The sequence below is a fragment of the Pelodiscus sinensis genome, chromosome 16 (assembly GCF_052426305.1).
Source record: "Pelodiscus sinensis isolate ZL-2025 chromosome 16, ASM5242630v1, whole genome shotgun sequence".
NCBI lineage: Eukaryota > Metazoa > Chordata > Testudines > Trionychidae > Pelodiscus > Pelodiscus sinensis.
Window position 1 is genome coordinate 13,628,295 of NC_143067.1, and position 454,975 is coordinate 14,083,269.

General features: G+C 43.3%; 8 protein-coding genes and 2 long non-coding RNA genes across 20 annotated transcripts; 2 read left to right on the forward strand and 8 right to left on the reverse strand.

Annotated features, from left to right (window-relative positions):
• Positions 1 to 62,404: 62,404 nt before the first annotated feature.
• CATSPER3 (cation channel sperm associated 3) lies at positions 62,405 to 91,038 on the reverse strand. Of its 2 annotated transcripts, XM_075900405.2 has the most exons (8): positions 86,053 to 91,038; positions 84,455 to 84,608; positions 81,839 to 82,078; positions 71,668 to 71,850; positions 71,102 to 71,242; positions 69,917 to 70,036; positions 64,672 to 64,829; positions 62,405 to 62,591 (listed from the first exon to the last, which is right to left on the reverse strand). In XM_075900405.2, exons 1-8 carry the CDS (start codon positions 86,163 to 86,165, stop codon positions 62,489 to 62,491), a joined length of 1,212 nt encoding a protein of 403 aa, XP_075756520.2. In that variant the 5' UTR covers positions 86,166 to 91,038; the 3' UTR covers positions 62,405 to 62,488. The 2 variants fall into 2 exon arrangements, with proteins under 2 accessions (XP_075756520.2, XP_025036992.2); XM_025181207.3 differs by lacking the exon at positions 71,668 to 71,850.
• Positions 91,039 to 91,186: 148 nt separating this feature from the next.
• PCBD2 (pterin-4 alpha-carbinolamine dehydratase 2) lies at positions 91,187 to 162,079 on the reverse strand. 4 transcript variants are annotated; one of them, XM_075900411.2, is made up of 4 exons: positions 159,571 to 159,757; positions 143,464 to 143,595; positions 97,546 to 97,626; positions 91,187 to 93,935 (listed from the first exon to the last, which is right to left on the reverse strand). In XM_075900411.2, the coding sequence occupies exons 1-4, from the start codon at positions 159,712 to 159,714 to the stop codon at positions 93,840 to 93,842; spliced, it is 453 nt and encodes a 150-aa protein (XP_075756526.2). In that variant the 5' UTR covers positions 159,715 to 159,757; the 3' UTR covers positions 91,187 to 93,839. The 4 variants fall into 4 exon arrangements, with proteins under 4 accessions (XP_075756526.2, XP_075756525.2, XP_089625611.1 ...); XM_075900410.2 differs by lacking the exon at positions 159,571 to 159,757 and adding an exon at positions 159,301 to 159,470; XM_089769485.1 differs by lacking the exons at positions 91,187 to 93,935; positions 97,546 to 97,626 and adding exons at positions 122,841 to 127,627; positions 127,882 to 132,830 and having other exon boundaries at positions 159,571 to 162,079.
• A 147-nt stretch (positions 162,080 to 162,226) lies between these two features.
• TXNDC15 (thioredoxin domain containing 15) lies at positions 162,227 to 171,746 on the reverse strand. Its single transcript, XM_075900407.2, has 5 exons — positions 171,523 to 171,746; positions 170,567 to 171,048; positions 166,996 to 167,159; positions 164,577 to 164,707; positions 162,227 to 163,402 (listed from the first exon to the last, which is right to left on the reverse strand). Exons 1-5 carry the CDS (start codon positions 171,599 to 171,601, stop codon positions 163,206 to 163,208), a joined length of 1,053 nt encoding a protein of 350 aa, XP_075756522.1. The 5' UTR covers positions 171,602 to 171,746; the 3' UTR covers positions 162,227 to 163,205.
• Positions 171,747 to 183,714: 11,968 nt separating this feature from the next.
• Positions 183,715 to 208,117, reverse strand: C16H5orf24 (chromosome 16 C5orf24 homolog). 2 transcript variants are annotated; one of them, XM_075900404.2, is made up of 4 exons: positions 207,835 to 208,114; positions 199,078 to 199,169; positions 188,018 to 188,449; positions 183,715 to 186,128 (listed from the first exon to the last, which is right to left on the reverse strand). In XM_075900404.2, exons 3-4 carry the CDS (start codon positions 188,442 to 188,444, stop codon positions 186,088 to 186,090), a joined length of 468 nt encoding a protein of 155 aa, XP_075756519.2. In that variant the 5' UTR covers positions 188,445 to 188,449; positions 199,078 to 199,169; positions 207,835 to 208,114; the 3' UTR covers positions 183,715 to 186,087. The 2 variants fall into 2 exon arrangements, with proteins under 2 accessions (XP_075756519.2, XP_075756518.2); XM_075900403.2 differs by having other exon boundaries at positions 183,715 to 188,449; positions 207,835 to 208,117.
• A 16,495-nt stretch (positions 208,118 to 224,612) lies between these two features.
• On the reverse strand, positions 224,613 to 259,446 carry DDX46 (DEAD-box helicase 46). Its single transcript, XM_006116048.5, has 23 exons — positions 259,287 to 259,446; positions 256,386 to 256,574; positions 255,869 to 256,003; positions 253,572 to 253,668; positions 252,364 to 252,529; positions 251,232 to 251,383; positions 250,447 to 250,560; positions 249,446 to 249,611; positions 249,241 to 249,361; positions 248,632 to 248,807; positions 246,463 to 246,584; positions 243,800 to 243,878; positions 241,692 to 241,774; positions 240,281 to 240,445; positions 237,491 to 237,653; positions 236,651 to 236,844; positions 235,933 to 236,070; positions 235,132 to 235,281; positions 234,046 to 234,243; positions 231,908 to 232,126; positions 229,032 to 229,176; positions 227,403 to 227,476; positions 224,613 to 226,484 (listed from the first exon to the last, which is right to left on the reverse strand). The coding sequence occupies exons 1-23, from the start codon at positions 259,301 to 259,303 to the stop codon at positions 226,437 to 226,439; spliced, it is 3,111 nt and encodes a 1,036-aa protein (XP_006116110.1). The 5' UTR covers positions 259,304 to 259,446; the 3' UTR covers positions 224,613 to 226,436.
• A 4,387-nt stretch (positions 259,447 to 263,833) lies between these two features.
• On the reverse strand, positions 263,834 to 274,886 carry CAMLG (calcium modulating ligand). 2 transcript variants are annotated; one of them, XM_075900400.2, is made up of 4 exons: positions 274,615 to 274,884; positions 270,723 to 271,180; positions 269,995 to 270,060; positions 263,834 to 265,013 (listed from the first exon to the last, which is right to left on the reverse strand). In XM_075900400.2, the coding sequence occupies exons 1-4, from the start codon at positions 274,799 to 274,801 to the stop codon at positions 264,822 to 264,824; spliced, it is 903 nt and encodes a 300-aa protein (XP_075756515.2). In that variant the 5' UTR covers positions 274,802 to 274,884; the 3' UTR covers positions 263,834 to 264,821. The 2 variants fall into 2 exon arrangements, with proteins under 2 accessions (XP_075756515.2, XP_075756516.2); XM_075900401.2 differs by lacking the exon at positions 263,834 to 265,013 and adding an exon at positions 266,453 to 267,833 and having other exon boundaries at positions 274,615 to 274,886.
• On the forward strand, positions 274,886 to 293,702 carry LOC112544639 (uncharacterized). Its single transcript, XR_012896366.2, has 3 exons — positions 274,886 to 274,995; positions 292,034 to 292,129; positions 292,724 to 293,702. It is a non-coding gene; the product is annotated as an uncharacterized LOC112544639 (long non-coding RNA).
• SEC24A (SEC24 homolog A, COPII component) lies at positions 279,941 to 346,316 on the reverse strand. 2 transcript variants are annotated; one of them, XM_025181212.3, is made up of 23 exons: positions 346,126 to 346,316; positions 338,902 to 339,426; positions 332,597 to 332,773; positions 327,389 to 327,466; positions 326,888 to 327,054; positions 325,141 to 325,313; positions 322,550 to 322,652; positions 321,199 to 321,325; positions 319,264 to 319,373; positions 316,793 to 316,905; positions 315,346 to 315,464; positions 309,826 to 309,881; positions 308,861 to 309,067; positions 308,414 to 308,534; positions 306,972 to 307,130; positions 299,933 to 300,106; positions 299,242 to 299,352; positions 298,579 to 298,754; positions 289,336 to 289,473; positions 288,113 to 288,217; positions 287,896 to 287,988; positions 287,219 to 287,322; positions 279,941 to 283,135 (listed from the first exon to the last, which is right to left on the reverse strand). In XM_025181212.3, the coding sequence occupies exons 1-23, from the start codon at positions 346,202 to 346,204 to the stop codon at positions 283,021 to 283,023; spliced, it is 3,330 nt and encodes a 1,109-aa protein (XP_025036997.1). In that variant the 5' UTR covers positions 346,205 to 346,316; the 3' UTR covers positions 279,941 to 283,020. The 2 variants fall into 2 exon arrangements, with proteins under 2 accessions (XP_025036997.1, XP_075756514.1); XM_075900399.2 differs by having other exon boundaries at positions 327,389 to 327,469.
• Positions 346,317 to 350,061: 3,745 nt separating this feature from the next.
• Positions 350,062 to 372,819, reverse strand: LOC102443955 (uncharacterized). Of its 4 annotated transcripts, none has more exons than XR_016346948.1 (4): positions 372,726 to 372,819; positions 356,847 to 356,946; positions 351,510 to 351,596; positions 350,062 to 350,539 (listed from the first exon to the last, which is right to left on the reverse strand). It is a non-coding gene; the product is annotated as an uncharacterized LOC102443955 (long non-coding RNA). The 4 variants fall into 4 exon arrangements; XR_016346947.1 differs by lacking the exon at positions 372,726 to 372,819 and adding an exon at positions 358,833 to 358,915; XR_012896365.2 differs by lacking the exon at positions 372,726 to 372,819 and having other exon boundaries at positions 351,506 to 351,596; positions 356,847 to 358,122.
• On the forward strand, positions 358,278 to 383,759 carry SAR1B (secretion associated Ras related GTPase 1B). Its single transcript, XM_075900397.2, has 7 exons — positions 358,278 to 358,418; positions 370,538 to 370,613; positions 375,872 to 375,991; positions 377,778 to 377,843; positions 378,692 to 378,795; positions 379,020 to 379,151; positions 380,988 to 383,759. Exons 2-7 carry the CDS (start codon positions 370,556 to 370,558, stop codon positions 381,102 to 381,104), a joined length of 597 nt encoding a protein of 198 aa, XP_075756512.1. The 5' UTR covers positions 358,278 to 358,418; positions 370,538 to 370,555; the 3' UTR covers positions 381,105 to 383,759.
• Positions 383,760 to 454,975: the final 71,216 nt, after the last annotated feature.

The following is a 454,975-nucleotide window of genomic DNA, read 5'->3' on the forward strand; positions in this document are numbered from 1 at the left end:
CAGTCCTATGATTCTATGATACTTCACCTTCAAAAGAAGAAAGGCTTTAAAAGTTTTGACTATGTTTGCTTTGCACAATCAACCACAGTTTCAATATAAAGGCTTACTTTGATTTCTTGTTTTTTCTTGCATTTAATCAATAAACTTTTAATGTGAATAAATGCTTTTGGGTAGCTGCCAAGTACGAGAGTGAAACCAAAGTCCCTGTTTAAAATAACCCGGAACCTACCTCTCACTATTCAGTGGTGAAACGCAAAAGAGTTTACAAACAACTGTAACTCTTTGGGACTTTGAGAGCGATATTTGTACCACAAAAGTAAAGCTGGGACTTGGATAAAGATCTTAAAGAGCTCAGTAGAAGCTGGCAAAATGCTTGACAAACAATTGAATGCCTTTATTCTTGGATTTGGGAAGTAGAAAGCTTCTGGAGGAAAAAATTTAGAGTTTAAAGTGGTAGAAACTATACTTGTCTCATTTCCATTAATGTTACAAGATTTTATCTGGGTGCTGTTTCAGCTGTTTGACTTGATTGCCTTATTTTAACTGAATTTTGCCTTTTTTCCCCCTCCTTTCTCCATTATGATCTGTGATTTTTATTTTGGCCCTGGTTATATCCTGTCTGTAAGCACTTTTATGTTAAAAAGGTCTTTAAAAAAGACTTCAGAGAACAATGTTTGGAACAGTACTTGTTCAGTTACCCCAGAGGCTACTGCTTCTACTCCTCTGCCTCTGTAGCTACTCCTTTAGATAATTGTAGCAATTTTTGTTCTGTTGAAGCAATTCCTCATGAATTAACGATCATAAGGAAAGAAGGGCTGAGCAGAGATTTGTTGGGTGAAAAGAAGAAATTTTATCTTGGATGTGTGAAATTGTTCCAAGAGATGCAGATTCTTTTGAAGCATGGCTTGAGAATAAAAAGGCAACTTGGAGAAGAAGTTAATTGAGAGAAACAATGCATACTTGGAAAAGTACCAGTTGTGTAAAAGGAGAAATGTTTAATTCAGGGCACCATTTCAGATTTTGGTGGGGGAGGGCTACAGGTGCATGCCATGATGGAAAGGCAGAGAGAGAGCAAGCATGGGGGAAGAGGGAAGACTGAGCACAGCGGTTTCAGCAGTGTTATGAGCATGCTCAGTACAAGCCAAGCAGGAAATCTGCCTTCCTCCTCCCCACACACATCACTTCTTTCCAGGGACTACTATGGCCCTTTGAAAACTCTAGGTTTTTGGCAGAAAACTTAGCAATTAGCCGATCAGAGCACTGTGTCTAATTCCAATATAAAAAGAAAGAAAATTAAATAAATATTCGACCCACGCAGCTCTAATACTAACATGTTCTGCCATCCTGTGCCACATCACTTAAGAGACACTGGTGAGCCTTAACATTCTAATGTGTATTTTCACTTTGTTACTAACTCTGCGGAGTGAAAGAGAGAGAGACCATCAGGTCTCCTGGGCTCTGTCTCAGATTTCAGAGGGAAGTGGGTCTATGAGTTACAGCAGTGGACAGATACATTTGGGCTCTATATAAGATCCAAATGGCCATACTGAATCAGATTAATGATCCATCTAGCCCAGTGTCCTGTCTTCCAACATAGCCAACACTATGTGTTTCAGAAGGCAAAAACAGAGGAGTCAATCATCAAATGAACCATCCCCTATCATACACTCCCAGCTTCTGGCAAACAGAAGCAAGGGACACCTTCCCTGCTCAACTGGGCTAGTAGCCATTGATGGACCTATCTTCCTTCAACTGATTTTGTTCTTATTGGAACCCTGTTATAGTTTGGGCCTCTTCCACCATCCCCTGACAAAGAGTTCCACAGGTTAACAGTGAAGAAATAATTTTGTTTGTTTTAAATCTGCTGCCTAAAAATTTCATTGGATGACCTTCTTGTATTATATTACAAGGATACATCATATTTTTTATTCTACTTTTCCACACCATTCATTATTTTATAGACCTCTAATGTATCCCCTTCACCTGTTAATCATTTCTTTTCAAAGCTGAAAAGTCCCAGTTTTTTTACTCTCTCCTCATATGGAAGCTGTTCCTTACCTCTCATCATTTCTGTTGCCCTTTCTGTGCCTTTTCCAAATTCAATTTTCAAATTTTTTTTTAAATGGGCCCACTAGCTATGTATGCAGTGTTCAAGATGTGAGCATACCATGACTTTGCAGAGGCGCAATATGATATTTTCTATCTTATCTATCCCTTTTCTAACGATTCCCAATATTCTGTTAGCTTTTTAGACTGCTACTGCACATTGAGCAGATGTTTTCAGGGAACTATCCACAATAATTCCAAGATTTCTTTCTTGAATGGTAACAGCTATATTAGACCCCATAATTTTTGTATGTATAGTTGGGATTATATTTTCCCATGTGCATTATTTTACATTTATCAGCACTGAATTCCATCTGCTTATTCACCCGGTTTGGAGAGATCCCTTTGTAACTCTGAAGTAGGGATGTTAAAATGTGTGTCATTAAGTAACTGTGTAACTGTTGAAAATTTCAGCGGTTACATGCGGCAAACGGCTATCCGGAAGCTGGTTTTTAAGCTGACTCCCTGTGCGTACTGGCTCCCACCTGCTGCCATGTGCAGCAATGCTGGGAGGCAAGCAGTTTCCTGGGAGCTGGTGCATGTGGGGAGCCAGCTTTTCAGCCGGCTTCCCATATATACCAGCTTCCGCCTGCCATGTGGCATTGCTGCCTCCCATACAGAGGCATCCATGCAGGGCAGCAGGTGGCTTTCTGGGAGCTGGTGCATGCAGGGAACCACCTTTTAAGCCAGCTCCCCACATGTAACGGGAGCCTGCATGTAACCAGGAATGTTAACTGATGAGCCCAGGCTCATCAGTTAACCATTTATACGGTTACACTGCCCCATCCCTACTCGCAGTCAGCTTTGGATTTAACGATTCTGAATCATTTTGTATCATCTGAAAATGTTGCCACCTCCCTGTTTACCCCTTTTTCATGATCAGTTCTGAATACGTTGAACAGCAGTGGTCCAAATGCAGACCCACTATGTATTCCTACTCTCGTTTTCCTGTTTTTTCAGTGGAATACCTGGCAATGTTTTTATGACCATCTAAGGATCCTTCAGTTTCTGGAATGACAAGCCTTTTGTTAATCACCATGCCTCCCTCTGTTTATAAACAAACTCCCTGCCCCAAAGGCAACGCTGGAAGTAGCACAAACTGTTGCAACTAAGAGCTGCTTCAGGAACTAGGACACGCTCTTTAAACAGACCACAAGTATGAAATCCTGGGGTTCAAACTTTAGGGGGAGGGGGCAAGAGACCCCTATAGGCCCTGGTTATATCCTACTTGTTTTGGAAGCACCTTTAAGTTAAAAATGTCTTTCCAAAAGACCTCAAAGAACAATGTTTGGAATAGAACCTGCTCTCTCACCTCAGAGGCTGCTGCTTCTACTCCTGCAGCTAACTCCTTTAGAGAACTGTAGCAATTTTAGCTCTGCAGAAGGCATTCCCCATGAATTAACTATCACGAGGAATGAAGGGATGAATAGGGATTTGTTGGAAAAAGAGGAGAGAATTCTATCTTGAAATTGTTCCAAGAGATGCAGGTTCTCTTGAGCACGGTTTGAGTATAAAATGCAGCTGGAAGTAGAACAGACCTGGGCAAAATACTCTCCACAGTCCAGATCCAGCCTGTAGATGCAGCGGAGACTCTCAGGCAGATGCCCTGCCTGTCCCCTGCACACTGCTGAGAAAAGCTGCGGTGGGGCTTTGTTTGAATAGCTGTGAGCCTTTCCATGCTGCTCCCACCCCAAGCTCGTAGCTCTTCAAAAACCACATCACCCCTGCAGTCAGCGGGTGGGATGGGATAGGCAGGGGGTCTGCTTGAGAACACTGCTGGCTGGGAGTCAAGCTGGTAAGTCTCCCAGACAGAGCCTGCCTCTGGCACCCCAATCCTTTGCCCCTTACTCCACATAACCCAAACCCTTTGCCTTCTCCTGCCCCCATATCTTCTCCAGATTTTGGACCCCATTCCCTTGCCCCAGGTCACAGTCCCCTTCTGTCCTAGGTCACAACCCAAACCCTTTGCCCTCTCCCACATCCCAATCCCTTGCTCCAGGTCACAACCCAAACCCTTTGTCTCTCCTGCATCCATAACCCCTTCCAGATCCTACACTCCAATCTCCCTGCATCCCACCTCTTTCCCCAAGTCACAACCCCCTCCTACCCTAGATCACAGCTCAAACCTCTCCACCCATCCTGCACCCTAATCCCTTTGCCCAGGTCACAACCCCCTCTTGCCCGAGGTCGGAACCCAAACTTTTCCACCTTAGACACCTACCCCAGGTCACAACTGCCTCCTTCACCCAAACTCCCTCCCAGACCCCACACCTTTCTTCTGTACCCCAATCCATTACTGCAAGATTCTGTTTGTGCCCAAACTCCATTCCGGACCTCTCATCTTCTCCATTAATATGAAAGAGTGTGGCCCTTGGCCACTTTCCAAATTTTTGCCATGACCCCCATCAAAAATTCTTGCTCCCCCAGAGTAGAAGAATTAATTGAGAGAAACAATTCATACTTGGAAAAGTACCAGTTGTGTAAAAAGAAGCCATGTTTAATTGCTGTTTTAATACCATTGTCTGCTAATAACTGTATTATTAATCTGAGACACAGAAACAAGTTACAGTCTATGTGACAAGAGTTAGATAGTGTATTGGGAGAAACTGTACATGAAGAGGAAATGTAGGTAACCTTGCAAACTAATTTAGAAAGGAAGTTAAGAGAAAAAGACAGAGCATTTGCTTCTATGAGAAAAAATGAGACAAAGGCAGTTTAGTTAGAAAAAGCTCTGCCTATAACAGAGTCTCGATGAATATGTTAAAAAGGGAGAGAGAATTCACAACGTTAAAAAGAAATTAGAGGATCAGACTGAGCAGCGGGAACATGAAGAGTTGCTAAAAGACATAGCAGACAAAGAAAGAAAAGGAGGCTTTGGAAATCAGGCTGTTTAAACTAAATAAAGGAAAGAGAGACAAACAATTAGTGCTACTGCAGGTGGAAGCGCAAAATAAATTTAATTGTCCACATTAATTAAATTAGCGAAGAGCAGGATGCACAAATTGAAAGAATGGAGGAACAGAAGAACTGATGGTGGTAGGAAGAAACAAGATATTTTGAAAGTCGAAGTGACATTGAAAGGAAACATCTGGGTGGGGAGTTAGTTTCAAATGTCTGCAGCATTACAGGAACAAGGTAACATTGCTGAAAATCAGCAAGAATTCAAATCTGCCTAACCCTTGCCAGAAAGGAACCTTGAATTAACTCAATGAGAACTTTTAGCAAGCAACCATGTAATGACAAGACAGGTAGTGAGCAAAGGCAGTGCAGAGGTGACTAGAAAGGAGGTGCCGTATTTAAATCAGGAGTGGGGAACCTTTTTTGGCTCAGTGGACACTGACCCACAGAAAAATCAGTTGGGGGCTGCAAACAAGTGAAGAGAAAAAAACTACACACACATATACACACCCAAAACCACCCCTGATTTAAGCCAAATGATGATGAGAAAGTTCACTCCAGCTAAGGCAGATGCTAATGTTTGCTCGTGCTTCAGTGGTATGGAAAGCCACCTGAAGCATTAAGACAGAGAACACTAGGTCATAGGGACTGGGATCAGATATAGTTATTAAAGCAAACTTCTTCTGAGGAGGTTAGAGGTTGGATGACTTCTTTAATGACAGTGTGTTAGAAGAGCTTCGAACTGGTGATGCTTGTGGTGAGAAAAAGCAGGATATCTTTGAGCTGACTCTGAGATCCCAACAGGTGGCCTATAATATTTACCAGGAATGACTAAGTATTTGATTAACAAGGCATGCCCATTTTGCAGGACAAGCGTAGTGTGAGGAACATGGCTTTAAGGTGTTTAAATTAACTCAATAGATGAACTCCTGAAGCATGCTAGAGAAAGATCCAAATAAACAACCGAAGAATAAAGAGAAGGTAGAATGTAAATTGTCCATCTCCACCCTGAAAAAGCTGGAGTTTAACTAAAATAGCCAGTGAAACACATGTAAAGATTTCAGTCCTGGAAACAAGGGGACTTGCTCTTTTCCTATCCCAAATCCTTCTTTTCTTCCTATCAACACCTCTACTTCTATCCACAGTAAAACCTAGGACCATAACAATTTGCCCAGCCAAACTAATTGTGTCCCCCAAACTCATGTTCCAACAAGTTTGCAAAATAGATTTCTCAAAGTGCAGAGGTCAATCTTATGACAACGCTGCCAACCTGTCAGGGCGTTATCAAGGAATGCAGAAGAAGCTTTTAGAACAGAACAAATATGCCATATTCATATCATGTGCTGCACACATTCTCAATCTTGTTGGCCGCAGTGCTGTTGATTGTTGTCTGGTGGCAGTAAGATTTTTCTCAACAGTCCAGTTACTTTATAAATTTTTCTCTGCCTCAACACACCAATGGGCAGTTCTTAAAACATATTTGAGCAATGATTGTGTGTTGAAATCTCTTTGTAATACTCACTGGGAGGCACGTGCAGTGGCAACAAGTGCAATTCTGGAGTCCTACTCAAAGATTGTGGCTGCATTAGAAAGTATAGCTGAAGACCAATCACAAAAGGGAGAAACTATACGAGAGGCAGAAAACATTGCAAACAAGATGCAAGAACTAGAGTTTATATTCATGTTGACCATGTGGAATTAAATTTTACAACACTTTTACCACACAAGTCAAGCTCTCTAAGAAAAAGGATTGGATTTGAAAACATGTGCAGACCTCTGTCAATCATTAGCAGACCACTTACACACTTTGAGGAATGATTTTGAAAGATTTGAAGACATATCAAAAGATATCTTCCCTGGTACTAACTACAAAGAAGCCCAGTCCCACAAGCGAATCAGGAAAAAACAAGCAAATGATAGCAGTCCAACAGAAACAGCATGGAATCCTAGAGACAAATTTCACATATCTACTTACTACGCCATAATTGATTCACTTGAAGCTCATATGAAGAGGAGAGGTGAAGTGTACAAAGAAGTATCAAGTAGATTGTCTTTTCTAAATGATATGGACTTATCTGACGAACAATATTCACGAGGTTCCCAAAAGCTAGTTGACTCATACTCTGTTGACTTGAACATGAATCTCTGTGGAGAAGTACGGCAGTTCCACTGTTATATGCACTCAAAGTTTAATGAAACAGGAAAAATGAAATTCAGTCACATTGATCTTCATGACACAATATTGAAAGACGGAATACAATGTGTATTTCCAAATGTAGAGATTGCACTATATATTTTTCTAACATTGATGATTACTAACTGCTCCACAGAACGCTCTTTTTCTCAGCTGAAAAGAATAAAAAACCCTCAGAGAACAACAATGTGTCAGGACAGACTTGATTCACTTTCCCTATTATGTATGGAAGCGGACATGCTTCATCGAGTCAGCTTCGATGAACTTATCCAGAATTTTGCAATCAGAAAATCTAGAAAGAAGCTATTTTAATTTCAGCATACATGTAAATTGTGTGTCATTTTGAAAAATAAAATTTTATTTTACGGTATAGTATTGTTTTTACTTTGAATTACATATGGGTGGGCACCATAATCTTTTCAGTGCTTAGGGCCTCTAAAGGTCTCAAACCGGCCCGGGGTGGGGGGAGGGGGTCTCCTGGCATCTGGCTACCCCCTGTGGTTTGTTTCACCCCTTTGTATCTCTTTTGCCCAAGGCAGGAATTCTTTGTGCTCATTTCAAACTTCTCTCACATTGAGTGGAAAAGTACCACAACCAAAATGGGTTCCAGCATCAGGTGGCCTAGCCACATGTCTTTGTAGGGCCAACCACAGTTTGGGCTTACAGGAAAAACAAAATCATTCACAGATTCTTGACTTGATCACCGAGCCATCAAAATCCTAACGTATCACTAATGGCTTTTACTAGACTACATGGCCAAATAAAATAGGTTCCCATTTAACATTTCTAACTTCATATGCAAGAAAGATACATGCACACAAATAGGATATAGAGATTGAGCGGATTACAACTTTAAAAATGACATGTCACATCAGGTACTTCTCATCAAGCTTCTTTGAATTATGCATATTCATAAGCCAGTTTTCATAAATCATGTGGGAGCCATAAAAAGTAACTGTTTTATGTCTTTAAGGGTTCTAGAGCAGGAGGAATTTTACTTGGTCCCAAAAGAAAAAAAACACCTGAATTTTCATGTAGTCTTTCCTATCTTTCTCCCTGCTTTTTATCTAACTGCTTCCCTCTTTCATTTCTTTCTCCCCCGCCTTGTACCTACCCGCTCTCCCAAGTGATCCCCATTGTCTCCCCTACACCCCACCACATCTTCTCCCAGCCCGCAGTCTGTTCAAGGACTAATCTGTGCAGAGTGAAAACATATAACTTCCCATTCCTGGGTTCTTTGACCAGAAGCGATTCTGAATTGTTTTTCCCAATAAAAATAAGAAATCAATATGTTGATGTAGGTCTCTCTCTCTCCTTTATGCAAAATCTTTAATAACTGAGGAAAGGTATAAACATTTAAGGCACATCTACATTACAGCACTATTCTGGGATATTTCCAGTATCCCAGAATAGCGATTCCACGTCTTTTAAGCAAGCCCATTATTTTGAAATATAATGGGCTCACTATTTCAACATTGCTGTAAACCTCGTTCCATGAGGATTAAGAGCCATTTCAGAAAAACAGTTTATTTCAATATTTGGCACTGTGTAGACTAAGCTATTTTGAAATTAACTCAAAATAAGTTACACAATTTGTGGAGCTCAAATAGCGTAGCTTATTTCGAGCTAAGGATACAGTGTAGATGCACCCTTATACGGAAACAACCTAAAATACAGCCTGGTTAGAAAAGGGTTTTCTTCCTAGATCTGGTTGGGAAAGCTCACAATTTTAAAGGTTTGGGGAGTGATTTCTCTCTTCATCCAGAAAGGGACTATGAAATTCCCCCACTGTCCAAGTATGGTCAGAGATCTACCATGCCCAGTGTACAAATGACTACAGTTTGAGATTTTGAATATAACCAGGTTTTCAACTATTTAGAAGGTAAACCTGTGCTCATGATACCCAACAAAAGCATGTGGTATCACAAGTGAGTAATAAATCTTCTGGAAATGGAGAGACACATACTCAAAATTTCCCTGTAACCATGGTAATTCAGAAAGGACAAGTTCGGAATTACTCTATTGCTTGCTTCCTTTCCATTTGAAATTTCCAGGAAACTGGCCTGATGCTGGAGGAAGGAGTTCTTCATTCATTGGGAAAAAATGGTGAGAGATCACAGGCAGATGGGCATGATCGATTGGGCAATGATAGAGCAAACATGCTTGCCAGGGAAGGTGCAGTAAATGGAGTACCATAGGAATTTACATCATTTGACCAAGCACCTCCTGTAACATCTCAGGTGGGAATATGTATTCCCAGCCAGGGAAAACACCGGTTCCATCTACTGAGGAAGCCACTGTTCCTACTTCTGCAGAGGTGAGCCAGTTAGACAAAAGTGATGTGACCTTTGTCGAGGATGATCCAAGCCCAACTAAATGATCCAAACGTATGCATACTCTGCCAGTTTGTCCAGGATCCTGTTAAATCCCTCACTGCAGACAAACACCTGGAATAAAATTCAGAACTGTGAACCAATGCTTACTTTGAAATTGTTCATTTTTAAAAGCAAAGGTGACCAACACTATAGACTGGTGTTTCCACCATCTTGTCAAACAATTCTGTTACTGCATAATCATGGTAAGGTATGGAAAGGGAAGCCTCAGAAAAAAGCCATCTATGAAACCTGAAAACCATTTACTTACTGGGCAAATCTGTATAAGGGTTTAGAAAATTACATAAAAAACAGTATTGAGAGTCATAAATTCTAATCCACCAAAACTCAGTTTAGAGACCACTGCAATTAAAGAAGGGTGCCTTGAACAAGCCTAGAAGTAGACTAGATTGGACTTGTACCAACATCTAAAAAACGAAACAAATATTTACTATGACTTGTCTCTTTACCAAATGGGTGGAATACTTTGCTGCCCTCAGTGATGTCATTTCAGCATGTCTTTTGGTAAATAACATTTTACCGGATGGGGATTGCCCTTGAGAACTGAGTCTGACAGAGGCTCTAATTTTAATTTAATTTTAATCTATAAAAATACTTGGAATTGAAAGGAAATGACATATTCCCTATTGCCTTGAATCTTCAAACTTAGTTGAAAATGCAAACAGGATCATTACCATGTCACATAAAAGCTTGCAAGGCAATCCATAAGATTGAGAAATGAAATTACATTTGATTTTTGGGGGCTATGCATTCAACAGCTCCCAGAATGGCTGGACATACTCTGAATATTTGTCAGGCAGTTCCATGGTACTAGCAAATCACCCTCTGTACCAGGATCTGGTAAAAAAAGAAAAAAGAAAAGATCCTTCCCCTACCTTAAGTACAGACAGGCCTGGCCAAAGAATTTGCAGAGCCCAATGCAGCACACTGTGGTTGGCTGTGCCACACAGCTGGGTGGCTTCCAGCCAGGGCAGTGAGAGAATGGATGGGCAGGCTAGCACTGTGTAGTGCAGGGCCCTGAAGGCATGGGGCTTAAGGCAACCAACTTGTTTGCCAGTGTGGGGCCCTAAGGCCAGGCCTGAGTGCAGAGGAGTACGTAACAGAATCAAAATGACATTTGCAAAAACACTTTTTCCTTTGTGCAACAAAGTGTGGAAAAATGTGCTCAAGGAGCAAAATCATATTGTGATAGGAAAGGTATTCCTAAAGAATGCCAGCTAGGCAGCAATGATTTAGCTTTAACTGTCAAAAAAATTGGGGAGCTGTGCAGGGACAAGATCAGAGTCAGCTGGATTTGTCCATTTGAAATTACAGAAAAAAAAATCTCCTATAGCCTGTTCAAATAAATGATGTGCAATATCATAGAATCATAGGACTGGAAGGGACCTCGAGAGGTCATCGAGTCCAGCCCCCCACCCTCAAGGCAGGACTAAGCTCCGTCTACACCATCCCTGACAGATGTCTATCTAACCTGTTCTTAAATATCTCCAGAGAGGGAGATTCCACCACCTCCCTTGGCAATTTATTTCAATATTTGACCACCCTGATATGCATATAAATGGGTGCATATCACTCAAATAAAACCTTTTTTGGAAACAAAAAATTAGCTAAAGAAAAAACACACTTAATTTTCCTTTCTTTCTTCATGATGTTGTTAGGGAAAAAAAAGAGCTAATTAATTCCGGCCCTTCTGCCACAGCAACTAATAAGGACTTCCATGTTTACAAATGAACTGCAAATTCCATTGGCAAAGAATTCTTTTCTGGGTATTTTAAATGCTCAATTTGCATTCATGTCCAAATATTTGGAATTTCTGGAGTTTGGCTCAATGAAAGTTAAAATGCAACTTGTTGATATTTTAAAGGACAAAAGATGCAAATAAGTTCTGAATTATATACTTTGCCAGGTTCAGAAGATTCCCATCAGATTCATTTGTTTATGAAATCTGATCAGATGTGTGGATCCCAATTTTGGAATACACCACTTATAGACCCCATGCAATAACTATTTTTATCATTGGGCAACAGCTATTACTATTTTGACTGTGATCAGCACAGCTCTGATTTCGGGAATGATTATTGTATATTAGGTCTATTTTAAGAAAGCAATACATGACTCAGTAAATTATCCTATATGTTAATGTGGATACCCACCATATCCTCACCAATCCCAGCACCATATTCTCTACTGCTTCCATCCCTTTGCTCTCTTTATTAAATCGCATCAAGTCTGCCTTCACCTGTAGATATCCTAGAATAGGTGGGTAATGTTTGATGTCAGTGATTTAGCCAATGTATGCACCACTTCCTGTGCATCTAATGCCAGTGCCTCCTACATACCTTCCACCATTTTTATTTTTGGAGGTCTTGAATGTCATCCACATGCCTGAGATCTTTTTGAGGCTATGCACGCAGAAGGAATTCCCAGCACTTTCCATCACTTTAGGTCTTCTCATTTACTTATTGAGAACCTAAACAGCCTGGCTGTGTCTAGACTGCATCCCTTTTCCGTAAAAGGGATGCAAATTAGACATATTGCAATTGCAAATGAAACGGGGATTTAAATCCCCCCCGCTTCATTAGCATAAAAATGGCTGCCGCTTTTTTCCGGCTCGGAACTTTGCCGGAAAAAAGCGCCAGTCTAGACGTGGATCTTTCAGAAAATAAAGCCTTTTCCAAAAGATCCCTTATCCCTCTTAAAATGATATGTCTTATTTTAAGACATATGCGATATGTCTCATTTTAAGAGGGATAAGGGATCTTTCAGAAAAGGCTTTATTTTCCGAAAGATCCGCGCCTAGACTGGCGCTTTTTTCCGGCAAAGCTCCGAGCCAGAAAAAAGCAGCAGCCATTTTTATGCTAATGAAGGAGGGGGGATTTAAATCCCCGCTTCATTTGCAATTGCGATACGTCTAATTTGCATCCCTTTTACAAAAAAGGGATGCAGTCTAGACACAGCCCCTAAGAAATGCAGGACTGAGAAAAGTAGGCCATGACCTGCAGATACCCAGAGCTCATGTTCTCAATCTATCCCTGCAAGAAAACCATCTTTGAAACCATTTATTTCATGAGATGGCAAAATGGGTGTACTACAGCCTGGCCGCCTTGGTTTTTGCAACCCTAGGTATTAAGCAATCATAGAGGTAAAAATTCTGAAACAAAATGGAATTTGATTTTTTGAAATATAATGAATAAGTTTGATATGATTAAGTGTTAAACTGTTTCACCTTAATACACATAAGATTAAAGTACCTGCCTTTGGCTGAAGGCATGCAGTGCATCCGGGCTTGATTTATTGACTTAGCTCAAATGCAACTAGTTGTACTAAGACGATTTTTTGTATTTGACAAGTAGGACCAAGCCAATTCAAGTTCATACCATGTAAAGTTAAGAACATGTAAGTTTTAAATTTGTTTTGTTTATTTCTAAATAAGAGTGTAATTTTATGAAGAGATGTCCTAACCCAGGTGGAGCTGGTTCATAAAAGAGAGAAATTGTGTTGTGACTATTGAGCCCTTTGGGCAATGGGTATAAGGGGAGGCCTTGCCTGGATCCTAGTGTTCAATCATTCCCCTCTTCATATCCCTATTCTGACCATTTCTGAAGGCTTCTACAGAAAGCTGTTGCAGCTTGCAGACTGGTGACTCTTCCCCCACCCCTCCCTGAAGTGGATCTGTTAACTTAAAAGGGAAAAGCCTTCCAGCCTGCCAGACCTATTAGCATAACACTGAACCTGTGAAAGAGCCATTAAGTGGTAACGAAGCAATTTAACAGGCATGTGCCAACCATGAATTTACAGAAAAACACTGGAGCGTTACTATGTCTACAGGACCTTAATTTAAATATTTCATTAGTTTGTTGCTGAAAATTATAAAATCACACCTCTAAAAATCCTTGCATGGATTTTTAGATGCACAATTGGAGGGCACGTCTTCACTTGCCTCACTGGAGACTGATGTTCTGGCCTTTGATTTATCAGGTCTAGTATAGACCTGCAAATCAAACACTGAGGGCAGCTCCGGCCGGCATCTGTACTCCTAGCAGTCCCATGAGGAAGAAATCTCATCCAAGGAACTTTGTTTTCACCCTGAATCATCACATTACCATGACATCCAGGCCTCAGTCCCCCAGTGAGGTTAGCCAGCTGCCAGCACTGCAGAAGCAGGTAAGATCATGAATTATTTTCCCATCCCTTCCCTTGTGTTATTTGCTGTCCTGCTGCACTCTTGTTTTGTTTTTTCTTTCTAAGCTTTTCAGCGAATCCAGAAGTCAATTACGCTGTATTTATCCAAGTCTGCCTTGTCTAAGAATAAAAGATCCAATCGGATGACATTCATGACCAGACTGTAAGCCAGGATCCGAGCAGCAAGTGTTGTAGTCTACTTGTCAACCAAAAGCATCCACTTATAACTAATCAACAATCTAATGTTTCAAAAATAGCAACAAAAGGTGCATTTCATCAATTTTATCTGTCTTTCCTCCACCTTGTATCTGTTTGTTAATAGGATAAGTAAATGCCCTCTACACATAAGGAATGAGAGTATAATTAACCCTTTCCTTTTCATCTATGAGACCACGTCCTGTAAATAGCAGGTACTCATATTTTGTATCCAAAAAGAGAGTGCTTTAACTCTTATAGCTTGGACTACGTATTGCACAATCAGTCAACCACAGTTTCAGTGTAAAAGCCTGGTTTGTTTCCTTGTTCTTTTGGTTAATCAACACACTTTTGTGTGGTTGCTAAGTAAGGGAGTGAAACCAAGGCCTCTGTTTAAAATGACCCCCAACCTATCTATTGCTGTTTAACTTAAAGGTTATAAACACCTTTAACTTTTGGGGCTTTTGAGATCAATGATCCATAAACAGATTTCAGCACATATTGGACTTAAAAACAATGAGGATTGTTAGTTTTTAAGGTGCCACGGGACTCCTCATTGTTTTTGCAGATACAGACTAATAAGGCTATCCCCTCAGATACTGGACTCAGCCCTGACCTTCCCATCGCCCACACACATACATACTGTCTTCCTGTTCCTTCAGTTAAAAGAATAAGTTGATAGTTAATTGATTCATCTGAATTAACAGAATGATCAGCTAATTAGGTACTTATTCCCCAAATAGTCTTCTCTAGGGTAATTGACTGGTGTCTACATTGAGAGAGCCTTTGCCTGCCTGCTAGCTTTCAAAACTTCATTACAAGCCCCCTTAACTAGACCCTAGATCTCATGCATTCTCATTGCTTATTCAGACCCCAGGATCTAATTTAACAAGGGTGTGGGGAAGCAACACCCCTAATATCACTCCCATCACCTACAGAAGAACAGCCATCCAAGGTCCCTCTAGACCAGTATCCTGTCTTCCGACAGTAGTCAATGCCAGGTGCCCCAGAGGGAATGAACAGAACAGGCAGCGATCCAGACTCTGTTGCCCATTTCCTGTTTCTGACAAAGATGCTAGAGATACCATTCCTGCCCTTCTTGGCTAATAGCCTGAATGTCATCCACTGAAACCAGGCTGGACAGAATCTGAGGGCCTCGTTCTACTCCCACTTGCATCAGCAAGAAACCAGGAGAAACGGTCGACCGAAGCTGGTGGAATTAGATCAGTACAAGTGACAGCAGAAACAGGCCCTGGAACTACAAGCCAGAGAAAGAGAAGAGACTGGGTGGCCCATACACATTCACCCCACAGGGAGGATCCTTCCCCCGGGGACTGTGCAGTCACCATGGCTACCAAGATAAGATGAGCTGCGCAGCTCCTGAGGTTTCCAGGTTACAGAGGCAAAGAAGCCCAGGATTTGGCTTCTTTCATGAGAAGATGACGTGCTGTTTCCTTCCTCTAGCGCACTCTTTTGATTGGTTCTCATTGCACCTAGAATCAGGAAGGAATTTTGTGTTTTGGTCTGTCCTCATTTGGCTCCATCATGGTGTCATTTTGCCTTCCTCAGGTATCAATGGACACGATGCATCTACTGACTTGGGGCACACAGTTTGACTGATGATTTGCATTAACTCCGGGCAGGCTAACAAAATTTCCTCCAGGCGTGTAGGTAGATCATGATTTCCAGCAGTCCTGATGTAGGGCTTAATCCTATGAACATCTTCAAGGGAAGGCTAATTGTTTACTATGGATTAGGGGCTGTAGCTTTGCATACCTGACTGGGTATTTTGCCCTGTTCGGCTCATCCCATGGTGCTTGTCCCGGCAGATCAGCCTAGGTGGGCTCCATGACAGAGCAGGTTTCCAGGGAACATCGGTTCAGGCCAGGAATACAAACATTTCCTGGTTCAGAATGAGTTGCTCATTTGGGCTTACGGGGCTGCTCATAAAAAGCTGTGGTCAGTTTAACTCCAAATTTAGCCATTATTTGTTTCCTGGAATTCAGCAAACTATGTCAAGTCCCATTTACATTAGAAGAATGCTGTAACACTAATGTTGATGGGACTTTGCATTGTAAAAATAACACTTAAAATGCCCTAATATTTTGTAGCAAAAGCCTTTGGAACTGGGATAATAAATATACCGGTCTGCTCTAAAGCCAAGAACATCATTGGGTCACTGTTAACATCAATGGGTACCGATTCATGCCTATTTCATTTTACCTTTGTATAAATCAAAGGTCACTTTACCGATTAAAACAGGGTTTTGTAACAGCATTTTTAATCCAACTGGCAACTGGTAGGTGCAAATTTAGTTCTATAGCAGCAAAACATGAGATAAAACAGTCTCACAAAACAGGATTTATATAAGAATTGAAAAAACCTTACACCACGATCTGGCAAAGTAAGAATCTGCTTAGCAAACTACTAGAGACTAGCCCTGCTTGCATATGCTTGATATCTTTGTTTTCGTTTAAGCATCTTCTAAATTGGTTGCTTCAACCCATTTTTCTTTTCACACCTGACTTTGAAGAACTTCCTCAAATTTAATATTTTTTTCAGTAAACCACTAATGCAGCTGCAAAATAAAAACACCTGCAACTACAAATAAAATCAGCTTTCCTAGCTGAGTAACCTGAGAATGGCTTGAGAGATCTGCACTCTTTATTAGTAAAGTAAGGGCCACATAACAATTCTTTAATTTACTTTGAACTGGCTGGTTGCTGGAAAATTTTCCATCAATCTGCTTTTCTCACTTTCCCTCACCACAAGTCAAAATTTGTGAAGAAAATCATCATCTCTCACAAAATTCTTTGTTTTTTCCAGTATTTTTTCTTCAAATTTTCATTTTAAAAAACCCATTTCCAGGGGAAACTTAAAAGATTTTGTCAAAAAATGTCCTGCAGAAATCATAACCCTGTTCAATTATGCTCTGCGAAATAGTACCACACCCTGCAAATCCTTTGAAACCAGCATTGACAATTAGGTGATCAATTGCTCACCCACATAAGTGAAGATTAAACAAGCAGGGAGCCAACTTTTCCAAGAACACTGTGAATGTAGAAGTGCAACTGAGGATACAATGTGACTCAACAACATGCAAATCAGTGTATAGGCCTAATTGTCAGAATTCTTCTTTAAAAAAAAATGGAATCTGAATTGACAACTCAGTTCTCATATGGCAGCTCAAAATCTACATGGTCACATGTGAAAAACAAGACGTTTCACATCCTACCAAGAGGGACAAAGCAGGACCTGTCCCCTAGGGATGCAAAGCAATTTACAGCTTCGTGATACGTGTCGGTGTAGGAGATTGGGCTGGGATTTCTTCAAGCAGCTAAGTGACTTAAGGGACTGTGTTTTAAAGGCATTTAGGCACCTTAAGATGCAGATGTGCTTAGGGGAATTTTTGAAAGCGCCTGAACGCAGAGCTCTATTGGGATGTATTTGCAAAGCTGCTTTTGAAAAATCCCACTAGGCTCCTATCATCATTTTAAGACATCTACATTGGTTTAAAAATCTGCTTTGATCCCCTTGATTTTCACTTATCGAAAAATCAGCTCCTGACCATATTAAGGTCCTAATTCAACAAAGTACTCATACGTGAGCATACTCATGCCAGCAAAGCCTTTAAACATGAGAGGAGAAAATCTGGCCCCAGCAAATTCCATGGAAGTTTTCCCACTGACGTCAGGATTTCATCTCATGCTTATCATGCATGTGCTTACGTCCTATTGATTTCATTGGCCTGGTAGCATATATTTAAAGTTAAGCAAGTTTTAAGTGCTTTGCTGAAGTGGAGCACTTAATAGCTGAAGTCAGATATTAGAGTATCTATCAGAGGTCACAATCAAGCCCACATTTTTATACAATTAAAAGGCTAGGTTTTAAATCCCTGAAAGTCAGCAGAGAACACCACTAGGGCCCACAAAGCCTTCTCCTGTAAGGAATTTACACACATCAAGGACAATCTCCACACATTTTTTAAAGTATGCTTCTCTACAGACCACATGCAGACGGCCAATGACTGATGTGGAGAGTTTGTCACTAGGATCTTTTCCAGATGATCAACAGCTTTCTTGCCAAGTAGTCACGCCCTACAATGAACAGGACAGACAGCAACTCATGTAGCACAATTTAACCAAACAGAATATTTCCCTGGTGAAATACACTGGAATCATGAAAACAACAACAACAAAAATCATTGTTAGCTCAGACATCAGAAGTGGCAAGAAACCTTTTTATCCATACAGGAAAATGTGTGCTCCCATCTTTGCCTCAGTTGTACTGTGTCAGCTGTGATCAGCTGCTTTGTTAATGAAGTCCCTACATCTGAGAGCTGGAAGTTAAGCTCTTTCAATGGATCTCATTAGTTCTTTTCCCTCCCCTGACCCATCAGAGTCAGATTTTGGCCTAAAGAATAAAGTTGTCAGGCCTCTCTATTGTTGATTGACATAGGAATATTGTATATGTACCTAGGGACCATTAGAACAAGAATGCTTTACAAAGAGAAATAAATTAACAAAACATTCCTGTCAAAATGGCTGCCTGGGTAAGAATGACGCCTCAGATGCTTCATCACTGGAGAAAGGATGGAACATTCTGATTTCCACAGAGCATCATTTTCAGTGGAAAAAGGGTATTGACTGAAAAATATCTAAGCAGCCTCACAACTCAATATATAGTAAGTGCCCAAGAGCTTGAGATATTTGTTTTGGTCCATCAACGTAAGTAGATAGGGTGAGCGCTGGGCAGTGGGCCAGTGTGCTCTTCAGGATGGATGGAGATTCTTTTACTTCAGAACAAAACAGGCATTTATTTGTCCCAACCTATTCTCTTTTGGTTGCCACTAACCACAAAGGGGGAAAACAACCAACCATTAAATACAACCCAAATGATAAAAGTGGCTAAACTGACACTACAATTATAAAAGGGGGCTCTTAGATTGTCAAACCTAGTGATAAATACAGGTTGAACCCCTCTGGCCTGGGACTCTCTGGTCCAGCAGCATCCATGGTACAGCAGGATCACAGATATTGCTGGATCAGAGAGCCCCAAGCTCTGCAGTTACCAGCAGCCAGAAGCTCAGCTGGTCTGGCAGCAGAGAACCTGTAAAGCCAGTGGCCTGAGGGCAGGCTCTTCGGCTGGGGGCATGGAGCTATTGCCAGCTAGGAGCAGAGCCTCACTGGGGTAGGGAGTCCCACTGGCCATGAGCAGGGTTGTCTGCCCAGAGTGGAGCACTGCCAGCAGCCTGGAGGGGAGCCCTGCCTGGGGACAGCACACTGGCCAGGCTGACGTCCAGGAGTGGAGACTCCAGAGAATCCAAGACCTGACCTCCCCCGTCCAGGAAACTCCCTCGTTTGGGACCACTCAGGTCCCGCGAGTGTCAGACTAGGGAGGGCCAACCAGTACCAGAATACCATCGTTGTATATTGTGATAAGATTCGTATTTTGACTGACTTCCTCTGGATCAGTTTGTCAGAGAGGCGTCTGCCGTCAAGTACTTCAGAACACTGAGAATTGAATGTGTATGGCTATGTTCTATTTTAACACTTGTGTTTTTAATATTCATTGGGACCACCTTGCATCACAATAAGGACTAATCCACCTACTGTGAATCACTGAATTTTGTAATTTTATGCATGAGAGCCCAAATCCAACTTCCATTGACTTCCCTGAGAGCTGGCTTTCACTTTCACTCTCCCTCAGCAGAAACACCAAAAGAAAAAGGAGAAATTCAGGGCAATTTTTATTAGGCATAAACGTTTGATTTTACAAAAGCAGTTTTACAATTCTGTCCAGGTTCTGTAGAATGTAGTGACAAGATAAAGAAGAAGAAGTGCTAGACCACCTCACTACAGCCAGTCTCAACTAAGAAGAGGTGACTTTATGCGTGTGTCCTTTGAAGATTTTATTCTAGCAACAACAGATGTATGGACTTCATAAAAGAAGGAGAATTAAGGGCAAGATAAAACTACTAAAAAGGACGCTGAAATAAGGCTTCTTATAAAGGGCCTTAACCCTTCATCTGGCTTTACATGGGCAGCCCTATGCATCCTCCTCCAGTCAGCTACAGTATCTGAGCCTGAATAACCTGATTTTCATTAAGTGCAGAACACAGTGCAGCTCCTCTGGAAGCTAAAGGAGCTATGGCTACCTCAGAACTTTTAAAAAACAGGTCACTTATTTTAAGAGTCTAAATATGACTTTTGGTGTCTAGTATGCAGCTTCTGTGTTTAAAAAACTTGGCCAACCATTACTAGGTTACGAATCTAAGAACTACATCAGCAGCTTCTCAAATGCTGTCATATCACTACAATCTATGGCGTCACCTTTGTATTAATATAATAATTAATGTTTATAATATCATTCATTAGTTCCCTTTGTGATGCAAATGAAATTAGCTCATAAAGTGGTATCAGAGCCTTTAAACTGACATCAAGATGGCAAGATTAAACATGCTGCCATGCCATTTATCAACAGCACAAATTACCTTTCTTTTGAATTCCAGATCTTATATAAATGTGCTGTACATTCATTTTAGTATTGTCAGAACCTTTTCCAATAAAAGTAAGCTTTTCCTTCCGGAGTCTTTTTCAGCTCTGTGATTTCTGAAAAGTGTTTTGCTTTGCTTTTCCCCAAAGCTGAGGAAAGCCAACTGAAAAAATCAGAGAGAATATTTAACAGTGTAGATAACTGCTTTTATTAAATGAGGACAAGTTGGTAGATTAAGATTGTTTTTCAGACCATAAATCTATACAATAGGCAGAAAGCAGGAACAATATATTGCATTAGTGTTTAGCAACATCTGCTCATTGCCTAAGGATGGCAGAATTTGAAGCATAATGCCCTTCCACTAATATTTATCGTCTGCCTACGTAGCACACAAGTCCTTCCAGAGTTTCAAGCAAGGCCAATTTTACTATCCACTGTCTGAACATGTACCAACTAATTACCAGCGAAGTTCTGGCGATATTTTATCTGGAGTGATCATCTATAGTAATCTGAATTTGTTCTGCATGCACGAAGTAGGTCACACAGTGGTCTCAGGTATTTCCCAGGTGCTTATTTTTGTGGTATCTAAAGCCATAGAAGGGTGTGGTGCTAAAATCTGTTCTCTCATGGATTTCACTCCACTCTCAGGATAAACCTTCCCCAGTCATGCTGATGTGTTAACAATACATTTAGATTATTTTTGTTTAGTGTGTCAACAACAATAACTAACTTCATCTTGTATCAGCATTAAACAGAGCGTGTGAGCTGTCACTACATGTGGAATCTGTATTTACGGCAAAAGGCAGTTATCTGGATGGGAGTTTCATAGGCACAGAAAGTAGGGATGCAGGGGGCCCTGAAGCATTCTCAGGTTTTGCACCCGGCTTTCCCATGCCCAAGGGCCAACCCTACCAGCCCCAGGTTCCAGTCTCCAGGCAGCCCGTCCAGGGTCCTGCCTGCTGCGTCACTCCTCAGGGTCCTGTCCCACCATATTTGCACGCTCGGGAGGCTTTCCTGCCACTTGGGGTCCTGCTGCAGCCCAGGGCTCCGCAGCCACCTCCAGCTGTAGAGTTGCCAACTCTTCTGGACTGGACACACCAGATGCTTTTTGCAGCAATGGCATTCGGTCCAGGAGAGTTGGCAGGGCCCCCAGCCTGGGGCGGAGAGGCTAAAAGGGGAAGGGAAAAATGAACAGCTCAGCACCTCGCCCAAAAATTAGTTCCAGCACCACTGGTTAGTTTTGTCCATCTTTATATTAGTATTAGTTCTTTCTAAGGCACTTACAACTGTTTGAACCTAGACTGTAGACAAAAGAATCTGAAGGTTTCAAGCCGTTCCTGAAAACTGTACTCAGACAAGCAGTCCCATGTAAGAGAATGAGCCTGATTCTCCTGGGTTAGTCATATACCAAGAGTGCAAAATGAGAGCAGAGAGAGTACAAATGCTACTAAATCGGTAACATTTCCCACCCATTTTGCACTCAGTTGCTACAAGTGTAGATGACCACACAAAGTGTAAAGGTAACATGTCCTTAACCTTTGCACACTTGGAAGGCAAAGGAGCTAGAGAAGAAACTGAAATATGAATACCAGTGCGAAATCACATCACCCTTTTACTGTAAGGGGGACACATTGTCATGGCATTTTTAATACAAATCCAGAGGGATCACTTTTTGTGCTGTTATCTTAGAGAAAACTCTGTCAAGGCAAAACCATTTTTATACTAAGAAGAGGTACAATTTCTCTAATCTAATAGTTCCTATGGAATTCTATGGAGGCTTGTCACATTGTCAATATATTCAAAAGGATGACAGTTTATCAGAAGGAAACAAGCCATGTAAATGACATTGACAAAGTAATGCCAATTGAACTGCCCCAAGTCTCCTTACAGTGCCAAGATGAAAGCAAAGCAACATGAATGAAACTTACCCAGGTATTCCCCCAAACATCATAGCAAATGAAACGGAAGAGAAGGTTAATGCAACTCGGAAGTCAAGGCATATACTTGTAAACCCAGGGATCTTGTACGTCTGGTCCCACTCCCTCTATTCATATCAAGCACATGCCTGTTCTCTCATATGCTGTCCTCACATCTAGGACTCTCAGCTCCTGACGGAATTGATTAAACTATATCAGTTAATATTTTTTCAGGATATTGTAATATTATTCATTAAGCATCCTTCAGACACCTCATTACACCACCATTGCAAACCATCGGATTGTGCCCGCCAGACAGCAGGATGTCATAAGATGAAATCCTGGCCCTGTTGAAGTCCACTGAGGCAGGATTTCACCCCATGAGTTTGGTTTTCCTTGGCTGGATTAGTCTCACTTCATTGAGCTAGTCAGGTGTTTACAAGCGCTCCCTGCCAAACTGGTAGAACCTTCAAGATGCAAAGAATAACAGCCTCACAAGGCATTGTTTCCCTCTACTGAGTCTAGCTGACTCCCAGACCTCTCCCACTGTTTTGCCAGGCAACACCTAAAAGCATTAATCTACTTACAAAAGGTGTGGGAATTTATCCACCAGGCCTTGCCCCATCTCTTCTTGTTCCTGCCCATTCTCTCACTACAAATTTTGATCCTTCCTTGTTATTCCTATATTTCTTACTCTCAAACAGGCTTCACTGATCTGTTTCCTCCATTCTCAGAAGATAGGACATAGTCCTTAATATTTGAACTTCACTAGTGTAACTTTTTCACCAGGCCACAAAAAAAGAGCAATGATCAAATATCTAGCGATGCCTTCTGAAGATTTTAAAAAAGCCACTGGCTCACTCCCCACTCAGAGACCACTGTGGGCACCCAGGATAGGCAATACTCCCCACCTACAAACACTCCTACTCCAGGGTTTAAAACAAAGAGGACTTTGGTAGGAGGCAAAGGAGAGGCAATAGGCAAGCTTGGGAAAGCCAGCAATTAATAAATTAACCATATCCATTAGCTAATACTCCCCCATCCTCCAAGATGTCTTAATAGGAGTCCCAGCCTCGGTCCTCCTCTTGCAGTTGGGAGTAGCTGATGCTCTCTACCCACTTCCCCACCCCGCTTCCAGGATCCCCACTCACGTTTTGTTGTTCAGAACTGGAGGAGTCCAACAATGCTGGCAGGTCAGTTCTTCTGAGCTGTTCCAGCTTACCTAGCTGAGGTGATTCCAGCTTTGATTGCCAGATAGGTAGATATATACACAAATCCCTCAGATAGACAGCTGCTCTCCATATCTTCAGCCCACCTTACTTCCACAAAGTCACTTGCATCAAAACCACCTCATCTCAGGGCTATCTCCTCAAAGCTACCTCTCCTATGCAGCTTTGTAACTGTCAGAGCTCAAAATAACATTCAGCACCCTTGTCAGAATTATCACTGCCAAGGCAACACACCTGTAAAAAGACAACCATTTCTCCCTTCTTAGGGGCATATAAGCATTCTTACCCAACTGTCCCTGAGTGCAGTATTGGTCAGGGTGACTTGTTAGCCCAGGCACATTGATTTCTCTTGTTCTCTTGTTCTTTAATTTCCCATCAGGGATAATAGCACTTTACTGCCCCCAAACTTAAAACTTACCCATATTTCATCCAAAGTGCTCCAAACTGTCACATAACTGAAATGCAAATGAGGCCAGCCAATTCAGTCATTTCCTCTTCTTTACCAATAGATGCCAGCAGAGAGCTCCCCTGGGGAAAATCTGTGCAGCAGGAATACTCACGCAACTCTGGGCTGCTCTTATCCCATTTCATCAATAGTGAATCTCCTCCACTCTCGAGCTTTCAGGCCATAAGGCTTAGAGTTGCACCAACACACATAAATGGTTATATATAATGGTTCACCCAATGTTTCCATTGATGCTTTATAATGAGCCATGCTACTCTGAGAGTTGATTCCACATGAAACAACACAAACAGACATGTTAAATGACATCTAATTATCCCTAAATAATTATGCAATTCACCACCATAGAAATCATTTCCTGGTGTATTGGGAGGGACTTTCAGAGAAAAGATCCTATTTGCAGAAGTGCGTAGGCTGTCAAATTCTATCCACAGGGTTTTTTGGCTGACACACAGGACTATGACTCCAATGCAAAGCCAACTGAAGTCAATGGGAGACCTTCCACTGACATCAGTGGGCTTTGAATTTGGCCCTAGAAGACAAGAGAACAAGGATCTTTTCCTGCTCCTGACACAAACTTATTTCCTTTTAGATCTAGGATAAGTCCTTTAACCCCCTCTGCATAAACTTCATCCATCTGTAAAACAGGGGACGGTAATGGACATACCTTAAAAGGATGCAGTCAGGCTGCATGTGTGCAAAATATTTTGAGATCCTTAAGTGGAAGCTACTATAAAGGTGCAAAGTATTAGTTCTTGAAAAGTTCCCATGCACAACCCTTCTTGAGAACCGTACGTTTGTATCCATTATTTCAGCAAGTGTCAGAGAGTCCATTTGTTCAAGCACTCCTCCTAAATGGTAAGAGCTAGGACAACCACATTTGGCATGCAGCTTCCGCTTACTATAATTTAAAGCAAGGTCAGGGTTTGGTTGTGCCAAGATAAAGGGATATGTATGGAATTCATAAAATGGAAAAGGAGGAGTCTGGTCAGAGGGACAGTTATATTGTACAATGACCACAGCGGAGCAGCAAGGGGCCAGAGATGGGACCAGGACAGCTATAACCCCACTGGGCCAGCAGGGGGCAGGAATGCAGAAAGGGACAGCTATCTATTATATATTTCAGAGAATGTGTATGTTTGTGTGTCTGTTGTCTGTGTGTCTGTCTGTTCCCCAGCTGGGAGACATGCACCTCTCCCCCCGCTGTGCCCGCTGCAGCTGTAGCTGCAGCAACCATGGAAAGGCATTTCTCACTAGGGATGTGAAAGATTAACTGGTTAACTCAGGGGTAGGCAATAATTTTTGAAGGGGCCATTTAAAAATTTTTCAAATTGATTGCAGGCTGCCCCAGGGGCAGCGCCTTTAAATAGCAGGAGTTGAAAGAGCTCGCGCCGCCCCTGTGGCTCCCAGGCAATGTATTAGCAGCCTTAGCAGCCACCTGGAAGGTAGAAATAGAAATAGAAACATTTGAAAGGGCTCACAGCTCTGGCCCCGCCACTAACACGTTGCCTCAGGGCCGGGGGCCACGAGCCCTTTCAACTGCTTCTATTTAAAGAGTTCATGCCTTCCCCATTTTAATGGAGCTCAGTCTCAGATCTGGGGTTCAAGTTTATGCCCCTATTATTTTGCCTATTCTTAATAATCCCAAAACAAAAAACAACGGGAGTGTGCATCTAGATCTTAGAGCAATTGAGCAAGCAACTCAGACAAACATGTCACATTACCTTTACTGGATCATTTGCAACATACAAGGGAGGGAGGACAAGGAACAAAGAGACCAAAGAATGTTTGCTGAGTCCTTGTAACTTACAAATCAAGGGTGGAGAGTGGGCAGAGGGTGGGGGGAAGCAGTCATTCAGGAAACTCCTTGGAAAGGTATCATAAATTCCTCTTGGTATTCCCCAAGATAGCAGATCTTGTATGTGTGTTTCTCTTTGGGTTCACAATCACAAGCCTGTGTTAGAAATTGTTTGTCTTGGTCTTTGTATTAGGTAAATGCCCAACCTAAATTTACTGATAAAAGCGGACAAAAAACAGCCAACCCCAGAGACAAAGTCTAGTAGGGCCTTCCAATCAAGAACAACAAAAAGTCAACCATCAGATAGCCCATTTAGTGAGAATCTCAAAGCTATCTACTGGCTGTTAAAGTAGCTTTAAAGACACCAGATTTGTGTGCTTGGCTCAAACCAGGTGAATTGTATTCTAAAGGCTTTCCTTGAATTCAAGGCTTTGTTTATTAGCCGGGGGTGGGGGGCAGGTTAAGAGAAGAGAATTTGAAGCCCTCCCCCCTCCTTCTCCCAAGCCTTAGGCTCCAAACGATTTTAAAAAATACAGGATTGGATTTCAGTGTGCAGGATTAGGCAGAAGACTTCTAGGGGCTGCTTGCTGGAAAAAAAAGCAAAGCAAAGCAGCTGGGAGGGATTAGGCTGAGCTGGCGTCTGCACTTTCAACTGATTCAATTTTGCTCCACGAGACATTGTAGCTGAGCCTTTCTGGAGACGATTCAAAGCAAATCATTTCCCTTTTAGCTTTGGGAAGTGATCAGAGTCTATATATAATGTATTGGAAGGGTTGTCCTCTTCCCCACCCCCAGCTGAGTCTTTACATTTGGGGACATCAGGAGCAGGCATATTTTGAGAGAGCATTTTCCATAACTAACAGCCTCCATTAATTCTCTCTCACGTGGAGAAGAAAGGGCACCCAAGATTGCTTTGAGCTAGCAGATCTGCCCAGCTCCCTTGTTCAGAAGTTCATTCATTCAGCTTGGGCTCTGCATTGACATTAAGGTTTCCTACTATGGAGCCAAATCCTTACAAAGGGGTGTTGTATGGTTGGGTCCCAGCAGTTGAGCCTATTAGCAGAGAGAATGCCTTTTTCCTCTACATACTTTGCAGTTCTTCCCAGTGGCCCATTCCATGCAGAACTGTCCTTAGGATTTATGGGGCCCTATAGCAGTACTATTAAACTGATGCCCCTATGCCAGACAGCAAACTAGGGAAAAGGAGGACAATTTTTTAGAGATGTGATTTTATAATCTTCAGCAACACACTAATGAAATATTTTTAAAGCAAATTTCAAACTTAGATCCTGTAGACTAACACAGTACATTCAGAAACTGACAGTATATACCTGGGATTGGCAAATGTCTGTTAAATGGTTTCATTACCACCTGACTGGCTCTTTCACAGATTCAGTGTTCAGCTAATAGGTCTGGCAGGATTTTTCACTTTTAAGTTAGCTCGATCCTCTCCAGAGAAAGTAGAGTCACAGAAGAGAGATAGGAAGAGGCAGGTAGGTAGAGAGAGGAAGACCCAGCAGTCATATCCCCTCCAATCTTTTCCATCCATGTGCATATTTTTTCCATCCATGTGTGGAATAAATATTATGTGCACCAAGGCATAATGTGCATCACTAACAGAAACACAAAACCTGGCTGTGGGCCCTCTGCTAATCAGCTGGGCAGCATTTTCATTTCTCCTGAGCAGCCACACAAGCACACAGCTTACAGGGAGCACTGCTCAGTGGTGCCCCAAATTTTCAGATGCCCTACAGAACTCCCTATTCTGCATATGGATAAGGACGGCCCTGACTCTACACTAATGTATGAGGGGTTGGCAGGTGACCAGGAAGGCTAGTCAAGGAGGGCTGTGGGTGCAGCTGGTGGATCCACAGGCTAGAATCCTCCATGGAGTGGAAGCAGAGGGTCTGCAGACACTACTGCACTCATCAGGCTGCTGGAGCACTGGGGTTGCCAGATGGTTTCAGAAAAAATACCAAAGAAAAAACAAAACAAAAAAGACCCCGAGAGTTAAGCAAAAAAAAAAAACCAGCATGGCCCCTTTAAAAAATGTGTGGTGAGGCTTTTTGGCCCTAACAGGCTGCCAATGGCCGCCCGCCATTTTGCCTCCCTGCGCGGGGCTGGACAGCTCCCCTGTGGAACCTGGTAAGCACTAGGGTTGCCAGGCTGCCTCCATATTGAGCCAGACAGCCCTTCGCTTCCTGGCTGGGAAAAAATCAGAGAAAGTACTGGATGTTTTAGGTGTCCAGTATTTTCTGATTTTTTTTACCAGACAGGAGGTGAAAGTACCAAATTGTTTGGTTCCATACCAGACACCTGGCAACTCTAGTGGTGGAGTGGAGATCCCCTGGTGATCCATGGCTCAAGGGCAGGAAAATTATTTTCCTCTTGAACTTTATCCAGACTTGGTTCAGGGCTCCAAATCTTCCCCATGGGAACACTGGCTGGTGCACAGGTCTGTGAGACAAGGGATCTGCTTACTGGCGCTGGCACAGAGTTCCCTGACTCTACAATTACAGACCTATGTACTCTCTTTCTCCCCCCTCCCCTTAATGGAACATTTCTATAGGCAGTCACAGAAAATATAGCCTTGCATTAGAATTCTTTAGGACAGCCTGAGAAAACCCTGTACAATATCATTCATTATTACAATCCATAGGTTTTTTTAAAGTAATTTCTATAGACTCCTAGTACATTTTCTTAATATGCTATTAATTTCACTTCTATTAAATTCTATAGGACTTTTCCATAAAGGTTAGTTTTCCCTTCTATGTAATGGGGATAATTTAGTGTCATTCATTAGTTTACATCACCCTTGGATTTCACACAAAACCCAGAGAAGGGACCAGATGCTGCCACCCGATTCAGGCTGAGTAGCATCACATTCTGGGATCAGTCTCATTAGAATCTATTTGTGAAGCCTGGTGCTATTCACAAGATAGCTGAATTGGGTTCTCAATGAAGGGTTAGACTGAGAAGAGAGAATGTAGTACAACACCTGACTCATAGATGGAGTAGAACACATGGGGGTGAGAAATGCCCCTTTTCTAATACTGTGTCGCTTTCATCTATTTTGTTTGTAAGCTTTTTGGGCAGGGACAATCTGCTACTCTATTTGTACAGCACCTAACACAAAGGAGCCCCATCTTTGGTGGAGCTTTAGATACGACCATAAGCAATATGTTTGGTGGTAAGAATCATCAGCATCATACATGCAAAAGGGAGACCAGGTCAGAGACAGACGCGCGAGCTGTGTGATGAATAACTAAGGCATAGGGCTGTTGCCAAGTTTCAACTGAGAATGTCTGCAAAGTACTTGGAGCAGCTCAGGCAGAAGGCCCTGTAGAATGAGAAGGGGCTATTATAAAGGCTGAAGGATTTTGCTCTGTTTGAACAAGATGTGTAAAATCCCTCTCTGCTTATTTAATTTTTTTTTTTAACTCTGCCTCTCTCGTGCTGTCCCAGTTTGAGTTTGCAGCCCTGAACTGGGGCTTTGCCAAGGTGGCTGTAATCCTACAGAGTCATGCAGCCGTCGTTTCTAGGTACCGTAATACAGAAAACACTGTTTGCAAGCTGGAGCAAGGAGGATTCTGTGTATGGAGGCAGAGGGGGAGCGGAGCACAATTTGCTCTTGTAAAAGGCCTTTCACAAAATATGACGCAAAAGCAACCTCTTCTGCAAACTTGGTCCCCGCACAATCCTCTTATTTACAGCTCTGCTGCTAATAGAAGAGAATGAAACAAATGCATGGCATGCCGTGAAATAATAGGGGAAAGGGTCATTTATACTAAAAAAGAAACCATTCTGAACAAAGGAAAAAGACTTGTTCAACTACTGGTGGCAGATGGCATAAGCTCTACCATGTTCTCTTTCAATTGCAGGAAAATACAGTAAAGCAATTTAATGAAAATGCCAGAATAAGCAAACAGTGCAGTTAATTGAATCCATATGTATTAGGAAGGAAATCTAAAGTATACTGATTCATTAAGTTTTATATAACTGTAAACCCCCAGTCCGTAAGAAAGAGTAAAAAGTCCTGATGAAGTGCCAACTAGAAGGAGACCTTCTACCAAACTCACTTCGATCTGTTTTGTTTTGACAAGAACAAGTGGTTTTAACAAGTACGCCATAAATCAGGAGTGCACACCATAGCCTTGAGTCCTCCAGGTACTGGGCTCTGTGGGAGGTTTGCTTTCTTTTTTCAAAGACGGAGAAGAACTTGAACTTGGATTCTGTCATATGCAAAGAAAACAAACCAGGTCCTGAGGCTCTTACTTAGTTTTTATTCAACCCAAACTCCCAGGGAATTCAAGGGGGTCAGACACTGAGTCAGGACTCAGGAAAGACCTCTGGATTTGGTAGTTTGGGGATGTTTTGGGGGCTCTAACTCAATAACTGCTCAATGACTACATGCATTTTCCAATGAGCATCTGAATCTGTGTCACCCAAGGAGGTGGGGTGGGTGAGATGTGTGCACAAACCAAACTGCAACACAGGGAAGGAAACAGTAGATTTAGTGTAAAACTAGACTAGCCCTGTTCAACTGGTATCTCTGTCCTGCCCCTGTTTTAGAAATAGTCCAGAATTAAAACCTCAGGGTGAAGGAGATCCGGGCCCCATTCAAGTCATTGGGACCATTCAAGTCACTGGAACCGGGGTTTCACCAATAGATGGGAACCATTTAACTCTGGAGGAGTTTGATCTTGGATCCAACATTGCTGCTTAGGCCCATCTCTTCTTGCTGTAGTTTCTGCTTTTATTAAACTTCCTCTCAAATTCTAATTCATGACTATAGTGCATGTGTTAGTTCTCTTCCAAAAAACCTAAGCCAGTAAGAGAAGAATATTTGAACCCCAACCACAAAAATTATTGAGTGTGAAGTTTCAGAACCTGTGTTGATTTTATATGGGTCTGGTAATACAAGGAACTCTTAATTTCCATGACTTCAGTGTCAATTGAAGGGAGTCAGCACCTTGGAAGAACAGGCTCAGAGTTACCACGCTCTCATTGAGGATATCCTGATAGAAGAGAAAGAGAGGCACCCAATAACCTAGTAGGTTCCCTTGGCTTTTCCCGCTGTAGAATCATAGAAATGTAGGGCTGTAAGGGACTTCAAGAAGCCATCTAATTCATTCCCCACATACTGAGGAAGAACCAAGTAACCCTAAACCATTCTGGATATTTGTCCAACATCTTCTTAAAAATCTCCAATGACTGAGATTCCACAGACTCCCTTAGAAGCCTACTCCAGTGCTTATTCTTATCATTAGAAAGTTTATCCTCCTATCTAGCCTAAATGTCTCATGCTGCAGAATAAGCCCATTCTCCATGTCCTATCATCAATGGACATGGAGAACAATTGATCACTGTTCTCTTTATACCAGCCCTTAATATATTTGAAGACTCTTATCAAGTCCCTTCTCAGCCTTCTTTTCTCAAGACTAAGCATGCCCAGTTTTAGGATCTTTCCTCACAGGTCAAGTTTTCCAAATCTTTTATCATTTTGGTTACTCTCCTTTGGAGTGTCTCCAATTTGTACACATCTTCCCTAGAATTTGGAACCCAGTGCTAGATACAGTATGACAACTGAGGCCTAACCTTGCCAAGTAGAGCAGGCAAAGTACCTCCCATGTCTTATATACATTACTCCTGTTTATACACCCAGATCCTTCTCAGCAGTTATTCCCCATTTTGTAGATGTGCATTTGTTTTTTCCTTCCTAAGTGTAGTATGTCTGTGGAATTCCATTTTGTTGATTTCTGACCAATCCTCCAATTTCTCAATTAGCTTTTTTATACACTGCTACCTACTGCAGGGCATGACTCCTGGGCGAAAGGATACATAGGAGAGCCTATATGGACAAATACTTGTTAAAAGAACCTTTTTAAAATGTACATTTTCCTTGCATCAAGCGGGACGTGGAGGCTAAATCAAAACCCAGTGTAGCTCTATTAAACAGACACCTGTTAAAAAGAAGAAATATGATGAAAGGAAATGTTTATAATGGAACAACAACCAAAAATCTAGGTACATTATCTGCTTCCAAATTAAAATACAACAAAGAAAGAAAAAGGCTAATTGGAGCAGTCAACTTGTAACAGGGTCATGTGAGGTGTTACCATTAATGTCCATTTTTAAAATGTTAAGATGATGGTGATTCAGGAGAAGTAGTCATGTCCTTTAACCAAAGGGGAAGGGGACACCAGTAGGAAAGAGTAAAGAGATAATTTGTTTGAATTGATTACTTAGCAACGAGGATTAAAAATACAGTAGGGGATTAAAGGGGAAGTTGAACCATTAGCAACAGTTCAACAAAGCTGTTAAGTACTTGCTTAACTGTAAGTACATATTTAAGTTCCTCCTTAGACAGCAAGGCATTTGTTGACTCCTCATTGAGGTCAGTGATAAATACATGCTTAACATGAGTGCCCAGGTAAGTGCTTTGTTGAATCAGGACCATTATTTCTAACAATCAGCATCTCCTGGAGTTTCTAGATCATTGGGTATAATGATAGAAACCTTTCTCATAGAAAAGGTTTATTAAACGGGGGCAATGCACTATGGTACTTGTGTAAAATGCACACCCTTTTTCCTACATGTAATATCTATATGTAATTCTAAGAAGGCTTTAAAATAAATAACAAGCTTACAAACAAGAAGGGTTTCACTGATTATACAGGTAATTAGAATTCCTCTTGAAAAACATGGTGACATTACTCAGTTAAAAAAGGTCATGCTGTGAAAGTTTACTGATGCTTAACTTAATACCCATCAAAAGACCCATCAGCGATATCTTGCAGAATGGCAAACAGCCTGTGATTTGGATTTTTAAAAATGCTGTGCAGACTTCTGTGACTTGCAATAAGCCCTAGTGCAAAATGGTTCTTCTGATTAAAATGAGCAAAAACATGCTCTTGAAAAATGATCAGTGCATTAGAAAAGTGGCCAGTAGGTGTTAAGTAATGATTAATATCCTATACCACTGACCATCTTTTTTATGCCACTTTATGTAAGTATTTGAGATTTTATTTTCCAGCAGAAACAACTAAGCTGACTGCTGCCTTTAGTTTACAGTTATACCTGTTCCTGTCTTCCTTGACTCCATAGTTTTTAACCCTCCAAGAGCAAAGTTCTACAACATACAGATATTACTAATATAACCTCTTTACACCCAGCATGGCTCCTATTTTATTCAAATAACATGATGTGGTTTGACCTGGTTTTTACTGCAGGTGACACTTAAATTTATGCTCTTCCTCAGACATGGCAGTTTCTCTACAATCTGCTACCCTGCTGTAGATTTAGTCTAGAATGGCAAGAAAGAGCAACGGCTCTTCACGTCCGTCCTCAGCAGGATTTGAGTGGTAAACATTTAACAAGGAGAACTCCCTATTCTCTCCTGGCACTTATTAAACTAATACATTTATTTTAACAAGGAAGTCAGTTTCCCCAAGCTCATGCTCCATTTGAGCCCTGGACTCCTACGAAAGACTCAAAGGTAGGCTTCCTGGAGTTTTGTAATTCACAGGGGCCATAGATCTTCCTGAGGCTTGGCAGTGCTGGGATTTGGAGGCCTGGGTCAGGCCCATATCTAGATAAAATGTATCCCAGCAAAATATAAAGGAGAGGTAATTTCTGAGCTCATGCTTCCCCACCTCAGCCCTGGATATCATTACCACCACCCTCCAGTTTTCTTTCCCCTCAGACATATGGTCCAGCTACAATTTCACCCAGTTCTTTACGCCACTGCCCGTTTCCTGGCTTTCAACTCATCGTCATCTCCTTTGAGGAGCTACTCAGCATTGCCTCTGCCCATGTCTCAACACATTCCACTTTGCGCTTCCCTTCCTCCTTCCTCTCCCTGGACCCTGCTCTTCTAAATACTCCCATCTTCATTGCCTCCATCTTGCAACATCTCCCTTTCCGTTGCCTCATCACCCTGCACGTGGCAAGCCCCCCTATGGCTGCCGTCCACGCCACCTCCCTCATCACCTTCTCCCAAATTCACTCCTTTCAAGCGGCTTTCTCCTACTGAGGTACCAGCTGGATGGGCTTTAACTCTCTCCCTTTGAGCTGGCAGCCAAATCTACATTCCTCTCAAAGAAAACATGGTCACTGAAAAACACGATAAAGATATACACCACCTGCTAGCTTTGCAAAGCCAGTGGCTCCCAACAGCTGTCTTCACCATCCCCCATCCTCAAGCCCGTTATGACAGTCATCTTTCCCTGAGTTTTGGGTCAAATTTGAACTGTATATCCCTCCAAGCAGGGACATATTTTGCTATTTGTCTATACAGTGCAGCACACTCCAGTGATACTACTATATACCTAAACTAACAATCTCCCTTACCCAGGCAGATGATGCTGTGACTTCGTCTATGCAGGTTCAATTTCTGTGCCACTCTTCAGTCATTGCCTCTGTTTCCAGGGTGGGTGAAATAAGAGGCATCCCTTTCCCACCTCTTGATCTGAATTCTAATGTGCTTTAAGGTTCAAGCAATAGCCGTCTAAGATGACCACAGGACTCAGCTGGCTCACTATTACTATTATTATTGGGGGCAGGGGCGGATATAGGGCAAGTGGGGCGGCTGTCCCGGGCCCCACACTTCAAGAAGCCCCAAGCACGCGCCGTGTCAAAGGGGGGTCCCCACGAAATTGTGCTGCCCTGGGCCCCGCAGAATCCTCATCTGCTAGGAGGAGAGGTAGGGATAGGGTTTGGATGGCACGGATAGGGTCCAGAGTGACCTAGACAGATTAGAGGTTTGGGCCAAAAGAAATCTGATGAGTTTCAATAAGGTCAAGTGTAGAGTCCTGCACTTGGGACGGAAGAATCCCAAGCATTGTTACAGGCTGGGGACCGACAGGCTAAGTAGCAGTTCTGCAGAGAAGGACCTGGGAACAGTGGATGAGAAGCTGGATTCAAGTCAACAGTGTGCCCTTGTAGCCAAGAAGGGTAATGGCATATTAGATTGCATTGTCAACAGATCTAGAGAAGTGATTATTCCCCTTTATTCGGCTCTGGTGAGGCACTATCTGGAGTATTGCGTCCAGTTCTGGGCCCCCCACTATAGAAAGGATGTGGACTCATTGGAGAGGGTCCAGCGGAGGGCAACCAAAATGGTTAGGGGGCTAGAGCACATGACCTATGAGGCGAGAATAAGAGATTTGGGTTTGTTTAGTCTGCAGGAAAGAACAATGAAGGGGGATTTGATAGCAGCCTTCAACTTCCTGAAGGGAGGCTCCACAGAGGATGGAGAAAGGCTGTTCTCAGTAATGACAGATGGCAGAACAAGGAGCAATGGTCTCAAGTTGTGGTGGGAGAGGTCCAGGTTGGATATTAGGAAAAACTATTTCACTAGGAGGGGGGTGAAGCACTGGAATGGGTTACTTAGGGAGGTGGTGGAATCTCCACCCCTAGAGGTTTTTAAGTCTCTGCTTGAGAAAGCCCTGGCTGGGTTGATTTGGTTGGGATTGGTCCTGCTTTGGGCAGGGGCTGGACTTGATGACCTCCTGAGGTTTCTTCCAGCCCTATGATTCTGTGATTTCACTGCCATGCCTAGGATACATCATCATAAACTGGGATCCCACTGTACTAGGAGCTGCACAAACACAGAACAAAAGACAGTCCCTGTCCCAGAGAGCTTATGTTGCTGCTGCCTTCCCCCGGACAACACCTCCCTACCAAATTCCTACCAATCACTCCTACCTCTCACACTGGTAAAACATCATCTCCTTTCTCAGCCAATGCCCCGACCTGTTCACTCCTTTTTTTCATCAACCCTCCTATGGGGCTTCATTATTCTTTAGCAAAACTCCAATGACAAACAAAAAATAGCACCTATTTCCCATAATAAGAATAGAGGTTTAAAAGAGATATATTAGAGGCTCTACCTGCAAAGACATCCAAAGCCTGCTGTTCATATGCCTTCCTTTGAAGCAGCTGCTGCTGGTCACCATCAGAGAAAAGATACTGGACTAGAGGGATTGGGTCTGATTCCAGTCTGTGCTGCTATAATCCCAGCCAGCATGGGATACAAAGTGGAAGGTTTCTTAGGTGAAGTATGTTTGATAGAACCCACCCCACTTGTCACCCAGGAAGCACAACAAATACACACCTTGTGGTGCCTCGCTGCCGTAACAACACCTAGGTTAAAGGGTTGGTAGTCAGAGGTTCTGGCACGATACTGGAAGATAGGGCCCAAAGTTCAGTTCCTTACTTCATCTGGAGCAAGTCACTTAACCACTTCAAAGCTACTTCATTGTCCTCCTTTAACTCTCCTTCAAACGCATCTCTGCTATGATGCCTACAACAAACCCAATGTTGGTGCGTAGTGACCACGCTGATCATAATCTTCTCACAACCTCCTTGCTGTACCCCCAGTTTGTAGGATCTTTGGAGACGGGGCAGTCCTCTGATTTAAGATGGGCATACAGCACCAGCTCAGGGGGGTGGGCAGCCTCTGGGCCAGGCATGGGCAAGAAGAAGCCTGCATGCCAGATACAGTTCACCAGGATTAGCTTCTGGCTGGCCACCAGGTGCTTTATTTACCTGCGCATCTGCAGGTACAGCTACTCACAGCTCCCATTGGCCATGGTTCACTGTTCCCAGCCAATGGGAACTCTGGGAAGTGGTGCAGGCTTGGCCCCAGCTTCCTGCAGCTCTCATTGGCCAGGAATGGTGAACCATGACCACTGAGAGCTGCAAGAGGCCATACAGGTAGATGCTCAGGCATGGGCAGCGGGTATAAAAGGCAAAGGGAGGCAATGCTTCCCCTGCATCTTAGTGCTCAATCATTCCTCTCTTCCTATCCCTATTCTGACCATTCCTGAAGTCTCCCACAGGAAGCTGTTGCAGCTTGCAGACTGGTGACTCTTCCCCCAAATTGGATCTGTTAACTTAAAAGGGAAAAGCCTTCCAGCTGGCCAGACCTATTAGCATAACCCTGAACCTGTGAAAGAACCATTAAGTGGTAATGAAGTCATTTAGCAGGCATGTGCCAACCCTGAATTTAATGACAAAACCAGTTGTGTGTTACTATGTCTACAAGAACTTAGCTTAAATTTTAATTTAAATATTTCATTAGTTTGTTGCTGAAAATTATAAAATCACATCTCTAAAAAAAATCCTTGCATAGATTTTTAGATGCACAATCTGAGTATTTAGCTTTAGCCTTAAATGCTTGGATCTTCAGACATACAGATTTTTAAATATGTTCTTCAAAAACCTAATCAAAATACACATTTTAATTTTAAATACTGTAGCACAAAACTTGCTTCCAAGTCTTCCTGTCCTTTCTACCATCCCTACCTTCCTTCACACCCCTGTTAAAGAGTCTTAAAGGGACACCATTCTTTTTCTTCCACATAGCTGGGCAAATGAGTTTCCCTTTTACTTCTGACTATTTGATGAGCTAGTTTTAAGAGAACCTGCCACCAAAATCTGCCCCTTGCTAAGATATAAAATCCTTTGATATTCCTAAAATCTTTGAAAACAAATTTTTAACATAAACATATGGAGAAATTTCTTAAAGATGTCTTGTTACGAAAATCACAAAATAAATTAGTGTTCCCTTTTTCTGAAACAATAAACTTTGTTAGGAACACATTAAACAGCTCTGGATGATTAATTTAAAATAATGTCTGTTTCAGTGAGTTTAAATATGTAGTGATCTGGAATGATTACTTTTGGAAGATTTAAAAATAAAATCAGCTTAGAAATACTGGTGAAAGGACTGCATCATGTATTCCATAATATTTAATGTTGTATTCCGCAGGATAACTGACTTACTTGCCCTTTCTACAAAGTTTTCGCAAATAAATCTCTGACACACTTCAGGGTACATCAAAAACTTGTGACTGACTTATTTTATTCCTGGATTTAATGCTTTTCATTAGGTATCTTCTGCATATCCAGTCTTCACAATCTGGCATACAAGAGAAAACATGCTCCATTTTCTTTAAAAAGAAGAGTGTCATCTCCAAATGTCATTTGCTACTTTTGGGTTCAGGGATTTGGCTGGAAGGGGTAAGCAGAGAGAAGAGGGAAACAGCGGGGAGGGGGCAGAGTCTGGGCGGAGTACAAGTGGAATATGGATGGGGCCACAAGCTAGGGAGCTTACCTCTCCAGGCAACAGTTTCACCCACCACCCATATGCTCAGGTAAACAAAGCATCTAGTGACCCATCCAGCCTGCGGGCAGCTTATTTCCCACCCCTGCTCTGGGCACTACTATCATGCAAATGGTGGTGAGAATCATCCTCTGACAGAGCCAGATTCCCTTCCATGAGCAGTTAGGCCTGCAGAAGAATAGCATCATCTGAGCATACGCGGTCTCAGTGCGGCATGAATGCTCTGCAAACAAGTTAGTTACCCTGAGTCCCTTCAGCTCAGCACTTGGTCTGTAGCATTCCCCCAGCGGCCTGAATGCTCTGTCCCACAGCCCAGCCCAGTCTTGCATTCCACAGCCATCTGCATCCCTTGCTGCAGACAAGATGCTCTGGATGGTGCTGAGTCAGGCGAACTCCTCCCTTGCAAGCTGCAGGACTGTCTGTAACAGAGCCCCCGGCTGGATTTCCTGGTTCGCAGTACCCAGTACGGTGGCCTGGAAGTCACCTGTTCTGCCTTCTGTTGCCTATTAATTGTGCAGCTGATTTTACTGCCTGTGGATCCTCAGTGCTGAAAACAGGTGAACTAAGAATGTCTTCTTCACTGTCCAGGCTCTTGGTTTTACCCAGCAGGTTGCTAGCTAATTTGCTACCACTGCTAACGATGATTTTCCTCTATGGCTCAGACAGGCTGCTGACTCCTAACTCCCCTGCACTCACAGGATCACCTGACAATCTTAGACGCCAACAGCCATTGCCCAGAATCCCTTAGGCAATGTTGGCATGAAGGCTGTAGCCAGGACCACGCATTGCGGGAGCATGTCTCTCTCCCTCGTGCATTCTCTCTCGCTCCTCACCACCACTTAAAGCAGTTCTCAACTTTGCATTGATTGGTAGGAGTCATGCCAGGGTGCCCCCACATACCCTCTGACCGGGCCTGAAGGGCAGGGTCTAATGACTCCGAAACCTCCTTCCTCAAAGCCAGTCATCCAGGCACCGTAACCTAAAGCTCTCGGAGAAACTTTCTCCAGCCCAACGCTTTCCCAGTCAAAAGAGCTTTGTCAGTCCTGGAGGGAGCCAATGGGGAATATCCAATGTTCCCACAACTGATACATGTATTTGTAGCAGGATGTAGGCAAATTGGAGATGGCAGCTGCTTGCCGTAGAGGAGAGATCGCTTTGTTACCGCAAAATGTCTCCTACTCCATGATACACGCCATTGGGACAATAAATGTCACACATGCTTTGTTTGAAAGCAAGTTGAAAGCAAATTGGAGAGAACTTTGAACTAGCCCTCCTGAGATGTAACAATTCTCAGAGATTGGGAAGGTACCCAGGTTCCAGCAAAAAATCTGGGCGCCTCACCACTAAAGAGGCTTGCCTGTTTTCCCCCAACTTGATTCTGTATACACTGCTCCTTCCCAGCACCCCCAAATTCGTTCCCAGTGGGATGATTATTCTCTCAACCCCTGAACTCAGGGAAAAAACAGGAGAGCATTTGCCTTTAAGGTGAACCACAAAGCCCTCTTTCAGAGTTGCATTCTCAAGGAATTCTGGTTTGTCCTCATAACATTGTTGTATTGTTGTAACACTTAATAAACGTCCATCTCAAAGAGAATGGAGAGAAATATGGGACATTTGCAAATAGATTTCCTTCCCACCACCACTTAAACCAGCTGAAAATGAGTTCCTTTTGCACACACCTGTCAAAGGCTGGCCTTCTCTTCCACAACAGCCGATAACATCACTAGCACATGCCTAAATATAGGCAAAATGCTTTTCCTCCCCCTCCCCTTTTTTTGTGTGGTTATGAGCCCAACAAGTTTCATAGAAGAAACACGGACTCCTGAAGTCAGCACTTGGCAGCAGAGTAAATAAGAAACAGACTTCCCAATATTCTATTTTACCATTTACGTCTTTGTACTGCCTAAGCACAGATGCGCAGGGGCTGATTTTGTAATGGGCCCTTAGCTTGGCTTGCCCGTTTTGCACCCACAAGTAATGGCATGCAGAAAACTGAGTATCTGATTGCAGGTGCAATGAGCTAGTTAAATATCTCCAGGGCTTGCATCATTGGCACAGGCAACTAATCATGCTCACAGAATAGCACCTGCAATTATTTACTCATGCCAAATTTTGGAGTGTAAAATGAAAGACTTGAGGGGCAGGATGGGGGCATTGTGATTAATATTTTTATTGCATTTAATAATAATTAATGAGTGAAAAGTACAAGACGGCAAATGACACACAGCTTGTATCTGTTTCTGAGTATTGTAGGATCGCCAACACAGTGATGCCATTTTACAGCTTGTTAAAGCTGCAAGAGCAGACAGTGCAAAACCAGGGTGCAGGATACACTAATCAAACAGGAAAAGCCCTTCTTAAACAGAAAAGGGAAGGCGGGGACCAGAGAGGGGAGGGAAAAGGAGGAGGCAGCTAGCTGAAATTGAGATCTGGCATCCTTTGAGCAACCCATGTTTTATTAGCCACATGAATCTAGAAACAGGATCCACATTTCATCACATTCATATAGCTGATCTCTACGGTGATAAGCTAGCCTGCTAATAGAGACCAGTCTCAATACCACCGCTCTACTCTGAGCACAGAACTAGCTTTAAACATTAGGCATATGGGGCAAATTCTTGCCCACAGAAGTAGAGATATGAAACTCCTGCTAAAATCCTCCTACATGCCTCTAAGAGCTGAATTTGGTCCAGATTCTGTTTGGGGATTTGAAACCATTTGGGCTTGGTTGGTTGGTTTTGTAATTAAAAGCTTCCCCTTGTGCTCATAAGAACAGCACCAGGTAAGACAACCCAGAGATACGTAACCTCAGCTCTCCAAAGGTAAAAGCTGCTCACCCTGCTGTGTTGGGTGACCATAGGAGGCCACGCCCAGTGCTGGGAAACTGCTCTTTTCATTTCACATTCACTAAACCACTCTCAACTGCAAGCTTTACGGTCAAGTTTCAGGACTATGGGGCCAATTCTTCTTTCCCACCAGCTTTAGACAACAACTTCACCGCATCCAGTGGCCTTTCTCCTGATTCATATAGGCTGCATCTACACTGGCATGATTTTGCGCAAATACTTTTAACAGAAAAGTTTTTCCGTTAAAAGCATTTGCACAAGAGAGCGTCTATACTATACAAAATCATGCCAGTGTAGATGCAACCATAGGCTGTGTCTAGACTGGCCAGTTTTTCCGGAAAATCAGCCACTTTTCCGGAGAAACTTGCCAGCTGTCTACACTGGCCACTTGAATTTCGCAAAAGCACTGACTTCCTACTGTAAGAAATCAGTGATTTTTGCGGAAATACTATGCTGCTCCCGTTTGGGCAAAAGTTTGGGCAAAAGTCCCTTTTGCAAAACTTTTGCGCAAAAGGGCCAGTGTAGACAGCTGAGATTTGTAGACAGTGTAGACAGCTGAGATTAGACAGCTGAGATTTTCCCGTTTGGGCAAAAGTCCCTTTTGCAAAACGTTTGCACAAAAGGGCCAGTGTAGACAGCTGAGATTTGTTTTGCACAAAAAAGCCCCGATCGCGAAAATGGCGATCTGGGCTTTTTTGCGCAAAAGCTCGTCTAGATTGGCCATGGACGCTTTTCTGCAAAAAGTGCTTTTCCGTTAAAAGCATTTCCAGAAAATTATGCCAGTCTAGACGTAGCCATAGTGTAATGGAAAGAGGAATCAAACCCTTTGCCTTTTAACTGGTCTGTTCAATCCTAGTAATTTATACACTCCCTTTGTTCTGCTGGTAACTACGATTGATTTACATGGCTGGAGCATCCTGCTGGAAGGAGATAAAAAGGGTCAGAGAAGCCTCCAGTTGAGACTGCAGCTTCCCTTTCCATATTGCTTGCAGTTAAAGCTATCAGTGATTCTTCCAAAAAATTAGCTTAACATCTCAGTTTACACAATAAGAACTTTGTTAACGAGACTGTAACACTTCTTAGTTTTAAATGCCGTCCATCTGAAGATTTCAGCCTTTACTGCAAGGGCGGCTGGACTAGATAATCTAACACAGTGGTCCCCAACGCGGTGCTCATGGGTGCCAGGGCACCCGCCGGGGCATTTATGTGCGCCTGCCTAGTGACCAGGGCTGACCCGAGCCATTCTTGTGCCCCGGGCGTGCAATGCATGCGCGGTGCTGCCCCCGGGCGCACGGCGCATGTGCGGCCCCCTCCCCTAGGTGCCTGGCAGCCCCAAAAGGTAGGGGACCACTGATCTAACAGATCTTTGTCATGACAAATTTTGTGCTGAGTCTAGTATGTCTCTAGAAAAACGTTCCTATAACTTTTCATTTCATGAACAAGCTTAAAATGCTATCTTAAATTCTTCTTTAAATGCTATCTTTCTATTGCTGTGTCTACACTGGGCCACTTATTCCGGAAAATCAGCCGCTTTTCCGGAATAAGCTGTGAGCTGTCTACACTGGCCCCTTGAATTTCCGGAAAAGCAACAACGCTCTACTGTACAAAATCAGCCGCTATTCCGGAAACCCTACGCTGTTCCCACTCGGGCATAAGTCCTTATTCCGGAAAAGCTTTTCCGGAAAAGGGCCAGTGTAGACAGCTTTTCCGGAAAAGCAGAAGACACGGAAAAAAGCGGTTTGGACGGCGCGAGACCCCGTAGGAGCCGTGGACTTCCTGGTAACCGGAGCTCCTACAGAGCTCGGAGGCTGCTGGGCGCCCGTGGCAGGAGCCTGCCGGAGAGCGTGCAGCTTGAGCTCTGCCACGTGGCGCTGTGCTGCTCAACAGCCACCTCTGAGCCCAGCATGGCAGCTCCGGTGGTGAGCCACCTGCACCCGCAGGGGAGGAAGCCCCCAGGGGCCGGAAACGCCGGGCCCCATCCTGGACCCCCAGGGAGCTGGAGACCCTCCTGGACCTCTGGCAGGAGGAGGAGGGTCTCCACGACCTGCAGTCCCGCCACCGCAATGCAGACCTGTACACGCGGCTGGCGCAGAACCTGGCGCAGCAGGGACACCCCGGCTGCAACTGCGAGCAGGTGCGGTCTAAAGTCAAAGAGCTGCGGCTGGGATATGTGCAGGCCACCGACGGAAGGGGGGCAGGACCCGATGCCTGCCCCTATTACGACCGGCTCCATGCATTTCTGGGCCAGCCCCGGAAGCCCCAGCTGTCCCTGTGGACACCTGCCAGCGCCCGCCCATCAACCGTCCCACTGAGCCAGGGGAGGGAGAAGACAGCGCCAGCGCGTCCGGCGGTGAGGAGGCCAGCGTTGCCACCGCCCAGCAGGCCCCCTCCAGCAGCTCCTCCGAGGCCGAGGCCGAGGCCGGGGAGGAACCCACTGGTGAGTTTGTGCAGTTTGCACTCCCAACAGGCGGGGGGCGGAGGGTGGGGAGGGGGCAGGTGCCCGGAGGGAGGAGGGGGAGAGCATGTCACTCAGGCCATGTGAGCTGCACGCTGCATAGCATAAGTCAGCAAGCAGCACGTGCAACCTCGTGCAGCCTGGTGACCGAGCAGCACGTGGCCGTGGCAGGCAGCTGCAGGGCATGCCTGGGACCGTGCTGCTCACACACATTCTGCGGGACCAGGGGAAAGGGTGGATGCTGGCTGGAACCGGCCAGGACCCCAGGGACTCAGCCCAGAGCCCGCAGCTCCGCCAAGGGTGCAGCACGGAGAACGGCACACTGTCCCATGCCTCGCTGTGAGACACAGCCAGCTGCTATTGGGTACACCGCAGCGTCACGGTCCTGTGACCGTGGACCCCCACTGAGCCCCTCGCCTGCTCCCGGTGCCTTGGCTGCCTCCCCGAGGGAAGTCCCCACTGTGGCCACACATGTCCCTGGGCTACCAGGCTTGCGGGAGGGATAGTGGGAGGGGGAAGGGCCCCTGAGTGTTGCTGCAAGGATGGAACATCCCCCCACCCAGTCACTCTTCTGGTTCCATCCTGGAGATATCCCACGCGAGGGGATCTGAGAGCCCAGACCGCCTCTGCCAGATGTGCTCCCAGGCACTGCGTGGGGATGCATCTCACTCCTATCTAACACCAGTGATTAGCCCAAAGCTTTTCACAGTCTCCACCGGCAGGGAGTTCCACAAGTGAATGCAGCACAAGCACCCTCCCGCCCTCCACGGGGCCAGGATACAGACCGGTGCTTATAGTACTGGAGGGGAGACCCTACTCCAGGGGCAGTCCTCTTTGCAAACATACAACATGGGGGCAGGAGGGGAACCGAGTGGGCCCAAGCCACACAACTGTGGGGTCACCTGGGCTCAGGGGTGGAGGGCATGCGGTGTGGGGACAGTGGATGGCCTGCCTGACTGACCCATCTTTTCTTCTGTTCCCTGCAGCGGGTCCCAGCACCAGACCCTCCACTGCGGCAGCAGCGGCACCCCCAGCAGGCCAACCCCGGAGGCACAGGCTCCGCCAGAGGGACCAGCTGCTTCGCCGGCACGTCCACGCCGTGGAGGCAATCCAGGCCTCCATTGCGGAGCGGGTGCAGCGTGGGCAGGCTGGCCCCCGGAGGAGCGCTCGCAGGGGCCGCCAGTCCCAGTAACTGCCCCCCCTTCCTGTCCCAGTTGAAGGTCTCCTCCCCTTCCTGTCCAGGTGAAGGTCCCCCCCCCCCCCTTGTAAATAAACAGTTCTCTATTTTGCTGTTCATTCCTGTGTTGGGTATTGTGTAACTCTAGGTAGTGTACGAAATGATGTGAGATGCCAAGTAGCCACTTAAATTTAACATGGTGGCAAACTGTGGAGAACGAAATCTGTACTCTATTCACTGGAGGGGGGGGCCCTTCGTAAGTGGTCAGTGGTTTGTGGCGCAGAAATAAATGCTGACACTTTTCAGTAACATGTAAACCACAAACTATATTTACATAGATAAACTAGCAAGAATGGTTACAAGATGCACACAACAGATAATTAAACATAGTCTAGGCGCAGGGAGGACGATTGGTGGTGTTGCTGGCCACCTCAATCCTTTGGTTCTTCCGGGCCTCAGGAGAGGAACAGCCAGGAGATCCCTCGACGGAAGATGACGGTGAAGCTGGCCACCTCAATCCTTTGGTTCTTCCGGGCCTCAGGAGAGGAACAGCCAGGAGATCCCTCGACGGAAGATGACGGTGAAGCTGGCCACCTCAATCCTTTGGTTCTTCTGGGCCTCAGGAGAGGAACAGCCAGGAGATCCCTCGACGGAAGATGACGGTGAAGCTGGCCACCTCAATCCTTTGGTCCTTCTGGGCCTCAGGAGAGGAACAGCCAGGAGATCCCTCGACGGAAGATGACGGTGTTGCTGGCCACCTCAATCCTTTGGTCCTTCCGGGCCTCAGGAGAGGAACAGCCAGGAGATCCCTCGACGGAAGATGACGGTGAAGCTGGCCACCTCAATCCTTTGGTCCTTCCGGGCCTCAGGTGAGGAACAGCCAGGAGATCCCTCGACGGAAGATGACTGGAATCAGGTAAGCTGACTTCAGCCTTCCGCACGAACTCCGCATCCTCGTGGCTAGTCTTCCGGACAGGCGATGGTGGCCTAAACCCTAGCCTAAGCCAAAAAGAAAAACCCTAACTAAGCCCGACACACCCGACGAACAGACTCAATGACGGCCAACGTGCTTTGACCCGACGCTTTACAATTGGGGGGGAGCTAAGGGGAGGGGGTGGGGAAGGGTAGGGGATGGGCGGGAGTAGTCTGGGGAGACCCAGGCGACCCTACTACGGGGCTTGGGCAAACATGTCCACCAGGGCCTCTCTGATGCGCACCGCATCCAGGTGCGCCTGGCGGACGGCAGCTGTGTCGGGCTGTTCCAAGGTCTGTGCCTCGGCTGCCATCCATGCAGGGAGGAAGGCCTCCCCACTGCGCTCCACAATGTTGTGGAGCACGCAGCACGCGGCCAGGATCTGCGTTGCATTTTGCTCACCCATCTCGAGACAGGTGAGCAAGCAACGGAAGCGGGCCTTTAAACGTCCAAATGCCAGCTCCACTGGGTTTCAGGCCCGGTTGAGGCGGTCGTTGAACCGGGCCCGGTTCTGGTCCGGCTGCCCCGTGTAGGGCCGCATTAGCCAGGGCATCAGGGGGTAGGCCGCGTCCCCGACGACGCACATCCCCGACAGGCAAGTCCCGCCGGGGGAAGTAGGTGCCCGCCTCCAACCTGCGAAACAGTCCAGAGTTCCGGAGGATGCGGGCGTCGTGTGCCCAGCCGGACCAGCTCCCGTATATGTCCACGAAGCGGCCCCGGTGGTCCAGGAGGGCCTGCAGAACGATGGAGCAGTACCCCTTGCGGTTCCTGAAATGGCCCGCTCGATGCTCCGGGGTCCGGATGGGGATGTGGGTGGTGTCCAGGGCTCCCCCGCAGTTGGGGAACCCGAGGTCAGTGAAGCCGGCCATGGTATCATCCACGTCGCGCAGGTGGATGATTCGCGGGAGCAGGACGTCGTTGATGGCGTGGACGACCTGCAGAAGGGTGCAGAGAAACACAAGGGAACACATCACATATGGCAGGGGTGAGTGTGCGCTCCCTTGGGCCCCCCCCGATTCCCTCTGTCCTCTCACACACACACACACACACACACACACACACACACACACACACACCCACACAGGGCCCCCCTCGCCGCACGCCCCCCCCCCCACCGGGCCTGTGCAAGGGAGGGGCGGCCGAAACCCCTGGGCGACCCAGCCGGGAGTCTTGGCTGTCCCTGGGCCTGGAGTGCAGCACCCTCCCCCCATCCCACTCCCCCTGGGACTTACCTCCACGACGATCACTCCAACAGTTGATCTTCCCACCCCGAACTGCTGGGCCACCGAGCGGTAGCTGTCCGGTGTGGCCAGCTGCCAGAGTGCGATGGCAACCCTCTTGTTGACGGGGATGGGTGCCCGCAGCCAGGTGGTGGCTCTCTGCAGCGCGGGGGTGAGCCAGGTGCACAGCTGCAGGAAGGTCCGCTTTCTCATACGGAAATTCCGGATCCACTGGTGGTCATCCCATCGTCCGAGGACCACCCGGTCCCACCAGTCGGTGCTGATGTCCAAACTCCAGACGGGCCGGTCTACGGTCGGGTGCTGATGCCACACGGTTGCCACGGCCTCCCTGGTGAGGGAGTCCAAGGCGATCTCTGCCTCCTGGTCCATGAACAGCATGGCACCGGCCTGCAGCACGAGCTGCAGCCACCTGTACAGCCCCAACAGGGGCCTGACCAGGCAGATGGCCACCCGTGGCTCCATAGCAGACAGAGCAGGGCAGTTAGGGGCCAAAGGGTGGTGTCCCCAAAAGTCAGAGGGCAACCACAGACCCCGCGAAGGGTGCCAGTCCCTGGCAGAGGCCCCAAGGCACGGGAGCAGGAGACCAACGGCTGCCCAGGGAGACCCCTTTAACCACGTGTCTGAACGGCGCTCTGGCCCCGCCCCCGGAAAGGTCTGGTGGCCTTTCCCCTCTTCAAAATGGCTCCGGGCTTCTGCTTTTCCGGAAAAGCGTGCCGCCAATGTAAACGCGCTTTTCCGGAAAAGCGCTTCGTTACGACGATAACTCCGGGGCCAATGTAGACGCTCTTTTTCCAGAAATACTGAAAATGGAATAGTATTCCGTTTTAAGCATTTCCGGAAATTCATGCCAGTGTAGATGTAGCCTTGCTGTCTTATTTTATCAGAGCCAATTAGTAACATACTTACTGCAATTAGATCCAACCTTGGAATAATAAAATTGATCATCCTATAACAATATGATCTTAGTCCTTTTTATATTACAATCGGCGGCAGGTTGCATTTGTGGTGTAGACAAGTACATGAATTGCTTGTAGTCACTGTAATTTTAGTGTTGTGATTTTTACCACCGGCTGCAGTGACTTTAGTGGATATCAGCTACTCAGCAGGGTGAGACATGGTTAGTCTTTTGATTGGAGACCTCAAAGGAAAACCTAAGATGCTTTAAGAACAAGTGTTGGTGATTCAGCATGTATCATCTGTCATTTTATCTGTATTCTAATAAACTCTTACAGACACTCTCCACAAGCTTCAATTTGTCCTACCCACGTAGGGACACACAGGATCAGAAATATTGTGAACAATATCAAGACAATGTTATTTTTTTTAAATTTGTATTTAATTATTTATGCAGGCCTCTCACTAGCCATTTATGTGCACAGAAGCAAAGCTGAGTTTCTGTGCATCCAAAAGCTTAGGTGGGAAAAAAAATGAACATGCAAAAACATGGACTTGCAAATTGGAGATGCGGTTGTAGAGGGCAGGTTGAGATGTCTCTGAAAATCTGGCCCATGCTGAGTTTTGATGGGAGATGGGGTGTATGTGTATAAAATAAGAGAGAAATGTGGAGAGAAGGGGGTGTTGTGTGAAAAGAAGAAAACCCTATTAGATTATATGACAAATCGTCATCACCTCACTGGTAACTGAGGAAGTAATTAAGAGCAGTTTTATAGGCACAAGATCCTGCTGGGCATTAGACTAGTAAACTGTGTTTGTGTCTTCTGATCGAGGTGTGTAAGGATGCTTTTAGCAGGTGGCCAGATAACAGTGATGTATGTTAATACCTGCTGAGTGTGCCATGTTGAGTACGTTCATCTTCACTTCCTTCTCTAGTTAAAAAAAAATCAAGACATTTTCATAGTATAATTGTTTCTTTACCTAGGGCCTGATTCTCCTCTCTTGCACACCAGTTTCATACCAGTGTAACTCCATTGGCTTTGGCCAAGTCATGTTGGATTTACATAACTGCAAGTAAAAGGAGCATCAGGCTCCTAAACACCTAAACCAAGATTTATAAAACAGACTCGTGATTTCTAAAAATAGCTGTTGCCAATCAAGAAAGATCTCGGAGTCATTGTGGAGAGTTCTCTGAAAACATCTACTCAATGTGCAGCAGTAGTCAAAAAAGCTAACCGAATGTTGGAAATCAAAAGGAAAAGAATAGACAATAAGACAAAAAATATAATATTGCCTCTATATAAATCTATGGTATGTCCAAACCTTGAATATAGCATGCAGATCTGGTCACCCCATCTTGAAAAAAATATATTGGAATTTGAAAAGGTACAGAAAAGGGCAGCAAAAATTATTAGGGGTATGGAACATCCATACATAACATATATAACATGGAACAGTTTCTATAGGAGGAGATATTAATAAGGCTGCACTTTTCAGCTTGGAAAAGAGATCTCTAAGAGGGGGTGGAATATAACAGAGGTCTATAAAATCATGACTGGTGTGGAGAAAGTAAATAAGGATATTATTTACACCTCCTCATAAGACAAAAACTAGGGGTCACCAAATGAAATTAATAGGCAACAGATTTAAAACAAACAAAAGGAAGTACTTTTTCTCACAACGCACAGTCAACCTGTGGAACTCCTTGCCAGAGGATGCTGTGAAAGCCAAGACACTAACAGGGTTCAAAAAAAAGCTAAATAAGTTAATGGAGGATAGGTCCATTAGCCAGGATGGGGGAGGGCTGACATCCCTAGCCCATATTTGCTAGAAGCTGAGAATGAGAGACAGGAAATGATGATTACTTGTTTTGTTCATTCCCTCTCAGGCACCAGGCATTGGCCACTGTCAGAAGACAGGATATTGAGCTAGACGGACCAGTGGTCTGATCCATTATGGCCATTCTTAGGTTCAGGCATCTTTCTTAAGACATCCTATAAGGACTGCTTTTCACAGGGCAGGAGCTGAAGTGTCAAGTTAGGTGCCCCAAAATTGAGGGCCTCAAAATCATTCAGTTGTGAAAATCTAGGTCTTATTTTTTAGCAACTTAGTGTTAACGAAGCAAGCAGGGTGCAGGGTGTTATGCTAATATAAAAGTCCAGTATCTCTAACACTCATCCAGCAAGGGGATCCAACCGTTGTATTAAACCATCTCCCTTTCTCAATGCATCGCTTGGTTAAACAGTCCTGGCTGCTCCAGAATGAGTCTGATTTTCACAGGACAGAGCAATAATGGTAACGTGCCAGTTTAAGTATTAATAATAGCTACGCAGAACCATACAAGCTCCCAATGATATGTAAACAGAAGAGAATTCAAATGGTTTTTCCATCACTGTTTAAACTTGATGATGTTTTTCTAAACGCAAAGTACAGACAGGGAGTAAGCGCCCAAAATGACCGTCTGGAAAAGGGCCATATCTAAATGAGCACTTTATATTTCACTCTCAAGATGGTCAGATGTGTGGTTTAAGAGGCTTTGAGCACAAACAGTGTTTGGTTAGTTATGTTCTGTTTTGACCTTCAGTGAGAATTTGAGACATAAATAGCTTTTGTTTAAACTGAGTTTTATTAATGTAACTGGGTTTATAGATTCACACACAATTTTAACACTCAACAGAAATGATTTCTATTTAGCAAGGCAGTGGAGGCTAGTGGATAGAGCATAGGAACTTAGTTTTCATCCAGGTTTTACCACAGACCTATTGTGTAGCCTTTGGCAAAAACCTTTATCTACAAAATGGAACATGCTTGCTTCACAGAGTGAAGCTGGAATCAATTAATATTTATACTGTGCTTTGAAGATGAAAAACACTACATAAATGCTAAGTGTTAGCTCCAAGGAAATTCATAACCTGACGAACAAGAAGCCTCACTCTCTACCCACTTAGACTGGTTTTACAATGGTGAAATTCCACTGCCTTCAGTACAGCTATTCCCAATTTACACCAAATATAAAGCAAAGAAAAATCAAGCCCACAATGTTTAATAATTTACATCACTAACATGGAGTCAATGTTTTGAAAACCTCTCTGGGGAGCATATTCCATTTTTTTGTGTAAACTTAATACCATTGCCTAGGTTTCTTTAGCTCAAAACTGAGGGACAAAATCATGCTGTGTAAGGGCCAGATATAGGCCCACATTTGGATCCCAATTTTGAACACTTGGATCCGCATTTCATTTGGGGCCCATCTTTTGAGAGTAAATTTTAAATAAGATTTGACTTCCAATGAAGTTTGTCTCCTGCATTTTTTCTATTTTGCAGGAATGTGAGATCAGCCCACGTACAGATGATGTTAGTTGACACTCCATGGATTATGGGTAGTTTCTAAAGGGGCTGATAATGTAGCCCCTTTCAGCCAGAGTAGAAAGTCAATATTCCTTTGACCTGCCAGGAATCCTCTTTCCTCAAACTCAATAGAAACAAACAGGAAGTTCCCTTGTTCAGAAATCCAATAAATCTATTTCCTTTTTAGCAAACCCTGTGCCTGAAAATAGCACTTGTCTCTTGGCTTCCTCCCAGTACTACTTCTACTGCTCTCTGAAGGCTTTCTCCTCACTTACTGCAGCTTTCACACACACAAATACAGCTTCAATTAATCAATACCTAGGAAAACCCTTCTGCCCACATGGTTTAGCTCAGGGGTGGCCAACCCACTACTTGCGAACCACATTCAGCTCTTCCCCCTTAAAGTGCGACCTGCGAAGCCACTCCTGTGCCCCTATGCTCACCATGTCAGGGGAGCTGTCCAGTGCAGTGATTCTAACTGGCGCCTTGTCTTTTTCTTTTAAAGGGTCAGTGTTTTTTTTTTTCTTTTTGCTCAACAACTCTGGGGAGCTGGTGCCGAGCTCTTCCATTTGTTTTTTAAACAAAAATTGCTCAAAAAAAAATTTTGGTACAGCTCTTCACATTTTTTCCGATGCTGTTTTGGCTCTCTTTGTTTAATGTGTCGGCCACCCCGGTTTAGCTTCTGCTCAGATCTTGGGCATTAGCTTCTCTTGTTTCAGTTCTCACTATTCAAAGTGACATTTAATTGCTCCTTCCATATAGCTTCTATGAAGGATAATTAGTACATCTATCAACTTTAACCATGTCTGTGATTGATCTATAGGTCAAAGGCATATGTGGTGGCACCCATTAACACTATCAAGCATAACAATAAAATGAGAGAATAGAAAGGGTGTGACTTTACTCACTTCCAATATATATAACACATGGATTATTTTTTAAAGAATATGGTTTATTATATATGTAATCTCAGTCCTACAATCCTCATTCATGTGCCTAAGGAAACAGATGTATTAAGACACCAGATCATCACAGTGTGGGGCTTCTGGCTTGTTAGATGTCCTAGAAGTGGTTAAGTAGGGCATGTTTGGAAGACTACTTTAAAAAGCCCCATAAACAGCTACATATCGTGGAGTTACCTAATGATGACTGCAGAGGTTTGGAAAGAACCAAAAGCACAACTGTGAGTCTGGTTACTTTTTCTGTGACAAAATGCCTCTTTCTTTTCACCCATAGAAGGATTGATCATATGTTCACATCTGGAAATTCTGAGCAGTTGCCGTTGGCTGCACTATAAAAATAAATTCTGAACAGCACAAAGAGGAAAAACCAGGCATAAGCCAACTACTCTTTGTAGCCACTCTCCTCCCTCCCCAGTCTTACCTTCCCGGAACATTTTCCTTATACTTTTACTTCCACTGACTCCCCACCCCGAAAGCAGAACTATTCAGAAATCTGACTGATAACTGTCACTGCCCTGAGAAAGACCAGGGCTCTAAACTGAGGCTGTGTCCGAGCTGCACATAACACAGATCATGGAGACGTAGGAGACAAAGGTGACTTTATTTTGCAGCATCTGCTGGTTGCCCCTAAGGGCTATTTTAGCAGTCAGGGATCAACTGGGTGAAGGGACCAGTGTTCCCTGTAAGCTGTGCACTTGGGCAGCCACCCAGGAGAGATTCAAATGCCACGCCGCAGATTAGCAGAGCACCCACAGCCAGCAGCATGTGTTTCTTCTGGTAGTACACATCCACACATGCCTCAGAGCACACAACAAAATTTAATCTGCACATAGATGGAAAAAATTAGAGGGAGCATTGGAAGGGGTCCCCATCCAGGTGTTCTTTCTCCCTGACTCATACCTACACTCAGTATCAGGAATGGAGTGTTTAAAGGGGCTTCTCTGATGTCTTTACACAACCCATAGATTTCCCCAAAGAGCCAGATACACTGGCCCTTGGGCTGCTTTTCATCCTCAGAGCAGCCCAAAGTAGCCATAGCAAGGCCAGGATTTGGCCCAGCCTGTTAAGACCCTCTCACGCTGTGCTTCAGTATTTCCAGATTCACTCGCAGCCATCTCTAGGAAGGGCAAAGGCATGTGAAAATGAAAAAATAACGTGAGAGAACAAACAGTTATGGGCAGCTCACTGCAGGCTTGGGTCAAGGCTGAGGCTGGTGTTGTTTTTAGCTGAATCAGATGACTTCAAGTCATCCAGCAGCCTGAAAATGTAGACCCTAATTTTCAACCTCCAGCTTCTAATGTGGCGGTGCACATACAAAGCCGTGCACGGACTGACTTTCCTCGCACATGTGAGAGGGTCTGTGCCTGTGCAAATCAGACAGGAAGGCTCTGAGGAGACCCCCAGACTGGTCCTCCCCAAAGAAACTGAGGCACAGTTAAGGCAAGACTTCTCCCCTGGCCAGCAGTTTACATAGGAGGCATCCTGCACTCTGGTCAAGGGCCCTCCCTGTAATTCATCAGGCAGCCTAAAATCATCACCCCAATCAGCCCCTTAAACTCCCGTCTAGCTCCCTCCCCTTTCCGTGCATAAAAACACTTGTTTGCTTTCAGGCTGGGCTGAGGCCAACTCAGCATTTGTTCCGTAAAGCGCACATCCCATGAGGTTACATCCTGGTTCCCTCAGCGTGGGGTGCACAAGCCCATGTGCACACATACGCATACAAAACCAGTTGCACATCATACCCTGGCCCAACCAGAGGCAGATTCATGCACACGCAAGCATAACTGTTAGAAAACAGCAGACCAGCCTCCTTTAACAGATGTCTAGTTAGTTGCCAAGGCAAATACTTGTCTCAGTGAACCTAATTTAGAGAGCAGTTAATAAGGGATAAACACAGGTGATCTGCCAGTAAATAGCTCCTGTCTAAGGTATCTACCCTCATGACCAAGGCACAGGTGGTGCCAGTGCAACCCACACACCTGTGGGTGTGGTGCACTGTCGCATCTAGTGGCACTGAGACCAGATAGAGAATGAGTTTGCTCCACAGCCTTAGCTGAGCGCCAGCTGGCTTTTAGTTCATGCAGTAGAGGCTCCCGCACTGAGCTCCAGAGGTCCCATGTTTGATTCTACCTGCAGATGACTAAGGTCTGCCGGCGTTATACCGGCAGAATATTTTACAGTTTTTACATATTATATGATACTCATCTATGTATCATATTTATTTAAGGACGGCAGAACTAAAGCATAACCGCACAGGTGGTGGGTGAAAGGAGGGCAAGTCAGCCCCTCCCCATCTGCCCAGGCCCTGCCCCCCACGGAAGCCAAGCTGCCATGCCCCCCAGCACCATGGAGAAGGCGACTGGTGCATGGCCCCGGCCTCCCCAACCCCAGAGCACGGGGAGGATGGGCACTTGGGCACTACAGTAGGAGTCCTGGGGGTGGAGTCTGGGTGGGGCCAGACTGGCAGTTTAGGAAGACACCTTCCCCCACCTATGATACCCACCGCCCATGCATAGCCTCTCTGAAGTACGATTGCCCCATTTTACAGAGTGGGGCTCAGAGATACAATGACGTATCCAAAGTCACACAGGAAGCCCATGACAGAGCAGAGAATTGCACCCAGGGCTATGCCTAGACTGCAGGCTTCTTTCGGAAGAAGCTTTTTCGGAAGAGATCTTCCAAAAAAACTTCTTCCGAAAGAGAGCGTCCACACTGCCAAAGCGCATCAAAAAAGCGATCTGCTTTTTCAAAAGATAGCATCTACCCTGAATGGACGCTATCTCGCATTTCAACTGTGATTACTATGGACGGAGTGGCCACCAAAGCACCTGTGCTTTTTCCTCTTTCCTGTTCTTTCGAAAGAACTCCCTCTTCCCCATCCACACATGCCTTTTTCCGAAATAGCTCTTTTGGAAAAAGGCTTCTTCCTTGTAGAAAGAGGTTTACCAAGGTCCGAAAAACCCCTCTGTTCTTTCAATTTCTTTTCGAAAGAATGCGATGGCAATGTGGACATAACTCAAGTTTTTCAGAAAAATCTGTGTATGTAGACCCCAGGTCTCCAGGCTAGCACCCTACCCACTGGACCAACCTTCCTCCCTAGAGTATACAACCATCCCCCATTCCCATAGCATGTGAGCACCTGCCTCCCAAAGTCAGATAGTGCAGGTGCTCAGACATTAAGGTACTGAGAGCTAGAGAGATAAGATAGCAGTTAAATATCCCCCCAACAGGCCTGCATCAGCTGGCTCCGGCTCATGAGATGCAGGGCTGTAAAACTGTGGAAACATTTGGGTTCTGGCTAGAGTCTCAGCTCTGGGACCCCCTCCCTCTTTGTTTCCTCCTGAGGAGCTGTGCGTGTTTAATTGCAGGGTAAACATAACCACAGAGACCTTTCAAAGCTTCATTATCTCGGGGGTACAAGCAATACCAAATGTACCTTTAGAAACATGAAAACGCGGCATGTTATGGAGCTTATTGCTGTCCAAATAAAATCCTTTCCATCAGCGGCACAAGGAGATTTCCCCACAGGCCCATCCAATGTTTAGTTGCTTGTGACATGTCTTGACAGATTCATAATTCCTGAATGAGGCATTTTGCCCTTCCTTAATTTGGGGCTGTTGTTTTAAATGTGACTGCAGAAGCAGTCGCATCATGTCCAGTCATTCAGGCCCCATTCCCGTCACTGTGAGCTCTGCCGTATAACACTTCAATAAGCTTTATACTGCAGCGCCTGCAGCAAAGCCTCCTCGGGAGCAGGGCCGTCAGCCCGGAGCAGAGTGGGCAGCCTTGGCCCACCCAGCTCCCAAGGAGGAGGCTTCACTGAAGTAGCAAAGCCACCTCCCCAGGAGGGGAGCCGGCAGCTCTTACCCGCCCAGTTCCTGGGGATTAGGCTTCACTGCCCTGTTGCAATGAAGCCGCCTCCCCAGGAGCCGACTGAGTGTAACCGACACCATTAACCACTAAGCATTAGCTTATCGGTTAAACCGCAAATTGGCTACACTCTAAGGGTATGTCTACACTACCCTCCTAATTCGAACTAGGAGGGTAATGTAGGCATACCGCACTTGCAAATGAAGCCCGGGATTTGAATTTCCCGGACTTCATTTTCATAAGCCGGGCGCCGCCATTTTTAAATCCCGGCTAGTTCAAACCCCGTGTAGCGCGGCTACACACGGCACGGGGTTCGAACTAGCCGGGATTTAAAAATGGCGGCGCCCGGCTTATGCAAATGAAGCCCGGGAAATTCAAATCCCGGGCTTCATTTGCAAGTGCGGTATGCCTACATTACCCTCCTAGTTCGAATTAGGAGGGTAGTGTAGACATACCCTAACATCCCTATGGTAAGAGTCCAGCCTAGCATGTTGTGAGACCTTCCTAGACAGGTGGAGGTTCTCTCATATTACAGTTTGTGCGCTCACAAATGCTACATATTTTCAGTTAAAATAATGAAAGCCAGAACCGCAAACTCTGGAACTGATCCAATGCTCATTAAAGTCAGTGGAGACTTTCCAGTCGTATTATCGGGTACTGGACCAGGTCCCACAGTCCCTTGCTGACTGTTTCATTGATACCTATATAGTTCACCTGTTGTAGTGGGATGTGGATTAATTCAAATAAACAAACCTCATCTAACTCCAGGTCATTATATCGAGATATTTATTTTAAAGACATAATTTCCAAAATCTATATTTGCCTGCTTCCATTTGAACAAACCTGAGAGGAGAGTGCAGGGGCAGAACTACATTTAGAATCCAAGGACAAGCTAGGATGAGAGTTTTGTTTCACGCAATTTTCTCTTCTGTACCTGAGCACAGCTGAATTCTGTATCTTCCTGGGAGACCTTAACAGCCTGATCCTGCAACTTATCCACAGAGCTGGACCTGTATCCCCACGTAAAGCCCCACTAACTTCCATGGGGATCGGCACAAGAACCAGGGTCTGCTTGCATGGGTCTAATAACTGTGTGGCCTAATGTAATGACACAACTAAATGACTAAATTTCCCCGCCACCGCTCCACGCACCCCGAATTTACAACTGAAATAGTCAATTCCATTTGAAATTCAGCTCTGCATTGTGAGCAGATTTCATCGGTGCACAGGACAAATTCCACCTTAGACCCCAACCTGCAGTTTGGTGCACACAGAAAGGCTCCTGTGCCCACAGAGCCCCCCTGAAGTCAGAGGGAATCTATTAATGCACAACACGCTGCTGCATCAGGCCCAAGTTAGTTAATACCTTTCCTGTAGTTCTTGATCTCCATCCACTACCACCAAATCCTGTTTGCTATTTTATTTTACACATTTACTATGGTGTTCGTAGGGTAGACGATTACCAGCACAGGAATGGAAATTGGGCTTTTAATAAAAAGAGTTCACATAATTATGTTTCAGACGACAAGAAATCCATCTGAAAACTGTGAAAAATTATCAGGATATTTATGGAAGTAGGGAACAGTGAAAGTATGCTTAAAAGAATTATTGAAAAGAGTCTGTCCCATTTCTCCAGCTTGCTGAAATGTGGCCCATATAACTGTCAGAGGAAAGGAGGTTTTGATCTAGTCTCTCCATGAAAATGGTCACACAAGGTCTTATAGAGCCACATGTGTTTCCATCATGTTGAGGAAGTTTTAGGAAGTGTTCCTCATAAAATGTGAAATTATGACAAATGAGAACATGAAAACAAATGTAGTAAGAACTTGTGTCATATTCTCCTTTCTACCCTTTTACAAGGGGCTTCTGTTAGCAGCCTGTGAGGGGTATACTAGGCCCTGAGGCCCCCAGCTGGAGTCCTTGTGGTTCTGCCTCATAAAAGGGCAGTAGAGAAGTCCTCCAAGCTGCCTAGACCAGCTGTCTGGGACACAGCCAATCAGAGCCCAGACACCTAACAAAAGAAGAGATGAATGGCCAAGGATTTCAGTCGTTTGCTAGAGCTGGAGGGCAGCAGAAGGTGCTGTGGGTTGGCGGTAGGGTTGCCAGGTGTCCGGTATTCACCCAGACAGTCTGGTATTTTCGGCTCCTGTCCGGTTAAAAAAATTCAGAGAATACCGGACACCTGAGATGTCCAGTATTTTCTGAATTTTTCCCTGGCCAGGAGGCACTTGGCAACCCTACAAACACTCAGCACCCAGGCTCCCCTCCCCCCCCCGATCTCCCTCCCCAACCCCCAAAACCTCCAGCCCCCCCGACCCCAGCCCCCATGCTTACTTGGTTCCCCAAGGCTGCTGGCACAAAATGGCTGCCAGCCAAAAGACCTAGGGGAAGCAATGCTCAACAAGTTTGGTCTCCCCCACACTTTTTTTTCTCCTTCAACAGAATTTTTTCCCTGTGTTTTTGTTTTTTTGTTTTTTTTGGCGCGGGGGGGGGGCGGTGTTCGGAATTTTTGTTTCAACCATCTGGCAACCCTAGTTGGTGGTTGGAACTCCACCGAGACAAAGCCTTGAGAAAGTGCTGGAGCCATAGGGAAGTAGCCCAGGGAATTATAGCAGCAAGGCAGTTATTTTAAAAGACACTGCAGTCAGCTGCTATCTACAGTGTCCCTAGGCTGGAACTCAGAGTAGAGGCCAGGCCCTAACCCACCCACCCCCCAGCCACCATTTGCCACTGGGGCAAGTGGCCTGGACAGTGAGGTACACCAGAGAAAGGAACTGAACTATAGTGATCCAGCTGAAGCGTTGGGGCAAATAAGGCTCCAGGCCAGGAGTTCCAGGACACTGCTTTAGACCAGAGTGGGAACGAAGAGAGACGTCACAGAGGACACTGTTGGACTTGTACCCCAGAATGGGTTTGCATTATTTTATTTCACATATAGACTGTGTGTGACTCAGATGGAGGGTCCGTCACTGAAAAACAACCACAAATAGAGAGTGTGTGCAGGCACACACAGACCTGCCAACTGGGGGAGGGGAGGCGAAGGGGGCAAATGCCCCAAGACCAGGTGATGCTAAATGACCCGGGGCTCCTGGCCACCGCCACAGCTACAATGGCAGCCAGAGCCCGAGGCCCTTTTAAATTGCCACTGGAGCGTGGTACGGTGTGCTCCAGAACTCTGCGCTGTGCACTCTGGATGGCTCTGAGGGCTGGCGGGGATGGAGGAGGCAGTTGCCACATGGTCTGGGTAACACTGAGGGCTGGCTGCCCCAACCCCAGCCCTTCCACCTGAGCAGGGCCGGCTTTAGGAAGTGTGGGGCCCAATTCGAACTGTTTTGACGGGGCCCTGGCAGCCAGGATTTTTTGTTAACCAAAAAAAAAAAAACCACCAGCACACAAAAAGAGAAGTCACAGCACCTTTAAATCCCCAGCTACAGGGCAGAGGCCCACCTTCCCACCAAACCCAGTGGCCGACTCCCCCTCCTGCAGCGCACAGAAGCCGCCGCGCTCCTCTGTGGCCAACGCCCCCTCCAGCAGCGCGCCCAGCACTTCCAGATTTAAGGCGCAGGCCTCTCTTGCTTTAGGGCGCAGGGCCCTTTTAAGCGCGGGGCCCAATTCGGGGGAATCAGGTGAATCGGCCTAAAGCTGGCCCTGAACCTGAGGCCCCACCAGCAATCCTGTAACAAGAGGTGAGCACACCCTCTTCCACAGCCATTAACATCTGGCTGAAGGAAAATAGTAGAGGTGGTAATTAAAATCTATCCAAGCACTTTGGGGGCCCTCAAGCTGACTGACTCTGAAGAGCTAAATTAAGGAAATGGAATCAAAGATGCAGTGCTTGCATTGACCTTAGGTGTCTCCTACATGACAATCAAAACTGGTCTAAAATATCATGAGTAAATCAATCTCATTCCGTGAGGCATGAGGGAGACCAGTTGTGTGACTTAACTGACACAAAGGGCATTGAGGAGGCTGATGTACAAAAGACAATATGGGCATACACAAATGCACTCTACACAGATATAAAGGGCAGTATGCTAGTTTTGGTGATAGTTAGGCAGGTGAACCGCTAGAGACTTTCACAGAGAAGATACTTGGGGGAGACAGACACAGAACAACAAGACTGGTACACTGTACTCAAGAAATAAATGTGCAGCATGCAGCCAAAGAGACATCTATTTTCTTTAAAAAAAAAAATTCTGCCCCTCTCTGTGAGAAAGTGTTGATAATTTTGCTTTATGGGCCCAGTTTTTTTCACAACCTCTAAACCCTAGAATTAGATACTGTATGCGTCTGTTTCTAATTTATTTTACTACTGAAAGCCATTGAGTGATCCAGAATAGCCACTTGCTATTAAAAAGGCCATTTTCAAGTGGTTCTTCCTGTAATATTATACATCTATTGACTACATATAATCATAAAGTACTTCATAGCTGTAATATAAAAATTATACATGACTCAGAAAACTCAGCCCCAAATGCTATACTTTTTTTGGGCTGTAGATTCAATCCACGCAACTCTAGTTCTCAAAATACTTCAATAGCTGAAAACTTTTCCAGTCAACAGTGTCAAATATGTTTTATTGCTGCTTCTCAGCAGTCTGCTAAAGATCAAGTGTGGTATTGGCTTAACACTGGATACCCCCTTTCTACACGGAGCTGGACAAGATCAGGAAAGGACAAGCTTCTCCATCTCTATAGCTACATCTACACAACAGAAAGTCGACTTACACTATGCAACTCAAGCTATGTGAATAACGTTGCTGGAGTCAACATACCTTAAGTCGAGTTACCACGGGCTATACACCAGGGGGGAGTCAAGGGGAGAAACTCTCCTGTCCAATTCCTGTACTCTGTTGTCTGGGGTAAAGTAACAGATTGATGGGCGAGTGCTCTTTGGTCAATTTGACAGGTCTTAAGTAGACCCACTAAATCTACTGCCAGTGGATTGATCTTAAAGCATCAATCTGGGGTGTTGCAGCCTAAGATACAAAACAGCCAAATGCAGCATTACCACAATGAGTTTGTTTTGATTCTCTTGCAAATGTACATTGCCTCTGGGGTTCTGAGAAACCATTACAACAATTAGCCATCTCCTCCTGCTCTCTCTTTTGCACTTGCCTGCATGGTTCATTTCATTTTGTGGCTAAAACAAATGCCTGGTTGGGTATGGAATAAACTCCATATGAGAAGAGGCTGAGGGAGTTGGGTCTGTTTAGTCTGCAGAAGCGAAGAGTGAGGGGGGATTTGATAGTAGCCTTCAACTTCCTGAAGGGAGGTTCCAAAGAGGATGGAGAGAGGCTGTTCTCAGTAGTGACGGATGGCAGAACAGGGAGCAATGGTCTCAAGTTGTGGTGGGAGAGGTCCAGGTTGGATATTAGGAAAAACTATTTCACTAGGAGAGTGGTGAAGCACTGGAATGGGTTACCTAGGGAAGTAGTGGAGTCTCCATCACTAGAGGTGTTTAAGTCTCTGCTTGACAAAGCCCTGGCCGGGTTGATTTAGTTGGGATTCGTCCTGCCTAGAGCAGGAGGCTGGACTTGATGACCTTCTGAGGTCTCTTCCAGCTCCATGGTTCTATGATTCTATAATAGCTTTGCAAAAGAATGAGCTGTTCAGAAAAACGTTATCACATTTGCAAAAACATCAAGGGGTCCTGTTGCACCTTAAAGACTAATAGATTTATTTGGGCATCAGCTTTCATGAGTAAAACCCACTTTATCAGATGCACTGGAGTGGAAATTACAAAGGCAGGGAAATAGATACATGCAAGTATATCAAAAGAAGGGAGGAATTACTTATCAAGGGTAGAACTAGTGTTAACAAGGCCAATTTGTTGACCTATAACGAGTACAAAGTGCACTGTACTAAAGCAGCTGCATCTCTTTCTTCAGATATTCAAGAGTTAGTGCAAAGCATAGTGGGTGTGTTTGCCTGCATGTCTCCAAAGAGTCAAATACAAACAGGTTCAGCCAAGGTTCTAACTGCGGAGTCCTATCACTACATTTAGAAAGATTATGGATAATTTCTTGAGCATGTTTCAACTACTTCTTGTTTAGCATAGTCCCTACATTACCTCACATACACTTTGAATGTTAAGGGCAAGGATGATCTTCTTCAGGAAGTTAAAGCATTGGATTGGTAGTCAAGAGAATGGGGATCTAATCTCATCTTGTCCACAGAATTTAAAGAAAGTATCAGGCCCTTAAATCTCTCTATCGGTTGCCCCATCTGAAAACTGGTAATGCACAATAATATCTACATCAATCAATATTTATAAGGCACATTGAAGTCCTTAAATAATTATAATAACAATAATACCTAGCTCTTATCATAATAATTATAATACCCAGCTCTTATCTTTTCATCAGTAGCTCTCTAAGCACTTTACAAAGGAAGTCAGTATTATTATCTCAAATTTTACAGATGGCGAAATCGAGGCACAGAGCAGTGAAGTGACTTGCCTTAGGTCAGACAGCAGATTAGACACAAAATTCAGAATAAAACTTGGGCCTTTTGAATCCCAGGCAAGCATTCTATCTAGTCCACATTGCCTCTTATCAAAAGTACTGCATTAGTGTACACTATTAATATAAGACAACACTCTATAGTACATTATCAAAAGGGGGAAACAAATCTCCTCTGAGTTTCTATTTATGTGTGTTTATGCCCTTTTTAAACAGTGGTTTTACAATGACAAAGCATTACATATTCCATACTAGAATATTTAACTCTTCAAATCTGTCTCCGGGGCCACCATGGATTTTTCTCTTATGTCTTCCAATATGGAGTTCAACGTGCCAACAAGTTCATGATAGAGTTCTTGTAACCTATAGAAGGAAGCAAAGGGCATAACTGAAATATTCTAAGAGGGGTGGGTGAGATTCTGTGGCCTGTACTGTGCAGGGGGTCAGACTAGATGATCATAATGGTCCCTTCTGACCTTAAAGTCTATGAGTCTATATCATCTGATTATCACTCTCTTAAATGGATAATATGAAGAGCCCATTGAAAAACCATACACACAACTATTATCTCTTCAGCTAATCTGATCTTTCACTGCTCATTGAACAAGATAAAATGAATGACGAACAATTACTGGATAATCAGTTGCTGGGGGCGGGGGGAGTGGTTCTGTGCATAATAATGAAGAAAGATTTTTTACTCGATCTCTGAAGAAATCTGTTGCTGTAGTGACATGACAAATCAGCTTCTATTACACAATCAAATTTACCCTCCCTAATAGAAGCCTTTGCATTTGCCAGGTCTTGAGTATTCCCATTTCCTGCTCCTTGCACTCCACACAGGACTGCATCATGATAGTTCTCCCACCCATGAAATAGTAGTGCCAGACATCAGTTCCCTCTAGATCTCATCATTATCATTGCATGCCGGTGTAACCCACACACCTACCGGGTATGTTGTACTATCCCATCTAGTGGCACTAGACCACTTACAGAAAGCATAAGTTTGCCCTACTACAGCCTTAGCTGAGCAGCAGTTGGCTTTTAGCTCAAGCTGTAAGAGGCTCATGCACTAAACTCTATAGGTCCCAGGTTTGGTTCCGGCTGTGGGCGTTACACCCCTGCAGGAGGTTAGAGTGATATCTGGTATTCCCCTCCTTCCTTACACTCTTCCATGGGGTGGAGTGTAAGGAGCTGGTGTGAGAACCTGTAAATATATTGGCCAGTGTATACATGTTACCACTGTCCTCCACTGAAAGGAATGACGAAGCTGTTGTGGCTCATAAAGCTCATAAAGAGCTACTTAACAATACGTTCATCTCATACGTTCTCCTTTAGCTCAAGTATTTAGGACCACAAGCCCCTGATTCCAGGCCCTATGCTCCACGGCTACGTCTACACTGGCATGATTTTCCGGAAATGCTTTTAACAGAAAAGTTTTCCGTTAAAAGCATTTTCGGAAAAGCGCGTCTAGATTGGCAGGACGCTTTTCCGGAAAAGCACTTTTTCCAGAAAAGCGTCCGTGGCCAATCTAGACGCGCTTTTCCGCAAAAAAGCCCCGATCGTCATTTTCGCAATTGGGGCTTTTTTGCGGAAAACACTACTGTGCTGTCTACACTGGCCCTTTTTCGGAACAGTTTTCCGGAAAAAGACTTTTGCCCGAACGGGAGCAGCATAGTTTTTCCGGAAAAGCACTGATGATTTTACATTAGATCGTCAGTGCTTTTCCGGAAATTCAAGCGGCCAGTGTAGACAGCTGGCAAGTTTTTACGGAAAAGCAGCTGATTTTCCAGAATAACTTGCCAGTGTTGTGTATAGTCAAAGACCAATATACCTAAGGCTGTGTCTGGACTACATGCCTCTGTCGGCAGAGGCATGTAGATTAGACACATAGGCAAAGGCAAATGAAGCCGCAAATGAAGTCGACGGAGCCATGTAGTTTAGACATACCCTAAATGTACAGCATGGCTTTGTTACCGGAATGCCTTTGCAGAGCTCCCAGACTTCAATGGAAAAGACTACACTCAGGAATCAAACACGGCAAAGCATTGTGCAACCACGTGGGTGTGAACTAGAAGGTTCCTAGTTTGCATTAGTGTAGCCCTGTTTGAGGACGACTACGTTTCTGTGAACTAGGAAACTTTTTGTTTGAGTTCACTGTGCTCCTCTCCCCCTGTCTCCCCCCCACGGCCCATCAACTAAGCAGGTAGTGTAGACATGCTCTCACAATCAGCTTCAGTTAGATCAAATGTCTCTACGTGTGTCTCACAATCCAGTCAGAGATCTACAGCTATTTCACCCAAAGAGAGCAATAGGTGACAGACTCTCCAGTAACAATGCCAAAAGGATGGCCAGTATTTAATCCAAAGAAAGAAAACAATTCCAACACACATTTTAAAGATTGTTAGCATCTTGGCCTCTGTTTTTTTACACCTAAGTTACTTACCGATAAACTGTATCATCCTGAAGATCAAGGGATGTCACATAAAGATCAATAAATGGAATGCTGGCACAAAAATCTTCCAAGACCATAGGATCAGAATGATGTAATGTTTTTTTAAAGTCCTCCACTAATTCACTGAAGGTTTTATACTCACTGGTTTTCTAATGTAAAAAAATACATATATCCCAGGAAAACACATTGTTAAAATAAAATGGGTTATTTTAGAGACATTTTCATTTTCCAGGTATTTAAAGGAGCTTTATGAAAGATAATAGCAGTGCAGAGATGGTGGATACAGATGGAACCTTAGAACATAGCAATAACTTACCCAGAGCTTTTCACCCAGGCCTCCAGTTTTACACACCCAGGTTGGCACACACAATTGCCCTGGCAATATGCATGAGGAATGCCTGGTTTCTTGAGTGTTAACATGGGGTATACAAAACTGGAGGATGGGCTGGGACTTTGGCCATATAACATTTGTTTTTAACACACCAAGGGTACATCTAAATGGCAGCTTGAAGCAAGCCTCCCAGCTCACATAGACATGATAGCGTTAGCTTGGTTTGAGCTAACAAACTAAAAACAGCAGCGTGAATGTGGCCACCAGAGCTCAGACTGACTGGAATCACCCAAGTCTGAGCACAGGCTGGCAACCCAAGCCTCTGCCCATGCAGCAATGAGCACACAGCTACTTTTAGCATGCTAGTTCAAGCAGAGATATCGCACGTCTGTCTACCTAGCCGGGGAAGTATCCAGAGAGAACATTGGCCAGGATGTCAAATTTACACTCTTTTCAGAAGTCATAGGATCACTGTCTTGCACATGAACAACTACCAGTACCAGATCTAGCAGAGGGGATGAAAGTTCAGGGTCTCCTCCAAAGAGATCATTCCTGTAACAGTATCTCTCAGCAGTGGATACCAGAGGGAACTGAAATGCTTAACCTTAAATCAATCACCCTCTAAAGAACTTGGATCAATGACTTCATATATTCCCAAAAGTTAAAGCATCAGTAATTGAGCCACACTGAGCTCTTTAGTGTTAAATTATATTTGATAATAATAAGAGAGAGAAGAAGGGATGGCAGAAGAAAGGCAGTCAGATTATTCCAATGATCTATGCTGAAATAGCAGTATTTACAATTATATCAAATCAGCTTCATAAAAGTCCATTTTCAAAAACCGTCAGAGTAAAAAAATGTCAAAATGATCCATTACCTGAATTTCAAGTTCACAAAATCAGACTTTAGATCAATTTATTGGATTAAGTGTTAAACAGGGGAAATGATATTTCTACTTTAAAAACTGGAAGAAAGCCAATTTTGAGTGAGGGCTCGTCTACACTGCCTCATGGATCAGACTATGGGAATGTGACTAGCGAAATGCTGCACTGTATATCCTACAGTGGACACTGTGAACACAAGCTAAAAGGTTTGTTGTTCACAGAAAAATAGTCCTCTTCAAACAGGACTACACTAATCCAAACTAGGAACTTTTTAGTTTGCACCTGCAACACCCATATGGGGTGGCGGGGAGAAGCTACAGTGCAGCACTTTGTGTGTACTGCTATTCACATCCCCTGTATTCCAATCTGTGGGACAGTGTGGACATAACCTAAATCATCTTTGAGAAGTGCCTGTGACCTGATTGTAGTGGGTTTCAAAATACTGCCTGTAGAACTTAACAATAAATCAAAAGAAATATATGGTTACAGAGGCATATATGCGCAGCACTGAGATACCATTATACTACAAACTGATCTACATTTAATAACATGGGAACGATGCAGAAATATTTCAGAAAAAAACACCAATGGGAATCTGTTTTGGAAATTATTATTGTAAATATTCAGGGGAGTTTTCCACTCGACTTGGCTTTTTATTTCTAAAGGTGAAAAAACTTTAAAAATTACTTCTGAGAGATACGAATGATGCTGTAGCACATTATAGACTAACAAAAAAATATATATATATAGTATCATGAGCTTCCTCTGCTCATCTGAGGAAATGGGTTGTGCCCACGAAAGCTCATATTTGTTAGTCTCTCAGGGTATGTCTACACTACAGAGTTATTTCGAAATATCTTATTTCAAAATAGTTATTTTGAAATACGTTCTTTCAAAATAACGCATCTAGACACAAAATGCATTTTGAAATAGAGTTTTGCTATTTCAAAATAGCACGTCCACACTGATTGGACGCTGAATCACATTTAAGGCCGGCTGGAACTGGTTCTGGAAGGGCATCAGGTCAGGAGTTAGCCTCAGGCAGCAGCTATGCAAGGTATCTGAGGCTTGTGCTTAAAGGGACTCACCCCTCGCCCCCAGGACAGCTAGATCTCAGGTTTCCCTGCTTGCTTGCCTACCTCAATGAGGGTATGTCTACACTACTCTCCTAGTTCGAACTAGGAGGGTAATGTATGCATACCGCACTTGCTAATGAAGCCCAGGATTTGAATTTCCCGGGCTTCATTAGCATAAGCGGGGAGCCGCCATTTTTAAATCCTCGCTGGTTCGAACCCCATGCAGCGCGGCTACACGGGGCTCGAACTAGGTAGTTCGGACTAGGGTGCCTATTCCGAACTACCGGTACACCTCGTTTCACGAGGAGTAACGGTAGTTCGGAATAGGAACCTAGTCCGAACTACCTAGTTCGAGCCCCGTGTAGCCGCGCTGCACGGGGTTCGAACCAGTGGGGATTTAAAAATGGTGGCTCCCCGCTTATGCTAATGAAGCCCGGGAAATTCAAATTTGCAAGTGCGGTATGCATACATTACCCCGCTAGTTCGAACTAGCGGGGTAGTGTAGACATACCCTGAGAGACAACAAAGCATTTTTTTCCCCGCGTGCTCTGGTTGCCCTCACTCAGGACACCACAGCACTCTGCAGCATGGAGCTGGAGCTGCCCCTGGGCACTCTGGTGCTTCTCCCGGACTTGTTGCTGCGAGCCTGGCAGCATGTTCTGCAGGCAGTAACAGTCTCTCTGGTGTGGCCCACTGGGGGCTTGTTCCTCATTCCTCCCTCACATCCTTCCACTTACCCCTCTCTAACCCCCCTTTCTGCTGTACAATAAAAGACACATGTTCATTACAACAAAGTCTCTTTATTGAACAAAACTGGGGTGGGGGGGAATGAAACTGAGGTGAGACTGGGGAAAGATGGTGGGAGGGGGGAGGAGGGAGGGTGGGAGAGGGGAGGGGGAAACCTGGGAAGAGGGAGCTGGCAGGGGGAGGTAAGGGGAGGAAGCGGGAGGAGAAGCTCAGAGCTCAGGGTTGGGGGTCTCGCCGGCCCAACTGTCTCCCAGCACTGCAAGTGCGGGGCCTCGGTGTCCCCGGGGGGGTGGGAAGGGTAGGGAGGAAGAAGCAGAAGGGGGAGAAGGAGTGGGAGGAGGAGCAGTAGCTGGGGAGGCAACAGGGGCTGGAGCAGCAGGAGGCAGCAAGCTCTGCACCAGGGTCTGCAGGTGCTCACAGATGGCACGGCCCTGGGCAAGCTGCTTCTTCCAGAGCTGCAGGTCTTCCTGCACTCAGTGCTCGAGGGTGTGGTGCAGGGCTCACAGTGCCCCCAGGTGCTCCTGCTGGTACCCTTCTACTGCACGAGTGGGTCTGCGGAGTTCTTAGGTGTGGAAGGACGCCCCGGGTGGTGTGGTGCACCCTGCACTCGCAGCTGGTGCGGCTGTGGAGAAACAAGAGAAGTGGTTATTTATCCCTGAGGACACAGTGGGTGAAGCCCAGCCCCACTATGCAAGGTGAGGACAACAGTTCTGCACACCATCAGAGCCGATGTGCTTGCACAGAAGCCATGTTCAGGATGTCCTGCTATCCCCAGGAGTGGGAGCTGCCCTGGGACTGCACCCATGCCTCTGTGCTGTATATAGTGTGTGTGTGGGGGGGAGAGCTGTCCCCTCCCTCTGTGTAGAGGGGGCTTGTGGAGAGAGGGTATCCTGCTGTGTCCCACCCTGGGGTCAGGAGCATGTCATATCTCTTCACACATGCCTGTGGCTTACAGGCCAAGGCCCTTGTGGCAGCCAGCTGGGGCCACGTGCCCATGGATGGCACAGCATATGCTCACACGTGCACAGGTTGCTGCATAATCCGTGGTCAGCAAGGCCCATACATGCAGTCCCTGGTTTCCCTCCACCCCAGCCTCCCATAAGGGGACAGTGATGGCACTCACATGTTGTTGCCTCCCCGGATGACACCGGCGACAGGTCCGCTGGGAGGTCCTGCGGCTCCTCGCTCTCCTCCGCCTCTTCCTTCTCTGTGCCCTGGTCAGGGCCCTCTGCCCCAGGGTCAATAACCACCTGGGGGGCACAGACCGTCCCACCCCCGCAGGATGCGGTCCAGGGCGTCAAAATAGGGGCAGCTCTCCTGTTTGAGAGCTGCCTTCTGTGGCCCTGGCATAGTCCGGCCACAGCTCTTTAATTTTCATCTGAACCTGCTCCTGGGTTTGGATGTGGCCTTTGGTGGCCAGGCTGGCAACCATCCTCCCGTAGACGGCCGCGTTCCTCCATCTAGTGCAGAGATCATGGACATTGGAGGCCTCCCCCCAAACCTCAATCAGGTCCATGATTTCCGCACTGTACCAGGAAGGCTCCTGCCTTTTCCGGCCCCTGGCAGGCTCCTGGGAGCTGGAGCTCCTGGGCCCAGGGAGTGGTGGAGGGCTGGCTGGCAGTGGCTGCCTGGCTCATGCTGGGGCCATTGGGTCAGGGGCAGCGAATACTGGCTCTGGGCTGGAAGACCTGGAGCTGGCACAGACACTGGGACCAGACTCTACCCTTTTAAGGGCTCCGGGGAGGGGGGAGAGTTTTCCTGGTTAAGGCCAGAGTGGCCAGCAGGGCACCCTGGGAAGGACTGCAGGCCCCTATTTTGAAATAGCAATTTCGAAATAGGCCCTATTCCTCATGGAATGAGGTTGACCAATTTCGAAATAAGCCCTCTACTATTTTGAATTAATTTCAAAATAATGGTTAGCTTGTGTAGACACTAGTACAGTTATTTCGAAATAATGGCTGTTATTTCTAAATAACTTTGCTGTGTAGACATACCCTCAGGTATTACAGGACTACTTGTTTTTTAAAGTTAACAGACTAACACGGCTACCCCTCTGAGACATCTGTTAGATAACTGATTCTAAAGTCCTGAATTGAAGATAACTCTGCTGTCTCACACAACTAATGTATTGCTTTCATATGTTTGTAATACTAATATTGTTCAATATACTTCAAGTAAATACAGTTCAGTGCATCTACCTGCTGGTGGATTAGCATGTTTACTTCCTCTTGTTGTCTTTGTAATAGGGCCTGTTTTTTTGCCTGAAGAGCAGCTTGTTTTTCTGCTTTAAGCTCTCGTTCATAATTCTGAGTGGAGTCCTATAAATACCAAAACAGTGTGTGTTAAATGGCCTTAACTGAATGGCATAAGCAATTAGTCAGAGACGCTTTTGCCTTTAAGTCACTGATCTAAATCCAGCCCAAACTGATAGCACCAAAGCTCTTCTTATCATAGGCTGAGTTTGGTAGGGTCAGTCCAACAGATTTCCACCACCCTACTGGCATCCCTTGCTCATTGTTTCACCTGGGATGTCACAGGAAAATAGCGGCCATTACAAACTGGAGTAGCAGTTTGTCTAGGTCAGTATCCTGTGGCCAGCACCAAATGCTACAGGGGAAGCTACAAGACAATCCTTCTGTAGGCCATAAATTTAAATGGATACAAATTTGCCCTTGGTTCTGACCAGCCTTATTACAGTGTTTGGGGCTTCAGGCAAACTTCCATTACCCTCATATATGGGAGGAGTGAGTAGCTGATAAGCCTGGAAGGGCAGGAGACCTTTAGCAGCTGAGTGAGGATGGAGCGTTTCGGGCTGGCTCTGTTTGTCTCTGTATAACAACAGACAAGTAGGGTTGCCAGGTGTCCGATTTGGAACCGGACAGTCCGGTATTTGAGTTTTCTGTCCAGGAAACAAATTGAAAAAATACCGGACATATAAATGTCTGGTATTTTCTAATTAAGTAAGTTTTATTATTATTTGAGTATCAGTACGTAGTTGCATACTGCCTGGCTGGTAGAGAAGCTCATGCTGCATGAGCTGGGAGGGGGACGAGGAACGAGGCGTACAGCTAGTTCGGAATAGGAAGCCTAATCCGAACTAGCTAGTCCATGCCGCGTGTAGCCGCGCGGCACGGGGTCCGAACTAGCTGGCATTTAAAAATGGCGCCGGCCGGCATCATGCAAATGAAGCCCGGGAAATTCAAATCCCGGGCTTCATTTGCAACTCCGAATGACTACATTACCCCCCTAGTTCGAAATAGGGGGGTAGTGTAGAATACCCTAACAGTGTCAAAAAGCCAGCTTTCCAAAGATGAACATACTAGTTTTCAGACCAATGGCCCTGGAGTTAGAGACATACAAAGAAAAAGGGAAACCCAACTTACTTGGATATTCATAATCACAACTCCAATAGATATATTGAAAAACACAAAGAACCCCAGCAATATGAACACTATTGTGAAAGCTCGGCTTGATTTAAAACCGTGTTGGTCTAATTCATTCTGTAAGTCTGTCCAGCCATCCACCTGCAAATGCAATGAATCTCTGATCAGTTAATTTCACACCACAGTATGACTTACAGACCAGACTAAATCTCTCTCTTTCTCTTTTTTAAACTGACCTTGGTTTTCCAATTGCTTAAATTGCTTAAAGTTCCAGGTTTAACTCAGATGTCACATGAAAGCCACTAAATAACCCATTGGTATCAGCTCAACAAGCTTTCTCCTCTGAATTTTTAATATCAGAAAATGAATCTATCCATCAAACTGAATTTTCACAACCATCTGACATTATATAAAACCCACGGAATAGCTATCACCACCTTTAATGCCGAGAACAATCGCAATATTATTAAATGGCTTCTCTCAACATCGCTGCCAAAATCAGAGGCAGCAGTTACAACAGTTTCGGTAATAGGCAGCCATAAAATGGAAAGGACAACAGGAATTACCGTTACTAAACTGAAGAGAGTGAAAAGAGCAGATGCTAGGTTGCCCCAATTTTTACTGTCTCCGGTGTCGGGGTCGCCATACAATCCATAACCCAAAATGGCAAAGATAAACATTAACAGGAACAGCAGGACAAGAACGTAGGTCACAGCCTTCACAGTCTGGCCTAGAGCCGTTATCAAACTCTACAATAGAGAAAAACAAGTGCATGCAGGTTAGAGAGGAGACAAGCAGCTCTAAATGAAAGAAAATGCTTGTTTAAGTCATATGACGGCACAGGAAGTGATGTCAGTGATTCAATGGGTGACGCTCTTCCCTTGGCCTGAGCCAATCACCCCGAGTGCTGTGGTGGGGGAGGTGGCCTAACTCTGTCAAGTGAGACACTGAAAACACCAAGGTCCTGATCATGTGTGGCCATTACAGACACAGTTTTGCCTCTTGAACTACAGGAGAATCCTTTCCACTTGTCAGTAGTAAGGAAGTATTGCCTACAGGTGAGAACCTGAGACAGGGACTATGGAATTAAGGGTTTTAGTCCCAACTCTGTCACTGACTCCCCATTACACTTTACAAAAGGGTGTTGTAAATCTTTGTTCAGTCATGTTTAAAACGCTTTGTTGTCTTAGAATGAAAGGCACTATAGATGTGCCAAGTATTATTAATTACATGTCTTCTAGCTTAGTGTTTCTCAACCTTTTTTTCAATAAAGTACCCCTTTTTTTAAAAAAATTGTAAGTACCCCCAGTACCTACAGTTTTCAGACACACACATTTTTGTTTCTATCATTGCAACACATTTGTTTAAACAACTTAATCGTAGCCAGGCAGGTGATACAATTTTTTGAGTGTAAAAAGTACAAAAATAATAAAGCGCTGTAAAAATTAAAACAAAAATTCAGTTTTCTCCAAATTTCAATTGTGTTTACATAGCTCCCAGACTTCTCTTGAGTACCCCTAAGGGTTCTTGTACTACTGGTTGAGAGACACTGTTCTAGCTAACAACCATGTACTCCATGATGCATTTAACTCATTTTGTTTCTTCTATTAAACAGGACAAATATATAAAGAAGTGGAAAGATGAAAAATTAAAGAGCTTTGCTGTATCCTGTAAAACAACTAAGGGCACTCAATCAGGTCAAAAGGAGCACATTTAAAACAGACAATTTTCACCCCAATTTTAATAACCCTGTTACATTCACTGCTGTACAATAATAGATTATGTTAATAAAAGACTAGACATTTGGTAAGGCGAGCTTTTGTATTAAATTAGCTGGATTAAAAATTATAAGAGCGATTGCTTCTTATGCTTCAGTATAGAGTTTGCTCGTGAGTTGGGGTCAGGAAGAAATTCCCACCCCATCACCACTGTATAATAACTAGATGGAACAAGCAGTATTGGATGCAAATCAGGTTGTCAAATGGGCCAATAGGCTTTTCCATTATGGTAATCCCTGTGTATTGCACTTATTAAGAAATCACTGAGGCAGGAACAGCCTAAGAGACAGAACAAATCCTTCTAAAGTCCTATAGATGACATCAATGTGTGTGTGCAAGGCGTTCCTTGGAACTGATGGGAGTACTGATTAGGGAATACAGCCTGAGTCAGACCATTAGGAATGGATCTCAGCCAAATTGCAAACATCTCTATTAACTCTATATTGCAGAAATCTACACACACCCTCTTGCATCAATATTTTATGACTCCAGACACTAACTAATGAACGGATTATAGGACTTCCCCTGATTAGTACATTTTTCATAATGCCAGAGGATCTCTCTCAGTGCACTGGTTCAGGGAATATCCATTTATCAGTCCCTTTTTAGACACTGTCTCAAGTTGTTGACAGAATCTCAAGTTAAAGCTTCATAAGCTACCTAGCTGATCTGTTGAGGTGGCACTTCCTGGTTTTCAGATTTGTGAAAAGCTAATGTAAAATGTTCTTTCCAGTCTCTTCTGATTGCCAAGTGGTTAATCTTGTGATGATGGATGAAGGATTTCCCCTGCAATCAGGTGGATAGTTCAAGGTTTCCCTAAGCCTTGTCTGCCCTAAGAAATATATAATCACACCAATAATTTAGGAAGCAGTCACACCCCTGGCTTATTCTTCCAGATGTTTCCTTTCGGCTGTGGGCATCCCCTCCATTTTCTAAAGATTGAGTTTCATGCAGAGGGCTTCCATCCAGATGTCAGATGTGACAAAATGCTGAAGCCTTTTTTATACAAGGACAGCATGCACCACTAGCCTTTTTCCCTAAACTTTTTAATGGTGGCAGCTCCAACAGTGGTAGCAATGGTGAAAAAAAGAGAGCAAAGACCAACTGCTTTTAAATGTGGCATCAACAGACCTGGATTTAAGCTCAAAATTCATTGTTTTGAGCTGCTTAACTTTATGGGTAACTCAAAGAGAAGAGCATATTGGAAACCTCAATCAGAGCTTCATCTCTGAGCATCGCATTTCCTAAAGATTCCTTCCAGGATCACCACTGTTTGAGCTCTCCATTTCCAAATCTCTAAAGCGCCACTCCCACCTCTGTTCCGCCCTGGATGAGTGAGCGCACTGCATGCCACAATGAGTCAGCAAAACATCAACTCCTTCAGGTAGAGCTCTAATATTTACCGACGGAACCCTGCCACCTTGCTGCAGCTACTGAACCCTGTGCTTTGAACATATAAAGTGCTAAATACTGCTACATACCATGGAATTTCAGGTGCTGGGTGTCTCAAATTGGGCACCCAAAGTTAGTGGACACTTTTTACCTAATCTCTCTGTGCCTTGATTCCCCTTCTGTGCAATGGGGATAAGACTACCCTCTCCCCTCATGGGGGTTATTTGTGAAGCACTCAAACTGTAGCAATGAGTACCACAGAAAAGCCCATGCCAAGATCAATAACCCTGTCTTCAGAGCAGGGTTTGAATAGTGTACAATAAATAAGGGTGAGGGCCATGCATGGGACTATGAAGAGAAAGCAAAATATTGAAGAGCTATTCTGTAAGTGAGCACTGTCCATTCTGTTAACTAACGAGGCAGAGATCCTGGAGAAAAAATTAGATATGCTGATGTAATTAAAAACTGTTACACCAATGGTTCCTAGTTTCCTTGACCAGCCAATTCAAGTTTTCTCCTCCCTGCCCCTCGCCTCATCAATCTCAGTGTTTCCTTCTCAGCCAACTGACTCTCTGTCTTGCCCCACATTTTCCTTCACAGGCTTCGTACCCGACCAGATCCAACCTACCCTCCCCCTCAAACTCCTTATCCCATAGCAGGTTCCTTGCCCAGCCATTCCCCATTAAGGATATTAAGGACTAGTCGACTATCTGATAAGCAAATGCTTATCAGATAGTCGAGTCGACTAGTCGATTTCCTCTCCCTTGCTGACTATCAGTTAGAGGCAGCAAAGGAGGGGGAAGAGAGGTACTTCAAAATGGCAGCACCACATGGAGCCTGGGGTGATGCCTCCTCAGCATTTGGGCTGATGCAGCGCCACACAGAGCTGACCCCAGGCTCCATGCGGCGCTGCTTTGAAACCCTGAGGCAGCATTTCAAAGGCGGCAGTGCCGCACATCTGAGCCTGGGATCAGCTGTGCGGCGCTAACCCTTTAAAACGCCGCCATGGCATTTGCGTAAAGCCCAGGGTCAGCTGGGGACTCCCCCGCTGATCCCAAATTCCAGGGAAATGCTGCATGGAGCCTGGGATCTGACCCCGGGCTCAATTTCAAAGCAGCAGCACAGCATGGAGCCCAGGGTCAGCAGGGGACTCTGAATCCTCCACTGATCCTAGGCTCCATGCTGGCGCTTCTGCTTTGAAATGCACAAGAGCCCCCGCTGGAGACTCGTGTACATTTCAAAGCTGGCACACCACATGCAGCTTAGCGTCAGCTGGGCTTCCCACTGATCCCGGGCTGCACGCGAAGTTCCACATTTCACCTTTGAAATGTACTGGCCTCTTGTACATTTCAAAGGAGAAATGCGGAAGTGCCTATTGACTAGTCAATGGAAATTCCATCGACTAGTAAATTACTCGATATTTAACATCCTTATTCCCCATCCCCAGGGCCACCGCTACCCATATGCAAAATACACAGCCATGTAGAGCACCATGAAATATGGGGCATCAAATTGCCCCAAATTTCCCGGTCCCTTATACAGCTGCATGTTGCCTATGGGAGCCAGCAGCCCCCATCGCTTTGCCTCCGCCCCCCCACACACCCGGTTTAGTGCAGAGGCTCCATTAGCCCCCTGGCCACCAAGAACTCTGGCAGCCCTGTCCTCTAGCCACCCCCTCAAAGCTCAGCACCCAGCCCCTGCTCACCAGATGGCAGTAAGTAGCACTAGCAGGACTCAGACCAAACAGATGCAGCCCCGTAGCAGGCAGCTGGAGAGAAGTGGTGCTTTCCCTTTAAAATGCCATTCTCTCCAGCCAGCTGCATGATCACCTGCTTCTCCTTTGGCCCAGGCCTCCCTCACGACTCTGCCTCTGCGTTGCCAACTCTCTCAGACCTGACAGAGCAGACACCATCGCAGTAAACAGTGTCCAGTCTGTCTGGTCCGGAAGAGTTGGCAACCCCTTTCCCCACAGCTTAAGCCCCCCTTCTTCCTCACGTGGAGCAGCTGTTTGGGGAGGAGACCCAGTGCTGGGCTGTGTAAGACACCAGCACTGGCAGGGACAGCCCTGCCCATCCCAGTTTCTCTTCCCCAGAGTTCCAGTCTCACTAAACTCCTTGGTCTAATCTACTCCTTCCCCCCACCATCCCACGCCCTGTTTAGCCCCCTCTTTCTCGCTTCCTGTATGCCAGCAGGGGAGAATTGGGAGGGATAATGGAGAATACGAGATGGGCTCCTTGATCTCAGTGCCCAGACCCATCCTGCTGTGAGAAACTATTAGAAAGAAAGTCCTTCTGATCTCCCATAGCCTTTGGCTGGCGCGTACTCAGTCACTCTATGCGGTTCAGCTGTGCACAGGCTGGTCACACATGGACCTCGTGAAGGGACAGAGCTTGCTCAGTGAAGATTCTTAGTTTTAGCTGCTAAAATCTATGAAACCTCTATGGAGCATGTGTGGTGGGGGGGAAGCCTTATAAATAACTAGGGCAGAATTTCCTGGGCACAGCAAAAGATTTATCTCTATCATAAAAGCCAACACCATATTAAATATACAGCCCCTGCTGAAAAGAATAGGAGCAGCAGAGCTTTTCAGAGAAGAGGTTCCCAGAGTATTTTAGCATGGGCAAAACAATGTATTTTTCCTAGCTTTGTACTTAGAAGTGACTGAACCGTTTTGAGTGAAGTTTTCCAAACAATTTAGCCCGAGGCAGACTCCCAGCATGCAAAATTTCAGCCTGCAGGGCTAATGTTTGGCAAAGCTATAGTCAACTGAAAATTAGGTTTTATAATGCAGTGATTCTCAACCAGGAGTATGAATACTTGTAGGAGTATGCAGAGGTCTTCCAGGGGGTACATTGATGCCATCAAGCTATTTGCCTAGCTTTCCAACAGGCTATATAAAAAGCACTAGCAAAGACCATACAAACTAAAATGTCCTACAGTGATTTGTTTATTCAGCTCTATAGACTGTACACTTTAATATAAGTTACAATATTTATATTCCACATTATTTATTATTGATCAACACCTCGGCTCTCTGCCGGATGAAATGCCAGACCTGCTTTGGCATGTGGCAATCATGTCAACATCTCTAGTGCATACAGAGCATAGAAACTGTATGCCCTTTCTTATAGAAACTAACACTTTGTACAGTGTTACTAATAACAGACATACAGAGATCTGGTTACACTTGTTAAAGGTAACTCACATTGGCTGCCTTCATCTTTTGGTTTTGAAAACCTAGCCACCGCCTGAACCCTGTTAATCTCAAGCACTCACTGCCTAATTTTATTCTTGTATCTGTGTCCCAGAGTGGGAACAAAAGCCAATTTACACAAAAAAGGTGATTTTTTTACCAAGGCATTGGTGATGTAAAATCCCATCTAATTGGCTAACCAGTTAAATGTAATGTTTAACCCGTTAACCAATTAAAGGGAGGTAGGGGCGGGGCCACTCCAGCCTGAGTGAGCTGGAGCAGCCTCACCTGCCTGCTGCGGGCCAGGCTGAAGCAGCCCCCCTGCTGCGGACAGGGGCTGCACCAGCCAACTGGAACACCTGCCTGCAGTATGCCCAGAGCAGGCCAAGTCTGCCATGGATAGCAGCTGCTCTGGCCAGGTTGGAGCACCCCTGTCCACAGTGGGTCCCACGGGGCTGGAACAGCCCCTTGCCATGGCCAGCGGGTAGCTTCTGCAGCCCCCACCAGTTAACTGGAACCAGTAAGCTTCACCCATTAAAGGTGAGGCTTACCAGTTAACCACTCACATCCCTACAAGGCATGTCATGATGTTCAGCAAATTTGGCTTGTCCACAAGATCCTAAAGAACAATGATCACCCATAGCTAAAGGTAACAAGAGAGTCATAAAATGCCATTGGCGACTGCAATCTAGCAAGGGCCCTCGTAGAAAAGCATCAAATAATTTTTAGTTTCTCTGGCACATCCTGACATTCCTGTTCACCTCCAGAAATCTGTAAGACTCCCTATGTGCTTCTGCTAGTAGGCAGCTGCTTTGTGGCTCATGGTCTTCCTAAACTGTGAACCATGTTGAAATCGATCCCAAATACATTTTAAAAAAAGCATAAAAGTTGATCTTTGGAACAACCTGGTATTTAAAAAGTTTATTTTCAAACTGAAATAAGGATGAATGGAGCCTACATGACGACTGGCATCACAGCTAACAGAACTGCTCTGTATGGAATACAGCAAGGAAATTATTTCCTCGAGGTGGAAATTTATTGCCCCAAGGTGGAAGACAGAGTGTTTTAAAGAGTTTTTTAATTAATAATTGGAACCATGCCAAGAATGTTATACATTTGAGTTTTCAGCATTAAATACAGTTTCCGAGGTAAAAGCTAATATAAACTTCAATTAATTAATTATAATACGCATATAGGCAAAAACAACCTCCCAGCCCTTCAGCAAAGCTCACTGGAGCAGATTATAGTGTATTTTATAAAGAATGTCTTTGAGCAAAGAGCTTTGGTCTTTACGAACACAAGAAATGCCAGGCTGGCTCAGACGAATTGTCCAGCCAGAACCAAATACTTCAGAGGAGGATACAAGAACCAGGATGATGGATGATTACAGGATAACCTGCATAGAAAGGATTATTCTAGTTGCCTTGGAACAGAAAGTGGCAGGCTTATGCCCTGAAGCATGAGAATTTACAGCTCTTATTCATTTTTAATCCCATAACTTGGGTGTTCTTATCCACAGAAATGCTCAAAGTACTTAAGAGACATAAGAACCTAAGTCCCACTGCAAATGAGTGTCTATGGAGAGCTTCAAATGTGCCTAATCAGATTAAGTGTAATATGAGTTAGATGCCCAATTTTATGCTACATTGTATTATTTTATAGTTTAAAACCATGATAAGATTTTTGTCTCACTACTACCTAGTGGCAATGAGTTCCACAAGTTAAGCATGCACTGTGATGGAAAAAATGCTTTTGGAAAATGTAAATGACTTGTTCAGCTTGCTTGCTGTTCTTCTGTCAGAAAGGATAGGCAGCAGCACCTGACACACTCATTATTTCACATAGCTCAATTTTGTTCTCTCTTCTAGCTACACTGAATAATTAACATATAAAAGTCTGGCAATCAATGAAATTTACGATCCAAACTAGAGGAAGGAAGGCTCGGAAGTGAACATTATAAGAGCATTATGCCAATAAATGTTCAACTTCTGGTGGGCTACCCAACCAATTAATTACTTGCACAAATGCAGACTGAGCAGTCACTACCCACATTAACTCCCTACTAAAAAAATAAACCTCCAGGGAAACCTCCAGAGAAAACTAAGGGCTGGTGGGCTTCAGAGAAAAACTCATGGATTAAAATCATGTGTGACATTTTTAATAGCTTTTTTTCCCCCTTCACAACATTATGGTAAAATGAAAGCAAGCAATAATATTTATGCTGTGGACTTTTTAAAACTTAAAAATATTAAATGTATTCACTTTCACCCCCCAGTCAAGTAACAACCAACATCATTCCACAAGGCTCAGCACACACTGTTAACATACAAAGAACACTGAAACAGTTATAGCTACCTTTATACTACAGCACAAACTATAACCACTAAAAGGGTTTACAACAAAATTAAGTGAAATCCATGATCACTCAAGGGCCTAACAAAAATTGCTTACATTACTGAGGTGATGTTTCTAACTAGGTTAGGACTGAATTGAACTCAGTTCTCATCAAGCTACTTTGGAGCGGGTTCTTTAGAAAAAGCACCTTATACAGACACTTCGACTGTGTTTAGACGGGCAAGTTTTTCCGCAAAAGCAGCTGCTTTTGTGGAAAAATTTGCCAGCTGTTTACACTGGCCGCTTGAATTTCCGCAAGAACACTGACGATCTCATGTAAGAAATCAGTGCTTCTTGCGGAAATACTATGCTGCTCTCGTTCGGGCAAAAGTCCTTTTGCGCAAAAGGGCCAGTGTAGACAGCTCAGATTTGTTTTGCGCAAAAAAGCCCCAATCGCGAAAATGGCGATCGGGGCTTTTTTGCGGAAAAGCGCGTCTAGATTGGCACGGATGCTTTTCCGCAAAAAGTGCTTTTGCGGAAAAGCATCCGTGCTGATCTAGATGCTCTTTTCCGCAAATGCTTTTAATTGAAAATTTTTCCGTTAAAAGCATTTGCGGAAAATCATGCCAGTCTTGACGTAGCCAGGCTGTCTCCTTTGTAAGCAGCCACAATCATTTCTTATTCTGCTTTATTTCTTTAGTGGTGCCACAATCCTGCATTTACTTCCACTGCAATGTCACAGGCATTGCAATAGCTTATAACGGAGATGTAGGCTAGTTCTGTGCTACACAGTCTACATAGTCCTCTAATATAGATGTAGCATGTACCAACAGAAGGAGTTTTTCTTTGAGTGCAAGAACATCAATTCCGAATTCTGTTGTGTTTATACAAGCACACGTCTGTCTCCATAGCTGTGCCTATGCCAAGGGTTTTGCTGGCATAGCCACATTGGTTAGGGGTATTGCTTTTTTCACAGGGGCATTGTTTTCCACAGCTGTGACTGACATAGCTATACCTATGCACAATTTCACTAGAGACCAAGCCCCATTCCACAACTGAAGTTGCATCCATTTATTTAAACTGGTGCAACTTTGTGTGCGAACACTCTTACTCCATTTTATCCTGCCCTTATTCAATCATGAGTTCAGTGAGTTGTGACCCTTTTATTGCTCTTTTAGCCTTCTATGGCCTGCTGTCAGAAGACTGAAGAGCCTCTGCTGAAAACCCCACTACAGGTAGAGCCTCTCTAATCCGGCACTCTCTGGTCTAGGAACATCTGTGATCCAGCATGCTTTTAGTTAGCTGGATGCCCACTTATTATAGGTGTGGCCAAGTTTCCCGCCATCCCCTACAGTTTGTTTACAGCCACCGTCAGCGTTGGCTGTCAGCATTCTGTTATTTAGCTCTAATTTACCCCTAAACGTCTTCCAAGAGCCCAATAAGCAGTGGAAGTGTTCGTAATGCTGCTAAACAACATTGACCTCCCATGGTCCGGCAAATTCTCTGATTCAGCACCAGTCAGATCCCGAGGATGCTAGACTAGAGAGGTTTGATCTGTAATTTTAAGAGGATGGGGGATAATTACAAAGCATAATGCTAGTTGGGCTCCCTAAGGAACATCAGCCATACCCTGAGCATGTTCCCCTAGGCATTGCCCGCTGCTTCTGGCAATGAAGCTGTCTACTCTATGAAAATGACCTGGTTTTGACACAAGTGTCAGCAATGGCTGCCACTCAAGTGGTGCAGAACACAGTTGAACAGCAAGAATCACCCAGGATAATTCACATTCAGGCCATTTCAGAAATGAGGGTTAAAAAGCAACCTAGGATAATGGAAGCTAGGCCTTTTGCATGGTGGAATGCTAGTCCTCTGCTGCTCCCTTGTCAGCTATTGATGGTCAGCTATTAATGTGATCCAAAGGGCAACAGAAAAGTGGGAAAATAAAAAACTGAAATCAAAAGAAAGGAAAGAGCAGTTGCAATTCTGATTTTCATATCCAGGTCATTGCGTTTCCACCTAAACTATAGCTCATCAATTTACCCTCATGTCTCTGCTGTAGGAGATAAGCTTCAGAATCTTGAGTGCCTGGAAACCATTAATTATGCTCCATGTTCTGTAGTGTCTGACGTCATTTTTGTCAATGGTATATGGGAGGTAAGCAATGACAAGCAAGATAAAATCAAACAGGTGATAGCCACTCCTCCAGTAATTCAAGGGATCCACATATAACTGCAGCAAAATCTCCATTGTGTAGATGGACAGAATAATCAGATCGGCCACCTGAAAAGAAAACAATACACATCTAGAACATGTTATTGTGCAGGGGAGGGGAAGCTTTGATTGCAGAAGAAAAGAGCCTTCAGTTGTTCCTGTTATACCCTGAATTAGATTCACCAACAGCTATCTCTTACTCTTAGATACACAGGGATGCAAGTCAGACTGCTTAATCCTTCCTGCCATTGTAAGGCTGTTCTTCCTAAGGCACCTGACAGTGTTTCATCCAGTCTTATTTAATGTTCTAAAATAACATGGATCAACTTTCTTAGGAAATCTGAATGTTTTCACTAACAGTTTACATTTCACCCCAATGTTCCTGATATGTACCACCCTTCCGTGGTGTTTTCATTCTTCAAATACACTGAGCACACTAGAAGCTGGACATTTACCACAGTTAAATTTATCATTCCAAGTGCTGGGAATACCATAAATACCAAAGGGCAGTAAATACCACTTTTATAATGGCACCCAATGTATCTGTAGGCCATAATGCTTCTCTCTCTCCTGAAGCAATTCTTAGGACAGTTCTTACTTGCCTAAACAAATGGGTTGGCTAACAGGACCCAGAACAATACTTACTTGAAATGAGAACAATTGCTAATACCCTATGAAAACTGATAGAACAAAATAGGTCCCCCACAGGGAATTGTGTTATGTTGTGAGCCAGAATGAGGCAGTCAAACTTGATAACATAACTGCACACACATACTGAATGAGTGTCATTGAAAGTGCAAACTGACCATGAAAAGGAATGAAGATGTTTATTTAAGGGAATAAGGCAAATGCCAAATATGTCACTAATCATAAAACAATTTTATCTGCTAGTGAGAACTGCATTATCCCTTGACTGTAGAAATGAGGAAAGTGAGGCATGGGGAAGTTATGCTTTGGTCCAGGTCAGAGGCAATACCTAGGACCAAACTTGAAGTCCCCCCGATACCTCATCTCCTGTTCTAACCTCTAAATGGATGTGTCTTCTCTTTCCCTAAGCAAGGTCTATTTCCAGAACTGGAATTCTCTAAAACTTTTCAAGATATGAATGTATTTCTTAATATTAGCCAGGCCTGTCTTTTGGTTTCCATATTACTAGGACAGGTTATAAAGACAGGTTATATTTGTGTAGAGTAGATGACTTGTGTGAGACAAGAAAATTACAAGGTGAGCATGGGAGATAAGTACTTTTCAGTGTGAAAACTGAATATTGAAAAATATGAGCTAGAGTTAGTGATGTTAACTTGTTACGGTTTAAAAAAAATATTGGCAGCAACTGAAAGGACCTCAGTCATGATTTTTTTAAAAATAATTCAGTAATAATAAATGGTTGTGACTAGGGTTTTCTTGCTCTGCTCTCCTCCTCATTATGGAGACACACTAGGGTTATTTACCAAGGCAGAGCCACATCCACCAACATGTTATTATAGAGTTAGACACTGGGGTTGGGCTTCAACCATTGCATTTATTCATTTATTAACATTTAGAAAATAAAACAAGATTAATTTGTTATTTAAATATTTGGGGGCAGATATTTGGGGGCAGATATCTAGCAGCACAACGGAGACACCAAGCTGCTTGATGTAGTCAAATGCCCCAGTGGTATAAAACCAGCATAGCCAGTTTTTTGCCATTCTGGTCATAAAGACAATCTTGACCATTCCAGGGACAAGAAGGGAGTAGGCTAGAGCAGTGTTTCTCAACCTTTTTTTATAAAGTACTCCTTTTTAAAAAATAATTACAAGTACCACCAGTACCTACAGTTTTCAGACACATTTTTTTTCTACCATTGCAACACATTTGTTTAAAACAACTTAATTGTAGCCAGGCGGGCAATGAAATTTTTGGGTGCAAAAAGTACAAAAATAATAAAATGTTGTAAAACTTAAAACACAAATTCAGTTTTCTCCACATTTCAGTTGTGTTGTCGTACCCCCCAGACTTATCTTGAGTACCCCTAAAGGTACTTGTACCACTGGTTGAGAAACACTGAGCTAGAGAACACGCCAGCAATCCTAAGGTAGGAGAATAGTGAGGAGGAGCCCATTCCAGCTGGCTTCAATTAGGTGAGGTGGCTTTTATCTTTCTATGACCCCTCTTACAGCATACCTTGGGCCAGATCCACAGCTGATGCAAACTAGTGTTAATGGAGCTACATCTATTTACACTATATGAAGATCTGGCCCAATGTCTACTGAGCCTGGAATGCTTTGCAGGTGGAAAAATGGATCCATACTGGTTTCTGTAATGCAGGCTCACATTTTTGTTCCACTTTCCTTCTCAATTATTCATGGATAGAAAAAAAACACTTCAAAAACTTTCTGCATCTTCGGCAGATGCTAGTGAAATGAAAGAACATAACATCTGTTTTATTGTCCAGCTTCTTACCTCCAGATATGCATAAAAATTATGCAAAAAATCATAATCAGTCTCCAGAACCAAGAGCACTCCGTTGAGTGAGATGACGCTTATCATGAATGACCTGAACAATGGATTCTGAAGTAATCTGCGTATATATTCACAAAATTCAGTGTCCTTTCTCCTAGCAAACAATTGAAGGGACAAAAAATTGGTAAATTCTAGGACCTTTAGGAGTTTGGCAAATGACAGGTGGATTCTCCTTCTCAACGACTTCAGAGAGCGCCAGGTCAGGCACAGGGTGGATTTATCCCTCTCCTCCTGCCTTTCAGACATCACCCTATACTGATTACAAAGGGAATTAGCAAAGAATACAGAGATGCTTGATCACTGCAAAATATACTAGTTAAAAATAGAAATTGCATGTCCAGTGTTAAGAGTTTATTTTTATTTTAATCCAGAATCACTGAGAAGCTTCAGAGTCTTTTTTCAGAAAGTTCCAAGACAACAAATTCCCATTCTTTTTCCAGGACACCCAGATCAGCAGATGCCCGGTTTTATTAGCAATCAATGTAAAGGCACTAGGGTAAACATTGATATTTAAATGCATGTTTACAAACAGCCTCCCTCATTAATATCTTACTGAAATAATCACAGAAGTTCAGTGAAATAAAAAAGCAAAAAACCTTTTCCTTCAGTTTAATAAAATAAATTCATCCCTTCATAGTGCAGAGTTACAGGGAGGATGAATCTGACATGTAGTTTCTTTGTAGATCAAAACTTAAAATACATACAGTATTTCCTCATTTAACACGGTAGATATGTTTCAGAAAATGATTGTGCTAAGTGAAAACGTGTTATGCGGGGTCAATTTTCCCATTGAAAATAATGGAAAAGGCGGGGGTTGCATTTCAAGCGCACATGTGCTCGCAGCTCCAGCCTGCACTGGTTAGCAGCGGGACATAAGGTTGGGGGAGGAAGGGGACTGGGTTATAGCAGGGAGGGGAGGTGTTTGGCTCTGGAGAAGGGAAGGGAAGGACAGGGGAGGGGACTTGCAGCCGATGGCTGGGTTTCCCCAGCTGGCTGGTCACCAGCAGCTGCGCGGGGCTTCCTCTGCCTCCTTACAAAGCAGTGGAGGTTTGCCGCTCACAGCGCCGTTCCCCAGTGACCCCCTCTAGCCGGACACAAGGCATCTGGCCAGAGGGGGTCACCGGGGAATGGCACAGCAAGCAGCAAACCCCTGCCGCTTTGCAGGGAGGCAGGGGAAGCCCTGTGCAGCTGCCCACGGCTTCCTCGGCCTCCTTACAAAGCGGTGGAGGTTTGCCGCTCGCCGTGCAGTTCCCCGGTGACCCCCTCTGGCCGGACGCAAGGCATCTGGCCAGAAGAGGTCACCGGGGAATGGCACAGCAAGCGGCAAACCTCTGCCGCTTTGCAGGGAGGCAGGGGAAGCCTCGTGTAGCTGCCAGCCACCAGCTGGCCCTAGGGGAAATCATGTTATTGTGGGGATGGGGTCGTGTTGTTTGAAAAATGTTCCCTAAAAAAAAATCATGCTATTGCGAAAACGTGTTAAGCGGGCATGTGTTAAATGAGGAATTACTGTATTTAAAAGACCTTGATCAAGTACTTACCTACATCGCCAGAACAGCGACTGTTTCACTTCAGCATCAGATGAGGACTTAAATTTTTCAACCACCAAGTCTGACACAAGTCGTCTCTGATGAAAAGATTCTGTAGGCTCCATACTCTCACTTTCAGATTATTTCATTTAAGAGATCTAGGTGGTCAAAATGTATTCCCTTAAGTAACCCAGAAAGCACAAGGCCAACCACAAGGAACGGAAATTCTCTATATAGAAGAGAATGGAATTTTCTATTTGACATCATCACTTTATGAGGTCACTTCCAGGTATAAAAATGATATGTCAGCACTTGAAACAAAGTGCTGGACAAATGAAAACTTTTGTGAAGAGTCAATAAGGCAAGAAGACAAACATTCACTGTTGTGAAAATATAATACAACATTAAATTAACAGTGCCAAACACCTTAGGCACAAAATGGACAGGGGATTCTTTAAAAGTACATACAAAGCTAATATTGATAGAAATATTTTAATTCCATGTACATTTTTGTTCAATTTTAAAGATTTTCCTTAGGGCTAGATTAAGCTATGGGTACTATAACCCTATGACTAGGATTCTGGATCCTGGAGCCACATGATGATCACATCAGAACCACAGCTTTCACTAGGAAGTTGCTAGCCCTCATAGTTATGAAGAAAAGTTTGAAAAGTATGGCACAGATGTAACCAATTGAGAGATGTCTGCCTGAGTCTGCACATGGTCTGAAAGGTGTCAGTTTCCTCATGCGTCTCAGTATAATGTTAACTCCAAGATGTGCTGCTCTGTGAGATTCAGTCAACACCACCCCAACAGAGGACTGTGTGTGAGGCAGGTGAATAGTGCAGTGAATCTAGTCACCCATCCAAACAGATGAGATGTGTACATAGGGGAGGGTGCAGCTACGTCTGGATGGGAGAACACTGATGCTGCTCTATGGGAAAGATTGGGCCTTATGCTGCTGCCCCAGGCTCTCTGACAGAGGAGGAGCCCTCCTACCACCATGCTAGCACAGGGCAGGGACACAAGGACAGAGGTACAAGTTATACTGTGTCTGCGGCTCCAGAGTCCCTTAGTCCAGCCCTGTGTTTCTCTACTCTGCATTTCCAATTTAATCCTCATGTCCCCACATCAGTGCAGGAGGACCAGGGCAATAAAGTGATTAGAAATAAGCATGAAGTTAACTAGTCCTATTTCACTGCCTCACCTCAGAGAAAAGCAAACAGCCAGTATAAATAGAGGAAAGAAAACAAGGGTTTTAAAATTCTTTAAGCTTTAATAATCTAAAACAATGTGGGAGTGAGTCAGGCAAGCAATTTTGCTGTTTGTTCTAATTTATATGTCAGCCTGGCAAACATTCTTTTAAAAAACTGCAGACATGCATGGAATGAGGTGAAATAATATTCATTTTTACTATTTATTATTTGTGATGGGCCAAAGAAGTGGAAGAAAAACTTTTTTTATAGCTGGATGCTAGCCAGGTTCTCTCTACAAGACTTCCAGAAGCAAACTGTCGGAGGTGAGAGTTTTTAATTCAGGCATGAGACAAATAGTAAATGAAGATCTCTTTGTATACACTGAAGACCCCAATTCAACAATGCTGTAAAGAGCAGACCTAACTTGAAGCAGGAGTAATTCAACTAAAGCTTAAAATTAGGCCTGTGCTTGAGGGCCATATAATCGAACGGGGCCCAAGAGCATTCCACCAATCAAATGGCTCAGTTTGTTCAATTTTGCTTTATTGCAAAGTAAAGCAGCAGCCTCAATCTGAAAGCATTAGAAATGTGGTGAGAAATTATAACTCATTTTATATGCTTAAATTTTAAAAGGGCCATCTCCTCCCTTCCCGCCTCCCCCAGTCTAATTATATTTTCTTTAAAACAAAACAAAAAAAGGACAGAAGAGCAAGATGGAAGATGCTAATTTCGTAGTTGTTTCTGCAGCTCTTCCTGCAGCACCAGAAAGTGTGAATGGTATCTTCTCCCATTACTCACTTCCCTTGCCACATTCAACCCCTCTTCCCACAGTAGAGAGGGTTTTAAATGTAGCAGAGATATTGCAAGGTCCATTGGCTAGAAACTGAAGCATTCAGACTAAAAATAAAGGTGCAGATTTTTCACAACAATTTATCTACGGATGTATCGGATTATAGGAATGTAAACAGGTAACTGGTTAACCTTACTAATAAACAGGTAACCAGTTAACTGATGACTACCCTGTCTGGAGCAGTCTCCAGCAGCCTAGCCAGATCCGCCACAACATGGCCTGGGCCGGCAGCATCACATGGCCAAGAGCTGGCAGCTGCAAGTCCTACAGGTCCAGGCGTCAGCATCTGAGCACTGCAGTTAACACATTCCTGACAGTGTTTTTTTATTAATTACATGGCTAATATTATATTTGTGACTTCCCTAATGGATTCTGCCATTTGAAGCACTAAAAAATCCAGACTGAGTGACTTTCTAAGAGAGACTGTCTACCTCCATCAGAAGTTACAGACTTGAGGGGAAAAATCGTGTAAGAAAAATTCCTTGTCCTGTGCTATATAGGTCGTCAAACTAGCTGATCATAGTTGGCCTTATGCCTATGAATCTATACTCTGAATATATTCTGACTACTGTCTAATCTCAAAGGATCGTCTATCTAATCTCTTATCATCTGGAACAGATCCAGAGACTTAGGCATCACAGCACAACAGAAAGTGTTTCTCAGATCATGTCTGGAGAATGAAATGGTAATACAACAATATTTAATGAAAAGACCTTGATTCTCCTCTGATGAATCAAGAGTCACTTATTGGAAATGAACGTAGAAATTCTGTTTCTAGACTATCAGACTTCTGTGCTATTCTTTCAAAAATGGAGACAATTAAAAGAAATACCAAAAGAAAGAGCCGCCCGCCTAGGTTCTCTTCCACAACCGGTCCATCACAACTGAGTAATAAGGTAGGATTATGAACAGTCTGGTTTTCAGTAGACAGCTGGACATGCTTTACTGGCGAATGGATTTACTTCCTGCTTCAGCTGGCAAAATTCAATTATTGTATCCTTTCACTTCTTTTTTTCCCCCCTTCTCCTGTTTTGCCTCTGCAGTTCTACAGGAATTTTCAGGAAAAAGTTAGTTTTCTTTTCATACATATTCTGTGATGAGAAGAATGTCTTTAGCTCTGTCCATTCTCTGATTATAATCACATGACTGCTCAAAGTGGGAACAGACACACCAGCCACTGGGAAACAGTGAAATTTGGTGACCTTGGTGATATTAGCACTGTAATAGCATCACTCTAATAGCAGAAGCCAGCCATCCTGCCAGTGATTATAATCATTGCTTTAATTACCTCACTGAGACCCAGTATCCAATGTGGTTCTTGCACTTTTTGCTGAACAATCCACTGAGGACGCCTGCTTTTTGGGGAATTTGCTTAACTTGTTTTAGACTGTCTTGCGAAACTGGAGATCCCATTGGCAACTGGGAAGAGGTCTAAATTAATCCAGATGTAGGGAAGTTACCTTCAAGGATACAGCTGTTTAATGACAGATTATCCAAACACTCATCAGCACCACAATCAACCTGGAGACAAAAATCATTCCTATAAAACATAACCAAGTGGTTACTGGCCACGAACTGACCCTTGCAATGAGCAGGGAAACATTGCCAGTGTAAGGGAAAGGTGCACCATGTTGTGGTGGGATGCAATTCTGAAGGCTAAGCAGAGCAGTTACCAGTCAGTACTAGAATGTGAAAGCTACTAGAAAAAAATATTATTGGTATTTATGATTCAATAGGAAGTTTTGCCCTAATGTACCAGCCTGCTGTGATGGCGCATTATGTTGCTAGAGGTTTTGTTTTTCAGACAAGACTGGAAACTGAGGTTCTTGGTCATCAAAGACCCACTGGCATTTTTCACAAGAGGAGCATCACCTCAAGAGTCCTTACAAAAATGCAATTTCAGTAATTAAATTCTTCCTATATACATTTCCAAGACAGTCTCAACTGAGCATAGTACCGTTCACTTCTTTGGTTACACTATTGTGTCTTTGGAGACACTATTATACAATCTCTAAACTCCAACAAAGGGGTCAATAGTGAATTATGTGATTGTTCTTTCAGCTTTTCAGTATCTAACAGAGTCTCTCAACATATAACAATAGTGCACACACTTATACGCAGGAACGTACTTGCACAAACTGCAAACTAGAACTAGATGGCTGATTTATGCTTCCTTAATCTTTCCCAGATATAGAAAGGGAAGCCAGAGGTTTTTCAGCATAGTTAGTAGAGAGCCAAGATTCCATTGCCACTTGCTTCACAGAAAGCAGCTAGTTTATTACAAAAGCTAATGATTGAGGGGTGGGGAAGTGTGATGGAAGTTCAACACAGTTTGGACACAATTCAAAAATGCTAAGAATTCTGTCAAAACCTAAAAACGGACTTTGGTAATGAAAGAAGGATCTGGTGTCTGTAGGGCAAATCAAAGCCCTAGAGAGCATCATTGCTTTTTCTGCTGAGGTGCTGCAGGTATGGTTGGAGTGCAGGAAATAGAAACAGCCAATAGCAGGTTAGCAAAAAATTCAAGAGGGACTGGAGGAAAGGAAATTGCCTCTGAGGCTAAGGTGAAATCCTGGCCCCGTTGAAGCCAATGGCAAAACTCCCATGTATTTAAAAGAAGCCAGGATTTTCCCCTTAGGTTTTGTCTCTGAAGTCAACAGTCTTTGAACAGGCATGAGCAAATTTTCATTACTATTTTCATTTAAAAAAATAACAAAGTTTAGACAGCAATACTCACGGAGTGTACCTCACATCTCTTTGCAATAATCAGGAGAGGAAGATGAGGCAGCTGCTAAGCAAATGTTATCCCAAAAAGTTATGCTGAAATACAAGTATTTCCAATGGACTGCTCACTTTTTCCTATTTATTTCGCTTAGTCTCTATTACTGATCAACGGACATGAAAAATAACAAGACTCTGCAACCTGACATCACTAGAGAACACTGCTCTGAGCGAACTTGTGGGGATTTTTTTCCTAAGAGAATGTAAATAAATATTAATATTTTAAACGTAAGACCTCCCAGTAACTAGATATACGTTTTGTCAATGCCAAACAGCTTTGTCACGTGTACATGCATATAATGATTATACAGGAACAAAGTGAGGAGGAATTAAATTTTATTGTTCTTATCCAAAGCTTTTCCAAAATAGATCATTTCTAAAAAAAAAAAAAAAGAATTGTTTTTAGAGCTTATTATAGAGGCACTGTCAAGCCTTCACTACTAGATTTATTAAACTTTGGGCAACACAAGACACCAGTTATATTTTTAATTAATTCCCTGCTGCAGTGATTACTTTAAAATCATGTCAAATAAATCCTTTTTCATACAAATTCAGAAAAAGATTTTAAGGGATAGACATTTGAGAGCATAAAATCTAGACTGGTTTCCTTTAGTTTTAACTTGGTAGCCTACAGATGCTCATCTAGAAAACTGCTCATTTAAAAAACTTACCAATTAACAACTGTTGTCTAGAAGTGTATAATATGGCATTTCTTAATTATTTTACGCTTTATCTTTTACAAATTTATTGATGGGAATATTTGAATGGCAGCTACTGTACTTCATCCAAAAAGTAGAGCACAAACCTAACGTACAAAAAGACATCATTCAGTATAGACCTAGTTTCTTAGTAGTTAGCATAATTGTACCTCTGGTGTCACTACGCATTTATAATGTGCCAATCAACCTGGTAGTGAAACACCAACATAATTATTAAAAAGACTTGATTGTGCATGTTGGGTACACTTAGTACTGCAGAGAGGGGTCTGTTTTTTTCATCTTTACTGCCACTGCTGTCTATGGGAATTTTGGCTTCAGTAAGAATGAAGACCACAGACTTTATAACCTTCAGATATTGTAAGAACTGGATTTTAAACTTAGCTGGTAGGATCTGAAGCTCTTAGAACAAAATTTACAAATTATTTTAACTGTTAGAAAATGGGTCACCAGATTAGCCCAGTGGTTCCCAACCACTGGTCTGTGGTCTGGAGGCAGGCCACAGCAACTCTAGGGGCTGGGGAACATCACCCAGCACCTCCCCTCCCACCACGGCTGTTGGGAGAGGTGTGTCCTCCCCGCTTCTCAGCCAACCAGCACCAGGCAGGGGCCAGATCTCCTCCCGGCCACGGAATAGCAGTTCGCTGACAGTGGGAGTGCCACACGGAGCCCGGCACACTGCTGTGCCACACAGTAAAGCACTCTTCCAGAGCTGGGAGGAGACCCCGCCCCTGCCCGACACTGGTTGGCTGAGAGGCAAGACAGGACACACCTCTCCCAACAGCCGTGGCAGGAGGGGAGGCCCCCAGAGCTGTCATGATGCAGACAGCAGTGCTCAGGTAAGAGCTGGGAGGCAGTGCAGGGCAAGGTGAGCGGAGTGGGGCTAATGCTAGAGAGTTCTGGGATTGGAGGGCTCTAAGAGGCAGGGGGTAGCACTGGGGGGTTCTGGGAGTGGGGCTAGTAGTGGGGGGCTCTCAGAGCATTGTTGGCACTGGGGGGCTCCGGGGATGGGGCTAATATTGTGGACTGGCACTGGGGAGAGCTCTGGAAGGGTTGGGTGCAATGGGGCTCTGGAAAAAGGAGGCTGGCACTGGGGGGGTCTAGTGGTAGGGGGCTCTAAGGGACGGGGGCTGGCACTGAGGCATTTGGGGTGGAGGACTGGCACTGGGGGGGTTGGTGCAGGCGACTCGGGTCAGTGGCTGGGGGGTAGTGGAAGGTTCTAGGGGTTAGGGCTGGTACTGGGAGGCTCTGAGGGCCAGGGCTTTTGGTAGACCAGCAACATTTTATTTGCATAATGAATATACAAATAAAACATTGCCAATCCGCCAAAAGTTTGTGAACAAGTTTGCCAGTCTCTGGTATCAAAAAGGTTGGGAACCGTGGGATTAACCCCCCTTATCAAGAGAAACCTGCTAACATTGCTTTCTTTACTGCTGGCAGCACTTATTGATGTGACAGAGGCCTGTCCACTCTTGCTTTTCCTACAGATGAACTTTAATAAAATATGAGAATGCTATTACAAAATAAGGACTCAATATCGAGTTCCCTGGTCCCAATTCATCAAAATATTTAAACACGTCACATAAGGACATAAGGATTTCCAGTGATTTCAGCAGGACTATTCGTGCGCTTAAGTGCTTTGATGGATAAAGGCATCTTGCAGGATCAAGCCCTCAATATCCTGCTACTGGGAAGGTGACAGGTCTGAAAAGCACTTGCATACGAGAGTATAGAAAAACCTATGAAGTGTCCTGCCAGCTAGGATCAAGAACAAGGCATGTACACTTGGCAGTACCTCACTGCTATTACTCCCTGTAGGGCTGAAGGGTGACTCGGCTATGGGCTTGGAGAATACTTAACACTCTGGAAGGATTCCAGCAGTCATTCTGGCTTTTATCTATTGGGAAATAATGATGAATCATACTTCTGGTCTGGGTTTTTAATGTGAAAATATTATTTTAATTTCTAAGGAAGGATTGCTTAGAATTACTTTTGTTGCTTTGTCTGATGTATTGTATGCATGACTAGTAATGATAAATATAGGAATTTGGCAATTTTCTCAGACTAAAGAGTTGATAAAGTGTTAGGTTTTTTTTTTTTTTTAATGCTGCTGCTGCTGCTAAACTAGTCTTATTACAAATCATTTTATAATACAAGATCCAGCAGCAACTTAGAATGTGGGACATTTCACTGAATTAATGATAAAATTCAAATATAAAGCAGTCTGAAGGCCATGCTATTTTCAACATTCAGTTACTACACAGAAGCAGCAGCCTTGTCAATAAACTGAGCCAGCTTCACATCTCTTTTGGTCAGTCCTCCACAATCATGGGAAATAAGAGTTATCTGAACCTATAAGCAAAACAAAAGGAAATGGATTACAATTCACATTCATAGCATTTCAATTAAGACAGACGAGAATTCAATTTGAAAAAAAAATCTGGGGAGGGTGCTATTTAATGATTTTTTTTAAAACTCCTGCCTGCAGAATGAGAGTTGGGATCTTACTATTTTTCCAAATTGTAAGACACCATGGCTGTGTCTAGACTGCATCCCTTTTCCGTAAAAGGGATGCAAATTAGACACATCGCAATTGCAAATGAAGCGGGGATTTAAATCCCCCCCGCTTCATTTGCATAAACATGGCTGCCGCTTTTTTCCGGCTCGGAGCTTTGCCAGAAAAAAGCGCCAGTCTAGATGCGGATCTTTTGGAAAATAAAGCCTTTTCCGAAAGATCCCTTATTCCTTATTTTAAGGGGAATAAGGGATCTTTCGGAAAAGGCTTTATTTTCCGAAAGAGCCGCGTCTAGACTGGCACTTTTTTCTGGCAAAGTTCCGAGCCGGAAAAAAGCGGCAGCCATGTTTATGCAAATGAAGCGGGGGGGATTTAAATCCCCGCTTCATTTGCAATTGCGATGTGTCTAATTTGCATCCCTTTTAAGGAAAAGGGATGCAGTCTAGACATAGCCCCTATGAGTCAATTACAAGGTGAGCAGGCTCAGCAGAATCTGCAGACTAACCAAAAAGAGATGCTTCAGAGTAAAAAAGTAATTTACACTTCATGTATCTGGGTTTCATCCAAGAGGTAGCATCTGATTAAAATTACTCATTCTTCACATTTAAATTCCACATATTAGTTTCATGAAGAATTCAGGTCATTGACCAAGTTGCAAACACCAAACTAAGTAACTGGAGCATTATGTTAAAAATCAGTATCCTAAAGGTGAAGAAACTGGTGAACCCTTTGCAGATTAGTTTTGAAAGGAAAAAATAAACAGACTGATATACATGTCGCTATGATACTGGCTGCCTGCACGAGTTTGTTTAGACTTACCCAAATGACAAGCCACATGCTTCATTGTTAGTTGTTCCTGTTTAGCAGGGATTTACAAAAAAAGAAAATCTAAACATGCTGGGAAGTCAAGATTTTCTAGAGTGAGAGATAAGCATTTTGTTCAACCATCACTTAATGTGTCTCTAAGACACATTAATTAAGCCTCTAATTAAAATGTATTTAATTTTGCTTTACTGTTTAAAAAAGATTGAGACCATCCCAGTGCCAATTAATCCCATCTTAAAAAATACATGACACATTGTGTCAGTCAGAAATAAACATTGCGTTATGTGTATGCATCATCATTCTTCTGGTCTCTGGTTTTATTATAGGTATGTGTGGTATATATTTACCAGCGACAAAAGAAAAAGGAGAACATTAGAAAGCAAAACAAAAGTAATAATTTTGCTCTTGCAGTAGTGCCTTTCGTATGACGGTCACAATGCATCTAAATGGTCACTTGTTACGAAGTTACACTAGGATTCAGGAGTCAAGATTTTCAAAATATGTCTCTAAGGTAGCTTTTCAGCCTCCTGTGTAGGCACCATAACAAGTGGCTTGCTTCCAAAGTTCTGAGCTCCTATTAACTTCCACAGTCATCAAAGAAGCTGATGAGTGACTTTGAGAAAACCAGAGCATGTATTTAGATGACCTAACCATGGATTTAGAGGCCTAACTTTAGGCTTCAATTTTAGGAAATCTTGGCCAGAGAAGTTATATGATGTGTACTATACAAGTATAGAAGGTAAGAACAATTTGAGGTTTAAACACTTCCATGGTGTGTCCAATGCAACACGCATTACCATGATAACAACAGGAAGAAAGATCAGTCTAATCTAACATAAAAGAAACAAAAGCTTCAGAGGGGTAGCTGAGTTAGTCTGTAATAGGAAAAACTTAAAAAACAACAAATAGTCTAGTAGCACTTTAAAGACTAACAAAACATGTATATGGTATCATGAGCTTTTGTGGGCACAACCCAAACAGACAGACAAATGAATAAAATGCCCATCAGGAGGACTGGATGTTCTTTGCAAATACAGGCAGTCCCCGACTTACGAACGGGTTACGTTCCGAACACCAGGTCGTAACTCGATTTGGTTGTAAGTCGGAAATACCCTTAAAAGCACTGCCCACGCTGTTCAAAAAACTTGACGTACATGGTTCTCAACTCGAAAATACTATAATGGGGTTAATGGGAGGTTGGTCATAAGTATGGTCGTAAGTCGGTGTGTTCATAAGTCAGGGAGTGGCTGTATTCTTTTAAAATCCACAAAGATATAGACATAAGCAGGATCTGAAGGAGTGCTTTCATTATAGCTAGTTGGAAGAGACCCTGGGTGAATCTATGTAAATATAGTTTGCATCTGCTTTGCTGAGATTTGTGAAATAGGCACCAAATGGAGTGGTATTTTGCTCAGTGTAATACACTTACTTGTGACCCAACACCAGCTATGTTTGTATTGAATGCAGGGATAGCTAAAATATGGTTACCAATATTTGTAATTTTGTGGAAATACAGAAAAGTAGGATTCTGCTAAATTGTTCCAAGGGTAAGTGCTCACAGTTAGGAGAGAGAACCTTGCTAACTGAGCGCTATACAAAGAGATGATGTGAGAAAAGGTCATTCTGGTCAAGAGACTGCATACCCTCCCTTGCCTGGACCAGTTTGACCTTTCCCCCTCCCAACTTCAAAGAGCAGAACTAAATAGGCATTAAGAGCCTCTTTTCTTATGTTAATTTTGGTTGTGTTTTGTCTATCCTGCTTGCAAAGAGTGAAATCAAATGGGAGCTGAAATAATCTAAGAGTGATGGGCAGAAGTCACCATCAAGAGGTGGATGGCAGCAGATGGTGACTGACAGCCAGCAAGGCAGTGTCAGACTGACAGCCAGCAAGGCAGAGCAAGGCAATGATGCAACAAGTGGCCAGCAGGCCAGGGGTGGAGAGGTACAAGAAGCAGCAAGCAGAGCAGCAGTGGCGAACAGTGAGCAGATGGATGGCAAGTGACCAGAGGAGTGAATAAGATGCCTCTTTACCTCCCCCATCCAGGATGAGAGGTGAACTCTGCAGATGTACCTCTGAACTCTGGGTCTGCACTGACCAAGGTTAGCAACTATGAGTGGGATGCAGAGAAGGGTTGGACATGTGAAGGGGACATTTAGATTGCTGGACTTAAGAATCTGGGAGGAAAAGCACTCTGCCCAACCTACTTGGGGTGGGACTTTTACTCATGGTTTATGTTTATGAACCCTGTTTGTGGTGTTTTCCCAAATTAATTCCAAGTTACTTCCCTCCCTTTTCTTAAACTTTCTTTTCTACACTCAGACTGTGCTTGTGAGTGGAAAGTAGAGGCACCTAAGATTGGTGTGTGAATTTCCCAGCTTACTGGGCAGTGGCTCAAGCCAGTTCTATGTTGGATAGATGGAGAGAAACCCCTACGTATTCAACCCGGCCCTGGCTGTTGCTGGCTCCACCTGGCAGAAGAGTTACATGGGTAAAGTCATTCTCTCTTTTGATGTATAGAAGCTTCCTAATGTAAAAGGGAGTGATAGAAATTGATGTTCTATATATTGATATGGCCTAGTAATTGTTCATAAAAGTACCTAAAAAGTTACTCAACGTATTACCTTGTTGTACACATTGAACCACTCGGGATGATGATTCATCTTTTCTGCTTGCAGAGCAACTCGTGTCATAAATCCAAAAGCCTAGGAGAGAAATAACACAGAGAAATATTTCATCTGTTCGGAGCATGCATTAAGGCTAATGTTACGGATCTACGGATATAGTCCAAAAGCCCAGTGATGGGCAATGACAGGTATGGCCCTTATGTACTTGATAATTTTTGTACCCTTCTTTGAGTTCTCTGAGTTCATCAGCTTTTGAAGCATTCCAACTTCCTTGGATTGCTTCTCCTATCTCCACTTTTCCCTTGCCAACGCAGCTTTCTGCAGCACTTGTTCCAGGGATAGACTCTCAGAGCTCATGTCTTTCTTTTTAGCTGGCTTCTATCTGCAATGGATTACAACTTCCCAGTGCAATAATGCTCCAAGTCATCACTCCCTCTAGCAAGCCTATGTTAAAAGCTGTCCTTGTCAACAAAGGCTAATGGAATGTTTGGGGACTGGGAGCTTTTAACTAACATAAATGACCACATGCTATATACTTAGCACAAGTCAATTAGAAATGCTCAGGATTTAAAATGTGGCACAAATCTCACCCCCCGCTCCCAAATTCTGAACTTCCCCTGGTGGCATTGATACACCCCAGCCTAAGTAATTTCCTAAACAATGGTAACTGGGCAGTTGTAATCCATTGGTCCTGCTGGGGAAATCTATATCCTGGCATGGCAAAAGAGAAGAACATATCCCAGAAAGGGAGGAAGATTCCCCAAAAAGTCCTAAGACTTGCAGGTTTGAGACTCAGGGATCAAAAGGTATTAATAATGTTTTGGAATCAATCTATATTAAAATTTCTTTAGTGGTACTGGTGTGCAATAATAGCAAAGCACTCCTTTGGATAGAGCTTTACAGGAAAAACTTCACTTTCTATCATATACTAAAACTATCCCGAAACAAGCTACACAGGTAAATACAAAATACAGCTGCCTCTATACTAGTGGATCCAGAAGGAACAGCTATGTTAGTCAGGAATAACATCTCACCATGTTCCCGACCATCATAGCTATGCCAGCAGAAACTGGTAGCATAGACCTGGACTTAGTTTGAGGGTGGTCAAATGTAAGCTAATTAGCAGCATTAATAAATTGGGCTGACAGCTGAAAAGAGACAAATAAAACCTTTCAGTCACACAATTTGAGACTTCATCCCACATTTCCTCCACCAGCTATTTCACATAACACAAGTTAAACACTCTGCTATACTATCAATACACACAGTATTTTTCAGGAACAGAGTTCATTTCCAGTGACTTGCCCTGAATCTTAGGGTTTTGTTTTGTTTGGGGGTGGAGGGAGAGTGTGTCCATGTGAGTGTCTCTCCTTAATAAGAAAATATTTTGGTTTAAATGAACTAATACAGACCTCCCAGTCTCCCACAATACAGGTTTTAACCACAAGTTCAAGGAGAAAATATTGTGGGAGGTCCTTGCCAAAAATAATTGAATCACTGTATTATAAAACTCTCCATGCAAATCCAGAACTCACTCTACAATAGGACCCATGTATGCAAGCCCCTATGTCTGCCTAAAGCCCAGGGGAATTCAATGAGTTCTGCACAAATGTAGGGGCCCATCCAGAAAATCAGAGCCTAAATTAACACTGCTAAGCAAAAAAACCTACCCATGTACATGATCTGGTTCATATTAAAATACTTGCCATAAGTTAGTATCTTGACATAGACCTACCTGTTAAGGTCATTTTTAGCACTAATTTATAGACTCGTCTGTATATGGTCCATGCTCCATCAAGTAATGACTATTTCAAACAAACATGTGGTCAATAACTAACATAATAGTTGATAATAGTTTCAGTCTTTTTTCTCTCACAAATTACAAACATTTTAAGAAAAAGAGTCAGTGCCTAAATGAAGTATGACTTTGTAAGTCACTTTGCCAGTCAGATGAATGAAAATGTTACAATCAGAGCAAATTATTTCAATGAGGTTTGTCATTTGGAAATGACCAAACTATCAGGAATTAAAAAGCAATTTTTCCTTTCTAACTTCCCTTGAAACTCTAGTTTGATTTAATTTCACATGGAGCGAACAATTATGTTTCAAAAATTTCAAGAAATGCAACAAGATACTTTGAAGCATAAAACAGTAAACTCATCACTAAATATTAGGGATAAGTTGGACATTATTAAAAGTTCCTAGATTTACATTTTATTTAAAGATTTTTAAAAATATTCATTGCCTTAACATCACTATTTATAAGGCCATGCCAAATTACACATAAAATTGCTCCCAAAGCGTAGGTTTAATCCCATGCTGAAGTCAGAAAAGCACCTAAAACTAGATTGCCTCTGTATCATCATGCAGCATAGGCAAAACTGGAAGGGATTCATGAAAAATATGACCACTGCCAGTTTCGATATCTGTGTACAAATATATGCACATGTGTATGCATGCATATGTATATATACACATCTATTTTTCAATGCATATTTTATTTTTATTATGTAACCATCACCATTTACTCTGAGTTCAAGTGGAAAACATATTAAAGAACTAATTAATCAGTGACCAATCATGATCATTAAAACTTTCATAGCCCATTCTCTGTGTCTTCCCCCCACCCTCTTGACCAGCAGTCTCCACCACTTAGCAGACTTTGAGGTACTCCCCACTGCTAAAAATGGAACATCATATTAAAGTTGTACTTCATCTTGATGATAGCCAAACTCAGATTTTCATCTACTACAAGAGGAATGAATTCCAAATCAATGAGCCCTCCACAGAGAATGTTTACTGTCCTTTTCTATGAATTCAACCCTGAGAACAGGTAGTAAGAGTATTCCACATATCTATTGTGGTTAATGCTTTTGGATGTGTCAGAGCTGAAAGGATCCCATAATCATGATTTTATACATATATCATAAGTGTGTGGGAGATTATATCTGCTTAAGGGTATGTACATACACTTGCGTATAACCTGCTTTACCCAAAGCAATCTTCTATGTTACACGTTAAATTACTTTTTCCTATTTTGATTATAGGATATTTAATTGTGCGCAAAAAGCACATATCTCACACTAAGAAAATGAGCAGCAGCTCAGCTGAGCAATTTCACCAGTGCAATCTTCAGTAAGCCCCTAAATACATCCTTTGCTAGTTATAAGAATTGGAACTCTATTGTTTATTAATCCCCTTTATGTTTGTAGGCCCATAACCTTCCTTTTACAAAATACAATTGGGTCTGGAAGGTAGTTAGGCTTGATTAGATACAAAAACACTATTACACAATCTGTTTGGACATTTCTTCACGTCTTGAAACATGATCGGTAATTTGGTCTAATTGGTGATCAAGGAAACTATCTTGTGATCAATTAAAGTAATTACTTGATTCCGGCAACATGACCAACCTTATTTTGAGCTGGAGTCTGCACTTCTTCAACTTTAATTAAAAATAATGAAAATTATTAAGCAGTCTGCAGTGCAAGACCATTGCCCAGCATGAATCACATGATGATAGAGACATTTGGCATTGGTGGGTACAGCTTACAAGGCAGCTAAAACCTTTCTGGTTGCAAGTGTTTTTGGTGAAGTATTTTATTTACATTAAGTCCCAACACAGACTTGACCTTAACACATTGTCTGTGACAGCTCTAACCGCTGATAACATCATGTTAAGATCTTAATTTGAAAATATATATATCCCATTCACAACACAGAACCTTAGCAGTATTTTAATGTTTTAAAAGCAGCAATTCCAAATAAAGGAAATACCATACCACCGGAGATCAACAGTCTTTCTATGCCTTGGTGCCCCATTCACAAGATAGGAATAAAATTGTCCTTCCCTAACTCACGGGGGCTACGTCTAGACTGGCATGATTTTGCGGAAATACTTTTAACGGAAAAGTTTTTCCGTTAAAAGTAGTTCTGCAAAAGAGCGTCTAGATTGGCAAGGATGCTTTTGCGCAAAAGCATCCGTGGCCGGTCTAGACGCAATTTTGCGCAAGAAAGCCCCGATCTCCATTTTAGCTATCGGGGCTTTTTTGTGCAAAACAATTCTTCCCTGTCTACACTGGTCCTCTTGCGCAAGTATTCTTGCGCAAGAGGACTTTTTCCCGAGCGGGAGCATGAAAGTATTTGCGCAAGAAGCACTGATTTTGTACATTACGAAATCAGTGCTCTTGCGTAAATTCAATTGGACAGTGTAGACAGCTGGCAAGTTTTTGCGCAAAAGCAGCTGCTTTTGCACAAAATCTTGCCAGTTTAGATGCACCCAAGGGGTGTTGTGAAGATAAACACATTAAAAATTGTAACACAGCTACATTTCTACAAAAATTGTAAGATACTTAGGTATGAAGATAATAGGAGCCACAGGAATATGTTATATCAATTACTGTGTAATTTTAGTATATATTTAGATAATTTTTTACTAAAATAGAGTTTAGAAATACACGTTTCTACACATTTTGTCACACACTTTTTAACCTATGGAAAAATCTTCCAAGAGATAACGGAAGCAACACTTAAATGAGAGCAGAAATAACACTAGAAGTTTTACTGTCTGGAACAGTCCTGTTCTGTCAGAGCAATAGACTGAATGATCCATTTCTATCTTCTAGGAGTCATAAAAGGAAGAACTTGAAAACAAAACAAAACGAAAAAAGACAAACCAAAAAAAAAAAAAAAAAACCCCACAAATGAAGTTGCAGCAGTAACTCAGTTGCAATTTCTAAGACAGATGTTGCCAACATTTACATGTCTGTTTTGGGAAAATATTTCCTTGCTCATCTACTCATGAAAAAAGAAATTATATTGAAAAAGTGCTTTAAACTAGCTCAGCTATAGGGTACCTCTTCCTCAAGTTGTGCCCTGGAATGGCCCAACTGTACTTTTCAAATGACAGAACATGATGTCACAAAATATGGCTTCAGGTAACTTGCTTCTCCTGAGAAAGGCAAAAACTGTACTATATGATTTGCTTTTATGAGTGAATGGAAAGATGAAATTCCTTCTCCCTCCTTGCATTATAGAGTACAGTATTTAACAGGTTTGGGAGGCTTGCAAAATCCCTCTGCCAATTTGCTATTCTTCTTTTCACACGTCTTAATGACTCAATTCATCTTCACACTTTTTAAGCATACAGCTTTTATATAACGCTTGTCAACATTATCCTGATGATTACTACATCAAAGTCATGCAGACTGATATGTTGTGGGGATGTGCCTAGTGAGTTCCCAGTGATAAGAGTACCATAATGTATCATCGGAGCACAGCATTTGGACAATACTTTACTCAAAAGATGGGGCTCCTCAAGAAAAATAGTTCTGAGACCCAGAAATTTAACAAACACTTAATTAAATGTGTTTGTAAACGCAAAGGTTATAAACCTAGGGTCTTTGGACTTCCTAAATCTTCCAGCCAAGGAAAACATTTGCTGATCACAAATACATTAAGTTTTTTAATTTCAATCTATCATTATAATGCTCGGGGCAGTATTAACCTTGTCCTACATGGTGCAAGGGCTACCTGTCTTTGCAGTATTACAACTTAATAACAAAAACTGTTTGTATAATTTATTAATGGGATACATGTACATAATGGATAATACAAGTCATCATAATGCATTTATACTTTGGAATATATAGTGCTTTCACTTGATACCATTACACATTATTATCACTGCACACTATGTGTTACATTTGTCCTCTTTGTTCTTCATGTATAGTTTCGCTCTCTGCGTTACATAACAATAAAGACAATGACTCATCAGGAGGCCTCAGCTCCAAATTATGGAACTTGCATGCATGCGACCTACTTCACTAATTCTTGTAACTAGCTAACTTCAATCTATAGGCCAAGCAAGCCGACAGAAGAAGTTGCTTAACATTGAGCTAAATTAAAGGTATGCTCAACAATACAATTGATTACAGTCAGTCATTAGGTTTGATTAACTTACTTTCATGACATATTTTCTGTTCTGCTCCAAGTGAAATCTGAGTTTTAAATAATTCTATTTACTATATTTAGGGAAGATTTTCCGTGTTAAAAAAGACATCTTGTTACATGGCAATACTATTTTTTTTAAATATTTTGGTTTTTAAAAACCTAAAAATTCAACCAATGTTGAACAGGTAAAGAAGAGACATTCAATGACCTCTCCACGTCTATGAGATAGGTATAGCTCCATATATTAAAAAAAAAAAAGCTACAAGGCTAAGCAGCTATCTTCATGGAACTGCCTTTCCTCGTTTCTGACTGGGTTTTATATTAAACATATACAAAAAAAGGTGTTTAATATCACTGCAAGAATGGTGGGAAAGCTGTCTCTGAAAAGGAGGTAAGTAAACCAGGCCTTAAATATAATCACATTCTGGAGTAGGCGGATTCTTTCTGGGATCAAGTTCTACAACTGAACTTCCTTGACTAAGAGAACTTTATCGCCACCTCTTAAAGGCTTTCTTCTGCACTTTGTGCTCTGCATTGCTCCAGAAAAGCGCAGCTAGTTTAAGGCATCCTGAACAGGGAAGCAGTTGCTGATGTCTTGATCTGACAACCAGGAGCATCTCTTTGAACTGGCAACAACAACAGACTAGAGCCAGTGGAAGGACCATAGTGCACAGATGATGGAAACCCAGCAACTAAGCCATCATGAAGGCAGGCTACAATGTTTGACATAAGCTGAAGCCTCTGCACTGCTTCTACGTTCAGGCCCAGGCCCAGGGAGTTATACTAATATATACTGGAGATGACTGCTGCATATATCACTGGGGCCAGAACATTGGCACTTCCTACAAACAAGGTGAATTTATGTTTGTCTACTGCTGACACTACCTGATCATTGAGATTTAGTGAACCTGCAATATATACAGCACCTTAAATTATGGTCTCACAGATGCTGACCAGAAATGTAGAGGACAGGGAGCTGCTCCAGTTAAATCAGGGCTACTCAACTTTGGAAGCCCCAGTGACCACAATGATACCCACAGCACATGCCAAGGGCTGCAATTTAAATGTAGTTGCAAATGTATGCAAATATCTTCTTTGATACTGACAGGCATGAATACAAAGATTAAGGCAAGACTACCCAACACACAGGCCCCATTTAAGTCAGATCTGCTGATATTAATAAAATGCTAAATTTACCCGATTTCCACCCATAGGACAGCACTTTTAATGAGCAATGACAGTTCAGCAATTTAACTACTAAAACATATATCAACAGAAGACCATTATATTGATTACTACCCAAGCCCCAGCCCTAGCCCAGACCTTTCTCACCCTGGCCTTGCTGCCTGGCTCCACCGCCGCCCTGCTGTCTCACCGCCCAGCTCTGCCACGTGCCTCTTGCTGCCTCCAGTAGCTCCTGCGCGCGCGCTAACGTGGCCTGGCTGGGGGAGGCACTGCCACTGTGGCAGACAGGGCAGGCGTGCTTTGCTGCCGCCTTTTGCCCCCACCACCCTGCCAGCTGGCAGTTTCTGCGCATTCCTCTTGGCTCAAAGCTGCGTGGCTCAGCGCTTGATGCTGCCACTGGACCCGCAGCAATGAGCCAGGCAGGCGACACAGGAAGTGGCTCAAGGTGCCACGGGCCACATGCAAAGGGCCCACGGGCCGCATATTGAGTAGCCCTAAGTTAAACCTTCATATCCCTAGTATCTGCATCCACAAATATGGATACAGAAGAAGGATGTGAAAGTGTAATCGTGTACTTGATTAACTGGTGGGCCTGCACTCACTGGTTAACGTGCATGGTTATACACAGCCTCCACCCCACACTGTTGCCTCTGATGCAGCAGTGCAGTGGGGGAGAGGGAGGACAGGTGGGAGCTGGTGCACATGGTGAGCTGGCTCCCTCTTTGCCCCCGCGTGTAACCAGCAATTGCTGAAAATATCAGCAGTTACACATTTACTTGCATAAATGCATTTTGACATTCCTGATGTGGATAACCATGGCTCATTTTTGCAGATAGAGATGCAGATGCAGATATAAATTTTGTAGATAGAAACCTGCAAATCTGAGGATATCCACAGGTATCTGCATCTGCTGATATGGATGTGGATATCTGCTGCTCATTTTTGTAGATACAAATTTTGTATCTGTGCAGGACTCTACAAATGAGGACTGCTAAAGTTTTCCATCCTTGATCACCATTGCATTTTTAGATTACTGAATCCTGTTTGCTTTGCTCTCTAAAATAAAACTATATATTTATATTGGAGCTGTAAATTCAATACCCCAAGTTATATGTTAAAGCTTTCAAAATATCTGAAAACCTTTACACTTTCTGCCACAAAGAAATCTGTCTCTGGCTTGCAACACTTGTTTACAATTATGTCGGTGAAGAAACTAGCTAGTCAGCTCCATATCAAACACTTTGACAGCAAAAGCACAAACACTGATCTATTCTAAGTAGTTTTCCACTCTATATAATCTTAGAAAAGGCATTCTTGCCTTTGATTCTACAAATGTTTATACTTCATACATCATGAAAATAGTGTTTTATATATTAAGAAATAATGTGAGCAAATCTGAAGTTAAATTAAATTCTTCAACAATAACCATGCCAAAGCACTGTGATTTTCCTATAAAAATTATTCCAATTTGTTGATCTTACATTGGATGAAACATACTGTAACAATCTTCATAATTTATATCCTGTTGGGACACTATGATTTAAAGTAACATAATACAGACCAGCATCACTGCTAATCTAAACCACCTGACCAGATAAACAACAGTTTCCCCTTCTCTCTTCACTCAGGGTATTTCTGTTTATTGTCATATGATTTACTCATTTAAAAATCATGAAGAAAAAATGCAGCAAAAGAGAACTGCAGCTAGGAGGCATGGCCTTCTTTACATTGGGAACTTTTCACACACAGGTACCAGTATAATGTCAAAGAGCTGCAGGAGACTAAAGGCAATTCCAAGAATTCTGTCCTCAGGAAAAAATAAATAAAATCACAGAAAAGAAAAGATTAGGTTCATTCTACACAACCTGGACCAGGTGTAATGTTAGAAGCTACATATTTTTGATGTTACAAAAGATACAATTCTGAAAAAGTTCTGTGCCAAGTTCTGGGGTCATCTAAACTGTGGCGTGAGTTTGACAGAAAACAAGTAAATGTTTAATTTGCATCTATTTGGCATTCAGCTGGTGTGCAAACAGGTACCATTTTTGTGCTGAAAAACATGGGGGATTGCCGCAGAAAAAACATTAAAATAAGGGTATAGAATAATAAAATAAATTCTGCTCTTACCCCCTTTTTTCAGGGTTTTTTGTTTGCTTTTGTTTTTTTGTTTTGCTGCTTACTCACGCATTGTGCTATTCCCTCCGGATGTACATTATACTCATTGAAATTCAAATATGTGCAACCTGCACTACATAGTGCTAGCAATACATTTGGCTTTTTTGACCAACTTACACCCGCATCACTGCTGAATTTGGCCCTATGACTAAATATTTTTTCTTGTAACTGAAGTTACACATAGTTTCCTAGTGGGAAGCCAGGGTATCTGGTCTATTACCCCCTCTCTCATCTTCAGCCTCCCAAAACAACCACAATGTTATGTGAAAATCATCTTGCCCTCTTTCCCATTTTACACTGCAATAGTGACAGAATGCAACTTGAAATCATGTGCAGGCACCCTTCACTGATTCAATTAGAAGATTTTACAATCTAGTTTTTGTAAACTTGGATTGAAGACAAACAATTGTTTTAGAGAGGCATCAAAACTGCTTTCTGCTTCTGCTGCTGCTGAGAAACTTCAAAAGTTTTCATGCTCCTTTGGAAAGTGCATGTTGTCCTGACAACTAAATGGTCTGATACGCTTTATTACAAAGTGTATTGGTTTGCTTACACAGACAAATATATAATTATCTGTGCTCATAAAGTAAGAATGATTCCTAAACTGAGAAGATTTGGGTTACAAAATCACAGCATGACATGGAGCGACTATCTTGCACTAGTTTGCAGCAATGAAAATCTCCTTTTTTGTGCCATCTACACTCACGTCTGTTACAACAATCTCATACTAATTAATCACATTCTTTTTCAACAGGCAAATGTAATGCCAAACATGACTATCTCAACCTTGCTGGCTTTTACTAGTGGCATTAGACAAAATTCCTGAAAATTAATTTCAGCGTTGTACCACAATCTGGTGTCTAGGTAACCTTGCAATTCACATTTCACAGTGCACTTTGCACTGTGTCCAAAGTAGGGAAAGGAAAGTGAAAGAAAAAACAGACTTAATATTAAACTCCATATTACCAGTATGAGACACAAATTTCAGCATGCTAAAAGCATGTAAGCTTACAAGGCACTCCAAAAGGCATTACTTATTATGTATAATTTCAATCAGAAACATTTGGAATGGGTAGGATTTCTATGGTTATGCATTTAATGCGTAGTGCAAGAGCTACCTTTTAACTATAATATTTATTTCTTTAAAAATTAGGTCAAGTCAGAGTTTAAAATATCATCCAGATTCATAAAAAATATGTCAAGCTGCATTTTTAATTTGTTATTGATATTTTATATTAGTTACTCAGTAGTAGAGAAAAAAACCCCAAGAAGCTCCATGTCTGAATTGAAATCTTACTTAAAACAAGAATAGACAGCTAATTTTCACTTTCCTCTTCCCAGGCATATTTGTTGTGTGTATATTGTGCTCAAAAATTAAAAACAAAGGTTTCAATAAGAGGTTTACACTGAATGAAATGCCTACTTAAAGAAACTGGACTTATTTTCTATTTATTAAACAGGCTTTATGCACCTGACCCAACCAAAAAATTAAATGAAGCCCTCATTAATTGAGCACCTGTTAAAGCAATCATTACTTAAAAATAATAAACTTTCTTTGCTGCGCAACTGAAAAGACAATGATAATTTGATTCGTTAAAATGAATGATTGGTCTAGCAAATCAAAATACATGATGTACAATAATACAACCCTCAAACACTATACAAGTTAGTAATAAAATGCACTTTGGGCCCTGTTCCAATCTTTTGAATGTATATATCTGAATGCTCCATTACTTCACTTTACTCACCTTGATGCTTTATACTGTACAATGTTCTGCCAATGTTAACAATGCTTGTGCACATATTGCTATACCAAAAGATGAGGCTATATAATCCCTTTGTAAAAGCTCAATTCAAGAAAGGACCTAACTTTAAATACTTCAAGCATGTGCTAAAATCCCATTGATTTCAATAGGTCTTAAAACACATGCCTAAGAGCTTTCTTGAATATGAATGCTTTCCTGAAATGGTGACCAACGGTATGTTTATATCACATGGCATAGTTATAGTCACAACCTACACAGACAGAAGGGGTCTTTCTATTGGCATTCAAACATCATGTACCCAGATGACATTAGCTATGTCAACAAAAGCTGATAATTTCTCATGGAGGCCAGGTGTAAACAAATAAAGGAATGCAAGGAAAGTTATGTCACAGGAAGAAAAATCAGAAACGAAGAACAAAATTCTGCCGGTTTTCCAACTATTTTTTTCACTTTGCAAAGAACACAGAGGGCTTCACTCCTCCAACATGCAAAGATAGTGCACATTCTATACATGCAGCTGATGACATTAGTAGCAACAATACATGGTTCTTCTTGGTTTGTTGCCAAGATCATGTGCAATCCAATACAGTCTCTACTGAGTATAGAGGGGAAATCATATCCTATCCCTGATGTTAAAAGGACATCAAAGAACAGTAAGAAAGCCTAACTTTATAATACTCCCCTAACTCATAAGAGTGTCATAAGGACAAGTACATTAAACACTGTAAAGCACTTTGATATCTGCTGATGAAAAATTGTATGTAAAAGCTAGCTATTACTACTTAGGTTAGGATGAAGAGAGGAAGCAGTTAGCCCTATAACCACATCATCATCAGGGACTTTTTTGGGGGCCAGCACAAATATATCTTAATGTCGATAATTCAAGCATGTAAAAAGAGAAAGAGAAAAGGAGTCTGAAATTATAAAACGATGGGAGATCAGAAACAAGAACTACAGGTCCAACCAGGGAGATCATTTGGGCCCTCTGTATGTGGTTGAAAGCACTCAGGCTATACACAAAGTCATAATGAGATAAGTTCTCTCTCAAGCCTTCAGCAAGAGCCTATAAAACTTGAGGAAAAGAAATAGTATAGTAACCCAATGACTCCAATAGGAGCTTTGAGTCAGGATTGTTAAACTCATATTTTGTATCCAATTGTAATATCTGAATCATGATATTGAACTGATGATAGACTTTGAAAGGAGAGAGTATGGAGAGAAAGATCATCTTCCTACATAATCTGAGAAAGAAAAAAAGACTTAAAATGGTTTAGATAATTACTATTTCTTACATGATGTTTTGGAAACAGTTACCTTATGCAAACAGTTATGTAAACAGTATGAAATAAAATGTAATTTATTTGCTGTGCTTGATATTTGGAAACTCAGAAATGACCAGAAAAGGTGATAAATTCAGAACACGTTACTGTATTAAAAACAAAAGTGGATTAATTTTATTAGCAATATTTTGTATAAGGATACACAACCTACAGTCAATATTTTAAGCTGTCTTGAAAAACTTCTGGTGTATTACAAATTTATGACTAAGTGCCAGACAGCATTTGTAATGCAATATATTGGGGAAAACTCCAGATCTTTTTTAACCCACATGTTTCTTCCATTTTATAAAACTCACCACCACACGCACACTCCTTTTCCAAATCAATACATCTTTGAAATAGATTCAGTCCATGAATGGTGAAAACTGATTATTGCCAGGCAAGGGATTGAAAAAAAAAAAACATTAAAAAAAGATGAATCCAACATAAAGTGAGATGAAATATGGTTCTTTGTACATTTTTATTAAATTAGACACTTTACAATCTGTAACTGTAACAACCTAGATTGCAAAGATAATAAATTTTTCCTCCAAAAGCCCACTTCTACCATGTGATAGAATTCCTCCAACAAGGCAAAACACACATTTAATCCCAATCAAGATGAAATCATCCAGTTCATGAAATGAACTACCCGCCTGTCCTCAGAATGTGTCCTTGTGAAACACCACCACAAACAATTCCCAGAAGAAAAAAAAAAAGAAGATGCTGTGTAATCTCAAGCCCCAGAAGCTGAATGTACTTAGTACCTCACACAACAGGACCCAAAATTAGAACCCTGGCTCCTAACCAAATTCTCTCTTCTTTACCAATTTCACACAATTCCCTCAAAGAATTCAGCAAGCTTTGCATCAGTTCAAGATACAAGCAAATTTTCATCTCATCTCAACTCATCAAAAATTAAAGGAAGAAAATGGCAAATGAAGGAGCGGTGAGAGGCAGTCTCCAAAATACATTTAGAGCTGGTTTACAGCTTTATGAAGGATAAATGAAAAATTGTACTCACATTGCACTGATCATCTGTGGGTCTGCCAGTGGTTTTTCAGAGCAGATGTAACATTTTAGCAAATGTGATTGTTTGTGAAAGAAATAATTTTGATCAAAAACTAAAATTGCAGCCAGCACAAGCTCTGCACTTTGTCACTCTAATCCATTCTGACAGGAAGCAGTAAGTGGAGATTCCTACTGTGAAAGGAGCAGATGTGAAAGGTCAACCTTGGCCTGGAACTTCAAAACCGTTAACGTGTAAAACAGTGTGCATTAAAGCCTGAAACAGCTAACCGCTGGATTAACGGATGTCCGTTAAGTAAGGTCTGATGTGCTTTTGGCAAGTAATGGTTAATTTTTAAATAGTTTCATTGTAAATTTTACTTTTTACCTTTTACCAGCTAAAGTCCATTTTTAATTACAATTGCAGACTATAATATTCCAAAATATACCTTTTCTTTACTCTTTGGAGGGAAAACCCACTATTGTAACATGCAATTTATAGTTATTAATAAGATTATGCACACTATTTCAAAAGCAAAGGGATACAAGAGGATAAACACTATCAAACTGGAGATAGACCTTGCCATCTATACTCAAATTAGTACCTCCTCAGTTCCCCTATATTCATAATAGCAATCCCAGGAAATTATAAAGCTACAAGAGTACAGATTTCTTTAACTGAAAAAGAAAGTGATTCTGAATGAAGATATTCTTGAGAACAAAGAGAATGTAAATCTTACCAAGTTCCCCAAATGAAACAATACTATTACAGTACTTGCCACCACTGAGTTAACAAGAGGATTCAACATTTTAGTTAAAATAAAATCAGCGTGTTGGTATCTTAGAGTAGGAGTGAACAATCATAGAATCCTAGAACTGGAAGGGTCTTCAAAATGTCATCAAATCCAGTCCCCTACCCAAGCACAGTCTAGAACATTCCTGACAAGTGTCTGTCTAACCTGCTCTTAAATATCTCCAGTGATGAAGATTCCACAGCCCCCGTAGGCAATTTATTCCAGTGTTTAACCACCCTGACAGTTAGGAACTTTTTCCTAAAGTCCAAACTAAACCTCCCTTGCTGCAATTTAAGCCCATTGCTTCTTGTCTTATCCTCAGAGGCCAAAGAGAACAATTTTCCTCCCTCTTTCTTGTAACATCCTTTTAGATACAGGCAGTCCCCGACTTACGCGGATCCGACTTACGTCGGATCTGCACTTACGAACGGGGCTTTCTCGCCCCGGAGGTCGAGGTGGCGGATTGCTACCTGCAAGCTCCGGGGCGAGAAAGCCCCGTTCGTAAGCTGCTCCGGTGCCCCTGGTCTGCTGGAGACCGTCTCCAGCAGACCAGGGGCACCGGGCGGGTTCCCGCGCTTCTGAGGCTTTGCCAGAGCAAAGCCTCAGAAGCACGGGAACCCGCCGCGGCTGCGGCTTCAGTCCCGGTGCCTGTGGTCTGCTGGGGACGGTCCCCAGCAGACCACAGGCACCGGGGCAGCAGCGGCGGGGTCCCGCGCCTCTGAGACTTTGCTAGAGCAAAGCCTCAGAGGCGCGGCACCCCGCTGCCACTGCGGCTCTGCTCCCGTGTCCCTGGTCTGCTTGGGGGGGGGGGCGCAGCTAGTGTGCCCCCCCCCCAGCAGACCAGGCTTTTGTTTTGGACCCTGGGGCAGAGCAGCTGGGGCGGTGCCGATTGGTCCTGCAGCGCCGCTCTGGGCACTACTGGACCAACCCAGCAGCTCTGCCCCAGGTCCTGATTCAGCCGCTGCTGGTCAGTTTCAGCAGTGGCTGAATCAGGACGCCTGGGGCAGAGCAGCTGGGGTGCTGCTGGGTTGGTCCAGTAGCGCCGAGGAGCGGTGCTACTGGAGCAACCCAGCAGCACCCCAGCTGCTCTGCCCCAGGCGTCCCCAAGTCAGCCGCTGCTGAAACTGACCAGCGCTGACTACAGGAAGCCCGAGGCAGAGTTGCTCTGCCCCAGGCTTCCTGGAATCAGCCGCTGATCAGTTTCAGCAGCAGCTGACTTGGGGAAGCTTGGGGTTCTTAAGTTGAATCTGTATGTAAGTCAGAACTGGCGGTCAGTTTCAGCAGCGGCTGAATCTGGATGCCAGTTCCGACTTACATACAGATTCAACTTAAGAACAAACCTACAGTCCCTATCTTGTACGTAACCCGGGGACTGCCTGTACTTGAAAACTGTTATCATGTCCCCTCTCAGTCTTCTCTTTTCTTAACTAAACAAGCCTAATACTTTCAGTCTTCCCTCAGAGGTCATGTTTCTAGACCTTTAATCATTTTTGTTGCTCTTCTCTGGACCTCCTCCAATTTCTCCACATCTTTCTTGAAATGTGGTGCCCAGAACTGGGCACAATACTCCATTTGAGGCCTAATCAGCAGAGTAGAGTGGAAGAATGACTTCTCGTGTTTTGCTCACAACACTCTTGTTAATGCACCCCAGAATCATGGTTGCTTTTTTTGCAAGTGTCACACTATTGACTCTTGTTTAACTTGTGGTTCACTGTGACCCCTAAATCAGCAGTACTCCTTCCGAAACAATCACTTCCCATTCTGTATGTGTGAAACTGATTGTTCCTTCCCAGTTGGAGTACTTTGCATTTGTCCTTATTAAACTTCATCCTATTTACCTCAGAACATTTCTCTAGTTTGTCCAGATCATTTTGAATTTTGACCCTGTCCTCCAAAGCACTTGCAACCCCTCCCAGCTTGGCATCATCTGCAAACTTAATAATCATACTCTCTAAGCCATCATCTAAATCATTGATGAAAATATTGAACTGTCCCAAAACAGACCCCTGTAGAACCCTGCTTGTTATGCCCTTCCAACATGATTGTGAACCATTAATACCTACCCTTTGAGAATGGTTACCCAGCCAGTTATGCACCCACCTAATAGTAGCCCCATCTAGGTTGCATTTCCCTAGTTTATTGATAAGGTCATATGAGACCGTGTCAAATGCCCTACTAAAGTCTAGGTATACCACATCCATCACTTCTCCCTTACCCACAAGACTTGATATCCTAGCAAAGAAAGCTATCAGATTGGTTTGACATCATTTGTTCTTTACAAATCCATGTTGGCTGTTACCTATTACCTCAAGGAGTCCTGTGGCACCTTATAGACTAATAGATGTATAGGAGCATAAGCTTTTGTGGGCAAAGACCCACTTCGTCAGATGCATGTAGTGGAAATTTCCAGAGGCAGGTATAAATATGCAGGCCAGAATAAGGCTAGAGCTAGCGAGTTTTTCTTGAAACTATAATACCTGCATGAGGAAGTGAGGAAACAGATTAACAGAGCCAGACGTGTACCCAGAAGCTTCCTGCTACAAGACAAGCCCAAGAAAGAAACCAACAGAACACCACTGGCCATCCCCTACAGTCTTCAGCTAAAACCTCTCCAATGCATCATCAGTGATCTACAACCCTTCCTGGACAATGATCCCTCACTTTCAGAGGCCTTGGGAGGCAGGCCAGTCCTCGTCCACAGACAACCCGCCAACCTGAAGCAAATTCTCACCAGCAACTATACACCACACCACAGTAACTCTAACTCAGGAACCATGAAACAAGTCTCAGTGCCAACTCTGCCCACATATCTACACCAGTGACACAATCACAGGACCTAACCAGATCAGCCACACCATCACCGGTTCATTCACCTGCGCATCTACCAATGTAATATACGCCATCATGTGTCAGCAATGCCCCTCTGCTATATACATCGGCCAAACTGGACAGTCCCTACATAAAAGAATAAACAGACACAAATCAGATATTAGGAATGGCAATATACAAAAACCTGTAGGAGAACACTTCAATCTCTCTGGACACACAGTAGCAGATTTAAAGGTAGCCATCCTGCAGCAAAAAAACTTCAAGACCAGACTTCAAAGAGAAACTGCTGAGCTACAGGTCATCTGCAAATTTGACACCATCAGTTTAGGATTAAACAAAGACTGTGAATGGCTAGCCAACTACAAAAGCAGTTTCTACTCTCCTGGTGTTCACCCCTCCAGTTCAGCTGTTAGAAGTGTTCCTCACCCTCCCTGACTGAATTAACCTTGTTAGCTCTAGCCTTATCCTGGCCTGCATATTTATACCAGCCTCTGGAAATTTCCACTACATGCATCTGACAAAGTGGGTCTTTGCCCACGAAAGCTTATGCTCCAATACATGTTAGTCTATAAGGTGCCACAGAACTCATTGTCACTTTTGCAGATCCAGACTAACACGGCTACCCCTCTGATACTTGACACCTGTAACCTCATTATCTTCCAGATGTTTGCAGATGGATTCCTTAATTACCTGCCCCATTATCTTCCCTGGCACAGAAGTTAAACTGACTGGTCTGTAGTTTCCTGATTTCGATGATTTTTCAAGAATAGTCTTGCATTTGGCATAACTATTTTCTTCCCCTATTTCAAATGCAATGAGCAATTATTAAAAGAACAGTTATGGATCACACAGAGCTGCCAATGGGGCCTCCATTTTCTTTTTTAACCTAAATGAATACTTGTGGGAATTAAAAAATATATTTACAAAAATCTTTAGCCAGGTCAAACTGAACCACCAGAGACAGTATGAAAATAGTGCTAGCTAAATGTTATAATAATTTCCAATTAAGTGATCATAAATCTATGCTAATTTTTAAGAGAAACATTGGTAAAAGAGGCAACTGTAATGTGGACCAAAGGTCAGGAAAACAAATTGCTGGTCCTCTTTAGAATATAAAACACAAATCTAACTACTCCAAAAGTACACAGTACAGGCACAATAACTGTAGAAACACACTAGTCTCTCTTTATTCGTATTTTATTTTTTACCCTACAATTGAGGGAAGAAAGGAGAGAGAAGGAAAGAGCTTAGAACTCATATTTACAGGCAGTCCCCGGGTTACGTACAAGATAGGGACTGTAGGTTTGTTCTTAAGTTGAATTTGTATGTAAGTCGGAACTGGTACATATTGTAGGGGAAACTCTAGCCAAACATTTCTCCAGAGCTCAGTTTTATTCTCCACACCTCACTTCCCTCAGTCCTTTATTCTCAAGCTGAGGTGTCTGCTGAGAAAAGCCGCTCTGCGTCTCCCTGGTCTGCTTGGGGAGGGGAGCGCTAGCTTCGCGTCTCCCTGGTCTGCTGGGGGGAAGCAGCTAGTGCGGGGTTGCCTTACCCCGTTTGTAAGTAGGAATCCGATGTAAGTCGGATCCATGTAACCCGGGGACTGCCTGTACTTGATATTCTAAGTCACAGTAAAGTTTTAACAAATACCAAATTGATTTCAACTTCTGTTCCTAAAGCACCCGGAGAATGAGTCTTGAACTTCTACATATCATGTGGTAGCTGTGGCAGTCAGGCCTGCTGCTCCTCAGAGATACTGTGCATTTACCAAAAGAAGCTAAATTCTGTTTCTGAGAAACATAATTTACAAACATAAAAACTTTTTCCTATCTCAAGAAAGAGAAACATAAAAGCATATTCTGAATCTTTAATGTTATCATGATTCATTTAAATATAAATTAATAATAGTATATGAATATTGTGGTATTACTAATAATATCCAAAGCCACCCACCGATAGTATTGTTAATATTAATACTGTGGTATTACTAATAATATTGTAATACGGTAGTCACAACAGAGGCTACAAACAGATTGGGCAGCATTGTACAAACTGTCCCTGTCCCAGAGAGCTTGCAGTCTACAAGACAAGATATAATGGGCAGGCAATGTAGACAGATAAGTTATATTTGTACAATTCTTAGCCATTGTCTAGCAGTGATCACAACTTGCCACCTGCTTAGTCTACAGCTTTCTGTATGCATTACAGAAGACACGAGTTTTGAAGAGGGACCTGAAGGATAAAAATGTGGCTGGCTAGATACATGCTTGCTAAACTTTCTCCACTCACAAGAGCCAGCATGTCAGAAAACTTGAAAGTATGTCAGAAAAGAAACTGGCATTGCTGGCACCCAATGAAGGTGGGCACAGACCATGCAATAAGGAAATATCTCAGTTAGATAAAGCAAGGCTAAATTGAGGGATGGGGGGTGTGAAAATAAAGAATAAGGAGTTGCCAATGAAACATGATGATTTGATTATTTGCAAGTAGGGAAACATGTTGGTGATTTTAAAAATGTAGACATCCTTCACTTTGTATTTGCACAGTGGCCATGACAAACAGGCAAATCACATCTGAGAAAATCTGTCTGTCTTTTGAGTAAGTGTGTCTGTCTGTTCTAAATGATAAGAGCTAGGACTACCAAATGGGATGTGCTTGGAATGTGACTGTTTCTCATAACACAGAAATGGAGGGCTTTGCTAGTAGAGACAGTTATAACCCCATTGCCGCAGCAGGGGGAAAAGTGAATAAAGGGACAGCTATCTATTTGAGAGAATTTGTGTGTCTGTCTCCCAGCAGGGAGACATGCACCCATCCCCCAGCTATGTCCACTGCAGTGGCCATGGAGAGACACTTCTCACCTGGCCCAAGCTGCTGCAATGAGAGAGGACTAGAGTTGTCTTCTCAGCCCAGAGAAGCCTGCATACTTAACCCCTTATCCCCAGCCCCACCCCAGAGCAATGATTTAAATGAAGAAGAACAAAAAGTATTTGAGTTAAGGATCCAAGCAATGCCAGGTAAATCTTCTAGTAAATAAATAAAAATTTCCCAACTCTCAGCACCGAGGAGTTTAATTTGTCTGGTAGCTGACCACTGACAGCTAATTAATTAATTTGTACCTGGTAGGACCACTGACATCACTCTAGACTCTTCATAATTATGAGGCATTTCTCAACAATAAGAAAACTACTGCTGCCAGTTCGTATTGTCATCTCTTTGCCTTTTAAAAACCAGGGCAGAAGAATCTTAATTTTTCAGATGAACCATTTCTAGAAAACCTACATTTATTTTTCATACAAAAGTCCAGCACCCCTCTTTTTCACACCTAGCGCCACACAGGATATGGGTAGATGGAATGTGTCAAAATTAGAATTTGACCCTTTAACCTAATGACTCGGAGGCAAGAGCATTATTTACTAAGCCAATCACAAGTATAACCAAAGGAAAGTGTGACTGTATAAAAATATATTTTGACTTACCTATGTTTTGAGCCAGTTGAGCCAACTCATTCTCATAATTTTGGCCTAAAATTTTTACTGTTGGTTTTTAATAAAGGAAAAACAACAAACGGGAAAATAAGCCAAAAATTCATTATGCAAGCCTTATTTTCAAATACAAAGATTTTCTCTATAATGTAAATCCACTCAAATAATTTTGATTTATAGCAAATCAGTTTCTGTATTCGTGAATGCAAGAAAACTAGCAAACAACATATTTAACAAAAGAAATACTTTAATAATTTTGCAGGTGTACAAATCGTAGCATATGGGAGAGGACTCAAAGAATAATGGAAAATGAAGCAGTTTAGGAAACACTTTAAGAAAAACACCACCTACATAGATAGGTATAAACCAATTCTTTTCAGCCAAGAAGCAATCTAATACAAAAGTCTATGAGAGGGGCAAACAGTCAAATCACATTAAAAATAGTTAATCCACCAAATAAACGCAAATTGACTTGTCTTTTGATAAGCAAAACTGACAACAATGAACTGATGTTGCTCATTCTTTGAGGTTAAACACAACTGACATAAGCTACACCTGAAACCAATCAGGGCTGAGGCTTTGAGAAGATTCACACGCAAGAACTAAATTTGTCACAAATGGGTTGGTTTCCGATCCTAATGTAGCCAAGTTGCTTTACTCTGACCTCCATTTAACAAATCAACTTAATGGGCAATGGGAGTGCTATAAAACTTAACAATGAAGTGGTTTTAACTTTTAAAATATAGTTATGAAGCAAAATGTTGGGAGAGCTCCTTCAATACTGGAAATCAAATTAAATCTAGACATTTTTAACAGTCTTGACAGACATAATCCTAGTTACCATGTAAATTTATGGTAAGCTGCTGTGATATTAGTCACAGGTGCTACTTTTAATATATGGGCCGCATCTGGCTGGGAATAAAATTTCTCAGAGGACTGAAAATGACCTCACTAACAGACAAGGGAGGGGGGAAATAATACCACTGTGGCATATAAAAAGCTGGAGATAGGGTCCACAACTGAATATTTTACATAAAATTCAAGTTACCTCTGCAGAGTGTAGGTTTATGTTTTCATTACATAAATGGTGCAGACATATTTCAGTCAAAAAGCTAAAATATTAAGTAGGTAAAACAGCTATGAAATGTTCTGGCTATGCACACAGAAATACATTTTCCAACCTGTGAACAACAAAGAAGACAAAGTGATGTGCCATGAAACTGAATAAAAAAGTATGAACTCAGATGAAGTTCGGAGGTATTCATTATTAATACACAGTGAGCGAAACTAAATTAAGTGATTACAGCAATAGAGCACTAATTCATTAAGAGTGTGTGCCCTGTATCCCAATTCCACTGGATTTGGTAAATCTGTGAAGTTCTTCATGGACATTAATCAAGGTGAAGGTACCTACATAGAAAGAACTTGTGCCAAGTAAGAAGATTAAACATATAAAGATCATAAATCTCATAGCCTAGCAAGTTAGTTTTGATATATTGATAACAGGGACCATCCATTACAGAGGAAAACAATAAATATGTCCTAGTATAGTTAAAGCCAAGTAGCTGAAAATACAGAGGACATACAAGGAAGAAAGAAATTCCACTTGCAGTGGAGGCTGAGTTTTTGGGTGTTATTACTGGTCCGAAGGAGAGTTGGGAAGTATAACAGTTTAATGAAAGAGATATAATAACTGAATTGTGAATACTTTGTGTAGATGTGGTCACCTCATCTTAAAAAAAAAACTTGACCTTGGAAAAAGTTCAGAAAAGAATGGCTGCCATAGGAGGAAAGATTAATAAGACTGGGACTTTTTAACTTGGGAAAGAGATGACTAAAAGGGCATATGATAGAAGTCTATAAAATCATGACTGGTGCGGAAAAAGTGAATAAAAAGAAGAGTTAATTACTCCTCATAACAAAAGAACTAGGGATCACTAAACAAAATTAGTATGTAACAGGTTTAAAACAAACAAAAGGAAGTACTTCTTCACACAATACACAATCAACCTGTGGAACTCCTTGCCAGATGATGATGTGAGGTCCAAAACTATAACAAGGTTCAAAAAAGAGCTAGATAAATTCATGGAAGATAGGCCCATCGACAGCTATTAGCCAGGATGGGCAGGAATGATGTCCCTAGCCTCTGTTTGTCAGAAGCTGGGAATGGGCAACAGGGGATTGATCATAGAATCATAGAATATTAGGACTGGAAGGGACCTCAAGAGGTCATCGAGTCCAGTCCCCTACCCTCATGGAAGGACCAAATACTGTCTAGACCATCCCTGATAAGACATTTATCTAACCTACTCTTAAATATCTCCACAGATGGAGATTCAACAACCTCCCTGGGCAATTTATTCCATTGTTTGACTACTCTGACAGTTAGGAACTTTTTCCTAATGTCCAACCTAAACCTCCCTTGCTGCAGTTTAAGCCCATTGCTTCTTGTTCTATCCCCAGAGGCCAAGACGAACAAGTATTCTCCCTCCTCCTTATGAAACCCTTTTAGATACCTGAAAACTGTTATCATGTCCCCCCTCAATCTTCTCTTTTCTAAACTAAACAAACCTAATTCTCGTGTCTTGCTCACAACACACCTGTTAATGCATCCCATAATCATGTTTGCTTTCTTTGCAACGGCATCACACTGCTGACTCATATTCAACTTGTGGTCCACTATAACCCCTAGATCCCTTTCTGCCATACTCCTTCCCAGACAGTAGCTTCCCATTCTGTATGTGTGAAACTGATTGTTCCTTCCTAAGTGGAGCACTTTGCATTTGTCTTTATTAAACTTCATCCTGTTTACCTCAGACCATTTCTCCAATTTGTCCAGGTCAATTTGAATTATGACCCTATCCTCCAGAGCAGTCACAACCCCTCCCAGCTTGGTATCACCTGTAAACTTAATAAGCGTACTTTCTATACCAATATCTAAATCGTTGATGAAAGTATTGAACAAAGCTGGTCCCAAAACAGACCCCTGCGGAGCCCCACTTGTTACGCCTTTCCAGCAGAATTGTGAACCATTAATAACTACTCTCTGAGTACGGTTATCCAGACAGTTATGCACCCACCTAAGCCCCATCTAAGATGTATTTACCTAATTTATTGATAAGAATATCATGCGAGACCATATCAAAAGCCTTACTAAAGTCTAGGTATACCACATCCACCACTTCTCCCTTATTCTCAAGACTCGTTATCCTATTAAAGAAAGCTATCCGATTGGTTTGACATGATTTGTTCTTTACAAATCCATGCTGGCTGTTCCCTATTACCTTGCCACTTTCCAAGTGTTTACAGATGATTTCCTTAATTACTTGCTCCATTATCTTCCCTGGCACAGAAATTAAACTAACTGGTCTGTAATTTCCTGAGTTGTTCTTATTTCCCTTTTTATAGATGGGCACTATATTTGCCCTTTTCCAGTCCTCTGGAATCTCTCCTGTCTCACAGGATTTTCCAAAGATGATAGCTAGAGGCTCAGATACCTCCTCTATCAGCTCCTTGAGTATTCTAGGATGCATTTCATCAGGCCCTGGTGACTTGCAGGCATCTAATTTTTCTAGGTGATTTTTAACTTGTTCTTTTTTTTATTTTACCTTCTAAAACTACCCCCTTCCCACTAGCATTCACTATGTTAGGCATTCCTTCAGACTTCTCGGTGAAGACCAAAACAAAGAAGTCATTGAGCATCTCTGCCATTTCCAAGTTTCCTGTTACTGTTTCTCCCTCCTCACTGACCAGTGGGCCTACCCTCTCCTTGGTCTTCCTCTTGCTTCTAATGTATTTATAAAAAGTCTTCTTGTTTCCCTTTATTCCCGTAGGTAGTTTGAGCTCATTCTGTGCCTTTGCCTTTCTAATCTTGCCCCTGCATTCCTGTGCTATTTGCCGATATTCTTCCTTTGTAATTTGTCCTACTTTCCATTTTTTATATGACTCCTTTTTTATTTTTAGATCATGCAAGATCTCGTGGTTAAGCCAAGGCAGTCTTTTGCCGTATTTTCTATCTTTCCGATGCATCAGAATAGCTTGCTTTTGGGCCCTTACCAATGTCCCTTTGAAAAACTGCCAACTCTCCTCAGTTGTTTTTCCCCTCAGTCTCGATTCCCATGGGACCTTACCTATCAGCTCTCTTGAGCTTACCAAAATCTGCCTTCCTGAAATCCATTGTCTCTATTTTGCTGTTCTCCCTTCTATCCTTCTGTAGAATTGTGAACTCTATGATTTCATGATCACTTTTACCCAAGCTGCCTTCCACTTTCAAATTTTCAACTAGTTCCTCCCTATTTGTTAGGATCAAATCTAGAACAGTTTCCCCCCGGTAGCTTTTTCAACCTTCTGAAATAAAAAGTTGTCTTCAATGCAGTCCAAGAACTTATTGGATAGTCTGTGCCCTGCTGTGTAATTTTCCCAACATATATCTGGATAGTTGAAGTCCCCCATCACCACCAAATCTTGGGCTTTGGATGATTTTGTCAGTTGTTTAAAAAAAGCCTCCTCTACTTCTTCCACCTAGATAGGTGGCCTATAGTAGTCTCCTAACATGACACTTGATTCCCTGTTCTGTTCATTCACTTTGAGGTATCTGGCACTGTTGAAAGACAGGATACTGGGCTAGACGGACCTTTGATCTGTCCCAATACAGCTGTTCTTATGTTCTACTGGAAGATTTACCCCACATTGCTCAGGTCCTTAACTCGATTAATTTGAAAATGTACATGCTTCATTTAAATCATTGCTCTGGGGTGGAGCTAAGGATCAGCAGGTCAGTATGCAGGCTGTCGCAGGGAGAGAGAACTATCATAGCCTTCTCTCACCGCAGCAGCTTGGGACCAGGTGAGTTGTGCCTCTTTGTGGCCACTGTGGCTCTAGAGGGCACAGCAGGGGGACGGATGCCCCTCTAGCTGGAGCAGGTCCAGGTTTGTCTACTCCCAGTGCTCCCCAGCCAAAGTGAAGAATCCAGCAAACTGTGCACTTTCCCCTTACTCCCTGACAAAGGAGAACAGACAGCAATATCCCCGTAAGAATGTGAGGGGCAGGGCTTCAGCACCTGAGGCATGGGATACTTGGGGCTGGGGCAGTCCCAAAGGGGTGCATGCCTCCAGACAATCCCTTTTACTTGCACAGTGATTCTGTCTCTCTTCTATATGGTTTTCTGAGAAGCAACCCATTCAAAGCACATCCCAATTTCCCAACACAATCAATCCTTATGTTGTTTTAAATTATGACACGAGGAAGCTGCATATCAAATTTGGTGGTCCTAGTACTTACCATTTAGGAGTTCTTGAACAAACAAACTCTCTCAAATATATAGAAGGTGTTCTGATTTCCTCTAAAATAACTCTACAGATGCTGTCCAAGTCTCCTTTAAACAAATATTCAAAGAGACAAGATTTGCTAGATTCGCAGTATCCATGAGTCCTATTCAGCAGGCAGAATTAGTCTCCCTGCTATCTTCTTTAGTCCGAGTTGTATTTTTTTATTTAAATAGGCTTGTGTCACCTGAATGCAAAAATGTATTTAAAACCATTATTTTAAACCAATGAATATTAGTAGGGAAAACTGCTTGCTCAGAACAAGGCTTCGCTTCAACGTAAAGTTGGAGAAGAAAGCGCTACAGATGGCAAATCAGAGACAGAGACTGAAAATAACTGATGAGGCAATCCTGAAAGTGAACATTTCCAAGGAAGACTAGAGTTTCATAGCTAACTACATAAGAACAGACATACTGGGTCAGACTAAAGGTCCATCCAGCTCAGTATCCTGTCTGCTGACAGTGGCCAATGCCAGGTGCACCAGAGGGAGTGAACCGAACAGGTAAGGATCAAGTCATCTCTCTCCTGCCATCCATCTGCATCCTCTGACAAACAGAGGCTAGGGACACCATTCCTTACCCATCCTGGCTAATAGCTGTTAATGGACTGAACCTCCATGCATTTATCTCTTTTCAACCCTGTTATAGTCCTCGCCTTCACAACCTCCTCAGGCAAGGAGTTCCACAGGTTGACTATGCGCTGTGTGAAGAAGAGCTTCCTTTTATTTGTTTTAAACCTGCTGCCCATTAATTTCATTTGGTGGCCCCTAGTTCTTATATTATGGGAACAAGCAAATAACTTTTCCTTATTCACTTTCTCCACACCATTCAGATTTTATATACTTCTATCATATCCCCCCTTAGTCTCCTCTTTTCCAAGCTGAAAAGTCCTAGTCTCTTTAATCTCTCCTCATATGGGACCCGTTCCAAACCCCTAATCATTTTAGTTGCCCTTCTCTGAACTTTTTCTAATGCCAGTATATCTTTTTTGAGACAAGGACTGTGACAAGGACTGCGACAAGGATGATAAAAACTTGGCTAATTTCATGTATTGCCTCAACTGATGAGCAAAGAAAGACCAAAAGAGCAAAGGGAAGAATCTCGAAGGAAATGAGGAATTTCCTAGAGAAACAGAGGAATATGAAGTAAAATGATGGCAAGAAACTCAAGTGCTCCCTCCTCCGCAAACTGATAAGGAGAAGACTAAATGAATACTTTGAGAAATACCAAAACAAAAGGATCTTAAGTACACCTTGGGTATGTCTAGACTACAGGGTTTTGTCGACAAAAGTTCACTTTTGTCAACAAAACTATACCTGCATCTACACTGCCTTGAGTTCTGTCAACATAACGTTGACAGAACTCGGCAGTTTTGTCAACAGTGGTAATCCTCATTCTACCAGGAATAACGCCTTTGTTGACAGAGTTCTGTTGACAGAAGTTAAGTGTGGTCTCAGGGCAGACTTTATGTCGACAGTAAAGGCCTCCAGGAAGAAGCCTTGTTGGATTGTCCTGCCACTGCTTTCAACTCTATTGTTCCTGCCTGTAGCCATCTTTAAAAGGCACAGGCACCCAGAATCAGCACTCTGGCAGTAAGCCTGCTACAGAGAGGACCCTGACTAGTAGCTCTGTTCGGTGAGCCAAGTAGAAGCCATGTCACAGGGACAAGGCACATGTCCCCCAAGGCTCCCCTGGCCCTTCCAGGGACACATCCAGGGACACATACCCCAGCAAGCCAGAGACACAAAACGCCGGGCATCCTCCTGGTCAGGGCCCGAGACCAAAACCCTCCTGGAGCTGTGGGCTGAGAAGGAGGCTCTTCAGCTACCACAGTCAAGACACAGGAATACGGATATATATGCTAGAATGGCTGATGGCCTGGCCAGGAAAGGCCACCACCCCCATACGGCACCGCAGGTCAAGGTCAAGGCCAAGGTGAAGGAGCTGAGGCAGGGGTATGTCAGGGCCCGTGAGCGCAGCTCCCGTTCCGGGGAAACAGCACACTACTGTGCATACTTCGAGGACCTGGACAGGATTCTGGGGGCAGGGGAACCCCTGCCTCCTGAGAGGTTTGTGGAATCAGGCTTGGAGACCCCTGTGCAGCAGCAGCCGCAACACCAGCCAGACGACCAGGAGCTCCAAGAGGAGGAAGACAGCACCCGGAGCACCCAGAAGCCAGGCACCGATTCTCAGGGGGCCTCACAGACCACCTTGGACACCGGGGAGAGAATTGTGTGCTGTGAAGGTCCAACACACACAGGGGAGGACAGGCGGGAGCGAAGTGCACAGTGCAGTATTGTGACATGTCATGCTGATTACAGCCTGGGGGGCACACACATGGCCGACCTCAGGGAGGGCTGCCCTACCCCTGCACCCGCACAGCTGCTAGGCACCACCTGCTCCTGCAGGCAGTGATGCCAGGTGCAGCCATGGGTTGGGGACGCTGGGATTGCCTCACAGCTGCAGACCTCTCAGCACTCTGTGGGAACCCCAACCGTGGCATGACAGTTGTCTGTGCTGCTCGACCATAGGGTGTGTGTGAGGGGGGGCAGGATGGTGGCCTGCACAACTTCTGGGCTCCAGGGAGGCCGTGGTTGCAGGCCAGGCCACACCATAGCTTACTGAGACTCACATGAGCAGCCTCTGACCCTAGGACAGGCACTGTCTGCTGAGAAGAAGGAGGGCATGCCCTCTCAGGGAAAGTGTGAGCATGCATGACTGACGACTTTTCCCTCTTGTCCTCCACAGCCAGGCCAGCTGACCAGGAGGGGGTGCCACACCTGCCCCAGCACCCAGACGGCCGCAGGGAACCCGTCAGCACTGGAGCACATATTTAGACCTGGTGCGCCAGCACATCTCATTCCTGCAACAGATACAGGACTCAATGGACAGGAGGATGGAGGCAGAGGCCGAGTGGCGCAGCCGCTTTCTCGAGGAATTTGCCCAGCAGCACACTGACATTTGTGCTGCGATCCGGGAGGCCATGGTCTTCCCCGGTCCTGTGCCTGGTCCTGCTCCTCCTGCTCAGCCTCCCTCCACATCCCCTGCCCCCCTTCAACCCCTGCCATCCCAGATCCAGGTACAGCCCCACCTCCTGCCCAGCCCCCTACTGTCCCAGCCCGCCCGCACAGCTGGGTGCGAGAAGCCCTCTACAGCCAAACTCCAGGGGCTCTTCCTCCAGGCAGCCCCCTCAGCCCTGAGCCTCCCTCCCCCCTTCCCACCTGTGAGAGTCACTGAAGGAAGCACTTTACTTTGTTTAAAAACAGTTTATTTTCTCTGAACAAAAAAGGTTTTTTTTTTAATTTTTCAAAAAAGCAACAGTGCAATAAACTGTACAAAATTTTTCAGCAACACCTGACTCTGTTCTCAGTGTGTGAGGAATGAGTAGAATGTGTGAATGTGGTGCCGGGAAGGGTTTAGGGGAAGAAGGCACTGGGGGCATGGGGCAATCCCACATTTGGAAGGCCCTGGGGAAACTCATCGGCCTCCTCGGGAGAATTGCTTCCTCAGAGCTTCCCGAATGCGCAAGCCCAACTGGTGGGCTTGCTGGATGGCAGCTGTCCAGGGCTGCTCAAAGTGCCTCCCCTCCACAACAGCCCATGTCCCCCACGCAGGGAGGAAGGCCTCCACTTTCCTCTCCACCAGGTCATGCAGCACACAACATGCTGCAACCACATCGGGGATGTTGTGTTCCCCCATGTCCAGCCGAGTGAGCAGGCATCTAAATCTGCCCTTCAGCCGGCCAAAGGCGCACTACACCTGGAAGCGAGCCTGATTCAGGCAGGAGTTAAAGAGTTCCCTGCTCACATCTAGGTGGCCAGTGTAGGGCTTCATGATCCAGAGCTTAAGGGGGTACGCCGCATCAGTCATGATGCACGTAGGCATCTGCACATCCCCAACTGCATAGTTCCTTTCCGGGGAAAAGGCCCCAGCCTGCAGCTTGTGGTACAGGTAGGAGTTCTGGAATATGCGGGCATCATGTGCCCGGCCTGACCACCTGACACAAATGTCTGTGAATTGTCCCCAATGGTCGACCAGGGCCTGCAGCATCACTGAAAAGTAGCCCTTTCTATTAATGTACTATGCTGCTCGATGGGGCAGTGCACGGATCGGGATGTGAGTCCCGTCGAGTGCTCCACTTCAGTTTCAGAAAACCCAGCCCCGCAAATCTGTCCAAGATGGTAGGCAGGTCTCTGAGGCAGACAGTCCTGTGGAGCAGCTCGAAATTGATGGCCGTCACCGCCTACAGAAAGGGACACATACAAACACACAGAACAGGATATGGGAGGAGTAGCATGAGCTGGTGAGAGGTACCCCCCAACCCCTCTCCTCCCAGACCCCGAGAGCCCTACCTCAGGCAACCCCTCCGTGTCCCCCGCACTCCCGCAGGGTGAGGCCAGGCAGGCTTCCACCATTTCCAGACCATCCCCCATTCCTGGTCCTGACCATCCCCCTTATCCACCCGCCCCAATGGACAGTCCCCCGAGAGTGACTTACCTCCATCAAGACGGCCCCGACGATAGACCTTCCCATGCCCCATGGAGCGGTAGCGGTCAAGGGTGGCCAGTTTCCACAGCACAATAGCGACGCGCTTCTCAAGGGGGATGGCAGGCCGCAAGTGGGTGTCCTGGTGTTGCAGGGCAGGGGTGAGCCAAGCACAGAGCTCCTGGAAGGTGGTCTTCTGCATCCGGAAGTTTCGGAGCCACTGGTCGTCATCCCACTGCTGCATAACTAGCCAGTCACACCAGTCGGAACTGGTGTCCAGCCTCCAAACTCGCCTCTCCATGAATAATTTCAGGGGCAAGGGCAGCAGGGCTGCAGCCTGAGCGAGGGGCTCAAAGCTGGGCTCAGGATCCAGCTCTTCCGCAAACGTCATGATGCTCTCCTGAGCATGCAGCAGAACTTCCAGCAGCACAGTATGGGGCTATCGCCTGCCATGGGGCAGCTCAGGCTCCGTGGCCAATAAGCACAAAATTGACAAGCCAAAAACCAAACCTGAAAATAAACTGCTATGGTGTCCGACAAAGCAGGGCAACCAGAACAAAAACTGCAGCAGGTTTGCTTTCCCTCTAGGAGGTAGGCAAGCCAGAAGCAGGAGCATAGCAACGGCTGTCCAGGAGGATCCCTTTAAGCACGCATCTCTGCTAAGAGCACGCAGCAGCGCCTGGGCTTTACGGCTGCCCCTGTGACCTTCCAGAAGCACTTCCAGGTGCCTTCTTTTGTTGACAGAGCACCTGGCAGACTGGATGCTCTTTGTCGACAAAGCGCATCGCTTTGTCAATCCACTTAATGCAGTCTAGATGCTCTTTGTCGACAGTTTCTGTTGACAGAGGCTTTGTCGACAAAAGCCTGTAATCTAAATGTACCCCTTATGACCACAGATGTCTCAAAAAATGCAAACAGGGACTGATGCTATACAGAACAAAAATAGTGCTGAAAAACAAGGTTACATAAGCAGTATGGAAAAGGGATAGAAGCAGGGTGGATAAAAAAATAAATTTAAAAAAATAAAGATGATTTTATTTAAAATTGGATTTTTGTTTTTAAATCATCAATAAAATACTAAATTTTTCATTTAAAAATAAGTTACAATTAAATTTTATCACAAACATGCTACATCCAACTTACAGTCTTACAAAAAATGAATTAATGGCTCCTGTCTGTCTAGCCTAACAACCAGGCCTTGCTTCTTGAATGTTCTGGGTCTTCAATTTATATTTCTCAGCAGACTAACATGCAAAGATAGACACAGTCTGGGTGGGATTGTTTTTGTTCTATGCTTATGTGATGGTGGACCTGGGCCAAGCACGGCAGAGTTAGTTAAGACAGAGAGACAATAAATAGGAAATGATGGAGGCAACATAGAGAGAAACAGTAGAGTGGATTGGAAAGAAACAGGGGAGACATTATTCTGCACACACATGGCTTCCTATATTCCCCTTCACTTTTGCCAGAGAAAAACTGTCATGGCTTCTGGGTGTAAAAGAGACCCTATCTAGGAATATTTTGAAGAAATTTGTTCCCTGCGTAAAGAAGGAAAACGTGTAACGTGTAAGCAGTGCAAGAAGATGATGCAAGGCCTAGTTGCAAGAATGAAAATATCACAAGAAAACTGTTTATTGGGAGAAAATGATGAGGACAGATCTGAAGAACAATGTGGATCAACTTTGCAATACACCATTCTTCCAGACTTTAAGCTTTTTAGTATAAGTGTGATTTAACAAGTAAATTCCCAAATGTTTGATATGTTGGATGTTGATAGATAAAAAAAGTTTAGATTATCTTTATGGCTTGTTCAATTAGTTAATGAGATTTAGAATTTGTCACCCAAGTATACAGTACAGAAAGCTGCAGGAAGAGAAAATCTAGAATTGCCAATTGCCACTGTGTGTCATTTTCTTATTTTATAGTACATAAAATAGCACTCTAAGCACAGCCAGATTTAGCATTTTTGGTAATTTGGCGTCAGAGCTGCATCAAAATGACTGCGGGGGTGAGGAAGATGAGAGCTAATTATAGATGTTTATGTACAAATATTTATGTAACATTTAAGATTTAATTTGATAAAATTTAAGTGCTACAGTGTGTGTGTGAGAGAGAGAGTGTGTGAGAGAGAGATTGTTTTTACAATTCCTAATGTACTGTATCTGCAACTTGACACAGATAATGAATATTATGTACTATTTCCTAAATTAATAAAATCAAGTTATCTAAAACATACACAAATTATATCCTCTTAGATGTAAAATGTCGTACTGAGCTGTAAATTAAAGACGTTTTATTGATCAGATTTGTACTACTGTTTGAAGAAATATGTGAAGAAATATCAGTGGGAAATTTGATTTAAATCAGTACATCCTAGATAAAAGCAGGCTGCAAAGATTGCTACACCAAACTGTTCAAACCTCAAATAAATACCCCATTGCCAACACTTCAACAGATCAGCAAGTGCATAGTTCTGTCCTCATCAGTGAAGTTTGACATACAAGACACAGTTTTACCAAAACTCTTCACAGACTGCCTCAGAGTGGTAATGAGGTGGATGAACTGGCAGGGTAGAATCAGTATCAACAAAGAGCAGTTAACCACCTCAAATTCACAGATGATATCACATTGATTGCCAAAATACCAACTACAGATTATGTAGCAACAACGCAACACAAAAAACAGCCAACTCAAACTGACAATGAACAGCTCTAAAATGAAATTTATGCAGTCTGATGCCTTGCCAAAAGCCCCAAATAATAGTCAAGGGAAAAGAAAGAGAAAAAGAGAAAAAGTTGAACCATAACTATTTGGGCCAAGAAATTAACATGTGCCACAGTCAGGAAGGAGAACTCTTGAGAAGAAAGAAAGCTGATTGGCACACATCCAATTCTATCAAGGATGTCCTCCGAGGAAAATTCAACAAGACAACACATGCTAACCTCTTCAACCCAACAGTACTGCCATACAGCAGTGAAACATGGGCATTGACAAAGGCAGAGAAGCAACAACAATCTTTCACTAAAAGGGTGGTGGAAAGAATTCTAAAGATTTCAATCTGTGACCGAGTCCCCAACAAAGTGATCAGACAGCAGAGTGGAGCACAGGATATCATTGTTTGAAAGCAGGTACAGTAAAATGCAAAGGGCCTGGCATATACCGAGGCTCACTGACAATCAATGGACTGATTATAACTGTTGCTGAGTGGTACCATGGGAACTGAAATGACCACTCAGTCTACCTCCAAAGACATAGGAAGATTTTATCGTGAAAAGTCATACACATGGAGAAGGAAAGCCAGGATAAGAGAAGAATGGAAGATGTGTAATGAGCAATGCAATCTATATGAAGGCTGAAGGACCAGTTGATCAAAGTGAGCAAGATGATTTTTTTTAATCAGACTTTTAGGATGTGATATGATAACCTGCTACTTTATATAATAAATAAAGGTACAATATCATCACAGAAGTCATGGATTCTGTGACTTTCTGTGACCTCTAATTTCTTCTGAAGGGGCAAGGCTGAAGCAGCTGTCAGCCCTGGGGCTACCGGAGCAACAATCCCTACCGCCTTCAGAGCAGGGGCCAGTTGTCAGCTCTACGGCCACCAGAGCACAGGGTCGCCACAGCAACAGCCAGCAGCGGCCCCAGGGATGGTCCCAGTCCCTGCGCGAGCTCAGACTAAGCTGGGCTGCCTGCCTGGTTAGCAGCAGCCTCTGACCACAAGGGGTCCCAGCAGGGAGCTGCCGGAGATGGTACTGGGGGCAACCAGTTTTTTTAAGCCGGCTCTCCCACCTTCCCTTGCAGCCTCTGACACAGGCAGAGGCAGAGGGAGGGCGGGGAATGTGAGTTATCAACTTATCAGGTAATGGACTACTTGCTTACATCCCTACCTGGAAGTTTACACAGCAATGAAACAGCCTTGCATCCTCAGCCCCATGAGCCCATGCTAGTTAGCATGGGCCAGCTGTGAGTATCTAGTTGCTGTAGAGACATATGCTATGTTGAACAAACCAGAAACAGCTTTTCCTCTTTCCCTTTCAATAACAGTGATTTTAGGTGTCCCTTGTAAAAGCAGTAGACAAAACATTTTCAGATGGAAATGACTCATCCCTCTGCTCTTTAATGAACAGAGATTCTTCAAGAATATAAATTCATGTAGGACAAGTTTTATTAATTTAGATGGAATACAGGGGCCCAAAGATGTTAACATAACCCAGTGCTTGTCCAACACTGAACAGCATTAAATAAAGGTCGGGGTTTGGTATACAGAAATAACAGCCTGCTTTGTACCATGGCACGAACAACATTAAAAGTAATTTAATCCTTTTATTAAAGATGAGGGGAAAACAGTTAAAGCATTTGAAATGTAAAGTATTATATAAGGATTTCATTTTAACATCTCTTTTCCCTTACTTTTAGCTGGCGACAGTTTTTAGAAGGAAAATTATCTTTGTTTGACAGTTTTGTAGATGGCACCAAAGATGGTAAAAACTGTCCTTTCAGGGAAAAGAAATGACATTAGTTAAGACAGGCTGAAGCAGTTGAAATATGATCCTATATCATCTCAGATGGGTGTTTGGGATTCAGCTGGAACCAGTCAAGGTGGTCATGTTCTCTCTCTGATCTGGTCTGGTGAGGACATCTCTCAGTACCAGTATGACAAAGGACCAAGGTGCCAGGAGATGGTGGGGAGGGAACAGCAGCAAGAGTGAGCAGCCTGACATGTGGGGGAAAGGGGAGGGATTAGGCTGCCTTTCTTCCTCGGGGAGCCGCTCCCGGGTGCCAGTTAATATAGTAAGGATGATGCTTACCTATGTCTGTTTCCTTAACTCACAAAAGGAACGATGCTCTCCTTATTTTGTCAGGTAATTAAGCATAGTTTCTCCATATACCAACTCTGATACACTGATTTCTCGTTCCACACTCTTCTTGCTTAGCAAGCATGATCTTAACACAGTCCTAGAATTATAGCAATACATTTTTTTGGTTTGAACTAATTCAGCATCTCCTTTTTGCATCATTTCCTTTCAACATCTCTTATAAGAAGTGATTGTGACATCTTATAAACTTTCACATACATTTTATAGTTAAGGTCACAAATAGGGTAAATTTGTGGGCCAAATTATAACAGACCAGATACAAGCCAGGAACCATGAACTTCTAAAGAATTGTGTGACTATTCTATTTTCTTAACCCAAACATTTCTCAGTCACACACATCCTTAACTCAGTCTATGCTCTGACCCCTTGGGAGCTATGGCCTGGTGCAGGGGGGCAGCAGGGCAGGACACAGGACAGAGGTAAGGGTGCACAGGCTAAGGCTGCAGATGGGGTCGAGTCTAGAGCTAGGAATGGAGACATAGCCAGGGGCCAAGGACAGGAGTGGGGCTGAAGATGCAGTTGGTGCCTGAAGCTGAGGGCAGAGATGAGTCTGGAAACTGAGGGTAGGGCCAGAGCAGGGCTGGGTGAGGGTGAGAGTTAGGGTTCCCTTTCTGGCCACCGACGAGGGGGGGGGGCACGTCCCCCAGTTTGGGGATCTGCTCTAGACTACAAACTTTTCAACTTTTTATTTCAGTGATTTCAGTAAATTAAAAAAAACAATATTAGCAAACTGTACGACACAGGCTCCTGAAGTAGTGCCAGTATTCTGTTACTCTCATTGACTCAGATGTTTGCTTTAGCTAACAGTAATGGATTGGTTGTTCTATCAGTGAATAAGCATTTTGTTTCAGTATGTCACATAGAAACAGAAATTAAGAGCCTTTAAAACATGTTTCATTTTTGTAGTACAAAATGTCTTGAAACCCCAGATTACTTTTCACTTATTCTTCATTATCCACAGCCCCATTTTAAAAGGCAATAGTCTTAGAAACATTGGTAACCTAATAGAGTTAGGTAGAACAGATGAATGATGCAATGGGAAAAACAGACAACGAGACCACCCCTTTGCTTGCCTAGGGGAACATTATTTCTCAAGGGAAAATGGAACCTTGCACAGGGCTGTCCCAAGCCCCGCTGCCCAGGTTTTTGGCTAACAGCCCAAAGCCTGGCACCTTGTGTCACTGCTAAGCCCTCAAAGTTCCTTTGCACATCCCTAGAGGGCGGAGATAGGAACAACCAGGCTTTCTTGGCAAAACTGGGCATTTGTCCCATTTATACTTGCCAACTGATGGGAAATGCCCAATTTGCCAAGAAGGAAAGGATGTCTTGGACAAGGCTTAAAAAGGGAAATGTCCCAACCAAAATGGGATGTATGATCCCCCTACCTGTATTTGTTGTCTTGTCAGTCAAAAGGGAAGCTGTAATTGTATAAATATATATGGGTATGTCTCCTTAAAAACTAGTTCGAATTAGCGTTTTGCTAATTCGAACTAGCACGTCCACACTGAGTGGACCCTGAACCAAGGTTAAGGATGGCCGGAAGCAGTGCCGGCAGTGCATCAGAGTATGGAGCTGCTGTCTCAGGCTAGCTGAGGGCTGTGCTTAAACGGACCCGACCCCCACCCTGGACAAACAGTTCTCAGGGGTTCCCCGCTTGCAAAGCAGTCCTAGTTTGGAGTGCCATGAGTGCCCACACTCAGCACATAACAGCACTCAGCCATCAGCCCGGCTGCACTTGCCGCAGGAAGCCATCCGGGGGGGGTCAATCGGGGGACTACAGGAGAGCTTCCACCCCGAGGAGCCCACAGAGCCAGCCCAGTCCTCCCCATTGGGGGCTCGTACCCCATTCCTCCCTCACCCCCTTCCACTTACCCCTCCCTAGCCCCCCTTCCTGATGTACAAAATAAAGGACACGTGTGTTCAAAAACAGAAACTCTCTTTATCGAACAAAACTCGGGGAGACTGGGAAAAGGAGGTGGGAGAGGGGAAGAGAGAGGGTGGGAGAGGGGAGGGCAACTAAAATGATTAGGGGTTTGAAACAGGTCCCATATGAAGAGAGGCTAAAGAGGCTGGGACTTCTCAGCTTAGAAAAGAGGAGACTGAGGGGGGATAAGATAGAGGTCTATAAAAGCATGAGTGGTGTGGAGAGGGTGCATAAAGAAAAGTTCTTCATTAGTTCCCATAATAGAAGGACTAGAGGACACCAAATGAAATGAATGGGTAGCAGGCTTCAAACTAATAACAGAAAGTTGTTCTTCACAAAGCAAATAGTCAACCTGTGGAACTCCTTGCTGCAGGAGGCTGTGAAGGCTAGTACTAGAACAGAGATTAAAGAGAAGTGAGATAAAGTCATGGAGGTTGGGTCCATGGAGTGGTATTAGCCAGGGGGTAGAAATGGTGTCCCTGGCCTCTGTTTGTGGAAGGCTGGAGATGGATGGCACGAGACAAATGGCTTGGTCATTGTTTCGGTCCATCCCCTCCAGGGTCCCTAGTGTTGGCCACTGTCGGCAGACAGGCTATTGGGCTAGATGGACCTTTGGTCTGACCCAGTACAGCCATTGTAAGCTCAGGGCTCAGGGTCAGGGGTCTCACTGGACCACCCTGATTTTCATGCACACCTGCTCCTGGGTGGCCAGGCTGGCAGCTATCCTGCCCTAGATGGCCACTTTCCTGTGCCTAGTGCGGAGGTCGTGGACGAGGTCCACGATGTCCGCACTAGACCAGGTGGGTGCCCGCCTCTTGCGGACCTGTGCAGGCTCCTGGGAGCCGCCAGCCTGGTCCCGGGAAGAGGCGGGAGGGCTGGGTGGCAGCGGATGGCTGGCTCAAGCCGTGCCAGGTGCAGGGTCTGCTGGCTGGGTGCTGGCAGGCTTGCACCTGGCACGGGCACTGTAGCCAGCCCGTGCCCCTTTAAGGGCTCCGGGGCCGGGAGGGGGGCAGAAGAGTTTCCCTGGTGGTGCCCAGAGTGGCCACCAGGGAAAGCTGGGGAGGGCTAGTCTCCCACTAGTTCGAATTAAGTGGCTACACAGCCCTTAATTCGAACTAGTTAATTCGAACTAGGCGTTAGTCCTCGTGGAATGAGGTTTACCTAGTTTGAATTAAGCGTACCGCTAGTTCGAATTAAGTTCGAACTAGCGGTTTGCATGTGTAGCGCCTATCAAAGTTAATTCGAACTAATGTCTGTTAGTTCGAATTAACTTTGTAGTGTAGACATACCCTATCTGTGAACATGGCAGGCTACAAGGGTATCAGGCTGTACTGATGGCTGTCTCCAGTGAAGATGGGAACATATATGGCTAATCTTCTTCCAGAGCTAACAGGATTCTTAAGTTCACTGTGGATAAGTCTGAAGTGACCAGTGTCACGTTACTGAATTTTAAGGGGAGCAGCCAGATCACTGCTGCACCCATGGGGGGGGTGTATTTGCCCCAAAATGTATACAAAGGGGGCCCATGTGAGGTGTCACATGAAAGCTTCTGTTCTACTGATTCTGTATATGCTATTCATGTAATTGTATAATATCTGTATGTGGAGTTATAAACATACTCTGTAGGAATGCTCAGTCAATGGCTATGCTAATTAGCAAGGAAACAATCTCTAGGTGCCAATAACACACCTCAGGAATGTGACTGATACCTGCAAACCAGCATGGGATGCAAAGATAGGTTGGTTGGACCATGTGACCTTCTCTGGCCAAGAAGATACCAGGAGAGGTATATAAGTGCCATGTGGCACCCTCCATCTTGTCTTCAGTTTTGCTCCTGATCCCAGATGCAGCCTTGCAGGGAACAATGAGCTGGAAAGAACCGTGGACCCATCCTGACATAGGATGTACACCAGAGACTTTTAAGATAGCAGAGATGTTATAAACTGCTAAGAGCCTGCATCGAGAACTGGGTGATTTGATGCACGTAATGTATTATCCTTAAACAACCTTACTCTCAAGCTTTTCTTTCTTTTAATAATAAACCTTTAGATTCTAAAAGGATTGGCTCAGCGTGGTCTTGTTGGTAAGATCCAGAGTGTAAATTCATTGGGACCAAAAGAACCCATTCGGGGTAGGTGAGGTTGGGTTCTATATCCCCTCACCTGTGTGTTAGGCCCGGGGATGACTGGGGCATAGGAAGAGCTGGGATGTCAGAGGGGTTTTGTTCATGAGGCTTCTGGCTGGCCAGATTGGAAGCTGAAGTGCTTGGTGTGACTGGTTTGTGGCCTATTTGGAAAGGTCTCCAGTGTGGGGCTGTAAGGAGCCTCGAGTTTGAGCAATTCGCCCTAAGCGGATGCCCTCAGCCGTGCCCAGACCTGGTACCATGATTTTCTCAGGTCACCATTCCCGCAGCTCCAACAACTCAGCAGACACTCCACTGAAATAAAGAAGGCTCTGCATGGATGCAAAGATTTGTCCTTGGGAATCCAATTGCACAAGTGGGCCCCAAAAGTATAAACTCTTCCAGGGAAGTACCATGTGTGAGAATATGATCATACATAATAGGGTTTCAATTCTGACTGGCACTGTAATACCCTCTACTGGCCAACTTAGTAGAACTGGTCATTTAACTCAGCAAGTTTCTGACCTGTTACTGAAGCCAAAGGTCACATGTTGCAGTACAAAGGTCACACACTGTATTACCAAAGCTGCACACTAGACAAGGATTAATTGAGAGATAGTGGTTGAACAGAACCATCATCTTAAAGCAGCTATTCTAGGATGTATGGCCCTGGCTGGGAAGTTCAATTTATTGCATCTGTATTCATAATTATTGCATTTTAACCCTTATACAAAACTTAGAGCACCTATTCATAGCTTTGCGCTCTTAAAGGAAAAGCACATCATGGTGAGGGAGGCTACTAGAGAAACTTACTTTTCTGTAACTGGCTGGGGCTCTTTAGTAATCTGGGTAGGGAATGGCATGAATAGCAATGATGAAAATATGGCCATGAAGATGAAGTAAATATTGGCATTTTAGTCATAGAAGCTGCCCAAATAAAGAATGGAGAACAAGCTGCAGTGGACACCAGATGCTTTTCTTTCTCGACAGGGCTGGATTGAGAACACTATGTACATTCGGGATGTGAATGGTTAACCGGTGAGGCTTACCCGTTCCGGTTAACCAGTTAACCAATTAAATGAGATTTTATTTCCCTCGCATACATCAATATTTTTTAAAAGCAGGACATCACGACTAGCATGCAATGGGAATTACAGTAGAGAAAAGGACTGACAGCAAGAAGCAAATTCACTGACTGATTTTAGGAACATTTCAAACTCTCAAAAACCCGTTTTTATAAAATGTAACTTCTAAAAACACCACCACTATGTTTCCAAGTAAAATCCTGTAATAAAAAAAATTAATTCCCAAGCCAGAAGTGTAATTTCTGATAGTTATTAACCAAGGTATTTTCATCTTGAAAGCTTCAGGAATCTAAATAACTTTCATTTCACAGAAGTTTCATATCCTTCTCTTTCATGCTGAAAACAACATACATAAACCAAGTTTATGTCTACATGTTTGTGCAACTTTATAATAAAAACTCTATTTATATTCTTAACATCTGTTGACATATACAGTCTTTGTAAATCTGGCATAGATTTTAAAGCCACAGAATTTTTCATGCATTAGAGATGTTAAATATAGTTTAATCAATTAATTGACTAGTCGATGGATTTTCTGATTAGTCAATAAGCAGGGGAGCCACAGCAGGGCTAACCTTGCTGCGGCTCTGCCTTTTAAATGTTTTAAAGAGTTGGCAGGGTCTTAATACATTTAAAAGGCTGAAGCGAAGCAGGGGGGACCCAGCACGAGCCCAGCACCGGCTCCTGCTCCCCCCCATTTGCTGCCTCTAGAAGGAACTAGTCAACCATCTGATAAGCTTTTGCTTACATCCCTACCATGTATCATGCACATTATCTTTTGAAAGCAATAAAGCAACAATGAATATATTGATCACATTCATATCATCTGCAAAACATAAATCTGAAATAATTTTCATGTCAGTTCAACCACTCTTTTTTTTTTTTTTACATGCATGATGAAGATCACAGAGGAAATGGTATTTCTTGACTATCTGACTTTTACTAAATATTCACATTAAATTATGCAAACAGAAGATGTATTAAATTAAATAAAAAGTTACATATAAAAACCTGTATTTATTAAAGGACACGTATTGACTACAAAACTCTACAAAGCAGATAGCTAGCTCCATTTTTGGCACTTTGTTTCCCTGATTTATAATATGCTTTTGAGACATACCAATAAATAAGCAAAGGTTGTGTGGGGATAGTAGTAAATATAACCACTGGTAGATAAAATGAACTAGAACAATTGAATTCATCTTCAGTGCCACCTTCCTAGGAGATAAACATTTGTTCTGTAAATCCAGCTGCAAGCATTCAGAGGCTACAGAGGCAATTAGGGGGGAGAGCAGGCAGTCGGTGCTTAAAAGCCGGTTTCTATCAGAGGCAACGACACAGAGGGAGGCAGTTGCAAAGCAACCTCTGTCTGCCACAGCCTGGACTCACCATGGACAGAGGTTAGTCCATGGCAGCAGCCCCTGTCCATGGGGGGTCCAAACCTCTCCACGAAGAGAGGCTGCTCCGCCTCCCATGAACTCCTGCCAGACCAGTGTCTGTCCAAGAGGAGCTCAGACCTCCCACAGACAGGGGCTGATTCCACCCCGCAGTGCTGCCTCTGTATCAGAGACAGCAGCATGGGGCAGCAGGCAGATGGTCTGCGAGGGGAGCTGGTTTTTAAACTGGTTCCCCTGGTGGACCAGCTCCTGCCTGCCACCTCGTGCTGCTGCCTCTGACACAGAGGCAGCAGTGTGGGGTGGCAAGTGCTTCCCAAGAGTGGGGTCAAAGCGCACTGGCTGCCGGCCCTGCCCCAGGGTCTATCGAGTAGCCGTGTAACCACTAAGATTTCATGCAGTTACATGACTATTCAATTACACAATATCCAAAATCCCTAATACAACAATCTAGCCCTATTTTGACCAGAACAGAGGATTGTTAAATTGACTTCACCCAAGCAACAGAAATGAGGGGAAGAGCAGCAGACTTAAACACACACATTTAAGGTCAATTTTTCAAACACATTGGTTGGATATCTACACACAAACGTGTGCACAACTGCAGAATCATCTATATATTTTACAGCATTTGTCTGTCTGTCTATTCAAGAACTCCTCCTGAATGGTAAGAGCTAGGACCCCCAAATTCAGTATACAGCTTCCTCTTATCATAACATAAAGCAAGGTTTGGTTTGGGGAAATAAGCCACTACTCGAGTAGTCGACTACCTGATAAACTTAGGCTTATTGGGAGTTAAGTCACTACTCAACTACTCACTTCCCCGCCACACCTTGCTGCCTCTGTATCAGACACAGCAAGTGGAGGGGAGGAGCAGGAGCCGGAGCCAGTTCTGGGGGGAGCAACATTTAAAAAGCAGAGTCGCAGTAGGGGACTCACATTTAAAAAGCACAGCCACAGCACTCTGGAACATGGTGTGAGCTGAGACTGCTGAGTCCTGGCTCACGCTGGTCCCGGACCTACCCCCGCTGCAGCTCTGCAGTTTAAATGTAGTAGGAGCTGGGCTGCCTACATGCCTACTACATTTAAACTAAGAGCCACAGCTATCGACTAATCGTGTGCTCAATAAAAATTTTATCGAGTACACGATTAGTCAACTACCTGCTTCTTAACATCCTTTTTTAAGGATGGTTGTGCCAGGAAAATGGTATATGCCTGGAATGGGATTGCTTCTCAGAAAAAAAAGAAACAGACTCACCGGGCAGGTGAAAAGGGCTGGCTTGGGCACTCTCCACCCCTATCCAGGACTGCCCCAGCAACGGGCCCTTTGGGAGAGTGGTGACTGACCCTCCCCCCTCCCGATTCATACGGGAACATTGCTGACTATTCCCCTTTGTCAGGGAGCAAGTGGAAAGCACAGTTTGCTGCATTCCTCACTCTGGCTGAGTAGCATAGGGGCCAGACAAACCTGGATCTGCCCCAGACGGGGAACATGCTCCCCCCCCGACCTCAAGTTGCTGTGGTGACAGATGGCTGGGGTAGTCCTCTCTCCCCAAGGCACACTGCATACTGAACTCCTCGTCTCCAGCTCCATCCCAAGTAATGATTTAAATGAAGCATGTACACTTAAATTTTATTTTTTTTAAAAAACAAAAATTAATTGAATTAAGGACCCAAGCAATACAGGATAAATCTTCTAGTACTCTAAAGCTAAGTTTTAACCTTTTGATAACGTGATCCTAAACCTGCATAAGAAGATCCAAGTTAAAATAAAAATAAGTCACTTGCATAAAAAGTGTCATAAATATCAGTAAAGCCAGGTTTTTAAAAAAGAGCAATGAGAAAATGTAAAAAGACAAAATCAAACATAATTCATTTTATCAAAATAAACCCAAGCTTAAAGGCACTGAAATGGGAAGTTTACGTTAGGACTAATTTGTGTCTTATTTAGAACAGCCATTAATACAGTTAACTATTCTGCTTGTAACTTATCTCATTTTAGAAGGAAAATTTGATTTCTGATTGTTCAAGTGAGACACCTACAAAAAGAGACATGGTAGCAAGAATCTAGCTGACAATCTTCTCTTTAAAATACATTTAATAATAGTTGGCCATATGATACCATCCATTTTCAAAGCAGGTTTCATCTCTGTTTTCAAATTTAAAAATTCTTAAAAAATGGTGGCACAGTATGACCCAGGCTTTTTCCTTAAAATTCAAGCTCAATGAGGTTTAAATCATAGAATACTAGGACTGGAAGGGACCTCGAGAGGTCATCGGGTCCAGTCCCCTGCCCTCATGGCAGGATCAAATACTGTCTAGACCATCCCTGATAGACATTTATCTAACCTACCCTTAAATATCTCTAAAGATGGGGATTCCACAATCTCCCTGGGCAATTTATTCCAGTGTTTGACCACCGTGACAGTTAGGAACTTTTTCTTAATGTCCAACCTAAACCTCCCTTGCTGCAGTTCAAGCCCACTGCTTCTTGTTCTATCCTCAGAAGCCAAGATGAACAAGTATTCTCCCTCCTCCTTATGACACCCTTTTAGATACCTGAAAACTGTTATCATGTCCCCCCTCAATCTTCTCTTTTCTAAACTAAACAAACCCAATTCTTTCAGCCTTCCTTCATAGGTCATGTTCTCTAGACCTTTAATCATTTTTGTTGCTCTTCTCTGGATCCTCTCCAATTTCTCCACATCGTTCTGAAAGGCAGCGCCCAGAATTGGACACAATACTCCAACTGAGGCCTAACCAGCGCAGAGTAGAGCGGAAGAATGACTTCTTGTGTCTTGCTCACAACACACCTGTTAATGCATCCCAGAATCATGTTTGCTTTTTTTGCAACAGCAACACACTGCTGACTCATATTCTGCTTGTGGTCCACTATAACCCCTAGATCCCTTTCTGCCATACTCCTTCTTAAACAATCGCTTCCCATTCTGTATGTGTGAAACTGATTGCTCCTTCCTAAGTGGAACACTTTGCAGTTGCCCTTATTAAACTTCATGCTGTTTACCTCAGACCATTTCTCCAATTTGTCCAGATCATTCTGAATTATGACCCTATCCTCCAGAGCAGTCACAACCCCTCCCAGCTTGGTATCATCTGCAAACTTAATAAGCGTACTTTCTATGCCAATATCTAAATTGTTGATGAAGATATTGAACAGAGCCGGTCCCAAAACAGACCCCTGCGGAACCCCACTTGTTATACCTTTCCAGCAGGATTGTTTAAACCTACAATCTGCTGTACCAAATGCAGACTCACAGGCTACGTTTAGACTGGCATGATTTTCCGCAAATGCTTTTAACGGAAAAGTTTTTCCGTTAAAAGCATTTGCGGAAAAGAGTGTCTAGATTGGCATGGATGCTTTTCCGCAAAAGCACTTTTTGCGGAAAAGCGTCCGGGCCAATCTAGACGCGGTTTTGCGCAAGAAAGCCCCAATCGCCATTTTCGCCATCGGCGCTTTTTTGCGCAAAACAGTTTTTAGCTGTCTACACTAGCCCTTTTGCACAAAAGCATTTCCAGAAAAGGGCTTTTGCCCGAACAGGAACGTCAAAGCATTTGCGCAAGCAGCACTGATTTCGGACAGTAGAACGTCAGTGCTTTTGCGCAAAATCAAGTGGCCAGTGTAGACAGCTGGCAAGTTTTTGCACAAAAGCAACGGCTTTTGCAGAAAAACTTGCCAGTCTAGACACAGCCACAAAGTCTATGGCAATTAATTCAAGAAAGTACCATAACTCTCCCTTCTTATGTAAATGGTGATTTTTAACATGCTTCTCACATTCCCTCCTTCCCCCTCTCCAAGTTTGGCTTGAGATAGATATCTATGATTTCATTTTACTCGCCTCTGTAAAGTTCTTCATAGACTTGTATGAGAAGTGCTATGCAACAGCCAAATATTTTTAACATTCCGTTAGGAATGCTAGTAATGACAAAGATATTAAGAGTCAAGTTCTGCTTGTCTTACCATAGACTAATGGCAACACAGTCAATGAAATTACACCTGGGTAACTAAGATTAGAATCTGGTCGGATATCTTCAGTGAGACTGCTTTCTTCATGTCAGTAAATAGGGTTCACTCCCAAATGAACATTCTTAGGTTTGTGGATGTGAATCTTTCTTCACTAGGAAAATTATATTTATTTTTATTAGGGATACTATACACCAATAGTTACCTGATTAAAAGTTTTGAAATTGAACTCTTTGTAGATGGCATCTCTTTCACCCAGCTCAGACCATCCTGAAGCTTTGATGTCAAGTAAAACTTGGGTCCTTTCCTCTGTTGTCAACCAGTGAGACTGAGAAGACTATAAAGAAAAAAAATACATTTAAGAACTAAGGCTACAATCCTCTCATTTCCTTTTATAATACAAATTATGTGCTGAAATTATGATTTATGTATTTCAAAAATACAATCCTTTGACAACAAAAGTGAAAAATTTACTATGAAGTTTTGTTACCCTTTATAATTTAACAGAACACCATCACATGCCAGTTAACTGAGCCACAAAACATAACTATTTGGTGAATTAACTTTGGTTATGTGCTTACACACAAGGTTTTTTTACTCTCTTCCTGGAACAAAAAATGAACTCAAGAATACGTTTGTTCGGTCGTATTATTACTTTCATTTATATTAGGCCTGTCTGAACTATCCATATACTGTGAAGTCTGAAATATTTGCTGAAAATCCAATTTTGCCATTTCCCATCATTTAAATATTAAAATTCAATGTAATGTGCAGTAATTATTTGAAGTTGAGGGATATATAACTGAAAAAATACTAAGCATGACAAATTTTAAATTAGAAAATCATATATTATACCAGAAATCACTGTGTATTATGCATAAGTATTGCATCCTGTATTTCCTATAAAGAAAGTGTAAAAAACAGAAAACAAGATAGTTACTGAACTCAAACACTAACAATTTATAAATGTTTCTCTCTGTCATTGAGAAGAAAAATTTTTCTTACTCAAAGGATAAATGCTACCTTCCATTTGCACAAGGAAATCCACAGTTAGGAGCTCTGTATAAGAATATGAGGCATGTGCCACTTTCACAACATTACAAATCAGAAGTAACGCAATTAAATAGAGTTTCCACTAAAAGAAAGGCTCTTAAGCATTTGCCTCACTTTAAGCAAATCAGTATCCCTCAACTGAAGCCAATGGAACTACCCACATACTAAGGATGTTAAATACTGAGTAATTTACTAGTCGAGTAGTGATTGACTTTCCATTGACTAGTTGATAGGCACTTCCACAGTCCTCCTTTCTATGAGAGCCCCAGTGGGGGCTCTTGTACATTTCATTTCAAAGGAGGAATGCAGAACTCCACGTGCAGCCCAGGGCCAGTGGGAAGCCCTGTTGACTCCAGGTTTAACACGGGTGCCAGCTTTGAAATGGGGGGGCTCTTGTGTATTTCAAAGCGGAAGCACCCAGGTGGAGCCCGGGATCAGTGGAGGACTCAGAGTCCCCCTATGACCACAGACAATGCTGTGCTGCCGCTTTGAAATGCCACGCGAAGCCTGGGGTCAGCTAGAGACTCCCCAGCTGATTCCCGGGCTCCTGGAGCAGCAAATGGGGGGGAGGAGAGGAGGTACTTCAAAGCGACAACGCCGCATGGAGCCCATACCGAGGTCCGTGCAGCACTGCTGCTTTGAAATGCCGAGGCAGTGTTTCAAAGGGTCAGTGCTGCACAGAGCTTGATACGGGCTCCATGCAGCACTGCCACTTTGAAGTACCCCCTTTCCTCCCTCCCCTTTGCTGCCTCTATCTGATAGAGGCAGCAAGAGGCGGGGGGGCGAGAATTGGCTAGTTTACTTGACTATCTGATAAGCATTTGTTTATGTATCTTGCTGAATCAGGACCTAAAAGTGGTATGAGGTCAGACTCAGACTTTGAGGGTAGAAAAAGATCCTCTGACAGAATGTGTGAGATATTGAAGTGATACCATACTTGATCTTAGCTAAAATCAAAGCATTTCAACCAAAGTCAGATTATTCAATTGTCTGTTCCTGGTCACAAACCTATGCCAAACTCATTCCAAGAACACAATGGTACACCAGGCAGAACAAGAAATTCTCAGATGCCTTTTGTCTTTGAATATATTAATAATCAACTATCCAGATTTTATGAAAACTTACTGACAAATAGCTGAACAATTTTCAAATCAAAAACTGCAAAACAGAACCTGAGATGAGAGGTTCCAATGTATCTGCCTTTGTAAACAATTTGACAGTTTTAAAGTGTGTGGTTACTTCACTCTAGAAGTGCCAAACCATATATAATCAACCTGCTATGTTCTCAAACTTTTTTATACACTCATTTGATGATGCTGATAAGAACTTTTTTTGAAAATGTAGTCTGTTGCATGTATATAAAGGTACAGCAGCTTTTATATTTACATCTTTAATAAAAATATAAAGTTATCACTTTACCACAAGATGGCGCTGCCTGTCAAAAATCAGAAGTTAATTCAATTACTTCCAATTAAGCAGCAAAAAGGTTTTAAGACTGTTCCCTATTCATGATATTTGGACAGAAAAATGATATACATTTATCATTTAAAGATGAAATATATATATTACTGTAATACCTAGTAATTAACTCCAAGAAGCAAAATATAAACACATTCATTAACAATGAAGATAAAAAAGAGCATTCTACACAGATGCAGTTAATGCAATTGATTAAACAATTATTTTAAACTGGATTCACTCACTCTAACAGACAAGTTTTAAATGTTCCACAAACACACATATTGGTGTTGCTATAGGAACTTTTATTCATTAAAATTTCCCTTTAAGCCTTGTTTAAAGCATATACAAATAGTCTTTGGGTTGAAATTGATCATGTTTATAGTCAACCAGGAGGTAGAATGGTATTATTTTGTTGGAGATTTTTTTTCAGTTCTTACTTTTTAGAACAGGTTAAGGCTTCAGTTGCTTTTTTCATGCCTTATCCAAGCCTCTCTAAAGTAACAGTGATTTCAGATTTGCTTATCACGTTTTAACAAACAGACTTACATGAGGCCCCCGCTTTGCGATTGCCTGAGTTATGACCCCCCCCCTGCACTTAGGCCTTTCCTGAAAGTGAGGAAGGGGCCGAAATCCCCCGACTTACGTCCTCGGCCCCATGTTTACAACAGTGTACGACGCCTGTCGTAAATGTGGACTCGAGTTATGATGTGGAGTTATGATGCCTCCAACTTGCGACGCGATCTCTGGAACCAATCGCATCGCAAGTCGGGGGCAGCCTGCATTTAGTTTGCCACAGGCCTGGTCTTCAATACATACCAGCTCTTCTGACTCCGGAGAAATTTTGCTTACAAATAATGATTGTAAAAGCCAAGTTCTGCCTTCTGAATGTGTATATAGTAGGAATGTTAACTATCGGATAATTGAATAGTTGAGTAACCTCATGAATTCTTATCAGTTAGTTGACTATTCTATAGTCCCTGGGGGCAGGGCCAGCACAGGATGCCAGATGGGAGCTAGTCCTTGAGGGGAGCCAGTTTAAAAACCAGCTCCTTTTGCAGAACGACTGCTTGTTGCCCTGTGCTGCTGCCTCTGATAAAGAGGCAGCAGTGCAAGGTGGCAGCAGCCCCTGTCTGGTAGGGGGGAGAAGGTGGGGAGGTCTGAGCTCCCGAACTCAGCGTGAACTGAAATTGAGCCAGGCTTCCTGCCTGCCCAACTCCTAATACACTTTAATTGCAGAGCCACAGCTGGGGTAGGTCCTGCACCTGGCGTGAGCCAAAACTGAGCCGGGCTGCTGGCTAGCCTTCTAAAAAAATTTACTGGTGGTGGGGGGAGAGGGGAGGGGAAATGTGTGTAGTCTATAGCATTAACCTATAAGCTTTTGCTTATCTGTTAATGTAGGGGAACCTGGACTACCCTGCCTTGGCAATAAATGGTACTTGTCTGCCTTGGCAATAAATGGTGATTGTCTGCCTTGTCCACAGTGCAGACTTCTGGCCTATCTCAAGTCTGGTGTGCCAAAGCATGCAGGCATGATCAAGGGAAGCTGTGAGAGTCAGAAAATGTTTTGAATAACAACGCAGATTAAGCATGGTATGTGAGACCACGCAGGAGCGGCCCGAGGCCGGCTGTAGCAGCTGGCGCCCCAGGAGGAAGGCGCAATCAGCGCCCCCAACTGCACGGCTGTCAATGGCCGTGACATAATCACGGGTCACCTGGGCACCCCGTGACGTCATCATAGGGCGCCTGGGCTGGCGGCGCCCTAGGCGACTGCCTAGTCTGCCTAGACTCATGGGCCGCCCCTGAGACCACGTCAAGAACACAGAACAAGCAACCTTGTACTGGTACTTCTGTTTCTGATAAGCAAAAAGTACAGATGCAGAAATGAAACTGTCAACTACGCACATAGTTTGGGTAGCAAGATGTACCCCAAAATACAGGCATTAGGTATTTTACGTATCCTACACAATATGTAATCAATTGGTAAATATTATTAGAATGACCAAGTCTGTCTTTGCTATAAAATTGGGCTTAGTAAGAACAATCGATGGGAGGGAATGGGCAGGATTGACCCACACATCTTGCTCAATGTAACTAGAAGTAATTAGGCCCTTCACACCGTCGAACCAGTACATGGCATTCCATTGCATGGGAAGAAAAGGAACCACGAAATCTTGCCTGGTATACTGTAGCATACAGGTGACGTGTAAGTAAATTAGGCTTTATTACTGTATTATAGTAGATCTTATATTAATTGCTTTTGCATAGCTTTGCGCTGTATTAATTGCTTTAGAATTCATAGTAGTTAAGGTTTAAATTATACAGTAATTGTTCTTAAGGATTGTAAAACAAACAACTATATTAACTGCTTAAAGCTTGCAATAAATAAGAAAGTAGTTAAGTAGCCCTGGCATGTCTTAATTTCCCCAAGATTCAAAATAAATCAAGCCACATGACAGTTAATCGACTACACTACTACATCCATAGTATATACACATACACTTGCCACTAACTTTAACAGTTTAGTAAAACACAGTATACTGAGCATGCGCTAATATATTTTAAGAAACATTAAGGAGGTACAAGGCTCCAGAAACATGCTCACATGTATGTATCTGTGGTAACGCTCGATGAAGCACAGTGAAAAAACCCACTGAAGTGGTGGAAGGATAAAACAGAAACAGAGTATGGACACTGAAATGTAAACATAAGACTTTGCATACAAAACTCACCCGTGATTTATTGATTATATCCTGTCATATGATGAGCCCAAAGCTAGTTAATAAACTACAGATTTAGTTGAGAACAGCTCAACAAAGAGAGTAGAATCTTAGGCCAAAGCATCCATGCTCCTGTATCAAAGAACTGCATATTAAAGTATGTTCTACGGACAATGGGGATGGGTCAGTTTAACATCTGTGCCGGGAATGATAATGGAGCAAGTAATTAATGAAATCATCTGCAAATACTTGGAAGATAATAAGGTGATAGGAAACAGCCAGCATGGATCTAAAAAGAACAAATCATGTCAAATCAATCTGATAGCTTCCTTTGATAGGATAATGAGTCTTGTGGATAAGGAAGAATTGGTGGACGTGGTATACCTAGACTTTAGCAAGGCATTTGATACAGTCTCTTATGATATTCTTATCAACAAACTAGGCAAATACAATTTAGATGGGGCTACTATAAGGTGGGTGCATAACTGGCTGGATAACCGTTCCCAGAGAGTAGTTATTAATGGTTCACAATCCTACTGGAAAGGTATAACTAGTGGGGTTCCACATGGGACTGTTTTGGGACTGGTTCTGTTCAATATCTACATCAACTATTCAAATATCGGCATAGAGAGTACACTTATTAACAGGGCTCGACAAATGAGGCAATCTACTTGCCTGTGGCAAGTAGATTTTAGCCCGGCGGGGCCACACAATGCGGTCTGTACATGCGCAGCGCGCGCTTCCGCGCAGCTCGCAAATAGAGCTCGCCACAGCTTGGCGAGCCCTGCTTGTTAAGTTTGCAGATGATACCAAGCAACGAGGGGTTGCAACTACTTCGAAGGATAGGGTCATAATTCAAAATGATCTGGACAAATTGGAGAAATGGTCTTAGGTAAACAGCATGAAGTTTAATAAGGACAAATGCAAAGTGATCCACTTAGGAAGGAACAACCAGTTTCACACATACAGAATGGGAAACGACTGTCTAGGAAGGAGTACGGCAGAAAGGGATCTAGGGGTTATAGTGGACCACAAGATAAATATGAGTCAACAGTGTGACACTGTTGCAAAAAAGGCAAACATGATTCTAGGATGCATTAACAGGTGTGTTGTGAGCAAGACACAAGAAGTCATTCTTCTGCTCTACTCTGCGCTGATTAGGCCTCAGTTGGAATACTGTGTCCAGTTCTGGGCGTCACATTTCAAGAAAGATGTGGAGAAACTGGAGAAGTTCCAGAGAAGTGCAACAAGAATGATTAAAGGTACAGAGAACATGACCTATGAAGGAAGACTGAAAGAATTGGGCTTGTTTAGTTTGGAAAAGAGAAGATTGAGAGAGGACATGATAGCAGTTTTCAAGGTGTCACAAGGAGGAGGGAGAAAACTTGTTCTTCCTGGCCTCTGAAGATAGAACAAGAAGCAATGGGCTTAAACTGCAGCAAGAGAGGTTTAGGTTGGACATTAGGAAAAAGTTCCTGTCAGGGTGATTGAACACTGGAATAAATTGCCTAGGGAGGTTGTGGAATCTCCATCTCTGGAGATATTTAAGAATAGGTTAGATAAATGTCTATCAGGGATGGTCTAGACAGTACTGGGTCCTCTCATGAGGGCAGGGGACTGGACTCAATGAGCTCTCAAGGTCCCTTCCAGTCCTAGTATTCTATGGTTCTATAATATAGTTACTAGCTACTATATTATAATCTAACTCACCCAAGGCTAATTCCCAAAGAATTATCCTACTCAGGTTCCTGGCTCCAGGCCCACAGAGCATCCCAACTTTGGTATCCCTTACAGCAGGGGTCTCCAAACTACGGCCCGCGGGCCGGATGCGGCCCGCGAGGCCCTCTCATCCGGCCCGTGGAGACCTTTTTGTCTGGCCCCGCCTTCTTCCGTGTGCCGGTGTGACGAGGCGACCCCCGCCCGTCCCTGGGGCGCCGCCGAACGGGCCCTTCTTGCCGCGGGGGGGGGGGCCCTGTCAGGGGTGTGCGGCGTGTACTCACGCCGTGCCGGGGCAGGAGAAGCGGGCCGCTCCGCTGACAAGCGGCCACGCGGCGGCAAACGGCGCAGGGGGCGGGGGTTAGCACGGGCGGCGTTCCCCCGCCCAGACTGACAGGGCAGCCGGCCAATCAGGGGGCAGGATGGGCGGTGGTGGTAACGCCCGCCCGGCGACGTGCGGGGGAACGTGAACCCCGGCGGGAACTTTAAAAAGGTGACCCCTTCCGCCCGGGGGGGGGGAAGGAGTGAGCGGTGGCAAGCAGGAGGGGAGGACAGCGTGCAGAGGAAGGGGAGAGCAGGGGGAAAAGCCCCCCCCCCCCTTCCGGGAGAAACGGATTCGCAGGCGAATATTCTGAAGAGGAAACATTAAAAGCAACAATCTCTCTACCATAAGTGGATATATTTGCACACTATATTCAGGTAAGTTTAACTTAAGAAATCATAAGAATTTTTAAAAATTGTTTCGGGTCATTTGCAAATGAACAACAAATCTAAAGCCAGAAATGTCTGCTATTTTGGCATCCAGGAAACAATTTCACCATTCACACTAATACAGGTGTTCATGTGTAGTGTATCAATGTGTTATTAAATAATAACTGAATAAAATAATATTAAATAAATAATTAAAAACAACATCCATGTTTTGATTGTTTTTTATTTGGACCTCAAGTGTGTAGTCGGCCCCCGAACTGCTGTTTGATAGTTAATGCGGCCCTCGGGCTGAAAAGTTTGGAGACCCCTGCCTTACAGGGCCGGCTCAAGCCGTTCCTGCGCCCCGGACAGCAGGCATGCGACTCATGCACGGCTCTGCCCCCGAGCGCATGGCGCATGCACGGCCCTGCCCCTCAGCGCGCTACGCACCTTACAGCTGCAATCAGGTACAAGCTGCCTGATTGCAGCTGTAGGGGGCGCCATGCAGGCCCCGGGCATGCGGCACCCCTCACAGCTGCCATCATCAGGTGCCCCCCATAGGTTTGCGCCCCACGCAGCTGCCCGGCTAGCCCTCCCCCCCCCATTAATCCGGTCCTGATCCCTTAGGGCTTAGGCAGAGCAGTAAATGTGCTAAGCTAAATACATACTTGGCACATCTTTTTTTCATGCAGTGGCTTTTAAAGGACTATGAGCTCAGAGGAATTTGGAGATGGCTGGGCTGGGCTGGACATGAAGAGCATCTGTGGAAATCAAAGTTTCGATGGATAAACTGGACATAGTCTGAAAGCTCCATCAACCAGTTTGCCCAGGAAAATCTCATTCACACAACTTGTATAAGATAATTTTCACTTTTTTAGCTTTCTAGTGCAGTGCAACAAATAGGAGTGAATTAGAACTTTTGTGCAACCCTAGTAGTTGAAAGATGGGTATTCTGAAGTTCAGACAGGTCAAACGACCTGCTCATGGTCAAATAGGAAATTTGTGTTAGAGCTAAAAATAAACCCAAATCTCCTAGTTATAAATCCCATGCTTCCTAGTATCAAATCCACCCTACCGACGCGTTCACACATTCACAGATATGAAGAACCAACCATGCATCTCACATTAGCAGATCATGAGTTTTCAGCAGGTAAATGGAAGATCCAGGTCAGGATCATTTTTTGTTGGGTAATCAAGCACATAAGATTTAGAATAATAATTTGGGGGGAGGGAGGATTTAAAAAGTGCATTTAAATCCCTTACTTCCCCCACACATACTTCACCTTGAATATTTATTTAAACTAATCAAAAAGAGGGGAGAACTTTTTAAACTAATTATTTCAGTGCGAATCACACCTGGCCCGTTATTGGTGATATGCAAACAGTAAATTGTTAGAACTGCTGGAAAAAAAGATTATGCAACATTTTGTGGAGCCTTTTGTTCAACCTTTACCTCATTTCTCTGTGGGAGTCACTGCCTTTAGGGGCTGATGGAGCCATCTGACACCTCCCACCATAAAGTCTCCTCCTAGCCAACCTCACCTGCCACTTCAGCATGGAACAAATTGAGCTAATCTGCAATGTTGTGACTGGAAAGTGTTTATTTCACAGTAGCTGCACATTAATCGTGGGGCACAATTTATTTCTTTTTAAATGAAAACTTTTACTATCAAAGCCTTATAAATGCAAAGAAAATCACAAAACACAAGTACCGAGAGGTGTGCGCCCAACCCTGCAGACAGCCTGAAACAAAAGCTCCAACGGCTGAGAACAGCCAGAGTTATCTGAGCGGGTGCTGGCTCTGAACCCTAATGATGGAAGTACCCCAGCAGTTCGCCTTTCACAGCGCAGAGGGCTGGTGTAATGTAGAAAGCTCCTACTTGAGAGATTGTGAGACTTCCTGAGCACTGAGCATGCTCAGCAATTCTCTTGCAGCCACTGCCCTTCTCTCTGTAAGTTTTTGCTTAGTCCATGTTAAAAGTATTTAAAAAGGGAGAAAAGTGGCTCAACAGAGGAGGTGTCTCAAAATTGACCTGGCAAGGGGGTGCAGCAGATGCAGGCAGGGTTAGGATCCATTCTGGGGAAACTCAGCTCTGGTGGGGGGGGGGGGTGTCACCTGGGAAACTCATCAACAAAGCCCCAGCACAGGCGGAGCAGGAGGGCTAAAAACAGCCTCCCCAGGGGAAATGAGGCATAAGTCAAAGTATAATCATGGCAAAGGGGCTTTCTTATGTGCATAAATATGTTTTTATCATGTACTCACCTCAGAGGCACTGAGCATGCTCAGTAGGAATGCAGACACCCCTGCCCTTCTCTCTGTCCACACTAGCTGTACATTTTTGCTCACGGCATTTTAAAAGCATTTAAAAAGGAAGACAAGTGGCTCAACAGAGGAGATGACTTAACATTGACTTAGCAAGGGGGTAAAGCAGATGCAGGCAGAGTTAGGATCCATTCTGGGCAAACTCAGCTCTGGTGAGGGGAGGGGCGCGAGCTAAATTCCACAACACAGAGTGCAAAGCCCCAGCACGGACAGGGCAGAGGAATAAAAACAACCTCCCCAATGGGAACGAGGCACAAGTGAAAGGGTGGCTGTGGCAAGGGGGCTTTTTTCTTTGCTTAAATGTATTTTTAATCATTTAATCACCTCAGAGGCACTGAGCATGCTCAGTAGTGCTGCAGATGCCCCTGCACTTTGCCCTGCCCTATCTATATGTTTTTGCATTTTAAAGGATGTTCAAAATGTAAAAAGGATGCTAAAGACAGGACATGAAATTTCATAACATTCCTCACATTTCTCTTGTCTTATTCCTGTAAGTCACTGAATTGCGCTCCTGTCTCTGCAACCCATTTTTATTATTTTGTTGCTTGCAAATGTAATGTCTTGTACTGTAATTACTTTGTGCAAAGCACAGTGTTGGAAGAAAAGACACTTAAGTCAAAGTACTGCTACTTTGAAACAAATGTAAGTAAGTAACAGTCAAAGTAACCTTCTGTAAAACTACTTGAGTAGAAGTACAAAAGTATCACATCTTAATTGTACTTAAGTATTCAACAGTAAAAATTAGTTGTTCTATGGGAACCTATGCTTAACCACCCAAGTTTTTGCAGGTAACCATTATTTCTCTCTCTCACACACACCCAAACACAATACAGTATATAAACACTTATAATATAACTCTATATTATATATACACATATACTATACATTTTTCAATGATGGAATTTAACTGTAGTCATTGCCTTCATTTATAAAGATGAAGAGTGACCAAATTAAATACAAGAGTCAGATTACAGAAATGTATTTATTTTGTCCACATTCAGTGTGCGCATTTTAGCTTTTTCCATTGTAATTATTAATTTCCAAAATGTCTGTTCAACCGTAGGAGCATTTTTTTTTAATTATCATAGTCAATTCTTTGCTCTTCTATGAAAAAATATGAGTCCATCACTACAGAAGACTCTCACAGGAAGCTGATGCAGGCAGAGGTCTGTTTGCCCTGATGCACAGCTTCCTAATTCTAGGAAAAGACTGCAGCAGATCCATAGTCCCTCCTGAAGAGGCCAAATACCCATCAAGCTTCTTTGCAGTTTCATTTGTCTAAGATGACACAGTCGCTTATATTTTCTAATCCCAGTTCATGCTTGTCCCAAGTGGTCTTAACATTTGGCATCAAAATGTCAGTGGCTATTAGCTCCGGGTCCTCAAATATTTCACCAAAACACTTCTGAATGCCACACTGGAGTCCATCTACCAGTGGCCGTAAGAGGACATCTTGTTCCTTTGCAGTTTTGAAACCATCTATAGTAAAACCTGTGTTATCTGGCACGGTCAGGGATTAGGGCATTCCAGTTATCTAAAAATTCCAGTTATCTGAGAGGCCCATCAAGCTAGGAAAAACCAATGGACAATAATAGTAAAACTCGGGTTTTTAATCTTGGTAATTTTGTAGTGGGAGGCAATTGGTCTCACATTTCTATTTTGAGTTAAAGATGATTAGTACTTCTTAAATAATAAATTGTTAAGCCAATCATGGTAAATTAAGCCAAGCTTGTGATCCTGAAGATGTGACAGTATTGTGGCTGAGGGCAATACTTATTAACAAAGATTTCTGGTTAACAGAGTGACGGATAACAAAGGTTTCACTGTAGTATAATTTAAACTTAAAAAACAACAAACGGTCTAGTAGCTCTTTATAGACTAACAAAACATATAGATGGTGGTATGAGCTTTCATGGGCACAGCCCACTTCTTCAGATGACCCGAGTTTTGGGTTTATATCCCATTATTTCCTTAAGCATATCTGGGATTATACTTTTCATGTGCATCCTGCTGTTTGCCATCTTTTCAAGTTCATTTAAAAGTTTAACTTTACTGGCCCAAATGCAAATTCCTGCATCGTAACCCAAATTGCTATTCCTCCCTCTGCCCATCCCCAGCTCTTTTTTATAACAAAGTCACTGCTAACTAAGCACTTTCAGATAGTGTAGTGAAAACATTTTTTTTCTAAAATACTACTTTAGTAAAAGTCACAGTATCACAAAAATAATTTAGTTGAGTCAAGTTCAGATTTCCAACAATGGGACTTGAGATTTCTAAGGAAGTATCTATCTGTACCTAGCAATTCCTTCTGTGATTATTATTAGTGTTCTAGTACTGCATTCTGGAGACCGTAATATCCAGCCTGGAACACTAGTGAAAAAGCATCCCACTGCCCTCCCACTAGTCTCTGCTTGAACCACGTGGATCATCAGATGGTTGTGGTGGGATGCCAGATACACTTAAACCACCCTGACAGCTCCCCTATCCTCATGCTCATCACTCCATTCATATATCAAATGGAGAACAGAAAGTCCTACAGCAGAACTGCAATGAAATCACTGACACAAAAAGAATGGAAGCACTACCAGATAGCAAATCCCTGCTCCTGATGCTAATGACCCCCTCGCCTACCTACACCCAGGTCTTTAATTATCAGGCCAAAGCTAGGAAAAAGTCCTATAACTATGGTTTTCAAAAATACTGAACATGGCTAATTGAATTATGAGGTCCCTCTAAGGCAGGGATCAAGAAACAAGTGCCTATAGATTGTGATGCTTTGGACTCTCTCCTTTCTCCTGTAACAAGGCAACTTGGCACTGGTGCTCTTGCCACATAGTGGAGTGGCTTCAAGGTTTCTTGCCCCCCTCTTCTACACATCGCTGGAGCAGGTGGGAGAAGTCTAGGTTGGATATTAGGAAAAACTAGTTTACTAGGGGTGAGGAAGCACTGGAACGGGTTACCTAGGGAGGTGGAGGAATCTCCATCTTTAGAGGTTTTTAAGTCTCGGCTTGACAAAGCCCTGTCTGGGTCTGGGATTAGTCCTGCCTCGGGCAGGGGGCTGGACTTGATGACCTCCTGAGGTCTCTTCCAGTTCTATGATTCTATGACCATTCCATTTTGTCCTGCTGCTCCTAGACTCTGCCTTGGAGCTGCCCCCCTAGCAGCCTCCTGCTTGCTGTACAAAGTGTGGAAGGTACAAGAGGGGGGTACTGATGTCAGGGTGTCCCTCCTAATCACAATCCTATACCCTATCACCACACAGAGAGAAGGGGCCGGGGGGAGCTTAGGAATGACAAACTCTGGCACTCTATGGTAACTGCTGCTCCTGGAAGCAGCTGGCATGTCCCTGCAGCCCCAAAAAAAGTCACTGCTGGGGGTCTACAGATGCTGTCCTTGCTGCAAACACCACTCCTGCAGCTCCCATTGATCAGTAATGGGGAACCATGGCCAGTAGAAGCTGTGGGCTCAGTGCTTGTAGAGATGGGGCACCAAATGATATCATGCCCACGGCTTTCAGGAGTGGTGCACGGCCCGGGCTGAAGTAAGCCTGCCTTAACCTCACTGGTGAAGCACCAGAAGCCGTCACAGTTAAAGAGAGCCCAGCCAGAGCCTGCTTCCTGAACCCCTGTCTCAGCCCTGAACCTCCTCCTACACCCAACCTCTTGCCACAGATGTGAGTTCCCCTGCACCCAAACTCAGATACAGAGCTTGCAACCTGAAGACCCTCCGGGACTCCACTGTCCCACCCTGGGCTAAGACCAGAGCCCCTCCTACACTCCAAACCCGTGGGCACAAGCACAGGGCCTTCTCCCCAAACCTTTACCCCATCCTGGTGCAAGTGATTGAGACTGAGGGAAGAAGAAGGCTGCAGTGAGCATGGTGAAGCCTCAGAAAAGGGGAAGAGATGGGGCAGGGCCTTACAGAGGGGTTGAAATGAAGTGGGGGCCGGGAATTTCGGTTTGAGGAACATCTTACATTATACTTACATTGGAAAAGGGATCTTGCAGTTAAAAAGGTTGGAGAGCAATGTTATAAGGAATGGGAGGAGGGAGAACACCAAAATTTAAAAAATGGATTTAAAGAGTGCAGAAGAAACTGCTCCTGTAAGAAAATACTGGAAGTATCACTTTCCTACAGGGACCAGTGAGAAAGTCCTAGTGGAGGTAAGACATTCTTATGGGGAACAGTTACTTAGTCTGCAGTATAAGAAACTGCTATCCTCTCAAATCATACAGCTACATCTATACTGTACATTGTTGCACAAGAAGATATGCAAATAAAGTGCAGCAATGAATATTGCTGTGCCTCATTTACATACCTAACGAGCCACCATTTTGTGGAAGGCGGTTTTGCACAAGGAGCTGTCTACACTACTCCTTGTGCAAAAAAACCCTGTTGCACAGTAGCCGTTCTGCCTGAAAATAAGTGATACAATGGCTCCTGCACAAGAGGGTTTTTTGCGCAAGAAGGAGTAGTGTAGATAACTCCTCCTTGCACAAAAGCCCCTTCTGCAAAAATGACAGCTCGTTAGGTATGCAAATAAGCTGTGGCGATATTCATCTCCATGCCTCATTTGTATATCTTCTTGCACAACAATGCACAGCGTAGACGTAGCCTAAGGCTGATTCAGATCTAGCAAATTCCTGGAGTTCAGACCAACAGTGACATTTGCTTTTTTGGAGGACTTTTACAGAGCCTTTTACACTTTCATTAAGGGCATTTATAAGTGCACTTGTGTTATCTGGTTAGAGCTGTGTTTCTCAACCAGTGGTACTCTTGGGGTACTTGACACATTCTGGGAGGTACTTCAGCACAACTAAAATTTGGAGAAAACTGAATTTATGTTTTAAATTTTATACCATATTATTATTTTTGTACTTTTTACATGAAAAAAATGTCATCTCCTACCTGGCTACGATTAAGTTGTTTTACAAATGTGTTGCAATGATAGAAAAAAAATTGTGTGTCTGAAAATTGTAGGTATTGGGGTTACTTCTTTTTTTGGAAAAAGGGTACTTTACAAAACAGGCTGAGAAACACGGGTTTAGAGTAATCCTTTGTAATCAACTGTTGGTAGACTTCTACGTTGTTTATAAACAGGGCCAGACCGAGACATTCCAGCACCCCAGGCAGACTGTTTAATTGTGCCCCGGATTGGGGGAGGGCGCATAAGCGGCCCCGTCCCCACGCCAGCACGTGGGGGAGGGCGCACGGAGCTGGTGGTGGCAGGACGCATGTGCCCTGCCCTACCCAGCCCGGCTACAGCCTCTGTCACGCAGTCCAGGGCTGCCCAGGGCAGTCCAGGGCTGCCCCAGCCTGGCTGTGCAGGGCCCCCTGGCTGCGGGGGGAAGGGCGCTGCTGGCCTGCGCTGTGGGGGTTAACGCGACCCCTGCCCCGGGCGGCTGCTGCAGAGTGGCCACTGGGAGCTGCTGCAGCCCGCGATCCAGGAGCCGGGTGCGCGGCGCCTGATGGCAGCTATAAGGGGAGCTGTGCGCCCCTTACAGCTGCCATCAGGCGCCCCCCCTATACATTAACGCCCCAAGCAGCTGCCCAGCTCTCCCATGCCTTAATCCAGCCCTGTTTATAAATCGTTATTTCCAAAATGATGTTCCAGGGAAGACCAGGGTTCAGCGACGATGAAAGTGATACTCCCAGTACGAGTTTCTCACCGTGGCGATTTCTTATTTCTGGAAGCCAGAAACTGCCCCCAGGAGCACAATCCTACAGGGAGCTGTTTCGACACAGAAATGCTGAGACCTGCTGCAGGTAGACTTGTGCAGCGCTAGCAGCGGATTCCTACAGAGACCGTGCCAATCAGGGAGCGCTGCCTGTGGCACATTCCTGTAAGGGAGGAGCTTTGACATTACACCGGTGCCCGCTACAGAGCGCCCAGCACAGCGAAATGTGGAACGGGGCCCTCAAGGAGTGGAGCTTGGCTGCGGGCTTGGCTGAGGGGCAGGGCTCCTGCCCCTGGGGCACTCTCCGATGCCCACTCTCCTATCACCTGGGGGACTCCCTGCTCCGCCCTCCAGGCTCCCCTCTGCCCAGCCCGCGGCCCCCCGGAGCTTCCCCTGCCTCTCACCATGGCGGAGAGGCTCCTGCCGCCGGGTCCCCCGCCGCCCTGTGTCGTGCTCGCCGCCGCCAGGCGCGCTCCCCACAGCACTAGCTGCCGCAGCCCGGCCCCGCCGCCTGGCATCGCCTCAGCGCGGCCGCGGCCCCGCCCCCTCACGGCGCCAAGGGCCTAGCGCAGGGGCCTACGCAAGTGCCTGCGCCGCTAGGGTCGCCCCCAGCGCGGGCCCAGGAAACCCTGTCAGGGGTTCCCCCCCCAAAGCCCGACAAGGATGGTACTTACCTCATGCACAGGGCTCCCCTGCGCTGGGCTAATGGTCTCTTCGCTCCCTCCCCCTTCACGGGGCATGCGGTCCATGCCCTTCTGCTGCAAAGCCCAGCTTCCTCGGCCCTGCGTCTCTTTTGTGAGAAGCGGCAGCTGCCGCATGTGAAGGAGCAGGGACAGCCAGCTGCAGCCTGAGGCTGCAAGCAGAACCCCTTCCCGCCTGCTAGTGGCTTCGGTTATTATCTACACAAGGGATTGCTAGGCATTTACGCTTCAGTTTTCACACGGGCTCTTCCCTATTTTGATTCATTTCGGTTTGCCCAGTGAGGTTGGTTTCACGTTCGGGCTGCAAAGACAGCCTTGCAAAGTGAACAGGGGTTACAAAAAGGAAGCTTTACAATTTTGCATGGAACTCGTGTTCTATAACGGAAGGCTTGTACGCAGTTTTAATTGAGATATACATTGTGGCCTTGGAAAATGTGGTTCTACACTAAAAAAAAATGCAAAAATTGCCTTTGCCATGGAATGATTAAAGAGAACATAGACCTAGGGCTTTTTTACATACCTGTACAGTGTAGAAATGCTGTTTAGGAAAAAGTAGATACACAATCAAGTCCACATTCTTCACTTTTTACATTTTTCTAAGTGCATATTGGTAGTAGATGAAACTTCATAGGGGATGCGTCTAGACTGGAAAGTTTTTCCCCAAAAGCAGCTGCTTTTGTGGAAAAACTTGCCAGCTGTCTACACTGGCTGCTTGAATTTCCGCAAGAACACCGACGATCTCATGTAAGATTGTCAGTGTTCTTGCAGAAATGCTATGCTGCTCCCGTTCTGGCAAAAGCCCTCTTGTGCAAAAGCATTTGCGCAAGAGGGCCAATGTAGATAACGTAGTATTGTTTTGCGCAAAAAGAGCCCCGATTGCGAAAATGGCGATGGGGCTTTCTTGCGCAAAACCGCGTCTAGATTGGCACAGACACTTTTCCGCAAAAAGTTTTTTTGCAGAAAAGCGTCCGTGCCAATCTAGATGCTCTTTTCCGCAAATGCTTTTAACAGAAAAACTTTTCCGTTAAAAGCATTTGCGGAATGTCATGCCAGTCTAGACGTAGCCAGGCTGTTTTAAATATATACCTAGATGGCAATATCCAGGAAGGTAAATGTAGTCCAATGTAGTATAAAATTCTGTAGAGTCTTCAGGAAAATCTTTACCTTTAGTCAAGAATATTCTACAGATCTCTATTAACCATGCAAACCAAAATGGAAATGAAAAGTGGGACAGCTTCACAGCTGATGTAAATAACTGGTGCTTCACTGAAGCCAGTAGAGCTACAAAGATTACACCAGCTCAGAATCTGACCCTGTATATCTCACTACTGAAATGGAGAATCTGGAGGAAATTCAAGCAGCCAGTGTAGACAGCTGGCAAGTTTTTCCACAAAAGCAGCTGCTTTTGCTGAAGTTTCTACTGATAACACAGTGATTTTTAGCTTCAAAATATCTAGAGTTGCAGCATTTCACCTTTTAAAAACCTTAACAAAAATAGTGGTGAAGGACCTCTCTGTAAATTAAAGAAAATCTCTACCAACTCATGCTAGGAATACTGAACTTTCCATTAGACATCGTAAATGATTTTTGTTCATGTTTTCTCCTTAGTTTGCTTGCTTACTTCATTTCAGGTGTTATGGCAAATGTCTACTGTACAAAATGGCAATGCTCATTCAGACAAGTAGAGAACATGTGGCAAGCTAAACTGCATCTTATTCTAGAGTCTAAAAATTAATAAAATCAGATTTAATCCTAAAAATCATAACTAGAATAAGCTTATCAACTATGTGTATAGTCAGTAGCTGAGGCTTTCAAGTCGTCAATGAACAAAGATTTATAAATACAAACATTTCCTAATGACTAGCTCTACTGATTTTAGGTGGGAGATCAGTACTTGAAGTTACATGTAATGCTGAATGGCCATTCTTAGTCCTTCCAGAAATAAAATGCCCCAGACTAACACGGCTACATTTCTTCCAGAAATAAGTACTTAGTGGAAAGGAAGTGAATTCTTATCTCAAAAGCTAACATTAAAACCCTGCTGCAGAAAACCAAGTATTAAGTGAAGTTTGTGTAGGACAGCACAGAAGAATATATGCACAACGATGCCTTTTACATAATCCTCAGAAAGAAGAGGCAGATCCCTCACAGGGCACGGTAAATCAAGGATATCAAACAGCCAAACCTCAAAGCCAAATGATCACTCTCTCTGCAGCTGCAAAATGAAGATTTTTATTGTTGCTAAAATTAACCAACAAGTGCAAAACACACTTCCCTCAAATCCCAAGTATCAGTAAGAAAGTACTTTGGAAGTGGTCTTTCCTCCAGTAGATACCACTAAAATATCAGATAGGAGTAAACTATTCTTAATAATGTATTAGTGAAATATATTACTAAATAAATTAAAACCTCTTTTAATAATACAGTAGAACCTCAGAGCTATGATTCGGAAAGGAGATTATTTGTAACTCTGAAATGTTTACAACTGAAAATAACATTACTGTATTATTTCAAAATTACACAAATTGAGCCAATAGTTTTGAAACTTAATTATGCAGAAGAAAAATTCCGCTATTAAGTATTTTAATGTAAATGAAACACACCAAAACAGTTTCCTTACCTTGTCAAATGTTTTTATAAACTTTCCCTTTATTTTTAGCAGTTTACATTTAAGACAGGACTGTACAGTATTTGCATTTTTTTTTTGTCTCTGCTGCTTGATTGCATACTTCTTGTTCCAAATGAGGTGGTATATGGTTGATTGGTCGTAAACTCTGGTGTTTGTAATTATGAGGTTCTGCTGTAATTTTTTCCATTTGAGTGACAGAATCTCCCCTTGGTGAAAAACACCAATTTGAACTGTCTTGGTGACCTCTGTTTAAAAATGCTGAATACCTTTACTGAAGGTCATACACTACCCTTTAACCTTTTATTATTGCAGTGAGGAAGAAGCCAAAACATGGACATCTTCCATGTAGGTTACACCTATAGCTAGTAATTTCTGGTAATTTTATACAATACAGTACATGGCATTTATTCATGTATGTTGTTTTAATTTGTACAGCCATGGGTCTTGAGCTTTAAATGTGTTTTTCCTTTTCGAGATCCCTCAATTCCAAAATAGTGGAAGTGGTTGTATTTTACTGCTGCCAAAGTACCACCACTGGCTGTAGAACTCTTACTTTCCCTAGAAAGATCATCTGCAATATTTCAAGATCCTACTGTATAATACTACTGATTATTACAAGTTCAAAGTAAAATTTTGCAATAAATTAACATTTTCCCTAAGAGAGAGAATTATATCAGTTTATTAAAACAATCTTCATAATAATTATTGATTTCTGATATTTACATATCAAGCATTTGTAAACCTGTTATTACTTCCTAAATAAATAAAAATCCTTCTGTGGAATCTTTTTGTATTTGTTTGCTTAATTACCAGCAGTTCGGCTTAACAGATATAGTAGTTAATGAACAAAACTGTTTTTAACTAATTACTAGTAAATTACAACCAGCTATTTCACTGTAGAAGCTTATGCAATTTCACTTCATCTAAATTCCTGCTTTATCTGTAGGCATGAAATATGTTCTCATGTCATTATCTCAACTTATTCCTGATGCTCCTGCTCTTGTCCTGGTATTAGCCAACGAATGCTCTCAGTCCGAATTGTAGCATACATAATAAAACTAGCCAGAAACAATAAAGAGAATAAAAGTAACCAATCTATTCCTTTTGTCAGGATGCTGGGTAGAGGGCCCACTCGATCTTCCTCAGTTATCACCACATCATTCTTCGCTTCTATTCCTGAAAGAATGACAAAAGCTGCTACAATAACCATTTTCTAAATCTATGGGTGATTAGTTCATTGTAGGAACTGTATTCTCATCACCAAATTAAGAAGCTTCTACTACAGGACTTAATGCAACTTTTGGGCATATAACTCATGGTTTTTACTATATATCTATGGGACATCTGCCCATAAGTTTTAGACATTAGAGCAGCACAGATACTTTTCAGTGACCTATGCTAAAAATCAGTTTTCCATTTTCAAACGAAGTATCTTAATCTATATTTCCTTAGTACCATGTCATTAGAAGTTTTATTCTCTTTTCCAATGTAATCTTTGATAAAAGTACTAATCAGGGAATCTACAATAATAATAATAATAATAATAATAAAAGTAAAAATCTCCATCTTGCTTTATTAACTTAGCAGTTTCTTCCATTAATCTGTCAAAATGCCAGTGCATACTCTTTCTCCTACTTTCAGAAGGCTAGTTATGCTGTGGGAACAGAGAAGGGAGCTGGGTAAACTCAGCCCAGGGAGATCAGAGCCTGGACAGCTGGTTCTAAGCAACAAGATAACTATTCAGGACTTTCTGTTTTTCCTATCTGCTCACCAACTTAAGAAATGAAGCTGCTATTTTCCCCACCTATTGCCTATCCTACAGCAATGGGACATAGGAGTTAGCAGAGTTCCTTCTAATTTTTCCCATACATGTGCAGAATGAATTTTGCTATGCTGTGACATCACCTTCATGTTGGTGGTGCACATAATAAAATTGAAGTGGTGGGGGTGGGGCCGAGGGTATGGAAGTGTGGGAAGGGACTCAGGTCTGGGACAGAGGGTTAGGATGCAGGGGAACGAGGGCTCCATCTGGGGGGGTAGGCTCTGAGATGGGATCAGTTATGAGCAGCTCAGGACTAGGACAGAGGGTTGAGGTATGGGAGGATGCAGGGTCTGAGGCGGTGCCGGTGATGAGAGGTTTGGGATGCAGACTGTCCTATGGCTATGGTGTGAAGAGGGGACTCCCACATCTCTCACTCCCCCACAGCAGCACGTGAGCAGGGGAGGACAGTGCCCCTCCCCCAGCAATGGCAGGAGGCCCTAATATAGCCTCTTTAAAAAAGGAGAGGTCAATCCGAGGCCATACCTGACACTGATCTTCATAGGTCTGATTCAAGTTTAGCCTACGTACCTGTCTGATTAAAAATGAATGCTTTCAATGTTTCCAGGGTTCGGTCTGTATGATTAAATCTGGCCATGGGTTTGGCTCCTTGGAAAAGAAGTATATTAGGAACAGCCACAGTTCCAAATCTGGTTGATAAACTGAAGGAAATAAGAAGGCAACAAAATAATAAGGTAAATCCATTGAAAGAAATAATATAAGAAACAGTTTAAGAAAAAAATATGCTTTACTAAGTTAAAAATTAAATTCAATAACAAGAGCAAGTGCACAACTATTTTCTTATGGCATTAGGGAATGTTTCACTAGTGAATTTAGGCCAGGGATGGGCAAAAGGGCCTCCGTGCGCTGGATCTGGCCTGCCAAGCGGGTGGACCCGGCCCACAAAGGCCCTGCTGCTCCCCTGCCCCCAGGCCAATTAGGGCCTGGAAGCAGGGGAGCATGTGACTCCTCCTCCTGTCCTGCCAGGAGCACGCAGCGCTTTGAAGCGCTGTGTGCTGCTCGCAGGGTGGGGGCAGAGCAGAGGAGGCTTCGTGTGCTCCCCCGTTTCTAGGCCCTATTTGGCCTAGGGGAAGGGGAGCGCAAGAAGTCTCCTCCCATGTCAGGGCCATGGGCACCTATGGGAAAGGTGGGGGTAGAGGGAGAGAGGGAGAGGGAAGGCACTCCCTCACCCTCAGACCAATCATTGTCTGGGGGTAGGGAACCCAGAAGTATCTTGGCCCCACCCCTTCTGCTTGATGTCCCACCCCTTCCTGTGCGGCCTGGAACCTCTTCAAAAATTTCTGAAGTGGCACCCAGCAAAAAATTATTGCCCACCCCTGATTTAGGCAATACAAAATTCTGCAGCAGGTTAGTGCATTAACTTTCATTTTGGAGACCCATGTTCCAATATTTTCTTAGGACACAAGGGTCTTATTCTTCTCTTTTGAGGATGCACTGAGAGGTGGTCAGAGAACAGGATGTGACATATTTTACAGTTTGCTCAAAAGAAACCCATAAATGAATGTGCACATCAAGATACAGATGAATTATCAGCCTACACTGGATCAGATTTTAGCCAGTGCTGTTAATCCCTCATCTTGGAGATCAAGATGTTCATTTGAACATTTATGAAAATATTAACTTCATTATTACATGGGGGCTAAGCCCCCTGCTTGCTATGCTTGTCACCCCCCTCTGTCTGCCATAGCCGGATCGTGGCTTCTCCTCCTACCTGTGCCACAGCAGGAGAGGAGCTGGCACCAGCCCTTTCTGCAACCGGATGGGGGCTGGGTTGTGGGGCCTGCCCCAGGATCAGGGACAGGGACAGGACGCTGCGGACAGATGGGGGCTGGGTCCCAATTGGGGCCTTCTTGGCCAGGCTTCATTTTAAATAAAGTAAAATATTATGTCCAACACAAAAAGGTTTCAACATTGTCTTTATTTATGGCAGGGGTGGAAAAACTTTTTTTAGATCAGGAGCCTAAAAACAAAACAAAAAATCTGTTGTGGACCACACAAGTGAGAAGGAAAAAACACCGCTCCAAATACCCCCAACCCTCACTGATATGGCCCCCAACTGAAAAACCTCACTCCCCTGAAGCTCCAGCTTTGGCCAGATTTACTCTTCTGAGATTCCAGGGTTAGTGGATTTTGTGGGCCCACTAGGCTCTGGGGTGGAACCAAAAATGAGGAGCTCAGTGTATGGGGCAGGCCTGCAAGTGAGTGGGATAGGGATGCGTATATAGAATCTGGGCAGGAGGTGGGGTGCACATGGGGCTATGGGTGCGAGATCAGGGTAGGAGGTAGGGTGCGGGAACAGGCTGTCTGGCCAGGAGAGAGGGTGTAGGAGCAAGGGAGGTTGGAGGAACAGGCTGGGGGGGCAGGGTGTCTGGCCAAGGAGGAGGGGGCAGGAGCAGGGGTGAGTGCAGGAGCAGAGTGTCTGGCCAGGGCGAGGGAGCAGGGTGTCTGGCCAGGGGAGGGGGCAGGAGCAGGCTGGGGGCAGCATGTCTGGCTGGGGGAAGGGGGCAGGAGCGGGCTGGCCACCCAAAAGACTGTGGCCAGAGCTGAGTGGGCAGGACCCTTGGGAGGCGTAATCTGCCAAGGCTGGGCTGCAAGACAGCTTTGCTGGTCCCCAATCAGTGTCTGGGACACGGAGCCTGTGCGAGGGCGGAGCCTGTGGACACAGATGATGTATGACATCATCTTGTCATCCTGCAGAAAAGGTTTTTTATGTATAGAGAGAGAAAAGAAAAGTGAGAGAGAAAATTACTTCCTTTGACTTTTCTTTAGGCAAAGGCTGACTAAGGGGAATAAAAAACTCTAATTTACTCCAGCAGTACATGATATTCCATCTACACATTTTACAAATATAAGGTCTATCAAAATCAGAAACAAAGTATTAACATAGTAGCATGTGAGGCTTTATAAGGTGAAGTGTAATTATCGTTACCTGCTATGCTGAGATGCATCCAATGCCAGGAAATTAAGAGCTGGAAATGCTCGGGGCAAAGTATTAAAATGAGGGGCCAGATTGGCAGAGAAGCGACACCAGGGTGTATAAAATAAGACTAAGGTACAGTCACTGCTGTTTGGGTTTAAAAACTCCATCAGGTCCTGTGAAAGAAAACATCCTGATTTTAAAAGGAGCCAATTAAATATTTTAAATAGTTACATAATACTCTAGTAACAGATTAATTTCAGGAGATTACTATAGAAACATAAGCAAATTTGAGTTGGCATTGCAGTCAGAAGTGTGTTTTAGCAGATTTCAACACTACATGAACATTCAACAAACTAAATGTAGTCTGGCCAGTTTTAAGCTTAACTACATTTCACAAATATACGAATCTCCTTGATAGACAAATAATAATTTGGGGATTATTACTGTGAAAAAATGCCTTTTTGTACTCTTCTTCCTCTCTATCTAAGAGGCCTTACTCCCTAGCTGCAGATGTGTGATGTATGAGCTGACTCTCGGTTTCTCGAGAAGTGGACCTTACAGCTCTGAAGGGGAAGTTAGAAGATTCATCACTTCATTTTTTTCTCTAATAGGGGAATTTCAATCCATAACAAGGCCAAGAAACTAATCTGATAAAAGGGTAGTGGAGCTGTTCCTAAAATAGACAAGTGAAGGAGCCAGAAGAAAATGTGGGAGAGGAATAAGGGTATGAAAGGAAGTTAGTCACAAGACAGAGAGTGGTCAGACTGGGGAATCACAGGTAATATGGCTTGCAGAAGTGTAGGACAGAAACAAGCAAAGTGCTGGTAAGCTAAACTTATTCAAATAAACTGTGTCCAGGTTCATGTTTCCTTCAGACTCCCTTTATCTCCCCAGCATTTGGAGGAACAAAAAGAAATTTCTGTTATATGAACAAGACTCAAACTGGTTCTGCTACCCTACTTAAACCAGTCTTTAAGACTAAGCTGGAAGCTAGCAAAAGGAAGAAAGGCTTTCTTTAGCCTTCTGGGAACAAGAATGCCTGATGAGATTCTGACAAGTTGCTTTTTAAAATATGGGTCAGTTGAAGGCTTGGCAGGAGTGACACTTCTTTCCAACACAGGAAAAGTCTAAGATTGCATTAAACAGAATGAAAGGAAAAATGGATATCATTCATCACAAGGAACAATCTGGTTTTACGTAGGGATGTTAAAATACATGTTCAGAGGCAGCTGTGTGTGTGGGGGCAGGCACACACCAGCTCCCTCACACACTCCTGCTGCCTCTGATACAGAGGCAGTGAGAGGGGACCTGCATGTAACCGTGTACACAGATACACATTCACATCCCTAGTTACAGGCAAAGTTGTTCATGCATAGATGCAATTTTCATCTTATGGAATGCTACTGAAAATGCAAACGAATTTCAAGGAACTCTCGATACTAATTTCATAGACTTTCAAAAAGCATTCAATTAGTGTAACTAGAGCTACAATGTGGAAATTTATTAGACAACATGGAATTCCAATTAAACTTATCAGCGTAATGAAGGCACAATACACTAGCTCCAAATGTTGTGTTAAAATAGAGGGTTAAGTAAGTCATTTGAAATTAAGATAGGGGTAAGGCAAGGGTGCATCCTGTCTCCATTTTTTTTCTTCCTCATCGATTATGGCCTCAAGCAATGTAAGAATAATCAATATATCTTAAAAAGCAATCATTTGAGATTATTTAATCTAGCTTTTACTGACGATATTGCTCTTCTATATGAAAATACTGAAGAACTTCATCCATGCACAAATGAAGTTAAAGAAACAATAGAAAAGGTAGGACTGTAATTTAATGTAAAGAAATGTAAAATGGTAATTGGATACAGATTTAAACATCAAAATCAAGGATGAAGAGCTAGAGAGGGTAAGTTGATTCAAACACCTTGGAAACACAGTAAGCTAAGATGGTACATGCGCTGAGGAAATAATAAGGATCAGCAAAGCAAACGCAGCCTTCAGTAAAGTTAGGAACATTTGGAAACTTAATACCATATCCTTACATACAAAACTAAGTGTCTAGCCAATGTTGTAGCCATAGCAACCTACGGCACTGAAACCTGGCAACTGAAGAAAACAGATGCTCAGAAGTTGTGTGTGTTTCATCATAAGTGATTGCAGGGAATATTAGAGGTAAGATATGAGGAAAGAAAAACAATGAGGTCAAAAAATGGCTAAAGTGAGGTCTCTATCGCAAATAATTTGTAAGACGACATCAATGGCAAAGACACATGGTATGAATAGGGATGTTAAATATTGGTTAACTGAACAGTTGATTAACCTCACAGATTTTTATCTATTAGTTGACTATTATATAGTCCCAGGTGCTGAGGCCGGCAGCCAGTGCGCTCCATCCCCACTCCCAACGAGTTGCCTGCCACTCCGCGCTGCTGCCTCTGTATCAGAGACAGCAGCATGGGGTGCCAGGTGAGAGCTGGTCCACGAGGGGAGCAAGTTTAAAAACTAGTTCCCCTCGTGACCGGCTTCCTTTCAGCCGGCACTGCTGCACAGCTTGGAGTGGCAGCAGCCCCTGTGTGGGGGGAAGAGGGAGCAGGTCTGAGCTCCCAGATCCTGCACAAGCCAAAACAAAGCTGGGCTGCTGCTTTTGCTTATCGGTTAAACAACTACACTACTACATACCTATTTATGAATGGTTTGTAGCTGACTACCAATTATGGCTGTCAGTTGGAAGCCAGAAAATCCAACAAGAAAGATGGACAGACCTAGGATGACTTGGAAGCATATGATTATCAACAACATTAAATTTAATTTGAAATGGGAGGACTTGGTCACATGGCAGCTGATATGCAAGCATGGAGAATGTGGGTAACCCAATGTGCTGAAAAGTACAGGATGGACTAAGGAAAGGTAAGGTCAGCTGAAGGACTTTTAAGGCGTCTCAGTTATTTTCCATACTTAGTACAGCTGGTCTGAAGTGCCAAAGATGAAATTTCAACCCAATTTTTGTGACAAGTTTCCATTTTCCTACCAGATGTAATTCATAGTAGTATTTATCTGAAATATGTTTGTTTTAAATTTTTACCGTCTAAGGAATCTGTTGGGTTTTTCTATAAAAAAAGCCACCTAAAATTATAATTAGGTACTTTTAGCAGAAACAAGTGCTGCAAAATATTCATGAGGGAAGGAAATGGATGAAAGAAAACATTTGCTGCAGGGAAGCTGGCACAAGCCATGATGTGTACAGGAACATCCTTTGCACTTGGGGAACATAGACATTATTCAGTTGCACTATGTATATCTTGCTATTTTTGTATTTCAGAACAGTATTTCCATATTGCCCTATATGCTAACTCTCTCCCACCAACATATTAAACATTTAAGTTATCCTTTTTGTGCCATAAAACTCACTGGAGCAAGGGTAGGGAACTTATTTGGCCTGTGGCAAGTCCCCATATCAGGTAGTCAATTAGTTGTTTACATCCCTAGTATAGCATTTGGGTAAAAACTATATTTGTATACACAAACCCTAGTATCAAGATAAACACAGGAAGTAGCAAACAATGCTTTCCTACTTACTTGTGAAACATTCAGGATTTGCAGGGTGAAGTTTCCAATCCCAGTAATATTTCTTTCCTCACAGTTCACTTTGGGAGATTTCACACTGTCAGTGCTATTAGATTCCTCAGCTGGTGAAGTAGGCACAGCTTCTAGCGCTACATGAGAGTCCCCTGCTTGTTCTTGTACACGTGAACCAAGTTGTGAGAAGTGAGAAGCAAGGCTAGTCCCCGTGCTACATTCAGCATCTTCTGCTGTTGCATCGCAGGTGCCAATGCCAAATTCAGACATGCGCTTGGCCTTCACTTCTCCTGGAATAACTGACAGCACCACAGATCGATCGGCAGGAATCCCGCTACCCAGCATCGCATCAGCAATTTCTGCCGTCTTGTACTGCACCGGCTCCTGAGGCTCTCCAGGACTTACAAAAGCAGAACCGCCTTCTGGGCTAAGAGGCCGGGTGGCGTCAGGCAATGGGTCAGCCTTTTCCTCTGCAAGGGCTCCTATAAAAGGGACATGACTTAGCACCCGCGTTCAGCTGCAGCTCGGCCTTCTTCCAGGCTACGTTTGCTTCTGCAACCGATCGGCACTTCCCATGGAAGCCAGGGTCAGGACAATACAGCGCCAAGCACCGCGGCCAGTGTTCCCTGCTCCGTTACTGTGGACACGGGGGGGTAGGGCCCCGCGCAGTCGAGCTCCTCCAGTCAAGCTGGACCATGGACGTGGTCCCTCCGCCCCCTCCCCCTCCCGGCCCCAAAAGGGCCATGGGGCAGTTTAGAGGCGAATGGACCAGTCTGGGGCAGGACCCCCCCCCCCCCCACACACACACACACACTTCCCGGCGGGAGAGGGCTGGTTCTCAGCCCCGGACAGAGGCGCCCTCCCAGGGGAAGAAGCGCGAGCAGGGCTGGCGGATCACCCTGGTTACCTCGGGACAGTGGTTTCCCGCCACGTGCCCCCCTCCCCGGTGCCCTCACCTGCCAGGAGGCCCCCGCTCAGCCAGGCCACCCAGAGCAGCTGCCGGTGCCCCCACCCGGGAGAAGGGAGAACCCGCATCCTGCGGCGGGCGACAGAACAGGCCCAGCCGGCCTGCGTCTCCACGGACAACCGCCGCTTCCGGCCGGCTCCTCCACCGCTTCCGCTACCGGGGTCCAAATGGCAGCGCCGAATTCGCCATCTTGGGCCCGGGCAGAGGATTCGTACGGCCTGGCTCCAACGGAGACACGCCCGTCAGACACTCTGTGGCGCGGTACGGTGGCCCCGGCTGCCCACTCGGCCCGCCCAAGGTCTCCCTTCGCTAGCGGCGTCCCGCCAGCAGAGGGCAGCCTGAGCCTGCCACAGCCGCTCCCCAGCGCTCGTGTTAAAGCCCCGGGGCCAAATGGGCCCTCGAGGCTCAGGGCTGCGCCGCAGCGTTGAGGAGCCCCCGCTGGCGCTCCAGCCCGCCTGCCACCCACCCCGGGGTGGAGCGCACGGAACCTACTAGCCCGGCCCCCACGGGCTCTGGCAAGCAGGGGGAATCTTCCTCCTGAGTCAGGGCCCCGGCCGTGGGTTTGGTTTTGCTTCTCACTTGTGACATCCCTTCCCCCTCCCCCCCATTGATTTTTCAGCAACCAGCGACCCAAAAAAGGTCCCCCCCCCCCTTCTGTGGGGAGGGTGATTGCTTTTCCTCTTTCCCTCCCCTCCCTCGCTTTGCAAAGGTGACCTGATTAATCCCCAGGGACACATCAGGAAACAGATCGGGGTTCTCACTCCCATTTTACAGATGGAGAAGGGGTCGCAGAATGGCCAGCTCAGTGGTTCTCAACCAGGAGAAGGCAAAGGTCTCCCAGAGCAGCGGCTGTTGGGTGAGGCGTGCCCTGCCACCCCTCTCAGCTAAACAGGGCAGAGTCAGGGTCTCCTCCTGGCTGCGATGATGCGGTTTGCTGTGGGTAGCAGTTTCCTACAGGAGCATTTCCTTATGATGGTACAAATGAGAAAGTGCCTCCAGTAGCACATTCCTACAAGGTAGCAGTTCTGTACATACCACAGGCACAGCAGCCTTAGAGCTGCAGCAGTAGCACTCAGCTGGCGGCTCTGAGGCTAGGTGAGAGAGGCAAGGCAGGCACTGAAGGTTCCCCGGCCAGGTTTAGTGCTGGGGGTGGGTGCTCTAAAAGGCAAAGGGGGACAGGGCTAGCAGTGAGGGGGTTACAAGGCTGGCAATAGGGCCAGGGCTAATATTGAGGGCTGGCACTGGGAAGGTCCTGGGGGTTTGGGTGCAGTGGGACTTTGGAAACAGGAGGCTAGCACTGGGGGTGGGTTGGGTGTAGGGGACTTGGTCAGTGGCTGGTGCTGGAGGGCAGTGGAGGGGTGGCAGGTGCTAGCGGTTAGGGCTTGGGCTTTTTATACTGTGGACTGGCAAACACGTTCACAAACTTTTGGTGGACTGGTAATATTTTATTTGCATAATAAATATGCAAATAAAATGTTACCAGTTCACCAAAAGTTTGTGAATGGGTTTGCCAGTCCATGGTATAAAAAAGGAACCACTGTTCCAGAGGATATGTGCCTTCATCCACAGCAGGCTACATAAAAAGCACTAGCAAAGCCAGCCCAAACTAAAATTTGTATTTATTTATACACTATAGCCTATGCACTGAAATATAAAAATAGTATTTATACTCCAATCCATTTATTTTATGATCTAGTAAATGAGAAAGTAAAGAATTTTCTGTAATAGCGTGTGTTGTAGATTTTTTCACAGAAATAATGTGTATTTTTATAAATTTAAATAAATTAATGGAGATTGCCTATCTCCTAGAACTGGAAGGGATCTTGAAAAGGTCAGTGAGTCCAGTCCCCTGCCTTCACAGCAGGACCAAGTACCATCCCTGATGAATTTTTGCCCCCAATCCCTAAATGGCCTCCACAAGGATTAAACTCACAACCCTGGGTTTAGAAGGCCAATACTCAAACCACTGAGCTATCCCCTTGCTCTGATTTTATAGTATGTCGTTTTGAAATGAGGTAAAACTTGAAGGTATGCGACACAAATCAGACTCCTGAAAAGGGTACAGTAGTCTGAAAAAGTTTAGCGCTACTGGGTTAAATGACTTGCACAAGCCTAGAGCAAAAGACACCATCAAGGTACAGAACTCAGGAAGTCTGGTATTCAAGCCCATGAACTTTGCACTAGTTTAAGCATCCTTCTCTTATGAGCTAGATTTAGGTGACTGGCTAGTATAAAAAACAACAACTACTGTTTAATATGAACTTTCATTCAACCTAAAATTGCAGGGCTTGGAGGATGCGACAAAATCCCTCTCAGGGATGGGTTAGTGTTTTTCATAAGTAAATAACTCAAGGTTGGCTTTTTTGGTATTTGTTTTCTAAACGGGCTTATTGCTTTTGAGCATATAATCACAATTATCTGCATTTTATAAGAACACTAACTGCTTCACATGCATATTATTTGTAAAAGGCACTTCTATCAGAAGAAGCTGATAGTATAAATTCAGGACTGACTTCACAACAGATGCAAAAGGCTGCAATACTGTCTGACAGTGTAGAAATTCTGACTAACACACGATTATGACAGTTATCTGTACCAATTTTAGTCTTCAAACATTAAAGACTCATCATCAAATCCCTCAGGTAGGTAATTTTCTTATCCCCATTTTATAGATAACAAAGCTACCAGAGATTAAACTATATGCCCAAAACTACAGCAGTTACAATAAAGAACTAAAATTCAGGTCCTATATCCCATTTCTCTGGTCTGACTGAGCACTACTAAACTACTGTTTCTCAACAACCAGTCTGTGGGTTAGCACTGGTCCCTGGGATCTCCCTGACACAGTTTAAGAGGGCAGCAAGCTGGTCCCTGCTGTCAAAAAGGTTGAAAAACATTGCATTAGACAATTCTATCCTCATAGCAATGTGGACACAAAAACAATTGTTAAATTTCTTTCTCCAACCTCTGTTGTATGCCTTTTGATCCATGCCAAAAGCCCTCCTCCAACTTCCATGCAGGTATGGCAGTTCCATTAGTTTATTTGTGCAGTCTTTATACTCAATTAGGGCAAATTCAACTGACAGTTTATTACAGTTATTTCAGAGCAAATGCTACACTAATGAGAAGGCTAAAAAATTTGCCAAGAATGTGTCAGCTGATGCTGCCATAGAGATCAGCAGACATTTTACTATAGACTTAAATTGGATCATGTCCAAATTTCTGCAGTGAGAGAAAGGTGGCTCTGTGGTTATGACAGGATATTATGATTGTATGGAAGTTTTTGCAGTATATGAGCATTCAATACGTAGTTTATTTTAAAAGTGTGTGTCATTGTAGCACAATATCATAGTGTTCAACTCCAGCGATGAGTGCAAGTAGCAGGGAATATCATTTACCAACTTCCTCAGCACAGTAGCCATCAGGCCTCCCCCTTGAACTATGGGAACTCAAGCCCTAGTTCCCTTTGGCCTTCCAAAGCTGAAATCCTGGCTTCATTGGAGCACTAGCACAGAATTATTTGCCATCTGCATCAGACAGACTGGACAATTCAAACACACCAAGCCAGCCACAGGTAATTTTAAAGACAATGAGCCAACAAGCTACAGCCCGCTTTTTTAGATTCTATAAAAGAGGAACACACAAGCACATGCTGCAAATTGAGCATGTTACTCCTCCTTTAGCACACCATCAAACCAGCAGTAGAGAAAAAATTGTTTTTTTTACTTTTGGGGTTAGGAGGAAGGATAGAGGGGAAAAGTAGGTGCTTTTCATCTTGCCAGAGAGTTAACTCCCATTTGGATTGAATGTAAAGCTGAAATATAAGAATGTTATATGCATCCTCCAGTGACAAAGTAGCATTTTGACTGCAGCCAGCCTTCCATTAGGGATGTTAAAAAGCAGTTAATTAGGAAACCGTGTAACCTCTGAAACTCTCAGCGGTTACATACTGCAGGCTATGCAGACACCTAGCTGCCAGCCCCACACCCTGGCAGCTGGCTGCGCTGCAGATTCTGCAGTATAAGCAGGAGCTGGTGAATCCCAGAAGCCAGTTTTTAAGATGGTTCTTGGCCAGTGTTCCCTGTAAGATTTTCCATCCATGAGCAGAGTGAGTTTTGTCTTGTGTGTCAACAATAGGTCAGATGTGCTTATCTGGATATGTGCCACTGTGGCACCCACCAGTGGCACTGCTCCCCGAAAGATTATCCCCAGCATAGAGACCCCAAGCCCTGCTCCCAGGCAGTGACCCTCACCTCATGAGGAGAAGGGTGGACGTGCCCCTCACCGCAGGGAGTGCTATTCCCAGGGTAGCCTGTGGGCAGGGCAGGGACTGCCCCAGGCTGCTTCTTGCAGGGCTAGCTGTGAGTTCTGACCTGGGGCAGAGAGAAGCTGCTGTCAGCACCCAGGATTTGCAAGGAGTGAGGTGCTGGGAGTGAGCAGTGACATGTAGGGAACAGGGGGTGGTGGTGACAGAGGGCTGAGGGGTCAGGGGACTCTGAGGGGTGAAAGAGAGGTGCTGGAGGGGGGAAGAGAGATGCAAGGGGCCCCAGGAGCAGCCCCCCACCATGCAGCCAGAGTAGCCAGGCAGCCACCACGGAGCACTGACTGTAGCTCCAACTCAAAAGGGCTGGAGTTACAGCCAGGGCTGTGTGGTGGCTGCCTGTCTGCTCCCAGGGTGGGAGGCTGCCCCGTGAGCTGGGGCTGGGGTGCAGTCCAGTCCAGCTCCAGCAGCTGCCATGCAGCCCATTCTGGCCACAGCTGCAGCCCTGTGGAAGGGCTGGAGCTACAGCCAGGGCTGCGTGCTGTGACTGCAGGCAAAAATAAGGACAAGGAATACAGATTCCTAGAATGAACTATATCCACCATATCAAAGCAAGCAAAAAATGTGTGCCTATAAATAAATGCAGAAGTCAAAAAATGTATTAAATAGAAATGAGACCTCGTCTTTATCAGCTCTTATGCTATCAGGCATTTTACCATCCATCTCTTACAGAGTTTTGCTTCACCTAGGCAAGTCTCCGAGTTGGGATTTTTTCTCTTCTTATCCTTTATTCCTTCCTGAAAGAGAGAAGCATGTACAGAATCCAACCTGGTGTAGATTATTCAGGAAACCATATTTTTTCCTTACTCTATTACCTTGGTGAATTTTGGATAAGGAAAATGTCCAACCTGACAGCAATTTCTTTCTTATACCTGGTTGAATGTGGATTCTAGTCCTGACCTCTTAGCCATCGGATACCAGCTTCTTAAATAACCACTGCTCTGCTTGGCATCAGATCTCTAACCCCAGTTTCTTATATATTAATCCATCAAAATAACAATTTAGATGTGTTCCTCACTGAAATAATATGAAGTTGATCCCCATGAAATTCTCTTCCATCATGACAGGAGCTGTGCATGTGTGTGAATTTACACAAGAGAATAGGATAGTAATTTATATTGTGAACAAAATAATCCCAAGATTTGTAGGTACTGTAATCTACACAAGCCAGAATAAATATATTTTCTTAGTCTATACGTTTTAGTCAAGGGTGTTATTAAAACTAGTAAAGCCTCACTATTCCAATTATATGACCCTGTTTTCAACTGCTTATAATTTTGCCAAGCTTTAATCATTTAAGCTGAAAGTTTGCAGGCTGGGTGTCAGTCTCAAGATGGTTATTAATTATTAATTTTCAGCAGCCATTTTCACAAATAAGGCTAGGAAAAAAAATATTGGCTTGCTCATGTTAAAGAATTCTGGCAATGTTTTCTTTGGAAAGCTTATTACCCCCATGTTTTGGAACAGGGACTTGAAATTTGTCAGCGTTCACTCTTAGGCTACGTCTAGACTACATGCCTCTGGCGACAGAGGCATGTAGATGAGGCTACCAGGCATAGGAAAATGAAGTGGCGATTTAAATAATCGCCGCTTCATTTAAATTTACATGGCTGCCGCGCTGAGCCGATCAGATGTTTGTCGGCTCAGTGCGGTAGTCTGGACGCGTGGGTGTCGACATCAAAGGCATTTGTTGACCACCTAGATATGCCTCCTAGGATGAGGTTTACCTGGGTGGTCAACAAATGCCTTTGATGTCGACACCCCCAAGTCCAGACTACCGTGCTGAGCCGACAAACAGCTGATCGGCTCAGCGCGGCAGCCATGTAAATTTAAATGAGGCGGCGATTATTTAAATCGCCGCTTCATTTTCCTATGCCTGGTAGCCTCATCTACATGCCTCTGTCGCCAGAGGCATGTAGTCTAGACGTAGCCTTAGTGTGACGGATGAGCCTTTTGACATTCCCAGTGAAAATCTGCTGAAATCCATCCTATTTACAAGCTTTAACAAATCAGTTTATATATGTTCTATACAGATTTTTATTTTAGAGCCAAATTCTTCAAAGATTTTGTCCACACTGGGCATGCTCCAGAAGCTGGGAATAGATCACTTGATGAATACCTGTTCTAGTCATTCCCTCTGAAACACTTGACATTGACCACCGTCAGAAGATAAGATATTGTGTTAGGTGGATCTTTGGTCTGACCCAGTATGATCATTTTTATGTAGGGGCTGAGTAGGACTTTACATGCTATTGCAGTTCTGGCCCGATATGGGCCATGCCAAGTCTAGGCACCTAAGTAAGGGGACTCTTTCCTGTGTTCTCAATTATACACACACACACCATCCTTGCTGGGCCTGGGAAGCAGCAAAGAGGAAGCTGACTGATTTGAATGTAGAGGGAACAAGAGCAAGGGAAGGGGGGGGGGCAGAGAAAACTAGATTAGGACAAAAAATGATAGATTGGGACTACAAAATGGCAGGAGATGAAGGGAAATGGAACTGGGATGAGAGAAGAAACCTGAACTGCCTGGACGAGGAAACTGATAAAGCAGAGAGGGAGGACAGATTGGATGAAGAGCAGGAATGGGGGAAACTAGGACTGGGAATCAGTTGGGCAGAGGGGGATAAGGAGACAGATCTGATAAATAAATGAGGTGTGGGTAGACAACTAGGATTGGAATTTATTATAACATCTACTATATGAGAGTTTGTGTCTGTCTATCCAGCTGACTGTGTGTTTGTTGCTAGAACCACCAAATTTGGTATGCAGCTTTATAACTTAAAGCAGAGTAAGGATTGGGTTGGGCCAGGATAGTGGGACATGCCTGAAATGTGATTGTCTCTCATAAAACAGAAAGGGAGGAGGTGTGCTAGCAGGGACAGTTATGTGTATAATGACCACAGGGGGTAGCAAGGGCATGGAGATTGTGACTGGGTCAGCTATAACCCCATTAGGGCAACAGGGGGCAGAAGTGGAGAAAGGGGCAGCTATCTACAGTAGACTTCCGATAATCCAGAGCCTATGGGACCTAGGATATGCCAGAGTATCAGAAGGTACTATAAGTATATACAGTGTTCTTACCCCTTTTTATTGTACATACTGTATACAGAATACTGTAATGTTTTAGTTTTTTTAACCCGTTTTACACCCTTTTCACTCAGTTCAGCTGCTGCCGCTGTTACCTTGTGACTCATTTTTTGCCGAAGCTCACTCACTAGGCTCTTGCCATTTTGATGCCGGACTATCAGGAGTGCCGGACTATTGGATCCCAGACTATTGGAGTTTTACTGTACTATCTAGTTGAGAAAGCGTGTGTGTGTCTGGCTGTCCCCCAGCCCAAGGACATGCCCATCTCCTCCCGCTGTGCCTGTTGCAGCAGCTATGGACAGGTTCTTCTCAGCTGGTCCACAGCTGCTGCAGTGAGAGAGCTGGGCTGGTCATCTCTCCCCAGGGCAGCCTGCATACTGAACCGTTCATCCCCCAGCCCCCAAAGTAATTATTTAAATGAAGAAAAACAAAAATTATTTCAGTTAAGGACCTGAGCAACACTGGGTAAATCCTATAGTTATAATAGTTAAAACAATAAGGTCAAAATTAAATATTTCAGTATTAGACAAAAATCAACTTTCAACTCTTAGTTCTGAACAAGAATGAAATTTAGAAATTTCTATTTCCGTGGTAAGGAAATGTTGTTTTTCAATAGTTCTAGTTCCAGTCCTGCTCTTGACCCATTCCATCTAATGGAATTTGTTATGGGTTTGTTTCAGTTTGCTCTTTTAAAAACTTAGCATATTACACACACATAAATCCAAATTAAAAGAATATTAAGCTTGCAAAGCCAAGCCCTGAAAAGATAGGAAAGGCCATACTTAAGATTGCTTGTGCAACTTTAACTTGCCCCCTTTTTGCTTATACTATGCACATCACAAAGGATTGCATAATAAAACTAATTTTCACTATGATAAGTTTTACTCAGTAATTAAAATAGGTTTCTGTGGTATGCAAGGTAAATAGCACATACCATAAAGATGTGAGTCCAATCCTTGCAACTGTTTTGCCATAACACTTAGAAGTTCTGCAATGCTTTTCATATTCAAAGTGCTTTAAAATAATTAATCTCTCCAGTATCCTTGCAAGGTAGGCAAGTAATTTTACTTCACTTTTAAAGATGGGTAAATTAGGCAGATTTACCCCCAAAGCCAGAGAGAGAGTGTCTGGGCTAAAGCTACATTTTGAATTTAGGAGCTTCCGAGCTGCCAGTCCCAGGGGTGGCCTGTCCATATAGATGAGCTAGGCGGTTGCCTAGGGCACCAAGTTAAATAGGGTGCCAAATGATGACGCAATATCATTGAGGGGTTTGGAGGTGGGGGCGCCGATTACATGGTTCGCGTAGGGTGCCAGTTGCTGGCAGCTAGTCTAGGGCCACCCCTGGCCAGTCCTATGTGCTCAGACCATGCCAGTCTCTCAAATATCAAAAAACTAGGACACTTACCTGGCATTGCCTGGGTCCAGCCTGGGGTTGGGGGAAGGGGCACCCACCAGCATTCCCTGAGCCAGTTACTAGAGGGGGGCAGCTGACCTGGGGGGTGTGGGTTGGCTTGGGGGCCATGCAGGCCAGCTGGCTCCAGTGGAGTTCCCCAGGCCTTGTCTGAAGGATTGGGGGTGGGGACCACAGGCTGAGCAGCCCAGCAGTGCTGGGGGGCAGCCTGTGGCCCTGCGGGGAGGGGAAAAGTCGTGAGGCTCCCCTCATGCCCGTCCGGTGCTGTGGCTGAGGCGGGGAGGAGTTGTGGGGGGAGGCCACTTACCTGAGCTGGTGGCTGGAAAGATGGTGACCACAATCTCCAGCAGGCCAGTCCCTTCCTGGTGTTGCTGCCATCAGTGGTCACTCTGCAGTATTGCTATCCCCCACATTCACTGCCCCCAGTGGTCAGTCGGCAATATAGCATCCCTCCTCTCTGCTCCCTTTCTTTCCATGTTATGGAAAAGAATTAAATTCCAGTTTTCTTGGCATAACCAAATCCTGACCTTGCTTTAAGTTAGGATAAGAGGAAGCAGCATACTAAGTTTGGTAGTCCTAGCTGATGCCAGGCAGCTGATACCAGGTAAAAAAAAAAAATCTTTAAAAAAATTAGAGACAGACAGACAATGGTTGAGTACCTGAGATCCTAGTAAAAAGACACAAAACAATGCTGCAAGCCAGCTAAGCCTCTATTTCTAATGATACATCTTTAATGTTAGCTTTAGGAACATTCTTAATTTTGTTTTCAGTGTGAAAGGCTGCTCTGTCTAGCCACCATCTCTCCATGTTTAATATTTATAATTTCCATAAACTCACCTGAAATTATTTGGATTGAAGTACTACCTACTGGCCCAAGTCAGGCATCAGAGGCATCAGGGCTATTTTGGGCTACTTACTAAACAAAAGCATAAAAAACAATCCTGACTCACAGAAAAGCTTAGTATCTCACCAAATAAAGAATGCCTTTTTTAAAAAACAAAAGCACAGTCACCACTGTGAGGAGTGTCAAAAAACTGACAATCCTGGAGTCTCTCAGCATGAATAAATCATAATGTAGTTCTGTCATCAGCAATTCTGCACCTGGCATTACATACTGCCTGCATATTGAGGAAGCAGATTGCTTTGCAATTCTTATTATTCAATTCATTATGTGGTAGAGAGAATACAATAGCCATGTGAGTGATAAAGTAGGTCCTAGGACAGCTAAAAAGCCAGTATTGTCATGTGATATAATTTATGAATGACTATTATATACTTAAGGTCTTATGGAAAACTAACAGCGTTACCTATTTTCCCCTTAGAAATGATCTGTACAATAAGTTGTGGTAGACTACCTGGAGTCTAACTCACTCTGTTCTAAATATATGCAATTGCCTTGAAAGCCAGGGCACTTAGAACCAGCTAAAGTCAATCAAAACTGGCACTGGATGGCTTTTGTGAGTGAGAGCCATGATATCCTTTACACAGCAACAAGCTATAGTTTCTAAAATGATCCATCCTTATCCACACTTAGTATTCGTAATGTGCTTATTACAGAGTAAAGTATTTACACTGCCTATGCCTCTGTCCCCAAAGTACAGCTACTTTAATAAGTATAGTTTTTATTACTCCATAATCACTGAAACCATAGGAGCAACATAGGTTAGAGAGAGAGGGTAAGGTTTCCCTAACAATGGACTTGCCTAGTGAGGACACAGACATGAACATACCAATCCTACAAAAACTGCCATATTTAATGACTGGAGCAGAAGGTTGGAATACTCCATCTTACACTCAAAGGCTACATCTACACTGGCATGATTTCCCGAAAATGCTTTTAACGGAAAAGTTTTCCGTTAAAAGCATTTTCGGAAACATCGTGTCTAGATTGGCAGGATGCTTTTCCGCAAACGCACTTTTTGCGGAAAAGCGTCCGTGGCCAATCTAGACGCAGTTTTCCACAAAAAAGCCCCAATCGCCATTTTCGCGATCGGGGCTTTTTTTGCGGAAAACAGTACTATGCTGTCTACACTGGCCCTTTTGTGCAAAAGTCTTTCGGAAAAAGACTTTTACCCGAATGAGAGCAGCATAGTATTTCCGGAAAAGCACTGATGATTTTACAGGAGATCGTCAGTGCTTTTCCAGAAATTCAAGCGGCTAGTATAGACAGCTGGCAAGTTTTTCCGCAAAATCAAATGATTTTGCGGAAAAACTTGCCAGTCTAGACACAGCCAAAGAGAATGGCTTTGCCTCTCTATCTTTATAGCCATTCATGAGACTAACAGATTGCACTTGGTTACATATATTTAATAGTCTTCTTCCTTACATTTGATTTACAAATCAAGTTTTCAGGGTAATAGAGCGACTATAAAAGTTGGAAAACCCATCACTTACTATTCCCTCCCTTTCCTTTGTATCTGTGAAGTAAACAGAACGTATTGTTTGGTTAAAACAATAGGCAAATATTTCAGTGCTATTTTGGGGAATGGAGGTGTTGTTTTGGTGAGTTTGAAATAGATTCTCAAAAGACCAAAACTAATCAATGCCACACAAAACCAAACTGGTACATGCAGCTCAACTCATGAGCAACTCAAAAATAAATTAGCATTCACATGCAGTGAAGAAGGGAAAAATGAAAAAGGAAAGTCCAACAGAAGTTTGCATAATACTGTTATAAACAACAGTACAAACAGAGCTTCTAATCTATGTATGTACTTGTATGACGCCATGACTGTCATATTTAGTCATCATCATAAGAATAATTTCAAAGTCATGAAAACTGTTGTGGCCACATTTTCTATTCAATAAGAAAGGAGTTGCCATTTCTCTATTTTCTGATAACTTGCAATAAAAGTGGAATTTTTGTGTTAGGCCACAAATTTCTAGCACTTGTTTATAAAGAACATTTGGCCATTTATCATTAACAAATATAAACATCAGTTTAGCAAATTCTCTACCAAAGAAAACATTAAGTTATATGATTACATCCCTCCTGAGATGAGGAGGTAAGGGAAAAATCTGCTGTAGGGTCTTTTCTTTCTCTCTCTCTCTCTCTCTCTCTTTTTTTTTTTTTTTTTTTTAAAGAGCTGAAAATATATAATGTAGGGGGCAAAAAAAAATAAGAATGGATTTAAAACATAATCCATATACTAAATGGCATAACATTTGCGGTATTAAATTTAGGTCACTTAAAATATGGATGAAATAAAAACCAGAAGGAAAAGTAGCATCCCTACATTCACACAAAAGATGAGTTTATCTCTGGCTTTATTGAAAAGTAGCTTACAATGCTGGCACTCCATCTTCTTTAGAAAGAGAACCACCAAGTTTCAGAATGGCGTAAATAAGAATAAAATACTCTGTTTTAATGTATTGACTTTATTAATAAATATACATCCATATGGTGATGTAAATACAGATCATGAAGACTACTCCATTCCCATACACATAATTGCACATGAGTAGCTCAAGTTCATGGACATAAAAACAAACAGCATCTAAACAGGCTTTTTACAGCAGAGAACAGAGTGCTGATATTAGTTATTTAATGAATAACTGTCTCCTCCAAAATTAACGTGTGGGAAAAGCAAACTGCGGAAGATTAAGGAATCAAAGCGATTCAAATTACTGTATGAGAAACAAAAACTTCCTAACAATTTAGCATATCCTTACACTTAGCAAAGATTTCAAAACATGATTTTACCTAAAGGGGGAAAATAATCACTAGGAAAAAGTTCTAGTGTCTCCCAGAGTTCAAAAACATATTTAAGCAATTATAATAATGGGAACAAACTTTTGTGATCAAAGTTTGCAGTTCCAAGATTTTATGATTATGATCAACTGCTTTATATTTTTAATGTTTCTATAGGAATAGCATTAAACTTTACTGTACATATAGTACAAAGAACAGCAGAGTCACAGCTAAAATAACTTCAGACAATCTTGAATTGCTCTGCCTTTTTAAAGCTCTTCAAAATGGAAAAATAGTGAAGTTATGATCTCAGTTACTTTATATGTTGCAGATAAAGGTAATTCTTTCCCCAAACACATCACTCCACTGACTAGGTTTGGTTTTGTCCTGAATGAATCCAAAGAAAACTTCCAGACAAAATGAAAATGCATTATTTCAGAAAAAAGACATTTAATGGATCTTGATATATGAAGTTTTAAGTGATTAATTAAAGCAAATGCACTGTATAAAGAATGAGTTGTTTTAATGACAGAGCTAATAGTGGATATTTAAAAATGCCATTTTAGTAATTAAAAGTTAGCCGTCTTTTGGTATCAAGATTGTTTTCCTGTCAATATGTGCTGCTAGCATTCTGAAAATGTACAGTGCAAAACTTGAAAAAATAGTAGCAAAATTACTGAGTTCTAAAATGTATGTAAATTTAATTAGAAATACAATAGCAGTTACTAGATGTATTTTGTACAGTGACTTTTGACTTGGGTCCCTATTACTTAGGTTTCATGTATGTATAAATAAGACATTAGAAATGTGATTTTAAAAAAAATATTAAAAACACAAATTTGACACGCAGATCATTTTTCTCAACAGTGTTAATACATAGCAGTAACCCTATCTTATGAAGAGCAGAATTATGGTACATAATATAAAATTAGCAATTTACCTTACAAATAATGCTTTCATACTGTAGTGGAAAAGGCCAGTTTTCCCATTGATAATATCCAAGTATAAGCATTAACATGCTGTTTCAGTGTTTGTCATGACAACATACAGTGTTACAAAAAAAGCACAATATATTCTGTAAGTTATATATAATAGCCAACAAAAAAATGTGAAGATTCCATTCGTATTCACTTTGACTTCTTGACTTCTCTCTCTTCCCCACAGCATGGCACCAGTAAACTGCAGTTATGGATAAAATAAGCCAGAATGAGGACGTGCCCAACATTGCACTTTCTGGTCTCATTGCCAAATCCAAAGTGCCAAATGGCCCTTTACAGAAGCCATGAACACATATTTCTACTTAAGTTCAACCTTTCACAATTGACAATGTTCAGCCTTTTGACATTTCATCTGATATTAATAAACACTGTAATGAACATGAATTGTTTAGATGATTTCATTATTTTATCCGCATACTTGAATACAAAATTCATTATTCTAGTAGAACAATAATACATCTGCATTATCTCCTGACACACAGCACAGCACCATTGAATAGATGCACAAGTGAGAAATGAAACGGGTGAACAGGATAAACAGAAGGAGGTAAGAAGTGGCATTACTCAAAGGTACATTGGTGACATGCAACGTGTTCCTTGCTAGCGAGGCGTGACACTTCTGTAGTTATTACATTCAGCTGAAGATGGCTGCTTTCCAGGAAGAGTTCAGGAAAGGGTTTAAAGCAGCCTCTTGTTGAAAAATCATCTGGCAAAACAGCCAATATAACACATATCCTGAGGGTGAATTAGCTCATGTTAGCTTTTTGCGTGTATCAGAAGTTACACCATTCTGAGAAACATTATTAAGAGTTTCATATTTTTCAGTTTGTTGAGGAACAGAAAGTGTAACTTGACTTTATAGCTTCAGCGAGGAGAAACTATATTTTAGTAGCAGTTTAGCTGCCATTAGTTTACACACTGACCAAGAAGCCATCCAGTATTGTTGAGGTTCATTGTCTTAGTTGCCAGTGCACACATAAGTCCCTCAATCACAATTCAACACACCTATTGTAAAGTACAGCATAAAGTCCAGCTCATTATGTGTTAGGCATCACTGGAACACCTGAAGGCTTGCTGCTTTTTTCCTGATAAAAAAGGTACGAAATATGATATCTGTTTCTTAAGTTTTCATTGAAATCAGAGTTCTCATCAAAATTACAGCAAGCCAGACTTTCTTAAAACAAAAGTATTGGTACTGTTCATTTTCAACAAAAGCTCTAATTAACCTTAAAGATCTCTGTTCCCAAAAATGTGCTGACAAACTCCCACTGGTATTTGAAGCTACATATTCAGTATAATTTTAAATTATAGTTGAAACAATTTTTATGTAAACTTTCTATGAGAATTTTAAAAGCTTTAACTCTAGCAAGATATATTTAGAATAAATATAACAATATGCAATAGTGAGGAATGTTATTTTCCAAGTATAGGTGGGTGTGTGCATATTACACACACACGCTCACACATGCACACGCACACTTTTTTTTAAAACCAAGCACACCCTGTTAAAATGGAACTGTTAGATGCAGGATAGGTCTCAGTTTGAGTAAGGAAAAAAGTATTTATAATTACACATACTTTTTCAATTTGCATGCATAGATTAATTCCTATGAAATGCTTTCTATCTGGGGGTCTTAATTGAACCAGCTATACAGTTTTCTATTATAAATCATGAAAATGTAGTCCTTTGGTAGATATATAGTCTTCCGTAACTTAAATATAGAATAAATGTTAAACAATGGGATAATTGTATTCCTGGAATATCTGGAAAACTAAATCTGAGAGTTGGCAACAGTGTCTATTTAAAAAGTTTATAAACATACCAAATTAGTATTTTAAAACTTATTAACTGCTACCACCTAAGCACATACTGTGAAGGCAAAAAATAGCTCATGTAGCTATTTACAGATTTAAAAACATGCTGTTCAATATTACTTTCAATTCAGTTTGTTACAAGAATTAACAGTACTTATTTTGTAATTTATAAAATATATCAGATTTGTAATGAATTATTTGCAGTTTGGTATATGCACTGTCAGGCATTTTTAAGATTATACAGCAGAATCTTGTAGGTAGCACAACTAAAAGATCTGCTATCACCTAAAGGCATATTAGCTCATGTTTGTAAGGCGCTTTTGAAGATGTAAAGCGCTGCATAAATGTTAAGTATTACTATTACACATTCTCAAAAAATATTTTGGAACATCAGTGAAAACTGACAATGCTACACTACAGCAAATAAAAATTGCTTGAAATTAGCACTTTGAAAAATAGCTTTTTAAAGTTTCAAAATATCTATGGACAATTGAGGTCTATAATATCAGCTCTAGCAAAAGTGGAAAATTTAATTTTCTCTCCATTCCCACCTATAAAAAACCCATTGGCATTGCAAAATGTCACAGAGTTCTGAAAAATAGTCTAGAATTGTTTGTTATGTTTAATCAGTTTTAAACTCTTCTGGACAAGATCTTTATTGTGGCCTAGGCTCACTTCATAGCTAACAGCCAGATAATGTTTTCCTGCTTATTTCAATTTCTTGGTGCATAATCAGACAATTAAATTTGTCTTACAAATAAAGCTCAGGATATGAGTATTACTTTAAGAAAACACACAAAGGCATAATTTAAGAATTTACTTAAAACCTTTGTAAAAAAAACCCAAAGCCATACCTATGCCCTTTCATGTTACATTAAAAATTAGTGGATTGCACAATGGACATATAAACAAAAATTTAAAAAGCCAAAGTTATGGAAATATTACAGAAAAATGTGAAAAACATGCCAAGATTCAGTTTAAAAGTGATTAATGAGGAAATACTAACTAATTCCTTTATTTCATTCATTGGGTTGTTTGACTTTGCTACTAGTTTCACCGGCAACATGTACTCCTCTGTTATGCACCATAGGATAAGGAAAAGCTGCACTGCCACAAGTATAACTGAGATTTGCAAGCCGTGATAGAGCTTTAATGCTACCTGGAGGTCTGCCTGGGCTGACTTTGTATCCTGCAGCTTTAGTTGTACCCAAGGGTCTGCCTGGACTTGTTTTAAATCCAGCTGCTTTGGTGGTCCCAAGAGGTCGACCTGTGCTGGTTCGATACCCTGCTGATTTTGTGGTCCCCGATGGCCTTCCACGTTTACCAGATCGGTTGAGGTTTTTCTTTTTCTTTAGTTCATCTTTTGTTTCTATATTCCTGCCACTTGTGGCTTGCAAGTGTGTTTCATTTAACGTGTCTTGTCTCTGACATGCAATTGGTTTGTGGCTGACTGTGTGGCTGTACTTGCTTTGCTGTGTAGAATACAAGTCAAACTGATCAGTGGATCTCACATTGTCTTCGTTAAGGCAAGAACTCTTGCCAGTCCCACAGAAAGCTGTATTACTGCTGGCAACAGGATGCATCATTTTTTCTACCAAAAATAAAAGACAAAATATGTATAAATATAACATGACATCATTGAACAAAAAACATTTTATTTTACAAAACTATGAACGGTCCCTAAAATTAGCCTGAATTGACTTGAACAAAGACCACTTAGGAAACAAGATGTCTATCAACAGAATAAAAAAAAATCAAAGGTACCATGACATTTAAAAATATCACATTTCAAACAAATAAAATGATGTAAAAAGTGCATCAACAATAAACTTTAATTATCTGGACTTGAAACATCCTCTCACCCACAGTGATTTGGAAGTTCTCCTGGATGAATCTAAGCTTTCATTTCGGGGGGAAACAATCCTAGCCACTTAGTTGCATCAAAAAAATCTATCAAATGAATAAAAGTTTCAGAGGGGTATGAAAAGCAATGCACTGTCATCTTCCTGATTCAGCAGATGGTTCCCAGTGCTTCTGCTGCTGCTTCTAAATTTTCCATTACTGTGGCAGTATGAAATTAACAATTTCACTGCTGCTGTCCAGAACTTTGTGAAAAACAAAACAATTTAAGAATCTGGTCAATTTAATTCTGTTGCAGGTTAAGAAAGTGACAAACAGCCGCTAAAGGAAGTACTGAAACTATCCAGAGGGAAGAACTAACCTAAAGAAAGGCTGTCACAGCATGATTAGTGCAGACTCTCTCTCCCTTCTACTCCACTGCCATTACCAAAGCAGGCAGAGGACTCAGGTACTACAAGGGGAAATTAACAGAGAAAAAGATCACTCTCTCAATTCATTCCGGGGGCTTGAATAATGGTGGAGCTTAAATTTATCCAACACCTATTCACCTGAGTGGATCATATCCCCAGTCATAGTTTAAACCACTTTTCAATCCAAGTTGGATCACATTTCAAGGATATTTCCTCCACAACCAGAAGTAACTGTGAGCAGTGGGTCCTCCGCACTTCTGAAAATCAGGCCAACGCCTATCACTAAATATTTCATCTAAAAACACCTTAAGCTACCTTTCACAGCATCAAGAAAAATATTGACACTTGCAAAATAAATGAAATGTACACAGCACAACTCCTTGCTATATTTGGCATAGCTATTAGTTACATCTAAACCAAGGGTGGGTAATAATTTTTGCCCGGGGGCCACTTCAAACATTTCTGAAGTAGCCCCAGGCCACCCTGGAAGGGGCATGGCCAAAACGGGAAGGACTGGGGCTACCCCACCCCCAGACCATGATTGGTCTGGGGGGTGGAGGAGCCCTTTTGCCCCCGCTGCCCATTAGGCACCCAAGCCCTGGAAGAGGCTTGGCACGCTCCCCCACCATCAGACTAATCAGGGTCTGGGGAGCACGGGAAGCCTCCTCCTGCCCTGTGAGGAGCACGTGGCAATTTGAAGTGCCACGCGCTCCTCGCAGGGCCGGGGCAGGGCGAAGGAAGCTTCACGCAGTTGCCCCGCTCCCAAGGCCTGAGTGGCCTGAGGAGCGCACAAAGCCTCCTCTGCTCTCCCCCCGTCCTGCGAGCAGTGCATGGCTCTTCAAAGCGCCACGTACCCATGGCAGGGCGGGAGGAGGCTTTGTGCGCTCCCCCACCCCCAGGCCCTAATTGGCCTGGGGACAGGGGAGCAGCAGGGCCTCCACGGGCCAGATCCACCCACTTGGTGGGCTGGATCCGGCCTGCAGAGGCCCTTTTGCCTGCCCCTGGTCTAAACACTAAATTCACACATACAAATTAAGAATTGTAACAAAGCACACAATATGGTAAAGGTCACAAAACTCCCAGAGACAACTGCTGTACAGAAGTCACCAACCACATCTTTGGGCAGGGGTGTCTCTCTGTCTCTCTTCTCCCCCCCCCCCCTTGCAGGATGACAGAGTGAAATCATCATCAACAGCCTCAGCAGTCAGAAAGGGAAGCGGCATCCATGGCTTAGGGCAGGATGGGAATCCTTCACAGTTGAGGCTGGGGTGATACCTGCAGGAGGGCATGGGGGTGGTGGCAGCTTCTCATTGCACTCCAGGGCCACAGCAGGAAGCGGCTCCAGCTCCCCGCTTTGCCGTCTGCTGCCAGACCTGTAGCACCTGCCGGGTCCTGCAGGCAGCCAGCAGTGCCTTGGTGGGGGGCAGCCACAGGGCGCTCAGCGAGATCTGCTGCTCCCCCATCCAGCTACCTCCGGCCCCACTTCTGCTTCCAGGTCAATGCCCCACCACTCCGCGGATCCAGCAGGGAACCACTGCTGATGCCAGCCCCGGGCCAGGAGGCGGCAGCGGTTCCCCACTAGGCTCTGGAGATTCAGGACATGGAAGCAAAAGCAGGGTCAGAGGCTGCTGGATGGGAAGCAGTGGGGTTAGGAGAGTAGCATAACATCGCAGCTTCACTGGCGTTTCAATCTCGCCGGGGAAGATGAAGCTGGAGCACCAGAACGGCCTCCCTGCTGTGGAGGGAGTGGGAGTGGAGCTGGTGAGTGAGGGGCCTGGGAATGCGGGGTCTCAGAAGATGAGTGAGGGTGCTGGGGGTGCAGGGTCTTGGTGGAGATGGTGAGTGAAGGATGTGGGGTCTCAGCGGGGGGGCTGAGCAGGAACTGATGAGTGGAGAGGGTGCAGGGTCTTAGCAAGGTGGTGAATGAGAGAGCGGGGGCAGGGGGAAAACGGCTTTTATGCTGGCTCCCTCCAACACCAGTTCCTGCTCCCTCACCTTGCAGCCTCTGATACAGAGGTAATAAGGGCGGGGGGGGGGGGGGAGGAGGAGAAAGCGAGTAGTTGAATAGTGACTTGACTACCCAATAAGCTTAGGCTTATCAGGTAGTCGACCACTCGCTTAAATCCCTACCCCGCACCCCCAGCCTACTTACTCATACCCCCCCAAACTAAGACCCCACACTTCCAGCCCCGTCACACAGGCCCTCTCCTGAAACCCCACAGCCCCCTACTAACACTTTAAAACAATTACTTGAATTTTAAAATTTGTAATAGTTACTATATTGACTTTTTTTGTAAGATGCATAGAAAATGCACTGGTATTAATGAGTTCCTTGTGTGCTGCAAAGGAAGAATATTCCCCATAACTATTAAAGAGCTGTTCATGGCTCACGGAAAACTCTCTTAAACATTCTAGTTCAAAACAAGTCTACAAATACATCCTATTTTATGTGCTATCTTTCCATATGTTTTATAACATTCACGTAAAATAATATTTTCTTGCCCAAAGACATAGGACCAGATTGGTTTTCATCCCACAACTAGAAAAACCCAATGAGACTGAGCTGCCACAATCAGCCACAAGAGGATCGACTAACTGCAGGAGTAATAGCTTTGATATCTTTATCCATCTCTGCCCTGACATAGGATCACGTATAGGACACCTCTAGGCTTCACTGATAACCAGATGCAGCTTCAGCTTGGAGCTGTTGGCAGCCAAAGTATACTTTAAATTGTTTTAATTGAGACTTGGGAACCAGACCATCAAGTAGCAGTCACATCAGCCTACACTATGTAGTTAGGCCACAGCTGATGATCCAAGACAGAATCTTTTGCTTATCAGATCCCAGTAGGTCACTTTGAAATTATAGTATTACAAGAATAGGGATGTTAAATGGCGTTTAGTCAGCTAATCGACTAGTCAATGTAATTTCCATCGACTAGTCAATTAGTTGATAAGGGGGAGAACTGCAGAGCTGCAGCAGTTCCTTTTAAATGTATTAAGAACCATTAGGCTGAAGTGGGGGGACGGGAGGGGTGTGGACTGGGTGCAAGCTGGGCTTGCGCCTGGTCCCCTGTTTGTGCTTTACCCTTTTAAATGTATTAAGGGGGGAAGTGACACGTCACATCCGTATACCAAAAGTGCATATCCTGCATAGGACTTCATCAGCACAGTTCCCTTTAGTACTGCAGAGTAGCACAGACTTCAACAGTACAATTTTTTTCCCTTATACAGACTAGGTTCTAAATGACTGCCAAGTGATATTTTTAGATAAATGCCAAATCTAGCTCTCACCATCTCCAGTCATGTCAATTCCATAACCTCCTTTGCCAACTTCTCAACAGTGCATCTAGTGATGCCAGTTTTTCCTAAAATACTCTCTGCTATAGCCCATCACTTCTTGCTGTGTCCTTGGAGACTGATGAGAATATCAATCCCTATCATTTAATACATCGCTTTAGTTATATGTAGATAGTAAACATGTCTCTTTCTCTAACTGAACATGCTTCATATAATCTTATTTTTCCAAAAGTTTTATTGTGTGTGCTGCTTTCCTCTGACCTTTCTTCAGTTTATCTCTTTTTTTAAACTTGATACCCCAAAATAAACGCACTGTGCTCCAAAAGAGGCTTAACTGTTTCATTCCAGGCACAGGTTATCTTTATCTCCCCAATACTACCAAAAATATGCCCACTACCCATATTTTTAATATATATTAATACCCAATTTGCAGCACCTAAAACCTCAGTAATTATTACCAAAACAAATGCAGAATGGGCACCAGCAATGCAAACTTCAGTTTCCATGTGGATTTAAAGGTGTAATATGTGAAAACAGATTATGTGATATGAACAATCTCAAAAAACTTATCCACCACCTAGCATGCTGAGATCTTAGCCTAAAAATCAGAGTGGAAAATACACTGCAGTGAACAACTTAAGGCCTTGCTTCTGTCCACTGCATTTAGTTTTTAACAAGAGTCATTTAATACATTTAAAATGTAACTCACTTGACTATTAGGACTAGTCAAATAGCTGGTCAGCTATATAGTTGGCTGAACACTGCAAAAAAGTACTTGTTAAATAAATAAATCTCTTTTTTTTTCAATTATAAATCCCATTTTTCAACAGTTTACAAAACAGCCATAAACATTTGAACAAAGCAGAAACATAGAATGCAAGGCCTCAGCCAAAGAATGACAATTAATTTTTATCCATTGATTTTACTGGCTTTTAAAGATATAAAGAGACCAAATAAACCCATGTATTAAAGATTCATACATATTTGCACAAATCCCCACCAATACTGCAAAGCAATTGTGGCCTGTTATGTCAATAATCTTCAGACAAAGGTACAGATGCTGTAAACCTTTAATGATGCACTGTAACAATTTCTTACATATCATGTTTAATGATTCACACATTAGAAGGAGTGACCCTTATGTTTGCACAGATTTCCTTTGGATTTTTTTTAACTACTGGTTTAAAAAAATCAAAACGGCACAATAAAACAACATCAGAGAAAGACCTTCAGAAAAGCTTTTTCAAGTAAAATTTCCAAAAGTGTATCAGCACCTTCTGTCTGCACATCACTTCAGTGTTCTCTTCATGTATAAAAAGGCATTCACCTATTAAAATGTTCCATATGGGTTGGCTGTTGCCCAGCTGGCAACACCCCTTTATGCCATGTCTGCAATTGAAAACTGTCCAGTTTCTAATTGGATGTGTTGGGCATAACACTGTTCAGTGTACCCACAAAATAACTGTGCTTTATATTTGAATTAGGGATGTTAAAAAATGTGGGTTTTTTGTAAATGTTTAACTGCTGAAAGGTTACATGTTTACACATAAGAGGGGCAGAGGCTCCACAGGAGCCAGCGCATGTTGGGAGCCAGCTTTTAAGCCAGGGTCCCACAGAGCCAGAGCCGGCCCACAACATTTTGGCACCTGAGGCAGGGAGTTCAAATGATGCCCCCATGTCCCCAGACCACCACCTCCCCCCGGAGAGGGTCTGCTGCCACCCCGCACTGCTGCAGCAGTGCAGGGTAACAGGCAGCCAGTCTGCGAGGGGAGCTGGTTTTTAAACTGGATCCCCTCGCAGACCAGCTCCTGCCTGGCATCCCATGCTGCTGCCTCTGATAGAGAAGCAGCAGCGCGGAGCGGTAGGGGGCTTCTCGGAGTGGGGCCAGAGTGTACTGGCTGCCAGCCCGTACTGGCTACCAGCCCCACCACTGGGAACTATAAAATAGGCGAGTAACCAATAAGAATTAATTAGATTAATCCACTATTCAATTAACCAATATAGGGCATCCCCGCTATAAGTTGACGTGGTATACATCCATTCTACACTAAAGCTGTTGATGCTTGTAGGAACCGATGCGTTATAAGTCCTCCCATTTCCCACTTTTAAGTCACACACAAAAAACCCCAAAACCTCAATTTGTACAAAGGGAAGTCAGCTGCTGGAAAAAAATTCTCCACTTTAAGTTGTTTCGCTATAAGTCCAAGTTCTTTGGAACATATCTTGGACTTAGAGCAAGGACGGCTTGTATTTATAACATCCCTAGAATACACAAACTATTTGGAGTAAATATATTTGGCCATGAAGTGCCCGACAAGCATGACAAGGAAACCACAGTTTTCAGCATGGTAAGTTTCTCAAGTGTAAACTGTGTCAGTAGTTCGTTATGTTAAACATAGGAAAAAGAAAAATATAATAAATGGCTCAGTGTAGCCAAACTTAAATAGTATCACCACAGTTTCTTGCAGGTTCTATTTACAGTCAGAAAGAATTTATAACACTACAAAGGCTAAGTCTCTTTTACACAGGGCTAACATCTCTCCCCAGCCACCTCCTTCCTTCAGAAGCATAGCTTTCATAGCAGTTTTAATCAGCTCCGATTGGGGCATTTCCTGCTTCCTAATGCCTGCATTAACCCTATCCTTACTTCTAAGGTACATAGGCAAATAAACTTCATCACAATTCATGCAAAGTACATGTATAAATATGTCCATGATTATACATTTGCAATAGCTAAATATAGATGCAGTAATAATGTAGTTTGTTATATCCACATATTAAATGGTTGTACTAACAGATTCTCCAGTGCACTAAAATTCAGATAGAGTGGTCAAGAAATCATAATTAAGGTTGCATTACAAATTCAGTTTCAGAGTAACAATATTGAGTAATCCTTTGTTGCTTAGAAAATAAAAATATAAGATAACATTTAGGAAAGGCACAAATTTTTGGTGAGGTACTAACAGCGGTAAGTAGTTAGTGTCTGTAATAAGAATAAAAAAATCTTCTGATTTAAACAAGGCAATGTCTCACCTCTCTTTTGATTCTTCAATATACAGGAAGTCCCCAGGTTACATACAAAATTGGGACTGTAGGTTTGTTCTCAAGTTGAATTTGTATGTAAGTCGGAACTGGTATGCTAAGTTGAATTTGGATGTAAGTCGGCTTCGGCGCGGGGAGTTTTTTAAAGCGGCCCCGGCAGCGCTTTGCATCCCCTTCTCCCGCCCTCCCCGCGGCCGGTCTCTGGGGCTGGGGCCAAGCGTGCCCCGTGCGCCCCGACCGGCCGCTGCAGCACCCGGAGGTCGCAGCCCGGCGCTGGGTCGGGTGTTTAATGGCGGAGGTGGATTCCCCTTTAAATCTCCCCGCCTGCCCCTCCCTCCCCAGGTTTCCCTCTTACCACAATGCACCAGGCGCGCCAGGCTCCCTCAGCACCGCCTCAATGGAAATGCCGCCGCCGGGGCGCAGCTAGTGCGGGGTGCCTCCCCCACTGTGGCCGCCTCCGGCGGCACGGGGGGCGCTTCCCCCCAGCAGACCAGGGAGATGTGGAGCGGCTTTTCTCGCCGCAGAGGACGCGGGCGGCAGGACCAACCCGGCAGCACTCCAGCTGCTCTGCCCCAGGCGTCTCCGATTCAGCCGCTGCTGGTCACTTTCAACAGCGGCTGAATCTGGACGCCTGGGACAGAGCAGCTGGGGTGCTGCCGGGTTGGTCCTGCCGCCCGCATCCTCCGCGGCGAGAAAAGCCGCTCCACGTCTCCCTTGTCTGCTGTGGGGGGGCACTAGCTCCGTGTCTCCCTGGTCTGCTGGGGGGAAGCGCCCCCCGCGCTGCCAGAGGCGTCGACAGCAGGGGAGGCACCCCACACTAGCTGCGCCCCGGCGGCGGCATTTCCATTCAGGCGGCGCTGAGGGAGCCCGGCGCGCCCAGTGCATTGTGGTAAGAGGGAGACCTGAGGATGGAGGAGGCAGGCGGGGAGATTTAAAGGGGAATCCGCCTCCGCCGTTAAACACCTGGCCCTGCGCCGGGCTGCGGCCTCCGGGCGTCCGCCCCCCATTCGTAACTAGGGATCCGACGTAAGTCGGATTGATGTAATCGGGAGACTTCCTGTAGTTTACATTATAGAATTGTCTGAGACATATCATGATACTTAATGCATGAATGTGGGTTCTGCAAATATTCCTTTTATGTTACTGAGTTGAACTATTGTAATGGAGATAGAAATGTAGCCGTGTTAGTCTGGGGTAGTTGAAGCAAAATGCAGGACAATGTAGCACTTTAAAGACTAACAAGATGGTTTATTAGATGATGAGCTTTCGTGGGCCAGACCCACTTCCTCAGATCAAATAGTGGAAGAAAGTAGGGTATGTCTACACTACCCTCCTAGTTCGAACTAGGAGGGTAATGTAGGCATACCGCACTTGCTAATGAAGCCCGGGATTTGAATTTCCCGGGCTTCATTAGCATAAGCGGGGAGCCGCCATTTTTAAATCCCCGCTGCTTCGAACCCCGTGTAGCGCGGCTACACGGGGCTCGAACTAGGTAGTTCGGACTAGGGTGCCTATTCCGAACTACCGTTACTCCTCGTGAAACGAGGAGTACCGGTAGTTCGGAATAGGCACCCTAGTCCGAACTACCTAGTTCGAGCCCCGTGTAGCCGCGCTACACGGGGTTCGAAGCAGCGGGGATTTAAAAATGGCGGCTCCCCGCTTATGCTAATGAAGCCCGGGAAATTCAAATCCCGGGCTTCATTAGCAAGTGCGGTATGCCTACATTACCCCGCTAGTTCGAACTAGCGGGGTAGTGTAGACATACCCTCAGTAAGAATCATCTTGAGGTTAGGTGGTCTATAGACAGACCCATAATCTCCTATAGACAACCACCTAACCTCAAGATGATTCTTACCAACCACCACAGGACATACCACACTAATACCAACCCTGGTACCTTCCCTTGCAACAAACCCCGTTGCCAGCTTTGTCCACATATTCATTCTGCTGATACCATTATTGGACCTAACCAAGTGAGTTATAAGATCAAGAACACATATTCCTGCGCATCCAGAAATATAATCTATGCTATCATGTGCCGAAAGTGTCCGTCTGCTATGTACATTGGACAAACATCTCAGACACTTCGCCAAAGGATTAATGCCCACAAAACAGATATCAGACAAGATCACAAAGAGAAAACAGTTTCTTGCCATTTTAACCAGAAAGGACACTCTCTCAATGACTTAACCACCTACATTCTGCTACAAAGACCTTTTACATCTGCACTTGAAAGGGAATCCTCTGAACTGTCATTCATGTTAAAATTCGACACTTTCCAACAAGGACTTAAACATTTGAACTATCTCACCCATTACCAAGATAGTTTCCCCAATTATCACCTCTAATACCATTAACTCACAAACATCCCACTTTCCCTACCTCTAATATAATCAATTCACAGACACTTACCTTCCTTCCTCCCCCCCCCCCTGCATTCCCCTCCTGTTCTGCAATGTGATTTGTCCTTTTCATATTTGTTCATTTTTTTTAATTGCATCCTTTGGTATATATGGTTGTGACTACTTTCTTCCACTATTTGATCTGAGGAAGTGGGTCTGGCCCACGAAAGCTCATCATCTAATAAACCATCTTGTTAGTCTTTAAAGTGCTACATTGTCCTCTATTGTAATGGAAATATAGAAGAGCAAATAAACACAGCATTTATATGATGCTAGATTTGTATATATATTGATATAATATCTGAGAATATTCAAAGTAATAAATCAGCATTTTTCCTTCAATGTCTTATTTAAACATTGAAACACATACTAGTGATGTTAGATTTAGATTAATCGATTAGTCAGTAAGGGCACTTCTGCCTCTGAAGTGTAGCAACAGCTCCAGGGCAAAAGGCGAAAGCACTGCAGAAGCATGGGGTTAGCGGTGGACTCAAGCAGTTCCCTGCTGGCCCGGGCTCCCCATGACATTTCAAAGCAGCAGTGCCGCATGGAGCCTAGGGTCAGCAGGGGAGTCCCCAGCTGACTCCACCCGGCACTGCTGTTTTGAAACACCGTGGGCAGCCAACAATACTGTGTGGAGCTCAGGGTCTGGCCCAGGGCTCCACGCGATGCTGCTGCTTTGAAGAACCCCATCCTTTCACCACCTTTGCTGCCTCTTTCTGATAGAGGGAGCAAGGGGAGAAGCAACTAGTTGACTAGTCATTCACATCCCTAACACATACTCTAGCATTCAGGGGCGAGCTCAGAGCTCTTCAATTTATTTTGGCTCAGTCACAGAGAAAGTTGGCTTCAGAAAAGCAAGAGCAACATCACACAGTGAATTGGACAGGACGGAACGATATTTGCTTGGTGATGCTAGGACTGCCTCCCTTGTGCACCTATTGAACACCACCCCAAGTTCATAGCACCATTTTCCTCCTAATTGGGTTCTACCATCTCTGACATATGCTACCCATCTGCACATAGGGACCAACAGTCTTGCCAAGGCTTCCAACATCCACCTCCCTAGCCACACCAAACTACAGCAGGAAGATCTCATCAGCAAATATAAACCATTATATACATGTAAAATGCTGCAACTTCACCTTTGAGTACATATTTGCACTTATTTACAAGTGATAAAATGATCTAGAGACAAATGTTACCTGTCTATAATTGATGATGTCAGAATTAATACATGAGGAGCCAAGCGTAGATCTCACACAGAGTGTTTCAGAGTTCTCACAAAAGCAGGAGTCTGAAAAAAGGTGAGAATCAAGTTTAAACCAGCAGAAAGATATTTTTGGAATGTTCATTATTTTCATCATACCTATGTTTTCATCTATCTTTGAAAAATTCAAGTAATACTGAACTTTACATTTTGTTTGTATTTATTTGTGCCATTTTAACGAGATATTTTTTTTTTTACAAAATAAAAGATTTTTAAGACTCGTGTTCAGCCAAAAGTGTTAATGAAACCTTTATTATTCTGCCATGGCCATCTCTAGCATAAGTCCACCAATGTCTAAGTCAGAGGTTCACCTTACAGTGGGAATTACAAGAATGTTTTGTGTGTGCTGCATGTTCGTCTACATCAGGCAGTCAGCAACCTTTCAGAGGTAGAGTGCTGAGATTTGACTTATTTGTCTCTATGTACGGGTCCGAGTGCCAGTGATACTTTTTACAGTCAATAATAGTCCTACTTACAGCCGCTCCATTAATAAATAAATGAAGAGGCATATCTTACCTTTTAGTGCAGGGGTCAGCAACCTTTCAGAAGTGGTGTACCGAGATTTTAACTTATTCACGGATCTGTGTGCTGGGGAAAGGAGAGGGAGGGGAGGCAAGGGCAGGCTGGGTATGGTGACCTTATTTTCTGAACCAGCTACAGCTAGGGAGAATGGTTTAATTTAAATTATGAAACAGATTAAGCATTTTAACTCATGTTAGTTTATCAAACTTCAGGTTAAATAAAGTAAAATATTATGTCCAACACAAAAGGTTTCAATATTTTCTTTATTTATGGCAGGGTGGGGAACCTTTTTTGGGTCAGGGGACACTGACCCACAGAAAAAATAGCTGGGGACCACACAAGTGAAAAGCAAAACAACTCCTCCAAAAAACTCCAACACTCACTGACGTGGCCCCAACTGAGACACCTCACTCCTCTGGTGCCCCAGCCCCACAGGGTGAGGGGAAGGGAAAGGCGGGAGGGACTGAGATTCAGGGCTTCCCATAGATTTACTTTTCTGGGGTTCCAGAGTTAGTAGATTTTATGGACCTCCTTAGGCTCTGGGGTAAGGACAAAAATGAGGGATACAGTGTGCGAGACAGAGCTGCCAGCAAGTAGAATACGGATGGGGTACAAGATCTGGGAGGGAGGTGGGGTACAGAAGGGGTAGAGTTATGAGGTCTGAATGGGGGGGTAGGGTGAAGAAGCAGGCTGGGAGTAGGGTATCTGGCCAGGTGGAGGAAGCAGGAACAGGAGCAAGGGAGGGTGCAGTGCATGGCCAAGACAGAGGGTTCAGGAGCAATGTGAAGAGGAGTAGGGTGGGGTGTCTGGCCAGGAGAGAGGGTGTTGGAATAAGCTGGGGGTGCCAGGTTGGGGGGGGGGGGGTGGGAGTGAGGAGATTAAGATGGGGGGGGTATAGATATGAGCGGGGACCTTACCTGGCTTTGTGCACCCTCACATGAGTTTGAACCAATTTAATTAAATTGTTTTTAAACCAATCTAACTTAAACAAGTGCAACTTCTGTATATAAACAAGCCACAAGAACAATTAATGAGAGATGGATATTATGGTAATAAACAAATATTACTTTAGCTACTCATTTCATGCTTTTAAGGGTTTGTGCTGGTGTCAGCAAAAGCAATGGCGTGACTACAATTGGCTCTTAAGAGGTGTCTTATCCAGTCCGGAGCAGAGGGAGTAAGGGATGTAAAATTCCAGTTAACCAGTTAAATTCTATGTTAAACCAAATAACTGTAGCAGGTCTCACTCCCACGCCATGGACAGGGGCTGCTCTGGCCACCTAGGGTGGAGCACCCCTGCCTGGGGCGTGTCAGGCCAGGACTGCTGCAAGCGGGGGTTGCTCCAGCCAGACTGGGGCATCCCTGCCCACAGGGCACTGGACCAGAGCTGCTGTGGATAGGTGCTGGTCCAACAGGGCTTAGCCCCTGCTCTAGCTAGGCTGGAGAAACCCCTGCTCTCAGTGCGCTGGGCTGGGCCAGGCCAGGCCCACCATGGATGGCTGCTGCCCTAGTCTGGCTGGAGCATCCTTGCCCCTGCTGGCTTTATAGGGCTAGAGCAGCCTTCTGCCCCCAATAGGGTGATGCTTACCAGTTAACTGGTTAACCAGTCACATCCCTACATGAGGTAGCTATGTGAATGGCTATGTGAAGACACCTCCAGGAAGAGCATGGATTGCCTAATCATCCATGATGGGTCTCAGTTTGCATCACACCAGAGTCACAGGTGAGTAATTCTCTAACTTTCAATAAGAATGCGCATCTTCCATGTCAGATGCAGATATGGTTTAGAGCTCTCCATATGCACAGCAGGAAGAGAAGACCTGGCACTTGCATAGCTGGTCATTTATTAGATTTTTGTTTGGTACATCAGCAGCCACAAAGGCTTTAGACCATCTTTTGCAAACAATCTTATCTTTCACCAGGAGAGCTGTGGCATGAGACCAGAAAGGCTTTCTTTATTTTTGTCAGTAGCAAGGGGGAATGGGGGAGTGTTAGAAGTATCATAACTGATTGTAAGCAAAAAGTTTTTGTGGTAATTTCCTTTTCTTAAAAAAAACAAGTGTTGTCGTAGCAAAAGGAAAAGAACAACAGGCTAGAAGATTTGGGAAAAGAGGTGGGTGGCGTAGGGGTCTCCTCTGTAAGGGAGCATGGGAGATCTGGCAGTGCTACATAGGCGACAAAGAATAGGATCTTCTTTCCTAGACTTCGCAAAGTATCTCTGATGGAAATACCTATGAACTGTGGGGTGTTAGCAAGTCCCAGCCTACAAAATATAACTTATTTGTTACCAGGACAAGATAAACCCTTAATGGCTATTTTAGTAATATTAAAAAGATTCAGAAGGGTAGCCATGATTGTCTGGAACTTTAAAAACAACAAGTAGTCCTGTGGCATTGTAGAGACTAACAAAAAATATAGAGAGAATTGTAAGCTTTTGTGAGTAAAGAAGTGGGTTTTACCCACAAAAGCTCAAATATAGATATAGAAATGTAGGGTTGGAAGGTATCTCAAGAAGTCTCTCTGTCCAGCCCCATCCACTGTAGCAGGACCAAAGAAAACTCCTAGCCTAGACCATCCCTAACAGGTGTTTATCCATCCTGGTTTTTTTAAAAAAACTTCCAGTGATGGGGATTCCACAACATCCATTGGAAGCCTGTTCCCAACCTTAATTATCCTTATAGTTCGAAAGCTTTTCTTAATAGCTAACCTAACTCTTCCCTAGTGCATATTAAGCTCATTGTTTCTTATCCTACCTTCAGTACACCTGGAGAACAACTGATCACTCTTCTCTTCATAACAGCCATTAACATATCTGCATGCTATCCTGTCTCCTCTCCATCTCCCCTCCCCCCTCAAGATTATATATGCCCAGTTTTTTAAACTTTTTTTATAGGGCAAGTTTTTTAAAATTGGTATAATTTATGTTGCTCTCTTCTGGATTCTCTCTCATTTATCCACATCTTTCCTAAAGTGTGGTAAGGATATTAAGTAACAGTTAATTTACTATTTGAGTAGTCGATGGAATTTCCATCGACTACTCGACTAGTCAATATGCACTTCCACATTCCTACGGACTCTGGGCTGCACGGGGGCCAGCTTTGAAATGCTGGGGACTCGCCAGTTGATCTCGAGTTCCGCTCAAATGCCGCACTGGAGCCCGGGATCAGCTGGGGCGTCCCCACCTGACCCCAGGCTCAACACGCAGCAGTGCCGCACAGCTGATCACAGGCTCAGCTGTGCGCTGCTGCTGCCTTGAAACACCGAGGCACTGTCCCTTTGAACACCCCTTCAGTGTTTCAAAGCGGCAGCCGCACAACTGATCCCAAGCTCAGCTGTGCAGCGCTGTCCCTTTCAAATACTCAGGTGGCATTTCAAAGGGGCAGCGTCACACAGCTGAGTCGGGGAGCAGCTGTGTGGCACTGCCCCTTTGAACGTTGCCTCGGGACAGTGCCAGCAGCAGTGTGGGGTGCCTGGCGGGAGCTGGCCCACGAGAGGAGCCACTTTAAAAACCAGCTCTCCTCATGAACTGGCTGCCTGCCACTGCTGCCTCTTATAAACAGGTAGCAGCGCAGGGTGGCAGCAGCCCCTGTCTAAAGGAGGTCTCAGCTCCCGCACCTGGCATAAGCTGGAACTGAGCCTGTTGCCTACCCAACTGGCTCCTGATACACTTTAAATGTAGAGCCACAGTACTGATCGGGGTATGGGTGGGAAGGACATGCATGTAGTCTTTAGCATTAACTGATAAGCTTTTCCTTATCGGTTAATCGACTACACTATTACATCCCTACTATGGACATGGGAACATCATGTGGGACTGTGTCAAAAGTCTTACTAAAATGAAGATACATCACAGCTACTGCTTTCCCTTATCCACAAGATCAGCAATCCTGTCAACAAAGGAAATTTGGGTGGTTTGTCATGATTTGTTCTGGACAAATCCACGCTAGCTAGTCTTTATCATCCTATTATCCTCCATCTGTTTACAAATTGATTGTTTAATAATCTGAGGATACCACTAAGGTTTTGCATTAAAATGCAGGTTTTATAAAGTTGGGTATATTGCTTTTTAGTATCTACTTGGAAGTGAAAGACTTATGGAGTGTTATCAACTTTGACCCATAAATCTCCTTTATCCACAGTCAAGCTGCTTTTATGGACAGAACTAAAACAAGTTCAATACCCGAGGCAGAAAGCATGAATCACCGCTAATAATCAGTGAATTATAATTTCATACAATGTTGAACATGGCTCAACTTATCTCCATTAATGGGACAATTATTTTTAACACAGGAAGTGCAGTCCTGTCAACAGTAGCAAGACTTCCCTATACTAACACCAGTTCAGCTCCACAATACTGAAGTTTTAGTGTTTACTCATAATTGGTATTTTTAACAATATTGATAAGAACTGTTCTGAAGAGGTTTACTTGGTGCAGAGTTAAAAATATGCCAATAACTAGAAGCGCTTTTGTACTACAAATCTTAACACTGTTAATACCATTAGAGTTGAAGTTTTGTTGGCAAAAATGGGACATTTTAAAAAATGGTTCCGGTGTCCTTGCTAGAATTTTGCTAAAATAACATTTATACATAACTAACTTTATTTTCTGAAATCTCCTACTGAATCACCATGGTGAAGAGCTAGTGTAGACTTGGCTACTGCAGCATTATATCATCTTGTTATTTGACCTTGATTACAGCAAGTTTTCACAATATGATAATAAAAATGCCAGAAGTCACCAGTGTTCTATTTGAACTAGTATTCAACTGTTGCTACCATTGGTGAAGCCGCAACAGTGGAAAAACAAGGTAATGTTTGTAAAGCCTAGCACATACAAGGCCATAGCATGCACAGTAGTGGTATAGAGCTGAATGAGAAGCTGCAATGTTGTGAAGTCCTGGTTCCCAAAACGTGCAACAGATTACTACTGGAGGAACACATTTTAACTTCAAAACTTCCAAAAGAAGTAACACACATATTACATTGTTTTCACTGCTTCCTCCAAAGGATATAGGCAATGAGAGATACAGTAGCAGCACAATATCTATAAAATGAATCATATCCACAAATAAAAGGAACAGTACAAATACTTTAAAGTTAGTATGTATCAACTCAGTTTGTAAAAATTAACTCTTGTGAAAATTAAGACCTTGTTATTTATTAAAACTCTAAGTACTTTCTTATAAATAAAGCTTTAAAAATAGAGTTTATAAAAAAGAAACATTCACCTATCTTGAGTGTTCCAGTGAATTAAATAGGTTTCTCTCAATTATGTACCGGGCAAAATAGACAGAGCACAGATAAATATCTAAGTAGCTATTTTTTATTCAGTACTCAACACTTGGTCTTAGCAAAAAGGCTGAGTATTAAATTTGAGAAACATGTCTAGTCTATTAAATGGGTATAGAAAGCTTTCACTCAGTTTAATAAAAATCTCTAAAATCGATATAGATGTATTCATTACTATATTCCTGCATAATGTCTCTTTTAACAAAAGCTAACTTGTAATAATTATTTGTATTTTGTTTTGTGTTTCCCACCTTTAAATAGCAAGGATTCGAAAACTTGTTCAAACTTTCTAAATTCATTAAATATTCACTTTCTCTAGGCTTTAATATCTTCATTATGCACAAACTACCTGTAAATTCTCATCTCTAACATCAGCAAACTTTGCATGTAGTGTTTGAAGCTCTATTAGTATTTCTACAACACACAACACCACCACAGTTTCCCAAACTGCAGTCATGCATTTCCCGGTGACCCAGAGAATAGATTGTCACATAGTATGTTTTTTTATTTTGCACTTGCTAAAATATATTTTAAAAAGCTAAGCAAATATTAAATATTTCCTAGTATTACCCTTCTACATAGATAATTGTTATAGATGCCACAAAGATGTTACGAGACTGTGAATAACAGAAAAGGCAATGTGGATGACTGTGAATGGGAAGGATGCTATTAAATTTTCTGTGTTCCAAAAAGCACTCATTTAATGGTTTAGAGGTTCCTGAACCAAAACAAGGTAGTACCACATACAAATTAAAATTGTGATCCTTCATTTGATGACATTGAGCTAGCTATTGCAACGCTTCCTCATGCTGAATGGCATTGACACAAGTAGTCTCACTGAAGTCAATGGAGCTACTTACTCAAAAAACTATACATTAAAACTAAAGTTATTGGGGATATAAACAGGTAACTGGTTAACTGGCAGCCTCCCCATCCGGAACAGTCCCCCCACCCCATCATGAAGCTGGAGCAACCCCCCATTCACAAAACACTCCGGACCCAGCAGGACCCACCACATTACCAAGCATTACCAAGCCAAGTCATAATGTACCTAGGACAGCATGTTTTAGATATTAAAAGACTCTAATCCTTGCACACTGAGGAACCAGTTATAACATTCATTTATTTTTAATCATCTTAAACTAATCTAGTGTCACACTACAAAAGTGATTTCTTACTACTTCTGTATTTTGTGGAGCATTAGAGAGAGCAAAAGCGTAGTGTTATTCCCTTTTAAATATATGTGAGTAATAACATATGCAAAACAAACCATCAGGACATACATGTTCACTAACTAACTGCACTGAAACTATTATATACTATTAAGTACATGCTGAAGGAAATAAATAGGTACTATTTCTATCATTAACAGAAATGGGCATTTGCATGCATTACAATGGTATATACTAATAAACATGAACAAAAGGAAATTACTAGAGACAATTTAGACGCATTCAAATTATGTCATAATGAAAATATGCACTATTTATGTACATTAAACATGCCCTAATATGCACTGTGTATATGCACTGAAACTCCATGCACTAAATTGAACTATGCACTAAATGGAAAGTTCAAAAATGTTCCTTAAAAAGAATATGAACTCAAGAGAATATACAACTGATTTCAAGGCACTACAAGACTATATGACTTTCAATTCTCCCTGCCGCTGACACCAGAGGTGTGGGCAACAAACAAGAAGGGGCACAGATTGCACGGCTGCTCCCACCCTGAGGGCATCTGAGTTGGGATGTTCCTCCTTGCGGTGTCTCTAGGAGAGGTGTTTAGCTGCTACCCCAGACCCCAGCATTGCTCAGGAGGGCCTAGCACCCACCTCTCTGGGGCATTGGTAGGATATGGGGAGTAGCCCACCTCTATCCCCTCCCCACTATGGGCACTGGAAGAGATGGGTGTGTAGAACCGAGGCAGCAGATGGGGGGCAGGTTACCCAGGTGCGTCACTTCCCCGCACCCCGCAGAGAAGGGAGAGCGATGTTAATTCTCTCACCCCGGGCAATGATGGGGGGGATGCTCCATCTGACTTCCCCTGGCTACTGAAGAACGAAATAGGGGGCCCCACTGAGGAGATGCGGGGTCCTGCTCGTGTGCCCCCCCCGGGCGCTGACAGAGATGGGGGCCCTGCTCCGCCCCCCCATCCCCACTGAGGAGATGCGGGGTCCTGCTCGTGTGCCCCCCCCCGGGCGCTGACAGAGATGGGGGCCCTGCTCCGCCCCCCCATCCCCACTGAGGAGATGCGGGGTCCTGCTCGTGTGCCCCCCCCGGGCGCTGACAGAGATGGGGGCCCTGCTCCGCCCCCCCATCCCCACTGAGGAGATGCGGGGTCCTGCTCGTGTGCCCCCCCCGGGCGCTGACAGAGATGGGGGCCCTGCTCCGCCCCCCCCATCCCCACTGAGGAGATGCGGGGTCCTGCTCGTGTGCCCCCCCGGGCGCTGACAGAGATGGGGGCCCTGCTCCGTCCCCCATCCCCACTGAGGAGATGCGGGGTCCTGCTCGTGTGCCCCCCCCCCCCGGGCGCTGACAGAGATGGGGGCCCTGCTCCACCCCCCATCCCCACTGAGGAGATGCGGGGTCCTGCTCGTGTGCCCCCCCCCCGGGCGCTGACAGAGATGGGGGCCCTGCTCCGCCCCCCATCCCCACTGAGGAGATGCGGGGTCCTGCTCGTGTGCCCCCCCCCGGGCGCTGACAGAGATGGGGGCCCTGCTGTCCCCCCCCCCCCGGCGCTGAGGGGTCCTGGCCCGGCTCCCCCCGCCGGGCCCTGGGCAGGGGCTCCCGTCCCTCCCGAGTGGGTGCTTGCTGACTGAGTCTCCATCTTGCCCGCCCGTCCTCCCGCCGCTTCCTCCCGGGGCCCGGCCGGGACCTACCCGCGGCGCTGCCCAGAGCGCGGCGCCTCCGCTCCTCAGCTCGGCGGGTCGGAGAGGCCCGGATAGGGAGCGTCCACGGCGGCCCCCTCCCCCCCGCCAGCACACAGCGACCGGGCCCAGCCGGGCGGCTGCAAGCAGCGGGCTGGGAGCGGGGCTGCGGCGTGCGCGGGCGTGCGCCGGGCGGGGAGCGGGGCGCGCTCCCGGCGGGGGGCCAGCGAGCCTGGCTGCTGAGCGGGGGACCGGGCGCGCGCTGGGGCGGTTGGGAGGTGGGGGCAGGGAGGAGGCAGGCCGGCGCCGCGGGGAAAGCCCGGGGGCGGGGCCGGGCAGGGAGACGCTTGTAGATCGGGGGCGGGCCGAGGGGGAAGTGCTGCGGGGAAAGGGCGCAATGGCTAAGCAGGGGCAGTGGGACGGGACGGGCTATGGAGGGAGGGAGGGTCCAGGAGGACTAGATGGGGGAAGCACTGGGGGGTAGGGAGGAGATTCAGTGTGGGGGGGGGGGGGTAGATGGAGATCCAGGGGGAGCAGGAGATACAGTGGGGGGGGGGGCTGTAGATGGGGTGAGGGTCTGGGAGAGTAAACGTGGAAAAACTGGGGGTAGGGAGGAGATTCAGTGGGGGGGGTAGATGGAGATGCAGGGGGAGCAGGAGATTCAGTGGGGGGGCTGTAGATGGGGTGAGGATCTGGGGGGAGTAAACGTGGGAGGAAGAACGGGGGGGTAGGGAGGAGATTCAGTGGGGGGGTAGATGGAGATCCAGGGGGAGCAGGAGATACAGTGGGGGGGCTGTAGATGGGGTGAGGGTCCGGGGGAGTAAACGTGGAAAAACTGGGGGGTAGGGAGGAGATACAGTGGGAGGGGGCTGTAGATGGGGTGAGGGTCTGGGGGGAGTAAACGTGGGAGGAAGAACTGGGGGGTAGGGAGGAGATTCGGTGGGGGAGGGGGCTGTATATGGGGTGAGAGTCTGGGAGAGTAAATGTGGGAGGAAGAACTGGGGTGTAGGGAGGAGATTCAGTGTGGGGGGGTAGATGGAGATCCAGGGGGAGCAGGAGATACAGTGGGGGGGCTGTAGATGGGGTGAGGGTCTTGGGGGAGTAAACGTGGGAGGAAGAACGGGGGGTAGGGAGGAGATTCAGTGGGGGGGGTAGATGGAGATCCAGGGGGAGCAGGAGATACAGTGGGGGGGGGCTGTAGATGGGGTGAGGGTCTGGGGGGAGTAAACGTGGGAGGAAGAACGGGGGGTAGGGAGGAGATTCAGTGGGGGGGTAGATGGAGATCCAGGGGGAGCAGGAGATACAGTGGGGGGGCTGTAGATGGGGTGAGGGTCTGGGGGGAGTAAACGTGGAAAAACTGGGGGGTAGGGAGGAGATTCAGTGGGGGGGGGTAGATGGAGATCCAGGGGGAGCAGGAGATACAGTGGGGGGGCTGTAGATGGGGTGAGGGTCTGGGGGGAGTAAACGTGGGAGGAAGAACGGGGGGTAGGGAGGAGATTCAGTGGGGGGGTAGATGGAGATCCAGGGGGAGCAGGAGATACAGTGGGGGGGCTGTAAATGGGGTGAGGGTCTGGGGGGAGTAAACGTGGAAAAACTGGGGGGTAGGGAGGAGATTCAGTGTGGGGGGGTAGATGGAGATCCAGGGGGAGCAGGAGATACAGTGGGGGGGCTGTAGATGGGGTGAGGGTCTGGGGGGAGTAAACGTGGGAGGAAGAACGGGGGTAGGGAGGAGATTCAGTGGGGGGGTAGATGGAGATCCAGGGGGAGCAGGAGATACAGTGGGGGGGCTGTAGATGGGGTGAGGGTCTGGGGGGAGTAAACGTGGAAAAACTGGGGGTAGGGAGGAGATTCAGTGGGGGGGGGGGTAGATGGAGATCCAGGGGGAGCAGGAGATACAGTGGGTGGGCTGTAGATGGGGTGAGGGTCTGAGGGGAGTAAACGTGGGAGGAAGAACGGGGGGTAGGGAGGAGATTCAGTGGGGGGGTAGATGGAGATCCAGGGGGAGAAGGAGATACAGTGGGGGGGCTGTAGATGGGGTGAGGGTCTGGGGGGAGTAAACGTGGGAGGAAGAACGGGGGGGTAGGGAGGAGATTCAGTGGGGGGGGGGGTAGATGGAGATCCAGGGGGAGCAGGAGATACAGTGGGGGGGCTGTAGATGGGGTGAGGGTCTGGGGGGAGTAAACGTGGGAGGAAGAACGGGGGGTAGGGAGGAGATTCAGTGGGGGGTAGATGGAGATCCAGGGGGAGCAGGAGATACAGTGGGGGGGCTGTAGATGGGGTGAGGGTCTGGGGGGAGTAAACGTGGGAGGAAGAACGGGGGGTAGGGAGGAGATTCAGTGGGGGGGTAGATGGAGATCCAGGGGGAGCAGGAGATACAGTGGGGGGGCTGTAGATGGGGTGAGGGTCTGGGGGGAGTAAACGTGGGAGGAAGAACGGGGGGTAGGGAGGAGATTCAGTGGGGGGTAGATGGAGATCCAGGGGGAGCAGGAGATACAGTGGGGGGGGCTGTAGATGGGGTGAGGGTCTGGGAGAGTAAACGTGGAAAAACTGGGGGGTAGGGAGGAGATTCAGTGGGGGGGTAGATGGAGATGCAGGGGGAGCAGGAGATTCAGTGGGGGGGCTGTAGATGGGGTGAGGATCTGGGGGGAGTAAACGTGGGAGGAAGAACGGGGGGTAGGGAGGAGATTCAGTGGGGGGGTAGATGGAGATCCAGGGGGAGCAGGAGATACAGTGGGGGGGCTGTAGATGGGGTGAGGGTCCGGGGGAGTAAACGTGGAAAAACTGGGGGGTAGGGAGGAGATACAGTGGGAGGGGGCTGTAGATGGGGTGAGGGTCTGGGGGGAGTAAACGTGGGAGGAAGAACTGGGGGTAGGGAGGAGATTCGGTGGGGGAGGGGGCTGTATATGGGGTGAGAGTCTGGGAGAGTAAATGTGGGAGGAAGAACTGGGGTGTAGGGAGGAGATTCAGTGGGGGGGCTGTAGATGGGGTGAGGGTCTGGGGGGAGTAAACGTGGGAGGAAGAACTAGGGGGTAGGGAGGAGATTCAGTGGGTGTTTAGATGGAGATCCAGGGGGGAGCTGGAGATGTATCAGGAGTTGTTAATGGGCAGAGCTCCTAGGGGGAAGCTGGGAAGTAAATGTAGACTTAGGCTCAGGGAAGAGAGTTGTCAACCCCAGGCAGGGCTCGCAGCTCCAACTGCGAGCCCGGGGTGGGAGCACTCCATCTGTGAACCCCACACAGAGCAAGGGGGTTGCCGGATGGTTTCAAAAAAAATACCGGACACACTTGACATTACATCACAATCTACATTACATCTTATTTAGAAAACACCGGACATTTATATTTTCTCATTTATATTTTTTCAAGTTGTTTCCCGAACAGAAAGCTCAAATACTGGACTGTCCAGTTAAAAACTGGACACCTGGCAACCCTACCCAGAGCTGACAGTTTGGCTGTTGGCCCCAGGGAAGGGGGCTTCAGCTATTAGTGCTCCATGATGCCCCTACTCCCACACATAATTCAGTCAATGGAAGCAATCCTGGGAAGCATGGACAACACCAGCAGAGGCACAGCATGGACATGATCCACTGCAGTAATTACTGGGGTGGCTATGCATCACCTTAAGCCAACCTAATTTTGTAGTGTAGACAAGGCCCTATTGTAATTTAAACTGGAAGCTGAAAAAGAGCGATCAAATTAGAATATGCCTGTGACATTCTTTTTGCCTGGACTTTCAAATACTAAAAGAATTTTATTGTAAAAAGAGAGGTGTGGCCAGCTCTGATAATGACTTCCTTTGTGGCTCAGGGCACCTCACTTAACTACTTTCTATTTCCTAAATCTGTAAATTAGGGAGAATATTTGGCTCTCTCAACAGGAGTGTAGTGCAGATTAATTAACTAGTGTGATAAAACATTTGGGAGACCAAGAGTGCTAGATAAATCCTAATTGTTTTTGTTTCCTAATTTGTTAAACACAAAAACATGTATTGACAGACAGGGTTCTTGACATGTGACTAAGTATGTGTTGAGGTTTCTCCAAAAAGCACCTCTGAAGGATCTGATATTGGACAGAGCCTGAAGCAACATATTGGAGTTGGTAACTAGTGTTTCTCGTTCTGTATGTTCAATCCAGTGTTTCTACATATCGATTTATGTGTATACATCTATTTTAGGCTCTCATTACCATTGTATCTGAGTGCCTTGCAATTTTTTTAAATTAATTTATTCTCCTAATAGCCCAGTGAGGTAGGGGAGTACTATTTATCTCCATTTTACAGTTAGGGAAATGAGATACAGGTTGACTAAGTAAATTGCCCAGGAAATCTGTGGCAGACCCTGGAATTGAACCAGTATCTCCCAAGCTACTATGGGACCATCCTTCCTTTTCTGGCTTTTCTATTTTGATCTATGTAGAAATTGATAACACTGTTCTATACCACTAATTGCCTCTCTATTAAAGACAAGTTAAATCACTGATTTATTGTACTTTAAAATAAAATCTCCTATATAATATTTTCTTTTTGAAACATGAAGGGTTAAACACAATGGGGGAGGACAACGACTGCCTTTTATTCCCAAACAATGTTTCCATGGTTGGCTTTAGAAGCAGTGCTGAGGAGTTTAGTGTGTCCTCTTCCAAAGGCACAATAATGTTCCCCTTTCAATTCATTAAAGCAAAAATCAAGCCCTACAAAATATTTAAAATAACGTATTGAAAGATTATTGTTTCCCCCTTTCCTTGCAGATATGCAACAGGGAAGGCAGCAATTGCCCTGACATGTACAACTCAGAAGTGGCTGGGTACATGCATTGTGAGCCAATGCCACCAGTAAATGAACTATTAAACTTTAATTTCCATTTCTTCTAATGATGATTGAATCCTGTGAAGTCTGAGAGTTCAATTCCCTCCATTTGTCTCTTCCTTTCAGTTACCCTGTTTATAAACTAAACTCCATACACTCATCACAGCCTCATTAAGGTGTGAATTGCAAATTCCACTTCAGATATTGAAGATTTAAATGCCAGATAGGCTAATTTAGGGCCCAATGTCAATGGGAGCTGGAGGTACTCAGGCTACATCTGGACTGCAGGCTACTTTCGGAAGAAGCTTTTCTGGAAGAGATCTTCCAAAAAAAAACTTCCGAAAGAGAGCGTCTACACAGCAAAAGTGCATTGAAAAAGCAATCTGCTTTTTTGAAAGATAGCGTCAATTCAGTGTGGACACTATCTCACATTTAAGCTGTGATTACTATGGACGGAGTGGTCACCAAGGCTTTTTCCTCTTTCCTCTTCTTTCAAAAGAACTCCCTCTTCCCCGTCCACGTATGCTTTTTTTCAAAAGAGCTCTTTTGGAAAAAGGCTTCTTCCTGATAGAAAGAGGTTTACCAATGTCGGAAAAACCACTCTGTTCTTTCAGTTTTTTTCAGAAAGAACACAATTGCAGTGTGGACATGAGTGAAGTGTTTATTTTGGAAAAATGGCCATTTTTCCGAAAAAACTCTGCAGTGTAGACATACCCTCAGGCTGTCTCTAGACTGGCAAGTTTTTCCGGAAAATCGGCAGCTTTTCCGGAAAAACTTGCCAGCTGTGTACACTGGCCACTTGAATTTCCAGAAAAGCACTGACGATCTCATGTAAAATCATGAGTGCTTTTCCGGAAAAACTATGCTGCTCCCGTTCGGGCAAAAGTCTTTTTCCAAAAGACTTTTGCCCAAAGGGCCAGTGTAAACAGCATAGTACTGTTTTCCGCAAAAAAGCCCCGATCGCGAAAATGGCAATCGGGGCTTTTTTGTGGAAAACCGCGTCTAGATTGGCCACGGACACTTTTCCGCAAAAAGTGCGTTTGCGGAAAAGCATCCTGCCAATCTAGATGCGCTTTTCCGAAAATGCTTTTAACGGAAAACTTTTCCGTTAAAAGCATTTTCGGAAATTCATGACAGTGTAGACGTAGCCGAAGTGTTTCACAGTATTCAGCCGTTAGTTAGGTGAGCTGTATTACTCTGTAGACTAGAGTTACCAGCTGCCGATTTTTGCCTGAATTTGCTAATCAGTGCAGCAGCAATAAGGTCAGAGGCTAGTGTGCCTAAAGGCAGCTTTGTCCAGTGCATAGTCAGCTTCAAGTTAAAGGACTTGGATTTAAATAAAAATAAATCTTAAAAGGACTGAGTACCTGAAGCTGAGTGCTGTGTGATTCAAATGAGATCTTAAAAAAAAAAATCTAAGGGTTTATTAGCTCTGATTAGATATTTAAGTCCAGACAAACTTTAAGAGTTTTTCCAACAATGTTTGTCCAATGTTTCCCTCCTCCAGTGTTGAGCAATGTCCTGGCTGCTGTGATCCACCCTAGAGGTATATATCATTTCTAAAATATGTTGTGGTCATTGGAATGAAGGTTGCTTATAAATTAAGGCATTAGCTTGCGAAGACTATGGTCCACGTTGCCCTGTACATTCAGACAGAATATGGTTTTAAGACAGAGGTAGAATAGCTCTGTCTCTGCCTTTGTTGCCCAAGGTTTGTGGAATTCTCAACCTTCAGCATTAGCAAGCAGTGTGGAAGAGAGGCATGAAGATTTTTTTTTGTATTAAAAACCACTTTCATCCCTGCATAATGATTTAGTTTAATTATTTATGTGACTTTCTGCCATACTGGGTTTAATTCTTACTTGAGAGGCAGCATTTCAAATCAAAGAGAATTAGTCTCCAAGTGCTTCCTTGCTACCTTCCTGTACATTATTTCCCTCTTATTTTTCAACCTCCACTACACCCATTCTTTGAAATCAGATGAAGCCTAGACATGCTTTCTGGCCCAATCTTCCTATAAGCAACTCTGCTGTCTGACCTCAACAGAATGTGAATTACAATAGCATTTCCAAGCACCGAACTGTTCCATGAGGAGGGGAACCTAAGCCAGCCTATTAAAACTATTGTTGTGAGACTGATAAATGAGAGAGAGAGAGAGAGAGAGATCTGTATTGTTCTATGGACAAAGTAATTGCAGGTGATCAGTAAGGCAAACCCTGGTGCCCATACTGCTCAAATGTTAGTTTCTGGGTTTCTAGTTTGCACCTTGTGTTAAAAAACATACCAACTTCGTGTTATGACCTGATTTTTTCCAAAAACACACCCCAAGATATGCAGTCTGGCCCTCATTTACATTACAAACTACTTGGGGCAGGAACCTTCTCTTTCTGTCACCACAGCACCAAGTACTAACTATGCAAACTAACAAAAGTTTCTATCTGTCTGGAAAGAAAAGGTGAAATGCTATCTTTTTCACCACCAATGGAGAGAATGGAGTTCTTCCTTGGCCTGCAACACAGTCAGTACCCACACTCACCAATGCAGCTTGCAGTCTCATTGAGGAACATGGCAAGAGATTTCAGTTTGTGAGAGAAGGGTTTGAGGAAAATGTATTCCTTGTATTTCCTCCCTCATGCACATCCCAAAATAGCTTTGCTACATTCTCTCTTTATGGGGAACTACACGTGGCAGAGTGAGAAGAGGAAGAAATGCTGCATGAAATGTTAAAAGTAAGGTGTGGGTATGTCTGAGCTGCAGTTACACTTGCCTTGGATCTCATTCTTGGTGCACTCCAGCTGAATATTCACGTGTGTTTAATAGCAAATTAATAAAATAGTTCATTGTACCAGGCAGATGCTAACGCCTACATGCAACAGAGGCTAATGTTCCATTTAAAATAAAAGTAATAGAACAACTTCAGGGTTCAGAACAAGAGTGCAGGTGCATCTAGTGTAATGGAAACAAGGTCACCCCTACCCTGTGACCCATCTAGAATTAGGGTTGCCAGGTATCCGGTTTTGAACCGGACAGTCCAGTATTTGAACCTTCTGTTCAGGAAACAAATTGAGAAAATATAAAATGTCCGGTATTTTCTAAAGAAGATGTAATGTAGATTGTGATGCAATGTCAAGTGTGTGTTTGTTGAAAACATCTGGCAACCCTATTTAGAATGCTTTCAAAGGAGTCTCATTGAAGGAACACTGTTGACAGAAATTTTAAATCCTTCAGTGTTATGTTACCTGTAATTCCTTAGATAATCAGAACTAAACATTTTTGAAATACAATTTATCCCCTCTCCCCACTTATGCTGCCTCCTAAGTACCTGTTTATAGCCAGGAGGGTCTGTGCTAAGCCCTGTCCCTTCATCAGGGAAACTCCACAGTCTTTCACTCACAGCCCTTCTTAAAGCAGCTTTTTATTTAAAAAACAGTTTTCTGCTCAGCCTTAAGCAGTGCATAGCCCCTCCTTCCTGAGGAACCATGTCTTCTACTGCAAGAGACACTCCTGCCCTACACCTTCACAGGATAGTTCCCTCACTGCAGCAGCGTTATGTGCTTCTCATTTGCCTCCTCCCATCCTTAACACCCATCTTTTTATCCTGGGATAACCTGATTCAACCTAGGTGTGACTCATCCTGCAATTAAGCCAGTTTCAGATGAGAAATCTCAGTGAAGCAATGTTTGGGTTGCAGTCACTGCAGGGCAATGGTCCTTTGTTTAAAAATATTTTTTCCATTGGAGCTGAAAAGAAAATAATAAAATCAAATTATTTGAGATGTTGCAAACATTTATTTTTACAGAATGTACTTTTAGGCCAAATGGCTCTTTAGTCTTTGTATTTTTGGAAAGAGCTCTAGACAGAAGGTTCCCCCCCTTTCTGGAAGTTTGAATTTATTCTGCAAAAGCCTGTGCTTAAAGATCACAAACTCCTTTAAGCAGATACCATATTTGGAAAAGATCTGGGTCAAGAAAAATAATCAAAAGGGAAGTGCATTCCTCTTCCATCATGTGACTAGAACAGACTGCACACATGCTCACTTTAGCATCAGCTAAAGCAAAGGGACAGGAGACTTCTCTAACAGCATAGTCCAGCTTTGGTACAAGTGAGAGCAGGATGTGAACTAAAATCACACCCTGTTTCACATTTTAAAAACCTCAATTTGATGTCTTATTTAAAGATGAGTCATACTGGTTTAGGAAAACCTTTGAGCATGGAGGCACACGGCACCAAGTCATGGATAGTTTATTGTCTGCACAACCAACCAGATTTGTAGTTCCCCATCCTGCAAGTATTCATGGTTTGCAGGATCATCGCCTTGAACTACATTCTTCCAGAGAGGTATGTCATCTTTTCATTTTATCTTAGCAAGCTACTGGACCCAACCCTTACCTCTGGACTACAATGATTGCAAACTTTTAGCCAAATAAAGCATTTTATTTTAAAATATAGTTTTTGTTTCTAAACTTAATTAGGCAGTTCACGTGAGAAATTGTTCCTACAGCTACTGATTATTAAACCTTCAGAATCATTTATTCAATTACCAGTTATATACATATGAAAAATGATTGTACTATCAAAGCTGTATAATTACAATCTCAAGCATTCATGACACTGAACAGTTAATGTTCTAATTATACCTCTAGCTGGACCATGTTGCACAACTATTACATTTTGGAAACACATTTTACAATATAAAGAGTGGTGTATTAGCTCACCTATTGCACCTAAGCACATGAAGGGAACCAAGGGCACAGGAACTATTGAGAAGTGAGGGGGCATGCCCCTACTTTCTAACACAGGCATAGTTCAAGTGCAGGCAAACTGATCTGACTCATACCTTCTATTCATTTGATCTGCATATAAAACAAACAGATGAGGTGAGGAATGAAAGGGCTTACTTCTAGCCAGATAGAAAGCTAGACATTTCCTGACATCCAGAATCTAAGGATGTTGCTCCTCTGGGATCAAATGTGGCTTAGTGAAGAACACTAGTAAATATATCACTTGGTTCAAGTGAAACTGGGAAACCATCTTAGATAAAAATTTAGGGTGAAGCTGTAGGGTCACTTTGTCTTTGAAATTTTGCATGAAAGGAGTTTTCATCTGGAACTTAACATCTGCCAGGACAGTGTGCATCACCACAAAGATCATTTTCTGACACAGAGGAAAGAAAAAAGAAGTCACAAGAGGCTTGAAAATAGGTTTCATAGGAGCCACTTTAATTATATTAAGGTCACACAAAGGAAATGGCTCTTTACCTGGTGCATGAAGACAAATGACTATTAAAGAATCTCACTGCCATGGAATCTCACTACACTATCCATTAATAGGTGGATGAAGTGCCAACATTCCCACCATATGGCATTTCAGTGAACTAAATGCAAAACTAGAAGACTGAATGGGTAGCAGGTACTCCAAGATGTCCTGAATCCAAGTTAGCATCGGCTGAACTCCCTAAACAATACTGAAAATCATCTCCACTTGGCTGATTTGGCCACCGTGGTAGAGGGCTTCCTACTGGTAAGCAATACCTGCCAGATTGCCTCCGAACATTGTTCCTCCTCTTCATCTGAGCATGCAGCATCAATGCTGTGAGATACAGGGAGATGAACAGTGGATGCAATACCTGAGTGATGCTGAGTCAGGAGGTCATGATGAAGCAGCAGCAATAAAGTATGCTGATCCAAAAATGTGAGTAAGAGAAAAAGCAGTTATACTTGCCTTCTCATAACTATTGTTCTTGAAGATGTAACCTGGCTCTTAGAGATGTGTTCCTCATGTCCATTCCAATACTTCTGTGCATGCTGTGTGCACAATCATCAGAAGTTTTTTTTTTCTAGTGGCATCCATTGAGTGGGCTATGGAGCCTCTGGGAGTGGCACCTTCATGGTGGTGTATATAAGTCCCTGCTACCCCATCATCTGCTCAATTCCTTCTTGCCAGAACACTCCAAGGCTGTGTCTAGACTGGCCAGTTTTTCCGGAAAATCAGCCGCTTTTCCGGAAAAACTTGCCAGCTGTCTACACTGGCCGCTTGAATTTCTGCAAAAGCACTGACTTCCTACTGTAAGAAATCAGTGCTTTTTGCGGAAATACTATGCTGCGCCCGTTCAGGCAAAAGTCCCTTTTGCGCAAAACTTTTGCACGAATGGGCCAGTGTAGACAGCTGAGATTTGTTTTGCGCAAAAAAGCCCCGAACGCGAAAATGGCGATCGGGGCTTTTTTGTAGAAAAGCGCATCTAGATTGGCACGGACGCTTTTCCGCAAAAAGTGCTTTTGCGGAAAAGCGTCTGTGCCAATCTAGACGCTCTTTTCCGAAAATGCTTTTAACGGAAAACTTTTCCGTTAAAAGCATTTCTGGAAAATCATGCCAGTCTAGACGTAGCCCAACAGAGGAGAAGTGGGTGGGATTTGGAATGTAAGGTAAGTAATCGTTTTTCTTCAAGTGCTTGCTCATGCGCATTCCATGAAGTGACACTCAAGCCGGTTCCTTCTGGAGTTCATCAAGTTGCTGACGGCAGTACTGCCCTGCCTGTTGCATGAGGAGTTGTGTGACATGGTGTAGATAGAAGACTTAAATCACAGCTTTACACATGCCCTGAATAGCGACTTGTGCCAGGAATGTGGCTGACAAAGCTCACACTTTGTGGAGTGTGTAGTCAGTACCAGGGCTGGAATCTTACCTAGGTTGTAGCATGTTCTGATGTTGGACGTGATCCATAACATGTGTTGGGAGAAGATGTAAGCCCTTTCATCCTCTTGGTGAGCAGTGGCAACCTTCAAAATGGCTTTGTGCATTCAATGTAGAAGGTTAGGACATGCCAGTCATCCAGGGAATAGAGTATTTGCTCCCAGTTACTGGCATGTGGCTTAGGAAAAAAGACAGGTAAAAATAAGTCCTGGTTCTTATTAAACTAGGAGACCATCTTAAGGAAAAAACACTGAGTGTAAGCAAAGCTGCACCTTGTCTTTATAAAAGACTATGTAGGGGAAGTTGGCAGTCTGAGTTCAAACATTCTTCTGGATGAGGTGATGGTCACCAGAAAGGCCAACTTCCAAGTAAGGCAAAACAAGTAAGGCAGGTCACCATGGACTCAAAAGGGGGTCCTATGAGCCTGGAAAGGACTGTGTTGAAGTTCAACTGGGAGATAGGCTGCTTCACATAGGGATACATCCTGTCCAATCTCTTAAGGAACCAGACCACCATGGGATTTCTAAAGATTGATTTATCCACAACTGCTGCTGAGATGGCTGCCAGATACACTTTGATAAATGATAATACCAACTCTTGCTGTTGGCATTATCAGCAAGTAGTCCAGAACAAGGGGAACTGAACAAGGACATGGACTTTTAAGATGGATGCCCAGGAAAGGAGAGGATGATCTCTCTTCTTTCTTCAGATTTTCTCTTCTTGACTCAATGTCATGAGAGGAGACTGGGATTGAGCAAGCAAAGTGATAGGTGAGTACAAGTTTGCTTGAAGGACCCAGAAGCTCCAGCTCTTACCCTGTAACTTTTACCTGGGTGGAATTCACACAACATCAGCAGCCATTACTAGGTGTGGATAATGGGTTGCTCCACCACTGAAATACTGCACCAGACACACTCTCCGTCTAAGTCTCTGGTCTCCCAATGGTAGGAAAACAACTAGGCTCCTGCTTCTGACAGCCCAGCAAGCTAGCAGCCTTGACAGACTGTTCCCCAGCTGCCTAAAGGGGTCGCAGCAGAGCTGCTGCTTCGGTGCCTCAGAGTGACAAAAAGCCCTGAGGGAGAGGTGAGCACCCCTTATATGCCATAGTTGTTGCCAGGCAGATTAAGGTCAGATGACCCTCCCTTTTCCCGCTCCTTTCAGGACAGTGACTCTTCCTTTTCCCACTTTTTTTTTCAAAACAGGGTGTCAGACACTCTCAACCACTTCTGAAATACCATAATGGCCAACACAAGAACCCTACCGTCCCTCCCCCAACACATGCTCCTCTGCTTGAGCTCAGGATCTGCTCTTGATGAGAAAGTTGTCTAGGTATGGGAAGACCTATAGCTGTCATTTGTGGAAATAGTACACTACAACTTCCATGCACTTGGTGAATACCTTCAGGGCCACCAAGAACCCGAAGAAGAGTACCATGAACCGAGATACCACAAAGCATAGAAACCTGTGGGATAGAATAATGGAGATATGAAAGTATGCATCTTTTTAAGTCAAGGGCAGCATATAGACCCTGGGATCAAGGGATTGAATGATGGAGGCCATGGATATCATGCAAAACTTCAGCTTTACAAGGCTACATCTAGACTACAGAGTTAAATCAGAAAAAGATACACAATTTGCGATTTTTTTCAAAAGAGGCTTTTCCGAAATTTGGTGCATCTACACGGCACCAAATTTTGGAAAACCCCGCTCTTTCGCCATCCCTTATGCCTTGCAGAACGAGGTTTACACAGGGATGGCGAAAGAGCGTGCCTGCTTTTTTGCAATTTTATTTGGAAAAGCAGACACGTTCCTTGGATGCGGCATTGCTTTTCCAGGATGCCTCCAGTATCCCGGAAAACTGCTGCAGTCTAGATGTAGCCTAAATGTGTTGAGATCTCGCAGATCTAGGATAGGTCTGAGCCCACTCTTGGCCTTGGGGATGAGGAAATAAATAGAATCCCTTGCTCTTGAACTCCTGAGGAAACTCCTCTATTGTTCCTAGAGCAAGGAGCAATTCCAACTCCTATAGAAGGAGTTGCTCATGAGAAGGGTCCTTGAAGAGGATGGGGAGGATAGGCTAGAGAAAGGGAGGGAGGGAATAGGACTGGATAGAATATCCCACCTCTACTATGCTCAGCACCCAGTGATCTGAAATGATCTGGGACCAGGTGCGGTATAAGAGGGACAGATGGTTCACAAAAAAGGCAAAGGATCTGGGATTTGCACTGCTGCTCCAACCTTGGGTGCAACTTCAAAAATTTGACTTAGGGCTGGGAGGCTGCTTCAACGAGCCCTGGCCCGAGGAGTACTGAGAAGGATGCCTCCTAGTATTTCTGCTCTGCCATCTATTAAAGTCCTGCCTTGGGGCCCCAGAATAGAAGCAAGGAGTAAGCTGGAGCTTAAAGGGCTTCCTTTGGGGTGCCAGAGTGTGATTCCCCAAAGATCTGAAGGTTGCCCCATAGTCTTTCAAACTGTGCAGACTTGAGTCCATTTGTTCCCCCAAACAAGCCAGCACAATCGAATGGTAGGTCATGGATAGTGTTCTGGACCTCAGTTGGGACTTGGGAGCCCCAGCATCTGAAGCCACAAAACTCATCCTATTGTCATGGCTGTAGCCAATGGACCGGAAGGCTCTGTGACACAGCCACAAGATGCCAGAGGCTCAACAGAGGACAAGCTGCTAGAAGCCACAGCACTGGAGAACGCCTGAACCAGCAGAGTCTGAGCCCAAGGCAAAGTGGGTCTGAAACCACCTCATATGCTGTCATCATGGAGATGGTCAGTGCAGGTGCCAACGTTGTCAGTACTGGATTCCACTGATAAAGCATGACTAGAACTGGAGTCGATCGTATGGGCCCTTGCTGCCATCAGTGCAGTGCAGGAAGTGGTTGGAAGGACCTGCTCCATCCTGTATTCCAGAGGTGACGTGGCGTCGTTTTTGCTCCGCCTAGAAAAGGTTTCCCTGAGCCCAGGAATGGTCCTGGGTCATTTTATGGGATTTTCCCTCTTTAAATGGGGAAACATCAGAGCCTGAGTACAGAGCAATATCACCTACCAGATCCAAAGGCAACTACTGATCAGACAAGAGCCTCAATGGCAAAACAGTCCTCATGGCCGGCTCAAGAAGATGCTACTTCAAGTCTCTTGACATTTAAGCTCCAACTCCAGCCATGGACAGTAAGGGGACTGAAGGAGCCAGGATGGTGCTGCCTTTATACAGCAGGGAAAGGGAATGCCGCCCCCTACAGGTACTGCTAGGCAACGTTCTCTGGCTCCAATATGCTGGAATAAACAGCTGGATATATTCAACTACGGTACACAACCTGAAAGCAAAGCAGAGAGGTAGCTCTTGTGCTTGTGCACCTCAGCAAGAGTTTCAAATTATGCAATTAGCTGCATCTAATGCACTTATTGGATCCAGTGTTCTTATATTTTGATGTATTCTGAAAAAGCCACTAATGCAAATTCTTATGTGCCCACTTGGTGTTTCTGAGAGAGTAGAAGGATTAGATCTAGACTGACTTGGAACCGTCCTTTTGCTCATGTGTGCTCAACACCTAATACAATGGAGCCCTAGTCGCAGAGGGGGCTCCTAGGTGCTATTGCAATATAAATAATAATCACAGCTGTGAGCAAAAAGTGGTGCATAATCTTAACTGCCCTAAATAGGCCCTTCTGGTATTGTGACTCCAAAATCCAACTAAGGTACAATTTCTCCCTACTTCCGATTGAAGAGCAATCAGGAGCAAATTGTGACTTCCACTATGCAAGTCCCATTCTGCTGGCTAGCCATTGGAGCAACAGCTTTGTCAATCTGCCTCTCAGCTGCTGGGGAGGAAGCAGACATATGGCACCTGCTTAGTTCTGTGGGCCCAGCAACCCAACATACAGGTATAAAGGGATGTACTCACTTCATTGCAGAGGCACTAAGGCTGGGTCTACATTATAGTTAGGTCCACATAAGGCAGCTTACATAGACGTAACTGTGTAGGGATCTATGTTAAATGTGGCTCCCACCAATATAAGTCACCCACTACATTGAATTAATAACTATACCTCTGCAAGAAGTGTAGCATTTAGGTAGATGTAGCTAGGGCAATGCAGTGTCCCATGTACACATTACTTACATTGCCTGTTGGCTGCAAGCATGGACTGTCAGCACTGACCTCAAGCTGTCTCAGTACCCACACAGTCAGTTGGTGGAATTACTCCTGGTGAGGACACAAATCACCAATTGGAGCATAGTGTGGACATGAAACATTGCTTTAATTACTGTAGTGCTGTACATCAATGTGTCTACATGACAAAATTAAGACATGCCCTCAAAGTCACAATCTAGCTCTCAGAATCATTATCAGCAGGAGTATAGTACTTTTGCACTGCACATTGTGGAATAGCTTGTAAATATATAAAGGAATCCTGGATCTATCATTAGTCAAGATGAGATGCCTCAAGCAGAAGAACCCATAGCTATTAGCTGCTGACAAAATATGAATACAGTGAAATGTTTTTATTTCGGCATAAGCTTTCATGGGCATGTTACATTACTAATGTGTATATATACACACCTGCCAAACTGAAGTTTCCATTTAATGTTCCTGACAGAAGCTTATGCCCAAATAAATCTGTTAAGTCTTTAAGGTGCCATAGGACTGCTCTCTGTTTTTGCTGAAATAGACGAACATGCCTACCCCTCTGAACCTTCCCTTTGGAAAGTGTTATATAACAGCAAAAAGGGTATATTGCCCAATTATATTGCTTTTTAAAAAAGCTACAAGTTCAGTTCTCTTCCAGCATTTGAGAAGGGATGCATCCCCAAGGAAGTAGCAGACTTGTTATGGTTGTCAGAGATCTGGGTCCACCTTCCATAAGCACAAAAACAGTTAGGAAGATTAAATGCAACGATCTTCCTTCATTGTTTTACTCCATATTCTCTTATTCTTTGCCTTTTTACTACTTTTTGCTTGTCCTCTTCATTTCTATTTCTATTTTTTGCCTTATTTATTTCTGTTAAGAGTTTGTCTCATTTTTTTCTTTTGCATATTGCTGGCTGTCCCCATTCCAAGTATCGCAGCATCTTCAGTGATGTTTCTATTGCAGCAGTTTTACTGTCCTGTGTCTCCTGCTGCTTTTCATTATGTTCCTGATAAAAAATTCTAATAATAGTAGTGAAAATGTTTTCTTACACATAAAGGACAACTAAAATTAGTGAGCACGGAGCTGCAGTAGAAACCAGTGTAGAGGCTCTGCAAACAAGCCAGAAAACACACCAGCAGAAAAAGAGCATTTCACAAAAACACATTGAAATTATTTTTATTTTTTAGAGGAATTAAAAAAAATATGAATATTGACATTGCATTTAAAAAACCTTGGAAGATTGTACACTGTCCAGTCTCACTGAAAATCCAACATCATTGAGCTGGAAATCACATTAAGTATCTCCACCAGAGCTTTGCTCAGTAGATATCAACATGAAAATTTCAAACTAAAGACATTTAAAAAAAAAAAGTCAGAATGCCTGAACCAGAAAGTGCTCTACACCAAACATATCAAAACCCACCACAACTCTGGGGGGCATGGCAATTTACAGCACTGTCAAAAAGTTAGACAAGTCAGCACAAACTGTGAAACATCTTACATAATAAATAATCCTAACTAAAGGAAGCCAGAAACACTTGAAGGAAATCTGATTTTGCAAATATCTGAGATTTTGTTTGAACTTTGAGAAAATTTTCCTATATGTGCTTCTTTTAGCTCCATTAAGGGTTTTTTTTTAATCCTTTGTAAGTATTATATTACAGTTGTTCCTAGCAGAATAAATGTATAGAACTTAGTGGATATGGCTGGTATTCCCTTTTTCTACATCAAAAATAAGGTAAATTGATCTCAAAATAGCGGACAGGTTTATCAGTATCTCAAAACTGGTGTGGATGTAAAAATAAGTGATTTTTTGAAAAAATGAATTTATAACCATGATGATGCAAGCATTTGATTTGTTCTTCACTAGGGTTAAAGCAGTACATACACATAGCTGTTTTAAAATTACATTTTTTCCATGATGTCAGGTAAGGAAAGCTTTCTACAAAAACTTTGTAATTTTCACTTTCTTGAAAGCTTTTTCAGCTGCTAGAATGATTCAATAATTCAGACTGCTTGGTTACAGAAAAGACAAGGGATTAAAAAAAATCTTGATAATAACAATGTGAAATGCTAAAGGCTTCTGAGGATGAGAGAGAAGTGGGTTAAAAACAATGGACTATCAGGAAGCTATCACATTCCACCGCTGCAATAATGGTCAATGTTTGTGGAGTTGACTTACAAATCTAATTTTTTGTCTAAAGCCATTCTCTAATAGTATAAAGACAATAGTCCTGGAAGAAACACATTAAATGTATACATAACACTATACAAATATGTCAAACTTCATATTTCATTGCAGAAGTAATTTCTCTTTTAGACTGAGATAGGAAATGCAAAGGTTTAACTATTCTATTCCTCAAATAATAAACAAATAGGAAGTAAAAAACAAATAGAAAGAAAAAAAATAAAAGATGGGGAAAATATTCATAAAGCCAAATTCTAATTGTGCTAAGACACAATTCTCCACTTTGATCAGCACAGGACTCTCACTGTTATCAATGGCCCAGGTTTTGCAGAGAGAGAATGCATATGGAATAAGCCACAGAGATGCTATGGAGTAATATGCCCTCATGTTGGTCTGTTTTACTACTCCACAATAAATTGCACAGGTGTGGACTACCCTTAAAACGTGAGGCTATAAGTACACCTTAAATTCCAACGCAAAGCTGAAATCATTTAATTTACACTAAACTAGAATGTCAGGACAATTAAAATCTGTTTTATTCAGTAGTTTTACAGTGAAAACTATATAAATTATACATTTCAATTAAATCATGGCCTGACAAAACTAATCTGCTTTAAGACTGCTAACCTTAGTGAAGAGAATGAGATCTCAGCAAATACCAATTTTGTGTTAAAAATGTTACCAAAGGAAAAAAATAAAAATATCTTAATTTACTATAAACAGTGGGAACACCAAAGACAATAGAAGCTTCGAAATGTCAGACTCCAGCCACTGGCAGACAGGTTACACCAATTATTTACAGAACTTTGTATCTTCCTTTGTTGGTTGGCTGGTATGAATTTTGCTGCAAATAAACAGGAAAAATAAGTCAATCACAGCTCTAGCTGAAAACAGACAAGTGAACAGCTGAATCATACAGAATTAGAATTGCTCAGCATTAACCCTTTCTTTGGCAGTTGGAAGGAACTTTATATAGAGTTACATCAAGAGCAATTGAACACATGAACTCTTGAGCTGAGAAGTATCTGCTACCAGGAGTTCTTCCTGAACCTAATACAATGTTATTGGAGGTTACTCCACAGAAAGCCAAGGCTTGTGCTTCTGGGTTGAAAACAAGGAGGACAATAAAACTGAAAGCAGAAGACTACTGCTTCAGAGTGTGCTATGTGGAGGAACAGATGGAAAGGAAAACACACCCCAACACAGTACAAGCAGTACTAAAAGAAAAGTTGAAGATCAATCTGTTACAAGCTTAGCTCTACCTGATGTAGCTAAGGTCAGGAAATGAACTGGTTTGTTAAGTAGGAACTAGCCTTTATGGAGGCTCAATGTCATAACATTCTGTTGATGTCTTTTGTCTGCATAGAATACCTATGAGCCAGTGTTCCCTGTATGCTGAGCACTTGGGCGGCCACCCAGGAGAGAGTCAGGTACCACCCAGCGGATTAGCAGAGTGCCCACAGCACGGGTTTCTATTGGTAGTGCACATCTGCACATGCCTTGGTATACATTAAAAATTATTCTGCACATACATGGAAAAAATTAGAGGGAACACTGCTATGAGCATACATTGATCCACAGAAGAGAGAAATGTGTTTTCTTAGCCGTTCATCTGTACAATACCTTTTATATTTATAGCTTCCAGTTCCAGATAGTAATACATATTTATGCACTAGTGCTTGTATACCATTTTTGAAGCATGTTCTTATAAATCTTTAAAAAGCCAAGCACATTCTTCTGAAATATAGTATATTCCACTTACCAATCTGATAAGTTCTTCTTTTATAAGTCTAGTGATTTCCGCTTTTGCTTTCTGCACAGCGAGTTCATTGGCACCTGGAGACACAACAGGAAGAAATAAAGTACTCATCTTTTCCCCACACAAAGCCTAAGGAGTAAAACTGCAAGTTATTTCTAACACCACCATATAGGTTGCCAAACACATTCTAAAACTTTGCTATTAAATTGTTTACTACAGGTTGGACCTCCATGTCCAGCATCTTCAGGACCCGACTAGTCCCGGATGAGAGATTTTGCCAAACCAGAAGAGGTCATTTCTGTCCCCCCTGCTACTGGCTCCATACCCTGCCCTGCCTCCCCACTGGGTTCTCCCTCCTGCCCACAGCCCAGATGAACTGTGTGCTCCCTGGTCTCCTTAGGCAGCTTAGCTAAGTCATGTGTGCCAGGCTTCTCAGCCCCCCTCCACAGCCCTACTGGGCTGTGTGCCGGCCTTTCCCCCACTCCAGCCCAGCAGGGCCACTCACCGGGCTCCTGGCCTCCCACCCCCCTACAGCATGCCAGGATTCTCTGATCTTGAAACATTGTTGCTGGACCAGAGTGTCCCAATTTATGAGGTGCCCATTACCATGGCTGTTTGTTTTTTTTATACGATGGATATACTTAACATTTCAAGTCACATTTTACACTACATGCAAACACCTAAAACAACAAGTTATTTCGCAGACAAACTCATTTCAGCAACAGAGCATGCCAGAGTAACCATAAGATGAACTGGGCCATAAGCTGCATGCAAGAGATTAGAACAGATATGGTATTGCCGGATAACTGCACAATTTTGTCAATTCTCTATGGGTATGTCTACACTACCACCCTAGTTCGAACTAGGGTGGTTAAATGTAGGCATCCGAAGTTGCAAATGAAGCCTGGGATTTGAATTTCCCAGGCTTCATTTGCATCTTGCCGGGCGCCGCCATTTTTAAATGTCCACTAGTTCGGACTCCGTGCCCGCGGCTACACGCGGCACGGACTAGGTAGTTCGGATTAGGCTTCCTATTCCGAACTACCATTACTCCTCGTGGAACGAGGTGTACCGGTAGTTCGGAATAGGAAGCCTAATCCAAACTACCTAGTCCGTGCCGCGTGTAGCCGCGGGCACGGAGTCTAAACTAGTGGACATTTAAAAATGGCGGCACCCGGCAAGATGCAAATGAAGCCCGGGAAATTCAAATCCCAGGCTTCATTTGCAACTTCGGTTGCCTACATTAACCACCCTAGTTCGAACTAGGGTGGTAGTGTAGACATACCCTATGTTAGCTCAAATAACGTCTCCAGGTTTTCTCTAATTTTTTAAGCACTAAGCAAATTCTTGTTTCTTTTTTTAAAATTATTTTCATATACAGATACCACATAAGCACCTTCTTGCTGGGTGGGATGTGAAGATCTCTTAGGACCTACATCACTACAGCTCCATGAGCCAACTGGAAAAAAAACCTATCAAAACAAACAAGTGGCTTCCCTAGGTGCCCATATTTCCATAACCAAAGTTAGTCTGCCCATAAGGATCCAAAGGTTACTACCAAAAGGAGTCTCATGCCTAGTCCAGCCTGCACTAGGGACATCTTTTTAATGCAAATATGTGTGTCATACTTACTCTCTATAGCCAAGTAAATTTTTCGTTCTCCTTCCTTAGGCTCTTTGCCTGGAGGGAAATATGTTCCTCTGATAGTAATGGCAGCTTCTGAATATTCACTGATTCTCTGCAGAGCTTCCTTGGAGGTAACCTTCCATCTAGCAGTCTATACAAGAAAAAGGTATATGAAGAGAGGCACAGAGAAAGACATTTTATAAAAGAAGAACCAGAGGGCTAGCTGACATTCTAGACAGAAAACTTAGCAACAAGATTACAGAGAGAACTATTTAATCAGAAATGTCTTCCATGGCAAATGGATTTTAACCAGTTTTTTAAAAAATGAATACCCACATCCAAATGAACTTATACCACAAAAGACATCAGTACAGGTTGGACCTCCCTGGGTCCTGAGTGGTCCAAAGGAGGGATTTTGCCTGACCAGAATAGGTGATTTCTGCCCCCCCCCCACTCCTACCAGTCCGACTCTGCTCCTTGTCTGGCCTCCCAGCAGGTTCCCCATGTTCCACCAGCCCTGCTGCCCTGCCACAGCAGCCTATGGTCCCGCCACTGGGGCTCTCAGCTTCACTGCAGCAAACAACTAACCTGCCACTGGTACTCCTGGCTCTGCCAGCCCACAGTCCCACTGCCTGGACAACTCTACCTCCCCAACCCCGGCTGACAGACTGCTGCTCAGCTGCCAGGGTTCCCGACCTCGCCAGCCCTACTGCAGCAGCCCCGCGGTCCCGTTGCCGGGGCTTCTGGCCCCACTGCAGCAGACTGCTGCTCCACCAAAGTCCGCTGGCATTCTGGCTGCCCTGCCACAGGCTCAGCAGGGCTTCCAGCCGCTGGCTTCCCTGCAACAGGATGTTGCCGGACCAGGAAGTCCTGGGTGAGAGAGGTTCAACCTGCATTGCTATCCCATGCGTCAAGAAAATAATGAGAAAGAGGGAGAAAAAAAAAAGTGATGGATGTACAGGGCCACTGGAACAAGCTCCATTTTACTCTGTGGGAAGTTGAGAAGCCTGAAGTTTTAGAGTACTTCATTCACTTAGACACTGTTTCTATTGAAATCTCAATCTATTAGACACACAGAGTTAATAAGATAATAGTTTGTCTCATTCTTGAAAACAATTTGTATCACCTACTACATTCTAGGATGGGAAGGTGGGGGGTATGAAGAACAAACTCAGCACCAGGATGAATGAGGTTCCGCAGGGGCCAGTTCTGTTTTGGAACCAGTTCTGTTCAATACCTTCATCAACGATTTAGATGATGGCATAGAAAGCATGTTTACTGAGTTTGCAGATGATACCAAGCTGGGAGGGGTTGCAAGTGCTTTGGAGGATGGGGTCATAATTCAAAATGATTCGGACAAACTGGAGAAATGGCCTGAGGTAAAGAGGATGAAGCTCAATAGGGACAAATGTAAAGTTCTCCACTTAGGAAGGAACCATCAGTTTCACACATACAGAACGGGAAGCAGGAAGGAATACTGCAGAAAGGGATCTAGGGATCATAGTGGAGTACAAGATAAACATAAGTCAACAGTGTGATACTTTTGCAAAAAAAAAAAAAAAAAAAAAAAAAACCGTGATTCTGGGATGCATTAACAGGAATGTTGTGAGCAAGACACAAGAAGTCATTCTTCCACTTGACTCTGCACCTATTAGGCCTCAGTTGGAGTATTGTGTCCAGTTCGGGGCACCGTATTTCAAGAAAGATTTGGAGAAGGACCGGACAAGAGCAACAAAAATGATTAAAGTTCTAGAAAACGTGACCTATGAGAGAAGATTGAAAGAATTGGGCTTGTTTAGTATAGAAAAAAGAAGACTGAGAGGGGACATGATAGCAGTTTTCAAGTATCTGAAAGGGTGTTACAAAGAGGAGGGAGAAAAATTGTTCTCCTTGGCCTCTGATGATAGGACAAGGAACAATGGGCTTAAATTGCAGCAAGGGAAGTTTGGATATTAGGAAAAACTTCCTGTCAAGGTGGTTAAACACTGGAATAAATTGCCTAGGGAGGCTGTAGAATCTCCATCACTGGAGATATTTAAGAGCAGGTTGGATAGATGTCTATCAGGGATGATCTGGTGCTTGGTTCTGCCATGAAGGCAGGGGACTGGACTTGATCTCTCAAGGTACCTTCCAGTTCTAGTATTCTATAATACAGCTCATACTGTAGTTATATTCATGCAATTTGAATCCTGAGAAAACTAACCCAACTATGCTAAACATTTACATCGTATTTACATTAGAACTACAGGGAAACAGCAAAGTCAGGCAATTATTCATAACAGAATAACGCCATGCCCCAATGAGATCAGGGCCTCAATGCATTAAGCAACGTACAGATGTAGAGCAAAAAGTAGTCCCTGTTCTAAAAGGTTGACAGTGGAAATATTGTAGAAGCATAAATGGCAATTGGACATGTAATTCCCATTGACATGGAGTTAAGTGCCTACTTTTATGCCTCAGAAAATTCCTTAACAATCCAAGTTTAAGAGCAGATATAATAGTCAAGAGATGTGGGCCTGGACCAGAGTTATGGTAATGAGGACAAAGAAAAGCCAGATCTTTCTAATATTATACAAGAAGATGTGGTAAGATTTTTATGTTAACAGGATTAAGGGCATAGCGCCACATCTTCATATGATGAGTGTCTAAAGGATGATGCATTTCTTGCGCTAGGAAAGAATGTCAATAGATACATGGTGCAGATTATACAACTGAGCTAATGTCATGGAGTTTTATTGGATATGGCTGATAAAGATCTACAATACAGATAAAACCTCAGTTGGAATGAGCACACATCATCAACCTGTATAAAGAGTCTCTAGGAAAGCATTGTGTTTAGTGACTGGCATTAAAATATGATTAAAGAAAAAATTGTTACTTGCCTGTGGGAAATCATTGATCTCTAATTCCTCCTCATATCTCTTAAACGATTCATTCTGTCCTCCCTCCTGTTTTTCTTCCTCTTGTTTTTCTATGGGCACATAATTGAGCTTGGCATTTATCTTTTCAGCCAGTTGCTCTGCAATAGTTTTGGCAGATACAGTAGGAGCCTGAATTGTGCCTCCTCTCAAGATTGCATTTGTAGCCTGCTGCATCACATCCTGTAATAAACAAGTCCACATTCATTACAAGGTTCCCAGAGGTAGCATCAGAAAAATCTGGCTTTTAAGCACCTGACTTTCATTACAAAACGTCTACACATAGTAAATGGCAGCTTCAATACAGGCAGTCCCCGGGTTACGTACAAGATAGGGACTATAGGTTTGTTCTTAAGTTGAATTTGTATGTAAGTCGGAACTGGCTCCACATTCAGCCGTTGCTGCTGAAACTGACCAGGGGCTGACTACAAGAAGCTGGAGGCAGAATTGCTCTGCCCCCAGCTTCCTGGAATCAGCCACTGATCAGTTTCAACAGCGGCTGAATCTCGAGCCTGGGACATCAGCTGGGCTGCTCTGGCAAAGCCTCAGAGGCGCAGGACCCCTCTGCCTCCCCGGCTTTGTTCCAGGTGTCCCTGGTCTGCTGGAGACGGTCCCCAGCAGACCAGGGGCACCCGGAGCAGCTTTTCTCGCCCCGGAGGTCGAGGTGGCGGGACCGCTACGCTCTGGGCGGTCCCGCTGCCTGCGAGCTCCAGGGTGAGAAAGCCCCGTTTGTAAGTGCGGATCCGACATAAGTCGGATCCGCGTAACCCGGGGACTGCCTGTACTTTCCTTCTCCCCAAAAAAGGCCCTTGCTGCATTTTCAGCTCTAAAGGTTATAGACATTCCAGACTGTCATCAGCAAAACAAACTTTAAGTTTAACCCATTCCATACACTTCTTGTCCAATTACCAAGCTAGGAAAATGAGCACACGCTACCTTCCTTCAATGGAACTAAAAACCCTGTAAAGCCTAAGGACTACTCTAATAATATACTTAGTTCTTTATTTCATCCAAGACATTATACATTGTGAACTGAAATAATCTAACATTAAACCAGAAGCTCTCTTACACATAGTAGCTTTCATGACAATATATTCTAAAAAACTTAAACTTTAACATCTGTAACAGGAGAGAGAGTTGACTGATGTTAACTAGGGGTAAGAGTTGAATTAATATCTCTGGGTATGTCTACACTAGCTCGTTAATTCGAGCTAAGTAGGCAAATCAGGCAACCGGAGTTGCAAATGAAGCCCGGGATTTAAATATCCCAGGCTTTATTTGCACGTTCCCGTCCGGCTGCCATTTTTAAATCCCCCTTAGTTTGAATGAACTGCCCGCGGCTACACGCAGAAGTTTAAAGTTAATCCGAACTAAGTCCTTAGTTCGGATTAACTGTTCCTCCTCGTAGAATGAGGTGTAACAGTTAATCCAAACTAAGGATTTAGCTCGGATTAACTTTAAACTGCCGCATGAAGCCGTGGGCAGTTCATTTGAACTACGGGGGATTTAAAAATGGCGGCCAGATGGGAACATGCAAATAAAGCCTGGGATATTTAAATCCCGGGCTTCATTTGCAACTCCGGTTGCCTGACTTGCCTACCTAGCTCGAATTAACGAGCTAGTGTAGACATACCCTCTCTTCCTTTTCTGGACATTCAGACATTCATGGTGACTATGTTGACTATAATGATGGAAACTTCAAAACTAACAAACCATCTCCTGGAAATGCTACTAAAGTTCATATACATTTAAAATTAAATTACAGAGTTCTACAAGCATGACAAAACATTGTATATTATATACTTCAGGAGACACAGGCATTTTGTAATTCTAATAATGTTAACAAACTGGTTAGTTGCTCTTGTAAAAGTAGCTATATTTAACCCCTTTGTGCCAAACCAGATCAGGGATTCCAGTTTTTGTGCTAAAGCATTTTGTCACAACAAAAAGATTACAAAACTGACAGTAAAAGAATTATATGGTTTACTGTTAAATATCGAATAAAGAAGCTTTTTAGAACAATACTTTAACATGGTTGTAAAACAAAAATTTAATACATTCCACTAAACAGTTAGTAAAAAATTGTTGGTAAAGAGAATGACCTTAAAGTGAAAAGGGACCAATACTTGTGCCTCTGCTCCAAGATTCTTCTGAGCATTAATTCTTAAAGCTAGTCTTTTGGCAATTTCCAGTTTTTCTGCATTACCAGCTGTTGGTGTAGGCACATTAGATGTTCCTGGTGCTGCCATGTCTTTTACTCTCTTTTTTGAATTGAACATGCTCTCAATTTGTTCATCAATCTAAGGAATAGATCAATAGTATCAATACATTTAGCATTACGCAATTCTTGTCCAAATATAGTAAGAAAATATCAGTGTGCAATCACTTTATTTTTCAAAAAATAAAATTTGAACCTTGCAACAATAAACGCTGACTAAGCTTGCACAGAACTGCAGTGAAACAAAGGGGAAGGATGATCTTGTGGTCAGGAAACAGACTGGGCATCAGGAGACTGGAGATCTATTTTTGGCTGTGCCACAGATTTACTTTCTACCTGTAACAAGGCACTTATCTTGAGTCCTTCAGTTTCAGATTAATGATAAGCATTTTGAGATTCTCCCATGAAAAGTGCCATTTAAGATCTTTAAGTAATCTCATACTTTAGTTTGCTTAGGGAGGAGTGGGGAACAGTGTTCACATTGTGGTTTTTGAGGGAAGATTTCTAAAAGCAGTTCTTCAGCAGCCCTTGTGTCAGCAGTTAATGCAGTAATTTCCCAGTTCATGGAAAAGGTAGCAAATATTAAGGGAAAGTATCTAATATGGCTCTAGAAATGGGAAACGCTATTATATATTTCTTTTAAGCACTAGGCTACAAGAGTATTAACTTTGCAAAAGTGAAAAAGTGTTTGTGCCCTTTTGAATCAAGTAACATCCATATTTACATTATTTATAAAATATCAGTAAGTGACAAATGACAGATTTGTAACTCTTTAGAAGGTTTATACTTTCAGACGATAAAGAAAGCACAGATTTACATGAGATTTATCTAGTAAATTAGAGGGCTGTGTGGAATAGCATAAATCCAAGCATTCAGCAATTTGTAATTAGACTGGGTTGTATTTTTATGAATTATTATAGGGAATATAGTAAAATTGATAAAAATGTAAACAATTTTTTTTAATGCTTACATCAAGAGCAGTATCTTCATCATCTGAATCCTGAAGGCCAAGAGCAGCTTTTTGTAGTTTCTTTCGCTCATTAGCCAAGGCCTGTTCTGTTTCATCAAACTTGAATCCTTTGCCAGAGAATCCACTGCTCTTTTTAATAATTTTCCCCTCCTATAAAATAAGTATGTTTATTTTTAAAAGTAACTTGAAACACTACAAGTTTTATAACACAGTTCTAGAAATAGTAAAACAATTGTAAATAAGGCTACTTAATTGCTAATGATGTTAAATGAAAAAATAATAAAATAAAGACATTTACCAGGCTTTTAAACCTTGAAACAATTATTTTACAAAGAAAAGTTTAACAGTTATTTAATATAAACTGAAGAGATGTAAGTAATAAATATTTTGTTTTTGAGTAATGTAAGTGTATCAAACTAAAATGTTTTCTAAAGTAACAGAATTTTCACTTTGGTAGACAACACATAATATTACATTTGAAACATTATGCCCCAATACTGTGATGGAGTGAATACAAATAAAATACAAATGCTACAATACTCTCATTGTCTAATATACGATTTCTGACAAAATAAGGTCTCGAGACTGCTCACATACGCATGGTTACAACAGTGAAATTCACAAGAAAACTCTTGAAAACACGTCAGACCCCAATCCTGAAAACATTTAGCACCTATTTAACCGTATACATGTTGCCCCAATGCGGTCAGTGGGACTATCCAGCATGTAAAGTTGTGTGTGCAGAACAGAGACACAGGAGTACAAAAGCACAACTCATCAAAAAGGAAAAAGGTTACTTGCAGCCTTCTGTTGATCTTTGAAGTCACTCCAGAGCTTCTCCAGCTCAGCGGGAATTGGTTTTCCTGACAATTCCAAAGCCTTAATTATATCACCAGCATACCGTGCTTGATCTTCAGTAATGAAGGTGAAGGCATACCCCTAGTCAGCATTAAATTAAAAATTAGAGGTATTAAACAAAAATCCATGAAGACTGTGTCCTCTTATTCTTTAAAGCATCTTAGCACAGGTAGTACTGTTAAATTTCATAAAAGTAAAACTGCATTTTTTACTTGAACTTCCTTTTAAGAGAAATATAAACTAACTGTTTTTCTTAGCATGTAAACTGATAAAATCTTTCAACTGCTCATCATGAAATCTAAAGCTTTCTATTTACATCTGGTCATGGCTGTAAATCTGTAACACTAAATCTTCCAGGGTCACACGTGAACATTTCCAAGCATGAGCAATATCAAATGATCAACAGAGACAAACTCTTGGGGAAGTCTTACTTCAATAAGCATTTCCTCATTTTCACACAAATTTGGTACAGAACAGGCGTTTGAGTTTTAAAATTTAGACCACTGTCTTACATGTGATGCTTCTAAAAACCTCAGCGCCTAGGAACAATTCTCATCATATACCAAAAACATTCTCTTATCCCAATCCCCATTCTGGAAAACTGTATTAGACAAACAAGGCAGAGGTCTAAATACAGTTAAGAAGAATTACTTTTACATACTTTGTTGCCAGCTCGTCCAGTTCGGCCTGCTCTGTGCACATAATCTTCATAATGGTTGGGACAGCTGTAATTGACTACCAACATTAGTTGCTTTACATCCAGGCCTCGTGCTGCTACAGATGTGGCCACAAGAAGTTTGCATACTCCATTCTTAAAATCATTAATTATGCTGTCTCTGTCATATTGATCAATACCTTCAAGGAATCACACAAAATAGCTGATTTTTAAACAGTTTAATTTTATGCATTTATTTGCTTTCAATTTTCAGTAAAAAGTATCCTTATGCAGGCTGAGAGAGCCCTCACCAATTATTTAAAGTGTCAAAATCTAATACAAAATTCAATTAACTCCAGAAACTAAATGGTTTATTGTTCTGCATGACATTAGCCTAAGCAAATTATATATACTCCACTCTGTATTCTAGAGGGGTTTCTGTGACCTACATTTTTAAATTACTACTTGATGACAGAGAAATGAAACTAGTTTTGTAGACTCTAGAAAAATCCATTTTATGCTCCCTCTACCGGTCTCCAATAGCAATGAACTACTACTATCTCAGAGATGTATTCCTGCCAAACCAATTCATAAACTTGCTGCATAAAGAGATATTTTGGCATGTTATGGTGTTTTTAACTTATAAAATGCCAAGTCAATTGCAGTTTTATTCAAAATGTTAGAAAACTATGTGTGCGCCAAATGAAAGGCCTTAATTGCAAGGGAGAAAATATTCCAAGGTTTAAAATGGTACTGCATGGAAATAAAAAATTGCAACATTTAAAAAAATACCCAATCCTATTATTCTAGTTAAAAACAATGTAAGTCCTTAAGATTGCACTCTACCTCCATGAAGTGACATGCAGGGATAAGAGGCTCTCATTAAATCTTTCAACAATCCATCAGCATGTTCCTGTTTATCAACAAATATGATGACAGATCCTTTCTCCTGATAATGCCCAAGCAGTTCAAGTAACTTTAGGAACTTGCTCTCTTCTTCTATCACAATCTGAAAAGCAAATAGAAAAAAAAATAGCTGAGACATTGCCTGTTCAAATGGACTGTGGGTATTACAAACACTTGAAAACACGTAAGACAAATTGCACACTATTCCTTTTATTGAGCTTTAAATGGGGTTTTACATCCCTAATCAATCAGTTAAATGTTATATTTAACCAATTAACTGCTTAAACGGGTTGGGCAGCATGGCTGGACTGGAGTGCCCCCTGCCTACAATGGGCTGCTCTGGCCAGGCTGGGCCCATCACGGGCTGCTCCAGAGCCAGTTAATCTCTATCACTACTAGGTCTGAGTATACAAATATTGTGAACAGAAGTTGGATTTTCTTTGTGCTGCATCCAAGATAGAAGTGGAAGCACTAAAGCTTCCAGTGAACAAAGCTGGTCAAAACCAAGTAATGAAACTAGTTACAATACCATCTGCACAGTCTGTGTATTCTTGAGAGTGAGGGAGAGTTAATTACAGAAGACTAGCACAAGGCATTGCTGGGGAAGCCTAACTAAAGGAGGGGCAGGAGTCTCAACTGGGGTGAGTAGTGGGAATGAGGGGCTCATCTCAAATGTGCAGCTCAGACTATAGAACCAAGTTGGCATTCAGCTCTCCATTAAGCTGCTGCTTGGGGGGAGGGAGAGGGCGGGAGAGGGAGAGTGTACACAGCAGCATAGGACAGGAAACAGCAAGGAGCAACTTCTTACATGTTAATGACTTCTATTTTGCCACTAAAAATTCCTTAAAAGGGATGAATAGGGGAGAGGGAGCTGGAAATGCTGGGCACTAGATGTTGTGGGAAATGGTGAAGCAGGTGGTGAAGAAGGAAAGAAACATGTCAGTAATAAAACTGTCAAGATTTTAGGACATAAACACATGGATGAGATTTCTCTTACCAGCCTGCAAAAAAAAAAAAAAAAGTACATATTGCAAACATTTCACAACACAACCATTATCCCCGTTCCTTAGAACAAAATGTACAGAAGGAGCACTCAGGAATCACATATCAACCATGTAGAATAGTAATAGAGATGCAACCATGTTAGTCTGGTCTAGCTGAAACAAAAGACAGGACTATGTAGCACTTTAAAGACTAACAAGATGGTTTATTAGGTGAGGGGGGTAATTACCTTACCCATTACAAAGATAGCTTCCCCAATTATCACTTCTAATATCATTAGCTCACAGACATTAGCCTCCCCCCCTCAGTTCTGAAATTTGATTTGTCCTTTTTATGTGTGTTCACTTTTTTTGACTGTATCCCTTTGGTATATATAGTCATGCCAATTTTCTTCCACAATTTGATCTAAGGAAGTGGGTCTTGCCCACGAAAGCTTATCACCTAATAAACCATCTTGTTAGTCCTGTCTTTTGTTTCATATCAACCATGTGGCTTAGTGGAAAAGCCATTGGACTGGGGCTATCCCTAACTCTGTCACTGGCCTGCTGGTGACCTTGGACAGTCACATCATCTCTCTGTGTCTCAGTTTCCCCCTTATAAAAGGGGGAAATGATGTAAAGTTCTTTGAGATCTACTGATGAACAGCACTATATAAAAGCGAGGGGCGGTCTACACTAGAAACTTTATCAGCATTACTACATCTCTCAGTGGTATGAAAACTCTACTCCCTTAGGAGATGAAGCAATGCCTACCCAACCTGGGGTGTGGTCACACTAAATTAGCAGTATTTATCCATCAACCTACTTACCACCTCTCATGATGGTGGGCTAACTTCAGGGACAGGAAGAGTTTTACTATCACTGTAGTGAATATCTGCAATGAAGTGCTGCAGCTGTGCCACTGTAAAGTGTAGATTCCATTTGCTAAGCCCAACAGTCTAACAATTCACAAGTTCACTCATACAATGAACTGTGGAATATGTATTTTTAAAATATTCTTCATTACAGTTGCCATTTCTGAACTTCCATATAATCTAATGTCACATTAACTAGGATGGCAGCTCAGACATGCCTTTTCTTAATGATGATTGACCATATGCATGTTATATTTAACCCTCAGAAAAGAATGCTTGCCTCATGAGAACTTTCATACTGCTGGGCTAGCCAAAATAGGTGCTGCTGCTTTTTTTTTTTTTTTTAATTAGTATTAGCAAATGTTCCTGGAAACCGTCTCTCCCCTCCACTACTCATTACACCAAATAAACAAGTTGTATCCCTTGTCCATAAATGCTAGAGGAAAAATAATTAGAGCTCTGCAAATCAGTGGGCATCCACAGATGTAAATATGGCTATTCGCAGCTCATTTTTACTGATATGGATGCAGCTATTCACATACATTTTGTATCTGTGCAGGCACTAAAAATAATTTTCTTTACTGACAATCTTACTATGTTTATAAAAATGTGCAGTCCTTTCCAACCAATTCCAAGAGAAGTCAAATTAAACCTATTACTTTTTCAAATCAGTATATCAAAATCATTGTTAATAAATTATTTACCACTTCACTGAGTGAAAACATTAGAAGGTATTTTTAATGGCTTAAGTCCACAAAAGAGCCAAAAGTAAAAAAGCCTTTATTTTATGGTTTTGCATTTAATATACTATTCTTCCAGGAATGTCTTATTGTCAATTAAACAAAAGATAAAAGATGCAGCCATGCAATACTCACCACCTCCTGTTCCACATCAGAACAAACAACACTCCTGCCTCCAACTTGCACCTCAATCGGCTTATTCAGAATTCGACGAGCTAATGCCTCCATAGCTCTGGGGAAGGTGGCAGAGAACATGACTGTCTGACGATCAGGTCTGATGTTGTCTACAATGCGCATGACCTGATTGAAGGGTAAAATTAAAGTTAATACCACTGGAGTATTCTGCACAACACACAAAGACTTCACACATACACTTCTCTGTCATTTTTAAAACTAAGGAATAATTGTTTTGCACACATATAAATATCCTTTGTAAGTTTTACCTTCAGGACACTGTGTATTCTAACTGGAAAAGCAGCAGAAAAGGAAACAAAACATGGTTGGGATGCTCCAAAAGGAGCACACAACCACAAACTTCACAGTCCAAGGAAATAAGGGTAGCGGCCTTCCCAAGTCTGGAGGAGTAAGTGTCCCTTGATGTAGTTTAGAAGCTCCAAACTGCCTGTGAATGGGGGCCCAACCATCCAGATTCACTGTAGTGATATAGTACTTTCCTTTCTCAAGGCTTATCCAAGGAGATAATGGAGCCTCCGAGACAGCCTTCAATGCCTGTTCTGAGGGAATAATCCCCCCAGCCAGTTATATGGCTACAGAGGGCTTCAACAGCCCATTTCAGGTCTCTAAATACATACATACATACATACATACATACATACATACATACAGATATATATATATATATATATATTTATTTTACTGGGGAAATTCACACATGCTTTCCAACGCTGACAAGAAGTTATTGGGTAACTCTAAGTATGCCATGATTAAGGCTATGATTTAGTCATGGATATTTTGTAGAAAAACAGGTCACATGCAATACACAAATAATCATGATAAATACCCCTGACTAAATCTTGGGGGACAGTGTTCTTGAGAAGCCAGCAGCATCAGCTTCCTGGGGCTGCCAAACACCGGCTGCTGAGGCAGTTTTAGGGCCAGCTGTACCAGCTGTTGCTCAGGCAAATCCTGGGGCCAGCCACCAGCCACTACTTAGGTGGCCTTTGAGTCAATCACACGGGCTACTGAAGAAGTCAGGGAGGTTGCAGAAGGTCATGGAATCTGTAACCTCCGTAACCTCTGTGACTGACACAGAGTTCTAGCCATGATCGATCAATGCAAAAACTGAGTCAGCTGATAAATTGTTACCCAAAACCAATATGCTTTGCTGACCAAGTGTTGATAGCCTCATATATGACAGTACTGATAGGCAGATTTAATTCACTTAATTCCCCCCCCCCCACACACACAAAACTTACTTCTATCCTGCAAAATCCTTTAAGCAACAATAATGTCCTGAAGCCTAACATGATGTTAAGTCACTGCATTGCCATCTCTCCTTTCCCACTAAAGTTAAAATCCACATTACCTGTGGTTCAAAACCCATGTCAAACATTCTGTCTGCTTCATCCAGTACAACATATGTAACTCTCCGAAGGTTTGTCACCCGACCTGTGAAAAAGGAGAGGAAAAAAAGAGGAAACAACATCAAAAAGACGTCTCTTTCCCCTCATGGGTAATTATAAATAAAATGTTAAGTATTCTGACTATCTTCTAGCATACATATACAAGTTAAATAGATTTTTTATTTTAAATTTCTTATTCTAATAACATACACATTCTGGCAAATGTGTAAGGATGCACAAGGCCCTTTATTTTGTCAAACTCTTCTCTTGCGTACCATCATAGGGCCAGAAGAACCTGTAAAATTCAGAAAACAGCCCTCGCCAAAACACATCATAAAACTAAGACTGAGATGAAGCAACGAGCCACATCAGCCATTATCTGACAGCTCCACCTAGGAAAAAACATATTAGAGATTACAGCGTATGTGTGGAAAGCAATGTTCCAGTTCTAACTGATGAAGCCTCATAATACTGCCCTCCATATTACAATCTGCAATGCCACACTGGATTTAGAAATGACTTGAGGATATTCATAACTATTTGTAGTTAACTGCTAACAGCACAAATAATAAAGTGTAACCAACATTTTACTAACAAACACATACAGATTAAAACCTGTCTATTAAAGCAGCCAAGTCAAAAAGTAATAAGAACCCCAGTCTTTGGTACAAGTGGAATTAAAGCAAGTACAAAAAGTGTACATCTGTACACACAGTTCATTTTGTAATGGTCATGGATAAAGCAATTTACTAGTCTTCCCAAGCAGTGAAAAAAGGTACACCTTAAATAGTGAACATAAAACACTTAGAAGTGAAAAAAGTGAATTAAATCATATTATCTTTAAAACATATTGACACAAGAATACACTGCGTTTCACACAATAATTGTGATAGTTTGTTGTCTGTTTTCAGACTCCAAGAAGGATTTTTCAAATTTCCCTGGTACCTTTATCAAATTATGTAAGGACCTACTACTTTTAAATTTAAAACTACAGATGTGTCAAGTCCTTAAGTTACTATTTTTTAAATATCATACAATACTTTAAGATGTTCAGGTCACACTTTTTCTTAAAAATCTACATATTTAACATGTTAATATTTTCATCCTCAAATAAAAACTCTTTAAAATTACTTGGGAACAGCATTAATGTACCTACCTTTGACGATTTATGTCTTGGAAGCCCAGTTCTATAAGTCTTGAGGGACTTTTTCCACAGAAGTTAAATAATGTCAACAGTTTATTAGTGGTTTGATATGGAATATTTTAATAATCAAACTTTGTCTAACAGCATGCAATGATAACAGTAAGCCAAAGCCTCTTCAAGCTGCAGTATCTCATTTTAACCTACCCAGGCATTTGATCTAGGAAGACACTAGTTTTAAATTTTTAAACAGAAGGTCATTCAAATAACAATTTTTGATTTTTAGCAACAAAGTCAGGGTCTTCTGTACAGCTAAGTCTATTTCAGGCAAAAGTGAACTGCTGTTAAATTGTGCAAATGTTGAAGTTCAGTTATTGGGCAATGGGATATCAAATAAGTGAGAATTACATAAATAAGTCTTTAATTACAAGCTTATCTACATGACAAGTTACTCCACAGCAAGCTAGGCTGTGAATCCATAGCATAACAGCTTGCTGAGCAGTAATGTCCCAGTGAATATTGCTACAGCACACTGAAAATGAGAGGGACTTGGCTTACCAGTACTTCCAAGTATAGGAAACCAAGCCAGTCTTTAGGATTTTTAAATTACCTTGCCATGTGGATAAGCCCTAAATCATGCAAAAGTACCAGAAATTTGGAGTACAGAGTTATAAACTGACTGTGCATATAAAAACTCTTAGAAATTCTTCAAGCATCGTACAATGCCTTTCATTCAAAATGAAGTTGCTAATTGAATAGAACCATTTTCATTGCTGTACATTCTGAAATGCCATATAAATAGATATCACAGCTTCAAGAGATATAAATAAATACCAGAAGACTATTTATCAAAACACACGATCTCCTGAATTTATTAGAATTACAAAATATATAAAAAAATCTCTCTAAAGGAGTCAAGTTTCTACTCACCATTGTTAGCAGCTAACATGTCAATCATACGTCCAGGTGTGCAAACAATAATTTCAGCACCTCTTTTTAGTTCAGCAATCTGTTTTTAAAAACAGATAATTTAATTTAACAAACCACTTGAAGTTTACGGCTAGCAGAGACTGAATGATGTACGTAATTTTTTTCTGTCACAATGATTAACCATTCCTATTTAATGATAATTTACAACAATAGAGTATTGTTAATCTATTTGAAGTTTTTGTATGGCAATTTCTTTAGTATTTGGAATTTACTTTTAAAACAATGATTTGTGAAGACCTGCAGTAACTTGAAGCTGCTACAATCTGGAGCAGTGCACACAAAAGGGCTACAATTATTATGCAAATGTTCATCCGTATATTAAGATAAGCTTCGCATATTAAGACAATTCATGTTAGGTTTTTAAGATTTCTCCACAGCATACATCTGTGAATATATTAAGCTCCATTACATATGATTACAAAATTTATAAATCCTATAAATTCCGTGGATTAACAATATTGAGTAACTTAAAAATTAATCCATCAAGTTTTATTAAAACTAATCCATCAAGTTTTATTAAAAGTCAAAAAGCATTACTTGCTAATGACAAATCAAATTAAGAATTCCTCAGCCTTCTTTTTTGAGACTGAGATATCAGAAAAGTTAGGAAACTTTCTGGAAACAGGAAACCCTTATTTCAAACCATCATAACCCACAAATACTTTGTTTAATTACCACCAAACCATATATATTAAAAAAAAAAAAAAAAAAAAAATGGTCAAACACATGGGCCCATACAGGAGAAACTTCAAACAGACTGACTTCTGACAATGTACGTTTGAGTTCACATGCAAAGGACAGGTACTGCTGATGGTGGTATTAAGGAGCAGGTTTTTAAAAGAAATCTAACTACAGTCAGTCCCCGGGTTACGCGGATCCGACTTATGTCGGATCCGCACTTACGAACGGGGCTTTTCTCGCCCTGGAGGACGCGGGCGGCAGGACCGCCCAGACACGCCGCAGTCCCACCGCCCGCGTCCTCGGGGGCGAGAAAAGCTGCTCCGCGTCTCCTTGGTCTGCCGCTGCTGCTCCGCCCCCCGCCCCCCCCCAGCAGACCAGGGAGACGGGGAGCAAAGCCACGGAGGACCCGGGCGGCGGGACCACGGCGCGTCTTGGTCCCACCGCCCGCGTCTCCCTGGTCTGCTTGGGGGGGGGGCGCAGCTAGTGCGCCCCCTCCCCCCCAGCAGACCAGGCTATTCTCAGGACCCATGTGGTAGAGCAGCTGAGGCGCTGCGGGTTGGTCCCGCAGCGCCGCTCTCGGCTCTACTGGACCAACCCAGCAGCACCCCAGCTGCTCTGCCCCAGGCGTCCTGATTCAGCCACTGCTGGTCAGTTTCAGCAGCAGCTGAATCAGGACGCCTGGGGCAGAGCAGCTGGGGTGCTGCTGGGTTGGTCCAGTAGCGCCAAGGAGCGGCGCTACTGGAGCAACCCAGCAGCACCCCAGCTGCTCTGCCCCCAGGCGTCCCCAAGTCAGCCGCTGCTGAAACTGACCAGCGGCTGACTACAGGAAGCCCGTGGCAGAGCAACTCTGCCTCGGGCTTCCTGTAGTCAGCCGCTGGTCAGTTTCAGCAGCGACTGAATCTGGACGCCAGTTCTGACTTACATACAAATTCAACTTAAGAACAAACCTACAGTCCCTATCTTGTACGTAACCCGGGGACTGCCTGTACTACCATACCTCCAACATAAAGAGAAAAGCAAAAATTTGAAATAAGAACTAATAAGGGGTTTATGGGAAACAACCTCTGAGAAAGGTTGGTACCGTATATTCCGGCGTACAAGACGACCTCTGAAGTTAAAAAACATCCCCCAAAAATCGGGGGTCGTCTTGTACGCCGGATGCCCCGCCGCCGGAGCCCCTCCGCGGCTTTGAAAGCCTCGGGGGAAGCCGGCGGGGGGGCATCCCAGGCGCGCATGGGCTGCCCGCCCGCCGGAGCCCCTCCGCGGCTTTGAAAGCCTCGGGGGAAGCCGGCGGGGGGGCATCCCAGGCGCGCATGGGCTGCCCGCCCGCCGGAGCCCCTCCGCGGCTTTGAAAGCCTCGGGGGAAGCCGGCGGGGGGGCATCCCAGGTGCGCATGGGCTGCCCGCCCGCCGGAGCCCCTCCGCGGGGCTCCGGCGGGGGGGCAGCCCATGCGCGCCTGGGATGCCCCGCCGCCGGCTTCCCCCGAGGCTTTCAAAGCCGCGGAGGGGCTCCGGCGGGCGGGCAGCCCATGCGCGCCTGGGATGCCCCCCCGCCGGCTTCCCCCGAGGCTTTCAAAGCCGCGGAGGGGCTCCGGCGGGCGGGCAGCCCATGCGCGCCTGGGATGCCCCCCCGCCGGCTTCCCCCGAGGCTTTCAAAGCCACGGAGGGGCTCCGGCGGGGGGGGAGCCCAGGCGCTCCTGGCGGCTTTGCTCCCGGTGCCTCTGGTCTGCTGGGGACCATCTCCAGCAGACCAGGGACACCGGGAGCAAAGGAGGCGGAAGGGCGCTGGGGTATAAGATGAAACCCTATCTTTTAATTAAAAAGATAGGGGGTCGTCTTATACGCCCAGTCGCCCTATACGCCGGAAAATACGGTAAGTGATGAATGTTACGAAATTTCTGATAAAATATGTTTTAAGTGTACCTGTTCACTTATTCCTGTTCCTCCATAGACACAGACAACTCTAAACCCAAGTGTCTTTGAGAACTTCTTACATTCCTTGGTAATTTGTAAAGCCAACTCTCGGGTTGGGGTCATGATGACAGCTGAAAAACAAATTTATTAAAACTGATCACAAAAATGTAGGAGTTGATGATACTTTACATAGTTAAACTTCACCATGAAGGTTCAATTTTTAAACATCTCTTTTAGACTAATTAACTATACTGTATAAATTATTGTCTGTACATTTAAAAATCCTTATTTCAAGAGATTGACAGTAATAGAGCCTGCCCTGGCACTAAAAATAAACTTGACCATAGCTTAGGGATGTAAGCAACTAGTCAACTCAACTAATCGCTTCCCCCTGCTTACTGCCTCTATCAGAGAGAGACAGCAAGGTGGGGGATTAGGATCTGGTGTTGCGGGAAGCCAGCTTAAAAGCCTGGTCCCCCCAGCACTGTCTCCATTGGAAGAAGGGGCAGAGGCACAGCGGGGAACTAATGGCACTTCCGCCTTTGAAATGTAGCAAAAGCAGGCTCTTGTTGACTACACACATTTTCCTGGAAGCAGCCTCTGTCCACGGTGGGGTCTGCTGCCACCCTGCACTGTTTTTTAAGCTGGTTCCCCTCACAAACCAGCACTCACCTGGCATCCTACATTGCTGCCTCAGATACAGAGGCAGCAGCAAGGGGTAGCAGGGGACTCCCCGGGAGTGGGGCCAGAGTGAACTGGCTGCTAGCCCCGCCTTCAGGGACTATAGAATACTCAAGTAACTGGTAAGAATTCATGCATTTACTCTAACTACTCAATTACCCAATATCCAACATCCCTATCTCCAACAACATAGTGATAGCAAGGGGAAAAAATCCTCCTTTCAAGGTATATGGAAATATGTAGCTGTGGTTCACCTGTGTTGGCAGAACCTTCAGTGCTCACATTAAGAAAAAACCCCTCTCAGGGTTGACAGTTGTGAAGTACATATTCCTCCAAACATCAAGAGAGGAAATGAAGCCCCCTCTGAAAACCTTATAGAAATGTATAAAGCAGGGCTACTCAACTTTGAAAGCCCGTGGAGCCACAATAACACAGCACATGCCAAGGGCCACAACTTAAGTGTGGTTGCATATACATGCAAGTATATATGCAAATATGTTTTCACACAGGTGAGCATGAATACAAAAATTAAGGAGAGACTACACAACACACAGGCCCCATTTAAGTCGGTTTTGTTGATATTAATTTACCTGATTTCCACCCACATGACAGCACTTTTAAGGAGCAATGAGAGCCCAGGAATTTAAATGCTAAAACGTATATCAACAGAAGGCCATTATAGTGACTATTTTTTTGTTTTTGCTCCTACCTGCGAGCTATATGTTGAGCCCCACATAAACCCAAACCACACCACAGGCCGCAGACAAATGGGCTGCATGTTGAGTTGCCCTGGTATAAAGGAATATCTGACAAAACAATTTGAAAATTCTGTACTTCAGATTCTTATAAATATGAGGACTTGCACTGATTTAAAAAAATCAAACATCAGCCCTGTGCCAATTCCCAATGAAAAAATCAAAGGGTGCAAAATTCCCTTTCACTCTTCCTAACAAGTTGTTATATATAGAGATATGTTAAACAAAAAAAATGAATGTACATGAAACAGACAGATGTAAAATTAGCCTACATGCCGAATCAGAGCTTAAAAACTGAGCTGCCATAATAAATGTTTTTGGTAGGTTCTGGGATGTCAACTCAGAGCTCTGAGGATTCTCATTTTACCTTCTGGCAAGGGGAGATCAACCCCAAAGTTACACATTGGCAGGGTCTGACAAACGGCAGCGAAAGCCACTTGCTAGCCTCACGCTGTGCATGCGCAAGAGCTGCATTGCGCATGCGCGTGTCGCCAGTAAACAGGGCGCGCGGTTGAAATCTACTCACCCCGGGCAAGTAGATTCTATAGTTTGTCGAGCCCTGCACATTGGCATAGGGAACTTATACCACACACAGAGTTCTATTGTCATGATATAGCCTAGTCACAACATAGTTCACATGAAAAATCAAAATAAATGCAGATGTTTAAATTATGGTACTCAAAACATTTAAAAAAAAAGTATAAGTATCTATCTGCCAATATCTGGAAACAAAGATTTGTACCTATTGGACCTTCTCCTTCTTCTAACGATCTCTGATCCATGATGTGTCTGAACATAGGCAACAGGAATGCAATAGTCTTTCCACTTCCTGTTTTAGCAATACCAATCAAGTCACGCCCACTCATAATTGCTGGGATAGCCTGAGCTTGGATTGGAGTGGGTTTTTCATAGCCATGTCTTAAAGAAAGAAAAACAACAAGTGTCAGGAGTAAAAAGATTTCTCATGAATTGTACATAATCCTGCTGGAAAGTTTTACATATTCTATATTTGAGTAAAAACTTCAGTTTCATAAAAAAAAAAAAAACCTACCCCATACACCCAAAATAACCCCAAACAAACAAACAAAAACCCTACTCAAACCAGCACAACAAAAACACAATGAAGAAACATGTGTTGCATAACTGGTACGAAAGAAGAGTTTATGACTGACTAGAAGAGAAATCCTGAGTGAGCACCTTAATTTAGATGACTGGTGTTCACCGTGCCATACAATGAGAATATGTAAGACAAATACGTTTCCTGGCCTGAACACTCCACAGTCTAATGACACAAGGACGCAACGGGGAGGGGGGGAAGAAAGGTATTTTGGTTCATAAAATGTTCACTCACTTCTTAAGGGAACTGAGAATCTTCATGGAAATACCACACTGTACCCAGGTTTTGATTGGTTTGGGGCAGCCTTTCCCCTTTACTATTATTCCCTCCATTTCCAGCCTGTATACATTCACCTCTGAAAAAAAATATAATATGGATTAATATAGAAAAATTACCTTACAAAATTACCGTACAAAATTCTATTTGCATTTGCCATTACCCTCTAAGGTCATTTTAGCCAGCTCTGGAACTTCAACATAGAAGTTTTTCCTAAAGGGCTCATATTCTATCTTTCCATGATCCACTGGTTCCAACAGCTTCCTCTGTTTGGTCTGATAACCTGTCAGGGCAGTCTGAAGATCAACTTCCTCCTCTTCTGATGAGTACTGTAAGATAATAAAGAAATATATTCAGTGATAAAAATAACCTTCAAGGGCTTGATTTTTCACTGGCATAGCACTGAAAAATTACTGACGGGGGAAATTTCTCTCTGGTGTGCTGCACTAAAACCATCGATGAAAGGGAGAATTACTTTACGTTTTGAAGATCTCCCACTTTATACACATTCATTCTTTTGCCGATTTCCCTTCTCATCACTCCCCACCTGTTTCCCAATCTGTAAAATAAAAATATCCACCTCCCACGGGTTCAAAGAGTCTTAACACATTAATGTTTAAGTATTTTGAGATCAACTTGAAGTGTAAAGATAACTTAATAAACGTAAGACCAAGAGTTTGATAATTAAACATATACAAATAGCTATGTAATTTTTGTGACTAAATATGTGAGTTTAGAAGCTACACACATACATAATCATTTAGATGTTCAATTGATTATTCACATGCCAAACTGCCATGATGGAATGCACAATTTCAACATATGTGTATAAAATGTGAATTTGCCAAGTTTAGGCATCCACACATCAACTGAATTATATTAAAAAGTTATCGACCTAAACAACTTGATGCATTTAATTTTCATTATCATGTTGTCTCTATACATGAATGTGTGAGCTGCAATTTTTTTAAATGAATCAGTGTCAGCTCTATTTTCCCATGATTCAACAACATACATAACCAAATGTCAAACCTTTAGCACGTGAGTAGCCTCAATGCAGCCAATAGCTCTACTTATGCGCTTAAGTAGTTGACTGAATCAGGGCCCCTTTTTGCAAGAAAAACAGACAATTTCCATAACAGACACCTAAGAGTTTTCAATTACCTCCATTGCATCTTGGTCATTCTCCATAAGCTCCCCTTTCTTCTTTTCTGATTCCACAGCTGCTTTTTTGGTTGTCACCACAGTTACTACTTTGGTAACAGTTGGTCCAGATTTCTAACAAAACATTTAAAGAAAACAATTACAGATTGGACAACCCTGATCTGGCTTCCTCAGGACCTTACCAGTCACGGACAAGGGAGTTTGCTGGACCAAGGAAGGTCGGGGGAGAGGGGGGTGGCAACCTATCTACTGGGCTCCTCTCCCCAGCTACCTGGCACCACAACTCTTGGCCCCCTGGCTGCAGCAGCCCTGCTGGCCCCAGGAGATTCGATGGTAGCCTTCCTGGCGCTCGCAGTCCCACCAGCCTCGCCAGCCGTGGATTCTGCAATTCCCTCCCCGTTCCTGGCCCTGCCAGCTGTGGATTCAGTGCCTTCTTCCTCTCGCGCACCTCCCCCCCCCCCCCGGCTTCCCAGCACTGCTGGCTTCCAGTGCTCGTGCTGGCTTCCCAGCCCGTCTGGCTGCAGGCTCTGGTGTTCCATGAGCTCCGCTGCTATGCTGGCTCCAACAGCCAGCTCTGCTCCCAACCTCTGTGCTGAGGCTCTCTAGTTCAGCAACATCCGTGATTCATTTGTGGAGATTAAAGGTTATGGGCAGGTATGCATTACATGTAGTCTAAGCTGTCTTCATCTATTTGCATACTTTCCCTCTCAAAAAGTGTTCTTCGATATAATTTTTCCTATATTAAAAGCTAAACTACTAAAAAGAAGACAACCTTAATTTTTCACCTTTTCACTCCCACCTCCACCTTTCACACTTCTCATATTAAACTTCTTGACCTCTTCTTTAACTTCTTCCATATAAGCATCCAGTGGATCTAATTCTTCATCTTCAATCTCCTCCTCTTCCTTTTCCCCTTCTGCAGTCTCCTCTTCGTCATCTAGTACACAGAGAAATATTTTTGTTTAAAAGAGAAATGTTTATGAATTTCAAAATCCTTGGGTTTTTTTCCTGCTTTCAGTATAGAACTCTGAAAAATGTTTACAAAGCACACACGAATGCAGGAACACAGTACTATAAACTTATAGAACACAGACAAAGAATATAATGAGAATAGGAGCACATCCCCAGGGGTGGAGTCAACCAGGGAGGAGAAAAGTATCTGGGACAGAGAGGATAGGGCTCTCCATATGTTGTCAAAGGGTTTATTCACCAGGTCAGAGAAACCCTGGAATCAAAGGACACCATTACCCACTGACACCACATGGGCACTCTCCTCCCCAGAGAAAATTCTGCCTCCAAGGGGAAAAAAAGACAGATTAAATTTGGAGCTGCCAGAGTAACCAAAGTGCTCCGACAGCCTGCAGAAGTTCCTCTAACACCAAGAGCAGTCATTTTAGAAGAATCCTCCATTCTTGGAGAGATGCAAGGATGGAGATTCTCGATAAGGGATATGAGAACACCACAAGATGAAAGGCTGGAATTCGCTGTTCTGAAATAGGTCATTGGTAAATGGGCAATTTAGCTAGGATTTTAGTGGGTAAAAATAGCAGCTACAAGTTCCCAGAACAGCATTAGGTCCACAAAAACATCAAAGGCCTACATGAGAATTGTTGTTTAATTGGGAATGAAGTAAGAGAGAGAAGAAAAAACTACCATTATGTCTCCATAACTGACTTGAGTAATTGCACACCATTATTACTGTATCGTTTGTCCTCTCATTCCTCTCCTTTACCAGTTGCTCTCTCTTGTGTTTTAAGCTATTTAGGATCATGAACAAGTCTAGATTTAATAACTTTACAGCGCCCTGAAAAAAATAACTGAAGTTTTAAAATCAGATGTGGTAATTAAAGCTGTGTTTATTACTACAAAATGAAGCAATTATCTGTTAATTGTTATATACAAATATTAAGAAAATACCATCATCATCTTCTAAGCTCCATTTTTTTCCTTGTTTCATCTCTTCAATTTCTTTTTTCAGTTCTCCTATGTTTTCCATAGCCTTCTTGCGCTGTTCTTCCCTCCATTTCTCCACTCTCTCTTTTCGTTTTCTCATTTCCTCCTCTAGTTTGTTCTGATCAAAGTTCTATTAGAACCAAATTAAAAAGTTATGAATTATTGGCCTGACTCTGCACTTCTTCTTTACATCAACTCCTCCTTCAAATATATGGGAGTTTTGGCTCAGGACTGTCCAATATAAAATACACTGCAATAAAAGTTTAACTTAATATATCTCAGTTTCAATTTATAGTGACAACAATTACAATACTTGCATGAGCAAAGTGATGGTAAAATAATATGAAATGTAGTTATCCACTTTGCAACTTCGTTCTAGGGATCTACATTTCTAAACAAATACTCCTAAACGCACCAGATTTTCCCATCCTAATATGCAATATATACAACAGCAGTGGTTCTCCACCTGAAAAGCCACCATGCAACTCACTATTTCACCACATTATGTATATCAGAGAAATAAGCTATGTGGGAATTATGGTGGATGAGTCCTAGGCCAGAGTGCTGGTTGAGGGTGCATGTGTTGATGACTAGATTTGGTGAGGATGTTGGTTTGGTGGTCTGTTGCTGACTCCTGCCAGACTGGAGGGTTGCTCTTAAAGCAGTTCTTCCCCTGCTTTGGAGCCAACTATTGTTTGTGTTGGAGACCTGCTCTAGAACTGGAGGAAATAAAAAACACAGGAAGCAAACTGCTCCTTCCCTTTCTTCCCCTGACTCCTGCTAGGTTTTAGTGATCAAAGGATGTTTTGTACATAAAAATGTATTTAGGAAGCACTTGACCTGAAATAAGATTTTACATGTTTCTAAACTCATCTAGTCCCCAACATCCAGCAGTCAGTGGGATGCGACACAAGTGATCCTTCATAATCTGCTTGAGGTTTGCATTCTACAGACTGAGAAGCCTTGCATTAAGGGAAGAATGTTTCTTCTGTTAAGTGGTAGAAGCATACCCATTGTAATGGAAGTCTGTGTTATATGACCTAAAATGGATTATCTAGGGTGACATTTTAGACACACAGTAAACTATACCTAAAGTTTTAAAATAAATGTATCATTTGTAAGAGCTAATGTTTAAACGGATACAAGTTTCTTTCAGTGGTCAGAATACATACACTAACATCTTTGTCCTTTTCTTCTTCTTTGTCTTCTTTCTCTTTTTTCTTTTCTTTGGAAACTTCCACACCTTCTGTCTTTTCTTTAGACTTTGAGCTGAAAGATAAGGTCAAAAACCTATGTACTGCATGTCTGATCTCAACAGACTATTCAAGCTAATTAGTCTGACTACTTTAAAGCACTTTATAACTACTAATTAGTCATATTACTAATTGTAATATGATAATAATAAACAGGAGGTTTGAATAGTTTAACAACCCACAGCCCTGAAGATCACCACTTCCCAGATGAAGGTGGTACTTGAAAGCTAGAAAGTCTACCGCATACACTGGCATTGGAGGACATTCATATATTAAAATTATTTAAATAACTCTTGTAATAAGAATAATGAATGCCCACTCAATTTTCTAAGGGGTATTATGTGATTTAACCACAGTACTTTCAACAAAAATTACATTTTCAAAACCCTTCATGAGTGTCAGCTGTGCTAGAGATCACCTTTAATGCATTCTTTCTGCAGAGATGTGACACAAAACATCACTTGCTGACCCAGATGTAACTATGACTTACTGGAAAGATACTTTGATAAAGAGTCAATCTAAACTTTTTTTAAGGTGTCATATAACCTTAACTTTAGGTATATTCAGGTATTTTCTTGAGTCACTGAAATAGAAATATTCCTCCAGCGAAAAGCATGAGAGTTCCTAATACGTAAAACAGCATTTATAGAACTTAAAATATTTTATAGTTTCCTTATACTCTTCTATCTGCTAGTATACATCTGTTCTCTTGTCTTGCACTTAGGGTACGTCTAGACTACATGCCTGTCGCCAGAGGCATGTAGATTAGGCTACCAGGCATAGGAAAATGAAGCAGCGATTTAAATAATCACCGCTTCATTTAAATTTACGTGGCTGCCGCGCTGAGCCGACAAACAGCTGATCAGCTGTTTGTTGGCTCAGCGTGGTAGTCTGGACGCGCGGGGGTCGACATCAAAGGCATTTGTCGACCACCCAGGTATGCCTCCTGGGATGAGGTTTAACTGGGTGGTCGACAAATGCCTTTGATGCCTTTTGTCAGCTATTTGCGACAAGAATTGTCTTTGTTCTGTGCTTGTACAGCATCTAGCACAATGGGGTCCTGGTCCATGACTAGAGCTCCTAAGTGCTATGCCAATACAAATAATAAATAAAATATAGGATACTTTGCTTAAAAGTTTTATAATACATTTATGTAGCTATGAAAACAACCATAAGGTTAAGGCTGTGCATGTGCACTCTGAATATTTTCCTTAAACAAACCAAACCTGTGCATGCTTTCCTGACTTACTGCCCCCAGGCCTTAATATCAAGCACAATATTTAAATACATACGAGTAGTTTTAAAAACAACACACCTTTGCAAAGTAGCTCAGCTAAATGAAACAGCAAAACATACTAATCCATTCAGTATGCCTAGTTTGCTACTGAATGTATGCATGCAGAAACAAGAACAAAGGCACTTCAAACAACATTTAGTATGGTTACTCTTCCTTGAAATTGCTTCATGTCTTCCAGGTCAAAACCACTTATGGGATATGAAGAATTTTGTATTTTTTAAATATTATAATAGAAAATATAAAAAAAAAACCTACATACCCAACGGCAAGTTAGGTTACAATGATCTCAGTTGAAACAAATTAAGATTAACATATAAGGACAGATACACAAGCTTTTTAAACAAAATCTAGACAGACTTTCCAGAAAGCCTATTTTAGTCTTCTAGCGGTATAGAGGACAAAAAACAAAACAAAACAAAACAAAAAAGTGGACAAATGGTCAGCAGGAAGAATATGAGAGTGAACTCCTGTTTCTAGATTTGAAAGATTAAATTAATGTATATGATCTAGCTCCCAATGTAGGCATTTTGATTTTGAGCAAGATTCTGCAATGGTGAGTTAATCATCTGGCAAATGACAATCCAGGAACAGGCATAAATAGCCTAAAATGCTGATAAGGCATTCTGTGGACATGACCACAAAGTGATGATGACGAGATGTAGCATAAAAAGGAGTTGCAGTCAGCTACTTGGGTGAGAAAACCAATGTTATTGTTCTCCTGGGAAAAAGGCCCATTATGCCAAGGAACACTGCGAGAAATATTTTAACTCATGAAAAGATTTACAGAAATAGTGGAAAACCAGTAGATGTATCAGATATTAAAACTGGCAACTACATCCCGTCCCCTATAGAGAAACAGACTATAAATCTTTTCATGTCCAATACCTAGCATATTAATTTCAGCAGTGAATGAGAGTACCTGTTTTCTGTTTTCTTATTCTTGGCAGGACTGGAGGAGCGTGACCGTCTACTTCTGCTTCTGGACCTCCTTCTCTCTCGACTGCGTGACCTCCTCCTCTCTCTGCTCCGTTCCCTCTCTCTGCTTCTTGAACGTCTGCCACAAAATTGGCGTATTTAGTATTCTGAACTCATGCCCATTATTTTAAAATATAATATATATAAAAAATTAGAAGTTTTGCTTGGGAGGGAACATTAACATAAATTAGTCTATTTACATGGGGGAAAACAGAATCTTCAGCAAAAATCTGCAAAAGGAAGCCAAGAGCCATTAAGGCTAAGACAGGGTTACCAAATCCAATTATGCTACGTACTACTTTACCTAAGTAAAACCAATTACAAAAGGCAGATACCATCACCAGTCATACAGAAAGGAACAAAAGATATTCATAAGACATTCCAGAGAATTTGATACTTTGACTAAGTCAAGTCTCATTTTTCAAGAACACATACATTTCCTGAGACTTTGAAACTCATACCTCAAGCGCTTTCTGTCCCGTGACCGAGATCTCCTCTTCTCCCTGCTGCGTGACCTCTCACGCCTGCGTTCTCGATCTCTACTTCTAGATCGTCTGTCTTCTCCACGTTTTGCTCTTTTGTCAGATGGAGATCGACTTCTAGAACGGCTACCAGATCGTCCACGTGATGTGGAGCGCTTCCGATAATGCCTATGTAATTGCACATTTACAATAAAAAAGTAAAGATGTAAAGGAGAACACTTTGCAGATTATAGGTACTGAAATCACATTTAGAACAAAAACCATAAAAAGGAAGGGCAAGGAGTTTTTTTTGTTTTTGTTTTAAGATTACAGAAGTCTTCCCTGGTCTTGCATAACGGAATTAGTACACACACACATGTCCCCTATTGAGATATTGAAGATAGCTGGATTATTTGCTATATATCATTGAAATAATCCTAATGAGGCTTCACTACAAAAGTCAAGCTTTTTGTGATAGCATCATAATCTCAGGAGGGGTTTACTATTGAGCAACATCAATTTTATGTGCAGGAAAAAGATTAAAACTGCATTTAAAAAAGTCTCAGACAGTCTGCCTCAGTTTATAGCTCAGTTCCACAGAGATACTATCAAACGCCAGTCAAAGGATTGTGTACAAATGTGAGCCTGTGTGGCGTAATGGAAAGGGCACTAGATTGAGAATCAGGAGACTTAAATTTTATTCACAGCTATGTTAGGGTACATCTACACTGTGGAGCTATTTAGGGATACCAGAAGTCTCTCTAAATAGCTACTCTGCATCTATTGAAGGAGCCTGTTATTTCGAAATAGATTTCGAAATAATGGGCGGCTTATTCTGGCATCCCAATGGTTAAGGGGAATTTTGAAATAGCGAGTTATTTTGAAATTTGGCACTGTGTAGACAGCACCAAATTACAAAATACGCTATTTTGAAATAGCATCAAAATAAGCTACGCAATTTGCGTAGCACAAATTGCGTAGCTTATTTTGAGCTAAGGGTACTCTGTAGATACACTGTGTCTGCTGTGTCACCTTGAGCAAGTAACTTCTTCACCTCTTTGTCCCTCTCTATTCCCTTCCAACCTCTTCTCAGTTCTGTCTTAGACTGTAAAGTCTCTGGGAAAGAGACTATCTCGGCAGACATTTGTGTAATTTGCAACGGAGCCTGGATCTTAGCTGGAGCAAGTGCTCCCCTCATAAAATAGGGATATAACAGTATAACCATTTAAATGGTTAACCCTCAGTTACTGTAAATGTTTCACAATGGCTCCCAGCCCGCTCCCAGGGAGCCAGCTGCCACCCCTTGCTGCTGGCTCTGTATCAGCGCTTGCAGTGTGGAGCAGCATCTGACTCCCTGGGAGCAGGGCTGGGAGATGGTACATGGGAGTAAGGATGTTAAGGACTAGTCCAGTCCACTAGTCAATCCTCCTGCTTGCTGCCTCTATCTGATGGGGGGGGGGGGGGAAGGAGGGAGAAGAGAGGAGAGGGTACTTCAAAGTGGCAGCGCCACAAGGAGCCCGGGTAATGCTTATCGGTTAACCATTCAAACAGTTCCACTCGTACACCCCTGCTGGATTCCAGAGTGTGGGTTTGTCTTCACTGAAGAAAAAGACGGGGGGGAGGGAGGAAGGTGCGCTCATGACAACATAAGAGCTACTTCTATAAAATCCTAGTAGAGGTACCACAGGTAGTTTTTGTCTTGATAGTATAGCAAGTCAAAATGTCAGATCTATATTCCTTCCGACCTCTGCCATTTGGACTAACCTTCACCAGCTACACCCCCCACTGAGAACATGCTCCACAACGGCGACATGTCTCCCAGGCAGGGTGAACACTGAAAGACGCAAGTGGACGGGTTGGCTGGAACAGATAGGTACAGGGTGTTGGCATTTCTAGTCCCCAGGAAGGAGATGCCAGGAACGCAGAAGTATTGTGGGAAGTGCTGGCTGCTTAGCCTTGTGAGGAGAGCCTGAGAGGTGCTGACTGGCTTACACTGGCCATGTTTGGGTCCAGTGTCATGCCAGTGGCGAGCAGATTACATCCCGGAAGAGCCGGCGCAGAGCAATCTGCACATGTGCAGAACCGCACAGCTGGCAAGCGGGGTTCACCGCCACTTGGCAAGCCCTGTTCATGCCCATCAGTGTGAAAGAAGATATTTGCATATATATGCCACCACTCTTCAGGTACGGCCCTCAGCATGTGCTGAGAGTATCATTGTGGCCCCCAGGGGCTTCCACAGTTGAATAGCCCTGAGCTACAGCAAAACAAAAACAGCAGTGCCGTGTCTCCATTAGGGTCTCTGCATTTACAGAGATGATGCACTTCAAGGATGTTAAAAATCAGCACAAGCCATTCAGAGACGTTGATGGGTTTGAATCCCAACAGTGTTACCCATCGTTTCGGTGCACGAGCCAGCACTTTGTACCCCTCCTCCCGCCCGTAGGGCTAGAAACCAAGGCAGCCCCGTAGCTTGCTTGTTTGGGGGGGAAGGGGAGGAATATATTTATAAATATATAGCCGGAGTCTGAGGAGCATCTGAGCCGGGAGCGGGAAGCATTAGAAACAGGGGCCTGGGCCGAGCTGGGGCGCCGAACAATCGACACAGCAGCAGGGCGAGCTCGCCACTCGGGCCTCGGCCGGGCCGCAGGCGGAACAGCCGTACGAGGCCGCCCCGCTGGGAAACGGGCAGGGGTGTGGGGAGGTCTCCGTCGCTACCCCCACAGCCTCGGCAACGGCCGGCTCTGCCCTGCCGCGCGGCCCTCCCTCACGCACCATCCGGAGGGAGCCCGCTCGCCCGCGCCTTCGGGCCTTGCGCCCAGGCGAGCCTCCCCTCAACGCGGCCCCTCCTCCTCCTCCCCACCCCCAGCTCTGACAGCGGCAGGGCCGCTCCCGCCGCCTCACCTGGACTCTCGGCCCATGGCTGCCCCAAGCGCGCGGAGCAGCGGCGGCCTGTGGGATTGAGCGAGACCCAGGAACCGCTACGCAGCTGCCGCCATTACGGGCCCGTAGCGCGGTGACCAAGGCGAGGAGCGCTGCAGAGCGGAGCCGACAGGGGCCGGCCGAGGGCTACAGCGCCCCCTGGCGGCTGGAGGCGGGCAGGGCCCTCTTAAGCCCCGCGCCAGTGAGGGTACGCGGAGCGCTCCTGCACCGGCAAAGCTCCTTCTCGCACCGAGCTGCAGCAGCAGCAGTATCGCTCGCTGCCACGGCGCTCAGACCTCCGACGAGCCCGCGGCCCCGGCCAAAGTCCTTCGCGGAGGCAGCTGGGATTCGGAGCAGCAGCTCCAAGCGGGCTCGGGTGTGGGCTGCACCGGTCCCGTTTCTCATCGGCAGCCATAGCGCAAACGCCGCTGGTGACTCGCCCCCTTTCCAGCGAGCGGGGAAATGGGAGTGTCTGCTCCGGCTCTGCGCTGCCAGGGGTGGAATGAGAGAGGAGCGTCCTCATCTTCATTCCTCATCCCACAATAATTATCCCTTATAAGTCCCGAGGGCTTAACGTCCAAGAGCACTCGAGCCTAGCACAGGTGGTGTTCCCCTCTCCTACTATGACCTGTGCTAGCGGCCTCCGCGGCTACATCTCTATTACCTTTTACGAAAGCCTGTTCTACCACGGTTTATTCTCGCCCGTGGAGAAAAATGCCAACCCTACGCAACCCCGACAGCATGGCCAGAGAGCTATCCAAACATGGATACTGGACTATTCAAGTATGGATATAGCTTTAGTCAACCCTACAATTAAGGGAATATTGAGTTAAAAGGTATAGTGTTGATAAAGTTATTAGAGTGTAGTGTGGGAAAGGAAGCTGTACTTACCTAAAAATAAATGAAAAAGTGTAAACTCCCAGAAGAGCTATCATTTAGAATAGTCTAACTTGGAAAAATGCAATACAATTACAAGTAATCTGAATTCTGTATTCTTAGACTGCACAAATATCACCCCAAAGAGTGAAAGGTAAAAGTAGCCAATTTTTTCAGAATATTTAAAGCTAAAGGGTAAAGCATCTCTCAACATGCTAGAGAATAATTATAGAGCATTTTCACTTGAATAGACTAAAGGGACCCAATTATGACTTCCCTCTCTATTTCTTTGCTATGGTCTGAAACCAAAAAACATTTGCTCTAGATACAATTTCAGTCCTTTATCTCACCCATTACTAGCCCAGATTAAAATACCTGTTATTTTGTGCATGTAAATAAAAAATTATATTTTGAACACTATAGGAACTAAAATTAACTCAAAATCAGTTAGCCCAATGAAAACTGCACTTGAAAATTGCCAATTTTTTTCCTCTGCTAGTGCTACTTTTTACAGGTAAAAGTTATAATAACCAAAGTTTTACTATAGTAATAATTATATTATGAGAACTAAAGCAAGGCACTTGATCAGTCCTGTGCATTCACAGTAAGGCTGTAGAGATACAGATTAGAATTTTTATTTATGTATTAAAAGTAATTTTAAATTACTACTGAAGATAAATCTGTTTTACAGAGCAAAATATGAATCTAAACTAACACAGCCAGCCACTTACAGCTGCATGTGATACACCTGGTACAAACATAAAAACCCTTCACATGCAACAGGTCTAAGATATCAATTAACAAAGAAGTGTTTATAAATGCATAAAGTTTTGAAAAAAAGTATTGGAATTAGGTAGATTCACCTCTAAGTACGCAAACATTTATACATTGAGATTATTCAGTCGCATTCAAATTTAGGCTTTGCTCATGCAATCAATTCAGATTACTTTTTAAATAAATTCATATACATGTAATGAACACCAATTTTGTTTACTCTGTAATCTGTGTACTAACCTCATGTACTGTAATCTAACACATATGTACATTTATGTACAATTAGCCCCAAACAATACTTAGAATCTACAGAGTTTGCAATCTTTACAGAGTTTATAAATATATTAATCTATACAATATCCTATAAGTAACCATAAGTTTCCCCCTACAAACCATTACTCAGGCAAGTAGTTGATATCTGCTGTGGGCTTATTAATGTAATTGGGATACCTGCACAAACACAGTTTGCAGAGTTGGGTTCTCTTTCTCCCCCCATTCCACAGATGGGAAAACAGAGGCAAGGTCATTAAAATACTCAATGAAAGCAACAGAGGGAGTTAGTATCTGAGCTGGGATTACAGCTAAAGAATTTTTGGCTCTTGTGCTCAAATTAAACAGTTTACTAATGTAGGACTGTGAAATTTAGCTCTTTTTGATTTTCCTTATAGAACTGGGAACTTGTTTAGAATATTAACAAATCATGAGATTAATAAAAAGGGTGTCTTCCCAAGCACAGTCAAGCCATAAGAGAAGGCGGTAACAAGCATAACTTTAATGCACTTAACAGAAAACAACCAGTGTAGAAATACGGAAACATTAAACAGAATTGTGTACATGAACACAGAAAATGACATCATGGAAACTGAATTCATCCTTGGCCAATGAATGAAAGAACTTCATCTTATAAACGTTTGCCCTATCAGTTCTACATTTCACTTGGCAGCATTATGGGTATGTCTAGACTGCATCCCTCTGTTGGCAGAGGGATGCAGATTAAGCAGGTCGACATTGCAAATGAAGCAGGGATTTAAATATCCCGTGCCTAATTTGCATAAAAATGGCCACCACGTTTTGCTGACAGCACTTTGTCAGCAAAAAGTGGCAGTCTAGAGGAGGATCTGTCAAAAAAGAAAGCCTTTTTCGACAGATCCTGTAAACCTCCTTGCAGGAGGCATAAGGGATCTGTCGAAAAAGGCTTTCTTTCTAGACAGATCCCCCTCTAGACTGCCACTTTTTGCTGACAAAGTGCTGTCAGCAAAACGTGGTGGCCATTTTTATGCAAATTAGGCACGGGATATTTAAATCCCTGCTTCATTTGCAATATCGACCTGCTTAAACTGCATCCCTCTGCCAACAGAGGGATGCAGTCTAGACATACCCTATAAGTCGGACAAAAGTCTTCTCTTCTGAGTCAACATTTCCATATTAAGAGTCAGAAGCCATGTCTTCACTACAGGCTGGTTCAATGGGGTTGTGAAGAACACAGCAGGGGTTGATTTACTGTATCTAGTACAGACACGATAAAATGACCACCAATCACTCTCCTGTTGACTCTGGCATTCCACTTCAATGAGAAGTGAAAGGAGAGGTGACAGGAGAGTGTCTCCAGTAGACACAGCACAGTGAAGACACTGCAATAAGTAGATATAAGTATGTCTACTTCAGCTACACTATTAACGTAGCTAAAATTGTGCAACTTAGATTCATCCCTTGCAGTACTATAGACCAGCCCAGAGCAATATTCCTTCTGCGACCTGTGGAAAAAAAATCCGTCTTAAATCATTTCCAAGTGATAGGAATGCAAAAGAAGTAGAATGAATAAAGAATAATAATCTGTATATCAATATGCTTTTCTAGTATTCTGATTGAAACTTTTAACATGTCTACATTTGTGCCGAGACAAGGTAATCTCTTTTATTGGACCAAATTTTGTTGGTGAAAGAGACAAGCTTTCAAGCTACCCAAAGCCTCTTCCACCAAAAAAGTTGGTCCAATAAAAGATATTCTCTCACCCACTTTGTGTCTAATATCTTGGGACCAGCATGGCTAAGCTAGCATTGCAAACTGCATTTGTACTCTCAGATCTAAATCGCAATAGGTTACAGTCTAACTCTAAATGTCTACAACTGGCTGTCCAACAAAAATGATGGTAATCCAAAAGAACTGAATATAGTGTAAAATCAGAACACAAGATTCTTTGTTGTGCCACAGACATATATAACAATTGGCTCAGAAATGCAGAATTAAAATTATAAAGCAAATAATTTTAGCTGAGAAAAACTGGGCAGAAAAAAAGTCTTGTTTACTTCACAGGCATATAGCCAGATAGTTTTGCTTCCTAACTAAAAAATTACTGTAGACAAGCACCAATAAAACTACTGATCCTTCCAAACTGAAAAACCAGTATTGTTGGATTTCATCTTACACCTTGAATAGTAAGCAGATAAGCTACATGGTGAAATGCAGTAGGTTCAAATGCAGCAGAAATCATTGAAGATGGCCAGTACGAAGGGGAGACTAGCTCGTAATACACTTCAGATAATCCATTCCTTCCTCTCAATATGTCACTTTTTTGTGGGATTGAAAGTAAAACTACAGCTAGCTACTTCCCTCTAAAGAGAGAATAAAATGTATCTGCCTGGCAGCCTCCTAAATCCCTCCTGTCTGGTTTTACACCTGCTCCATAATAGGTATCAGTTCCCCCCCTCACACACTCATCTTTATGTGGAAACAAACTCAAAACATGGAGAGAAGAGCATTTTTTCCATTGTCTGTTTCAGAACTTAAAATCTCAATAAGTACAGCTATTGTGATTTATTTGGAGGGCCTTCAAAACAGTGTAGAACAAAGGAACAAGCAAGTCAGTCAACATCCAAAGGTTCTGGTATGCTGTTATTCTGTTTATAGGCAAATGTCTTCAAGAATAAACAAAAGGATAGAAATACAGAAAAATACATACATAGTCAAAGTTTATGTAAGAAAACAGAAAACAAACATACATAGCCCAGGGTTAATTCATGATTCACCAAAAGAGCACAGACATGTATGATACATTCGGAGCACTGTTTGAGGCATGGGCTTCTTGGGTGCAGCTTTCACTGTATAAAGTGAACTTGTAATCAAGGGTTGAGATGAAAGCATGGGTAAAACTAGGGTTAGGATAACAAGATAGATTCAAGAGCTGCCAAATGCTCAGGGAAACATTGTGAAACTAACAATTTATATTACTTCTAGAAGAATTATATTAGTAAGACAACAGGATTTTTTTTGCTTATTTGTCTCATTCCTGTTTCCTAACTTGAAATAAGTCATGGCTATAAGAAGTTATGCAGAAGGGATGAAGACTTCGACAGAGGAAGACAGTGAGGTGGTGCATCACCAAACTCTGCTGCAGAAAGCTATTTTTGTTTAACATTTAGAGTTTGAACAACAGAATGTAAGGGTACATTTCATGTAGAGATTAAAAAACCCACAGATGTGATACACATGGAGCAGTCTTTAGATAACAGAACTAGTTATACATTGTGATTGGACTTGAGTCCCCATCAGTACTGGTGTGTTCTCACACCAGAGAGTCAACAAGAAAATGACACCAGGAGTACAGTGAGAAGGGCATCTTTTAACTAAATAAGCAAAAGAAATCAATCACTAACACTTGGACTCTATTCTCCACATTAGAAATTGAATAAACTGTACTAATACAACCCTAAACCCGGGACCCTGCTCTTCCATTCATTTATGAGTGGATTTAACTGTTTTCAAGCATTTCATTAGGTAAGAATTAACAAGGTATAAATTTGTGTGGCATAGGCAGTGATATAGGAATACATAACAGAAAGTTTTCTGTTGTATGGAGTTCTACAGCTATCACAGAACTTCAGAACCAAAAAAACCAAGCAGTTCATGGCAGAAAATAAAAGTAAAGAAATATACACAGAGATCTGTGAAGATGTCTCCCATTTTGCTATAGGTATCCATGGAGCGACTAATCACTTCTGCAGGGATTCCTGACAGTAAAAGAGCAGCAGTTAATACCGTTGTTTTCATCTTCTTTTCACCCTAAGCATCAAAAAACAAACAGTGATTACTAAATTATTTCATCTGGCACAATTGAGTTCTACTTAATGCAGTACACCTAATTTTAAGCCAATACATGATTTTTGTAGTATGTTTGTTTAAATTGTCAATACAGAAAATTTACATTCCAGCTCAGGGTTGCTCAACACATAGCCCATGGGCCACATGTGGCCTGCAGCCTGTTTGTTTGCAGCCCATGGTGCAGTTTGGATTTACACAGGGCTCAACATGTTGTCCATCGGTAGGAGGCAAAATAAAAAAAGTAATCAATATAATGGTCTTCTGTTGATATGCATTTTAGTAGTTAAATTCCTGGACCGTCATTGCTCATTAAAAGTGCTTTCATATCAGGTATATACTGTATTTTATTAATATCAGCAGAACTGAATTAAAGGGGCCTGTATGTCGTGTAGGAGGTGCTGGGAGCGCCAGGGCATTGTGGGAAGTACTTTGTACTCATGTCCATCTGTGTGAAAGAAGCTATTTGCATATATATTTGCATGTATATGCATCCACACTTAAGTTGCAGCCCTTGGAATGTACTGTGAATATCATTGTGGCCCCTGGTACTCTGCAGAGTTTTTTTGAAAAAAGGCTGTTTTTCAGGAAAAAAAACACTTACGATCACACCGCAATCATGTTCTTTCGGAAAAAAAAACAACCAAAAGAACAGAGGGGTTTTCTGATTTTGGTAAACCTCTTTCTACAAGGAAGAAGCCTTTTTCCGAAAGAGCTCTTTCGGAAAAAGGCGTGTGTAGACAGGGAAGAGGGAGTTCTTTCGAATGAAGAGGAAAGAGAAAAGCACAGGTGCTCTGGTGGCCATTCTGTCCATAGTAATCACAGCTGAAATGCCAGATAGTGTCCACACTGACACTTTCGCAGTGTGGACGCTCTCTTTCAGAAGAAGTTTTTTCAGAAGATCTCTTCTGGAAAAGCTTCTTCTGAAAGAAGTCTGCAGTCTAGACATAGCCTGGGGCTTCCAAAGTTGAGTAGCCCTGTTCTAGCTATCCTCTTGTGAAGTTTTGTATCCATTCTCTGTAATTGTGCAATAGTGCTAGGATTCTGGACATTTCTTTTTGTCCTTGTAGCTGAGTCATGCTGAGATGGCTCCAATTTTCTTTCAAACCACCATGGAAAATAGGTTAAGTCTGAGTTAATTTAGCTATGCTAGCAAACCTTCTCAGCACAGATATAGCTTATACAGGGGCGGGGGGGCATACCTGGGTTGTCGACAACTCCCTTTGATGTCGGCAGGGGAGCGTCCAGACTATCGCGCTGAGCCGACAAACAGCTGATCAGCTGTTTGTCGGCTCAACGCGGCAGCCATGTAAATTTAAATGAAGCGGCGATTATTTAAATCGCCGCTTCATTTTACTCTGTCGGGTAGCCTAATCTACATGCCTCTGGCGACAGAGGCATGTAGTCTAGACGTACCCATAGACTGTACTGGCAAAAGCATTTTTTGCTGGCATAACTGTATCTACACTAGGACTTTTGCCATTATAAAAATGTCAAAGATACTATATCCCTAACTGACATTACATTATCAGCAAAAGATTCTAGTACAGATCTGCTCCAAGTATGAAAGGCTTTCATCTATCCTTTCATTTCAAGCCATTCATTCTTGTTTTCTGTTCTCAAACTATCACTTCAATGCTAATCATGTGGCATCAAGTCCAGATAGCAAGACTCAGCATGAACAGTAAACACCACAAATTATTGACTGCTAGGGAGGATACAACCTTCTAGAGACCCTGGGCATTATCTCTCCCAAAGACTGACAAGGAAAGAGAGTGGTGTGTCATGCTGATTTTGAACTCTAAGCTCTTCAGGGCTATGACTGCCTTCAAGATCAATTTGGTCACACAGTTTTGGGAATCTGAGATCTTGATCTTTTTCTAATGCACAAAAGTTATATAGTTTAAAGCCTGACCCCACGTGTGGACTTTAGAAAAAGGCAGCTGAGACTACTGCTTGGTTCTTTTGTTTTTATACCAGAAATCCTAGCAAGCAATTTGGGGAGGGTGCTCTTTTGCCCTGACAATGATCTCCTGTGGGATCCTGCAGGATTCCACTACCGACAGAGAGCTGTAAGGATGGCTAGCAAGGAAATGGAGTGAATTATCTTGATAATACCCACTTTGTATTTTCATTTCATCCAACCTATTATAATCAAGCATATTTCTGTGTCTGGGGCATGAGGAGAGAAAATTAAAGTTAAATGGTATAAAACGGAGGTAATGACCAATATTCCCTCTAATATTTTCCATCCATGTGCAGAATAAAATTGTATGTGTAACAAGGCATGTGTGAATGTGCACCACCAAAAGAAACAAGAAACCTTGTTCTAGGTGCTCTACTAATCAGCTGGGTGGCACTGGAATCTCTCCTGAGTGGCCACATGAATGCACAGCTCACAGGGAACACTGGTAATCACCAGCTAGGGCAAGAAGCCAGGGACTATAACAAAGACTGCCTCCTCCCTGGTTGTCAGTCAAGTGTGCAATCTGTGGTCTTCTTTTTAGATGAATAGTTACTTCTAGATAATCTTAACAGTGATGACCAAAACTGCTCCCCCCACCCCCAATTTTTTTCTGGTCAGGAGATTGTAACCATCTCTGGATGCAACCTTACTCCTGTAATCAATGCCTTTATCATCTCTAAATTAGATTATGACAGTGTGTTCTATTTAGGGCCTCATCTTAAATGGATTTGAGAACAACTAGCATAAAATGCAGTAGCTTACTTGATAAGAAGCTTCTCCCTCCATGGTCAAACATACAGTAGCTACCAAGCTGGTTTCTAGGTCAAATTCAAAATGTTTGTTTTAACATATACAAATCACAAATGGGAAGGTGCCTGTCTGTTTAAGAGACCATCTCTCTCTCTCTCCATGCAACACAGCTTCAGTTGGCATCAACCACAGGTGATCACACTGGTGTTTACTCAGTTTTGTAAATGAAACTGTTACAGTGCTCTCTCAAGGACTCTGATGACCTTCAACATCTCAAATGTATTCCTGTGTCAGTGGACTGAAATAGTCTTAATTTATTGACCATTAGGAGGCTTTGAAAATTCCATCTCTTAGAATGGTAATTAGGAAAGGGCTGAGCCTAGTAGGTTAAGGTTTTTGTAGGAGCTCATGTGGGAATGCTTTATGACTACTGTTCTTGCGATGGATGAAATGGCTATTTATTGTGTTATAGGCTGTGGCTTAAATTATTTGTCTAAGGTCCTAAAATAGCTGTCTGTTAGGCATTTTATACTGAAATTCATTTTTGGAACAACAACAACAAGTTGTGGGAAATTTCAAAATGTTGTAACCTATTACAGTTTAGTGTTGCAACTTACTACAATACAACACAGGTAAATCAAGCCATTTATGAACATTTAAAACACAGTCTTATATTCAGGATATCCCAACATTTTAATAAAGCAATAAAAATGGATACTGATAGCAGAATAACCTGCATTAGCAAATATTAGTCATTGCTTACAAAACAAATAGATCACACAACTGTATCCTAGTAATATACTAAAAAGAAGGGAAAGCAGTTTGGCCATCTCCTCTCAAAATGTGTCAGAAGAGCTGCACTTTCCAACTAGAGAGCACTTTCCTCTATCTGATAGTGGCAGCAAAGGTGGTGGGGAATCGACTAGTCGACTAGTCTTTAACTTCCCTACCGGGGACCAGTTGGAGTGTCCAGATGATCCCCAGCTCCGCGTTGTGCTGCCCCTTTGAAACTCTGTGGAGCCAGGGATCAGCTGGCACTCCAGCTGATTCTGGGCTCTGTGTTGCACTGCCCCTTTGTTGAAGCGTTGCAGTGATGCAAAGGAGCAGCGCTGCATGGAGCCAAGGGTCAGCTGGGGACTTTAGCTGGTCTCAGGCTCTGTGCAGCCACAGCAGCATTTTCAAGGGGAGGCGTACGCGATTAAATTTTTTAATAGCTTGACAGCCCTAGTTTAAAGCATCACTGCAACATATACAAAGAAGTGTAAATGTTATCAGCAAAAATATTATTTCCATATTCAAAAAGTCACATCTGAAAGTAGTACAGTTAAATAACTGAATTTAGAATCATGGAGGGTAGAGCTAGAAAAACCTAATAAGTGAGCTAGTCCAGGTAATCTAATCCAGGATGGAGCCTCCTAATCCATTGTCTGGTGTTTTCTGCACATCAGTTTAGAATGACTTCTTGAAAGTTATCTGTTTTCAATTACTTACCTAAAAAAGTCTGACCGCACTGTCTATATTTAAATTTACCACCCCTTTGAAATGGAACATTATAATTTTAAACTACAGCTCAACCACTGGTTGACTTTCCTTTACCACACTTCATTGTAATTAACTGGGGTAGATATGTAAAGCAAAGGATACAGTTTCCTATTGATGAGCAGGAAGTTACACATGTAAATAAATTCTCACATTTCAAAGTCTTCTACCTTGAATTTGACCCCACATTTAAACAATTATTAAGCAAATGAATTCAGAGACTTTGAAAATGAAGGCCCAATGTTCAGTTCACTTTGAGGGGGAAAAATTCCGTGAGTGCAAAGATCTCAAAGAAACCACACACCACTAATTACAGGTAAGTACTGCATGGATGTCAGGTAAATGCTACATTATGCAAGGAAGAACTAACTTTATGTTCTGATCAGATGCTTTTAATTGTGCTATGACAATGTTTGCTAGATAGAAGAGCAAGAAAATAGAACTCATTTTCACTTGAGGCTTTAAGAGGATTTGAATTAAGATCCTAACAACTTAAAGGTTAATGCATTAACCCACAACAATAGGTGTCTTTCATTTCACTACTTTAAAATGAAAAGAAGCCACATTGATACATCAATCAGTCACTTAAAACTTGTTTGTAAAGTGCATTTTGGGCCCACTCTAAATTATTGTTGCAAAAGTTAAATTTAGATTCTTTTTAATTTAATCTTTTCTAAGTACTGATCTTACCTTTGGAAAATATTTGGACAGTCCCATATATGCAAGTTGTAGAGTAAGAAATGGAGCAAATATTGACTGTAAAGATTGAAAATATGAAAATTAGACAAAATAAAACAAGAATAAACGTATTCCTCCAAGGCAAATGCCAATTATTTGTAATAAAATTTAAGTCACTGCACTGAAAAATCATTTATGTTTATGAACACTAGTGGCCTAAACAGATACATTTAACCATTAAGGTGGAATATCTGCATAATTCTCTTAGGCCCTGACCCTGAAAGGAAATAAGACTGATTTACCAATTATTGTTGCCACAGGTACAATATCACTGCTGTCTAAAGTCAACCCAATTGCTTAGAGGGTGGTAATTTGTGCTAGCTACATATTTTTAGATGAGATTCCAGCTGGAGACACAGGCAGATGCATGAAGCAGTCTGGTGCTAATGTTCTTAGTCTCTAGTCTAGAGGGGATGAAGTTATAGTTTGCACTGATCTCAGCTGCCACCTGGTGGCTGCATTACCCAGACACTGAAGGTACTAAGATGATTACCTACTCCAAGAAGGTAATGATGTACTACTCAGGGCCTTATAAGGTGGACCAACAGAAAAATAAGTTCTCTACTCATCTAGTCACCATCTATAGAGGAGGATCCTAAATATATGAATTTAGTCCTTTTCTTGAGGTGACATGAACGTGGGATTTGCAGCAACAAGGCAAAATCTTTTCCTTAACTCACCAAGTACTTGCATACAAAAGCTCTAACTCCAATGGCGAGAAGTGCACATCCCACCAATCTAAAAATGCGAAAAGAATCAAATTCCTCCCCTGCATTTCCGTTCTCTTGATTAGGCTTCTCATTCATCAGCTGGTGTCTTAGCTTCATAGCTTCATCAAATCTTGATAAGTATTGATCTAATCTGTGTCGAGGTGCTCTCTGTGAAGCTTCTGATACCAGATCCCCTCTGCTGCGATGCCGGAGCTCACTAGTACCATCATTACCAAGCTCAGACGCTTTACTGAACAAGTCCTTTTTATCTCCCTTAAGCTCTATAATGCCACTTGCATGGTCAGATGTTCCTGACAAATTACAGACAGAATCACCAAGTACAATTCGCTTTGAAACTGCAGGAATAGGGAGGGAGTTTGGTTTATCTTGCTCATGCTGAAGTTTTGATTCTGTGTGACTTTCATCATCTGAAGAGGAGAAACAAAAGAGAATGTTATTCCCCATGAATATTTAGATCAGCCTCTCAGCTGATTTTGGACATCAGATTAATGTATTAAAACACTTTTGTGAAACCAGTCTTACAATTGACAACATGTTCAAGTTTTTCTTCACAGCATTTATAAATAGTAATTAGTCAGTCTTTCTAAAGGAAGAAGTAAACGAGAAGTAAACGAGTGACTATCGGCAGTCTCATTTTACAAACAAACAGAGAAATTGAGGCAGTGGTTAAATGACCTGCCCTAAGCCACAGAAGACAACTGTGTTAGAGAGCTAAGATTAGAACTCAGGAGTTCCTGAGTCTTGCTCCTATGTGCAGACTATTACACCATGTCTCCGGCAGGACAAAAAGCATAACAAAGCCAACTTCAGCATTAAGACAAAAATTTGTTACTTGACAGCACCTTTAAATATATATACACACTACAGAGCTTCTAAAGTTACTCTCAAGTTAACAGATTTGTTAATACTGTAGAGCCCACAACATGGGGCGGCAGCCGGCTCCTCAGGGGCCAGTGCATGCCAGAAGCCGGCTTTTAAATTGGCTCCTGGCATGTACCAGCTCCCCCCTGGCAGCCCTGCTCCTGCCCCGCTCCCAGGGAATGAGCTGCTGCCCCACACCGACTCTCATGGGTTCATCCCTGGGGCTGGGCAGTGCAGCCTGGCCCTCACCCAGAAGCTGTCTCTCCCCTCCCCCACAAAGACAGTCTAGAGGAGATGACATGGACTGCGACCTAGTCAGCCTCCCTCACCAAAAGAAGAGCTTCCCCCCGGCCCCTGTGGCCTGGCCCCAGACCAGCTGCAGTTTGGGGAGAACAGGAGGGTTGCTGCAGGACAGGGAGGGCATTGGAGGCCAAGGCTGACCTCTGACCCCTGAGGACCAGCTGAAGGGCAGAGGAAGCTAGGCTGGGCCCCAGAGCAACATCCCTGGACAAACTGGAGGCTGGGACTGGCCCTCACATCCCTGGCCCCCCAGGGGTAGCCACTGGCTAGAGAGCGCACCCTGGCCCCCCGGGAGGAGGTGCCATGGAAGCAGTGCCATCCTCACCACCATGGGCAGCCCTGATAAGCTTCCCTCACCTGGCCTCCCAGACCCCTGGCCTGAGCTCCCTGCCTTGAGTCCTGCACCTCCCACCACCTTCCCTGACTTCTGCATCCTCTGCCCTGTGTCCCACTCACACCAAACCCTATGCCTCCACTTCTGCACTCACTCCAGCATCCCCTACCCCCTGCCCTGAGCCTCCTCCCACCAGCTCTCCTAACCCCTGTCCTCACTCTTGCTAAAATAAAAAGGAGACAGGTGGTACAGACGTCAGAAAACCTGCAAATATTGTCTACCAACAAGCTCTAATGTTTGAATCACTTTCCTTCTTTTATTAATCCAAACTTATTTTTCCTTCTTTTTCTTGAAAAATACAATAATTTAAACAAAGCATGTACATTTTCTTTTATTTTCCAAACAAATCCACTACCCCATTATTTCACTTACAACCCGAGCAGTCATGTGCTAGTAGACGCATAAACTGAGAACCAGAGAAGCTAATGATTCTTTTTTTAAAAAAACAATGAATTGAAAGGTCCAATAGAAGCACCCAATATCATTTACATCATTTTTCTGAATAATAATTCCTGACATGAGAAAAAAAAACAAAGTCAAATTCTATGTATGAATTAAACCATCCTAATATCTTATCTCATCATCACTGCACTGGAAGGGGATCACTGTAGTAATAACCATTCCTCCTTTCTCTTCATACTTTTAATCTTCTTACCCATCCTCCCACATGCTCAGATATTTGTTTGTAGCATTACCTGGATAAATTACTACGCTTCAAATAAATACATTAGCATGTGGGAGGATAGGTAAGAAGAGTAACAGTCATACTATAATGTTACTGGTATAAATTCTGCTGCATGGAAGGGACTCCTGCCTGGGAACATGTAAGTCCCTTGCAAATGCTAGCGTGACCAGGGATAGTTGCCAGTGAACCTGATGCCATGCCCTACTGGGTGATACAGCCATGCCAGAGGAGCTGTCTACACAGGGTGGTGGCTTCTGCAAGCAATGGCCCAACATGCTGCCACTTTCACAGTTACATTCTCTGTACAGTCCTGCAGCTACATGGCTCTCGAATTTGAATCCATGGATATACATTTTGTACTTGCACAGGAAACCATTGAAGTCAACTATAAAACTATCCAAGCAGGAGTTTCTCCTTATAAAAAAAAAACTATACAGCTAAAAGGAATCAAGAATATTGTTAAAATGAAAGGACTTACAACTGTACATTTCATCTTCTTTTACTGGTTTTGTTTTTCTGTATCTTTTATACAATGTTAAAAATTGTGGTGTCCGTTATTATAATGGAACCAAGCCTATAATAGTTTCACATAACCACCCAAACCAAACTTAATCTGTTTAATAGTGTAATGGTGAAGCAGAGATGCATTAGCTTTTCTTTCTTGGGCCCAAGAAACCCCATAATCAACGCATCAGGGCACAATCCTGTCAACCCCATCCAATGCAGAAAATTCAATTGAACTCATAGTCAAATCTGTGTCAAGAGGGATTTCCAGCATAGATCCTTAAATTGTAAATTATATTTAGGAGGCAAAATGAGGGGGAACATGTCTTATTTTGTGTTTAAACGGAGCCATATTTAGATCCATTATGCTTTATAGATAACAACATCAACCCTAACACACCCAAGGGCACTGAAAAGAAGTGCAGTGTGATTCCAAATATAAGACACACAGAAAAAAAGAGCTCAATACTGCAACAAGCTGGTGTGTATCAGTCACCTAACCTATTTTACAGAGGGCAGACGACTCCGAGGTCAGTGAAATGATCTCCACTCCAGATACCGGAGGGAAATCGCACACACGTGGGGTTTGCTGCACTGAGGTGTGTTCCTGCACAGGGAAGTGGACTCCTCCAATCTCTGCAGTACTTATGGGTGTGTTACCTGGTATCACGTAGCAGCATGGGGAGAAGAGGAATGAGGACCACACACACAAAACCCCACCACCATCGATAGCAGAGTCATGCCCCCACACATCTTGGTGGGGAAGAGTCTGTTCCCTGCTCCAGAGAGGAGGAAGATGCCATCACTTTCCATGCCCTGAGCCCCTCGTCTTGCCGAGCAAGGAGATAACGAGAGCCTGGCTGCTGCTACTGAAGCCTGGGGAGGAGGAGGCGAGGTGTGTCCTACGCCCCCAAAGCTAAGGGGCTCCCCGCACCCTCCAACCTAAGCCAGCCCCACCTCCCCTTTCCCTTTTTAATGGGAGGAGTCTCTCAGCAGGCTCCGGCCCAGTCCGGCTGCCCTCGGCGCTCGGGGGTCTCCTGAGCGACCGCTCCCTGAGCGGCCCCTAGCCCAAGGCCACACGCCGCCCCCCCGCCTACCCTTCAGCCCGGCCGGCCGGTGGAAGCCCATGATGCGGTTGATCCGCTCCTCCGACTTCAGCAGCAGCTTCCTCCGCCGGAGCTCGGCCCGGCGTTGCGACGCCGAGAGCCCCGCGGGGACCCCGTGAGGGCCGGGAGCTGACCCGGCCCCGCCGCTGTCTACCGCGGCCAGCGCCTCCAGCTCCATCCTCAGCAGAAACACGACGAGCGGCTCCACCCCCCAAAACAATGGGGCCTGACAGGCCACTCCACCTCCCCCCACGCTTAGTGCGCAGGCGTCACCTCCGCGGTCAGCCTAGCGTCCCCGCCCCCCTGCTGAAGCAGGCAGCGCCATTTTGGGGAAGGGGAGCGGCCAAGGGACCTCGGAAAGCCCTCGCGCCGGTAAGCCTCTCCAACTCGGACCGGCGGCCCAGAGTAAAGATGGCGGCTCCGGCCTCGGGATGACGACACAAAGGAGCGTGTGGGGAGGTGTCGCGCTGAAGCGGTGCCCGTGAGGGGAGACCAGAATCCGCGTGCCGTGAAGGAAGCGGCGCCCGTTGGCTGCCTGAGGAGACGGCGCAGCAGAGGGGCAGGCAACGCGGACGCCCCACTCCCACCAGCGGAGTCAGGCGCCTTCGTTTCACTGGCCCTTTACGGCCCGTTGGCGCTTCGCGGAGCTCCTCGCCCCCAGCCCTCCGCGTTAGCCCCAGGGCAGCGGGCTCTGCTGGACACCAGCGTTACCTCAGAAGGGATCCGACACATCCCTGCACAGATCGAGGCTCCAGCTGCACGAGCATGTGACTCGCTGCTGGAAGTGCGACGTGCTGGGGGAAGCCCTCAAGAGTCAGTCCTTCCCCATTCTGATGGAAATGCAGCTGAAACAAAAAACAGGAGGAGGTAGCACTTCAAAGACTAACAAGATGGTTTATTACCTGATGAGCTTTCGTGGGCCAGACCCACTTCCTGAGATCAAAGAGTGGAAGAAAACTGTCACAATTTTCTTCCACTCTTTGATCTCAGGAAGTGGGTCTGGCCCACGAAAGCTCATCATCTAATAAACCATCTTGTTGGTCTTTGAAGTGCTAAAGCAAAATGCAGGACAATGTAGCACTTCAAAGACTAACAAGATGGTTTATTAGATGATGAGCTTTCGTGGGCCAGACCCACTTCCTCAGACTAACACGGCTACATTTCTACCACTATTCTACTTTGAAGTGCTACATAGTCCTGTTTTTTGTTTCTTCCCCATTCTGGCACTGTGTGCTTGCCTTTGTTCTTCAAGGTATGGGATTATTACTGGCCGGGGCTGGAAAGCGCCTGGAAAAAAACAAGTGGCTCTAATAACTCTTCTGTTAAACCATCTCCGACTAGATTATCAACATCAAACCTTAAAGAGCTGTTTTTAGCACAGGCACCTGTGTGTAAGAGTACAGGTAGGAAGTAGCAAAATGCCAATTTTAGCTACGTAATGTTCTCCTATATTGGACTAGATTCATTAGAATGCAGTGGTAATTTCTACATTTTACAACTTCTGAACTGCAGAAGAAACGAAACATTCCTGGAACTCTATACTAATATTTTACCTGGGAAGCATTAGGTCAAGTTTAATCACTTTCCACAGAACTCCAATTACTGCCCATGTGCCAGGTTGAAATGCCTCAATTAGCTCAATACTATTCCTATTTTTGGGTTTTCTTTGCATAATGGCTATTGAGAATTTTAATCTGTACTTCCCCCATTGTACCTTCCCATTCAGAAATAACAGTTTGTTTTCCTGCGTGTTCTTTATAGGAAGGAGTATAGTGCTGTTTATAGGAGAGATGGCAAAAATAACTTAACGTGCTGCCTTTGGACTCTTAACCTCTGTATTATCATACATTAACATTAGCTTTATTTTTTTTTAATCTGGTCTGATAAACTATTGTATAGCCAGGGATCCCAATGTAAAAGGTGTCAGTCAGTATTAAAAAGATGATAGCAGGAGAGAGAAAAAATGTTCTCCTTGGCTTCTGATAGAAGCAACAATGGGGCTTGAATTGTAGCAGGGAAAGGTTTAGGTTGGACATTAGGAAAAAATTCCTAACTGTCAGGGTGCTTGGAATAAATTGCCTAAGGAGGTTGTAGAATCTCCATCACTAACAGCAGGATAGATAGGCATCTATCAGGGATGATGTGGACTAGATGGTGCTTGGGCATGCCATGAGGGCAGAGGACTGGACTTGATGACCTCTTGAGGTTCCTTCCAGTTATAGTATTCTATGATGATGTAAGGGAATGTGTTTGCATATAATTACTGCACTGTTGATCTTAATACAGGCAGTCCCCGGGTTACGTACAAGATAGGGACTGTAGGTTTGTTCTTAAGTTGAATCTGTATGTAAGTCGGAACTGGCGTCCAGATTCAGCCACTGCTGAAACTGACCGCCAGTTCTGACTTACATACAGATTCAACTTAAGAACCCCAAGTCAGCTGCTGCTGAAACTGATCAGCAGCTGATTCCAGGAAGCCCAGGGCAGAGCAACTCTGCCATGGGCTTCCTGTAGTCAGCGCTGGTCAGTTTCAGCAACGGCTGACTTGGGGACGTCTGGGGCGGTGCTGCTGGGTTGCTCCAGTAGCACCGCTCCTCGGTGCTACTGGACCAACCCAGCAGCACCCCAGCTGCTCTGCCCCAGGAGTCCTGATTCAGCCGCTGCTGAAACTGATCAGCAGCGGCTGAATCAGGACGCCTGGGGCAGAGCAGCTGGGGTGCTGCCGGGTTGGTCCAGTAGTGCCCAGAGCGGCGCTGCGGGACCAACCGGCAGCGCCCCAGCTGCTCTGCCCCAGGGTCCACAACAAAAGCCTGGTCTGCTGGGGGGGCACACTAGCTGCGCCCCCCCCCAGCAGACCAGGGACACAGGGAGCAAAGCGGCAGCGGGGGGTGCCTCGCCTCTGAGGCTTTGCTCTGGCGCGGGACCCGCTTTGCTCCCGGTGCCCCTGGTCTGCTGGAGACGGTCCCCAGCAGACCAGGGGCACCGGGAGCAGCTTTTCTCGCCCCGGAGGTCGAGGTGGCTGACCGCTGCCTGTGAGCTCCGGGGCGAGAAAGCCCCATTTGTAAGTGCGGATCCGACATAAGTCGGATCCGCGTAAGTCGGGGACTGCCTGTACAGACAATCTCAAAGGACTGAATACTTGGAAAACAACTCTGATAGGAGAAAAATGCTGACAAGAATTCCAGTTACATCTCTTCTCAAAATCTCATGGGCTCTTCAGGTCCTCAGTAGTGCAGTCCCATTTCTAGTAAATACATAGGTGAAATACTGTTTTAGATTCATGTTAGTATTCAAGCTGAGAATCTTTCCTTCAACCAATGTCCTAGTCTTATACTAAGTGTCATTCTGCTAAAGACTCTAGATAGGAAATAAAACGTCCTGATTACATTCTGGAACACAAATTTCCATATCAGATCAATCACTTAGTCCAGTATCTTCTCTCAGACAATGATCAGTACCAGATGCATCAAACGAAGATTTAGATCAGGGCTACTCAACACATGGCCGGTGGGGCACGTGGCCCTCAGCATGGTTTGGATTTACGTAGGCAGGGCTCAACACATGGTCCGCAGGTAGAAGGCAAAACAAAAAGTAGTCAGTATAATGGTTTTCTGTTGATATGCATTTTAGTAGTTTAATTCCAGGACTGTCATTGCTCATTAAAAGTGCTGTTATATGGGTGGAAATCAGGTAAATATTGCATTTTAATAATATCAGCAGAACTGATTTAAATGGGGTCTGGGTGTTGTGTAGGTGGTGTTGGGAGCACAGGGGCATTGTGGGAAGTGCTTTGTATTCATGTCCATCAGTGTGAAAGAAGCTATTTGCATATACATACAAATATATATGTAACCACACTTAAGTTGTGGCCCTTGGCATGTGTAGTATCAATGTGGCCCCCGGGCTTCCAAAGTTGAGTAGCCCTGATTTAGATTATGGAGTAGACCAGCCAGTTTTAATTATTTCCTTTCATTACTTTTAGATCTGTTGCCTTTCATGTAGGCCTTTCATCCCAATTACCTTCTCTACACCCAACAGCTGTGTATGTTCTATTTGTGCTATTTTTCCTCAATAGCCTGATCACATTTGAATACAGCATTCTAGGAAAGAATACCCTTGATTTATATAAACACTTATTTTCAATGTTACTTTCTAACCTTTTTTTTTTAAACATTCTAAAATAGTGAAAACAGCTGCTCAATTCACAGTGAATTGAGTTATCCATGCCTCCTATTTGTTGACTTAAGTAATTAAGAATGCAGTTGTGTATGACAGTTGAATAGAACCCTTCCTATGTATTTGTCAATACTGAAGTTCATGCTACACAGTACAGATGGAGCTACTCAAGGGTCCCAGAGATGACTCAGCTGTGTCTGTACTCTTTTTTTTTTTTTTTAAAAGAATAAGGCATAATACTTGGGGTTCAAAATAGGGATGTTAGCTATTGGGTAATTGAATAGTTGAGTAAATGCATGAATTCTTACTGGTTACTTGACTTTTCTAGTCTCTGGGGACTAAGAAACCAGCTCCCTATGCAGACTAGCTGCTGCCTTTGATACAGAGGCAGCAACATGGGGAAGCAGTAGCTTCTGTCTGCAAGAGATCCAAGCTCCCTGTGGACAGAGGCAGCTCTGCCTCCCCTGTCTGCAGGGAGCTCCAAACCCCACAGTCAAGGGCTGAAGCTGGAGCAGCCTCTGTCCATGGTGTGCTGGGGCTTGCTGTGACAGAGTCTGCTTCAGCAGCAGCCTCTGTCCAAGGGGTGTGTGTCTCTCTCTCTCTCTCTCTCTCTCTGAGCTTCCTGTAGACAGAGACCAGCCTCTGCCTGCGGGGAACTCAGATCCCTCCCCCTCCCCGTGCTGCTGCTTCTGATAAGGCAGAAGCACGATGGGAGGGGCAGGCAGCACAACAGACCTGTGAGGGGAGCTGGCATTTAAAGCAGGAGGTGGGAGGGGATGAGAAATGCTTATAGTTGATAAGATTAACCCATAAACCTAGGCTTATTGGTTAATCATACAGTGGACTACACATTGACATCCCTAGTTCAAAAGCCAGTAATTCTGAATTTTCCTTGTTTAAACTAACAGTGGAATTTTACCAGTGATTACATAACAAATACTTCATGTTTTTACTCCTGAAATATGAAGTGCCCCAATCTTTGTATAATTTACAAAACTGACAATTGTAGCAAGTTAGTATTTTCTTCTTTAGCTAGGTAATTATTGTTACTGAAGTGACTAATGCAACCATTGGAAAAAATGTCACCCAGCAATTGGTCAAATATGGAATCCCACTTGTGTAACTAAAAGGACTAATGGACTTTTGTGAGCACTTTCAATTAGTTTTATTGAGTAGCCAAATCTTTTAAATTAGCACAGATAAAATAAGCATTTGCATGTGTTACAAATGACTTTTTACAGGAATAAAACAGTGAAAATTACAAACTGTAAAAAGGAGGACAAGTAAATCCTGTCTCAGATTCAGAAGGGGCAAGATTTATAACTTCACGCTGAAGATCTGTGTCTGAGTTTCAGAAAACAAGGATTTAATATTACAATATTATACACTACTTTACAAAATTAAATGTATAAGGATTACATCCATAATAGTGAACAGAAGCTTAAAATCACATTTGATGGTCCCTTATATAACAGCCATTCTGCATCTTTGATTATAAATTGTTAAGACATTAGCTCTGAATAAAAGAAATGTAAATCTTATTCTAGTTATTGCAAAATAGTCTATTTAGACTGAGATTCAAATATATTAAATTATAAAGACGTATACAAATTAAAATGGATGGTACTGATGTTGACTGAAGTAACATTAATGTGTCAGACAAATAGTTAAATCTCAGAAACTAGAAAAATATTGTAAGTGTACTATGGTAGTTGTCACACTAAGATAACAACCAGGGCCACCCTTGTCTGTTTTTATTGTAAAACAGTATTCTTGACATCTGTAAACAGTGAGAAGTATGACAAAGGCAATTTACACAAGGGTGTTACTCTGCAATGATGTAAAAATAATACAAACTGAAGCAGGAGAGGTTTGTCTCTGACTGCATGGAATTAAACTAGACTTTCAATAGTGCAGGATAGTCAGTCAATTCATTATAGACATTCCAAAAGCACTGTACTCCAAATGGGGTTAATTTGCTTGCTGTTCATAAGCTTTGCATAAAAAAAATTAGGGATCATAACTTGAAATGTTGTTGGTCATTGAATTGGCATGTAGACTGACATTCACAGCTGTTAACCTAATTTACATAAAGTGAAGCTTTCTCTGAAACAGATGCTATATTTTAAAATTAAGTTTATGGACTATAATGACAAAGCACGTGGTGATAGTAAGGAAAACCACAGGCTTTTGTGTGTGTTATGAGATATATGGATTATTTCCAACATCTCAATGGGTACATTTTGTCATCACATGCCTGGAGTGGATTACCACTTCATAAAATTGTGGTTGTCGGAAGGACTGATTCTCATTTAAGAAATAATAAAAAATAAGATTTAAATGAAACCAGAAAAGTCATTTAGTGAATTTTAAAACAGAACTTCCCCTACATACTTACTTTATATTTTCATTTTGAGAGAAGATAATGCACAGTCTTAAAAAAAGCTTTTGTGAAATACATTTCTACTAGTTATGTAGACACAGTAGGCAGGGTGTTTAAATCATCTTTGGGAGAAATAAATCAGCACACAATGATAGTGGTTTTCTTGTGCTCAACTTGTTCACTATGTTTCTATGAAGAAACAGCTGCTTCTCCCCTGCACTGAGGTAACTCCCATTAGTTTATTATAACTGGAGCAGAGAAACAGGCTATGGCTGTAGAAACTGTGATCCTATCAGGTCCCGTTAAATCCACTTTGCAAACCTTTCACAAGTTTACTAGCCTAGGCACAATACCTACTTGTCTGCCTTTATTATAAACATTTTACTCACCAAAGAAAAGTTACTTAACCCCAACAAGATTTTAGCAAGTCTGCAGTAAGTATATGAGCCTTAATATAAAATAAAAACAAAGTAAGGTACAAAACTTCTCCTCCCCTCCCCACAGCTCTTTCATAGGCATATAAGGAGCAACAATCAAGTAACATAAGGAGAAACAACCTGTCATCTACAGATTGCTCTCCAATGTACTTTACTTCTCAAATACTTTGCACATCTTACATTTAAAAATATCAGCTTTCTGTAAAACCAATGTCCAGTTTCACTGTAGTACCCGCAAGTCTGTCAGTTAAATTATTATATGTATTTGGCATGCACACGGCCCTAGAATTAGGCTTGTTAACTGCTTCCATCAAAATTATTTCTGAGAGCTTTTTAAGAGCCAGATTACTTCTGGTTGGATTCAGGTTTAGAAGTAAACACAATATTCAGTGCTGTTTCAAACATATATTGATAAATTAAGGTTGAAATGTCACCACCACTGCCTCCTTTCACAAAAAAAATTAAGTTTATGGGACCTAACATTTAGTTAACTTACAAGAGCACAGAAATCTAAAGGATCAAGGTGGTTCTATGCTTTGCCTTCTGTTCTCCCACTTGACTGCCATTTAATGAACTATGAAGACAAAACCAAACTAATTTTAACTACAAGAACAAGGCTCAGTGTCAAGCTCACTTTTGCTGCCAGACCACTTGATTATAATTTTCAATTTACACAGTCTACTATGCCACATTTGCCTTTCAGGTACAAGAATAATGATATATTTAAAAGTTTTTTTTAATTAATTACTTCTCTCAATGACCAATCTATCTCAATCCATCTAGGTCAGTTTAAGCTACCTTTAGATCTATCCAACATAACCATTTCCAGAACATTGCATCCTAAAATTTTCATAATTATTTTCAAATATTTGTTCATTTCACAATGAATTGTTTCATTGCTACTTTAGGCATACAAGTTAGCTCTCTTAAAACAAGTGTTCAGTCTTTCATCAGTGGATATACTGTATCAAAGACAATACAATTTCCCTGCAACTCAATCATACTGAGGTTTTAAATCTAGCAGCTCCTCCCCCCCCAAAAAAAGCAAAACTGAGTTACAGAAATATACATTTTGAACTACATTTTACAAAATTTATTTTGCTTCAATATTGCAAATGTACTTCATGCTGCAACTGCCTACAGTAAAAACATAATTTGCAGCAAATTAAAGATACCCAACCTCTTCAAATATATTTTGATTTTTTTAAAAGTACAATATTATGTAGTTGCACATATGATTTTCAGTTGTGGTCCTTTATTTGCTTTACTTTTGTTGAAATCACAGTGAGATCTTCTTGTCAACTGCACCAGGCCACAAACTTAAACAAAAGATATTACAAGCACAATTGTTCTTTACTGCAGAAATTTTCGCTAAGCAAGAGAGCCACAAAATTCAGTGGTTCATTTATTCACTTGCTGCTGTATATGCAGGAGGAACTCATAGTATGATAAGGCAGATTCTGTTCTGTCTTCTATCATGTTCTGTAGGAAACTTGATTTCAGCGGACTTTCATCCCTTAGAAATAGAAATAAAATGACTGAGTGAAATAAAACATTCATTGACCTATAGTTGTGTATTTTTAAAGTTACAGGATGAACTAGTATTGTGAAATATTTAAAAATAAATGCATCAGCTTGTAAAGGGTAAATGAAAAGCCTGTACTGTAGGCCTCAGTCATTCATACCATAATACTGCTGGATAATGTTCACATTTAATTCACTAAATGTCTGATGTTAAACGACATGGTTATTTTTATAACATTAAAAAATGTTATATAAGACCTAATTGGCAGAGGGTCTACTCTGTCAACTCCCATCAAGTGCAACACTTATAAAGTGCCATGTATTAAATGAGAGCTGGTGCCATGCTTGCTGTTCAATAATGTCATTGTAAGACTGTACAGATGGTATACAAAGAGTCATGTGTGCTGGAAATAGTTACTTAACTATAAGGAGGTTCTTCAAAATGTGTGGTTCCTATCTGTATTGCACATGTGGGTGGGTAGGCAGGCATGGCATGCCTGCCGAATCAGTTTCTCAGCAGCGTCCAATGATCAACATGTGAGTGTTGCATCCCCTCATGCTCCCTACCGAGGGTGTAAATAAGTTATGCCTCCCAGTCTCCCTATTATCCTCTTGGGATGTAGTCCAAAGCAAAAGGTGTGGATAATGGAATACAGACTACGTATCTTGAATAACCTCCAGTTACAGGCAGGTAACTGGCGAACAGCAGGCAGCGTAGAGGAGGGTGTGAGGATCCCAAGGGAAGCATGATCTGCAGTACAACCTAGTCTGCTACCACTTGTGCAACGGTATAGTACGTTGGGAACAAGAATGCCAGATGGCTGCATAACAAAGTCTTGCCAGCATACATCTGGCAGTGAGGCCAATGTGGTGGCTTGTGTTCACGCACAGAGAGCTGTGATGCCAGCAGAAAGGGGGCTACACCTGATTATTGGTAGCATCCACAGATGCTCACTGAGACCCATTTGCAGATTTGTATGGAGGACAGGGCTTGACGTTTGGACTGTTCAGCAATGTATGAAAGGTAGAGGTGTGAGGGTAGAAAGCCAGTGCATACTGCAGACATCGAAGGAGTGTAGGACCCCATCAGTGGGGGAGGTGTGCGGTTTGGGACAGAAAACAGGGAGGTGGATGCACTGGTTTAAGTGGAATTCCAACACTACCTTCGGGAGAAATTTAGGGTGGGTGGAGCCATAGGAACACATTGTCCTTGTGGAATATACCTGGCTGAGGTTATAGCTACCATGAATAGCACTCATCAAAAGGCAGGCGAGGGGGCATGATGCCAACAGTTCAAAGGGTGGCTTTGGGAGGGTGTAGAGCCATGGCGCCCGCAGGGGCATTTGCGTGTGCCTGCCAAGTGCTCGGGGCTGGCCTGGCCCCAGGCACGTGGCGCATGCGCGGTGCCAAAGCCGGCCCCATGCACATGGTGAGCGCCAGCCCCGGGAGCGCCGCGGATTGGCCGCCCGCGCTCTGGGCGCGCGGCGCTTGCAAGGGGCGTTGGCCCCGGGCGCGCGGCGCTTGGGGGGGGGGGGGGGAGAGCGCCGGCCCTGGGCGCGTGGCGTTCGCAGGGGGCACCACCCCCGGGCGTGCGGCACTTGGGCCGTGCGGCGCTTGCCGGGGGGGGGGGGGGGGGCGAGTAAGCGCCGGCCCCGGGCACGCGGCCCTTCGAGGGGGCACCAGCCCCGGGTGCGTGGCTATGGGGGGGACCCGCCCCCGGGCATGCAGCTATGGGGGGGGGGGGGCTACGCAAGTGTCCCCGCCCCAGCAACCTCAAATGTTTGGGGACCACTGGTGTAGAGAATATGATTAAGTTCCCATAGGGGTGTGAGCTTCAGCACTGCTGGAAAAATGTTGAGTAAACCCCTCAAAGTGGACAGCAGTGGAGTGTATGAATACTAAGGTGTTATCTGGGGTAGGAGGAGGGGCAAGGGTTAAAAAAAAAAAAGATACTGATTGCTACCAGGTGTATCCCCATAGAGTCGATGACTAGAGCAGGCATTTTGAGGGCAAGAAGGTAGTCCAGATACTACACTGAGAAAGTGACTCATGTTGAGCCCATGCCATGAAGCATAATCATTTTATGTAGCATTCCCTAGTGGATTCTCTCCAGCTGTTTGGGTAAGGATTTGCCATTCAGCAGTGGGCATGCCTACTCGACTCTCATCCAAGTACCAGAGCTATGAGGTGAAAAGTGCTAGGACTGGGATGCTGGACTCTCCCCTGATCTTGTGAGTAGATCAGGGAGAATGTGAAGGCAGAGCGGCATTTGGGAATCTAAGGAGATCTGTAAATCAGAAAGGACTGGGCCAAAATGAGGCTACAAGTACGATGGTTCTGTCCCAACTATTCTTATGTAGTACTTGCAGCAGGAAGGGCAATGGGAGGAAAGGAGTAATAAAGTCTGTTCTTCTAGGGGAAGAGGAGGAGTGTTGCTCTGCAAATTCTTTCCTACTGTACCTATGGAACAGAGAGGCAGCTTCTGGTTCGTCATAGTGGCAAATAGCCCCCACTGAGGGGTGTCCCAGTTCTCAAAGAACTACTAGAGGCATGACATTGTATAGCTCTCACTCGTGACTGAAGTAGAGAGCCCTGCTGCATGCAGTGCCCAGAGAATTTTGGGTGCCTAGAAGACAGGTTACTCCTGGGGAATCTGCAGGCCTACACAACCACTGAAATTGGCCTCCCCGCAGATTCCCCCTGGCTTCCAGAAAATGTCAGGGAAGCAAAAGAAAGCAGCAGAGGGACAACCATGTGTGCAGTTTTTGGGAGTGGATTGTCTCCCCATGAGATGAGGCAAGTACACAGGATTGTAGGCCACTGCACCCCCCCCCCCCCTCGCATTGCCTGGCTCCAGGGATTCTACAGCTGAACACAGTCTCCTGGGTCTTTGTGCGCCCCTTCTATGCACTGGCTGGGAACCTTTCTATTTTCTGTGGAACATTTGAGTGCCTAAGGTGGGACTGGATAAGTGGTGGTGGGGAAATAAGTGGATTAGGGCAGGGGGAAGGGAATGTGAGGGAGAGAGAATGGGGAAGAAAAGTGGATAGGAGGAATCACAAGGGAAGTAGGAGACTGGTACGTGGCATCCCTTCAGCAGCGACTGGGGATGTCCCATTAAGCAGACATCATCAAACCCTGCCTATCCCCTCAACATCTTGACTCCTCTGATAAGTGCGCCCCCCTACCCACACCTCACTGATCCCTAACCAGCTCCTCCTGGCCCCTCTCCCATAGCACCCGGACTCCCCTACTGAGTCCCTGTACTCAGACCTCCTGCCAAGAGCCTCTCCTCTTCCTCTCCCCCCCCCACCCCGGCTGGGCACTATCCATTACCACCTGGATCCCCTGCAGTCCCATTGCCCCTATACCTGGAACCCTCCTACGAGCACCTATGCATCCAGATCTCACATTGAGCCACCCACATCCCAACTGCCCCACACAGAAACCTCTCACCTCACATCCAGATGTTCCCCCGCCCCCTCTTCAAATTAGTCCCCTCCAAACTCAGATCCTGCTGGGCTGAGTCTAGCCAGCCAGATTTGGTGTGCCTAGCAGAGAGGGACCCTTGCACTGTGTCAGGATCAGGTGCAGACTCGCTGTCAAGTTCCTGGGCTTCTCAATGCTATCCCTCCTCAATGCAGCCAGCTGTCTTTGCTCCCCACTGCTAAGCTGGAGCCACATTTATTGATAAACATTTGCAGAACGTTAAGATATGGTGTGGATAATTTTCAATTTTTTGCATAAAATAAAGCTATATATTACTCCTGAGGTTAAGCATTAGGTTGGTTTTGATGCACCAGTTCCAAAGGTGGATGGATTCAGGGCTAAGACAGAAGGGCAACAAGATGACCTACAGTTCTGGATCCCCTGAGAAAGTATCATCCTCCACAAATAAAAAATGACAAAACAAGGACAATTAAAATCACATCACGTTTTTGAAATATTTGCAATTCACACTACGCACAACTATTATAAACCTTGTGTGAGGACCATGCAGTATAAAATATGTCGCTACAGTGGGTGACACGGGACTATGCATACTTGTGTATTAGAGTTCTCAAAAAGAACCTACCTTATTATATACAGTATAGGGAAGAATGGCCTTTGCTCTCTCAACCAGGAGATAAAGGCAATTGTTCTGGTAGATTCAGCTGTTTCAAGTTCTGGAAGATGTGTCTATTAGACAAAGGTTATCATTAATTCATAACATAACATACTCTGTATTCAGGAGACAAAGTTAATTTAGTGTTAATGAAAAGGGCCAAGCACTGTAGTCAGGCATAAAGCACGCATAGTTAATACAAAGCTATTCCATATACCACTGCAATTTCAGTCTCAGACCATCCTTTAACAAACTATTAGTTGTGTGAAATCGAATAGTGACTTTTGGCTGTCACAACTATGACTACGTTCACAGATTCATTTTCACTTGTGACCTAAACTAGAATTTTCCAACAACTTACAGAGCTGGTGAACTAACCCACTCTCCTTCCTGGTCCCAATATTCTCAGTCTGCTCAGACTTTTACTGGATTTAACTGATGGTTATTAGCTTCTACTTATTGTGGCTTCATGATGAGAGAGATGGGCTAAGATTATTTAAGTGGGGAACCTAAGGAAGAGTGTCATAGGATGGGGGAACAAACTTTTACAATTATGAAAAGCTCTTTAGCCCATAACGTGATATTTTATTTATATTTATAATACATTGTGTGTTCTATTAAAGACACTCTGCTACCTAAGTACTTACCATGTTCTGTGGTATTGATGCATAACTTGGAATGCCAAGGACTTGGCTGATAAAATTCTGTCCACAATTCTTTCCAATCCACATAAACATTACCTAAAAGACAGTCAGATGATAGCATTAATCTATGCAATACATATACCTTTATGCTCTTTCATATATATAATCTGCTTAATAGTCCTCCAAAAAACCCACAAATTCATATAAAATGTTAACTTACAGAGCCAGCATCCATAAGATAGGCACCATCCCTACTCAACTTCTCTACAGACAACTGGAGAATGGGTGGCTGAGGTATTGTTTTATCGTTAATGTTGAGGGCTCCCTATAGAGAAAAATTGCTACAATGTAAGTGTGCCTACAGATATACAGATTTGAGGCAAGAGGAATGTGATATGTACAAGTAGAATACATTTTTATTACTAAAGAAACAAATTAAGGACAAATTATACCCCTTATCTTCAATTGCATCATCTGGTGCTGCCTTTTATATTCTTACAAATCAGATAACATACTTTATTATAAAAAACCCAGTATTTTGTCTTAATGAAATTGATTCCCTTTTAAAAACGTCATAAATAACGTTAGCCTAAAAAATCCACAGATTTCAAGGTCTGGATTTATAGTATTAGTCGACCTGCACCATATAATTCATACACATACTGGCTCAAGGAATTATAGGACTTTTTTTTAAAAAGGACGTTGTACAACACTTAAAACAATTTCTGCTGCACCTGCTCCCTGGTAAGGGGATGTGTTTTGTAATGTGATAGATTATTTTTAAATCAAAATGCCAGCTATATTTTTCAAAGTGCAATCCAAACCACACTGTGGTTAACACTCCACTCTAGACAAACGTTCCCTCCAGCCCCATCTATATCAAATCAACTTTCCTCCCATCAGGAGAGGAAGTCAATGAAAGGGAGGACTCCTCATGATCATTATGTAATTTTCCCTCCACCACAGGGCCAAATCCTAACAGCCAACCTGCCAAATAAGGGAGATCATCTCATATATATGGTTTAAGGTATTTGTAAACTAATACATGCTTCAACATAGTCTGAAATGCAATCCAATAACTCTTCCTCCAACAACTTACAATTCATGAATGTAGTGCTTCTGAAATATTGCTGCAAAACTTGATTTAGAATAAATTGGGTTACATGGAATGGCAGTTAGTGCATCAGCCTTTATAATATTTTTAATTGACATACACATATCATGGTTCATGTCATGTGACTTAAAGGCAAATTCCTTGACACTTGAAAGATACATTGCTTGGATGCATCTTTAAAACTCCTTGTGACCAGCTGGGAGATCTCAGACTACATCCCTTGAAGAATACAGTTCTTATTTAAAAGGTTTTCTATGCAATACATAGTCTTCACTATAAATAAAGGAATCAAGCAATAACAAACAAGTGCAATGAATAAAAAAATATACCTCATCTGTGAGATTGTCAACTCTGTACAGATTGGGATGGGTCATAAGCATGAGGTAAATTAGGGGCTGGTTTTTCACTTGACACATAGTAAAAATACGCTCATCTAAACGGATATTTGTCCCAGTCTGGAATGCTTTCTGTAAATAAAACCAACATTTGAAATAATTTAGTATGTTTTTAATTCAAAGTTGATAAGTAAGAAGCATTAGAAAGAGTATCACACATTTTAAGATGTCTATACAATATTATATTGCCTATATCTGCTTTTGATTACATACATTATGAAATATTTTGAGTCCTATGCAAAATTTCACTTGAATTACTTTGACCCGAAAATATAGTAATAAAAGTCTTCATTACAACAGTCAGTTCTCTCCCCTTAATTTATCCACATTTCTCAATTGGTTATCTACACTCAAAGCAAGTTTTTTTAAATATTATTTACAGGCAAATAGCATTGTGACTAATAATTCAAGCAGCATATGTTTGTGTTTGAACTCTGGAACCACTAATGTAACAGTGTAATATATGCTGGTCCTATGTCTGTAGAACACTTTCTAAAGAGTCGAATTGCAATGATAGCATATTTAGATGGATTTTAAATAAACTTACGCTCACTACTTTGTCTCAAAAAGCTACATAATGATAACTTAAAATAGAAATCCAAAGACTTGTTATGCTTAGTCCTTTGGCTCTAATGCACATCTCTGTTAAAGTGTTTACCATCAGGGCAAAACACCACTCCATTGGCTTACAAACACAAAGCAGCTGAACTGTTGTTGAAGCAGAACTGAGGGGAGCTGACAGCTGGGCCCCGGCACTCTTGGTAGGGACTGGGCCTGGGGAAGGGATGGAGGGGGGAAGAGGAGCTGGCTCTCAGCACTGCCCAGACTGCAGCACCCTCTCCTCCCACAGCCTTCAGTACTGCCTGGAGCACACCATAACCCTGCCTTCCCAGACAGCCCTCGGAGCAGTCTGGGACTCTGGCAACGATTTAGAGGGCCTGGTGCTCAGACACCACCCCTGCTACAATAGCAGTGACTGGGAACCCCAGGCTCTTTCGAATCCTTGGGCCAGGGGCAGTTATCCCCTTAGTCCTCCCCCCTTTAGAAGGCTTGGGAGGACCCCATCCCAAACAAGTATTGCACACTGCTCAAGTGTCTGATCATGCCCCTATTAAAGAGATCAAATCTCCCCAGTATATACACAGCCAGAGTAGCGAGACTTGACAAGAGTTTTTAGTATCATCTGAGAAAGTGAGAGAGGGAGACATGATTCCATCAGGTCTGGATCATACTGCTTTGGAAAAAGTAAACTATCTATCCTAACACTAACCATTTTCTATACTGTTTCAGGGGGATCGTCTGTTGAAAGCCATTTTCAGCAAGTGTTCTGTTTTCTAGTGTAGAAAAGACTCAAGACCGGTGCAAAATAAGGAAGTTACTCACTTTGTGCAGTAACGACAGTTCTTTGAGAGGTGTGTCCCCGTGGGTGCTCCACTGTTGGTGTCAGACTCGTCCCAGTGCTGCAGATCAGAGACCTTTCTAGCAGTGTCTTGCCAGGCTGTGAATGCACCAGAGGGGAGAGGGGGAGGAGAGAAGGGAGGAAGCACGTGCTATTTGCGCTTTTGCAGTTGGAGTACATGGCCCATCTGCCTCAGTTTTTTTCATGTAGGCAGATTTTGATAGTGATGATCCAAAGAAGTGAAGTGGGGAGGACAGGTGAGCCGTGGAGCAGCCACAGGGACACACATCTCAAAGAACCGTTGTTACTGCACAAGGTGAATAACTTCCTTTTCTTCTTCGAGTGATGTTCCCGTGGGTGCTCCACTGTTGCTGACTACATAAACTGGTAGGTGGGCTTTGGTTCAGCTCTTGTGAGAAGTGGAAAGAACTGCACTGGCAACAGCAGAACTCGTGGCCATCCTTGTGGAAATTGCATATGTCTCATGAAGGTACATTTAGATGACCAAGTGGCTGCACAGCAAATGTCCTTAAAAGGAATGCCTTTGAGGAACGCTGTTGAGGCAGCTACGGCTCATTTCAAGTGAGCCCTGGGAGTAGCACTGGACTATACAAAACAAATCAACCTGGAAATGCACTGAGAAGAGAGAGGCACTCCGCAACAATGTTCAGCAAGAGAAAAATAAAATGTGTGATTTGTGAAAGGAGTGCGTGCAGCCTATTTAGAATGATAGAGCCCTGCGTACGTTGAGGGTATATAGAATGGCCTCTTCACAGGTAGCATGAGGCTTTGGATAGAAAGCTGATAGGATGATGGGCTCATTAATATGGAAATTGGAGTGAACTCTCGGCAGAAAGGAAGGGTGAGGCCAAAGGATTACTTTGTCCTTCTGAAATACAGTATAGGGTGGAGAGGCTCTGAGACCAATAATCTTGCTAACACATCTTGTAGATGTGATTGCTATTAAAAATACAGAGTTTGCTGTTAATAGAGAAAGGGAGCATTTGGCCAAGGGCTCGAACGTGGTCTAGTTAGAGAGTTGGGCACCAGGCTTAAATCCCACATTGGGGCTATAGGCGTACATGGAGGATTGAGATTAGTCAATCTCAGTCCCTTAAGGAGCCTTTTGGAAATCAGGTGTGCAAAGAACGAAATCCCAATAGAGGGGTGGGATTCTGAAAGCACAGCTAAGTGAACTCTTAGCAAGGAGATTGACATGCCTTGTTGTTTCAGGTGCATGATATAATCAAGGATTATAAAAAGAGGAGCATCAGAAGATTGTATGCACTTGGTCCCACACCAGAATGTGAAGCACTTCCACTTATAGAGGTAAGTGTTGCCAGTAGTCTGTCTCCTAGTCTGGAGTAGGAAGGCTTACATTTGTTGGGAACATCTTTTCTCTGCCTCCGAGAACCAGATAGGAACCATGCTGTCAGATGGAGAGTCTCTGGTTTGGGATGGAGAAGGGTTCCTCTGTTTTGGGATAGGAGATCTGGGTGAACTGGAAAAGGATAAGGAGGTCGGAGACACATTTGAGAGAGAGAGGGAAACCAAGTCTGTCAGGCCCATGCCAGCGTTATGAGGGTGATTCGGGCCCCATCTGATTTGATCTGAGGACTCCAGCTATGAATGCAATGGGAGGAAAAGTGTAATGGAGAGGGACCTCCCATGGAATTAGGAAGATGTCACCCAATGATCTGGGACCTATCCCAGCTCTGGAACAAAACTGGGCACACTTGGTGCAAAGAGATCTGTAGACGGGAAACCCCAATGATGAAAGATTTCTTGTAGAACTCGCGCATGGATCCCCCATTTGTGGTCTATCGAGAAGTAATGGTGGAGGGAATCTGCTGTAATATTCTTGATGCCGGGGAAGTATGATGCATCGATGTTGACACTGTTCTGGATACACGATTTCCACAGGCGTTAACGCATCAGCACAGAGGGAAAGAACGGATGCCACCCTGACCATTGCGGTAAAACATAGTGGTCGTATTGTCGGTGAGGTAAAACACTGGATAGGTTGAAGAAAATGTCTGCAAGCATTGTGGACAGCTCAGAGCTCCAAGAGGTTGATGTGTAACCGGAACTCCTGCGTAGACCATCTGCCTTGAATGAAATGATGGGAGTAGTTGCATGCCCCAAGCAAGCAGAGAAGCATCGGTAGTAATCTGGCTCAACAACTGGGTTTGGTGGAATGGGACATCTGCAAGAAGGTTGCCCAGGCTGGTCCACCATTGCAACGAAGTGAGGACCCTTAGGGGTACCATACTTGTGACCACGTGTTTGGAAGGTATGTACACTGAACCGAGCCAGTGTTGGAGGCAGCAAATGCACAATAGAGAATGTTTAACTACGTATGTTGTGGTGGCCATATGGCCCATGAGGTGGATATAGGTGAGTACAGGTACTGTAGGGCTTGACACTATGATGGACACCAAGCTTCTGATTGCCCCAAAGCAGAAGATAAGTCTCTGTGCTGTCAGGGAATCCAGGATGCCGCCTATGAACTCCAGAGATTGGGCAGGGTTCAGGGTGGACTTCTGGTGGTTTATGATGTGGCTGAGAGAATCGAACAGCCTCTAAGCAAATAGAACCATGTTCTCTGTGGCTTGTCAGGAAGCGCCTCGTATGAGGCAATTGTCCAGGTAAAGAAAAATCATGGTGCCTCTGTGCTGTAGGAATGCTGTAACTAGTGCCAGCATCCTAGAGAAGACTCTGGGAGTGGAAGAATGCAAAAGGCAGGACCTGATACTGGAACTGTTCTGAGGTGACCATAGAAAACATTGAGTGAATTGTAACGTGGAAGTAGGCGTCTTGGAGGTTGAGGACTGCAAACCAGTCTCCCTCATGCAGTGCTGGGATGACTGACATGAGTGTGATCATCTTGAACTGTTGCTTGTGGAGGTATTTGTTTAGCTGTCAAAGATCAAGGATCGGTTTCCACCCACCCATTCTTTTTTCTATAGGAAAATTGTTTTAGTAAAAACCCCTGTCCTGATGTCTTTCTGGAACACTTTCTGCTACTTCTATGTGAAAGAGATGTTCTACTTCTTGACAAAGTAGTATTTTGTGAGAGTGGATCCCCGAAAAACGGGGAGGGTGGGAAAGTTGGCAGAATAGTGGTGAGTGTAAGGGAGTATCCGCATTCAATGATATCCAAGATTTAAGGCCTGTGGTAATTGTTGCCCATTGACTAAAAAAGGGGTACAAATGGTGGAACGTCTCGCGTTTGCAAGGCACTGGTAGAGTGGAGCGGTAATGCTGGCCCTCAACCAAAGCCTCAAATCTTCTGCTTAAAGGCTTGCTATGTGGACGAGCGATTGTTGGGAGCCTGCTGGCATCGATTTCTGGGCCTAGAGAAGTATTGATCAAATGGCCTTTACTACTGTCTGCCATATGAGAAATCACGCTCTCTCTGGTAGAGCATATAATACTTCCGTCAATAAGGAGGTGTATACCTTCCTAATGTACATGTTGTTGTGCAGGAGTCCTTGCTGGAATGGAGGACCTCACTGGTCTTGGTAGCAAAAAGTTTTTCTTTGTCAAATGGGAGATCCTCCACCTTGGTTTGAAGATCCTTTGGAACTCCCACCACTTGAAGCCATGATGAGTGCCTCGTGACAATGGAGGCTGCAGTTGTTCGTACAGATGTATCCGCTGAGTCAAGTGCCATTTGGAGGCTGTGCATGATATAGTGCAGACCTCTTGAATGACTGACTTCAGGATAGCTCTTTTTGCATCCAGAAGGTGTTGAATGAGCTCATTTAGTTTTGTGTTGTCAAAGATGTGATTAGCAAGTAACACAGTATAGCTCGCTATTCTAAGATGGAGTGTGGATGAGGAATACATTTTCCTACCAAATGTGTCCAGACACTTACGGTCTTTTTCATGCTGAACAGATTTGTATTGAGGGGTTTCAGCCCTGGGTTGTGCCGCATTTAATTTGGCTGTGGGTGGAGGAAAAAAAGTCCATACCTTTGGATGGAATGAAATATTTCCTATTGGCTCACTTGTTTGTTTGGGAGGAGAGGATAGGGGGGTGTTTGAGGCTGGTGTCTACCAGACCTTTTTCACCGCTTCCACAATTGCTTCAGCTATCGGAAGGGTGATCCTCGATTGAGGCAGGCAGGAGGTTTTTTAGTAGTGTGATGTTTCTACTGTACTTCTGATAATACAGTAAAACTCCAATTGTCCGGCATCCAGTGGTCCGACACTCCTGATAGTCCGGCACCAACTGGAACCCGGAAGTGCTCCAGCCAGCCAGACAATTGGAGCTCCTGTGAGCCCACATGCGCTCACGGGCTGGGAAAGGGAAGGGGAGGAGAGGGGGAAAGGATTATACCCCTGTGACGCATCTGCCGGGACCCGCGCTGCATCTGGCCGGGGGGCAGGGAACGGCACGGTGAGGGGTGAACCCTCCACCGTTTTGCAGAGAGGCAGGGAAAACCCCGCGCAGCTGCCTGCTACAGGCCAACTGGGGGTGCAAGTGGCGGTGGAGGAGAGGGGGGCGAGGCGAGGGGTGGCGCTGCGGGACCAACCCAGCAGCACACTAGCTGCTCTGCCCCGCCGCTTCCCCAAGTCCGCCGCGGCTGCTTGCAGGCAAGCAGCAAATGGCAGCATCAGACTTGGGGAAGTGGCAGAGCAGAGCAGCTGAGGTGCTGCCAGGTTGGTCCCGCATAGCCGCTCAGGTGAGGGGCAGCACTGCGGGACCAAACCTGGCAGCACCCCAGCTGCTCTACCCTGCCACTTCACCAAGTCTGGCACTGCCGCTTGCAGCCCCAGCTGGCCTGTTGCCAGCGGCTGCACAGGGCTTCCCCTGCCTCCCTGCAAAACGGCAGAGGGTTCGCCCCTCGCCACGCCGGTCCCCGCCGACGCCCCCCCCCCCCCCCCCCCAGTGCCCCGCTGGTCGCAGTGCAGGTCCAGGCAGACCCATTACAGCCCCCTGCCAGAGTACCTCCTGATACTCTGGCATATCCGATAATCCGGCACCCCCTGGGTCCCAAAGATGCCGGATTATTGGAAGTCTACTGTACCATCTCTGGGCTGGTAGTGACTCTCTTAAACAGGTCCTGAAATTGCTTCAGGTCCTCAGTGGGCATTGGGTAATTTGGAACGACAGCCTCATCAGGTGAGGAAGAGAACTTATCAAGTGGGGAAGACATCAGGTTGTTCTGCCTTGCCATCCTAAAGTAATTTGGCCGTCCTCTGTCTCTATGTCCTTATTCGGCTAAGGAGAGCTAAGAGGATGAGACAGGTATCAGCCTATGAGCTGGCATTGATGGTGCCATTGGTCAGTGCCATGGGGGTGCCCAAAAGTGACATGGGGACCAGTGAGGAGAGTAGTGGGGACAGTAGGACCAGTTTGGGTACCATGGAGGACGATGATCATACCGTGGTTGATGTCTGTTATAAGACACGTGCTCTAGCGGGAGAGGAGTGTTGGGAAGAAAATACACTCCTCTGGTCATCCTCATAGCCACTATAATGGGATAACACCAGTGATCGAGGCGGAGAACTTCTTATGGACAAAGGAAGAGGAGAGCAATGCTTCGGGGGAGAGCCATGCAGGCTTCTCAGTCATGGTGCCATACTCAATAGTGGCTTGTGGTAATCACGGAAGAACTATGGTGGCCAGAGGAAATACTATGCGATGCCATAGAGCTCAGTGCCAATGGGGGGGGGGGGGAGGGGGGGGAGAGGAATTGGTGCCGGTGGAGAAGGCTACAGTTCTGGGATCAGTGCGCAGGGCAAGGGCTTAACAGATTTTGATTTTGCCAGTGCCAAGGTCTTATCCAGCGCCACCAGTGTCTCCGGTGCCAAGGGCCTATCTAGTTCCCTGGTAGCTGCCTTTTTTGGTGCGGAGGATGGTGTACCATCTTCTGGGCAGTGCACTGCTTTGGATCCACTACTGGCATGGCACAGGGGTGTCCAGTGCCGGAGGTGCCTGGCTTATCTCCCATACTCATTCTCAGAGGTAGGGAGTGGGCTGGGGAAACCCTCTTTGTGGACTTGGGCAGTGAGGAGCTCAAGTCCTTAGCCTGACTGCTAGCCTTGTCAGCCTGGCTGCATTCATCCCTTCTGTTTTGGGGCTTAAGTAACATACACAGCCTCAGCTCCCTGTCTTTGTGGGCTCTGGCAGGGAGACTGCAGCAGTGTATATATTTATTTCTGAGTAGCATGGGCCTCACCCAGACAACGTATCGGAGACTCATGGCCATCTGAGGGAGGCATTGGGTTGTGGCATCGCACATTTTTAAAACCCAGGGCGCAGGCATGTTGTCTGCAATTCTTTGTCTGTTCATCTTGATTCTTTCTTCTCCTTTTCTTTTGTGCATGCAAGGTGGCTTTTTTGTTGTTTTTTTAATGGTGTGAAATGAAGCCATTCAAGAGAGAGGCTTTGACTTTTAATTTTCTATGTAGTATTCCCTCCTATCTTCCAACTCTCTTTTTTTTAAACGAAGGCCTGAGGGGCCACCGGCTGGAGACTAATGGCGCGTCTCCTTCAGAAGAACATTAAATCAACTATTTACAGGAGAACTTTTTTTTTTTTAAAGTAGTGACTAAACTAAGTAGTAGGAACAACAGAAAACTGTTAAATAAAAACAATTCTAAGTAAAATCTTGTGTCTAAGAATCTCAAGGGAGGAGAGGACTTGAGCTCTGTCTGTGACTCGAGGCGGTAATGAAGGAACTGAGGGCAGATGGGCTGTGCACAGAACTGCAGAAGTGCAAATGGCACGTGCCCCCACCACTCTGCATGCACAGCCCGGCCAGACACTGCTAAAAAGATCTCTGCTCTGTGATGCCAGGACAAGCCCAACACCAAAGCACCCACAAGGACAAAAAGCCAAAAGATCAGTTCTTTCCAAGCTCACTCCCCCCCATACTCCACATTAAGCTATTGTCTGGATTTGTCTTGGCAGCAGCATAGAGCTGCACATTCCCCTGGCTAGCAGTCAGGGGTGTCTCACAACAACAGCAAGTCTCTCCGTATTGCTCCCTACTCCTGCTTTCTTTTGCTTCCCCTTCTCTTGCCTGCCCAGTGCCTCAATACCAATGCACTATCAGGCACACAAACTTCTTGTTCTATAAGCTCTATCTTTGTGGTGCTATTTTTACCATATTTTTCATCCTAAACTGCTGCAGCTCTATACATGGAACAGAAGCCCCTTCTTTCTGCCATGGCACCCCATGCCACAACTATACCACATCCCTACACTGTTCATAAAAATTCAAGCTTTACAATAAATGCATCTGACATAAGCACTGGATGCAATTCATAAATACAGTCTATACTTATGCAGTACATAAACACAGCCTATACTTTAGGCACATTTAGATCTTATTTAAAAAAAAAAACCCTTTTTTGGTGGCTGACAGACACCCAAGCCATCTTCTACTACAGCTATCCCCAAGGAAAACCCAGATGAACAAGCAATGTTGCTTTGCAATGGTACTGAAGGAAAAAAAAAAAAATCACAATTTCCAGGACTAGGGAAGTGAGGTAATAAGTTGGTTCCAGAGCTGTCCCATTTATACCAGAAAAGGCTATCATCTTAAATGCCTAACAACCTCAAGTACCGCAATATCATATGGAGAGATGGCTGGTTTTAATTCAACTCGATGTAAACTAATGAAGAACCTCCCCCACTCCAAATGTTGCCAAAACTATACATATATAATTTCATCTCACAGAAACTTTTCAGGGCCTCATTGTGCCAGGTTCTGACATACTGAATACAAAAATAACATCCTCTGGAAAGATTTCATTCTTACTTGTTTTAAGAGAGCCAGTACATGAAGTGGAAAGAATCGTAGGGAATACGGAGCCATCAGACCAGGCTGCTGAATGCTTAGGACTGAAGATCGGTAAGCAGATAGGGAATCAATTACAGCATTCACCAAGGCATCTCGGGCATCACTCAAGCTAGCAGAAACTGACCGGTCCACAGCTAAAAAGGAACACAAGAGAGTGTGAGAGAGTGTGTGTGTACACACACACACACACACACACACACGTACGTGTTCAACAGCAAGTTATACCTAATTTCTTTTTTAGAAATTATTGACAAGTATTATTTTATACATCTTTAGCAGCTCATCTCAGGATCTTAAAATGGCTATAAGCAGACATTAATAGAGCTTCCCTATGCCATCAGAAGGCATGGGAACATTAATAGTACAGCCTAGAATAAAAATATCCAGGAGTCCTAATTGCTGCTCTAACTTCTGAAGTTCACATTTACATACCATACAAAGAGACTATACAGTTGTACTCTTATCTACACACATCAAAAGAGCTTTAAACAATATGGCTAAATGCCTTCAACCATTCAGAAGGAAAGACCCTTCTGAACCCTTTGTAATCTTGCTTCCTAAAGGGTTGTTCCTCAGAATTTTTAAAAATGTTACACATGTATATCAGAGCATCATGCTTACCCATATTGGCTAGTAAGCCTGTAATAGCTTGTACGTCAGCCCCCAGATAGACATCACTCAATGTTGTAACAACAGGTAAACACATAGTGTGGACTCGAATCCTTCTTTCACCTATAGGGAGAAAATTAATCTTTGTAGTCTCCAAATGGCATTTTCCACACCACATCATCAAAGCTGCATTTTGGAGTGAGGAGGAGGGAACCACAAATGGAGCAAAAATGAAGTTTGCACACTACAACTTGCAGCAACTCTGATTTTTTAAAATTAATTTATTTAAGAGTATATTTTTTGTTCAACTTACCAAAAGCAATTAGTCTATTTCAGATAAATATCATACAAAACTGATTTATTACCACATTAACTTGTCTCACAAGTATTTTAAACTAACAGCTGTTAAGCAGCCAGGTTAACCGAGCTAAAGTTGACCATTTCTGTTTAGAGCACGTTTTCCAGCAAATCTGTAAACTCCCAAAATGCAGCTGCAGAATAATGTATAACCACCATCACCAAGAGCAGCTGAGGAATGAGTGTGCTGGCTTACTAGTACTCTCAACCTCTCTTGGGAGGGGATAAGGGGAGGGTTATTAAGATAAGCAAGTAACTTCAACTGTAGTACAAGCAAACTAGATTATAATTTAAGAAATTACATACCATGGCATCTAGCACATCATATGCTGCTTACATTTCTTACCTTTGCTGGATGTGTACAGTAGTGCTGACTGAAAAGAAACAACTGGCATGTCAGTGAGACTTTCTTCTACTGACATTTGTACAGCATATCCTGCATCCGGGTTTACATTGGGTAAAGACAACAAGTCTGTTGATCGCACAAAGAAGTTCCCATGGAAGGTATGAATGGAAAGACCTATGAAAGGGAAAACCATCTGGTCTGTTTTATTAATGTTACTTTTACAATCTAATCTAAACTATGAACTGATTACATAGATGCCCTAATTTTTAGATTGTGTTTTACTCTAGATAATGACAAACCCTTTTCAAAATACAGTTCATTTAGTAAATATAAATCTCAAGCTGCATACTCATTTGTACAATGTGCAAAAAATAACCAAGCACTCAAAATGCAAGTTAGCTCAAAGATAAATAAGTGCTCCAAATTTCTTTGACGCCGAGTCATAATTGGTTGATATTTCTAGTATAGAACACGATAGGATCAGTCATTTAAGGGACAATTGTGTATATAGCATAGCAAATATTCTTTCAGTGTAAGCACTAGCCTTGGGAACCAGTAGTTCAAAGTTCTAAAAAGGTTATAAATTAGGATTGTCGAACAATTACAAAAATTAATCATGATTAATCATGCTATGAAAATATAATGGAATACCATTTATTTAAATATTTTGGGTGTGTTCTACATTTTCAAATATATAGATTTTAATTACAACAGAATATGACGTATACATTGTTCACTTTACATTTATTACAAATATTTGTACTGTAAAAACAAAATAGTATTATTCAATTCACCAAATACAAGTACGGTAGTGCCATCTCTCTATTGTAAAAGCATAACTTACAAACGTAGAAGTACAAAAAGAACGGAATTTTAAAAATTAACTTTAGAGCCTATAAGTCCATTCAGTCCTATTTCTTGTTCAGACAATCACTCAAACAAGTTTGTTTACATTTGCAAGGGATAATGCTGCCTGTTTCTTGTCTACAGTCTCACCTGAAATTGAGAACAAGCACTCGCATGGCACTGTTGTAGCTTGCCTCGCAGGATATTTATGAGCTGGATGTGCTAAAGACTCCTATGTCCTTTTATATTTCAACCACCATGCATCGAAGCTCAGTCTGCTTGATAACAATCTAAAGCAGTGCAGACTGACCCTCATTCATTTTCATCATCTGAGTCAGATGCCACCAGCAGAAGGCTGATTTTCTTTTCTGGTGGTTCAGGTCCTTTAATTTCCACATTGGAATGTTGTTCTTTTAAGACTTCTGAAAGCATGCTCAATATGTCATCCCTCTCAGATTTTGGAAGACACTTCAGATTTGAGTGCTACAACCAGGGCTCGCCGAGCTGCAGCGAGCCCCGCTTGCCAGCCACACTATCCGGCATTTTGCGCATGCACAGATCGTTCTCCGCATGTGTAGATCGCCCAAACCTGGCTCTTCCGGGATGTAATCTACTCGGCTTGGGCGAGTAGTTTACATAGATTGTCAAGCCCTGGCTATAATTATCTTTAGAAATTTTTGCATTTTATCAAATCTGCAGAGAAAGCATTCTTAAAAATGAACGTGTGCCGGGTCATCATCTGAGACCACTATACCATGATGTACATAGCAGAATGCAGCTAAAACAGAGCAGGAGACATACAATTCTCCCTCAAGAAGTTCAGTCACAAATTTAGTTATTGCATTTTTTTTAAATGAGCATCATCAAAATGGAAATATACCCTCTGGAATGGTGGCCAAAGCATGAAGAGACATATGAAGGGTTAGCATATCTGGCACTAGCTATAAAAGTGACATACAAACACCTGTTACTCACTTTCTGGTGATACTGTAAATAAGAAGTGGGCAGAATTATCTTCCATAAACAAACATGTTTACCTAGGGAACTGTCTGAACAAGACACAAGGCTGAGTGGACATTTAGACTCAAGTTTTATATTTTGTTTTGTTTTTGAGTGCAGTTATGTAACAAAACAAAATCTACATTTGTACGTTGCATTTACACAATAAAGAGATTGCACCTCAGCACCTTTATGAGGTGAAATGAAAAATACCATTTCATGTTTATTACTGCAAATATTTGTAATACAAATCGTAATATAAAGTAAGCAGCGTACACTTTGTATTCTGTGTTGTAACTGAAATCAATATATTTGAAAATGTAGAAAAACACTCCAAAACATTAAATTTCAGTTGGCATTCTATTGCTTAACAGTGAAATTAGAACAGTGACTAATGTTTTAAGTTAACTGTGCAAATTAATTGAAATTTACTGACAACCCTATTACACTTCATTACATACTGAAGGATACTGAATTCAGTTAGACCCAAGGCACAGGAGCCTTGTTACAGTACACTGCTAGAATGCTTTTCTGTCGTTTTTAAATAAAGGTGCAAGACAGTGAAGAGCTTGCCTTATTTTTCTAGCTTATGAAAAACTGAAAAGTCAGGCTTCTGGTTTAACCACAGGGCAGGACACAGTTTTGAAAATTAACTATGCAGCAGGAACATTAAGTTATGAAATCCTTATTTTTACTTGAGGAGCATATAGAAGTACATGATAACGAAGCACCTATTTCTAGCCTTGGCAAGCCATAGATACTACTCCTAAACACCACTGATAAATTCTTTTATGCAGTACTACCAGTTCAGCTCTCTTTTGTACAGTTGGATTCTTAATGCCAGATTTTACATCTGCCAACTATTCATTCAGGCTTACATAAAAATAATAGTAACAGCCTTCCCCTGTGTGACTCAGAAGGGGGCAGGCCTGACCTAGGCAAGCAGGCTTTAAAAAGCCAGAGCAGTGCGACCAGGGGAGCGAAGCGGACAGGGGACTGCAGACAGGGGACTGCAGACAGGGGACTGCAGACAGGGGAGTTGAAGAGGGAGTTGAGCAGAGGGAGTGACTGATGGTGATGAAGACCCGTAGCGCTTGTGCCAGTACTTCTCCTGTCTCCTCCACCTGTGCCTGTATCCAGACAGAGAACCTGAGCATGGATGCCTCTACCCAGGTCCTGGTGTGGTCTTGCTGTATTTGTGGCTTGCAATTCCCACTGAGTGATCTCCAGGCTGGGGGAGACAACCATTGTGAAAGGTGCCTGCTGGTGGAATCTCTCAGGCAGCAGGTGGGAGAGCTACAGGAGGAGGTGGCCAGGCTGAGGAGCATTCGAAGCCATGAGGAATTCCTGGACAGTATTCCTGTGGAGTCCACGGAGGTCACTGTCCTAGGATGTGGGACTGTTGACCAGCCACTTATGGAGGAGGCAGTGGTGCAGGGTGAGAACTGGCAGCTGGTTACTTCCGGCAGCAGGCAGTGTTCCACCCCTGCTCCTAACCCTCCCACTGTGTTACATAACCGTTACACTTTACTTTCAGCAGGAGACAAGGAGTCACCCCCCACAGTGGAGGAGACCAGGCCTTGCACCACCAAGGTTGAGCAGTCTCCTGCCACCACTGCGAGGAGGAAACGTAGGGTAGTGGTGGTTGGAGACTCTCTTCTGAGGGGAACGGAGGCACCCATCTGTCGCCCTGACAGCTCATCTCGAGAGGTATGCTGTCTGCCAGGGGCCCGTATCCGAGATGTTACGGAGGCATTGTCGAGGATTATCTGGCCCTCTGACTACTACCCCATGCTACTCATCCACGTGGGCACAAATGATACTGCCAGGTGTGACACTGAGCGGATCAAGTGTGACTACAGGGCTTTGGGAGTACGGGTGAAGGAGTTTGGAGCGCAGGTGGTATTCTCTTCTATCCTTCCTGTCAAAGGTAGGGGCCCGGGCAGAGAGAGGTGCATCCTGGAGGTGAATGCCTGGCTGCGACGATGGTGTCGCCAGGAGGGATTCGGCTTCCTTGATCACGGGGTGCTCTTCCAGGAAGGACTGCTTGGCGGAGGTGGAGTTCACCTTTCTAGGAGCGGGAAGGCCTTGTTTGGACACAGACTGGCTAACCTTGTGAGGAGGGCTTTAAACTAGGTTTGTTGGGGGCAGGTGAGCAAAGCCCACAGGTAAGTGCTGCATGTGCGGGACTGGGAGATGGGTTGGAAATGGGGGGGACCACGGCCTATAATGGCAAGGAGAAAGGAGGGTCAGGGCACAACAGGGAGGCAAGATCAAATCAGTATCTTAGATGCCTATATACAAATGCGAGAAGTATGGGTAATAAGCAGGAAGAACTGGAATTGCTAACCAATAAATACAACTATGATATCATTGGTATTACAGAAACCTGGTGGCATGGGACGCATGATTGGAATGTTGGTATGGAAGGGTACGGCTTGCTCAGGAAGGACAGACAGGGAAAAAAGGGAGGAGGGGTTGCCTTGTATATTAAAAATGTACACACTTGGACTGAAGTGGAGATGAATGTAGAAGATAGCCGTGTAGAGAGTCTCTGGGTTAAGCTAAATGGAGTAAAAAACGAGGGTGATATCATGCTAGGAGTCTACTACAGGCCACCTAGCCAGGTGGAAGAGGTGGATGAGGCCTTTTTTAAACAATTAACAAAACTATCCAAAGCCCAAGATTTGGTGGTGATGGGGGACTTCAACTATCCAGACATTTGTTGGGAAACTAACACAGCGAGGCACAGGCTATCCAATAAGTTTCTGGACTGCATTGGAGACAACTTTCTGTTTCAGAAGGTTGAAAAAGCTACCAGAGGAGAAGCTGTTCTGGATTTGGTTTTAACAAATAGGGAGGAACTAGTTGAGAACTTGAAAGTGGAAGACAGTATAGGGGACAGTGATCACGAAATAATAGAGTTCATGATCTTAAGGAAAGGTAGAAGGGAGACCAGCACAATTGAGGTAATGGATTTCAGGAAGGCAGATTTTGATAAGCTCAGAGAACTTGTAGGTAAGGTCCCATGGGAAGCAAGACTGAAGGGAAAAACAACTGAGGAGAGTTGGAAGTATTTCAAAGGGACGTTGTTAAGGGCCCAAAAGCAAACAATTCCGCTGTGTAGGAAAGATAGAAAATATGGCAAAAGACCAGCTTGGCTTAACAAGGAGATCTTGCATGATCTCAAAATAAAAAAGGAGTCATATAAAAAATGGAAACTAGGACAACTAACAAAGGATGAATATAGGCAAGCAACACGGGAATGCAGGGGCAAGATTAGAAAGGCAAAGGCACAAAATGAGATCAAACTAGCTACAGGCATAAAGGGAAACAAGAAGACCTTTTATAAATACATTAAAAGCAAGAGGAAGACCAAGGACAGGGTAGGCCCACTGCTTAGTGAGGAGGGAGAAGCAGTAACAGGAAACTTGGAAATGGCGGAGATGCTCAATGACTTCTTTGTTTCGGTCTTCACTGAGAAGTCTGGAAGAGTGCCTAACGTAGTGAATACAAGCAGAGAGAGGGTAAGTTTAGAAGATAGGATACACAAAGAACAAGTTAAAAATCACTTAGGAAAGTTAGATGTCAGCAAGTCACCAGGTCCTGATGAAATGCATCCCAGGATACTCAAGGAGCTGATAGAGGAGGTATCTGAGCCTTTAGCTATGATCTTTGAAAAATCATGGCAGACAGGGGAGATTCCAGAAGACTGGAAAAGGGCAAATATTGTACCCATCTATAAAAAGGGGAATAAGAACAACCCAGGAAACTACAGACTGGTCAGTTTAACGTCTGTCCCAGGGAAGATAATGGAGCAGGTAATTAAGGAAATCATATGCAAACACTTGGAAGGTAATAAAGTGATAGGGAATAGCCAGCATGGGTTTCTGAAGAACAAGTCATGCCAAACTAATCTGATAGCTTTCTTTGATAAGATAACGAGCCTTGTGGATAAGGGAGAAGCGGTGGATGTCATATACCTAGACTTTAGTAAGGCATTTGATACGGTCTCGCATGATATTCTTATTGATAAACTAGGCAAATATAACTTAGATAGGGCCACGATAAGGTGGGTGCATAATTGGCTGGATAACCATAGTCAGAGAGTTGTTGTTAACGGTTCTAAATCCTGCTGGAAAGGGATAGCAAGTGGAGTTCCTCAAGGGTCTGTTTTGGGACCCGTACTGTTCAATATCTTCATCAATGATGTAGATATTGGGATAGAGAGTACGCTTATTAAGTTTGCAGATGATACCAAACTGGGCGGGGTTGCAACTTCTTTGGAGGATAGGGACATAATTCAAAATGACCTTAGCAAGTTAGAGAAATGGTCAGAGGTAAACAGGATGAGGTTTAATAAAGAGAAATGCAAAGTGCTCCACTTAGGAAGGAACAATCAGTTCCATACATACAAGATGGGAAGCGACTGTCTAGGAAGGAGCATGGCGGAAAGGGATCTAGGGGTCATAGTGGACCACAAGTTGAATATGAGTCAACAGTGTGATGCTGTTGCAAAAAAAGCAAATATGATTTTAGGTTGTATCAACAGGTGTGTTGTAAGCAAAACTCGTGAAGTCATTCTGCCGCTCTACTCTGCACTAGTTAGGCCTCAGCTGGAGTACTGTGTCCAGTTCTGGGCGCCACATTTCAAGAAAGATGTGGAGAAATTGGAAAGGGTACAGAGAAGAGCGACAAGAATGATTAAAGGTTTAGAGAACATGACCTATGAAGCCAGGCTTCATGAACTGGGCTTGTTTAGTTTGGAAAAAAGAAGATTAAGGGGGGACATGATAGCGGTTTTCAAATATCTAAAAGGGTGTCACAAGGAGGAAGGAGAAAATTTGTTCCTCTTGGTTTCTGAGGACAGGACAAGGAGTAATGGGCTTAAAGTGCAGCAGGGGAGGTTTAGATTGGACATTAGGAAAAAATTCCTAACTGTCAGGGTGGTCAAATATTGGAATAAATTGCCAAGGGAGGTGGTGGAATCTCCCTCTCTGGAGATATTTAAGAACAGGTTAGATAGACATCTGTCAGGGATGGTGTAGACGGAGCTTGGTCCTGCCTTGAGGGCGGGGGGCTGGACTCGATGACCTCTCGAGGTCCCTTCCAGTCCTATTATTCTATGATTCTATGAATATGCCAATAAAACATTTTTAAACAATAAACTATGCAAAAAAGATTTTACTCAGACCTTTGGTGCATCTTATCCTCATGACAGCCTCAAAGCCAATCTTTCTAGTTAAGTATCGTTTCAGCTCTTTCTGTAATTTCTCCACCAGGACAGGATTGTGCTGCTGATGATAAGACTGATAGTAATACACGCTCCCTGCTGAATACCTTGATATACAGCCTAGAACAGAAAATGTGCGTTAGTGGAGTTCAAACCAACAATTGTTGCTGTGGTCTTTAAATATCAGTTCAGATTAACCTAATTTTTCTTGTAATTTTATCTGCAAGTATGAACAGTCTAACATTAATAATCTTATTCTATATAGGTATAGGCCCAGACATTGTGTCGATGTTATAAATAACTTGCATGTTCACTTAATTAAGATTATAAAATGTGAAATAAATTTAAAATTGGTCTGAAGGAAAAATGACACCATGCCATTCAAGAATAGAAATCAGAAGGTAATTCAAGAGTGAGAAAAATTAAAATGTTAATGAAGCTTGCTCCTAGAAAGGTGTTTATTCCATCATGCATTGAAAGGTAACAGACTCTCTCCTTCAAATGACACACCTCATTCCAGAATAAAAATAATCTTCTTAAATACTCCTATAAGTCCAGGGGGAATAGAATCTTGGAAATACTCATGCTAACCAGAAGAAAGCTGTATTATTATGTCTCATTAACAATGAAATTATCCATTAAGGCTGAAGTAATCTCCATATGAAATTTCATCCTAGTCATGATGAATAAAAATTCTACCCTACTCAGGTTCTTACACTGTGCTTTGTCACCGTTGCATCTGATTTTAGGTTTAGGTCCAGAACAAAGAAATCCTCTTTATATAAATTCAGGACATGAACTGGGGGTAAGAGATGGGTCAAGTTTTACAAACAGAACTCTTTCTTTGAGCATCCAAAAGACAATCAGATACTGCACTTTGAACTGCTCTGACATCTAAGGATATAGCTACCAATTTTTTTTTTAAGAGTAGTAATAGTCTCACAGTACATACTAATGAGGCTTTTCAGAATCTGGAAATGACGACATTATACCCACATAGTTTAAACATATATCTATCTGTTAAGCAGGACTTTGTTTAAATGTTTCTAGAACTTGGATTTTTATTAGTAATATTAGGGAACAAGTCCTGACAATGTTCTAAGAGACAGAAAAATCTCAACCCTCAGGTAAGAAGAGAAAAAAAACAGGCTAGTTAGCTTGTCCAGACATCCCCAAACTTCTATTATGAAAGATCAAAATCTCTACTGATAGAAATATCAAACAGCAGATAGGGGAACATGCAGTCTCATAGTTAACTCTGTCGGGCATGGTTACCATTTTAAATCATTACATTAAAATAGTAAAATATGCACAAGTGAAAGAGCAAAAAAAAGTTAAGCATTACAGAGTGTTCTTAAGAACACTGAAGCTACAATCTTAAGGAGTACCCTGTGATGACTTACCTAATGAAGCCAAGTCAGAATACTGCCCACTAAGGAGGAACAAATCAACTGCAACCTGCTGCCCTGAGCAGTCCAATGCTAACTTCTTGTAGAAGTCAGTGGATGGTGTAAGATGTATATCCTGTTAATACAAGGAAAGAGAAAAGAGGGATTCCAAATCGCACCACACTCTTGTGACCTAATTTCAGGGATGTTCAGCAATGCATCTCTTTCACTGACTTCAATGACTGTTCTGAGTTCTCAATATCTTTCAAAATCAGTATCACTCTGTGTTTATAGGTTCCCTTGTTAGTCACATTGATTAATACAGTGTAAGAATGTCAGCTCCTGTTATAGACCTCCAATAAAACTAAGGTACTCTAAACCACACAATTCAAAATTCATATAAATTCATGCAACAGGATTGTAAGTTTTCATGGATTTGTGTTTAAACAGTGTTTTTGTAACCTTTGCAGATGCTCTTTGGTTAGGTTCTTCTCGGGATTTGAGTGCTCCCACTCCTAAAGATGGAAGCTGTGTCTGGAAGACAGAAATTCGACCACCAGTAGGAGACATCAATTTGAAGGCAGCCTGCAGCGCAGGTCCAAGAGCACTCTGTGTTTCCAGTGACTTGGTAAACATCTGTGGCAAAGTCCTCAGTAAATCTTGAATTAGCTGGGATAAAAGTAAAAAATTACTCAATTATAGTTTCAGAAGAGATTTCTCCTCTATTGCACAGGCTATTTATTATGCATGTAACACTGAGTACTGCTGATATTAAAGAGATTAATTAAATATTATATACAAAAAGTAACATTTAAAATACCTTGCAACAAGATGTGAGGATAGTACAAGTTCTCCGTTTTACCTAGAATGTCATTCTATAGTATTACATAACCTACCACTTCTAATAAAACAAGATCCATAGTACCAAAAACTAGGAACTCAATATCGTAAAGCTTGCTAAAATGTTAAGTTTTTGTTATTTTAAGTAAGAGACATGTTATCTTCATTTATCTCTAAATATTTAGGTCTGTTTATTTTAGAAGGATACCATTAACTTTAAATGTAGTCAATCAGAAATGAGTTATAGGCGTTTTTGGAGCAACATTTGCCCTGGAGTCCCATTGCCAATTTCTGGGGTTTAGCTATACTCTGTTGAAGAAAGATGAGTTTCCTTTTCACAATGAAACGGGCTGACTACAGAAGGGAAACAGCAACACTAACCAAATACAATGCAATTAAATACACAAAGTAAAACTGAACAAACTATTGCCATTTATTTCAGTTACAGTAATATTTGTAATAAAAGTAGACAAGAAATTCAGACAAGTGAGATTTAAGTTGACATTAAATAATTAAGCACTGTACAAGCTATATAATGCATGTCATATGGCCTGAATGTCACCTATACAATTTAAGACAGGGCTTACCTCTTTGTTTTCATTTAAGTTTACTAATAAGTTCTCTGGCATTGGTATAAACACATCTGGAAGAGCAAAAAATGAATTGATTAAAGCTATCTGAAAACTCAGGTGTCCCCAGCAGCTGCATATCCATGAATAGGGCTCAGTACCTGTCACAGAGGTGATGGAAGTCACAAAAAGTGACTTTCCACAACTTCTGTGACTTCTGCAATGACCAGTGTGGCTGACACAAGGGCTGCCCAAGCAGCTGGCTCTGGGGCCTCCCACACCAGCCACTAGTGACTAGAGCAGCCATGCAGCCAGCCACACTGGCTGCTTGATCAGTCCTGGGCAGTTGGCATGTGAAGCCGTGCTTCCGCTGTTTAACTGAAACCTGCTGCCTATTAATGTCACCAGGTAACCCTACTTCTTGCATTGTGAAGGAATAAACACTTCCCTATTTACTTGCTTGACACTATTCGTGATTTTATAGGACTCTACCATATGCCCCCCCTTAGTTATCTCTTTTCTAAAATGAACTGTTTCAGTTTTAATCTCTTCTGAAAGGAAGCTGTTCTACATCTTTAATGTCGTGCCCTAATTCAATTCTAATATACACCTTTACTTAAGACAGTGACCAGAACTGCATGAAGTATTCAAGATGTGAGCATGCCATGGATGTATAGAGGGAGGCATCATGATTTTTGAGATTCATTTTCTATCCCTTTCATAAACAGTGATCTCAACTAATGTGTATTTGTGTAAATGTGTAACCACTACAAGTTTTAGCAATTACATGTTTACATTCAGGAGAGGAGGTGGGCAGGCAGGAGGCTGAGTGGTAGGCAGCCACAGGTGAGGCTGAAGATAATTAAGGGCCAGCTGGAGTTGTAAAAATAAGGGCTTCCTAAGGTGGAGGAAAACACTCATTCTTGCTTCAGCTGTGGAACCAGAAGGACTTGGGTTTCAGGGAAGCTAGAAGCTTCCTGAGACAACGCAGTGCTGGGGAAAGGCAGGCAGAGCTGTGGAACTCTGGCCTGAATTCACTTCCAGGCTGCAGGGCCTGAGGCAAGTTCTGAGGGTACTAGGGCTGCAGGGAGACAGCCAGGGCAGGAGAAGGCCAATGATAAGTGGCCATTTCAGATTGCAGTTTGCCCCTGAGGTCAAGGGGCTAGAATACGACTAGCAATAAGGTCACTGAGGTAAGGTGGGTACAGGGGGTTGCGGATTACCTAAGGGGGAGGACGCCAGAGCATGGGGGCACCGCATCAGGGCAGAACACAGAGGAGAGGGCTGCAGGTCCTATTGTCAGAGAATCACAGAACCCTAGAACTGGAACTCTAGAGGTCATCAAGTCCAGTCCCCTGCCATCACGGCAGGACCAAGCACTGTTTAGATCATCCCTGATAGATGTCTATCCAACCTGCCCTTAAATATCTTCAGTAATGGAGATTCTACAACCTCCCTAGGCAATTTATTCCAGTGCTTAATGACCCTGACAGTTAGGAAGGTTTTCCTAATGTCCAACCTAAACCTCCTTTACTGCAATTTAAGCCCATTACTTCTTGTCCTATCCTCAGAGGACAAGGAGAACAATTTTTCATCCTCCTCGTAACATCCTTTTAGATACTTGAAAACTGCTATCATGTTCCCCTCAATCTTTTCTTTTCCAAACTAAAGAAGCCCAATTCTTTCAGTCTTCCCTCATAGGCCATGTTTTCTAGACCTTTAATCATTTTTGTTGCTCTTCTCTGGACCTTCTCCAAATTCTCTTGAAATGTGGTGCCAAGAACTAGACACAATATTCTAATCAGGACCTAATGAAGTCAGAGTGGAGCAGAAGAATGACTTCTCGTGTCTTGCTCACAACACCCCTGTTAATGCATCCCAGAATAATAGTTGCTTTTTTGCAAGTGTCACACAGTGGACTCATGATTAACTTGTGGTCCACTAAGATCTCTAAATCCCTTTCAGCAGTACTCCTTCCTAGACAATCGCTTCCTATTCCATATGTGTGAAACTGATTGTTTCTTCCTAAGTGGACTACTTTGCATTTGTCTTCATTAAACTTCATCCTGTTTACCTCAGACAATTTCTCTAGTTTGTCCAAATCATTTTGAATTATGACCCTATCCTCCAAACACCAATCTGTGTGGCCTACAGCTTAACAGGCTAGGACGGAAGTTTCCATCCTTGAAGTACATAGCCTGGGACCCTGCAAGCACAAACAGCAGCTGACCCTCATCAGCTTTAACCCATGCACTTGAGCTGGGAAACTACTAAGTTGTAAACAAGTTTGAACTCAGTCTCAGCTCATGAGAATGTTGAGAGTGACGTTGAGCCAGTGCACGCACAACCGGTAAACAACTGGAATATTAGTGTAAGAGTCCCATGCCCAGTGAGTCTCACCAAGGACGTAAGCCTCAGAGGGTGCCCTGGATTCCCCCAGGTGAAGCCACGTCTACTGCGTCTTGCTGCGAGGTGACAGGAATGGGACTCCCTGCAGACTGAAGGGGCGTAAGCATTTCCAAGTGCCTGTTACTCTCTTATGCATTGCTATGCCGGTGCTTATTAATGTGTCACTTTGCGGTAGCTGTATAACCATTTGGCAGTATTAACCCTGAAATAGCAGTGAAGTAGTGAGATTAATAAAAGCAACTATCCCTAATTGACTGTGTTGAAGTGAATCCATAATCCTGTTTGGCCATGGCCCTGTAAGTTGACACCTTAGTTTATTGATAAGAAGGTCATGTCAAATGCCTTACTAAAGTCTAGGTATACCACATCCACCGCTGTTCCCTTATTCACAAGGCTTGATAACCTATTTAACACATAAACAAGTTACAATACGAGACACACCAGTCAGAAGGGGGTGCTTCGTCGCTGAGTGAAGCTGATTCCTGGAGTGACCAGCAGAAGACACTGCAGTGGTGAGTTACACCACGTTACGAGCCTCCACTGTTTACCGCTCTCCATTGTGAAAACTGACCATTTATTCCTGCTTTTGATTCCTGTCTTAGCTCAGGACAGAACCTACCACCTATCCCATTGATTTTCTTTGCTTAAGAGCCTTTGGTGAGGGACTCTGACAAAGGTTTTCTGAAAGTCCAAGTACATTATTTTGACTGGATCGTGCTTCTATACAATCTTGCTGGCTCCCTCAGAGAATTTGAGTGGACTGGTGAGGAAGGATTTCCCTTTACATAAAGCCATGCTGAGTCTTCTCCAATTCGTTGTGTTTATGTAATTGTTGGATAATTTGGTTCTTAGGCCTAATTTCAAGAAAAGTGCCTGGTACTGAAGTGAGGCTTACTAGCCTGTAATTGCCAGGCTCGCTATTGGAGCCTTTGTAAAAATTATTAGTTACAGAGACTGATTGAAATGGGAATTTCATATTACAGTTAAAGCAAAATACAGGACTATGTAGCATTTTAAAGACTAACAAGATGGTTTATTAGATGATGAGCTTTCGTGGGCCAGACCCACTTCCTCAGATCAAATAGTGGAAGAAAATAGTCACAACCATATATACCAAAGGATATAATTTTAAAAAATGAACACACATGAAAAGGACAAATCAAATTTCAGTACAGAAGAGGGAAGGTGGGGGGAAGGTGAATGTCTGTGGGCTAATGATATTAGAGGTGATAATTAGGGAAGCTATCTTTGTAATGGGTAAGATAACTAGATCCTTTGTTTAGACTCAGACGTAAAGTGTCGAATTTTAGCATGAATGACAGTTCAGAGGATTCCCTTTAAAGTGCTACATAGTCCTATATTTTGCTTCAGCTACACCAGACTAACACAGCTACATTTCTATTATCATACTACAGTTAGTAATTGTGCAATTTCATTTTTTTGAAACTCTTGGGTCAACGTCATCTGGACCTGGTGATTTATTGCTGTTTATGGCTCAGGTGGACGGATCTCCCACATACCCTGTGAAGTGAAGACCAATGGAAAGAATTCATTTAGCTTCTCCACATTGGTCTTACCTTCCTTGAGTACTCTTTTAGCATTTCGATCATCCAGTGGTTCCACTGACTTTGCAGGCTTCCTGCTGTTAATGTACTTTTCTGGGGGGGGCTAAACTTAAAACACAACAAATAGAATGGTAGGACTTAAAAGACTAACAAAACATGTAGATGGTATCACGAGCTTTTGTGGGCACTCTTCAAATTCTCTCTTGGCCTGCCTTATACTTCACACTTGCCTTGCCGGATTTTATTTTCCCCAGAAGGATTTGACTTAAAATTTTTAAAGAATGCCTTCTGTCTCTCCCTTACTCTGTTTAGTCATGGCAACATGTTTTGGAGTTTTGTTACGTAGGGTATACACATAGTTTGAATCTCTTTGAAGGTGTTTTTCAATAGTTTCTATGCAATGTGCAGGCATTTCACCCTTGTGATTGTTCCTGTTAGCTAGTCAAACAAAAATTAACTCATTTTAGTGTAGTTTCTTTTCTTTCTTTTTTAAAGTTAAGTTTTTTTAAGAGGCAGCAGCACAGGGTGGCAGCAGTCCCTGTCCGCAGAGGTCTGAGCTCCCCACGGACAGAGGCTGCTGCAGGAGGTGGGAGAGACTGCCACAAAGCAGCCTCTGGCTGTGGCTGGCCATGGACAGAGACTTGTCCAGCAGCAGCCCCTGTCTGCAAGGGGTCCGAGCTGCTGCCAGGAACCAGCCTCTGATCACAGGGAGCTCGGACATCCCTGCGGATAGATGTTACTTCATGGAAGCTCCCTTTGTCTGCTCTGTTGCTGCCTCTATTGGGGGGGGGGGGGGAGGATGGGGTAAGGCGGTACTGTGGAGCTAGTACTGGCGGGGAACCAGCTTTTAAGCTGGTTCCCCCCAGCACTGGCTCTTGTTCCCTTATCACGTGCCCTTGCTGCCTGTGATACGGCATGGGGGAGGGAGGGGCACTAGGCTTATCAGTTAATCGCACACTCAATTACATGTTGACATCCATACTTAGAACTAAATAAAGAATTGCCTCTCTCCTTCTAAGTTCTAGGACAAGATGCTCAAAGAAGTCTTTTATGAAGTCTAGAAATTTTCTCTCTGCATTCCTTCCTGAAGTGACATGTTCCCAGTCAATATGAGGCTAGCTGAAATCTCTTATTATCATTATTGAGTTTTCTGCTTCAGAGCCACTCTACACTCCTGGAGTATTTCACAGTGTCCCCATTCTGCAAAGTAAGCATACTACTACTGCTATGTTCTTATTGCCCAAGCATGTGATTTCTATCCTTAAGAGTTAAATGTAAGATTTTTACTGTATTTGACTATTCTTTTGTCAACCTTTAGTGCTATTCCCTCAGTGTGAACTATTGTAATTCCTATACATTTTGTACGCATTATTACCATGTTCCATCAATTATCTTATTACACTTAAGTTTCTGCAATCCTAATTATGTCACTATCCTAATTTAATACCAGACACACTGGTTCACCCAATTTAGTATTTAGAGTTTTAGACTGTGCCAGCATAGTATGTCAAAATCATTAGGTATTGTTCTATAAAAACACAGTTTAGAACTTATTCTTACATACCTTCAATATCTGAAACTATTAGCATCTGAGGCTGAGAGAGACCTTCCTGAAGGCTGTAGAAATGGATTGTGCTGTCAAATGTTATAAAGCCTATTTTTGTTCTAGTGTTCCCAGGAAGCCTAAAAATCAGAAACAGGATTCAGCAAGTCAAATTTAGTTACCCTACATTATTTAAGTGCAAGCACATTCTTTCAGAGCTATTACAATGACATGAAGTGGAGGGACATTTTTATACCTGCTGGGAAATACAGCTTCTGCAATATTCATCACATTATTCTCAGGCTAATGCTTATACTCACTCCCCCTACCCAACAAGTAGTTCGAACAAATGCAGTACTAAATTTATTCATGGCTTGCCTTTGAGGTATTTTATAGCACTAAACTGACATTATTTATGTTGAGACTCAATCTATAGCAATGATTTTCAACCTTTTTTCCATTTGTGGACCCCTAAACAATTTTGAATGGTAGTGCAGATCCTCATGGAAATTTAGCGTAACATAAAAGTCTGAGCCTGAAAACTGACTGAACAGAAACCAAATACAAATGTTCCATATGCTCAGCATGGCATTTGATGCAGTGAGAGAAAGGATGCTCATCTATGGGCTTCTCTTATATCACTACCTCTGGTTTTGACCTGTATGTGGAGGTATTCACACACCCTTGACTGATCAGAAGAACGAAATGCCTTTCCTTGGATCTGAAACTTTATGTTCAGAGTCATCTTTCGTGGATCCCTTCGACAAAGTCTGTGGACCTGCATGGGTCCACACACCAGAGGTTGAAAACCACTGCTCTAACACAAGACAGAATCAAGATTCATATAACCTATCTTCCACTTCCAGAAAGCCCCCCCCCTCCCAAAAAAAGTCCCTCAATCAAAGGGAGAAATTCCAAGGTAAACAGAGAGCTTCTTACCGAACATTTGCACAGAGCTTTAAAGATGTGAAGCATTACACAAGTCCTTAGTGGGAATAGCTACAAACTGAAAACTCTGTAAGCCTGAAAGTTTGTCTGTCATCAATAGAAGATGGTTCAGTAAAAGATATTAGCTCACCCAATTTGTCTCTCATGCAAAGCTTTATAGATATGTATGTGCATTTGTTGTGAGTACACACTGAATTACTGTTTCTAAAGCCATAGTTTCAATGCAAACTTATGACATTCTTATGAATGTTTTGCATTATAAATCAAAACCAAGGTGTGTAATCAGACTGGCACATACATTTTAAAAATCAGGGTTTGAGCACACAATTACAATTGATAAAAACTGAGTTTAAGGCTTTGAAAATTTTCCTCTCTGGATTAAAAATGGACTGAATTAAAATCTTGTCCACAGAATATTAAACTAATTTCACAAATCACCAAAAAAAAAGTCCACACAGAAAACACTGGAAATATAGGGGGAGGAGAAAGATTAAATTCTGATAAAAGAACCAAAACTTACAAGTCAAGATTGTCTAACAAGGTCTTGCAGACTGTATTCAAGTATCCTGTCTCAATTGCATTGTGGGAGACATCAAACACAAAGAGGTACACAGGAGGTTGAGGTGGACGTAGCTGAAAAAAAAAAAACCAACGTTTTTTAATGTCCATATAGTTTCATAGTTCATTTATTAGTTATATTGTAGGTTTACATTGCATCATTCAGAACGCATTCCCAAAACAGAAATCTCTCTAATTTGTGTAATAGAGAACAAATAAGCCATGATCGTTCAAAATAGGGTAAGTAGGAAATACAGAGGAAAACCACATAGGATAAATTCTAGTCCTTGACAAAGTGAAACTGTCAGATCAAAACTGGCCTGATGCGGATATCTGTAAAAATAAGATTTTATAAAATCCAGAGTCAACAAGAATGTAATTTAAAGATCAGCAAGGGACTTTTTTAAACATTGCATTGCCAAATATTCCATTGTAATTCAAACAGTAGAATATCCTGATAGCAATCCAGAATAGTGACCAGTCATCATCAAGGTTGAGATAATATAAGTAAAAATATAAATATCAACATTAGCTTTCTAAAGTACTAATTTTTTAAAATCTAAATATATTATTTTGAACAAGTTCATTTCTACTTTAATGTATTGATTCAATGTCCCTTTAACATGCTGTCTCCTCCAAGTTCTCAGAACTGGTATTTTCCAATCTAGATGGCAATCAGTTACTTTAGAAAAGTGCAATTACAATGATACTGTTCATCACCATTCGTTTAGTTGGTAATGCTTAAGGAGCAGCAGCGCTGAAACCCTTCTCCAAACACTCACTGAAGTCAACAGGAGTAACTCAGGTGAGCAACAGTTGCAGGACTGGACTCTTGGTCTATTACTCAGTGGCTTTAGTACAAGTATACTATCTTAAGTACAGTTCAAGGAACAATGTCTAAGCTTTCTAATGTTTTTCATTAGAATATTAAAAAAGTTACTATAAACTAGAAATAAACATTAATATTTAGAAAATAGAACCACAATTTATGTTAAGATTCTTTGCCTTTAACCACGCACGTTAAACTAGTTCATGGTGTCCTGTGCCACAAGTTTTCAACTTAGGAGTTCTGAACACACTGGGGTTCATGAGAGTGAGAGACAGCAACCACTTCTTAATATAGGAGGGGTGGTCCAAAAATGTGTCGTAATTCAAGATCACAATCCACAATAGACAAACAACCAGTGGTCCTGTAGCACGTTAGAGACTAACAAAAATACATATACTATCATGAGCTTTTGTTGGCACAACTATATATATATATATATATATATATATATATATATATATATATTTATTTTGTTAGTCTCTAAGGTGCTACAGGACCACTAGTTGTTTATTTTTTTTTAAATTACAGATTAACACAGCTACCCTTTTAAGACTTTTAATCCAGAACAGGTGCAGAACCACTGTCACCCATAGCTATAACTGCAGAAGATGGCAAAACTGATCAATCTCAAATGCACTGTTGGGTGAGAACAATCAAATGACTTTTACTAATCTACCAAAAGCAGGAGTGCAAGCAATGGCTGTGTGCAATTTGTCATATTAAACGAATGTAAAACAACTTCAGCACAATGTTTTCTTGGTGTAAGAAATCTTAGGTGTGAACACATTCAGACACTGTGATGGTTTAAAAAGAAGGATTTATAGGATTCAAAACTATGAAAAACAGGTCTCTACCACTTGAGCTGAGACAGCAGGCTAAACAAACAGGAACCAGCCACTAGAACAGTTACCTCCAACCTTTATGCCCAAGATCACTTTCTGAATTTAAGAGCAACCCAAGATCTACACTGCCCCTTCCCCAAGGTCCTACCCCGCTCAACCTCCCCTCTCTCCGCCTGCCCCAGCACCATGACACTCCCAGAAGGGGCCAATGCACCCTTGTGGTCTGGGGGCACATGGCTCCACGTGCTGCCCTTCTTTACTGGAACCACTCCCCCAGTTTCCATTGCCAATTTCCGTGTCCCTAACCAATGGGAGCTGAAGGGGGCCAAGACACCTGCCCCACCCACCCACCCACCGGGCCACACTGGCCAGGTAGGAAGCCTGCCAATTGTGATCAACTGTGAGATTCCTCAGGTTCAACCAGTCAATAGCGATCAACCAGTTGATGAACACTATACTAGAGCGAGAACTGTTTAGATGCACTAGCCCAGTGGAATACCTTAGCTTTCTTCATTAGGAACCTAGCAGTACTAACACATTTTCTGATATAAACGTACAAAATAATATTTGCAATAAACTCAGATGTTGAAGTTACATAATGCTATCCGAAAAGCACATCTTGCAGAATTACTCAAACACACTCTGTTACCTTACTTACTGGGAATCTGCAAAGCATCTAGCACAATCGGGAATTTTTTCCTACTGAGGTCCTAGACATTAAAGCAATATAAAAGTTTAATAAAAAAGTGAACAAACTCTCACCATGTATTCAGAGGGAGCCATGAACTCAATAGTAGCATTTTGAACTTCAGGTCTTTTATGAGGTTCTCCATATACTCTTGTCACAGGATTGTACATGAATTCTTCAGGAACTACAATCAAATGAAAAATATTGTATTTATCACAGCTCACACTAACATACACTAATATTAAAAGTGGTAGGATTTTGCACAGACATGTCTAAGTAATGATGCTGTATCTGCAATGTGATAATGTGTAAGAGGAAACATAGGGGTACTAGTAGGATAGCAAGTTACTACAGTATCACACATTTGGAGATTGTTTCAAACTCAATTAAGCTTTTTTAGCGATCACATAATGATCCATAATGGAAGTCTTCCTACATCGCACAATCCCATTATTTGTTACACTAGAGATGTTAAATTGCAGTTATCTGGCTAATCATGTAGTTGATACAGTTTGTATCAACTACACGATTAGTCAATAAGAGGCTACTCTGCAGAGCCACAACGGAGGTAGCTCTTGGAGCCAGCTGCTGCTGGGACTGAGCAAACCTGGCTCACGCCAGCTCTGGGAGCCATCCGTGCTGCAGTGCTGCGTTTTAAATGTAGTAAGAGCCTCTGTGTTCTTACTACATTTAAAATGCAGAGGCAGTGTCCCAGACCAGCACGAGCTGGAACTGCTCGGTCCCAGCTTGTGCAAAATCCAGCAGACCCGTTCATGGCTGCTAGGGCTGGCTGTTGTAAACTGAGGCTGATCCCCGTGGACGGGGCTGCTGCTGGAACAGCCTCTGCCCGTTGTGAGCTTCAGCCTACCATGGGCAGAGGATGCTTCTCAGTAGCCTCCCCTATCCCCCCATGGCTGCCTCCAATAGAGGTAGTGGGGTGGGAGGGGTCTTGGGGGCAGGTGGCATCGTGGAGACAGTGCTGGGGGGAACTGGCTTTTAAGCCAGCTCCCCTCAGCACAGGTTGCTGTCTCTCCCCCTTCTCCCCCCCAGCTGCTTCTCATACATAGAGGGGAGAGAAGTGAGTAGTGAAGTACTCCACTCGACTACCCAATGAGCTTATGGGGACTAACGTCCCTAGTTATCACTCACAGGGCTCGACAAATCAGTGAATCTACTCGCCTGTGGCGAGTAGATTTCAGCCGGTTGCCCCATTCACTGGCAGCCTGCGCATGCACAATACGGGGCTGGCGAGTACCGTGTTTTAGCAAATATAACCTGCGGGTTATATTCATTTTTACAACCACCACCACCACCACCACTCCTCCGCGGGGTATACTCAGGTGCAGGTTTACAGAGGCTTTTTTTTTTTTTTTTAAACTCACCAGGTGGTGAGCTCTCCATCGCCTTTTCCTGTGGCTACACAGCCGCCAGCCTCCAGGCGGGAAAACACTCACCCCCCCCAGTTCCTGCACAGCCGCAGGAAGGGGCGGCGGAGTGCTCATCCCCCTACCCCTTCCTGCAGCTGCACAGGAACTGGGCAGTGAGCGCTCCCCCGCCCAGAGGCTGGTGGTTCCTGCTCCCCTGCCACTTCCTGCGGCTGCAGAGGAACCTGTGGAATGAGTGTTCCCCCGCCTGGAGGCTGCGCTGGAACCTGGGGCAGTGAGTGGCTAATCTCCCCCACCCTCCCGCACCGTAAATATACCCCCAGCACAGAAAAGTCTTGTATATCCCACCGATTATATTCGTGTGCGGGGTATACAAGATTTTTTTTTTACTCAAATAAAAAAACCGCAGGGCATATTCGGGTGCGGGGTATATTCACAAAGTTACGGTAGATTTCGTCGCGGTTTGTCAAGCCCTGATCACTCACAATCCTGATCTGGGAATGACTAGAAGCATAGCAGCAGAGCTCAGATGTCAGGATCAAAGTGTATTGGGGGAATGTATGTAGAAGTCCAATTCAAAAGTTGACATGCATGTTTAAGTGGGCTCCTGGTTTTAAAACCTACCATCATTCACTCTATAACACAAGTTGCATTTCCATCTCCTTTGGTCTAGAAAGCTGACAAAAGGGTTAATATACGTCCTGCAGGAACGACATCGCACAATTGTACTGGAGGTCACCACAGGTAATTGCTGGAAAAGAGGAACTTCTGTTTTAAAATCCCAAAGATACAGATGACATATCTACCACAGTAATACTAATTTCTGTGATCTCAAGTTTGCCAGCCTGGATGCAACAGTCACGTAAGAAGCAGAATCAAGGAAGAAAAGTATCCCTAATCCATATAGGGATGCCGCCAAAACTTTAACTGTTAGAAAGGTTGACTGAATTCAGGCTCTAATCTTTTTAGCCGTGTATGTTTCAAAATGATGATAAACCTCTCAATCAGCATGTCTAATTTTGTGTTTCCAGTTTATTTTACAAAAACTGAGTTGGGGAAGACTTACCCCCAATTCAACACTGCAGAAATAGAAGTCATAAAAGTGTTCTAGAAATATAAGTCAATTGCGGAAGTAACAGGCTGTGGGACTAAGAATGTGATAGTGTACGTTTAAACAGTTAACCGATGAGCCTACGGTTACATGCAAGGTTCCCCACATCCATGCTGCTGCCTCTGTATCAGCGGCAGCGGAGGGGAGGGAGCCGATGGCAACATGTGGAGGAGGGAGGCAGCAAGTGGAAGCCAGCTTTGTGAGCTGCCCCCCCCCCCCCGCATGTAAACATGTAATCACTGAAAATTTCAGCAGTTACATATCTCCCCCCCAAAAAAAATGCGTTTTAACATCCCTATGTGTGACTCTCATAAATTCATAGTAATTGAATCCACACTGCCTTCCTTCTGACTCCAGAAGTCCCTTCTGACTCCAGAAGTCACCAAAAAGCACACTTATCTGGAAAGTAGCAATAGAAGCAGATTAAATTCAAGAACTATGTAGTTTAAAAGGTGGCTGAGTCCATTCGAATTTTAGTTCCTAATTTAGTTAAGAATTAGCACTCAGGAGACTTGAGTATATGAAGAAATCAATGGTGACAGCCAGTATGTGACTAGATAAAACCGTAAAAACTATACCAAAATATATTGACTCGCTTTGTTATAGTTTGTGCACTGTACTGTACCTCAGAGCTTCTAATAGCATTTAAAACGAGGCTAGGGACTGAAACAGGGGCAGATATTTAACAAAATGACAGTGGTTTTCACAGAACAGAAGCAAGATGACAGTTTTCTAAGGGAAGTTTTTATTTTTCTGGGCCAAGATTAGCTGACAGATTTACCTCTGTTAGTTATCTAATATTGAACTCTAGAACAGATATAGCGGACACTACAGTAATTTAAAGCTTTTAATATTTCATCATACCGATAAGTCTTTGAAAGGATGAAGCAGGAGCCCCAAAGGAAGTTTGGCTTTATTCAATAAGGCCTGAGTTTGAGGAATGTTAGTCAGGGTACATCGGAACAACCTACATGAAGGATAAAGGGTTATTTTCAGAGACTTTAAGAGAATAACATTGTTTTTAAGTAGTACATTGCATCCTTTATACTGTATATTTCTTTTCATAGTTAGTAGCAGTGAACTGCTATTTCTTAACAAAATACCCTCTCTGGTTATATGCCAAAGCTACTAAGTCAACCTGAACTGTTTGAATCTAAGGCATAATCATCATACATACCTTGTTTTTTCTAAATCATAACTGTATTTTGTATACAATTGATTGAGCAGAATAAGTATAGTGGCCCCAAACACATTCTGCTACAAATACAAAACTTACAGTCTATTTAAGCCCAAGTTAGACTTTTCAGATAGTTAAAGGACCTTTCATACATAACTTTATTTATTTCTATTTCTGTTTTTAACTTTTATTTTTTGCTAGTTGTATCTCTTGGGTTCTATCATCTATCCAAGGGCTTCAAAAGAAAGACGCCTTTACCCATGTTTCCATAACGCAACAAAAACCACTGTGGGGATGCATTTTATCAATTTAAGATTATTTAAACGCAGGTTTGTATTTTGTTTGTATTTCTGTGTAGAGGGTATAATGAAAAGCACTTTAGTTACATATTCTAACAGGAAAAGGCCAAGTCGTTGGCCTTGGAACTGAAGAACCTCTGCACTTCAAAACACTAATCTTTGTCTAATGGATATAAAGGAGCTGAACATATGTATTATATTTTGAAATACTTATGTTGAGGTGAATGGAGAAAAATTAGATAACTAACCAGTCTATATACTGGAAAAAAAAGGTTACACTCAAGGAAATCCCTATTTTGTAAGGGAAGATGAGGTCATGGATAGGTGTTAAACTACTCTAAAACATATTTTTAGATCTCTGACAAATGGCAAAACGAGAGAGAACATCTACCTAAAGTGTTCTAAAAATAGCGTTTAGAAGATGACTTTGTTGTTTATATAAGATATCAACTATTACACTGTCAAACAAACTTCTAAGACCTTACAAAGTTCCCAGAAGCAATTTTTCTAGAAAGAACATATGAACCTTCATTCTCATTTGAGGGGGACAGAGGTGACTGACAGCAATAAAAGCTGTTGTGGACTTGCATTTCATTCTCTTCTGATCAACTCAATACCAGAAATTTGCTGAAGTACAAAAAGAGACTGAAGAATAGTTTAAGAATGAGTTCATATAGCTAGTATCTTGAAGGTGTCAAGACCAGATTAATTCATGCATTTGCACCCTGATGTGTATTTTACTCATCTTTTTTTAAATTTAAAAATTAAGCCAGTTTTCATCTTTCATTATTTTAATTAAGATGCCACTTTTCATTTAATCATAGGTACTAAAACTGGAAGGGACCTCAAGAGATCATCAAGTCCAGTCCCCTGCCCTCACAGCAGGAAGAAGCACCGCCTAGATCAGTGTTTCTTAAACTGTGTTCTGTGGCACACCAGTGTGCTGCGAGGCAGTCGGAGGTGTGCCGCCGAGAACAGAATTAAAAATGGCCACCCTTAAAGGGGCAGGCAACCTTTTTTCTTTTGCTCAGTAACTTTCCCCCGACCCTTTTTTTTGGGGGGTGTGCGCATGCTCAACAAAAAATCCTTAGTGTTCCTCAAAACAAATTATTTTTGGTGTTCCTTGGTCTTAAAAAGTTTAAGGAACACTGGCCTAGATCATCCCTGGTAGATGTCTATCTAGCCTGCTCTTAAATGTCTCCAGTGATGAAGATTCCACAATTCCTCTAGGCAATTTATTCTAGGGTTTAACCACCTTGACAGTTAGGAAGTTTTTCCTAATGTCCAAACAAAACCTCCCTTGCTGCACTTCTTCTTGTCCTATCATCAGAGGCCAAGGAGAACAACTTTTCTCCCTCCTCCTCATAATACTCTTTTAGAAACTTGAAAACTGCTACCATGTCCTCTTTTCAGTCTTCTCTTTTCTAAATGAAACAAGCCCAGTTCTTTCAGTGTTCCCTCATAGCTCATGTTTTCTGGGCCTTTAATCATTTTCAAACAATTACTGTCCATATCCAAAAAACCTAAGCAAGCATTTCAGGAATGTAAGAAATCTATATGCTGATTTTTAGACACGGAGGCTACGTCTACGCTGGCAGCTTGTTGTACAAGAACTGTTTTGCGGAAGAGTTCTTGAGCAAAAAGTCTTCTACAAGAGCGCGTCTACACTATCATGTGCTTTTGTGAAAGAGATTCATGTTGCCTGTCTACACTGCCCTCTTGCGCAAGAGGGCTTATTCCTTGTGGAGAGAGGAATAACTCTTCTGGAAGAAGCCCTGTTTTCCGACGCTAGACTGTAAATTTACTTATGCAAGAACGCGCATGCAGTGAAGACATCCAGCAAGTTTTAGCGCAAGAACAGCTGTTCTTGCACAAGAAGCTGCCAGTGTAGACGTAGCCTAAGGGTTGTTGGGTTTTTTTAAATCCAAGGAACTTATTTCCATTTCTTTTGATAAATTATAGCTAATGGGAAATCTTACTCTGGATTACAGTTGAGTTTCTGGATTTCTTCATGCAAGTTTGGAACCGGAGCCTGCAAAGGTGTTGTAGGAAGAATATTTCTTTCTTGAAGAAGGTTGATAGATCTTAAACCTTCTGGTTGCAGACTCAGGCTACTCATAGGTGCAGTTAGGTGATTACTACCCAAGGAAGGCTAAGGAAAAAAAATATATAAAAGTTAATTGAATTTATCTGGATATGCCTATTTTGAAAACAAGCCAATTATTTCCCTGTCAGAATTTTCTAGTTCATGTATTTCTTGGTATTCTGCTGCAATATAGCCAGGCACTGGTTACAAAAACTTAAGCTTCTCGTTTCTTGATATTTGACAAAATTATGTATTATAGCAAAGATATGCATCACCAATGCACCTATTTTATGACTTCTGAGTTTATTGGCAATTTTTATTAGCAATCAACAGGACCCTGTATATGCAATTATACAGGCACATAAATAATCAGACGTTTTACCTGCATATTTATGCATTTTCTGCATAATTTGATTTCAAAGGTAATTTAATGCCTACATTCCTCTGATGATCTGGACCAGTGTGACCAGCTGAAGTGGAGGACATGCAGTAGCATGAGATCCACAATTATCATCGGGGACAGAGCTAAGGGAGACTTTCCAAACTAGTCCTCCTAAACAACATAAATATGAAGTTACTGAGCAGATACCCTCCCCAACTGTACAGCTCCTAAAACTCAGTGTTGTGGAGCAGTGCATTTTTGTGAGTCTAGGGATCCTAGCAGCTACAACCTCAAACTCCACAGGCACAAATTTAGGTGCTTATATCACTGTCTCTCCCACTGTCAGCATAGATAGGCTGAATGGCTCCTAAACAAGTTATTTTGTGATTAATTGCAGTATAATGCTTCATAATTCAATATAGCCATGCCACATGTATCAGGAGATCCTTGCTGCATAATTTAGGTGTATCATGTTGCACAGTATAAGGGGTCTTGCAAGAAAGTTTATTTGAACGTAATACCCATGTTAATGTTCAGTCTATTATTATTTTGAACAGGGACAAATCTGTGTACCTCTTTCAGAATGCAGTAAAGTGAGCTATGCAGAATTTCTGCCTCAAAACATTTACCAACTAAAAACTCTTGTACATCAATTATGGGACACACTGTGGCAGGTGATGATCATATCATGAACACTACAACATGCATAACATTTTTGCAAGGAGGAAAAAGCTTTGCATACTAACTGGGAGCATAGGACAATAGAACAAAGAACAGGCCAAGACAAATTTGGCTTGAGCAAGAGGCAGAAGTATATTAATGGCCTGCTTTGAAAGTCAGGAGAAAAAACCTGAAATATGTAGAATACTGGACACCAATTTTGATCATCAATACAGACAGGGAATCAGTGGGAGGAAATTAAAAATACAATCAGTGGCTGGAAAAAATTATTTTGGCAGCGGTACAGATTAATTTAGGGAGACAATCTTGTAAAGAGAACTGGTACACATTTGCAATAAGTTGATATTGCTTCAAAAGATGTAGAAAAAGTTTCTCCCTGACCAACTCTGAAGAACTAACCAACAGAGATAAATTTAGGTCTGAGTCCTGTAAGATTAATTGCACAGACACACTCTGGTTCTTACATAGATTCTTATGAAGTTTACAAAGTCCTACATGAGTGCAGGGTTCTGCCTGCACAGATCTGTTTACAGGACTGAGGTGTGAGAGGGACATAAAATCAACAGGAAAGATTTACCTGAGGGAATGGCTGTGGTCCAGCTGGATACTGCAGAGGTGAGGACTGCATTCCTGGTGCTCCAGGTGAAGACACATTCTGGTAGCCTGGTGGTAGGGTGGGATAAGAATACCCAACACTTCTACCCAGATTAAGATTCTGGGGAGCAGATGATGAACATGTAGTTGCTAAAGTGGACAAACAGGATTTTCATATACAAATGAGTTATCCAAGAAAGGCAGTCAGGTTGATAGAACAAAATATAGAGCTTCCCTTGATATCATGCTACTATGACATTCTGGCCAGGAAATTACTGAAAGGTCTTGGCTGGACTGTTGTTTAAAAACACTTACATGGATAAGCATAATAAACTGTTACAACAAAGATCCAATACTACAGTTTCCAATTTCCTTCAGATAAACTTACATGGAGTAAAGTATACATTTGTTAAAGAAACCCCCTACCGCCTCCCTCCTGAAATGGCTCTCTCAAGATGAAAAGTGTTTAATAAAAATGTCCTACCCATAAAGCCGCCTCCTTCTATCGCATCATAACTGTTTTGGACCAAAGATCCATCACTGGCAGTGGCTGCTACATCACCTACTAAGAACAATCCATTAAAAAAGGAAGACAAATGCAGAAATTGAGCTGCTTTTCCTTATTAGAAGTTGATATCAGCAATTGATTTAATATGATTGTGACAAGCTGGAAAATATTTCACCATAAAAATCCTAATGCCTAATTCTAACAAAGTGAAAAGGGATCTCCTAATGGAAAGGGAGAGGTACACTGAACTATCACCACAAAAGTTAAGCACCATCAGAGGAGTTACGCTCATTTTTAGGATGGGAATCAGATCTTCATCCCAGTCACTGAACCTGTCAGGTTCCAAAGTCGACAATAATGGCAGAGACTCCTCATAAAGTAAATAAATTAATGCAATATGCATCTGAGCCAGTCATATTTAAATGAATCTAAGTAAGTTGCTCTAATATGTATGTAGAAGTAAAACATTTTATACTTCAAATATTCTGTCTAAGTAAAATTAAAACTCCAGTCAATACAGTAATTCCTCATTTAACACTACAGATGTGTTTCAGAAAATTATCGTGTTAAGTGAAAACATGTTATATGCAGGGTCAATTTTCTTATTGAAAATAATGGAAAAGAGGGGGGTTGCATTTCAAGCGATGGTGTCTGTTGGGACCGGGACACAAGGTTGGGGGACAAAGGGGACTGGGTTACAGCAGGAAGGGGAGGCGTTTGGCTCCGGGGAAGGGCAGGGAAGAGGAAGAGAAGGGAGGGGAGGGGGACTGGGTTGGGAGTATGCCCCTGTGATGGGTCTGCGGGGACCCACACTGCGTCTGGCAAGGAGGGAGGGGGCCGCTGGGGAACAGCGCAGCGAGCGGCGAACCCTCCCCCGCTTTGCAGGGAGGCGGGGGAAGCCCTGCACAGCCACCAGCAATGGGCCGGCCGGGGAAATTGTGTTATTCTGGGGACGTTCGTGTAATTCAAAAAATGTTCCCTAAAAAAAAAGTCGTCCTATCGCAAAAATGTGTTAAGTGGGAACATGTTAAATGAGGAATTACTGTATTGCTATTTATAGAAAATGAGAAATTGATAAAACTACAGATCAGTGAAGTCAGTATTAGAGATGTGAAAGATTAACCAGTTAACTGATGGGAGCTGGAGCAGTCCCTGTCTGTAGCGGGCCTAGGTGCCTAGCAGGCAAGTACTGCTCCAGAGCACCGGAGCAGCCCCTGACTGAGATCCATCCAGGCCTGCCATGGACAGGGGGCAGGATGAAGCCGACCATGCCTGTAGCACAGGGCCTCCCTCCCTTTGACTGGTTAATCATCATGTTTAACTGGTTAGCCAATTAAATGAGATTTTACATCCCTGACTTAATTTATAAACCTCAAATTAAATGCCCAATACTTTGCTTAACACTGCTCTCAGTCATACATCAAGGGATATCTTAGAATGAAAAACAAAACTGCGTAGTGGCAGAACATGAATCTAGCCAGATGTCATGACTGACTGACTTTAAAGGCAAAATATATTCTTTGCACATTCCAGGCACATATTACCTGAATAGGCTTCAAATCTGTTATAAACTGAAATACTTGTTTATTTTACATTCATATAAAGACACTAAAATAGTTGATGTTACAGAAGAACAAAAACTTAAGTTTAAAGGGACACTCAAGTATTAGGTATAGTTATTTTTTAAAATCTTCCACTATATTTAATACCAGCTGTAGAAAAATACATGTTGATAATCCCTTTTCAATTTATCAAAAAAAAGCATTCCCATGTTTTGGATGAAGTTTGAGGTTAGTATGATTGTGTGCTTACTTTGGCTGAGCACTAGTGATTAAATACAGATGTAGGAATACAGCTTACTTGTGCCCACCCGCCAACTCTGCTTGTGCAGAGGACATTAAATGTCATCAACCCCTCAAAAAATGTTATTTATCATTGCAATGAAATATTTTACCAGAGATACAATTTTTAGTTAGGACTGGTAACAGTCTTTGCCAAGTGTCCAACATGATTTGTAATGTAGCAAGATGCCAAGTTGCTCCCCTGGTCATAGGTGGCTGCACATGGCAGGAAGTGATTTTCAAAAGCACCTCAGGGATTCAGAAGTTCAACACTAGGGATGTTAAATATCGGATAATTGAATAGCTGAGTAACCTCATGAATTCTTACTGGTTACTCTACTATTTCAAAGTCTCCAGAGGCGGAGCCGGCAGCCAGTGCATTTCAGTCTCACCTCTGAGGAGCCCGCGCAACTCCACGTTGCTAACTCTATTAGAGGCAGCAGTGCAGGGTGTCAGGAGGGAGCTGGTCCACGAGGGGAGCCAGTTTAAAAAACAGCTCTTGTTGTGGACTAGCTGCCTGTTGGCCTGTCCTGCTGCCTGATAAAGAATTCTCAGATCCGGAGTGAGCTGGAACTGAGCCGGGATGCCTACTCACCCAGCTCCTAATACATTTTAAATGCAGAGCTGCAGCCGGGGTAGGTCCCGGACCTGTCACAAATAAGGACTGAGCCACTAAAAAATTTACTGGCAAGGTGGGGGTGGGGGTGGGGGAGCAGGGGAATGTGTGTAGTCTATAGCAGTGGTCTCCAACCTTTTTAAGCACTTTTTGAATTAAAGTGCAATCCAGGATCTACCTCAAACCCAAATACCCTTGCCTCATCTCCTTTGTGCTCCTTTTCCAAGCAGCCCTACCCCTGCTCACTCTGTCCTCCCTCCCTCTCATAGCCTTCCTCCCTTTCACCAGGCTGGAGCACACTACTCTCAAAAGCAGCCAGCAAACTCCATCCCAAGTCCTGTTGTGGCCCCCCTCCGCCCCGTTCTGTGGAGATAGACTACAGGAGGAGAGGGAGGCACCCTGACATCAGCGCCCCCTCCTCTCCCTTCCCTGCACAGAAAGCAGGAGGCTCCCAGAAGTTTTTTTTTTGGGGGGGGGGGGAGGCAAGCTCCAAGGCAAAGGACAGGAGATGCGCAGCAGTGGGGGGGGGGAGCAGCCCAAGTGCCGGCATTGATAGCCTTTTGGCCAAACCAGTCAGGATCACCTGTCAGAGGCTCCAAGATCTACCAGTAGATCCCAATCTGGCTTGCTGACCACTGGGCCTATAGCATTAACCTACAAGCTTTTGCTTATCAGTTAATTGACTACACCAGTGTCTCTCAACCTTTTTTTATAAAGTACCTCTTAAAAAATAAGTACCCCCTTTTTTTAAAAAGAGAAGTACCCCCAGGACCTACAGTTTTTAGACACACACAATTTTTCTACCATTGCAACACATTTGTTTAAACAACTTAATTGTAGCAGGGTGGACGATTATTCTTTTTGTACTTTTTACTCCCAAAAATGTCAAGCACTATAAAACTTAAAACAAAAATCCATTTTCTCCAAATTTCAGTTGTGCTGATATGCCCCTCAGACTTCTCTCTAGTTGAGACACTGGACTACATTATTACATCCCTATTCAGTACCCTGATGTATTTTTGAAAACTCCATCCATAAGGGATTAATTATTTCTGCTAAAAGAATAATAAACCACAATACGCTTCTCTAAAGAGCACCATCCTGTCTATCTACTAATTCTAACAATAGCAGCTTCTGGAAGTCACATACCCATTCAAAAGTAAACTGTAATAAAGACTCAAAAAGAACTGAGAAGTGGCAGAATAGGAAGGGAGTCATTAACGAAGGGCTATTGGGAACTCTCAGTTAATACATAAAGAGGTTTTTGGGTTAGTAAAAGGGGGAAAAAAACACCCAACATATCTAAAAGATGACCCAAATTAAAAAGACTTAATGTAGTAATATCCAGATTCCTTCTGTTAAACAGCAATAAATAAGCCATTTTGTAAGTTATCTAGAAAGTATTACATGTTTTATTTTAAATGTGGAAAACATTCAGTTTTCTAACCAAATGCAATTTCCAGTAAATGTCAAACCAAAAATGAGAAAAATAGTCTTCATTGTTCATGCAGGTTTCCTTTTAAAGGAATCTTCATTCTACAGTTTCACCCAGCTACCATAGGAGAAGGTAGTTATTAATTTTACTCCTTGACAGAAGCCAAGAACAGTTTTGACTTGATACTCCCTCCCCCCATTAAAAAAACCAAACAGTGCCAATGTATGATCCTAAGATTAAAACTGTGAAACACTACAAGGCTGCATGGTACAAAGCAGTGATGAGTACATAAACACAATGGCATACTTGTGTGGCAGCCATAGGAGTAAAGCTCAAAACTGCTATATTTCTTCTTAGATTATTAATAGTTCTGGACAGCTGGTGATACGAAGAACTTTTTTTTTTTTTTTTTAAGAGCAGGTGTTACTTTCCAACAACTTTAGCATAGTGGAAAGAAAGCACACAGTACAAGATTCAAGTTTCACTACAAAAGTTAAATATAATGTAAATACTGTACATCTGACAGGATTGCAGAGCTCATAGGACAAGCCTGAATATAGCAGTCCCCTTTTCAGTCCAGCAGCAACAATACCATGATGCAAATAACACTAACTCCATGCAAGACTAACAGATTTTATTCCTCTGGGGTTGCAGCAGGATTGGTGGTAGAGAGGTTTATATTTCTCCAAACTGTTTTGAAACAATGGGAAAAGAAAACTCCCTCCTAAGAAGAAAAGTGAATATAGAACCCCAGGGCATAATAGGAGACCCACACCACTCACAAATATCTATTTTGAACAGTTTTTTTATTTCCTTCCTGAGCATCTGTCAATAGGAAATATACACCTTCTTTCTCCCAATAGTTTTACCTTAAAACGGTGAAAAAACTATGCTATGCTAAGGCAAGAAAAATCACTCCATTAATTTCTACAGATTTTTCAAAGGGAGACATATTACAACACATGAAATAAATTTGTTCTGAAAATATAGCATCAGAAATTGATATTGGAGAAACATGTCATATTTGAAATCTCTAAATAAAAAAAGTATTTAAAGTTGAAGAAAAAAGATCCTCCAACACCTTAATTGGGAAGCAGGTGCTTAAAATATTCAGATATCAAAAACCATGCAAGTGTTCTGAAGCACAGTTACTTCAGTGGAATAAGGAAAAATTTTCCAGCAGCTAAAAGTTTCTGTTCATTAAGTCATTTTGAGTGAAGATAATTTCTTTATTTCCAATTACCTACATTGGTATGGAAAAAACAAATAAAGAGAACTGACCAACCCCTTACCTTCTTGGTTTGTAGCTGAATTTAGCGGCAGATGGGGTACAGAGTTGTTAGGCAGTCCGACTGGGGTTGTGGATGGCCTCACTAACGGTGGCCCTCCAGTTGGAGGGGGTCCTAGAGGAGGTCTTGCAGGAGGAAATGCTGAACCTAAAGGCCGATTCACTGGTGGAGGAACAGACCCTGTAAAGATATTCATTTTCAAGAGCTTTAAATTGACTGAAGTCACGGATGGTTACTTTATTACAGAACCATACAAGTCAATCCAAATATTAATCTTGTTTATTCAGTGGAAAGAACAGCATACGTTACAGAAACCCCAAAAGAAGTATGTGAAGTTTAAACAGCTCTTAGCCTCAGAGGGGTATCTGAATTAGTCTGTAACTGGAAAAACTTTAATAGTCTTGCAGCACCTTTGAGACTAACAAAACATAGATGGTATCATGAGCTTTCTTGATGCCATTCATCTTAAGAAGTGAGCTGTGCCCATGAAAGCTCTGATACCAGCTACATGTTTTGTTAGTCTCTAAGGTGATGCAAGACAATTTGTTGTTTTTTAAGCTCTTAGCCTATTTTTCTTCTTGTCCTTAAGTACTGGGACTTGTATAGTTCTATAATCTTCATCAGTGGTTCCTAAACTGTGGACCCCACAGGGGTCCGTGGTGGTACTGTAGAGGATCCACATGGGCCCTCTACAGTACCAGCATGTCCTTCAACCCACATTACTTCCCACAGGCTGCAGGCACTGCTATATTGTTTGCCCCCCCGGGGGGGGGGGAGGAATCCATAAAATTTTAGTAGATTGAAAAGGGGTCCATATCCTCAAAATGGTTGGGAGCCACTGATCTACATCCCTGCCTATTTTGATGACTCACAATCCATTATGGCAAGACTTTAAAGGCACAGAGCACCCAAACTCCACTTAAAGAGTCAACAAGAGTGGCTTTTGAAAAAAATCCAACTACATCAATAACACTACGCATCTGACAATCCGGTAAACCCAGACATTTTTTAAACAGATTTCCCTTGACAGGATGCGTGCCATCTATATGGTCTATGTCAAGAAGTCATCATCAGAAATACATATTTTCTAGATTTTAAAATTATCTGTTAAAAAGATTTTACATAGGGAATGCCGCAGAGATGATACGCTGCCCAAGTATACACTTATGCAATTTAAGAATTTTTGTTCTAAAACCAAGTACTCAAAGTCAAGAATACAATAGGGATGTGAACGTGTAGCTGAGTATACGGTTAACCAAATAAGCCTGTGGTCACCGGTTAACTCTTGATTACATGCAGCCACCTTCACTCCCCCGCCTACTGCCTCTTGTACATCTGGAGATGCAGGAGCCAGTGTGAGTGGGGAGTCGGCTCCCCCAACATGTAAATAGGTACCTGCTGAAAGTTTCAGCAGATATACATTTACACTAATATAAACATTTTAGCATCCCTATTACCCAAAGGTTTATTAGCATTTATATAGTGAAAAGATCATATCAAGTATTTATCATCTTAGGACCGTTCTAAGATTACACCATTTTCCTGTAACCTTCTCCCTTCCTTAGCCAATGAAAGGTTTCCTCCTTCCTGGACAGCCATGGATAATTTACTTATTTGACTGCCACCCAAACTCAATTTCGTACTCTATACTTGAGAGCTGTCATAAGAGCAACTTTTCCCATTTCACAGTGTTGTATGTCTACCCTTCTCTAAAAGCACCAGGCACACTACCAGGCATTAACTAAATACAGTAGAGTCTCGATTATCCAACCTAAACGGGACCAAAGGATGGTTGGATAATCGAAATGTTGGATAATACGGAAAAATACCATGAAGGGTCCAAGGTATTTTCCCTGTCAGCTGCCGCTCTGCAGATGCTCAGATGCTTCATGGGGAGCCGCGCTGCCCCCGACCTCCCCTATCTTTCCTGGCCAGCCACGGGAGATAACCTTTGTCAATGCATCAGGTCTTCACCAGGATGGGCGGCATGGGCTAGTGGCCACACATTAAAATATATTTGAAGTATTTCTGTAGTTCTCATTATTAAGCCATATAAAGTAAGTTGTCAGACTAAACTACACAAATGTAACAGATGATTTAAAAATTGCTTGATTACTTATGGAATATTCAATATTCCATGTGTATCCATAGATCAAACAAAATTGTGATAAGGCACCCGAACACTAATCCTTTTCACGTAGTAACTATACACTAAGTAAGGGTAACAGTCAGCATGTATTTGTAAATAAATCAATCATGTCCAACCAATCAGATAGATTTCTTTGATAGGATAACAAGTCTTGTGGAAGTGGTGAATGTGGTACACCTAGACTTTATTAAAGCATTTGACACGGTCTCACATGATCTTCTCATTAATAAACTATGGAAATACAACTTATATAGGGCTACTATGAGGTTGGTGCATAACTGGCTGCATAACCACTTTCAGAGAGTAGTTATTATTGGTTCACAGTCATGCTGGAAGGGCATAACAAGTGGAGTTCCACAGAGGTCTGTTTTGGGACTGGTTCTATTCAATATCTTCATCAATGATTTAGATGACGACATAGAGTACGCTTATTAAAATTAAATTTGCAGATGATACCAAGATGGGAAGGGTTGCAAGTGTTTTGAGGGACAGAGCCATAATTCAAAATGATCTGGACAAACCAGAGAAATGGCATGAGGTAAACTAGATGAAGTTTAATAAGCACAAAAGCGAAGTACTCCACTTAGGAAGGAACAATCCTTTCACACATACAGAATGGGAAGCAATTGCCTAGGAAGGAGTACTACAGAAAAGGATCTAGGAGTCATAGCGGACTACAAGCTAAATAGGCGTCAACAATGTGACACTTGCAAAAAGCATAATTCTGGGATGCATTAACAGGAGTGTTGTTAGTAAGACACGAGAAGTCATTCTTCATCTCTACTCTGCACTGATTAGTATTCAGTTGCAGTACTGTGTCTAGTTCTGGGCAACATATTTCAAGAAAGTTGTGGAGAAATTGGAGAAGGTCCAGAGAAGAGCAACTTATGCAATTTAAGAATTATTAAAGGTCTTAGAAAACATGACCTGTGAGGGAAGACTGAAAGAATTGGGCTTGTTTAGTTTAGAAAAGAGAAGACTAGGGGGGACATGATAGCAATTCCCAACTATCTAAATGGATGTTACAAGGAAGAGGGAGAAAAATTGTTCTCCTTGGCCTGGGATGATAGAACAAGAAGCAATGGGCTTAAATTGCAGCAAGGGAGGCTTAGTTTGGACATTAGGAAAACTTCTTGTCAGGTTTGTTAAACAGTAGAATAAATTGCCTAGGGGGGTTGTGGAAACTTCCCCATTGGAGACATTTAAGAGCAGTTGGACAGACATCTATCAGGGACGATCTATACAGTGCTTGTTCCTGCCATGAGGCAGTAGACTTGACTCGCTGACCTCTCAAGGTCCCTTCCAGTTCCAGAGAACAACAACGAACCGTTGTATTGTAGAACTTTACCAAAATTACTTTCATTTTGTTTCTTTACCTGAGACTGTGCCAACAGAGATGGCTTTGGGTAAAGTATATTACAAACATTAGCAGAGATCTTTGCACCCACTAAATACATGAAACATCTGGCCAATAAACTAACTTATGCAATCTAATTTTAAAGACAATAAATACATTACACTAATTCTACAAATAACTGGGACTGATTTAGTTCAAGAAGAATTTGTATTGCATTATGGCTATGAGAGTCCTGCTATTGGCCCTTAATTCTACAGACCACTCTGAAAAAGTTTTACAAGCTCTTCTCTCCCAACCATCTACTCCTTGATTCCTAATTTTCCTTCACCTATAGATGACAAGGGTATCTCCAGGGATAATAATGGTTCACAGACCACAGTTTGAAAGTCACTGTGCAATTGGTTTCTTTTTAATGTGCATATTAAACATTGAGATACATTAGCTAACCTCAGTTTAAAAGTTATACATAAGGGATATATTTGCTTTAGCATTCCAATGGCTTCAATTTGTACGAAATTCTATATAATGATAGCACATAATTCCCACTAACAGTAATATGTGCTCCATAGGATCATACTTGGAAAAGGAACTACTATCTGTGAACTGAATAGTAGAAACCTGGTGATAAAACTGCAGTTAAACTATACAAGCAGTTTGCATCTATATTATGTTTCCAAAATGGTTCAAGTCAGCTGTGAGTATTATGCAAATTTTTTATCACCTGCATATCATAGAGCTCACAAAAAGAGCTACACTATACTTAATAATGTGCTGCTTTATCACTTTTATAGTCCATTTCACACTTCTCAGAACACTTTCCAGAGACAAAACTTGGGAGAGTGAAAACTAGACATGTAGAGTAAGGAAGTTTTCTATCAAATACAGGCAGTCCCCGAATTACGCGGATCCGACTTATGTCGGATCCGCAGTTACGAAAAGGGATTTTCTAGCCCCGGAGGACTGGAGCGGCGGGACACCTGGTCCCGCCGCCCACCTCCTCCGGGGCAAGAAAAGCTGCTCCCCGTCTCCCTGGTCTGCTGGGGGAGCCAGCAGACCAGGGAGACGGGGAGCAAAGCGGCGGAGGACCCGGGACCGGCCCCGCGGCGCTTCCAGCTAATCTACCCGGGGCCTGTGGTAGAGCAGGTGGGGCGCTGCCGGTTGGTCCCGCAGCACCGCTCCTTGGCGCTACTGGACCAACCCGGCAGCACCCCAGCTACTCTGCCCCAGGAGTCCTGATTCAGCCGCTGCTGATCAGTTTCAGCAGCGGCTGAATCAGGACACCTGGGGCAGAGCAGCTGGGGTGCTGCTGGGTTGGTCCAGTAGCGCCAAGGAGCAGCCGCGCTACTGGACCAACCCAGCAGCACCCCAGCTGCTCTGCCCCAGGCATCCCCAAGTCAGCTGCTGCTGAAACTGACCAGCGGCTGACTACAGGAAGCCCGAGGAAGAGTTGCTCTGCCCCAGGCTTCCTGGAATCAGCTGCTGATCAGTTTCAGCAGCAGCTGACTTGGGGACGCCTGGGGTTCTTAAGTTGAATCTGTATGTAAGTCGGAACTGGTGTCCAGATTCAGCCACTGTTGAAGCTGATCAGTTTCAGCAGCGGCTGAATCTGGATGCCAGTTCCAACTTACATACAGATTCAACTTAAGAACAAACCTACAGTCCCTATCTTGTATGTAACCCGGGGACTGCCTGTATACACTACGCTTTCCATTTAACAATAATACGCATATCACTTTATTTATGTTTTCTTGCTCTCCATGAAATGTAGAGATCTACTAGTCTGGATGCCTGAGTTGCTTTAGTGAACAATCCTGAAGAAACTTATAGCTGGAAGCAAAATTCACACATTTAAGAAAGCGTGACTAAAAAATGTTAAAATGTTTACCACAAACAGAAGCCTCTAATAAGGTAAGAGACTGTACAGTGCATATTATCAGGGAACCGAGAAGCAATAGCAGTATTTTATTTGCTGTGCTCAATTAAGTCTGTGTGCCTGATTATGTTTTCCTGAACACATCATCGCTGCCTAGAATGAAGTAAGCAACTGAATATAGCATCACTGCTTTCTCCCACTTTCTCCTTGCAAACACAAATGCATACTAGGCTTCTGTATTTCAGAAAGACTGTTTTATGAATGATTAACAGGAATCCTAAAAAAAAGCCTTACTTACACTCTCCTACCTACCCACCCACACACTCAACAGAAAATTTTTTAAGAGACCAAGATTTTATCAGTGTGCAAATTTTAAATAGGCAACATTCAGGACAGCATATAGGTACCAAATATGCTCATCCAACCTCTCTGCTGTATGTACTTGTCACACATCCACCCACCCACCCACACCCCTCCCTTCCTTTTCCAGAAAAAGACTGATAGGTGTCACAGGGGGGTGGATAAGCACTGTGGAGAAAAGATCATCTAGGTTCCGATATATGGAAAGGAATTCCTAGAAAGCATTAAGGCCTGCACAATTTGACTCAAATAAGCAGCATTAAACAAACTAAAGGCCAATTCCAAGCCAATGCCTGTTGCCGTATTCTCCAAAACACTAAATTAGGAGCTTGCTCGATATACAGAATATTCTTTTAAGTGACTGAAAGTTCTCCAACTAGTTCTGAACTGCATTTTATCAGAGCATTTAGCTTAACAATGCAGTTCCACAACCATTAGGAGTCACTGAAGAATCAGATCTTTATTTTTAACCATAACAGCTAAAGTGAGAATGAACTTTTGCAACCAGAGGTATTATTCAGTCCAAATATACGCCATTGTACACGAGTCCTTATGTTTACCCTGCTTACCTGGTTTCATGTAGCTGTTTTGAAGTGGAGGACCTCCAGGGGAAACAGCATACTGATAACTTGTTGCAGGATTTGTGCTCCCTGATGATGATAATGGCTGAGTTGACACTGTTCCTGCTACATGACCCAAATGGTTTGTTTGAGACCCAGTTGGCTGACTCATAGGAGTCTGACCATACTGCCAGTTTGAAAGTGCTGGGGGATGAGCTCCAGGAACAAAGCTACTAGAAGATGATGGTAAAGCAGTAGAGTTTTGTAATTGAGGAAGCATTTGGGGACCAGAACTTGTATGCTGCAAAGATGCAACAGAAATGTGGCCCATAGGTGGTCGATTAAGAGTCTGCCCAGATCTCTGATTACTTAATGGAGAAACATTCTGAGAACCACCAAAGTTATATAGTCCAGAAGATGGCTGCAGAGGGACCTTTGTTGGTACCTGATGTGAATATAATCCTGGAACTGTAGAGCTATATCCTTGGCCATCTGACATTTGTGATGAATGCACCAGTGAGTTTTGCACAGGACCTACAAGAAGATAAAAAAAACTTTTAAGAGTCAGTGTTGCACATTCTGCACCCAAAAAGAAATGTTCAGCTTCCCAATAACATATCACTTATTTACAGCCCCATAGAATTCACCATTAGTCCCTTAGTAATGAAGTACTTTCTAGTAATAAGCCAAGAGTTCCACTGCAGATGCATGGAGCTCAGTATAAGTCACGTGAACTTCATAAATAACTGCTCTTAATACGCTAGACCCTTGTTTAATTATTTTTGACAACCTAGCAGAAACCTAATATTCTCTAAAAGTTTCAAGGTTTGAACATGGGCCATCACCTATGGCTGAAGTTTGCATGTGATACCATCTGTTTCTTGAGAACAGTCAGATGCCAAACATTCAATAAAATCAATTCAATCATTGCTGTGGTACTCTCACATGCAACTAGCTAGTGAAAAGGAATGAGGCAATTAAATGTAGATGGCAGCTAGGGAAAACATGCTTGGTGTTCGAAACAGTTTGGAAATATTCCTTTTTACATCACTGACACTACTGTTAATTTACTGGGAAACATTCAAGTCAGTGGACATACCAGCACAATTGCAAAGGAAATAAACCATGACTACTATTTCTCACAAGCTTAATGAAAGTGATCAACTTTAGCAAGAGGAAAAACTCATTCCCATATTACTTATATACCATTTATTTTAGAAAATGCAAGTTCTGGAAGCCAGCTAATAGAAAAGTTATTTTCTATTGCCACGTAAAGCCAAGTGACAATCAGCTAAGACAAATGGGTTTGAAGGGAAAATCATATATGGGTACAATTGTACTATAAGGCAGTGCTTATCTGTGTTCATTCCCCAAGTAACTGTTGAGTACCAACTTTCACGTGTGAACAGATTATATGTGCTGAAGTACCTAGAATGAAAATGCTTTTTAAAAAGCTATTCACACCTAATTAGCAGCTATGTTTTCCTGAACAAGGATACTTTAAAAAAAATCTGTTAGGATCATGGGACGGAGCTCAATTCTCCCACCAAATAATTTTAAAAAATGTTGCTAAATTAAAAAAAAGAAGGTAGCCTATTTAATCTGCTTTTTGGATTTTTGCTGGCTGATATAGCTGAACTAACCTCGATTCATTTAAAGAAGATATTCGGAATCAAGCACTTTATGAAACCATTAGCCATTTTGATGATTTATATTCTTAGGATACTATTCATTTTCTAGATGTATTTCTAAACAACTAAATGTGATAAGGGAAAACTGTACATTTTCAGAAAGTTAGTATTTTAGCAGATTGGAATTTTTTAACAATAGGCTTTTGTTGGAAAACACTAATTTTGTCAAATCCAAAATGTTTCATTCAAACTAAAATATCTACAGACTCACAGGCAAGTTCCCATTATAAAACCTTCTGGTTTCCTGCCAAGGAGCCCTAAGTGTCTAGGATTTACTATTCCCAGGTAGTCCCACCATCAACTGTCCCAAAGATGAGTACCTCAAGATTTGCAAGCTTCTCAACACAGAACTATGAACCTAGAGCCTTAGCTCAAGCCAGGGCTTTCTAGGATCCCCAAGCTTCAGGCCGGCAGCCTGCTGATGAATGTTTGGCATTTGTGAAACGAAATCTTTCAGAGTTTATTTTCCACCAGAAATTTCAAATTTTCATTCCAAATCAAAATAAATTATTTTTCAAGATGTCAAAACTGAAGACCACAGTTTAAAGTTATGCACAGCATGTGTTGACCACTAGACCTACGTTTCCACCTTGAAGGGAGGTGGTATATATCTCCAAGTGAAATATTTTTAAGCGATCTAAATATTCTGCATATTGTATTCCAGTTGTCATTACAACTATTTTTCTGTCTCTTCTCTCAAAGTATTTTTGACTATTCATAGTCAAGCTGAATCTTTCTAGATGACTTTCCATTCCATCACCTCAAGTTTTTTTTTTTTTTTTTTAACTTTCATGTGATTTTCACATGCCCATTTAAATAATTATAAAAGATGTCTTTGCTTTATATGAGCATTCCTTGATGTGTATACACTGTAGGGATGTGAAAGCATAACCGTACACCGCCTGGGCTCATCAGTTAACATGCACAGTTAAACACAGTCCCCCTTCCCCATCCCTTGTGCTGCTGTCTCTATCAGTAGCAGCAACATGGGGGAGAGGAGAGGCAGGATGGGGAGCCACATGCTACCTCACACTGATACCAGCCCTCCCCATGCTACTGCCTCTGTGAGCGGTGCATGTGGGGAGCTGGTATAAAGCTGGCTCCATGTGCGCACCAGCACCTGGGAACGATCTGCCATTTTGCTGCAGCCAGGTCCGTATTTTATTTTTCATCTTTTTGCCCAGGTGGGATCAGCTTTTTCCTCTCCAGCTTTCTCCATCAGGAAGACCTAACTGGATTACACTGCTTATGTTCTGCTTTTTTCCCATGGAGTCCAGCTTGCAACCAGAAGCAGTGATTGATGAGCAATGATGCCTGAAGAGCACAAAAATCAAGGACAAGAGAGCTGGGGGATAAGTCACTAAAGCTGCCTAAAAACTTCTCCCTTCTCTGATGTCATTGGTTCATTTCCCCAAAGCAACAGAAAACAAGGCACCTAGAGAAAACAGCAGAAAATGTATTCAAAAGAGTAATTACCGTTAAAAGTCATTAGTAAATGTCAATTAGCATTTTCTATTAAGAACCATAACCTGTTAAAAGTACACACAGCTATCAAGGGATAGGAATAAAGGATACTTCATAGCAAAAAAAATATTAGTGTTGTCAGGGCATTTAAGGTGATGCAGGTTATTTCAGTGAGTAGGGCACTCACTAGTCTGGAACTTGAGGGACTCAAATTCAATTCTCTACTTAACACCAACTTCCTGTGTGACCTTGGGCAAGTGACTTACTCTCTGACTCTGTTCCCCATCTAGAAAAACAGGAGTAATAGTACTTCCACTTAGCTACAAAAACCTAAAATGAACGTGGGAATTGGTGCAACTAAACAGAGCACTAGGGGCCCTGATCACAACTCAAAAGTTTCTGAAACATTGTGACCTTACAGCATGTGATCATATGATCCATGCAGAAAATATTTAAATAAAAAAATTCATTTAATGTTTAATGATAAATACTAATCTTCGCCTTTATTTAAAATGAAGCACCATTAACATGTTTAACACCAAAAGTAGACAAGTTTCCACTTTTTATGAGTCTAGTTCATTTTACTGGCAAAAAATGTTCAGTGCTACAACTGTTGGAAGTATTGGACGAGGCGGTTACTTGAAGCAGTCCAACCCGTATGCTGGTTATCACTAGCCCAGCACCCTCAGGACCCAAGCAGTCCCAGATGAGGGAATTTGCCAGACCAGGGAAAGTCCCCTGTCACCAGTCCCCTCAGCTTGCTGCCCCTCCCCGCTGCCGTCTCCTTCAGCCCCACAGCTGGCCAAGCAACACAGCTGCCCCTGCCACGCTGCCATAACTTCAACACCTGCCCCACTGCTGGCACGGCAGCAAGAAGCCCTAGCCCCACTGTTGCAACCCCAAACCCACTGCTGGCTAGCACGTGGCCCCAGTCAGGCTCTCCATCTGCTGCAGCCCCAGCAGGATTGCTGCTGCTCCAGCCCCAGATGGGCTTCCCCTGCTGCGCTGCCGTGGCTCTGTCCCCACAGCCAAGTCGTTATGCAACCCTGCTCGGGCTGCCAGGGGACAACCCCGTTGCTGGGCCGGCACACATGGGCTGCCCTAGCCCCAGCTGGGTTGCTGGGCTGCCTGTGCCCCACTACAGCCATTGGGTTACTAGGCCCTGGCCCTGCAACCACCAGCCCCTCCTTCCACTCTCAGCTACTAGTCCTGCTCTCTCATTCAGCAACATCTGTGGTCCTGATGGTGCATAGATGTTGCCAGACGAGAGAGTCCTGGTTTAGGGAGACGCATCCTGTACAACACTCAGCAACTTAGAGAGATGAACAATAATGCTGATAGTAATAATTTAAGGTAATATATGAATGCATGTGTTCAGAAGGTTACCTACTAAATGCCTCATCAGCAAGACATCATTGTGAAAGGCTAGAATAGTCTATATGAACATAAATAAAGCTTACTTCCCGTATACAACCATCACTGTAAATCTAAAAGCTATCCTGGCCATTATAAGATTGGTCACAGTCATGTTATTTAAAAGAGATATGTTACTAATCAGCCAACACTTGATTTTTAATGCCTCACCACATACAAGGTCTTTGGAGGCAGGATGACTTCTCTATGCATGCTGTTAACAGTATTGAGAACATGATCAGCGCTTAAACAACAATTTAACAGATTTTCTGCATTTAAAAGACAAGGGACAAAAATGTTACATCTAACATGCCATATCATCTGAAGATGACATTTTCATAAACAAAAATTTGTACAATTCTCCTTTTTCATTTCCTTTTTCTCTATGCCACATCTCCCAACTAGCATGCCATGGATCTTCCTTCAAACATATTGTATAGCCCCAGTCCATTCCTAATCCAGGCAATATTAACTAAATCAGTGGTTACAAAAATAAAATATAATCAAGACAAACTACAATGCTTTATCACTCTGCGACCTACCAGCAATCTTCTCTTTCGCTATTGTCTAGACAGGCTCCCTATTCCCATCTTCATATAGTACAATAAGCATCTCACACACTGTTCGCACTAGAACAATTATTTATCTACCATAATCTTGTTTGTAAAATGCCAATATTTGATATGTTAAAATAAAAGGAACAGTGAGACGTCCTTCATGGGGAAAGGAGAGAAAAAAATGCTACACTCACTAACCTAATTGTATATTATGCAAAATGCCTACCTTAGAATGAAATCTACAGGGAATACCCCAGTTTCATGTGAAACTAAAAAACACCTAGAACAACATATCCCCTTATTTATTCAGTAATTAAGAGGCTTTTCTTGAAACATTTGATATTTTTCTAGTTTTAGGCTGACAACGTGCAAGTTGCTCAACTTTACCTGTACCATTACTGTCAGGATCTTTCACCTTCCTTAAGATATGCAATGCCACCAGCCTCTCAAACCAGTATAGAGCTTCCAGATCATAGAATTTATTAAATGGGAGAATGCTGTTTTACTTTGTAGTTCATGCAAAAGTTACATTAGGTGCTTTATTTTAAAGTTACATTAGGTGCTTTATTTTAAAGTTACAGGATCCTCCCACTGCAAGTAATAATCATGGTGCCACATGTACATTACATTCCAAAAGGTCACAGAAGCTCAGATTATCAATGACTCTAACTTCAGAATGTTGAATGCAATCTATAACTGGACAAATCTCACTCAACTTTACCTGTATGGGGCTTTTTGGTTTTCAAAAAAGAAAACAACGTACATACTGACCATATATACATTATCTCATTATCATGGTCACAGAGGATGGCGACTTCTTTACCAAATAGTTGACTAAAACAGACTGATTTTTACAGAAATACTTTGCTATTAGTGCAAATTCAGGCCAGTGGCTAATTATCTCATCTGATACCAGTATTTAATGTTTACAGAGAATACAGCCTTATGGCCACCAACAATGCACACAGCCTACAGTATATACGTTGGGGTTTGCGAGAGTGAAAACTCCAACCCTTGTGCTTATGGGGATCAGTTTTGGTCCTCTCCCATGATATTGTTAAAAATGAACAAACTCCTTAAAACGCCAACATATTTTCCTCTCTAACCTTACTGAAAAGCTATTTGCAATCAGATACAGAAATAGTATTTCCACCAAGCATCTTTTAACTCAAGAGCTGGCCACTGTTTATGGCTTGTCTCTAAAGCTTGTTTGCTTGTTAAAGCAAACAATGTTAACAAGTGTCCCATGTGTAGCTTAGTGATGAAACTAGAACTCAATTTGACTGTGATCTGCACAAAATTCCACCAGAAGGGAAGGTACTTGGAAAATATTTAGAGTAATACACATGGGCACACAAACAACTTCAGAGTGGACTTTTCTTCCCTTGGTATTTTTTTTTTAAACTGGTTCGTATTAGTCTCCCACAGACACCTGTCACTGGGTGTACCTGTGGGGGCACGGCTCGTGCCCTTCCCCACTCACCCAGTTCGGGATGAGTGTCCCGATACTGCAGCGATGAGCATACCATAGGGAACCCAAAAGGATGACCCACATCCTACGTGGCACACCCCCCCCCCCATTGAAACTCTGAAATCGAGCACAGGCTCGAGTCTGCGACGTCCCTCGAGTCCCGGCCCTAGCACCGCCCGCACAGGAGAGCTGTGCCCGTTCGGCCCCACGGGAGCCGTGAGAGGAGCGCAGAGGTCTCAGGGGCAAACGAGGTCCCGGGGAAAGCTCAGGCCCCGCCCACGGCAGACCTCTGCGGCCGACCATCCCCCGACAACGGCTGCTCGACCCGCTCGGTGCCCCATGGGGAGGCGAGAAGGGAGCTGGGGAGGACCAGTGAGTGCCCCCCCCCGGGCCTCAGGAACCCACCCCCCGCCTGAGGGCCTGTCTCAGGGGTAACCCCGGACGAACGGCCGGACACGGAGGCTTCTCTAGGGACTGTGCTCCCCCCAAGGCGCCGTAGGCCCCATCCCGGGGCTCAGGCCCACCGTCGCGCCGGGAACTGCAAGGTTCCTCCGCGCCCCCTGGGAGCGGCCGTGCTTCCCCTCAGCCCCGGGGCAGGGAGCGGCCGGAGTCCCGGTGCCGGGCGGCCTGGCCTCACCGTTACTGTAGCGTTGCTCTCCAGCCCCGTTCTGGCTGCTGTACCCCGAGGCGGCGGGGGGTCTCCCGGGCTGGGCCATGGCGGGAGCGGACTTAGCTCTCTGCCTGTCTTCGTCCGGCCCCAGCTCCGAGCCTGGGGGGGAAGGACGGAGGGAGGGACCCACACACCGGAAGGGACCGACACTTCGGTCCGCGCAAGCGCACTCCGTACACGTGGCATTTCCGGGACCGAGCGTTCTGCGACAGTGGGTGTGGCCAGCGCATTGACGGGGCGGGGTTTGAAGGGGGTGTTGATTCGGGGCGGGGCTTCCGGGCCGAGGGAGGGGGGAGTTCGCTCTCTTGCTTTGCTGGTAGTAGATCATTGAGCTGTAGCACGATTCTAGCACCAGCACAATTGCGTGCAAGGTGCGTTCCCCCTGCAGTGTCTGAGTTTGGCTTTATTTTGTCTCTCGCTGAATAATTAATTATAGGCTTTCATTTCTAAACCAATGTATATGTCATAATAACAATAGCTTACATTAATATACTGCTGTTTTTACACCATGTGCCTAGTGCCATTTTTTCTTGAAAAATCCTCAGGCACAGTAGCCAGACACAGGGTGTGCTGCACAAAAAATGAGTAAGGGCATCCAGCTGAAACAGGGCTGGAGGGAGAGAGAGAGAGGAAGGAATGCTTAGGGATGCGAAAGGTACACCCTGGGGCATAATCCTGCTTGAGTTGATGTCAATAGCAAAACTCCCAGAGACATCCTTTCTGCAGAGTGATATAGGGTTTATGAGAGTCACAGGACCTCTTTAATTTTACATAATTCTATTTAAGTTCCCACAGCATAAATGCCAACATTTTGGTGCAGCAATTCTAACTCAGAAGAAAGAGCACTGCAGTATTGCCAACCCCAAGCGTTCAAGGATCACGCTTTAGGCATACAGGCAGTACCCGGGTTACATACAAGATAGGGACTGTAGGTTTGTTCTTAAGTTGAATCTGTATGTAAGTCAGAACTGGCATCAGCCACTGCTGAAACTGATCAGTTTCAACCGCGGCTGAATCTGGACGCCAGTTCTGACTTACATACAGATTCAACTTAAGAAACCCAGGCGTCCCCAAGTCAGCTGCTGCTGAAACTGATCAGTGGCTGATTCCAGGAAGCCTGGGGCAGAGCAACTCTGCCTCAGGCTTCCTGTAGTCAGCTGCTGGTCAGTTTCAGCAGCGGCTGACTTGGGGACGCCTGGGGCAGAGCAGCTGGGGTGCTGCTGGGTTGCTCCAGTAGCACGGCTCCTCGGCGCTACTGGAGCAACCCAGCAGCACCCCAGCTGCTCTGCCCCAGGCATCCTGATTCAGCCACTGCTGAAACTGACCAGCAGCGGCTGAATCAGGACGCCTGGGGCAGAGCAGCTGGGGTGCTGCCGGGTTGGTCCGGAGCGGCGCTGCGGGACCAACCCGGCAGCCCCCAGCTGCTCTACCCCAGGGGTAGGCAAGAAAAGTCTGGTCTGCTGGGGGAGGGGGCCACTAGCTGCACCCCCCCCAGCAGACCAGGGAGACGGGGGTGGCAGGACCGCCCAAGTCCTCCATGGCTTTGCTCCGTCTCCCTGGTCTGCTGACCTGGGAGACGCGGAGCAAAGCCACAGAGCACGCGGGCAGCGGGACAGTCCAGGCGCGCCGCGGCTGTCCCACTGCTGGCGTGCTCCGAGGCTTTGCTCCCCATCTCCCTGGTCTGCTGGTCAGACCAGGGAGACGGGGAGCAAAGCTGTGGAGCATGCCCACAGCGGGACAGCCCAAGTGCGCCTGGGCTGTCCCGCTGCGGGCGTGCTCCAAGGCTTTGCTCCCCATCTCCCTGCAGACCAGGGAGACGGGGAGCAAAGCCTTGGAGCATGCCCGCAGCGGGACAGCCCGGGCGCGCTTGGGCTGTCTCCCTGCGGGCGTGCTCCGCGGCTTTGCTCCCTGTCTCCCCGGTCTGCTGGTCGGGAGACGGGGAGCAAAGCCACGGAGCACGCCCGCAGGGGGACAGCTCAAGCGCGCCCGGGCTGTCCCGTTGCGGGCGTGCTCTAAGGCTTTGCTCCCCATCTCCCTGCAGACCAGGGAGATGGGGAGCAGCTTTTCTCTCCCCGGAGGACGGGGGCGGCGGACCGCGGCGCATCTGGGCATCCTGCCGCTCCCATCCTCCGGGGCAAGAAAAGCCCCGTTCGTAACTGCGGATCCGACGTAAATCGGATCCGCGTAACTCGGGGACTGCCTGTACAAATAATTACATTGTCTTAAAATCATGATATTTTAAGAAGTAATATATTCCCCATCCAGTTTTTGAGATGAGGGTGTGTGTGTGTATCATGTTGTCAAACTTTCTTTGAAACCAAAGGACTAGAAACTTACACAAAATAACCTCACAGTTTTACACAATCACCTCACTCCAGAAGCTAGAGCTGTAAGAAACACACCAAATATTATAAGACCACAATAAGATCATGAGAGTTGTCAACACTACCTCTCTCCCTATTAGGGTCCAATTGCAAGCTTTTTTTGAAAGAAGATTTTTCAGAAGAGATCTTCCAAAAAAATCTTCTTTCTATAGAATTAATTTAGGTCTATAGAGAGCATCCAGACTGCACACGCGTATTGAAAAAGCGATCTGCTTTTTCGAGAGAGAGCATCCACATTAATTTGGATGCTATCTCGCATAAAAGGCCACATGGAACCACTTCAGCCAGGGCATTAGGTCAGCAAGTGGTCGGTGGGCCACCAGTTTGACGTGGGGAAGTCCACCGTCAGAGACCTCTCATGGAGGTAAGGCACTCTTGGGCAGCAGTGCGTGAATTGGGGGGGAGTGTCCTGGAAAAGGGGAACCTTCGGGAAAGGCCTACAGGGGTGGGGGAAAGGTCTGTCCCTGGGGGGTTGTGCCATCCAGCCCTCACACAGCCCTGCTCCAGGGTGGGCAGCCTCATAGGGGGCGCCTCCTGGGAGGTTTAAGGGGAGGAGGAGGGAGACGGGCACCTCTCAAGGGCTCAGGAACTCCCTCTCAGTCTATGTTTTGTGTTTTTCATTGTCTCCTTTTGCAGGTTGTATGGGCCATCAATTCCGTCCTGCTGTGCAGGGTCATCCACCTGGGAGAACTGGATCCCATTGTGGCCAGATTTGCTGCCCTGGGCTTCCCGAACTGTGGAGGAGCGATCGATAGTACACACATTCCAATACGTGCACCACAGCATCGAGCCACCCAGTATATAAACAGAAAGGGCTATTTCTCCATGGTGCTGCAGGCCCTGGTCGACCACCGGGTACAGTTTCTGGACATTTTTGTTGGGTGGTTGGGCCGGGCACACGATGCCCGCATATTCAGGTACTGTAGCCTCTACCACAAGCTGGAAGCTGGCACATTCTTCCCCCAGCAGGACTTTCACGTGGTGGACATACAGACGCCACCGTGCATTATCGGGAATGCAGCCTACCCACTAATGCCATGGATCATGAAGCTGTACACAGGCCACGTGGACCCCATCAGGGAACAATTCAACGCACACCTAAAGCAGGCCCACATGCAGGTAGAATGCGCCTTCGGGCACGTCAAGGTCAGGTTCAGGTGCCTCCTGACTTGCCGCGACGTGGTGGAGTGCAACATCCCCAAAGCGGCTGCCGCATGTTGTGTTCTCCACAACATTGTAGAGAGCAAAAGAGAGGCCTTCCTCCCAGGGTGATGGGCAGAGGCCGGCCGTGAGGGTAGGGCCTTCGAACAGCTGTGGACAGCTGCCATCCACCAGGCCCATCAGTTAGGAGTGAAAATCCGGAAGGCCATGAGGGAGAGGTTCTCTGAAGGAGCCCAGTAACTCTCTCCAGGGCCTCCTCAATGGGGGCTTGTGCCTTGCCCCCCCCCATATACCTTTCCCACCACAAGCCTTCCTTTCCCCCCTTCCCTGTGCAAATAATAAATACACCTGTTTTGGTTTCAGCAAAAAAATTCTATTTTGTTTTTTATAATAAAAGCAACTGGAGCGGAGGGAGGCTGAGAACCTGAATGGGGAGGGGGGGGCTTAGGGCTGTGAGTGGCACATGGTATGGATGGAAGTGCCACCTCGCATCCAGGGACCTTGATGAACTCAGTATTAGGTAGGGCTTCAGCGGGGTCAGGGATGGCAGAGGGAGCAGAATTGAGGGGAGCAGGAGCGGGAAGAGTGGGAGTGGGGAAAGCAGAAGCGGGGACAGGAACCAGGTATGCCATCACTTCCCAGATGGTGGTCCCACATGCTATTGCACCACTCGGCGTCATCGCGGACCTTTTGGGCCAAGGTCTGCTGCATGTCACGCAGGACTACAATGTTCTCTCTCATGAGATCCTGGTGGACCCTCTAGTTCTTGCGGCTCCCCTGGCTTCGGTCGCATGCCTGGGATGGTGTGGATCACCCCTCAGAGACAGCTGGTCTGGCTGAGGAGGACAAGAGGGAGAGGCGGTCAGTCATCCATGCAGACACTGTCTCTGAGGCTGTGCCCTCCTCTGTGAGCAGCTAGCAACTGTCCTTAGAATAGGGGACAGTGATGTCCTGAGAGCAAGACCTCATGTGGCATGCACAGGTGCCCTGAGGTGCCCAGGGGACCATCCTGCCCACTTCCCCTCCCCCATGGACAAGCAGGCCACGGAAGTGTCCAGCCACAGTGGGATCCCATGTGCAGGAGACGGGCCTGGAGCGGCCCTGGGGCTCACACTCTTTCGGAAAAGGTGTTTTTCCTCGTAGAACGAGGTTTACCAATGTTGGAAAAACCCCTGCGTTCTTTCGATTTTCTTTTGAAAGAACGCAATTGAAGTGTGGATGTAGGTGAAGTTTTTTCAGAAAAATGGCCGTTTTTCCAAAAAAAAAAAAAAAAAACCCTGCAATCTAGATGCACCCTTAGGATCTGGACAATCCTGTATTGAGCAGGGGGCAAGATTCTTGAAAAAGTTTGGAAAGCAGAGTCGTGATTCTACAAGGAGCAACACAAAATTGGATCTAATAGAGCTCTAAACAGGAACAGACGTCTAACTGCATGAAGCTCTTTGTCATATTGAGGTTTAAGGCATGGGTATAATATCCTAACATAAAAATAAACAATTTAGAATGTTAACCCGAAGGGCAACAATCTCCAAATGTAATGTACCCAATTGTAATAAGCAACTACATCAGAGGAATTTAGAAACATTAAATATTAGGTTCGCAGCCAAATGTTCTTCCTATTAACAATAAAAATGTGAAAAGGGAAATATGAAATAATATTGACAGTATTGTTATAAAGAGAATATTGGTTTTTTAAAAATTCTTAAGCTATTAGCCTCGCTTTAAAACACTTGTGAAAGGATTAAATAATAGTTATAGAAATCCAACATACCAGTTTAAGTCCTTATCATGCAAGCACTTACTCACGTGCTTAACTTTCATTCCCATTTACTCTGGACCTTAATGCCTCTTCTTTCCTTCCTTTTAGATCAATGAGTCATCTGGGTTGTGGAGCTACAAAAAATGCAAAATTTATCTTTCTTAGGGTGATTTCAGTCACATCCCAGGACTGTTTTCCATCACTTGGGTACATAGCCTGAGGCTATGAAAACTATATTTAAAATACAAAATTGAGTTAACTGGTTGTGCACCAGTGCTAAGGATTTATGCTAAACAATTTGCTCCACCTTGCATTTAACTGTGACACTCAGGGCACATCTACAAAACAGGGCTAATGCTGAAATAAGCTACATAACATGTCAATTGCGTAACTTAAGTCAAAATAGCTTATTTTGGTTTTTGGCGCTGTCTATACAGCAGGAAGTTCATGGTAGAGCACTTCTCCTTCAATTTCCCTTACTCCTTGTAAAATGAGGGTTACAGAGTGAGAGTAAGAACTCCTCCAGCTTGCCATTATTTTGATAGTATGTTGAAATAACTGCCTGTAGTGTAGACGCGGCCTATGTTATTTCGGAATAACGCCAATTATTATGAAATAACACAGCTGTGTAGACATACCCTTGGAGTATCTTTTACAGACCAAAAGAAAAACTCTCTTTCTCAAAAGCTTGTCTCTTTCAGTAACAGAAGTTGGTCCAGTAAAAGAGATTACTTCTCCTCCCACCTTTTCTTTCTAATACAGTATCCTGGGACTGGAACCAACATGGCTACAATTACACTGTATACCTCCAACAATAACATTAAAAAATAGCAATTTAAAATAAAAGCTTGTATTGTCAAAGGTCAAAGAAGTATCTCTAGTCCTATTCTTGCAATTATTAAGATGGTCCCATGTTTTCTTGCAGATCCCTGTTAATTTCAATGAGACTTTAACGTAAATCTTTATTAATAAAAATTAATATTTGAAAATATAATTAGATAATATTTCACTAATGAAGAAAAACTAAAACACCAGATGGAGAAGAATAAAGCAACAAAATATAAAAGAGATGAACAAAGGACCACAACAACTGAACAACAGCACCCCATGTACTCCAGGGATGAATTTGGCTTACTATTTCACACTCATCCAATTTTAAATATATGATAAACTATATACTCATGTTATTTTAATGCTTGAACGACATCTATTCCAACTACCTTTTCTTTAAAAAGGTGTCCAAATTCATTCAAATTTGTCTTCTATGATTATTTTATCTTATTGTTTAAAATCCTTCCTCAGGTTACAAAACCAGATACTTTTTTATTCTTAGTAGTTTCTACTGCCATCTAATTACTCTTCAGACAATTAAAGTACCATACTAACTTTGTTCCTTTTCAGATTTGCATCATGAAGTATGTTGCTCAGATAAATGTATAAATGTTTGAAAGGACTGAATGGAAACGAAGTGAGTGATTATAGTTTAGTCTCTGTGACTGATTCAGGTCTTAGCTGAGCCTCTCATGAGACTGTCAACCAGGGTGCCAAGTATGTTGGTTGTTCTGTGGGATAGGCATTTGTTTACTGGTGGTTAGACTGAGAATACCAACTCATTACATGCAGGTCACTGAACAGCCTTGAAATGCTATCATGCTGGCTCTGAAAAGTCTACTCCTCCCAACCAGAATATTTTTTAGCACGTCTCCATCACAGTTATCTAACGTGAATAAGAAGGGAGATTAGGATTTCAGCATTTATATTGCAGCCAACAAATAATTCGCTTTTTAAAAGGAAACCAGAGATTAACATTTATAAAGAGGCATATATAAGCAAGGCAAGTATGTGATTACACAACACGCACATCACATGATTTATTGGATTTTGCCATTAAAAACAAACAAAAAAATCACACAGTAAAGGTGGAATTTCAAAAATTCCTCATTTGAACAGAAAAAAAATCTGTATAATAAAAAAAAATGAGAATTTATTCATTGGTTGTTCATTTTTAACAACAAATTTTGTATAACTAAGGGGATAGGATCGTATAAGTGGTATAAAGATCCAATTCGTTTCTAATTTAGGTCAATGATAGACTTTCCATTGACTACAGTAGGAATCAGATCAAGCCCTAAAGATGTAGCAATTCACATTGGACTTTTTTAATTAGATTTTTATTCATTGTGCTGCAAAGTGTAATTGTAACTAGTTAGACCCTAGCATCTGTGATGGGAGAGGAAGAGATAGAAAGTTATTCACATGAAGAATGTATTTTTATCAGTTTGGAAAGGGATGTGCCTTTATCAGTTATTAACCAAGTTTCTGAAGATTATCCTTATTGTTAGGTTTGCAAAATATCCTTTCAAATTAAACAAAGTGAGATAGTAGACTTTTATTTGTCTTCTATAGCACTAGGATGGTGGCTATGTCCTTTCAGATACTTTTTTTTCTCAGTTCCTTTAGTGTGGGTGGGTTATGGTCCTTGCAGGACCATAACAGTGCATGTTAAAAAATAGTGACTGATTTTATGACTGAAAGCCTGAAGTATAGTGAAACTCCATTGTTTTCATCCAGCCATCCCCTTGGATGTAAAATAACTGATTTTGTAATTCAGCATATATGGGGAGATATTTTGAAATTATATTCTGAAAGGTATTATATTCTGAAATGGTCATTAGCAATTTTCTTGTGTGGTCTGATTTTGGTAACCAGAAATCCTAGTACAGTACCAGGTTAAAAAGAAGAGACAATAATGTGCTACCATTCTGAGTTCCTGGCTTCTATAATGGCTGGTTGAAAATGGCGTAAATCCCATTTATAGAACCTTCCCCAAATCACATTATTTAAGGGTATTTATAATAGGTATAGTAATTGAAAGTTTCCTTGCCATCTATTGACAGAAGATAAGCATTGTGGCGAAACAGTGTTGCCAAGTGTAGTTGGAACAGCACTTTGCACACCTTGTATAATGCCAGTCTGTCTTTTCTTAAACTGATTTGGTCAGTGGAGCTGTGAATATAGGTGGGCTCAAATAACCTTTAGGTACCATAAGGTCTTAGAGATGTCTTTAAAGTCAGCATTTTAGTAAGGTTATCTCTTGGCAGCCTTTATAGATTAAATCCTGTTTATTTGGGAAGGGGGGGAGTATAGCTGTTGGAGTTGTTCTTTATATGCTATTTTATTTATTATTCTGCAATAGCTATGATGGTTAAGTTTTATAGAATTTAGGGGAAAAGCCATTTAAACCTAGGTATTGCCTATGTGCATTAATTTGAGGGTTTCTTGCATATTCCTTACTGGCAGTTCTTACTATAGGGATATTTATGGACCAGTGGAAGTCTAAAAAGAAGTACAATATTTCTGGTTTGTTTAGTATTTCTTTGTTTTTCCATGAGACACAATGCACATGTAAAAAGGAAAAATTAAACTTAAAAGTTGTTGTAATTTCTATAAATGCTGTTACAGGTGATGTTTTCTTGGCTCATGATTGCTTCAAGGATAATTTACTCAAATTCTTTCAGAAGCAGGTGCAAAATGCAATGTCACTGTACATAGACACCACATATAGGCAAGCTGTGCAAAATCTGGTACCATGCAGGGGTGTTAAAGCCAATTGCTTTTAGTTTGGTTATAGTTCACATTTTGATGTTTTATGATTTTAGCTAAAACTTTAAAATGTTACTAGTGATTTTTCCCATCTCAATTTCTGGGTGACCAGCTTGATACACCTTGAAGAACTGAGCACTCACTTTCTGAAAATCAGACCCCTTTAAAGTAATTCAACTTGAGCAACTCAGAATGAGACACCTAAAATTACTAACCACATTTGGAAATATTGTTTTTTAAATCTGCAAAAGAAATTATAGAAGAGTAAATGTTCTTCTCTATAGAGGTACTTAAGTGTAAGATAGACATATTTATCATCACAATTCTTTCTTCTTCCCACAGAAATAATTTATTTATTTCCTTGGCATCAGTGGCAATGACAGGCATACATTTTTACAATAGCTTGGGATATTGTTTTCTTTATAACAACAGTGGACTTTGATCCAGCAAGCTTACGCCCATCTGAAATATTACAGAAGTAGTTTTTACTCATAAGTGGGTGCTTAAAAATATTAAGAGGTGAATTTCACACTGTCCCTCTGAGGTAAAAAAGTGTTTTTCCAGTTTTACAAATGGTAAAGTTAAGTTACAGAAAATTTAAGTAACTTGCCTACAGTCACACAGTGAGTGTATGTCAGAGCCAAGATATCTTTCTTCTTCTTTCTTCTTCTTCATTTAAAAAAATGTGCATCTGTCTGTTCATCTGTCTGTGAGTCTGTTGTTTAAGAACTCTTCCTAAATGGTAAGAGTTAGGACCACCAAATTTGGTATGCAGCTTTCTCTTATCATAATGTAAAGCAAGGTAAGGATTTGGTTGTGCCAGGACAATGGGATGTGCCTGAAATTTGATTGTGTCTCATAAAATGGAAAGAGAAAGTTCTAGTAGGAAGGTCAGTTATACAGTTGAATGACCACAGGGAGGCAGCAAGGGGCTAGAGATGGGGATCAGGACCGCTATAACCCCATTGGGCCAGCAGGTGTCGGGGTGCAGAAAGGGACACGTGATTCACTATATATTTTAGAGAGTTTATGTGTCTATTTGTCTGTCTGTCCCCCATCCTGGGAATATGCTCACTGCAGTGGCCATGGACAGGCACTTCTCATCTGACCCCAAGCTGCTGCAGAGATAGAAGGCTGGGGTTATCCTATCTCCAGGGGCAGATGACCGTTTTGCGGGGCCCCGGGCAGCATAACTCTGCGGGGCCCCCCCTTTGCCACGGCGCATGCGCGGGGCTTTTTTAAGCGCGGGGTCCGGGGCGGCCGCCCCATTCGCCCTGCCCTATATCTGCCCCTGCCTATCTCCCTGGGACAGCCTGCATAATGAACCTCTCATCTCCAGCCCCACCCCAGAGCAATGATTTAAATGAAGAAAAACAAAACTTGAGTTAGAACCTGAGCAATGCCAGGTAAACCTTTGAGTAACCTATATCTCAAGACTCCAAGCCTTGTGCTTTAACCACAAGAGCCTCTTTTGTGATAAGAACACTATATTTCTTGTGCCCTTTGTATTTATAGTCTTTCATCAAGAAATCAGTCCATTGCCATTGTTTCTTTGTATTATAAGTAACAAATTTAAAAAAAATCAATTCTAAGCATCTCTTGAACAAGGAGTTGTGGCTAAGTAATCTGGGCGGTTAATTTAGAGCCTGGCGGCAGCTCTTATACACTCATAGACTCATAGACTTTAAGGTCAGAAGGGACCATTATGATCATCCAGTCTGACCCCCTGCACAGTGTAGGCCACAGAATCTCACCCACCCCTCCCAGAATAATCCTCTCACCTATATCTCAGAGACTGAAGCCTTCAAATACTTTGAAGACGCCAAGATGCAGAGAATCCTCTAGCTGTGATCTGTACCCCATGCTCTTGACTAGGGATCCCTGGTGAGGAGGAAGAAAGACAGGAAGTTTAATTTGGGAGGTCACCCTCCCTTGGTAAAATGAGGAGAGTGAGTAAAGAAATCCCCTTTTTCTGAGTGGGGAGTTCTTCCGAGGCAAGCACACAGACTTGGTTAGATGAGTTTGGGAGGGGTTGCCAACAATCCCCCCCTTTTTTTTCATTTCTGTGTAAGATTGGGAGTTGCTGAGTGTTGCAAAAAGCAGCTAGAATGGCGGTTGAGTACTAGAAACAAAATACAGGACTATGTAGCACTTTAAAGACTAACAAGATGGTTTATAAACCATCTTGTTAATCTTTAAAGTGCTACATAGTCCTGTATTTTGTTTCAGCTACACCAGACTAACACCGCTACATTTCTATCACTATTCTACATGTTGAGTACTACTAATTAATACATAATAATACAATATTATAATAATAATAAAATGTAATAATAATACAATAATAATACTAAATCCTGGGAAGAGAGGTGGGGTGGGGATGCTAAGAAAACAGCCCTGTAGAAAAACAGTTTCTTGCCATTTTAACCAGAAAGGACACTCTCTCAATGACTTAACCACCTGCATTCTTCTACAAAGACCTTTTACATCTGCACTTGAAAGGGAATCCTCTGAACTGTCATTCATGTTAAAATTTGACACTCTCCAAAAAGGAATGAACAAACACTCAAACTATCTTACCCATTACCAAGATAGCTTCCCCAATTATCACCTCTAATACCATTAACTCACAAACATCCCACTCTCCCCACCTCTAATATCATCAATTCACAGACACTTACCTTCCTTCCCCCCCCCCCCCCCCCCCGCATCCCGCTCCTGTTCTGAAATGTGATTTGTCCTTTTCATATATGTTCATTATTTTAATTGTATCCTTTGGTATATATGGTTGTGACTATTTTCTTCCACTATTTGATCTGAGGAAGTGGGTCTGGCCCACGAAAGCTCATCACCTAATAAACCATCTTGTTAGTCTTTAAAGTGCTACATTGTCCTGCATTTTGCTTCAGCTACCCCAGACTAACACGGCTACATTTCTAGCCCTGTAGTTCTGATGACTGTAGGATGCCCTCCTGGCTCTGAGAGCTGGGGCTGGGTGGGTTGCCTGGGCCTGTGGGGGCAATCCCAGAAAAGGGGGCGTGTAGGAGGGTGAAGTGGGGGGCGACCCCAATACTAGCAGGTTTGTTGGGGGGGGGGGGGCAGACGCTTGGAACCCGAGGCGGGCGGGGGAGCCCCCTTGGCGATGCGGGAGGAAAGCGGAGCGGCCGAGCGAGTCCTGGGGCGGCCCCCGAGCGCCAGGAGCCGGGGCCGGGCGGAGCGCGCTGAGTGTGACACGGCCGGCTGGGCCCGGAAGGAGCGAGCTGGGGGCGGAGCGGGGCCGAGCCGCTGGGGGGGGGGGCCGAGTCGGTGCCGGGCGAAGCGGGCAGCCTGGATCTCCGGTTCTTCACCAGCGGGTGAGTGAGCGGCCGGGGCCCTTCGTGTCCCCCCCCCCCGGCTCCCGTCCCTGCCATCTGGTGCCCCCCATAGCTTCCCCTTTGTACCTGCTGCTCCCCGCCTTTCCCGCTGACTCCCCGTATCCACTGCCCCCCCGTGCCCCCTACCCCCCACCTTGCCCTCTGTGAGCACTGCCCGTTACCCCCCACCTGAACCCTCTGCTCCCTTCCGCCGGCCTCTAATCGCTCCCCCCCCCTTGTAGCTTTCCTGCTGCTCCCTCTGGACCTTCTGTTCCACTGTCCCTCTGTTTCCCCACCCTCCCCTACATGCCTGCTGCCCCCCGTACCTCCCTCTGTGTACACTGTATCCTCACCTGTACCCTCCCGGCTGCCTTCCCCCACCTGCCCATCTGTACGCTCTGCCCCAGCCTGTACCTTCCTTACTGTCTTCCCCCTGTTCTGCCTGCCCATACTTTCCTCTTTGTTCCTTCTTTCCTCATCCATTCCATCCTGTCTCCAGTGTCTTCCTTTCTGCCCCCAAGTTCATTCCCCTCCATTTCCCCACCTGATTCCTGCACTTAACCCAGTATCTTCCATTCTGTTCCTACTTGTTCTCCCAAGATTTCAGCCTCTCACTATATCTTTTTCTCTACCACCTGTCTACAGAGCTTTTCTCTCCATGGAAACTACTCTGTCTGCTCTTCTTAGAGCTTGTAATTTTCTTTCCTTCATTGATCCCTTTTTATAATAATGCTGTCTCTTTCACTAGCACTGTGTAGGACTTATTCTCAGAGCATTTCATAAACACTAACTAATTCATTCACTCAACATCCCTGTTAGATACTTATGCAATTATTGTTCTCAATTTAAAGACAAGGAAACTGAAAGACTAAGACTGTGTCTACATTCCAGACCTTACAATGGCATAGGAACACCTCTGTAAGGTCTTCTATATAGTTGTTCTATGCTGATAGAGAGAGCTCTGCTGCTCACATAATTAATTCACCCCCAATGAAGGGCAGCAGCTGTCTTAGGGTACGTCTAGACTACATGCCTCTGTCGCCAGAGGCATGTAGATTAGGCTACCCGACAGAGTAAAATGAAGCGGCGATTTAAATAATCGCCGCTTCATTTAAATTTACATGGCTGCCGCGTTGAGCCGACAAACAGCTGATCAGCTGTTTGTCGGCTCAGCGCGATAGTCTGGACGCTCCCCTGCCGACATCAAAGGGAGCTGTCGACAACCCAGGTATGCCTCATCCCAGGAGGCATACCTGGGTTGTCGACAGCTCCCTTTGATGTCGGCAGGGGAGCGTCCAGACTATCGCGCTGAGCCGACAAACAGCTGATCAGCTGTTTGTCGGCTCAACGCGGCAGCCATGTAAATTTAAATGAAGCGGCGATTATTTAAATCGCCGCTTCATTTTACTCTGTCGGGTAGCCTAATCTACATGCCTCTGGCAACAGAGGCATGTAGTCTAGACGTACCCTTATTGGGAGAGTGTCTTCTGCTGACATTATACACACTGATGCTTCTGCTAGTGAAACTTGTATCAGTAAGGGAAGTATTTTTTCACACCTCTGACCAACAAAAGTTTTACTGACAAAAGTCCTGGTGTAGACATGGCTTAAGTGACTTGCCCAAGCTCATGTTGTGCGTTAATGCTAGGGCTGGGGATAGACGTGGCTCTCAGGCCTGTACTTCAGCCCCTAGAGATTGTGCTGCCTTCATTCTGTTTGCATGTGTTCATAAACATGGTTAAATGAACTGATGTCTTTTCTGCCATGGAAGCTCACAGCAGATGTTGGGATGGGGAATACATAGTGACAGTCTATTGGAGATTAGAGCCAGGGGAAAACAGACAGCTCATTAGAAGGAAGGTGCTGTATCCCTTCTGTGTTCACGGTTTTTGGAAATAGGGGCAATTGCAGTGGGTGGCCAGTATAATGACTATGACAGTATGCAATAAGAGGATTTTGCTTGATGTTACAGATTCAGTGTAGTTTCCAGAGAATTAACGATACAATTATGAAATATATTTATTAGTGATGTTAGATATACTTTATTTTAGTAATTGTGTAGCTGCAACATTTTTTAGTGGTTACTTGGTTATTAAAATGCTCGTCACTGAGGGCTGGGCTGGCAGCCAGTGAGCTACTGGCCCCACTCCTGGGGAGTCCCATCCCACGCCTCACTGCTGTCTCTGTATCAGTTTGACCAGCCTGCCGGTCCCAATTTAAAATGCAGAGCATGTGAGGGAGAGGGTGTTGTGGTTAACTGGACCTGTTAACCAATAAGTAATCACATATCGGTTAAACAGTTAGCCGGCTAGCTGCTAACATCCCTAATATTTATTATTATAGTAACACTGTTTAGCATCATAGCTGCAATATGCTAAGTGCTACACAACTACCGACTTCGATTCTGTAAGTGTTTCTGTGCAGGTGAACTTGCATTCCAGTCATGACTGTGTCTCCCTCTATTGACCCATGACTTGGATAATCCCACCCACACAGAGTCTATCATAGAAGTAGATATGGTCCTTGCCCAAAAAACTTAAGTATATTTTTAAAGAGTAGAATAACAAGAATTAGTCATGATTTTTTGGTGGGCGGGGGGCTAAGTTATTTTTCACTAGCTAGTGTGGTGTTAAACTCATAGGGGCAATCCACAATATCAGGAATAAGTCATTTTCCTAGTGGTTGTCAGCAAGTGATAGCCTCCTCCTTCCTCAGTCTTCCTTTAGTTGGTGTTGAAAACTTTTTAAGTGCTTGAATAGATAGGGCAAAAATGCTTTCAGCTAGCCATGGTGTCCAGCCAGTTCTGAATCCTATAGTGGCTACTGCTATAGCCAGGGCTTGACAAGCGGCGGTGAGCCCTGCTCGCCATCTGCATGGTTTGGCATGCTGTGCATGCACAGAATGTGCTGCACGTGTGCTGATCATGCTGCGGCGCCGTGCCAGGCTAAAATCTACTCACCACGGGCGAGTAGATTGCCCTAATTGTCGAGCCCTGGCTATAGCAAACTAGTCAAACTCAACCAGCCAAATAGCTGCATTATTCAAGCCAACTAGACACGTGGCTAGTGAACAGAAGAATGGCCATACTGGGTCAGACCAAAGGTCCATCCAGCCCAGTATCCTGTCTGCCAACAATGGCCAATGCCAGGTTTCCCAGAGACAGTGAATCAAACAGGTAATGATCAAGCAATCTCTCTCCTGCCATCCATCTCCACCCTCTGACAAACAGAGGCTAGGGACACCATTCCTTACCCATCCTGGCTAATAGCCATTAATGGACTTAACCTCTATGAGGTTGGACACCATCGAACTAGAAAAACTTGAAAAACAATGAATGGTCTAGCAGCACCTTAAAGACTAACAAAACATGTAGATGGTATCATGAGCTTTCGTGAGTACAACCCACTTCAGATGAACGTTTTTCAAGTTTTTCCAGTTGCAGACTAACTCGGCTACCCCTCTAAAGCTTTTGACCATGGAACTAGTAGTGCATGATGAAAGTGGTCTCAGCCATTCTTTTTGAAGTTGTGTTGAGAATCTGATTGAATCATAGAATATTAGGACTGGAAGGGACCTCGAGAGGTTATCGAGTCCAGTCCCCTGCCCTCAGGGCAGGACCAAATTCTGTCTAGACCATCCCTGATAGACATTTATCTAATCTACTCTTAAATATCTCCAGAGATGGGGATTCCACAATCTCCCTAGGCAATTTATTCCAGTGTTTGACCACCCTGACAGTTAGGAACTTTTTCCTAATGTCCAACCCAAGTTTAATTGAAGGGAAAGTATGACTCAATTGAATGTCCCCAGTAGTTTGGGATACAGATAAGTACCAGTCATTAACATTTTGTCAACATTTAATTTATACAGCTATCACTGAAAAAACTGTTAAAATGGCACTATTGGTATAAATATTGTGGTCAAATTCACTGGAATGATAATGACCTAGTAAGAAGTGATATAGTAGGAGTCACTCCCTATGAATTGTTTAGGCATGGCTTTCAATAAGCCCTGTTAAAAACGCGGTGTGACATCAGGCACATAAGATTCCTTTTTGGATTTCATAAGCTAGGACACGAGAACTCGGTTGCTTGTGTACATGTTTTGGTTTACACTAGAACATGTATTTTTTTAGAAGGAATCTGTTGGGAAAATATTAGTGATTTAAATAAAATCATATTACAAAATTTATAGAGGTTTTTTTTTAATTGGAACTAAAGATAACTCCTTAAAAAATGAAAAATATTGTTTTCTTATCAAATACACTATATAAGGAAGAATAGTTTATATAAAACCATTTTAATAAAACACCAGCAAGATTGTTGGCTTATTTTATTATGCTAACAATGTTCATTCAGTCTGTTCAAAGGAGTTATTTGACATTGTGAAATTTTGACAAAATATTTGATTACCTATTCAGGACTAGGAAAAAATATTTAAATAAAAGGAAGCGGGAACATTTGGAAGGGCAGGCTCAGTGCAAAGGATTGTATAATCACACAGAACTTCTGTTTGGCTTTGCTGCCTGTTGAATCTGACAGTAAAGTTTACTGAAAAGAAAATACCTTTTTAAAATAATAGATATGGGGCCATTTATGGGGGTTTTCCCTCTTGCTTTTGTGTTGTTGGACTAATAACAGAAAAATGCATCTTTCTTGCTATAAATACTAAGAGATAACAGCTATGAGTACTAGAAAGTGATGTGAATGTGACTAAGCAATCTTATGGTCCAAATGAAGTGTATTTAATTCATTTTAGAGGACTTTAATACCTCCACGTTATTTAAGTAAGTTATTTTGTTTCTGAAGTGTGTAACCAGCTCCCTTTGTAAACAGACTTGGAATTCATTACTGCATCATCCAAAATAGCTAAGTGACTGAAAACTGTGAGTCAGAATCCTTGTAGTAGTGATTCATTACTCTCTCTCTTCTCCTACATACCTGTTCTGGAATTCACTTTATTTTCCTTTCTGGGCATTATTGGAAAAGCATTCCAAAGAAAGGTCTTTCTAACTCAGAGATACTTTTCTTTTGTTTACCTGAATTGTATTAATCTGTAAGAGTACTATTTGGCAATTCCTTTTCAGTCCTGATTGTATTTCTCTTTGATGTCGATAGTCTTCAGTAGAGCATCAGTAAGTATTCATTTCCAGTGTACAAACTTTTTGAATTTATCTGCTATAGTTAATCTTGTTTTAGCATGGCATGTTGCATTGTTTTATTTGTTCTGAATATTCAGTTTAGAAAAAGAATAAAAATGTATTATCACAGCTAAGAGGGAAAAAGTTCGTAAAAATTAAAATTCCTAAGTAAACTATTTTTCATTTAAGAAAAGTAGTTATTGCAACAGGCCATACAATCTGTTTTAATTTCAAAGTACAACCTGAAAACAGTTCTTGCTACTTAGATAACTTCAGTTAGTGTATTTATTGTCCTTTAGGACAATAACATGACTGCTGCATCACCATTTTCACAGTCTTATTTTTTGATGTATTATTTGAAAGTTAAAGATTGTGCTCTGCTCAGTATGCAAGATTATAGAAAGATCTGTTGACTATATTCCTATGTAATGCCTCTTTATACAAAAACTAAGCATTATAATGATTATTTTGTATCTGATATTTACATGGCAAGGATTTGCAAACTTGTTAAAGCAGGGCTACTCAACTTTGGAATCCCTGGGGGCCACAGTGATACTCACAGCACATGCAAAGGGCTGCAACTTAAGTGTGGTTGCATATTCATGCAAATATATATGCAAATATATGCAAACAGCTTCTTTCACACAATGCCCTGACACTTCTGGCACCTCCTCCCTGGGGCCTAGACCCTGCACCTGTCTGTTCTAAGGATGTTAAGCATCAGGTAATTGACTATGCGATTAGTCAATGCATTTTTGCATCGACTATTCGATTAATGGAAAGAATGTCTCCGCCTTTGAAATGTAATAATGGCCGTAAAGCTGTTGCTACACTTCAAAGGTGAAAGCACTGAAGCCCGGGGTCAGCTGCGGACGCCCCCACTAACTCCGGGCTCCGTGCGGCTCTGCCCGGTGCTAGGCTCCCCTAGCACCATTCAAAAAGGCAGCGCCGCGCAGAGCAGCTGACCCTGGGCTCTGTGTGGTGCTGCCACTTTGAAGTACCCCTCTATCTGAGGGAGTGACTTCCTAAATAAATAGTGTTAAAAAAAGTTAATATGTCCTCCAACATTATCTTCCTTTGTTTAATAAAACACACAGTTATAGGGCTATATTGATGATAATATAAATCATTTTTGAGGTTCCACAAATATTTGCAAGAAAGCCATTCAAATGCATACAAATACGTTACTTGTTTCCTTTTTGAAGAGGCTTCCTTTTTCCCTACCTCAGAAGTATTCCTAAGGTGATTTATTTGACCAAAATGTGGTTTCCAGATTTGTTTTTTAAATGATCTGTACTAGTGCAGATGCATATCATCACTTCAAATATGGAGCTTTTTAAGATTTTATAAAATTAGATCAAATCTGAAATGAATTTGCATACCGCCTTAAAGTAGACTTTAAACATTTGTTTGCCAAGTTGTTTCTAGAAGACGCTGTTCCTGGAATTATTGAGGTTCAGAGTACACTGGTTAAAGTGCAGTCATGTTGGCTAGAGACCTGATTTCGCTAAGTTTTGATAACAGGCTCTCCAGGACCTGTGAAATGCACTTTTCAATTTATGCAAAGGGCATTTTACTTGAATAAAACTATTCATTTTTTACATGTGCTTGTTGTGATATGAAATAACAGTAAGTTTAATTTTAAATTAAGAACACAATCCACTATCCTAACAAAACATATTTTAAATTGCAATTTTAACAATATATTTAAAAGAACAACCACTATATTAACTAGCTTGTGAAGCATAACAGAATTGTTTATCTGTAACAAATTTATAATGATTGAGGGAAAGAAAATTTATTCTTTTCTGATCCATCTCCTGACAGGTAAAGAATGATAAATTACGATGAGTCTATTTGATAGCTTTTTCTTCTTAGGAATCTTCAGACTTAAGAGGTTGCTCAAGTTTTTCCCAAAGATATTGCATCCAATTCTACTTCACCTTGATCACCTCCATGAAGCAACATATTTTGATCAATTAAGTAACCGCCTTAGACAGGCTCCATAGAACTTACAAAATCAAGCTCAGGATGTAATGATGATGTAATGTTAGGCATAGTTGACATATACGTGGAACTGATAACAGTGTTAGACATGCTGGTGTGATTCTATAAAAATACTTTCTGTTTTCTTGCTCAGGAGGGCCATCAATAAATTAAAGTGATTTTTATTGAAACAGACAGTATCAAAAGATTATTTCACAAACTAACTAAAATCTGTTTGCTTTCAAAATCAAGCAACTTCCCCAAAAAACAATGGCTTATGCTTTCAAATTGCCTTGAAAAGAATTAAGAGCAGATTAGAGAAACATCTAAATGGTCTAGGTGGTGCTTGGTCCTGCCATGAGTGCAGGAGACTGGACTTGATGACCTCTTGAGATCCCTTTCAGTCCTATGATTCTATGGTTCTAAAGCAGCAGGCTATGAAATGGTGGTGGTTCACCAAGGTCAGCTCCAAGTGGGCCACTGCTGCTATATTTACCTGCATCTCTGCAGGTATGGGTAATTGCAGGTCGTATTGCCCAGGAATGGTGATTTCCCCTCCCCCCCATACCTGTGGAGGTACAGGTAAATATGGCAGTGTGGGGGCCTGCCAGGGGCTAACCCTGGCAGACCAGATCCGGCCAATGGGCTGGTTTTTACCTACCCCGTTCTCAAGCTATCTAATTTAAGAGAACTCTATAACCTAGAGGCTTTACCTTCCTTATGGGTTGTAGGCTGATTGACCTGCTTCTGGATGTTCAGTTTTTCTGGTGCTTTTGGATGTAGTCATGCCAGTTTAAATGAATGGCCTTTGCTTGTTTCATTTGCTTTATAGTGACCAGACTTCAGTATGTTCATTAGAACATAATCCAGTGGTGGGCAACCTGTCGGGGTTCCATGTATGGCCCACAAGACATTTTGTTTGCCATTGCCCATGCTCAGGGTTGCCGTCCTTGTAGTCTTTTTCCTAGCAGTATTACTCAGGTGACACACGTAAAGCAAGGGCATGTGAAGTGAGGTGCATGCTGATTACACGTTAACTGTGAGAGCCGTTTGCTTCTTCTGCATCCAATCGGAGTGCTGCTATAGTTCAATCAGTGCACCCTGCGAAGTCTAGGATATAAGTATGCAAAACTAACCCATCCCAGGAGACAGTTTTGGTTATGACAATCTAGTGGCCCACTGAGATGAGTGAGGGCCACTCAATCAGTGTTTCAGACCACTCCCTAGCCTAGGTTGCCCATCACTGCCATAATCATTTGATATCAAATGTAAAGATAAGTCTTTTAATTCGTATATTTAAAGCTCACCTTAAAGTTATGCAGTTTCTTTTCTACATCATAACGGTAGATTCAGTACTCCAATCCAAATATTACAATGTTCCCTTCTAAAATAACTGTCAAAGCTATTTTCCTTTAATAGAATTATTTAACTTTCAGTATTGTCAGGTGTTATTACTGTCAGTTTTTGTTGGTGTATTTTTGAGTTATTTGGACAAGTCCTATTTTTAAACCCACACATCTTTTGACTAGTCTAAGAGATTTCATTGCAGTAGAGAACCGGATTTTGTACTTTAGTTTGATAGTGATTTAACTATTCCTGTTTCAGCTCTATGTGCTGAATAACCCTTTCTCATTTTAATAACATTTAAATCTTGCATGCTGGAGTTTTTAATAGCACATAAAATCTCTGGGATTTTTTTATTCACAAGTTTTGTAAACATAAAATGAACATTTCAATTCAATGTAATGTGGCTTTAAGCAGTTATTTTCACTTCAGTAATTTGAGCAGTTCTGTTGCATCACACCCTTTGCACTGATTTGAGTAGATCATTTTTCTAAGCCTCATAGAGGCTTTTCCTGATTGGTATTTTGTTTGAGCAATAAACAAATCTGCTGACGTGTATGTTCTTTGGTGTTTGCTTGTTCCTGACCTTTGCTTTTGAGACATGTAACTGATAGGTTTATTCATAGTGTTGTGTGACTCTATTCATGTGGTGATACTTTTTATTCCCTTAGTCATTTTCTTCTTTCTTATCTGATCAACTCTGTTTCCAGTTACTCATGATGTGAATGAGGAATTCTAGGTTTCTTCTTGGCTAACTCTAACCTTTTGAAAATTGGGAGAAAGGGAATGGGACAGCAGATGTGTAGTGGATGGATCATAACTGTGCTTTAAAGACTCATATTAAATTACTCTATTCCTTTTTTTCTTTTCCTCAAGCTTTCTTCCTGTGATAGGTCTGTTCCTTTATGGCAACACTGAACATTTTTCTTACCTAGGGCTAATAATTGATTGTTTCAATAGCTACTAAGCTGCTATTACTCCCCCCCCCCCCCCCCCCCCCCCCCCCCCCCCCCCCCCCCCCTGTTGTAACAATGGTCGGTTTGTAGGTTTTGGCTTGTGTTGAGCTGTGATTCATCCAGTTTGTACTACATTACTCATGCAAAGCTGCTCTTAAGCCATCTTGCTCAGCCACTGAATGATCACTCCAATGGAGGAAGATCCTCAGGTGGCATTGGAACCTGCAACAAGTATCGGGGAGGAGGTGGAGTGAGGGAATGGGATGAGGTTTTGCCTAAGGAAAAAAGACATGGCCAGGGTGTCTTGGCAATTGATACGTGTCACTAAGTACCTTATGATTGCAAAATGTTATCCAAGCAATACTTCAGAACACCCTCTGTGATAGGTAAGTATACTCATCTCAGGAAATTGAGATGAAAAGGTTAAGCAAGTTGCCAATGGCAAAACAGTGAGTCAGTGGCAGTGATATTTGTACATCACAAATATTGCTTCAGAATTGGTCCACATTCTAGCTTCTTGCCAAATGAATCCTGACTTCCTCAGATGAACAGCATCCATCACTAGTGTGTACATTGAGGGGCTATTTTTATGTTGAGAATTGTCCATTAATCAAATTCTATGCCATAAATGCAGCATTTCTTGATAAGATTTTACAGCGTAGTACTGTGGGTCCATATCCTTTGAACAAACTTAGGGTATATGGCCTTCTCAGTGTCACTTAGTTATTTCCCAGAAGAAGAGGGGCTAAAACTGGACCATTCTAGTTGTATTTTATTGGCCAGGAAGAACTCATTTGTGTGCTACCAGGATCTCATGTACCAGTGTTTCTCCCAGAGAAGATATTTTAACTTTAAAACTTGATGATTGACTTAAGCACCAGATAGACCCCATAATTAGTGTCTAATGGAAAAAGTATATTTACTTTCTTTCTTTTGGACATAGAGCTGGACAAACATTTTTCAGCAAATAGAAAATTCACCCGGAAATGCATGGTTATATGATAACTTATGAGAACAGAAACTATCCATAGTCTCTGAGCTCTCAAAAAAGTGTCCTAACTACTGGGCTATGGGATATTACACCGTTTCTCTTTCAGTCCCTCCTGTTGAAGCTATTTCACTTTGTATAAATAATTCGGAGTAGGAACTTGAACTTAGGTCTTTTTCATCTTAGGCAGGTACTCTAACTATCAAGTAAATCATTCTCACATTCCTTCTAGCCCAGGGACTATTATCATAATTCATAGTAATTCTTAATGACTATTCACTAGTCTGTCTTTAAGAAGTCCCCCTATGATTGACAATGAATAGTATAGAATATGGAAATGTTTATAATCTGGTGGTTCAGGTACCATCACCATACTGGAAAGTCAGTTCACACAACTGTGGTGATTAGGACAAGATGGATAATGCACTGACCCATCCACAGTATTCAGGGGCAGCCCTAGACTAGCTGCCAGCAACTGGTGCCCTAGGCGAATCATGCAATCAGCGCCCCCACCTCCAAACCCTTCAATGATATTGCACCATCATTTGGCGCCCCATTTAACTTGGCGCCCTAGGCTGCCCCGACAGTATTTATCCCTTTACATATATATGCTTAATTTCCATAGGAAATCTTCAGTTAAATAACTCTTATGGCTTCTGCACAGACCTGTTTTAAAATTAATTAATTTGTACTACCATTGCTGAGACTTCTATTTTTTCCCATCACTACACTTGCAGGAAGAATGGTGAGTGTTGAAAGTATGAAGATCCAGGTTCTTTTCCCTATCGCTGCAATAGACTTGCTATGTGACTTTGGACAAATCATTTAATGCCTGCCCATGCTTTTGTTTCCCCATCGTGAAATATATTGATATTGTGAGTCTAAATTAATTGTTTGTAAAGTGCTTTGAAATTATCCAATGGAAGCAAAAGAAGCTATGAAAATGAAGATTATATTTTGAAATTTAAGGCTAAATTATTCTTTTTATGATTTACTAAAAATATTATATTTTTACAAAGTTTAGAAAGCTCACTTCTAAAAGTGTCTTAGTATGCAGACGGTGCAATAGTCTTAACTTCTATTGGCTGTGAGAATAATAGAATTGGATATACCAAGTGGCAGTTTATTCTATGGGCACAAAGCCAGTCCTGGAGTTATTTTAATGTAAGATTATAAATCTTGTTAAATAAGGTGTTTAATAGTAATGCTGAAAGACCCTTAATTTATAAATAACTAAAAAACAGATAAACATTTATTGTGAAATGAGGGTAAAACTAATGTCTCAGATTTCTGAGCTTAAAATTCCACCCCTATAAATAGATTCTCTGTGAATACAAACTGTAGTCAATACTCATTGGATTCTCATAGTTTTCTCTGGTAGCTTCACCTGAGTACACAGCTCATAACTAAACATCATGTTGCGGCAGTCCTTGCTGTAACAGTCAGACATTCTTTAACACATCTAAAATGTTTGGTCCAACATAGTGTTCAGGGGTAAACTATAGTAAGCAAAACTCAGCTCAAACTAAGTTCCAGAAAATTGATAACTGTATATCAAACAATGAATGTATCTACTAATGTGTGCTAACGGCTCTTAGTTTTTTCATCCCCTACTTCAGAGTCCTCATAATTCATACAGATTTGTTACAGTGTTTTATATAATATTTCAATAGTGCTTAAATTCATTTTGCTTTATTTCTTTCAGACCCCTTAAGATTTGGACATGTCCTTCATATTTGATTGGATTTACAGTGGTTTCAGTAGTGTATTGCAGTTTTTGGGTAAGTTTTTATGCTACTCTATTATAGTTGTTTTCATTTACCTTTGCATCCTTCAAGTATAGTACTACTAAAACACAGCATTTATTTTGGTGTAAATTAAACTACTTTCAGATTAAATATGTAAAATACTAAACCGAGTTATTCACTTAACAACACTGACTCTTTGTTGTCCCCTTCATCCATCCTTCTGTTAATCTCATTCACTTCCTTTAAATCTAGAGAAAAGTGCATTTTTTTGTTTTTTTTTAGTGTGGGACTTGCATAGACCTAGTGGTGAATGGTTCTGCTGTCTATGGCTGGTGGAATCAGGGAGCTGATCTCTGACAGGCAGAGACATGGTTTCCTCACACTAAAGGCAGGTGGTAGTGAGATACCTCACAATCCTGTGTATCCCAGGAAGAATCTCTCCAGTATGAATATAATGGCCTTGATTTTCCACTTACACTAATTAGATTTATACTGATGTGGAGTCTATTCACATATGTGGAGTTACTCCTTATTCTCATAGTGCAAGAGGGGAGAACTTAGACCAGTGATTTGACTTTATTATTTAATTACTATTTATCATTTGTGTTATGAAATCACCTGGAATCCTCTTTCAGGATCAGGGCTCAGTTGTGACCCAGTATAATGACAGAGGGCCAGATTCTGACACCCTTACTCATATTGAACAATACCTCACTCCATGAGCAATACCAATGCAGACAGTGGGACCACACTAAGTTAAACATTACTAAAACCAGATGAAGGGCATTAGAAGGGACCATAATATGAAAACAGCATCTAGCCAAAAGTGTTTCAAGCCAGGTTGATACAAGATGCAATATGTGAATTTTATCTGTCAACAGACAGGGCCGGGAAAGGAACATGAGGATAACAAAGGGACCCAGTGTTACATAGACCAGTAATATGTATGATTTACAGATTTTTTTATATTATATTAAATACATAATACAGGATATTACTGAATCATGCCAAGCTACTTGCCTAGCCATTATCAGGTAGATGTTTAAACTTGCTGTATGTTAGACCCTTGGCCAGCTATGTGAGTGTTAGTTAAAATTTCACTGGCTAAGTGGAATAAACTCTTATCTCTCCCACTTTATTTATTATTCAGCGACTGCTGCACATTTTAAAACTTCCCTGCCCCCCACCACAATCCTCCAAGGATATTTCTAGTGAAAGAGATACTATTGAATAAAATGCCAGGGAAAATGTTTCTTGACGTGTCCTTTGTATATGTTCTCGAAGGACAACTTACTTTCTCCTTTCTTACTCTTGCTCAACGATTTTTTCTTTTTTAATTAAAATAAAGGGACTATCTTGTTGTGATTAAAAATCAAGGGCTCTTAATTTATTATATAGTGTCTATTTAATGTTAATGATGTATTATTATCATGAAGTAGATTATAACATTGTGTAAATCAAAAGAAAAATGCACATGAAGAGATTTCTGGATAGGATTTTTTTCTGTATATTGTGATGTACTTTATAGCCGCAGTATTACTAATTGAGCACATTATATTGTTATTAAAAACAACAAAAATTGTATTAAAGCATAGAGAAGCAATAGTTTCTAATTTGCTGTTTCATTCTGCCCATAATGTGCCTGTACTTTAGATATTTATAGCTCAGTGATACTAAGATGCTCTTGTTTAAAATAGGGAAACAGTAACTTGGCTCAGGAATGAGGTGTTATTTGTTCTTAGTAGAAAATGTGAAGGGAGTATATTTAGCTGTTTTTTCAGAGAAAGCGATCCCAAAAAACTATAGTCATCCTACACAGTTATCTTCCACATAATGAATTCACTTGTTCTTAAACTTCCTGAACGGAGGATATAAACACTTCTTCTGTGACAGATACCGAGCAATATAAGAACTCGTCAGATGACCTTCTCTTGCTTATAGATGGCGATGACTGTTTTACTCGGGAGCTCGACAGATAAGCAGGATAATTTGTATGTACCAAGAGCTGAATTTAAGAAGTCAGACTCTGAAGAAACCAGTTTTTTTAATTGGCTTTATAAACGCACCATGTTTTTAACTTGCATACTATTAGTATTTGTGATTTTAGCACAAGAGAACACATCAAATAGACATCAAGTAACATACCTGTAATAGTAAAGAGTACCAGACCCATTCTCCTCATTTGATTCTGTTAGTGAATTGCAGCCTTCTCTCTCAAAGTTATAAATGTTCCCTGTTGGAACATTTGATTGTAGAGATTACAGTTTAAAGAAAGAGACAGTAAGTAAATAATACCAGGGTAAAGGTCAACAGGGTCAATGTTTGTATGTGTGTGGAATGCTCCAGTGTCTTAGAAGTGGTCTAATTCAGAATCCAAATCAAAGATTCATTAAAAATCCTCATTAAACAAAAGCAAAGGTCAGAAAAAGTCTCATCACCAGTTCAGCCTTCTTTGGGTATGGTGCAAGTAGGATGTCTTCTTTATCAAAATCCTTCATCAGTAACCTACGACCCAAGCAGTGCACTGTCCGGCCCATTTTTAGAAGAACCGTGACCATAAATACTTAGACTTTTTTGTCTTTTCTCCAAAATGTGAACCCAGCAAGTGAAAATATAAATAATACACAACTTTGGACAGTTGCATTAGAATACATAGTTAAGCAAAATGAATGCAGAGAAACTAAGATGGTGAACTTTAATAGCACATTCTAAATTGTATAATCCAACAAGTTATTACATTAATTATATCTTTATCTTCATAAAGTTTGTAAAATAAATATTTCCTTAATTGTCTATCACATTGCCAAATACAATGGCATCAGGTAATGAAAGACCCTAGTATAGAATGGTAACCATGGAAAACCCAGTTTACTTCACTACATTGGTTGTTTCCTGTACACAGAAGAAGAAATAGAATTGCAGTGGTAAATTTAGCTATCGCATATAATACTGATTTGTTTTTCTTAATGGCACCCATTTTATACTCCTGATGGTATTCTGCACCAAAAAAATTTAAGTTTTGCAAATGTTGTCAATAAATAATAATGGACCCTCCAGCTTGGCAGTGGTTGATTGCACAGAAGTAGCAGATCACTCTGCGCTTCCCCCTCCCACAGGCACGTACTTGGTGGTTAAATAGCACCTGACCTTGACACAGCTCAAGGACTAGGACCATCCTAGAAAAACCAATGAGTCTATCTGTGCCAACCACATTAGATTGTAGGCTAGCAGGTGCAGTCCAGCAAGATCCAAGTATGAAGGGGCTTAGTGTAGGGAGATCCAGATGTAGGATGATAGGGTTGTGTGTGGGGCAATGTGAGTACAGGTAGCTTGTTGGGGGACTCTGGGTGCAAGGGAGATCTGGATGAAGAGTAACTCATTTTGGTGGAGGGGCAGTTTGGGTGCAGATACAATGGGGCTCTGCAGGGATCCAGGTGTAGATGGTTGGGGCTCAGTGGGAAGGATTTGGGTGTGGAAGGTTTAATGGGGTGAGGATCCAGGAGCTGGTTTGGTGGGCTGTGGTCTAGGTGTTGGCTTGGTAATGTTCTATGGAGCGGAGGGCTGGGTGCAGAGGGCTAGTCAGGGTAGTCCAGGTGCACATGTGCTGGGACTTCTTGGGGAGGGAGTTTGAGGTCAGGGATGGTCTGGATACAGGGATGAGGTCCAGACGCAAGGGTGGGTGTCTAGCTGCAGGTTCTAGTGGGGTGGGTGCAGTGGTTCTGGGTGCAGGGAGTGAGGCTTGGCAGAGGCAATCTGGGTCTGAGATGGGTCCAGATGCACAGGGGTTGGACAGATGGGAAGAGGCTCATTGTACAATGACTACTGTCCCAACAGCTGAGGAGTGATGGGAGCAGGAAGCAGAGGTGGAGGAATGTGATGCTTCCTGTAGCTGGAGAGGTTTCTGGGGATGGATCTGACCTAGCCCTGGCCACTCGCTGCTGGGGAAGAAGTTGCCCCATCCTTTCCAGCCCAGCCAGGACTAGTGACTGAATCTGGCACAGGATAGAAGCTGCTGGCCTTGGTGTCCTCATCAGCACCCTCTCCTCAGTGATTTACTACTTGGCTGGCTGCTTCAGAGACCCGAAACAGCATGTCCACTGCTGGGAAGCAGCGTGTGACCACTCTTATGGCTTTCCTTTGCTTCCTGATCAGAAAGGATTTTTTTTTTTCAGGGAAGCAAAGGAATCTGCAGGGGACATGGATTATATTCATGTGCAATGGTGAAGCGTTCTCCCAGAGTAACTTTAACACGGACTTTTCCGTGCTATCAGCTGTGTGGTTGACGGTGGTGATTAACAAAACGTATTTAACACAGTGGCCAGGTCATATTTCTCACTGGAGTTAAGGGGACTTCCTTAAAACAGTTAAAATCAAAGCAGATTCTGTGTTGAACAGGTCTTGAAAGGAAGTGGTGACTTGCAACTTGACATTAGTTTTAAGACTATTGCATACTCAGCATGAAATAATTTGCAGAATCAGAGACTGACTCTGACCCAGGGTTCAGTATTGGGGAGGTATTTTTATAATTTGAGATTATCAAAGGGTCATTCTCTTAATTTAAAAAAGATCTTGTCTTACTTTTTAACCCTTTCTTCCTCCTGTCTAATTGTTTGTACCAGAGGCAAAAACACGGTGAAATTAAAAAGGAAAAATTGTTTTTATGAAGATTATTCTATTAGAGCATTATTGCATGACAGGAAATGTTTTACCAATGCATTATACACTGTTGATGAGACAGTCTTTCGACTCACTTGAGACACAGATGAGTGTTTTAGTCAGACAAGGCTTATTGTGTCTTCAGGCTCTATTGATCAAACTATACCGTGCATCTTCATTTGCCTCAGATCACCAAACAGCAACAGAATATGTGTAGAATTAAAAAATAACAAATACTATTTAAAACCAGTTTCCCCTTTTATTTATCTGCCAAGACAATTTCATTTGCAATAGTTCTAGACAGAGATCATAGTTGAGAAAAACATTCCCAGCTCAGTCTGAGGAAGATATCTTGGGCTTCCAGCAGAGGAGAGGTCCCATAGAATGTGGAAGAAGCCTTTGTTAAGAATAGCTGAAAATGCTATTGCTCATCCTCTGTTATATGTCATAGTTTTGGTCATACATTATTTTATCCTTATTGCTAGTGGGCTGCGCCCCCTGCTTGCTACACTCACCTACCCTCCCCCCACACCCGTCTGCTTTTCTCGCCCATCAGGAAACACTTATATATAAATATGAGAGGGAAAGATTATAAAATCAATGTAGTCAGTAAACGCTTTTTTTTTTTTTAACAGGACTGTATAAGAAATCTGGTAAACTAGTATTTCTTGGATTGGACAATGCTGGAAAAACTACACTGCTGCACATGCTCAAAGATGACAGACTGGGACAACATGTACCTACATTGCATCCCAGTAAGTCAACACTTCCAGTTCTTTAACATTGGAAACAGTTCCTTGATTTTCTCATGTGCCACATTCGTCATCATGTGTTCACTGATATTACAAAAACTAAATTTGTTGTAATATAATTCAATATGGGTTACTGAAAACACTTAGACCTGAAGTGAGCACATTAACAGGGGCTGAGACTTCAGATCATGGGAGATAGAGTGCCTTACATTGTTCAACAGCCACCTCTCCAGCTAGTTGCAAAAATAGCATCAACAGCCTCTACAGAAAGGCTGTTTGGTTCTGTTTGTCTAAAAGGGTGCTAAGACTTTCCTAGGGTGGCTTTGTAAGAGGGGAATTAAACCCCAGATGAAAAATAGACTTAGAGGTCAATGAGGACACACACGATGCTTGGGAGCAAGAGAGGAAGGAGACAGAGTGAACTATATTTTATTTTACATGTGAAATACATAGTGTCACACATTCAAGATCCCTGCAGTGTGGCATTAGTGATGTAAGAAATCTGATTATTGGTCTTAGTCCCTCACTCTATTCAGGAAATATTCCCAGTGAGGACAAAGAGGTTTGCTTGAGTAAGGAGTGCTGTTTCCTTGGAAATGGGAGAAGAAAATTCTTCAGGATAATGGAAGACAAACAGAAAACTTGCTATATGGTGTCACTGTAAAAATCAGTAGCTAGAACAAACAGCTTCTTCTTTGTATTAATTAATGAAAGCAGCATGTAAAATATTGACACCAGAGGGCTGAGAACCAGGAGGATTTGAAGCTCAAACTCTGCTGAGCCATCATTTACTTAGGGCCTGCTTTAAATCTCACTGAAGATGGTGGAAAATCTCCCATTAACTTCAGTGGGCTTTGGATCAGATGCTTGATATCAGATGGTGTGGAGCACATGTTGGTCAGGCCAACAAACAATTGGATAAAAGTGGAATTGGATGGAAACTAAAAGTAAGCTATTCAGAGTAGAGCGAAAAGTTTATTGTTGGTGGGGCAGCGCTTTGTGCAACACTGTAAGTGCATGCAGGGTTTGAAATTAAGCGAGCTTCGTTGCCTACAGTTAAAGCTTGGCAAATGGAGGTACTGCTCGAAATGCCGCTGTGCTGCTCTGTGATTAAGTTTCCACAAGCAGGCTTTGGGTTGGGGATCTGGTGCCTTTAAATAAGACACCAGGAAGTACAGCTCTGATGTTGATGAATTAGTGAGCTGGCACCTGGGGATGCTTCAAAACCAGCCAAGCCTCCCAGAGAGGTTTAGTGTGAGACTGAAGCAAAACAGCTCTACACTGGAACAGGCAGTCAATTTGCAGACTTTCAGCAGTTGCTAAAATGGCCCAGGATTCCGCGTGTGTTTGTGTGAGGCTTTCCCCTATTGAAATACTTGGTCCTGCCATAAGGGCAGGGGACTGGACTTGATGACCTCTCGAGGTCCCTTCCAGTCCTAGTATTCTATGATTGTATGATTCTAGATATAAAATCAAGCTATTTCAGGTATAAAAAGATAAAAACCAACTATGTAGGAATAAGTGATGCAAAGAGAATTTCTCCCATTGTTTTATTGAACATTTTATATATGCTTTAATACCTATTGATGTTTGGTTCATTATTAAAACACATTGCACTTGCCATAACTCTCTCAATCACTTTGCTCTGCTTTTCTTATTGAATAATAGCATAATAAAGGACCTTTCCTCAATTTGAGAGTCAGTAAAAATCTGTTTTCAGAAGCCTGCTAAGTATTTTGTATTGCATGCTATTCAGAAACAAAGAACATACCAGTTTTGTGTATTTTAGCCTCAGAAGAGCTGACAATTGCTGGTATGACTTTTACAACTTTTGATCTGGGTGGACATGCTCAAGGTAAGATAGTGGGATCGGCTATTTTGTTTTTGTTGTAACTATATTGACTTTGGTTCTTATAATTGCAACTTTTATTTTTTTTAAATCAAACAAATGACCGTGCTACAGATACTATTCTTGTTAGATGGATGAAGTGGAATCTTCAGTATGTGTTTATATACCTGTCAAACTGAAGTTTCCACTTCCTGCATCTGACAAAGTGGGGTTCAGCCCACAAAAGCTTATATCCAAACACATTTGTTAGTCTGTAAGTCTTTACATTCCTCAAGTTTTTTGCTGAAACAGACTAACATGGCTACCCCTCTGAAACTTGTCTCCATTGAGTGACATGACCATTAGAAAAAACAAATACAAAAATCAAAATGAAAAAATCCACCCTGATATTTACTATTAGCCTTTATGATTTAAACTTGCATTTGTTGATGTAAGTCTATTGGAACAAGTTCAAGTGTAGTGTACATGTGGAAGTGATCTGTCAGGGCAGTAATCAGTCTTCCACCTCTTCTGCTGCTAAATTGGACTGAAAGTCCAGTATAGTTTATCAATAATTTCAAGTTCTTCAGATTGTCATAAATTATTTGACTGCTAAATAATACACAAAACCATAGGCTTTTAGAACTGTGCTTATGGATGTGATTAGTTTTTCTCCAGGTTCAAATAAGAATTCCCTTTTTGCTTCATTATTTCAAGCTATGTCAAGCAGGGAAGGTTGTCCTAAAGATTGATTTTAAATTTTTAAAAATAGAACTGGCTGCCTTTTTAAATATTCTGTTATTTAATGAGATCCTGTGCATTATTCTGAATGTTGGGATAATTTCCTGTTGCTGTTATATAACCCTTTTTCTTAGCTCGCAGAGTGTGGAAAAATTATCTGCCTGCCATCAATGGTATTGTGTTCCTGGTGGACTGTGCTGATCATGAGAGATTGGCTGAGTCAAAAGAAGAACTCGATGTACGTAAATAATTTGGATTTAAAAAAAATGAACTAAGGTTCTCGGTACCTAAAAATGCGAACTTCTGCCACCCGACCAGGGTGTTCAGCAGTCTGTTTCTTTTTCCCCTTCCTCCCCCGCCCATGATCTCTATCCAAGGACAATTGCTGTTTGCTGCTGTCCTTGCACACGAGGATACATAGGCTCATTTAATTCCTCTTCCTTTTTTTTCTCCCCCTCATAGTCACTAATGACAGACGAAACTGTTGCTAACGTGCCTATCCTAATTCTTGGTAACAAGATTGACAGACCTGAAGCCATCAGTGAAGAGAGGTTACGTGAGATGTTTGGTTTGTATGGCCAAACAACAGGAAAGGTAATGCTCATTTTCTTGTTGGAAAGTTTGCTTTCCCTGTGCTCCACAGAGAGCATTCTTTTGCATTACTTCTTCTCAGTTACATAAATAAACTGTCTACCCCTCTGAGACTACTTTATTATTCATTGATTTAAAAATGTAATATCTACAAAATAAAGTCTCTAATTTCTGAATTAGATCTTGTTCTACCAATAATTTATTAATTGTTTTCAGGATCATCTTTGTTCAGAGAAAGAAAATCACACTTAAATTATCTTTTATAGTTTCCTCTAAAATACTTTGAGTGAGCAAGCCTTTAAAGATAGTTCAGATTAGAACTCTGTTAGGTAATTTGATAAAGTTTGGTAGGTACTGATCTTTCTGATTTATAGTGCAGGTTTATCGAGTAATACAGTAGAAAAATATTAGTCCATGGATTAGAAATGGGATACTCCAATTTACTGCTGTGAAAATCTAGATAGGTTGTTCATGAAAAAGTTCTTAATAATGCCTATCACAATAAACTAGGTTTTACATATGAACCATTGTGCTATTGGAGCTCTCTATTTTTAATTAAATGTAAATATAGCACACTCAATTTATAACATATATTTAGTTGTAGGGGATTAAGAACAAGTTCCTCCAATATCTTTCATGCTTATAGTGTAGATTTTCTAGACTAGTCATGTGAAATTCAATTTATTTTTCTGTAGAAGAACAACAAGAACCACCTTTGGCTTGTAACACAGCATTTGGGTTATAACGGGCATTACCAAGTATGTGAGGGAAAGAAAGGTGGAGAGAGTTACAATTACACAGCTGTAGTTGCAACTCCTCAATAATTGTACCATGAAGTTGTTGTGCTCTAGTGCCAGTATAGCCTATGCATGGGCACAAGTAGGGTTAAATGCAAAACAGATTTCTTCACACTGAGCAGTCGTAAATCTCAAGTTCCTGTGCTTTCAATCTCTCAACCGAAAGTGTGCAGGGTAAAAGTGTGTGTCTGTGAGGTGGGATCCTTATTATAGAATTATAGAAATGTAAAGCCGGAAGGGATTTTGAGAGGTAATCAAATCCAGTCTCCTCCACTTAGGCTGGACCAAGTAACCTTAGACCATCCCTGACAGGCAATTGACCAACCTTTTTTTAAAACCTCAACTATGGAGATTTCACCTTCCCTTGGAAGACTATTCCAGAGCTTAACTATTCTTAAAGTGAGAATTTTTCCTAATATCTAACCTAAATCCCATGTGCTGCAGATAAAGCCCATTACTACTTGTTCTACTGTCAAAGGACATGGAGAACAATGATGGTTGGATTCTCCTGTTTTCTCTGCTCTCCTATTCACTTTTTTATCTTGCTCTTATTTTCATAACTCACAAATCTAGGTTGTGTGGGTTCAAACCCAAAATGCAGAACAAGCAGTAGTGTCTTCAAATTAGTAGTAATGGGTTAGGGTTAGGATTATCCTGAGACTACAGTCAGCATGACTGAAGTCAGTCTTAACATGAGTGGCTATTTACCTATTTTATCTAATTACAAAATGAATGTCAGTGCACAGAGGAACTCCTAGTATGTGTTTTCAGAAACATCTTGGTTTAAAACCTCCTTGTTGATGCCTGGTCTTGCATTCCTGTATCATGCATTTCACCCTGCATAAATATAACAGATAGAATGCACAGTATATTTCAACAAGGATCTTTATTTTTGTTAAATTAAGGTTAGTTAATTTTCCACATTTCTAGTATTGTAAAACAAATGAGGTAATAACGTTCTATTAAAATGTTTGTTTTTGGAAAAAGAACACTTTTTATTATAATATTGCAATTTGAAATACTTCTCATCTCTCACTTCCAGGGCAACGTGTCACTGAAAGAACTGAATGCAAGACCACTGGAAGTCTTCATGTGCAGCGTGCTAAAGAGACAAGGCTATGGAGAAGGATTCCGTTGGATGGCACAATACATTGATTAATGCCAAAATCGCATCAGTACATTTTGTTCCATGTCTGAATATTGTCTGCTCATTATTTGATCACTCAGTGTACATAATTTAAACTCAGTAGACTTTGTTTGGTTACAAAAGCATATGTTTTTTAGATTATTAAATCAACTATGCTAAACTGAAAGTGTGAGGATTGAAAAATGATTTTAAGCAAGTTTATAAGACTGACTATCACAACATGTTAGCTTTCTAATCCCATAACATAACAGTCTTTTGAAATTTATAACTTGACAATAGTCTTCAGCACCATTTTTTGACAGTGATTTTTCCAGTACAGTACATTTGAATGCACTTTTTAACAGCTAAAAACAGGAGACATGTAAACAACATTTAATGCTCGTTGTGTTAAATTTGTATGTACTTTTTTGAAACTGGTTTTATAAATTTAGAATATATAACCATCTCAAGGAACAATAAATAATTAGCATATTGATAATTGCATGATGCCTTACAGCTTTCAATAATACACTTTCTTATGCAAGCAACGTCATGCAATAAAACTAAATCCAATTTTTGGCATCTTTGATGGGAAATGTTTCATTTTAATGTGTCTTAACTAGTGAGGATGTCTGAAGATTTGAGTAAGTGGGATATCTTCCTGAAACATTTAGGCCACAAGATAGTTTTGGTGTACTTTAGAAAATTATAAGCTTTTCAAACTACTTGATTGCATTGATTAGGATTTTGCATTAACATGAGAATAATCTAATTAGATGCCCTACCAACCACTAAACTGTAATTTAAAAATATATATAAATTAATGTGTACATATACAATTCTTTATCTAAAGCAAAATTGAGCTCATTTATTGTTTTGTGAATTAAAATGAACTTGTAAACTGACATTACCTTGAAGAAATTAAAAAAAAAAAAAAAAAAACCACCCGTGTGAAATAATACTCTCCTAGTTCAATAGACCATGATTGTGCCAGAGGAGTTGATTCTGAATAACCTGTAATTCCCAGAAAGGCATTTGCTGATGTTACATGTGGAAACTCATGCCATCTGTCACACGACTGGATGTGAGTTTTAGCCTTTCTTTTTGTCTAAGGCTTTTTTTGGACAGTTTTACGATGTTGGCAAACTGTATGTAATGCTTTGGAGTCTGAGATGACTTATTTCTGAGATAAAGTTTTGGTATCACTAAGACTGGTGGTCTGGCATTTGACTGTTCCTTTCCCCTTTCTTCTGCATGCATTACTACTTTTGAAAAGAATGAAGATTATTTTCTAAGTGGAAAGTGGTAGAGCACATATGTCGATTTCTTGTTGCTATTAGTTGGTACTTACTGTTGAACTGTGGTCTGTTTGTTGTAGGATGTCTCATTCTGTAGCCTTCATCTGAACCTATTTATGGCAGGTGGGGCTGATATTTTACATAAATATGAAAAAAGGAGTGGAAGTTCAATTATAGATTTCAAACTGGAGTCATCTTTTTGTGATGTTGTTCAGTGGCGGTTTTGCCTAAGAAAGTAAGGGTAGGTAAGTTCTTGGTGTCTAAGATTGATTTCCAGGAAAGATTGTTGCTTCCCTCATGGTAATGTAAGCTCTCTTTTTGGGAATGTATGTGGATCCTGATGTCCAGCATGCATGGAATATTGATATCGTATGTCTAGAATTAATTTTTGTTCTTCTTGGCCCATTGGATTTGACTTCCAGATGCAGGGTATACAGGATCACAGTGGATAATGTGAACCACTCTTTCCCTGATCAGAACTTGAATGACAGTGTGTTGATAAACACATCTCCACAGTCCCGAACTGTGCACCTGACTAAGAGGAATAATACAAAACCTCAAAGTTAATGTTTATAACTCATTTGCTATTCTGCAAATCTTATCTTAATATTAAGTCTTTTTCTAAGTCAAAGTTGTTTGTGGGTGATGATGTCTAAGCTGCAAGTGAAGGCAACAGCTTACATGTGTCAGATATAATGCAACCTAAGAGATATTCCCTCCCCCCTCCAATTATCTGTCTACTATGGAATGCTGTCTGGGTTGCACAAACCAAACCTTTTAGTTAAGAAATGGCCTCTTATCAGAGTTAGGGGAAGATGCAGGTGCCCTTGCTGCCTACCATGGATCTGTTTTGAAGACCTGCTTTCCTTCAGATATTTCAGATGATCCTTATAATGCTGAGAATAATTAAATCAGTGGATATTGTAAATATTAAAAATAATTCTTTCAGGTAGTTGGCACAATGCTGATATGGGAGACTTGGAATTTTTGTTGCCTATGCTTATAGAAATGAAACTGTGAACAGATGTCCTGGTTTCTCTCTCCTCAGTCCAGGCCATGCTTTCTGTTCACTTCTGCTGGCTGATTCATTAGGGTGGGCATTGAAACAGATGTGTTGTGCTTTTCAGCTTTTATTCCAAGTAATCAGTGAAAGCAAGGAACATGAGAGTAGTGGTAAGAATAAAAATGTAGGTGATCATCTTTAAAAGTGTGTATTGAGAGTAATTTTTAGTGTTTTGAAAATATGCAGATTTCATGCTTGATACATTAAAATGCTGGTTTAAAATGGGGTCATAACAAGGACATGAAAGGAATTGTATCTATACATTTAGCCACTTACACGGGCCTCCATTATGGTAGTATCTGAGCATTTCTCAAATATTTAAAGAAATAGGTTTTTTTTTTTCTCACTTGCTTTCCAGCCTTTTGGAGAAATACCTTGATTAAGTTATAGGGTTCATTTAGTTTTTGTTGTGTATGTGAATGGGTGTCTATGCGTGAAGAAATTATCGACAGAAAGTTAGGTTGCTGAAATGAGTTTTTGGCATTAATTGCTGGAGGTGACTAGTTTCTAAAGTGGTTCATCTGTGATCATTCGTATTTTTGGTGAGAATGGATTTCTTTCTCTAGGACCAGCTTGTGTGAAAGTTTTTCACTCTCCTGAGTATCCAGATACACAGCCTTCAGTTTAAACATGAGAGTAACTTAAAGAATATGTGCTGAAAAAACAAAGCTCATCTTTAGTAAAGGTGTATTTATGAAGTGTCTCCAACCTATTTTTATACCGCAACAGTTTCTTAGGGTAGGTGGACACGGACGTCATGTATTTCAATAATTGCTGCTGAGATTGTGACCTGAGCATTGCAGTCACTTCATGTTTCCATTTGTGAGTTGTTTAACATTTATTTTGCCTGGATAGTACTTACGCTTTTATTTTAGGATACACTGTATAACCTCAAGATTTGAGGTGTAATTGTATCTCTATCCTGGCCTGCTAAATGTATTTTTTAGCACAAACAAATAATAGAATCATAGAAGTTAGAGATGGCAAAAGTCTGTTAAATCATCTAGTTCATTCTCTTCCAGTGCAGGATTGTTCCCCAAAGTATATCGTCTAGTGCTATACTTAGTGTTCAGGTATTGTCCGTGATGTGCCAAAGATGACATATGGCATCCATTGGAATATAATACCTGCATGTTTGTGAGTTTTAATACTATATATTTTCCATATTGTATTTTAATAATCAGAGATTAACATAAAATATTTTACATTTACTACTTTATCTCTTGAGCCAGCTCAGCAAAATGTAAGGTGCTCTATCTTCAACCCAAGTGAATTTGCAGATCTGCATGTAGTGGAGAATATACCCTAACCTCGTATTATTGTACATTCAGAAAGGATTTGGTTTGTACTCTCTGAAGTTCACTATTTCCACAAAGTACCATTTGCTTTGACATAGTGAATATAAGTCCCCAGTTATGGATTTATAGAGCTGCATAAAAATGACAAGTCTGCTGGCTCACCGTGAGAAGACTTAACTTCTTACTAACTTATTTGCACTTAGATAAACCACTTTTTGCACTAGTATCTCAGTGTGGAATTAACCTTTTCTGTTCTGGAATGTGAGTGCTGTAAATGTTTAAAAACATAATTTATATAATGAGCTTTCAATTTATGTATTTCTGCAGAAGGATAGTTATAGATGGAAATGTTCTTAAACGGTTAATGTGCTGTTTTTATCACTGTTCTGTTATCCCATCACGTGCTTTAAATTTAAATGTCAGGAATAGCAAAATAAAATTCTGACCTGAACTTTGAAGAAATGTAGTTTTAAAATGTCACGTTTCTTGTTGAATGATTACAAATCAAAGAATGAAAAAATAACATGCTAACTTTATAAACAGTCTATGTGAAAAAAAAATCCGAGACTTAGAGAACTCTCAAGTACAGGGTACTTGGAAATTGTCTCAATCTCTACCCTTCTAACAATTGCAAAATGTTCACAAAAATCTTAGGCATTGTAAAAGTGGGGAAATGTTAACTGGATGTTTGCATCATACAAGCAGACAGTACTTATCAGTACTTTTTTCATACAGTTTTGCTAATTCACTGCAGCTGACTTTTGTCACACTGATGTTGTGTCTATATTGAGGCAAGACTTCCAGCTGTTCAAAATTCTGAGTGTTTTAAATGCAGACACACTTGTAGACTGAGATCATTAAACTCCATTCACTTATGGACATACATTCTCTGCAAGTGAAAGTGATTTAACCCACTTTGCCATGTAGCCACTTGCAAACCTTGATTGTTTCAAATTAAAATTACCAATTTAATTCTCAATTCTCATCTTTTCACAAGAGCTAAGAATTCCACTGGTTGTCACTGGATGAACCAAAATAGCCAACATAAAGACTTTATACATAGATTTGTTTAGACACCATTATTATGTGTGGTGCCATCTTATGTTAAGTGAATCATTAATTATAACAATACCTTGAGGCCCTTAATGCTTTTCATTCCAGGATCTCAAAGCACTCTGCAGTTTAATAAAGTAATCACTCAACATCCCTCGAGATAAAGAGGTATTATTGTCCCCATTCTACATATGGAGAAACTGAGGCCCAGGGAGATGGTCTTGGTCAAAGTTACTCAACAAATTGGTGACTAACTCCTTAAATTCTGACACTTGCCTTCTTCCCCTGCACTAATCCTTACTCCCATTTTTGTCATTTCCCTGTTTAACAGAGTTTGGGGAAGAACTCTGCAGTATATACAAGCTGTAGCTGACAATCACGTTTTAAAGGAACTTTATTTCTGAGCTGCTTCCTGTCTGTTTCTAAGGCACTTGTCATCATACCATTCATGGTGCTTTAACCTGCAACTAATATGACAAATGAACTATGATAAAACGTAAGGGACAGAAAAGAGGCCACAAGCATACCACAAACATTGGCAAGGGGAATTTGGGATAGACATAACGGTTCCCAAAATCTCTACTGAATTGTTAAAACTCCTAGATTTCAAATTAATAATACCCATTTAAACAGTCAAACTTTACTCATTGTTGCTTTAAATAAAAGTGAAGAGACATTATCAGGGCTCTTGGATGCAAACACCCATAGCTGATAAAATCTTATGTCTGCCATCCTGTGTGCAGTTAAGTAGGGTTTTTTAAGTGTTCCTTTAATTGCAGAACGGTTAATGAAATGATAGGAGCAGTACTTAGGCTACTCAAAGAGTACATAAACCTGTGTCAATAGTTTGGGACAGTGTGCACAAGTGAACTATCAGGAACTTCAGAGCCATTTCAGGTTTGCGGTCTCACTTCATTAAGACTTCATAGTAGCATTTTTATTACACTTGAGTACATACAATCCTAGAAGTAAATGTTAACAAAGGAAGTACAGTGATAAGCAGCTGATTTGAGAAAGAAACAGATGAGAGCTTGCCAAGTGTTAAACAGAGAAGGGAGGTAGTTGTGGGGAGCCTAATCTTAAAAACAAAACAAAACAAAAAAACCTCAACCTACTCTTTGAATATGAGATAATCTCAACAGGGTGGGTAATAGTTTATATTCTGCAGCAGGCAGGGTTACCTTTGCAAATTAAGTCACACTTCAGCAAGATTACGGTATGTAAAAGGAGACTGGCACTGGACTCCTCATTATGCTTAAAACTGGGACTTGTTAAAACCTTCAGAAGAAAGACTACAGTAGGCAAGTGCCCCCTTCAAAGTGGCATAATCCTGAAGTAGTGAATAAACTAGATGGGAAGTCATGCTTCAGTAACTTGGATTCTTGTCAAATGTTACTTCTCTGGGCTGACAAAGGGAAGGGACTTGATTGTTACATAATGATCTTCAAAAAGCATTTGGCAACGTTGCACATCGGCGGTTAGTGGATGGGGGACAGTTATAGAATAAAAGTGTGTGTGGAGGGGGAATTAGTTGGATTGAAAAATGCCTTATGGAGCAGGCAACAGTACCTGTGAATAGAACCACTCAAGCTATGCTGAGCCAATCTCCATGTAGGATACTTGCAGGGTCAAAGTTTTGAAATGTTAGTGCTTGTGAAACACAAAGGGAAAGAACTGGCTTAGAACCAGGCCTACTGGAGATAGGGACTACAGGAAGTATCATGGGAGACATTCAAATATGCAGGTATAGCAAAAAATGCAACTGGAAGCTAGGGTGCTGCTTATGGGCATATCAATTAGGCAGAAAGAAACAAGTGTGCAAATAATGTAGTTTTGTTTAATCACAAGTGCTTTTTTGTTGTCAGCATCAGATACAAGCTCATCATTAGTTCTGGTAAAAAAAAATCCAAATATTTCTATAAAAATAGATAAATTGTGCAAGAAAAAAATTGTAAAAATACATCCTTTTATCATCTCTCCTTATCCCCTACTGAAGGATCTGCATGGCCATGCTCTTTAGAGCTGCTGGTCCTCTGACAATGAGGCCTAAAAGGCTTCAAATTAGACATTCCAACATGGAGGCACACAGAATCAGTGGCCAAATCTGAAAATTTGCTGGTAGTAGAAATTTCCTCTTTGCCTTAGGCTGCGTTTAAACTACACCTCTCTGTCGACAGAGAGATGTAGATTAGGCATGTTGAAATTGCTAATGAAGCAGGGATTTAAATATCCCATGCTTCATTAGCATAAACATGGCCACTGCTTTTTTTTGAAACGGAGCTTTTTTGAAAAAAAAACCCACCATCTAGACAAGGATCTGTTGAAAATAAACCCTTTTTCGACAGATCCTGTATTCATCAAAAAATGAGGTTTACAGGATCTGTCGAAAAGGTTTATTTTCGACAGATCTGCATCTAGACTGCTGTTTTTTTGAAAAAGCTCGGTTTCGAAAAAAGCGGCACCCATATTTATGCTAACGAAACATGGGATATTTAAATCCCTGCTTCATAAGCAATTTCAACGAGCTTGATTTGCATCCCTTTATCAACAGAGGGATGCAGTCTAGACGTAGCCTTAATGTTCAGTTTTTGTTTTCCTCTCAAACCAAATGCATGCATCTTTCTGTCTAGCTTTCACTTCTGAAACCTTAGCTGGAGAGTATTTGGGTTACTTGATTCCCAGGTCTCCAGTGATGTGATTATCAGGCTATTTGGGGGAGATTTTTTTCTTCATAATGAGCCTCACATTTAAAGTCATGGTCTGGAAGTACTTGTGACAGGTAGTTCTGTCAAACAAAAAGCCCTTCCTAGGCTCTGACAGAATCAATACAGGAAAAAGCAAAGGGTTTTCACAAACTGACTACAATGCCCCTCACCCTCCTACACAACGTAATAGCAATCAGTGTGGTTAATTAAAGTTCCCTGGGCTGCCATAAGTTGTTTGGCTACTTCTGTTGCGCTAAGAATGTGTAACAGATCCTTATCCATGTGATCCCAGCACCTTTTCTATTTGTGTCACTGTACACAAGAAATCATGAGAGAAACTCCATGGAGATGTTATTGAAGTCCTTGCTTGACCTGTGTCGTCGACTAGGGTGTCTTACAAATTTCAGGGGGGGTAAAAAGAGTTCATTTGAACATGTTATTGGCCACTAGAGCTGTTGAAAAGAGTTATTTTCTGGGAAGGAAATAGACTCTTAACATTTATCAAAATTTAGGATGAAGCAATGGAACATGTCATGACATAAGAGGACAATTTAAGTTCCTTCATGTAGTTCTTAATGCTTGGATTTACATCTTTCATATGAATTACTATATTGAATTCTGGAAAACTAATTTTAAAGCTATGGGTTTTATTTTACCATTTACTAATTAAGAATGAAAGTGTATACAATTCTGTTTTGAATAAAGATATCTGTTTTTAACAGAGGAAAAATAACACTAAAAGAGAAATGTAAGCACTATTCACTGTACAAAATGGCCAGGTTTGCCTATAGTTAGGGCCTTTCACTTTCAGCACTAAATTCACTCTCACTTTATAATAAAAAAAAATGTACTCATGCATGACCTATTCTAAAATCACATCCTGTTTACAGCCGTCAGCCCTCACAGTGCATCCTTTTAAATGACTGTAGTAGGCATTTCTCTAGTAACCATAATGGTGAAAAATATATTATAATATATTTTGAATTACCTTTTTTTGGGTCGGGGCTGCTGACCCACAGAAAAATCAGTCGGTGGCTACACAAAAATTAGAATAAAAAAATCCCTTAAAAACCAACCCATCTCACTGACATGGCCCCTGACTGAGAAGCAGAAAGACACTCCCACATTTCCCTCACACATCAGAGCTGGGGAGGGGGGGGAGGCGGGCTAGTAGATTTTGAGATTTTTGATGCTCTGGAGTAGGGCAAAATGAAGGGTTCAGTGTGGGGGGGGGGGGGCTGCTGGGAAGTGGGCTTGAGGTATGGGGTCTGGAGGGAGTGAGGGTGAAGGAGTATGTTGGGGGTTAGTGGGTCAGGGAAGATATTAGGGTGCAGGAGCAGGCTTGGGGTGGCAGACTAAGTGCAGGAGTGGAGTGGACGTGCAGGAACGGGCTGGGTGTGGGGTGTCTGGGTGGGAAGTAAGGGTCTGGTGCTCCAGAACGACAGGGGGGGCTCATGTGGGGGAATGCAGGATTTCAACATCAGTGCTGGCTCCCCAATGCTGGGGTGGGGGGCCCAATCCTTGGGGGCCAGATCCAGGAAAGCCAGGGACCGGATTCTGCCCCTCGGCCTTAGGTTCCCCACCCCTGCTTTAAAGGTTTGTGCCTTGAACATATATCCTCTCACAGACATAGTTAAGTACCTGACTAGTTCCTACAAGAATAATGTCTTGGAGTACAGTATTGATTAGACACTTATTTTTTCAGGTTATTTTAACAATTGGATTTTCTTTGTATCGTTAAAATTAATTACAATAGTTCTCTGCCTCTGATACCTCAGAGCCTTTCACCAAACCACCTTTAAACACAATTTTGCTGCATCTTGAGCATTTGTGTTTGTGGTGTTTGTTTTCAGTTTGACATCTGGAAGAAATAAAAAACAGAGCAGTGAATACGGCTTTCTTTTTAATTCATTAGGCCAAATTCACCACTGACATAAGTGACTCCAACTCTGTTGACTTGAGGGTGGTTGTGCCCCCTTTTACCATCAGTGAACACTGTTGCCAGGGCAGGTCAAGGCAGATCTCTGGCTTGGCAAACAGATCCTGTTGCCAAAGAGTGCTTGTAAGTAGCTGCGAGAGTTGAAGGAATAGGCTGTGGCATGGCACAGAGCTGAACTGTACCAGCCAGGAGCCTGCTGGGGCAAGCAGACAGTCCTGCTATAGTTGGCAGGAAGATCAAGGGTGCCAGAGTGGGAGAAATACAGAAGTCTATCATGGGAACAGAGAGGAGAGTTTGCCCAAGAAAGGAAGCATAGAGAAATAAGTCTGGGATTTTCTGGACCCTCCTAATTAATCATTAACTGCCTGGCTGAAATGAAAACTAAACATAAATCATGTCCCAGCTCAGTCTCATAGCTGAAAACTAGTAAATACAAAATTATTTTACAAGCTTTGTCATGAAGCAGTTAATTTACTATATACACAGCATACCAGCCCATTCCTTTCCCAAATTACCCATTCTAAGCACTATTACATGTGACTATTTGTTGTCAGAGTTCCACGAGGCGTACAGCTAGTTCGGATAGGAAGCCTAATCCGAACTAGCTAGTCCGTGCCGCGTGTAGCTGCACAGCACGGGGTCTGACATAGCCGGCATTTAAAAATTGCGCCGGCTGGCTTTATGCAAATGAAGCCCGGGAAATTCAAATCCCGGGCTTCATTTGCAACTCCGTATGACTACATTACCCCCCCTAGTTCGAACTAGGGGGTAGTGTAGACATACCCTTATTCTCCTTAACTTTTGTGGATAGGGCAAGAAACAGTGGGCTTAAATTGCAGCAAGAGAGGTTTACATTGGACAGTAGGAAAGACTTTGTCACTGTCAGGGTTGTTAAAAATTTCTAGTGGTAGAGAGTCCACAACCTCTCTAGGCAATTCATTCCAGTGTTTAAGAGCAGATTACACAAACATCTGTCAGGGATGGTCTAGATTAGGGATGTAAATGGTTAACTGGTAAGCGCCACCCTTAATAGGTGATGCTTACTGGTTACTGGTAACTGCCATTGGCTGGGGACTGTTCCACCCCTGCACAGCCCACCATAGGCAAGGTCGTTCCAGCCTGCTTGTCCCTGTTTAATCAGTTAGCTGGTTAATCATAATGGTTAACCAATTAACCAGGATTTTACATCCCAAGTCTAGATCAGTGATGGGCAACCAAGAAGAGTGTGTGGGCTGCATTCATCTCTGTGGGCTCAGCAGCTCACAATCCATTGGGGTTCCAACTGCAGCCCCACAGCCCCCCATCTGCTCCCCTCCGCCATGTGCCTCTCACTTCCTACTCCTCCCCCCCCCCCTCAACACTTTCAGAGAGCTGCAAATCATCTGATTCGTGCTTCATTCCTGCTCCTCTCCCTCCCAGAGCTTGAACAACCACAAACAGCTGGTTCATGGCATGGAGCCCCAATGGGCTGCATTCGGCTCACGGACTGCAGGTTGCCTACCACTTGTCTAGATGGTGCTTGGTCCTGCCATGAGGACAGGGGGCTGGACTTGATGATCCCTCGAGGTCCCTTCCAGATCTAGTGTTCTATGATTCTGTGAAATCTAATATCTTGTGAGCTTTCCCCCCTACACTATACAGATTTCACAGGGAGACCAGAGTTTTTCAAAGAGGGGGTCCCATCCAAATAGAGAGTTGCAGATGCGTCACAAGGTTAGTTGAGGGGGCTTGCTGTACTGCCACTTCAGAGCTGGGTGGCCAGCGAGTGGTGGCTGCTGGCTGGGCACCCACCTCTGAAGACAGCACTCCACCAGCTGCGGCACAGAAGTAAGCATGGTGATACCCTACCATGCCATCATTACTTCTGTGCTGCTGCCTTCATTCATAGCTGAGCACCCAGAACATGGCAGCTGTCAAAAGAGGGCCCAGCTTTCCAGGCAGCAATGCAGAAGTAAGGGTGGCAATACCATACCATGGCATCTTTACTTTTGTGCTGCTGCTGGCGCTGCCTCCAGAGCCAGGCTTCTGGCCAGCAGCTGCCACTCTCCAGCTAACAAGTTCTGAAGGCAGCACCCCGCCAGCAGTAGCAGAGAAGTAAGGGTAGTAGTACTACAACCTGTCCTACAATCGCCTTGTGACCCCTCCCCCCAAACTCCGTTTTGGGTCGTGAGCCCTACAACTATGGTGAAATTTCAGATTTAAAGAGCTGAAATTTATGATTTCTAAAATCCTATGACCATGATATTGACCAGAATGGATCATTAATTTGATAGGGCATTCATATTAGTGTTCATTTAGTACTACAGGTGTGCAAGGCAATTTACTGAGTTTTGGGTGCACAAGGGCTGTTCGAGGAAGCCTTTCATGTTCATACTGACTCTGAGACATGTATCTAACATGAGATGAAGGCATTGAAATCCCAGTGCAATAGGTGATGTAGCCCTGGTTCTTCTGAGCACCTTTCATCCAGATTGCTAGGGGAAGCCCAGATGCAAAAGGGAGTTCACATCAAACGGCTTCCAGAGGAATATGAAATATGACGCATCTGGGCTGTCCCGCTGCTCAGCAGACCAGGGAGACACGGAGCAAAGCCGAGGAGGATGCAGGCAGGACCGCGGTGCGTCTCGGCGGTCCCGCCACCCGCATCTCCCAGGTCTGCTGGAGGGGGGGCTGTAGCTAGTGCGCCCCCCTCCCCCAGCAGACCAGGCTTTTCTCACCGACGACGCCTGGGGTAGAGCAGCTGGGGCACTGCCAGCTTTGTCCTGCAGCGCCGCTCCTCGGCGCTACTGGACCAACCCGGCAGCACCACAGCTGCTCTGCCCCAGGCATCCCCAAGTCAGCCGCTGCTGAAACTGACCAGCGGCTGACTACAGGAAGCCCGAGGCAGAGTTGCTCTGCCCCGGGCTTCCTGGAATCAGCCGCTGATCAGTTTCAGCAGCGGCTGACTTGGGGACACCTGGGGTAGAGCAGCTGGGGTGCTGCCGGGTTGGTCCCTGCAGTGCTGAGGTGCGGTGCTGCGGGGACCTACCCGGCAGCGCCCCAGCTGCTCTGTCCCAGGCGTCCAAATTCAGCCACTGTTGAAACTGATCAGCGGCTGATTCCAGGAAGCCCAGGGTAGAGCAACTCTGCCTCGGGCTTCCTGTAGTCAGCCGCTGGTCAGTTTCAGCAGCGGCTGAATCTGGACGCCTGTTTCGACTTACATACAAATTCAACTTAAGAACAAACCTACAGTCCCTATCTTGTACGTAACCCAGGGATTGCCTTTATAGGGCACATTGCATCCCTAGGCACTAGAATGATCACACTAAATGTGTGATGAGTTGCTGTGCAGTTCTACAGGAAATATAAGCTGAATTCTTCCTTTTCTCTGTTACATTCAGAAATACACAACCTGAGAGCCCCAACCATAACCCAGTGCCATTACTAAAGAGGATATTGTAAAAAAAAAAAAAAAAAAAAAGAGGTAGCCATTAAGTGATGTAGGCCTGTTCTATCCTGCTTCAAGGTCCATATGGCACATCAGCCTGTGCCCAGCTTAGTGACACTTGCAGCCCATATGGGCTTTTGGAGATAGTCCACTGAATTTTATAGCAGATTGATCATCCACGTGGCATCCTGACAGCAAACCAGAAGTTAGGTCTCAAGTCAGCATAAAATCAAGCTAGCTAAGCTGAGGGAAAAGCTAGGACCTCAGTAAGAATTAGTTGCCTAAAAGCACCTGGCAGATCAGGCAATCAGATTTAACAAAAGACTCAGCCATTCCCACAAAAAATGTGTTTTGGCAAGAGATGGCCAATGACCATGCCGTACCATGAGGCTGTTTCTTTTTCAAAGTATTTTTTTCTCTTTGACTTCTTCTTTCATAAACATTGACATTTTAACCATCACAAACCTCAAACACACTGGCTACATCTACATGGGCATGATCTTGCGTAAATACTCTTTAATGCAAGAGTTCTTGAGTTAAAGTATTTGCGCAAGAGAGCATCTACACTGGCATGTGCCTTTGCGCAAGAGATGTGCTTTTGTGCGAGAGCATCCGTGCCAGTGTAGACGCTCTCTTGCGCAAGAAAGCTCCGATGGCCATTTTAGCCATCAGGCTTTCTTGCTCAAGAAATTCATGTTGCCTGGCTACACTGGCCTCTTGCGCAAGAACAGTTGTGCAAGAGGGCTTATTCCTGAGCGGGAGCATCATAGTTCTTGCGCAAGAAGCACCGATTTCACACATTAGAATGTCAGTGTTCTTGCGCAAGAACTCCCCTCCAGTGTAGACAGGCAGCATGTTTTTGCGCAAAAGCAGCCGCTTTGGCTCAAGATTGCGCCAATGTAGACACAGCCACTGTGTGTGCAGGACATTCTGAAAGGACCATAGAAATAAAGAGAAACAGGCCTGTAACGCAAACAACGTATATCCCAATGTGTATCAACAGTTCTTCAGATCTAACATCGGAAATATACTTATCACGCAGTTTCCAAGGCCCCAAAAGGTCAGCTCTCTAGAATCTAAAAGGTGCCGTAGCAAATATACCCCTGTCCCCATTTCCCTCTAGGGTTTTCTATAGGAATTGGACCAAACCTAGAAGAGGATCATTAAGTATTATCAACGAAAATATACAAAAAGTTTAATTTCAGCCTTTTGGAAAATGCCCACATGTGGTTTTTGTAATTCACCTATTATAGTAAGCTGAAATAGATGCACTCTTAGAAGACAGGTCAGAATGAATTTAGGTTTTGAAAACAAACCCAACAACAGTAGGCTCTAGCGTAACAGAATCTTCCCTCCCCCAGTGCTTCAGGAAAGAGAGAATTGGAGCCTAATTTCACAGTAAAAAAAGACACACAAACAGCCTTGCAAAGTGGTGCAGGTTTTCTTCCCTGGCATCTGAGCCGATTCTGTCTCAGACTTGCCCTGTCCTGTGCAAAAAGTTGGGACACCTGTCTTGACAGAGTCTCAGAGAAGAAATAGCTTTCCGTTGTATTTGAGGAGAATTGGGTTCTATGTGTCCCCACTGAACTTTTTTTTATATAATGGGCGGTACCAAAATCCCAGCTACAAATTGCCCCAAAGCAAGGGAGAAATCGAATGTGCACTCTGTAACTCTGGCATTTTTTTGTAGGATTTTTTTAAGGCAGAATGTCCTACATTTAAATCTCTGGTACCTCACTTACCTAGTTACAGTGCTCTCAGTTTTCCTATTCTCATCCATAGGTGGCAGCATTCTTTAAAAACTAACATGCTCCTCATGTTTTTCCGCTAAGTGCTGATCTAATGAGGTACTTTCCCCAGGCTCCGGCTGACCTTTTATTTCAGCACTTTGATTGTTGGCTGAAAATAATTGTAAATGGTTTTCAAGGGTATTTTCTGTGAACAAAACCCTCTCTGCTCATGTATGCAATCCTTTTCACAATACATTAACAAAAAGTCAGAGCACATGGATTAAAAGGCAAGATCAACACCCCCTTTAGATCTAACACCTCCGTTAGAAAGGCTAAAAGCTTGTTTTGCAAAGTTCATCCAAGCAAACGTGCTTCTCCAGAACATTTTTAGTATTATGATGACTTTGTTTCCTCTGCAAAAGCATTTGGACACAAAAGTGCCCATTAATTATATACATTTTAGTTGCTTTGCTCAAATATTCTTTGCATTTTGTCTGTGTCCCTGGCAGACTTTTGGGGACTTGGGGAGCCCCCTCTTTCTTTCCGTATTAATCACCATCTCTTATCCAGGGCTGACTCAGATGGTGCTGTCAAACCCACAGCTGCAGGAGATCTCAGAGTCACGGGGCAAGGTGAAATACCAGTGTAATGTTGACTGCTTATATTGCAGCCCCATATGGAGTATGAACTGCTTCATGCTGGCAGAGCTTTGTTGTGATAAATACTTGAGCTTTTGGGGCAAGCAGGATGTTTCTCCAGCCTCCACTGCCTCTAACCGGGGAATAGACACGTTGTGGCTTCCCACCCTATCCTGTGAAATAGGAAGCTTTGGTTTTCTGCTCCCTGCAGTCCAAACTCTCTCCATAAAAAGTATACACCAGCTCTGCCCTGACGGAGTATTCTGAGGCAAGCTTGGGGAGAAAGGAACCATTTGAGGGAATCCTAGTGAATAACCACAGAGGAGTCTCTACCTTTGCTTCACCCAGTCAGGAACTCATCATGCAGTAGTCCTTCTGCAGAGATGCTTTGTTCTGGGGTGAGAAATCAGGTCTAGACACTGAGGTCCAACCCAGGGGCTGCAGTCCAGCAAAACAGAATTCTACCTCTAGGCCATCAAGCCACCAGCCTGACTTGGCCTCAGTCCTGATGTGGTTGGCACGCTGTAAGCCCCAAACACCAGACAAAAAAGACAGGCGATCTTATCAAACCAAGCTAGATGCAATGCTATTCTTTTTCTGTGGCTGGAGGCGAGGAGTCTAAGCCACTTGACTCCATTGCCTGCTTCAGGATTCTATGTTGTGCTGACTAGCTGAGGGTGCCTGATCACCCACTTCTGTGGAAACAGCCAGGAGGTCCAACCCAGGAGGGGACCAGGGGAAAGAAAGTGGAGAGGTTTGTCTTATAGTGCTTATCCCAGATTCTCTCATTAAGCAGTGGGCTTTGAGCCTTGTGGGAAAGTTTTCTCTCCAGAACTCGCATATCCCCAAGATCAGCTGGAGGTGCAGGACCATCTTCTTAGATACCTAGGTCCCTGGTAGTGCTGTTCCAGTGATGCCACACTGCTGTAGTTTCTGCTGCCTGATGCTACTTGCAACGCCCCAGAGGAACCTGCCTCATGCTGTGACAGTTTGTCTATAGTTTCCCCCTGAGGTGGGTAGGGGCACAATAAACAGCTAATTCCACACCCAGCGCGCTCCCTGCATCTACCCTGATCCTCAGTCTCCCCGAGGCATTTTTGCAATTCAGGAGATGGTGAGGGGAATAGTACCATTAAAGTAGCTGCCTCCCCATCTCTACTTCTATTGGGGTCCATCAAGCTGATCATGAGCCAGCCAGTGTAGACGTGGCATGGTGATGTATGGCGTGCTCCACCCTAGTACCACGAGAGCTGACAACCAGATTCTAGTTTTGGGGCTGCTGCTGTGTGTGTGGGGGAGAGGACTGGTCAGAATCACCCAGAAAATTTGGACTATGTTGGCATGAAATAGCTAAAAACTCTACTGGATGGAGATGAGACTGAAAGGTCGACAACACTCCTTGCAACACGCCCAGATGAAATTATCTAAAGAGAGAAAAAGCCCTTCGTCCTGAGAATGAAATAAGTTACTGGGTGACTTGGAGGATGACTGAATCAGAAACGTGTTAAAGAATTGCTGAGCTGGTAGGAAAGTTTTTTAAAATGTATCAGAGGGGTAGCTGTGTTAGTCTGAATCTGCAAAAGCGATGAGGAGTCCCGTGGCACCTAATAGACTAACTGAAGTGTTGGAGCATAAGCTTTCGTGGGCAAAGACCTACTTCATCAGATGCAAGTCAGATGCATCTGATGAAGTAGGTCTTTGCCCACGAAAGCTTATGCTCCAATACTTCAGTTAGTCTATAAGGTGCCACAGGACTCCTCACCGCTTTTTTTAAAATGTAGAGACTCAGGTTAATGACCACTGCCAGCTGCCCCAGAGGTCACTGACAGCACCAGAAAAGTGAGAGAAAAGACTCTTTAAAAACCATCTGCTGTCAATGCATTTACACACTGTATAGAATTCTTGTTTTTACTTGTGTGATGAATGTGCCCTTCCTCAGACATGGTGCTTTATGGTGTGATATTTTCCTTGTGTGTGATTAGTTGTCATAAGCTCAGAAGGTTTGGACTTGGTTACTACCAGACGTGACCTCCAAGGAGTAACCCACATTCCTGCAGAAAGTGGAGATGGAGAGAGCACTTTACACTGGATCTGAATCTCATCACGTGTTACAGGCACTGCTATTGAAAGTGCCATCTCTCAGGCATAATATAATGAATCATAAAGGTCCCGAACACTTTGTGCATTAAAAATCCCACTGCACTTTTCTCAAGTGTGTTCACCAAATTCCCACCCGAGTGATGATATTTTATCAAGAAAAAAGATGATATCAATAGCTCATCACTTTGTTTGGATAAAGTAGTTTTCACTTCCTGCCAATAAACGGGTGTGGTGTTGCTGGTGCAATGATAATAATATCTGCAGCTTACCACAAAAGTGTCAAAGATAAGCCTTTTCGCTCTGCCTTTGAAAATCCACCCATGTTTGCCCACATTAAAAGTATTCGACAATTTGCACCATGCTTCGATTTTAACAGCTAGATTTTGTGCCCGCTAGACAACATGCTCCTCCTGATTCTCATCATTCCTCTGCTGCCAGCAAATATCTATGAAACCCACTGGAGAAGTGTGTTTTACATTCCCCTCTAGTGCTGGTCCTCATCAGCCTACTCCTGCTCTCAGTTACCCCATAGCTCAGGGGTAGGCAAGATTTTTGGCTTGAAGGCCACATTGTGTACTGAAATTATATGGAGGGTCAGATAGGAGAGGCTGTGCCTCCCAAAATAGCCAGGTGTGGTCCAGCTCCCATCCTCTCTCCAGCAGGAGTTGAACTGGCTCCTCCCAGTGAGTCTGTCCCAATCCCACTCCCCAATGGGAGCCCAGGGACTGGACTGAAGGGTCCGATGGGCTGGATGTGGCCCTTAGGACATATTTTGCCCCTCTCTGCCATAGACGAAGTGGTAGAAGGCTGTGTAATGGCAGGTTCCACTGCTGTCTGCTAACATATGTGGGAGCAAAATGATGCCCCATGATGGAATTTATGGCTTGTCATTTTGCTTTTTTAAAATCCTGGGAATTTACATGGAACCAACTCTGTTGAAATCACATTATTAATGTTGTGAAGTCAAGCGCTCAAATGTTCAGAGATGCCAGAATTAAGGTTGCTGTTGATTTGAGTGGGAGTTAGGCACTTAAATACCTTTAAGAACCTGGGTCATAGGAACGGAAGTCGCTAGGATTTAGATTCCTAAGCACCTAAGTCACTTTTGAAAATAGGACTTAGTATTTCCCACCAAAATGGCTTAGGCAGCAAAGTGGCCCAATGCCTAAATGCCTTTAAAAATGTGAGTCTCATATACTATAATGATAAGCACTATAGAAAAAGGCCACGAGGAAAATAATGATTGTGTATTTAGAGTGGGGGTTGAATAGCAATCAGTAAGAAAGGCCAAAGATCACACATGTAACAACAAGGACAAAACAAAGTTCTGAATAGCTGCTTAGTAACGTATCATTGCTGAGTCCATGTGGTGAATGAGGCAGGGCAGGGTTCCATGGAAAAAACAGGGTATGTACATGACACCTTCATTCTTGCGTGTCTTACTTTTCAGTGCCTGATTTTGCAGCCTTTGTTTCTTAAATGTAGTTATTTTGTGTGTAACATAAACTCTGGTAATCAGCACTGCTGGAAAATGGGCTGCAGTACATTCAATACAGCTGAGGATAGATTCAGCCTCTCTCCAACTTACGAACCAGTTCCGGACCAAGCAACTGGTCATAACTCAGTTCGTTCGTAAGTTGGATCCCATTGAGTTACATGCGACCACGCTGTTCATAACTCGGGGTCCTCCATTTACGACAGCTTTGGTCGTAACTGCAAACGGTCGTAAGTCGACAGTTTGCAACTCGGGGACTGGCTGTATCTGAAACTCAGGTGTACCATAAGGTGGAGAACCCTAGAAATCTGCATTAAGGAAAGTTACCCTAGGGCAGAGGGGAGGCCATCAAAATCAGGCATCAACTTGGAGTGAGATACGATGGCAAAAGAAGAGCAAATGCAATACTGAACAGCATACGCTAACTCAGTGGTTTTCAAACTTTTCTTCTCATGACCCAGTTGAAGAAAATTGTTAGTGCCTGCCACCCAACATTATTTGGGTGGGCTCCAGGGTGGGGCTGAGGATAACAGCTTTGGCTCTGGAGGGAGGCTAAGGGAACAGGAGGAACTTACCTCAAGTGGCTCCCAGGCAGCAGTGCAGTGAGAGTCAGGGGCGGATATAGGGCAGGGTGAGCGGGGAGGCCACCACGGGCCCCGTGCTTCAAGAAGCCCCGCGCATGCACCATGTCAAAGGGGGGGGCCCCACGAAATTGTGCTGCCCTGGGCCCCGCAAAATCCTCAACTGCCCCTGTTGAGAGTGTTAAGGCAGACTTCCTGCCTGTCCTGGCACTGCAGGCGCAGCCAGCAGCAGGTTTCCAGCCACTGGAAGTGCAGAGCTCAGGGCAGGGGCAGTGCACGGATCCCTGTGTGCTCTTCCTGACCCCCCTCCAGGAGCCAGGCCTGCTGGTGGCCACTTTGAAGCCTCACGAGCTTCAGAGACTCAGTTGAAATCCCAAACCTGGGACCTCTGGAGCTTAGTGTAGGAGCCTCTACCACTTTGGGCTTAAAGGCAGGGCTCTCTCAGTTTAGGCTGTAGCGCTCACTCATTCTTATCTCTCATGTAAGTGGTCTAAGTGCCACTACATGGGACAGTGAACCGCACCCACTAGGTATATGGGTTACACTAGGAAACAGGATTAAAAAGTATGGGCTTGATCTTGCATCAGAGAAGTGAGTGAGAATTAAACCATTTACTTCAAAATGGGAGTTGAATTAGATTCTGCTTTCAATTACATCCTTTTGACTTTGGTGTAAACAGCAGTGAAAGTAACTTAACATTTCTTAAAGATACTGTCCTATTTCAGCTGGGTCCTGGCCAGCTCTTTAAATAGCTCTCTGCTGGCTTTTGCTGCAGTTCAGCCAGCTCTTGCTGGAGCTGCACACCTAGGAGCACCCACTTTCACCTTTGGGTGTAAATCAATTGAGAGAAGTATAATAAAGAACGGGTCTGAGCCAATAGTTGAAACCTGACTAAATGATGACTAAAGTGAGACACAACAACAATTTCTTAAGAGGATGAAAAGTGTCATGATGCAACGATCTTCCAAGACAAGTGATGGATGTGCCATCTATCTTGACACTTAAAGCTAGACAGGATAAAGCACTTTCAAATATATTTTAAGAACTATCCTCTTCTGGCCACAGGCTGGCGTAGATGCAACCAAATCAGTTTCTTTCCCCATCTTTAATTTCTATGGTTCTATGAGGAAAGTACATGATATTTTGAAGTATTCGAATTTTTTTTTTAAATAACAAAATATTAAAATATATACATAGTAAAATTGGTTGAGTAACACAGTGATAGCTTTACTTCAGTTAGAGGTAAGATAAGCATACTTGTGTGAATGCAAATGAATAAGAACCTCAAATTCACCAAGCACATCATAGACTCATGAATTCTAGGCTTTTCCTATTATTTTAGTTTTCAGTGATTTTTAAATATACTGTACTGAGAAGTTTGAACTACTTTTAGTTACACACAGGCTTCTATACAAGCAGTGGTTCTATGGTAGAGTTCTCAAATAACATGCATGTTTACAACAATTAATGTCACAATCAGAATTGCCCATATTTTTAAATATGTGAGACACTAACAGTGTCATCTGATTCGGCTGGACCTGTAACAGCAGCCAAATCACAGTACACAAGGTTGTATGGCTACAGTTTTGTCCTCTACTCTGGTCACTTTAGTTAGTTAGCTAAGGAAAATCTTTTCTTTAATAAATTGCAGACCATGAGGTCTACTCCTTACCCTTTCATGCATGCACAACCGCCATTAACACAATAGGAATAATAACCATGCATTGAGGGTAGGTAATGGGTACTGTACGTCAATAATGGTGCAAGGCTTCTATTTACAGTATATGAAAAACAGAAATTGGTCACTTTTGGATGTCTATTTACCAGCCACCTTTACTTGTACTGCATATGTGCCTATATACATTTACATATTCACCCCTAGCTAGTCACTGAGGGTATGTCTACACTACAAAGTTAGTTCGAACTAACGGACGTTAGTTCGAACTAACTTTCATAGGTGCTACACTAGCGCTCCGTTAGTTCGAATTTAATTCGAACTAACGGAGCGCTTAGTTCGAACTAGGTAATCCTCATTCCACGAGGATTAAGCCTAGTTCGAACCAGCTAGTTCGAATTAAGGGGTGTGTAGCCCCTTAATTCGAACTAGTGGGAGGCTAGCCCTCCCCAGGTTTCCCTGGTGGCCACTCTGGCCAACACCACGGAAACTCTTCTGCCCCCCTCCCGGCCCCGGACCCCTTAAAGGGGCACGGGCTGGCTACGGTGCCCGTGCCAGGTGCAAGCCTGCCAGCACCCAGCCAGCAGACCCTGCACCTGGCATGGATCGAGCCACCAACCCGATGCCCCCCAGCCCTCCCCCTCTTCCCGGGACCAGGCTGGCGGCTCCCAGGAGCTTGCCCGGGACTGCAAGAGGCGAGCACCCGCCTGGGCTAGTGCGGACATCGTGGACCTTGTCCACAATCTCCACACTAGGCACAGGAAAGTGGCCGGCTTGGGCAGGATAGCTGCCAGCCTGGCCACCCAAGAGCAGGTGTGCAAGAGAATCAAGGGGGTCCACTGAGACCCCCGACCCTGAGCCCTGAGCTTACAATGGCCGTCCTGGGTCAGACCAAAGGTCCATCTAGCCCAGTAGCCTGTCTGCCGACACGGCCAACCCTAGGGACCCTGGAGGGGATGGACCGAAGACAGTGACCAAGCCATTTGTCTCGTGCTATCCCTCTCCAGCCTTCCACAAACCTTGGGCAGGGACACCACTCCTACCCCCTGGCTAATAGCACTCCATGGACCCAACCTCCATGACTTGATCTCATTTCCCTTTAAACTCTGTTCCAGTTCTAGCCTTCACAGCCTCCTGAGGCAAGGTTCCACAGGTTGACTCTTTGCTTTGTGAAGAACAACTTTCTGTTACTAGTTTGAAGCCTGCTACCCATTCCTTTCCTTTGGTGTTCTCTAGTCCTTCTTTATGGGAACTAATGAAGAACTTTTCTGTATGCACCATCTCCACCCAACTCCTGCTTTTAGAGACCTCTATCCTGTCCCCCCTCCGTCTCCTCTTTTCTAAGCTGAAAAGTCCCAGTCTCTTTAGCCTCTCTTCATATGGGACATGTTCCCAACCCCTGATCATGTTCGTTGCCCTCCCCTCTCCCAGCCTCTCTCTTCCCTTCTCCCACCTCCTTTTCCCAGTCTCCCCCAGTTTTGTTCAATAAAGACAGATTCCATTTTGGAAGACACGTTATCTTTATTTTGTACATCAAGAAGAGGGGCTAGGGAAGGGTAAGTGGAAGGAGGTGAGGGCGGAATGGGGCACGAGCCCCCGATGGGGAGGACTGGGCTGGCTCTGCAGGCTTCTGGGGGTGGAAGCTCTCCTGCAGCCCCCCAATTGCCACCTCTCCCCAGATGGCAGCCTGTGGCAAGTGCAGCCAGGCTGATGGCCAAGTGCTGTGAAATGCCCAGTGTAGGCACTCAGGGCACTCCAAGCCAGGACTGCTTTGCAAGCGGGGCACCCCTGAGAACTGTCTGTCTGGGGTGGAGGTCGGGGCCCTTTAAGCACAGCCCTCGGCTAGCCTGAGACAGCATCTCCATGCTCTAAGTCCTCCTCTGATGCCCTGCCAGCGCTGCTTCCGGCCATCCTTAAGCCTGGTTCAGGGTCCACTTAATGTGGACGCGCTAGTTCGAATTAGCAAAACGCTAATTCAAACTAGTTTTTAGTTCTAGATGCGTTAGTTCGAATTAGCTTAGTTCAAATTAACTAATTCGAACTAAGTCAGTTCGAATTAACGTTGTAGTGTAGATGTACCCTGACAGCCTGTCTGGATGACAATGGAAAGATTCCTTGGAAAACAGTGGAAGACAATGAAAAGATTCCTTTTGATTTCAGTGGGGTCAGACCCTGACCGAAAGAGCAATCTGTTTTCTGGTCCAAGGTTAGTCAGTTTCTGATACCACCTCATGGAAATATAATATGCAGAGTATACACAGGATTCTCATATACAAATAACAAATTACATATACAAATTTTTCTGTTCTGCTGTTTACCTCCCACCTGTTTACATAGAGCATGCTACTGATAATGCAGGACTCTATTGATGTTGTGCCAGACCCTCAGCTAGATGGTGTCAATCAATGGAGCTGACTGAATTAATCTAAATTAAATGAGGATCTTATCCAATGTCTGTAAGGATTTTATGAATCCTGTGGTGTATGTACAACTAGAAGACTTACCCAGCATTTCTTGGGTCTTTCAGGGCAGGAGACTTGGGGAGGACAGGAGACAGGGTTGGGGGGTGAAGAGGCACTCAAAGCGGAGGAGGTGGTAACTGGCAACTTTTCCCTGGGGCCGGACCAGAGTGACAGGGGCTGTGTGGTTCGGCTGGCAGCTGCTCCCCTGGACAGGCCAGGGTTGTGGGTTCCATGCTGCCAGGCAGCAGCTACTCCCCAAGGCTGGAACACTTGCTGGCCCCTTGTGGTCATTCTGGGGTATAACTGTCCCCTGTTCTTGATGCCCCATCTGTGGTCATTCTACTGTCCCTGCTATCACACCGCTCTTTTCTGTTTGATGAGAAACAATCACATTCCACATACATCCCATTGTCCTGGCGCAACCAAACACTGACCTTGCTTTAAGTTATAAGAGGAAGCTGCATACCAAATTTGGTGGTCCTAGCTCCTACTGCTTAGCAGGAGTTTGTACAAATGGACTCACAGACAGTCAGATGGACACACAGACAGACAGACACACAAACTCTCTAAAATATATCATAGATGTAAAGTGATATGCTGTCTGGATTTGCTTTCCCATTCAATAGCATGCAGTTAAAAATCCCATTAACTCAGTCTTCCTACCCAGCAGGCAAGTTCTGTAATGTAATCTGTCTCTGTAAAAGATACCACTTTATATTTGTTTGCATGATTTCACGTCATAAATCACATTTTATAAGGAACTCCCGTGCTGCCAAATTGCATTCGCAAGCAACAAGGATCTGCAAATTTAAACGACACCCTTCTCAAATGGCTCAGGGTACAGCTTGTTGCAATAATAGTTAATGGTGGTAAGCATTAAAACCTGGGTGAAATGTGGCTGTCGATAAAATTCACAAAGTCGAAAATTGTCACAAAGTGGTAACTCCATATAACTATTATAAACAGTACATGGGTGGCTGAGGCTGTGTGATACTTCAGTGCTCTGATGATGTGAAGGACAGAGAAATGCTTTTGACAAAGAAACGACTAGTAAGGGAGATTTCATTGAGACGCTATATCAACAAAATTGAAATGCAAAAGGTGACATATAAATTAAGACAAAGCCAGCTGTTGATTTTTCAGTCATGCTATAAAAAGGGAAGGCTGGAACTATGAACACGATAAGGAACAGATTTATACCTTATGTCCCGTAAAAAGCATGACCAGAGAGCTGAATGCCCTGCTTTCTAGAAGTGACATGCTATCTATCTTAGGATTTTGTATTTCTATCTATCTTAGGAATTTGTATTGCCACCAGAGGTGAAAGTAAACAGGTGCGCCCTGGTGTGCAACTCTGGCAAGAGCTGGCTGAGTTGCCACAAAAGTCAGCAGGGAGCTATTTAAAGAGACCAGATTGCAATAGGACAGTACCTGTAAGAAATTTTAAATTACTTTCACTTCTGATTGACATCTACCACAGTAGTGCCTAAATTCCTCCCGTGTTGATTAGACTGAAATAGCAAAGTTCTTAGATGTCTCCATGAAGTCTGTTTTCCTTTTTAGTGTTATAGAAATACCAGTTTGCAGGCATGTTTGGATGTGGTGATAGAGAAGAAGTGGATATTACGATACCATTCTGGCTATTGTGGAAAAGTTTTATCAAAGAGGAAGGCTTTGCTATATTTCCTCAAGGTAGTCACAGACTCCAGATTGGTCCAGTTTCCTCTGTACGTTTTTTCAAGTCAAATCATGGCTTTGTGCCTATGGATGCTTAGATAAACAAAGTATCTTGTGGCCCACGAGTGGCTTACCCAGGCGGGCCCACAAGCCAGCTTTGGAAACTCCTGGCATAAACTCATCTAAAATTCACCTGCTTAATTGGCCCCTATTCAAACTTCAGCCAGAAATCCCCAGAGGCTTGCTTTCAAGGTTTCTGGTAGTGTATGTTCTTGGTCAGAAATACTGTGACAGCAGCCTCTCTTGTGACCGTTGGTATTTCTATTTCTGGTCCGGAGCAGAATTAGGGAGACGAGAGGGGCATGAAATGAAAAGAAATGGGGAGAAATATTATCTTGATGCTTTTGGACTTCAAAAGAGTTTCAATTCAGATTTCACTGAGCAGGAGCACTGGAATACTTTGTATAATAGGGCTGCCAAGAGCCATTTAACCAAACAGTGAACGCTGGATATAATGGACACCAGTTCAAGCCAGGTGGTGCTGCACCAGCACCCCTAGTTCCAGCATCTATACAGCTGAGAATAAATTCCTATTAGACCATCTCCCATGTGCCAATTCCTAAAACCTACTTTCTTTATTTCCATGTGACTATACAGCTGGAAAAAGTTCTTTGATTCATAGGCTGACATCCAGTCTTTATCCATAATACTGTACGCTCTCTAGTCTAGCACTTCCTGGTCTGGCAACATCTGTGGTCTGTCACGATTTTAATTAGTTGAATGTCTGCTTAAGGGAGTGGCCAAGTTTCCCACAGTCCCATAAAGCTTGTTTACAGCTATTAGTCCTGGCTCTCCGTGTTTTGTGCTGTTATTTAGCTCTAATTTATCCCTAAATGTCTTCAAAGAGCCCAGTAAGCAGTGGAAGTGTTGGGAATGCTGCCAGACGATATTGACCTCCTGTGGTTCGGCAAATTCTCTGGTTTGGCACCAGTCAGGTCCTGAGGGTGCCAGATGAGAGAGGTTCAACCTGTACAACCTGGGCAAGTCTCTATACTGCCCTGCCAGCCTGCCAAAATCATGACCTGGGGAGAACATCTCTAGGATTGGGATGGGAGTTCAGTATCTACCTAATCCTTGGAATCTCTCTTGGCACTGCCAACAATGGGTCAGTTTCGGTGTTGGGTTTTGCAATGTGGACATTTGCCCTGGGGCAACTGGGGTGACACTTTCCAACTCATTTTACATAAGTACCGTTTGTTTTGTAACTGATATCCTTGTTAGCTTGTCCATGATTCACTGAGCTCATCACACAGACCCATAATAAATGCCTTAATAAAATTGTTCTTATCAGCCTCTTGTAACTTGAACAATGTAGAACCAAAGCTCTTCTAGAAGGATGTTAATCTATTTACTGTCTTTTTTCTCCTTTTTTTTCCTTCTCCTTCCTCAACGTCCTCCCCCCCCCTTCCTTATTTATGCTTGGATCTTGACTTTTAATACTCCAGTCATCTGAAGAAGTGGGTTTTGCCCATGAAGCTCATGTTTTGTTCCAGTTACAGACTTAACTCAGCTACCCCTCTGAAGCTTAATAAAATTGTTAGTCTTTAAGGTGCCACCAGGCTTCTTGTTGTTTTTGCTGAAACAGACTAACATGGCCAACTCTCTGAAACCACAAAGACCTGTTTACCTCCTAGAAAGGATAAAGAGGAAAAAATACTTTCTGTAAACCCAGCCAGATTGCAGATTTTTGGTCATCCTCCTGTTGTGAGACCCTAGCTGAGACTGTTTATTGACTTGCAACTGTCAGCTTCCAGAAGATGGCATCTTAGCACACAAGTTGTAAGCTGCAGTCAAAGTGGAGTGCTACATTGCATAGATTAAAAGATATATTCTCCCCTCCCCCTTCTGTGCTTTCAGGGGGGATTCCAAGTTTCCCCTGGATTAAGAACAGTGACAAGACATGTAAATTACATGAGACTAATGACTTGACAGGCATTCCTTCCTCCCATCAGAAAAGTTATGTTGGAATCGGAAAAGATTAAAAAAGGCAACGAAAATTATTTGGAGAATGGAACGGCTGCCATCTGAGGAGAGAGTAATAAAATTGGGACTTTTCATCTTGGAAAAGAGACGACTAAGGGGAGATATGACAGAGGTCTATAAAATCATGACTGGGGTGGATAAAGTAAAAAAAAAAATTATTAAAAAAAATACAGTCTTTCTAAAAGCACACCAAAAGACTGAAAATAATTAAAAATTGCACTAAGCAATCAAAAATAAAGTTTTAAGCTAGCAATTTAGGAGAAAGATTGGATGGCTAAGTATGATTCAAGCTAATTGCTCATTGTTAGCCATCCAATCTTTCTCCTAAATTGCTAGCTTAAAACTTTATTTTTAACTGGTGCAATTTTTAATTATTTTTAGTCTTTTGGTGTGCTTTTAGAAAGATTGTCTTTTTTAAAAGTTTTTTTTTATGTTTGTCTTTTTGGTCTTAAATCTAATGTGTTTCAACTTTTCAATAATGTCAAAGTTCGTTTTGATCTCCTTATATATTTTGAGCTAGAGTTTTTTACAAAATGTTTTTGGAAGGGCTTCTGGAAAGTTCGATGTGATTGGAATTCGTGTAAGAGTGGTAAAGGTGCTAGGTGTTTTAGAAACACAGAACAAACCTACCATTCCAAATATAAATGCGACAACAGATGAGCACAATTGAGAAAACGGGTGGGGAGCGAAGACAAGGAACAAAGAGCTGCCACGGAACACCAACTACCCACCTATAGGTGCTGTACACATTATAGTGCAAATAGGCTTTCCGGGGGGAGTTGAAGGAGCTGTGGATGTTGATGGGGAGTTCATTTGATAGGTAAGGGTAGTGGGAAGCAGTCTGTTGGAATATTGGAAATGGGTGATACAAGCTGGCAGAAAGTCAGGACAGACATCTCCACAGCAGAGGTGAGGTTAAGGGCCTAGAAAATGAAATTGTTAGGTCTTCATAGCCTCTTCTTCCTTAGTTCATTGTAACCTTAAAATAGTATTTTAAATGTATTTGCATATTTGGGGAGGGGGAAGCTAAGCACGGGCTGTACCCCCCAATGTGTTTGTTTATGGCAGAAGTGGGAAAACTTTTTGCGGTTGGAGGCAGCTGACCCACAGAAGAATCAGTTGGGGACCACACAAGTGAGAAGCAAAAAACCCCTCCAGAAACGCCCAACCCATATTGATGTGACCCCCAACTGTGACACCTCATTCTCCAGGTACTCCAGCCCCACGGCAGGAGGCTGGAGGGGGTGGAGTGGGAGGGTCAGGGAAGACTGAGGTTCAGGTCTTCCCATAGGCCAGATTTACTTTTCTGAGGTTCCATAGTTAGTGGATTTTGTGGACCCCCTTAGGCTCTGGGGTGGGGACAAAAATGAGGGGTTTAGGGCTGCCAGTGAGTGGGATAGGGATTAGAGTGTAGCAGGGGGTGAGAGTACAAGGTCTGGGTTTGAGATAGAGTGCAGGAGCAGGCTGAGAGTAGGGTGTCTGGCCGGGGGGAGGGTGTCCAGCCAGGGGGGAGGGTGCAGGAGCAAGGGAAGGTGAAGGAGCAGGATGGGGGCAGGGTGTCTGGCCACGAGAGAGGCTGCAGGAGCAGGCTGGGAGTGTGGTGTCTGGCTGAGGGGAGAGTGCAGGAGCAGACGGGGAGTGCACAGTCTCAGTATGGGGGTGTGTGCATGTGAGGGGTGAGGGTGGGGTCTGGGCATGAGGGGAAGGGGGGCACATACTTGCTTTTGTGCCCAACACTGCTCCCAGGCTCCGTGTCCTAGGCATGGCCTCCTGCTGCTTCTGTTGGCCAGAATCTGGCCAATGGGAGCATCAGGGAAAGCCTTCAGGCAGCGTGTCCATGCGCTGCTGCACCTCCAGTCGGGGGAGGGAGAGTGGCAGACCTGCTTGTGGCTCCGCTTCTTTCCCATGAGACAGATCCAGCAAGGAGGCTCTGAGCTTTCTCCCCCTCTCCCCAGGTGCAAAGTCAGCACTGGCAGTCTAACCTCGCGGCTAGGGGGATTAGGCTGGAGTGCCAGCACAGGCTCCATGCTGCGGGAGGAAAGGGGAGGGAGAAAAGGAGAGGGATGAGCTCCACCCTATTCATAGATTCACAGAATTCATAGAATTCATAGATTCACAGACGAGACCACTGTGGTCATCTAGTCTGACCTCCTGCATGACACACGCCATAGGACTTCTCCAAAATAATTCCTAGACCAGATGTAGGTAAAATGATGTTGTTCTTCCAATGTTTCTCCTTCTACTCTGACACTTGCTTTTGGGACATCAATTGTCACATATTTTGTCTTCCCTTTGATAAACAAACCAATTCGTTCTGCTGTATCTGACAGAGACTGTGACGACATATTGTGCGAAATGTTGAACTAAATAACACAATGTCATCAGCAAAAATTAGGTAATCCAACTGTGCTATATCATTTGTCCATAAAACTCCTTGGTTGCCCTCTGTTGTTACTGTACTTGTCTCACAACATAGTTAATGACTATGCAAACAAAAGTAGGGACATAATTCACCCTTGTCTTATTCCAGTTGTCACTACAAACCATGGGCTGATGTTATCACCATCTCTGACTGCCCATTCAACATTTTCATATAAAATCTGGATTACTCTAAAGATTTTTGCTGGTATTCCATAATATAGCATACTTTCCCAAAGACTGTGTCTAGGTATACTATTAAAAGCCTTCTGGAAATCTATACAATTTACCACAAGAGATATTTACCATTCCACATGTTTTATAATATATCTGAAAACAACAATGAGGTTTCAGCATGTGATCTTAATGGTTTAAAGCCTGCTGTACCTCTCTAAACTGGAGAGTTATTTGTTTTTTGATACATTCTGGAATGATGTGGTATGTGATTTCCCAGGTACTGGAAATAATGTGATTCCTTTCCACTTATTGCTGTTGGTAAGTTCAGTCTTTTTGGGCAATTTTATTTTGGGCAATTTTAATTATCTTCATTTGATATTTTATCCAAAACACTAGGGAAGTCTGGAGAACTGTTTCATCACTTACTTTAAGCATTTCTCCACTAATGTTATCCTCTGAGGCCACTTTCCCCTTTTTTAGTTTACCAGTGGCTTTTCTAACTTTTTCAATTCTCATATCTCCTAAATAAATATTGAGCTTTGGTGGTAGGTCTTAATCACATATTTCAAATTCTTTGCCTGCACTTGGTCAATTTAAACAGAAGAGTTTCTGGCCATCTTTCCCTTTGTTGTTCTTCTGTCTTAAGAGTCTTTCCATATGAGTCTTTAACAAGGCATACAGTATTATTGAAGGTTCCAGTTAATTGTTTAATTGTCTTATACAAGGTTGTAAGGTCACCTTTTTGGCTAACATCTTCAACCCCTCAACATTTGCTATAAATCTGTGCCCTTCTAGCTGGTCTTTTTACCTTTCTACTTATAACACTATATTTTTCTTCCCACTTGCTTGCCTCTTCACCTCTTAGCATTCAAGTTTTTTTTGCTTTTCCACTGCTGCCCAAGTGCATCGCTAATCCATTCTTCCTGTCTAGATTTCATTGCTATTAGGACCATCTTTGCACTTTCCACTTTCTAGATAGCACTCTTTAAGGTTCCCCCCAAAATATAATTGTCCTGGTTTTCTTGAGCTAGCTACTTTGAAACAAAACCCGTTTTTTAATTCATGATGAAAAGCATTTTTTGTCTGGATGTTTTCTTGTTGCATAGTCTTCCTTCAATTTTCTTCATCCACTTTAACTTGATCTTCAATTTAGCAATACAAAGGCTATGGCACTACTCAGATCTGCTTACCTGTATGCACACACACATCAATCAATGAGCTGCAAAACTTTCATGAAATGCAGACGTGATCTATCTGTCATTGTGGATACTCTTTGAGGAATTCCATAACACTTTATGAATTTCTTTATGAAAAATATTGTTCCATCTATCACTATTCATATTGCAAATTTCTGCTACAGGTTGAACTTCTCTAGTCCTGCATCCTCGAGACCTGACTGGTACCAAACAAGAGAATTTGCCGAACCACAGGAGGTCAGTATTGTCTGGCAGCATTACCAACACTTCCACTGCTTACTGGGCTCTTCGAAGACATTTAGGGGGTAAATTAGAGCTAAATAACAGCACAGGGCACTGAGAGCCAGGACTGGTGGCTGTAAACAAACTTTATGAGATCATAGGTAACTTGACCTCACCCATAATAAGAGGGCATCCAACTAAAAATGATGCTGGACCACAGATGTTGCCGGACCCCAGCGTGCCGGACTAGAGAGGTCCAATTTGTAATCATTCACGATTTTAATTTATGTCCAAACCCCTTCCATACTTGCTTATAACTTTATCTGAACCACCATTGTTAGTTCTAACCTTTGCATTAAACTCAAGCATAGTCAGTACTCTACCATGTTTTGAGATCTTGGTTAACACAATTGCAACAAATCACAAAAAATACCTTTTCTCGCATCTGGCTTTTCGTTGGTTGGTGTGTGTTGTTATGTGATTGTTAGTTTAAAGAATCTCCTCTAAAAACTAGCTCTAATAATTCTTTCATTGACTGATTCCCACTCAGTGTGTGTTCTGGTTCATTAGACATTAGAACTGTTGCACCAGCACCATGTTTATCATCAACTTGATCAGAACAGATGATGGTGTTATTTATTTCTCTAAAGTGTAGTTGATCCAAACCTGTCCAGCTCTTCTCACTGATCAAGGACATCAAGGTGGTATCTATCAATTTCTTTAATTATTTGAGCAGTTTTAGTAGTTTAGCAGTTCTTATATTCCAAAATCCAGTTTCCATGATTGATCTGGCCTTCAGTAAGGGACCTTTTCAGGCCATGGGGTCCTTATGAGCTTAACCAGTGCCTGCCATGCTATTCACACAAAACTGATCTCTTATTTGAGCCTGCTGCATATTGATACAGCACTTGGTGTTCATTATCTAAGCAGGCTGAGGGCTTTAAAAAGATGGGCAAGCATAGATGCTGACTCTGGATGTTCCAGCACTCAAACACACATGGAAAAATAGGGCATGCTCAGCACCCACTAGCCCCAGCTTTTGAGTAGGGTCCAAGTCAGCTATTTGGTAGGTGTCTAGAAGTGCTTAGGGAAGGGTGGAGAGCAGTGGATGGGCAAGGGACAGGGGAGAGGGGGTGGCATGGGGGAAAAGTCTCGGGGGGGAGCAAGGAAGGAGCAACCATGGGGAAAAATAAAGCCAGCGCCTGTGAAGGGAGTTATCATACTTCCTAATTATAGAGGGGGAAACTGAGGCTCGGAGGTGGGAGGTCAGATTCTGGTTTCTGTAATTTCCACTGATGAATGCCCAGTTACCTGTGGATCTCACTAGACAGTACCCAGAATGCACATTTGAGAGCTCCACTTGCAAATCAGCACGTGCTTTTCCTTTGGTGTAATATTGTATTTACTCTGGTGTAAATAATTATATTGTATTTTATTAATGTGTTGTATTTACTGTGGCATGTGATACAGGAGCTCCAACACACTTCTCAATTATCCGAAAATTCCACATAAGCACTTTTACGTTTCCTAGGAATTAAGCTCACATGAAGGTTTAATCAGCAATTCCTTCAGTCACCCAGTGCTGCTATCCAAGCTGATTGCTTTTCCTAATGCTCTCAGTGTTTCCTCTAGAGCCAATTGAAATGATCATTAAAAAATAAAGGCTCTTCCCCTGGGTATTAAGTAAACCTCTGTGCACCTGGCTTCCCAGCAAACGATCTACAACAATGTGATTCTAAGGAATAATAAGGCTGAGGCTAATCGCCTAACCACTGATATCCGGGGAGCTTTGCTGGAAGCTGGATCAGGACCTAACATTTTAAAGCATGGAGCTATTCTCAAGAGTTGCGGCTATGTAAAGAGTTCTCCCATGAACAGCATCTGCTGCTTCTGGTCCAGCTGGCTTCACTCCAGTCCTCTTCCCACCTGAGCCTGTGGCTCCAGGAACCTCCCTGCCCCCTGCCCCCCCCCCCCCCCCGATGGAGGGGTGAGATGCCCAGCCGGCTTGGCTGGCTATAACGGGGCCCGATGTGGATTGTTGGCAGCAGCAAAAAGGGTTTGGATGTTGCTCAGGGAAAGCTTTTGTGTTGTTACTTATTACAAGTGCCTATTACAGCCCTTGGGATGTGTGTGTGTGTGGTCACATGCTGCCTGTGATACCTGGGGAGTGGTGGCAGTCTTCCTCTGTGATCACTGGAGAGAAGGGGTGAGGGAGCAGGGTTCCCCTCTTCGATAGTTTAGTGGGGAGGGAGGAGGTTTTCCTCTGGGATAGCTGGGGAGAAGAGGGTGGAGCTTGTAGCTTTCCCATGTGATGCCTGGGAAGAGGAGGAAGGAGCTCCACCAAGTTTGTAGGGTTGCCAGGTAGACCCTGCCAAAAAAACGAACACTTGATCATGGGTGGAGGGGGAGGGGGTGAAGAACCAGCTGGGAGGGGGCTGGCCAGGAGGTGGCAGTGCGGGAAGCAGAGCTGGTGGGGGAGGAGGTCCGGGGGCCGCGGGGCTAAGCGGGAAGAGGGGGGGTGGGAAGCAGAGCTGGTGGTGGTGGGGGTGTCCTGAGGCCACGGGGCTGGCCGGGAGGAGAGCGGAGCTGGGAGGAAGGGGGAGGGGAAGCGGACCTGGCGGGGGGTGCAGCTGCTGGCCACAGCTGGAGTCCTTCAGGCCGCGCCCCCGACAGGCACTCCCTGTCCTTAGTTGTGGGCGGGGGCGGGGCTGCCAGCGCCAATCGTGGCCCCGCCTCCCAGTCGCTCCCTTGCCCCCACCAAGCTTCCATCCGGCGCCCACCCGGGAATTCAGAAAATACAGGACATTGCACATGTCCAGTATTTTCTGAATTTTTCTACTGGACAGACGGTGCAAAAACTGGACACCTGGCAACCCTGCCACCAAGTGGTGGCTTGGGAGAGGTTCCCCATGTGGTGGCTAGGGAGAAGGGGGTAGGAGCTCTGTTATGTGGTGGCTGGAATGGAGTGTGGGGGGGAGGCAGGGTCTCCTAATGTGATGGCTGGAGAGAGGGGCACAGGGGTCTGCTGATGTGGTGACTACAGTGATGGGGTGGGGGTCCCCTGTGTGGTGGTGGGATGAGGGGGTGGAGAGTCTCCCCCATAGGGGCTGGGGAAAAGGGTGTGGCAGCTCTGTCATGTGGTGGCTTGAGAGTGGGGGCAGGTGGGGATGGTAGCTGGAGCAAAGGTATTGGGGGGTCTTCTCATGTGGTGCCTGGGGCAAGGGGGCAGAGGCCCCGCCCCATGTGGTGGCTGAAGTATGGGGGCAGGGGTGAGGGGATGGAGGCTCTCCCCATGTGCTGGCTGGGGTGAGGGGGCAGGGTTTCCCCATGCAAGAGTGAACACCCACTCTGAGTTTCGAGATGCCCTCTTGAGGAAGCAGTGCTGCCAGGCTGGCTACATTTTCAACAGTAGAAGATCATCCCACGTCGGCGCAACCCCAGCGCTCAAAAGCAGAAGGTTATTGTGTCACCCTGATGCTGTAGGTCTCGGAACTCTCATCACGTTCTCTGTCCATCTCTCGTCTCTGCCCTGGCGGTCGGGGGCCAGGGATGGGGTCCGACAACTTCACACTCGCGGCTCCGAGCAGGCTTCAGGCAGTGTGGGGACTCCACTCATTCCCGGCGCGGCCTCTCCCAAGGGCCTTGAGGCAGACAGGTTGACTCTCACTGTCTTGTAGCATCCAATCACAACCGGTAGCAGAGAGGAGAGCTATTCAGAGGACCCAGCAGGGAGAGCGGAGAGATTTTCGGATGAGGTATAAAAAGGGATGAGGGAGCACCCAGGCCACAGGCACGCTGCCTGGGATGGCAGCTGCCTCTGTGGAGGAGCTGGAGCCCTCCCCAAGAGCAGGCAGGGCCACGTGAAGGGACAGAAAGAGGGTGGCTCTATCCGGGCATACAGAACTTTCTCTCTCCGCGTCTGAGTACGCTCACCCTGCACAGTGCGAAAGTGTGAGATTATCACCTGCTCCGTAGTCCACATGCCATTGCCGGTTTGGGCCTGTGCAGTCTGCCCGACGATGCCTCCCACAGGGGAATCAATCACCGGGGGTCTGTTGATGGGTGGCTTGCTGCCCTGCCTCCTACTGAGAGGCTCATCCCAGTGCAAGCAGTGTCATAAGCCATCTCTACTGCTGCTGCCTGGCATAGGCTGAGGTGGCCGGTTTGGCCCTTCCAGACATTGTTTGGTGACTTATTTTCTGGCTCTGCCATTTGAAGGCAGCTTGAACTTCTCGCACCAAGGCAAATGCTTTTAGCTTCACTCTCCTGCCTGTCAGTGCAAAAAACCAACAACTGTCTATTGCCCCTGGCTTAACAGACTTCGCCAGCTGCTCAGTGAAAACTGGAGTGGAGATAGCTGCTGTTTGATGCTGACTCATCCTGCCCGGTCTGCCTGCTGTGTGAGTGACTGAATGCAGGGGTGGGGTGTTTAAGTGGAAAATGATTCACTTCCCCCGCCCCTTCAGGGATATATAATACCCTTTAGCCTTGTCTTTGAGAAGCAGCTTCAGCCAATCAAGCACAAAAATTGGAGCATGCAGTAAACACTTTGGCGTGTCCCCTTCTGTTCACTCACCCTCTCTGTTGTGTTACAAAACAAGCCAGTTTTATCCTGTCCTGGGAGAGAATGGGTGCAGTGGAGGCAACTCACACTCCAAACACCTCTGAGGAAGTGGGTTTTGCCCATGAAAGCTCAGGATACATATTTGTTAGTCTCTACGGTGTTACAGGATCACTCGTTTCTTTTTCACCAAACACACAGGCGAACTCATCCCAACCCATCTAGCCTGCTGATGAAAAAAAAAATGCTGGGGAGGGCAGTGGGGAGGGGAGGGTCACAGGCTAGGCCATGCTGTGGACCTGACCTTAAATTAAACATGCACTAGCTCCTTTGAGAGAACATGTAGGCAGAGAAATGGGATCCTGTGTTTCATGCTGACATCGGCTGCTCGAGTTGCAGAGATGAGTCATTGTGTTTGCAGGGAAGATGATGCTATCTGCTCTGGGGAGAGAAAAGCTCCCCCTCCTTCTCCTCCGCCCCTCCCCTAGGTGAACATGCCAGCAGTCCTGTCTGCAGCAGGAGAGAGCAGAGAGAGGGGAGCAGGGCTGGAGGAGCGCTGAGCACATGGGGAAAGTAGGGAGCTCTAATTGGTGCTAATCTTGGTTAAGAAGCAAATGCAGGGCTCTCAGTGTTGCTAATTCAAAGGGCTGGGTTTGGAAAATTACTTGGGCCCTGAGCCAATGTGGGTAGAATGCGTGTCAAAGAGGCAATGAGCTAAGAGTAGGGACGTGTGCCAATGTAACAACCCCACTGGCTACCTGCTTCTCCAACAGATTTATCAAGAGACTGATTTTCTGCGTCTCTCTCCAGGGATGATTCCTTCCACACTGGGCCGGGTTCCCCAACCCGACTAAAACGTACCCCGTAAAATGCAGCTCTCAAAAACCTCGCCTCTCTTTTTGGCTGTAGGCGCCCCTGAGTGCGTGAGGCTAGCGGAGTTAGTCTGTCCCCAGCCTGGGCTGCATTGCTCTGCAGTGGATTGCCTTTTAGGGGTGCCCTTGTCTGAAAACCGTCCTGGGTCAGGGAGAGGGAGTGCACATTGCTCAGAGCCCGGCCAGCAAGTTCTGAAGGGTGTCCCTGTCTCTGTCCCTCCCTCCTCTGACCCCGGCTGAAATCCAGAGCTGCACCAAGCCTTGTGTGGAGACCCCCTGAGCCTGCTTCCCCTGACTGCCTGGGCAGGGACCCTGGAACCCTGTCTTGTTGAGCCCAGCTCTCCAGCATGGCTGGCAGGTATAAGAGGCAGGCGGAGGCTTTGCCTTCCCAAACAACCAGGCATGGCCCCGCCCACACTCTGCCCCCAGAACCGTGCTGGGGGCGGAGTGTTGCTGCCCCTGGACTTCAGCAGGCTGAGACTGCAGACTTTGGGGCCGTGTGCCTCCCCATGCTCCAGTGCAGGGAGGCTGGGCTCACGCACCGCCCGCCCTCCCTGAGATGCTCTGTGGCCGGGGAGGCTCCGGTGGGGGCTGAAGGCTTGCCCTGTGGTGGGGGGGGGGCTTGCCTCCCCCAGCCCTACATTCACTCACCACCCATGCTCTTCAGCCTGCTTCAGCTGAGACACCAGAACAGGGCCAGACTGAAAGCAGCGCAGTGAGAACCCTTTTCCCAGCACTCAAGTACACAGCTCTCCTGGGAGCTGAACCCTGCATAAAGCCGTCTCACTCCGTATAGAGATCCACACAGGGCAAGCTCATGAAATGTGCCCTCGTTCTTACTGTAAAGGGAGAAATGCACTAGCTTCTTGCTGCCTCGGGCAGAAATTAAACTGGGTTATTACTAAACAAAGAAGCTAAGCTGAAGACACGAAAGAAACTAGTTACATGTAAGGTCTCACCTGAAATGTGGTTCTAATAATCTTCTTCACAAGCCAGACTCCCTTCTAATCTTGGTCCAGTTTCCCCCAGTTCAGTCTTAGTTGTTTCCAGCAGTCATCTTGGGTGGGGTAGCTGGGGACGATTGGTGGTTAAGGATGTTAATGCATATCTATGACCATGGTTAACAGATAAGCCAGGGCCTCATAGTAACATACACCCATCCCTTGCTGCCTGGGGCACCAGCAAGGCGGGGGGCAGGAGTAGGCAGGAGCCAGTGCGCTGAGTGTAAACATGTAGCCACTAAAAAATTCAGTGGTTACACATTTACACAAATAAACATATTTTAACATCCCTACTGATGCCCAGGATTACCTCATGCAAATCCTGTTTAAGGGCGGGGATAAGGTGGGAGATGCTTGTTTCAAGTTTGACCTGCTCCCAGCTTTTTCTGGAAAAGTACAGAAATAAAGAGGGGTTCTAGTCAGGGATGTTAAATACTAGTTAATTGAATAAACAATCTCATGAATTCTTGTCGGTTACTCGACTATTCTATAATCCCCGAGGGTGGGGCCGGCAGCCAGTGCGCTCCGGCCCCACTGCTAACGAGCCCCCTGCCACTCTGCCCTGCTACCTCTGTATCAAAGGCAGCAGCTGGTCCACAAGGAGAGCCAGTTTAAAAACCAGCTCCCCTCACGGATCGGCTGCCTGTTGCCCAGCACTGTTGCCTCTGATATAGATTGGGGTGGCAGCAGGCCCTATCCAGTGGCAGGGCTGAGCTCCCGGACCCAGTGCGAGCCAGAACTGAGCTGGGCTGCCTGCCCGCCTTTCTCCTAATACACTTTAATTGCAGAGCTGCAGTGGGGGTAGGTCTTGGATAGGGATGTAATAGTGTAGTTCAGTGGTCCCCAACCTTTGGGGGCTGCCGGGTGCCCTAGGGTGGGGCCGCTCACAGGCCGCACGTCCGGGGGTGGGGCCACGCATGTGCCACATGCCTGGGATGCGGGGCCGGCACATGCACCACGTGCCAGGGGCTGGCAGCAGCATGTGCCGCAACCCCGGGGCAGAGGCTGCCCATGCGTCTCGCACCCGGGGCTGGCACCGGCATGTGCCGCAACCTCGGGGCAGGGGCCGCCCATGCGCCAGGCGCCCGCAGCTGGCACTGGCATGTGCCGCGTCCCCAGGACAGGGGCCGCCCATGCGCCTGGGGCCGGCACCAGCGTGTGCCGCGACGCCGTGGCAGGGGCCGCCCATGCCCCACGGGCCAGGGCCCGGCACCGCGCATGTGCCATGCGCCCAGGGGCGGAGCTGGCCCTGATTGTTTGGCAGGTGCATATAAATGGCCCGGCGGGCGCCATGGCGCCCGCAGGCACTGCGTTGGGGACCACTGGTGTAGTTGATTAACCAATAAGCAAAAGCTTATCGGTTAATGCTATAGACTACATGCATTCTCCCCCCCTTTTGCCAGTAAATCTTTTAGCAGGCTGGCCAGCAGCCCAAGCTGGTAAGCAATGGGGGTAGACCCCAGACCGGCGCAAGCCAGGACTAAGCCAGGCTTCTGGCCAGCCTGCTAAAAAATTTACTGGGGGTAGGGGATGTGTGTAATCTATAGCATTAACCAATAATCTTTTGCTTGTCGATTAATTGGTTAATCAACTACCCTCTTACATCCCTACTTCTAGTGCCAGTTCACATGGTCATATGTCTCTGTAGCCATTCTTCAAAGGCTGACCCACAGGTTCCCAGGAAGGTTCAGCTCTTTTACAGTTCATTGTCTCATGCTGATGGGCCAACAGCACTATGGCTTCTATCAGGGCTGTACCTGAAGTGTCAGCGGGGCGTGGCCCAAAGCAGCAAATAAGAAATTTCAGCTACCCAAGTCCATATTTATAACTTCCTCTACAAAAATGAAACACACATACAAATGGGATAATCATATTCAGTAAATTACAACCTTTCCAATGCCATGGTACATGAGCCATCTTGCATCAAGCATATCTGACTTATGATGATACATTCACATCATAAGTATATTTTCATAAAGCCCTATGGAATGCTCCATCACAGTGGGAAAGAAGCTGGAGTTCTATCCTAGCAAGGGCCTCTTTTAAAGGTTTGGTGTTTGATTATTTTCTAGCTGCTGCCCTGAGCTGGGGTTTAAGGCCTCAGTTCCTTAGTCTAAAAAGACAAAGGAAAAGCATAAAGAGGGTACATCATACGAATAAAGTGACCAAGGGGCTGGTTGGTCACCTCTTGATAATATTGTTGTTTTTTCATAACATTGGATATATCACCTTTCCCCCAAAGCCTCCCTTCTTGCCTTCGGTAGCCGTTTAATGCCATGTATATATCAGAGTAGGTATCCTCAGTAGTGATTTCAATATGAAGAGGGTAGGGACCTATAGGCAAGCTTCTGGTCTCTCTATTATGTGTTCAGGCAGCACTCCACAGCCAAACCCTGACAGAGGATTGGGGAAGTTTAGATGCTAAGCCACATTTTGCCATGTCTGTATCTCCAAATCCCCAAATCCCCGCCAAAACTCCAGAGGATCAAAATTCAGCCAAGGTTTAGGGACCAAGCCCTGCTCTAATGGACTTTGCCTATTGGTTTCCACTTGAAATCAATCGCTTTCACCATGAAAATTGGCCAAGGTGCCTTGAAGATTTGCACGCCTCAGGGAACCATTGGGGGGATCCTAAGTTGAGCTTTGTGTTTGTAACAAAACCCCAAAGCAGCCTATTGACTCCCTCGCTCACCGCCAGAGAGACTGAGGACACCAATCAGAATAGCATGACTGTTGGAAATACAACCATTTCCCAAGCAGTATTTCACGCCATAGAATCCACCCTTCATCACAATGGAGCAAAACCACCTATTCAATTCAATAAGGGTATGTTTACACTATGGGTCAAATTCAGATACACAATTAACGTAGCTGAAGTTGCATATCTGAAGTCAAAGCAGCTTAACTCAGCTTTTGGTGCTGTCTACACTGCAGAAAGTCAAAGGAAGAACACTCTTCCTTCAACTTCCCTTATTCCTCATGAAAGCAGGGTTACCATTATCAATGGGAGTGCCCCTCTCATTAAAATTAGCTCTCTTAACTAGACCGCTAATTCGAACCCTGGAAGATCGAAAGCAACATCTTTGATCTTCCTCTTTAGTGTAGATGTACCTGGGGGCTGTGTCTACACTGGTGCGATTTTGCGCAAAAGCAGCCGCTCTTGCGTAAAAACTTGCTGACTGTCTACACTGGCTACATGTTCTTGCGCAAGTAAACTGATGTTCTGATGTATAAAATCAGGGCTTCTTGCACGAGAACTCTGACGCTCCCACTCAGGAATAAGCCCTCTTGCACAAGAGCTCTTCCAGAGGAGGCGAGTGTAGACAGGCAACATGAATTTCTTGCGCAAGAAAGCCCTATGGTTAAAATGGCCACCAGAGCTTTCTTGCGCAAGAGAGCTTCTACACTGGCATGGATGCTCTTGCACAAAAGCACATCTCTTGCGCAATAGCACACACCAGTGTAGACGCTCTCTTCTGGAAGAGTTTTTGCAGAAGAACCCTTCCGCAAAAGAGTTTTTGCATGGGAATGTGCCAGTGTAGACATAGCCTAAGAATTTGGCCTGCCAGAAGAAGTACTGTTGAGTGTGACAGAATTTAATTTCTGTTGGGTATCTAACAGTCATGCCCAGGGAAGGAATGTGGTCTAGTGGCTAGAGCTGAAAGCCTGGATTTTGCCATTGGCTCACTATGCATCCTTGGGCAAACCAATTAACCTCTAATTATTGTAATGGGAATAATAATCTTTAACAACTTTTCACAGGGATGTTGCAAGACTCAGTCGATCAGTGTTGGTAAAGGGCTCTAAGGGTATGTCTACACTACAAAGTTAATTCGAACTAACAGCCGTTAGTTCGAATTAACTTTCGTAGGCGCTACACAGGCAAAACGCTAATTCGAATTAGTTTTTAGGTCTACATGCACTAGTTCGAATTAGCTTAGTTCGAATTAACTAATTCAAATATAGTTAGTTCGAATTAGTGCTGTAGTGTAGACATACCCTAAGATCTTTCAATAAGAGGTGCGATATATCTAGTGGTATATGTATTAATATTCATGCAGCGCATCTCAGGAGGCAGACAGAGTTGATAAGCAGTCACTTTTGTATTATTCATTCCCAAGATCCTGAGCATCAGTCTTGGACATCAAAGCTGTGGCTTTCATTCCTCACTCCTCCTTGACATAGCTCAATTTGTGTAGCTTATTTCAAGTTAAGCCCTGCTGTGGAGATGCACAAGTAGAAAGAGGGTGTGGCACAGCTGCAGGATCTGCAGATGTGGATCCCACTCCCTGAATGAGCCACCAACTAGGGGCTGACTGAATGTTGTTTCTGTTATTGGCGTCCAATGTGGGCTTGTGCGTCTGTTACCAAAACAAACTGTTGATGAGCTCCCGTCTGTCAGGCAGACTGCACAGCCGTCAGAACTCCCCAGGATGAGACGCTGCAGGCGGAAGGAAAGACAGCTGATATTGGCCCAGCACTGTTATCAATAAACTAACAGGAGCAGAAACAAATAGTCATGGCAGTGAGAACAGGACGCTGAGAACTACGCACAAGGTTTCAGCTCCTCTCTGTTCTGAGACCCCTGTTTGCTTTGGGGAGGGGCTCGATCTGTGTTCTAGCAACATTTTTTCCCCATGTGTTGGAGGGAGAGCCTGTGTTAGTCTGTTTCAGCAAAAACAAGGAGGAGTCTTGTGGCACCTTAAAGATTAACAGATTTTCTTTAAAGAAACAACATTTTAAAAAAGCACCCTGGCAGAGGAGGAGGTATTTACCCCATGATCTATGCAAACATGAGCCCTGACCTAGTCTGTCTGTGCAGTGCCCTGGCACAAAGTAGTCCGAAATCCACTGGGTTTAGCCCTTGGAGGATCTCCCCTATGTAGGGGTGTGTGTGAGTGGGCAGAGGTTCCTTGGCCAAGATGGCCTGCCCTAGGCACAGGGGAGAAGAGTCTGTGACTTCATGTGCCTGATTCAGGCCTTTAGCATGAATCACAGACTCGAGCTGCCTTTAGCGCACAGTCTGCGGTTGAATGGACATGTCTGCAAGGAGCAGAGATGGGCCTGCAAGGATGCATTCAGACCCTATTCTGTAGCTAATTTCCCTACCTTTCTAGAGGAGGGTTCAGACTGGGGTCTTGGCTTGGCTAGGCTCATTGCAGATAAAAGCGATGTTCAGATGTTCAGATGTAGCAGAGATTCAGATCCAAATTTCTCCAAGTGCAGATCTTGGGTGTGGGTTCCTGCCCTTAGCTGATGAGGAAAATGTCTCCATTTGTACGGCAAACAATTTTACTGCAATTCTAATGTCTGGCCTGAATTACTAGCCCTACATGTGGAGCAGACAGATGGACTGACACCTACATTTGCAAGAGTGCACATATTTCTGTTTCAGTCTGAGGGGACAAAAGGGATTTCAGAAGCCAGAGCACAGGGATGCCCCTGATCAACACTATGACTCCTTTGTGGTGCCGCAATGGCAGAAAGAGACTATAAAGTAACCCCAGCCAGGCAGCTGAGGATTCTCCCAGCAGAGAGAAATCCCTGGCTAGCATCAAGCTGGCTAGATTGGCCATATGCCACCATCTTATAACCCCTGGCACAGGAGCATGTGAGAGGTAAGCCTGTAGGATGCAGTATAGTGTGTGTGCTGTCAATCCCTGTTGTCCTGGGCTGGTATAATAACCCCTTGGGGGCCATTACAAGCTAGTACAACTTACAGCAATATATATAGGGACTTATTCTGGAGAATGGTTTTTCAGAGGGTGTCTTGTGACCATCTATGGTTGCATGACTCTGTTGCTTGCAAGAATACTTCTTAGATGAAATACCAGACAGATATTTGCCAAGGTTTTAAAGAGGTCAGTTCTTTGCCTTCTCCTAAATGAGGGATATTGTACACATACTGTCCATCTGTATTTGATTAAAGATAAGTAATTGACAGTCTTTTACCCATAAGGCCACCTCATACACTTCCTTAGGCCTACACAGTGCAATGGTGAAAACACCAGCACCCCATTTATATAGTTGCTTCCACCAATTTTCCCTAGTCTAATTTTTTTCCATCCTTGTGTGGAATAATTTTTATGTATACCAAGGCTTGTAAGGATGTGCACCACCAGAGAAACATACTGGACCAGCTATGACCACTGTGGGAACTCTGCTAATCAGCTGGGCAGCACCTGAATCTCTCCAGGGTGGCCGCCCAAGTGCTCAGCTAACAGGGAACACTGGAGTCCACTATTGCTATCACTCGGTTTTTTGAATGGATGTTGGCCATATAGCAGGGACGCCGTGTATCAGTTTACTGGCTGCAAGTTGTGTGGGAGGACGTGCTGTTGCCCAGGCCATGAAGGAGACTTTGATAAGAACTGTTTTGGACTGGGAATGGAGCAGATCAATCAGTTCCAAGTAAGAAGGAAAGACTAATGGGGCAGACTTATTCTGTGTGAACGATACTTCAGCATCTGTTCATCCTTCCATCCTTGTTAGGGTGCAGCTAGCGTAAAACCATTATGAGGATGGGGACTGACTGGGTTTGGGTGTCACGCCATGGCAAGGTAAATAAGACCACACCTTTCCCTTTTGGCTGCTCCCTTTTCTCTGAGGTGATGACACTCCCAAATTGAGGCTCAACACAGTAATTGCTGGGGTTATGATTCTGAAACTAATGGGCAAAGACAGGAACTCTGCTGCAAGTGCTGCTGTTAACAATCTGTGAGCTACCCATAGCTCCATGTGATCAAGTTACGGGGTTTAACAGTAGCCACTGAATAATGACCCCTGCCAAGGGAAGAATCTTTTGTCATTCTGATCATGCCATATGTCTGGGGCCAGAAAACAAAAAGCTGTCTCTTACCAGGACTCCTGAGCATCACATCTTTAACACATAGGTCCTGACTGCTTAGGTCCATATACGTAAGAACAGCCACATTGGGTCTAGCCTGGTATTTTCAGATCTCAAATAACTAAAGCTCATGTATGGAAGGATCACAAAACACTTACTTGGATTTCCTTAACAAACTATTGATCCTTATTAAATGCAGGAAAGGTTTCCAAGGAGAAACTCTGGTCTACACCAGTAGTTTCAATCCAGACAAAACATGTTTCAATGTAGAGAATTTTCCAGCTCATCACCTGAGGTGGGTTTTGCCCACGAAAGCTCATGATACTATATATTTTGGTTAGTCTCTAAGGTGCCACAGGGCTACTCATTGTTTTTATTGTAGAGAATGACAGACTGACTAATTCAAGACCAGTACAATATAGAACACAAGGTGCAACAACACATAATGTGTGAATCATCTCTAGCCAGTGTGGTCACAGCAGACAATTCATGTGCACGCACTAGAATGATAAAAATTAAGGATTTAAACTCTGAGGCTACGTCTACACTGGCACCCTTTTCCGGAAATGCTTAAAACGGAACAGTTTTCCTTTATAAGTATTTCCGGAAAAAGCGCGTCTACATTGGCAGGCTGCTTTTCTGGAAAAGCACTTTTCCCGGAAAAGCATCCGTGGCCAATGTAGATGTGCTTTTCTGGAAAAAAGCCCCGATCATCATTTTCACGATCGGGGCTTTTTTGCGGAAAAGACTACTGTGCTGTCTACACTGGCCCTTTTCCGGAACAGTTTTTCCGGAAAAGGACTTTTTCCCAAATGGGAGCAGCATAGTTTTTCTGGAAAAACACTGACAATTTTACAGTAGATCGTCATTGCTTTTCTGGAAAAGCAAGCGGCCAGTGTAGACAGCTGGCAAGTTATTCCGGAAAAGCAGCTGCTTTTCCGGAATAAGTGGCCCAGTGTAGACACAGCCTGATGCTTCAGGTCCTAACCAATCAATAACTGATGAGGGTTAGGAAGAAACACCCCCTTTCAGGAAGTTATTTCATAGTTGTCTGCTAGGGGTTTCTTGTGCCTGTCTCTGAAGTATCTGGGACTAGCTACTTTCAAAGAAGGAATAAGAGACCAGATCTGACCAAAAGGCAATTTCTAGCTATTGTTATACTTAACTCAGAACCCAATTCTGAAAACATGACCTGGACGGACACTGGGAACTTGTGTGTGGAACTGAACCTGATGGCAGTCCACTGGGTGGGCAAGGATATCAGTTTGTTTCCCTGGCAAAAATTATTTTGCAGTCTGTAACAAAGCCTTCAGGCTCCCAGAGCTAACACCTAGGCTACGTCTAGACTGGCATGATTTTCCGCAAATGCTTTTAACGGAAAGGTTTTTCCGTTAAAAGCATTTGCGGAAAAGAGCGTCCATGCCAGTGCTAGATTGGCACTTTTTGTGGAAAAGCGTCCGTGCCAATCTAGACGCGGTTTTGTGCAAGAAAGCCCCCATCGCCATTTTCGCCATCGGGGCTTTTTTGCGCAAAACAGTTGTTAGCTGTCTACACTGGCCCTTTTGCGCAAAAGCATTTCCAGAAAAGGGCTTTTGCCTGAACGGAAGCGTGAAAGTATTTGCGCAAGAAGCACTGATTTTGTACATTACAAAGTCAGTGGTCTTGCGCAAAATCAAGAGGCCAGTGTAGACAGCTGGCAAGTTTTTCCGCAAAAGCAACTGCTTTTGCAGGAAAACTTGCCAGTCTAGACACAGCCCGAGAGAAAAATCAAAGATTGAGCATGTAGATATGTGTGCGCTTATTAAATTTTGTTTTTCAGAAGTAAAATAGGAACACAAAGGTATAACCATATGGTCACTGAAGGCTTGTTTTTGCATCCCATTAACAGTGCCTTGAAAGGATGCAAAGGATTCTTGAAAATCTGCCCGTGGGCTTTTTTTGAGGTTCTTTATTAGTACAAAGAAAGACTCATAGGATTTCCTGCTTGTTTAAACACGTTTTTTTTTCTGCTTGTTTTTCACCTTAGAGAATCAGGGACCATGGTTGGATCTTCCCTGGTTTTGCTGGAGAATCTATCCAGTATTCTTATGTACTCCAGCAGTTTGGTTCCAGGGAAGGGCCCTGGAATCATCAGCAAACATGTGCTTTCTCCAGAATCTTCCTGAATCACAGACGTCAAATGGGGTTTTTCCAAAGTCAAACAAAACCTTTTACACAGCCTGACTAAAAATCTTTTCCCTTCTCAGTCTCTCAGCTCTCATTCACTTGCTTTCTGAGGGGGTAATAGTTAAACCCATTCTCCAGCCACCCTGGCATATTGTAGGCTAGATAGGTCTTAAATTTCTAATATAAAAACAAGTGGAAAATATTTTAAAGAAAAGTTTAGGCCACACTAATTCATCATCAAGACATCCCAAAGTGCAGCAACCCATTATTTACCCCATTGCAGGTCACCTTTAAAATTTGAGTACAGTACCCCAGTGGCAAGACATCAGTAATGCCCTGTCACATCTTCCCCTGTAAGTCCTAACACATGCTATTTTTCTAATTCAACCATGGAAATCCTATCTGGACAGTCTCACACAGCCTGAGGAAAATCAGACTTGGAGTGACCTTGCACCAAATGCCTTTTAGTTTGAGGGGAAGTCCATTTGCCAGTGTGGCCACGTGGATTTGAAAGTAGCTACCTACCTTCCTAGTGCTAGATGACAGGACAATTTAGGCAGAAGGTGAGATTGTCCTTGCTTTGCTGACTGGCAGCGTGTTATTGCTGCCCAAGAATAGTGTGTCTGTGCATTAACCTTCCAGGCAGTGGTGAGGAGGATCTGGAGCTGCTTGGGAGAGAGTAGTAGAGGAGCAGCAGTGTTTATACAGCCATTTGCTGCTGACTCATGGACAAGAACTGACAGAAGCTGTGAGAAACTTGTTTTCGAGTCCAATTTTCTCTCTCAGCAGGTCACTTACAAAATTTTCGCTTTTAAGGTAGCAGCGTCAAAAGGATTGACTGGCTCAGAGGAAAAGCATAAGGGAAATGGTTAAAAATATGTCTCAAAGCAATCTAATTACATTTAAGCTTAGATAAATACAAACATCCAGATGCACTGTCTCTCCACAATCTACGATTCTACGTTGTGAACTAAGAGAGATGCATCAGTGCCACTAGGCTCCTCTCAGGGTAATTCAATTTCCTAGGGAACTATGAAGAAAAATGTAAGTGAAATATGAGGGCCTGTTTTAAAACAACAGTCATGGCTGTTAATTATAATTTAGGTCAAAATGGCAAATTGGAAAGGAAGCGCTGTGCACTATCATGATATTAAATTGTTTGTGCTTTCACCGTGGTTATTAGTTTAAGATATATTAGGACACTTAGTTATCCAGGTTCATAATATTACTGAGCTATGAAACAGTTTATTCTCATGTATGTGCACAGTGACAACTTTATGTCAATGGAATATTTAAACAATGACTTGGAATTCCCCCCCCCCAGTTCCTTCCTTTGTTCCTTCTTGCCATCTTGGTAAAATAAGGCCCTGAATTGCTGCTTCCTTACCCCAATTCTACACCCATTTACATCTATTGATTTCAGTTAAGTTAGTTCTGCTTTAAACCTAATGATTTCAAAATCAGGTAACAAGTACTTTCCCCATGCATATATAGCAGCAACACACAGAACCAAACCTGGGACCTCTGGAGCTTACTGCGTTAGCTTCAACTTGAAGCCAGCTGACTTGCAGGTAAGGCCAGAGCAAGCTAATTCTGTCTCTGTAACTGATCTAAGTGACGCTACAGGGGAAAGTGACCCACACCCAGTAGGGCTACGTCTACACTGGCATGATTTTCCGGAAATGCTTTTAACGGAAAAGTTTTCTGTTAAAAGCATTTTCAGAAAAATCGCGTCTAGATTGGCAGGATACTTTTCTGCAAAAGCACTTTTTGTGGAAAAGCGTCCGTGGCCAATCTAGACGCGCTTTTCCGCAAAAAAGCCCTGATCGCTATTTTCGCGATCGGGACTTTTTTGCGGAAAACAGTACTATGCTGTCTACACTGGCCCTTTTGCACAAAGGTCTTTCGGAAAAAGACTTTTGCCTGAACGGGAGCAGCATAGTATTTCCGGAAAAGCACTGATGATTTTACATGAGATCATCAGTGCTTTTCCGGAAATTCAAGCGGCCAGTGTAGACAGCTGGCAAGTTTTTCCGCAAAATCAGATGATTTTGCGGAAAAACTTGCTAGTCTTGACACAGCCCAGGTGTGTGGATTACACATAGGGTCTCTGAGCTCTAAGGAACCTTTTTGTATTGCCACAGACAGAATATTATCATGGATGGTCTATATACCCAGATCACATTCAGACAGGGTATAGCCAGAGACTGTATATCCCAGCATATCCCATGTAAGTACTGATGATGAACGCAGGTTCCTTGCATTGATATCAAAGGCTCTGGACCAGATTCTGATCTGAAATCTGGAATCTCTCTACTGAAGTCAGAACAATTACTGCAGCCTATAGCACTAAAAATCTGTGTCTCAGCGGCTCTCCCTGCCAGAGATGAGGGCTGCATGTATCTTCATTGTCTGTGTACACTCCAAGTGCTATAGCAGCACAGCTGCAGCTACACTGCTGGAGGAATGTAGATATTTGCCACAGAAATGGAAGGCGTTTTCCATCACTGTCATGAATCCAGCCCCTTGCAAGGCAGTAGCTAGGTTGATGGAAGAATTTTTCTAACTATCTAGCGAGGTCTCAGTGGGAGCTCAGATCAGCTAACCTACCACATCTCTGGGGAGAGTGAATTGTTCACACCTCTCAATAGCATAGCTTTAGGTGTAGGCCCAAACCATCAAACCGCGGTCATCATTAGAAGAAACAGTGTGTCACACCTTCTTTCTCCAAAGGCTGGGGCTCACCTCAGGCCTGCTCTGCTCACAGTTTCTGCTGGCCAGCACAGATAGCCAGCACAGGGCGTGAATGAATGGCAGCACACTGAATTCACAATGGATTCCCATGTGCGCCAGCATTCAAATCTCTCTAAAATAAAAGGGATTTGGTGGCTGGTTTCACTGTACACCCCAAGTGGTGACCCCTAAAGCTGGAGAAGGTCGGATCTTATGCTGAGGATTTTTTTTTCAAAATCCCATGCATGTAAATGCTGCCACTGTCCTTCTGAAAGCCTTCCCTGAGGACTTTTGCTGGCTGAAGAGGCATTTCTCCTAGAGAACAACCATTTGGTTGTTCTGCTGAATCCTTCTGCTTTAGGACCAGGCACACATCTTCTCATGTCTGTTTAACAGGCTAACGTTTTGGTTAACATCAGGCAGAAGGGGAGGGGCTGGGGCAGCCAGCCCTCAGCCCTGTCTGGAGTGCACTGCAATGAGTGCCACCTTCAGGCCACTCTCAGGGCTGCCCAGTGCTCCAGTGGCAATTGAAAGGGCCCGGGGCTCTGGCCGCTGCTGCCGCCGCTGTAGTGAAGATGGCACCCAAAGGTCCAGCCCCTTTGAATCGCTGGGCCCTGGGGAAATTGCCTCTTTGCTTCCCCACACTGTCATTGGCAGGCTTGTGTCTAAATGAAACCAAGTTTAGATCATGGTCATTGTCCAGTCCCAGGCCAAACTCAGCCTAGTGACAGGTAAAACATCATGGAGTCAGCGGAGTTAACCAGGGCTGACTTACTGGTGCCTTTTAAGATCTAGTCATCTGAACAGCATGTACCTTTAAACTCCAGCCTATATCTCTTTCTGGTCCAAGAAAAGTCACTCTGCAGTAAAACTGAAACCCGGTATTAAAAGAGTCGATAAAGGACTGTGAATAGCATTAAACAAGCAATGAATGACAGAAGAGGCCCTGTTGGGTTCGTTGTTCTGGGATATTGCAGCCTGCAGCAATCCAATGGGTATGTGAAAATGAAAGGGCAGTGAAGAGACAATACCATGGACTGTTCTGTAAGTAGCCAAGTCACAGTGTAAGGCATGAGTGACAAATGACACAGTGGGATTGTACAAGGCACAACAGTACCAAGAAGAAAGAAATGGCCACTCCCGCCCCCCGCTCCCCAAGCTTCTGTCTGGAAAGGATCCAGGTGCAGAAAGAAAGGCCGGGTTTGGATGGACACCAAGTGGAAGTGTTCCTGTCACAGCTCCCATCTTGGGGGTGGGGGTAGCATATATAGCAGGCAAATTCTTGGGAGGACTCAATAGCTTGGCTTGCACACCGAACGCTGGGTGAGTTTTACATTTTTCATGTGAATTTAGTGCTGGTGAAAGGAGCTGACTCACATCCTCCAAGCCCCCGTTAATCTACAGAACGGGGTCATCGCAGTGCCCTCTGCCCACAGTGCCCTGCATCCTCATTTGCAGGGGGTCATGTGGCTGTTGGCGCAATGCACAGCTGTTTGCTGTCTCTGCCTCTTACTTTACCTCTCCCACTGCCTCCTGGTCTCTCCAAGGTCTCCACTGACCATGAGGATCCTGCTTTAATCAGCCCTGGATGTGATGGGGAGAACAGGAGTGCACTTGCCAGGACCAAAAGTTACTTTGTCTAGCTCAGGCCCGCTGACAGGAGGGCGTGGGGGAGGGGCGGAGCAAAGAAGACAGTTGCACCGGGGCCTACTACTACTATTAAAGGAGCAACAATGGCCAGAGCCCTTGACCCTTTAAATTGCTGCTGAGCACTGAGCCACATGCGCCATGTGGCTCTGAAGAGTGCCCCTGACCCCTCCCCTTCTGCCCAAGGTCCTGCCTCTTCCAGGAGTGTGGAGTCGTCCCTCCCCGCCTCGTCCAGGGGCCTGCGCAGGCTGTCACCTCCCCTGGTCTAGTACAGCAAGTCCCCATTCCCAGATTCCACTGTTGAATACAAGACTTGGGTCAGATCGTTGGCTGGGGTAAATTAATGTAAATCGATTGCTGCACCAAGTTACAACTATCTGAGGATCAGGCCCTCTGTCTCTGTTGATAGAAATGCCAGATGGTTTTGGAGAAAACATACTGGATTTATACAGAGCTTGAACTATAAAATGTCAGACTGGCTTCCCTCAGGCAACAAAGTCTGCACTATCTTTCTGGAGGGTATTCACACATATGCTGGGCTGCACAGAGCCTGCACTGCCTTGGGAACTTGGGGGCGGGAAAGGAGGAAAAAGAGGTCATTTCTGAGCTTTGGTCAGCCAGAACAGGGTAAAACTAAACAATGCAAAAGGCTGACTCAGTTTCCCTTTGTTTGTATTGAGTATCTTCAGTTTGTACACACAGAAATAAAAACTGCACTTTTGCTTACCAGTACCCCAGAAGCAGAGAGACGTTAGCTCAGCCACTCCATCTTCCTGCAGGAGTGTGATATTTTTAGTTTTTTGTCCAGTCCTTTTTTAAAATATGCCAAATAATGGATCATTTACAATTCCCCTTGAGAAATGTCTGTCCTGCTATTGGGAAGTTTTCCTACTATTCCATGTGTTGTATCATGCTAAGGAATTCCTCTTCATCATGGTGATTACACCTTTTAACTCAACAGACCAAATGCAGCCTTCCAGGTGCAGGTATACTTGAGATATGAAGAAAAGGATTTGCTCCTTATTTTATGCCTTTGTGTATTTAGCCTAATATTTAATGGCCCTTTCTATATTGCAAAATCAAAGCTTATTTGCTGCCCACTGCCAGCTATAGGTCTCATTCAGCATTTCTCCTTTGCAGTAAGGTATATGTATTTCAATCAAGAGGTATTTTATACTGTGTTTTCCAAGTTGAATTTCACTATTCTTTTCTGCATATGGTTTTGACTCCTCTAGATCTGTTTGTGTTATTTCTCTAACCTACAGAAGCCAAGCTGTGCCCACCCCAGAGCAACAGGCAAACAGAAGCAACCCGTTTTTCCTTGCAGATGTTAAATATGCTCTTCAGATGGGAGGCAATCCATTATTTCTGGTCTCTGCTTAAAACAACGCTGAGTATTCAGTGCGTATTTGCCTTGGGTGAATCCCACACGGGTGTTGACATCTTTCATCCTTCTGTTGTTACAGATGCTTCAAAGGCAGTAATCCTGCTATGTCACATCTGTAGAGCTGTATATCAAAGATAAGCTGGTGTGATTAGATAAGGAATTATTCAACATATAACTATTAGGTAAGAGAGGATAAAATATACAAGTATGAATGTGTCTCCTACTTAAAACACAGAAGAGTACATTTGAACTTCACATCTCTATTACCCTTGCAGAACTTTAAAATATGTGAATTACATAGAAAAATTTGAGCTTGTCTTAAACAAAAAATGTAAAGTGTTTAACCTTATCAAATGACAAAAGCACATCGGAGCCAGAGCCCCTTGTGAAAGGCTTAAAGTCTGACTAGTGAGTACAAAAAAGGAAACTACCCCCTAGAAAGTTGGAAATGGAAACCTCTTTCCTCCCCAATTTGTTTTCATCTGAGATGGAGAGGGGCTTGTTACTATAAAGTGACTTATGCAATGTAGTTAATCGTTGGATTCCTTGTGAAATGTAGGCCGTGTACGTTGTTTTGTTATTGCAGAGCTGACTATTAGGGCTATTTGTGCCCAGAGGTTAATAATTGTAGGCCTTTGCACCCAGGGAGGGGAGATTTTCAAAAGCCCCCCGAGTTGCCCTAATTTTTCTCCCTTTGAAGTGAATGGTGAAATTCCCAGTGGGGGAGAATGGCCAGCCCAGCACCTCATTTTAAGCTGTGGTCATTGATTTGCTATTGTAGGGTTGATCTTAAGAGTGGGAGTTACCCACGTTTGTTTAGAAGTTGCAAGGCTGCTCATCAATATTGGGCTGTGCGCATTGGGTTGATCCTCAGTTGAGGAGCTATGCTCTCTGGTTTGTTATTGTGGGGTTGCTCATAGCATAATGATTTCATCTCACCACTGTTAGAAGGGCAACCGAAATACAGCCGTATGCACTGAATCTAGTCAGGCAAGCCGATGGTGGGGGGGAGGAGGAGATCTGGCTCCATGTTCTTCCATGTTCTTGGAAGGCGCGGGGCTTCAGGCAGAAGAGGAGGGCAGGGCAGCCACCCAGACTGCCTCCCCAGTGCTGTCCAGAGCATACTGCCCAGGACTCTGTGCTGGGCTCCAGCAATGATTCAAAGGACTCAGGGCTCTGCTGACACCGCAGCTGCAGTAGCCATAGCTGGGAGCCCTGGGCCCAATGGAATCACCAGACCAGGGGCAGTTGCCCTCTTTTGTCCCCCTCCCATTAGCAGGCCTGAATACAGTGGAAGCTTGAAGTAAAATTTGTACTAAGGAAAAAATAAATAGCTGCATAGGAATTTGACTAGGACACTGAAGCTAATAATTCTACTCTTTAGAAAAAGTTCCATCTAGTGTAATGGTTCCCAAACTTTTCAGCATCACGCCCCCTTTTTGATTTTTGAGAAACCCTCACGATCCCTCCTTCCCCCCCAAAGTAGCAGCAAAACTTGCTGAGCAAAAAAGAAAAAAAAAAAAAGGAACTAACCTGGGCCTAAAAACAGTCACAACTCTTTTAACTCCCGGGACCAGTGTAAAAAAAAGATGCCGGTACTCCAGAGGAAAAGTTGTTGACCAAAAAAAAAAAAAAAAGATTGCCCTTTTAAGAGCAGAGCAGGCATTGCCCTCTTAAGGTGGCCATTTTGAAGTCTACCCAGGACGCTCCATCCTTCCCCCACCCTAGCTAGCCCAAGCTGCACATGTTCCAGCAGATGTCTGAGCCAAGAAAAACAGAAAATAGCAGATATTTCATATGTCTGGTATTTTCTGAATTTTTTTTTACCAGACAGAAAAATTTTTTCTGGGGGTGGGGGAGGATAGATGGGGGGCTGGGTCGCCTCGCATCCCCCCCTGGAATTTCTTCACACCCCCACCCAAGGCGGCATATCCTCCAGTTTGGGAACCTATGATCTAGTGCATCTTTAATCACCACAATTAGACAGGGTCTCAGTTTTGTGTAGGAGATTTATACATAGATGCTTCATCATATAAACCAATACACATCACCTTTGGACACCTTCATCAAAATAGCAGACATTGTCCCTTGAGGTTTGTTTGTGTTCCAAGAAAAAAGGCCCTAGTTGTAGTTTTGTTCTGGTTTTCATTTATTGCCGAAGACCTGGCATGGCTACAATGCATCTTCCTGGGGAAGAGAAGATTCGTGTCAGGAAGAGGCCAGTGGAGTTCAACAGGAATGGAAACTGCCATGCTGAATTCCAAGGATCACAAATAAAATGTTCAGGGCATCAGCCAAACTGAAACAAATGCTGGGTTAGTGCCCAAGGTGAAAAGAGGAATAACGTTGTCATCACTCACCCAGGTACTAACAGAATGTCTCCAGAGATATTTTCTCTTTCAAAAGTTTTAGCACAGGCACCAAGGGTGCGTCTAGACTACATGCCTCCGTCGATGGAGGCATGTAGATTAGACAGATAGGCAAAGGGAAATGAAGCCGCGATTTAAATAATCGCAGCTTCATTTAAATTTACATGGCTGCCGCGCTGAGCCGACAAACAGCTGATCAGCGGTTTGTCGGCTCAGCACGCTAGTCTGGACGCTCCGCGGCGACCTGAAAGCCTTTTATTGACATCCCCGTTATGCCTCATAGGATGAGGTTTACCGGGGATGTCGATAAAAGGCTTTCATTTCGACAGGGGGGCGTCCAGACCAGCGCGCTGAGCCGACAAACATGTAAATTTAAATGAAGCCGCGATTATTTAAATCGCAGCTTCATTTCCCTTTGCCAAACAAACAAATCTACATGGCTCCGTCGATGGAGCCATGTAGTTTAGACGTACCCAAAGTGTTCTCCTCAAGTGACATTCAATATGAGATGCCTTAAATCACAACTGTATTAGAATTTTTAAAATGAGTGGCAAGATGAGGCCAAACTGGTTCTAAAAATGTATATGGACCATTTCAACCTGGGGGTTCTGTTCAGCCCATTCTAGGAATGAGCTATGAAGGCAGGCTCGGCACTTTCCTGAAGACTGGCAATGTCCTGGTCAGAAGTTTCAGCCTGGCCCATTTACAGAGATGGCTGAGAAATTTTGTTCTGGATTTGGATACAAACTTCCCCAAAGTATGGGAGTATTCAGAGCAGAGGTTTTGGTTTGGATCCAACTGTGTAACCAACAAAATTCCACAAATGGGTAATAAACTAAAATAATCCTGGATGCTATTCTGCCCTGCAACAATGGATTTTACAACTCTTGTCCAGATTTGGTGAGCAAGTATTATTAATGATACATTAAACAGTGACCCAGTATTAAAGATACAGACCAGAACCATTCTTACACCATTGTGAACTAAAGGCAACAAAGAAAAACAGTGACTAAGACGTGCATGTTGCCATTTGAGTAAATATGACCTCAATATGACAAAAACAAACAGACACAAAAGGATACGTTATATCACAAGGGATTCCAAATTCATTCCACATACTCAGAGGAGACCACAGATAAAAGGTGCAAGAGAGAGCCCCACCAGTAGCTTAGTAATTGTTGGGAGTTTGGCATTAGTCAGTCTATAGAAAATATCAGTCAAGCGTTAACTAGGCTCCTGGAAAGCATGCAGAGGAGGATTACGATATCCTTTAATCATGAATGGCCAAACTTTTTTGGCTTGTGGGTTGCACACTCATTCCAGACTGAGATGCTGGGATACAAATGACCCAGGACTGCTGCTCTTTATTGCAAACACATCATGCTGCCCTAGTCATGGGCTAACTCTTTGCATGCCTCCCCACTTGCTGTTCAGATCCAACGCTCATTTAGACAAAAAGCTCTTTAAATTTGTGATTAGCTACTTCACCCCACCCTGCCTCATTCCTCTTGACTCATGGCAACAGGGAAAGGAATGGAAACAAGAGACTGCTGCGTCAGCTGTTGCAGAGTTGAATAGCTGCCATGTGCAGAGCCACACACAGACACCTCTCTGTGGGACTGCAGTGCTGAGCTTTGTGCTAGGGCAGATTAGGAAGACAGAAGCCAGGGCACTATTTTGGCACCTCTTGATTCAAATGATTAATTTTATTTCATTCTCTGATGCATTGCAAGAGGGGTTTGACTGTGCAAAGTTAAAACCCAGCCACTCTATGTTTAGTATAATGGATATATGTGTATGAGAGTGTAAGAAACATGTACATGTGTGTGTATGTGCATTGACAGACTCAGCCTGTATATTCTGCTTTCCATGTATCTCTGCTATATATCTGAGGGAGTCTTCTGTCTGTCTGTCTGTCTGTTCAAGAACTCCTCCTAAATGGTAAGAGCTAGGACCACCAAATTTGCTATGCAGCTTCCTCTTATCCTAACTTAAAACAACGTAAGGGTTTGGCTCCGCCAGGAAAATGGGATGTGCCTGGAATGGGATTGCTTCTTATAAAACCATATAGAAAAGAATCACCAGGCAGGTGAAAAGGGTTGGCTGGGGCTTCCCATCCAGGACTGCCCTAGCCCTGAATCTCCCACCCCCAGGAGCTCTGTAGGAAGGGCTGAGCCCCTCCCCTCTCCCAAATTCGTATAGCAACATTGCTGGCTGTTCCCCTTCATCAGGGAGCAAGGGAAAAACGCACAGTTTGCTGCATTCCTCACTCTGGCTGGGGAGCGCAGGGGGAACACAAATCTGGGCCTGCCCCAGCTGGGGAACATGCACCTCCCACAGCAGTGTCCACTGGAGCTGCAGCAACCATGGAGAGGCATTTCTCACCTAGCCCCAAGCAGCCATTATAAGACAGGGCTGGGATCATTCTATCTCCCCAGGGCAGCCTGCATACTACATACCTCATCCCCAGCTCCACTCCAGAGCAATGATTTAAATGACACATGTACATTTTCATTTTCTTTTCAAAAAAAAAAAAAAAAAATTAATTGAAATAAGGAGCCAGGGAACTCCAGGTAAAATCTTCTGGTTGTAAATAAAGTGAAGTTTAACATTTGAAACTGCTGCTAGTGTTTGAGAATATTATATAGATAGACTTGTGCCCATTTTTCAGACAGCCATACACGATTCCCCTCTTGGTATGTGCCACTGACTACTTAAATAGGTGCTGGTGCTAGAAAGGAGCTGAACTTCAAACTAAAGTTTATTTTTAGGCTATATAGATGCATTGCCTAAGATTTTCAAAAATAACTAGTGAATCTGGTTACCCCCATTTTTGAGTTCCCAGTTTACTACATTATAAAGATGCCTGCAAATTGTCCACACTTTCTAAAAATCAGGCCCATTCAACGTGTCTGAAACTTCCAAAATCACTAGTTATTTCTGAAAAGCTTTGCTTCTGTTATTCACCATATTTAAGATTTCCAGTAAGGATGGGATAACTGATTTTGTTGAATTTCGAAACAAAAATTATACATTCTAGATTTAAAAAACAGCTCTGTAAAATTGGCATAGTAATATTCCCCCACTTCACAGGGAGCAGAAGCTGTTATTAATTTTTATAAAGCATTTCCAGATATTTGAGATAAAAGCTTTACATATTCCTTAAGGTATGATGTTATTGTTTACTAGATGCTGAAGCTGACAAGGTATTTACTGGAAAAACTTAAAAAACAATGAATAGTCTAGCATAGGGTTGCCAGATGGTTGAAACAAAAATACTGAAAACCCACCCACCCACCCACCAAAAAAGACACCAGGAAAAAATTATGTTGAAGGGAAAGTTGTTGAGCAAAAAGAAAGGACACCAAGGACTTAAGCCCCCCCCCCCAAAAAAAATTAAAATAAAACAGCATGTCCCCTTTAAGTGCAGGGATAGGAACAGGGGAGTGGTTGAGCAATAAGATCCAGGGGAAAGCATTGCTTCCTCTAGGTCTTTTGGCTGACAGCCAGTTTGTGCTGGCAGCCTTGGGGAACCAGGTAAGCATGGGGGAGGCCGGGCGCTGAGTGTTTGTAGGGTTGCCAGGTGCCCGGCATTTTCGCCTCCTGGCCGGGGAAAATTCAGAAAATACTGAACATTTTAGGTATTCTCTGAATTTTTTTACTGGACAGGAGCCGAAGATACCAGACTGCCCGGGTGAATACCGGACACCTGGCAATCCTAGTCTAACAGCACCTTAAAGACTAACCAAACATGTAGATGAAAGCTGAAAATACCATCTACATGTTTTGTTAGTCTTTAATGTGCTACTAGACTATTCATTGTTTTTTAAGTTTTTCCAGTTACAAACTAACTCGGCTACCCCTTGAAGGTATTTACTGCTTATCTCAGTGTGCACGTGCTCCTGCTTTCTGTCATTCTCTGCTTCAGTTATAACTAGAAGATTTACCCACCATTGCTCAGGTAAATTAGCACAACTCATTTTTGTTTTTCTTCATTTAAATCCTCTCTCTGGGGTGGAGCTGGGGATGAGGAGTTTAGTATAAAGGCTGCTCTGGGGAGACAGAACTATCCCAGTCCTGTTTTACTGCTGCAACTTGAGGCCAGGTGAGAAATGCCTCTCTATAGCTGCCGCAGCTCCAGTGGGCACAGCGGGGTGCCCAGCTGGGGCAGATCTAGGTTCATCTGCCACCTGCCCTCCCCAGCCAGAGTGATGAATGCTGCAAACTGTGCACTTTCCTTCTGTTCCCTGATGAAGGGGAACAGCCAGTAATGATCCTGTACTAATCAGGGAGGGGGACCGTCAGTCCCCCTGCCCTCCCTACAGGGCACCTAGGGGATGAGAGGCTTAGAGGTGGGGTAGTCCCGGATGGGGGGCATGCCCCCAGCCATCCCTTTTCACTTGCTTGCTGATTCTGTCTCTTTTCTGTTTGGTTTTCTGAGAAGCAAACCCATTCCAGACACATCCCACTTTCCTACACAACCAAACCCTTAGTTTGCTTTAAGTTATGAGAGAAAGCTGTGTACTGAATTTGATGGTCCTAGTTCTTACCATATAGGAGGAGTTCTTGAACAGACAGATACTCTCAAATATAAAGTAGATAGATCTTTCCCCACACTGCCAGAACTAATCATGAAGTTCCTTTCTCTTATTTGTTATAGGCTCGAGCTTTTTTAGCTCATCTATTTCCAGTGCTCCCTCTGGATGGTGTATTTATACAAGCAGGGTTCACAGTTGTAGTCAAACAAATGGACACAGAGAGACTGGTAAAATCCACACTCAGTTGAACTCAGAGGAGTAACAGAACTCTTAGAAGCTCAGCAAATTTCAGTCACTTCCTTGCTGTGCTGATAAACACAGATACAAGGAATCCAAGACAATTCCTTGGACCTTTATTTGACCTCTTTACTCTAGCATCCCCCTGTGTGATGGATAGGAAGAGTGCTGGCCAGCACCCAGTGACTAACGGGTTTACTCAGCTAGCTAGCAAGGGTGTTGGCAGGGAGCCAGAAGAACCAATGGGAATATGGTGCAGAAATTTGAATTGTATGCGATACCTTGCCTGCTTTCTTTGTGTGGGGAAATTAAGCCAGAAGTTGAGAGAGACAGAATGATTTAAACCAGGGCTACTCAACTTTGGAAGCCCCAGGGGCCACAATGATACACACAGCACATGCTGAGAGCCTCAACTTAAATGTGGTTGCATATACATGCAAATATATATGCAAATAGCTTCTCACACACTGATGGGCATGAATACAAAGCACTTTCCATAATGCCCTGGCATTCCCGGCACCTCCTACACAACACACAGGCCCATTTAAGTCAGTTCTGCTGATATTAATAAAATACAATATTTACCCGATTTCCATCCATATGACAGCATTTTTAATGAGCAATGACAGTCCAGGAATTTAACTAATAAAATGCCTATCAACAGAAGACCATTATATTGACTACTTTTTTGTTTTGCCTCCCATCTGCAGGCCACATGTTGAGCCCCACGTAAATCCAAACTACACAGGGGGACGCAAACAGGCCACGGGCTGCATGTGGCTCATGGGTCACGTGTTGAGTAGCCCTGATTTAAACCCAGGCAGGACTACCATGTCTCCAAGGAATTCAGAGCATGAACACAGATTGAATCAGGAAGGATTGTGAGTAAATTAAGGGGAAAAGTTTATTTAGTCATGATCAGGGTATTTTTCTTTATTTTTGTGGTTTGGTTTGAACTGCTCTGTGTGACTCTATGCTTCTCCTCTCCCATGCACTATCTAAGGGTATGTCTACACTACAATGTTAGTTCGACCTAACGGACGTTAGTTCGAACTAACATTCATAGCCGCTACACTAGCGCTCCGCTAGTTCGAATTTGAATCGAACTAGCGGAGCGCTTAGTTCGAACTAGGAAAACCTCATTTTACGAGGATTAAGCCTAGTTCAAACTTACTAGTTCGAATTAAGGGGTGTGTAGCCCCTTAATTCGAACTAGTGGGAGGCTAGCCCTCCCCAGGTTTCCCTGGTGGCCACTCTGGCCAACACCAGGGAAAATCTATTGCCCCCTCCTGGCCCCGGACCTCTTAAAGGGGCACGGGCTGGCTACGGTGTCCGTGCCAGGTGCAAGCCTGCCAGCACCCAGCCAGCAGACCCTGCACCTGGCACGGCACAGAGCCACCCACCCGATGTCCCCCAGCCCACCCCCTCTTCCCGGGACCAGGCTGGAGGCTCCCGGGAGCTTGCCCGGGACCGCAAGAGGCGGGCACCTTCCTGGTCTAGTGCGGACATCGTGGACCTCGTCCACGATCTCCGCACTAGGCACAGGAAAGTGGCTGGCTAGGGCAGGAGAGCTGCCAGCCTGGCCACCCAGGAGCAGGTGTGCATGATAATCAAGGGGGTCCACTGAGACCCCCGACCCTGAGCCCTGAGCTTACAATGGCCGTCCTGGGTCAGACCAAAGGCCCATCTAACCCAGTAGCCTGTCTGCCGACAGCGGCCAACCCTACGGACCCTGGAGAGGATGGACCGAAGACAGTGACCAAGCCATTTGTCTCGTGCCATCCCTCTCCAGTCTTCCACAAACTTTGGGCAGGGACACCACTCCTACCCCCTGGCTAAGACTACTCCATGGACCCAACCTCCATGACTTGATCTCACTTTCCTTTAAACTCTGTTCTAGTTGTAGCCTTCACAGCCTCCTGAAGCAAGGAGTTCCACAGGTTGACTATTTGCTTTGGGAAGAAGAACAACTTTCTCTTACTAGTTTGAAGCCTGCTACCCATTCCTTTCCTTTGGTGTCCTCTAGTCCTTCTTTATGGGAACTCATGAAGAACTTTTCTGAATGCACCCTCTCCACCCAACCCCTGCTTTTAGAGACCTCTATCCTGTCCCCGCTCCATCTCCTCTTTTCTAAGCTGAACAGTCCCAGTCTCTGTAGCCTTTCTTCATCTGAGACCTGTTCCCAACCCCTGATCATGTTAGTTGCCCTCCCCTCTCCCAGCCTTTCTCTTCCCCTCTCCCACCTCCTTTTCCCAGTCTCCCCCAGTTTTGTTCAATAAAGACAGAGTCAATGTTGGAAGAAACGTTATCTTTATTTTGTACATCAGGAAGGGGGGCTAGGGAGGGGTAAGTGGAAGGAGGTGAGGGAGGAATGGGGTACGAGCCCCCGATGGGGAGTACTGAGCTGGCTCTGCGGGCTTCTGGGGGTGGAAGCTCTCCTGCAGTCCCCCAATTGCCCCCTCTCCCCAGATGGCAGCCTGCGGCAAGTGCAGCCGGGCTGATGGCCGAGTGGTGTGATGTGCCCAGTGTGGGTACTCCGGGCACTCCAAGCCAGGACTGCTTTGCAAGTGGGGCACCCCTGAGAACTGTCTGTCCGGGGTGGGGGTCGGGTCCCTTTAAGCGCAGCCCTCGGCTAGCCTGAGACAGCAGCTCCACGCTCTAAGTCCTCCTCTGATGCCCTGCCGGCACTGCTTCCGGCCATCCTTAAGCCCTGTTCAGAGTCCACTCAATGTGGACATGCTAGTTCGAATTAGCAAAATGCTAATTCGAACTAGTTTTTAGTTCTAGACGCGTTAGTTCGAATTAGCTTAGTTCGAATTAACTAATTCGAACTAAGTTAGTTCGAATTAGCGCTGTAGTGTAGACGTACCCCAAGAGTTGTTCCCAGAGATTCTCACTGTGTTTTAATTTGTGTTACTTAGTTTCTCTGCAGCACCTAGCAATCAAGTATGCTTTAACAAGTATATCTTTTGTTTTGTTAATAAAAATCACCTTTTTAAGGAGATGATTTGATTCTTGTGTCCTGAAAAGGAACAGGGAGTTGTGTGTGCATATCTGTCTGCCTAGACTGAGTGGTCAGCTACCAGAGGATGTAGCTTGGTTTTCTCTTTTTGTTTTTTAAGCTCTTTTGTGGCAAAAGAGCTTGGGATACCCCTCAGGGAGGAATTCAAGTGCTCCCTCCTGTTTTTTCAGGGTTAAATCACTTGATGGTGGCAGCTTTTGTTTATTTCTCAGAACCAGTGTATCTGTGATTCTGGGGGAGTTTTGTGAGCAGAGCCTAGAGGCAAGGTATTTAAGGTCTTTGTGGGCCCCCAGCTTCGGAATGCCAGAGTGGAGAACAGCCCTGACAATCTGTCTTAAAGGCACAATGTCAGCTCACAGATTGTTGTTGTTGATGAAAGGTAAGTGTGTAGTGGGTATGATGGATTCCTGTAGATTCATGCCCATAAGTGCTAGCTGCGAAACTGAGGGCATTAAACACCGGAGTGATCGTACCATGGAAACGGAACTCCTCTTTCACCCACACTTCTGCTCCAGTGCTTGAGAGAGTAGATTAGTGTAGGTGACCCATTCAGCCATCCTCATTCCTGCTCAGACTCTCTGTGAGGGAAATAATTTGCACTGCACCACTTCTGAGGGTGCTTTCTGCCAAAAGGTTCCCTAGTAAGTGGACTAGGATCATCATCTCCTTTAACATAGGCCACAAGACACCTTCCAGGCTGTAACAACCCAGGACCACCCTAACTGTAGGTGAAGTAGGCAGATGCCTAGGGCAGCAAAGATTTGAGTGGCATTGTGACTCCATGCTCCAGTTTGCAACACTACGGTGACGCTTTTTGGGGGGTCATCCAGAACTATGGGTGACCTTGTTAGCCCTTTGCCTTAGCAAAAAAAGAGTTAAATGGGGTGACAGCTCCCCTGACACCCCAGTCTGTTGGCCAATCAAACAATCTTCTCTAAAGCTCTGCCAAGCCTTTACTTTGCTTTGCAGGGATCGTTTGATGTACCCCCTTCTTTCAGCCCCCAGCAGAAGAGCCCCTATCACTGGACACTCTCAAAAATGACCATGGCTGCTGTGGGCCATGGCTTGGAAAGTATAAATTACCCGAAGTCAACCTTTAGGAACCTACTGAAAGCTAATGTTTGCTGTTTGTGTGTATTTGCATATATATTTAACTGAACATCCACTAATGTGATCTATGCCATCAAATGCCAGCAATGCCCCATTGCCATATATATTGGCCAAACTGAACAGTCTCTATGGGAAAGAATTAATGGACACAAATCAGATATCCAAAAAGGCAACACACAGAAACCTGTTGGAGAACACTTTAACCTGCCTGCGCACTCATTAGTGGATCTCAAAGTAAGAGTGTTCTTTCAGGCCAATTCCACAAGCCAAATACACAGGGAAGGGTTGGAACATAACTTCATTTACAAGTCTGATTCCTATCAGGGAGGAATGAATAAAAATATCCACTGGCTCGCACACTACCTTCCGCATCCTAATGACTTATAGAGGTGCAAATTGTTCTTAGTAGCTTTGTGTAACTTGAACCATCTAATTCACTATTTCTTCTTTTTTTTCTACATTCCCCCCCCCCCCCCACTTTTCTCCCTTCCCCGCTTTCCTTTATTTATTCTTGGATCTGCACTTTTAATACTCCAGTCATCTGAAGAAGTGGGTTGTACCCATGAAAGCTCATGATACCATCTACATGTTTTATTATTCTTTAAGGTGCTGCCAGACTATTCATTATTTTTTAAGTTTTCCCATTTACAGACTAACTTCACTACCCCTCTGAAGCTTTTGCATATATATTGTTAGAGGTTAACAATGTAATCAAATGATTCCTGTCTTATGTAATATTCTGTCAACTGAGAGATCAAAAGGTGATATTAATATTTAAATGAACTGTTTAGTAATAACAGTGTATTGAATTTTCTTTGAAGTATATTGCTAATCACCTGTTTATGATAGTAGAGGGGCAATTGAGGAGTAACGTTAATTCGAATCAAACCTCTTGGTTCCAACTAACGCGTCCCGGAGCGCACTTCCTGGTTCGAATCAGCTGGAGAGCGGAATAGCGCATGGGCGAGATTATGCTAATGAAGCACAGGATATTTAAATTCCCTCTTCATTAGCAATTTGGGTCGGCTACATTTGCATCCCCAGTTCGAATTAGGGAGCAAGTGTAGACGTACCCCTACTCAAAAAAAAGAGTGGTCCTATAGCACCTTAGAGACTAATATATAATCATGAGCTTTCATGGGCACTACCCACTTCTTCAGATGAGTGGAGCAAAAGGGAAGATTGAAGAAGTGGGGTGTGCCCACGAAAGTTCCTCTCTCTCTCTCTCTTCCTCTCTCTCTCTGTATATATATATATAAAGTCTTCAGGATCATCATTTGTTTGCTTACTTACTTAAAGAGATAAAGAGAAGCCTAGATTTGTATAAAGATATCTTGGACCTGATCCTTTCTTTATTTCATATCTGCTTGGATGCTCAATGTGGAAAGCTCAAGCCACAAGCTCAAGCTCAAGCTCAAGATCTGTGATCCCAGGATATCCTTGGACCCCTAGAATGGACATTGAACGGTATAAATCTGGACTGATTCTGTAAGAACTATTTGCTGCTATAAAGCTAATCAACTCTATTATGAAATCTGCCCTCAGAACTGTGTTCAGGAGGGCTATGATACTGATCTTTTAGCTAATACTCTTGGTGAATCTTAATACTTGAATAGCCACCAGCTTCAGGGAGTGGCTCCGTCATTCTTTGCAGCTTGGCCCTAATTAAGTAACCTTAGCTGGCCTCTCTGGTCACAGCCTGTCTCCAAATAGACACACCTGCCTGATACTTTGGCCTTGATCTACACTAGGGAGTTATTTCAAAATAATAAGCAGAGCATCCACCCTACTAAGCCCATTATTTAGAAATAAGAGGCTAGTTATTTTGAAATAATAGCTTCTACTTTCCTCAGGGAATAATGCTTATTTTGAAATAAGTTATTTCAAAATAGCGGTAGTGTGGCTGCTCCACTGCGGCTATTTCAAAATAACGACTCCCCAGAGACATTCAAAGTAATTACTCCCCAGTGCTTCCTCGGGCTCTAAGCTGAGGTAGTGCATCCATCTGAAGAAGTGGGCTGTGCCCACAAAAACTCATGATACCATCTACATGTTTTCTTAGTCTTTAAAGTGCTACCAGACTATTTGTTGTTTTTAAAATTTATCCTGTACAGACTAACTCAGCTACCCGCTGAAGCTTTTCCACAATAACAGAGTCTGCCTCAGTCTAATTTCGAGGTCATAGTGGGAACATGCTATTTTGATTTTGTTATTTCAGGAGTTATTATTTCAAATTTTGTTATTTCAAAATAACTTCCTAATGTAGACATGCCCTTGGTTAGGACTCACACATTAGAATTACAAAAGTGGGAAGAACTTACTGTAAAACCGAAAATAGGTTTATTAATAAAGAACAGAGATTTAAGTCATACTAAGCAAAGATAATAGCAACAGAAAATGATTACAAACAAAACAAAAAGCTACCACTTTTCTACGAGGCTAGGACTTAACTTTGGCAAATAAACCTTATCTAAAACAGTTTCTTTCCTAAAACATTTCCTATAGCGCTTGCTGGTATTCAGTCATTCCAGATCCAGATTTTCATGATCCACCCTCCACTACACCCTACAGGTAGTTTCCTCAACGAATAGATACTAAAATGTCTTTTTTATTTACTTTTCCCAAAAGTTTGTTTTTTGACACCCAGCCCCAGACAAGGCAAGCCTTGTGGCCTTGGTCTTTCCTGCTGATTAAACATCCCCCAAACAATCTAGCTCAGGGGTGGCCAACCCATTTAACAACGAGAGCCAAAACAGCAGCAGAAAAAATGAAGAGCCACACCAGAACTGTGTGAATTAAAAAAAAAAGGAAGCTGCCCCTTTAAAACGGCCACCATCTTGGGCTCCATTTTTAAAATAGTGCAGCTCCAACCCAGTAAGCACAGGGAAGCCGAAGGGCAAAGGCCATTTGAGAGAGGCGCAGGCGCGGCTTCGCGAGCCTCACTTTTGGGGGGCAAGAGCCGCATGCGGCTTGCGAGCCACGGGTTGGCCACAGCTGATTTAGCTTTTCCAGTTGAGTTGCATGCAAATAGGGCTTCTTTTGTGTTGATTTCACCACCCTTAATTTACATTAAAGGCAGGGAGCTAGCCGCCTTCCATCCTATCTGAACGAAAACCTTTCACTCCTTTTGGTGGCAGATTTTAAAGTTTAATATGAGTAAATATCCCTGATTCCTCATAGAGTGCGAATATCTGCATTCTACAATGATATCAATGATCCACTGGCCATTACCAGTTTCCTTCGACACCTTGCATGACTTTCCTTACACATTATGACGGCAACGTGTTAAGAGTCTGCCAGGCCTGACAAGAGTTGCTGACTCAAAGTAGTGACCCCAAGTAGTCCTCTTGTGTCATGACTTGTCAGTTCAAATTTGGCCTGGCTGCCTCTCCCTCCAAAGGGATCGCTGGGCCAAATCTGCTGTCTCAGGCCTGTCTTCAGCAGCCTGAAGTTTTGCAGAGAGCAGCAGATTATCTTGGGCAGTCTCTGGTGACAACCATTAATCTCACTGGCTATGAAACACTGAGCACTAGGTGTACTGGAGGGCTCATTTGTTCAGTGATAGCTTCCAGACTTGAAAGTATCTGCAGGCAACATTTAGTGAAAAGGATTGGTATCTCTGCTGTTTCATTTTATCCTCTGAACTTTGCCATAATCCCTCAGGTATAGAGACTAGGAGCTGCAAAAAGGACTGATTTCTCTCTTTTGAAATTGCATTATTGGTCCTGTTGGGTTCATAAGGTTAGGTATTTATATCCTTTGCTGCCATTCTTTTTGTGCAATCGGTAGCATTATTTGTGATATCTTGAAAAAGCATTTTCTAGGGTTTTACTGGCTGTTTTTAATGCACCGTTTGCAACTTTGTAAGATTTTTGCCTGACAAGTGACCCTGAGCTATTGGTAAGTGCATCCACTTAAGTGCATGGAAACTGGTTCAGCCTGCAAGTTTGGAACATTTATGTGGATCCAGAGTTTAAGCAGATTCAGTGGCTCTCCCACTACGGTGTTTTGTTTTCAGCCCATTTCTAAGTCCAGAGCTTCAAATCCAACCATCTTCCACATGCTCCTCTACTGAGTCAAAAGCAGCATGCAGTGGATAGCAATGGAGAGGGGAGGTGGAAAGCTATGGAGTCAGAAGTTAAGAACACGAAGAAATGGAGGAGACTAGAGAAAGGAAGAGTAAATACAGGGGAGAATGGACAGAGAACTGGAAACATGAAAAAGGTTTACACATGGTAGCACTGAAAAGCCTTACCTTCCTGTGGCATCATTAACTTCTCCTAGGAGTTTTAGAGATTGCTCCTTCAGTTGAACTAATTTCCAGAAGAAAATACCTGTGCAGTTAACTAGAGGATACCAGCCTCTTTTGTCTAATTATTCCCCATTTATCTGCATCCTCTGTCTGTCCTGTGTCAGATCTCAGCAGCGGAAGAAGTGGAGCAGCTGCAGAACCTACACAAGAGGACACCACTGTCCTCATCGTGTTGTGCTTGTTACTCAGTGTAGTTGCAATTGGTCCAAAGATTGACAGAAAATTGTGGCTTAGTTAAGCATGTTTCATGTCCCTAAATTGCCCTGTCTCAAAGCCCTTGTAGGTCAATATTTTCTAACACGCCCACCAACGGGGCAATTGCTCCAGGGTCTGGGGCTCAGTTTGAAAGGAGCCTTGGGCTCTTTAAATCGCCGCTGGAGCACCAGGCTTTGAGCGCTGAGCAGCACTAAGAGATTGGCGGGGGGGTTGGGGGAGAAGACAACACTGTACTCTGGGCAACACTGAGGACCAGCTACCCTCATCTCCACCCACCCCTTCTGGAAGTCCAAAGTCACTCCCCTACACCACCTTGCCCACGGGCCTGTGGTGGCTGTCGGCTCTGCTCTTTTCTAATGACAAATTGAAGTGCAGGGATGGTTCCCATGCCAAATGTATTGAAGGAAACATGTACAATAATCCTGGCCATTTTTAGCACACCACATTCAGTGAAGCATCCCAAGATTCTGTGTAGATGAGTGAGAAAATGTTGCTCCATGTACAGGGGAATGCTGTCAGTTTCCATGTGGCATTTCATGATAATTTATGGTATCTGCTTTGGAAGCCTGCTTTCATCACCACTGTAACAGTTTTTGAGACACCACGAGAATTTGGTAGACATATAAAACCTATACTAGTGGGCAAGCGAATCAGATCTGACTCTGGTTCCTGGCTCTACATCCTGCTCTAAAGAATCTGAGCATTGCATGTGCAACACTAGCACTGCACGATGGATAATCTTCAATGAGTAGTAACAAACCGCTTGGGTATCAACGTCTCATTTGACTCCAGTTGGATTTCCTCAGGGAGGCTTTGAGAGTAGTTATCTTGCACATTGTCCTTTGGCAGTAGTTACAACTCTCTGACTATGGACTATTCTGTGGCTTAATTTGATTGACTTCCAAGGACAATTCCATTTTATTTATCAGATGATTTTAATCTAGTGGCAAGGCAGATTCTCAACAGCAGTATTTTAACCTCTGGCCTTATATAGTGTCTTTTTCCTCTGTAGTTGGTAATAGTATTATAATTTATTGCTGAAAAGATAAGCACACATTTTTATTAATTATTATGTCTTCATTAAGTCTAAATATTTAACACCCATTGCTATTTTTAAAAAATTGTGTATTTTGCAGGGGTAGATTTTACAGGAGAGGCCCTAGACAAGCTGCCAGCAACTGGCGCCCTAGGCGAAACATACATTTGGCGCCTCCGCCTCCAAATCCCTCAACGGCTGTTTAATTTGGTGCCCTAAGTAACTGCCTAGTTTGCACCTATGGACGGGCCACCACTGCAGATTTACAATGAAACATACCGTGCACTGGCACAGGGCCACCTCCCCCAGTGACACGGCGCCTCCAGTGCTGGGCAGTCCAGCATTAGGTCTGGCGGCCAGTCCCTCTGCACAGAGGACTGTCGGGGGGGCGGGGACAGGAGAGCAGGGAAGCTCACCTCTGCAGGCTACAGTCTCAGGAGAGCTGGATATGATATGCAGGCTGGTTGGTACCTGAAAAAATATTTGCCTTCATTGAAAAAGTGGTTGGGTGCAGTTGGCTTTTGTGTGTTTGTTCTAGGAGAACCAACCATCTGTGCCATCTTCCCCTTTAGACATCTGACATCACTGCAGAGAGCATGCCACTGCTATAATATCTGTCAGGAAATAGATTAAGAATCCAGAAGTGCTTTGATATGTGTCCCGTCCTACCCCAAGGAGAAGTGAAAGTCAGAGAGAGTTGATTCTTGTTATTTGCTAGGACTCTGCATGAGGAAATATGGTATAGCATTCTTGCAACCGTATTGTAGGAGCATTTCTATCCCAAATACTTATCCAAGATACCGTTACACCAGCCTTGGTGGTGTAATCAGTGGAATTACTCCTCAATCACAACACTGTAACTAAGGCCTTGTCTACACTAACCCATCTCTCCTACTATGGGTATAACCTATGCAACTTCAGCTTCACAAACAGCGTAGCTGAAGTCGATGTACGTATCATGGTGTCTTCTGTGCAGTAAGGTCAACAAGGGCTGCTCTCCTATCGACTCCAGCTACTCTTCTTATCCCGGTGGCATATCTGAGTTGACAGGAGGGTCAATTTATTGTGTTTAAGTGTAACCTTGGGTGCACTAGACTTCACTGCCCAGCAACAGTAACACTCAATTCACTCCTACCTCCCGCCAGGGGGGTCTCTTAAAGAGATAGCTCCCTATTAAGTACATGGTTTACATTCTCCCCTGCTTAAATCACTGCTGTCCCAGCAGTGCACCTGAATCACAATCCAAAATATCTTGCTTTTGTTGTTCTGCACAGGCAAGTAATGAGGACAGGTATGTACAATAGGCTTGTATCAACTGTGAGTCTGTTGTTTTTAGAATAATGAGGAAGTCAAGAACATAATCATTGTTCTTAGGACGAGTTCTAATTCCACCAGTCCTGCGAGGTTCTACTGGTGCTTCAGCAGTGGTTGGAGCAACAGAAGGATTCAAACCATCTTCTGTGGAGACCACATCTGGTGAATTCTCCCCATTTCATGTCTCTTTCACTTCAGTTTCCTCAAAATGAACACTTCAGTTTGGATCAAACTCTCTTGCCAGAGGGTTTTTCTTGATCGGACTCCTGGATCAAATCAAGAATGGATTCATCTTCATTCTCCATCTGAGTGACCATTTCAGTAGTTTTCTGTCTAGTTCTACCACTCAAAGGGGCTCTAACTGATTGTCTTCTATTGATTCATGAGCAGAAATATATCCACATGGTCTTAAAATGTCCCTATGAAGAATTCAAATGGGACCATCTCTAGAGTCTGCCTGTACCTTATAAACAGGGATATCATCTTTTAGCTGCTCTAGTACCACATGTACTACTGGCTCTCATCTATCTGCAAGCTTCTGCTTTCCTCTAAGACTCAGGTTGCATACTAGAACTCTATCTCCTGGTTCTGTGGTTGACATACCGTAGTTTAGAGAATATAACCCACAACCGTGTATAACACGCACCCATGTATAACCTGCGGTTTTTCTTTTTTGTGTAAAAAAACCCTTAGATTACCCACGATCGTGTATAGCCTACGGGTCCTGCATTCATTCATTCACCGCACTCACGCCCAGGCCCCGCGCAGTTGCAGCCAGGCACAACCCACCCTCCTCCAGGCAGGGGAGCTGCTTGAGAGTAAAAATAAACTTGTATACCCCGTGGACATGTATACCATGCCGGGGAGGGGGGGGAGAGCAGGGTTTGTAAAAATGTGCATGACCCACAGGTTATATACACTAATTTACGGTAATTATTTTAGCATCCCATCTTAATTTGTTGGCTAATTGGGTTTTTTTCACTTTCTTTAGCAGCGAAGTCCTATGCATAACGACGCCTATGTCGTAAATGTCTTACATATTCCTGATGAGTTATTTCTTGCTTTCTGGCTTTAATCCCAAAACCCAAATCAATAGGTAGCATAGATTGCCTCCCAAACATCAAAAAATATGGAGCATGTCCTGTTGTGTCATTTCTGGTCCAGTTCTATGCATGAACTAATGGTTTGACATACTTCCTCCAGTTGGTTTTCTTAGGATCTTTTAGAGTACCTAACGTATTTAGTAAAGTATGATTAAACCTCTCCACTGGATTCCTTCTTGGGTGATGAGGAGTTGTACGTGATTTTACTCCAGCAATATTACTTAACTCAATAATCAATTCTGATTCACTTCTGGCACCCTGATCATTGTGGATTCGTCGGGGAAACCCATAGTGAGCGAGAAAATTCTCCCAGAGCACACTTGCTACAGTTCTGGCTGTCTGATCTTTCGTTGGATAAGCCTGAGCATACTTAGTGAAGTGATCAGTTACCACAAGAATATTCTTAATGCCTGAAGCATCTGGCTCTAATGTTAAAAAGTCTATGCATACCAATTCCATAGGAGCATATACTTTAATGTTCACAAGCTCAGCAGCTTTTTCCACTCAAGCTTTTCTTCTAATACAGCACTCACACTCTTGACATTTCCTTTCTACTGCCTTGGTCATTCTGGGTCAATAAAATCAGTCTCTAGCTAATTCCAGAGTTCTCTCAGTCCCAAGATGACCCTTTTCATCATGGATACCTGCTAATGCTCGATCCTGATGTGTGTAGGGGATGACTAGCTGGTCTATATCCTCTCCTCTCTGCTGGACTTTCCGATACAAGACCCCATTTGAAAGGAAAAGCTTGGGCCATTCCCATAAATATAACCGAGTCTCATATTCTTCTTTCTTTTCCTCCTCATATTAGTCACATGACCAAAGATTCTAATAACTCTCTTAATTTCTGCTCTTCTGTCAACAGAGGACACATCACTGACCAAAATGGTCTTATAGGGATCTAACCCTAACTGCTTTCAAGTTTCCATTGTCATATTAAAATGAAGTATATAACATCAATAATATTTTATAACTAACTACAATATTCCTCAAAATAATTAAGAGGTGAGCTCTGAGCAATCCTCAAGTCCCTATCTGTTTGGACGCCAATATGTAACCTTAGGTGGGCTAGACTTCACTGCCCAACAACAGTAACACTCAACTCAATCGTCCCTCCCTCCAGGGGTCTCTTAAATTGATAGCTCCCTATTAAGTGCCTGGATTACATAAGCAGACATGATAAATCAACTGCTCGTGGATCAATCGCTGTAGTATCAATCCACCAGGTAGTGAGGACAAGCCCTGAGATCTGAATCTGCCTCTGTGTGGCTCTTTCTGAGGTGGCTACTATTTCACTACAATATTTTGGCCATACGCTACTGTTAATTCGTCCAACAAGGCAAAGGTGGTGTGAGGCTGCTAAATAAACTGGGTCCCTCCTTTCCCTCCTGATTGAATGGAAATAAAGGAACCCAGCTGCCAAGGCAGAGAAGTTATTTTTCCAATAAAGGCATCTGGATCCTTGGCACTTCCAGTTGTCAGTTGTGTTGGCTGCTTTGCAATTGCCTCTAGCTCTGTCAAGTAATTAAACTGTTGATGGGATGCCTTGTACTCCTGGATGCCATTTTCTTTTAATCCATCTTTAATTGTTTGCCATTTACATGCTTCCTCTCCCCACTTTGTGAATAAAGTCCAAGGCTAATTCCTCCTGAGAGATATCTTCAGGCCTTCTTGCAGGTGATCAGCAGAACTGGCAAGAGTGAATTTGCTGAATCGCTCTGTACAAATAGCAATGGAAAGCAAAGAATGCTGTTTTCCATCTGAAGATGATTCCATTGCGAGCCATAGGCACTGGCAGGTTTCCCTGACACACTGTCTCCAGGTCTGTGGATAACCCATGCTATAAGGAGGTGTTGTTATGGAGTGAAAGACAAAATTCCCCTCAAAGAATGTGAACTGCTTCCAAAATTAATTCCTGTATCCTCATCATTTTTTCTTGGTAAACTGATGTGTACCATTTAATTGTCCCCGTCGCCCATGTGAGTTCTGTATTTAACCTCTGCATTCTAGTGAGAGAGAAAAAGTTTGGTGAGAGGCCATTAAAAACGTTGGCAAGAGGTAAGATTCAGAATTACCATTAAACCCTAGTATGTATTCATAACAATATTTCTTCCAGTAGTTACCGGCAGAATTGGCTGGATTAGCACAAGAATGCTTATGAAACACATCTGCTTCATTCAGGGTCTTCTCTGTGGATGAAAAGGGATTTTTTCCTTGTTTGGGGATTATTTGTTTG

Bases quoted from the DNA above. Each gene is read 5' to 3' on its own strand.
- CAMLG (XM_075900400.2), bottom strand. From the start codon at position 274,801: ATGGAGCTGGAGGCGCTGGCCGCGGTAGACAGCGGCGGGGCCGGGTCA. The intron at 270,061-270,722 runs GTGAGTTAAGGA...CAATCTTTACAG, and splicing joins CTTTTGTATGCAAGTACTTG to TCAATATTTGCTCCATTTCT. The intron at 265,014-269,994 runs GTAAGATCAGTA...TTTGATGCTTAG, and splicing joins TGTCCAAATATTTTCCAAAG to GGTGAAAAGAAGATGAAAAC.
- DDX46 (XM_006116048.5), bottom strand. The intron at 249,612-250,446 runs GTAATTGAAAAC...ATTATCTTACAG, and splicing joins ATGACCAAGATGCAATGGAG to TACTCATCAGAAGAGGAGGA. The intron at 235,282-235,932 runs GCAAGTAACCTT...CTTATTTTATAG, and splicing joins TCAAAGATCAACAGAAGGCT to GAGGGGAAAATTATTAAAAA.
- SEC24A (XM_075900399.2), bottom strand. From the start codon at position 346,204: ATGGCCCAGCCCGGGAGACCCCCCGCCGCCTCGGGGTACAGCAGCCAG. The intron at 339,427-346,125 runs GTGAGGCCAGGC...ATCTTCTTGTAG, and splicing joins AGAGCAACGCTACAGTAACG to GTCCTGTGCAAAACTCACTG. The intron at 315,465-316,792 runs GTAAGTTTTGGT...TCTGATTTTTAG, and splicing joins TTGTTAGACAATCTTGACTT to GCTTCCTGGGAACACTAGAA.
- C16H5orf24 (XM_075900403.2), bottom strand. From the start codon at position 188,444: ATGATGCATCCTGTTGCCAGCAGTAATACAGCTTTCTGTGGGACTGGC.
- TXNDC15 (XM_075900407.2), bottom strand. From the start codon at position 171,601: ATGCGGGTTCTCCCTTCTCCCGGGTGGGGGCACCGGCAGCTGCTCTGG. The intron at 167,160-170,566 runs GTAAGTAGGAAA...TTTCTTTCACAG, and splicing joins AAATCCTGAATGTTTCACAA to GACCTGATGGAGTTTTTAAA. The intron at 164,708-166,995 runs GTAACGATAATT...TATTTCCTTCAG, and splicing joins GATGCATCTCAGCATAGCAG to TTTATCAACCAGATTTGGAA.
- PCBD2 (XM_089769485.1), bottom strand. From the start codon at position 128,260: ATGACGTTTGCGGAAGAGCTGGATCCTGAGCCCAGCTTTGAGCCCCTC. The intron at 127,628-127,881 runs GTAAGTCACTCT...CCCTTTCTGTAG, and splicing joins TCGGGGCCGTCTTGATGGAG to GCGGTGACGGCCATCAATTT.
- SAR1B (XM_075900397.2), top strand. From the start codon at position 370,556: ATGTCCTTCATATTTGATTGGATTTACAGTGGTTTCAGTAGTGTATTG. The intron at 377,844-378,691 runs GTAAGATAGTGG...CCTTTTTCTTAG, and splicing joins TCTGGGTGGACATGCTCAAG to CTCGCAGAGTGTGGAAAAAT. The intron at 378,796-379,019 runs GTACGTAAATAA...TCCCCCTCATAG, and splicing joins AGTCAAAAGAAGAACTCGAT to TCACTAATGACAGACGAAAC.
- CATSPER3 (XM_075900405.2), bottom strand. From the start codon at position 86,165: ATGGAGCCTACAGAATCTTTTCATCAGAGACGACTTGTGTCAGACTTG. The intron at 84,609-86,052 runs GTAAGTACTTGA...ATTGTTTGCTAG, and splicing joins TCGCTGTTCTGGCGATGTAG to GAGAAAGGACACTGAATTTT. The intron at 82,079-84,454 runs GTAAGAAGCTGG...TTTTCTTTTCAG, and splicing joins ATTTTTATGCATATCTGGAG to GTGGCCGATCTGATTATTCT.